At 41.9% G+C, this 496,633-nt stretch overlaps 8 protein-coding genes across 13 annotated transcripts; 5 read left to right on the top strand and 3 right to left on the bottom strand.

The window, feature by feature from the left end:
- Window positions 1–3,959: 3,959 nt before the first annotated feature.
- Window positions 3,960–4,731, bottom strand: LOC132384969 (peptidyl-prolyl cis-trans isomerase-like). Its single transcript, XM_059956663.1, has one exon. It carries the CDS (start codon window positions 4,723–4,725, stop codon window positions 4,231–4,233), a length of 495 nt encoding a protein of 164 aa, XP_059812646.1. The 5' UTR covers window positions 4,726–4,731; the 3' UTR covers window positions 3,960–4,230.
- A 3,674-nt stretch (window positions 4,732–8,405) lies between these two features.
- LOC132384970 (large ribosomal subunit protein uL14) lies at window positions 8,406–24,504 on the top strand. The gene is made up of 5 exons (XM_059956664.1): window positions 8,406–8,479; window positions 11,639–11,722; window positions 11,979–12,107; window positions 23,507–23,620; window positions 24,367–24,504. Exons 1-5 carry the CDS (start codon window positions 8,467–8,469, stop codon window positions 24,447–24,449), a joined length of 423 nt encoding a protein of 140 aa, XP_059812647.1. The 5' UTR covers window positions 8,406–8,466; the 3' UTR covers window positions 24,450–24,504.
- A 4,667-nt stretch (window positions 24,505–29,171) lies between these two features.
- LOC132384971 (peptidyl-prolyl cis-trans isomerase-like) lies at window positions 29,172–29,950 on the bottom strand. Its single transcript, XM_059956665.1, has one exon. It carries the CDS (start codon window positions 29,942–29,944, stop codon window positions 29,450–29,452), a length of 495 nt encoding a protein of 164 aa, XP_059812648.1. The 5' UTR covers window positions 29,945–29,950; the 3' UTR covers window positions 29,172–29,449.
- Window positions 29,951–33,624: 3,674 nt separating this feature from the next.
- Window positions 33,625–44,990, top strand: LOC132384973 (large ribosomal subunit protein uL14). Of its 2 annotated transcripts, none has more exons than XM_059956669.1 (5): window positions 33,625–33,698; window positions 36,858–36,941; window positions 37,198–37,326; window positions 43,988–44,101; window positions 44,848–44,990. In XM_059956669.1, exons 1-5 carry the CDS (start codon window positions 33,686–33,688, stop codon window positions 44,928–44,930), a joined length of 423 nt encoding a protein of 140 aa, XP_059812652.1. In that variant the 5' UTR covers window positions 33,625–33,685; the 3' UTR covers window positions 44,931–44,990. The 2 variants fall into 2 exon arrangements, with proteins under 2 accessions (XP_059812652.1, XP_059812651.1); XM_059956668.1 differs by lacking the exon at window positions 33,625–33,698 and adding an exon at window positions 33,895–33,973.
- A 156-nt stretch (window positions 44,991–45,146) lies between these two features.
- Window positions 45,147–65,354, top strand: LOC132384972 (uncharacterized protein C17orf98-like). Its single transcript, XM_059956666.1, has 4 exons — window positions 45,147–47,979; window positions 51,872–52,866; window positions 54,978–55,077; window positions 64,248–65,354. Exons 2-4 carry the CDS (start codon window positions 52,633–52,635, stop codon window positions 64,403–64,405), a joined length of 492 nt encoding a protein of 163 aa, XP_059812649.1. The 5' UTR covers window positions 45,147–47,979; window positions 51,872–52,632; the 3' UTR covers window positions 64,406–65,354.
- Window positions 65,355–101,831: 36,477 nt separating this feature from the next.
- On the top strand, window positions 101,832–148,678 carry cwc25 (CWC25 spliceosome associated protein homolog). The gene is made up of 10 exons (XM_059956670.1): window positions 101,832–101,960; window positions 104,470–104,642; window positions 112,669–112,905; window positions 113,411–113,480; window positions 116,695–116,804; window positions 119,849–119,918; window positions 123,561–123,775; window positions 125,212–125,298; window positions 133,106–133,267; window positions 146,356–148,678. Exons 1-10 carry the CDS (start codon window positions 101,943–101,945, stop codon window positions 146,468–146,470), a joined length of 1,257 nt encoding a protein of 418 aa, XP_059812653.1. The 5' UTR covers window positions 101,832–101,942; the 3' UTR covers window positions 146,471–148,678.
- Window positions 148,679–184,900: 36,222 nt separating this feature from the next.
- Window positions 184,901–456,513, top strand: LOC132384975 (phosphatidylinositol 5-phosphate 4-kinase type-2 beta). Of its 5 annotated transcripts, none has more exons than XM_059956672.1 (11): window positions 184,901–185,279; window positions 288,346–288,443; window positions 290,317–290,413; window positions 316,470–316,538; window positions 367,099–367,251; window positions 371,779–371,925; window positions 394,772–394,810; window positions 419,364–419,477; window positions 423,965–424,220; window positions 439,213–439,316; window positions 453,558–456,513. In XM_059956672.1, the coding sequence occupies exons 1-11, from the start codon at window positions 185,148–185,150 to the stop codon at window positions 453,636–453,638; spliced, it is 1,290 nt and encodes a 429-aa protein (XP_059812655.1). In that variant the 5' UTR covers window positions 184,901–185,147; the 3' UTR covers window positions 453,639–456,513. The 5 variants fall into 5 exon arrangements, with proteins under 5 accessions (XP_059812655.1, XP_059812654.1, XP_059812657.1 ...); XM_059956671.1 differs by having other exon boundaries at window positions 439,192–439,316; window positions 453,558–456,510; XM_059956675.1 differs by lacking the exon at window positions 184,901–185,279 and adding an exon at window positions 185,769–185,899 and having other exon boundaries at window positions 439,192–439,316; window positions 453,558–456,509.
- Window positions 456,514–468,631: 12,118 nt separating this feature from the next.
- On the bottom strand, window positions 468,632–493,070 carry psmb3 (proteasome 20S subunit beta 3). Its single transcript, XM_059956677.1, has 6 exons — window positions 492,911–493,070; window positions 490,518–490,702; window positions 482,343–482,450; window positions 475,239–475,416; window positions 473,121–473,215; window positions 468,632–468,876 (listed from the first exon to the last, which is right to left on the bottom strand). The coding sequence occupies exons 1-6, from the start codon at window positions 492,911–492,913 to the stop codon at window positions 468,828–468,830; spliced, it is 618 nt and encodes a 205-aa protein (XP_059812660.1). The 5' UTR covers window positions 492,914–493,070; the 3' UTR covers window positions 468,632–468,827.
- Between the last annotated feature and the right edge of the window lie 3,563 nt (window positions 493,071–496,633).

The raw sequence follows: 496,633 nt of genomic DNA on the forward strand, positions 1-496,633 counted from the left end.
GTGCCGGGATTAACCTCGTGATAGACTGGTGTCCTATCAGGAAGTGGGAGGTGGAGGAGTCTCGTACTCTCAGTCGCTTTGCGCCATGGACACCGGCATAAGCACCAGCCTGATGAGCCTCTAAGGCTCCGGACAGACTTTAATTTTAATTATTTCAGATGGTCTGGAAATAAAACGTGGGATAAACAAGCAAGAACAACTTACTAAATAGACATAGCCATCTTACACACATAACTTACAGAAATCAATCAGTGAAAAACACCAGAAAATGCTGAATTGAGGAAATTGAAAGACTTTGGAACATTGTCCCAATGGCAATGTCTACAACTGGTATCCCAAATTCACCACATCATAGCATTAAACAATTTGGACCACACAGCAATATCCATGTAAACCTTCAGAAAGCCGCAATAGTAAACACCATTAGAATAGTCTGAATGTTACTGGCAAGTGATAAATGAGTATGCTTGGCTAAAACCTTGGGTTTTACCTGCTTGAGCGGAGACCAAAAGTGTTTGGGTTGTGGGTACAATTCAGTGAGCTGGCATGTGGGGTTGAGTGAAATTATCCACTCTGGTTCAAGAGCTTGATATTTCATGGGTAATAACTTGAACCTGCTGATGTGAGTCCTGAGGCATCTGTACCTTCCTGATGGCAGCAATGAGAATAGAACATAGCCTGGGAAGTGGAGGTCTTTGATCATGGATGCTACTGGCATGTGACAGCACTCCTTGTAGATGTGCTCAATGGTGGGGAGGGCTTTACCTGTAGTGGACTTGATTCAAAAAACAAATTCTCAGATGAACCCATTCCAGATAAAGACTAGAGATCCAAAACGTCAAACTTGCCTCTTATCTTCTTCTCCCCCCCCCCCCCCCTTCCACAAATGCTACCAGGTGACCCACTTGTTTCCTCCAGCCTTTTCCTTGTCCAGATTTCAGCATATGTACTCTGGGCAGACACTACCTGTGCTGAATTCCTGACAAACATTGCAGATACGGCTGCGAATGAAATAGCTTTATTTACAAAACACAAACTTTATTCTTGATAAAATCTACATACAAAAAAGTGCTAAACTCTTTACATTCTTAATATTAAGTAATGTTTGAACCCTCCTTCCTCTGGCTTTTAATGGTGTTGGCAGTCCAAATTATAGGTTCACTACTGCCACCAACTGGACTTGAGTGTGGGCTAGAGAATTTGGAATTGCAACCTCTACTAGTGCACTTACTCAGTGCTAAGAAGGTGTCTGGTGTGTTGGCATTCATCAACCGTGGGATTGAGTTCAAGAGCCATGAGAACGTTAGAGCTATATAGGACCCCAGTTGGAGTACTGTGTTCAGTGCTGGTCACCTCACTACAGGAAGAAAGTGGATAGAGAGAGTGCAGAGGAGATTTACAAGGATGTTGCCTGAATTGAAGGGCGTGCCTTAAGAGAACAGGTTGTGAACTTGGCCTTTTCTCCATGGCTTGACGGAGGATGAGAGGAGACCTGATAGGTGCATGGGAGGATAGAGAGGCATTGATTTTGTGGATAGTCTTGAGACTATTTCCCAGGGCTGAAATGGCTAACACAAGGGGCATAGTTTTAAGGTGCTTGGCAATAGGTACCGAGGGGATGTCGGAGTTAAGTTTATCCACACAGAGAGTGGTGGGTGTGTGGAATGCACTGCCGGCAGTGGTGGTGGAAGCGGATACAATAGGGTCTTTTAAAAGCCTCTTAGATAGTAGGTACATTGAGCTTAAAAAAATAGAGCGCTTTGCGCTAGGGAAATTCTAGCCGGTTTCTAGAGTAGGTTATATAGCTGGCACAATATTGTGGGCCCAAGGGCCAGTAATGTGCTGTAGACCTCCATGTTCATCAACTGAAAACCAAATTACCCCAAAAAACCCAATAGATTTTAAATAATGAAGGACAATATTCTGAATTAAAGTCACTTCCATAACTTAAAAGTTTTTAAATTGAAAACTATCAACCCCCAAAGATAGTACTGCAGCCTGCATTTGCTTTATTTCAAACTTGAATGCTTCACATTGTAAAAGAATATGTTAAACTGTTTCATAACGATGACAAAACCTACACGTCCCAAAATGATGATCTCTAACAAGATACAAAGAAAAATTAAGCATAGGATGCCCCATTTTAAGTCAAATCAATATAATTTCTTCCCTTCTTGTCTTACCCCCTTCTCACATGAGTTTTATGTATTCTGTAAAGGTGTCTCCCCTTATGTCCATTATCTCTCAGGTCTTGCCATAATCCCCTAATTCTTAGCCCCATTGACCCCTTAGCTTCTGATTTGCTAAGACTTCATCCTCCACAACCGTAAAAGTAATTGTTCTATTTCAACAAATAAAGCTGAAATGGGATAACCTTACCGCCCACAACAGTCTTATAGCCTGAGCTGGTGTCACATCCAAACATTTTCAATTTGAAGACAAAGCTGATCCATAAGTCACATAGTCATAATCAAGTCAAGTCGAGTCACTTTTCATTGTCATTTCGACCATAACTGCTGGTACAGTGCACAGTGAAAACGAGACAATGTTTTTCAGGGCCATGGTGCTACATGAAACAATACAAAAACTACACCGAACTATGTAAAACAACACAAAATAGTACACTAGACTACAGACCTACCCAGGACTGCATAAAGTGCACAAAACAGTGCAGGCATTACAATAAATAATAAGACAATAGGCACAGTAGAGGGCAGTAAGTTGGTGTCAGTCAAGACTCTGGGTATTCAGGAGTCTGATAGCTTGGGGGAAGAAACTGTTACAAAGTCTTGGCGTGAGAACCCAAATGCTTCAGTGCCTTTTTCCAGACGGCAGGAGGGAAAGGTGTTTGTATGAGGGGTGTGTGGGGTCCTTCATAATGCTGTTTGCAGATGCAACGTGTAGTGTAAATGCCTGTAATGGCGGGAAGAGAGACCCCAACAATCTCAGCTGACCTCACTATCCGCTGCAGGGTCTTGCGATCTGAGATGGTGCAATTTCTGAACCAGGCAGTGATGCAGCTGCTCAGGATGCTCTCAATACAACCCCTGTAGAATGTGGTGAGGATGGGGCAGTGGGAGATATACTTTCCTCAGCCTTCACAGAAAGTAGAGATGCTACTGGGCTTTCTTTGTTATGGAGCTGGTGTTGAGGGACCAGGTGAGATTCTCTGTGAGGTGAACACCAACAAATTTGGTGCTCTTAATGACCTCTACCGAGGAGCCGTCGATGTTCAGCGGAGAGTTGTCGCTCCGTGCCCTCCTGAAGTCAACAACCATCTCTTGTTCACACTAAGAGACAAGCTGTTTGCTCTGCACCAGTCTCTTAGCTGCTGCACCTCCTCTCTGTATGCTGACTCATCGTTCTTGCTGATGAGACCCACCACAGTCATGTAATTGACAAACTTGATGATATGGTTTGAGCTGTGTGTTGCAGCACAGTCGTGGGTCAGCAGAGTGAACAGCAGTGGACTGAGCACACAGCCCTGGGGGGGGGGGGGGGCTGTGATAATCAAGTACCGATCTAGTTAAACAAAATAGTCAACAGGGATTTTCGTGTAGTACCCAAGGATATTTAATGCCACTTTACCTTTGTCAATTATCTTACTGATATTGTGCTTCCATGTCAGATTATTATCCAGCCACTTGCTTACCACTGACCTTCTTCAAGAGTCTGACTATATAATTTCAAATTAAGTGTAGGTCTATTGATCCTCTCTGTAAAACATATAAGTTGTGTTTTAGCTACTGAAAGCTAAAAACCCCAACTATTTGCCCACTGTTCAACCTTATTAACCGCTAATTGTATCCTACATACAATTAAATTGATTCTTTCCTCTGATCCGTAAAGCACCATCTTCAAAAAATGACTTACCCCTCTCAGAGAAATAATCATTAATTATCATATTAAACAATAAAGAGCTACAAATACTGCCTTGTGGGGTCCCATTCTCTTTTTTTTTTGGTGAGCAAATGTACATTTTATTTGAATGAAGTGTTTTAGTACAAGGCTAAAATAAACATAATTCCATTATACCTCATGAAAAAGTTAAAGGCTAAGCACTGCCACAGATCACTGAAAATTGATGGTTCAGGCTCCAACCTGGGCAAAAGCCTCAGGTAACTTGGAAATGTACGATTACACAAATCAACTTGAGATTTGGATTTTACCACCTTCATAGCAATGTACCAATGGACAAAAGACTGGGCAGCCACCGTAGGAATGTTCTCATCACATTGTTCCACAGTCAAGAATGCAAACAGTAACACTCATCTTTCCACACTGCGATCCCTTAGATTCCATTTGTTTTACGACATCGTAGCCTTCTACCACACGGCCAAACACAACATGCTTTCCATCCAACCAACTAGTTTGGGCAGTGCAGATAAAAAATTGAGATCCATTTGTATTGGGCCCAGCATTTGCCATTGATAGTATTCCTGCTCCTTCATGTTTGAGTATGAAGTTCTCACCCAGAAATGTGTTACCATAGATGGATTTGCCCCCTGTGCCATTGCCTTTTGTGAAATCTCCACTTTGGCACATAAAGCCAGGAATTATTCGGTGAAAAATTGATTCCTTAAACCCCTCACCCTCTGGTTTGGTACAAAGCACACAGAAGTTCTCTGCAGTTTTTGGAACAACATCGCTCCTTAGCTCAAATACAATGCAGCCCACTGGCTGCTTATCAAAACCAATGTCGAAGAAGACGCAAGGGTTGCCCATTCTATTTTTCTTCCTCTCTTGCCACTTGGTGCTGACCTCAGCCAAGCATGCTGCTAGGAGTGCTAATTCCCGTGGGGTCCCATTCTCAATCTCATAGAAGCCCGAATACATCTTACCTAGCCTTACCTGCATTGAACATCCAAATAAAAAAACTCAGAAAAAAATTATATAGCCTTTCTCTTACTGCTAATTTCCATAATTTAATCAAATCTTTATTTCCCTGTGCTTTCCTAATACCATCCTCCAAACACAAAACTGCTACCCTTCCAAAATCTGCTCTGATAAAACACTAAATCAACTTTTTTCTAAAATATAATTTAACCACTCTATTACCATACATTCCATAGGTTTACACAAATGGGGTGTTAGTGATATTGGTTGAAAATTAGAAGGAACCAACAGTGGGGTTTTCCTGGTTTTAGAATAGGCACTACTGCCATGTGAACCCTACAACCAGCACTGGGAATTTAACACACTGCAGGTCTGAATTTATCTGCTTCTTTGCTGTTCCTGGTCCCTCTCCACACAGGGACCAAAAACAAGGTTAAATAAATAGGTTTTGAGCTGTTGTTTAAAAGTGTCAACTGAGTCTGCACTCTTATGCTTTTAGATATTGAGTTCCACAGTTTAGGAGCGTACTTCGATAAAGCTGAACTGACAATTACCGTCTGAGGGAGATTGTTTAAATTTAAGTGACCAGCAGAAGAAGACTGAGAGCTCAAGCAGAAATCAAATGAAAGCAATTCTGTGATGTTCTCTGGTCCCAGAACATTGAGAGCTTTAAAAACAACTAATAGAACTTTACAATACATTCTAAAAGATACAGGAATTCAATGCAGATTAGTTAGGACCAGAGTGATATGCTCCCTCATCCTGGTTTTAGTTGCTAGCAAAAAAAAACTTGCTCTCTTCTTGATGTTATGGTAAGGCAGAAGGTACAGAAGCCTGAACACCCATGTCATCGGGTTCAGGATCAGCTACTTTCCTACAACCATCAGGGTTTTGAAGCAATCTGCAGAACCCTATTCCTATCTCAGCAATGGAAGATTACTTCTTGCACAACCATGGTCTTATTTTTGATTGTGCTTTTTTTAAAAAAGCATTAATGAAAGTCAAAGTGGAATTTATTATGCTATGCACAATGTTCAAAGTACAAAGTAAATTTATTATCAAACTACATATACATCACCATATAAAAGCTTGAGATTCATTTTCTTGTGGGCATTCACAGTCAATACAACAAAGACAATAGAATCAATGAAAGGATACCCCCAACAGGACGGACAAACAACCAATATGCAAGAGACAACAAACTGCGCAAATACAAAAAGAAAAAAATAAGAAATAAGCAATAAATATGAAGCACCCGAGATGAAGAGTCTTGAAAGTGAGCAGGAGTGCAATGAAAAAAATTACATGCAACTGCAACACGGAACGCTGTTGGATTTGGCGGTGTACGTGTGTACGATTGAATGGCAAAAACTGTATTTGAACTTCAAAGTCACATATAAGCTGCATTCACAAGTAAAGCTTAACTGTTTTCAAGACAGAACACCATTAATGCAAAGTGATGAAGTGTCCTTTTTTCCATGGTGTTTTTCCCTTTGCTTTCTGGTATACATACAACATAGAAATCTTCAGCATATTACAGGCCCTTCTGCCCACAATGTTGTTCTAACCATGTAACCTACTCCAGAAACTGCCTAGAAGTTCCCTAGTGCATAGCCCTCTATTTTTCTAAGCTCCATGTACCTATCTAAGAGGCTCTTAAAAGACCCTGTTGTTTTTGCTTCCACCGCCGCCACCGGCAGTGCATTCCACACACCCACCACCCTCTGTGTGAACAACTTACCCCGACATTCCCTCGGTACCTATTTCCAAGCGCCTTAAAACTATGCCCCTTCAAGTTAGCCATTTCAGCCCCAGAAAAATACCTCTGGCTATCCACACGATCAATGCCTCTCATCATCTTAAACACCTCTATCAGGTCGCCTCTCATCCTCCGTCGCTCCAAGGAGAAAAGGCTGAGTTCACTCAAACTACTCATGCTCCCCAATCCAGGCAACATCCTTGTAAATCTCCTCTGCACCCTTTCTATGGCTTCCACGTCCTTCCTGTAGTGAGGCGACCAGAACTGAGCACCGTACTCCAAGTGGGGTCTTATATAGCTGTATTCCTCATGGCTCTTGAATTCAATCCCATGGTCAAATTTGACCAACCAAAATGAACCACTTCACACTTATCTGAGTTGAAGTCCATCTGTCAATTCTAAGCCCAGTTCTGCATCACATCTATGTCCTGCTGTAACCTCTGACAGCCCTCTACACTATCCACAACACCTCCAACCATTGTGTCATCAGCAAACTTACTAACCCATACCTCCACTTCCTCATCCAGGTCATTTATAAAAATCATGAAGAGGAGGGATCCCAGAACAGATCCCTGTGGAACACCACTGGTCACCAACCTCCATGCAGAATATGAACCATTTACAACCATCCTTTGCCTTCGGTGGGAAAGCCAGTTCTGGATCCACAAAGCAAGGTCTCCTTGGATCCCATGCCTCCTTACTTTCTGAAGGAGCCTTGCATGGGGAATGTTATCAAATGCCTCACTGAAATCCATATAGACTACATCCACTGCTCTACCTTCATCGATGTGTTTTGTTACATCCTCAAATAATTCAATCAGTTTCATAAGGCACGACCTACCCTTGACAAAGCCATGCTGACTATCCCTAATGAGATTATGTCTCTCCAAATGCTCATAAATCCTGCCTCTCAGGATCTTCTCCAACAACTTGCCCACCGCTGAAGTCAGTATAATTTACATTTTGTGTATTGTCAGTATTTAACTATCCATGATGCTGCTACAAGCTACTATTTCACTGTACCTGTAGCCCACTGTACTTATGCACATGATAACAAACTCCACTTAAAAGCTCAAAGGACATATGTCACCATAAGCAGCCCTGAGATTCATTTTCTTGCATGCATACTAGGTAAGTCCAATAAACACAATAGAATCAATGAAAGACCACACCCAACAAGATGGACAAACGACCAAATGTGCCAGACAACGAACACCGAATACCAGTTTTAGAGTCAGAAGGACATATACTGCATTACGGCTGATTCGTTATTACAGATAGGACAATCCATAATAACTGTCTGGATATAATATTACAGGATAAACAAGCAAGAACAACTTACTTAACAGTCATAGCCATTCCATGCACACATAACTTACAGAAATCAATCAGTGAAAATCACCAGAAATATAGTGAATTAAAAGAGGAGATTGTCATTGTCATTGTCCCGACAGCAATGTCTACAACTGGTATCATTGCAAATTCACCACATAGTAACATCAATTAGGAATACACAGCAATATCTATGTAAATCTTCAGAAAACCACAATACCCCTAGAATAGTCTGACAAGCACCGCAGAGAGCGCTGAGAATGAATTAGTTTTATTTAAAAATAAACTTTATTCTTGATAAAAATCTACAATAAAAAGTGCTAAACTCTTAGACTCTCAAAGACATTCAGTAGTGTTAACACTTTCGAGCCCATCAACCAGCGCTGGGAATTCCAACACCACAGTTCCTAGTCCCACGTGATACGGGCCAATGATCTCATAGGCGACACGTTCAGCTGCGTACTCGCGTCATCACAGGGCGCGCGCTCCGTCGATATATCCCATAATCCAAGGCGCCCGGCCTCTCTCCCTGTGCCACAATGTCGAAGAGAGGTAAGCGGGAGGAGGGGAGCGGCGTTATCCGCTGCCATCCTCACTCCTGGTAGGTAGGACGCGCCGGTTCCTGTTCAGGTTGTCTGTATAACCTTACGCCCGTCTTGTCTCTGGGGTATTTGTAGATCACTGATGGATTTTAGATGTGTAGCCGGGGCGCAAGGTTGTGTATTATCGGGTGACGGCCATGTTGGAGTGACCTGGTGTGGAGATGGCGCTTCTTCTCCGCCGCCCGGCTACGTACTCGGCCTGTTTGTGGGGAATCGAGCCTTTACGTGAGTCCGGGCCGTGGAGCCGTTGACCTGGGTTAAAGTGTTGGTGAGGAGGAGGAGGAAAGATCTAGGTCCCCAGATGCATTGGTTGTTGAACATGTTAACTGTAGAGTACGTTATCGCCAAAGTAAAACTAGTGTCAAAAGTGATCAGCTTTAGAAACACAGAAAACTTACAGCACAATACTAGCCCTTCGGCCTACAATGCTGTGCCGAGCATGTCCCTACCATAGCAATGTCTCTACCTAGGCTTACTTATAGCCCTCTATTTCTCTAAGCTCCATGTACCTATCTAAAAGCCCCTATCGTATCCGCCTCCACCACCATTGCCGGCAGCCCATTCCACGCACTCATCACTCTCTGAGTAAAATACTTACCCCTGCCATCACCTCTGTACCTATTCCCCAGCACCTTAATGGTTGTCCTCTTGTGGCAACCATTTCAGCCCTGGGAAAAAGCCTCTTGACTATCCACGTGATCAATGTCACTCGTCATCTTGTACACCTCTATCAGGTCACTTCTCATCCTCCGTTGCTCCAAGGAGAAAAGGCCGAGTTCACTCAACCCGTTTTCATAAGGCATGCTCCCCAATCCAGGCAACATCCTTCTAAATCTCCCCTTCCCCTTCACCCTTTCTGTGTCTTCCATATCCTTCCTGTAGTGAGGTGACCAGAACTGAGCACCGTACTCCCAAGTGGGGTCTGACCAGGGTCCTATATAGCTGTCACATTGCCTCTTGGCTCCTAAATTCAATTCCACAATTGAAGAAGGCCAGTGCACCGTATGCTTTCTTAACCACAGAGTCAACCTGTGCAGCAGCTTTGAGTGTCCTATGGACTCGGACCCCAAGATCCCTCTGATCCTCCACACTACTAAGAGTCTTGCCATTAATACTACGTTCTGCCATCAGATTCGACCTACCAAATTGAGCCACCTCACACTTATTTGGGTTGAATTCCATCTGCCACTTCTCAGCCCAGTTTTGCATCCTATCAATGTCCTGCTGTAACATCTGACAGCCCTCCACACTATCCACAACACTGCCAACCTTTGTGTCATCAGCAAATTTACTAATTGAGCTTGAACTTAAGCCTGAAATTTCAGGGAACTATATATTTCTATTCCCTGGTCCTTCAGTCCTGCAACACTCTCCAGGGTGTGGAATGGTCCTATTCTGGACCACTTTGCATTTATCTGACAAAAAATAACTCCATTTGCCATTCCTCAGACTGCATACCCAGCCAACCAAGATCCCTGTGGAAACCCTGATAACCACCTTCATGGTCTATGATACCACTGAGTTGGGCAATGAGCGCAGCTATGGGTTTTTCACTACGCCAGGCCCACAATGATCATACACCATATATCTGTGAGACCATAAGACACAGGAGCAATATTCAGCCAGTCATCCCATTAAGTCTGCTCCACCATTCCATCGTGGCAGGTTTATTAAGCTGCTCGATTTCATTCTTCTGCCTTCTCCCCATAACCTTTGACACCTTACTAATCAAGAACCTATCAGCCTCCGCTTTAAATGTTCCAAATAATTTGCTCTCCACAGCAGTCTGAAAATGAATTGCACAGATTCACCACCCCGGGCAGAAGAAATTCCTCCTCATCTCTGTTCTAAAGGGGTGTCTATCCATTCTGAATTGTATTTATTACCATACTTCAAATACATGATGAAAAAACATCTTTATGTTATGTCTCAGTTGAGATGTGCAATCATGGTAATTTATAAATATTTTAGGCTTTTAAGGCACTCTTTCAATGATATTGAAATATTGAAGGTAATTTCTGAGTGGGCTCTTTTGGGTGCCTCTATTCTGTGGAGCAACTGTCAGTGGAAGTAAATAATGATCCTAGAACACTGTAAATGATCTGGTGGATCTCGAGTGGTACTGGGTTTCAACCCGAGCCATTCACAGTCCCCACCTCCCCGTGGTCGCTGCAGGTTCCGATAACTGTATTCAGTAATATGTACAGGGCTGTCCTCCGATCTGAAGCAGCAGACAAATTCCAGCATCTGCCGAAGCTTGAGTTTATCATGAACTCGAGTATATCTGCTTTTAGTTTAACAATACTGGCCCTTTGGCACACACTCTTCCATTGACCTATTAACCTACTCTGGATCAATCTCACCCTTCCCTCCCATGAAGCCCTACATTTTTGCCTTCCTAAGTGTCTCTTAAATCTCCCTAATGTATTTGCCTCACAGTGTGTATGAAAACGCTACTTCTGTCACCCACCCCCTCCCTTATCTTTGCCTCATCACCTTAAAATTTTGGCCCCCTATAATAGTCGTTTCCAGCTAGGGAAAGAAGTCTTACCAAGTCACCTGATTCTTTGCTCCAGAGAGAGAGAAGCCCTAACTTGCTCAACCTGTCCTGATAAAGACATGTTCTCTAATTGAGGCAGCATCCTGGTAAATCTTCTGTACTCTCTAAAGATTCCACATCCTTCCTTAAATGAGGTGATCAGAACTGAACCCAATGAGTGTAATGCACCAGGCTGAACCTGGGGTTAAGTGGGCAGTAGTTGTTCATGTGAGCAGTGGATTGGGGCATTACATTCTTGAATGCAGAATCAATATGATCTCAGTGTAGGTGCAGTTTTGACATTTCCACTGGTTGATGGTCTGTCTCAAGCTGTGATGAAAATTTCTTCAGCAGACGAACTTGAATCTCCACAGCCCTTGGAGACAAGCCAATGATCGTAGGTACTAAAATTGAGGAATGTGAGTTAATTCGGGGAAGTGGCACTTAGATCCAAGATGAGTCAAGTGTGAAAGACCAACGGGCCAAGAAGTAATTCTTGCAGCTAATTATCTTCTGCCCATTGTCAAATCTTTCACTCATCACTTAAAACTTTGTTTTGGTTTGCTGCAGGACGTGGCGGGTCATCCGGAGCGAAGTTTCGCATCTCCCTCGGTCTTCCCGTGGGGGCTGTAATCAACTGCGCCGATAATACGGGTAAAGTTCTCTAGATTGTCGGATACAAGGAGCAGCGAGTAATCTCTGAATAAGTACTTATTGGGTAGAAGAGTATAAAAAGTATATTTAGCATTATGCACATTATTTTTTAGTGATTATATTAACTATCTTGATGCAGAGACTATTTGGTCATTTTGAACCATACGGGCATAAAGTACTGAAGCTGCAGATTTGATTTTCCAGTGATGGTTATGGCAAAGCAGTGTGTTTCATCAGATTATTGACGTGGTTTCAGGTGCCAAGAATCTGTACATCATCTCTGTCAAGGGGATTAAAGGCCGGTTGAACAGGTTGCCAGCTGCTGGTGTTGGAGACATGGTCATGGCCACTGTGAAGAAAGGCAAACCAGAGCTCAGGAAAAAGGGTGAGTAACCTCCAAGTTGGAATCAAAAAGACGTTGCACCATGCCAGTAAGTAAGTCAGCAGATTGTGCCAGGAATGAAACAGTATTGTAGTTGAGTTGTCATTCCAAAAAGTGATCTAGGATGTAAATGTGTTCATTTTCAAACCACCAACTTAGCTTGTTGGGAAGTTTCAGAAGTGGTTTGTTACTGTATGGTAAGGTGACTTGAAGAATCATGGAGATCATTTTTGAGTAGCCATTTCAGAAATGTTGGATATTACATGAGTGTGTGATTTGTGTTGGGGTATGTTCTTTTAAATTGCCCAACATTGATCTGGGTCCCCTGTAAGTTGATGGTTATAATTGACAAGTATTTAGGGTGGAAAAAAATTGCTGTGTTTAAGCTTCAGTACCTTCAGAGGTTTTTGGTGTGTCCTGGGGTTTCATAGGTGGTGTGTTTTTTGTGGTTTGGAACCTTGAGGACAGTTCTAAAGTCAGACCTTGATGAGCAGGTTAGCTTATTAATGAATGACTTGGAATTGTTTTGGACAAATTGTCAGTGCTTCTTTGAGATGGGGTTGTTTTGTTATCTGGCTTTCATTTGTATCAGTGTGGGGTTAGTTAACCTCATGCCACAGATTTGAAATGATGCTTATTATCTTATATAGATGATGGGCATACTCCTAGGGTTGTGCAGTATTCAAACAGGCCCTTTGGCCCAACTCCCATCTATGTCACCATGGTGCTGACCTGGGTTAGTCCAATTTACCTGTGCTTGTCCCACATCCTTTCCTATAAAAGCAACACGCACAAAATGCAGGAGGAGCTTTGCAGGTCAGGCAATATCTATAGAACATTTAAAGCTATTAGAAATGTATCTGCCTGTACCACTTCATGTAGCAGCTCTTTCCGTGTACAGGTGTCCCCTGCTTTACGAATGTTTGCTTTACGCCACTTCGCTTTTACAAAAGACCTACATTAGTAAACTTTTTGCATTACAAAATATTGTTTATTTTTGCTTTTATGAAAATGTTTCCCATATAAATTAATTGTTCTTTGCTTTACGCCATTTTGGCTTAAGAAAAGTTTCATGCGAACGCTCTACCTTTGTGAAGGGGGTGGAACACCTGTACCCACCGTGCTCTGTAGGGGAGAAGCTGCCCTGGGGTCCCCTTTAAATCTTCCCCCTCCCACAATAATCCTGCACCCTCAAGTTTCGTCTCTTATCCTATGCCCCTCATAATTTTCTCAACCTCTCTATGGTTACGCGTGCACTTTGGCCTCCTTCACTCGGAAAAATGATTCTCGTGCCTCCTCGCAACTCAGTGCCTCCAGTTCCAGCAGTATTGTTGAGAAGGTTTTCCATGCTCTCTGGCTTAATCTCAAATGTCCTCTTACTGTCTTTTGCACCTGCAACATGATGTCCAACTCTAGTACTCATTGTCCTGCCTTCTTCAGCACCGTTTGCTGTCATCACTGTAGGGTCTGCGCCCCCCAGACCTTGTTCTCAGGGCCCTGCTGTTCACTGTCCTGCCCAGGTTGAACTTGATATGTATGTGAAGATTTCCTGTTTCGTGTGCTCACGCAGTGAGTGGGGCACCATCCTAGAAGCACTTGCATAGCCTACTCTTTGGCTTTGGTGAGTTGTTGAGGATGGGGAAAGTAATTCATTGCTTTAGGGTGAGATTGCAGATGTGTTGTGCTGTATATCCTCAATCGGCAATGGAACAGTTCGTGCAAAGATTTGCACTTCCACAATCTGGGGACATTGCAGCGTGCATTTGAAGTTTGGTTTCTGTTGTATTGAAGAGAGGCCAGTAGCAGCCAATTTGCATATAGGAGAATTACACAAATATTTTTGTGTGGTTTGCCACAGTTCCCTTTGCTATCAGTTACATTTCTTCTGATGGAGGACGAGAAGGTTGTGGTTTTGGACTACAGCTTTTGTGATTAAAGCCATGAGATATAGGAGTGGAATTAGGCATTTAGCCCATCCAGTCTGTGCCTCCATTTCATCATGGCTGATCCAATTTTCCTCTCATCCCCAATCTCCTGTTTCTCCCCATATCCCTTCATGCCCCGACCAATCAATAATCAACCTTTGCCTTAAATATACACAAAGACTTGGCCTCCACAGCTGCCTTGGCAAAGAATTCCCCAGATCCACATTCTGGCTCAAGAAATTCCTCCTCACACCCGTTCTGAAAGGATGCCCCTCTATTCTGAGGCTATGTCCTCTGTTCTTGGACTCTTCCCACCATAGGAAGCAACCTCTCCACGTCAACTCTATCAAGGCCTTTACTCAACCAATAGGTTTCAATTAAGACACCCCCTCATTCTTCTGAATTCAAGTGAATACAGGCTCAGAGCCATCAAGTGCTCTTCATATACAAGCTGTTCATTCCTGGAATATTTTTCATGAGCCTCCTCTGAACCCTCTCCAGTTTCAGCGCATCCTTTGTAAAATAAGGGACCCAAAACTGTTCAAAATACTCCCAAGTGAAGTCCCACTGGTGCTTTATATAGTCTCAACATTGCATCTTACTTTTATATTCTAGTCCTCTAGAAATTAATGCTAACATTGCATTTACCTTCCTCAGCACAGAGTCAACCAGCAATTTAACCTTTAGAGAATCCTGCACAAGGACTCCCATGTCCTTTGTGTGTCAATTTTTAGTATTTTCTCTCCATTTAGAAAATGGTCAACCCTTTCATTTCTTCTACCACATCCACAGCATCTGGCAATGAATTTACCACCATCTGGCTTAAGAAATTCCTCCTCATCTGTTCTGTCATGATGTCCTGATCTGAGGCTATGCCCTCTTTGGGCCATTATTAGAAACAAGAGGTAACAGTGCATCCAAATTTTTAGTCTCTGGAAGAGAGGAGAGAGTGTAATGCATCTGTTTGCTGCTGACACTAAATTGTGCAGAGTATGTTGAGTCTGCAGAGAGATATAGATCGGTTACGTGAGTGGGCCACTGGAGTGCAGCATGCTGTTAAATGCGAGGTCATCCACTTTGGAAGGAAAAATGGAAGATCAGATTATTATTTAAATGGTAAAAGATTGCAGCATGCTGCTGTGCAGAGGGACTTGGGAGTGCTTGTCCATGAATTGCAAAAGGTTGGTGTAACGTTCTCCTTCGCGTGTAAGTGATAACGTCGAATTTAACGTCGAGATAAACCACAGTCAATGAAACCAGATCGCAGTAAGATTAACCATTTACTGTTCACTCTTCACATTAACATATGGTGAAAACTGTTGATAAAACAATACAAGATTGATACAGTATTTGTTCCTTCCTTAATATCACATTTCAAGTGTAAATACTTGCAAAGGTGACTATAACTACATTACACTAAGGTGCAGTATACAGGGAGAGTTTACCTGCTCCATTGACTACTTTAAATACACTTCCATGCAAACTATCCGCGACTCTTTAACTAACGAAAGCATAAACATTATCTACCGTCGTTACTTCTAACAGGATCGGCATTAACATCTTAGTTCAATATATCGATTATCTATTAACTTACAGCGTTGCTCTCACTGTGATTTCTCATGCCTGCAAAACTGCTTCTGCTCAGGTGAGCCTCGTGGAAAGCCCCCACCCTCGCGCTAATTTCAAACCGGTGTTTTCCCACAAGACGCGGCGAAACCGGATGTGACGTCATCACATGCCGATATATTTTACATGCAATGAATATACTTTAAACACTCCTAATTCTAACTAGAAAATACTATTGAATGAATTACTAAGCGAAAATATTATAAACTAAATAACTGTCGTAAAGACAGCACACTCCCCGCTTGACCTTCGTAAGGTCACAATGAGCAGAGTACAAAACTTAGTCTCTTAATCAGTCATTGGGTAGAAGTAGAATAACTTCTGTAACTGGCCCTTGGTAAATTTTCACATCGCCTTGGTCGGTAGTCTTCAATTCGATCTTCCTGACATGTCCATCCCCGCTAGGGAATGTAGCAGTGATTCTGGCCGTTGGCCAGCTGTTGCGGGTGGCTTGCTTGTCCCCGAGCAGGACTAAGTCTCCAACTTGAAGATTCCTGCGGGGTTCTGTCCACTTTCGTCTCTGTTGCAACGAGGGTAGATATTTCTGTCTCCAGCGGGACCGGAACTGATTTGCCAGAGCCTGGACTTGTCTCCATTGCTTTGTGTACAAATTCTTGTCTGAGAAGTCTCCTGGTGGAGGAGGTGCTCCTGCCTTCTGCGTAAGGAGCGTTGATGGCGAAAGTATAAAGGGGTTTTCTGGGTCAGAAGACACAGGTAGGAATGATTGTGCGTTTATAATGGCTGTGACCTCTGCCATTAGGGTGCACAGTACCTCGTGGGCCAATCGGGTGTGTTGCTGCATCTCAGGTTTCCTTTTCCGGGTTTTCCGTAAGGACGTGAACCGTTTGACTGCCTGCTCTTTGTTATCTGGTGAGCGCTGGCATGGTTCTCTGATAGGCAATGGGGCAACCCCATTATTTGCTTCATCTCTGAAGACCTTGGTGTCTTTGGTTTTTAAAGAAATGGTATCTTGAGCTGATTGTGCAAGTTTGTTGTCATACTTCGTTTGAGCGAAGACTGACTGGCCCAGCGACTCGTCGCTTGCCTCGCGCTTGTTAACGCCTTGTTGTGCTTCCTTGATATACATGGAACTTGTGCAGGGTTGAAAAATCGAATGGCGGCCACTCTCTTGCACATTGGTCGAGTGTGTCGACCGTCGGTTTGTGTACGTCACCGAGACACACCTCTCCTATCACCACCCAGCCCAGATCCAGACGTTGCGCGAAGGGGGCGTCGAGTGGTCCATTGACCTGCTGCCTAACCTTGTGTACCTGGATAACATCTCTTCCTAATAGCAGGAGTATTTCCGCTTTCGGATCCAGTTCTGGGATGTGTTTGGCGATGTGGTGGAGATGCGGCTGGTGTAGCACCGCACTTGGTGTCGGGATCTCAGCGCGGTTATTCATGATTTCATTGCACTCTAAGAGCGGAGGGAGACAGATGACGACTTTACCATCCAGGGACTCGATCTGGATGCCTTCTGCCTTCCTTCCTTGGGTTTTCATGTTGCCTGAGCAAGTTTTGAGGTAGTATGGGAACCGCTCACTCTCAATGTTGAACAATTTAAAGAACTCTGGACTGACTAGTGAACGATTGCTCTGATCGTCCAGAATCACATAGGCTTTGATGGCCTTGTCTTTGGCTCCTTTAGGGTACACCTTAGTGAGGCAGATCTTGGAACAAGAACGACTTGACTGAGCTTGATCGCAGACTTCTGTACAGTTCGAGCTGACAACTGTTGTCCTGGGGTGAGCCTCTCTGTCCCCGCCGTCCTGTTGTGGGGGAGAAGGAGCGCTGTCGGTTTGCAGTGACAGGCCGGGATGCATGGCCCCGACGTGATCCGTGCTATCACATTCCGGACACTTCACGGCGATCGTACACTCTCTGACGAGGTGAGAGGTTGAGGAACAGCATCTAAAACATATTCTGTTCTCCTTGAGAAGAGCCGTCCTCTCTTCAAGGGGTTTTTCCCTAAACATTCTGCATGCTTTCAGGGGGTGAGGTTTGTTATGCAATGGACAATACTCGCCAGGGTCGTTGTTAGTTGTAAGGGCTTCAGTCTTGAGCACTGACACGGGTTTATCAATGTTGAAAATATTCGAAGAGGATCTACCTGGACCCACGAGGCTAGGGTCGTTTTGCCTCTTCGCCTCCTTGCGCACAAACTCAGTGAGGTGCTCAAAGGGAGGGAATCGACCACCGTGCTCTTCCTTGTACTCTGAGGCAACAGTCAGCCACTTGTCCTGCAGCCCAAATGGAAGTTTGTCCACGATTGGTCTAATCCCGGATGGAGTATCTAGGTATACTAGACCAGCTGAATAGCCATCTTCTTTGGCGCCTTGGATCTCCATGAGTAAATCTCCGAATTCTCTTAACTTAAAGTGATCTTTGGCTGACACCTTAGGAAAGTTTTCCAGACGTCGATATAGCGCCGCTTCAATAATATCGGGGGCCCCATATCTCTCCCAAAGTCTCTCCCACGCTTCGCTTAAGGCTAGCTCAGGTTTGTTGATGTACACTGAACGCATGCGTCTCACCTGGTCGCGTGATTCTTTCCCCAGCCATTTCGCCATAAGGTCCAACCTTTGGGTTGCACTGAGCTGGACCCCGTCGATCACGTTGGTGAATGTGGAGTGCCATGCACGGTAATTTTCGGGTTTATCGTCAAACTGGTACAGTCCTGAAGTGACGAGATCCCGTCGTGCTAAATACTGCAGCGTGGGATCGGCTGTAAGCGGCATGCGGGCTGGAGAAGTACGTTGGCGCCTATATGACTGAGAACGCACGTTTCTCATGGAATTTGCCATCCTGGATTCAACCTCCGCGTCTCTTCGCATCGAACTTTGTAACTTTGGTGTCAAAGAATATCGGTTGTCAGCTCTTTCATTCTTGACTTCATCGCGGAGTCGCGAGGGTAAATTCTCTTCCTCGTAGCTGGGGAAGTTATCGAATAGGTATGGAGAGGGGAGACGAGCCTGCCAGTCTGTTTGATATTGTACATAGTCGCTCGTGCGTTCCAGTCTGGTCCTTTCTAAAGCAGAACTTGCTTCGGTCAGATCACGCGACCCTTCAGCTTCTTCTATGTACTCTGCTTCCACCATGGCAGCTTCTCCTTCTCTTTCTAGCTGCAGCACTTGCAACTCTGTCGATATTTTTTTCATTTCCAACTGGGTTTCGGCTTCTCTGGCGGCCTCTTCTCTTTGTCTGGCAGCCTCTTCTCTTTGTCTGGCGGCCCTTTCTTTCTGGATTTCGGCTTCTCTGGCAGCCTCTTCTCTTTGTCTGGCGGCCTTTTCTTTCTGGATTTCGACTTCTCTGGTGGCCTGTTTCATTTTCAAAACTGCTTCTTGTTTGGCGTAATGCAGTCGCACCTTGGCGGCTTCTGCCTTGGCTCTTGCCTGTGTGGACTTACTTGATGTCGTTCTACTGCCCTTGTCGCTGGGCGCCATCGACTTGATCCCGGATCGAGCTGACATTGCAGCACTTGGAACACCTGATAACGCCCGGGTGGGCTTACTTGATGTCGGTTTACTGCCCCTGTCGCTGGGCGGCCTCGACTTGATGCTGGATTGAGCTGACATTGCAGCACTTGAAACACCTGATAATGCCGCTTTTTCACTGTAACGTTCTCCTTCGCGTGTAAGTGATAACGTCGAATTTAACGTCGAGATAAACCACAGTCAATGAAACCAGATCGCAGTAAGATTAACCATTTACTGTTCACTCTTCACATTAACATATGGTGAAAACTGTTGATAAAACAATACAAGATTGATACAGTATTTGTTCCTTCCTTAATATCACATTTCAAGTGTAAATACTTGCAAAGGTGACTATAACTACATTACACTAAGGTGCAGTATACAGGGAGAGTTTACCTGCTCCATTGACTACTTTAAATACACTTCCATGCAAACTATCCGCAACTCTTTAACTAACGAAAGCATAAACATTATCTACCGTCGTTTCTTCTAACAGGATCGGCATTAACATCTTAGTTCAATATATCGATTATCGATTATTAACTTACAGCGTTGCTCTCACTGTGATTTCTCATGCCTGCAAAACTGCTTCTGCTCAGGTGAGCCTCGTGGAAAGCCCCCACCCTCGCGCTAATTTCAAACCGGTGTTTTCCCACAAGACGCGGCGAAACCGGATGTGACGTCATCGCATGCCGATATATTTTACATGCAATGAATATACTTTAAACACTCCTAATTTTAACTAGAAAATACTATTGAATGAATTACTAAGCGAAAATATTATAAACTAAATAACTGTCGTAAAGACAGCACAGTTGGTTTGCAGGTGCAGCAGACAATCAAGAAGGCAAATGGAAGGTATTACCCAAAATTATTTCAGATGATCAAACTGGTTTTATTAAAAATCGTTATTCTTTTTTTAACATGAGAAGATTGTTGAATATTGTTTATACTCCCTCACATGACACTTCAGAATGCGTGATTTCATTAGATGCGGAGAAAGCATTTGATAGAGTTGAATGGCCTTACTTATTTAATGTGTTGGAGAAGTTTAATTTTAGTCCGATATTTATATCATGGATTAAATTGATTTATCATACTCCATTAGCCTCAGTGTTTACCAATAATCAAAGATCTCCCTTTTTTCGCTTATTTCGGGGCACTAGACAAGGATGTCCTCTTAGTCCATTACTATTTAACATTGCCTTAGAACCTTTGGCAATTGCCATCAGACAATCACAGGATATTTTGGGTATTAATCGTGGGACAGATATTCATAAGTTATCTTTGTATGCAGATGATTTATTACTATTCATTTCTAACCCGGAGAAATCCATTCCAGCAGTTTTATCATTATTGGCTCAATTTAGTGAGTTTTCTGGGTATAAGTTAAATCTTAATAAAAGTGAATTGTTTCCTTTGAATAAACGGGTCCCAATTTATGGAAATTTACCTTTTAAATTAGTTAATGACTCTTTTACTTATTTAGGGATCAAAATCACAAAAAACCATAAAGATTTATTTAGATTTAATTTTTTACCCTTAATTGATCAGATTAAAGATTTGTTTACTGAGTGGTCACCTTTATCTTTCTATCCCTAATAGGTAGGATTAATGCTATTAAGGTGGTTATTTTACCTAAGTTTTTATATATTTTTCAAGCGATACCAATTTTTATCCCGAAATCTTTTTTTACTAATGTTGACTCTAAAATTTCTTCATATATATGGCAGAATAAAAATCCCAGGTTAGATAAAACATATTTACAGAAGACAAAAAAGGAAGGCGGGTTAGCATTACCTAATTTCAGATTTTACTATTGGGCAGTTAATATTAGATATTTGTTATGTTGGTTGAAAGATGGGGGTGGATCTTTTGGCCCTTGTTGGGTGAGTTTAGAAACTAAATCGGTATCAGCTTATGCTCTGGGTTCTATTTTAGGGACTTCTCTCCCTTTTGCTCTTTCTAAATTGTCGAAACGAATTGACAACCCGATAGTTAAACATACTTTGCGTATATGGTTTCAATTTCGGAGATTTTTTGGGTTGACTCAATTCGTTTTAAATAGTCCTATTGTATCTAATTGTTTTTTTCACCCTTCCATTATAGATCAAGCTTATTTGGCTTGGAAAACTAAGGGATTAATAAGATTTTCTGATTTATTTTTAGACAATTGTTTCATGTCTTTTGAGCAATTATCCAACAAATATAACTTGCCTAGATTTCATTTTTTTAGATATTTACAGATTAGACATTTTTTAAGTTCTGTACTCTCTACGTTTCCGAATTTTGTGCCTTCAGATATTTTGGAGAGTTTATTTGAATTAGACCCTTCTCAAACGGGGCTTATTTCAAAACTTTATAATATAATTATGAAGATACGTTCAGAGCCTCTTTATAAGACTAAAAAGGATTGGGAAAGAGAGCTTAGTCTTAGTATTTCTAGTGAGAATTGGGATAGAATTCTTCAATTAGTTAATACATCATCGTTATGTGCCATACATTCACTAATACAATTTAAGGTCGTACATAGGGCCCATATGTCCAAGGATAAATTAGCTCATTTTTACTCTCCTATTAGTCCTATTTGTGATAGATGTCATTCTGAAATTGCGTCTTTAACTCGTATGTTTTGGTCTTGTTCATTTTTGGAGAAATATTGGAAAGATATTTTTGATATTATTTCTGCGGTTTTGAATATCGATTTACAACCTCATCCTATTACCGCAATTTTTGGCTTACCAATCTTAGACTCACTGCATTTATCTTCTTCTGCCTGTCGAATGATTGCATTTCTAACTCTGATGGCTAGAAGATCTATATTGTTGAATTGGAAAGAAATTAATCCTCCCACTGTATTTGATTGGTTCTCTCAAACTATGTTATGTTTAAATTTAGAAAAAATTAGAAGTGGTACTTTTGAGACTTCTATTAAATTTGAAAAGTTATGGAGACCATTTATTCAACATTTTCATATGATGTAATATGACCCTGTGCCAAGTTCATTTGATTTCCCAGCTTTTAGCTTATGGATTTTGAGAGGACCGGAAGTGACGGCATTGATGAATACTTATTTTTGTGAGATATTATAAACAGCCCCCTTTTTTTCTCTTTTTTGCTTCTTTTTTCTTCTATATTAGTTATTAGATTAGCTAGTTTGGCATTATATTTTTTTTGTTTTATTTTCTTTTTTCTGTTTTCTTTATATCATATATTATGAAATATTTAGACTTACTATGTTCATACATATATTTTATGGCTTATGTTTTGGTAAACTCATTTATATTGTAACTATTATGTATGTTTTTTTTATATGTAATGGAATTTATATGTTGGTAATTTCTTTATCAATATATCATTTGTGTTCTGTCCATATTACTAATATTAATAAAAAGATTTAGAAAGAAAAGAAGGCAAATGGAATGTTGACTTTCATTACTAGAGAGATTGAATTTAAGAGCGAGGGGGTTATGCTGCAACTGTACAATGTACTTACTGATGAGGCTGCATCTGGAGTACTGCATGACGTTCTGGTCTCCTGAACTGAAAGATTTTCTGTCTTTGGAGGCGGCGCAGAGGAGGTTCACCAGTTTCTAGAGGTGGTAAGGTTATACTATCGAGTAGAGCCTGGGACTGTACTTGCTGGAATTCAGAAGGATGAGAGGAGATCTTGTTTAAAAAAAAAACATAAAATTGTAAAAGGGATAGATAAGATAGAGGCAGGAAAGTTGCTTGCGCTGATGGGTGAGACTAGAACTAGGGGACACAGCCTCGATAAGAGGGAGTAAATTTAGGACACAGATGAGGAGGAACTGCTTTTCCCAGAGAGTGATGAATCTGGAATTCTCTGCCCAATGAAGCAGTGGAGTCTTCCTCATAATTGTATTTAAGACAAGGTTGGATAGATTTTAGGGGAATTAAGGGTGATAGGGAAAACGCAGGTAGGTGGAGATGTGTCTGTGGTCATATCAGCCATGATCTTGTTGAATAGTAGAGCAGGCTCGAAGGTCCAGGTGGCCTACTCTTGCTCCTTTTCTTGTCTTTTATTATGTTCTTTCATATTTAGACCTGAAAATTGTAAGCATTACACTATCATAGTATGTCAGTACCCAAGCCAAGTATGGCCAATGTGGGGAAACTTGTACTGAGTCTAGGATTTTGTGGTTGATTGTGTCATGTACTAACTTGCCTGACCCAGAACAGAAATCTATGCACTTATGGTTCAATAGCTGCAGTTGTTTTGAGACTATAAACCGAGCCAACATTTGTGGGGTGAAAGTAAGATTGGTCAACAGGCGCAGGCAAGAAGAACAATGCTTGTTGCAATACAGTATCAATTTTACACTTGTATTTTCATGTGGTTGTATTACAGTGCATCCAGCAGTGGTGATACGGCAGCGAAAAGCGTATCGGAGAAAAGATGGGGTGTTCCTTTACTTTGAAGACAATGCAGGAGTGATAGTGAATAACAAAGGAGAAATGAAAGGTATGGTATCTGGGTTGGAATTGGCTCCTTGCTGCAAATTTGAAGCTACTGTTTAAAGCCTAGCTTGAATTTGTGGAATATCCTGCCCGTCAGGATAGAAACACTTATTCCAATGAGTTTCCCCATTACAGATCATGTTGGATCTGTCAGCTTGTTCATTTCCTCCTTAAAAAGCACTTGCTTTGTCTGTTCTCAGTGGCTCAGTGAGTTGTCGAGGGGAGGCAAAGGAACACATAGCTTTTGGGTGAGGTGGCAGCTGCCATGTGCTGTTTAATCTCAATCAGTTATGTGACATTTTCTATATAGTCACTTTCCAACATCAGTAAACCTGAGGCATTTGGGTTGGCACTGTGAAAATGAGTTAATTCAGTGTTATAATCAATTTGCATAAAGATTCTTGGTTTCATTGGAGGATTGTATTTCTTTTGGCTTCCACTTCTAGGAAAGTTAGAAAGGGATGTGGGTTCTATCCAGTCACCCCTAAATTTTTAAACTGAGGGAAGAACTAACAACAGCTTGTAACCAGTTGAATTTGTCCTCTTGGTTCTGCTGCTGTTGATCTTTTCTGCACCATCATGTGGATGTGGTCATCATTTGTGTTCGTGGTGCTCCAGGTGTGAACTTAACAAAGTTGCATTCAGTTTTAATGTGACTTGTCTGCTTCCATTCTTGACCCTGTGGAAATGATTGTTTGGTTTGTCATTTCCCTGTTCTCTTCCCGATCATTGTTCTGCTTTCATTTCTAGGCTCTGCAATCACAGGCCCAGTTGCCAAGGAATGTGCAGATCTCTGGCCCAGGATTGCTTCCAATGCTGGAAGCATTGCATAAGAACTGTAAAGGCTTAAGCTGTCTACAATTCAATAAATTTTTTTCCATCCAGAAACACGATTTCTGATTTATTTTTGACTTTCATTCGCAGTGTTCTGTAAGTAGAAGTTAAATATAAAGTACACCAGATAAGCACAGGTGTGCAATGAAAAGCTTGCAAAAGGAACATTCTGGCATTGGGTAATGTACATTGTTGAATGATCACAGACACAACATATAAGCTGTGTTCACAAGTAAAACAATTGTCTTCAAGAAAGAACACAACTTGGACAAAAACAGTTAGTTTAAGTACAGTGATGAAATGCACTCCTTGTCTTTGCTTTCTGGTATAATTAATATTTTGTGTATTGTCTATCTACCTGTCTGATGTTGCTACAAGCTACTTTTAGCAAAATGTACTAAACTCATTTTAAATGTTCAAGGTAAAGTACATATGTCGGCATAAAGAGCCCCAAGGTTCATTTTCTTGCAGGCATACTCAGCAAGTCCAATAAATGCAACAAATCAATGAAAGAGCACACCAAACAAGATGAACAACCAACCAAATGTGCAAGACAACAAACTCCAAATACAGAAGATAATAAAAGCCTGAGTCAGTTTTGGAGTCTAAGTTACATTACAGCTGATCCATGATTTCAGATATGTGGTGCGTGGCCAAGTGGCCAAGGCGTTGGACTCGCGATCTGAAGGTCGTGAGTTTGAGCCCCAATCGAGGCAGCATGTTATGTCCTTAAGCAAGGCATTTAACCACAAATTGCTTCAGTACCGTGCCGGGATTAACCTCGTGATAGACTGGTGTCCTATCAGGAAGTGGGAGGTGGAGGAGTCTCGTACTCTCAGTCGCTTTGCGCCATGGACACCGGCATAAGCACCAGCCTGATGAGCCTCTAAGGCTCCGGACAGACTTTAATTTTAATTATTTCAGATGGTCTGGAAATAAAACGTGGGATAAACAAGCAAGAACAACTTACTAAATAGACATAGCCATCTTACACACATAACTTACAGAAATCAATCAGTGAAAAACACCAGAAAATGCTGAATTGAGGAAATTGAAAGACTTTGGAACATTGTCCCAATGGCAATGTCTACAACTGGTATCCCAAATTCACCACATCATAGCATTAAACAATTTGGACCACACAGCAATATCCATGTAAACCTTCAGAAAGCTGCAATAGTAAACACCATTAGAATAGTCTGAATGTTACTGGCAAGTGATAAATGAGTATGCTTGGCTAAAACCTTGGGTTTTACCTGCTTGAGCGGAGACCAAAAGTGTTTGGGTTGTGGGTACAATTCAGTGAGCTGGCATGTGGGGTTGAGTGAAATTATCCACTCTGGTTCAAGAGCTTGATATTTCATGGGTAATAACTTGAACCTGCTGATGTGAGTCCTGAGGCATCTGTACCTTCCTGATGGCAGCAATGAGAATAGAACATAGCCTGGGAAGTGGAGGTCTTTGATCATGGATGCTACTGGCATGTGACAGCACTCCTTGTAGATGTGCTCAATGGTGGGGAGGGCTTTACCTGTAGTGGACTTGATTCAAAAAACAAATTCTCAGATGAACCCATTCCAGATAAAGACTAGAGATCCAAAACGTCAAACTTGCCTCTTATCTTCTTCTCCCCCCCCCCCCCCCCTTCCACAAATGCTACCAGGTGACCCACTTGTTTCCTCCAGCCTTTTCCTTGTCCAGATTTCAGCATATGTACTCTGGGCAGACACTACCTGTGCTGAATTCCTGACAAACATTGCAGATACGGCTGCGAATGAAATAGCTTTATTTACAAAACACAAACTTTATTCTTGATAAAATCTACATACAAAAAAGTGCTAAACTCTTTACATTCTTAATATTAAGTAATGTTTGAACCCTCCTTCCTCTGGCTTTTAATGGTGTTGGCAGTCCAAATTATAGGTTCACTACTGCCACCAACTGGACTTGAGTGTGGGCTAGAGAATTTGGAATTGCAACCTCTACTAGTGCACTTACTCAGTGCTAAGAAGGTGTCTGGTGTGTTGGCATTCATCAACCGTGGGATTGAGTTCAAGAGCCATGAGAACGTTAGAGCTATATAGGACCCCAGTTGGAGTACTGTGTTCAGTGCTGGTCACCTCACTACAGGAAGAAAGTGGATAGAGAGAGTGCAGAGGAGATTTACAAGGATGTTGCCTGAATTGAAGGGCGTGCCTTAAGAGAACAGGTTGTGAACTTGGCCTTTTCTCCATGGCTTGACGGAGGATGAGAGGAGACCTGATAGGTGCATGGGAGGATAGAGAGGCATTGATTTTGTGGATAGTCTTGAGACTATTTCCCAGGGCTGAAATGGCTAACACAAGGGGCATAGTTTTAAGGTGCTTGGCAATAGGTACCGAGGGGATGTCGGAGTTAAGTTTATCCACACAGAGAGTGGTGGGTGTGTGGAATGCACTGCCGGCAGTGGTGGTGGAAGCGGATACAATAGGGTCTTTTAAAAGCCTCTTAGATAGTAGGTACATTGAGCTTAAAAAAATAGAGCGCTTTGCGCTAGGGAAATTCTAGCCGGTTTCTAGAGTAGGTTATATAGCTGGCACAATATTGTGGGCCCAAGGGCCAGTAATGTGCTGTAGACCTCCATGTTCATCAACTGAAAACCAAATTACCCCAAAAAACCCAATAGATTTTAAATAATGAAGGACAATATTCTGAATTAAAGTCACTTCCATAACTTAAAAGTTTTTAAATTGAAAACTATCAACCCCCAAAGATAGTACTGCAGCCTGCATTTGCTTTATTTCAAACTTGAATGCTTCACATTGTAAAAGAATATGTTAAACTGTTTCATAACGATGACAAAACCTACACGTCCCAAAATGATGATCTCTAACAAGATACAAAGAAAAATTAAGCATAGGATGCCCCATTTTAAGTCAAATCAATATAATTTCTTCCCTTCTTGTCTTACCCCCTTCTCACATGAGTTTTATGTATTCTGTAAAGGTGTCTCCCCTTATGTCCATTATCTCTCAGGTCTTGCCATAATCCCCTAATTCTTAGCCCCATTGACCCCTTAGCTTCTGATTTGCTAAGACTTCATCCTCCACAACCGTAAAAGTAATTGTTCTATTTCAACAAATAAAGCTGAAATGGGATAACCTTACCGCCCACAACAGTCTTATAGCCTGAGCTTGTGTCACATCCAAACATTTTCAATTTGAAGACAAAGCTGATCCATAAGTCACATAGTCATAATCAAGTCAAGTCGAGTCACTTTTCATTGTCATTTCGACCATAACTGCTGGTACAGTGCACAGTGAAAACGAGACAATGTTTTTCAGGGCCATGGTGCTACATGAAACAATACAAAAACTACACCGAACTATGTAAAACAACACAAAATAGTACACTAGACTACAGACCTACCCAGGACTGCATAAAGTGCACAAAACAGTGCAGGCATTACAATAAATAATAAGACAATAGGCACAGTAGAGGGCAGTAAGTTGGTGTCAGTCAAGACTCTGGGTATTCAGGAGTCTGATAGCTTGGGGGAAGAAACTGTTACAAAGTCTTGGCGTGAGAACCCAAATGCTTCAGTGCCTTTTTCCAGACGGCAGGAGGGAAAGGTGTTTGTATGAGGGGTGTGTGGGGTCCTTCATAATGCTGTTTGCAGATGCAACGTGTAGTGTAAATGCCTGTAATGGCGGGAAGAGAGACCCCAACGATCTCAGCTGACCTCACTATCCGCTGCAGGGTCTTGCGATCTGAGATGGTGCAATTTCTGAACCAGGCAGTGATGCAGCTGCTCAGGATGCTCTCAATACAACCCCTGTAGAATGTGGTGAGGATGGGGCAGTGGGAGATATACTTTCCTCAGCCTTCACAGAAAGTAGAGATGCTGCTGGGCTTTCTTTGTTATGGAGCTGGTGTTGAGGGACCAGGTGAGATTCTCTGTGAGGTGAACACCAACAAATTTGGTGCTCTTAATGACCTCTACCGAGGAGCCGTCGATGTTCAGCGGAGAGTTGTCGCTCCGTGCCCTCCTGAAGTCAACAACCATCTCTTGTTCACACTAAGAGACAAGCTGTTTGCTCTGCACCAGTCTCTTAGCTGCTGCACCTCCTCTCTGTATGCTGACTCATCGTTCTTGCTGATGAGACCCACCACAGTCATGTAATTGACAAACTTGATGATATGGTTTGAGCTGTGTGTTGCAGCACAGTCGTGGGTCAGCAGAGTGAACAGCAGTGGACTGAGCACACAGCCCTGGGGGGGGGGGGGGGGCTGTGATAATCAAGTACCGATCTAGTTAAACAAAATAGTCAACAGGGATTTTCGTGTAGTACCCAAGGATATTTAATGCCACTTTACCTTTGTCAATTATCTTACTGATATTGTGCTTCCATGTCAGATTATTATCCAGCCACTTGCTTACCACTGACCTTCTTCAAGAGTCTGACTATATAATTTCAAATTAAGTGTAGGTCTATTGATCCTCTCTGTAAAACATATAAGTTGTGTTTTAGCTACTGAAAGCTAAAAACCCCAACTATTTGCCCACTGTTCAACCTTATTAACCGCTAATTGTATCCTACATACAATTAAATTGATTCTTTCCTCTGATCCGTAAAGCACCATCTTCAAAAAATGACTTACCCCTCTCAGAGAAATAATCATTAATTATCATATTAAACAATAAAGAGCTACAAATACTGCCTTGTGGGGTCCCATTCTCTTTTTTTTTTTGGTGAGCAAATGTACATTTTATTTGAATGAAGTGTTTTAGTACAAGGCTAAAATAAACATAATTCCATTATACCTCATGAAAAAGTTAAAGGCTAAGCACTGCCACAGATCACTGAAAATTGATGGTTCAGGCTCCAACCTGGGCAAAAGCCTCAGGTAACTTGGAAATGTACGATTACACAAATCAACTTGAGATTTGGATTTTACCACCTTCATAGCAATGTACCAATGGACAAAAGACTGGGCAGCCACCGTAGGAATGTTCTCATCACATTGTTCCACAGTCAAGAATGCAAACAGTAACACTCATCTTTCCACACTGCGATCCCTTAGATTCCATTTGTTTTACGACATCGTAGCCTTCTACCACACGGCCAAACACAACATGCTTTCCATCCAACCAACTAGTTTGGGCAGTGCAGATAAAAAATTGAGATCCATTTGTATTGGGCCCAGCATTTGCCATTGATAGTATTCCTGCTCCTTCATGTTTGAGTATGAAGTTCTCACCCAGAAATGTGTTACCATAGATGGATTTGCCCCCTGTGCCATTGCCTTTTGTGAAATCTCCACTTTGGCACATAAAGCCAGGAATTATTCGGTGAAAAATTGATTCCTTAAACCCCTCACCCTCTGGTTTGGTACAAAGCACACAGAAGTTCTCTGCAGTTTTTGGAACAACATCGCTCCTTAGCTCAAATACAATGCAGCCCACTGGCTGCTTATCAAAACCAATGTCGAAGAAGACGCAAGGGTTGCCCATTCTATTTTTCTTCCTCTCTTGCCACTTGGTGCTGACCTCAGCCAAGCATGCTGCTAGGAGTGCTAATTCCCGTGGGGTCCCATTCTCAATCTCATAGAAGCCCGAATACATCTTACCTAGCCTTACCTGCATTGAACATCCAAATAAAAAAACTCAGAAAAAAATTATATAGCCTTTCTCTTACTGCTAATTTCCATAATTTAATCAAATCTTTATTTCCCTGTGCTTTCCTAATACCATCCTCCAAACACAAAACTGCTACCCTTCCAAAATCTGCTCTGATAAAACACTAAATCAACTTTTTTCTAAAATATAATTTAACCACTCTATTACCATACATTCCATAGGTTTACACAAATGGGGTGTTAGTGATATTGGTTGAAAATTAGAAGGAACCAACAGTGGGGTTTTCCTGGTTTTAGAATAGGCACTACTGCCATGTGAACCCTACAACCAGCACTGGGAATTTAACACACTGCAGGTCTGAATTTATCTGCTTCTTTGCTGTTCCTGGTCCCTCTCCACACAGGGACCAAAAACAAGGTTAAATAAATAGGTTTTGAGCTGTTGTTTAAAAGTGTCAACTGAGTCTGCACTCTTATGCTTTTAGATATTGAGTTCCACAGTTTAGGAGCGTACTTCGATAAAGCTGAACTGACAATTACCGTCTGAGGGAGATTGTTTAAATTTAAGTGACCAGCAGAAGAAGACTGAGAGCTCAAGCAGAAATCAAATGAAAGCAATTCTGTGATGTTCTCTGGTCCCAGAACATTGAGAGCTTTAAAAACAACTAATAGAACTTTACAATACATTCTAAAAGATACAGGAATTCAATGCAGATTAGTTAGGACCAGAGTGATATGCTCCCTCATCCTGGTTTTAGTTGCTAGCAAAAAAAAACTTGCTCTCTTCTTGATGTTATGGTAAGGCAGAAGGTACAGAAGCCTGAACACCCATGTCATCGGGTTCAGGATCAGCTACTTTCCTACAACCATCAGGGTTTTGAAGCAATCTGCAGAACCCTATTCCTATCTCAGCAATGGAAGATTACTTCTTGCACAACCATGGTCTTATTTTTGATTGTGCTTTTTTTAAAAAAGCATTAATGAAAGTCAAAGTGGAATTTATTATGCTATGCACAATGTTCAAAGTACAAAGTAAATTTATTATCAAACTACATATACATCACCATATAAAAGCTTGAGATTCATTTTCTTGTGGGCATTCACAGTCAATACAACAAAGACAATAGAATCAATGAAAGGATACCCCCAACAGGACGGACAAACAACCAATATGCAAGAGACAACAAACTGCGCAAATACAAAAAGAAAAAAATAAGAAATAAGCAATAAATATGAAGCACCCGAGATGAAGAGTCTTGAAAGTGAGCAGGAGTGCAATGAAAAAAATTACATGCAACTGCAACACGGAACGCTGTTGGATTTGGCGGTGTACGTGTGTACGATTGAATGGCAAAAACTGTATTTGAACTTCAAAGTCACATATAAGCTGCATTCACAAGTAAAGCTTAACTGTTTTCAAGACAGAACACCATTAATGCAAAGTGATGAAGTGTCCTTTTTTCCATGGTGTTTTTCCCTTTGCTTTCTGGTATACATACAACATAGAAATCTTCAGCATATTACAGGCCCTTCTGCCCACAATGTTGTTCTAACCATGTAACCTACTCCAGAAACTGCCTAGAAGTTCCCTAGTGCATAGCCCTCTATTTTTCTAAGCTCCATGTACCTATCTAAGAGGCTCTTAAAAGACCCTGTTGTTTTTGCTTCCACCGCCGCCACCGGCAGTGCATTCCACACACCCACCACCCTCTGTGTGAACAACTTACCCCGACATTCCCTCGGTACCTATTTCCAAGCGCCTTAAAACTATGCCCCTTCAAGTTAGCCATTTCAGCCCCAGAAAAATACCTCTGGCTATCCACACGATCAATGCCTCTCATCATCTTAAACACCTCTATCAGGTCGCCTCTCATCCTCCGTCGCTCCAAGGAGAAAAGGCTGAGTTCACTCAAACTACTCATGCTCCCCAATCCAGGCAACATCCTTGTAAATCTCCTCTGCACCCTTTCTATGGCTTCCACGTCCTTCCTGTAGTGAGGCGACCAGAACTGAGCACCGTACTCCAAGTGGGGTCTTATATAGCTGTATTCCTCATGGCTCTTGAATTCAATCCCATGGTCAAATTTGACCAACCAAAATGAACCACTTCACACTTATCTGAGTTGAAGTCCATCTGTCAATTCTAAGCCCAGTTCTGCATCACATCTATGTCCTGCTGTAACCTCTGACAGCCCTCTACACTATCCACAACACCTCCAACCATTGTGTCATCAGCAAACTTACTAACCCATACCTCCACTTCCTCATCCAGGTCATTTATAAAAATCATGAAGAGGAGGGATCCCAGAACAGATCCCTGTGGAACACCACTGGTCACCAACCTCCATGCAGAATATGAACCATTTACAACCATCCTTTGCCTTCGGTGGGAAAGCCAGTTCTGGATCCACAAAGCAAGGTCTCCTTGGATCCCATGCCTCCTTACTTTCTGAAGGAGCCTTGCATGGGGAATGTTATCAAATGCCTCACTGAAATCCATATAGACTACATCCACTGCTCTACCTTCATCGATGTGTTTTGTTACATCCTCAAATAATTCAATCAGTTTCATAAGGCACGACCTACCCTTGACAAAGCCATGCTGACTATCCCTAATGAGATTATGTCTCTCCAAATGCTCATAAATCCTGCCTCTCAGGATCTTCTCCAACAACTTGCCCACCGCTGAAGTCAGTATAATTTACATTTTGTGTATTGTCAGTATTTAACTATCCATGATGCTGCTACAAGCTACTATTTCACTGTACCTGTAGCCCACTGTACTTATGCACATGATAACAAACTCCACTTAAAAGCTCAAAGGACATATGTCACCATAAGCAGCCCTGAGATTCATTTTCTTGCATGCATACTAGGTAAGTCCAATAAACACAATAGAATCAATGAAAGACCACACCCAACAAGATGGACAAACGACCAAATGTGCCAGACAACGAACACCGAATACCAGTTTTAGAGTCAGAAGGACATATACTGCATTACGGCTGATTCGTTATTACAGATAGGACAATCCATAATAACTGTCTGGATATAATATTACAGGATAAACAAGCAAGAACAACTTACTTAACAGTCATAGCCATTCCATGCACACATAACTTACAGAAATCAATCAGTGAAAATCACCAGAAATATAGTGAATTAAAAGAGGAGATTGTCATTGTCATTGTCCCGACAGCAATGTCTACAACTGGTATCATTGCAAATTCACCACATAGTAACATCAATTAGGAATACACAGCAATATCTATGTAAATCTTCAGAAAACCACAATACCCCTAGAATAGTCTGACAAGCACCGCAGAGAGCGCTGAGAATGAATTAGTTTTATTTAAAAATAAACTTTATTCTTGATAAAAATCTACAATAAAAAGTGCTAAACTCTTAGACTCTCAAAGACATTCAGTAGTGTTAACACTTTCGAGCCCATCAACCAGCGCTGGGAATTCCAACACCACAGTTCCTAGTCCCACGTGATACGGGCCAATGATCTCATAGGCGACACGTTCAGCTGCGTACTCGCGTCATCACAGGGCGCGCGCTCCGTCGATATATCCCATAATCCAAGGCGCCCGGCCTCTCTCCCTGTGCCACAATGTCGAAGAGAGGTAAGCGGGAGGAGGGGAGCGGCGTTATCCGCTGCCATCCTCACTCCTGGTAGGTAGGACGCGCCGGTTCCTGTTCAGGTTGTCTGTATAACCTTACGCCCGTCTTGTCTCTGGGGTATTTGTAGATCACTGATGGATTTTAGATGTGTAGCCGGGGCGCAAGGTTGTGTATTATCGGGTGACGGCCATGTTGGAGTGACCTGGTGTGGAGATGGCGCTTCTTCTCCGCCGCCCGGCTACGTACTCGGCCTGTTTGTGGGGAATCGAGCCTTTACGTGAGTCCGGGCCGTGGAGCCGTTGACCTGGGTTAAAGTGTTGGTGAGGAGGAGGAGGAAAGATCTAGGTCCCCAGATGCATTGGTTGTTGAACATGTTAACTGTAGAGTACGTTATCGCCAAAGTAAAACTAGTGTCAAAAGTGATCAGCTTTAGAAACACAGAAAACTTACAGCACAATACTAGCCCTTCGGCCTACAATGCTGTGCCGAGCATGTCCCTACCATAGCAATGTCTCTACCTAGGCTTACTTATAGCCCTCTATTTCTCTAAGCTCCATGTACCTATCTAAAAGCCCCTATCGTATCCGCCTCCACCACCATTGCCGGCAGCCCATTCCACGCACTCATCACTCTCTGAGTAAAATACTTACCCCTGCCATCACCTCTGTACCTATTCCCCAGCACCTTAATGGTTGTCCTCTTGTGGCAACCATTTCAGCCCTGGGAAAAAGCCTCTTGACTATCCACGTGATCAATGTCACTCGTCATCTTGTACACCTCTATCAGGTCACTTCTCATCCTCCGTCGCTCCAAGGAGAAAAGGCCGAGTTCACTCAACCCGTTTTCATAAGGCATGCTCCCCAATCCAGGCAACATCCTTCTAAATCTCCCCTTCCCCTTCACCCTTTCTGTGTCTTCCATATCCTTCCTGTAGTGAGGTGACCAGAACTGAGCACCGTACTCCCAAGTGGGGTCTGACCAGGGTCCTATATAGCTGTCACATTGCCTCTTGGCTCCTAAATTCAATTCCACAATTGAAGAAGGCCAGTGCACCGTATGCTTTCTTAACCACAGAGTCAACCTGTGCAGCAGCTTTGAGTGTCCTATGGACTCGGACCCCAAGATCCCTCTGATCCTCCACACTACTAAGAGTCTTGCCATTAATACTACGTTCTGCCATCAGATTCGACCTACCAAATTGAGCCACCTCACACTTATTTGGGTTGAATTCCATCTGCCACTTCTCAGCCCAGTTTTGCATCCTATCAATGTCCTGCTGTAACATCTGACAGCCCTCCACACTATCCACAACACTGCCAACCTTTGTGTCATCAGCAAATTTACTAATTGAGCTTGAACTTAAGCCTGAAATTTCAGGGAACTATATATTTCTATTCCCTGGTCCTTCAGTCCTGCAACACTCTCCAGGGTGTGGAATGGTCCTATTCTGGACCACTTTGCATTTATCTGACAAAAAATAACTCCATTTGCCATTCCTCAGACTGCATACCCAGCCAACCAAGATCCCTGTGGAAACCCTGATAACCACCTTCATGGTCTATGATACCACTGAGTTGGGCAATGAGCGCAGCTATGGGTTTTTCACTACGCCAGGCCCACAATGATCATACACCATATATCTGTGAGACCATAAGACACAGGAGCAATATTCAGCCAGTCATCCCATTAAGTCTGCTCCACCATTCCATCGTGGCAGGTTTATTAAGCTGCTCGATTTCATTCTTCTGCCTTCTCCCCATAACCTTTGACACCTTACTAATCAAGAACCTATCAGCCTCCGCTTTAAATGTTCCAAATAATTTGCTCTCCACAGCAGTCTGAAAATGAATTGCACAGATTCACCACCCCGGGCAGAAGAAATTCCTCCTCATCTCTGTTCTAAAGGGGTGTCTATCCATTCTGAATTGTATTTATTACCATACTTCAAATACATGATGAAAAAACATCTTTATGTTATGTCTCAGTTGAGATGTGCAATCATGGTAATTTATAAATATTTTAGGCTTTTAAGGCACTCTTTCAATGATATTGAAATATTGAAGGTAATTTCTGAGTGGGCTCTTTTGGGTGCCTCTATTCTGTGGAGCAACTGTCAGTGGAAGTAAATAATGATCCTAGAACACTGTAAATGATCTGGTGGATCTCGAGTGGTACTGGGTTTCAACCCGAGCCATTCACAGTCCCCACCTCCCCGTGGTCGCTGCAGGTTCCGATAACTGTATTCAGTAATATGTACAGGGCTGTCCTCCGATCTGAAGCAGCAGACAAATTCCAGCATCTGCCGAAGCTTGAGTTTATCATGAACTCGAGTATATCTGCTTTTAGTTTAACAATACTGGCCCTTTGGCACACACTCTTCCATTGACCTATTAACCTACTCTGGATCAATCTCACCCTTCCCTCCCATGAAGCCCTACATTTTTGCCTTCCTAAGTGTCTCTTAAATCTCCCTAATGTATTTGCCTCACAGTGTGTATGAAAACGCTACTTCTGTCACCCACCCCCTCCCTTATCTTTGCCTCATCACCTTAAAATTTTGGCCCCCTATAATAGTCGTTTCCAGCTAGGGAAAGAAGTCTTACCAAGTCACCTGATTCTTTGCTCCAGAGAGAGAGAAGCCCTAACTTGCTCAACCTGTCCTGATAAAGACATGTTCTCTAATTGAGGCAGCATCCTGGTAAATCTTCTGTACTCTCTAAAGATTCCACATCCTTCCTTAAATGAGGTGATCAGAACTGAACCCAATGAGTGTAATGCACCAGGCTGAACCTGGGGTTAAGTGGGCAGTAGTTGTTCATGTGAGCAGTGGATTGGGGCATTACATTCTTGAATGCAGAATCAATATGATCTCAGTGTAGGTGCAGTTTTGACATTTCCACTGGTTGATGGTCTGTCTCAAGCTGTGATGAAAATTTCTTCAGCAGACGAACTTGAATCTCCACAGCCCTTGGAGACAAGCCAATGATCGTAGGTACTAAAATTGAGGAATGTGAGTTAATTCGGGGAAGTGGCACTTAGATCCAAGATGAGTCAAGTGTGAAAGACCAACGGGCCAAGAAGTAATTCTTGCAGCTAATTATCTTCTGCCCATTGTCAAATCTTTCACTCATCACTTAAAACTTTGTTTTGGTTTGCTGCAGGACGTGGCGGGTCATCCGGAGCGAAGTTTCGCATCTCCCTCGGTCTTCCCGTGGGGGCTGTAATCAACTGCGCCGATAATACGGGTAAAGTTCTCTAGATTGTCGGATACAAGGAGCAGCGAGTAATCTCTGAATAAGTACTTATTGGGTAGAAGAGTATAAAAAGTATATTTAGCATTATGCACATTATTTTTTAGTGATTATATTAACTATCTTGATGCAGAGACTATTTGGTCATTTTGAACCATACGGGCATAAAGTACTGAAGCTGCAGATTTGATTTTCCAGTGATGGTTATGGCAAAGCAGTGTGTTTCATCAGATTATTGACGTGGTTTCAGGTGCCAAGAATCTGTACATCATCTCTGTCAAGGGGATTAAAGGCCGGTTGAACAGGTTGCCAGCTGCTGGTGTTGGAGACATGGTCATGGCCACTGTGAAGAAAGGCAAACCAGAGCTCAGGAAAAAGGGTGAGTAACCTCCAAGTTGGAATCAAAAAGACGTTGCACCATGCCAGTAAGTAAGTCAGCAGATTGTGCCAGGAATGAAACAGTATTGTAGTTGAGTTGTCATTCCAAAAAGTGATCTAGGATGTAAATGTGTTCATTTTCAAACCACCAACTTAGCTTGTTGGGAAGTTTCAGAAGTGGTTTGTTACTGTATGGTAAGGTGACTTGAAGAATCATGGAGATCATTTTTGAGTAGCCATTTCAGAAATGTTGGATATTACATGAGTGTGTGATTTGTGTTGGGGTATGTTCTTTTAAATTGCCCAACATTGATCTGGGTCCCCTGTAAGTTGATGGTTATAATTGACAAGTATTTAGGGTGGAAAAAAATTGCTGTGTTTAAGCTTCAGTACCTTCAGAGGTTTTTGGTGTGTCCTGGGGTTTCATAGGTGGTGTGTTTTTTGTGGTTTGGAACCTTGAGGACAGTTCTAAAGTCAGACCTTGATGAGCAGGTTAGCTTATTAATGAATGACTTGGAATTGTTTTGGACAAATTGTCAGTGCTTCTTTGAGATGGGGTTGTTTTGTTATCTGGCTTTCATTTGTATCAGTGTGGGGTTAGTTAACCTCATGCCACAGATTTGAAATGATGCTTATTATCTTATATAGATGATGGGCATACTCCTAGGGTTGTGCAGTATTCAAACAGGCCCTTTGGCCCAACTCCCATCTATGTCACCATGGTGCTGACCTGGGTTAGTCCAATTTACCTGTGCTTGTCCCACATCCTTTCCTATAAAAGCAACACGCACAAAATGCAGGAGGAGCTTTGCAGGTCAGGCAATATCTATAGAACATTTAAAGCTATTAGAAATGTATCTGCCTGTACCACTTCATGTAGCAGCTCTTTCCGTGTACAGGTGTCCCCTGCTTTACGAATGTTTGCTTTACGCCACTTCGCTTTTACAAAAGACCTACATTAGTAAACTTTTTGCATTACAAAATATTGTTTATTTTTGCTTTTATGAAAATGTTTCCCATATAAATTAATTGTTCTTTGCTTTACGCCATTTTGGCTTAAGAAAAGTTTCATGCGAACGCTCTACCTTTGTGAAGGGGGTGGAACACCTGTACCCACCGTGCTCTGTAGGGGAGAAGCTGCCCTGGGGTCCCCTTTAAATCTTCCCCCTCCCACAATAATCCTGCACCCTCAAGTTTCGTCTCTTATCCTATGCCCCTCATAATTTTCTCAACCTCTCTATGGTTACGCGTGCACTTTGGCCTCCTTCACTCGGAAAAATGATTCTCGTGCCTCCTCGCAACTCAGTGCCTCCAGTTCCAGCAGTATTGTTGAGAAGGTTTTCCATGCTCTCTGGCTTAATCTCAAATGTCCTCTTACTGTCTTTTGCACCTGCAACATGATGTCCAACTCTAGTACTCATTGTCCTGCCTTCTTCAGCACCGTTTGCTGTCATCACTGTAGGGTCTGCGCCCCCCAGACCTTGTTCTCAGGGCCCTGCTGTTCACTGTCCTGCCCAGGTTGAACTTGATATGTATGTGAAGATTTCCTGTTTCGTGTGCTCACGCAGTGAGTGGGGCACCATCCTAGAAGCACTTGCATAGCCTACTCTTTGGCTTTGGTGAGTTGTTGAGGATGGGGAAAGTAATTCATTGCTTTAGGGTGAGATTGCAGATGTGTTGTGCTGTATATCCTCAATCGGCAATGGAACAGTTCGTGCAAAGATTTGCACTTCCACAATCTGGGGACATTGCAGCGTGCATTTGAAGTTTGGTTTCTGTTGTATTGAAGAGAGGCCAGTAGCAGCCAATTTGCATATAGGAGAATTACACAAATATTTTTGTGTGGTTTGCCACAGTTCCCTTTGCTATCAGTTACATTTCTTCTGATGGAGGACGAGAAGGTTGTGGTTTTGGACTACAGCTTTTGTGATTAAAGCCATGAGATATAGGAGTGGAATTAGGCATTTAGCCCATCCAGTCTGTGCCTCCATTTCATCATGGCTGATCCAATTTTCCTCTCATCCCCAATCTCCTGTTTCTCCCCATATCCCTTCATGCCCCGACCAATCAATAATCAACCTTTGCCTTAAATATACACAAAGACTTGGCCTCCACAGCTGCCTTGGCAAAGAATTCCCCAGATCCACATTCTGGCTCAAGAAATTCCTCCTCACACCCGTTCTGAAAGGATGCCCCTCTATTCTGAGGCTATGTCCTCTGTTCTTGGACTCTTCCCACCATAGGAAGCAACCTCTCCACGTCAACTCTATCAAGGCCTTTACTCAACCAATAGGTTTCAATTAAGACACCCCCTCATTCTTCTGAATTCAAGTGAATACAGGCTCAGAGCCATCAAGTGCTCTTCATATACAAGCTGTTCATTCCTGGAATATTTTTCATGAGCCTCCTCTGAACCCTCTCCAGTTTCAGCGCATCCTTTGTAAAATAAGGGACCCAAAACTGTTCAAAATACTCCCAAGTGAAGTCCCACTGGTGCTTTATATAGTCTCAACATTGCATCTTACTTTTATATTCTAGTCCTCTAGAAATTAATGCTAACATTGCATTTACCTTCCTCAGCACAGAGTCAACCAGCAATTTAACCTTTAGAGAATCCTGCACAAGGACTTCCATGTCCTTTGTGTGTCAATTTTTAGTATTTTCTCTCCATTTAGAAAATGGTCAACCCTTTCATTTCTTCTACCACATCCACAGCATCTGGCAATGAATTTACCACCATCTGGCTTAAGAAATTCCTCCTCATCTGTTCTGTCATGATGTCCTGATCTGAGGCTATGCCCTCTTTGGGCCATTATTAGAAACAAGAGGTAACAGTGCATCCAAATTTTTAGTCTCTGGAAGAGAGGAGAGAGTGTAATGCATCTGTTTGCTGCTGACACTAAATTGTGCAGAGTATGTTGAGTCTGCAGAGAGATATAGATCGGTTAAGTGAGTGGGCCACTGGAGTGCAGCATGCTGTTAAATGCGAGGTCATCCACTTTGGAAGGAAAAATGGAAGATCAGATTATTATTTAAATGGTAAAAGATTGCAGCATGCTGCTGTGCAGAGGGACTTGGGAGTGCTTGTGCATGAATTGCAAAAGGTTGGTTTGCAGGTGCAGCAGACAATCAAGAAGGCAAATGGAAGGTATTACCCAAAATTATTTCAGATGATCAAACTGGTTTTATTAAAAATCGTTATTCTTTTTTTAACATGAGGAGATTGTTGAATATTGTTTATACTCCCTCACATGACACTTCAGAATGCGTGATTTCATTAGATGCGGAGAAAGCATTTGATAGAGTTGAATGGCCTTACTTATTTAATGTGTTGGAGAAGTTTAATTTTAGTCCGATATTTATATCATGGATTAAATTGATTTATCATACTCCATTAGGCTCAGTGTTTACCAATAATCAAAGATCTCCCTTTTTTCGCTTTTTTCGGGGCACTAGACAAGGATGTCCTCTTAGTCCATTACTATTTAACATTGCCTTAGAACCTTTGGCAATTGCCATCAGACAATCACAGGATATTTTGGGTATTAATCGTGGGACAGATATTCATAAGTTATCTTTGTATGCAGATGATTTATTACTATTCATTTCTAACCCGGAGAAATCCATTCCAGCAGTTTTATCATTATTGGCTCAATTTAGTGAGTTTTCTGGGTATAAGTTAAATCTTAATAAAAGTGAATTGTTTCCTTTGAATAAACGGGTCCCAATTTATGGAAATTTACCTTTTAAATTAGTTAATGACTCTTTTACTTATTTAGGGATCAAAATCACAAAAAACCATAAAGATTTATTTAGATTTAATTTTTTACCCTTAATTGATCAGATTAAAGATTTGTTTACTGAGTGGTCACCTTTATCTTTCTATCCCTAATAGGTAGGATTAATGCTATTAAGGTGGTTATTTTACCTAAGTTTTTATATATTTTTCAAGCGATACCAATTTTTATCCCGAAATCTTTTTTTACTAATGTTGACTCTAAAATTTCTTCATATATATGGCAGAATAAAAATCCCAGGTTAGATAAAACATATTTACAGAAGACAAAAAAGGAAGGCGGGTTAGCATTACCTAATTTCAGATTTTACTATTGGGCAGTTAATATTAGATATTTGTTATGTTGGTTGAAAGATGGGGGTGGATCTTTTGGCCCTTGTTGGGTGAGTTTAGAAACTAAATCGGTATCAGCTTATGCTCTGGGTTCTATTTTAGGGACTTCTCTCCCTTTTGCTCTTTCTAAATTGTCGAAACGAATTGACAACCCGATAGTTAAACATACTTTGCGTATATGGTTTCAATTTCGGAGATTTTTTGGGTTGACTCAATTCGTTTTAAATAGTCCTATTGTATCTAATTGTTTTTTTCACCCTTCCATTATAGATCAAGCTTATTTGGCTTGGAAAACTAAGGGATTAATAAGATTTTCTGATTTATTTTTAGACAATTGTTTCATGTCTTTTGAGCAATTATCCAACAAATATAACTTGCCTAGATTTCATTTTTTTAGATATTTACAGATTAGACATTTTTTAAGTTCTGTACTCTCTACGTTTCCGAATTTTGTGCCTTCAGATATTTTGGAGAGTTTATTTGAATTAGACCCTTCTCAAACGGGGCTTATTTCAAAACTTTATAATATAATTATGAAGATACGTTCAGAGCCTCTTTATAAGACTAAAAAGGATTGGGAAAGAGAGCTTAGTCTTAGTATTTCTAGTGAGAATTGGGATAGAATTCTTCAATTAGTTAATACATCATCGTTATGTGCCATACATTCACTAATACAATTTAAGGTCGTACATAGGGCCCATATGTCCAAGGATAAATTAGCTCATTTTTACTCTCCTATTAGTCCTATTTGTGATAGATGTCATTCTGAAATTGCGTCTTTAACTCGTATGTTTTGGTCTTGTTCATTTTTGGAGAAATATTGGAAAGATATTTTTGATATTATTTCTGCGGTTTTGAATATCGATTTACAACCTCATCCTATTACCGCAATTTTTGGCTTACCAATCTTAGACTCACTGCATTTATCTTCTTCTGCCTGTCGAATGATTGCATTTCTAACTCTGATGGCTAGAAGATCTATATTGTTGAATTGGAAAGAAATTAATCCTCCCACTGTATTTGATTGGTTCTCTCAAACTATGTTATGTTTAAATTTAGAAAAAATTAGAAGTGGTACTTTTGAGACTTCTATTAAATTTGAAAAGTTATGGAGACCATTTATTCAACATTTTCATATGATGTAATATGACCCTGTGCCAAGTTCATTTGATTTCCCAGCTTTTAGCTTATGGATTTTGAGAGGACCGGAAGTGACGGCATTGATGAATACTTATTTTTGTGAGATATTATAAACAGCCCCCTTTTTTTCTCTTTTTTGCTTCTTTTTTCTTCTATATTAGTTATTAGATTAGCTAGTTTGGCATTATATTTTTTTTGTTTTATTTTCTTTTTTCTGTTTTCTTTATATCATATATTATGAAATATTTAGACTTACTATGTTCATACATATATTTTATGGCTTATGTTTTGGTAAACTCATTTATATTGTAACTATTATGTATGTTTTTTTTATATGTAATGGAATTTATATGTTGGTAATTTCTTTATCAATATATCATTTGTGTTCTGTCCATATTACTAATATTAATAAAAAGATTTAGAAAGAAAAGAAGGCAAATGGAATGTTGACTTTCATTACTAGAGAGATTGAATTTAAGAGCGAGGGGGTTATGCTGCAACTGTACAATGTACTTACTGATGAGGCTGCATCTGGAGTACTGCATGACGTTCTGGTCTCCTGAACTGAAAGATTTTCTGTCTTTGGAGGCGGCGCAGAGGAGGTTCACCAGTTTCTAGAGGTGGTAAGGTTATACTATCGAGTAGAGCCTGGGACTGTACTTGCTGGAATTCAGAAGGATGAGAGGAGATCTTGTTTAAAAAAAAAACATAAAATTGTAAAAGGGATAGATAAGATAGAGGCAGGAAAGTTGCTTGCGCTGATGGGTGAGACTAGAACTAGGGGACACAGCCTCGATAAGAGGGAGTAAATTTAGGACACAGATGAGGAGGAACTGCTTTTCCCAGAGAGTGATGAATCTGGAATTCTCTGCCCAATGAAGCAGTGGAGTCTTCCTCATAATTGTATTTAAGACAAGGTTGGATAGATTTTAGGGGAATTAAGGGTGATAGGGAAAACGCAGGTAGGTGGAGATGTGTCTGTGGTCATATCAGCCATGATCTTGTTGAATAGTAGAGCAGGCTCGAAGGTCCAGGTGGCCTACTCTTGCTCCTTTTCTTGTCTTTTATTATGTTCTTTCATATTTAGACCTGAAAATTGTAAGCATTACACTATCATAGTATGTCAGTACCCAAGCCAAGTATGGCCAATGTGGGGAAACTTGTACTGAGTCTAGGATTTTGTGGTTGATTGTGTCATGTACTAACTTGCCTGACCCAGAACAGAAATCTATGCACTTATGGTTCAATAGCTGCAGTTGTTTTGAGACTATAAACCGAGCCAACATTTGTGGGGTGAAAGTAAGATTGGTCAACAGGCGCAGGCAAGAAGAACAATGCTTGTTGCAATACAGTATCAATTTTACACTTGTATTTTCATGTGGTTGTATTACAGTGCATCCAGCAGTGGTGATACGGCAGCGAAAAGCGTATCGGAGAAAAGATGGGGTGTTCCTTTACTTTGAAGACAATGCAGGAGTGATAGTGAATAACAAAGGAGAAATGAAAGGTATGGTATCTGGGTTGGAATTGGCTCCTTGCTGCAAATTTGAAGCTACTGTTTAAAGCCTAGCTTGAATTTGTGGAATATCCTGCCCGTCAGGATAGAAACACTTATTCCAATGAGTTTCCCCATTACAGATCATGTTGGATCTGTCAGCTTGTTCATTTCCTCCTTAAAAAGCACTTGCTTTGTCTGTTCTCAGTGGCTCAGTGAGTTGTCGAGGGGAGGCAAAGGAACACATAGCTTTTGGGTGAGGTGGCAGCTGCCATGTGCTGTTTAATCTCAATCAGTTATGTGACATTTTCTATATAGTCACTTTCCAACATCAGTAAACCTGAGGCATTTGGGTTGGCACTGTGAAAATGAGTTAATTCAGTGTTATAATCAATTTGCATAAAGATTCTTGGTTTCATTGGAGGATTGTATTTCTTTTGGCTTCCACTTCTAGGAAAGTTAGAAAGGGATGTGGGTTCTATCCAGTCACCCCTAAATTTTTAAACTGAGGGAAGAACTAACAACAGCTTGTAACCAGTTGAATTTGTCCTCTTGGTTCTGCTGCTGTTGATCTTTTCTGCACCATCATGTGGATGTGGTCATCATTTGTGTTCGTGGTGCTCCAGGTGTGAACTTAACAAAGTTGCATTCAGTTTTAATGTGACTTGTCTGCTTCCATTCTTGACCCTGTGGAAATGATTGTTTGGTTTGTCATTTCCCTGTTCTCTTCCCGATCATTGTTCTGCTTTCATTTCTAGGCTCTGCAATCACAGGCCCAGTTGCCAAGGAATGTGCAGATCTCTGGCCCAGGATTGCTTCCAATGCTGGAAGCATTGCATAAGAACTGTAAAGGCTTAAGCTGTCTACAATTCAATAAATTTTTATCCATCCAGAAACACGATTACTGATTTATTTTTGACTTTCATTTGTAGTGTTTTGTAAGTAAAGGTACTGTTTGCAATCCCTATGTATAAACCAACTTTTATGCATTCTTCAATCATGCATTTTAATGTCTTTTTTGACGCAATGAGTTGGTATGTTTGCAACTTTTACCAATAAATAATGCTCACGATACCCGCCATGAACTCAGCCAGGTTGGGCATCGTTCTGGTAAAATCTGCTCCCAGAGCAACTGTGACGTGATGGGTTAGGAAAATATTCCACAATTATCCTGCAAATTTTGTGCTGTTTCGTTGTTTCAATACAAGGCAAGTCCAGTCAGAGAAGAAAAGTGATGCTTCAATCTGACAAATCTTAATCTAAATGTTGATGTTTAATGTTCTAAGTTTTTGGTTATTTTGAAGATGGAAATGCACAGTAAAATTCACTCTGAATCCACACTCTAAAGTTCAATTTATCCTTCCAAAATCATTAGAGAGGTAGAGATTTCAGACAGTCGGCCATTCTTGTCTGGTGCGTAGTGTCAGGATTGGTCTCCTTTCGGAATAACCGAGTCACGGTATGAATGTTCCTGACTCAACCCTTGTTTTTTACGAGGCAGAGTGGCTAGCTCGGCGCTCAACCCAGCACAGATGGAAAGTGTGCCCGGGGGTTCTGACTGGGTTTGAACTTGGGAGCCTTCGCTTCCAAAGTCCGGAGCTGATGCCACTGCACCACCAGCCAGCTTAGAGGTAGAGATGCAAGTTGGATTTCAGAAAGAATAGTTGGTATTGAAATAATTGCAAAAGACAGTGATGCTGTTAGTTATTAAAAACTGTCTAAGTATTCTGAAATTGTGGTGTGAAGGTTGAAAGAGCAGACCTTCCAGAGGAAAATTACCAATTTTTGCTTTGGTCATTGGTTGCTTTTGTGAATGCAATCGGTCTGGTATGAGCTGTGTATATTGGTCAGCTAGTTGGGCTTAAACTAAGACCTATGTTTGAGTGCCACACTGAGAGAAATGCTGCATTTATTTCCTCTAATGAAGTAAAGAGCACCATCCAATTTCACTGCAAAGGATAAGTGAGCCATTGTCATTCTGCTAAAATCCCCAAGACTGAGGCCATAGTTACTCAGCTTTGTGGGTGTCCATAGCATTCAAGCAAGCTCACCACTGTCTTCTTCACGAGGCCAAAGAAATTTGGCAAGTCCCCAGAGACTTCCCAATATTTTTTGATACACCATACACAGCATTTTGTTGGTGCATAGCACCAATATGTATGGCAACTACTCTGCAAAGTATGGATGTGTTGAGTGGTAGACAATCCAATCACTGCTTCAGCAAAGTAGCCAGCATAATCAAAGACCCAATCCACCCTGAATATTTTCTTTCAACCAATCTCCCATCAGGAAGAAGATACAAAAGCCTGAAAGCATACATAGCCAGTCTTAAGGAGAGCTATCCCACTGTTCTCTCTCTTTAATAGATTGGATTCTGCACAACTGAAGAGGCCAAGTATTTTTAAAGCAGTGGTTGCTCGAAGGAATTGGGGAGATGAGAATGGGGTTGGGAGGGGGAATAAATCAGCCATGATTGAATGGTGGAGCAGACTCGGGATTCAGCCTAAAATGTCAACTGTTTAATTTCCACAACCATTGCTCCAGATTTCCAGTATGTGCAGAATCTTTTGTGTCTCCTTTAGAAACCTATGCAATTAGTGATACTGCAAGAATTGCTTAACCTAATACAGTATACAAGTTTAACAGAACTATTCAACTTTTAATTCCTGTGGTCAAATATGAACATCAAAAGTTTTTTTTTAAACTTGCTGTACTGAATTTCCAGTGCCATTTGTTATAAAACCATAAGACAAGGGATCAGGTTTAGACTGACACAATGTGAGCTCCAATGCCAGCACATCCTCTCATAGAAAAGGGGCCTAAAATTGTTCACAATACTCTAGCAGTGCAGTCTGATCAATGCCTTATAAAGCCTCTATCTCTATGAAAAGGGATGTTCCATATCATAAGACATAAATTCCTCTGCAATTTGATCATGGATGATTTATTCACACTATCAACTTCGGCCTTAAATATACCCAATAGCGGTGACAATGAATTCCACAGATTCGCCACCCTCCAGCTAAAGAAATTTTTTATCTCTGTTTTCCAGGATGTCCTTGTATTCTGATTATGTGTCCTTTGGTCCTGGACTCTTGTCACTACTGGAAACATCGCTTTTAAGTTCCCAGTGCTGGAGCAGGAGTAGGCTACTTGATCCTTCAAACCTGCTTCACTGTTCATCTACATCATGGCTGATACTCAACCTTAGTGGCATTTTCCAGACCTCATGATTCTCTTCAGAGCCAAATATCCATTTACTCTGTTGAATGGACTCTGGTTGATTTCCCACAGGTGTACAAGCAGGCTTTTTCCACTGAGGTTGGGTGAGACTAGAACTAGAGGTCATGAGATAAAGGTGAAATGTTTAAAGCAAGGGTTCCCAACCTGGGGTCCACAGACCCCTTGATTATGGTGGGTTCCATGGCATAAAAAAGGTTGGGAACACAAGGGGGAACTTCTTAACTTAGAAGGTAGTGAGAGTGTGGAAAGCAGATTTGATTTCAACGTTCAAGAGAAATTTGGATGGGAGGGGTATGGAGGGCTGTGGTCTAGGTGTAGGTTGATGGGATTAAACAGGCTAATAGTTTGATGGAGGTGTCTGATACTTGGTGCCAACACAGTAACCTGAAATACTTGTTCCTGTGTATGACAACTGATTCTACATTGCAATGAGATCTCTCATTCTTCTAAACTCTAGACAACACACAACTCAAAATTAAAATACATTTATTATCAAAGTATACATACCAAATACAAACTTGAGATCTGCTTTCTTGCAGCCAGCCACAAAACAAAGAACCACAATAGAATCTATGAAAAAAACACAAAAGCCAACAAACATCCAATGTGTGAAAAAAGAACAGGAGTGAATAAATTCTTCCCATTTGGTAAGGCTAATGTTCCAGTAATCCACCCAGTGAATCCTCACTGCACTCCCTCTATCTTATTTTATGTAAGGAAGCCAAAAGTGTACACAATATTCCAAGTCCTCTGTCAGCAAGGCTCCACTATGTTACTCTTTGTAGAAGTCCATAAAAATCTTTTGTTACGAACCCCGTAACTGGGTCACTTACCAGCAAAGATAGAGAGGTCCGTTGAAGTCTGATGGTACTATTTTTAACAGTATTTATTAGTAAAAATACACAAAAATAATATCAATGCAAACATACAGATACTATACATCGTCAATACTAAATCTAAAAGTGCGGGTATAATAATAAATAGCTCTATCGTTGTCTAGGGGGTAATGTATTGTCTGATGGAAATATAAAAGTCACTCAGTTCATTCAGGCTGCAGCCTTTGGTTGGAGTCCAGAGAGATTTTAGAAACTTGCCAGCTTTTCCTTTTTATGATGTCGATCCTTCGAGAGTTCCGTTGGGGTAACCGGTCCTTTAGCTAAAGCTGTTCTTCCATGGTAAGGCCCCAATCCCAGGCAAAGGGAAGGGACGCACGCGAGCCCTCCACCGGCTATCGCTATTAAACGCTGTCACGGGATTTCTAGCATTTCTCTTGGTGCGTCTAAAGGGGTTGTTCCCCAGACCCTCTTTTATCCTTGCTCACGGGGTCTCAGATGTCAATCAGGTTGGGATGATGCAATCCCTCAACCAGCCCACTCTGGTCATTTCCTGAGGGCTTCAATGAATAGTACAGTACTCAATACACAATTCCGTCTCCAAGAGACAATGGCTGTTATCCGTGGCTTTGTCTTGCGGAGGCCAGGACACATTCCAAACCCTGTGTATTCTGGACGTCTCTCTCATTTCCTGGGTCCCAGACCCGAATTAATAGCGATCTTGCGATTCTCGAAAAGGAGGGGGCTACTTTGTACCCTTCGGCCCCTCAGAGTTGTGGCACATTTGTAGCACTTTTAAACTGCTTTTAATTTTGTCTAATATTTTGCTTTATCTTATAGTATTTCCTGGAACAGCACTATAGATAAGTAAGTCCTTAACTGCCTTCAATGCAAGGTAGCCCTTTCTAATTGTACCAGGGAGATTGAAAATCTGGTTGAATGGTGCCATAACAACAACCTCTCACTCAGCGTCAGCAAAACCAAAGAGCTGATTATTGACTAAAGGAGGAAGAAACCTGACCTAGGTTTCTATGACCCAGTCCTCATCAGAGGTGGAGAGGGTCAGTAAATTTAAATTCCTTGGCATTACCATATCAGAGGATCTGTCCTGGGACATTTCAAAGAAAGCACAACAGCTCCTCTACTTATTTAGAAGTTTGCACAGCTTTGGGGTATGCCATTTAAAACTTTGACAAATTTCTATATAGATGTACAGTGGAGAGTATCCTGACTGACTGCATCACAGTCTGATAAAGAGAGTATCCTGCCTGCCCAAGAGCAGAAGATCCTACAAAAGGTAATGGATATAGCTCAGTACATCACAGGCAAAGCCCTTCCCACCATTGACCACACTTAGAAGGAGTGCTGTCACAGGAAAGCATAATCATCATCATCATCATCATTATCAAAGACCCCCATAATACAGGCTATGTTCTCTTCTTGCTACTGCCATCAGGTAGGAGATAGAGGAGCCTTAGATCCCACAGCACAAGATTCAGGAACTGTTATTAATCCTCAACAATCAGGCTCCTGAACCAGCTTGGATAATTTCACTCACCTCATCACTAACTGACTCCATAACCTATAGACTTATTTTCAACAACTCTACAACTCGAGTTCTCAGTGTTATTTATCTTTTTTTATTATTTGCACAATTTGTCTTTCACACATTGATCTTTGACATGTATAGTTTTTCATAAATTCCATTGTATTTCTTTATTTTCAGAGTCATAGATAAATAATATAGCTCAGAAACCAGCCCATCAGTCCATGTCAAACCATTTAAACTGCCTACCCCTATCGACCTGCACTAGGACCATAGCCCTCCACATTGCTACCATCCATGTACCTATCCAAACTTCTCTTAAACATTGAAATTGAGCTCTCATGCACCACTTGTGCTGGCAGCTCATTCCACACTTCCACCACCTTCAGAGTGAAGAAATTTCCTCTCATGTTCCGCTTAAAACATTTCACCTTTCTCCCTTAACCCATGACCTCTGGTTGTAGTCCCACCCAACCTCAGTGGAAAAAGCCTGCTTGCATTTACTTTGTCTGTACCCCTCAATTTTATATACTTGTATCAAATCTCCAGTCAATCTTGTATGTTCCAAGGAATAAAATACAAAGTCTTAACCTATTCATTCTTTCCTTAAAACTCAGGTACTCCAGTCCCAGTAACATCCTTGTAAATTTTCTCTGTACTCTCTTAACCTTATTTACATCTTTCCTGTAGGTAGGTGACCAAAACTGTGCACTATAATCCAAATTTAGCCTCGCCAAAATCTTATACAACTTTGACATAATACCACAACTCAATACTTTGATTTATGAAGGTCAATGTGCCAAAAGATTTCTTTTACAACTTTCAATGAATTATACACCTGTATCTCCAGATCCCTCAACACCAGCTCCAACGCAAAGAAAGCCCAGCAGCGTCTCTACTTTCTGCGAAGGCTGAGGAAAGTCCATCTCCCACCCCCCATCCTCATCACATTCTACAGGGGTGTACTGAGAGCATCCTGAGCAGCTGCATCACTGCCTGGTTTGGAAATTGCACCATCTCGGATCACAAGACCCTGCAGCGGATAGTGAGGTCAGCTGAGAAGATCATCGGGATCTCTCTTCCCGCCATCATGGACATTTACACTACACACTGCATCCGCAAAGCAAACAGCATTATAAAGGACCCCGCACACCCCTCATACAAACTCTTCTCCCTCCTGCCGTCTGGGAAAAGGCTCTGAAGCATTTGAGCTCTCACGACCAGACTATCTAACAGTTTCTTCCCTCAAGCTATCAGACTCCTCAATACCCAGAGCCTGGACTGACACCTTGCCCTATCGTCCTGTTTATTATTTATTGTAACGCCTGCACTGTTTTTGTGCACTTTATACAGTCTTGTATAGGTCTGTAGTCTAGTGTAGCTTTCTCTGTGTTGTTTTTTTACATAGTTCAGTCTAGTCTTTGTACTGTGTCATGTAACACCATGGTCCTGAAAAATGTTGTCTCATATTTACTATGTACTGTACCAGCAGTTATGGTCAAAATAACAATAAAAGTGACTTGACTTGACTTTCGTTCTACCACACTCCTCAGTGCCCTACCGTTCACTTGTTGGTCCTACCGAAGTGTAACACCTCACACTTGTCTGTATTAAGTTCCACTTGCCATTTTCAGCCCATTTTTCCATTTAGTCCAGATCCCGCGGCAAGCTCTGATAGACTTCCTCGCTGTCCACTACACCCCCAATCTTGGTGTCATCAGCAAATTTGCTGATCCAGTTAACCACATTATCATCCAGATCATTGATATTGATGACAAATAACAAAAGACCCAGTACCAATCCCTGCAGCACTCCACTAGTCACAGGCTGCCAGTCAGAGAGGCAACCCTCTGTTACCACTGTCTGGCTTCTCCCACAAAGCCAGTGTCTAATCCAATGTACCGCCACATCCGCATCCCTTCTGAGTCACAAAGCCAGGCTCAGTGCCAAAGACCTGACTGGTGTGACTTTCCTCTGTTAGGTCATTTCCCCCCACCAACAGTAACCGAAGTAATTTACCTGTTGTCGACGTGGATGGCCACAGGGGTACTCTGTATTGGTTGTTTAACCCCTTTCACCCTCCTGACTCACTCAGTGTTTTGTATCCTGCACCTTGGCTGAAACTAAAACTCTCTACTTGTCCTATCTATCACCCCTCAGCCTCCCGAATGATCCGGAGCTCGTCCAGTTCCAGCTCCAATTCCTTAACGCAGAGTGTTGGAAGCTGCAGCTGGATGCACTTCTCACAGATGTAGTCGTCAGGGACCCTGCCTTCCAAGATCCTGCCCGGCATCTCTACTATCCCAACTGTGCAGATATAAAGAAGGAGACCAATAACTATACTGGCATAAAATCTACCTACAGCATTTCCATCTTCTCTCACTCAAGCTTGCCCACGGCCTTATTTTAATTTACTCTCGTCAATCAATCCCGATCGATCTCGATCAATCGCTGCTATTCAAAACACCAAACTACCGCGAATCGATGCCTTATGTACTCTGCGAATCTGAGACATCGTTTCTGATCGTTGACTGCAGCTGCTCAAAAACGTATGTTCATAAATTCCTGTGAGTTCCTGCAAGAAAATAAATCTCAAAGTAGTGTATGGTTACATAGAAGCACTTTGATAATACATTTACTTTGAACTTTCCTCTGGAACCATGGAAACCTCGGATCGAATGATAGAGGTTGTGAGAAGTGATATATATAATTTAACGCGATCAAATCACTGCCCGTATACAATGAATTTTCACAGGACTATTTTATTTGCACTGGTTGAAAATTTGTCTGCTTAAAAAGGTAAAGTTGTATTTAAAGGAAACGTAACAGTGATAGTTAATGACTGTCACTGTGACATCTACAAGGGTGGGCTGATTTTAAATGGAGGTGGACCGGGCCATGGCTGAACCGGCACTGCAGTCATGAACAGTAATCCCTGTCCTCCTGGAGTTTGTTGCCTGGATCATTACTACTTCAAAAGAGAAAGAGGTTTCATCTTGGACTGCGTGGCTGTCTCCAGCAGCTCCTTGATGTACGGAAAAATCAACCCGAAGATATGCGACGCCATCCCGCCCTACAACGCGCAGAATGACCCTTATTGCAAGAATGCTCTCGAGACCAAGTTTATGAGGAAGCTTCTCAAGAGGACTGATCAGGTAACGTGGAGTTCCGGTGGCGTAAGTGGGTACTTTCTCTGTAGAGGTACCTCATGTACCTAATAAATTGGCCACAGTGTATGTTTGTGGTCGACTGCTGCTGTAGCCCACCCACTTCGAAGTTCGACGAGTTGTGCATTCAGAGATGCTCTCCTGTTGTACCACGTGGGGAAATGTGTTATACCAAGAGTTACTGTCATCTTTCTGTTAGCTTGAACCAGTCTGGCCATTCTCTGAATTCCCTCACTAACAAGTTTTTTCAACCACTGAATGCCACTCACTCACGGGATTTTTTTTTTGGTATTTCACACCTTTCTCTGTAACCTTTGGAAACCTGTGTGTGAAAATCGCAGGATATCAGCAGTTTCTGAGATAGTCAGGCCACCCTGTCAGACACCCACATTTATCACACAGTCAAAATCACTTGGATCACATTTCTTTCCCCATTCTGGTGTTTGGTCTAAACAATAACTGAATCTACCTCTTCACCATGTCTGCGCGCTTTTATACATTGAGTTGCTGCCACATGATTGGCTGATTAGATATTTGCATTGAGGAGCAGTCGTATCTAATACTGAGTGTACATTACTTTCTGGGGCACCCCCTGGAAAGTACAACACCTGAACATAGTGCACACCTTTTGGCCAGCAATGTGTGTCAAACTAACTAAACTAGTTATTAAATGTCTAACGAAACTGATCCATTCTCTGCACATTCATATGCCTCTCTCAGAGCCTCTTGAACACCTCTGTTCTATTTGCCTCCACCACCACCCCTGGCAGTGCGAATTCAAGATACCCACTAGCCTCTATAGTAAAAAAAACGTGCCCTGCACCCCTGCACATCTCTAAATTTACTCCTCTCACCTTAAATCATGCCCTCTAGCTTTCGACATTTCAATCTTGGCAGAAAGATACTGGTTGTCTATCTACACCCCTTGTAATCTTATAAACTTCTATGAGGGGTCTCCCCTCGGCCTCTGCCACTCTAGAGAAATACTGTTGGCCATATTCCTAAATTATTTGACTGAATAGATTATTGTAAAATATTCTTTAGGAGCATGTCCAGAATTATAAAGACAATTGATAGTTGTATGTCTTTTCTTTATTATGTCTTTATTACATGGTCTTGCAACACTATCATCTTCTATTTTTACCATTCAGTTCTGTAACTATGAATCTTACTGGTTCCATACTGCTATCCCCATCCCACTCCCCAATCTCCCACAAAAGCACTCCCATACTCATTAATACAGTTTCTTTGGCTTATCTATCCCTTATCCCAATCCAACCAAGGTACAAAGGAACATGTACCATGGTTTGGGAATCTGTCAGCATCACCGGCAAACCAGAAGTTATCGCTCATCATAATCATTTTGAGAAGATATTTAAACTACTGCCCTTCAGAGACAGGTCCTTCAACCCAACATGCCATTCTCCACTGTACCTCTCTACACTGATCTCATTTGCCCACATTAGGTCTGTAGTTTACCTCTTTTAGATATCACACTGCTGGTGGCAGGAGGTGCCAGGATTTCAACCCAAGAGGAACTTCCATGAAGCATATATGTCCCATTAACCAGGAACCAGAACAGTTATTACCGTACAACCATTAGGGTCCTGAACCAGCGTGGATAACTTCACTCATTCTAACAATGAACTGATTCCACAACCTATGGGCTCACTTTCAAGGACTCTACAACTCATATTCTCAGTATTATTTATTTTATTTGCAGAGTTTGTCTTCTTTTGCACATTTGTTCTTTGTCAGTCTTCATTTATGTATAGTTTTTCATAAGTTCTATTGTATTTAGAGCAACACACACACAGAATGATGAAGGAACTGATGAAGAGTCTTGATCTGAAACAGCAACTTTTTTATTAATTTCCATGCCTGACCTGCTGAGTTCCTTCAGAATTTTGTGGGTGTTGCTCTGGGTTTCCAGCATCTGCAGAATCTCTCTTGTTTATTGATTTTTTTCCTATAAAAGTCTGCAGAAAATGAATCTCAAGGTAGTACATTTTAACACTTTGATAATCAATTTACTCTGAACTTGAAATTTGAACTTTGTTTACATGGACAAAATCTGATGAATAAGTATTCTTTGTTAGGATCGTGGTGGGACATCAAACAACGGCTGGCTTGTGGACTATTTTTACAAAAATGGACCTGCTCAAAAATATCTTACCAGTAGAAATGTATATGGAGCAGGTAAGTAATTCTATTTATTTAGAGATACAGCATGGTAAAAGGCCCTTCTGGCCCAACAAACCTTCACTGCCTAATTGACCCATGTAACTAATTAACCTACTAACCTGTACATCTCTGGGATCTGGGAGGAAACTGAGCACCCAGAGGAAACCTGTATGATCATGGGGAGAAGGTCCAAACTCCTTGCAGTTATGGAACCTGCGTCGCTGGTGCTGTAATAGTGTTATGCTGTTGTGCACCCAGTTTTAATCTTCTTTAAGGATTATAAAGCATCTTATGTTCTTTTAAGCAAAAATAATTATGTTGCTTTAGACAATTATTTCCATTGTGCAACATTCCAAAAGGGGAGAACTAACTGGTGCCAAGGACATCTGGAGTCTAGGCATCTGCTCCAAGGCCAGCGACATGGACGGGTAATAAAGGACTCCCATGAATATTGTACTGTCCAAGTGGCTGAGTCCCAGCATCAGGTCTCCATGTGAGAAGGAGGTATGAAAGTTGATTGGAAATTGAAGTTGAAACCTGATGGCCAAAGTGTGGGAACTGGAAACTGGAGACAGAAGGCCTGTCCGTGTGTGTGCGTGGGTGTGAGGGAGAATAGGAGGGAGGAAAAGGGCTTGTTTTACTGTTTTGGTCTTGAAGAAGGGTCTCAGCCCAAAATGTCAACTGTTTGTTAATTTCCATAGATGCTGTCTGACTTCCAGAGTTCCTCCAGCATTTTGTGTACATTGCTTTGGATTTCTAGTATCTGCAGAATCTCATCTCTTTTTGTTTTCCTGTTATTGTGTTCTGTATTATTCTGGCAAGCAGTGTTGGTCCCCAAATATGTACGGCATTTGCTGCTGCCCCCAGCACATCCTTAGGTTGTGTTGGTTGTTAACACAAATGATGCAGTTCACTGTGTGGTTCAATGTACATGTGATATATAAAAGAATCTGAATTGGTTGAATTTCTTAGGAAGCATAGTAACAACACTGGATAGGCTGGGGTTGTATGTTTCCATGTGCATGTGATAAGTAAATTAAATCTAAATCTGAATCTGTTATATGCATAAGTACAGTACTGTGCAAAAATGTTTGGCATATATACAATATATAGGGACCTAAGACTTTTGCACAGTACTGTATTTGTCAATGTGCAAGTTTGTAAATCTGGTGGGAACAAACAATATTGGGAATGGTGAGGGTGGAGTATCGTGGGAGGGATGTGGGACAGGTGGCAGAGAAGGAGTGCCAGGGTGGGTAGTGGTGCGGGTGCAGAAACACCCAGTCCTGAGACACCAGGCAAGGTCATTTGATTCCAAACAATTGGTTTATTGATCATTACAGAATGTCTCTCTGGTGTTTCCCACTCCCTCCCCTCTCCTTTCCACTTTCTCAACCATGATTCCCCTTTCCCTCCCCTCTTCCCACTCTCCATCCATAGTAGAGGCCCATATCAGAATCAGGTTTATCACTATTTACATATGTCATTAAATTTGTTTTTTTGCAGCAGCATTACACTGCAATACCCAAAATTTTGAAAATACTGTGCAGTATATATGCCTAAGACTTTTGCACAGTACTGTACATGTATGCATGGGTACAATGAAAAATGTACTGGTAGCAGGAGAACTGGCAATGCGTGATGTGTAGGCAGTGTCAAGTTGGTTATGATGGCTGAACACTCCAATCATCTGTGGGTCCTGTGATCAAGTTCGCTGAAGGTGAGTTATAGGAATGGTAATAATTTTTCTCCTACCACCCCATGAAACTTCACATCCAATACATCATTCTCCATAACTTCCACCATCTCCACCTTCTGCAGGATCCCTCCCTCCATTCATCCTCCCCCACTAATCTCCATCCTGGCATGTATTGCAAGCTACACGAATGCTACACCTAGTCATTCATCTCCCCCCTCACCTCCATTCAGGGCCACAAACAGTCCTTTCAGGTGAGGAAATACTCCACCTGCAAATCTGCTGGGATTGTCTACTGTATCCAGTGCCCCCAATGTGGTCTTTGTCAAACACCTCCACTCAGTCCACAAAAGGTGGAATTTCTTGGTGGCCAACCACTATTCCTATTCCCATTCTGACATATCAGTTCATAGCCTCCTCTTGTGTCACAATGAGGCCACTTTTAGGTTGGAGGAGCAATACTTCATATTCCATCTATTTAGCCTCTAACCCAGAGGCATGAACGTTAATTTCTCCAACATCTGGTTATTTTTTTCCCTTCTCCTTCTCTCTTTTTTCATTCCCCACTCTGGCATCTTACCTCTTCTCCTCACCTTCCTATCAGCTCCCCCTGGTGCCCCTCTTCCTTCACTTTCTCCCATGGTCGACTCCCCTATCAGATCCCTTTTTTCTAGCCCTTTGCCTTTTCCATCTATCACCTCCCGGCTATCACCCCACCTGGCTTCATGTATCACCTTCTAGCTTGTCCTCTTTCCCCTGCCCCATCTTCTTATTCCGGCATCTTCCCCTTCCTTTCTCGTCCTGGTGAAGGGTCTCAGCCCAAAATATCGACTGTGTATTCATTTCCATAGATCCTGCCTCACCTCCAGCATTTTGTGTGTTGCTCTGGATTTCCAGCATCTGCAGAATCTCTTGTATTAATAATTTTTCACTGTGTTTTGTTGTGGATTGGACAGGAAAATGAAGTTGAGGCCAAAGGTCAGATAGTCACAATGTTACTGACTATCAGAGTATCCTTGATGACTTATGTGGCTTTATTCCATAAGGAGCAGAATTAGGCTATTCAGCACATTGTGTCAGCTCTACCATTCCATCATGGCTGATTTATTATCCTCCTCAACCCCATTCTCCAACCTTCTCCCTGTTAGCTTTGACACCCTTACTCGTCAGAACCTATCAACCTCAGCTTTAAATACACTCAAATACGAGGAAATTTGCAGATGCTGGAAATTCAAGCAACACACACAAAATGCTGGTGGAACACAGCAGGCCAGGCAGCATCTATAGGGAGAAGTACAGTTAACTTTTGAGCCAATACTGACGAAGGGTCTTGGCCCGAAGCATCAACTTTAAATACACTCAATGACTTCATCTCCATAGCCATCTATGGCTGTGAATTCCACAGATTCACGACCCTCTGGCTAAAGAAATTCCACCTCATCTCTAATCTAAATGAACGTCCCTCTATTCTGAGTCTGTGCCCTCTGGTCCTAGACTCTCCCACTATTCAAAACATCCACTCTACATCCACTCTATCTGAAATACTTATTTCTCAGATTACCTAATTAATGTCTGCAATTTGAAGATAAAAGGAAGACATGGTTGTGCAGCTGCTAGGTTTTTAAGATCCAAGGCTGCAAAGAGTTGCCTTCACAAACACTACAATGAGTCCCTGTTTCAGCACAGTCAAAATGAGTGGAACTGTGAGAGAGCGTTTGACATCACCAATTAACTGGACTCTGAAACCCATACTCTTTCCTCAATCATACTTTATTTTATATATGTACAAGGGGTTACCATGCTGTTCTGAAGTCTAACAGAGAAATGCCATTTTTATACCAAATTGACCATTTAGTAAATGATGTCCAAATTCCTTACTTGCAAGATCAATCGCCATTCACAATATACACGTGAAGTCATTAGAAACTACAAGCTAACGGCCAATGATATTTTGAAGTTTGTAAATTAATTAATTAGTTGGAATGTTTCTTAGATCCTTCAATTATACATTACCTTATTTTGGGAAGTCAAATCGCTTCCGTTCACTGCCGTGAAAAGAGAAGCTAAGCTCTTCAAAGAACTTTCTTTCCTGGGCTGCTTGCAGTCTACCCCTGCCTGGACATTGCCTTGCCACAACTTCCTCAAATTGATAACAAGAATTTTGCCAAATATGTGTGTTATCCAGCTGGGAAGTACTTGTAAGAAAGTCGACAGTGCTTCTCCCTGTAGATGCTACCTGGCCTGCTGTGTTCCACCAGCATTTTGTGTGGGTTGTTCATTGTATTTAAATAGCACTTTTTATGACACATTTGAGTGTAGTCACTGTTAGGGAGCTAATCACTATAAGATAGTGATTATATAGTGACTGAGCTCGTTGACTTCATTAACTTTGCCTCCAACTTTCACCCTGCCCTCAAATTTACCTGGTCCATTTCCGACACCTCCCTCCCCTTTCTTGATCTTTCTGTCTCCATCTCTGGAGACAGTTTATCTACTGATATCTACTATAAGCCTACAGACTCTCAGAGCTACCTGGACTATTCCTCTTCCCACCCTGTCTTTTGCAAAAATGCTATCCCCTTCTCACAATTCCTCTGCCGCACCTGCTCTCAGGATGAGGCTTTTCATTTCAGGACGAAGGAGATGTCTTCCTTTTTTAAACAAAGGGGCTTCCCTTCTTCCACCATCAACTCTGCTCTCAAACGCATCTCTCCCATTTCCCGCACATCTGCTCTCACCCCATCCTCCTGCCACCCCACTCAGGACTCAGGATAGGGTTCCCCTTGTCCTCACCTACCACCCCACCAGCCTCCGGGTCCAATGTATAATTCTCCGTAACCTCTGCCACCTCCAACAGGATCCCACTACCCAGCACATCTTTCCCTCCCCCCCCTTTCTGCTTTCCACAGGGATCGCTCCCTACGCGACTCCCTTGTCCACTTGTTCCCCCCCCCCCCCCATCCCTTCCCACCGATCTCCCTCCTGGCACTTATCCTTGTAAGTGGAACAAGTGCTACACCTGCCCTTACACTTCCTCCCTCACCACCATTCAGGGCCCAGACAGTCCTTCCAGGTGAGGCGACACTTCACCTGTGACTCGGCTGGTGTGGTATACTGCGTCCGGTGCTCCCGGTGTGGCCTTTTATATATTGGTGAGACCTGACGCAGACTGGGAGACCGTTTCACTGAACACCTACGCTCGGTCCGCCAGAGAAAGCAGGATCTCCCAGTGGCCACACATTTTAATTCCACGTCCCATTCCCATTCTGATATGTCTATCCATGGCCTCCTCTACTGTCAAGATGAAGCCACACTCAGGTTGGAGGAACAACACCTTATTTTCCGGCTGGGTAGCCTCCAACCTGATGGCATGAACATTGATTTCTCTAACTTCCGTTAATGCCCCTCCTCCCCTTCTTACCCCATCCCTGACATATTTAGTTGTTTGCCTGTTCTCCATCTCCCTCTGGTGCTTCCCCCAACCCTTTCTCCTGAGGCCTCCCGTCCCATGATCCTTTCCCTTCTCCAGCTCTGTATCACTTTCGCCAATCACCTTTCCAGCTCTTAGCTTCACCCCACCCTCTCCGGTCTTCTCCCATCATTTCGCATTCCCCCCTCCCCCACTACTTTCAAATCTCTCAGTATCTTTCCCTTCAGTTAGTCCTGACGAAGGGTCTCGGCCCGAAACGTCGACAGTGCTTCTCCCTATAGATGCTGCCTGGCCTGCTGTGTTCCATCAGCATTTTGTGATTATTATTATTATTTATGTTATTATTAATATTACTATTATTAATAATATATGTCTTGTTAGCTGCTACAGTCAAGTACTATATCACTTCTTTGGTAACAATTTGGCATAGAACAACATTCAAAAGCATTTTATTTTTGTTAGGGAGGTGAAACTGAGTACCTGGAGATAACAGATGTTTGGTGATCAAGACCACTGTAATTACCTTATGAAAAATAGTATAAAGATATTCATGAACGCCTGGATGCTTTAAGAGGGTGCAGAGGAGATTTACCAGGATGCTGCCTGGAATAGAGGGCACGTCTAATGAGGAAAGGTTCAACAAGCTATGGCTGTTCTCGATGTACCATTGAAATGTTTCAGCTCTATAAAACTCTGGTTCAATCACACTTGGAGTATTGAGTTCAGTTATGGTCACCTCATTATAGGAAGGATGTGGAAGCTTTAGAGAGATGCTGAGGAGATTTACCAGGGTGCTTCCTGGATTGGAGAGCATGTCTTATGAGGATAGTTTGAGCAAGCTAGGACTTTTTTCTCTGGAGTGATGGAAGATGAGAAGTGACTTAATAGAGGTATACAAGATGATAAGAGGCATTGATCGAGTGGACAACCAGAGACTTCTCCCAGGGTGGAAATGGCTAATACAAGGAACATGATTTTATGGTGATTTGTGGAAAGTACAGAGGGGGTAGAGGTAAATTCTTTACACAGAGAGTGGTGAGTGCATGGAATGCTCTGCCAGGGATGGTGGTCGAGGCAAATACATTAGGGGCATTTAAGATACATGGTAGGCACATGGATGACAGAAAAATGGCGGGCTATGTTGGAGCGAAATTTTAGATTGATCTTGGAGTAGCTTAAAAGGTTAACACAATATGGGCTGCTGGACCTGTACTAAGCTGGAAAGTTCTATGTTCTGATATGTCACAGGTTGTCTGAGACATCATTACTAATTAATTAACCTTGTCAAAAATTAAAGGTTCATTGGATTAAGCACTGCCCAGTGTAAACTGAGCCTCTGAGAAAAGGAAGATTCCACATTAAAAGCCTGAACCTGTTAGAGTGCTTCAAAATGACTACAAAAGCACTACACTGCCCGTTGTAAACTAAGCCTCTGATGCTTATGGCTGTTTCATGAAATGCTTCATTTTCATCATTGCATTACTTCTCATACTAGACTAGAGTTAACAGAAATTCTATTGATGACAATTAACCAATAAAATAGCCAAGTTCATGTGCTGCAACAACTGCTACTGAAAACTTGGGAAGTTTCTAGAAAAATCCACAAGCAGCTGTACAGTAATCACTAGAAAATTCACTGATCAATTACATGTGATTATATAAAAATGCAAGAAATCATTCGAAAATTAAACTGCAAGAAAAATAACACTCCAATAGCTGTGATTAAGTACTTGAGCAAAGACAGTCTTAAGTGATTTCAGGAGAAACCTCTTCATACAATACAGAACATTTTTCACCAGGCTTCCAGGGATATAGGGTTAACTCAGCTGTTGAAAACAAGGATTAATAATAAAATAAACTTTAAAACAGCAACAAATTCTGGAAATCTAAATAAAATCTATGCATAAGATTATTGAAGGAAATTATGGTAACTAAATCACTTTATGAATCATTGGATTGGGATTGTCACATGTCTAAGAAAGGCTGTTGTGGCATGGAGAGGACCCAGAGGAGGTTCAGGACAATGATCCCGGGAATGAAATGGGTAACGTATGAGGAGCATTTAATAGGTTTGGGGCTGTACTCGCTGATACTATCATGTTGAGGAATTTTTTCTAAAATTAGCTTTATTTGTCACATACAGATCAAAGCATACAGTGAAATTCATCATTAGTGTCAAATTAAATCCTTGAGGATGTGATGAGGTGGTCCACAAGTGTCGCCATGCCTCCAATGCCAATGTACCATGCCCATAACTCACTAACGCTAAAAGTCCATGCAGTCATGGGGAGAACGTACAAATTCAAGATTCAAACTTCCTCTGTGAAAAACACCATCCTCTTCTCTCAATTCCACCATCTCCACCACATCTGCTGTAATAGTGAGAGGCTTTTCATTCCAGAACGAAGGAGATGTCTTTTTTCAAAGAAAGGGGCTTCCCTTCCTCCACCATCAATGCTGCCCTCAAGCGCATCTCTTCCATTTCATGCATGTCTGCTCTTACCCCATCCTCCCACGCTACAAGGGATAGGGTTCATGTTGTCCTCACCTACCACCCCACGAGCCTCCACGTCCAGCACATAATTCTCCATAACGTTTGCCATCTCCAATGGGATCACACCACAATGCACATCTTCCCCCCCACCCCACTGATCTCCCTCCTGGCACTTATCCTTGCAAGCAGAACAAGTGCTACATCTCCTCCCTCACTGCCATCCAGAGCCCTAAACAGTCCTTCCAAGTGAGGCAACACTTCACTTGTGAGTCTGTTGGGGTCATTTACTGTGTCTGGTGTTCCCAGTATGGCCTCCTGTATATCAGTGAGACCTGAAGCAGATTGGGAGGCCGCTTCGCTGAGCATCACGCTCCATCCACCAGAAAAAGCAGGATCTCCCAGTGGCTGACAATTTTAATTCCACCTCCTATTCCCATTCCAACTTGTCAGTCCATGGCCTCCTCTACTGCTGCAATGAGGCCACGCTCAGGTTGGAGGAACTACACCTTGTATTCTGTCTGGTTAGCCTCCAACCTGATGGCATGAACATTGATTCTTTGAACTTCCGGTAATTCCTCCCACCCCTTCACCATTTCTCATTCACATATCCCTCTCTCACCTTATCTCCTTACCTGCCCATCACCTCCCTCTGGTGCTCCTCCCCCTTCCCTTTCTTCCACAGTCTTCTGTCCTCTCCTATCAGATCCCTCTTCTCCAGCCCTGTACCTCTTTCATCAATTGACTTCCCAGCTCTTTACTTTTCCCCTGGTTTCACCTATCACCTACTAACTTGTGTTTCTTCCTTCCCTCCCTTATTCACACCTCATCCTTTTTTCTCCAGTCCCGATGAAGGGACTCAGCCCCAAAAGTTGACTGTACTGTTTTCCATAGATGCTGCCTGGCCTGCTGAGTTCCTCCAGCATTTTGTGTGGTTTATTTAAAAATCATGCTTATTGAAATGTGTTATTTGCATTAACAAACAACATAATGTTGCTCAGAACACTACTCTATGGACTCACTTTCAAGAACCCTGCAACTCATATTCTCAGTTTTTTTTGTATTTTGCTCATTGGTTATTTGTCAGTCTTTGTGTGCAGTTTTTCATTGATTCTATTGTATTTCTTTGTTCTACCATAAATGCCCACAAGGAAATGAATCTCAGGTTTGTATATGGTGTCAGCTGGCTCACGATGTAGCAGTCTCTGCACTGGACTTTGAGGCGAGTGGTCCGGGGTTCAAATCCAGCCAGCACCTTGCACACTTTCCATCCGTGCTGGGTCGAGCATCGAGCTAGTAAAAAACAGACAAAAATACAAAAGAAATGGCAGGGTTGCCACCCGATCCATATATGTACTTTGAAAATAAATTTACTTTTAACTTTTGAACTTTGAGCATGTGACCACAATCAACCAATTACCAGTTTATGGGACTCAACTGGGATATGTTGATGAGAATGAGAGAGAGCTTTAATATCACACAATCAGCAATCAGATTTATTGTATTGGAAGTGATGAGAAAAGCTCAACAAGAGATTTGATCTAATTACTTGTGTATTGATTTTGCAGGTCACTCATGTGATCAAGTAATCGGCCACCGGGGATACTTATCAGACATCAAACCCATTGTTGGATACAATGGAAGGTTTGGTTACAGAAGGAATACTCCCAGCCTGAGAGAAAAGCCTTCCATTTTCGGGGAAGTCTTCAAACTCCCATTGCACTAGTGTGCATGGGCTCCCCTCCCATCCCACCCCCCAAGGATTGAGTCCTCAGAGAACTGAGAAACCAGAAGAACATCAGTTTCTGCATTTTAAATGCATTTTGAGGATGTTACCTCTTCTGAAGAGCTGAATTAAATGTGATGAGCCAGGAAGAGTGTGACAGGTTCAACAAAATAGCGTATGTTATTAAATTGTTCCAAAAATAAGAAGTAGATGCTTCAATAAAGAATTTGTGGAAAGGCAGTATTTTTAAAAAATATTCACTTAAACTGGTGATTAGGTCTTTGGGTTTTTTCATGTGGTATCCCCAGATGGAACATATGCACAGCGGCCATTTTATTAGGTACAGGAGTGGAACCTGGCATGGACTTCTGTTGGTGTAGCCAATCCGCTTCAAGCTTTGATGTGTTCTGCATTCAGAGATTCTCCTCCACACACCACTACTGTAACGTCCTGTCAGCTTGAAACAGTCTGGCTGTTCTCCTCTGACCTCTCTCACTAACAAGGCTTTTTCACCTACAGAACTAACTGCTGCTCACTGGATGGTTTTTGGCTTTTCACACCATTCTTTGTAAACTCTAGAGATTGTTCTGTGTGAAAATCCCAGGAGATCAGCAGTTTCTGAGATACTCAAACCACCCCACCTGGCACCAACAATCATTCCATTGTCAAAGTCACTTAGATCACATTTCTGCCCCATTCTGATGTTTGGTCTGAATAACAACTGAACCCTTTGATCATGTCTGCATGCTTTTACCCACCACTCTGTTCTGACATCCCCCCTATAATTTCCTCCAATCACTTTAAAGTTATATATATATATATACCCACACACATATACACAGACTTACACACAAACTAGATGGGCTGAAGGGTGAAGGGCCTGTTTTTGTGCTGCAGTGTTCTATGATTTTATTTTCTCTCTCTCTACGCATAGGGACCAGTATATTATGGCCCAATTAAGTTACTGCCCTAATCAGCTGAAGTTTCATAGAAATAGTTAGAAAGGTATAAAAAAGACAAACTACCATTTAACTATCAAATTATGTATTTAATGGATATACAGAACAAATTAGAGCACCACTAATTCTACTACAGTACTATAAAACTGTATTAGTCTGTAACAGTTACGAAAGGAAGAATTAATTGATATATACCGGCATACTACTCAATTGGTAAGCTATCCATTCTTAGCCCCTTAAAGCATCGAGGTTTAACACTTTTTATTTATTTTATTTATTGATTTTTTAATGCATTTTCTACAACACTACGAATAAAAAAACCCAAACCAAAATAAAAAATTAATACAGTGCAAAATAAACATACAATAATAATATAATATATAATAATATAATACAAAAAAGACAATTGAGAAAGCACCCAAATTGAAGTCATGTAAAGTTAGTATCCTCCCCAAACTCCACAACAAAAAAAAAACTCCAGACCAACCACAACACAATATAGAGAATATAAATCAGGACATTCAAACCCCCAAAGCTGTAAATACACTTGAAAACAGAAGATAATAATGCCTACTACCAAAAAAAAAGAAGAGTTGGAAAGTAAGGGACTGAAAAAAAACCTTAATTAAGAGGAAAGTTATGAAAGTACTCAATAAAAGGTCCCCAGACCTTATGAAACTTTATATCCGAATTAAGAATTGAATAATGAATTTTTTCAAGGTCTAAACAGGACATAATATCATTAAGCCATTGAGCATGCATGGGCGGGGCAACATCTCTCCATCTAAGGAGGATTAAACATCTAGCCAGGAGAGAAGCAAAAGATAATATTCAACATTGTCAAACTCAAACGTATATCTGTCTCACCCAAAACACCAAACAGAGCAATTAAAGGGTTAGGTTCTAAGTGGTGATTCAGAATACAGGATAAAGTTATAAAAACATCTTTCCAAAATTTCTCTAAACTAGGACTGGACCAGTACATATGAATAAGAGAAGCCTCGCCCCTTTTGCATTTATCACAAAGAGGACTAATGTTAGGGTAGAGTCGAGATAGTTTAGATTTAGACATATGGGCTCTATGAACAATCTTAAACTGTAAAAGGCAATGGCGAGCACAAAGAGAGGTTGAATTAACCGATTTGAGAATTGAGTCCCAAATCTCATCAGATAAAGAGATATTTAAATCATGCTCCCAAGCCATTCTAATTTTATCCACAGGGCCACACTGTAAGAATGCTAATTTATCACGAATAAATGATATTAAACCTTTACCCAGTGGATTAATAGAAAGAAAGAAATCCATAACATTTTTCTCGGGCATTTCAGGGAAGTTAGGAATTAAAGGATTGATAAAGTGTCTAATTTGGAGATATCTAAAAAAATGGGCATTAGGCAGATTGAATTTAGCAAAGAGCTGTTGAAAGGATGTGAAGCAAAAATAAAAAGATCTTCAAAATGTCTAATGCCTTTCCTATACCAATCATAGAATGTTGAGTCATACGTAGTAGGTAAAAAAAGGTGATTATGTAAGATAGGACTAGAAAGGGAAAAACCATAAAAACCATAAAATTTCCTAAACTGGGCCCATATTCGCAAAGTGTGTCTGACAAGAGGATTAACAATTAGTCTAGACAAACTACTAGGGAGTGCAGAGCCAAGAAGTGCAGAAATAGATAAATCTTTAGTGGAATTCAACTCCATTTCCACCCAATTAGGGCACTCGGATTGGCTATGGAAAAAAGACCAAAAGGTAGTGCAATGTATGTTAGCTGCCCAGTAATATAAACGAAAGTTAGGTAAGGCCATGTCACCCTCTTTTTAGATTTTTGAAGATAAACTTTATTAATTCTAAAACGCTTATTCTTCCACAGATATGACAAAATAATAGAGTCTAAGGAATCAAAAAAGGTTTTAATACCAATTTCTTTTTATCAGTTCCTGACATATTTGAGCAACACAACACAGTTATGCAATCCATTCCTTTGTTTGAACCTGATAGTGTTGCGTGTTTGTAGCAAAGGAAACCATTTGATGTGGCACAATAAAATGCAAGGCTTATTTCATCAGTATTGAAGATATTATCTGCAAAAAATTTTTGAAACAATTCAGGGGTTTTGAGATTTCCAGTTTTTCTGCACTTACAGCATCAATGTGCTCAATGTGCTTTCTTGAATTTGATGTGGTGCCTACATTTCCATTGAGACAACCAACCATCTGTTGCTTTAAAATCTTCATGACCAGCTTCTTAGCTAGCTCCTCTGACTTGCTATTTTCTTAACATTGATCCACTGACATGCACATCTTGTCCAGTTACAATGGAAAACCATTTGAGGGCCTCTTCAATATCTGGATCCTTACCGTCACACTGTTTGTGGCCTCATGTAATGCCCATTCTTCTTTCGCATTTTATCTTGCTGATGTAGGAAGTGTGCAATTGTAGATTTTGGCACACCAGTTATTTCTGCTAGTTGACAATGAGTGGTCCAGTAGCGTAATTTCTTCTCCTTCACCATCTACACCTCGGACTTCAACTACTGCACAGAGTCTTGCCATCTTCAGAAGTTTTCTGATGACTCTGCCATAGTTGGATACATCAGTAAGGGAGTTGAGGCTGAGTACAGGGCTACGGTGGGAAACTTTGTCACTTGGTGCGAGCAGAATCATCTGCAGCTTAATGTGAAAAAGACTAAGGAGCTGGTGGTGGACCTGAGGAGACCTAAGGCCAGTGACCCCTGGTTCCATCCAAGGGGTCAGTGTGGACATGGTGGAGGATTACAAATACCTGGGGATACGAATTGACAATAAACTGGACTGGTCAAAGAACACTGAGGCTGTCTACAAGAAGGGTCAGAGCTGTCTCTATTTCCTGAGGAGACTGAGGTCCTTTAACATCTGCCGGACGATGCTGAGGATGTTCTATGAGGCTGTGGTGGCCAGTGCTGTCATGTTTGCTGTTGTGTGCTGGGGCAGCAGGCTGAGGGTAGCAGACACCAACAGAATCAACAAACTCATTCGTAAGGCCAGTGATGTTGTGGGGGTGGAACTGGACTCTCTGACGGTGGTGTCTGAAAAGAGGACGCTGTCCAAGTTGCATGCCATCTTGGACAATGTCTCCCATCCACTCCATAACGTACTGGTTAGGCACAGGAGTACATTCAGCCAGAGACTCATTCCACCGAGATGTAACACTGAGCGTCATAGGAAGTCATTCCTGCCTGTGGCCATCAAACTTTACAACTCCCCCCTCGGAGTGTCAGACACCCTGTGGTAAACTATGTCTGGACACGCCCCTCTGCTAACTGTTCCTGTGGTTCCTCCCACAGACCCCTGTATTAAGGCGATTGGAGGCACTGCTCCCCTGCTCAGTCTCCGAGATGCTGTGCTCCATTTTGCTGCTAATAAAAGCCTATCGTTCACCTCCCGTCTCCGAGAGTTATTGATGGTGCATCAATTTTATTAGCAGCAATTTTAAAACATGGAGAGCATTTTGACAGACTGGATATTGACCCTCAATCTCCAGAAGCCAGCATCGCCTTTGAACTCTGGCTTGCATGCTTCCAATCGTACCTTGAGGAGATTCGAGTGACCGAGCCTGCCACGATGGACAGAGTTCTCCTCTCCAGGGTCAGTCCACGGGTCTACTCCCTTGATCGGGGACCTGCCAACCTACCAAGGGGCACTGGACGCCCTCAAAAGACAATACCTGCGGCCAGTGAACACCGTCTACGTGAGACATTGCTTAGCGACACAGCAGCAGTGGGCCGGAGAGTCGGGCGCTGAATTTGTCCGGGCCCTACGGACACTCGTGCGGGCCTGCGACAGCAGGGGACTGACAGCGGAACAGCATGCAGAGCTGCTAGTAAGAGACGCCTTCGTTACGGGGATCAGGTCAGTGTACGTGCGCCAGCGGCTGCTGGAAAACGCCGATCTTACCTTACAGTCGGCAATCGAGCAGGCCGACATGCTGGAGGCTGCTCTGCACAACGCTGATGCTGTCCAGGCGCGCCATCTCCCGCCGACCCCGTGGACGCTGCAGATCCCGCAACCCGCCGGACCTCGGCTGCTGCCAGCCGTGAGTCTGTGAAGTCCCCGCAACCCGCTGGCGAGTCAATCATGGCTGCTGCCAGTCGCAAGTCTGCGCAGTGTTACTTCTGCGGACTCGAAAAGCACCCCCAAAAATTCTGCCCTGCCCGAGAAGCTATCTGCTCCAGCTGTGGAAAGAAGGGCCACTTCGCCAAGGCCCGTGAGTCTAAACCATGAGCGGGGTCAAGCAGTGCCGCGTGAAACGCATGGGGGTGGCCTTCTTGGTCGCCACCATCTTGCCTGCCCGCCGCGTGCGAGGCATGGGAGCGGCCATCTTTGTCGGCGCTACCTCGCCCCGCCTCCAACCCACGGGTGCTTACCGGACACCAAGACGGCAATGCAATTCTGGCCTCCGTGACCCTCGACCAAAGCGCCCCACACCAGCTTGCAAGGTCAATAATGGACATCCTGGTGGAGGGGCACAGGACTAGCTGCCTGTTTGACACGAGCAGCACTGAGAGTGCAACGCTGCGGACTCGTGACACGGCCGGTAAGCCAGAGGGTCACCATGGCTTCTGGATCGCATTCCACAGACATCTGGGGGGGTTGTGTAGCGACATTGGGGGTGCAGGGCATAGAATATCGGGACTTTGCGCTACTGGTCATGCCTCAACTGTGTGCCCCTGTGCTATTGGGGCTCGACTTCCAGAGCCACCTGAAAAGTGTGACAATGGAGTATGACGGGCCCCTCCCACCAATCACTATCAGAAATCCTCAGCTTTGTGGGACCTCGCCATCTACCCCGCTACTGACCACACACACACACCGACCCACACATCCCACCCAACACCATGCCAACAGCCGCGCTACTGACACCACTTGCAGCCTCTCCACCCTCAAGATCCCTCCCCCACCGCTGTTCGCCAACCTGACCCCCGACTGTAAACCTGTGGCAACTAAAAGCAGGAGGTACAGCGCGGGGGACAGGGCCTTCATTCAGTCGGAGGTGCAGCGGCTGTCCAGGGAGGGGATCATTGAGCCAAGCACAAGCCCTTGGAGGGCCCAGGTGGTTGTTGTTCTAACCGGGCAGAAAAATGGCCAGACTATGGCCAGACCATCAATAGGTTCACGCAGCTTGACGCGTACCCCCTACCCCGCATCACGGATATGGTCAACCAGATAGCTCAGTACAAGGTGTACTTGACAATAGATCTGAAATCCGCTTACCATCAGCTCCCCATCTGCCCAGAGGACCGCCCCTACACCGCCTTCGAGGTGGGTGGCAGGCTCTATCACTTCCTGCGCGTCCCCTTCGGTGTCACGAATGGTGTCTCTGTCTTCCAGAGGGAAATGGACCGGATGGTGGACCAGTGCCAACTGAAGGCCACGTTCCCATATCTGGATAACATCACCATCTGTGGTCACGACTGGTTGGATCATGACACCAACCTCCAACGATTTTTCCAAGTAGCCAAAGCCCTGAACCTTACTTATAACAGGGACAAGTGTGTGTTCAGAACCACCCGACTTGCTATCCTTGGGTGTGTCGTAGAGAACGGGTCATTGGCCCTGACCCCGACCGTATGCGCCCCCTGTTGGAACTCCCTCTTCCCACCACCCTCAGAGCCCTCAAACGGTGCCTGGGCTTCTTTTCCTATTACGCCCAATGGGTCCCTCACTACGCAGACAAGGCCTGCCCCCTAGTCAAGTCCACCACATTTCCCCTCTCAGCCGAGGCCTGTGCGGCCTTCAGCCGCATTAAAGGGGACATTGTCAAAGCAATGATGCATGCGGTGGACGAGACCATTCCCTTCCAAGTAGAGAGTGAAGCCTCCGACTTCGCGCTGGCTGCTACCCTCAATCAGGCAGGAAGGCCGGTAGCATTCTTCCCTCGTACCCTTCAAGGCTCTGAAATTTGACACTCCGCGTTGGAGAAAGAAGCCCAGGACATAGTGGAAGCTATTAGGCACTGGAGGCACTATCTCACCGGCAAAAGGTTCACCTTGCTGACTGACCAGTGCTCAGTTACGTTCATGTTCAGCAACCAACAGCGGGGCAAAATCACAAATGTTAAAATTTTGACCTACAACTATGATATCCTGTACCGGCCTGGAAGGCTCATTGAGCCCCCTGATGCCCTATCCTGTGCCAGCGTGCAGCTCGACCGGCTATACGCCCTCCATGCAGATCTTTGCCACCCAGGGGTCACCCGATTTTACCATTTCGTGAAAGCCTGGAACCTGCCTTACTCCCTTGAGGACATCAGGACGATGACCAGGGACTGCCAAGTCTGCGCTGAGTGCAAACCGCACTTCTACCTTCCTGAAGAGGCACAACTTATCAAGGACACCCGCCCCTTTGAGCGACTGAGTGTCGACTTTAAGGGCCCCCTTCCCTCCACCGACCACAATGTCTACTTCCTCAACATTATCGACGACTACTCACGGTTCCCCTTTGCCATCCCCTGCCCCGATACCACTGCCACGTCCATCATAAAAGCCCTGCGCCAGCTCTTCACTCTGTTTGGATATCCCTGCTTGTGGTGAACTACATATACCTGTCTGGACACGCCCCCTGCAGATTGCTCCTGTGGCTCCTCCCACAGACCCCTGTATAAAGGCGATCGAGGCCTGAGCCCGGCCTCTCAGTCTCCAGGATGTAGTATGGTGGTCAACTCCATAAAGGTATCTTAAAGGTAAAGATATCTCGCCTTTACGTCTCAGAGAGAGTTATTGATGGTGCATCACTGCTATATCCACAGTGATAGAGGGTCCTCGTTTATGAGTGACAAGCTGCACCAGTACCTGCTGGCTACGGGCATTGCTACTGTTACATACTCGTGACACATGACAGTGGTACCCTTGTCATGTGACTGGGGTTGAAGCTATACTGGACTTGAGGTGATGGTCTTGTGATGGTGGAGTGATGTCATTTTCCCGCCAGTAGAGGTCATGTGACAGGTTTTTTTTACAGGGTATAAAAGGAAGACCCCACCCTGTGAGGAGGGGCAGTCCGTGGCTGGAATTGCCATGTTGACTTCATGCCACTGCGTGATTTAATGTGATGACGCAGTTTAGTTGAAAGATGAAGTTTTATCTAATGCCTAAAGTTTAAAAGGTCATTGCCAGCAGGTTCTTTACAATACTGCTAGTTTGAGAATCAGTGGAGAGTGAAGATCGGAGTTCGGGAGTTAAAGATCGAGGAGAATCCATTTTTGACGGTGAAATGGGTTCGACCTTATTTAATCCTTATTTAGAAGGAATTCATTGACTGTTCTCGTGTTGATCTCTGTGGGATAGCAGAAGATTGAGGACAGTGTGATGAAGGAAAGGTCAGTGCCTTTAAGCCGTTTCGTTTCGTAAATTCTTCGTGGGAAAAGTTCAACGTCGGGGATTGAAGCAAAGCGACGTGAAAGAGAATTTAAATCATCTTATAAAGTCTCTCCTTTTAAATGGACTGTGAGCGTTTTTGAACTTTTGGCAATATTACTTTAAAGAACTGTTTTTGCAACTTCGCTTTAAGAACTGTTTGAGCTACATCGCTTTAAGACCTGTTTAAGCTGCTGCATAGCAGCTGATTTCCGGTTACGTTAGTGTTTGTTTACTTTTGGGGGGTTTGTTTTCAGTGTTTAATAAATGTGTTATTTGTTATATAAACCCTTGCTGAACTCATATATTTGTTGTTGCCTGAATACGTAACATAATTATGGGGGCTGCGTCCGGATTGGATCGTTTGAGTTTAAATGCTTGCTGACTTTTCCATCGGTGTTTTGGAGAAGGGGAATACTCGATTTTTTTGTTTGATTGGCTTGTGAGTGGTATTCGGCAATGATGAATATTGATGAGTTTCTGGTTTCGCCAGATGCGGAGTTGTTGGCAAAGGCGAAAAAAACTGAGGTATCTGAGATAGCTAGTCGATTGCATCTTAAAGGTATTTTGCGGACTACATCAAAGGCTGTATTACAGAGAAAAATCGCGTCACACTATGTGGATTCGGGTGTTTTTGATGAATCAATTTTAGGGTCGTTTCCAATAAGTGATATGGAGCTGCAGTTGCAAATCGAACAAATGAGGTTGGAACAAAGTAAAGCAGAATTGGAGCATTGTAAATTGGTGGCAGATCAAAAGAAGAGGGAATTTGAATATGCAACGTTGGAATTAAGGTCTGGGAATCAGACTTCTGGTTCTAGAAAACCATTTGTTGCTAGTCAAGAAATTAAATTGGTCCCTCCATTTAGTGAAACAGAAGTGGAAAGATATTTTCAACATTTTGAAACTATTGCTCGGATGTCAGAGTGGCCGAAAGATAAATGGTCAGTGTTGTTACAGAGTGTAATTAAAGGCAAAGCACAACAAGTTTACACAGCTTTAACTGCTGCGCAAGCACTTGATTATGATATTGTGAAAATGCATATTCTAAACGCATACAAATTAGTCCCAGAAGTTTATAGGGAAAGATTCAGAAGTTTGAAAAAGTCTGTGGAAAAGACTTATGTGGAATTTGCCTATGATAAAGCTATGTGTTTTGAGAGATGGGTTTCTTCTAAAAATGTAAATGAGGACTATAATACATTGAAAGAGCTGATTTTATTGGAGGAATTTAAAAGAAGCATTCCTGTTGAAGTAAGGACCTACTTAAATGCGAGGGATACTGATAAATTGCAAGACTGTGCTAGATTAGCTGATGAGTATGTTTTAATCCATAAGAATAAATTTCCTCAGGGTAGAAATTTTAAGAGGAAAAATAACACGGAGACTCAAGGTAAATCAGAAGTTAATGAGAAAGGTAAGGAGGAAGGAAAGCCTGTGAAGGAAAGACAGTTTGGTCTTATTTGTAACTATTGTAGGAAGCCTGGCCATGTAATAGCTAACTGTTTCAAATTGAAAAAGAAAGAGAAGGAAGCAGTTCCAGATGCTTGTGTGCAACATACTGAAGCACCTGTAAAGTTACAGGGTTTGATAAAAACAAATGAGGCTTTGTTAGAGTCTGACCAAGTTAGAAAGGGATATGATCATTTTGTAACTGAAGGGTTTGTATCCTTGAAGGAAGGATCTACTCTGGTGCCAATAAAAATCCTTAGGGATACTGGTGCTTCTCAATCACTGATGTTAGACAGTGTGTTGAAGTTTAATGAAGAGTCTGATACTGGTGAGGTAAATTACATAAGAGGTGTTGGGAGTGATTTTATGCCTGTACATTTACATAAAGTAAATTTAAGTCAGGGTTAGTTACAGGATTTGTTAAAGTAGGATTACAGCATAGCTTACCTGTGAAGGGTATTTCTTTATTGTTAGGTAATGACTTGGCAGGTGGACAAGTTTTTCCTGAAGTGCATTTGACAATGGAGTCAGAGGAACCAGAAATGAATTCTAACACAGATTCTTCCTGTGTTGTGTCTAGAGCTATGGCTAAAAAGATTGATGTGCAGAATGAGGTTGTTACTCAGGACTGTTCAACTCAGGATTCGAGTTTTGAGGATGTGTCAGAGACTTTCTTATCTTCGTTGTTTGAACAAGATTCTTGGAGTAAGTCTGACTATAAAGATTTAAAGATTCATCTGAATTTCATTCTAAATTCAACATTGTTTCTGTTAGGTTACCAAATTCAACCATTCTGGAAAATATTGATGAGATTAGCACATTTACAGCTAGAGCAGAAACAACAGATGAAGGAATTAATTTTTAAATACAAGGATTTGTTTCCAAGAAGGACTACTATAGCTACACATGATGTAGATGTTGGAGATGCCAAACCTATCAAACAACATCCATATAGGATGAACATAGAAAAATGTGGACTTGCTGAGAAAGAAATTGAATATATGTTAGAGAATAATATCATTAGACATTCTAACTCGAATTGGAGTTCGCCATGTGTTATGGTGCCAAAACCAGATGATAGTATTAGGTTTTGTACGGACTATAGGAAGGTGAATGCTGTAACGAAAACAGATGCATATCCAATTCCTAGAGTAGATGATTGTGTAGATAAAGTTGGAAAAGCAAAGTTCCTTACAAAGATTGATTTATTGAAAGGGTATTGGTGTGTTCCATTAACAGACAAAGGTAGAGAGATTTCTGCATTTGTAACTCCATCTGGGCTGTATGAGTATAATGTTCTTCCATTTGGGATGAAGAATGCCCCAGGTACTTTCCAGAGGATGATTAACTCTGTGATTCAGGGACTGAAAGATACTGATGCTTATATTGATGATTTAGTGACAGGAAATGATACTTGGGAAGCACACATTATTGCGGTGGAGAAATTGTTTGAAAGGCTTTCAAAAGCTAACTTAACTATTAATTTAGCTAGGAGTGAATTTGGACATGCCATTGTGATTGTCTATCTCGATGTTGAATGTACAATGTAATTTTTTTTATGGAGTGGTTTTTTTTTCAATTGTAACACTCCTACTGTATTGTCAGTTATAAGCTGTTATATGATGGTATTGTATATTATGTATGTTATAAAATTTATACATTTGTTTTTCCTGTAAGCAATTGTTAAAAATTTTTGTTCTTGTCAGACCAAAAATGTTTTTTTTGGAGGGAGGTGTTAGGTACTCGTGACACATGACAGTGGTACCCTTGTCACGTGACTGGGGTTGAAGCTGTACTGGACTTGAGGTGATGGTCTTGTGATGGTGGAGTGATGTCATTTTCCCGCCAGTAGAGATCATGTGACAGGTTTTTTTTACAGGTTATAAAAGGAAGACCCCACCCTGTGAGGAGGGGCAGTTCGTGGCTGGATTTGCCAGGTTGACTTCATGCCACTGCGTGATTTAATGTGATGACGCAGTTTAGTTGAAAGATGAAGTTTTATCTAATGCCTAAAGTTTAAAAGGTCATTGCCAGCAGGTTCTTTACAATACTGCTAGTTTGAGAATCAGTGGAGAGTGAAGATCAGAGTTCGGGAGTTAAAGATCGAGGAGAATCCATTTTTGACGGTGAAACGGGTTCGACCTTATTTAATCCTTATTTAGAAGGAATTCATTGACTGTTCTCATGTTAATCTCTGTGGGATAGCAGAAGATTGAGGACAGTGTGATAAAAGAAAGGTCAGTGCCCTTAAGCCGTTTCGTTTCGTAAATTCTTCGTGGGAAAAGTTCGGCGTCAGGGATCAAAGCAAAGCGACGTGAAAGAGAATTTAAATCATCTTATAAGATCTCTCCCTTAAATGGACTGTGAGCATTTTTGAACTTTTGGCAATATTACTTTAAAGAACTGTTTTTGCAACATCACTTTAAGAACTGTTTAAGCTGCTGCACAGCAGCTGATTTCCGGTTACGTTAGTGTTTGTTTACTTTTGGGGGGTTTGTTTTCAGTGTTTAATAAACATGTTGTTTGTTATAAAAGCCCTTGCCGAACTCATATATTTATTGTTGCCTGAATACGTAACACTACTAGTAGGACCACGAGCTATAATCCCTGGGGGAATGGACAGATGGAGAGGGAGAATGCCACAGTGTGGAAGGCCACACACTTTTAGCCCTTAAGTCAAAGGGATTGCCGGTCTCTCACTGGCAGGAGGTCCTCCCCGAGGCACTCCACTCCAACCGCTCCCTGTTATGCAAGTCCACCAATGCCACCCCTCACGAGTGACTCTTTTCTTTTCCCAGGAAGTCTGCCACTGGGACCACCCTACTGGCTTGGCTGATGTCCCCAGGGCCAGTGCTGCTCTGGAAACATGCGAGGAGCAATAGATACTCCCCGATGGTCGAGAGGGTTCACCTTTCACTTGTGAACCCCCAGTATGGCTATGTGGTCTTACCTGATGGGCGGGAGGACATGGTTTCTGTCTGCGACCTGGCGCCCGCAGGAGCACCAGACCCCTACCCCGAACACTCCACGGTGACTATGAACCCCGTACCCACCGATGTATATACCCATGAGACACCGCGCACATCAAGCCCTATACAGACTCCTCACGATACTCCCATACCGGGCGCCTCGCACACGCCAAGCCCTACACAGACTCCTCACGACACTCCCATACCGGGCGCCACGCACACGCATGAGGGATCACTGACGCCTAACGGGCTGACACCTCAAGTCAGGCCGGAACCAGCACAACCACCGTCTCCGGTGCAATCACCACTGGTACTACATAGATCGCAGTGACAGATTCGACCACCTGATAGACTTAACCTGTAAATATACTTGTAAGAAACTTCGCCCCGTGGGGGTCTCTCTTTTGAAACAAAGTGGGGGGGGGTGAATGTGGTAAACTATGTGTACTTGTCTGGACATGCCCCTCTGCTGACTGCTCCTGTGGCTCCTCCCAAAGACCCCTGTATAAAGGCGATTGGAGGCACTGCTCCCCCCCAGTGTCCGAGATGCTGTGCTCCATTTTGCTGCTAATAAAAGCCTATCGTTCGCCTCCCGTCTCTGAGAGTTATTGATGGTGCATCACAACCTGAGCCAATAGGCTGGTCCTGGACTTATTTCCACTTGGCATGATTAACTTATTATTATTATTGAATTATTTATGTTTAATATTGCGATATTTCTACACTATTCTTGGTTGGTGCAACTGTAACGAAACCCAATTTCCTCGGGATCAATAAAGTATGTCTGTCTGTCTGTAATTTCAGCTGGCGTCAAATCTTTTCGTGACAAGGATATCAAAAAATTTTTAAGAGTCAAAATTTTTAAAAATGATCAAAGATCACTACTTTTTGAATCAGCGTCCATTGGCCAAGAATGGATAACATAACAAGCTCATGCTACTGACTCGACTGTTCGCTCTAAGCATGGCATAGTGTCTAACAGCCACCTAAGTGTATGAGACCGTCTGTCTTCTGCCCCAATTAAATGGCATAGTGTCCCAAATAAACAAAGGGAATCCTGGCTATTTTCTCAATTTGTTTTTATTCTTTGAGAGTTGTACCAAATAAGTGGTTGTCCCATTAACCGATGGCCCAATGAACAGGAATCCACTGTATATATAAAGTGCAAAGAAAAAAACTTCAGATTTGTGATTAGTACATTCAGTAGTGTTGTAAAGTTTAAAGAAAAAGACACAAATATTGCATCATTGACCCTCACATTCACTCCTGGAAGAGATACACCTTTTGTTGTTCGAGGGGTTTTCCATAGACTCTTCCCAGGCAAAACCCACCACAGCCGCTGCCTGCTTCCACAACTTATGAATAGCTTTCTTTCAAAGTTCAAAGTAAATTTATTATCACAGTACATATATGGTATTGTATATTACCCTGAGATTCATTTTCTTGAAGGCGTTCAAGTAGAACAAATACATTAGAATCAATGAAAAACTGTGAAAACTGACAAAGAACCAATGTGCAAAAAAGACAAACTGTGCAACTTAAAAGTAGTTAATAAACAAACAAAAAATAAATAAGCAGACATAGAAATAGATAAACAAATAAATAATACTATGAACATAAACTGCAGAGTCCTTGAAAGTTAGTCCATAGGTTGTGGAATCAGTTCAGAGATGAGGTGAGTGAAGTCTTTGCCAACCCAGGATTCAGATTCACATTCAGATTCATTTTATTGTCATTTAGAAACCACAAATGCAATGCAGTTAAAAAATGAGACAATGTTCCTCCAGAATGATATCACAAAAGCACATGACAAAATAGACTACACTAAAAAATCCACATAACGTTTGGCAGTCCCCAATCCAGAGTCCAGAGAGGCTGCTGTGTATTAATATCGCGCTACTGTCTTAGTGCGTTCCCTGGAAAGGAGCTCCAAATCTACCAGACAAAAACAAGACCAAAATCTAAAGCTACAAGACCTGCACAAAACCACATATTTACAACATATAGTTACAACAGTGCAAACAATACCATAATTGATAAAAAACAGACCATGGGCACGGTAAAAATAGTTCAAAGATGTTAAAAGACTATAAGTTCGAAAGAAACCACCACACAGTTTCCACAAGTCCTCAGGGTCCCGATAGACTCATCATCCCACGCCGGCGTCAGAAGGGAATACCCCCACTATGGACTTCCACGGCGCCGCCCGACTCAGCCTCGCAGACACAGCACACACTGAAAGCGACCTGACCGCAGTGAACTCCAAATCAGTCGAACCTCTGAGCCTCTGACCATCCCCTCCGGCACAGCTTCTCCAAGCACCATCCTCTGCCAAGCGTATTAAGACGCCCCCGCCAACGGCCACCGGTAACGTGACCCTGAGGACTGGGGGCCTGTTCTTCTCAACAGAGACCCAGACCTCACAGCAGCAGCAGCAACGAAGAGGGCCTTCCTGGAGATTTCCAGATGTTCCTCTGTGATCCGTGCTCCCAAGTTCGTTTTTCATCAGATTAGGATTGCGCATGGACCTCCGCTTAACAAGTAACATATCAGCACCGGAGTGGCCACTGCAAGCTGTGTCGCGCTGCCATCTTGAAACAGGCAAGCTTACTAGGACATCCTCATCCCTCCTTATTGGGTGACCACATATAAATAGGGTGGGTTTGAAGTGCAACTTGAAGGCAAGGAGCATCCTTGCAAATATGCAGAAAATAGTGGAAGGAGCCTACAGTGTTGACCTTCCCCACAGAATCTTTGCATTGGCATTCCTCAGCATGTACTTCTGCAGCCTGCAATGTGTCAGTTGACAGCATTCCCTCACGGACATCTCATTGTGCTGGAAGACCAAATGGCGTCCTTCACTGAATTAGCATCTCTCCAGCAACACTTGATGTCTGTCTGAGAGTGTGTCCCCAGTAACAGCCCGGAGATCAGAGAGTCTCAAGGGTTGTACACTTCCCACATGTTCTTCTAGTTTGTGTTTAGCTCAGATTTTAAGAGTCAAGTCAAGTTACTTTTATTGTCATTTCAACCATAACTGCTATGTACAGTAAAAATGAGACGACGTTTTTTCAGGACCATGGTGTTACATGACAATACAAAAACTAGACTAAACTACATAAAAAAAACACAGGAAAAAAAATCTACACTAGACTACAGACCTACCCAGGACTGCATAAAGTTCACAAAACAGTGCGGGCATTACAATAAATAATAAACAGGACAATAGGGCAGTAAGGTGTCAGTCCAGGCTCTGTGTATTGAGGAGTCTGATAGCTTGGGGGAAGAAACTGTTACATAGTCTGGTCGTGAGAGCCCGAATGCTTCGGTGCCTTTTCACAGACGGCAGGAGGGAGAAAAGTTTGTATGAGGGGTGCATGGGGTCCTTCATAATGCTGGTTCCTTTGCAGATGCAGTGTGTAGTGTAAATGTCCGTGATGGCGGGAAGAGAGACCTCGATGATCTTCTCAGCTGACCTCACTATCTGCTGCAGGGTCTTGCGATCCAAGATGGTGCAATTTCCGAACCAGTCAGTGATGCAGCTGCTCAGGATGCTCTCAGTACAACCCCTGTAGAATGTGATGAGGATGGGGGGTGGGAGATGGACTTTCCTCAGCCTTCGCAGAAAGTAGAGACGCTGCTGGGCTTTCTTTGCTATGGAGCTGGTGTTGAGGGACCAGGTGAGATTTCCTGCCAGATGAACACCAGGAAATTTGGTGCTGTTTATGATCTCTACCGAGATCAATGTTCAGCAGGGAGTGGTCGCTCCGTGCCCTCCTGAAGTCAACAACCATCTCTTTTGTTTTTTTCACATTCAGAGACAGGTTGTTGGCTCTGCACCAGTCCGTTAGAATTCATAAAGTTATAAAGAATGGAAACAGGCCCTTTGGCCCAACTGGTCCATTCTGACTAGCATGCCCATAACTTCGAATCCATGCGCATGCCCTTCTTTGACTTACCAGGGCATCACAGAACACAACACAGAAAAAAAAGGTTTTTCTGTTCCACTTCATCCATGTCAATCAGGTACCTTTCCGCCTGCATCAGGCTTGTATCACTCTGTTCCTTACCTATCTAGGCCTCTGAAACAGAATAATATTTGCTGCCAAGTCTTTATGTATATCTAAGGCAGAGGTTGATAGATTCTTGATTGGTCAGGATATGAAATTATATGGTGAGAAAGCAGGAAGGAGATTGGGGATCAGCTGTGATGAAATGGTGGAACAGACTCGATGGGCCAAATGTCACAATCAAATGTTTTCTCATCTCTGCGCCCCCTTCTGTTGGGAAGAAAACATAAAGGCTGAAAAACACAGAGATTTGTCTTCTTTTGCATTTTGGTTGTTTGTTTGTCTTTGTTTATATTTTTGTTTATATCTATTGTATTCATTGTTATTTTCCTATAAGTAAGTGCCTGCAAGAAAATGAATTTCAAGGTAGTATATACTGTAGATGGTAACATATACATACTTTGATGATAAATTTACTTTGTAACTCTTGTCACTGATAATAAAGTAAAATAAAATAACTGGGCCCAGAAAACACACATACTATATTTTACTTGTGCACAAAGGGAACACCTCCAAGAGGACCACAACCTTGTCATATGATTTGGAGGTTTATATACCTCAATGACCCGGAGAGCTGTGTTGGTTGGAGTCAGGGTCTTGTGCTTTGGCTCCTGGTATAGTCACCCATGCCAAACAGGTCAAAGGGCAGAGGCCAGACTAAGAGTGGTCCCCTGGTCCTCCAGGTTCAGGGACTCAGCTCAGGGCTAACAACCTGGTTGGTCCAAAAAAAATGTTACAGCAACAGCAAAGAAGAATCCTTCTATATCTGAGTGTGACAGTATTCCTGATTTTCCACCTGGGATTTGCATGACTGACAGTAGTCAAAACCTAGAGGAAGCTACTGGCACGATGAAGGAAGCCCTGAACACTGCCAAGATCCAGACCAAAATTGTTTTTTGGAATGTCCAAACCATGTACAACACACAAATAGCTGCAGAAATGTGTTGTTACAACCTTCATACTGGGCGTCAGTGAAAGCAGGTGGACAGGGTCTGGCAGACTAAAGGCAGCAACTGGTGAAACAGCTTTATACTCAGGAAGGGAAGATGGTCAGCATCACGATGGTGTAGCTGTCATCTTGATGAAAGGCTTTGAGGGACACTTGCTGGAGTGGAAACCAGTCAGCAGTCGGCTGGTGAGAGTCAGGCTGAAAGGGAAACAAGTGAACATGATTGTGATCCAGTGCTATGTCTAATGATAGTGACATTGAAGAAAAGGACATTTTTACAAACACTTGCAATCGAAGGTAGAGTTAACACCACGCCAGGACATAATCATCGTCTTGAGAGATCTAACTACCAAAGTGGGAAATAACAAATCAGACTCCAATAGGGTCATGGGCATGCATGGATGTGGAACAATGAATAACTGTGGTGAAAGTGGTGGAATTCTGTGCCACAATCCTTGCAGGATGAAAAGGTGAAGAGAGGAGCAGATACAGGAAGTGATCACCACCTTGTGGCAGTGATGAAACTCAAGCTGTGAAGCACCGGGACCAGAACACATGTACAAAGACGTTTCGATGTTGAAAAGGTCAAGGACGCCAGTGTGAGATCTGCTTGCACCATTCAGCATAAGAACAAATTCCAGGCCTTGCAAGACCTTGACGAGGATGTGTCAGTAGACAGGACAGACACAACATGGGAACAGATTGCCTCAGTCTTCAAGGACAGCAGTGAAGCTGGTCTAGGATACGGAGCTGGAAAGAAGAACAAAGAATGGATACAGCAGTAAACATTGAAAGCCTTAGAACAAAGATGGAAAATTAAGAAGAAAGTGTTAGATGCAAAATCAACACAAATTAAGGTGAAACTTCAACTAACATACACCGAAGCTAACCAGAAAGTGAAGAGACTTGTAAGACAGGATAAGAGAGTCTACGTGGAAGACCTTGCAGAAGAGGCTGAAGCAACAGCCAATTGAGGTGACCAGGGCGATATATACAAGATGTCAAAATTGGTATGAGGTAAGTTCCAGGCCAGGTATAGTGTGACACAAGAACGGTCTGCTTTTGACAACTGAGAAAGAGCAAGGAGCACAATGTACAGAGTATTTCAGAGAATTACTGAATAGACCACCACCAAATGAAGAAGCTGACGTTCAAGAGGCAGCAGAGGACCTCAACATCTACACAGATCCACCCAAGAAGAAGAGATTGTTACTGCGATTAAATCATTGAAGAACAGCAAAGCTCCAGTACATGACAAGTTGAACGCTGAACCAAAAGTTGCAGTTGTCATCCTGCAACCACTGTTTTCTATAATCTGGGAACGGGGACAAGTACACAAGAACTGGGCAAAGATAATCATTGTTAGAATTACTATCACATACACACCAGCACATGCAAGAGAAAACTCAGTGCCTGTGTACCCTTTGTGGACAGGCTGGACTCAGAGCCAGCCACAGAAAGCCAGAGACCATGACTGTTAATGTAGAGTCTCCTCCTCCCATCAAGCATATGGCGTCAACATACCCAGCTCCGACCGGCAGATTCACCTACCCGGGCAGCATCACTCGGCAGGATGCATCCAGTGCAGACTCAGCAAAGCTAGAAATGTCTTCAGACCAATGAGCAGCATATGGGGATTGACCAAGTAAAGCGTCCGCACCAAGATGAAGCTGTACCAGACCTGTATTGTGTCCACACTCTTGTACAGGTCAGAGTGCTGGTGCATGACATGGAATGACCTTTCCAGGCTGTCATCATCCCACACCATGAGCCTCCAGAAGATCCTCTGTATTTTCTGGCCAAGAAAGATCTCCAACCACACCCTACTCCTTCAGTGTCACCATGAGGACATGGCCACGATCATCATGAGGAAACATTGGAGTTGGATTGGGCAGATGCTGAGAAGACTCTATCATCAAGACAGTGTTCATTGGACCCCTGAAGGGCAGGGGAAACGCAGGAGACCAAAGACAATTCAGCTCCGTACTGTAGAGGCAGAAATGAGGACCCTGAACCACACCATGGGCACAATAGAGAAGTGGCCAAGGACAGACAGAGATGGGCGACCTTCATTGCTGCCCTAAATACTAATGGTGTGACAGGCATTTGATGATAACAAGGAGAACAACATGGCCCCTGTCACCCAAACTGTTCTGAAGCCAGGACAGACAACGACTATATTTTATACAGGATTGGCTTATCATTTATGGATATTGACTGTCTGGCAAATTGTATATGGTAGAATTCCTTGCTTGCAAGATCAATCACCATTCATAAAAGAGATGTTAAAAGTCAAAAAAGTACAACCAATGGTACTTTGAAGTTACTTGGGTTTGTTTCACTTCCTTCCATTATTTTCTATCTTGCCTGTCTCCAGCACCCCCTACTGTGTAAAGGGAAGCTATGTTCTTCAAGGATCTTTCTAGAAAAGGTCGCACTTCAGTGGCCCCACTTGTCACCGCCCTCACCCACCCATCATTCCTGTAGTGGTTTGTACCAGCAGTCTCGCTTCAAAACTCTCCTTTGTCTGGGTTGACTACACACTGCTGCAGTAATACCCGTCTGGATGTTGCCTTCAACCCTTCCCTGACATAACTCCTATAAAACATTTGGATTGGCATAATGGTCCATATATCCATTGTGATTCAGTTGGAAACACTCATTCTGAGGCAGAATGCTTTTTATTTCCATCTTGTGAAGAAATTAATACTTTGTCAACCTTAGCCTCAACACCAGCTCAATCCTCCAGCAGATTGTTTGTCAGTCCAAACTGAAATCTGCCGCTGATGGCTCTGCTCTACAATGGTTAATTTTCCCACTTCTTCCTCCTGCAGAACTCTGGAATTGAGTACAAGCTTCATCATCATGATTGCTTTGGCAGAGGAGAAATTACCTGCCATTGATTAGTAATCAAAACTAGAATTTTTATTAATTTTATTTTATTTAGGATGCAGCATAGTTACAGGCCCTTCAAGCCCAACCACCCAGGTGACCAATTAACCTACTGACCTGTACGTCTTTGAAATGTGTTGGAAAACTTGGAGCGCCCAGAGGAAATTCATGCATTCACAGGCAGAACATACAAACTGCTTACAGACAGTGGCAGGAATTGAACTTCAATCAAACTATTGTGCTACTGGTAACACTGTCAACCCCGAAAGGCTCAACATTTTGATGCAATTTCAGTGTAGAGAAAAATAAGGCTGTTTTAAGTGACTTAGAGATCTTAAAAAGTGAGGTCTTGCTTCAGCTGAAAAGGCTGAAAGTTAATAAATCTCCAGGGCCAAACAACATATATCCAAGGGTACTTAAAAAGATCTGTGATTATATATACAAACCTCTGACATGTATTTTTCAAAAGTCGTTGAAGACCGGTGAAATCCCCAAGTACTGGAAATGGGCTAACAATGTCCCAGTATATAAGAAGGGTGACCACAATGACCCTGGTAACTATAGACCAGTAAGCTTAAAGTGTATCACAGGCAAGGTAATGGAAATAAAGATTAGATGGAAAAAAACAGCTGATAAGAAAAGGCACGTTAGCAGAATTTCATCCAAGATGGCGGCACGATGCAGCTTGCAGCGGCCTCTCTGGAGTTGATATCCATTATTTGTTAAGCGGGGTGCCATGTACAATCCTAATCTGATGAAAAGCGGACATGGGAGCACGGAGGAACATCTGGAAATCTCCAGGAAGGCCTTCTTCATTGCTGCTGCTGTTGTGAGGTCCGGGTCTCTGTTGAGAAGAACAGGCCCCCAGTCCTCGGGGTCGCATTGCCGGTGGCCGTTGGCGGGGGCATCTTAATGCGCTTGGCAGAGGATGGTGCTCGGAGAAGCTGTGCCGGAGGGGATGGTCGGAGGCTCGGAGGTTCGACGGACTTGGAGTCTGCTGCGGTCGGGGCGCTTTCACTGTGTGCTGCGTCTGCGAGGCTGGGCCCGACGGAGCTTTCAGTGTGTGCTGTGTCTGCGAGGCTGAATCGGGCGGTGCCGTGGAAGTCCATAGCGGGGATATTCCCTTCTGCTGCCTGTGTGGGATGATGAGTCTATCGGGACCCTGAGGACTTGTGGAAACTGTGTGGTGGTTTCTTTTGAACTTATAGTCTTTTAACATCTTTGAACTATTTTTTACTGTGCCCATGGTCTGTTTTTTTTTTAATCAATTATGGCATTGTCTGCACTGTTGTAACTATGTGGTTTTGTGTAGGTCTTGTAGCTTTAGTTTTTGGTTTGTTGGGTGGTAGAGTTGGTCTCCTGGCTTGGTGTGTCTGGGTAGTCTTGTTTAGTCTGGTGGATTTGGAGCTCCTTTCCGGGGAATGCACTAAGATGGTAGCACGATATTAATACGCAGCAGCCTCTCCGGACTCTGGATTGGGGATTGCCAAACGTTATGTGGATTTTCTGCTGTAGTCTGTTTTGTCATATACTTTTGTGATATCATTCTGGAGGAACGTTATTTCATTTTTTAACTGCATTGCATTTGTGGTTTCTAAATGACAATAAATTGAAATTCAATTCAGACAGCCAGCAAGGGTTCAGAAAGGGGAAATTATGTTTTAGAAATATGCTGGAGAGGCAACTAAATTTTTGTGATAACAATAGAATGGTTGATATCATTTACTGATCTTTCAGTAGGCTTTGACAAGGTACCGCACAAGAGGTTAATAATCAAATTACACGAGGTAGGGATTCAGGGTGAGGTGTGCGAATGGGTGCAGAATTGGTTCAAAAACAGAAACTGAGTAATGGTAAGAGGATCATTTTCATGCCTAGAGGATATTAAAACTGGGGTTCCACAGGGATTGTTTTTTGTGGCCACTGCTGTTTTTAATTTACATTAATGATTTGGATGAGTACATCACAAATAAACTAGTAAAGCTTGCCAATGGCACAAAATTAGGGGACAGGTTGATAACATTCAGGCTGCAGAATCAATACAGTTAGATCTAAACAAAATCCAGATGTGGGCAGATAAATGGCAAATTAAACTTAATGTAAGCAAATGTAAAGTATTACATATAGGAAGTAGAAATTTTAGATATAATTATACATGGGTGGGGGAGGTCTTGAGTTAAAAAGTGCGCTGTATGAGAAGGATTTGGGTGTCCTGGTAGACTCGTCACTATCGACATCTAGACAATGCACAGAAGCGATTAGGAAGACTGTTGGGCTATATAATGTGCTCAGTGGAGTTCAAGTCTAGAGAAGTTCTCCTTAAGCTGTATAATGCACTTGTGAGGCCACATCTTGAATTTTGGTCTCCCGTGTTTTGTGAGGAATGTTACGGCACTGGAGAGTCCAGAGGAGGGCAACTAGACTCACTCCAGCTCAGCAGGTTATGAGCTATGAAGAAAGATTGAAAGAATTAAATCTTTTTAGCCCAAGTAGACGAAGAATGAGAGGAGATGTGATAGAAGTGTTCAAAGTCATTAAGGGTATAACTAAAGTGGATGCCAGCTGCTACTTCAAAACTAATCCATCAATGAGGACATGGAGCCATAGGTGGAGACTGGTTATGGGAAGATTTTAGACCAACACCAGGATGTATTTCTTTACACAGCGAATTGTGGACACATGGAACAAATTACTTAGTTGTGTAATTGAGAGTAGTACTTTAGAGACTTTCAAATTTAAACTCAATAGTTATTTCAGCACACTATGTGAATAGGAATTTGACACACTTTGTTGGACCGAATGGCCTGTTCTTGTCAAAAACTTCCTAATGTTCTAATATTCTAATTATGAAGAAGGCAGACCAGCGACTATACTTCATTAGGTGTTTGAGGAGATTTGATATATCACCAAAGATTTTCACAGATTTCTACATATGAATGTAGAGGGGTGTGATTGGCAACTAAATATTCCTGGATTTTGTTGCTTCAGGTGTGATAGAATTAGAGGGACAAGAGGGGGAGGTGTTGCATTGTTTGTCAGAGAAAATATTACAGCGGTGCTCTGGCAGAATAGATCAGAGGGGTCGTCGAGAGAGACTATTTGGGTGGAATTGACAAATGGGAAAGGTGTAGTAACACTTATAGGGGTGTATTATAGACCACCTAATGGGGAGCGAGAACTGGAGGAGCAAATTTGCAAGGAGATAGCAGATATTTGTAGTAAGCACAAGGTTGTGATTGTGGGATATTTTAATTTTCCACACATAGACTGGGAATTTCCGCCCATACTGTAAAAGGGCTGGATGGTTTGGAGTTTGTAAAATGTGTGCAGGATAGTTTTTTGCAGCAATACATAGAGGTACCAACTACAGAAAGGGCAGTGTTGGATCTCCTGTTAGGGAATGAGATAGGTCAGGTGACAGAGGTATGTGTTGGGGAGCACTTCGGGTCCAATGATCACAAGGCCATTAGTTTCAATATAACTATGGTGAAGAATAGGAATGGACCCAGGTTTGAGATTTTTGATTGGAGAAAGGCTAACTTTGAGGTAATGCAAAAGGATTTAGAAGGATGGAATTGGGACAATTTGTTTTATGGGAAGGATGTAATAGAGAAATAGTGGTTATTTAAAGGTGAAATTTTGAGGGTACAGAATCTTTATGTTCCTGTTAGGTTGAAAGGAAAGTTTAAATGTTTGAGAGAGCCATTGTTTTCAAGGGATATTGGAAACTTGGTTTGGAAAAAGAGAGATATCTACAATAAATATAGGCAGCATGGAGTAAATGAGGTGCTCGAGGAATATAAAGAATGTAAGAAGAATCTTAAGAAAGGATTAGAAAAGCTAAAAGAAATACGAGGTTGCTTTGGCAAGTAAGGGGAAAATAAATCCAAAGGGTTTCTACAGCTATATTAATAGCAAAAGGATAGTGAGAGATAAAATTGGTCCCTTAGAGAATCAGAGTGGACAGCTATGTGTGGAGCCGAAAGAGATGGGGGAGATTTTGAACAATTTCTTTTCTTTGGTATTCACTAAGGAGAAGGATATTGAATTGTGTAAGGTAAGGGAAACACGTAGGGAAGTTATGGAAACTATGACGATTAAAGAAGAGGAAGTAGTGGCGCTTTTAAGGAATATAAAAGTGGATAAATCTCAGAGTCCTGACAGGATATTCCCCAGGACCTTGAGGGAGGTTAGTGTAGAAATAGCAGGGAATCTGACAGAAATATTTCAAATGCCTTTAGAAATGGGGATGGTGCTGGAGGATTGGCGTATTGCTCATGTGGTTCCATTGTTTAAAAAGGGTTCTAAGAGTATAGGCCTGTCAGTTTGACATCAGTGGTGGGTAAATTAATGGAAAGTATTCTTAGAGATGGTATATATAATTATCTGGATAGACAGGGTCTGATTAGGAACAGTCAACATGGATTTGTGTGTGGAAGGTCATGTTTGACAAATCTTATTGAATTTTTTGAAGAGGTTACGAGGAAAGTTGACAAGCGTAAAGCAGTGGATGTTGTCTATATGGACTTCAGTAAGTCTTTTGGCAAGGTTCTGCATGGAAGGTTAGTTAGGAAGGTTCAATCGTTAGGTATTAATATTGAAGTAGTAAAATGGATTCAACAGTGGCTGGATGGGAGATGCCAGAGAGTAGTGGTGGATAACTGTTTGTCAGGTTGGAGGCCAGTGACTAGTGGTGTGCCTCAGGGATCTGTACTGGGTCCAATGTTGTTTGTCATATACATTAATGATCTGGATAATGGGGTGGTAAATTGGATTAGTAAGTATGCAGATGATACTAAGGTAGGTGGCGTTGTGGATAATGAAGTAGGTTTTCAAAGTTTGCAGAGAGATTTAGGCCAGTTAGAAGAGTGGGCTGAGCGATGGCAGATGGAGTTTAATGCTGATAAGTGTGAGGTGCTACATTTTGGTAGGAATAATCCAAATAGGACATACATGGTAAATGGTAGGGCATTGAGGAATGCAGTAGAACAGAGTGATCTAGGAATAATGGTGCATAGTTCCCTGAAGGTGGAATCTCATGTGGATAGGGTGGTGAAGAAAGCTTTTGGTATGTTGGCCTTTATAAATCAGAGCATTGAGTATAGGAGTTGGGATGTAATGTTAAAATTGTACAAGGCATTGGTAAGGCCGAATTTGGAGTATTGCGTACAGTTCTGGTCACCGAATTATAGGAAAGATGTCAACAAAATAGAGAGAGTACAGATAAGATTTATTAGAATGTTACCTGGGTTTCAGCACCTAAGTTACAGGGAAAGATTGAACAAGTTAGGTCTTTATTCTTTGGAGCGTAGAAGGTTGAGGGGGGACTTGATAGAGGTATTTAAAATAATGAAGGGGGTAGATAGAGTTGACGTGGATAGGCTATTTCCACTGAGAGTAGGGGAGATTCAAACAAAAGGACATGAGTTGAGAGTTAGGGGGCAAAAGTTTAATGTAACATGGGGGGGGTACTTCTTTACTCAGAGAGTGGTAGCTGTGTGGAATGAGCTTCCAGTAGAAGTGGTAGAGGCAGGTTCGGTATTGTCATTTAAAGTAAATAGGTATATGGACAGGAAAGGAATGGAGGGTTATGGGCTGAGTGCAGGTCAGTGAGACTAGGTGAGTAAGCGTTCGGCATGGACTAGAAGGGCCGAGATGGACTGTTTCCATGCTGTAATTGTTATATGTTTATAATGGTGGAGATTATTCTCACTGGTTGCATCCCACCTAGTCTGGAGGTACCAATGCACAGCGTTGGAAAAAGCTGCAGTGGGTCATAAACTCAGCCAGTTCCATCATGGGCACTAGCTTTCCCACCATCGAGTACATTGATTTTAAGAGTTTGTATGTGCCTGTGAGAATAAAAGGTAAAGATAACAGGTGTTGGGTACCTCAATTTTCAGGAGATATTGAGGCCCTGGTTAAGAAAAAAAGGAGGTGCATTGCAGGTATAGGCAAGTAGGAATAAATGAGGTACTTATGGGGTACAAGAAATGCAAGAAAACACTTAAGAAAGTAATCAGGAGGGCTAAAAGAAGACATAAAGTTACCTTAGCAAACAAAGTGAAGGAGAATTCTAAGGGATTCTGCAGATATATTAAGAACTAAAGATTGCAAGGGACAATATTGATCATCTGGAAGATCAGAATAGTAATCCATGCATGGAGACAACAGAGATGGGGGAAATCTTAAATGTGTTCTTTGCATCTGTATTTACTGAGGAGATGGACACAGAAGTCTATAGAAGTAAGGCAAAATGGCATCAACTTCATTGACCATGTTCAGATTACAGAGGAGAAGGTGTTTGCTGTCTTGAAGCGAATTAGGGTGGATAAATTCCCAGGGCCTGACAGGTGTTCCTCTGGACCCTGCGGGAGGCAAGGGAAAATATTACTGGGGCCCTAGAACAGATACTTAAATCATCCTTAGCAATAGGTGAGGTACCAGCACATTGGAGGATAGCCAATGTTGCTCCCCTGTTTAAGAGAGGCTCTAAAGATAAACTAGGAAATTATAGGTGAATGAGTCTGACATCAATAGTGGGAATGTCACAGGAAGGTATTCTAAGAGACTGGATACACGAATGTTTGGATAGACATGGACTGATTAAGGATAGTTCGCCTCTAACCAATCTTGTAGAGTTTTTCAAGGGAGTTACCAAGTGGATGAAGGTAAGGTCGTGGATGTTGTCTACATGGGCTTTAATAAGGCATTTGACAAGGTCCCACTTGGGAGGTTGGTCAAGAAGGTTCAGTTGCTAAGCATTCAAGATGAGGTAGGAAATTGGATTAGATATTGGCTTTGTGGGAGAAACCAGAGAGTGGTAGTAGATGGTTGCCTCTCTGACTGGAGACCTGTGATTACTGAGTGCCACAGGGATCGGTGCTGTGCCCATTGTTGTTTGTCATCTATATCAATGATCTGGATGATACTGTGGTTAACTGGATCATCAAATTTGTGGATGACACCTATATTGGGGGTGCAGTGGACAGAGAGGAAGATTATCACAGTTTACAACAGGATCTGGACCATTTGGAAAAATGGCAGATGAAACCTAATGAAGACAAGTGTGAGGTGTTTCACTTCAGTAGGGCCAACCGAGGTAGGTCATACACAGTGAACAGTACGACACTGAGGAGTAAGATAGAGAAAAGGGATCTGGCAATACAGGTCCATTCTTTATTGTCACAGGTAGATAGGGTTGTAAAGAATTTGGAACTTGGCCTTCAAAAATCAAAGTATTGAATACATAAGAAAATAAGAACATAAGAAATAGGGACAGGAGTAGGCCATCTAGCTCATCGAGCCCGCTCCGCCATTCAATAAGATCATGGCTGATCTGGCCATGGACTCATCTCCACCTGCCTACCTTTTCCCCATAACCCTTAATTCTCCAACTATGCAAAAATCTATCCAACCCTGTTTTAAATATGTTTACCAAGGTAACCTCCACTGCTTCATTGGGCAGAGAATTCCACAGATTCACCACTCTTTGGGAAAGCAGTTCCTCCTCACCTCCATCCTAAATTTATTCCCTCGAGTCTTGAGGCTATGTCCCCTAGTTCTAGTCTCACCTACCAGTGGAAACAACTTTCCTGCCTCTATCTATATATCCCTTTCAGAATGTTATATGTTCCTATAAGATCTGCTCTCATCCTTCTGAATTCCAGTGAGTACAGTCCCGTGGCGACTCAATCTCTCCTCATAGTCTAACCGTTTCATATCTGGATTCAACCTGGTGAACCTCCTTTGTACTGCCTCCAAAGCCAGTATACCCTTCCTCAAGTAAGGAGACCAGATCTGCACACAGTATTCCAGATGCAACCTCACCAGTACCCTGTACAGTTGCAGCAAAACCTCCCTGCTCTTAAATTCAATCCCTCTAGCAATGAAGGCCAACATTCCATTTGCCTTCTTGATAGCCTGCTGCACCTGCAAACCCACCTTTTGTGATTCATGCACAGGCTCTCCCAAGTCCCTCTGCACAACATCATGCTGCAATCTTTTACCATTTAAATAATAATCTGATCTTCCATTTTTCCTTCCAAAGTGGATGACCTCGCATTCACCAACACTGTACTCCATCTGCCAGACCCCTGCCCACTCACTTGACCTATCTATATCTCTCTATAGGCTCTGCGTATTTTTGGCATAACTTGCTTTTTCACTCAATTTAGTATCATCAGCAAACTTAGATACACTCGGTCTCCCCTTCTAGATTGTTAATGTATATCATGAATAGCTGCAGGCTCAGCACCGACCTCTGCGGCACTCTGCTCACCACTGGTTGCCAACCAGAGAAACACCCATGTATCCCAACTCTCTGTTTTCTGTTAGTTAACTATTTCTCTATCCATGCTAATACATCACTCCCAACTCAATGGAACACCACCATTCCAACATGCTTCAAGGCCGCCACCATCATCCCTGTGCTGAAGAAGTCTTCAGTGTCCTGCCTAAGTGACTACTGTCCCCTTCCACTCACATCCATCATCATGAAGTGTTTCGAGAGGTTCGTCATGAGGCATATCAAGACCCTACTGCCCCACTCACTGGACCCCCTTCAGTTTGTGTACTGTCCCAACCGCTCAATAGATGACGCCATTGCCATCACCCTCCACCTGGCCCTAACCCACCAGGACAAAAAAGACACATACCTTATGTAACAATTACCCAAAAGGCTGGTATATGTCTAGGGGAAAAGGAGATCCAGCCACACACTAACCCACCGCCCGTACACGCAGGTGCTGTGAGAATCGAGTTTATGCCTCGCACCTGCCCACAGTATCAAACCCACAACGAATACCGTTATGAAATACACTTTAAAGAGTTTACTAAAATTAAAAGAGTATTAGGCAATACAATAAATATGCAAGGTAAACAAACAAAAAGGCGCCAACTTATCAAAGTTCAGTCAGTTTAGTGCACATCGTTGGAGCTCAAACCTCGAACCATTCGACCCATCGTCGCTTGCCTCCGACCTCCACGTCTTCGCACCTAGGACCACGCCCGGTGGTCTTCCGAGCAGTGCAGCGCACGTCCTCCTTCCTCGACGTCTTCCTCCCGCTCGCTCCCAAAAAGCCCGTGAAAACCCCTCCCCCAAGTTCCCAGCCTCACAAGACAAAATAACATTCCCCATTGGTTAACAAATGAATACAATTACCATATCAACAAGTATAAAGCAAAACAACTGCGAGAGAAACACTTATCAAAGAAGCATTCCTACTCTTAACAAACCAAAAAACCCATTTTGAGTAACATACACAGGACATTGTACACTTAGAATGCTGTTCATAGACTTCAGTTCAGCCTTCAACACAATCATTCCTCAGAAACTGATTGGAAAGCTGAGCCTACTGGGCCTGAACAACTCCCTCTGCAACTGGATCCTAGACTTCCTGACTGGGAGACCTCAGTCAGTCCGGATTGGGAGCAGCATCTCCAACACCATCACACTGAGCACGGGGACTCCCCAGGGCTGTGTGCTCAGTCCACTGCTGTTCACTCTGCTGACCCACAACTGTGCTGCAACACACAGCTCGAACCATATCATCAAGTTCACCGATGACACGACCGTGGTGGGTCTCATCAGCAAGAACGACGAGTCAGCTTACAGAGAGGAGGTGCAGTGGCTAACGGACTGGTGCAAAGCCAACTACCTGTCTCTGAATGTGAACAAAACAAAAGAGATGGTTGTTGACTTGAGGAGGGCACGGAGTGACCACTCCCCGCTGAACATCGATGGCTCCTCGGTAGAGATCGTTAAGAGCACCAAATTTCTTGGTGTTCACCTGGCGAAGAATCTCATCTGGTCCCTCAACACCAGCTCCGTAGCAAAGAAAGCCCAGCAGCGTCTCTACTTTCTGCGAAGTTTGAGGAAAGTCCATCTCCCACCCCACATCCTCATCACATCCTACAGGGGTTGTATTGAGAACATCCTGAGCAGCTGCATCACTGCCTGGTTCGGAAATTGCACCATCTCGGATCACAAGACCCTGCAGTGGATAGTGAGGTCAACTGAGAAGACCATTGGGGTCTCTTTTCCCATCATCATGGACATTTACACTACATGCTGCATCCGCAAAGCAAACAGCATTATGAAGGACCCCACACACCCCTCATACAAACTCTTCTCTCTCTTGCTGTCTGGGAAAAGGCTCCGAAGCATTCAGGCTCTCACGACCAGACTATGTAATGGTTTCTTCCCCCAAGCCATCAGACTCCTCAATACCCAGAGTCTGGACTGACACCTTCCTGCCCTATTGTCTTGTTTATTATTTATTGTAATGCCTGCATTGTTTTGTGCACTTTATGCAGTCCTGGGTAGGTCTGTGGTCTAGTGTCGTTTTTTTTTACGTAGTTCAGTCTAGTTTTTGTACTGTTTCATGTAATACCATGGTCCTGAAAAACGATGTCTTGTTTTTACTGTGTATTGTACCAGCAGTTATGGTCGAAATGACAATAAAAAGTGACTTGACTTTTAAGGTGGCACCTTATCGAACGCCTTCTGGAAATCCAAGTAAATAACGTCCATCTGTTCCCCTCTATCCACTGGGCTCATTCTATGCTCAAAGAGTTCCTGTAAATTTGTCAAACAGGACCTGCTTTTGCTGAATACACTTCTTTCCAGATGCCTCACTATTTCTTCTTTAATGAGAACTTCAAGCATTTTCCCAACTACAGATGTTAAATTAACTGGCCTGTAGTTACCTGCCTTTTGTCTACATCCTGTTTTGATCAGTGATGTGATAATCACCTTCCTCCAATCCACTGGGACCTACCCAGAATCCAGAGAATTTTGGTAAATTATCACCAAAGCCTCTACAATAAACTCTGCCATTTCTTTCAGTAGCCTGGGATGCATTCCATCAGGACCAGGAGACTTGTCTATCTTCAGGCCCACAGGTTTGCTCAGCACTAACTCTTTAGTGATAACCATTGTATCGAGACCCTCACCTCCCATTGCATCCATAATGTCTCTCTTTGGCATGTTAGATGTGTCTTCCACCGTGAAGACTGACACAAAATAGTCATTCAAAGCCTCGGCCAATTCCTAATTACCCATTATCAATTCCACCTTTTCGTCCTCTACAGGATCCACGCTCACTTTAGCCATTCTTTTCTGCTTTATGTTATTATAAAAACTTGTGTTGCCTTTATGGCAGTTATTTAGTTTATAATATTTTCGCTTAGTAATTTGTTTGTTAGCATTCTAGTTAAAGTTAGGATTGTTTAAAGTAAATTTGTTGTCTGTGATATATTGCGGCATGCGATGACATCACATCTGGTTTAGCCGCATCCTGTGGGAAAATACTGGTTTGGAGAAACGGGAAGGTGGGGGTCAAGACATGTGCGAGCGCAAGCGCCAGCAAATTTTTCTCTCTACGCACCAGAAACATAGTGAAGGCAACGCTCTAAGTCATGAGATAATTGATATGTTGAATTAAAATGTTAACGCCGATCCTGTTAAAAGTAACGACGGTTGATAAGGTTTATGTTTTCGTTAGTTAAAGAGTTGCGGATAGTTTGTGTTGAAGTGTATTTAAAGCAGTCAATGGCGTAGGTAGATTCTGACTGTATGCTGCACTTTAATGTAATGTAGTTGTTGTAGTTTTACTCTTGCAAGTATTTATGATGTAAATGTAATATCAAGAAGGAAACAAATGCTGTACAAATCTTGTATTGGTTTATCAACAGTTTTCACCATACGTTAATGAGGAAGAGTGAACAGTATACGGTTAATCTTACTGTGATCCTGTCATCATTGACAAAGGTTTAACTCGGTGTTTAGTTTGGTGTTCCGTTACACCCGAGCGAGAACACTACAAAACTTATTATCCATTTTTATATTTTGTGCTGGTTTATGTTCATAATCTATCTTCCTTTTCTTTATTGCTCACTTAGTGGTTCTTTGTTGCTTTTTAAAGTTTTCCCAATCTTCCAGTTTCCCACTAACTCTTGGTGACTTTGTACACACGAACTTTTAGTTTGATGCCTTCTTTTATTTCCTTAGTTATCCATGGCTGGCTCTCCCCACCCTTACTGTCCTTGCTTTTAACTGGAACATACTTTTGTTGAGCACCATGAAAAATCTTTTTGGAAGTCTTCTGCTATTCCTCAGCCATCCCTCCATATAAGTTGTGTTCCTAGTCTACATGAGCCAAATCCTCACTCATCCCATTGTAGTCTCCCTTGTTTAGGCATAATACACTGGTTTTCAATTGAACTATGAGAAAAATGAGTTGCATGAGAAATTCAGTTATACTGTGATCACTCTTACCAAGAGGATCCCTAATTACCAGTTTACTAATTTTACCTGAAGCCTCATTGCATAGGATAACATGTTCCCTTGTAGGCTCAGTAATATGCTGTTCAAAAAAGCCATCATGGATGCATTCTATGAAGACCCCCTCAAGACTGCCTCGACCAACTTGATTCACCCAATCTATGTTCTTGCTGTTCTTGGACTACAGTTCAGCATTCAACACCATAGTTCCATCCAGGCTCGACAAGAAGCTCGGAGACCTCGGCCTTCACCCCGTCTTGAGCAGCTGGATCCTGGACTTCCTGTCAGATCACCAGCAGGTTGGAGGCTCCCTCACCTCTAACCCTCTGACTCTCAATACAGAAGCACCTCAGGGCTGTGTACTGAGCCCCCTCCTTTACTCCCTGATTACCCATGTCTGCATCACTACCTACAGCTCTAATCTGCTAATTAAATTTGCCGATGACACTACATTGATTGGCCTAATCTCAAACAATAATGAGGTGGCCTGCAGGGAAGAAGTCATCACCCTGACACAGTGGTGTCAAGAAAACAACCTCTTCCTCAATGTCGCAAAAACAAAGGAGCTGGTTGTGGATTACAGGAGGAATGGAAACAGACTAGCCCCTATTGACATCAATGGGTCTGGAGTTGAGGGGGTAAACAGCTTCAAAGTCCTCAGCATCCACATCACTGAGGATCTCACGTGGTCTGTACACACCAGCTGTGTGGTGAGAAAAGCACAACAGCGCCTCTTTCACCTCAGACGGTTGAAGAAGTTTGGTATGGGCCCCCAAATCCTAAGAACTTTTTACAGGGGCACAATTGAGAGCATCCTGACTGGGTGCATCACTGTCTGGTATGGGAACGGTACCTCCCTCAATCACAGGACTCTGCAGAGAGTGGTGCAGACAGCCCAATGTATCTGTAGATGTGAACTTCCCATGATTCAGGACATTTACATGGACAGGTGTGTAAAAAGGGCCCGTCGGATCACTGGGGACCCAAACCATCCCAATCACAATCTGTTCCAGCTGCTACCATCCAGGAAACGGTAGCGCAGCATAAAAGCCAGGACCAACAGGCTCCGGGACAGCTTCTTCCACCAGGTCATCGGACCGATTAATTCACCTGATTTGAGTGTATTTTTATGTTACATTGACTGTTTTATTTATTATATGTTACTATGATTGCACATTGCACATTCAGATGGAGACATAACGTAAAGATTTTACTCATGTATGTGAAGAATGTAAGAAATAAAGTCAAATCAATTCAATTTACAACCCTCTCAACCCCAATTCAATGTGCAAGTTAAGATCCCCCACAATAACTGATGTTCCATTCTTACATGCCTCAGATATTTCTGGGTTTATTGCCTGTGCCACTGTAATGTTATTATTCAGTGGCCAATAGACAACTCCCACCATTGATTTTTTTCCCTTTACTATTCCTAATCTCCACCCAGATGGATTCAACATTCTGCTCATTAAATCTTATATCATCTCTCACTATTGCCCTGAACTCATCCTTAATTAAGAGTACTACTCCACCTCCCTTACCTTCCTGCCTATCCTTCCATATTTCCTGATATCCTTGGATATTTAATTCCCAATCCTCTCCACCCTGCAACCACATCTCTGTAACAGCCACTAAATCATATCCCTTTATACTGATTTGTGTCACAAGTTCACTGACCTTGTTATGAATACTATTGCCATTCAGAGCCTTTAAAATCTAGAAATCCTTGTCTCTTTTGCACTTGACTTTTCTGCACTCCACCCTTACTTTTCTTTTTTAACTTTTGCTTTTACTTTATCTTTATCTACCCCTTTCTCTTTTACTTTATCAATGCTCCAATCTGTTGAACCCACCCTTCTGCTATTTGGTTCAAAGCCCTATCCACAATCCTAGTTATGTGATTCGCTAGGATTCAGGTCCCATCATGGTTCAGGTGGAGTCTGTCCCAATGGAACGTTTTCTCCTTCCCCAATACCGGTGCCAGTTTTCCAGGAATTCAAACCCACTTCTCCCACACCAATCCTTGAGCCATGCATTTAACTCTCTAATCTTCTTGACTCTATGCCAATTTGCACGTGGCTCAGGTAGTAATCCAGAGATTACCACCTTTTTGGTTCTGCTTTTTTAATTTAGTCCTTAGTCGTTAGCCATTAGGTAGCATCTGGAATTTCCAGTTGGCGGAGATTTCCCTCCACTCCGCTCTGACACACTGGGAAATCATGTACGTGGCAGGTTACAACAGTGGTTTGCCTTTGCCTATTGCTGGGTGAGTTCAAAGAGACCACCCCCTCTTGCGGTGGATGACCAGGACGTCTACGTGTCTTCTCGTGCTCTTAAAGCGCTCCACAACACCTGCTGGCCTGCCTTCTTGACCGTTGGGCCATTAATCGGTCTCCTCCGCTCAATCTGCCAGAGCCTGACTTCACACGCTGGGACAGACAGATCCCCTACCTCACCGAGGGTCAAAGACCTGTCGGCTACCCTCACCTGGTTTGGCCCGTCTGACGAGACGGTTTACCGGGGTGTGGCCGCTGCGCGTGTTACAGCTACTCGGAGCCACAGGTGAGAGCTGAGCGCCAGGTGGGGACCAAAGGTGGATGAGCTGCCCTGAAAAAGGCACGGTAGGCCCCCCCCCCCACCAGAGGTGCTACCCCTCCCTAGACACCCCATACACCCCAATTTAGTCCTTGGCTGCTCAAATTCCCTCAGCAGAGTCTTTTTCCTCATTCTACCTATGTCATTGATACCCACATGGAGCATGACAACTGGATCTTTCCCTTCCCACTGCAAATTCCTCTGCAGGTCAGATAAGATTAACCAAACCTGGGTACCAGGCAGGCAACAGAGCCTTCGGGAGGCTCTATCCCATGACAGAGAACACTCTGACTATACAATCCCCAATTACCACTACATTTCTCTTCTCTTCCCCCCCCCCCCCAACCGAATGGCTCCCTGAACTACGGTGCCACAGTTAGGTTGCTCATCCTTCCTACAGCCCCCACTCTCATCCACACAAGTAGCAAGAATCTCAGACTGGTTGGAGAAGCTCAAGGGCTGAATACAGGAGATGGGATGTTGTGTTGAAGTTGTATAAGACATTGGTGAGGCCTAACTTGGAGTATTGTGTGCAGTTTTGGTCACCTATTACAGGAAAGATAAAAATAAGGTTGAAAGAGCACAGGGAAGATGTACAAGGATGTTGCCAGTTCTGGAGGACCTACATTATATAGAAAGATTGAATAGGTTAGGACTTTATTCCTTGCAATGTAGAAGATTGAAAGATTAGCGGTATAGAAAATTATGAAGGGTATAGATAGGTTAAATGCAAGCAGGCTTTACCACTGAAGTTGGGTGGGACTACAACTAGAGGTCATAGGTTAAGGGTGAAAGGTGAAAATTTAAAGGGGAACACAAGGGTAAACTTCTTCACTCAGAGGGCCGTGAGAGTGTGATACAAGCTGACAGCGTAAGTGATGTATGTGAGCTTGATTTCAATGCTTAAGAGAAGTTTGGATAGGTACATGGATGGTAGGAGTATGGAGGGCTATGGTCCAAATGCAGGTCACTCAGCATGGACTAGATGGGCTGAAAGGCCTGTTTCTATGCTGTATTTTTCTATGACTCTAGTAATTTTATGTACTGTGCTGTACTGCGGCTGTCAAGCAACAAATAGCACGACGTGTCTGTGTGTGTGGGGAGGGAGGGAGGGAAATTGGCGCCAAAAGGCAGCAAACTCTACTAGCTGCAAGAAGCAGCATCAAACATATCTGGTGAAATGTCATTGGCTCATTGAGTACTTTTAATTCAAAAGCCAGAAGGTATTGAGTAACACACACAGTTGTTGTTGGAGGAACTCAGCCGGTCAGGCAGCATCTAGTGAGTAATCAGGCTACGCTTTGTTAGGGACCCGTCATCAGCTGCCTGACCTACTGTTTCTGCAGATCCTTTGTGTGTTGCTTCAGATGTTGCTGCAACATCTGCAGCCTTGTGTCTCGAAGTACTGGATATATTTGCGGGTTTTTTAACACAGAGAGCAGCAGAGGCAACAAAGTGCAGGTGACCTTTAGTCAAAGGAGACAGCAGCGGTGGCAACAAGAGGCAGTCACAATGGCCTCCAGCCAAAGCGGGCAGCAGTATCAACGCAAACACGAGGAAATCTGCAGATGCTGGAAATTCAAGCTACACACATAAAATGCTGTTGGATCACAGCAGGCGAAGCAGCATCTATAAGGAGAAGAAATGTCGACGTTTTGAGCCGAGACACTTCGTCAGCAGTATCGACTGCGTGCTGTAGTTACTACGGCCTCCAGCGTGAGGGGGCAGCAGAGGCGGTTACGTTTTGCAGCACTGCGCCCTCCAGCGTGAGGGGGCAGCAGAGGCGGTTACGTTTTGTAGCACTGCGCCCTCCAGCGTGAGGGGGCAGCAGCTGCGGCGACTTGCTGCAGTTACTAGGGCCTCCAGCCAAAGAGGAGGGGGGGGGGGTGGGTGGTTTGGTAGAAGTGGCGGCGACGGTGAATATCGTTGCCGGTTCGTTTGTCGCGGTGTGTGAGGAGTTTCTGATCAGCGATGGGCGGCGGGGATTTGGTGAGTGTGTGAGCGGAGAGAGACAGGATTACGGGTCAAGGGATTGTGTATGCGGGGAAGGGTGGAAATAGGAAATTGTATTGGGAGGCTGTGGCCTAGAATGGCCCTTTAAAGGAGGCAGGAGAGTTGAAGTGAGTGACTTGGTGAGAAGGGGGAGGGGGATTTATCGATTGGCGAGGAGAGAGAAGGGTAGGGGAGGTGACTAGAGCTGGTGAGGAGGATGATAGGGGAGGGGGTCAGCTGGGAGGAGGAAGTCTTGGGAGATGACAACGGGCTGTAGTTATGGGGAGACATTGGGCAGACTGGAATTGCTTTTCTCCGAATGCTGGAGACTGGGGGGGGGGGGGGGGGAGAGAATGACCTGGTAAAGGGGCATAGATACAATAACGTATGATAATTTTTTCCCCCATGGTTGGGGTATCAAAAAAACCAGAGGGCATCGGTTTAAGGTGAGAGGAGGTAGTTGCAAAGGTGTTCTTGCATTTTCTTTTAACCACAGCGAGAGGTTCATGCTAGTGGTGGAATTAAAGACAGTTACTACATTTAAGAGGCATTTCGACATTCAAATGTGGAAAGCATAGAAAAATATGGCGAGTATACAGGTCAATGGGATTATTGTAGATGGGAAATAAGGTTGTTATGGAGTTGGTGAGCTCGGTATCTGTGTATGACACTCAAACACGAGAAAATCTGCAAATGCTGGAAATCCAAGCAACATTCAAAATGCTAGAGGAACTCAGCAGGCCAGGCAGCATCTATGAAAAAGAGTAAACAGTCGATATTTTGGGCTGAGACCCTTAGGCAGGACTGAGGCATGTAGGGGGATAAGGGCAGTAAAGGAAAGGCCAAGGGATGAAGGGACAAATCAGAAGAGCAAAGGCACACTGAGGGGAAGGAATGAAAAACATAGAACACTATGGCACAGGATTAGGCTATTTGACCCACAATGTTGTGCTGATCAAAATAAATTAGTAATCAGATGGCAAACTAAATTAATCTCTTCTGCCTACACAATATCCATGTCCATTTTTCTCAAATTCATGTGCCTATCTATCTCTTATAAGTCTCTAATGTATCTGCCTCTACCACCATCCCAGGCAGCATGTTCCATGCATCCGTAAAAACTTGCCCCTCACATCTGCTTTGAAAGTACCCTTTCTCATCTTAAATCCATGTCCACTGGTATTAGACATTTCAACCCTTGGAAATAGATATTGTCTGTCTACCTATGTCTCACATAATGTTATAAACCTGTAAAAGATCAACCCTCAGCTTCTGTGGCTTCCTTCTCACAGAAGTACAGTAAGCAATTAACATTCAGAAAGCTGTTGTTCCTTAGGGTGGCTCAGGGGACAATGATCGGCACTCGGCGTATTGGCTTATTGAGTCTTGCATCTCAGGGTCTCAGATCTGTAGCCCTGCTACCCACCTCATACTGATTCTAAGGATGCCATTGCTCAGTTTTACAATTTTTTTTGTATTTGCACAGTTTGTCTTTTTGCACATTAGTTGTTTGTCATTTTTTGAGTGTGATTTTTCATTGTTTATATGTATTTCTTTGTACCTACTGTGAATGCTTGTAGGAAAATGAATCTCTGGGTTGTTTTTGGAGATATATCTGTACTGTGATGATAAATTTACTTTGTACTTTGAGTTCCTCCAGCATTTTGTTTGCTACTCTAGAAACTTATAACAATGTTCTATGCAACATTCTGGACATTACCCCAGGTACTAACAAAGTTCAAAGTAAATTAATTGTCAAAAGACTTAGATGTTACCATATACTACCACAAAATTCATTTTCTTGGAGACATTTTCAGGAAAATAAAGAAAAACAATAGAATTTTACAAAAACCTCTGCATAAATAAAGTCTGGCAACCACAATATCCAAAAATCAGGCAAACATTTCATAAATTAATTCTGAGAGCATGAGTTGTAAAGAAGGAGAGTCAGGGATTTAAATCTTATTTGGCATACACAAAATGCTGGAAGAACTCAGGAAGTCAGGCAGCATCAATGGAAAGGAATAAAGAGTCGATGTTTTGAGCTGAGACCTTCATTCTTCAACAGTCCTGTGCTGAAGGGTCTCAGCCTAAAGCGTTGACTGCTCATTCCTTTTCATTCTTTTCCATAGATGCTGCCTGACTGCTCAATTCCTCCAGCATTTTGTGTGTTTGTTACTCTGGATTTCCAGCATCTGCAGAATCTCTTGTGTTTATTATTTGGCATGAACTGTGTGCATTGCTGTTGACAATGCGAATGCCACATTGACCACACCTGAATAATCTTCATATCTCTGCTGTGGGTATTGATGCTTTCCTTGGAGAGAAGGTAGATCATTCTGTGGTACATTTGAGCAAATACTTGCCCAAATATCTAAGCAAAAAAAAAATTTCAGAAGAATGTATTCTCTGTCCCTGTTTAGTGTTTTGCTTTGAAATTGTATGTTATCGTTTTGGTATGAATAAAAGTTATTTAAACTGAATTCTCTTCATCTGCCACTTGCAGAATCTAAAGAAAAGCTGGCACCCGCAGACTTTGAAAAATGTTGAGCGGGTGTGGAAAGCAGAGCAGAAGCATGAAGCAGAAAAGAAAAAGATCGAGGAGCTTCAGAGGGAGCTCCGTGAGGAGCGTGCGCGAGAAGAAATGCAGCGCTATGCGGAGGATAGCGGTGCCATGAAGTAAGTTGTTTATGTTCCAATCGAAACGGAGGGTCCAAGTGAGCAAGGAGAGAAGCAATGTTGTCTCTCAGAATTTAGGTTGAAAATAATTCAGCGTTTTGATTATCAATCAGTCCTAGAGAACACTAGAATCACTGAGCCTGTGAAAGTAGCAGTGATCATTTTCCAGTCTGAAACGCTGCAATCTGGAAGCTTAAGAGAGAGCGCAGAGGAGATTTGCCAAAATGCTGCCTGGATTAGAGAGGTTCTCAGGATAGGTTGAGCAAGAGATGTTTTCTCTTTGGAGAGAAGGAGGATGAGAGGTGACCGGGAGGTGTACAAGGTGATAAGAGGCATAGATAGAGTGGACAGCAAGAGTCTTTTTTTCCAGGGTATTAGTTGCTAATGTAAGAGGATATAATTTTATGTTGATTAGAGGAAAGTGTAGGGAGGGGTGTTAGAGGTAGGTGTTTTTTTTTACACAGGATGGAGGGTGCATGGAACCTGCTGCCAAAAGTAATAGTAGAGGTAGATACATTAGAGACATTTAAGAGACTCTTAGATGAAAGAAAATTGATGAAAGAAAATGCAGGGTGATCTGAGAAGGAAGGGTTAGATTGATCTTGGAGTAGGTTAAAAGGTTGCACAAAATAGTAGCGTCAACAGAGCTTTACCAAGAAGGATTTTACCAAGATTGATAAATCCCCAGGGCCGGATATGATACACCCCAGATTGTTGTGGGAATTGAGAGAAGAGATTGCAGGAGCATTAGCCGTGATCTTTGAATCCTCTTTGGCTACAGAGGAAGTGCCGGAGGACTGGAGAATGGCAAATGTAGTTCCCCTGTTTAAAAAAAGTAACAGGGAGAAACCTGGGAACTATAGACCGGTGAGTCTTACGTCAGTGGTCTGCAAACTACTGGAAAGGATTCTTAAGGATAGAATCTATGAGCATTTGGAGAAGTACAGTCTACTCATGGATAGTCAACATGGCTTTGTGAAGGGAAGATCGTGCCTCACGAGCCTGATTGAGTTTTTTGAAGAGGTAACAAAAGAAATTGATGAGGGTAGGGCAGTTGATGTGGTCTACATGGACTTTAGCAAAGCATTTGACAAGGTCCCTCATGAGAGACTCATCCAGGAAATCATGAGGCATGGGATAAGTGGAACCTTGGCTGTTTGGATAAAAAAATTGGCTTAAAGGAAGAAAGCAGAGGGTAGTTGTGGAAGGAAAGTATTCTGCCTGGAGGTCGGTGACTAGTGGAGTGCCGCAGGGATCTGTCCTGGGACCCTTGCTATTTGTGATTTTTATAAATGACCTGGACGTAGAGGCGGAAGGATGAGTGAGTAAGTTTGCGGATGACACGAAGATTGGAGGAGTTGTGGATGGAGCTGTAGATGGTCGAAGGTTTCAAGAGGATATAGACAGGCTGCAGAGTCTGGCAGAAAAAATGGCAGATGGAGTTCAATCTGGACAAGTGTGAGGTGATGCATTTTGGAAGGACAAACCAGACGACTGAGTACAGGATTAATGGTCAGTTACTTAAGAGTGTGGATGAACAGAGGGACCTTGGGGTTCAAATCCATACATCCCTCAAGGTCACTGTGCAGGTTGATAGGGTAGTTAAGAAGGCCTATGGGATGCCAGGCTTCATTAACAGGGGGATTGTGTTCAAGAGTAGAGAGGTCATGTTGTAACTCTACAAATCTCAGGTGAGACCACACTTAGAGTATTGAGTTCAGTTCTGGTCACCTCATTATAGGAAGGATGTGGAAGCTACGTAGAGGGTGCAGATGAGATTTACCAGGATGTTGCCTGGTTTGGAGAACAAGTCACATGAAGCAAGGTTAGCAGAGCTGGGACTTTTCTCTTTGGAGCGTAGAAGAATGAGAGAGGACTTGATAGAGGTCTACAAGATTATGAGAGACATAGATAGGGTGGATAGTCAGTACCTGTTTCCCAGGGCACCAATAGCAAACACTAGAGTGCATATGTACAGCATTAAGGGAGGGAAGTTTAGGGGAGACATCAGGGGTAAGTTTTTTACACAGAGGGTTGTGAGTGCCTGGAATTACTTGCCAGGGATGGTGGCGGAGGCTAGAAAATTAGGGGTATTTAAGAGCCTCTTGGACCGGCACATGGGATGAAAGAAAAAATAGAGGGTTATGGGGTAGTGTGGGTTTAGTACTTTTTTTTTAAGGATTATATGGGTCGGCACAACATGGACGGCTGAAGGGCCTGTACTGTGCTGTAGTATTCTATGGTTCTGAATATGAACATCAAACCTTTCATGTCATCTGTACATTTCAATATAATGCCTTTTATGGTACATTACCTTGCCATATTATTCCTCTCAAAATGCATTGCCACTCTTCTCTATATTGAATTCAGATTTCTGATAGGTTCATGAACACTACCTCACTGTGTTGCTTCTTATATATATGTGTGTGTGTGTGTGTGTGTGTGTGTGTCTGTATGTATGTCTATTGCCAGCCCTTTCTTCTGTGCAGTTACTGCTGCTGCTCAGGGGTTGGGACCCAGCTGGGTTCGAACTCAGGACCGTCTGCTCTGAAGTCCAGTGTTGATGCCACTACATCACTGGCTGGCCCAAATAGATATAATTTATATAAAAAAAAACAAAGGCTTATCTAGATCTTTGTTCCTGTTAAAGGAGGAATATCTTGACAATGCTGGAAATTTGAAATCTGACAACGTGTTCGAGGTCTCCTGCCAGACCTTCATGAATTACCAATTACGCACCATTTGGAATATCATTAGAACATCTTGGGAACTGTGGCGACCCACTTTCTACGCAGGCGAACCGGCTCACAAATAGCCAGCGCGCGGGGGGAGACTTTGGTAATGCGCCTCTGATGTCATTTCCGCCCAGAGAGGGCGGGCGCTAGGGATTAAATGCCAGTGCCGCGAAGTTTGAATAAACTAGTCTCGAAACGACTTACTGACTGCGTGTCGCTATTTCAGCGCTGTGTGTAGCACATCGCTACAGAACTATGTTTTTAAAGGCATGTCAAGATCATAGGATGGATGAGGTAGGGGTGTGGCGACCCATTTCCTGGCGCATCCGAACCGACTCACAATTAGATAGCCTATGGGGGTTTGCGAGCACAGAGCTTTGGAGCCTCTGCGCCATGGGGGGCCGGTTGAGGGAGGCTTAAAAGGGAGGCTGAAGTTTTCGAATAAAGTTTTTCCTTCGACTGCAGTTACCGACTCCGTGTCGTAATTTTAGCGCTGCGTGTAGCACACCGCTACAATTGGTGACCCCGACGGTCCAAACGATTTTTGGACCAGAAGTGACCGACGCCGCCTCTGTTCATGCGGTTTCGTTGAAACTGCCGGGTTTCTGGACACAGCGCCCGGACCTATGGTTCCAGCAAGCCAAAGCCCAATTCCACGTTCGCCAGATCACCTCAGAAGACACCCGCTACTACTACGTGGTGAGCTCACTCGACCAGGACACAGCGGCCCAGGTCGCGGAGTTCATACAGTCGCTCCCGGCAGACGGCAAGTACACGGAATTCAAAGCCCTGCTCCTCAGGACTTTCGGACTCTCACGGCGCGAGCGGGCTGCCCGTTTACTGCACCTGGATGGTTTGGGGGACAGACCTCCATCGGCTTTAATGAATGAGATGTTGTCTCTGACCGACGGACACCCATGCCTCATGTTTGAGCAGGCATTCCTGGAGCAGCTGCCCGAGGACATACGCCTGCTGCTATCCGACGCGGATTTCAGTGACCCCCGGAAGGTGGCAGCCCGGGCGGACTTGCTGTGGAACGCCAAAAAGGTCCATCGCACGGATCTCCCAGCCACGCTCCCAGCAGCAAACCAGTCCAGGCCCGGCCGCAGAGCCCGCTAACCCCCGGCCCAATGAACACTGGTGCTTCTACCACCAGCGGTGGGGCGCAGAAGCCCGCCGTTGCCGCCCGCCCTGCAAGTTCCCGGGAAACACCAGGGCCAGCCGCCGCTGATGGCTACGGCGGCTGGCCATCGGGATAGCCTCCTGTATGTGTGGGATAGAAGGCCGGGACGCCGGTTTTTGGTCGATACTGGGGCTGAGATCAGCGTTTTACCTCCGACGAGTTACGACACCCGCAGCAGGGCACCGGGTCCCCCCCTGAGGGCCGTGAATGGCAGCACAGTAAGGACCTATGGCACCCGTCAGGTGCAGCTACAGTTCGGCTCCAGCCAGTTCACGTGGGACTTCACACTGGCCGCCGTAGCCCAACTGCTTCTGGGTGCGGATTTTTTGCGGGCTCACAGCCTACTGGTCGACCTGCCCAGGAAGAGACTGGTACACGCCAAGACCTTTCAGACGTTCTCCCTGGGTGCAGCCCAGTTGCCAGCCCCTCACCTCGGCTCCATCACGCTGTCCGACAACGACTTCACCAGGGTCCTGGCGGAGTTCCCATCGGTTCTGGCACCGCAGTTCACAGCGGCCATGCCCAGGCACGGCGTGCAGCACCACATCCCGACCCAGGGACCACCCCCCCACGCCCGCGCTCGGCGGCTTCCCCCGGACAAGCTCCGACTGGCGAAGGAGGAGTTCCAGAGGATGGAGGAATTGGGGATCATCCGGCGGTCCGACAGCCCATGGGCCTCCCCCCTGCACATGGTGCCCAAAGCAACGGGGGGCTGGAGACCGTGCGGCGACTACCGCAGGCTGAACGAGGCTACTTAATGGACGCGGTGGGACGGGACCTGGACTTCGCGTTCATCTATTTAGATGACATCCTCATAGCCAGCAGCAGTCATCAGGAGCATCTGTCCCACCTCCGTCAACTCTGCGCCTGACTGAGTGAGTACGGTCTTACAATCAACCCCGCCAAATGCCAGTTCGGACTCGATACCATTGACTTCCTGGGCCACAGGATTACTAAAGACGGGGCAACCCCTCTGCCCGCTAAGGTAGATGCGGTCCGCCTTTTTCCCCGACCCACCACGATCAAAGGCCTTCAGGAATTCGTAGGTATGGGCAATTTCGCCCTGATGTCGAGTCCGAGCAAGGACATTACCTGGGACGAGGAGTCCGCCGCCGCTTTCGTTCAAACGAAGGAAGCTTTGGCGGACGCCGCAATGCTAGTACATCCCAGAATGGACGCCCCTACCGCCCTCACAGTGGACGCATCAAACACGGCAGTCGGTGGGGTGCTGGAGCAACTCATCGCAGATTGCTGGCAACCCCTGGCGTTTTTCAGCAAACACCTGCGACCACCCGAGCTTAAATACAGTGGTTTCGACCGGGAACTGTTGGCGCTCTACCTGGCAATCCGGCATTTCAGGTACTTCCTAGAAGGTCGGCCCTTCACCGCATTCACGGACCACAAACCGCTTACCTTTGCGTTTACGAAAGCGTCCGACCCCTGGTCGTCCCGCCAGCAACGCCACCTAACCTACATCTCTGAATACACGACGGATGTCCGGCACGTCTCAGGTAAGGACAATGTCGTGGCGGATGCGCTCTCTCGCCCTACCGTTCATGCCCTTTCCCAAGGGGTAGACTTTGAGGCACTGGCAGAGGCGCAGCAGGCGGATGAGGAGATTCCGAGTTACAGAACCGCAGTCTCCGGTTTGCAGCTCCAGGACCTCCCCGTGGGCCCAGGTGAGAGGACCCTACTCTGTGACGTCGCCACCGGCCAGCCCCGTCCAGTCGTCCCGACAGCATGGCGGCGCCGCGTTTTCGACTCCATTCATAACTTGGCGCATCCCTCCATCCGGACAACTGTCCGGATGGTTTCCAGCAGGTTCGTTTGGCACGGACTCCGCAAACAGGTCAGTGAATGGGCCAAAACGTGCATGCACTGCCAGACGGCCAAGGTGCAGCGGCAGCAGTTCCATCCCGCCCACCGGCGTTTCGACCACATTCATGTGGATATCGTGGGCCCCCTGCCAGTGTCGCGCGGAGCGCGGCACCTCCTGACTATCGTGGACAGGTTCACAAGATGGCCAGAGGCGGTCCCGCTCACCGACACCACCTCCGAATCTTGCGCCCGAGCCCTGATAGCCACCTGGATATCTCGCTTTGGTGTACCACCCCACATTACCTCCGACAGAGGCGCCCAGTTCACCTCCAGCCTGTGGTCAGCTATGGCCAGCCTTTTGGGGACTCAGCTGCACCACACAACTGCCTACCACCCACAGTCGAACGGGCTAGTGGAGCGTTTCCACCGTCACCTGAAGTCGGCCCTCATGGCCCGCCTGCGAGGAGCCAACTGGCGGACGAGCTTCCCTTGGTCCTACTCAGCATCCGCACAGCGCCCAAGGACGACCTGCACGCCTCGTCGGCCGAGTTGGTATACGGCGCGCCCCTGGTCGTCCCCGGGGAGTTCCTACCAGCCCCAAGGGGGCAAGAGGAAGAACCCGCAGCAGTCCTGGGCAGACTACGCGAGAAGCTCGGTAACCTGGCCCCCATACCCACTTCACAGCACGGGCGGCACCCGACCTTCGTACCCAAAGACCTACAGAACTGTAAGTTTGTGTTTGTACGAAGGGGCGGGCATCGGCCGCCGCTGCAGCGGCCATACGAGGGGCCGTTTATGGTGCTCCGGAACAACGGGTCCACGTTCGTGCTGGACGTTGGGGGGAAAGAGGAGGTTTTCACGGTGGACCGCCTCAAACCGGCCCATGTGGACCTGGCGCAACCGGCCGAGTTTCCGGTGCCTCGGCGCAGAGGCCGACCTCCCAAGCAGGTTCTGGCCCAGACTGGGGACATTGTGGGGTGTATCACCGGTTCTGGGGGGGGGGTTATGTGGCGACCCATTTCCTGGCGCATCTGAACCGACTCACAATTAGATAGCCTACGGGGGTTTGCGAGCACAGAGCTTTGGAGCCTCTGCGCCATGGGGGGCCGGTTGAGGGAGGCTTAAAAGGGAGGCTGAAGTTTTCGAATAAAGTTTTTCCTTCGACTGCAGTTACCGACTCTGTGTCGTAATTTTAGCGCTGCGTGTAGCACACCGCTACAGGGGTAGAAATAAATCAGCCATGATCGAATTACAGAGCAGACTTGATGGGCAAGTGACTTTATTCTGCTCCTATGTCTTAATGGTACTAAGAATTTCAATTATCATGAGAAATAGGCATAGCTCTTCTTGAGCAGCGACGGTTTAAACTATTTTTAAAAAGAGATGGATGTAATCAGTAAAAATCTACTTCTAATGGCAAAAGAATTGGCAATGTAATTCAGGAAGAAGCAGCTTCAGTAGTAATTTTGAAAGGGATTTTGATAGAGTAAATATTTGGTTTTTAAAAAGTCTTCATGTCAAAAACCACACATGAGCCAAGACACAAGATTTGCCAAAAGGCAAAATATTTTTCCAAATCAGAAGTCAACTTATTATTTTGAGATACATGCGGAACAGGCCCTTCTGGCAACCCACCTATTTAATACCAACCTAAGCACAGGACAATTTACATTAATTAACCTATTTATCAGTACAAGCTTTGGAATGTGGGCAGAAACTGGAGCACCTGGAGAAAACCCATGTGCTCGCAAAAAGGACGGCACAAACTTCTTACAGATAATAGAACCATAGAACATTACAGCACAGAAAGAGGTCTTTTGGCCCTTCTTGGCTGTGCTGAGCCATTTTTCTGCCTAGTCCCATTGACCTGCACCAGGACCATATCCCTCCAAACCCCTCTCATCCATATCCATGATGTTGGAATTGAACTCTGAACTCTGCTCTGAGCTGTAATAGGGTTGAGCTAACAGTTATGGCACCATGGTGCCCCTTCACTTAATGTAGGTCATGAAATTTGTCATAAAATACTCATTAAAAATTACTGGGTTATGAGGAAAAGTCAAATGCGGGCCTCATTTGATAACTGTTTCTGGATAGTGCATATCTGTGTATTGGGTATATTTGTTTGCTTAAATTAGTTGGGTAAGATTCTGGTGTGATATTCTTAACATTACATTATACTAGACAGGCTGCCTTAGACTGAACTTATCTTATTGGCACCTTCTCTGTATATGATTTCCAGGAGGTCTCAGTGTAAAAATATAATGTAAGCTTGGTCTTTTGCCTGCAGAAAGAAGTCTGATCGTCTAGACTGGATGTACCAAGGCCCCTGTGCAATGGTGAACCGAGAGGAGTACTTGTTGGGTAGACCCATCGACAAGTATGCCACTGACAAGATTGTAGATGAGGAATCTGGCCCTTCTTCAGATACTGGGCTACTGCCTGGCTCCATTTTCTCAGCCACAGGGGCTAACTCTGCCTTGGATATGGCTTCCAAAATCCGGGAGGATCCTCTGTTTACAATCAGGTGGGAAAACTATATGACTGAAACTCATAAGTAAAAAAGTTAGCTTGCTGAGCTGATAATTGAGCCTGATATTATCAAAAGATTATGGGATCCTTCTGCCCTTAAGTTAGGTAGGTTAGTGTTAAGTTAGTTACTTCTGCTTTGTGCTTCAGCAATATGATTGTTACATTCAGAATTTAAGAACTTTTTCTACTGATCATTTTATCAGTTGTGGTTCTGTTTTCTCTCATAGATTATTATGCTTCCATGGATTCACCTTATAATAATGTTTTTAAATTAATATAGCATTACAGAACACTTCACTGGAGAAATGTCTGATGAAGTAAGATTGTAAGACATTTGAAGAAAAATATTGGTCTATGGGATTCAGTTGTTTTGAAACCTGAAGGCGCGTCATAGTTTAAAGGGAGCAATCCTATGGGTAGAAAAGGTTGTTCCCCAACTGGATGTGCGATTTTAGTTTAACAAATGCTTGTGTGTTGATTTTTGTTTCTGGTGTTCTCAGGAAGCGTGAAGAGGAACGAAAAAGGGAGACTTTGACTAATCCCATGAAAATGAAGATGATCAGAGAAATGGTGAGTTGGTCTTCAGGTCTGTTGATCCTTTCATTTCTTGTATCTTCAAACATGCACCCAGCAATTAGTGCCTTTTAACTGGAGGTTGAATATAGTTCTCATTTACTTTTAAACACAAGAGGTTCTGTAGATACTGAAATCAATGTTCATGCTGTCAGGTTGGAGGTAACCCAGATGGAATATGAGGTGTTGCTGCTCCTCCAACCTGAGGGTGGTTTCATGGCAGTAGAGGAGGTCATAGAACCTACATGTCAGAGTGAGAATGGGGACTGGAATTAAAATAGTTGGCAGGAAATCCTGCTTCTTGTGTAAAGGAGTAAAGGTGCTCATCCACTGTTGGTCCCCACCTGCCAACCAGTTCTCACCTGTAGCGCCAAGCAACTGTTTACATTTGACAGTGGCCACAACCCGGTACACAACATTGACAGGCAGGCTGACCCAGTTGAGGGTAGCCAGGAACCTCTTATCCTGGTGAGATAGAGAACTGCCTACCCGTGCATGCGAAGCCAGTCCCAGCGGACTGGGCAGATGAGATCAACTACACGATCCAATGGCCAAGAAGACGGTGCTGCAATGCTTTGTGGAGAGCAAAGAACATGATAAGGCACAGAATGTGGCATGGCTATCCACTGCAGCCAAGGAAGACTCCAGTTGTGATGATTTTTTGTACCATTGGACCAAGATTTTTGAGCCAGTAAACATTTTTTTCACAAAAAACTGCTCCCATACAAGTTTACGTTGTTGGAAACGACAGACAATCAACACAAATGTGCTTGACAAAGCAGTTTCCCAATCTATGCCAGGTTTCACTGATGTAGAGGAAGCAGCACCGGATATAGTAGATGATGTTACCTCACCTGGAGGAACTGTTTTGGCCTTGAATGGAGGTGAAGGAGAAGGTGAATGGGCAGGTGATCAGTTACTTTTGTTAAACAGTGGTGGCTCCCAAATTTCCATTACATTGATTAATCTTGTTCTTTATGTCAAACAAATCCCCATTGATCTGGAATTTAATTCTTGATTCCTTCATTTGTTCAGAAGAGGATGGAGTACTTCATTGCATATCCATAATTAAACCACTAACTTTGCAAGAGATAAAAGAATTTGCCATAAACACAGATTCTGCAGATGCTTGAAATCCAGAACAACACACACAGAATTCTGGTGGAACTCAGCAGGTCAGTCAGCATCTATGGAGAAGAATAAACAGTTGACATTTGGTGTCAAGATCCTTCATCAAGACTGTTTTATGACTAATAACCTGTCATGTTGTGAATAAAAATTGCTAAAAGTATACTGTCTGAAATCCTAAAAGTGAAAGTTTATTCCAAAGCAAAAGTTTCTTTATTTGACCTCTTAATCAGTGGTATCTACATAAATTTTCTATTGTGAATTGTTGCAGATAGAGAAATAAATTTTCATAGATTCAAAGAGCATTGTAGCACATAAACATGCCCTTTGGCTCATCTAGTCCAAGCCAAACTGTTATTCTGCCTACTCCCATCCACCTGCATTCATGTAGCATTTACCTCTCATAAATGTCATTCCACTCTTCAAGAAGGGAGAGAGGCAGAAGAAAATAAATTATAGGCCAGTTAGTCTGACCTTTGGTTGGGAAGATATTGGAGTCAGTTGTTAACAATGTGGTTTCAGGGTACTTGGAGGCACATGATAAAATAGGCCAAAGTCAGCGATGTTTTCTTAAGAGAAAATCTTGCCTGACAAATCTGTTGAGATTCTTTGGAAAAAAATCACAATCAGGATAGACAAAGGATAATTGGTTGGTGTGTACTTGGATTTTCAGAAGGCCTTTCACAAGGTGCCACACATGAAGCTACTTCACAAGTTAAGAGCCCTAGATATTACAGGAAAGATTCTAGCCTGGATAGATCATTAGCTGATTGACAGGAGGCAAAAAATGGGAATAAAGGGGGCCTTTTCTGGTTGGCTGCCAGTGACTTGTGGTGTTCTGCAAGAGTCGGTTTCGGGACTGCTTTTCACATTGTATGTCAGTGATTTGGATGATAGAATTGATGGCTTTGTGACCAAGTTTGCAGACATTACAAAGATAGGTGGAGGGGCAGGTAGTATTGAGGAAATAGAGAGGCTACAGAAAGACTTGGCCAGATCAGGAGAATGGGCAAAGAAATGGCAGCTGGAATCCAATGTCGGAAAGTGTATGATCATGCACTTTGGTAGAAGGAATAAACACATAAACTATTTTCTAAATGGGGAGAAAATTGAAAACTCTGAGGTGCAAAGGGACTTGGGAGTCTTCGTGCAAGATACCCTAAAGGTTAATTTGCAGGCTGAGTTGGTGGTGAGGACGACGAATGCAATATTAGCATTCATTTCGAGAGGACTAGAATATAAAAGCAAGGATATAATATTGAGGTTTTATAAGACTGGTGAGGCCTCACTTGGAGTATTGTGAGCAGTTTTGATCCCCTTATTTAAGAAAGGATGTGCTGACATTGGAGAAGGTTCAGAGTTTCACAAGACTGATTCTTGAAATGAAAGGATTATCATATAAGGAGTGATTGATGGTTCTTGGCCTTTATTTGCTGGGATTTAGAAGAATGAGCCTTGATAGAGTGAATGTGGAGAGGATGTTTCCTAAATTGGGAGAGTCTAAGACCAGAGGACAAAACCTCAGAATACAGGGATGTCCTTTTAGAATGGAGATGGGAAATTTCTTTAGCCAAGGGGTGTCTGTGGAATTCATTGCCACAGGCAGCTATGAAGGCCAGGTCACTGGGTGTATTTAAGGTGGAGGTTGATAGGTTCTTGATTGGTCAGGGCATGAAAGGCTATAGTGAGAATGGGGTTAAGATGAAAATGGATCAGCCATGATGAAATTGTGGAGCAGACTTGATGGGCTGAATGGTTGAATTCTGCTCTTATGTCTTATGGTTGAAATGTTGCAATTGAACCTAATCTACCACTTCCACTGGCAGCTTATTCCACACTTTCACCACCCTCTGAGTGAGGAAGTATTCTGTACACAAATCCCTGGATCAGATCCCAGACAGGAACCCACTCCCAGGGATTTGCCACTCCACATACAAACTCCCCCAAACCCTTGAATTAGATCCTGGGCTAAAACCCACTCCTGGGGACCTTCCACTCTATATGTAAACCCCACTGAACCCCCAGACTAGACCCCGGCCTGTCACTCTACATATAAAAACAACCTTTTTCTTTCTTTCAAAAGCTAAAGAAGAACCTGGATAAAATAGAAAAGAAGAAGAGAAAGGACAAGAAGAAGAAGCACAAGAGGCATCGGCAGTCAAGTTCCAGTGACAATGGGCAACATAAAGCAAAGTACAGTATACTAGCCAATAAGGTTGGCACCAGCTGAAGAACTGTGCCCATTCTTGAGCAGTGCACTTTGGAAAGGCTTTGCATTGTACAGCAGGATTGTGCAGATTATCCCTAGTGGCAGAAAGATCAGAGTGTAGTAATTAGTGTAATGCTATTACAGTGCCAACAGCCCGAGTTCAATTCCCGCTGCTGTCTGGAGTTTGTACATTATCCTTTTGACCGTCTGGGTTTCCTTCCACAGTCCAAAGATGTTCGGGTTGGTAGGTTAATTGGTTACATGGGTATAATTGGGCAGTGTGACTTAACCCTTCCCAACTACATCAAAACCATTTTTCTTTCCATGTGCCTATTCTTCAGAGTCTCTTAAATATTCCTAATGTGTTTGCCACCTCCACCACTACTTCTGGCACTGCTTTCCATTCATATAACACTCTGTGTAAAATAACTTGCCCCTGGCACCTCCCTTACACTTTTCTCAATCGCCTTAAAATGATGCCCTTTTGTATTAGCCATTGCTGTGCTGGCTATCTACTCTACACCTCTTATCATCTTATACACTTCTATCAAGTCGCTTCAATTATGATCAATATCCATCTGCAAATCCATATGATTAATGAAACAATACAGGTTATCTGTAAATTACTGCAGTGTTATCTTGTGGCAGTTTGGTGGGGTGGGCACAATTGATTGTCACATTTCCTATATTATTCTGTGCCTGTATTTCAGAAGTACTCCATTAAGTGTAACTTTTTGACACCTGTTTTGGGCAAGTGATATGCTGTACAATTAAGTTTTCTTACTGGCCTCACATGACAGGTAAATTAGAAATTTTGCAGCAGCAGTACATTGCAATATATAATTTAAAAAAAAAACATAAATTATAATAAATATATTTTTAAAAATATTGAAGTAGTGTACATGGGTTCATTGTCCATTCAGAAATCTCATGGAGGAGGGGAAGAAGCTGTTCCTAAAACAGTGTGTATCTTCAGGCTCCTACAGTGTACCATCTCCTTGATGGCAGCAGTGAGAAGAGGGCATGTCCTGGGTGATGGGGGCCCTTAATGATGGATGCCACCTTTTTGAGGCATCACTTTTTGAAGAAGTCCTCAATGGTGGAGAGACTAATGGCCATGATGGAGCTGACTGAGTTCGCAACCTTTTGCAACTTTTTCCAATCCTGTGCTGTTGCCCCTCTGTACCAGGCAGTGATGAAACAATATTGGTGTTGGAACAATATCAGGCAAAATATTTTGGTTGGAGCACCATGCTTTCAAGTAATGTTCCATTTTGAAACATATAGAAAAGAACATAGTTTAAAAGACTGGTTAGGGATTTCAAGATCAATTCACTTGATGTTATATCAGAATCTTCAGGAGAGGAAGGGGGAAAATTGAGGATGAAGAAGCGATTTTTATTTTGTAGCTCTCAAGCTTATTATTTGCACTCTCTGGTCAACGATTTAGATGAAGGCATTGAGAATAACATCAGCAAGTTTGCTGATGGTACTAAGCTGGGTGGCAGTGTGACGTGATGAGGATGTTAGGAGAATTCAGGGTGACTTGGATAGGCTGGGTGAGTGGGCAGATACTTGGCAGATGACGTTTAATGTGAATAAGTGTGAGGTTATCCACTTTGGGAGTAAGAACAGGAAGGCAGATTATTATCTGAACGGTGTAAAGTTAGGTAAGGGAGAAATACAAAGAGATCTAGGAGTCCTTGTTCATCAGTCACTGAAGGTGAATGAGCAAGTGCAGCAAGCAGTGAAGAAGGCTAATGGAACGTTGGCCTTTATTACAAAGGGAATTGAGTACAAGAGCAAAGAAATCCTCTTGCATTTGTACAGGGCCCTGGTGAGACCACACCTGGAGTATTGTGTACAGTTTTGGTCTCCAGGGTTAAGGAAGGACATCCTGGCTGTAGAGGAAGTGCAGCGTAGATTCACAACGTTAATTCCTGGGATGTTAGGACTGTCTTACGCAGAGAGGTTAGAGAGACTGGGCTTATACATGCTGGAATTAAGGAGATTGAGTGGGGATCTGATTGCAACATATATTATTAAGGGATTGGACAAGATAGAGGCAGGAAATATGTTCCAGATGCTGGGAGAGTCCAGTACCACAGGGCATGGTTTGAGAATAAGGGGTAGGTCATTTAGGACAGAGTTAAGGAAAAACTTCTTCTCCCAGAGAGTTGTGGGGGTCTGGAATGCTCTGCCTCGGTAGGCAGTGGAGGCCAATTTTCTGGATGCTTTCAAGAAGGAGCTAGATAGGTATCTTATGGATAGGGGAATCAAGGGATATGGGGACAAGTCAGGAACTGGGTATTGATAGTAGATGATCAGCTATGATCTCAAAATGGTGGTGCAGGCTCAAAGGGCCGAATGGTCGACTTCTGCACCTATTGTCTATTGTCTATAATATTTATGATCCAGTCAACGTGAAGTGAATGATCAAGTGTGAGAGGCTTCACTACCAACCCATACCCGGTATGTAGCGCCACATGCATTTTGTGTTCGTCCCTATTGCCAGTGAAGGAATGTTGTTGGATATATAATGAGAGGAATTGATCGTGTGGATAGTCAGAGGCTTTTCCCCCAGGCCTGAAATGGTTGCCACAAGAGGACACAGGTTTAAGGTGCTGGGGAGTAGGTACAGAGATGATAGGGGTAAGTTTTTTACTCAGAGAGTGGTGAGTGCGTGGAATGGGCTGCGGGCAGTGGTGGTGGAGGCAGATACAACAGGGCCTTTTAAAAGACTTTTGGTTAGGTACATGAAACTTAGAAAAATTGAGGGCTATGGGGAAGTCTAGTAATTTCTAAGTTAGGGACATGTTCGGCACAACTTTGTGGGCCAAAGGGCCTATATTGTGCTGTAGGTTTTCTATGTTTCTATGACTGGGATGATGACTCAGCTGAAAGGAAGTTGAAAGAAAATATGTCATTTTATCAGAAGACTTTAATTTGGGCACATTTGCACTGAATCGATGCAGTTGTATTCCTTTATTCTGAAACAATATGAACATTTGTTTATTAACTATTTCAGAAAGCATGAAAAGAGTACAAGTCCTTCATCCACCTTGGTCCAGAAGAAAATCCCTGGGTATGGTTTGAAGGTTTGTCTTCATGAGTTTTTGCTGTTTCTAAAATGATTAACCTTCCTCTAAAGTGTGTCAGGAAATACAGATAATTGCTAATGAATAACTTCAAGTCTCTCATTGTAAATAGTTTATCGTCTTTGTATTATTTCAGCTAACCGGGCAAGGTTACTTTTCCTGGCCACTTTACGTAGAAACATAGAAAACCGACAGCACAATACAGGCCCTTCAGCCAATAAGTTTGTGCTGAACATGTCCCTACTCTAGAAATTACTAGGCTTTCCCTATAGCCCTCTGTTTTTCTAAGCTCCATGTATCTATCCAAAAGTCTCTTAAAAGACCCTATCGTATCCGCCTCCACCACCTTTGCTGGCAGCCCACTCCACGCACTCACCATTCTCTGAGTAAAAAAACTTACCCCTGTACCTACTCCCTAGCACCTTAAACCTGTGTCCTCTTGTGGCAACCATTTCAGCCCTGGGAAAATGCCTCTGACTATCCACATGATCAATGCCTCTCATCATCTTATACACCTCAATCAGGTCACCTCTCATCCTCTGTCACTCCAAGGAGAAAAGGCCAAGTTCACTCAACCTATTCTCATAAGACTTGCTCCCCAATCCAGGCAACATCCTTGTAAATCTCCTCTGCACCCTTTCTATAGTTTCCACATCAGGCGACCAAAACTGAGCACAGTACTCCAAGTGGGGTCTGACCAAGGTCCTATATAGCTGCAACATTACCTCTCGGCTCCTAAATTCAATTCCATGATTGATGAAGGCCAATATACCATGCGCCTTCTTAACCACTGAGTCAACCTGCGCAGCTGCTTTGAGCATCCTATGGACTCAGACCCCAAGATCCCTCTGATCCTCCATACTGCCAAGAATCTTACCACTAATATTACATTCTGCTATCATATTTGACCTACCAAAATGAACCACTTCGCACTTATCTGGGTTGATCTCCATCTGCTACTTCTCAGCCCATTTTTGCATCCTATCAATGTCCTGCTGTAACCTCTGACAGCCCACCACACTATCCACAACACCTCCAACCTTAGTGTCATCAGCAAATTTACTAACCCATCCCTCCACTGCCTCATCCAGGTCATTTATAAAAATCATGAAGAGTAGGGGTCCCTGAACAGATCCCTGAGGCACACAACTAGTGACGACCTCCATGTAGAATATGACCCGTCTCCAGTCACTCTTTGCCTCCTGTGGGCAAGCCAGTTCTGGATCCATAAAGCAATGTCCCCTTGTATCCCATGCCTCCTTACTTTCTCAGTTAGCCTTGTATGGGGTACCTTATCAAAAGCCTTGCTGAAATCCATATACACTACATCTACTGCTCTTCCTTCATCAATGTGTTTAGTCATATCCTCAAAAACTTTAAATATTGAGAATGGATTCATCACAAAAATTGTGCTGATCATTCTTGTCTTTAGTTGCACTTTTATGTGTAACTAAAGCTTTTTAGTAACACACAATAGTTGAATTTCCTGTTGTATTAAATGGTTTTTAAGGTTGAGAAGCACAGAGTAGACAATCAGGAGTTTGTACGTTCTCACCATGACCACATCTGTTTCTTCTGGATATTCCAGTTTGCTCCCACATTCCAAAGACAGGTTAAACATGTCATTGTTTCAATGTACATGCAACAAGGGAAGGTATCTATCTATCTTCTATCTTTTCCTGAGGACAGAAGTGTAAAATACCAGAGGACATGCTTTTAAGTTTAGAGGGTGGAAGTTTAAAGGCAATGTGAGGAGCAAATTTGTTTTTAAACTAGAGGATGGTAGGTGTCTGGAATGGGTTACCAGGGTAGTAGTGGAAGCTGGCTGTTTATTGGAGTTTGAGACTTTTTATAGATAGATATATGAATTTGAAGGGAACAGAAGGATAGGGATAATACACAGGAAGAGGGCATTTAGTACAAATTGGTGTCAAGATTGGCATTCATATAAATAAGCAGCAAAGAAAAGCAATCGATTCAAGTAGTGCAATTATGTTATTCAGTTTACTTTTGTTCCATCTGCCACTTTGTCTCTAGATACAGTAACTTCATAGTTGCATAAATAATATATGTAGCCGAATCATAATTCAGCATGCATTTTAGTGATTATTAATGTTAATCATAGAGTACAGAATACAGAAACTGGCCATTCAGCACAATATGTTCATGCCGGCCAATTAATGCTCCACTCAACCCACCATCCATAATCTGTTTCTTTTTCATATGCATATTTGCCCAATACATCAGTGTACTTTGTTCCTGTGGTGTGGTGAGTTCCTTGCTCTCAGTAATGCAGGTGGAAATTTCTTCTGAATCCTTTGATTTCTTTGTGGCTCTCCTAATAATGGCATTTCCCCCTCAAGTGGAGCTATTTTCTTTGCATCAGCGTGATTGAAATCCTTTATAATGTCAAAGATGACTTTTAGGTCACCACTTATCTTTCTAATTCAGAATAAAGAAAATGATGAAATACTACATTTAAAAAAAAGGGAAATTCATATTCCGTCTGGGTAGCCTCTGACTCAATGGGATGAACATTGATTTCTCTTAACTTCCAGTAATTTCTCAATTTTCCTCCTCCCTTTTTCCACTTCCCATTCTGGTTACCTTCTTACCCCTTCTCACCAGCCCATCACCTCCCTCTGGTTTCCCTCTTCCCTTTCTTTCATGGTCCACTCTCCTTTTCTAGTAGATTCTTTCTCCCACCTATCACCTCCTAGCTTCTTAGTTCATTCCTCCTCCCCAACCTTCCCCCTCACCTGGTTTAATTTATCCCCTACCAACTTGTACTCCTTCCTCTCCCCCACCTTTTTATTCTGGTTTCTGCCCCTTCCTTTCCAGTACTGATGAAGGGTCTCAGACCAAAATGTCAACTGTTTATTCCCTTCCATAGATGCTGCCTGACTTGCTGAGTTCCTCCAGCATTTTGTGTATGTGCTTAAGATGTCCAGCATTTGCAGAATCTCTTGTTTTTTTTTTATGAAATTCTGTTGCACTGTCTCTTTCAAAGAGCAATCTTGTTAATCATGGTGCAAGGCTCTTTCGTAGAGTCATACAGCACAGAAACATCTTGAAGAGGTGTCTCTGCCCGACTTTCAACTGCTTATTCATTTCCATAGATGCTGCTTGATTTGCGGAATTCCTCCATCATTTTGGATGTGTTCCTCCGTATTCTTGCCAGCCATCATACTCAGATGGCTAAAGTACCGACTTAGATGTTGCCTGACTTAAGAGTTTCTCCAGCATTTTGTATGTGTATCTGAAAGTTAAAGCAGTTTTATCCATGTACTTATCCAATTCTATTCAATTACTGTTACATTAGACAGTATGTTTGAAATTCAAGTCACTTATTATACAATGTTTTGGATGCGAGTTCTGTAACTGTTTGAAGTCTGCATTCACTGAATATAAACTAATCATTGAAGTTACTCAGTTTTACCCCTTCATAATTAAAGAAAAAGAAATCTTACAATGCTATCAATTATCATTTGCTTCGTTCTGAGATGTTCTAACAAAACAACTACAAAGTGCAATCTATATCATTAGTTTTAGGAACCTGATGTTTTGTCTTTGCATACTTAATTTAAGTGGGAATATGTTCCCTTCCGCCTTATGATGATCCTGTTCCCATGTGCCATTCAGGTGAAAGATTCTCACAGGGTTAAACAGCAACCCATTTCTCCATCCTCTGACCGAGGTAAAACATCTCGTAAAAGCAGGTCAAGATCACGGTCAGGGAGCCGCACCCGATCAACAACTCAACAGTCTCGCAAACGTAGCAGATATGAAGATTCACGGGGGAGGAGATCCAGGTCACCATCTCGCTCACCTCCGAGACACTCAAAGGTGCATTCACAGTGAGTTCACCTTTATTTTGCTCACTTTGTTTCTGAAAGAATTGTTTTCCGCTTACTCTTTGTCTCCTGCAGCCACTGATATGCTGGAATGCAGTCCTGTGGTCAGCTTGCTTCCCCTGCTCTTTTCCCAGATGTGAGGTTTGGCGGTGACAAGTCACATCTATGCTTGTCTTACCCCACATCTTTACAGTGACATTCACTGGCTGGCAAGCAGCTTTTGGTTTCCTGCTGAGACCAATCACACTTGGGTTTGCTTAAGGGGAATCAGCACAGATCAGACTTCAAGTTGGTGTTGGTTTGTTTCTCTAAAGATGTTTTATTTTATTTAGAGATACAGCACAGAACAGGGCCTTCTGTCCTGCACCCCCAGCAACCTGCCAATTTAACCCTAGCCTAACCAGAAGATAATTTACAATGACCTGAGCATGCACCCAATGAAGTATTTTGGAAATGGCGTTACTTGTAACATGGCAACTTACTTGCATGTGCCAAACTTTCAGAAATGCCAGTGTAATTTTACCAGATAATGCCTGTGGGTTTTGGTTGGAGGAAGAGCCATTTTGGCCAATGATTTCTAGGCACCATTTCTTACCACTTGATTTATCATTTCATATGAAAGACGGCAAATCTGACAGAATCATATTTAGTACAACTGACAAATGGGAAATTTGTTGTCTTTAAGATTAGCTTTAAGCTTGAGATTCTGCAGATGCTGGAAATTCAGGGCAATACACACATAATGCTGGAGAACAGTGGGTCAGGCAGCATCTATGGAATTCAATGAACAGTTGCCATTTCAGACCAAGACCCTTCTTCAGGACTAATTTTGGCATAGCTTTAATCTGGGAAAACTTAGCTTTATTTGTCTCACATGCATCAAAACATACAGTAAAATGAGTTGTTTTGTGTCAATGACCAACAATCTGAGATGTGCTGGGGACAGTGTGCAAGTGTTGCCATGCTTCAGGTCCCTATATAGCTTGGCCACAGCTTACTAACTAATCTTAACCCATAAATCTTTGGGATGTAGGAGGAAACTGGAGCACTCAGAGGAAACCTGAGCAGTCATGGGGAGAATGTACAAACCACTTACAAACAATGGTGGGAATAGACCCTTGATTTTACAGTTGATGATGTAATAGCGTTATACTAACGGTTAAGCTACCATGCCATTTTGCAGCAGAAGTACAGTGCAAGGAATAAAAATTATTATGGGTTACAAAAATATATAAATAAGAAAAAGACTAAATCAGCCCTGCACAGTTCATCAGCATTCCCTCAGCTCTACACTGAAGCATTAGCCTGGATTTTTGTGTTCAATTTACTGAAACAGAGCTTGACTTCTGTGGTTTTGACTTGGAGATGAGAATTAGACATTGGAACAGCTGTTCTTTTTGAAAAGAAAGATCAGTTCTAATGAGAATTTGCTTTTGAAGGTACTTTGACACAGGACATATCCGTGAACAGAAATCATCTCCAAAGAGAGAAGGGTACCAGAGGAGACCTCATTCCAATCAGTCAAGGTATTTATTACCATAGTTCAGTAGATATGTTAAGAGATAAACATTTTAAGCAATTTCTCAGCTTCATTAGTACCAAATAACACCAAAGAAAAAGGATAGGTGGTGCAAGTTAGGGCTTTTCTCTTTGAAGCAAAGGAAGATGAGAGATGACTAAATAATGATGATAAGAGGCCTAGATCGCGTGGATAGCCAGAGCAGAAATGGCTAATACAAGGGACATAATTTTATGTTGATTGGCAGAAAGTTTAGGAGAGATGTCAGAGGTAAGTTTTCTCAGAGCGGTGGGTGCATGGCATGCTCTGCTAGGGATGGTTGCAGAGGCAGACACATTAGTGACTTTTAAAAAGCTCTTAGATAGGCACATGGATGATAGGAAAATGAAGGGCTATGTAAGAGGGAAGAGTTAGATTGGTTTTAGAGTACCTTGAAAGGTCAGCATGAACTTGTGGGCTGAAGGCCTGTATGGTTTTGTAGTGTTCTATGTACAGTGTTTAAATTATAAAAAAAGATTGCTTGACATTTTATTGATTTTGTTGGCATGTGTCAAAGTACAATGGAAAATTAAAAAAAAACAATATGGATGAATTATCAGCAAAAACCTAAATGGCAGCAGCAAGTTGTCACAAACCCTAGAGCAAGTGCAGAAATCATGAGAATTAGTTTTATTTTATTGTTTGGATGCATATTCTGCTGTTAATGATTTTGCTTTTATATGTTTGGGTGAATGGTATCCTTGGAGGAACCCTCAAGATAACATACAATACATACCTTGGTAGTAGATGAAACTACAAAGTGAGCAAATGCTTTCATTTTTCTGAGCTCCCTAAATTCTCTCTACCTCTCTCTTTTTCCTACCTATGTCATTGGTGCCAATATGTACCATGACTTCTAGCTGCTCACCCTCCCCTTTAGAATGAAATAGAATATCTTGTTGGATTAATAATTCCAAATTATCACCTCCCTCCAAATAAAGAAGTTTCATCTCATCTCTGGCCCTGAATAGCGGACCCTTACTTTTAGTTACTGATTTGTGGTTCTGCTTCTGCTAGCTGGGGGTAACATCATCTCTATGCAGGTTTCCCCCACTATCCGAAGGTGGAGCATTCCCATGAAACCGTTTGTAAGCCGAAATATCGTAAAGCAAAGAAACAATTACCATTAATTTATATGGGAAAAATTTTTGAGCATTCCCAGAACCAAAAAGTAACCTACCAAATCAAACCAAATAACACTAACATATAGTAAAAACAGAAATGATATGATAAATATACAGCCTATATAAAGTAGAAATATTGTACATACGGTGTAGTTTCACTTATAAAAATCGGGAAGACATCGAGCCAAAATTGATTTGGAGAGAAAAAAACGGCACATACACGCCTACGCACGTACACACATGTGCACACAACTGCCTGCACAAGGCTTCACGGTCATGGTAGTCTTTCTCGGGGTAAACACACGTATAAAGCAGGCATCTTTTTTTCGTAAAAGTGAAAATCCTCTGGTTAGCGAAAATAGGTACTAATGTAGGTCTTTCGTAACAGCGAGCTGTTGTAAAGCAAACATTCAAAAAACAGGGGCCACCTGTATTTACTATGTTGAATCATTTAAACTAAACTTCTCTGCTTTGAAGAGAGCATCTCACATTGCTCTAAGATCTAGACCAAGGGTTCCCAACCTGAGGTCCACCGACCCTTTGCTTAGGAAAGGTGAGGAACTCCTGAAAAGAGATTTTAGGGAGCTGGGTAGAAAGCTGAAAAGCAGGACGTCCAGGATAGTAATCTCTGGATTGCTGCCCATGCCATCCACCAGTGAGGGTAAGAATAGGATGATTTGGCAGATGAATGTGTGGCCAAGGAACTAGTGCAGGGTCAGGGGTTCAGACTTGTGGATCATTTGGATCTCTTTTGGGGAAGGTATGACTTGTTAAAAAAAGGGACGGGTTATACCTGAACCCAAGGGGGACCAATATCCTTGCAAATTGGTTTGCCAGAGTTCTTTGGGAGAGTTTAAACTAATTTGGCAGGGGAATGGGAACCAGAGTGATTGGGTTGAGGATAGGGTAATTGGTTTACAAACAGAGGCAGTGTGTAGTGAAACTGCTAGCGAGGAGAGGCTGATGATAGGGCTGAATTGCAGTCAATAGGATGAGATGCAGTGCAAAAGGGGTCAAAATTGAAAAGGGTGATAAATACAGGACTGAATTTGTTGCATTTGAATGCACATAATATACGAAATTTAGATGAGCTTGTAATACAGTTACAGATTGGCATATAGGACGTTGTGTGAATAACTGAATCGTGGTTGAAAGAAGGTCATAGCTGGGAGCTTCATGTCCAAAGATACACATTGTATCAAAAGGTGAGGCCACTAGGCAGAGTGGGTGGGGTAGCTCTGTTGGTAAAAAAAATGAAAGAAAATCATTAGAAAGAGGTGACATAGGATCAGGAGGCATAGGATCATTGTGGGTAGAGTTAAGAAACTGCAAGCGTAGAAAGTCAAGTCAAAAAGACCCTGATGGGAGTTATATGCAGACCTCCAAACAGTAGTAAAGATGTGGTCTACAAATTACAATGGGAGATAGGAAATAGATGTTAAAAGAGCAATATTACAATAGTCATGTATTTCAGTATGGAGGTAGATTGGGGAAAATCATGTTGGTGCTATATCCCAAGAGAGGGAGTTTGTCGAATGCCTACGAGATGGCTTTTTAGAGCAGCTAATGGTTGAATCCTCTAGGGGATTGGCTATTTTGAAGTGGGTGTTGTGCAATGAGCTGGAATTGATTAGAGAGCTTAAGGTAAAGGAACCTATAGGGGCCAGTTTGTTAAATTCAATCTGCAATTTGAGAAGGCAAAGCTAAAGTCAGATGTATCAGTATTACAGTGGAGTAAAAGAAATTACAGAAGCATGAGAAAGGAGCTGGCCAAAATTGATTGGAAAAGAACAATAGCAGGGATGATAGCCGAGCAGCAATGACTGGATACATCCCAAAAAAGTATTCTAAAGGCAGGATGATGCAACAGTGGCAGATGAGAAGTCAAAGTCAACATAAAAGCCAAAGAGAGGGTATATAATAGAGCAAAAGTTAGTGGGAAGTTGGAGGATTGGGGAACTTGTTTAAAAAAAAACAACAGAAGGCATCAAAGAAACTCAAAGGAGGAAAAGGTGGAATACGAAGGGAAGCTAGCCAGTAGTGTTAAGGAGGATACCAGAAGTTTCTTCAGACATATAAAGAATATAAGAGAGGCGAGAGTAGATATTGGACCACTGGAAAATGATGCTGGAGATGTAGTAATGGGGGAAAAGGAAATGGACAAATTGAATAAGTATTTTGCGTCCATTTTCACAGTTTAGACACTAGCAGTATGCTGGCTGGAGGTTCAACAGTGTCAGGGGGCAGAAGTGCGTAAAGTTACCATTACGAGGAAGAAGATCTTGGGAAACTGAAAGGTCTGAAGATTGATAAGTCACCTGGACCAGTTGGTCTACGCCCCAGGATTCTGAAAGAGACCATAACATACAGGAGCAGAAGTAGGCCAATCAGCCCATCATGTCTACTTCACCATTCAATCATGGGCTGATCAAATTCTTCCAGTCATTTCCATTTCCCTGCCTTCTCCCTATATCCTTTGGCTAATCAAGAACCTGAACTATCTCTGCCTTAAATACACCCAATGACTTGCCTCCACAGCTGCTCATGACAACAAATTCCACAGATTTACCACCCTCTGACTAAAGTAATTTCTCCGCATCTCTGTTCTAAATGGACGTCCTTCAATCCTGAAGTCATGTCCTCTTGTCCTAGACTCCCCTACCATGGGAAATAACTTTGCCATATCTAATCTGTTCAGGCCTTTTAACATTCAGAATGTTTCTATGAGATTCCCCCCTCGTTCTCCTGAACTCCAGGGAATACAGCCCAAGAGCAGTCAGACGTTCCTCATTTGGTAACCCTTTCATTCCTGGAATCATTCTCATGAATCTTCTCTGAACCCTCTCCAATGTCAGTATATCATTTCTAAAATAAGGAGCCCAAAACTGCACACGATACCTCGTGTGGTCTCACGAGTGCCTGAGAGCCTCAACCCTGCTCTTATTCTATACCTCTACAAATGAATGCCAACATTGCATTGGCCTTCTTCACCACCGGCTCATTGGGTGGCTGAAGAGATTGTGGCAGCAATAGTAATGATCTTTCAAGAATCAATAGATCCTAGCATGGTTCCAGAGGAATGGAAAATTGCAAATGTCATTCTATTCTTCCAAGAGTAGAGAGCGACAGAAGGATAAATTATAGACCAAGCAACACACAAAATGCTGGAGGAATTCAGCAGCCCAGGCAGCATCTACGGAAAAGAGTACAGTCGATGTTTTGGGCTGAGACATTGACTGTACTCTTCCATAGATGCTGCATGGCCTACTGAGTTCCTCCAGCATTTTGTGTCTGTTGCTTGGATTTCTAGCATCTGCACATTTTCACTTGTTTGAAATTATAGACCAGTTAGTCTGACCTCAGTGGTTGGGAAGATGTTGGAATCAATTGTCAAGGATGTGGTTTTGGCGTACTTGTAGGCCTATGATAATACAGGCTAAAGTCAGCATAGTTTCTTTAAGGGAAAATCTTGCCTGACAAATCTTTTGGAGTTCTATGAAGAAATAACAAGCAGGATAGACAAAGGTGGATGCCGTGTACTTGGATTTTCAGAAGGCCTTTGACAAGTGTCACACATTAAACTGCTTAACAAGTTAAAAGCCCGAGGTATTACAGGAAAGGTACTAGCGTGGATAAAGCAGTGGGTGATTGGCAGGAGGCAAAGAGTGAGAATAAAGGAAGCCTTTTCTGGTTGGTTGCCAGTGACCAGTGGTGTTTCATGTAGGTCTGAGTTGAGACTGCTGCTTTTTGCGATACACCAATAATTTGGATGTTGGAATTGATGGCTTGTGGCCTTGTTTGTGGATGATACGAAGATAGGTGGAGGGGCAGGTTTTTGATGGAGCAGAGAGGCTACAGAAGGACAGACAGATTAGGAGAATGGGGAAAGTGGGAGAACTAAAAACATAGGCTATTTTCTGATTGGAGAGAAAATTCAAAAATCTGACTTGGATTCCTTGTGCAGGATTCCCTAAAAGTTAACTTGCTGATTAAGTTGGTTGTAAGGAATGCAAGTGTAATGTTAGTATTCATTTCAAGAGGACTGATATATAAAAACAAGGATGTAATGTTAAGGTTTTAAAGGCACGGGTGAGGCCTCATTTAGAGTATTGTGAGCAATTTTGGGCCCCTTATCTATGAAAGGATGTGCTGACATTGGAGAGGCTTCAGAGGAGGTTCACGAAAATAATTGCTGGATTGAAAGACTTATCATATGAAGAGCGTTTGATGGTTCTGGACCTATACTCACTGGAATTCAGAAGAATGAAGGGGGCAGGGGGAATCTCACTGAAACCTATAGAATGTTGAAAGGCCTCAATAGAATGGATGTGGAGAGGATGTTTCCTATGGTGGGCGAGCCCAGGACCAGAGGGCACAGCCTCAGAATCGAGGGATGTCCACTTAGAACGGAGATGAGGAAGAATTTCTTTAGCCAGAGAGTGGTGGATCTGTGGGATTTGTTGCCAAAGGCAGCTGTGGAAGTCAAGTTATTGGATGTATTTTAGGGAGAGGTTGATAGACTCTTGATTAGTCAGGGAATGAAGAATTACAGGGAGAAGGCAGGAGCTTGGGGCTCAGAGGGAAATAGATCAGCCGTGATGAAATGGGCCAAATGGCCTAATTCTGCTCCTATATCTTATGGTCTTAATGATGTTGGTCCAAGGCATAAAAAAAAAGATTGTGAAACCCTGATCTAGAGAGTATAGGCCTCATCTTTTACATCAGGATAGTGGAGAAATTATAGCAGCCTGCTTCACAGTTTACTGCTTTGTGTTTTGCTAATTTTACACTCATTTAACGTCTTATTGCAGGAAAAACTAGCATGTTATCGACACACCAACTTCTTGCTGATATTGGGAGATCTTCATTGATATCTGTTACTTCGTTAGAATCGCAACTATTCTGCCCATCATAATTGTTTGTGAGATTATCACTTTTGGGGAGTCTAGGACCAGAGGCCACAACCTCAGAATAGAGGATGTCCCTTTAGAAAAGAGATGAGGAGAAGTTTCTTTAGCCAAAGGATGGTGAATCTTGTGGAGGCCAAGTCATTGGGTATATTTAAAGCAGAGGTTGATTGACACCCTTAAATCAAGAATCTAAAGTTACAGGGAGAAGGCAGGAGAGTGGGTTTGAGAGGGATAATAATCAGACATAATGGAATGGCAGAGCAGACCCAATGAGCTGAGTGGCCTAATTCTGCCCCTATGTCTTATGGCCTTTTGCTTTAGGTTAGAATCAATGAACATTACAGGACAACACAACTATTTAGCCCATCATAATTGTTTAGAACATAGAATAGTACAGCACATTACAGGCCCTTTGGCCCACAATGTTGTGCCGACCCTCAAACCCTGCCTCCCATATAACCTCCCACCTTAAATTCCTCCATATACCTGTCTAGTAGTCTCTTAAACTTCACTAGTGTATCTGCCTCCACCACTGACTCAGGCAGTGCATTCCACACACCAACCACTCTCTGAGTGAAAAACCTTCCTCTAATATCCCCCTTGAACTTCCCTCCCCTTAACTTAAAACCATGTCCTCTTGTACTGAGCAGTGGTGCCCTGGGGAAGAGGCGCTGGCTGTCCACTCTGTCTATTCCTCTTAATATCTTGTATACCTCTATCATGTCTCCTCTCATCCTCCTCCTCTCCAAAGAGTAAAGCCCTAGCTCCTTTAATCTCTGATCATAATCCATACTCTCTAAACCAGGCAGCATCCTGGTAAATCTCCTCTGTACCCTTTCCAATGCCTCCACATCCTTCCTATAGTGAGGCGACCAGAACTGGGCACAGTACTCCAAGTGTGGCCTAACTAGAGTTTTATAGAGCTGCATCATTACATCGCATCTCTTAAACTCTATCCCTCGACTTATGAAAGCTAACAACCCATAAGTTTTCTTAACTACCCTATCTACCTGTGAGGCAACTTTCAGGGATCCGTGGACATGTGCCCCCAGATCTCCCTGCTCCTCCACACTACCAAGTATCCTGCCATTTACTTTGTACTCTGCCTTGGAGTTTGTCCTTCCAAAGTGTAGCACCTCACACTTCTCCGGGTTGAACTCCCATCTGCCACTGCTCAGCCCACTTCTGCATCCTATCAATGTCTCTCTGCAATCTTTGACAATCCTCTACACTATCTACAACACCACTAATCCTTGTGTCATCTGCAAACTTGCCAACCCACCCTTCTACCCCCACATCCAGGTCATTAATAAAATTCATGAAAAGTAGAGGTCCGAGAACAGATCCTTGTGGAACACCACTAGTCACAACCCTCCAATCTGAATGTACTCCCTCCACCACAACCCTCTGTCTTCTGCAGGCAAACCAATTCTGAATCCACCTGGCCAAACTTCCCTGGATCCCATGCCTTCTGACTTTCTGAATAAGCCTACCATGTTTGGGAGAGGTTATCACTGTTTCAGATTTTATGCTGGAAATGGTGCTTTGTTTTCCTTGACAAGGTGTATGGTGTGAGAATCCTGAATAGAATATGCAGATATGGGTGGGACGGCGTAGAGTTGACCAGTTGTTACTTTGCTGCAGGCTGTGAGGACAAATGGCCTTTATGTGTTGCCATTAACAATAGCCACCCCTACCCCAGTGAGACCCAATTCCATGAATATGCCTGGATTTTTTACAGAAAACTTTCTGCAGAGGAGCTCGAACGCAAACGGTTAGAGATGATGGAGAATGCAAAGTGGAGGGATCAAGTTCGCCAGTGCAATATTAAGCGGTACAAAGAGGAGGATGAAATGGAGCAAGAACGAGAGAAAAGGGATAAAGGGGAAGCAAAATTCCTTCAGTAAGTATTATGTTTTAGTATTGTATTTACCCAAGTTACACTTGTGATTTTAGCCCAACATTTACTTTTCACTATTTGTTATAATTGTTTCATGATAAGACCTTTAACCTTTGCCACCCTTACTGATCAAGAATCTATCATCTTCTGCTGTAAATATACCCAATGACTTGGCCTCTACTACCCTATTTGACAATGAATTCCACAGATTTACCAGAGTCTGGCTAATTTCTCCTCCTCTGTTCTAAAGGGATGATAACTAGTCTCAGGACCAGATTGTGCTTCACATAGCAGACAAAAAAAATCTTGAGTGGCAAAACAATCTACTGGAGAAACTCAATGGGTGGAGCAGCATCTGTGGGGGTGAAAATAATTGTCAATGTTTCGTGTTGAAACCGTGCATCAGGACTGCGAGTGGAGAGGGAAGTAGCCAGTAAGCTCTCTTTGCTCTTAGTGTTCTTATGCAGGGCTTTGACCTGAAACATCAATGTATTCTTTCCCTCCACAGATGCTCCTCAACCCACTGAGAGTTCCTCCAGCAGATTGTTGCTCCAAAAAATCTTGTGGCTGCAAAAGTCAGCATCTACATTCTCTTGTGTCTTATTAGAAAGGACCTTGTTAGACTATTTAATCACAATTAAAGAACTTCCAAGTTCAGGTTTATTGTCATTTGATTATAAATATTTCCATCTAAACAAATCAATGTTCCTGCAGACCATGGTGCACCCACTAAACATGTATCACACTCATCAAATAAACCAAACTATTACCATAAATAAGTTAATTAAAAAAATTCAAAGTTTAAGTAGTGCACAGTTAAGTAAACAGTAAATAGTAAGCAGGATAGTAAACAGCTTGCTGTCCTAGTGATGAGACTTCAGTGGTGGTAGGGTATTTGTTAGTCTCACAGCCTGAGGGAAGAAGCTGTTGCCCAGTCTGGCAGACTTAGTCCTGATGCTTCTGTACCACCTTCCTAACAGTAGTGGGTAAGAGAGATTGTGAGATGGGTAGTAGGTATCCTCAACAAAGCTTCTGGCACTTTGTCTGGAATATTCCTGATAAATGTCACAAATAGCTGGGAGGGAGACTCTTATGATTCTCAAAGCAATTTTTGCTATTGCGAAGGCCAATGTCAGTTTGCATTGCCTGGCAGGCAGATGAGAAAGGAAGCAAGAAAATCTGAAAATCAAAGTCAACTTTATTGTCACATGCATGAAAAATTTACTTGGAGCAGCATTGCAGGCACATAGCGTTTACAACATCTGCAAGAAAAAACAAAGTAAGCATATGGTAAATAGTATAAGAGGGAACACAATTAGAACAGTAAAAAGGAAAACTGCATTATGGTGCAAAGTGTTCATTGTGTAATGATTAGATTTGTGCAGGTTGGTTCAAGAGTCAAATGGTTGAAGGGAAGTAGTAGTTCTGAACTTGGTGGTGTGGGACTTCAGGCTTCTGCACCTGATACCTGATGGTAGCTGTGAGAAAAAGTAAGGCCCGGATGATGGGGATCTTTGATAGATGTTTCCTCCTTGAAGTAGCGCCTCATGTAGATATGACCAATGGCAGGGAGGGATGTGTCAGTGATGTAATTGGCTGAGTCCACTACTCTATGGAGCTTCTTGAGTTCCTACATATTTGATTTGCCATATCAGATCATTATGCATCCAGAGTGATACTTCAACAATACATCTGAAGTTTGTTAGAGTACTCGATGACAAACTGAACGTTCCCAACCTTTTAAGAAAGTAAAGATACTGCCACACCTTCCTTGTGATTGTATCTACATGCTGGGCCCAGGGCAGGTCATCTGAAATGTTAACGCCCAGGAATTTAAAGCTGCCAACCCTCTCCACTGCCAATCCCCCAATGTAGAGTGGCACATGTTTGCTCTCCTTTCCATTCCTAGAGTCAACATTCAGCTGTTTAGATTTACTGACATTGGGAAGTTGTTGTGGCACCACTTAACCAGATGCCCTATCTCGCTCCTAGTTGCCTACTCATCACTACCTGTGATTTGTCCACGGGTTGGACAGGATCTCAATGGAATTAATGTTTTGGATCCATGAAAGAATCATGGAATTATTATCTGATAGAAGGCATCCGCTTGGCTCGTGTGGTTCTGGTAGAGAAAATCCATCAACCCCTTCCTCTGTTCTTCCTCATACCCGATTGTCTTTATGATTATTCCCTCTCAAATTAGACCACACTTGGAGAGTATTGTGTGCAGTTATGGTCACCATTCTATAGGCAAAATGGGGTTAAGCTACAGTGGTGCAAAAAAGATTCGCAAGGATGTTATGTGGATTTGAGGAATGTCACCTTGTATGATGGAGATGTTTGAGTTCTTGTGATCCCTTAGCTCTGGGTAGGGTCACCCTTGGCGGTCAGGTCAAGCAGGACATTCCAAAGAGCAATCCAACCAAGACCTCACCGGTGGAGCTAGTAGATAATGTTGATGGCAGTGAAGGTGGAGGAAGGTTGCAGTACTGAACGGTCCCCAGTCTTGCACTCCATGACACTAGGCGAGGGGGACCAATGTCCTGGCAGGGAGGCTTGCTAAGGCTATTGGGGAGAGTTTAAACTAGAATCGCTGGGGGGTGGGAACTGAACTGAAGAGACAGAGGAAGGGGCACTTGGCTCATAAATTGAGAAAGTTTGTAGACAGTGTGAGAGGGAGAATAGGTAGGTGATAGAGAAGGGATACGCTCAGACTGATGGTTTGAGATGTGTGTATTTTAATGCAAGGAGTGTCATGCACAAAGCGGATGAACTTAAAGGTGTGGATCAGTACTTGGAGCTATGATATTGTGGCCATTACAGAGACTTGGATGGCTCAGGGGCAGGAATGGCTACTTAGAGTTCCAGGCTTTAGATGTTTCAGAAAGGACAAGGAGAGAGGCAAAAGAGGTGGGGGGCATGGCACTGCTGATCAGAGATAGTGTCACGGCTGCAGAAAAGGACGAAGTCATGGAGGGATTGTCTACTGACTCACTGGGTGGAAGTTAGGAACAGCAAGGGGTCAATATCAATACTGGGTGTTTTTTTAATAGACCACCCAATAGTAACAGGGGCATTGAGGAGCAGATAGGGAGACAGATTCTGGAAAGATGCAATAATAACAGGGTTGTTGAGGTGGGAGATTTTAATTTCTCCAGTATTGATTGGCATCTCCCTCGAGCAAGGGGGTTAGATGGGGTGGAATTTGTTAGGTGTGTTCAGGAAGGTTTCCTGACACAATATGTAGATAAGCCTACAAGAGGAGAGGCTGTACTTGATCTGGTATTGGGAAATGAACCTGGTCAGGTGTCAGATCTCTCAGTGGGAGAGCATTTTGCAGATAGTGATCACAATTCTTTCTCCTTTACCGTAGCATTGGAGAGGGATAGGAGCAGACAAGTTAGGAAAGCATTTAATTGGAGTAAGGGGAAATGTGAAGCTATCAGGCAGGAACTTGGAAGCATAAATTGAGAACAGATGTTCTCTGGGAAATGTACAGCAGAAATGTGGCAAGTGTTCAGAGGATATTTGCATAGCGTTCTGCATAGGTACATTCCAATGAGACAGGGAAAGGATGGTAGGGTATAGGAACCATGGTGTACAAAGGCTGTTGAAAATCTAATCAAGAAGAAAAAGGCTTAGGAAAGGTTCAAAAAACTAGGTAATGATAGAAATCTAGAAGATTATAAGCTAGCAGGAAGGAGCTTAGGAATTAAATGAGGAGAGCCAGAAGGGGCCATGAGAAGGCCTTGGCGAGGAGGATTAAAGAAAACCACAAGGCATTCTACAGGTATGCGATGAGCAAGAGGATAAAACGTGAGAGAATAGGACCAATCAAGTGTGACAGTGGAGGAGATAGCAGAGATGCTTAATGAATACGTTGCTTCAGTATTCACTACTGTTACATACTCGTGACACATGACAGTGGAGCCCTTGTCATGTGACTGGGGTTGAAGCTGTACTGGACTTGAGGTGATGGTCTTGTGATGGTGGAATGACGTCATTTTCCCGCCAGTAGAGATCATGTGACAGGTTTTTTTTTACAAGTTATAAAAGGTAGACCCCACCCTGTGAGGAGGGGCAGTTCGTGGCTGGATTTGCCAGGTTGACTTCATGCCACTGCGTGTTTTAAGTGATGACGCAGTTTAGTTAAAGGATGAAGTTTTTATTTAATGCCTAAAGTTTAAAAGGTCATTGCCAGCAGGTTCTTTATGATTCTGCTAGTTCAAAATTAGTGGAGAGTGAAGATCGAGGAGAATCGCTTTCTACGGTGAAACGGGTTTCGACCTTTGTTTGATCCTTATTCGGAAGGATTTCGTTGACTATCTTCGTGTTAATCCCTGGGTTTACCAGAAAGGATTGAGGATAGTGTGGAAGGAAAGGTCAGTGCCTTTAAGCCGTTCTGTTTCGTGAATTCTTCGTGGGAAGTTCGACGTCGGGGATCGAAGCCAAGCGACGTGAAAGAGAATTTAAATCGTCCTATAAAGTCTCTCCTTTTAAAATGGACTGTGAGCATATCGAACTTTTGGCAATACCACTTTAAAGAACTGTTTTTGGCAATGCCACTTTTAAGAACTGTTTTTGCAATATCACTTTAAGAACTGTTTGGGCTGCCGCTCAGCAGCTGTTTCCGGTTGCGTTAGTGTTTGTTTACTTTTGGGGGGGTTTGTTTTCTGTGTTTAATAAACGTGTTGTTTGTTATAAAAAACCCTTGCCGAACTCATATATTTATTGTTGCCTGAATACGTAACACTACAGAAAAAGACCATGGCAGTTGTAGGGATGACTTGCAGTGGACTGAAAAGCTTGAGAATATAGACATTAAGAAAGAGGATGTGCTGGAGCTTTTGGAAAGCATCAAGTTGGATAAGTCTCTGGGACTGAACAACTGAACAAGATGTATCCCAGGCTACTGTGGGAGGCGAGGGAGGAGATTGCTGAGCCTCTAGCAATGACCTTTGCATCATCAATGGGGACAGGAAGGGCTCCAGAGGATTGGAGGGTTGCAGATGTTGTTCCCTTATTGAAAAAAGGGAGTAGAGATAGCCCAGGAAATTATAGACCAGTGAATCTTCGTCAGTCATTGATAACTTGATGGAAAAGATCCTGAGAGGTAGAATTTATGAACATTTGGAGAGGCATAATATGATTAGGAATAGTCAGCATGGTTTTGTCAAAGGCCTGATTGAATTTTTTGAGGATGTGACTAAACATCTTGATGAAGGAAGAGAAGTAGATGTAGTGTATATGGATTTCAGCAAGGCATTTGATAAGGTACCCCATGCAAGGCTTATTGAGAAAGTAAGGAGGCATGGGATCCAAGGGGACATTGCTTTGTGGATTCGGGATTGGTTTTCCCACAGAAGGCAAAGAGTGGTTGTAGACGGGTCATATTCTGTATGGCGTTTGATGACCAGTGGTGTGCTTCAGGGATCTGTTCTGGGACCCTTACTCTTCGTGATTTTTATAAATGACCTGGATGAGGAAGTGAAAGGATGGATTGTAAATTTGTTGATGACACAAAAATTGGGGGTGTTGTGGATAGTGTGGAGGGCTGTTAGTGGTTACAGCGGGACATTGATAGGATGCAAAACTGGGCTGGGAAGTAGCAGATGGAGTTTAACCCAGATAAATGTGAGGTGGTTCATTTTGATAGGTCAAATATGGCAGAATATAGTATTAATGGTAAGACTCTTGGCAGTGTGGAAGGCATTGATCGTGTGGTTCATCAGAGGCTTTTTCCTAGGGCTGAAATGGCTAACATGAGAGGGCATAGTTTTAAGGTGCTTGGAACTAGGTACAGAAGAGATGTATGGGGTAATTTTTTTACTCAGAGTGGTGAGTGCGTGGAATGGGCTGCCGGCAATGGTGGTGGGGGCGGATGTAATATCGTCTTTCAAGAGACTGCTGGATAGATACATGGAGCTTAGAAAAATAGTGGGCTATGGGTAACCCGAGGTAATTTCTAAATAAGTACATGTTTGGCACAGCATTGTGGGCCGAAGGGCCTGTATGTGCTGTAGGTTTTCTGTCTTTGTTTAGACACTGACCCCAATCTATCAAGGACTGTGCTGCCCATGCATCAGCCTCCCCGCATTAAAACTTTCACCCACAAGTGTTTGCCATTACAGCAGTCACCCCTTGGGAGAACATCATACTTGACTCTAGGGATCGCACTTCTACGTGGATTGGAGGGCTTGAATTTGGTGGATCTGTTTTCCAGCAAAGAAGGTTGAAGGTGATACAGTTGAACTTTATAAAATCTGTAATGTTTGTTAATGCTGCACAGTGGGGTTTAAACTAGAGATGCAGGGTGATGGGAACCAGAGTGTTTGAACAGTTAATGGAGAGGTTATGGAGGCAGATGTTGGTAAGAATTCCGACAAAGTCAGAAAGCAAAAGGTTGAGCATGGTGTGACTTGTATCCTGAGCTGCAGATATTTCAATGCAATAAGTATTGTTGGAAAGGCGAGTGATCGTGCTGAAGATAAGCTAGCAGGTTTACAAACAGGCAATGTGTCGTGAGGAGAGGCTGTTGAAAGGGCAAAATTGCAGTCAATGGGATGAGTTGAAATGTAAAAGGCAGAAAATAATTGAATAGGACTGAAGTGGTATTTGAATGCATACAGAATAAGGTAGATGGACTTGCAGCATAGTTGCAGATTGACATGTATGATGTTGTAGGCATCACTTAATCATGACTGAAAGAAGATTATGGCTGGGATATTAATGTCCAAAGATACACATTATATCAAACGGACAGCTAGGAAGGCAGAGGGGTGGCGTTGCTCTGTGGATTAAAAAAATGAAATCAGATCATTAGAAAGAGGTGACATATGGTCAGAAGGTGTTGAACCATTGTGGATAGAACTAAGGAATTGCAAGGATAAAAAGATCCTGATGGGATTTGTATACAGACCCACAAACAGTAGTCAGGATGTGGCCTACAAGTTACAACGGGGTAGAAAATGCATGCCAAAAGGACTTCATTTTACAGGTAGATTGGGAAAATCAGGTTGGTGCTGAATTCCAGGAGGGGGAATTTCTAGAGTGCCTACAAGGTGGCTTTTTAGAGCAGCTTGTGGTTGAATCCACTAAGGCAGTGGTCCCCAACCACCAGGCTGCAAAGTATGTGCTACCGGGCCACAAGGAAATGATATGATTTGCCGGTATGAATCGATATGAGTCTGCTGCAGTGCTTCATACCACCAGATCATATCGTTTCCTCGCGGCCCGGTTTCACATGCTTTGCAGCCCAGTGGTTGGGGACCACTGCACTAACGGATCAGCTGTTCTGGATTGGGTGTGTGCAATGAAACAGAACTGCTAAGAGAGCTTAAGGTAAAAGATCATAATATGATTGAATTCATCCTGAAATTTGAGAATGAGAAGCTAAATTCAAATGTATCAGTATTACAGTGCAATAAAGGGAATTACAAAGGCATGAGAGAAGAGCTGGCCAAAATTGATTGGGAAAAAACACTGGCAGGGTTGACAGCAGAGCACCAATGGCTGGAATTTCTTGAAGCACTTCAGAAGACGCAGGATATGTACATCCCAAAGAAGCAATATTCTAAAGGCAAAATGATTCAACCATGGCTAATAAGAGAAGTCAAAGCAAAGCCAGAGGGCATATAATACAGCAAAAATTAGTGGGAAGTTAGAGAATTGGGAAGCTTTTTAAAAGCAACAGAAGGCAACTAAAAAATCATAAAGAAGGAAACGATGGAATATGAAGGTAAGCTAGCCATAATATTAAGAGGATGGCAAAAATTTCTTCAGATATATGAAAATAAGAGAGCTGAGAGTAGATAACAGACTGCTGAAAACGGGAGAGACAGTAATGAGGGACAAGAAAACGATGGACGAACTGAATAAGTATTTTGTATCAGTCTTCACTGTAGAAGACACTGGCAGAATGGTGGAAGTTTCAGATGTCAGGGGTCATGAAGTGTGTGAAGTTACCATAACTAGAGAGAAGGTTCTTAGGAAACTGAAAGGTCTAAAGGCAGATAAGTCACCTGGACCAAATTGTACACCCCAGGGTTTTGAAAGAGGTGGCTGTCGAGATTGTGGAAACATTTGTAATGATCTTTCTAAAATCACGAGGATTTGGAATGGCTCCAGAAGACTGCAAAATTGCAAATGTCCCTCCACTCTTAAAGAAGGAAGAGAAGCAGAAGAAAGGAAACTATAAGCCAGTTAATCTGATCTTAGTGCTTGGGAAGATGTTGGAGTTGATTATTAAGGATGAGCTCTTAGGGTACATGGAGGCACATGATCAAATCGATCAAATCAAATAGTTTCCTCAAGGGAAAATGTTGCCTGAGAAATCTGTTGGAATTCTTTGAAGAAAGAACAAGCAGGATAGACAAAGGAGAGAGAATCAGTTGATGTTGTGTACTTGGATTTTCAGAAGGCCTTTGACAAGGTGCCACTCATGAGCCTGCTTCACAAGCTATGAGCCCGTGGTATTGCAGGAAAGATTCTGGCATGGATAAAGCAATGGCTGATTGGCAGGAGATAAAGAGTGGGAATAAAGGGATCCTTTTCTGGTTGGCTGCTGATGACAGCGTTGGGACTAATTCTTTTTGCGTTATATGTCAATGCTTTGGATGTTGGATTTAATGGCTTTGTTGCAAAGTTTGTAGATGATACGAAGACAGGTGAAGGGGCAGGTAGTTTTGAGGAAGTAGAGAGGCTACAGAAGGACTTAGACAGATGAGGAGAATGGGCATAGAAATGGCAGTGGGAATACAGTGTTGGGAAGTGTATGGTCATGCACTTTGTAGAAGAAATGAAAGGATAGACTATTTTTTAACTGAAGCGCAGAGGGAGTTGTGAGTCCTTGTGCAGGATTCCCTAAAAGTTAATTTGGAGGTTGTGGTGAGGAAAGCAAATGCAATGTTAACATTCTTTTCAAGAGGACTAGAATGTAAAAGCAAGGATTTAATGTGGAGACTTCATAAAGCACTTTTAAGGCCTCATGGAGCATTGTGGATCCCTTATCTTAGAAAGGACGTGCTGAAGCTGGAGAGGTTTAAAGGAGGTTCACGAAAATGATCCCAGGATTGAATGGCTTGTCACATGAAGAGCATTTGATGTTCTGGACCTGTATTCATTAGAATTCAGGAGAATGAGAGATGACCTCATTAAAGCATAGAAATATGGAAATCTACAGCACATTACAGGCTCTTCAGCCCACAATTTTGTACAGACCATGTAACTTACTCTAGAAACTGCCTAGAATTTCCCTACCACATAGCCCTCTATTTTTTTTTTGAAGCTCCATGTACCTATCTAAGAGTCTCTTAAAGACCCTATTGTATTCACCTCCAGTTCCTTTGCTGGCAGTGCATTCCACGCAATCACCACTCTGTGTACCCACCAACCTATCGAATGGTGAAAGGCCTTGAAAGAGTGGATGTGGAGAGGATGTTTCCGATGCTGGAAGAGGCTAATTCCAGAGGGCGGAGCCTCAGAGTAGAGGGGCATATTTCTAGAATGGAGATGAGGAGAAATTTCTTTACAGTGGTGAATCTATGGAATCTTTGCCACAGGCAACAGTGGAGGACGTCTTATTGTATATTTAAGGCAGAGAGTGATAGATTCTTAATTGAATGAAGGGATACAGGGAGAAGGCAGAGATTGGGGCTGAGGAGAAAATTAATGATATGGCAGAGTAGACTCGATAGGCCAAATGGCCAAATTCTGCTCTGTTATCTTATAGTCTAAAAATGACACAGAAAATGCTGGAAGAACTCAGAAGGCCAGGATCTATGGAAAAGAGTACAGTCAAAGTTTTGGGCCAAGACCCCTTCATCAGAATTTCAAGCAACTGCAGATGTTCTCTTGTGTATAAAATTGAGTTGCATAGATAGGGTAGATTGCTAGTGTCTGTTTCCTGTGGTAGGAACAAATGAAATTAGAGAGTATAGGTTTAAGGTGAGAGGAGAGGTTATAAAGGGATCTGAGAGATAAATTTTTAACACAAATTGTGGTTGGCATCTGGATTGAGGTGGTGGAGGAAGAAACAGTAACAACATTAAAAAGCTATCTGCCCAGATATTGGAATGGGCTGAGCATAGAGGCATAAGGCAAGAAAGATTACTATACTTGGGCACAATGGTTGGCATAAATATAGTGGACTAGCTACATTAAACCTGCTCTCTCACCTGAAACTTGCGCTCTCTACTTTTTCTTATCCCTGACATGGGGAACAGGTACTCCCTTCTCTTACCTCAGTCATGTCACCTTTGAGCTACCTTTCCTCCAGGGAAAACAGACCCAGCCCATCCAATCTCTGCTGATAATTCAAGCCCTCCAGTATATATTTACATGTATTAATTATTTGCTGTGGTTTGTTGCTCAGGGTGTGACATGTAACAAAAAAAAATACAACTATTATAAAGAATTGTATAAAAAATAAAGTTTGAGATAAAGTACGGATATGGAATAAAGTATGCATAAATACCGGCATGTATTTATAATGTAACAGCTTTATAACAATTCTGTTAGTGTTTATAGTGGAGTAAAGTGACAGGGGTAATATATACATGGGGTGGGGGTGCTAACTAGAATGGTTGATCAGATTAGCTGCCTGGGGGAAGAAGCTTTTAAGATGGCATTAAGTTTTCATTTTAATAGCCCTTAGAGCTATCCAGAAGGGAGCTTTTGGAAGACAGTTTGCCATGTGGGTAGTGTCCACAATGATTTTTCCTACCTGCTTCTGTCTTAGACGCAAACACATCCTGCAGTGATGGCAGATTGCAGCCATTCTGCTGATCTGACAGTTCACTGTAGTTTTGTATGAAACCGCCTCTTACTGGGTGTCTCTGGAAATGCAGCTCGTTAGGCCTTCGCTAACAGCCACTGGATTCTGTGACAAGAAACCCACCTTTCTCAGGCTTCACATGTCTAGGGTGTATATGACTTTGGTCCCACCAAATCCATGAGGTTGTGATGTCTTGCCTACCCAAACCCTGGTTTGTGTGAATGCTGTATGATTTACTGCCCCTGGCAATCACCCATTGGCAGGAAATAACAGATTGTGCACTGCATACAATTAACAAGTATATTTAAGAATGTTAACTTAAGCAAGCAGTTACTAAGAGAAAGAAAAAACAAAAAGGGCCCATTATACTTAAACAGTCAAATATGCATGGTGGAGCTCAAATCTTGAACTTGTCTGTAACACATGCTGAACCCTTCTGAGTGTCACTCAAAATTCATCTTGATCAAACAGACTCTCCCATGGGAGTATTGGTCCTTTCTCCTCAAAGCCATTCATTTACACAAATCACCTTGTGCAACAAGGACAGCAGCCTCCATCATCTTCCCTCCCGTCTTCTCCCAGCTCCCACCAACCAAGATCACTGCCCCACATTCTCTAGAACCTTCTCCCAATTCTGCCATCCTGATTGGCTAACACCACACTCCTAAGTTGAAAAACAAGCCTCTTATTTCAGCTCAAACCCAAACAGGCCGAAAGCAGAAAAGACTGCTCTCACAGAACTGCTAAAATGAAATACCTACAGTATAGCAGGGCATTAATTGTACATTGTGAGAGGATGCTGCACCAAACCAGACAGTAGCAGCTGATGTGAGGATGCTTTGTGTGATGGGATCTGTAACATCTTTTAATCTTTTCTGCATTCTCACTAACTTAACCTACTGAAGGCTCTGGTTTTATTTTAATCATCACTACAGTCATCTTGTATCGTTTGACAAATCCCCTCTCCGCCTTCTTCAAGCAGCCCCAGCTTCTTGTATTTGAAAGCATTTATTCCTGGAACCATTTGAGTTTATCTCTTCTGCACTCTGCCAGGTTACAAGGCTCTGAGTTATAGGGAGAGGTTGGGAAAGCTATGACTTTATTGATTGGAACATAGGAGATTCAGGGGTGACATTGTAGAGATGCACAAGATAAACTTATACCCTCTATCTTTTAGTTCCCCTTCCTTGGCAACTGAAAACTAAAGGGCATAGGTTTAAGGTGAGAGTGAAAGATTTAAATAGGATGTGAGGGAGAATGTCAGATTAGGAGAATGGGTAAAGAAGTGACAGATGGACAGTGCAGGGAAGTGTACGGCCATGAACTTTGGTAGAAGGAATAAAGGCATTGAATATTTTCGAAACAGGGAGAAAATTCAAAGACACTTGAATCCTCATGTAGGATCCCCTAAAGATTAACTTGCAGGTTTAGTTGATGTCAGGAAGGCAAATGCAATGTTAACATTCATTCTGAGATGACTAGAATATGTAAAGCTGATGCTTTATAAGCCATTGATCAGACTGTATGGAGTATGGGAGAAGTTTTAGGTCCCTTTTCTGTGCTGGCATTGGAGAGGGTTCAGAGGAGGCTGACGAGAATGATCCTAGTTGACAACAATGAAATTGTTAGCATATGAGGAGCATTTGATGGCTTGGCCTTGTACTCGCTGGAGTTTAAAAGAGTGAAGGGTGGGGAACTCATAGAAACCTATTGAAAGGCCTTAGGAAGGGCATCAAAGGTTACGGGATGAATACAGGAGAATGGGTTTGAGAGGAATAATAAATCAATTATGGAATGGCAGAGTAGACTTGATGGGCTGAATGGCCTAATCCTGTTTTTATGTCTTATGGCCTCAAATGGTGATTACATGGAACAAGTTGCCAGATGAAGTAGTTGAGGCAGATAACAGACTTTTGGATAAGTGCATGGGTACAATGGCCAAAGGTGAGCAGATGGGTATGGACAAGCTGGGCCAAAGGGTCTGCAACACTCACTGCAAACTTCATAACTTTCAGATGTGGTGATCAGAATTTGACCTAGTTGTGGCCCAATCCTCTATCAGTCCCAAGATCCCAAGTGCTTTGACTACTCTCTCAATTTATCAATGTTTGTCTTGCGTACCATTACAAACTCAGGTAGTATTGCCTCTGCTTGGGTGAGACAGGTGTACCAATCATTGTTCTGCATCTGACAATGCTAAAGGCATCTTACATGGATTTGTTGGAGAAAAAGACATTCATTAAAATTTCTTGTGTTCTACATAAGAGTATTGAGAAATTTTGGTTGATAACATTTTTACCTTATTTGTTTCTTTCAGCAAAATGAAACTACAAAGCACTGCTACATCTTCGTTAGAAGACCGTGTGAAACGCAATATTCACTCCATACAGCGGACGCCTGCAGCCTTAGAGAAGAACTTCATGAGGAAGTGAATCGGACTGCAAATATGAACAAGAGCCAAGTTCCTTTCAGAAGACAATTTATGCAAAAACAAAACAGTAGCTGCCAGACTTGCCTTTCCTGGGAGAAGAAATGTCAGGACCTGGAAATCAGTATTACTCAGGGAAATATTCCTAATGCTAATTGATGCTGAGCCCCCCCCCCCCATTTCCCATCAGCAGACAAGTACAACCAAAGATGCTGGTGGAGTTTATGAAGGGTGTCAGTGCAAAAAGGAAACCAACCAAAGGAATTGGGTGACTTGTGTTTGCCCCCCCCCCCCAGCTGAATCTCACTGTGCTGCTTTGCCCAGGGTAAGGGACAGGGTATCAATGTTTCATTATTAATATGTGCTAGCCCCATTAAGGTAAACATTGATGAGCAGGTAAACCTGAGGCAGTTATATTTTCATATGATGTGGAAGGAAGGTATTTGACCCATCGAGTCTATGTCAGCTCTGAATAATCCCATTTTCCATTAATGTTTTCTGTAACCACATTTCCATCAATTTTTTCACCCATGTAATTTTTAACATTGCCCGGTTGAACTACCACTTACACATCTTTGGTGTGGTAGAATGCTGGAGTCCTGGGGAGTGGGATAAACCAATGTAGCCACAGGAAGATCATGCAAACTCCACACAGCCAGCACCCAAAGGCAGCATTAAATCTCGGTTACTGGAGCCATGAGGCAATGGCTCTACTAGCTGTGCCGGTGGGATCTGTTTTTAAATTTCTGTATTTAAAATACAAGTGACAAGTTTATTATATATAGCATGAAAAGAAAGTGCTGGTAATTCCTGGGTCAGGTAACATCTGTGGAGAGAATCTTTGACTCTTCTGAAGATCTGATGCACAGATTCTCTCTTCACAATATCCACGTGGATACTGACAGCATTGACTCTTCAGACTCAGTCTGATCTCTTCCTGGGCATTTTGTACTACTTTGACCCAGAAACCTTGCTTCGATTCACTGAAGAAGAGTTTGAGCTGGGAGACTGCTTACAGTGCACCTTACCTCCACACACTTCTTGAGCACTCTTTTTTGTTTGGTTTCTAGAACTGCAGGTTTTGCTTTGCAGTTGTTTTGATATCAGCCAGTGGTTTCCAGTAGTGTTACACACATGGGTAGTGATGGAGCTAGGCAAACTGTGAATCTCTCTCCAAGTGGCTGAATAAAACCTGTAACTTCAGTATGACTATTGGTGGTGCAAAATTAAGCAGGAAATGTCAGCGCTGAAGTGTTACCAGGTACCTTAAAAATGAGGAGAACTGGAATTGTGCACTGCATATAGATTGATTAACCTATAGGTAGATCCACATGCACATTCAGTTTTGTGATTCCTTTTGCATTCCCTTTTCCCCATTATGGACCTTTTCTCAGCCAGGAGATCTCCCCTCCTCTATATTTCTTGGAAAGATTGTTATTGTTTCCTGGAATTGTCCACTCCCTGCTGAATTTAAGAATTTGTGTGTAAAACTGTTACTGTGCCTCTGTTTACAATAGTGTAAATTGATATTTGTCAAGAATGACTGGGTTTAGTTAACTTGGGGACGTTGCCAAGCAGTAGCTGCCTTTTATTCCATTTGCAGAAATAATACTCACTGCACTTTCTTTCTGCATGTGAAAGTTTCATCTTAAAAACTGCTTTTCACAGCTGCTGTTTAACCTGAGCTTGATACTGCTGTTGCCTGATGTGTACACATAAACACAATCCAGCAGAAGTTGATATAGCAGTAGGAACCAGATCTATTGTGATGATTAATTCACTTGGTCAATTGCCCTGCCTGAAACCAGCAATTTCAGTGCAATGTAACATCAGAGCTTGGCAGCATTAATTTTCTGAATGACTGCTACACCAAGTGGCAGATGTTCACCAACTAATCAGCAGGGAGTTACAGAAGGGCAAATTTTCAGAACGTAGTTATGAGATTGTGTTTCACCAACTTGTATGCAGTGTAAATAATGATCAATTGTATTTGGTTATCAGAAAGGTATCTTCACAGTCAGGTATAACACCTTTGATCTGTTTTGTACAAATTAATCTGTAAATAACCGTGTGATTCATTTGATACTTTTTAATCAAAGAAAAAGTATAAAACTTTTAAGTATTTAGAAAATTTAATGGCAAAATTTTTAATGACCTGATTTTTGTATATTTCAAACCATTAAAAATGCTTTTAAATTGATTTTTTTCTCCTTGTTTTTGCGGTCTGGTCAGTGGCCTGAAATATCAACTGTTTATTCCTCTTCATAGATGCTGCCTGACCTGCTGAGTTCCTCCAGTATTTTGTGTGTTGCTCTGGATTTCCAGCATTTGCACAATCTCATGTATTGGTAGCAATGAATCGCCATATTGTAATAAATGCTTTAAGTATTCAGTATACCAATTACAAAGCAACAGGCAGTAAGGATTTTGTTTGGTCTCAGCAGCTAGAGATCTGATTTATGAGTAGTACTTTGATTTGTGTGTCTTGAGTTACCAACTATGCCTGGTGTGGTGATTGGAGCATCCTGTTGTAATAAAGGGGGGGAAAAGACTTGGATTTAAAACTGTTCCTCCATAATTTCAGCACCTCCCAAAGTATTTTTACAGCCTGTTAAATGCTTTATCATGTGATCACTGCTAGAATACAAACTCCCACAAACAACCATTTATTTTAATGACACACAAAATACTGGTAGAATGCAGCAGGTCATGCAGCATCTATAGGAAGAAGCACCTTCGACATTTCAGGCTGAGACCCTTCATCAGGACGTCCTGATGAAGAGTCTTGGCCTGAAACGTCAACAGTGCTTCTTCCTATAGATGCTGCCTGACCTGCTGCGTTCCACCAGCATTTTGTGTGTGTTGCTTGAATTTCCAGCATCTGCAGATATCTTTGTGTTTTATTTTAGTGAAGTAAGGTTGCAGTTCTATAAAACCCTGGTTAACCCGCTCTTGGATTACTGTGTTCAGTTCTAGTTGACTCATTATAGGGAGGATGTGAAAATTTTAAAGACAGTTCAGAGGAGACTTACCAGGATGCTGCCTGGACTAAAGAGCATGTCTTATGCAGGTAGATTGAGCGAGCTAAGGCTTTTCTCCTTGGAGTGAGGGAGGATGAGAGGTGACTTGATAGAGGTGTACAAGATAAGAGGCATAGATAGAGTAGATAGCCTTAGACTTCTCTAAGGGCAAAATTACAAGATAAGGGGTGGTGGGGGGGGGGGGGGAGATGTCAAAGGTAAGTTCTTTACAGAGAGGTGGATCTGCCACAGTCAAAAGATGTGCTGGTTCCCACTCAAATTCTGTACAGTAATGCATGGAGAAAATGTGTTGGTATTGGTTTTTTACTGTCAAACGTACTGAGATGCATTGAAAAGTGCTTGTTTGTGTACCATCTAGACAGATCATTCCACATATAAGCACTTAAGTATCATCTCTTAATATGTATGCTAATGGCAAAAAGAATCAAAGCGTGTTGAGAGGGCATTGGTCAGAATAAGTGTAAGCGTTACAAGAAAAACTAGGAATGGGGCTGATGAGAATTATAGAAAATCATGGACGGTGAGGGACATCTAACCCGAGAGGGTAAATTTAAAAGAGTCCTTAGAGGTAGCTTTTTCAGTGTGTGGTAGATATATGAAACAAGTTTGTTGACATTTCATCATCATGTGCTGTGGTGGCTGACGTGGAAGATCATGGTCTATGACCATGATTGTTCATGGCAAATTTTTCTACCGTCGTGGTCTGCCATTGCTGCCTTCTGGGCAGTGTCTTTACAAGACGGGTGACCCCAGACATCATCGATACTCTGGAGATTGTCTGCCTGGCATCAGTGATGGCATAACCAGGACTTGTGATCTGCATCAGCTACTCATGTGACCATTCATCACCTGCTCCCATGGTTTCACGTGACCCTGATCGGGGAGGGGGAGGGGCTAAACAGGTCCTATACCCTGCCCAAGGGTGACTGGCAGGCTAGATTCCTTGCCTGTTTATGGAAATAATAACAGCAATAAATATTGTGACAAACATAAAAACAATGGAATGATATAAAGTATAGTGTTGCAATTTTCAGTAGGTATAATTAAATGTTTTAAAGACATTTAGACCAGTAGAGGGATATGAGCCAAATGCTGTAAAGCTAACTTCTGATACAATATTAACAGGTCAGTTATTTGATATGCTAAATGATATTATCCATCTGGTCTGCAAGCTTCCTTGAACTAAGCAACTTAAATCTCCTTGTCTGTTTTGAAACAAGGCAAATTAAATAATCCATTGTCTTTTACTGCACCCTTCAAGCAGCAATGAACAATGTGTAGCGAGCTATATCCTACTTCTATAGATAAAGCGTCTGCTTTCTACAGAGCTTATTTGCAAAGCTGCTGTATAAACAGTACTTTGTTTTAACTTCAAATTAATTACTGCTTGCCATTTACATTAAGAACTGAAAACTGTCTCCCATTTTCAACCAGAAGCTAAACAAGTATTAGTTGGAAGTTTACTTGCGTCTGTTAGATCACGACAAGTGGCAGTTCCTGTGTTCAGAAAGCAAGCTTCACAAAAAATCAAGAGACCCACTGGCCCAGGATGCTAACATCCATCACAAGGAGATGTTTAGGTTTCCTTGAGGTATATAGAAAGTGATTTAAAACTTTATTCTGAAAAATGTTGAATCAATGAATAAAATATGGAGAGAAAATAACATTTGGTAAGTGTTTGTTTTAAGTTTTGCACATTTCGGGATGAAGTACAGAAGTCAAGTTTCTATTAAAGCTAACAATGAAATGAAGTTTCTGAGATATGAAAATGCTTTAAACTACTTGGTATTGTGAATGATTTTGGACACTATTGAGCAATATATAAGCCAAAATCTAAAAATTAAACCAGTTGATTCCAGGTCTTAACTAACATGGATTGATTATCAGCAAATCAGCAAATTTCCTTCTTCATCAGAAGTCTGCTTTGAAACAAGGACAGATCTTTGAAAACAACACTTCAATAAGATAGTGTCTTAAATAACTTAATCACTTATAGTAACACCTGGGAGAGAGAAATTTGTACACCATTTATGATTTGAATGCACAAGAATTTATTAATGCCCTGCTTGATGCATTTAATGAACTTATGTGTTCCCCTGTGTGGTTTTCCTAAACTGAACTTAATCATATTTGTCTGCAATTGTTGCCTGTGTTGATCATCTCCTCTTAATCTTTGACCTCAATGTCTCCACCTGCCTCACTCTTTGATTTCTGACCTTCTATGTCTCCCTTTGTATTTATTTTCCAATTTCACATTGGGTTCTATCATCGGTCTTGACCTTGCTTGTTCTGTGCTGATTTAGAGCCAGCTCGCATCAATGCTTCAGCACCAGATAACACGTGTCTTCTGTAAGCAGTCAGACAGGCAACCTGCAGTGTCTGCATTACACTGACCCACTGTTTCAGATGTTAGCTATACTTAAAACCTTATTTTAAATCCTTTTTAAAAAACGTGTAGTAGTTGGTTAACTTCCTTCCCTGCTTAATAACTGAAGCCAATAATAGCTCTTACATCATTCAGATTCTGTATTACTTTCTGGCTTCTCATGTAGAAAATGCTAATAGACCAGATTTGATCCGTGATGAGTGCTGAGTTGACAGACCTCAGACAACATTAGGGGAAATCTGATCATTGGTCCTGAATTCTGCCTTCTCACATTCCCAGTTTCTTGTGCAACTCTGATTTTCATGACAGTGTTATTGGAAGCTGTGCCCTAAGTGCCCTCGCTGTACTTTTCTGCCTCTCTACCTCTCCTCATTTAAAGATGACACTTTGAAGAACCTTTTTGTATCCTGTCATGTTTGCTTACAGCTCATTGTATTAAGACCATGAGAAATAGGAGCAGAATTGAGCCATTGAGCACATCATAAATGTTCTGCAATTCCACCGTGGCCAATTTATTATCCCTCTCAACCCCATTTTTCTGCCTTCACCCTGTAACCTTTGCTTTAAATATACCTAATGACTTGGCCATCTGTGGTAATGAATTCCTCAGAATCATCACCCTCTGGCTAAAGAAATTTCTCCTCACCTCATCTCAGAATCCTTTTATTCTGAGGCTGTGCTCGCTGGTCCTAGAGTGTTAAAAGCAGACAACTGACAAATAATCTTGTCTTTTTTTAAAAAAAAAGCATCTATGGCAATGTCTGCATTATAACCCATTGACAAATGGTCTTAAATATCAGCCATAAGCTGCCTTCTTGGGCTGCTACAATGCTGCTGGTGAGAGTTCTTCCACAGCGCTGTTACAAGATAGAGCATAGAATTGTACAGCACATGAACAGGCCATTACACCCATGCTATTGTGTTGAACTAATTAAACTGTTAATTAGATGCCTAACCAGATCAATCCCTCTGCTTTCACAAGGTCCATCTCCCTCTAATCTTTGAACATTCATGTGCCTATCTAAGACCCTTAAATATGATTGTATTTGCCTCCAGAAATTTTCTCATTCAGGCCTAAAGATTTAATCTCTGTGGAGGATTTCTTACTCTGGTGGGATAACGTCTTTCCTGACTGGTGGGGGGGGGGGGGCGGTCACTCTGCTTGGTAGGTGAGATGTGGCTGCGAAACAATCTCAGGTTCTGGGACTCCTCTGTGGTGGTTGTAGGAGTTGACTCTGGGACTACAAGAAGTGGGTCTGACAGCTCTGGACTCCTTTCTTCTCTTACAATTGATTTTGCTCTCCACAACTGATCCATGTGTCATCTCCAGATGACATCAGACACAATCTCTACTGTATAGGAGAGTGGTCTAGTTCCAAGTGCCCATTTTTGATCACTTCTGTAGTCCCCTGCCAGGAGCGAAATATTGAACCTCCTTGTTTAGGAGCCCTAATACTTATTCTGAGATTGGTTTTGAGAAGATCCAAGCATGAACGCAAGGGAGGACACAGGAACAGCATAGCAGGTGGGTTGTTGGTTGTGGAGGGTGCTGCATTGCGATATTCAAGGAGGAAATTGGTGAACTTCTGGTTCAGTGTCAATGTAGCGTGTTTTCCTGATATTGCTTTCAGTGCATTCTTTAGACCAGGGGTCGGCAACCTTTACCACTGAAAGAGCCATTTTGACACGTTTCCCACAGAAAAGAAAACACTGGGAGCCACAAAACCCGTTTGACATTTAAAATGAAATAACACTGCATAAACATTTTTTTGCCTTTATGATATGTATAAACAAACTATAATGGGTTGCATTAAGGTGCCTTTCTGTAAATCTCTGGCAAGCACTGTCAACTTGCGCTCGAATGCCAAAATATCCTCCAACATGTGCAGGGCTGTGCGTCCTTTCCCCTGAAGAGCTGTGTTCAGCGTGTTCAGGTGCGCTGTCATGTCTACCATAAAGTGTAGCTTTTCCAGCCACTCTGGCTGTTCCAGCTCAGGAAAGGTGAGCCCTTAGCTGCCCAGGAAAGTTTTCACTTCTTCCAGACACATGACAAAGCATTTCAGCACCTCCCCTCTGGACAGCCACCGGACTTTGTTGTGCAGCAGGAGATCAGAATATGCGCTTTCCAGCTCGTCCAGTAACAAACGGAATTGATGGTGATTTAAACGTTTTGCCATTATTTTATTGACAATCTGAATGACACCATCCATTACTTCTGTGCATTCCGGAGGAAATGTTTGAGCGCACAGTGCCTCTTGGTGCAAGATGCAGTGAAAAGTCAGCAGCTTTCTGTCCAGCGACTTCTGCAGTAAAGCCACAAATCCCTTGTGCGCTCCTGTCATATTTGGTGCCCCATCACTAGCTACTGACACCAGGTGGGTGGTCTTTATTCATTTGGCTCTTAAACAATTCAAGACAGCCTCACAGATCTCCTCCCCCCCGTGTTTGGCCTTTTAGAGGTATCAACTCAATCATTTCTTCCTGTGGCCCGGCAGAACAGCGCTATTTATTCAATATCACCTATGTCTTTAGACTCGTCACAGGCAATCGAGTAGGCTGCAGCTGAATTGATGTCTTTAATTTGCTGTCTTGTGATGTCTTCTGCCATTTTTATGGTTCTGCCTTTGACAGTCTTTGCAGAGAGGGGCATATGCCTGATTTTCTGCACAATTTCACTTTTGTTTTTAAAGTCCGTGAATAGATGTTCTGAAATCTTAATTAAAGATTCTTTTATATATTCACCATTTGTAAACTGCTTCCCGTGCCTGACTATTTCCTGGGTGGCAACAAAACTAGCATATGTAGTTGATTTTCCAGACTTCATCCACTTCTTGAAATGATTTTTGCTCAGATCAACGTTCCACATCAGTTCCGAAACGGCTTTTTTTCTCTCATCTCCAACCAGATCTTTTTGAGCAAAGGCTGCGTGTTTACTCTGGAAATGCCTTGCGACATTTGACTTTTTGTTGTTTGCTAGTTTCTCATTGCATATTAAGCATACCGGTAAACCAGTCTCGTCAGCAATGAAAGCAAATGAATCTGTCCACGTATCATTAAACGTTCTGTTTTCTTCAGTCACTTTTCTTTTTTTAGAATTCTCCATAGTTAGCCTACCTTGGATCGAAAAATTAAAGAAATCGTGCACTGGCAGGTGTCAGGCATTGGCCGTGGTGACGTATATTAATATCGACAAAAACACGTTTTATTTAGATTGTACAAGATCACCATAATCTTCAAATTTAGAATTACTTTTCAAAAACTAACTAACTAACATAAAATATATTTTAATTAAATACTCATCTTTTATTTTCCAAAGCCACAGGGAGCTGCAGCACAGAGACGAAAGAGCGCGTGCGGCTCCGGAGCCGCAGGTTGCCGACCCCTGCTTTAGACTCTGGAAAAACTTTTCCATTTGTAGTTAGGTGATATGGTGTAGATGTAATAAGTCTTATTTTATTCATTTTCAGGAATAACTGAAACGGTTAGACAACAAACTGTGGTCCATTGTCACTGACTAAGTGTTCTGGAACATTAATCCTTGAGAAGAGACTCCAACAGTGTGCAAGGCTATAGTGGAGACTGTTGGGAACACTTCTGGCAACTACTAATGAGAAATTTGTGCCCATGAGTGATCTGGTCAAATTCACATGAATCCTCTGCCAGGGCAATGCAGGCCATTCCCGGGGATGGAGAGGTGTTGCTCTTGGCATCTTCTGAACGTCTTGGCATCTCAAAGTGCACAGCAAGCAGCTTGACCTACTGATCTATCCCAGGCCACCAGACAAAGCATCAATTCAACTTTTTCCATTTTAAACATACATAGATGTAGCATGTAGCTTCTACAACACTTTAGCTCTCAGCTTGGAAACAAACAATTCTCAATCCCCAAATCATTCAGACAAGTTCATCCTGGTGCTGGTAAAAATGTGTGAGCTGGAATTTCTGCTGCACTTTCTAGCTATTTTGGATTACCATGTAGTCCTAAAACAGTGTGGGGTCTTTTCTGGTTTCCTTTTGGATCATCTTTGCCACCCCTGTTCTGGGACCCCCTCTCTTTGTGATTTTTATAAATGACCTGGATGAAGAAGTGGAGGGATGGGTTAGTAAATTTGCTGATGACACAAAGGTTGGATGTGTTGTGGATAGTGTGGAGGGCTGTCAGAGGTTACAGCAGGACATTGATAGGATGCAAAACTGGGCTGAGAAGTGGCAGATGGAGTTCAACCCAGATAAGTGTGAAGTGGTTCATTTTGGTAGGTCAAATATGATGGCAGAATATAGTATTAATGGTAAGACTCTTGCAGTGTGGAGGATCAGAGGGATCTTGGGGTCTGAGTCCATAGGATGCTCAAAGCTGCTGTGCAGATTGTCTGTGTGGTTAAGAAGGCATACGGTGTATTGGACTTCATCAACTGTAGGATTAAGTTTATGAGCCGAGAGGTAATGTTACAGCTGTACAAGACCCTGGTCAGACCCGACTTGGAGTACTGTGTTCAGTTCTGGTCGCAGGAAGGATGTGGAAGCCATAGAAAGGGTGCAGAGGAGATTTACAAGGATGTTGCCTGGATTGGGGAGCATGCCTTATGGGAACAGGTTGAGTGAACTCAGCCTTTTCTCCTTGGAGCGACAGGGGATGAGAGGTGACCTGATAGAGGTGTACAAGATGATGAGAGGCATTTATCCTGTGGATAGTCAGAGGCTTTTTCCCAGAGCTGAAATGGCTATCATGAGAGGGCACAGTTTTAAGGTACTTGGAAGTAGGTACAGAGGAGATGTCAGGGGTAAGTTGTTGTTGTTGTTGTTGTTGTTTTTTTTTAAAACACAGAGAGTGGTGAGTGTGTGGAATGGGCTGCTGGCGATGGTGGTGGAGGCAGATACAATAGGGCCTTGTAAAAGATTCCTGGGTAGGTACATGGAGCTTAGAAAAATAGAGGGCTATGGGTGACCCTAGGTAATTTCTAAGGCAAGGACATGTTCGGCTCAGCCTTGTGGGCTAAATGGCCTGTATTGTGCTGTAAGTTTTCTATGTTACCACTGTTGTGTTTTGTAACTCCAGAAACTAATCGAAAGAAAAATATGGGAGCTGGGGATACTTGTGTACATAGTGTTTCTTTAGTGAGGTGCGCACATTATAACGTATGCCATTCATGTTCTTACATATAACCCGTAATGAATTATGTAAACAAAGAATGCTTAATCAAACAGCATATTTACAATATTACTCAAATATTAAATACACTACATTTGCAACCACCCCACTAGTGCACTCCAGGCACCCACCATTCTCTGTGTTTAAAAAAAGAACTGACTGCACACATCATCTTGAATTTAGTCCCTTTTATACACACCCTCTAGTGTCAGACATTTCAACCCTGGAATTCCTAGTAGGTTCTGAGTACAACAGTGCTGTCAGTAACACATTCCTATTTGTATTTTGCACACAAAATACTGGAGGAACTCAAGTCGGACAGCATCTATGGAGAGCAGTCAATTTATTCCTCTCCACAGATGCAGCCAGATCTGCTGAGTTTCTCCATCATTTTATGCGTGTTCCATATTATTCTGCATTTTGTTCTTATTCTATATTCTGTTTTTTTTTTGCACTACCTTGATGAACTCGAGTATAGAATTATCTCTGCATGGCATGCACACAAAACCTTGTCACTGTACAAGCGTATATCAGTATATGTGGCAATAAACCAATCACTAATTGTTATGAATAAAGTATATTTTTAGAAGAGGTGAAATTAGTGAAACTAGCTTTATTTGTTGCATGTCTATTGAAATATCAAAACATGGAAACATTCAGTGAAATGCGTTGTTTGTGTCAAAGCAAATCAGTGAGGATTGTGCTGGGGGCAGCCAGCAAGTGTCTTTACACTTCCGGCCCACAACTCACTAACCTTAACCTGTATATTTCTGGGATGAGGGAGGAAACTGGAGCTCCCAGAGGATATCTATGCCGTCACATGCATAATGTACAAATTCCATACAAATAGCAGTGGGAATTGAACCCTGATCGGTGATCACCGGAACTGTAATGCAATTGCGCTACTCTGCTGCCAAAGAAACCCAGCTGGGTTCAGGAAGCTGTTTCAAAAATTAGCAAACTTGATCTTTTTTTTTTTGTGCAGGGCAATGGCAACTGCAGGAACAGGACAGGATCATTTTTATTTAGAATGTGCTCATGAGGCATGTAAAACTCATAGAGGGAACAGAAGTGAAAAGGGTGAGCAGTTTCAAGTTCCTGGATGTCAACATCTCTGACGATCTACCTTGGGCCCAACATATTGATGCAATTACAAAGAAGGCACAACAGTGTCTATATTTCATTAGGAGTTTGAGGAGATTTGGTATGTCTCCAAAGACTCTTGCAAATTTTTGCAGATATACCACGGAGAGCACTCTAACTGGTTGCATCACCATCTGTTATGGAGGGGGCATTGCACAGGATTGGAAAAAGCTGCAGAAGATTGAAAACTCAGCCAGCTCCAGGCACTACCCTCTCCAGCATCACACACGTCTTCAAAAGGTGATAACTCAAAAAGGCAGCACCCATCATTAAGGACCCCAATCACCTGGACATGCCTTCTTCTCATTGCTACCATCAGGGAGGAGATACAGGAGCCTGAAGGTACACACTCAACATTTTAGGAACAGCTTCTTCCCCTCTGCCATCAGATTTTTGACTGGACAATGAACCAACCCATGAACACTACCTTAACGTGGAGCGGAGAGCAAGTTTGTAAATCTAGTGGGAGCAAAGGATGTTGGGAATGGCGAGTATGGAACACTGTGGGACAGGTGGCAGAGAGGGAGTGCCAGGGCCGAGGGGTGATGCAGGTGCAAACACACCCAGCCCTGAGACATCAGGCAAGGTCATTTGATTCCAAACAACTGGCTTAATGATCATTACAGAATGTCTTTCTGGTGCTTCCCACTCTCTCCCTTCTTCCCAACCATGATTTCCCCTCTCCCTGTCCCCTTTCCACTTTGTCCACAATAGAGACCCATATCAGAATCAGCTTTATCACCACTCACATATACAGCAGCAGTACAGAGCAATACATAAAATTACTGTGTAAAAGTCTTAGACACATGTAAGAAGATTCTGTAAGGTAATAATGCTTTCAAAATAATGAAATGAAAGATTTCTAAATATAAAAAAATTACTATGAAGAGCAGTAAACAGTACAAAAAACTAAATCAAATCAATATTGGAGTAATTTGCCTTTAAAACTGCATCAATTCTCTTAGGAATACTGTCGTGTAGTTTTATAAGAAAATCAGCTGGTAGGTTGTTCCAAGCACCTTGGAAAACTTGCCACAATTCTTCTGCAGACTTTGGCTGTCTCGCTTGCTTCTGTCTCTCCAGGATTTTTTATTTGCCCAGTAGTAAGACGCAGTCACACTGCAGATTCCACCATGAACTTGCATACTGCTGAGGGACTGACAGAGTCAACTGAGCCAGCACGCATGTTATCAACTGGATGCAAAAATCTTAATTTACAGCTTTAATTACTGTCCACTATTTTTGGCTTTTCTTGCTCCTGTCATTCCCAAGGGCAATAATGAATCTTTGTTTCTATAGTAGGGTCCTTTTTGTGGCTCATTGGTAGACGTCAGTGGGAGCCACAAGTGCTCATATCACTTTAGATGTGAACTGTTCTGTTTAACACTGATACAAATATAATCTTCTCCAGAACAAAGTGGAGTGAGAGAGAAAGAGTAAAAGAACAAGAGGCAGGATACAATCATAAATTTAATTGAAAGGCATCTGCCAGCATTTTTATTCTATCAAATTGAAATGTGGATTTTACCTATTCTTTCCCTATCCCTATTTTATCTGTCAAGTGAACTGCAGTTTCACTCTGGAAGATATCCTTGCTTACTGAAAATGCTTCTCTCTCAGTACCAATACATACTTTTATTTAGAGGTACAGCACAGTAACAGGCCCTTCCAACCCAACAAGCCAACATTGCCCAATTACACCCATGCAACAAATTAACCTGCTAACATGTATATCTTTGGAATGTGGGAGGAAACTTGAGCACTCAGTGGAAACACATGTGGTCTTGGGAAGAACATGCAACTCCTTACAGACAGTGGCGGAAATTGAAGCTGGGTCGCTGGCACTGGCTATGCTACTATGCCACTCTATCTAATAACAGTTGTTGAATCTCAGCCAGGACACCACCAGGATCTGTGTCAAACAGCTTAGGTTGTGAGGATGGATAAAGCTTCCTCTATCTTTCTTCTTCTTTTCTGAATCCTGCAGGGTAGGCATGTGTCGAGGTTTGAGGACATGAAGATGGAGCTGACCTATGATTCCTTCATATTTAAATAGCTTCAGATGGAAAGCACACAATAGAACATAACTGCCTTTCAGGCCACGATGATGTGCTGAATTTTTAACTGCACAGCATTCTGAGGTGGTAGGGTGATCAGCCAGATGTTGTGGTACACATCGGTACCAATGACATAGGTAGAAAGAGTCAGGAGGTCCTGAAGAGTGAGTACAGAGAGCTTGGTAGGAAGTTGAAAAACAGGACCTCGAGGGTAGTAATCTCTGGATTGCTGCCTGTACCACGTGCCAGTGAGGGTAAGTATAGGATGTTCTGGCAGATGAACATGTGGCTGAGAATCTGGTGTAGGGGGCAGGGTTTCAGATTTCTAGATCATTGGGACCTCTTCTGGGGCAGGTGGGACCTGTACAAGAGAGACGGATTACACCTGAACTACAAGGGGACCAATATACTTGCAGGGAGGTTTGCTAGTGTTATTGGGGAGGGTTTAAAATAGATTTGCAGGGGGATGGGAACCAGAGTGCCAGAGCAGATAGTGGAACGGGGGTAAAAATAAATGATGTTAGTAGTTCATGCAAAGTCACAAATAGTAAGGTTGTGTGTGGTGGTAATAATCTTCTGAGGTGTGTCTATTTCAATGTGAGGAGTATTGTGGGAAAGGCTGATGAGCTGAGGGCCTGGATTGACACATGGAATTATGACATCAAAGCCGTTACTGAAACTTGGCTACAGGAGGGGCAGGACTGGCAGCTCAATGTTCCAGGGTTCCGACGTTTCAGATGTGATAGAGGCAGAGGGATGAAGGGGGGGGGGGGTGGCATTGCTAGTCAGGAAAAATAAAACAGCAGTGCTTTGGCAGGACAGATTAGAGGGATTGTCTACTGAGGCCAGATGGGTGGAGCTGAGAAACAGGAAAGGTATGACCACATCAATAGGGTTGTATTATAGACCACCCAATAGTCAGCGAGAATTGGAGGAGCAAATCTGCAGAGAGGTAACAGACAACTGCAGGAGACGGAAAATTGTGATTGTAGGGGATTTTAATTTTCCACACATTGATTGGGACTCCCATACTGTTAAAGGTCTAGCTGGGTTAGAGTTTGTGAAGTGTGTTCAGGAAAGTTTTCTAAATCAATATATAGATGTACCTACTAGGGAGGATGCAATATTAAATCTCCTATTAGGAAATGAGTTAGGGTAGGTGACGGAAGTGTGTGTAGGGGAACACTTTGGTTCCAGTGATCATAACGTCATTAGTTTCAACTCAATCATGGATAAAGATAGATTCGACCGTGTACGTAGGATTTAAGCCTACCTGGTCAATACCTGTGGAGGAGGGGGAACTGCGCAGGCGCGAGTGACGTCAGCGTCGAGCGCGCACTTTAAAAGGCAGGACTTCTTTTCAGAGCGGGCAGTGTCGAGCGGGCAGCGGAGTCCGTGGAAGCAGAGTCCTGGGCTTTGGCTAAGTGGGCTTCGGCGTAAGGGGACTTCGGTAAGCTTGTGTGATTGCTCGCTGAGGGGAAGAAGGTAAGGTCGCTAGGAGCTTTTTAGACTTATTCTATCAATCCAGTTCAGGTATGGGGGAGACGGTCAGAGCAGTGGTGTGCTCCGTATGCAGTATGTGGGAAGTCAGGGTCAACACAGTTGTCCCTGATGACCACACCTGCAAAAGGTGCGAGCAGCTGCAGCTCCTATCAGACCGAGTTAGGGAGTTGGAGCAGGAGCTGGATGAACTACGGATCATTCGGGAGGTGGAGGCAGAGATAGATAGGAGTTATCAGGAGGTAGTCACACCAAAAATCCAAGAAGTAGGCAGATGGGTGACGGTCCAGAGAGGCAGGGGGAGCAGGCAGAGAGAGCAGAGCACCCCTGCGGCCATTCCCATTAACAATAAGTATACCGTACTGGATACTGTTGATGGGGATGACCTACCAGGAATGAGTTGTAGTGGTCCTGCCTCTGGCACAGAGGTTGAACCCTCAACTAGAAAGGGGAGAAGGGAAGAGAAGAGAGCGATAGTTTTAGGGGATTCTATAGTTAGGGGGGCAGATAGGAGATTTTGTGGGGCAGATCGGGAGTCTCGGATGGTATGTTGCCTCCCTGGTGCCAGGGTCCGGGACATCTCAGATCGGGTGCAGGCTATTCTTGAGAGTGAGGGCATGAACCCAGATGTAGTGGTCCATGTAGGGACCAATGATGTAGGTAAGGTGAGTGAGGGGGTCCTGCTTAGAGAGTTCAGGGAGTTAGGAGTGAAGCTGAAAGGCAGGACCTCCAGGGTGACAATCTCGGGATTGCTACCTGTGCCACGTGCGAGTGAGGCGAAGAATAGAATGATTATGCACATCAATACGAGGCTGAGAGCATGGTGCAGGAAGGAAGGGTTCAGGTTTTTGGATAATTGGTCTTTGTTCCAGGGACATTGGGATCTGTTTCGAAGGGATGGTCTACATCTGAACCGGAGGGGTACTAACATTCTTGCAGGAGTATTTGCCAGTGCTGCTCGGGGGGGTTTAAACTAGATGTGCAGGGGGCAGGGATCCAGATCCAGAGGGTTGGTCAGAAGGTGCATGGGGTTAAATGTGTACAAGGTTTGGGTGATCTTGAGAAGGTCATCAAAATTCAGGGTGCAATTTGCCCGATGGAAGTTCAAGGAGCTGGGTTAGGTACAGTAGACAGTGTTTTAAGCAAAGAGAGGAGGAATGGGCTAAGAATTCTATACTTGAATGCGCGTAGTGTCAGAAATAAGACAGATGAGCTTGAAGCTCAGATGAAAATGGGGAACTACGATATTGTTGGGATAACGGAGACATGGCTGCAAGGGGATCAGGCCTGGGAATTGAGTGTACCAGGGTATACGTGCTATCGTAGAGACAGAAATATGGGAAGAGGGGGTGGGGTGGCCCTGTTGGTGAGGAATGAGATTCAGTCCTTAGCAAGAGGTGACTTGGGAACAGGGGAAGTAGAGTCTGTGTGGATTGAGCTGAGGAACAGTAAGGGTAAAAAGACTCTAATGGGTGTTGTGTACAGGCCCCCAAACAGTAGCGTGGATATTGGGTACAAGTTGATTAGGGAGTTAACATTGGCATGTGCTAAAGGTAATGCAGTCGTTATGGGAGATTTCAACATGCAGGTGGACTGGGAGAATCAGGTAGGTGCTGGACCCCAGGATAGGGAGTTTGTGGAGTGTCTAAGGGATGTATTTTTGGAACAGCTTGTGCTTGAGCCAACCAGGAACGAGGCTATTTTGGACTTGGTGATGTGTAATGAACAGGAATTGATAAGTGATCTTGAAGTAAAGGAGCCATTAGGAAGTAGTGATCATAACATGATAAGTTTTTATCTACAATTTGAGAGGGATAGGGGCAGATCAGAGGTGTCAGTGTTGCAATTAAATAAAGGAGACTACGGAGCCATGAGGGATGAGCTGGCCAAAGTTAAATGGGCGGATGCCCTGGCAGGAAAGACAGTGGATCAGCAGTGGCAGATATTCTTGGGCATAATACAAAAGATGCAAATGCAGTTCATTCCAATGAGAAGGAAGGATTCAAAGAGGGGGAAGGGGCCACAGTGGTTGACAAAGGAAGTCAGAGATTGTATAGCATTAAAGAAAAAGAAGTATGACAGGGCTAAGATGAGTGGGAATACAGATGATTGGGAAAGTTTTAAGGAACAGCAGATCTTAACTAAAAAAGCAATACGGAGAGAAAAAATCAGGTATGAGCTCAGTCTAGCCAGGAATATAAAAGGGGATAGCAAAAGCTTTTTTAGCTATGTGAAGAGAAAGAAGATAGTTAAGAACAATGTTGGCCCCTTGAAGAATGAATTGGGAGAAATTGTTATGGGAAACAGGGAAATGGCAACAGAATTTAATGCATACTTTAGATCTGTCTTCACCAGGGAGGACACAAGCAATCTCCCAGATGTATGGATGGGCCAGGGTCATAAGATATCAGAGGAATTGAGACAGATTGACATTAGGAAAGAAACTGTGATGAGTAGACTGGTAGGACTGAAGGCTAATAAATCCCCGGGTCCAGATGGTCTGCATCCGAGGGTTCTAAAAGAGGTGGCTCAGGAAATTGCGGATGCATTGGTAATCATTTTCCAATGTTCCTCAGATTCAGGATCAGTTCCTGAAGATTGGAGAGTGGCTAATGTTGTCCCACTTTTCAAGAAGGGAGGGAAGGAGAAAACGGAGAACTATCGCCCTGTTAGCCTAACGTCAGTCGTGGGGAAGATGCTTGAGTCCATTATTAAGGACGAAATAGTGGCACATCTAGATGGCAGAAATAGGATTAGGCCGAGCCAGCATGGATTTACCAAGGGCAAATCATGCTTGACTAATCTGTTGGAGTTTTTTTGAGGGTGTAACAAGGATGTTAGACGAGGGTAAGCCAGTAGATGTTGTGTACCTAGATTTTCAGAAGGCATTCGATAAGGTGCCACATAGGAGATTGGTGAGTAAAATCAGAGCTCATGGCATTGGGGGCAGGGTTTCAACATGGATAGAAAACTGGTTGGCAGATAGAAAGCAAAGGGTAGCAGTGAATGGGTGTTTCTCAGACTGGCTGGAGGTGACTAGTGGGGTACCACAGGGCTCTGTATTGGGACCACAGCTCTTTACGATTTATGTCAATGATTTAGATGAGGGCATTGAAAACTATATCAGCAAGTTTGCTGACGATACTAAACTGGGTGGCAGTGTGACATGCGAAGAGGACATTAGGAGAATACAGGGAGACTTGGATAGGCTGAGTGAGTGGGCAGATACTTGGCAGATGTCATTCAATGTGAATCAATGTGAAGTTATCCACTTTGGAAGCTGGAACAAGAGGGCAGAGTATTGTCTGAACGGTGTCGAGTTAGGTAAGGAAGAAATGCAAAGAGACCTAGGAGTCCTAGTTCACCAGTCAATGAAGGTGAATGAGCAAGTGCAACAGGCAGTGAAGAGGGCAAATGGAATGTTGGCCTTTGTTACAAGGGGAATTGAATACAAGAGCAAGGATGTTCTTTTGCATTTGTACAGGGCCCTGGTGAGACCACACCTGGAATATTGTGTACAGTTTTGGTCTCCAGGTTTAAGGAAGGACATTCTGGCAATTGAGGAAGAGCAGCGTAGATTCACTAGGTTGATTCCTGGGATGGCAGGGCTGTCTTACGCAGAGAGATTGGAGAGATTGGGCTTGTACACGCTGGAATTGAGGAGATTGAGAGGGGATCTGATTGAAACGTTTAAGATAATTAAAGGATTTGATAGGATTGAGGCAGGAAATATGTTCCAGATGTTGGGAGAGTCCAGTACCAGAGGGCATGGATTGAGAATAAGAGGTCAGTTATTTAAAACAGAGTTGAGGAAGAGCTTCTTCTCCCAGAGAGTTGTGGAGGTGTGGAATGCACTGCCTCGGAAGACGGTGGAGGCCAATTCTCTGGATGCTTTCAAGAAGGAGCTGGATAGATATCTGATGGATAGGGGAATCAAGGGATATGGGGACAAGGCAGGGACTGGGTATTGATAGTGAATGATCAGCCATGATCTCAGAATGGCGGTGCAGACTCGAGGGGCCGAATGGTCTACTTCTGCACCTATTGTCTATTGTCTATTATCTGGTCCTCGGGTTGAAGTTCTAAACTGGGAAAAGGCCAAATTTGAAGAAATGAGAAAGGATCTAAAAACCATTGATTGAGACAGGTTGTTCTCTGGCAAGGATGTGATTGGTAAGTGTGAGGCCTTCAAAGGGGAAATTTTGAGAGTGCAGAGTTTGTATGTTCCAGTCAGGGTTAAAGGCAAAATGAATAAGAATAAGGAACCTTGGTTCTCGAGGGATATTGGAACTCTGATAAAGAAGAAGAGAGAGATGTATAACATGTATGGGTAACAGGGAGGAAATAAGATGCTTGAGGAGTATAAAAAGAGTAAGAAAATACTTAAGAAAGAAATCAGGAGGGCTAAAAGAAGACATGAGGTTGCTTTGGCAGTCAGGGTGAAGGATAATCCTAAGAGTTTCTACAGGTATGTTAAGAGCAAAAGGATAGTGAGGGATAAAATTGGTCCTCTTGAAGATCAGAGTGGTTGGCTATGTATGGAACCAAAAGAAATGGGAGAGATGGAACCAAAAGAAATGGGTTTTTTGCATCTGTATTTACTAAGGAAACTGGAATGGAGTCTATGGAAACAAGTAGGAAGGTCATGGAACTTATACAGATTAAAGAGGAGGAGGTGCTTGCTGTCTTGAGGCAAATCAGAGTAGATAAATCCCCAGGACCTGACAGGGTATTCCCTTGGACCTTGAAGGAGACTAGTGTTGAAATTGCAGGGGCCCTGGCAGGAATATTTAAAATGTCGATATCCACAGGTCAGGTGCCAGAGGATTGGAGGATAGCTCATGTAGTTCCGTTGTTTAAAAACGGCTCAAAAAGTAAGCCGGGAGATTATAGGCTGGTAAGTTTGACATCGATAGTAGGTAAATTATTGGAAGGAATACTAAGAGATAGGATCTATAAGTATTTGGATAGACAGGGACTTAGTAGAAAAAGTCAGCATGGCTTTGTGCGTGGTAGGTCATGTTTAACCAATCTATTAGAGTTTTTCGAGGAAGTTACCAGGAAAGTGGATGAAGGGAAGGCAGTGGATGTTGTATACATGGACTTTAGTAAGGCCTTTGACAAGGTCCTGCATGGGAGGTTAGTTAGGAAGATTCAGTCGCTAGGTATACATGGTGAGGTAGTAAATTGGATTAGACATTGGCTCAATGGGAGAAGTCAGAGAATGGTAGTGGAGGATTGCTACTCTGAGTGGAGGCCTGTGACTAGTGGTGTGCCACAGGGATCAGTGCTAGGTCCATTGTTATTTGTCATCTGTATCAATGATCTGGATGATAATGTGGTAAACTGGATCAGCAAACTTGCTGATGATACAAAGATTGGAGGTGTAGTGGACAGTGAGGAAGGTTTTCAAAGCTTGCAGAGGGATTTTGACCAGTTGGAGGAATGGGCTGATAAATGGTAGATGGACTTTAATGTGGACAAGTGTGAGGTATTGCATTTCGGAAGGTCAAACCAAGGTAGAACATACAAGGTAAACGGTAGGACACTGAGGAGTGCAGTAGAACAGAGGGATCTGGGAGTACAGGTACATAATTCCCTAAAAGTAGCTTCACAAGTAGATAGTGTTGTAAAGAAAACTTTTGGTACATTGGCCTTTATAAATCAAAGTATTAAGAGCAAACACGAGGAAATCTGCAGATGCTGGAAATTCAAACAACAACACACACAAAATGCTGGTGGAACACAGCAGGCCAGGCAGCATCTATAGGAAGAAGCACTGTCGACGTTTCGGGCCGAGAACCTTCGTCAGGACAGCATCGAAACGTCAACAGTGCTTCTCCCTATAGATGCTGCCTGGCCTGCTGTGTTCCACCAGCATTTTGTGTGTGTTGCTTATTGAGTATAAGAGTTGGAATGTAATGGTGAGGTTGTATAAGACTGGGTGAGACCGAATTTGGAGTATTGTGTGCAGTTTTGGTCACCTAATTACAGGAAGGATATTTATAAGGTTGAAAGAGTGAAGAGAAGGTTTACAAGGATGTTGCAGGGACTTGAGAAACTGAGTTGCAGAGAAAGGTTGAACAGGTTAGGACTTTATTCCCTGGAGCATAGGAGAATGAGGGGAGATTTGGTAGAGGTGTATAAAATTATCATGGGTATAGATAGAGTGAATGCAAGCAGGCTTTTTCCACTGAGGCTAGGGGAGAAAAAAAAAACAGGTCATGGGTTAAGGGTGAAGGGGGAAAAGTTTAAAGGGAACATTGGGGGGGGATTTCTTCACACAGAGAGTGGTGGGAGTATGGAATGAGCTGCCAGATGAAGTGGTGAATGTGGGCTCACTTTTGACATTTAAGAAAAACTTGGACAGGTACATGGATGAGAGTGGTTTGGAGGGATATGGTCCAGGTGTAGGTCAGTGGGACTAGACAGAAAAATGGTTCTGCACAGCCAAGAAGGGTCAAAAGGCCTGTTTCTGTGCTGTAATGTTCTATGGTTCTAACATCAATCTAAGCCATTCCTCCTACATAGCCCTCCATTTTTCTATCATCCATGTGCCTATCTTAGAGTTTCTTAAATGCCCCTAATGCATCAGCCTCCAATACCATCTCTGGCAGAGCATTCCACGTACCTATCACTCTCTGTGTAACACACCATACTTTCCTCCAATCACTTTAAAATTATGTCCCTTTGTATTAGCAATTTCTACCCTGGGAAAAAGATCTCTAGCTATCTACTCGTTTTATGCCTCTTATCTTTTAAACCTCTCAAGTTACCTCTCATCCTCCTCCGTTCCAAAGGGAAAAGCCCGAGCTCACTCTAATCCAGGCAGCATCATGGTAATTCTCCTCTGCATCCTCTCTAAGGCTTCCACGTCCTTTCTATAATGAGGTGATTGGAACTGACACAAATTCCAAGTGTGGTCTAACCAGGAATTTGTAGAACTACAACATTACCTTGAAGCTCTTGAACTCAATAACCTGACTAGTGTAGGCCAACACACCATATGTATTCTTAACCATTCTATTAACTTGCACAACTATGAAGGACCCCAAGATCCCTCTGTTCCTCCACACTACTATGAATCCTGCCATTAACCGTGTATTCTGCCTTCAAAATTCAACCCTCCAAAGTGAATCATTTCACACTTTTCTGGACAGATCTCCATCTTCTCAGCCCAGCTCTGCATCCTGGCAATGCCCTGTTTTAATCTACAATCTTCTGCACTGTCCATGACTCCACCAACCTTCATGTCATCTGCAGACTTACTAACACACCCTTCCACTTCTTCATCCAAGTAATTTATATATAAAAAAATCACAAAGAGCAGGGGTCCCAGAACAGATCTCTGTGGAGCACTACTGGTCACTGACCCAAAGGCAGAATATGCTTCATCTACAGCAATCCTCTGCCTTCTGTGGGCAAGCCAATTCTGTTTCCACATAGCCAAGTTGCCCTGGATCCTATACCTCCTGACTTTCTGAATAAACCTACCACAGGGAAATCAAATGCCTTACTAAAATCCTTATATACCACATCCACTGCTCTGCCTTCATCAATATGCTTTATGGCAGCCTCAAAGAATTCAGTCAGGCTCATGAGGTATGACTTGTCTCTCACAAAGTTATGCTGACTATCCCTAATCAGACTATGCTTTTCCAAATGCTCGTAAATCCTGTCTGTAGGAATCCTCTCCAGTAATTTGCTAACCACCGAAGTAGTTCTCACTGGTTTATAATTCCCAGAGGTTATCCCTACTCCCGTTCTTGAACAAAAAAAATAACATTTTCCACCCTCCAATCATCTGGTACTACTCCTGTGGCCAATTGAGAACTCAAAGATCATCGCCAAAGGCACAGCAACTTCTTCCCTTTCTTTTCATCCAGCCCCAGGGACCCGTTTCTTAAAAGTCCCAGCACATACTCTTTCTTAACATCGACATGTTCTAACGTTATCAGTGTGTTTAACGCTCTCCTCGCAAACGTCAAGGTCCCTCTCACTAGTATTCATTAAGGAGCCCTCCCCTACCTGCTCCATCTCTAGGCACGTTTCCTCTTCTATCCCTGATTAGTCTTACCCTCACTCTGGCCATCCTCCTGCTGTATACATACAGTAAGTATAGAACACCTTGGGGTTTTCCTTAATCCTATTTGCCAAGGCCTTCTCATGTTCCTTCGAGCTCTCCTAAGTTCATTCTTCGGCTCCTTTCTTGGTACCTTATAACTCTCTGGAGCCCTGTCTGGTCCTTGCTTCCTAAAGCTTAAACTTTTTGCTTCCTCTTGACTCTTGTCAACAATAGTTTTTTCACCCTACTATCCTTTCCCTGCCTCAAAGGGACAAACCCATCTAGAACCCCATGCAAGTACTGTACTCCCTAAACAACCTCCATATTTCTGTTGTACATTTCCCTGAGTACATATGCTCTCCCAAATTCTTGCCTAATAGAATCATAATTCCCTCTCCCCCAATTAAAAACTTTCCATACAGTTTGCTCCTACCCCCCTCCACAGCTACAGTAAAAGTCAGGGAGTTGTGGTCACTGACTCCAAAATCCTCACCCACCGAGATCTGATACCTGACCTGGTTCATTGCCAAGCAATTAGATCCAGTATGGTCTCTCGTCTAGTTAGTCTTTCTACATATCGTGTCAGAAATCCTTCCTGGATACACCTAATAAATTATGCCCCAACTAAACACTGCATGAAGGCAGCACCAATCAATATTTGGGAGGTTGAAGTCCCACTAGACAACCTGTTATTTTTGCACCTTTCCAAATTGTTTCCCAATCTGTTCCTCAGTGTCTCTGTTGCTATTGGAGGAGGGAGTTCTCTAGAATACTCCCAATAGAGTGACTGCTCTCTTCCTGTTTCTGATTTCTACCCACACTGACTCAGTAGACAACCTGTTCATGGTACAAAAGGGTTGCATGATGGTAATGTAAATCTGTTACCCACGTTAGTCAGCACATTAATTGGGGTCAATATTTAGAAGTTCTGCTGAATTAATCATGAACAAAGCTTTCCAAGTGATCAGATAATTCACTTCTGTGCCAGTCTCCCTCAGCCCCAGCCAGCATTGGATGAAATGCTCACCCCCTGCTGAATCGGCAGCTGGTGGTGAACCAGAACTGGAGGAAAACAGGAAACTGAACTCATATGCCTGTAACAACACATAAACAATGCTGGAGATATGCAGCAGGTCAGGCAGCATCTATGGGGGCAGTGGGGGGGGGGGAACAGAATAAGTCGTCAACATTCCAGGCTGAGATGCTTCATCAGGACTAGAAAGGAAGGGGGTAGAAGCCAGAAAAAGAAGGTGGGGAGAGAGGAAAGAGTAGAAGTTGGCAGAGGTGATAAATGAAACCAGATGAGGGGTAACAAAGTGAGAAGCTGGAGGTGGTAGGTGATAAGATAAAAGGCTGAAGGAGGAGTCTGATAAGAAAGGAGAGTGGATCATGGGAGAAAGGAAGAGGGGCATTAGAGGGAGGTGATAGGCAGGAGAGGAGAAGAGAGGAGGTAAAAGGGGAGCCTCTTATCCAAAATGCATCCAACATTCTGTGTGTGTTGCTCTGGATTTCCAGCATCTGCAGAATCTGCAGAAGTCAGCAGGTAAGGATGGGACAGGTCACCTCGGATACTCGAATCACCAACACCGGCACCCCCCAGGGGTGTGTCCTCTCTCCACAGCTGTTCTCCCTCTACACTAATGACTGCATCTCCTCCAACCCCTATGTGAAGCTTTTGAAGTTTGCAGACGACACCACCGTCATCGGTGATGAGTCTGCATATCGACAGCAGGTGGACCAACTGGCGCTCTGGTGCAGTCGGAACAATCTGGAGCTGAACACGCTCAAGACAAAGGAGTGGATTTCAGGAGACATCCCCCCGTTATGTCCCCCCTCACAGTCCTCGGCAGCCCTGTGTCCACCGTGGAGAACTTCAGGTTCCTGGGAACCACCATCTCTCAGGATCTGAAGTGGGAGCAGAACATCAGCTCCATCCTGAAGAAGGCCCAGCAGCGGATGTACTTCCTGCGGCTCTTGAGGAAATATGGTCTGCCTCAGGAATTGCTGCTGCAGTTCTACACTGCAGTCATTGAGTCTGTCCTGTGCACCTCCATCACTGTGTGGTTTGGAGCCGCCACCAAGCAGGATAGAACCAGACTACAGCGCACAGTGAGGACTGCTGAGCACATCATTGGAGCCTCCCTGCCCTCTATTGTGGACCTGTACTATTTCAGGTTGAAGAAGAGGGTGGGGAACATCATAAAGGACTCCTCCTATCCTGCACATGGACTGTTTGAACTGCTTCCATCTGGTAGGCGCTTCAGATCCCTCCAGACTAAGACTAATAGGCACTGGAGAAGTTTTTTCCCTTCTGCGGTCACTTTGCTGAACAGTTAACTGCCGGTTAACTGTCGGCTAACTATTACTTGGATTGCACTACTTGTATGTATAATCTATATTTTCATTTATATTTATCATCTGTTATGAGCAGAGAGACAACATCTGCTGGAAGTAAATTCCTTGTATGTCTACAGGTACTTGGCGATTAAAGTCTGATTCTGATTCTGATCTCTTGTGTTTATATATATCTATAAGACCCTGTCATGCTCTGTTGTTCCTAAATGAGGGAGGTGAGAAACAGAATTTACACCCAGCTACACTGCCTCAAGAAAGCAACATCTACCAAAGATCCCCACATTCTGGACCATGCCACCTTCTTGCAGCTACCATTGGGAAGGACGCACAGAAACCTCAAAGTCCTATGATGCCTCAAAAAGGCAGCATGCATCATAAAGGACCCCACCACCCAGGACATGACCTCTTCAAGGTTCAAGTTTATCACATGTATATTGAAACATGTAGTGAAATGTGTCATTTGCATTAACAACTTTTCTCATTAGTACCATTAGGGAGAAGGTACAGGGGCCTGAAGACTCAATGTTTTAGGAACGGCTTCTTCCCCTCTGTCATTGGATTTCTGAATGGTCCATGAATCCAAACTCACTATTTTGCTCTCTTTTGCACCACTTATTTGTTTATTCATTTATTTTTAATATTTCATATTGTAACATAGTAAAATTTATGTATTTCACAGTACTGCTGCCACAAAATAATAACTTTCACAACATATGTGGGAAATGTTCAGGGGATATTTGTGTGGAGTTCTGCATAGGTACATTCCAATGAGACAGGGAAGTTATGGTAGGGTACAGGAACCGTGGTGTACAAAGGCTGTAATAAATCTAGTCAAGAAGAAAAGAAAAGCTTACAAAAGGTTCAGAGAGCCAGGTAAAGTTAGAGATCTAGAAGATTATAAGGCTACTAGGAAGGAGCTTAAGGAAATTAGGAGAGCCAGAAGGGGCCACGAGAAGGCCTTGGCGGGCAGAATTAAAGAAAACCCCAAGGCATTCTACAATTATATGAAGAGCAAGAGGATAAGACGTGAAAGAATAGGACCCACAAAGTGTGACAGTGGGGAAGTGTGTATGGAACCGGAAGAAATAGCAGAGATAATTAATGAATACTTTGCTTCAGTATTCACTATGGAAAAGGATGTTGGTGATTGTAGTGATGACTTGTAGCAGACTGAAAATCTTGAGCATGTAGATATTAAGAAAGAGGATGTGCTGGAGCTTTTGGAAAGCATCAAGTTGGATAAGTTGCCAGGACCGGATGAGATGTACCCCAGGCTACTGTGGGAGGTGAGGGAGGAGATTGCTGAGCCTCTGGCGATGATCTTTGCATTATCAATGGGGATGGGAGAGGTTCTGAAGGATTGGAGGGTTGCGGATGTTGTTCCTTTGTTCAAAAAAGGGAGTAAAGATAGCCCAGGAAATTATAGACCATTGAGTCTTACTTCAGTGGTTGGTAAGTTGATGGAGAAGATCCTGAGAGGCAGGATTTATGAACATTTGGAGAGGTATAATATGATTAGGGATAGTCAGCATGGTTTTGTCAAGGGCAGGTCATGCCTTACGAGCCTGATTAAATTTTTTGAGAGTGTGACTAAACACATTGATGAAGGAAGAGCAGTAGATGTAGTGTATATGGATTTTAGCAAGGCATTTGACAAGGTACCCCATGCAAGGCTTATTGAGAAAGTAAGGAGGCATGGGATCCAAGGGGACATTGCTTCGTGGATCCAGAACTGGCTTGCCCACAGAAGACAAAGAGTGGTTGTAGATGAGTCATATCCTGCCTGGAGGTCGGTGACCAATGGAGTGCCTCAGGGATCTGTTCTGGGACCCCCTACTCTTTGTGATTTTTATAAATGACCTGGATGAGGAAGTGGAGGGTTCAGTTAGTAAATTTGCTGATGACACAAAGGTTGAGGGTGTTGTGTATAGTGTGGAGGGCTGTCAGAGGTTACAGTGGGTCATTGATAGGATGCAAAACTGGGGTGAGAAGTGGCAGATGGCGTTCAAACCAGATAAGTGTGAAGTGGTTCATTCTGGTAGGTCAAATATGATGGCAGAATATAGTATTAATGGCAAGACTCTTGACAGTGTGGAGGATCAGAGCGTCCATAGGACGCTCAAAGCAGTTGCACAGGTTGACTCTGTGGTTAAGAAGGCATACGGTGTATTGGCCTTCATCAATTGTGGAATTGAATTTAGGAGCTGAGAGGTAATGTTGCAGCTATATAGGACCCTGGTCAGACCCCACTTGGAGTATTGTGCTCAGTTCTGGTCACCTCACTACAGGAAGGATGTGGAAGCCATAGAAAGGGTGCAGAGGAGATCTACAAGGCTGTTGCTTGGATTGGGGAGCATGCCTTATGAGAATAGGTTGAGTGAACTCGGCCTTTTCTCCTTGGAGCGACGGAGGATGAGAGGTGACCTGATAGAGGTGTATAAGATGATGAGAGGCATTGATTGTGTGGATAGTCAGAGGCTTTTTCCCAGGGCTGAAATGGTTGCCACAGGAGGATACAGGTTCAAGGTGCAGGGTTGTAGGTACAGAGGTGATGTCAGGGGTAAGTTTTTTTTTACACACAGAGAGGGGTGAGTGCGTGGAATGGGCTTCCGGCAATGGTGGTGGAGGCCAATACGACAGGGGCTTTTAGATAGGTACATGTAGCTTATAAAAATAGAGGGCTGCAGGTAAGCCTAGTAATTTCTAAGGTAGGGACATGTTCGGCTCAACTTTGTGGGCCGAGGGGCTTGTATTGTGCTGTAGGTTTTCTATGTTTCATATGTCAGTGATACTAAACTTTATTCTGATTCTGAACTACTTCCCCAACAACCATTCGAATCAAAGATTCAAAGTACATTTATTATCAAACTATGTATGCAGTATACAATCCTAATATTTATCTTCCCACAGACAACCACAAAACAAAGAAACACCATGGAACCCATTCAAAGAAAACATCAAACTTCCAATGTACAAAAAAAGAAGAAATCACGCAAAGGCAAAAAACAAATGAATAACACACAGAATATTAAACATCAAATCTGAAGCAGTCTCAGATTGTTCAGTTCAACTTAGTGCTGTGTCGTTTGTTGACTGCAGGCCCTGATCAAAATCATACAAAATAGCAATAAAATAAAGGAATAACCAGAAACAGGAAACACATATAACATGAGCTGCAGTCCGCTAAAAAGGAGTCCAAACCACAAACCGTGCCGATCAAACCTTGCCCAACCAAGACCCAAGATTCCTGCACCTTCCTCTGGCAGCAGTGAATGAGAGGGAAAGGGTGACCGGTCAAACACAGGAAGATGGAGATTGAAATATTCAGACGACACTGGACATTAACTGTCACAACCTTTATCCCTAAAGTTAAACAAAATAATGACCACTTTGATCACTCTGCTGTGAAATAGACTTTGGTTTTGTTCTAATTATGTTCTTTCTTATAAAGATTGTGTATAATTTCTGTTTAACTCTTCATGTAAATACAGTTTCTGTGATGTCATGTGCCTGTGAAGCTATTGCAAGTAAGTTTTTAGTGACAATAAACTCACCTTTGACTTTTATGGATTTGAGTGTGTTAATTATAAGACCATAAGATATAGGAGCAGAATTAGGCTATTCAGCCCATCAAATCTGCTCTGTCATTCTACGTTGGATGATTTATTATCCCTCTCAACCCCATTCTCCTGTCTTCTCCCTGTAAGCATTGACATCCTTACCAATCAAGAACCTATCAACTTCAGCTTTAATATACCCAATGACCTTGCCTCTGTGGGTAATGAATTCCACAGATTTATCACTGTCTGGCCAAAGAAGTTCCCCTTCATCTCTGTTCTAAAGGGACGTCCTAGTATTATGAGATTGTGGCTTCTGGTCCTACACTCCCCCACTTTTGAGAATATCCTGTTATGAAGGATGAACAACTCTGATGGGAAGAAGGCTGCAGAGTTGCCCATGCCCCCCCCCCACTTTTGGAGAATCGCAAACCTTTATTATTTCGATGCTGCTAACAAGGAAGTAAGAGAACCAAAAGAAAACATGCCAGGACAGCTGTTACTGATAACAGCTCATGAAAGAGAATGAGAGAGACACAGATAGAGGTAAATAAGTTGGAACATCTGCTACTGATAAGAGAGGAGAGGAGCCATTGATTTACTGTTATTGTCTTTTGGAGAAGGATTGTTTACTTGTTCCTTTCTATTCATTGAAATTCCTTGGTGGACAGCTGGAGTGGGCTGGTTGATGAGCTAAGTCATTCAAAACTGATTGACCCCATGAGTGGGGATAAAAGTGAGGTCTGGGGTGACACCTCTCAGACGCACCAGGAGAAACACTAGTGAGCATCAGACACCCACGAGAAAGTGTGGGGCATCGGAGACCGAACGAAGGATTGGTAAATTTTAACTCACAGTGTTTATAGCGAGGCCAGTGAGGGCTTGTGTGTGTGTCCACCCTTGCCTGGGTGACGAGTCCACCGCGGAAGAACGGTCTAGCTAAAGGACCGAGGGGTCATACTTGAATGGCCATATCAACAACACATCGATGGATCAAGATCATAAAGGAAGGTTTGCAAGACAATAGCTGTTACTGTTCACTCTCTCTCTCTCTCTCCAACAATTACAACACATCGACCAACCACTACCTCAGCCTGCATGAACTGAAACGAACTTTATATTTCCATGTGACAATTCATTATCCCCTAGACAATGATAGAGTTTGTTTATTGTGGATTACCATTATACCCACACTTTTAGGTTTAGTATTGCTAACGTATATTATCTGTATATTTGCATTAATATTGTTTTGTATATTTTTACTAATAAACACTGTTGAAAATAGTACCACCAGACTCCAACGGACACTTCTATCTTTGCTGGTAAGACACCCAGTTACGGTGTACGTAACAATCCTCTCCACATCCACAGCATCTAGGCCTTTCAATATGCATAGGTTTCAGAGAAATACCCCCTCATTCTTTAAACTCCTGCAAGTACACACCCAAGCCATCAAACACGTTTATATGTTACCCCTTTTACTCTCAGGATCATTCTAGTGAACCTCCATCTCCAATGCCAGCACGTCTTTTCTTAGATAAGGGGCCAAAACTGCTCACAATACTCCAAGTGCGATCTGACCAATGTCTTATAAAACCCCAGCTTTATAAGGAGGTGATGGACCAACTTGGATTGTCTTTGTCAGAGTGTCAGAGACTGCAAAGCGGTCTGACAGGAGTAGATATAATTATGAGATGCACAGATAGGGTCTATATTCCGACCTTTCTCACAGCGTGGAAATGTCAGTACTTCATTCTGCAAGGATCACATCAGCTCCAGAGTCTTTGTTGTTTCTCAGATGTGTTGGGCTTGGGTGGTACTGAGATAATTGGGAATAGTGCAGTGAGAGATGGAGTCAGAATACTCATATCAAAGACAGGGTGTTGATTACAAACATTTTAAGAACATTCCAGTAGGTAATGACTGCATTTCTATCCTTAATTAGCTCTCTTCCATTCCTAGTACTCAGTATCCTTGGAAATGTGGGCCATACAGTGATGGAATCCACAAATGATTGGTTACAGTATTTGTTCATTGTCTCATGCTCTTTTGACACACCATTTGGTATTTTGGTTAGAGGGTCCTTCTTGGGTCAAAGTTCAAAGTTAAAAGCTAGAAATAAACTTATTATTGAAGTACATATATGTCACCATATACAACTTTGAGATTAATTTTCTGGCAAGCATACTCAATAAATCCATAATAGAATAACAAACATAATGGAATCAATGAAAGACCATACCAATTTGGGCATTCAAGCAGAATGCAAATAATAATAAACTGTGCAAATACAAAAAATAATAATAATGAATACATAAGCAATAAATATCAAGAACATAAAATGAAGAGTCTTTGAAAATGAGTCCATGGGTTGTGGGAACATTTCAAAGTTGGGGAAAGTGAAGAGGAGTGAAGTTATCCCCTTTGGTTCAAGAGCCTTTATTGGAGATACCTGTTGACCTGACGATGTCTCTAGTCCAAGAATTCCTTGTACCTTTGTCTATTTAGTTCCTGCATCTTCTCATACTGTCTCCCAGGCCAACAACTTCAGCACCAAGATCCTGATCAAGCCCTGTAAGTTTTGATGAGCTGGCCACATTGTTTGCAGGTTGGTCAGCACAGCCCTTAGAGAAAAAGCCGACTATATGTTGAGTTCCTCCATGGCAAGTGATTTCCCAGGAACTGTTTCAATGTCTTTGTGCAATATGTCACATCCTCATTGATTCAAAGGTAGCTCTGACATTTAAGCACTCAGTAATGGAGAAGGAACACCCAAAGAAGGTATCAAGCACCCTTACAGCAGAAGCAGAGGTCACAGCAGAAGGCATACACAGCAACACCACCCACACTATCAGGGATCACCTTCCTCAACTACAGCAGAGTTTATTGAGTCCAAATCCCCCTCCATAAATCCCATTGGACTGGAGTGGAAGTAAGTCATCCCTGATCCCAAGGAACTGCTGAAGTACAAGATAGAATGTACAAGGAAGGGTTCTTCATGTCAAATCAAAGGTTCTTATTTGTCATTAAGACATGACTACATGACCACATGACTGATCCCAACTGTTCTTATATTACATTATTATGTTAAATGTCATGTTTGCAAATTAGCCCTCATCCTATTTGGCAATGAATTTGCTCCTCATATATCATTGAGCAATCTGTTGCAAACTCACCCAACTGTTAATTTAGTTTGTATCAAACCTTGACAAGGTTAACTTGAATGAATTCCACATCAGATCCCAGGGAATTTAAACTATTGCATGCTCTCATTGTCTTGTAATGAAGGAGGCCTAAGCCGAGGAGAATTTTCTTTATGTAGAAGGTTAGACATCTTCAGAACTCTGTACATCAGAGGGCTGTGGGTGTTCTGTCATAAGGCTCCTCATGCCTACTCAAATATGACTCGCTGAACATTAATATGCCTTTGAAAACCAACAACTTTCAGTCTCCCAAAGTGGATGACTTTACATCTTAGAACATTGCAATTCACCTGCCATGGTGAATTCATTTATTTATTTAACCAATCTCAGTCTCCATGACCTTTTCACAGTCCATATTGCAACCCAGCTTTTCACCATTGACCTAGTTGGAGTTATTGCATTTGATTCCTTGATACCCATCAATAGGACATAGGAACTGATCCCTGCACACCCTACCCATTACAGCTTCTCAAACCAAAAAAGGAACCTATTCATTCCTATTCCTTATTTCCTGTCAGTTAACCATACCTTAAACCATGCCAGTATATTACCAAATATCACATGCTCACAAGAGACTATAGATGCAGGAATTTAGAGCAAAAAGCAAACTGTTGGAGGAACTCAACTGGTCAGGCAGCACCTGTGGAGGCAAAGATGAGGATCCTGTGTCAGGACGCCCTAATGCAGGGTCCTGCCCTGAAATACTGTATTGACTACCACTTTGCCTCCACAAATGCTGCTCGATGTACTGAGTTCCTCCTGATTTTGTCATGGAGATATAGAATTATATTGAATGGAAACAGGCCCTTCAGCCTTACCTATCCATGGTGTCCAAATGAACTAGTCCCATTTGCCTGCATTTGGCCCTTATCCTGCTACTATCCATATCTGATATCCATATGTTTTTAAAACATTGTAATTGTATCTGTCTTTACCTCTTCTTCTTGCAGCTCGTTCCACATAGCCACCATAATCTTCCTCTTAGGTCCCCTTTAAATCATCCCCCTCTCACCTTAACCAATCACAATAGTTTAAAACTAATTGTTTAATTTAACTTCATGTTCTAACAATGTTTGACAATCATTTGCGTACCACCTTATCAAAGGCCTTCCAAAATTCCAAATATTACACAGCAAATAGTTCACCCTTCTCTATTTTCTTGGTTAAAACCCCTCCAGAAATCCAGCACTTTCATCAAATGTAATTTCCCTCTCATTAACCTATACAGTACCAACACTGCCCATAAGACACAGGAGAATTAGACCATTTGGCCCATCAGGCCTGCACCATCATTATATCATGGCTGATTTATTAACCCCCTCAACCCTTTTTACCTGCCTTCTCTCCATAACCTTTGACATCTTTACTAATCAATAACCCATCAACCTCCGCTTTAAATATACCCATGACTTGGCCTCCACAGCCGTCTATGGCAATGAATTGCACAGTTTCACCACACCCTGGCTAAAGAAGTTCTTTCACATTTCTGTTATAAAGGGATATCCCAGTATTCTGAAGCTGTGTCCTCTGGTCCTAGACCCCCCCACTATTGAAAACATCCTTTCCACATCCTCTTGATTTAGGCCTTTCAATATTTGACAGCTTTCAATGAGATCCCTCCTACCCCCTCATTCTCCTAAACTCCTGTGAAATACAGGTCCTGAGCCATCAAATGCTGTCATATTTTAAACCTTTCATTCCCGGAATCATTCTTGTGAACCTTCTCTGGACCCTCTCCGATGCCATCACACCCTTTCTTAGATAAGGGGCCCAAAACCGCTCATCCCCATATTCGAAATGCAGTCTGACACACGCCTTATAAGGCCTCAGCCAATCATTTTACTATCTTCAAAGCTCTCTGATAATTACAATTACAGCTCCCCGGTAATTACAATTACCACTTCCTTCATGAAAGAAAGATTCCAGGATTTTCTCTACTGCTGATGTCAAACTAAATGGACTACAGTTCCCTTCATTGTCACTCCATCCTCTCTTAAATAGTGATGTTACATTGACAAACAGTCAGAAAGTCATACAGCACAGAACAGGTTCTTTGGCACATTCTCGTCCATGTCAACCACCAAGATCCCATTAGTACTAATTCCATTTACCCACACCTGATCTGTAATGTACTGTGATTCGGCAATTCAACTGCTCATCCAGACTTCTAAAATCTTGTGAGAGTACCTGCCTCTAATCTATGGGAATTATTTTGGAATCTATGTAATTTTGAAAGATGACAGAGAGAGTTCCTTTACTATCTTCATAACTATCTTTCAAAGCCCAAGGCTACAGGATGACAGGCCCCAGGGACTTATCACCTTTTGATCCTTGTAATTAAAATCTTTTATTTTAGCATATCCTTTTTGCTTTGAGCTTCTCTTACACAGTCATCTTGTACACATCTCTTACACAGTTATCTTCCACAAGATTTTGAATGTTCTCTCCTGTGAACAATAACATAAATATCTGTTCAATTTCTCTGGTTATTTCCTTTCTTCCCAGTATACTTTCCTGCATCAGAATCAAGTTTAATTCCACTGACATATGTTGTGAAATTTGTTGTTTTGTGCCAGCATTACAGTGCTATACATTAAAGTATGATAAATTACAATTAGAAATACAGTATATATTAAAAAATCAAGTAACGAGTGCAAAAGAGAGCAAAAATAGTGAAGTAGTGTTCATGGGTTGGTTTATAGTCCACTTTATAAATCTGACGCAAGCAGTGTAGCAGCTGTCCTGAAACACTGAGTGTGAATTGTATTCTTCCACTGCGGAGCTTTATTTCAGCAGGTTGGGGGAATAAACCAAGTTGAAATTCAAATTTAATTGAATTGAATTGACTTTATTTCTTACATCCTTCACATAAATGAGGAGTAAAAATCTTTATGTTACGTCTCCATCTAAATGTGCAATCATAGTAATTTATAATAAATAGAACAGTCAGTGTAACATAGAAATACACTCAACTCAGTGTGAGTTCATCAGTTTGATGGCCTGATGGAAGAAGCTGTCCCAGAGCCTGTTGGTCCTGGCTTTTATGCTGTGGTACCGTTTCCCCGATGGTAGCAGCTGGAATAGATTGTGGTTGGGGTGACTCAGGTCCCCAATGATCCTTTGGGCCCTTTTTACACACCTGTCTTTGTAAATGTCCTAACTATTGTGAAGCTCACAACTACAGATGCGCTGGGCTGTCCGCACCACTCTCTGCAGAGTCCTGCGATTGAGGGAGGTACAGTTCCCATACCAGGTAGTGATGCAGCCAGTCAGGATGCTCTCAATTGTGCTCCTGTAGAGAGTTCTTAGGATCTGGGGGCCCATACCAAACTTCCTCAACTGTCTGAGGTGAAAGAGGCGTTGTTGTACACATACCACGTGAGGTCCTTGGTGATGCGGATGCCAAGGAACTTAAAGCTGTTTACCCTGTCAACTCCAGATCCATTGATGTCAATAGGGGTTAGCCCATCTCCATTCCTCCTGTAATCCACAACCATCTCCTTTGTTTTTGCGACATTGAGGAAGAGGTTGTTTTCTTGACACCACTGTGTCAGAGAGATGACTTCTTCCCTGTAGGCCACCTCGTTATTGTTTGAGATAAGGCCAATCAATGTAGTTTTGTCGGCAAATTTAATTAGCAGATTGGAGCTGTGGGTGACGAAGGGAGTAAAGGAGGGGACTCAGTACGCAGTCCTGAGGGGCTCCTGTATTGAGAGTCAGAGGGATGGAGGTGAGGGAGCCCACTCCGACAGGAAGTCCAGGATCCAGCTGCACAAGGCAGGGTGAAGGCCAAGGTCTCTGAGCTTCCTGTCAAGCCTGGATGGAACTATGGTGTTGAATGCTGAACTGTAGTCCAAGAACAGCATTCTCACATAAGCATCCTTCTTCTCCAGATGTGTAAGGACGGTGTGTAGAGCTGTGGCTATTGTGTCGTCTGTCGATTGGTTGTGGTGGTAGACGAATTGTAGGGGGTCCAGTGTGGGTGGTAGCAAGCTGCAGATGTAATCCTTGACCAGCTTCTCAAAGTATTTGCTTATTATTGAGGTCATTATTGTCATTGGCATAAGCATGGTATAAATGCAGGCTTTTTGAAGCAACAAATCAGTACTTTACAAGATGACATACACAAGTATATATTTACAAGTCAATATAAACTTAAATTAGCAAAACATATACATGTGTGAAAAATAAATACCAACAGAGCAAAATTGAAAGATGGAAATAGGTTAATATTTCTCAAATCAGTTCAAGAATCTGATATGAATGGGAAAGAAACTGTTGTAGAACCTCACAGCATGGTTTGAATATTGGTCCTAACATCAGGGATAACTTCCCTGATGTTAAAATTGGTTGTCATTTTATGTTGATTTGAGAAAGCAAATGTAATCTTGGTTTAACATTTCATTCAATAGAGAGTTCCTCTGACAATGCAGCATTCCTTCAAATGTGGCAACTGCTCTGTCATGGACTTTAAAAGAAATCTGAGCACATCATGAAATCCAGCCTCCAGTCCATGGACTCTATCTATACTTCTTGCTACCTCAGTAAGGCAGCCAGCATAATCAAAGACTCCGGCCACCCTGGATATTCTCTCTTCTCCATTCCATTGGGCAGAAGATACAAAAGCCTGGAAGTATATAAAACCAGGCTGAAGGACAGCTTTTATTCCACTGTTACAAGACCATTACACGGACCTCTTCTATGATAAGAGAGACTCTTACTTCACAATCTTCCTTGTCATGACCTTGCACCTTATTATCTGACTACACTGCACTTTCTCTGTCACTGGAATACTATATTCTGAATTCTCAAACTGCTTTTCTCGAGTCCTGCTTCAATGTACTGATGTGATGAAATGATCTGTATGGATGACATGCAAAACAAAGACTTTTCACTGTACATGTAACAATAATAAACCAATTTACCATGGCAACATCAGTATAGAGCAAAGTAAATTAATTTCAAAGTACACTTATTATCACAGTACGTATATGGTATTGTATATTACTTTGAGATTAATTTTCTTGCAGGCATTCACAGTAGGACAAAGAAATACAACAGAATCAATGAAGAACTACTCACAAAGACTGACAAACAATCAATGTGCAAGGGAAAACACACTGTGCAAATACAAAAGCAAATAAATTAATAAATAACACTGACAACACGAGTTGCAGAGTCCTTGAAAGTGAGTGTATAGTTTGTGGAATCAGTTCAGTGTTGAGATGAGTGAAGTTATCCACACTGGTTCAGGAGCTTGATGGTTGAAGGGTAATAACTGTTCCTGAACCTGGTGGTGTGGGACCAAAAACTCCTGTACCTCCTCCCAATGTCAGCAACAAGAAGAGTGCACGGCCTGGATGGTGGGGGCCCTTGATGATGGATGCCTCTTATTGCGGCAGTGCTTGATGTAGATGTGCTCAATCATGATGAGGGCCTTGCCTGTGATAGGCAGGGCTATATTCACCACTCTTTCTCCCTCATCTCCACTCACCTTTTTAACTCCAGCACCTCATTTCTTTCTCCAGTCCTGCTGAAGGGTCTTGGCCCAAAACGTCAACTGCACTTCTTTCCATAGATGCTGCCTAGCCTGCTGAGTTCCTATAGCATTTTGCGTGTTGCTTGGATTTCCAACAGCTTAAATTTTCTTTTGTTTGTGATTGGTCCACCACTTCTTGTATGCTTTTCCCTTCTTGGGGATTGGTGTTTCCATACCAGGCTGTGACGCTCAGAAGTAGAAATTCAACTGGAACCCAGTGTAGATGAATGGTACAAACTGACACCGGTTTTACTGATGTTGTCAAATGCAATGTTATTAATATTTATTGCCATTAATTTGTAAATATTAGGACTACAGTAATTGTTGTTGCTGATAGATGGCAGTGTTTTCTACAATGTGGAACAGGGTGATGTTCATTTAGGTTGTAGAGGCTTCTTGCAGCAGCAGGGGGAGTAAGTCTTAGAGTTCGGCAAAAGAAGCAGATAGGCACAGAGACAGACAAACAAGAGACATTCACAGGGTTTTTGCTTTTCACTTCACAGGAGCTGCCATGACATTTGCTTCTTGCCTTCGAAATGCACCATTAGGCAGAGGAATTGTAAAGTGCAAGCGCTGAAAGGCAGTACAGGAGCAAGGGGAAGGGAAAATTGCAGCAGGAGAGTATTAAGATATTCTTGTGTGTAAATTTTTTGGAAGGTGGGGGGGGGGGATTTTTTTTTCAAAAAATGGCAGCCAACTGTAGTGCTAGTGCCAGCAAGACCAAAACCAAGAAGAAGCACTTTGTGGCTCAGAAGGTAAAGCTATTCAGAGCCAGTGAACCCCTGCTCAGTGTCCTGATGTGGGGAGTCAATCACACTGTAAGTAAGATGAGATCTATCTCATATTTTTGCACCAATAAATATTGATTTATGTGTGCATTTAAATATGAAAAAAGATTGCATCTGGTCTTGGGGATGCCTTAAGATCGTCTTAACCATTTTCCTTTGCAGGAGTAAGATTATGCATTGATTTGAAAGAATGAGTAAACAGAATTAATTTTTAATTTTAGTTTTAAATTTTTGCACGAACGTTACCTGTTTTTGTTGAAGGAGGGGACAGATCTGAAGGCTTGTCAGGTTCCAAGATGAAAAGAGGGAAGAAAATTTCATTCAGTAGTGAATGAAAAATATAATTAGAGGCTATTAATGAATATTTTAATTATCTGGATTAAAATTCTTTTCAATAAATTATTGTTTTAAAAAACATGGGGAAAATATGTTGACATTCGAAAGGAAGAAAATATTCAGAATTATAGGCAAGTAGCTTGGGCCCGACCCGAGATAGGAGTTTGCTTTTAATAAAAAGAAAAAAATAATATTTAGTGATTTATTTTGAAGGGACGAGGAGGGGAGGCCGAGGTTTTATTTACTGGGATGTTTTACGAGGAACATGATTTTATTTCGGCTTTCTTTAAGGAGGAGTTTGTTCCAACTGCCTGGTAGGAGGGTTTTTATTTTAGATTTTATTTTTATTCCCTCGTGGTTTTGGCGCCGGGTTTTAATTTGAGTTCTGATCCGGTGTCGGCCTCTGGGGCCCGTTAACTCCCCACGGCCTCGCTCAGGCATTGTCGAAAATTAGTTTATCAACAGTTATTAATTTTAAAAACCCACCTTTCGGTCCGTAGCTGTTGTTTTCTGCGCCTCCTGCCAGTTCCGAAAGGGGAGTCCAGCAGGGCAACTCCGCCTCCATAGGTGGACGCTCTCCTCAGGCGAGGCCGAGGCTTCTGCGGCCTAGTTTCTCCCTTAAACGGTCAAACACGTTCAATTGCTTAAACAACAAAAAAAAAACTTTGCAAAGATGAAACCACATATTTGGCAATAATGAGCAAGGATCTGGGTGACTATTTTACTTTTTTGTCTGGTTACGTTCTTGTGCATTTGTGGCTCAATTATAATTTGGGGTTAAAAAATCTGTAATTTTAGAGCTAATGTCTGAAGTTAATGTTTTGCGCAGTTTTACATTTTGAATGTTTGTGTCTTAATCGTGTGTACGTATAGTAGTTTATTTCTTTTACAGTATCCTCTATAGCACTGCTATGCCAAATGGTAAACTGGTATAAAGGTCCCTTGCACATCCAGGGGCTAGTGTGGTGTTGCTTTTGAGATTGCATGTCAATAGATATTTGTTTGCTGAATATTTTTAGGCAAGGCTGGTGGATTGAGTGATCACAGAGATGGGGCTATCATGTTTCTGGTTCCATAGAGTCACGGAGTCCATCAAGTCCATATTGGCCTTCAAACATCCATTTGCCCTAGTTGCATTTTATTCTCTTATTAATTGCCCCAGATAATATCATTCTTCTACACTTATTGAACAATTTACAGCAAGCCAATTAACATCTGTTCTGACACCCTTTGGGATGGAAGGGGGAAACTGGAGAAAACACAGGGAGAATATGCAAATTCAGCATGGTCAGTATTGGAGTTCATGAATTAGGTGCAATGGTAGCTTAGCAGTTAGCATGACGCTGTGACAGCCTGGTGTGTCGGAATTTGGAGTTCAATTCTGGCACCATCTGTAAGGAGTTTTCACGTTCTCCCTATGGCTGCATGGGTTTCCTCGGGGTGTTCAGGTTTCCTCCCGAAGTCCAAAGACTTACCAGTTAGTAGGTTACATGAGGTTCCTCCAGAAAAAGCAGGATCTCCCAGTGGCCACACATTTTAATTCCACGTCCCATTCGCATTCTGATATGTCTATCCATGGCCTTCTCTATTGTCAAGATGAAGCCACACTCAGGTTGGAGGAACAATACCTTATATACCGTCTGAGTAGCCTCCAACCTGATGGCATGAACATTGACTTCTCTAACTTCCATTAATGCCCCTCCTCCCTTTCTTACCCCATCCCTGATATATTTCTTATTTTCTTTCTCCTTAGGCCTCACGCCCCATGATCCTTTCCCTTCTCCAGCTCTGTATCCCTTTTGTAAAATGTGTGCAGGATAGTTTTTTTGCAGCAATACATACAGATACCAACGCGAGAAGGGGCAATGTTGGATCTCCTGTTAGGGAATGAGATAGGTCAGGTGATGGAGGTATGTGTTGGGGAGCACTTCGGGTCCAGTGATCACATTACCATTAGTTTCAATATAATTATGGAGAAGGATAGGACTGGACCCAGGGTTGAGATTTTTGATTGGAGAAAGGCTAACTTTGAGGAAATGCAAAAGGATTTAGAAGGAGTGGATTGGGACAATTTGTTTTATGGGAAGGATGTAATAGAGAAATGGAGGTCATTTATAGGTGAAATTTTGAGGATACAGAATCTTTCTGTTCCTATTAGGTTGAAAGGAAAGGTTAAAAGTTTGAGAGAGCTATGGTTTTCAAAGGATATTGGAAACTTGGTTTGGAAAAAGAGAGATATCTACAATAAATATAGGCAGCATGGAATAAATGAGGTGCTTGAGGAATATAAAGAATGTAAAAAGAATCTTAAGAAAGAAATGAGAAAAGCTAAAAGAAGATTGCTTTGGCAAGTAAGGTGAAAATAAACCCAAAGGATTTCTACAGTTATATTAATAGCAAAAGGACAGTGAGGGATAAAATTGGTCCCTTAGAGTATCAGAGTGGACAGCTATGTGTGCAGCCAAAAGAGATGGGGGAGATTTTGAACAATTTCTTTTCTTCAGTATTCACGAAGGAGAAGGATATTGAATTGTGTAAGGTAAGGGATGCAAGTAGGGAAGTTATGGAAACTATGATGATTAAAGAGGAGGAAGTACTGGTGCTTTTAAGGAATATAAAAGTGGATAAATCTCCAGTTCCTGACAGGATATGCCCTAGGATCTTGAGGGAAGCTAGTGTAGAAATAGCAGGGACTCTGACAGAAATATTTTAAATGTCATTAGAAACGGGGATGGTGCTGGAGGATTGGTGTATTGCTCATGTGGTTCCATTGTTTAAAAAGGGTTCTAAGAGTAAACCTCGCAATTATCGGTCTGCAAGTTTGACGTCAGTGGTGGGTAAATTAATGGAAAGTATTCTTAGAGATGGTATATATAATTATCTGGATAGATAAGGTCTGATTAGGAACAGTCAACATGGATTTATGCGTGGAAGGTCATGTTTGACAAATCTTACTGAATTTTTTGAAGAGGTTACCAGGAAAGTTGACGAGCATAAAGCAGTGGATGTTGTCTATATGGACTTCAGTAAGGCCTTTGACAAGGTTTCACACGGAAGGTTAGTTAGGAAGGTTTAATCGTTAGGTATTAATATTGAAGTAGTAAAATAGATTCAACAGTGGCTGGATGGGAGATGCCAGAGAGTAGTGGTGGATAACTGTTTATCAGGTTGGAGGCTGGTGACTATGGTGTGCCTCAGGGATCTGTACTGGGTCCAATGTTGTTTGTCATATACATTAATGATCTGGATGATGGGTTGGTAAATTGGATTAGTAAGTATGCAGATCATACTAAGATAATAGGTGGCGTTGTGGATAATGAAGTAGGTTTTCAAAGCTTGCAGAGAGCTTTAGGCCAGTTAGAAGAGTGGGCTGAAAGATGGCAGTTGGAGTTTAATGCTGATAAGTGTGAGGTGCTACATTTTGGTAGGACTAATCAAAATAGGACATACATGGTAAATGGTAGAGCATTGAGGAATGCAGTAGAACCGAGTGATCTAGGAATAATGGTGCATAGTTCCCTGAAGGTGGAATCTCATGTGGATAGGGTGGTGAAGAAAGCTTTTGGTATGTTGGCCTTTATAAATCAGAGCATTGAGTATAGGAATTGGGATGTAATGTTAAAATTGTACAAGGCATTGGTGAGGCCGAATTTGGAGTATTGTGTACAGTTCTGGTCACCGAATTATAGGAAAGATGTCAACAAAATAGAGTACAGGGAAGATTTACTAGGATGTTACCTGGGCTTCAGCACATAAGTTACATAGGAAAGTTGAACAAGTTAGGTCTTTATTCTTTGGAGTGTAGAAAGTTGAGGGGGACTTGATAGAGGTATTTAAAATTATGAGGGGGATAGATAGAGTTGACGTGGATAGTCTTTTTCCATTGGGAGTAGGGGAGATTCAAACAAGAGGACATGAGTTGAGAGTTAGGGGGCAAAAGTTCAGGGGTAACATGAGGGGGAACTTCTTTACTCAGAGAGCGGTAGCTGTCTGGAACGAGCTTCCAGTAGAAGTGGTAGAGGCAGGTTTGGTATTGTCATGTAATGTAAAATTGGATAGGTATGTGGACAGGAAAGGAATGGAGGATTATGGGCTGAGTGCAGGTCGGTGGGACTAGGTGAGAGTAAGTGTTTGGCATGGACTAGAAGGGCCGAGATGGCCTGTTTCTGTGCTGTAGTTGTTATATAGTTATTTCTCCCATGACATGGCTTTCCAGAGATCATACCTGCACCTCTTATAGCATTGTTGATCTCCAGACTTGAATACCTCTGATCTGGCACTCAGCAAATTCTGGATTTCATTCTTCCAGGGCTTCTTATTGGGGTAGACCCTCAGTTGGAAGTTGGTAAGTGGAACTGCCGGTGTCTTTTTAACTTGATGGTTGGTGATTTTGCGTTTTCAAAGGTCAAGCTACGTTATGAAAGCCAGCTGTTACTCTGGTGGTTTGTGGAATATTCTTTGGATTTAAATTAATATTTCAACAGTATCTGATCCTTGCAGAGTTAATGAACTGTCAGTCAAACCATTTGTCTATTTTTGATCCCTAGTGTTCTCCTGAACATCCTGGCTAAGAAATGTAGACAAACACCACAGCAAGAATAGGAAGAGTTAGTCAGATCTGATATGTTCTTCCTCCTCCCTAGTCCAGTTGTGGTGCCCTATTGATATTGAGGCAAAAAGCAAACTGGGTTGTGGTATAATGTTGTTCAACCTATTTGTCCATTGAGAAAGCAGAAAAGTACTGGACATGAGCAGCATATGTGGATAAAGAAAAGGCTTAATTTTTCAGGCTGATTAACTGATAAAAGTGAAGAGTTAGTCATATTAGTCATGTTTTAAGTTCAGCGGTGGATACTGGATAAGTACTACATAATGTTGACATGGATTTGTTTCTGTACTGTATGACTAAAACAAGAGAGTTACTTCGAAATCCGATAGGTGATTTCACTGGAAACTTGCACCAAGCATGGTTAGTACATGGAACACCCTGCTACACAGGGAAATTAATGCACTTAAGGGGAAATTTAATAAAACGCAAAGGACAAATGATAAAAATATTGAAGGTTGAGAAGGTTGCATTCCGAGAACACTGTATCTCAGAGTGTTTGGTTTTCATTTGTGACTTATGTAAGGGTGAATTTCTGTTACATGAACTGTCATAAAGTGAGGGGTCACCTGCTGTACTGAGAAGGTGGTGCGAGGTAGGGTGGGGAGATAACACCAAGACTGATTAACTCAAATGCCTTGCTCCTGTTGTAAAATGATGTGATTGGTTACTTTTATAAATTAATTTTGTATCCCAATCTGTGAAAGTGGGTGAGGTGTAGATTGATGTCAGGAATCCATATTAGCCTGGGGGAGGGGACATGTTCTACATTCAGTGGCCACTTTATTGGATACCTCTTGTATACCTAATAAAATGGCCACAGAGTATATGTGGTCTTCTGCTGCTGTTGTAACATGTGGTTATTTGAGTTACTATCACCTTCCTGTCAGATTGAACCACTCTGGCCATTCTCCTCTGACCTCTCTCAATAATGAGGCATTTTTGCTCCTAGAACTGCCACTCATTGGATTTTCTTTTGTTTTCCACACCATTCTCTGTAAACTCTGGAGACTGTTCTGTGTGAAGATTCCCAGTGATCAGTTTCTGAGATACTCAAACCATTCTGTCTGGCACCAACAATCATTCCACGGTCAAAAGCACTTAGATCAGATTCCTTTCCTATTCTGATGTTTGGTCTGAACAACAACTGAACTTCTTGACCATGTCTGCGTGTTCTTATGCATTGAGTTTCAGCCACATGATTGGCTGATTAGGTATTTGCATTAATAAGCAAGTGTACAGGTGTACCTAATAAAGTGGCCACTGACTGTGTGTGAAACCTAATTGGAATACCCAGTAATTAGTCTTGTGACTCTTGGGGAAATTGGGTCAAATGGAAAAAGGGAATACCAGCAGAAATTCACTTCTCCAATAAGGTAATAATGATCTCTATGAACCTGCAAAAGTATGTCTCTCAGGGGATTGTGAGCTAAACCAGTTCTGTAAGTCGATGAATTTATGCTTCACAATCATCCTAACTGCATGGATGATCTTTTGGGCAGGTGTGCTGCTTGTTCTGGTGTTTGACATGCAACTTTTAAATCACAGAGAATTTGTTGCAAAATAGTCAGCAGGTCAGGCAGCATCTGGGAATCTACAATATTAAAATTTTGGCTCTGCAACTTCTGAACTAACTTTTAAATCATCTATTGAGCTTCAAGAAATTGAATATTTGGTATTGGTTTGTTATTGTTGCATGTCAATGAAATATTGGGTATTTATTATTGTATGTACTGAGATACAGTGAAAACCTTTTGCATGCTATTCAGACAGATCATTCACGCAGAAGTACATTGAGATAGTGAAGAACAATACAGAATGCAGAATATACAGTAGTGTTACATTTACAGAGAAAGTGTAGTAGACATTAGGAAATCAATGTGAAAATAAAAAAAATGTAGTTTGCTTAAAGATTTAAAAAGGTCTTAGCACAATTCTTAGAAGTCCAGAATAAGTTTATTATCACTGAAATTTGTTGTTCTGTGGCAATAATATAGTGCACGAATAGTATACTATTCATTCCAATAAGAAATGTATATAAAATATATTAAGTTGTGCAAAAATAGTAAGGTAGTGTTCAGGAGTTCATTGTCCCTTCAGAAATTTGATGATGGAAGGGAAGAAGGTGTTCCTAAAACGTTGAATCCTCAGGCTCCTGTACCACCTCTGTGGTAGTAATGAGAAGAAAGCATGTCCTGGGGGCTGTGGGTCCTTAATAATGGATACCCCTTTTTTTCTCTTTTTTTGAGGCGTCACCTTTTGAAGATGTCATCAATGGTTCAAAGTTCAATGTACATTTATTATCAAATATGTATACATTATAGAACCTTGAGATTCATCTTACAGACAGCCACAGAACAAGATACTCAAGAGAACCCATTTTTTTAAAAAAAGACCGACAAACTCCCGATGTGCACAGAGCGAGAGAGAGAGAGAAAACAAATCGTGCAAACAGTAATTAAGTAAACAAGTAGCATTTAGAATGAAAGTGAGTCCTCAGACACAAAGCGCAGTGCAACCAGAACAGGCCTACAGCCGAGTAGGGAGACTTAATGAGATACATGAAAGCCATTAGTGGGGAACAGAGTCACTGCTGAGCATTCCTATCAGCCCTCCCTTTGACATCTGGTATAATCCTCTGCTTGTATTCTCACCTTCTAACTTCCCTCATTCCAACTTTATGTTAATTAAGCGTGCCACAGTAGCGTGGTGGTTTGCGTGATATTGTTACAGTTCGGGGCATCGGAGTTTGGAGTTCAGTTCTGGTGTTCTGGTGTTTTATCTATTGCTTCATCCAAAACATGAGTAATTAGAATTACAGTCACTGGCTGTGCAACTTCAAAGTCTTCAGTCTTGCACAGATCATCAATACTCCCACATTGGGTGTGTGATTGAGACTCTAGGTGCCAACTGGACCATTAGCTCATGTGACTTGTATCTTTAGTTGATACTTTTGTCTGAAATTTGTTATGGGTATGAAATTATTCTCATGTCTCCTCTCCCATTGTTGACTTAGTGAGCATGTCCCTGTAGCTAACTGTCTGTGACAGTTCATCACATCACAGGTTTCGGAATGACCCTTTCTCCCATGCATCCATCTGGTTACTCTCCTTCTCTTTCTCTCATGGTCCACATGCTTCTATCTGATTCCTCCTCCTTCAGCCCTTTACCTCTTCTACCTATCACCTCCTAGCTTCTCACTTTACCTCTTCCCCCACCCACTCACCTCTCCCTCGCCTGGTCTCTTCCATATCTTGTCAGCTTGTACTGCTTCTTCTCCCTCCACCATCTTATTCTGGCTTCTTCCCCCTTCCTTTCCATTCCTGTTGAAGCTTCTTGGCCTGAAACATCTACTGTTTGTTCTACTCCATAGATGCTGTCTGGTCTGCTGAGTTCCTCCAGAATTTTGTGTGTTGTTCTGGATTTCCAGAGTCTGCGGAATTTCTTGTATTTAGAATTTGTTCTGTCATTCTTATCAATTTGCTTAAGCAACACTTCAAAAGCAAGTCAACCACTCAAAAAAAAATCAGAGGTTCTTGTGACAGGTTTAATTAAAGTATCCTGTATTTGGGTAAGATTAGAAACGTAGGGTTGCCAAGCTATATATTTTGGACCTGGTGTTTAGCTTCCAAAAACGGAGCAACTGATTTAATCTAGTGCTTTTGATGCAAGGGATAACACATAAGATAAACATTTTGCCTTGATGGTGTATTGGAAATCATGCTTGACAAATCGGTTAGAATTCTTTAGAAATTTAACAAGCAGGATGGACAAAGAAGAGCCAGTGAAAGTTATTTACTTGGACTTTCTGAAGGCCTTTGGCAAGGTACCACACATGAGGCTGCTAAACATGCCCTTGGAATTAAAACGAATACACTAGCACTCTCACCCTTAATTTTCAACTTTGGCTCCTCCCTCTTTCTCCAAACTCGAAGGGCATCCATGGACACCTACAGTGGCCTCAGCTATGCCTGCCTTTTCATTGGCTATGTAGAACAGTGTCAACTCTTCCTCTTCAAATGCTCTCCAAACTTCCTGCGCTACTTTTGCTGCAATGATGCTGTTTCATGCACCCATGCTGTGCTTGTCAGTTTCATCAACTTTGTCTCTAACTTCCATCTTGCCCTTAAATTAACTCAGCCCATTTCTGACAACTCTCTCCCCTTTCTCAATCTCTCTATCTCTGTCACTGGAGATGAACTGTCTACCAACATCTTTTATAAACCTACTGTTTTGACTATATTCTTCTCATCCTGGCTCCTGTAAAAATGCACTCCACTGCACTTGTTCCCAAAATGAAGCTTTCCTTTCTGGGACATCAGAGATGTTCTCCTTCAAAGAACAAGATTTCCCTTCCTTCACCATTGATGCTACCTTCACCTGCATCTCCTCCATTTCCCAGACATCTGTGCTCACCCCATCTTCCTGCTGTCTTAACAGGGATAGAGTTCCTCTTGTCCTCACCTACCACCCCATAAGCCTCTGCATCCAACACATTGTTCTCTGCAGCTACCACCATCTTCAACAGGATCCTACCATCAAAAACATCTTTACCTTCTCCTCCCTCATCCCACTCCCTGCTTTCTGCAGAGATTGCTCTCTTGTCCATTTGTCCCTCGCCACTAATCTCCCTCCTGGCACAAATGCCTGCAAATGACAGAAATGCTACACCTGCCCATTCATCTTCATTCAGACCCCCAAATAGTCCTTTCAGGTGAGGCAATAATTCACCTGTGAATCTTTTGAGGTCACATGTTGTATCCACTGCTCCCGATGTGGCCTCCTCCACATTGGTGAGACCAATGTAAATTAAGGACAGCTTTGTTGAGCCCTCTGCTCCATCCACCAAAAGCAGAATTTCTCAGTGACCAACTATTTTAATTCCTATCCTCATTCCCATTCCAACATGTCAATCCATGGTGAGGCCACTCTCAGGTGGAGGATCAACACCTCATATTCTGTCTAGGTAGCTTCCAATCTGATAGCATGAGTAACGATTTTTTCCCCCTTCCGATAGTTTATTTTTATACTTACCCTTCACTCTTTTATTCCCCACTCTGACCTCTTGCTTCTCCTCGTCACCTACCTATCGCCACCGTCTGGTGACGTTCCATTTTTCCCTTTCTCCCATCGTCCATTCTCCTCTCCTATCAGATTGCTTCTTCAGCTCTTTACCTTTCCCACCCTCCTGGCTTCGCCAATCATCTTCTAGCTTGTCCTCCTTCTCCTTCCCCCAGCTATTTATTCTGACATCTTCCCTTTACTTTCCAGTCCTGAAGAAGGGTCTTGGCCTGAAATGTTGACTATTTATTAATTTCCATAGATGCTTCTTGACCTGAGTTCCTCCAGCATTTTGTGTGTTTTGCTTTAGGTAGAAGATTGACCGACTGGCAGCTGGCATTGAGTGGGAATTACAGAGGCCTTTTCTGTTTGGCTGCTGTTGGATGACTAGTGGTGTTCTGCAGAGTTGCTGGTGGATCCAGTAGTTTTCATGTTAAGGTCAATGAAGGGGAAATATAGAATCGATGGCTTTGTGGCCAAGTTTGCAGATGATACAAAGATGGGTGGAATGACGGGGAGTGTTGACCTAAACCTGCTCCTGTGTATTCTGGTCTTATTGACCCACTACTGTCTACAGCTTCTTACGTTACTACACGTTCGAATTGCTGCTTCAGACCATGATGAAAACTATAAAGGTACTTTCAACAGTACATTTGTAGAAATTTGTTTATAGATCTTACTAAGAATAAACCCCCACGTGACATTGCTACTTGAAATGACACAATAGAGGTTCTTTGCATGAGATTAATCTTTCCATTTGTGTTAAGTGTTGCAACTTCAGAAATTGTTGACTTTTCTTCATTTATCCTAGTGTGACCTAAAAGTTGTCTTTCAGAGTTAATTCACAACAGGACTTTAAAATTATTTTTGTGGGGGGTGGCGGAATTTGATCGGTGTAGTATTAAGTGCAATGTGCAAAGGACAAACAAAAATAGAAATAGTTAAAAATAACACAGCAAGGGAAGGTTAATCTTAAAGCATCTACAGCAGATAGTAAGCTTAGGTCCAAAATGCATGAATCAGCAAAACTGTAGTAATGGGGATAGTACTAGTACAATCACTGGGGTTGAGTATGATATTCTCCTAAGGCAGGGGTCGGCAACCTTTACCACTGAAAGAGCCATTTGGACCCGTTTCCCACAGAAAAGAATACACTGGGAGCCACAAAACCCATTTGACATTTAAAATGAAATAACACTGCATACAACGTTTTTTTTTGCCTTTATGCTATGTATAAACAAACTATAATGTGTTGCATTTATGCAATCGATGAACTCCTGCAGAGAAAACGAAATTACATTTCTGCATGCAACAAAAACATTTTGAACTCCAAAAAAAAGACGTTGGGTTGAAGGTTACTTTTAAGTAAAATACTCAACGTCTATTTGAGTCCTTCTTGTATTTATGAAAAACGCCGAACTTAAATTGTCCACCAGCAGCAAACCAAAAATAACGTCAGCCAGCTGTCAACCTGAAAAATAGAAGACCTATTTCACTGAACAATGAAAAATATGAATTTACGTAAAATAATAGGCAATTAAAATACTTATCATACTTGGATAATGGGATTTCTGCTCCTGGACCTCAGCGCACAGCGTCTGCACATCAGGGCTGTATGACGTCACCTTCATTTTTACACAGGATCGTAAGCTGTCATCTGTGAGGCGTGCGCGATGTTTGTTTTTAATAAAGTTCATGTTGGAGAACACCTGCTCACATACATATGTGGATCCAAAGATCGACAGGACTCCAAGCGCATACTTTTTAATGCTTACATAAATGTCGGGGATAGCATTCCATGTTTCGAACACAAGTTTGTCCGGTTTCGGGAGGCTTTCAATATCACTCCATTTGTGATTCTGAGCAAGAACGGCCTTCTGATGGGCAACATCTTCAAGGTCTGCTGTCAAGCGTCTAAACTTGGACACCCATATGTCTTTGTCGGCTATGTCGGCCAGTTCCATCTCAAGATCAGGTTGACTCACACCTGCCAATGCAGTCATATTCAGTAGGGATGGATCGATGCTTAGGTGAGTGACCGGGAAGGATAATGTGTTTTTTCCTCTCTGAACTCCCAGAAGAGTTTCCCAAGCGACGATTGCAGAATGTAAATACTCCGAATTTATCATGTCGTGAGCTTGCTTGAACTCTCTCAAATTGGGGAAGTGAGACAATGTGCCTTTCTGTAAATCTCTGGCAAGCACTGTCAACTTGCGCTCGAATGCCAAAACATCCTCCAACATGTGTAGCGCTGTGCATCCTTTCCCCTGAAGAGCTGTGTTCAGTGTGTTCAGGTGCACTGTCATGTCTACCATGAAGTGTAGCTTTTCCAGCCACTCTGGCTGTTCCAGCTCAGGAAAGGTGAGCCCTTTGCGGCCCAGGAAAGTTTTCACTTCTTCCAGACACGCGACTAAGTGTTTCAGCACCTCCCCTCTTGACAGCCACCGGACTTTGTTGTGCAGCAGGAGATCAGAATATGCACTTTCCAGCTCGTCCAGTAACAAACGGAATTGACGGTGATTTAAACTTTTTGCCATTATTTTATCGACAATCTGAATGACAACATCCATTACTTCTGTGCATTCCAGAGGAAATATTTGAGCGCTCAGTGCCTCTTGGTGCAAGATGCAGTGAAAAGTCAGCAGCTTTCTGTCCAGCGACTTCTGCAGTAAAGCCACAAATCCCTTGTGCGCTCCTGTCATACTTGGTGCCCCATCAGTAGCTACTGACACCAAGTGGGTGGTCTTTATTCATTTGGCTCTTAAACAATTCAAGACAGCCTCACAGATGTCCTCCCCCCGTGTTTGGCCTTTTAGAGGTATCAACTCAATCATTTCTTCCTGTGGCCCGGCAGAGCTTACACACCGGCAGAACAGCGCTATTTGTTCAATATCACCTTTGCCTTTAGGCTTGTCACAGGCAATCGAGTAGGCCACAGCTGAATTGAGCAAAGGCTGCGTGTTTATTCTGGAAATGTCTTGTGACTTTTGACTTTTTGTTGTTTGCTAGTTTCTCGTTGCATATTAAGCATACCGGTAAACCAGTCTCGTCAGCAATGAAAGCAAATGAATCTGCTCACGTATCATTAAACGTTCTGTTTTCTTCAGTCACTTTTTTTAGAATTCTCCATAGTTAGCCTACCTTGGATCGAAAAATTAAAGAAATCGCGCACTGGCGGGTGTCAGGCATTGGCCGTGGTGACGTATATTAATAGCGACAAAAAACATGATTTATTTAGATTGTACAAGATCACCATAATCTTCAAATTTAGAATTACTTTTCAAAAACTAAGAAACTAACATAAAATACATTTTAATTAAATACTCATCTTTTATTTTCCAAAGCTACAGGGAGCCGCAGCACAGAGATGAAAGAGTCACACGCGGCTCCGGAGCCGCAGGTTGCCGACCCCTGTCCTAAGGGTTGTCTATTGGTGGGTCCTCAGGTGGCTGTAGAGGCCGATCTGGGATCCACATATTCTGGTGAGGTGTAGACAAGAGTAAGTGGTGACTGTGGTTAGTGGTTGGGTCTTTTGGTTGTTCAGTCTCTCCTTTCACAGCTGTTGTTTGTTCTCTGTGGCACAGTGGTCTCTGTCCTGTAGTACAGCTCCCTTTTAAACAGATTTCCTCCAGGTGTATTTGTTGAGTAGAAAGTTTTTAGATCTAATGTCGAATTTCTCCAGGCTCATTTTGATGTATTTCCTTTGCCCACCAGGGGCTCGCTGACCTTCCTTCAACTGGGAGTAAAGGATCTGTTTGGGTAGTCGTGAGTTAGGCGTCCCAATGACATGACCTATCCATCGGGGTTTGGTATTTCTTTACCATGATGGAGGTGCTGTTCATGTTGGCCTCCTCGAGTATGCTGCTGCTAGTGTATTTCTCCTACCAGCTGATCCTCAAAATCTTTTATAAGGTTCTTTGGTGGTTTTGTTCAAGGGCTTTCAGGTGCCTACTGTTGGTGTCCATGATTCAGCTCCATACAGTAATGTAAGAATCAATAGAAAAAGTTATGTTTGGACCTCCAGATCGCGGTCCTCAAAGACTTTCTTACTTAATTTTGCATAGGTGCCACTAACACTACTCGGCATAATACAGAAAGTGAAGATTAATAATTTTTTCTTAATTTTATTTTTTAAACTTTTTATTAGTTTTTTTTATACATTTTACAAATTAAACAACCCCAAATCAAAATGAGGAACATTAATACAGTGTAAAATTAAGCATACAATGACAATATGATACAAAGAAAGAGAATTTAAAAAAAAGCACCTAAATTGAAGACAAGTAAACTTAGTATCCTCCCCAAGCCCCACAACACAAAAAAAACTCCAGACCAACCACAACACAATATGGAGAATATAAATCAGGACAATCAAACTCCCAGACTGTGAATACACTTAGCAACAGAGGATAATAATGCCTACTACCAGGAAAAAAAAGGGAGCTGAAAGCAAGGGACCGAAAAGAAAAAAACCCTAGTCAAGAGGAAGGTTATGAAAGTACTCGATAAAAGGTCCCCAGACCTTATGGAACTTTAAATCCGAATTAAGAACTGAATAATGAATTTTTTCGAGGTCCAAGCAGGCCATAATGTCGTTAAGCCATTGAGCATGAGTGGGCGGGGCAACATCTCTCCATCTAAGGAGGATCAAGCGTCTAGCCAGGAGAGAGGCAAAGGATAATATTTGGCATTTGGTCGGACCCAGACATAAATCTGTCTCGCCCCAGAAACCGAACAAAGCAATTAAGGGGTTTGGTTCTAAGTGCTGATTCAGAATATACGATAACGTAGTGAAGACATCTTTCCAAAATTTCTCCAAGCTAGGACAGAACCAGTACATATGGATGAGAGAGGCCTCGCCCCTCTTGCATTTATCACAAAGCGGACTAATGTTAGGGTAGAATCGAGATAGTTTAGATTTAGACATATGGGCTCTATGAACAATCGAAAACTGTAAAAGGCAGTGACGAGCACAAAGAGAGGTTGAGTTAACCGATTTGAGAATCGAGTCCCAATTCTCATCAGATAAGGAGGTATTTAAATCTTGCTCCCATGCCATTTTAATTTTATCCACAGGGGCCCGTCATAAGGCTGCTAATTTATCTTGAATAATTGATATTAAACCTTTACCTAGTGGATTAATGGAAAGAAATAAGTCCATAGCATTTTTCGCAGGCATTTCAGGAAAGTTAGGAATTCAAGGAGCAATAAAGTGTCTAATTTGGAGATATCTAAAAAAATTAGCATTGGGCAGATTGAACTTAACAGAGAGCTGCTGAAAAGAAGCGAAGCGATTATCAATGAAAAGATCTTCAAAATGTCTATTGCTCTTCCTATACCAAACATGGAATGCTGAATCGTACGTAGTAGGTAAAAAAAGGTGATTATGTACGACAGGGCTGGAAACGGAAAAACCATGGAAACCATAGCATTTCCTAAACTGAGCCCATATACGCAAAGTGTGTCTAACAAGAGGATTAGCTATTAATCTGGACAGACTACTAGGGAGTGCAGAGCCAAGAAGTGCAGAAATAGATAATTCTTTGGTGGAGCTCAACTCCATCGCCACCCAGTTAGGGCACTCGGGTTGGCCATGGAAGAAAGACTAGAAGGTAGCACAACGTATATTAGCTGCCCAATAATATAAATGAAAGTTAGGTAAAGCCATGCCACCCTCTTTTTTAGATTTTTGGAGATGGATTTTATTAATTCTAGAGTGCTTATTCTTCCACAGATATGACAAAATAATAGAGTCTAAGGAATCAAAAAAAGATTTAAGAATAAAAATTGGGATAGATTGAAATAAGTATAAAAATTTGGGGAGAACATACATTTTAACAACATTAATACGACCTACCAAAGGCATAGATAGAGGTGACCATTGTACCAGACTCTGTTTTATAGCATATGAAAGATTGGCAAAGTTTTCACGAAAGAGATCTTTAAACTTCCTTGTGACTGTAATTCCAAGATAAGTAAAATTGATTATGGACTACTTTAAAAGGGAGATCACGAAATGTTAATTCTTGTGCTTCTTTATTAATTGGGAAAAGTTCACTGTTATGTAAATTAAGTTTATAGCCAGAGATCTGGCTAAACTGGTCAAGAAGTGAAAACATTGGAGGTAAGGATGTAGACGGATTTGAGAGAAAGAGTAATAAGTCATCAGCATAAAGAGAAACTTTATGTTCAACACCCCCTCTCCAAATCCCAGTCAATTAGGACAATTTCGAAATGCTATCGCCAAAGGTTCTATAGCCAAATCAAAGAGAAAGGGTCTTAAGGGGCATCCCTGACGGGTGCCACGTTTGAGATTAAATACCTGGGATTTCTGAAAATTAGTTAAAACAGAAGCAGTAGGACACAGGTACACCAATTTGATCCAAGAGATGAAACTTTGACCGAGGTCAAATTTTTCTAAGACTGCAAAAAGGTAGTTCCACTCTATACGATCAAATGCTTTCTCCACATCGAGGGAAATAACACATTCAGGAATCCCAGTTGGAGGTGAATATAAAGTATTAAATAAACGCCGAATGTTAAAAAAAGGGAGACGGTTTTTAATAAAACCTGATTGGTCATCAGAGATAATAGAGGGAATAAAGGTTTCTAATCTATAAGCCAAAACTTTAGCTAAGATCTTTACATCAACAGTGAGCAAAGAAATCGGCCTATACGAGGAACACTCTGTTGGGTCTTTACCCTTTTTTAATAGAAGAATAATAGATGCCTCATTAAAAGAGGGTGGCAATTTGCCGTAATTAATCAAATCAGATAATACTGAAAATAACTGAGGAGAAAGAAGTGAAGAGAATGATTTATAAAATTCTATAGGGAACCCATCAGGTCCAGGAGATTTCCCTGAGGACAGTGCAGAAATTGCAAAAGATAATTCTTCTGATGATATAGGCACATTAAGTTTGGCTTTAAAATCAGATGAAAGTGAAGGAATATTCAGATTATTTAAAAATTGATCGACAGAGATATTGTCATTCAAAGAGTCAGAGGAATAAAGCCAAGAATAAAATTTTTTAAATGCGTCATTAATTTCGAAATGATCCTATGTAAAGTCTCCGTTCTCCTTCCGGATCTTTGTAATATGTTGTTTGGCTTTGGAACTCCTCAGCTGATTGGCTAGAAATTTACCAGACATCCCCATGAATGTAAAAGCGACATTTTGCTTTCGAGAAGTTGACGTTCGACAGGTTGAGTAGACAGAAGATTAAATTTAGTTTGGAGTTCTACACGCTTCTTGTATAGTTCAGGGTTCTTAGTTTGAGCATACAGTTGATCCAATTCTTTAATCTGGTTAATGAGGTCTAATCGATCGGCACAGGATGTTCTGTTGAGATTTGCTGTATAAGAGATTATTTGACCCCTCAGATATGCTTTCATGGCATCCCAGACAATCTGGGATGACACTTCAGGTGATGTATTAGTGTTAAAATAAAAGGTTATCTGATCCTTAATAAATTTTAAAAAATCATCATCCGATAATAAAGTTGAATCAAACCGCCAGTGTTTATTCCTCTGAGGGAGACCAGGAAACTTTAAAGAGAGAGTAATTGGGGCATGGTCAGAAATCAGAATACTCTGATAGTCACAAGAGTGGGCAAATGGAATAAGTTGGTTATCGAGTAAGAAATAGTCAATTCTAGTGAATGAACATGTGAAAAAAAAGAATAATCTCTCTCAGTAGGATGAAGGAAACGCCATATATCAGAGATACCAAAATTAGAGAGAAACGATTGGAAAGCTAAGGCAGATTTAGTAGGTGATCTGGTAACAGCGGACGATCGATCCAGATTACGATCTAACCAACAATTGAAGTCACCACCCAGTATAAGAGAGTATGAGTTTAAGTCTGGTAGTGAGGAAAAAAACCGTTCAAAAAAATTAACATCATACAGGTTTGCTAGTACAACTTTAGTGTTATATAGTTTACCAGAAACAATAATAAAATGGCCATTTGTATCAGATATTTTATTATGGAGTTCAAAAGGAATATTTGAGTTAATAAGGATGGAGACTCCCCTAGCTTTAGTGGCAAAGGATGAATGGAAGTGCTGACCTGCCCACTTTGACAGAAGCCGGGAGTTATCAAAACAACGAATATGAGTTTCTTGAAGGAAAGCAATGTCAGCTTTGAGTTGTTTAATATGTGAGAATACCTTCCTCTTTTTAACAGGGTGATTCAATCCCTTTACATTCCAGCTCACGAATTTAAGTGCACTAGCCATTATCAATTACTAATGCATAAAAGGCAGCAGGCATATAAAAAGTCAAGCAATACAATAGCAGTCTGGGAGCAAAAGTGTAAACATAGATTCGTTTAATCAAAACATAAACATGTCCTGAGCAATAAAGAAAAACAATATATACAGTGAGTGATGTTGGAACTGGAAAACCCACCCCACCCACACAACTAAAGACTAGACGGCTACCAAAAAAAGCAGCTAGCTCTACCAAAAAAATTAACCCAAATATAACTTCCAGATCTGTGTCATTAACAGCAGTTCCGTATAAATACTATAGCAAATAGTAACTAGTTTATGCACTAGAAAACATAACTACGAATTGGAACATCTTCTGCAGAAATATAAAACTTAATACAGAGAAAATCGGAAGAAAACCAAAACTAACCTACCCATGAAAAATTATGGAAGAATAAAGGAAGAGAAAGGGAAAACAAAGGGAGGAAGGGGAAAATTATAGATTACTTATCAACCATTTACAGAGAGGGAAAAAAAATCAAAAATTAAAAAAAAGGTGAAAAAAATATAAAAAAATAATCAGCAGTTAAACTGTGAACCAACAAACAGGGAGGCCTTCAATAAAGACTTCAAACCTCCAAAACAAGTTAGAGTCAATTGTAGAACTTTATCTATAAAGTTATACAAGAATAAGATAGATTACACAAGGACTGTTTAAACGTCCATAGGGAAACATTAAGCACAGAATGTCTATTTAAAAAAGACACACCAAATCCAGGGAGAGATTGTCAACAGCCCTTAGAGTTTCAATAAATAGTGTCTGAGTGATTCAAGTAAAGTCTGAGTCCGGAAAAAGTAATTTTACTACGAGAAGTACTTATCCACCATTTTAGGAGGTCCGATTGGGTTCTGTAGATGGCTGGATAGCCGGAAGATTTGCAACAAATGCCTCAGCCTCCTTCACTGACTTAAACCACTTATATTTTCCAGTATTAAGCGTGATTCGTAAATTGGCAGGATTGTGAAGAGAGGGTTTAAAACCACGATCAAAAAGCACTTTCATTACGCCTTTAAACAGCACGCATCTTTAAGATCTGGGGTGCAAAATCCTCCACAAAGCGACTGACTATATTTTGGAAAGTAAAAGTACCTCTGCGACGTGCCTCCATAATCAGACGGTGTTTTACCTGGTATTGATGAAAGCACAAAATTACTGGTCGCGGGCGGTTGCCCAGAATTCCGGGGGGAATGTAGACCCGGTGTGCCCTTTCGAGCTCAGGCGGGTTCGGAAGCAAATCTTTCCCGAATACCTCACAGAGAAACTCGGCGAAAAACTTCACGGTTGATCCCTGTTCGGTGGCCTCTGGCAACCCAAGAATTCGAAGGTTACAGCGTCTGCTCCGATTTTTGAGATCCACCATTTTGGAAAGGAGTTTGTTATATTTTCCCTCTAGGCTGGAACAGAGAGTCTCCAAGTATCAAACACGACTTTCTAAATCTTCAGAAGTCGAATCGATGCGAGATAAGTGTTCAGCATGTTCGTCCACTCTATCGTTGATCCGATCCAGTTTGGCTTCCAGCTGTTTGAAAGTGGTTCTAAATTCCTTTAAAATATCGTCTCGGTGTTGTTCCAGCACAGCGAGGGTCTCAAAAGGCAGAGCCGAAACTTCCTTTCTCCCGATTTAGAACTCTTGTTAGACATTGTAAGGTAGATGTGTTCACAGGCAAGTGAAAGAAACCAAATAAAGTTCTTAACTAAGGTTTAAAAAATGGAGACATTTAGTGCAAAGATAGCGAAAATAACGGAACAAAAGTTTGGAGCAGCTAAGCAATCGCCATCTTACCGGAAGTCCCGAAGATTAATAATGTTAAAGCATCCACAGCAGATAGTAAGGTTAGACAAAAATGTTTGACTCAGCAAGATTGTACATTGGGGATGCTCAGTGGCTGTTTTATAAAAGCTCTTACTGATCATTTGGGTGGTGGGGTGGCGATGCGTCTCTACCAAAGGAGGTGTAAGGGGCTTTGTCCTTCTTCTAGCCTGCAGGTCACCCTTGGGCAAGGTGTAGCACCTGCTTAGGCCCCCAATTGGTCACATGAAACCATGAGATCAGGTGGTGGATGGTCATTTGAGCAGCTGATGCGTATCACAAATCCTGGTTATGTGACCATTGATGCCAAAAAGACAATCTCTGAAGAGTGTTGACTGTGGATAAGGTCACTTGTAAAAACACTGCCCAGAAGAATTTACCAAGAGTAATCATCAGGAGACCATCATCACCCACGTCATATGACATGGCACATAATAATGAAGCAATGAGAGAATAATCAGTGTGAAGCTTTTGGTGAGATTAGTATCTGTCAAATTGATAAGGTGATGAAAACTAGAGGGAGGTGGACATTAAAATTTTTAAATTGATGTGCTTTTCATGTGTCTTTGAGGATGCCCTAAGGAGCTTTACAGTCAATGAAGTGATTCTGAGGTGTAGTCTCTGTCCTAATACAGAAAAGATTACATTCATTTGATGTCAAAGTTCAAAGTAAATTTATTATGAAGGTACATTTATGTCACTATATACAACCCTGAGATTCATTTTCTTGTGGACATACTCAATAAATCCAAGAACCATATTACAATCAATAGAAGAATTGGGGTGGGCAAATAACCAGTCTGCAAAAGATAACAAACATTGCAATTATAAAAGAGAAAATAATAATAAACAATAAATATTGAGAATGAGATTAAAAAGTCCTTGAAAGTGAGCCCATAAGTTGCGTGAACAGTGTTGGGGCAAGTGAAGGTGAATGAAGTTAGCCCCACTGGTTCAAAGGCCTGATGGTTGAAGTGGAAGAACTGTTCCTGAACCTGGTAGTGAGAGTCCTGAGGCTCCTGTACCTTCTTCCTCATGGCAGTATGAGAAGAGAGCTTGACCTGGGTGGTGTGGTCCCTGATGATGGATGCTGCTTTCCTGTGACAGTGCTCCATGTAGATGTGCTCAACGGGGGAGGGGGGGCTGGGTGCTTTACCTGTGATGGACTGGGCTATATCCACTACTTTTTGTACAATTTTCTGTTCAAGGGCATTGGTGTTTCCATACCAGGCTGTGATGCAACCAGTCAATTCACTCTCCACCATACATCTACAGAAGTTTGTCAAAGTTTTAGGCGTCATGCCAGATCTTTACAAACTCCCAGAGAAGTAGAGTTGTTTCTATGCTTTCTTCATAATTGCAGTTGTGTGCTTGGCCCAGGACAGGTCCTCTGAAAAGATAACACTGTGGAATCTAAAGTTGCTCACCCTCTCCACCTCTGATCCATTGATGAGGACTGGGGCATGGACCTCTGATTTCCTCCTCCTGAAGTCAATAATCAGCTCCTTGGTCTTGGTTGAGTGAGAGGTTGTTGTTTATGGCACCACCATCCCCCACCCCCTGTAGGCTGATTTGATTTGGCCAATGAGGATATTGAGGCCAAGGTCTTGAAGCTTAGTGTTTAGTTTTGAAGGGTTAATGATATTGAATGCTGAGCTGTAGCCGATTAAGAGCATCCTGATGTTTTGCTGTCCAGATGTTCCAGGGTTGAATGAAGACGCTTCTCAGGCAGGAGTTGATGTGTTTTATCACCAACCTCTTTAAGCATTTCATCACAATGGATGTCATTGAGGAAGTTTACCACATTCTTCTTGGGCACTGGTATAATTGTGGGTTGCTTGAAGCAGCTTGGTACCTCATGAAGTGAGAGGTTAAAGATGTTGGTGAACACTCTAACCAGTTGATCTGCACAGGTCTTTAGTACCTGGTCAGGGACCCCATCTAGACTGGGTGCTTTCTGCAATTTCACCCTCCTGTCATGTTGACCTCAGAAACTGAAATCACAGGGTGATCAGTGCTGTGGGAATTTGTGAAGGTTCTTCCATTTTTTGACGGTCAAAGTAAGCATAGAAGGCACTGAGCTCATCTGGAAGCAAAGCCCTGTTGACACCTCTGTCACTTGATTTCATTTAGTAGGAGGTAGTATTCAAGCTCTTCCACAGCTGTCAGGCATCCTTCATTGATTCAAGTTTGGTCAGGAATTGCCACTTAGCCCGTGAGATGACTTTCTAGAAATTGTATCTGGACCTTTTGTATCTTACTTGGCCAGAGATTGCAGATCTCGTAGTTCATCCAGGGTTTCTGGTTGGGGAAGACTCTGAATGATTTTAATAGGACACACTTGTCTACAACTGTGTTTTTTTAAGTCCGTGACAACTGTGGTGTATTCATTCATATTCACTGATGAGTCCTTGGACACAGCCCAGACCACCAACTCGAAGTAATCCCATAACCTCTTCCTCTGCTTCCTGCAACCACCACTTTGTTGTCCTCTTCTCTGGAGCCTTGCTCTTTAGCCTCTTAATATGATCAAATAATCTGATTACGGTCATGTTGACTGAAGGCTAATAATTAACCAGGACAATGGGGTGAACTCCCTTGCCTTTCTCTTTAAAAAGAAATGTTTTTTAATGTTCCAACAACAACACACAAAAGCGCTGGAGCAAGTTGGGCAGTATTGATGGAGATAAATTAGATTAAACATCTGAATATATATTAATGTGTAAATAATAACTTATTTATCGAGCACTTTTCATTCAAGTGATGTAGTTCAAAGGCTTTACAATGGAATAAAGTGCAAACTTGAAAATAAAAGAAAATATAAAATTAAAAGGCAAAGATGTCAGTTAGAAGCAAGGTTAAATAACTGGGTTTTGAGTTGGTGTTTAAAAGTGTCAACTCACAGTTTCAGGTATTGATTTCCACAGTTTAGGGGCATAGTTCAATCAAACTGACCTAATTTTTTTTTTTGAGGGAGATTGTTTAAATTCAAAGGATTGGTGAAAGAAGACGAAAGCAATTCTGTGATATACATTGGTCCCATACCATTATGAGCTTTAAAAACAAGTAAAAGAACTTTAAAATCAATTCTTAAAGATTCAGGAAGCCAATGCAGAGCAGCTAGTACAGGTGTGATATACAGTGCCTGTAAAAAGTATTCACCTCCTCTTGAAAGTTTTCACGTTTTACAACATTGAATCTCAGTGGATTTAATTAGTTTTTTTTTGACACTGTTCAACAGAAAAATATTTTTGTGTCAAAGTGAAAATGACACAAAAAAAAATCACTACAAAGTGATTTAAGTAATTCAAATACAAAACACATAATAATTGACAAATATTCACCCTCTTCAAGTCAGTATTTAATAGATGCACCTTTGGCAACAATTACAGCCATGAGTCTGTGTGGATAAGTCTATCAATTTTGCACATCTGGACACTGCAATCTTTTTCCTCATCCTTTACAAATCTGCTAAAGCTCTGTCAGATTGCCTGGGGATCGTGAATCAACAGCCCTTTTGAAATCCAGCCACAAATTCTCAGTTAGATTGAGGTCTGTACTCTGACTTGGCCACTCCAGGACATTAACTTTGTTTTTAAGTCATTCCTGTGTACCATTGGCTTTGTGCTTAGGATCATTGTCTTGCTGGAAAACAAATCTTCTCCCAAGTCACAGTTCTGTGGCAGACTGCATCAGGATTTCCCTGTATTTTGCTGCTTTCATTTTACTCTGTACCTTTGCAAACCTTCCAGAGTCTGCTGCAGTGAAGCATCCCCACAGCAGCCACCATGCTTCATGGTAGGGATGGTGTGTTTTTAATGATGTGTGGTGTTTGGCTTACACCAAACATAGCATTTAGTCTGATGGCCAAAAAGCCCAATTTTGGTTTCATCAGATGATAGAGCCTACTTCCAGCTGACTTCAGAATCTCCCACATGCAAACTCTAGCTAAGATTTCATGTGAGTTTTTTTTCCAACAGCAGCTTTCTCTTTGCCACTCTGCCATAAAGCTGTGACTGGTGTAACCCAGGCAACAGTTGTATGCACAGTCCCTCCCATCTCTCAGCTGTCATCTCCCAGGTGAATGAGCAAGTGCAGCAGGCAGTGAAGAAGGCTAATGGAATGTTGGCCTTTGTTACAAGGGGAACTGAGTACAAGAGCAAGGAAATCCTCTTGCATTTGTACAGGGCCCTGGTGAGACCACACCTGGAGTATTGTGTACAGTTTTGGTCTCCAGGGTTAAGGAAGGACATCCTGGCTGTAGAGGAAGTGCAGCGTAGATTCACGAGGTTAATTCCTGGGATGTCTGGACTGTCTTACACAGAGAGGTTAGAGAGACTGGGCTTGTACATGCTGGAATTAGGGAGATTGAGAGGGAATCTGTTTGCAACGTATAAGATTATTAAGGGATTGGACAAGATAGAGGCAGGAAATATGTTCCAGATGCTGGGAGAGTCTAGTACCAGAGGGCATGGTTTGAGAATAAGGGGTAGGTCATTTAGGACAGAGTTAAGGAAAAACTTCTTCTCCCAGAGAGTTGTGGGGGCCTGGAATGCACTGCCTCGGAAGGCAGTGGAGGCCAATTCTCTGGATGCTTTCAGGAAGGAGCTAGATAGGTATCTTATGGATAGGGGAATCAAGGGATATGGGGACAAGTCAGGAACTGGGTATTGATAGTAGATGATCAGCCATGATCTCAGAATGGCGGTGCAGGCTCGAAGGGCCGAATGGTCTACTTCTGCACCTATTGTCTATTGTCTCTCTCAGCTACTGAAGCTTGTAACTCCTCCAGAATTGTCATAAGTCTTTTGTTGGCTTCCCTCACTAGTCTCCTCCTTGTACAGTCACTCAGTTTTTGAGGACGGCTGTGCCATATTTTTTTCCATTTGATGATTGACTTAACTGTAATCCAGTGACTTGGAAATTTTCATGTGTCCATCTCCTGACTTGTGCTTTTCTATAACCTTTTCACAGTTGCTTGGAATGTACTTTCGCCTTCGTGGTGTAGTTTTTGCCATGATACTGTCTCACCAGCAGTTGGACATGCCAGATACAGGTGTATTTTTATTACAATAAATTGAAACACCTTGATTGCGCATTTAGCTAATTATGTGATCTCTAAAACCAGTTAGCTGCAGCAGTGATGATTTAGTGTGCCATATCTTCACATGAAAGTCTTTTTCTGTTGATCAGTATCACAAAAGCCAAATTAAATAGACTATGATTCATGTTTTATTGTTTTACAACAATGAACTGGAGGGATGGGTTAGTAAATTTGCTGATGACACAGAGGTTGGGGGTGTTGTGGATAGTGTGGAGGGCTGTCAGAGGTTACAATGGGACATTGATAGGATGCAAAACTGGGCTGAGAAGTAGCAGATGGAGTTTAACCCCGATGAGTGTGAGGTGGATCATTTTGGTAAGTCAAATATGATGGCAGAATATAGTATTAATTGAATTGAATTGAATTTTGGTTTATTGTCATTTAGAAACCACAACTGCAATACAGTTAAAAAATAAAACAAAGTTCAATGGTAGGGACTCGTGGCAGTGTAGAGGATTAGAGGGATCTTGGGGTCTGAGTCCATAGGACACTCAACGCAGCTGCACAGGTTGACTCTGTAGTTAAGAAGGCATATGGTGCATTGGCCTTTATCAATTGTGGGATTGAGTTTAGGAGCTGAGAGGTAATGTTCCAGCTATATAGGACCCTGGTCAGACCCCACTTGGAGTACTGTGCTCAGTTCTGGTCGCCTCACTACAGGAAGGATGTGGAAACTATAGAAAGGGTGCAGAGGAGATTTACAAGGATGTTGCCTGGATTGGGGAGCATGCCTTATGAGAATAGGTTGAGTGAACTTGGCCTTTTCTCCTTGGAGCGACGGAGGATGAGAAGTTACCTGATAGAGGTGTATAAGATGATGAGAGGCATTGATTGTGTGGATTGTCAGAGGCTTTTTCCCAGGGCTGAAATGGCTATTTCGAGAGGGCACTGGATAGATACGTGGAGCTTAGAAAAATAGAGGGCTGTGGGTAAGCCTAGGTAATTTCTAAGGTAAAGACATGTTCGGCACAGTTTTGTGAGCCAAAGGGCCTGTATTGCGCTGTAGGTTTTCTATGTTGCTATGAAAACTTCTGGGGGGGGGTGGGAGGTGAATACTATCTTATAGGCAGTATATGTGTTCCCTCATCTTTTTCTCGATTTAAAAGTCTAGCAGTGGTGTCTAAATGAGTTGAAGTTTGTCAATAGATTACTTTGGAAGGCCAGTAAAAAGTGCATTTCAGTATTCCAGTCTATTTGATATAAAGGGGTGAATTAGTTTTTCAGAATCATTACATGACAGAAGTGAACATATCTGTGCAATATTTCTAAAGTGTAGAAATGCTGCTCGAGTCACTTTCTTTATGTGGGATTTAAAATTCAAATAGTAGTCAAGTAATACATCCAGGCTTGTTATTTCTGATTTTACAAGGGGATCCAAGTTTCTCAAGAATTCATCTCTCTTGGCATTGGGACCAACTAAAAGTGTTTCAGTTTTATCTTCATTTATTGCTCATCCATTTGTATATTGCTGCCATACCATTCTGGCCATGTTGACTGAAGGCTAATGATTGACCAAGACAGTGAGGAGAACTCCTTTGCCCTTCTCTTTAAAAAGGAAATGTCTTTTATGACCAGCAATGCATATAAAAGTGCTGGAGCAGGTTCAGCAGCATCAATGGAAAGAAATGAGTAGTTGATACTTTGGCTGCTACTCTTTGGAGCAGCAACGCTTCATATTCTGAAGCTTGTACTCCTTCCGCTCACCTCTACCTTCTTATTCTGGCTTCTTCCCCTTCCCTTTTCAGTCCTGATGAAGGGACTTGGCCTGAAATATTGTTTCACTTCACTCCATAGACGCTGAGTGCTTATAAAATGTCTCCCAAGACTTCAGATTCCCTTCGGTATTGCATACACTAATCCCCCTCGGACGCGCATTGTGCTCCCAGCTAATTTGTTTATTCTTTGGCTGTCTTTCTCCAATTAGACATTAAGGCTTTTCATTTCTGCCCGGTGTTGCGTTTCCAAATCGCCTCTTTGGCTTTAAGGCATTTATCAACCTCCCAAGTTCCCCCCAAAGGCCAAATATCGTTACCCGATTTCTTATTTAAGCATGGCAATAACCTACGATAGTTGTTTTCTTTTCCTGGATCATCTTTCCATAATTTAAATAATGGTGTTGTAGCGGTGTGCTACATGCAGCGCTAAAATTACGACACGGAGTCGGTAACTGCAGTCGAAGGAAAAACTTTATTCAAAATCCTCAGCCTCACTTTTAAGCCTCTCTCGACCTGCCCCCCGTGGCGCAGAGGCTCCAAAGCTCTGTGCTCGCAAACCCCTGTAGGCTATCTAATTGTGAGCCGGTTCGGATGTGCCAGGAAATGGGTCGCCACAGTGTGTTATTTCCCGATTTATCTTAAGGTCTGACCCATCATTCCATACGATTTTATATACTTGTCTTTCAAACACTAATCGGCCACTCTTTTTTCTCTCACCCACTTCAGGTTCCTGACCTTTTGTGTGCGGGATTTCCCCTCTTAACAACCAGTCTAAGGCAGGGTGTAGATCAGGGGTGGGCAAACTTTTTGACTTGAGGGCCACAAAGGGTTCTAAAATTTGACAGGGGGGCTGGACCAGGAGCAGATGGACGGAGTGTTTTGGTAATACACCTCATAAGAGAAAATAAAATATCATGGGATATGAACAAATGCATTACAACAAAATATCTGTCTTTGAAGTCCCATGGTATTTAGCTATTTATTGAAATGACTTTTAAAACAATGAAAATTAAATTAATAAAATACAGCTTTTTTTAATAGTAACAGTTATTATTTTAAAGCACTGAAAATTCTGTTATCCTTCAAGATATTATCATCATCACTCTCCTCCTGACTGACTTTATTTCAAAAACGGTAGGAGATGCAGGTCTACTTGTCCTGCTCCTTCTTATTCAATTGTCCCCTGTGCCAAAACTCAACAACGACCCGCACAATGACAGAACAGTGAGAGTGCGCCAGTATGCGGAGGGCATTTTTTATTTTGAGAACGTACGTGCACCTGCGCACTACTCATGTCCATCACTTAACAGAATGACATGTAACATGTAAGGCTTATTGAAAAAAATATTTTCAAATGCATTTTTTACATAACACAACGAAGAAACTTATTTTTAATTTCAGTGGGAACAGTGTTGTTGGTCTCCCTTTTTAGCCAGCGCATCAAAGTCTGGATTTAGTTTTGTTGTGGCGATTCTCAGGATGGATCTGAGGTGTTGGTCAGTTAACTTGGATCTGTGGCTGGCTTTGTTGATGTTCATGACGCTGAACGCCTGTTCACACAAATAGGTCGAGCCGAACAAAGAGTAAAGCGCAAATGTGGAGTAATACGCTGCACCTCAACAAAGGTCAATGTGTAGCGGTGTGCTACAAATGCAGCGCTAAAATTACAACATGGAGTCGGTAACTGCAGTCGAAGAAAAAAACTTTATTCGAAATCCCCAGCCTCACTTTTAAGCCTCGCTCAACCTGCCCCCCGTGGCGCAGAGGCTCCAAAGCTCTGTGCTCGCAAATCCCCGCAGGCTATCTCCCTTAGCCGGAACGCTGGCTAATTGTGAGCCGGTTCGGATTTACCAGGAAATGGGTCGCCACAAATGTATATAGAGTGCGTCATCTATTGGGAAAACGCCAGAATTGCAGGGAAAAAACGTTAACAAGGTTTATTAATATAATTTCATCAAGTTCTGCGGGCTGGATTAAAAAGCTTAATGGGCTGCATATGGCCCGCGGGCCGTAGTTTGCCCATGCCTGGTGTAGATACTCAAGATGTGGCTTCAAACTGGGACTTGAACCCGACTCACTTTTGCTTAGCAGAGGACTCGAACCCTGCTCTTACCCGTTTGCTTAGCAGAGGACTCGAACCCTGCTCTTACCCGTTTGCTTAGCAGAGGACTCGAACCCTGCTCTTACCCGTTTGCTTAGCAGAGGACTCGAACCCTGCTCTTACCCGTTTGCTTAGCAGAGGACTCGAACCCTGCTCTTACCCGTTTGCTTCGCAGAGGACTCGAACCCTGCTCTAACCGTGGGTGAACCTTAACTAGGTTCTGCAGGAGTCCATTAGAGAGTCGCCCGTCAGATGAATGGATTTTCTGTGCAACTGGCTAGTGAGAGAGATCAAGGTGAATCTTATCTTGTGGGCCCATTTGTCTCAGGTCGTCGTCGCACAGGTTATTGCTGACGCTGTCTCACGGGGATCACTTGTTTGGACTCCTGGCTGGCTTGCCAAATTGTCAACGGTGATCAACCTGATGTAATGAAACAAGTACCACAGTTGATTCTTTTCCACCTTTATCAGTAGCAAGCTACGAGAGAGAACCCTCCTCCTGTACTCTCACAGAGTCAGCCACGGAGGTCTCTCTGCCGAAGCACAGAGATACAGAGTTTTTATACCATCTTTGTCACGTATGCAGAAAACAATTTCTAGCTAACCCCCACAGTCACATGTCAAGCAACAGTGATAGTCCGAGACAAAGACCACTTGATCACCTCAAACACAAAGTTCAGACACCCAGAACAATGTATGCGATTAGATGATTGAGAGCAAAGTATAATTAGATTACCACCTCCTGCAAGTGAGACAAGGAAACCAGCGGTATAGCTTAATGGCTAAGTTCTTACATGTCAGCAGGACAAAATTAACTCTTTACCATCTCAGTGTTCTTTCCATAGAGGGTGATGCTGCTGAGAGTCCTGGGCAATTCCAGCCACCTCCAGAGAAAGTTGCTGACCTTTCTCTCTGGGTACTCGATAGTGGAAATTGGAACTTCATATGCCAACAGTGACCAAGAATCCTCAGTTTGATGCCATGTTGGTATATCTGTGCCTTGAACTTGTCAGATTGTCCTAACCAGTCAACTGTTTTCAACCAGCCCACCAGCTCCTGATGGGTTATCAGGTTGATGGTGTGTCTTTCAGGGTGCTGTTGAACACCTTGCTAAGGTTCTTCAGTGATGGTTGGAATGAGTATTCTTGCGATGTTAAAGCAAAATCTGTCCGTGACTCTCCCCTTCCTTAACACCAATGATCTTGATTTTGTGGGCTTGAAACTCTTCCCTTCCCAGTTAATAAGCTTCAGAATCCACCTAGTTCCAGCCACGGACTCCGTGGTGACTGTCAGGTCATCCATTCAACCTGTAATTGGTGGTTGCCATACACCAGACCTGGAGCAGGGGCCACGGCACTCTGGTTCGGCAGACTTTGCAATCATATCCTTTGCAAGGGCAAAGAGGGTCACAGAGATGATGCAGCCTGTGATGATCCCAGTCTCTAGCCTCTGCCACCACGATGCCTGATGAGACTCATTCTGAAATTATTGTGTTAATCCAGGATGAGGCCCACCACTTTGCCTGGACCATGATGCTTGTCCATGGTTTTGCCTGCACCAATTTGTGGTGGATTAATTCATAGTTGTTGCCCAGGTCGAGGCAGAGCACAGCCAGGTCGCCTCTGTTCTCCTGCACCTCTTGAATGAGCCAGGTCACCACTTCTGTATGCTCCAAACACCTAGGCGATCCTGGAAAACCTCCCTTCTGCACAGATGTATTGATGTAACCATTGTTGGAGAGGAAAGCTGCCAGCCACTTTGCTGCAATGCTGAAAAGATCATTCCTTCAACACCGAGTAAAGAGATGATCCTGAATTGCTCGATGTCCCTGGAGGCTTTTTCCTTTGTGATCAGGACTCCATTAGCAAATCTGCACTGCTCAACCATCTTTCTTCTCCTCCAAATAACTCCCACTATCATCCATAGCTGTTTAAGCAGTTTGGGACAGTGCTTTTAGACTTTGTAAGGGACTCCACTTGGTCCAGGCTTAAACGTTATTTAAACAAACAAACAAGAATGCTTAATCAAACAATATATTTACAATATTACTTAAATATTAAATACATAACACTGTGCTAATGGGATTAAAGTAGATGGGCAAAATGGTTGGCATGGACATGGTGGGCCCAAGGTCTTGTTTCTGTGCTCTACAAGTCTGTTTTTGGGCTAAAATTCTTTGTAAACTGTATTTGCAGCATATTTCTGAAAGGCAATATAGATCAATTCTACATTGAGTTCACAATTAATGTTAACTGACCAAATGTGTTTCTCTTGTCTTGTTATTATTCCCTTCCACGTCTTGTGGCACATCAGACAGCAACCTTGCAGTTTCTTTAGCATTTTTGACTGTTTTTTTACGAGGCTGAGTAGCTAACTCAACGCTCAGCCCAGCATGGATGGAAAGTGTACAAGGATCCGGCTGGATTCAAACTTGGGACCACTTGCTTCGAAGTCCAGTGCAGATACCACTGTACTACCAACCAGCAACTCATGTTTCTCTTGTCTTAGATTGGGGAAATTTGATGTGCCTTATGGGAATGAGATTTCTTTAGTAATGACAAATACTCCTTAATGATCTAACAGTGTAAGCAGAATGATTTGGAAGTTCTAAAGCAAAATTGATGCAATTTAGAGAAAATTTAAAAAAACTTCAGATGCTGAGAATCTAAATCCTGCAAATGTAAAAGGACGGCATGGTAATGTAATTCCTTACAGCGGTAGCAACATTCAATTCCCAGTGTATGTTCTCCCCATTCCTTCCACATTCCAAAGACATAGAGTTAGGGTTAGTAAGTTGTGGGCATGCTATGTTGGTGCTGGAAAGCTTATCTTTCAATATAAACAGAAAATATTGGAAGTACTCAGCAGTCTAGACTCCATCTGTGTGAAGAGACCTGAAACGTTAACTCTTTTCTGATTTGCAGTGTAGTTACAGTATCTGTATTTTGGTGCAAGTTAGACTCATCTCTTTAATTGGTAAATTAAGTAATTCTGTTACTTATTAAATGCCTTGATTTAACTTTTACCAAAATGTGTGATTTCCCCCCCCCCCCTTCATGATTACTGTTTTCTTTGCTGTATTCCTTAATGTAATAACTTGGAATAATTTTAAGATCTGGATTCTAGACATAGACTGCAGTAAGATGTTCACATTCATGTGTCTGTGCAAAAGCTCGAATGAAAACGTATGGGTGTTGCTATGTGGTGACAATTAGTCCATCTGCAAATAAAACCAGAAAAAGCTGGAAATACTGGAAAAAGGCAAATGGTATGTTGGCATTCATAGCAAAAGGATTTGAGTACAGGAGCAGGGAGGTTCTACTGCAGTTGTACAAGGCCTTGGTGAGACTGCACCTAGAATATTGTGTGCAGTTTTGGTCCCCTAATCTGAGGAAAGACATTCTTTCCATAGAGGGAGTACAAAGAAGGTTCACCAGATTGATTCCTGGGATGGCAGGACTTTCATATGAAGAAAGACTGGATTGACTAGGCTTATACTCACTGGAATTTAGAAGATTGAGGGGGGATCTTATTGAAATGTATAAAATTCTAAAGGGATTGGACAGGCTAGATGCAGGAAGATTGTTTCCGATGTTGGGGAAGTCCAGAACGAGGGGTCACAGTTTAAGGATAAAGGGGAAGCCTTTTAGGACTGAGATGAGGAAAAACTTTTCACACAGAGAGTGGTGAATCTGTGGAATTCTCGGCCACAGGAAACAGTTGAGGCCGGTTCATTGGCTATATTTAAGAGGAAGTTAGATATGGCCCTTGTGGCTAAAGGGATCAGGGGTATGGAGAGAAAGCAGGTACGGGGTTCTGAGTTGGATGATCAGCCATGATCATACTGAATGGCGGTGCAGGCTCGAAGGGCCGAATGGCCTACTGCACCTATTTTCTATGTTTACTTAGCAATTTGGGCAGATTCATGGTGGAGGAGGAGTGAGATATTCAGATTTATTTATTTATCACACGTCCATGAAAATATACAGTGAAATGTGTCTCACCTTCTCTGGACCCTCTCCAATACCAGCACATCCTTTCTTAGATAAGGGTCCCAAATCTGCTCACCATATTCAAAGTGCATTCTGACTAATGCCTTATAAAGCCTCAGCATTATATTCTTGCTTTTATAGAAACATAGAAATATAGAAAACCTACAGCATAATACAGGCCCTTCGGCCCACAAAATTGTGCCGAACATGTCCCTACCTTAGAAATTACTAGGCTTACCTATAGCCCTCTATTTTACTAAGCTCCATGTACCTATCTAAAAGTCTCTTAAAAGACCCTATGTATCCACCTCCATCACCATTGCCGGCAGCCCATTCCACACACTCACTACTCTCTGAGTAAAAAAACTTACCCCTGACATCTCCTCTGTACCTACTCCCCAGCACCTTAAACCTGTGTCCTCTTGTGGCAACCATTTCAGCCCTGGGAAAAAGCCTCTGACTATCCACACGATCAATGCCTCTCATCTTATATACCTTTTATGTTAACAACAAACACATCCCAAGGGTGTGCTGGAGGCCCATCAGCCTTCATCCTCATTGGTCTTCGTCCACAGTGCTTGCATGGCCCAACATCTAGCCACAGGTATCCTTTGTTACACGTTAGGGCACAGTAGTGTAGTGAGAATGGTGTACTGTGTGAGATGTGGGAATTCTGGGAGACCACCCAGATAAACACCAGTGCACCGAGCTGCAGCTCCTCAGAGAATGAACACGGAACTGGAGCTGCGGTTCGATGACCTTTGGCTCATACAGGAGAATGAGGAGGTGATAGATAGGAGCCTCAGGGAGGTAGTCACACTAGGTTGCAGGAGACAGGTAACTCAGGAGAAGGAAGGGTAATGCACAGCCAGTGCAGAATACCCCTGTGGCCGTTCCCCTCAATAATAAGTATACCACTTTAGATACTGTTGAGAGGGCAACCTACCGGGGGGAGTCACCATGACTGTGTCTTTCTTTGGCACTGAATCTGGTGCTGTGGCTCAGAACAGCAGAGCGATGAAGAGGTCTGCAGTGGTGATAGGAGATTCCATAGTCCGAGGAATGGAGATGAGATTCTGTAGGCGCGATAGAGACACCTGGATGGTATGTTGCCTCCCAGGTGCCAGGGTCAGGGATGTCTTAGATTGGGTCCATGGCATTCTAAAGGGGGAAGAATGAGCAGCCAGAAGTCTTGGTACGTATCACCAGATGCAGAAAAGGTGAGGAGATCCTGAATAGAGATTTTAGGGAACTATGTAGAAAGCTTAACGACAGGACCTCCAGGGTACTAATCTGTGGATTGCTGCCCGTGCCAGTGAGGGTAAGGTGGGATGAACTGGGAGGTGAACGTGTGGCTGAAGAAATGGTGCAGGGGGTTTAGATTTGTGGATTATTGAGATCTCTTGTGGAGAAGGTACATCCTGAACAAAAGGAACAGGTTACAACTGAACCCAAGGGAGACCAATATCCTTGCGGGCATAGGTTTGCTAGAACTGTTTGGGAGAGTTTAAACTAATTTGGCAGAGGGATGGGAATTGTAGTGATAGTGCTGAGGATCAGGTAGTTGGTTTACAAACATAGGAAGTGTGCAGTAAGACTCCTAGCAAGGAGAGGCTAATGATAGGGCAAAGTTGCTATAAACAGGATGAGTAGTAATGTAAAAGGTGGACAGAATCGAAAAGGGTGAATATAGGACTGAAGGTGTTGTATTTGCATGTGTGCTGTATAAGGTGGTGTGGCACAGTCACAGATGAGCATGTATAATGTTGTGGGCATCACTGAGTTGTGGCTGAAAGAAGATTATAACTGGAAGCTTAATGTCCAAGGACACACATTGTATCAAAAGGACAGCCAGATAGGCAGAATGGGTGGTGTGTCTCTGTTGGTAAAAAAAAATGAAATCAAATCCTGAGGAAAAAGATGACATCGGTTCTGAAGATGTTGAATTGTGGGTAGAGCTGAGGAACTGCAAGGGTAAAAAGACCCTGATGGGAGTTGTATTCAGGCCCCCAACAAGTTGTAAGAATGTGGTCTGCAAATTACAATGGGAGGTAGAAAATGCATGCCAAAAGGTCAGTGTTACAATAGTCATAGGGGATTTCAGTATGCAGGTAGATTGGGGAAAATCAGGTTGGTGCTGAATTCCAAGTGGGGGAGTTTCTAGAATGCCTGTGCAATGGCTTTTACGAGCAGCTTGTGGTTGAGCCCATTAGGGGATCAGCTTTTCTGGATTGGATGTTGTGTAACAGACTGGAATTGATTAGAGAGCTTGAGGTAAAAGAACACTTAGGGGCACGTGATCATAATATGGTCAAATTCACCCTGAAATTTGAGAAAGAGAAGCTAAAGTCAGATGCATCAGTATTACAGTGGAGTAAAGGGAATTACAGAGGCATGAGAAAGGAGAAAATTGATTGGAAAAGGACACTGGCAGGGATGATGGCAGAGCAACAATGGCTGGAATTTCTGGAAGCACTTTGGAAGGTGCAGGATATGTATATCCCAAGGAGCAATAAGTATTCTAAAGACAAGATGACACAACTGTGGCTAACAAGAGAAGCCAAAGCCAAGATAAAACCCAAAGAGGGCATATAATAGAGCAAAAATTAATGAGAATTTAAAGGATTGGGAAGCTTTTTAAAACCAACAGAAGGCAACTAAAAAAGTCATAAAGAAGGAAAAGATGGAATACAAAAGTAATCTAGACAATAATTTTAAAGAAGATACCAAAATTTCTTAAGATATATAAAGAGTAAAAGAGAGGCGAGAGTAGATATTGTACTGCTGGAAAATAGAAGAGGTAGTAATGAGGGACAAGGAAATCACGGATGAACTGAACTGGACCAGATGGTCTACACCCCAGGGTCTTAAAGAGGTTGCTGAAGAGATTGTGGAGGCATTAGTAATGATCTTTCAAGAATCACTAATTCTGGAATGGTTCTAGAAGACAGAGAAATTGCAAATGTCACTCCACTCTTCAAGAAGGGAGAGAGGTAGAAGAAAAGAAACTGTAGGCCAGTTAATTTGATCTCAGTGGTTGGGAAAATTTTGGCGTTGATTGTTAAGGATGTGTTTTTGGGGTATTTGGAAGCGCGTGATAAAATAGGTCGTAGTCTGCATGGTTTCTGCATGCCTGTATCTCATGGTCTTGGAGTCTTCTGTCCATGCCACTGGCCTTCAAGCATGGAGTGGAAGGCTAGACTCCAGCCTGTCCTTTAACGTTCCCCCACATCCCTGTCGCTAAACCACAACCTGACCCCTGACTTCCCCCTCTATCCCAGAACCATCCCTAGAAACCTAAAGTAACAGCGGTTTGAGCTACAACTTTATTAGCACTGTTAATGTTTCACGTTGATGACAGGACAAAACAAGGATTAAGATGCCGAATAAGGGAGAATCAGAGTCCATTGGGAGAGTTGGAGTCAGTGTCTTTGGGTCCAATGGAGGATGGATGCCTGAAGCTAGCCTTTCCTGTGTGGGTAGGTGTGAGTCTGTGAGTGAGAAGAAAGGGGCTTGTTTATTCCCTCCATGGATGTCGTCTGACCTGCTGAGTTCCTCCAGCATTTTGGATATGAATAATTGAAATTGTTCAAAGTTGCATCCAGAAGGCTGTTGTAAGACCTCGAACTGAAGGTGAGGCACTGTTTCTTGAGCTAATGTTGGATTTCAGTCGACAGTGTAGGAGACTGAAGACTGAGTTGGATAAAGCTGGCTCTCCAATCTGTTTGTGCTTCCTGATATACACTTAATAGTGACCTGTACAGTTTAAAGTATTGCTAATAACATTACGTCACAATGCAGTCTCCTCTACCTTCAGTGATATTTGTATTCGTCCATTCTAGCAATTGCCATACCTCCCTAAGATGTGTAATAAGTAAAAAATGTTGCCTTGTAAACTCGCTCTATGCGAGGCTTTTATACTGACTTTCTCATAGAAACTTAGCAAACATAGAAAGTCTACAGCACAATACAGGTCCTTGGACCCACAAAGCTAGGCCGAACATGTATTGACTTTAGAAATTACCTCGAGTTACCCATAGCCTTGTTTTTCTGGCAGCCCATTCCACACACTCGCCACTCTCTGCGGGGGTGGGGGGGGGGAACAACTTACCCCTGACATCTCCTCTGTATCTGCTTCCAAGCACCTTAAAACTGTGACCTCTTGTGTTAGCCATTTCAGCCCTGGGAAAAAGCCTCTGACTATCCACATGATCAATGCCTCTTATAATCTTGTACACCTCTATCAGGTCACCTCTCATCCTCCGTTGCTCCAGGGGAAAAAGGCCAAGTTCACTCAACTTATTCTCATAAGGCATGCTCCCCAATCCAGGCAACATCCTTGTAAATGCACCGTATGCTTTCTTAACCACAGAGTCAACCTGTGCAGCAGCTTTGACTGCTCTGTGGGCTTGGACCCCAAGATCCCTCTGATCCTCCACACTGCCAAGAGTCTTACCATTAATACTATATTCTGCAGAATATGACCCATCTACATCCCTTCTGTTGGCAAGCCAGTTCTGGATCCACAAAGCAATATCCCCTTGGATCCCATGCCTCCTTACTTTCTCATTAAGCCTTGCATTGGTTACCTTTTCAAATGCCTTGCTGAAATCCATATACACTACATCTACTGCTCTACTTTCATCAATGTGTTTAATCACAACCTCAAAAACTTCAGGCAGGCTCATAAGGCATGACCTGCCTTTGACAAAATCATGCTGACCATTCCTAATCATATTATGACTCCCCAAATGTTCATAAATCCTGCCTCTCAGGATCTTTTCCATCAACTTAACAACCTCTGAAGTAAGACTCACTGGTCTATAATTTCCTGGGCTATCTCTGTTCCTTTTCTTGAATAATGGAACAACATCCGCAACCTCCAATCCTCTGGAGCCTCTCCCATCCCCATTGATGATGCAAAGGTCATTGCCAGAGGCTCAGCAATCTCCTTCCTTGCCTCCCACAGTAGCCTGTGGTACATCTTGTCTGGCCCCAGAGACTAATCCAACTTGATGCTTTCCAAAAGCTCCAGCACATCCTCTTTCTTAATATCTATATGCTTAAGCTTTTCAATCTGCTGTAAGTCATCCCTACAATCGCCAAGATCTTTTTCCGTAGTGAATACTGAAGCAAAGTATTCAATAAGTATCTCTGCTATTTCCTTCGGTTCCATACACACTTTCCCACTGTCACACTTGATTGGTCCTATTCTTTCACGTCTTATCCTCTTGCTCTTCACATACTTGTAGAATGCCTTGGGGTTTTCCTTAATCGTGCTCGCCAAGGCCTTCTCATGGCCCCTTCTGGCTTTCCTAATTTCATTCTTAAGATCCTTCCTACTAGCCTCATAACCTTCTGGATCTCTATCATTACCTAGTTTTTTTTTGAACCTTTTGTAAGATTTTTAAGGTGATTGGAGGAAAGTGTTTGGGGGGGGGGGGGGATATCAGAGATAGGTTTTTACATACACCAGCATAGGTTGGTGTGTGGAATGCCATTATAGGGGTGGTGGTAGAGGTAGATTTGTTAGGGACATCTTAGCTAGGTACATGGATGATAGGAAAATGGAAGCCAATGTGGGAGGGAAGGGTTAGATTGATCATGGAGTAGGTTAAAAGGTCGGCAGTGTTCTAAGTTCAAAGAAGGAAAGTTGAGTTCTTTTCACACAGAAGGCATTATTATTTCACCACTCGATCACTTCAGTCTGACACTGACTGCTATATCTATGTGGTTTTTATACCAAGTGAAACTATTTCACAACATACCACTGTTATTTATGTCTAACCTAAGTGTGGCCTCAGACACTTAATAGATTCTGAGCTCCTCTTTGAAATCTGATGGGCATCTGCAAACTGAAATTCTCTTCACATTGAGGGGGACAGGTCAGTTTGGAACTAATAGAATAAAACAGCATGGGAAAAGACCTTTTGGTCTGCACTGATTTGCCCAGCCCTTTGTTATTTTTATTAATGGCTTAGATCACGCAAGAGGAAGTGTGGGTTAGTAAATTGGCAGATAACACAAAAGTTAGTGGTGGTGTAGGTTACAAAGGGATATTTATAGGATCAGAGCTGGGCTGAGAAATGGCAGATGGAGTTCAATCTGGAGAAGTATGAAGATCAAACTTGAAGGCAGAGAACAATAGTAATGGCAAGATTCTTGGCAGTGTGGAGGAACAGGGGGGATCCTTGGGAATCCACGGCAATAAATGAATGTTCCTACTGTTATGTATGTCCTCCTTTGGTCGGGGTCAACCATGGATGTTGCATCTACCTGTTTAGTGAAGTCAATATGCAAGCCAGGGCAGTACAAAATGGAGCCCATGCAGCAGCTTTCCCCTCTCACATAGCTGATTAATCCAAAGAAATAGCAGAGACCAATACAGTTTGGCACCAGCGCTGTTGCACGAGTTGCCAGTCATCATTAAACTCCATGTAGGACTGGCTTGGGGACTCCAGCTCCGGATTTTTCCCTTGGGGTTTACTCCTGAAGCCGTTCCCTATGAGTCAATTTAGCTGCAAGGCAACGGTGGTTTTAGATCAGAGTTTTCCTTCTCTTAGATGTGCTACCAACCATAGCTGACAAGCCCTATTTGCCAGGATTGACAGGCTCTAAGGCACCAGTAAGCTGCCTTTGTCCCTTTTCCTTTCAGTAGAAACTGCTACACCAGGCTTAGTAGCTAAGCCACACAAGAAGGCCAGGAGCTGGACTTTGTTGTCAGAGGCTATTTGAGATACACGCCATTGGGAGCATTTAATAGGTTAATATGTGGTGGAAGCTTAACTCCGCACCCCTGGCTATGACAACCTTAAGGAACCTCTTGTTATTAACATGCTGTGAAAGGTGTATCCCTGCCACTTAATGCACAGTTCTGGACTGATCTGTTTTGTCACTTAACCATCTAGTTAGTTGTATACTCATGGAACCATCCTTCGCTGTAATAAAAGGGGCTCTGCTAGTTGGGATGAGCTACCATCATAAATGTATAATTCTGTAAATTTACCTGACCATATTCAAAATGTTGAAGATAATAGGTGATTATAGCAATTGAAACTGTTGTTAATTGTTTATTGTTATCTGTGTTGAAGAGGTATGTCCTCTTGACCAGGGAGTGAGATTCTCTTGTATTCTCCCCTCTCCTTTCCCCCCACCCCCAGGTGACTTGCTAGAGATATTTAAGACAATAATAGACATTGATAGAATGACAATAGATAATACGAAAAGACATAATTTTAAGGAGGAAAGTATGGAGGGAATGTCCACAGAGTGGTGGGTGCATGGAACACTCCACCAGCAGTGGTGGTAGAGTCAGATATATTAGGACATTTAAGAGACAGATAGGCACACAAATGAAAGAAAAAATGGAGTGTTTATGAGGAGGGAAGGGTTAGTTCAGTCTTGGAGTAGATTAAAAGGTCGGCACAACATTGAGGGCCAAGGAACCTGTACTGTGCCTTTATGTTCTATGTTCACCCCCAGCTGCAGGTGGGCAGGGAGCTGTGCATCTGCTAGTTGTGAATAGGCTGGATTGGGACCTCAGCTGTGAGGATCTGGTGAGCCCCATCACTGAGTAGGCTGAGAGCCATGACCTCTGGTAGTGAATATGTCAAGACCAATGGCCCCCTCTTGGAATGCACTGGGAATTGGAAATGCAACAGGAGAGTGGGGGAGAAAATGAAAACACTGCACAAAACAGCCATTTTGATTTGTGATGCCTGGTGTAAACATGGTTTTGCTGTGAATGAAGACAATGGAGTAGGTAAACCTAAGTCCACTGTCTTCAGGAGTAGTTTCCTTTCCCAGCTGAGGCAAGTCCATCCGAGCAATCTAGAATACATTCAAACTGACCTCTGTTCCATGTTGATGCCTACACATTTGGCTGTCATTTGCAGACCAACTAGACTAATTGCATTGCTTGCCTTTTGCTTTATAGCAATGCTAAGCAAAAGACCATAGTCAGCTCTGCACTAAAAACCACTGGGATCCTGCTGTATTTTCAAGTTCAGTTGTCATTCAACTATACAAATATATGCAGCTAAGCAGAACATTGTTTCTCTGGTGCTAAGGTGCAAAATACAGTGTACATTTACACACAACATAACACATGGTTATGATAGCACATACAGTCACAAAATAATAGCACAAGTCCCTGAGTGGCATGGCCTGAAGATTAATTGTGCATGGAATGTTGTCATAGAGCCATGTTTCTGCAAGAACAAGCATGTAGCAGTTCATCATCTCGCGCTGGGTCAGCCGCACATGAAGACAATCCAGGTCGCGAACATTGGGGAGCAGCGCCAACAGGAGAGCTGGCCAGCCCACAATGCAGCACAGATTTCACTGTGCCAGTCACCCCTCTGTTCTCTCCCACACCATCTCTGGTGCCTCCTTCGCTGGGTGACTGTAACAGAAGACGCCATGGCATGAGGGCCGGATCCACACAATAAGCGAGCCTGTGCAGCTCCCCCACCATCGGTCTCACTAATGAACCGGACTTGTAGTATTGTGTATTACCAATGTCTTGTGATCGCAAGAAAAATGTTGAAGACACACATCTTTGCAAGGCTTCTGCGACCAAGCACACCTCCATCAGTTTTCATTCTCAGCAAAACACGAGAGGGAGAATTAATTCTTTGATTGTGTTGCAAGGATTGGAAAGGGACCAAAAAGTGACTTTACTAAACCATGTGCAGGACTAAAATAGTGTAGCATCAGCACAAATGGTGCAAATGTATCATACTTCTGAGCTAAATACACAGCAGTTCACAGGACTTCTTTTCAAGTTTCCTATTTCACTTTCTTGTATGTCTAACATTTCATGTAATTGATTCCTGTTTTCTCCTACCCATTTCTCACTTCTAACCAATATGTACTTTTTCCACTCCCAGCCTAATTTCCTTTCCCTCCAAAATACCCCCTCCAAAATATGCCTTTTTCATTAGGATCAGGATAAGACACTTATTGGTTAGAAGTTCCACTGCCTTTTTCTGTTGCTTCACCCTGGTTACCTTTCTTGTTCATGTGTGATGTAGCCAGCTATGACTGTAGTGCCATCAAGGTAAAGACTTCAGCTGCATCCTCTCGCTGTCCAGTAAACCTTAGTGTAACTTATAACAATCACAGTGTAGAATTTGGAAGTCTTTGGCCATCACTGTATTCAGCTGCAGGTCAGCTGAAACTAGATAGATTAGTTTGGATTCACTTTTTTAAAAATGTGTCACATGTATTGAAACCAACATTTGCATCAAATCAGATCAGCCAGAATTACATAGCACAGCCTGCAAATGTTGCGGTGCCTACAGTACCAAAATATCATGCCTGAACTCATAACCTAAACTGTACATCTTTGGAATGTAGCAGGAACACCCAGAGGAAACCCGCACATACCTGGGGAGAATGTACAAACTCCTTACAGATGGCAGCGGGAATTGAACCTGATTGCTGGCTGGTGCTGTAGAGCAATGTGCTAACCACTATGCTATGGTGCTGCACTAGCTTAGAAAACTCATAAAACTGCAGAATCAAGCTGTGTAAATTTTTGACTTCCGCTGTTCAGCTAATGCTAATCACCCTCCACTTTATCACTCTATTCCTGAACTTCTGACTGTTCAAACAAACTTATCAGTTTTATTCTTGACTATATGCTGTGACTAAGAATATAGATAGCTATCTGTAGCAGAAAATTCTAAAGATTTACAAACTTACAAAATCAAGAAATTATTCCACATTTTAGTCCTGCTCTTGCTTCCCCTCTATCCCTTTTCTCTCTCTCGTCCTGATCTACCCAGTTTTGTTTGCTGCCACCTCTGGCTGTCCATTATCCTCCTCCCACTGGGTCCCTTTCCTCTACTGTTCCCATCTGTCTGCCCACTTCCTTCACTTAATTCCAAGCTTCATCTTCTTTCCATCACTTGCAACTTTTTATTGTCCCCACCTATCACCTTCCAGCATCTTTTGCTATTTCCGCTCTTCCCTCCTACATCTGCCTATCAACCCTGTCTCGCCGGAATCCATCAACTGCCTGCCCCACCCCTTCCCCTCGCCTCTTTGTACTGGCCATCTCCCTCCTTCTAATTTCTCATTCGAGATAAAGGGTCTTGACCCAGAATGTTCACTGTTCAGTGAACAAATTCAGTGGGTGCTTCCTGACCCACTGAATTCTTCTGGTAGTTTGTTCTTTTGTTTGAGAAAATTAAACCTCATGGTATTTTTTTTTCAATCCTTGTCTTTTTTTAAAATTTTTTAATTAATTTTTCAAAGCATTTTACAAATTAAAAACCCCAATCCCAATGAGGAACATTAAAACAGTGCAAAATTAAGCATACAATAACAATATGCTACAAAGGAAGAGAATTTAACAAAAAAAAGCACCTAAATTAAAGACAAGTAAGGTTATTGTCCTCCCCAAGCCCCACAACACAAGAAAAAAACAACAGCAACTCCAGACCAACCACAACACAATATAGAGAGTATAAGTCAGGACAGCCAAACTCCCAGACTGTGAATACACTCAGCAACAGAGGGTAATAATGCCTTCTACCAGAAAAAAAAGGGAGCTGAAAGCAAGGGACCGAAAAGAGAAAAAAAACCTAGTCAAGAGGAAGGTTATGAAAGTACTCGATAAAAGGTCCCCAGACCTTATGGAACTTTAGATCCGAATTGAGAACTGAATAATGAATTTTTTCGAGGTCCAAGCAGGCCATGATGTCGTTAAGCCATTGAGCATGAGTGGGCGGGGCAACATCTCTCCATCTGAGGAGGATCAAGCGTCTAGCCAGGAGAGAGGCAAAGGATAATATTCGGGATTTGGTCGGACCCAGACATAAATCTGTCTCGCCCCAAAAACCGAACTGAGCAATTAAGGGGTTTGGTTCTAGGTGCTGATTCAGAATACACGCTAATGTAGTGAAGACATCTTTCCAGAATTTCTCCAAGCTAGGACAGAACCAGTACATATGGATGAGAGAGGCCACGCCCCTCTTGCATTTATCACAGAGCGGACTAACGCTAGGGTAGAATCGAGATAGTTTAGATTTAGACATATGGGCTCTATGAACAATCCTAAACTGTAAAAGGCAGTGACGAGCACAAAGAGAGGTTGAGTTAACCGATTTGAGAACTGAATCCCAGCTCTCCTCAGATAAGGAGATACTTAAATCCTGCTCCCAGGCCATTTTGATTTTATCCATGGGGGCCCGTCGTAAGGCTGCTAGTTTATCTCGGATGATTGATATTAAGCCTTTACCTAGTGGATTCATGGAAAGAAATAAGTCCATAGCATTTTTCGCAGGCATTTCAGGAAAGTTAGGAATTAAAGGAGCAATAAAGTGTCGGATTTGGAGATATCTGAAAAAATGAACATTGGGCAGATTGAACTTAACAGAGAGCTGCTGAAAAGAAGCGAAGCGATTATCAATGAAAAGATCTTCAAAATGTCTATTGCCCTTCCTATACCAAACCTGGAATGCTGAATCGTATGGAGTAGGTAAAAAAAGGTGATTATGAGCAACAGGGCTGGAAACGGAAAACCCCTGGAAACCATAGCATTTCCTGATCTGAGCCCATATACGCAAAGTGAGTCTAACAAAAGGATTAGCTATTAATCTGGACAGACTACTAGGGAGTGCAGAGCCAAGAAGTGCAGAAATAGATAATTCTTTGGTGGAGCTCAGCTCTATCGCCACCCAGTTAGGGCACTCGGGTTGGCCATGGAAGAAAGACCAGAAGGTAGCCCAACGTATATTAGCTGCCCAATAATATAAACGAAAGTTAGGTAAAGCCATGCCACCCTCTTTTTTAGATTTTTGGGGATGAATTTTATTAATTCTAGAGCGCTTATTCTGCCACAGATATGAGAAAATAATTGAGTCTAAGGAATCAAAAAAAGATTTAGGAATAAAAATTGGGATAGATTGAAATAGGTATAAAAATTTGAGGAGAACATACATTTTAACAACATTAATACGACCTACCAAAGACATAGAGAGAGGTGACCATTGTACCAGACTCTGTTTTATAGCATATGAAAGATTGGCAAAGTTTTCACGAAAGAGATCTTTAAACTTCCTTGTGACTGTAATTCCAAGATAAGTAAATTGATTATGGACTACTTTAAAAGGGAGATCACGAAATGTTAGTTCTTGTGCTTCTTTATTAATTGGGAGAAGTTCACTCTTATGTAAATTAAGTTTATAGCCAGAGATCTGGCTAAACTGGTCAAGAAGTGAAAACATTAGAGGTAAGGATGTAGATGGATTTGAGAGAAAGAGTAGTAAGTCATCAGCATAGAGAGAAACTTTATGCTCAACACCCCCTCTCCAAATCCCAGTCAATTCAGGGCAGTTTCGAAATGCTATCGCTAGAGGTTCCATAGCCAAATCAAAGAGAAAGGGACTTAAGGGGCATCCCTGGCGGGTGCCACGTTTGAGATTAAATACTTGGGATTTCTGAAAATTGGTTAAAACAGAGGCAGTAGGACACAGGTACAGCAATTGGATCCAAGAGATGAAACTTTGGCCAAGGTCAAATTTTTCTAAAACTGCAAAAAGGTAGTTCCACTCTATACGATCAAATGCTTTCTCCACATCGAGGGAAATAACACATTCAGGAATCCCAGTTGGAGGTGAGTATAAGATATTAAATAAACGCCGAATGTTAAAAAAAGGGAGATGGTTTTTAATAAAGCCTGTTTGGTCATCAGATAATGGAGGGAATGACGGTTTCTAATCTATGAGCCAAAACTTTAGCTAAGATCTTTACATCAACATTGAGCAGAGAGATCGGCCTATACGAGGAACACTCTGTTGGGTCTTTACCCTTTTTTACTGAAAGAGGGTGGCAATTTGCCGTAATTAAATGAGTCAGATAATACTGAAAGTAACTGAGGAGAAAGAAGAGAAGAGAATGATTTATAAAATTCTACAGGGAACCCATCAGGTCCAGGAGATTTCCCTGAGGACAGTACAGAAATTGCAGTAGATATTTCTTCTAATGACATAGGCGCATTGAGTTTGGCTTTGAAATCAGATGAAAGTGAGGGGATATTCAGATTCTGTAAAAATTGATCAACAGAGATATTGTCATTCAGAGATTCAGAGGAATAAAGCCGAGAATAAAAATTTTTAAATGCGTCATTAATTTCTAAATGATCCGATGTAAAGTCTCCGTTCTCCTTCCGGATCTTTGTAATATGTTGTTTGGCTTTGGAACTCCTCAGCTGATTGGCTAGGAATTTACCAGACTTATCCCCATGAATGTAAAAGCGACTATTGCTTTCGAGAAGTTGGCGTTTGACAGGTTGAGTGGACAGAAGGTTAAATTTAGTTTGGAGTTCAACACACTTCTTGTATAATTCAGGGTTCTTAGTTTGGGCATATATTTGATCCAATTCTTTAATCTGGTTAATGAGGTCTAATCGATCTGCACGGGATCTTCTGTTGAGATTTGCTGTATAAGAGATTATTTGCCCCCTCAGATATGCTTTCATGGCATCCCAGACAATCTGGGATGGCGCTTCAGGTGATGTATTAGTGTTAAAATAAAAGGTTATCTGATCCTTAATAAATTAAAAAAAATCATCATCCGATAGTAAAGTTGAATCAAACCGCCAGTGTATATTCCTCTGAGGGAGACCAGGCAAATTCAGAGAGAGAGTAATTGGGGCATGGTCAGAGATCAGTATACTCTGATAGTCACAAGAGTGGGCAAATGGAATAAGTTGGTTATCGAGTAAGAAATCGTCAATTCCAGTGAAGGTCTGGTGAACATGTGAGAAAAAAGAATAATCTCTCTCTGTAGGATGGAGGAAACACCATATATCAGAGATACCATAATTAGAGAGAAACGATTGGATAGCTAAGGCAGATTTAGTAGGTGATCTGGTAACAGCGGACGATCGATCCAGATTACAATCTAACCAACAATTAAAGTCACCACCCAGTATAAGAGAGTATGAGTTTAAGTCTGGTAGTGAGGAAAAAAACTCCTCAAAAAAATTAACATCATCAAAGTTGGGGGCATACAGGTTTGCTAGTGCAACTTTAGTGTTATATAGTTTGCTATTTAGTGTTATATAGTTTAGTGTTATATATTATGGAGTTCAAAAGGAATATTTGAGTTAATAAGAATGGAGACTCCCCTAGCTTTAGTGGAAAATGCTGACCCGCCCACTTTGACAAAAGCCGGGAGTTATCAGAACAACGAATATGAGTTTCTTGAAGGAAAGCAATGTCAGCTTTGAGTTGTTTGATATGTGAGAATACCTTCCTCTTTTTAACAGGGTGATTCAATCCCTTTACATTTCAGCTCACGAATTTAAGTGCACTAGCCATTATCGATTACTAATGCATAAAAGGCAGAAGGCATATAAAAAGTCAAGCAGTACAATAGCAGTCTGGGAGCAGAGATGTAAACATAGATTCATAAAATCAAAACATATATATGTCCTGAGCAATAAAGAGATATAATATATACAGTGAGTGATGTTGGAACTAGAAAACCAACCCCACCCACACAACCCAAAACTAGACGGCTACCAAAACAAGTAGCTAGCTCTACCAAAAAAATTAACCCAAATACAACTTCCAGATCTGTGTCATTAACAGCAGTTCCCTGTAAATACTATAGTGTAAAGGGGGTTTCTTCTTTTTTCTTTGTTACTGTTGGGAAAGGGTTTCCTTTTGTTAACTAGCAGGAATGCTAATTTACTGATAACGAGAATGGTATTCCTTTGTAAACCAAATGCGGATTAATGTTCTTTCTTCTGAGTCTGTAAGCTTTTGTTGACGGGCTTTTGGGCAGATCGGCGAGAAGGGGTCGAGAGAGAGGACGCAATGCTGTAAGCTGGGTGAGGATCGGACCCCAAAGGGGGGTCCGAAGCTGGGAGGTACTCCGAGGAGGGGGGATGAAGCTAGATGTGCTTGGTTGACCACTCGGAGGGTCCTGAGCTGCGAGTCGAGGAGTTCGGAGGGTCCCGAGCTGCGAGTCGAGGAGTTCGGAGGGGATCGAATGATGGCCAGAAGACTTCAGTAATTGAGCTCCAACGGTTGTGCACGAAGTGGTTTGGACTTTGATAAGTTTGGCGCCTTTAATTTTTCTCTTCATATATACTGTATCGTTATTAATCACTTAGTTATAGTAACCTTTATAAATTGTACTCATTTAATCGCTTATGGTGTACTGTCTGTTTTTGGGCGAGGCGGGGACATCACACAGCATCCACACCAGCGGATTACCCAGTTTGGCGGGGCTGAAGGCTGCTCCCCCTAGACAAGAACGAGCTGAGCGAGCCTGAGGCGACCCAGGGGGTTACAATAACAAATATTAACTAGTTTATGCACTAGAAAACATAACTACAGATTAGAACACCTTCTGCAGGAATATAAAACTTAATACAGAGAAAATCGGAAGAGGACCAAAACTAACCTGCCAGCGAAAAAATTATAGAAGAATAAAGTAAGAGAAGGGAAAAAAAAGTATAAAAAAAAGGAGAGGAAGGGGAAAATTATAAATTCAAGACGAGTATTTATCAACCATTTACAGAGAAGAGAGAAAAAAATTCAGTAATTAGAAAAAAGTATAATAAAATAAATAAATATAAAAAGAAAGAAAAATAGATCGACAATTAAACTGTGAACCAACAAACAGGAAGGCCTTCACTGAAGACTTCAAACCTCCAAAACAAGTTAAAGTCAGTTGTAGAACTCTGTAGATAAAGTTGTACAAAAATTAAAAATAGATTACACACACACCAAATCCAGGGAGAGATTGTCAACAGCCCTTAGAGTTTCAATGAATAATGTCTGAATGATTCAAGTAAAGTCTGAGTCTAGAAAAAGTAATTTTACTACGAGAAGTACTTATCCACCATTTTAGGAGGTCTGATCGGGTTCCGAAGATGGCTGGATAGCCGGAAGACTTGCCACAATTGCTTCAGCTTCCTTGGCTGACTTAAACCATTTGTATTTCCCAGTGTTAAGTTTGATTCGTAGATCAGCAGGGGAATGAAGAGAGGGTTTGAAACCACGATCAAAAAGCACTTACATTGCGCCTTTAAACTCAGCGCGCATCTTTAAGGTCTGGGGTGCAAAATCTTCCACAAAGCGAATGGTTGTATCCTGGAAAATAAAAGAACCTCTGCAACGTGCCTCTACGATCAGACGGTGTTTTACCTGGTATTGATGGAAGCACAAGATTACTGGTCGCGGGCAGTTGCCCAGAATTCTGGCGGGAACATGGATCCGGTGTGCCTGTTCGAGCTCAGGCGGGTTCGGAAGCAAATCTTTCCCGAATATCTCACAGAGAAACTCGGCGAAAAACTTCACTGTTGATCCCTGTTCGGTGGCCTCCGGCAATCCAAGAATTCTAAGATTGCAACGTCTGCTGCGATTTTCGAGATCCACCGTTTTGAAAAGGAGTTTGTTACACTTTTCCTCCAAGCTGGAACAGAGAGTCTCCAAGTATTGAACATGACTTTCTAAATCTTCAGAAGTCGAATCGATGCAAGATAAGTGTTGGGCATGTTTGCCCACCTTGTCGTTGATTTGATCAAGCTTGTCCTCCAACTGTTTGAAAGCGGTTTTGAATTCCTTTAAGATTTCATCTCGGAGCTGACCGAGCGCAGCCAGGGTCTCGTCTGAGAGAGCCGTAGCTTCCTTTCTCCCGGATTTAGAGCTCTTGCTAGACATTGTAAGTTAGATGTGTTCACAGGCAAGTAAGAGATACCGAAAAAGTTCCCGAGTAAGGTTTAAAAAATGGAGACATTTAGTGCAAAGATAGCGACAGTAACGGAACAAAAGTTCGGAGCAGCTAAGCAATCGCCATCTTACTGGAAGTCCCAATCCTTGTCTAACAACCCTATCATGAAGAAAGTTGGCCGTCAGAACAGTTAACTTGATCTGTGCAGATTTTATATCTGTACTCTTTGGATCATTTGGATAGGATTTGAAAACGAGATATCTATCAGGAATGTTGAAGTGGATGTCACAAATCTCTTGAAGCTTTGTCAAGTATCCTAAACAGGTTATCATCTCAGTTGAGATGATGTAGGTCCTGATGAAGGGTCTCAGCTGAAATGTGGACTATTCACTACCCTCCACAGATGCTACCTGAACTGCCGAGTTCCTCCAGTATTTTGTGTTTATCTGGATATCCAGCATCTGCAGAATCTGTGTTTTTCATCTCAGTTACACCTGCTTTCAATTGTTGGTTTGTATTGCTATTAAAGTAATTGCTGTAACCAGTGTAACTTCACTGGTTACACTGAAAAATTATTTAGGTCTGAAGCCCTCGAGATGTTTTAACTTGAAACAGTGGAATTGAATACAAATTCAAGTTTTGTCTTACCTTCTGTTCTGTAACATGCAGCACATCCTGATGTTTGTGGCAGCATGGTAGTGTAGCAGTTAGCACAATGCTTTACAGTGCTAGTGACTAAGAGTTCAGTTCCTTTCACTGTCTGCAAGGAGTTTGCATTTTCCCTGAGATCACATGGGTTTCCTCCAGGTGCTCAGTTTTCCTCCCACATTACTGTTCTGTTGTTGGGAATGAGATTTCTGGATGGTATGCTAGGGTCCGGGACATCTTGGATTGAGTTCTCAGCATCCTTAAGGGGCCATGTATGTACCAAGTACATATAGTTGCAAGAAAAAGTTTGTGAACCTTTTGCAATTATCTGGTTTGCTGCATTAATTACTCATAAAATGTGGTCTGATCTTCATCCAAGTCACAATAATAGGCAAACACAATCTGCCTAAACTAATAACACAGAAACAATTGTACTTTCCAAGTCTTCATTGAACACATTGTTTAATCATTCACAGCTGGAAAAAGTATGTGAACCCTTGTCCTTGAGCAGCAATAACCTCCACCAAACTACTCCTTTACCTGCTGATTGACTTGCACAACAGCAAGGAAGAATTTTAGACCATTCCTCCATACAAAGCTGTTTCAGTTCATCAACATTTCTGGGAATAGCCCTCTACAGGTTGCACCACAGAGTCTCAATTGGGTTAAAGTCAGGAGTCTGACTTGGCTATTTCAAAACATGAATTTTCTTCTTTTTAAACCATTCTCTTGTTGATTTACTCTTGTGTTTCGGGTCATTGTTGCATCATCCAACTTCCATTAAGCTTTGGGTGATGGACTGCTATCCTGACATTCTCTTGTAAAATTCCTTGATATAATTTTGAATTCATTGTTCCCTCAACGATTGCAAGCTGTCCATGCTTGAATGTAGCAAAGCAGCCCCAAACCATGATGCTCCTTCCACCATGCTTCACAGTTGGGATGGTGATTTGGTGTTGCTGTGCAGTGCCCCTTTTCCTCTAAACATAGTGGTGTGCATTTCTGCCAAAAAGTTCAATTATTGTCTCATCTGTCCATAGAATATTATCCTAGAAGTGTTGTGGAACATCCATGTGGTCTTTTGAAAACTTGAAATGTGCAGCTATTTATTTATTTTGGAGAGCAGTGGTTTCCTCTGAGGTGTCCTTCCATGAGCACCATTCTTGTTCTTATTCTTAGTGGGGAATAACAGATTTTTTTTTTTGAAGCCTTTAAAAGTGGGTCAGAATAGTATTAAAAAAACCATCAATAATAGACTAAGGATGTTCTATATAAATGTAAGAAGTATTAAGAATAAAATAAATGAGCTGGAATTTTATGCAAATGTGTATAAGTATGATATAATAGCAATAACTGAAACCTAGCTGACCTCAAAGGATGGTGATGAATATCATGTTAAAGGATATAATTAGGAAAGATAGGCAAGATTGTAAAGGTGGAGAGAGAATTTTAAACCTGAGGCTGATGATAGAAGATGAACTAAGACTTAATGAAGATATCTGGGTAAGAATAGAAAGCTATAAGGATAAAGGAATAACTGGGTGTATGTAATAGACCCCTAGAGCTGATATCGATTTTAACAAACAACTCAAGCAGTTTCTGAGGTAGGGACATGTTTGGCACAACTTTGTGGGCCAAAGGGCCTGTATTGTGCTGTAGGTTATCTATGTTTCTATCAGGATATTAAAAAAGCAAGTTCTGAGGGTGATATTATAGTTATGGGTGACTTTAATTTCCCAAATATTGAGTGGGAGAACCCAGTGACTAATGGATTACAAGAAAGTGAATTCATTGAGTTATTGAAAGATTGTTTTCTGACCCAGTATGTTAATGCACCAACAAGAGGGGAGGCTTGTCTAGATTTGATATTCTGCAACAGTCAGGATAGAATTTTGAGTCTGGAAGCAGTTGAGTCTTCAGGGACAAGTGATCATATATTGTCTCGAAGATTTTTTGAGAGAGTATATCAGTAAAAACCAAAGCCATTAAACTGAATTTGAGAAAGGCAAAACTTGTGCAGATGTGGCAAACACTTCAGAAGGTAAACTGGCAGGAACTGCTTGACATCGAGTCAGTTGAGGAACATTGGGGTCGATTTAAATAGGTAATTCACGCAGTGCAGGATATGGTCATACCCGTGGTCAGGAGAAGCAATAAAAAATAATAAATCAACTACATGAATGAATAAAGGTATACATTAAAATTACTGAAGAAAAGAATATAAGGAATACAGAAAAAATTGTAATGATGTTAACTGTAGGACATTTGAAAATATGAGAGCTGTAGTCAAGAGAGCAATTGGAATTGCCAAAAAGCAAGTTGAGAAGGATATTGCTGATATTGCTAAGATTGACCCTAAGAGATTTTTTTCAATACTTCAGTAAAAATAAAAGTCAAGGGGGAAGTTGTGTGTATTAGGAATAATAGTGGGATGTTAAATTATGCAGACATTGCAGATACTCTGAACTCATATTTTCCTAAAGTACTCACCTGCAAAAATGTTGACAATGTACTAATAAATGTAGAGAAAAATAGGGTTTTAAGTGACTTAGAGGTCTTAGAAAGTGAGGTCCTGCTTCAGCTGAAAAGTTATAAATCTCCAAGGCCAGACAACGTGTATCAAGGGTACATAAAGAGATCTATGATTATATATACTAACCCCTAACGTGTATTTTTTAAAAGTCATTGAAGAATGGGGAAATCCTTAAGGACTGGAAATGGGCTAACAATGTCCCAGTATATAAGAAGGGTGACCACAATGACCCTGGTAACTATAGACCAGTAAGCTTAAAGTGTATCACAGGCAAGGTAATGGAAATAAAGAATGAGATGGAAAAACAGCTGATGAGAACAGGCATGTTAGCAGAAAGCCAGCATAGATTCCGAAAGGGGGAATCATATTTTACTAGTATTCTGGAGTTCTATGAAGAGGCACCTAAAATTCATGATAACAATAGAGTGGTTGATATCATTTACTGGACTCTTAGAAGGCTTTTAATGAAGTAACCAATGAGAGGTTAATAATCAAATTATAGGAGGTAAGGATTCAGGCTAAGGAATGTGAATGCTGTAGAATTGGCTCAGGAGCAGAAAACAATGAGTTATGGTGAGAGGGAGATATTAAAAGTGGAGTTCTGCAGGGATCAGTTTTGGGGCTGCTGTTGTTTTTAATTAACATTAATGATTTAGATAAGCATATAACTATTAAAGTTTGCTAATAACACAAAATTAAGGGGACGGGCAATAGAATCAATACAGTTAGATCTAAACAAAATCCAAGTGTGGGCAGATAAATGGCAGATGAAATTTAATGTAAGCAAATGTAAAAATATTACATATGGAAGTAGAAATTTTAGATATAATTATACATGGGTGGGGGAGGTCTTGAGTTAAAAAGTGCGCTGTATGAGAAGGATTTGGGTGTCCTGGTAGACTTGTCACTATCGACATCTAGACAATGCACAGAAGCGATTAGGAAGACTGTTGGGCTATATAATGTGCTCAGTGGAGTTCAAGTCTAGAGAAGTTCTCCTTAAGCTGTATAATGCACTTGTGAGGCCACATCTTGAATTTTGGTCTCCCGTGTTTTGTGAGGAATGTTACGGCACTGGAGAGTCCAGAGGAGGGCAACTAGACTCATTCCAGCTCAGCAGGTTATGAGCTATGAAGAAAGATTGAAAGAATTAAATCTTTTTAGCCCAAGTAGACGAAGAATGAGAGGAGATGTGATAGAAGTGTTCAAAGTCATTAAGGGTATAACTAAAGTGAATGCCAGCTGCTATTTCAAAACTAATTCATCAATGAGGACATGGAGCCATAGGTGGAAACTGGTTAAAGGGAGATTTCAGACTAACATTACAAAGTATTTCTTTACACAGTGAGTTGTGGACACATGAAACAAACTACCTAGTTGTGTAATTGAGAGTAGTACCTTAGAGACTTTCAAATTTAAACTCAATAGTTATTTCAGCACGTATCCAGACAATGTGTAGCAAGGGGACTTAAAGAGGTCTGTGATTATATATACAAACCCCTAACATGTATTTTTCAAAAGTCATTGAAGACTGGTGAAATCCCGAAGGACAGGAAATGGGCTAATGTTGTTCCAATGCATAAGAAGGGTGACTGCATGTGAATAGGAATTTGGCATGCTATGTTGGGCTGAATGGCCTGTTCTTGTCAAAAACTTTATAATGTTCTGAAGTACTGAATTTCCTCCATTTGTACTCAATTTCTCTTATTGTGCACTGATGAACATTCAGGTCTTTAGAAATGTTTTAGTAGCCATTTGCAGCTTCATGCATCTCAATAATTCTTCTAATGTCCTCTGAAAGCTGTTTTGATTGAGGCATGATGCACATATACAGATCTTTCTTGAGAAGAGCAGGTTTTGTCAGCAACCTGACTTTTGTGTGTCCTCTACAACCCACACATGAAATCTCATTTCAGTAATTGGAACACCTGACTCCAAATAGCTTTTGTAGATGGCATTACCCCCGAGGTTCACAGTCTACTTTGAAGCTTGGACTGTGGTTGTTTAAATGGTGTACTCAATAGACTTAATTGATCAGACCACATTTTGAGTTATTAATGCTGAAAGCTAGATCATTGCAAAAGGTTCACAAACTTTTTTTCTTGCAACTACTGGTAAGAGGAGGGATGAGGTGTTTGGTGCAAAGTTAAAAGACAGGTCCTCCAGGATTTCTGCCTGTGCCATGTGTGTGAGGCCAGAAACAATAAGGCTGTGCAGTTTAACACATGGCTAAGGAGTTGGTGTAGAAGGAAGGGCATAAGATTTTTGGATCATTGGGCACACCTCCAGGGAAGGTGAGACCTGTATGAAAGAGACAGTTTGCACCCAAACTGGAAGGGGAATAAAGGAATAATATCTTAGCAGGAAGGTTTGCTAGTACTGCTTTGGGGGGGGGGGCGGTGTTAAAATACAGAACAGATAGTAGAATGGTTGTGGAGACAAACGTTCTGACAAAATCAGGAATCAAAAGGTTGAACATGGTGGAATTAATGTTCTGAGTTCCATGTATTCCAATGGAAGAAGTGTAAGAAGTGTTGTAGAAAGGCAGATGAGCTCAGGGCATGGATTCACACATGGAATTATGATATTGTAGCCATTAGTGAAACTTGGTTGTGGGAGGGCTACTTCTGGCCACTCAATATTCCAGAGTTCTGCTGTTTTAAATGAGACAGAGTGGGAGGGATTAAAGGGGAAGGGGTGGCAGTACTAGTTCGGAAAAATGTCACGGCAGTGCTCAGTCAAGACAGACTGGAAAGCTCATCTAGTGATGCTTTATGGGTGGAACTGAGGAATGAGAAAGGTTTGACTACATTAATGGGATTATATTATTGAGCACCAACAGTTTGTGGATTCAGAGGAATATGTACATTTGTAAGAGCCATAAGGTTGTGACAGTAGGTGATTTTAACTTTCTACATATTGACTGGGACTCCCATACTGCAAAAAGGATAAAATGGAATAAAATTTGTCAAATATGTTCAGGAATGTTTCCTTAATCAGTGCATAGATGTCCCAATTAGAGAGTGCAGTTTTGGTCACCTACCTATAGGGAAAATGTAACTAAGTTTGAAAGAGTACAGATAAAATTCACAAAGATGTTGCTAGGTCTGGAGAACCTGAGCTGTAAGGAAAGATTGAATAGGTTATAACTTTATTCCTGAGAATTTAGAAGATTGAAGGATTATTTGATGGAGGTATACAAAGTTATGAGGGGTATAGAAAGGGCAAATGCAAGCAGGCTTTTCCACTGAGGTTTGGTGAGGCTACAACTAGAGGTCATGGCTTAAAGGTGGAATGTTTAAGGGGAGCATGAGGGGAAACATCTTCACTAAGTGTGGAATGAATTGTCAGTGCAAGTGGTGGATGTGTTTTCGATTTCAGTGTTTAAGAGAATTTTAGATAGGTACATGGATGGAAGGGGTATAGAGGGCTATGATCCGGGTGTAGGTCAATGGGACTTGGCAGTTTAAATGGTTCAGCATGGACTAGATGGGTCAAAGGGCCTGTTTCTTTGCTGTGGTTTTCTATGATTCTATTACAAAGATGTACCTGTTAAGGATATGCTCTGTTGGTGCCAGAAGCATGGCAACACTTGCGGGCTGTCCCCAGCACATCTTCGACTGTTGGTTGTTGACACAAATGACACACTTTATGTTTCAATGTACAGATGACAAATGAAGCTAATCTTTATTCTTTTATCTTTCTTTGCAAGTAGTTTAAAGAAGTTAACTCACCATGCCACTTAGAAAGATATAAAGGATCCAATTTAAAAGAGTGTGGAATTCTCCACTTGGCCCTGGTCAATATTTATTTATTATCCAATTTCACAGAAATAGAATGTCTGATTATTGGTGTTTGTTGAATGCAAATTAGTTATTTAGTTTCTTGAAACTAAAATAGAGACTTTATTTACTGAATCCTCATGGTGTCTTCATATGAAAGTTGTTCTACAAACGTATATTATTGGAATCATGGTACGCAGCAGCAAGCATTATTAGACCTGATATCATCTTCCTTTATCTACGGATATACAATTTCCAGCAAGTAGTCTCTTTCTTTGTTTGTGGGTATTAAGTCCAGTAAAACCTTAGAAGAAATGTCCAGATGATCCCAAAGATGGACTTTTCTGTCAAAATCCAAATTGGGTTTAATATCACAGTCTTGAAATTTGTCGTTTTGCTGCAGCAGTTCAGTGCAATATGTAAAATATTCTATAAGAAATATATATTAAAGAATTAAATAAATAGTGCAGATGTTCATGGGTGGGTTCATTGTTCGTTCCGATATCTGATAGCGGAAGGGATTTTATTCTTAAAGTAGTAAGTGGGTGTTTTTTATATCCACCTTTGATCATAGCTGACTCTCTTTCCTCCAGTTTTCTTGCTGCAGGGAAGCATCTGTCTTCTGCTTGTCAGTGACCCACAAGACTGACTACAAAATTCTTGCTGCTTTCTGTAAGGAGCTTTTATCTTCTCCCTGTGACCACATGGGTTTCCTCCAAGTGCTCCAGTTTCCTCCCACATCCCAATGACTTGCGGGCCAGTAGGTTAATTGGCCACTGGGTGTAATTTGGAGGCACAAGCCCATTGGGCTGGAACGGCCTGTTACCATGCTGTGTCTCTAAATAAAGTTCAAAGTAAAAATTATCAGAGTACTAACATCACCACATATAACCCTGAGATTCTTTTTCTGTGGGCATACTTAGCAAATCTACAGAACAGTGACTGTAAACTGGATCTGTAAACTATAAACATCAGGAACTGTAAACAAACTGTGCAAATGCAGATAACAGCAATAAATAACAAGATAAGAGTCCTTAAATGTGTGGTTATCCCCTTTTGTTCAAGAGCCTGATGGTTCAGGTGTAGTAACTGTTCATGATGTGAGTCCTCAGGCACCTGTACCTTCTACCTGATGGCAGCAGTGAAAAAAAGCATGGCCTAGGTGATGATGATCTCTGATAATGTTTTCTACGGCAATGTTTCATATCAATTTTTTTCAATGGTTGGAAAGGCTTTTTTATGCATGATGTATTGGGCCAAATCCACCAACTTTCGTAGGATGTTCTGTTCAGAGGTATTGGTGTTCCCATATCAGGCCATAATGCAGCCAGTCAGCACATTTTTCCATCACACATCTATAGAAGTTTACCAAAAAAAAATGTTGGAGTAACACACAAAATGCAGGAGAAACTTGAGGTCAGGCAGCATCTATGGAAAGGAATAGTCCTTTCCATTGTCCTGATAAAGGGCCTCAGCCCGAAACATCAACTTTTTTTTCCTTTCCATAGATGCTGCCTGACCTGATGTATTCTGTATGTTTTACTCTGCATTTCCATCATCTGCAGAATCTCTTGTGTATACAAAATGTTGGAGAATACTGCCATCTTATCTGTGGCATTATTTCTTTATTTTATTTAATGATACAGTGTGGAGTAGGCCCTTCTGACCCTTTGAGCCACACTACCCTAGCAATCCCATAACCTCGATTAACCCTGACCTAATCACAGGACAATCTACAATGACCAATCCTACTCGTACGTCTTTGAACTGGGAGGAAAGTTCAAAGTGCATTTATTATCAACTTTTTGTATACAACCTTGAGATTTGTCCTCTTACAGACAGCCATAAAGCAAAGAAACCAAATAGAACCCATTTTTAAAAAAAGGCCATCAAGCACTCAATGTGCAGAAGAAAAATCAAGTTGTCCAAACACTATAAGTAAGCAATGAACATTCAGAATTGAAGTTCACGAAAGTGAGTCCACAGCTAGACCATCCAAATAATGAGTCTAAACCAGACGACCTGGAGAAAACCTTGCATTCCATAGGGAGGATGTACAGAGACTCCTTACAGAACGGTGCCGGAACTGAACTCTGAATTCTGGAATGCCCCGAGCTGTGAGAGTGTTGCACTCACTGCAACACTACTGTGGTGCCCTTTATGTGTGGTCTTAAGGATTAGGTTTATGAAACTGCTTGGCTTCTGTTCACACATTAGCAAATTATCTTATCAATGAAAACAGGAAAAACATAGAAACATAGAAAACCTACAGCACAATACAGGCCCTTCGGCCCACAATTCTGTGCCGAACATGTACTTACTTTAGAAATTACCTAGGGTTACCTGTAGCCCTATTTTTCTGAGGTCCATGTACCTGTTCAGGAGTCTCTTAAAAGACCCTGTCATATCTGCCTCCACCGTTGCTGGCAGCACATTCTAGGCATTCATCGCTCTCTGCGTTTTTCAAAAAAAAACAACTTACCTCTAACATCTCCTCTGTACCTACTTACAAGCACCTTAAAACTATGTCCTCTTGTGTTAGCCATTTCAGCCCTGGGAAAAAGCCTCTGACTATCTACACAATCAATGACACTCATCATCCTGTACACCTCTATCAGGTCACCTCTCATCCACCGTCGCTCCAAGGAGAAAAGGCCGAGTTCATTCAACCTATTCTCATAAGGCATGCTCCCCAATCCAGGCAACATCCTTGTCAATCTCCTCTGCACCCTTTCTATGGTTTCCACATCCTTCTTGTAGTGAGGTGACCAGAACTGAGCACAGTGTTCCAAGTGGGGTCTGACCAGGGTCCTGTATAGCTATATACCTATATACCTCTCGGCTCTTAAACTCAATCCCACGGTTGATGAAGGCCAATACACTATATGCCTTCTTAACCACAGAGTCAACCTGCACAGCAGCTTTGAGACTCGGACTCAGACTATGAGTCTGAGTCATAACTTTGAGACTATGGACTCGGACCCCAAGATCCCTCTGATCCTCCACACTGCCAAGAGTCTTACCATTAATACTATATTCTATCATCATATTTGACCTACCAAAATGAACCACTTCACACTTCTGGTTGAACTCCATCTGCCACTTCTCAGCCCAGTTTTGCATCCTATCAATGTCCTGCTGTAACCTCTGACGGCTCTCCACACTATCCACAACACCTCCAACCTTTGTGTCATCAGCAAATTTACTAACCCATCCCTCCACTTCCTCATCCGGGCCATTTATAAAAATCACAATGAGTAAAGGTCCCAGAACAGATCCCTGAGGCACTCCACTGGTAACCGACCTCCATGCTGAATATGACCCATCTACAACCACTCTTTGCCTTCTGCGGGCAAGCCAATTCTGGATCCACAAAGCAAGGTCCCCTTGGATCCCATGTCTCCTTATTTTCTCAATAAGCCTTGCGTGGGGTACCTTATCAAATGCCTTGCTGAAATCCATATGCACTACATCTACCTTCATCAATGTGTTTAGTCACATCCTCAAAAACTTCAAGTCAGGGTCGTAAGGCACGACCTGCCCTTGACAAAGCCATGCTGACTACTAATCATATTACACCTCTCCAAATGTTCGTAAATCCTGCCTCACGGAATGCTCTCTATCAACTTACCAACCACTGAGGTAAGACTCACTGGTGTATAATTTCCTGGGCTATCTGTTCTCCCTTTCTTGAATAAAGGAGCAACATCCGCAACCCTCCAATCCTCAGGAACCTTTCCCGTCCCCATTGATGATGCAAAGATCATCGCCAGAGGCTCAGCAATCCCATCCCTCACCTCCCACAGTAGCCTGGGGTACATACAATTTGATGTTTTTTTAAAAAAAGTTGCGTAGGTTTTCCAATCTGTTGAATCAAAATACATAATGACGTTGCAGAGGACAGACCTTTTGGCCTGTATTCATGCAGATCATAGAGAATCCCATTAATACAAATCCCATTTAACATGATCTATTCCCTCCTATATCCATTTGCTTCTTAATTAGGAGAATTAATTTAGATTTACATACTTATTTGGATAGTCTGTTCCAAAATTATGATTGCTTTATTGATTTAGAAAAGTAAAGTTCTCTGTTTAGATTTTTGCAGCATAAAGTTAAGATTATATTTCACTTTAAGTATGTTATATTTCATTGATCGACCAGCACTAAGGTTAGCAATGTGTTTTATTTAACGTAATATGGTATTCTGCTTGCAAGCAGCCATACAGATAGAACTCTGAGCAGTGTCCCCAAATCAGTGGAGCACGGGATGAAAGCGGTTGCATAAGTGAGACTTCCTCGTCCTGTGTTGCAATGAGGATGACATCAGAACACTTGAGTTGAGAGGAAAGCCTGCAGGAACCAGGGCTTTACAAAATGAGGCAACTAAGCGCAAATTTTAAGGAGCAAATAAAATACCAAGTGCCATCAGATGTATAGTGTGACAGCTGGGTGAGGTAATAGAACGAAAGACAAGCATCTTCCTGATGTGGGAAAAATATATAACTTGTGTAAGGGATGCCAAAAATAAATGAAGGGAAGGAAATTAGACTTTCTGAAAATGTTAAGGCAACAAGTAACAAGATGATAAATGATCAGAAACTGCTTGTTCCTGCCAATGGTGTCTACCTGGATTTTATTGGCACAGGCTGACTGTTCACCTTAATCTGGCTGCAGGAAGTGTGAAATATGCCTAAGTCATGAATACGGTTGACGAAGGTAACTATTCCCAAATTTGCCTGGAAAACCTTTTCAAGGGCTGCTTCCAACTTTGGTAATTGTGTTGAAGTTAAGGGGTTTAAATATTTCTGAATGCCACTGATTGTTGATGAATTCCTGATCTCCCAGTCTAACCCAGCGCAGCCCTTACACTTTATTTGCCTGCCTGCAGTGTACTTTCTCTGTCGTTGCTACCCTATATTCTTCATTGGTTTATTTTAACCGAAGTACTTAATGTATGGTATGTTCACTGTAGCTCGCTATTGAATTGCTTTCACTGTACCTCAGTAGAGTCAAAGGAAAGTACAGCACACAGACAGGCCCTTTGGCCCATCCAGCCTGTGCTGAACCATGTAAACTGCCTACTTCCATCGACTTTGCACTGGGACCATAGCCTTCCATACCTTTCCATCCATGTACCTATCTAAATTTCTTTTAAACATTGAAATTGTGCTGGCAGCTCATTCTACACTCTCACAACCCTCTAAGTGAAGAAGTTTCTCCTCATGTTCCCCTTAAACTTCTCACCTTTCACCCTTAACCTATGACCTTGTTGTCCCTCCCAACCTCAGTGGAACCTGCTTGCATTGACCCTATCTATACTCCTCATAATTTTGTATACCTCTTATCAAATCTCCTCTCAAGCTTCTACAATCCAAAGAATAAAGTCTTAAGCAATTCAATCTTCTATATAGCTCAGGTCCTCCAGACCCAGCAGCATAAGAAACATAAGAAAACCTGCAGCACGATACAGGCCCTTCAGCCCACAAAGTTGTGCCGAACATGTCTTTACCTTAGAAATTACTAGGCTTACCTATTGCCCTCTATTTTACTAAGCTCCATGTACTATCTAAAAGCCTCTTAAAAGACCCTATCATATCCACCTCCACCACCGTTGCTGGCAGTCCATTCCACACACTTACCACTCTTTGAGTAAAAAACTTATCCCTGACATCTCCTCTGTACTTACTCCCCAGCACCTTAACCTGTGTCCTCTTGTGACAACCATCTCAGCCCTGGGAAAAAGCCTCTGACTATCCACACAATCAATGCCTCTCATCATCTTATACACCTCTATCAGGTCACCTCTCATCCTCTGCCACTCCAAGGAGAAAAGGCCGAGTTCACTCAACCTATTCTCATAAGGCATGCTCCTCAATCCAGGCAACATCCTTGTTAATCTTCTCTGCACCCTTTCTATGGTTTCCACATCCTACCTGTAGTGAGGCAACCAGAACTGAGCACAGTACTCCAAGTGGGGTCTGACCAGGGTCCTACATAGTTGCAACATTGCCTCTCGGCTCCTAAATTCAATTCCATGATTGATGAAGGCCAATACACCGTATGCCTTCTTAAGCACAGAGTTAACCTGCACAGCTGCTTTGAACATCCTATGGAATCGAAACCCAAGATCCCTCTGATCCTCCACACTGCTAAGAGTCTTACCATTAATACTATATTCTGCCATCATATTTGATCTACCAAAATGAACCACTGGGTTGAACTCCAAATGCTACTTCTCTGCCCAGTTTTGCATCCTATCAGTGTCCGGCTATAATGTCTGACACCCCTCCACACTATCCACAACACCTCCTACCTTTGTGTCATTAGCAAACTTACTAACCCATCCCTCCACTTCCTCATTCAAGTCATTTATAAAAATCATGAAGAGTAACGGTCCCAGAACAGATCCCTAAGGCACTCCACTGGTGACCGACCTCCATGCAGAATATGACCTGTCAAAAAACCATTCTTTGCCTTCTGTGGGCAAACCAGTTCTGGATCCACAAAGCAATGTCCCCTTGGATCTCATGCCTCCTTACTTTCTCAATAAGCCTTGTAATCCTTACAACATCCTTGTAATTTTTTTTCTGTACTCTTTCAACCTTATTTACAGTAAGTGCATCTTTCCTGTAGGTAGGTGACCAAAACTGCACACAATACTCAAAATTGGGCCTCACCACTGTCTTACAGAACTTCAACATAACATCCCACCTCCTGTTCTTAATAGTTTGATTTATAAAGACCAATGTGCCAAAAGCTTTCTTTATGACCCTACCATAGAGCATTGAACAGTGCACCACATACAGGCCTTTGGTCAATGGTGCGTGCCAAACTTTCAATGTACTCTAAGATCAATCTAACATTTCTTTTCCACAGAGCTGTTCATTTGTTTTTCATTCATTTGCCTATCTAAGAGCCTCTTAAATGTTCCTAACGTATCTGCCTCAACCACCATTCAGTGCTACACACCCGTCACTCTCTGTTTTTTTAAAATTCTGATATTCTCTCCCCCACCCCATACTTCACTCCACAAAAATATTGGATTGAGTGCCAGCAATCCTGAGGCAAACTTTGGAGGGACCTGTCCACTAGATGGATCAATTAGTCTTTTACCCCTATAACCCCAGGTCAAGCAACGGACTTACATGTCAGGACCACTGCAGGCCTCCACTAGAGTTTAGACCATAAGACATAGGAGCAGAATTAGGTCATTCAGCCCATCGAGTCTGCTCTGTCATTCCATCAGGGCTGATCCCAGATCCCTCTCAACCCCATATACCTGCCTTCTCACCTACCAACACAACTGATTGACACATGATGCAATAGCCACTGCTCTACATACTGTCCTTACATGTCTGGAGAAGAAGGATGCTTATGTGAGAATGCTGTTCTTGGACTACAGATCAGCATTCAACACCATAATTCCATCCAGGCTTGACAGGAAGCCCAGAGACCTCTGTCTTGACCCTGCCTTGTGCAGCTGGATCCTGGACTTGCTATCAGATCACCAGCAGGTGATCTCTACCCATCTGGCTCTCAACACAAGAGCCCCTCAGGGCTGTGTACTAAGTCCCCTCCTTTACTCTCTGTATACCCATGACTGTGTCACCATCCAGAGCTCTTACCTGTTAATTAAATTTGCTGATGATACTACATTGATTGGCCTACTCTCAAACAATAACGAGGTGGCCTACAGGGAAGAAGTCATCTCTCTGACACAGTGGTGTCAAGAAAACAACCTCTCCCTCAACGTCGCAAAAACAGAGGAGCTGGTTGTGGATTACAGGAGGAATGGAGATGGGCTAACCCCTATTGATATCAATGGATCTGGGGTTGAGAGGGTGAACAGCTTTAAGTTCCTCAGCATACACATCACCGAGGACCTCACGTGGTATGTACACACCAGCTGCGTAGTGAAAAAGGCACAACAGCACCTCTTTCACCTCAGACGGTTAAAGAAGTTTGGTATGAACCCCCAGATCATAAGAACTTTCTACAGGGGCACAATTGAGAGCATCCTGACTGGCTGCATCTCTGCCTGGTATAGGAATCGCAGGATTCTGCGGAGTGTGGTGTAGACAGCCCAACCCATCTGTAGTTGTGAACTTTCCATGATTCAGAACATTTACAAAGATAGGTGTGTAAAAAGGGCCCAAAGGATCAAAGGACAAAAGATACCCTAGCCACAATCTATTCCAGCTGCTACCATCTGGGAAACGGTGCGACAGCTTAAAAGCCAGGACCAACAGGCCCCGGGACAGCTTCCCTTCCACCAGGCCATCAGACTAATTAACTCAAGCTGATTTGAGTGTATTTCTATGTTACATTTCTATGTGTATTATAAATTACACATTTAGACTTGAATGGAGACGTAAAGTAAAGATTTTTATGCATGTATGCGAAGGATGTAAGAAATAAAGTCAATTCAATTCAATCCTTTGATGTCCAGACTGATTGGGAGACTATCAACTTCCACCTTAAGTATACCCACGGACTTGGCCTCCACCATAGTCTGTGGCAGAGCATTTTGTAGATTCACTACGCTCTGGCTAAAAGAATTCCTCCTTATCTCTGTTCTAAAAGGTCATCCCTCAATTTTGAGGCTGTGCCCTCTAGTTCTGGACACCCCCCACCATCCTCTCCACATCCACCCTATCTTGTCCTTTCAATATTTTGGCGGGTTTCCCACTGATTACAAAGAAATTTGGATAGCTCGGGTGAATGGACAAAACTGTTTGTGTTTAGGTTCAAAGCTAATGAAAAAGGCAGCTAATGAATTGTTGGCCTTTGACTTGAGAGGGATTGGAATTTAGAAATGAGAAGTGCTATTTCATTTGTACAGAGACTTGGGCAGATCTTGACTGCTGTGGGCATCTAGCTTCAGGCTATTTATATTGTCCTTGGAGAAGGTAGAGCATAGATTCACTAGAAGAATAACAGGATTTAAAGGGTTTTAGTTATTGGGGCAGAGTTACAGAGAGCTAGCTGTGATGGTGGCAATCCAAGAAGAAGTCCGTTATAAATTGGAGTATCAACATATTGAAATAGAAACATAGAAAACCTATAGCACAATACAGGCTCTTTGGCCCACAAAGCTGTGCAGAACATGTCTTTACTCTAGAACTACCTAGGCTTACCCATAGCCCTCTATTTTTCTAAGCTCCATTCCATGAAATTTGGAAACCCTTTTCACATCAAGGGTAGCACATATCAGGGACTAATTTCCTACTTTTGGTTCTAATTAATGGTTTTGGCCCAAAACATCAGCTCATTGTTCCTTACCATAAATGCTGCCTGACCTATTAACTTCCTTCAGCATTTTGTGTGTGATACCATGGATTCAAAGAGGTGAACAGCTTATTCCACATGTGAAGATTTATACATATCAAGTTCAGGCCTTCAGATAGAGAGATAAGCAGGCAAAATTAAGATCCCCACCAGAAATAATAGCAGGAATTGTTCATACAGCTCTCTAGCCTGTCATTCAGTCAAAGTCAAGACAAGACAAAGTAATTTTATTCATAAGGTACATATACTGTATGTTACCTATACTACTTTGAGATTTATTTTTTGTAGGCATTTACTGGGAAATAAAGAAAATAATTTGTGAAAAGTTACACATAAATAAAGACTGACAAATAGAAAAAGAAGACATGTTGCAAATGAAATAATAAATAAATAATACCAACAACATGATTTGTTGAGCCCTTGAAAGTGAGTCTACAGATTATAGAATCTGTTCAGTATTGAGGTGCGCAAAGTTATCCATGCAGGTTCAGGAGTCTAGTGGTTGAAGGGTAATAACTGTTCCTGAACCTGGTGGTGTGGGAGCTAAGGCTCCTTCCTGATGTCAGCAGCAAGATGAGTGCATGACCTGTACAATGGAGGTCCTTGATGATGGATGCTGCTTTCTTGTGACAGCAATCCTTGACAGTGATCAACGATGGGGAGAGCTTTTCCTGTGATGGACTGGGCTGTAACCAGTACTTTTTGTATCAATAACCCTATGCCACTAATCTATTGATACCTTTCCTGCCGAAGGGTTTCAACTCGAAACGGCAACTGTACTTTTTTTCCATAGATGCTGCCTGGCCTGCTGAGTTCCTTCCAGTATTTTGTGTAAGTTGCTTGGATTTCCAGCATCTGCAGATTTTCTCTTGTTTGTGCTATTCATACCCGTGTTCCTTGATTTTCAGTGTATGAAAGTCTCTCAGTCTTGGTCTTGACTCAGTGAATCAGTATCTATAACCATCTGGGGTCAAGAATTCTAAGAATTTCTTGTGCTTGTATTGCTTTTCGAAGGTAAGGGAGGCATAGTAGTTTGTGTAGACTATCTTAGATGGGCTGAACAGCACTCATGCCCTTAATTCCTTTGCTTTTCCTTTGAATAATTATATTCTGTTTGAACAGTCCTGTGCTTTTTTCCATTTCTCAATGCAGTGTGGTAGTTAAGATGTTAAGATTTTGATTTGTGGGTCCTTTAAGTATGTGTTATGCACCTCTCCCTCAGTTGGATCCAGAGACCCCTGGGTTTTCCCAGACCTTTTCCAGTTATCTAATCACTTCCATGTCATTTATCTCTTATTGATTATAACTGTGGTGGTGTACAACATTTTGGGTCTTACACCTTCACCCAAGTTTCTTTATAGCTGTCAGTTTTTTGTAGTTGTTATGGTAGAAGTTTAATTCTGACTAATTTGTTCTGAAGGTGAAATTACAATTATTCAGCCAGTAGGCAGTCAACTCGACATGTGGAGGGAATGTCTGAAGAGGTAGAGAGCTGGAAACCCAGTGTTTATTCTGGGACCAGTTCATTGTTGAGTCTTGTCCCTTTTGCACAATGCTCTGCTGGAATAAATGGAACTTGCAAGACTTGACGTAGCCTTCTGGATGTGGCATATGGAGGTGCTGTATCCAGAATTCTGTGCATGAAGAAATGAATATATATAATTTATATTACAGTGACACAAACAAAATGCTGGAGGAACTCAGCAGGCTTAAATCATCAATTGTCTATTCCCCACCATAGATGCTGCTTGATCTGCTGAGTTCCTTCAGCATTTTCTATGTATTACTGTGGATTTTCAGCATCTGCAGAATCTCTTGTTTTTAGATTCCTCAGATGCTGGAAATCCAGAGCAACACACACAAAATGCTGGAGGAATTAATGAAGGGTCTTGCCCTGAAATGTGGACTGTTGAGTTCCTCCAGCATTTTGTGTGTGTTACAAGAGTAACAGCTGGAATGGACAGATAGTCTTAGGAGAAATTGGGTGAATTAGGCTTGTTTCTGCAGGAGTTTAAAAAGAGTGAGAAGCAATTTAAAAATATAAGTACAACACACACAAAATGCTGTTGGAACACAGCAGGTCAGGCAGCATCTATAAGGAGAAGCACTGTCGACGTTTCGGGTCAAGACCCTTCGTCAGGATCTTACATTTATTAAAAATATAAGATCCTGAATGTTTGCTGAGTTAGATTTGAAGAGGATGTTTCCTTTTGGTGGGTGAATCTAAATCAGGGTTCAATGGCCATTGATGGCCATTTAAATCAGAGATGACAGTCTTTCTTTTTATCTCTCAAAGAATTACGAGACTTTCAAAGTTCAGAATCAGGTTTATTATCACCAACATGTGACATGAAATTTGTTAAATTAGCAGCAGCAGTTCAATGCAATACATAATCTAGCAGAGAGAGAAAAAAATATAGTAATAATAAATAAAACAAAACGTGATAATAAACAAGTAAATCAATTATGTATACTGAATATATTATTAAAAATGTGCAAAAACAGAAATACTGTATATTAAATAAGTGAGGTCGTGTCCAAAGCTTCAATGTCCATTTAGGAATTGGATGGCAGAGGGGAAGAAGCTGTTCCTGAATGGCTGAGTGTGTGCCTTCAGGCTTCTGTATCTCCTACCTGATGGTAACAGTAAGAAAAGGGCATGCCCTGGATGCTGGAGGTCTTTAATAATGGACTGACCTGCAGAAAGGTCTCGGCCTGAAACATCAACTGTACTCTTTTCCATAGATGCTGCCTGCCCCGCTGAGTTCCTCCTGAATTTTGTGTATGTTGCTTGGATTTCCAGCATCTGCAGATTTTTCTCTTGTTTGTAATTGTATTCTAGACAAATGAATGCCTTCCTCACCACCGACTCTATTTAGAAGTTAACTTTTAAGGTGTTTTGCACAAGTCCCTTTGCATCTCAGATTTTCGAATTTTCTCCACTCTATAGAAAATAGTCTGCACATTTATTTCTATAACCAAAGTGCATCATCATACATTTTCTTACATTCCATGACCATGCATTTTCCTACAAAGTCCAAATAGACAAGATCCACTGCATCCCCTTTATCTATCCTACTTGTAATCTTCTCAAAGAAGTCCAAATTGAAATACATATTCAGAACCTAAGTCCTTGAAAGCATCCCGAGGTGTTGGAACGCTCATCCTCAAAGGGCAGTGAATTCACAGTGCTCAAAGCATATTTAAGGCAGAGATACTTTTGATCAGGAAGGGGGTAGACCAAAAGATATAGGAGCAGAATTGGGGCCATTTGGTCCATTGAGTCTGCTGTACCATTTCTGATCCAATTTCCCACTCAGCCCCAATCTCCTGCCTTCCCCCTGTGTGCCTTCATAGCCTGACCAATCAAGAATCTATCAACCTCTGCCTTAAATATACATAAAGTCTTGGCCTCCACAACTGCCTGTGGCAAAGAATTCCACAGATTCACCACTAAAGAAATTTCTCCTCATCTCCAGTCCAAAGGGTTACCCCCTCTATTCCAAGGCTGTGTCCTCTGGTCTTAGACTCTCTCACCATAGGAAACTTACTCCACATCCACTCTTTCAAGGCCTTTTACCAGTCGACAGGCTTCTATAAGGTCACTGTCATTCTTTTGAATTCTAGTGAGTACAGGCTTTGAACCAACATGTGCTCTTCATATGACAAACTGTTCAATTCTGGAATCATTTTAGTGAACCTCCTTTGAACCCTCTCCAGTTTCAGCACATCTTTTCTAAGATGAGGGGCCCAAAACTGCTTACAGTTCTTCATGTGAGGCCTCACCTGTGCTTTATAAAGACTCAACGTTGCATCCTTGATTTTATATTCTAGTCCTATGGAAATGAATGTTAAGAGTGCATTTGCCTTCCTCACCACAGACTCAATCTGCAAATTAACCTTTACGGAATTCCGCACGAGGACTCGCAAGTCCCTTGTGCCTCACTTTTTTGTATTTTCTCACCATTTAGAAAATGGTCAGCAGTTTCATTTCTACTACCAAAGTGCATGACCATACACTTCCCAACTCCGTATTCCATCTGCCACTTCTTTGCCGTTTCTCTAATCTAAGTCCATCTGTAGCCCCTCTACTTTCTCAAAACTACCTGCCCCTTGACCTATCTTCATATCAATAGACAATAGGTGCAGAACTAGACCATTCGGCCCCTCGAGCCTGCACCGCCATTTTGAGATCATGGCTGATCATCTACTATCAATACCCGGTTCCTGCCTTGTCCCCATATCCCTTGATTCCCCTATCCATAAGATACCTATCTAGCTCCTTCTTGAAAGCATCCAGAGAATTGGCCTCCACTACCTTCCGAGGCAGTGCATTCCAGACCCCCACAACTCTCTGGGAAAAGAAGTTTTTCCTTAACTCTGTCCTAAATGACCTACCCCTTATTCTCAAACCATGCCCTCTGGTACTGGACTCTCCAAGCATCTGGAACATATTTCCTGCCTCTATCTTGTCCAATCCCTTAATAATCTTATATGTTTCAATCAGATCCCCTCTCAATCTCCTTAATTCCAGCGTGTACAAGCCAAGTCTCTCTAACCTCTCTGCGTAAGACAGTCCGGACATCCCAGAGATTAACCTCGTGAATCTACGCTGTACTTCCTCTATAGCCAGGATGTCCTTCCTTAACCCTGGAGACCAAAACTGTACACAATACTCCAGATGTGGTCTCACCAGGGCCCTGTACAAATGCAAGAGGATTTCCTTGCTCTTGTACTCAATTCCCTTTGTAATAAAGGCCAACATTCCATTACCCTTCTTTACTGCCTGCTGCACTTGCTCATTCACCTTCAGTGACTGATGAACAAGGACTCCTAGATCTCTTTGTATTTCTCCCTTACCTAACTTTACACCGTTCAGATAATAATCTGCCTTCCTGTTCTTACTCCCAAAGTGGATAACCTCACACTTATTCACATTAAACGTCATCTGCCAAGTATCTGCCCACTCACCCAGCCTATCCAAGTCACCCTGAATTTTCCTAACATCCTCATCACATGTCACATTGCCACTCAGCTTAGTATCATCAGCAAATTTGCTGATGTTATTCTCAATGCCTTCATCTAAATCGTTGATGTAAATCGTAAACAGCTGTGGTACCAATACCGAGCCCTGTAGCACCCCACTAGTCACCATCTACCATTCCGAGAAACACCCATTCACCGCTACCCTTTGCTTTCTATCTGCCAACCAGTTTTCTATCCATGTCAATGTCTTACCCCCCAATGCCATGAGCTTTGATTTTACCCACCAATCTCCTATGTGGGACCTTATCAAATGCCTTCTGAAAATCGAGGTACACTACATCCACTGGATCTCCCCCTTCTAACTTCCTGGTTACATCCTCGAAAAACTCCAACAGATTAGTCAAGCATGATTTACCCTTGGTAAATCCATGCTGGCTCAGCCCAATCCTATCACTGCTATCTAGATATGCCACTGTTTCATCTTTAATAATGGACTCTTAGCATCTTCCCCGATATCAGGCTGACAGATCGATAGTTCTCTGTTTTCTCTCTCCCTCCTTTCTTAAAAAGTGGGATAACATTAGCCATTCTCCAATCCTCAGGAACTGATCCTGAATCTAAGGAACATTGGAAAATGATTACCAATGCATCCGCAATTTCCAGGGCCACCTCCTTTAATACCCTAGGATGCAGACCATCTGGACCTGGGGATTTGTCAGCCTTCAGTCCCATCAGTCTACTCATCACCGTTTCCTTCCTAATGTCAATCTGTTTCATTTCCTCTGTTACCCTATGTCCTTGGCCCATCCATACATCTGGGAAATTGCTAGTGTCTTCCTTAGTGAAGACAGATCTAAAGTACTTATTAAATTCCTCTGCCATTTCTCTGTTTCCCATAACAATTTCACTCAATTCATTCTTCAAGGGCCCAACATTGTTCTTAACTATCTTCTTTCTCTTCACATACCTAAAAAAGCTTTTGCTATCCTCCTTTATATTCCTGGCTAGCTTGCGATTGTACCTAATTTTTTCTCCCCGTATTGCCTTTTTAGTTAAGTTCTGTTGTTCCTTTAAAAACTTCCCAATCATCTGTCCTCCCACTCACCTTAGCTCTGTCATACTTCCTTTTTTTTAATGCTATGCAATCTCTGACTTCCTTTGTCAACCACTGTGGCCCCTTTCCCCCTTTGAATCCTTCCTTCTCCGGGGGATGAACTGATTTTGCAACCTTGTGCATTATTCCCAAGAATACCTGCCATTGCTGTTCCACTGTCTTTTCTGCTAGGATATCCATCCAGTCAACTTTGGCCAGCTCCTCCCTCATGGCTCCATAGTTTCCCCTGTTCAACTGCAACACTGACACCTCCGAGCTGCCCTTATCCTTCTCAAATTGCAGATAAAAATTTATCATATTAAGATCACTACCTCCTAATGGCTCCTTTACTTCAAGATCGCTTATCAAATCCTGTTCATTACATAACACTAAATCCAGAATAGCCTTGTCCCTGGTCGGCTCTTGTACAAGCTGTTCCAAGAATGCATCCTGTAGGCACTCTACAAACTCCCTATCTTGGGGTCCAGCACCAACCTGATTCTCCCAGTTCACCTGCATGTTGAAATCCCCCATAACTACTGCAACATTACCTTTGCCACATGCCAATGTTAACTCCCTATTCAACTTGCACCCAATATCCATGCTACTGTTTGGTGGCCTGTAGATAACATCCATTTGGGTCCTTTTGTCCTTACTGTTCCTCAGTTCTATCCACACAGACTCTACTTCTCCTGATCCTATGTCCCCCCCTTGCAAAGGACTGAATCTCATTCCTCACCAACAGGGCCACCCCCCCCCCCGCCCACATTTCTGTCCCTACGGTAGCACATATACCCTTGTACATTCATTTCCCAGGTCTGATCTCCCTGCAGCCATGTCTCCGTTATCCCAACAACATCATAGTTACCCATTCGCACCTGAGCTTCAAGCTCATCCGCCTTATTTCTGACACTTCGTGCATTCAGATATAGAATTTTTAGCCCATTTCTCCTCTCTCTGTTTGAATCGCTGCCTATTGTGCTTAACCTAGCTCCCATCGGGCTATATACCCCTAGAATGTTTTTGTCCTTCCTAAATTTACTTATTCTTTCTGCACATTTAACTCCATGTTCTGTCAGACCATCCCTCTGTACATGTGTCCTCCTTATCACTTGTTCCGTCTCACCTTTCTCTACTACACACTTAATATTCCGGAACTGTGTAGTCCCCACCTGTCCGTTTTTCTTCCTCTCGCTATCCTCTCTCACATTCTGGATCCCCGCCCCCTGCAAATTTAGTTTAAACTCCCCCCCCCCCCCCCCCCCCCCCCCCCAAGAAGCACTAGCAAATTTCCCTGCAAGAATGTTAGTCCCTTCGGAATGTTAATGTCCCTTCGGAACAGATCCCACCTTCCCTGGAACAAAGCCCAATTATCTAAAAACCTGAAGCCCTTCCTCCTGCACCATCCTCTCAGCCACGTATTAATCTGTATAATCTTTCTGTTCCTTGCCTCACTTGCACGTGGCACAGGTAGCAATCCTGAGATTGTTACCCTTGAGGTCCTGCTCTTCAGCTTCGCACCTAACTCCCTGAACTCCCTATGCAGGACCCCCTCACTCATCCTACCCACATCGTTGGTCCCTACATGGACCACAACATCTGGATTCTTGCCCTCCCTCTCAAGAATAACCTGCACCCGATCTGAGATGTCTCGGACCCCAGCACCAGGGAAGCAACATACCATCCGAGATGCCCGATCTTCCCCACAAAATCTCCTATCCGCCCCCGTGACTATAGAATCCCCTATCACTACCGCTCTCTTCTCTTCCCTCCTCCCCTTCCTAGTCCAGGGTCCAACCTCAGTGCCAGAGACAGGACCACTGCAGCTTGTTCCTGGTAGGTCATCCCCACCAACAGTATCCAAAACATCTGTAAGCTTTGCAACAAAGCTATCAATTCCATCCTCCAGATCATTGACGTATAAAGTAAAAAGAATTGGTCCCAACACGGACCCCTGTGGAACACCACTAGTCACTGGCAGCCAACCAGAAAAAGGTTCACGTTATTCTCAATCTTTGTCTCCTGCCAGTCAGCCACTGCTTTATCCATGCTAGAATCTTTCCTGTAATACCATGGGCTCAGAGCTTTTGAAGCACCTTGTCAAATGCCTTCTGAAAATCTTAAGTACACAACATCAACTGATTCTCCTTTGACTCTCCTGCTTGTTATTTCTTCAAATAATTCCAGCAGATTTGTCAGACAAGATTTTCCCTTGAGGAAACCATGCTGACTACAACCTATTTGATCATTTGCCCCCAAGTACTCTGAGCCCCCATCCTTAATAATCGACTCCAGCATCTTCCCAACCACTGAGGTCAGGCTAACTGGCCTATAATTTCCTTTTTTTCTGCCTCTCTTGCTTCTAGAAGAGTAGACAATAGACAGTAGATGCAGGGGTAGGCCATTCAGCCCTTCTAGCCAGCATCACCATTCACTGTGATCATGGCTGATCATACACAATCAGTACCCCATTCCTGCCCTCTCCCCATATCCCTTGACCCCGCTATTTATAAGAGCTCTATCTAACTCTCTCTTGAAAGCATCCAGAGACTTGGCCTCCACTGCCTTCTGGGGCAGAGCATTCCACATATCCACCACTTTGGGTGAAAAAGTTTTTCCGCATCTCTGTTCTAAATTGCCTAACCCTTATTCTTAAACTGTGGCCTCTAGTTCTGGACTCACCCATCAGCGGGAACATGCTTCCTGCCTCCAGTGTGTCCAATCACTTAATAATCTTGTATGTTTCAATCAGATCCTCTCTCATCCTTCTAAATTCCAGTGTATACAAGCCCAGTTGCTCCAATCTTTCAACATATGACAGTCCCGCCATTCCGGGAATTAACCAGAATGTAACATTTGCAATTTTCCAGTCTTCTGGAACATTTCCAGAATCTATTGGTCCTTGAAAGATCATTACTAATGCCTCCACAATCTCTTCAGCTACTTCTTTCAGAACCCTGGGGTGTAGTTCATCTGGTCCAGGTAACTTACCTGTTTTCAGACCTTTCAGTTTCTCAAGAACCTTCTCTGTATCTATCGTAACTTCACACACTTCATGACCCCTGACACTTGGAACTTCCAGTTTACAGCTAATGTTTTCCCATGGTGAAGACCAATGCAAATACTTATTCAGTTTGTCTGCCATTTTGTTGTCCCCCATTACTACCTCTCCAGCATTGTTTTTCAGTGGTTTGATCTCTACTCTCACCTGCATTTTACTCTTTAATAAGTTCTTTGATATCCTCTTTTTAATATTATTGGCCTGCTTACTTTTGTATTCCATATTTACCTTCTTAATGACTTTTTTAGTTGCCTTCTGATGTTTTTAAGAGCTTTCCCACTAATTTTTGCTTTATTGTATGCCCTCTTGTTGATTTTGACTTCTTATGTTAGCCACAGTTGTGTCATCTTTTCTGTACATTTCTACTTCCTCTTTGGGATATATATATCCTGTGCCTTCTGAATTGTTTCCAGAAATTCCAGCCATTGCTGCTCTGCCATCATCCTTGCCAGTGTTCTTTTTCAATTAATTCCGCCCAACTCTCTCTCATTCCTCTGTAATTCCCTTTACTCCACTGTAATACTCATACATCTGACTTCAGCTTCTCTTTCTCAAATTTCAGGGTGAATTTGATCATATTATGATCACTTGCCCCTAAAAGTTTTTTTTTACCTTAAGTTCTCCAATCAATTCTGATTCATTGCACAGCAGTCAATCCAGAATAGCAGATCCCTTTGTGGGATCAACCATGAGCTGCTCTATTAAGTCACCTTGAAGGCACTCTAGAAATTCCCCCTCCTGGAATCCAGCACCAACTTGATTTTCCCAATCTACCTGCATATTGAAGTCCCCTATGACTATTTTAACATTACCCGTTTGGCATGCATTTTCTATCTCCTATTTCAATTTGTAGGCCACATCCTTACTACTATTTGGGAGAGGGGTCTGTATACAACTTGGGTTCTTTTTACCCTTGCAGTTTCTTAGCTCTATCCACAATGACTCAACACCTTCCAACCCTATGTCACCTCTTTCTAATTTAATTTCATTTTTTACTAACAGAGCCATGCCACTCCCTCTACCTTCCTGCCTGTTCTTTTGATACAATATGTATCTTTGGACATTAAGCTCCCAGCTATAATCTTTCAGCAATGATTCAGCGATACCTACAACATCATACCCACTAATCTGCAAACGTGCTGCAAGTTAATCTACCACATTCAAATACAACCTCCTTTATCCTGTATTCCTTTTTGGTTTTGTCTGCCTTTTACATTGCAACTCGTCCTGTTGACTGCAGTTTTGCTCCTCACTACACATTGCCTCTGTAAACCAGCTACCTCATCTTCAGCACTATTGTCTGCCTTTCCTACGATACTTCTTGTATTGAAATATACGCAACTCATGACACTAGTCGCACCATGCTCAACCTTTTGATTCCTAACCTTGTCTTCTGACTCCACAACCTCTCCGCTAACTGTTTGGGTATTTGATCCTCCACAATATTCTGTGTTAATTTAAGCCCAGTCCCTTGTTTTCTTTTTGACTGGTGTGACCTTTTTTTTTGCTAGTGTCATGAGCGTACTCCTTTTTTTTCTTCTTCTGGGGAGGCAGACCCTCACCCCCTGGGGTCAGCGCTGGCTGTGGTCTCATGGTCTCTTGGTCTGCCGATGTGCTGCCACTCCGACTGTCTCCGATTCCTTTTAGACTGCCGTGGCCTTGCCCATTTCTTGGCTCGTACTTTGTGCTCTTCTTCCGAGTGCCATTGTCAAATAAACGCGGTGTTCCAATATGATGTAGGTTCATTAACCTCATTGCCAATTTGTTGTGTTTGTAGCCGTTTACACAACAATATCATTAATAAAAATGCTAGAGACGGGAGCTACATTAACAGGGTTCTTTGCTAATTGAAACTGAACTGAACACCTATATACAGATCAATACACGCCCAATAGCATATGCTCAATAACGTGTTACTGCGACATAAAATAGTCTCATATTATACAGTAGGCTGTATGGTACAGGATGTTAATGCCCCTCCAGTTCAAGAAAGAAGTGTGATATGTGTCTTAAATTCATGCATATGAAGACGTGCATGTTAAGTTTTCTTTTAAAAAAAAATGCTTTCAAACGGTGTCATGATCTGATTAGTTGAAAGCTGTTAAAAGATTGTGAGAGTTATCCTGTAATTGTCACTATTATGAACTATTATACCATAATTGTGATAACTATTATTACCATTATTATATTCCTGAAGAAAGGTCTCAGCTGAAACATTGATTATTTATTCATTTCCATAGATGCTGCCTGACCTGCTGAGTTTCTCCAGTATTTTGTGCGTATTGCCATCAAATTTGCTCTTTCTCTCATTTAGAGGTTGTGGCTTTGGCTCCAGGCACATGCCCAAACAAACAAGAGGGAAAGGTACTATCTCCTCCCATTTTAAAACTGTTTGGAGGTTGGTTTACTGTTAGTTCTGTTCCCCAGTGCTCTGAGCTGTCCTCGCTGCCAACTGTTTGCTCCCGCAGAATGTCCTTCTGCATCTAGGAGTTTCAGGCATGAAATATCTCAAGTCAAAAAAGGAAAATGGCTGCACTGCCAACAGTTGACCATAGTAAAGACTATTGTGCTGACCAGAGAGAGGGTTAATTTCTGCTTGTGATGCATAATACTTCAGTGCATCCACTTCACTTGTGCACAGTGATGCATAAGCTTGCTGTCTGCTCTAAATGTACTGCAAGAGAGTTGAATGTTGCTGAAAAGGGGATTTGGGTTTCTTTTCTATTGGCTAATCTGAAGTTGACAAATACACTGGTTTTTGCGCTTTGAGTCAATATTTCCAGTGTGCATGTGTCACCAAATTCTATCCAAAATGCAATTTTTGTTGTTCTTTTTTGGGATGTAGCCAGTGAATCAGATCTATTATCACATGATGTGAAATTTGTTGTTTTGCAGTACAATGCAAAGTCACGGAATTACTATAAATTATAAAAAATACTGCAATTAAAAAAAGAAGTAACTGGTGAATAAATTATTGTAAGATTAGCTCTATTTGTCACATATACAGGTAGTCCCCAGGTTACGTACGAGTTCTGTTCCTGAGTCCATCTTTAAGTCGGATTTGTACGTAAGTCAGAACAAGTACATCCGGTATTATTTAGCGTCAGTAAGTCAAACGTTTGTCTTAGTATATAGTATATGTAACAGACTGTTGTATACCTGCCCAACAGACTGGTATATGTCTGGGGGAAGAACTCCAGCCACTCTCCAACCCCACCTCCTGTATACGCAGGTGCTGTGGAAAACAAGTTAATGGAGTGACGCACACACAATATCAAACTCACACCAGATACTGTTATAGAATATACTTTAAAGATTTTACTAGAACTAAAAGGTTACTAACAATACAGTGTATATGAAGGAAAATAAAATAAAGGGCGCCAAAACTTATCAGAGTTCAGTCAGTTTAGTGCACATCGTTGGAGCTCAGCCGTCGAACCACTTGACCCCTCGTCGCTTTCCGCCGACCTCCACATCCTTGCACCTGGGACCACCCTGGTGATCGACCAAGCAGTGCCGCACACATCCACTTTCCTCGGCGTCCTCTTCCCGACTCACTGAAAAGACCACGAAAACCCCCCAGCTCCCAGACCCACAAGACAAAATAACATGCCCCATTGGTTAACAAATGAATACAATCCCGATATCAGCAAGTCTAAAGCTAAACAACTGCGAGAGAGGAGTATATTTCGTCCGGTCTTGGCGACTTATCCAACTTGATGCTTTCCAAAAGCTCCAGCACATCCTCTTTCTTAATGTCTACATGCTCAAGATTTACAATCTGCTGTAAGTCATCACTACAATCACCAAGATCCTTTTCCATAGTGAGTACTGAAATGAAGTATTCATTAAGTACCTCTGCTGTTTCCTCCAGTTCCATATACACTTTCCCACTGTCACATTTGATAGGCCCTATTCTTTCATGTCTTATCATCTTGCTCTTCACATACTTGTAGAATGACTTGGGGTTTTCCTTAATTCTGCCCGCCAAAGCTTTCTCATGGCCCCTTCTGGCTCTCCTCATTTCCTTCTTAAGCTGCTTCTTGTTAGCCTTATAATCTTCTAGATCTCTAACATTACGTAGCTCTCTGAACCTTTGGTAAGCTTTTCTTCTTGACTAGATTTATTACAGCCTTTGTACACCACGGTTCCTGTACCCTACCATAATATCCCTGTCTCACTGGAACGTAACTATGCAGAACTCCTCACAAATATCTCCTGAATATTTGCCACATTTCTTCCGTACTTTTCCCTGAGAACATCTGTTTCCAATTTAAGCCTCCAATTTCCTATCTGATAGCCTCATAATTCCCCTTACTCCAATTAAATGCTTTTCTAACTTGTCTGTTCCTATTTCTCTCCAATGCTATTGTAAAGGAGATAGAATTATGATCACTATCTCCAAAATGCTCTCCCACTGAGAGATCTAACACCTGACCAGGTTCATTTCCCAATCCCAAATCAAGTACAGCCTCTCCTCTTGTAGGCTTATCTACATATTGTGTCAAGAAACCTTCCTGACCACCTGCCTATAATTCCTCTCTATCACCTCCTTGCTCTTCCTGACCAGGCGAAGGTCATCGAGCTGCATCTGCAATTCCCTGACTCAGTCCCTCAGGAGCTTGACACACCTGCTGCAGATATGGCAGTCTGGGAGGCTGGGAGACTCCAGGATCTCCCACATCTGACACTGAGCACAGAAAACTGGCCTCACACACGTACTTCGTACCTCGCCTCGTCCCGTTACTGCCTAAGCCTGCTGTGCCAAACCCTACCATTCTGCTGCTTCTCACTCCGCTGCCCGCTGAATACCTGATTTCTGATTCTGCTCTGTACAGTATAGACTGTGTGGCTTGAGATTTGCTAGAATTTGTGTTAGCGGATTTTGTTAATGAAATAATTACCAGCAGCTTTCATAATATGTTGAATGCTAACCTTTTAAAAAGTTTCTCTGCTGACTCAGGTTAACAAAGTGATTGAAGGAATAAATGAGGATAAGAACTGTTAAGATTTGAGTGGCTGTAACTTGATGATTAGGAGCTTTAATTAGCTGATTTGATGAAAATGTTTATGTATGATGGGAATGAGAAAGGGGATCTGCTAAGTTGCTCTTGCACAGAGCCGGTGCTGAGCTGAATAGCTGCCTCCTGCCTGTAACTCTTCTGTGATTCTGGGTGTAATGTGAAGTGATCTTTTGTAGAGTTTTGCTAATTATGCTTTGTAAAAGAGAGAGAGCAAACCCTTCAATAGTCTGCTCACATGATGCTCTACAGTTTCACTCCAGTACCAGTGTATTTGAAATCAGTTCCATTATCACTGGCATATGTCATGAAATTTGTTGTTTTACAGCAGCAGTACATTTTTATATATAGTAATAAAAACTGTAAGTTACAATAAGTACATATTTTTAAAAAATAAATAAGTAGTACAAAAGGGGGCAAACGTACTGAGGAAGTGTTCATGGATTATTTGTCCATTCATAAATCTGATGGTGGAAGGGAAGAAACATTCTGATACAGTTGCAAGAAAAAGTTTGTGAACCCTTTGCAATGACCTAGTTTTCTGCATTAATAACTTATAAAATGTGGTCTGAGCAATTAAATCAATACTGAGTACACCATTTAGACAACCACACTTTATAAGTTTCAAAGACATCTGTGAACCTCTGGAGTAATGCCTACTACAAAAGCTATTTGGAATCAGGTGTTCCAATTAATGAGATGAGATTGGAGGTGAGTGTTGTTGAGGTGCCCTGCTCCATAAAAAAGACACACAAAGTCAGGTTACTGACAGAGCCTGCTCTTCTCAAGAAAGATCTGTTTAAGTGCATCATGCCTTGATCAAAACAACTTTCAGAAGACCTTAGTTGACAATGAGCCTGAACTTTAGAGCTAAGGTGTGAAAGTCAAAGGCAGAATTTAATTGTCGTAGGTGCAAGTGTCTCAGAAAGGCAGCATCCATTATTAAGGACCCCCAGCACCCACAGCATGCCCTTTTCTCACATCAGGGAGGAGATACAGAAACCTGAAGGCACACACTCAGTGATTCAGGAACAGCTTCTTCCCTTCTGCCTTCTGATTCCTAAATGGACATTGAACCTGTGAACACTACCTCACTTTTTTTTTGTAATTTTTTTTTAATTGAAGTTCATCATCAAACAAACATTTCCATAAGATGTATTTCAAATATTGTACATATATATCATATAGTCATATATGCCACAAATCTCCACATAATATTTATCTGAGGTATACACTTATGGAAAATAGAGGAAAAAAAACAAGCGAAATGAGAAAACTATGTACAAGTAGGGAGTGATCTTTTTTTTACAACATATTGATTTGTGATAATAAAATCAGGCCTATGAGGTATTATGTAGTTAAACCATTTTTCCCAGTATGAATCAAATTGTTCCAGCTTATGATTAACAGATGCTGTTATCTTCTCCATTTTGTAAATGTCCATTGTAATTTCTATCCATACATTTAAGGTTGGGCTCTCCTGTGATAACCATTTCCTAGTAAGAGTCTCTTTACCAGCCACCAACAGTATATTCATTAAATATTTATCTCTTTTCAACCATTCTTGAGGTATATATCCAAGATATATGGTCTTACTTTCTAAGGGTATTTCACATTTAAAGATGTCTTGTAGGGCATTGTGTATTCCACTCCAATAGTCTTTGATAACGGGGCATTCCCAGAAAATATGATAATGGTTTGCATTTTGATTTCCACAATTTCTGCAGCAAACAGGGAGGTTACTATCATAATGGGATTTCTGAGAGGGTGTAATAAAATATCAAGTTTTTCCATTTGAACTCCCTCCATTTCTGTGAACTGGTACACTTCCTTTGATACCTCCATATTATTGTCCATTCTTCCTCCTCCCTTCTCCCATTTTGTTTTATGTGAATGTGTTTTAAGATTTGACAAACCCTTATACATGCTTGAAATGATTCTACTACCGTTATCTGAATTATATGCTTTTCTAAATAGCTCTATCAAACATGTTCTTTTCTTTTTCTTTTTCAATCTTTTTATTGAATTTCATATATATAAAAAAACATAACATAATAATGAATAGGTTATAAATGCATTAGACTTGAAATTAAATTAATAATAGGATAATAATATCCTATTAAAATATCAACAGGAAAACATAGTACATTATCAATCAAGCCTATAATAATTATGTGAAAAAAATAAGAATAATCATCAAAAGAAAAAGAAAAAATTGTAAAAATACAAGCAAAAAATATATATTGAGAAAAAAAAATACTAAACTAAACTAACATGGGCAATAATAACAGTTTATTTGTATATGATAGTGCCAAAAACTCCGGAACTCCATACCTGAACAAGAATAAACAGAGAGAAGGTCTGGGAGAGGTCAAATTAATTCATATGAAAATGTCGACTGATGAGTCAAAAATAGTGCTTCTAATTTTTTCCAAGCTCAGATAAGAAATAGTTTGAGAGAGCCACTGAAATGTGGTAGGAGGATTTACTTCTTTCCAATTTTGCAATATAGACCTTCTGGCCATTAATGTTACAAAAGCGATCATTCGTCTAATTGAAGGGGAAAACTGATTACCATCCTCATTTGGTATACCAAAAATTGCAGTAATACAATGAGGTTGTAGATCGATATTCCAAATTGAGGAAATGGTAGCAAATATGTCCTTCCAATAATTATATAAGGTGGGACATGACCAAAACATATGGGTCAATGAAGCCACATCTGAATGACATCTGTCACATTGAGGGTTAATATGAGAGTAGAATCGAGCAAGTTTATCTTTAGACATATGAGCTCTATGTACAATTTTAAATTGTATTAAAGCATGTTTAGCACATATAGAAGAAGAATTAACCATTTGTAGAATTTTTTCCCATTTTTCTGTTGATATATAATATTGAAGTTCTTTTTCCCATTCTTGGTTAATTCTACCTGATATTTCTGGTTGTATCTTCATAATAATTTTATAAATAAAAGCCACTAATCCCTTCTGATAGGGATTTAAGGTAAAAATCATACCTAAAAAGTCCATTGAAGTTGAATTGGGGAAGGATGGTAGAATTTTATGTAAAAAATTTCTGATTTGTAGATATCTAAAAAAGTTAGATTTAGGTAACTCAAATTTGTTGGCAAGTTGGTCGAAAGACATCAAACTACCTTCAAAAAAGAGATGACGAAAGCATTTTATACCTTTCCTTTTCCATATGCTAAAAGCTTGATCTGTCAAAGAAGGTTTGAAAAAAAAATTAAGTAAAATAGGGCTATCAAGAGCAAAGTTTTTCAGAGTAAAAAATTTATGAAATTGAAACCAAATTCGTAATGTATGTTTGACAACAGGGTTGGATATCTGTTTATTGAATTTAACTAAATCGGCAGAAAGAGAAGAACCCAGAACGGAGAATAGAGAATATCCCTGTGCCTCATTGCATTCTAAATTTACCCACTGTGGGCACAATGGTGAATCCAAAGCTGATTTCCAATAAATTAAGTTACGAATATTATTCGCCCAATAGTAAAATCTAAAGTTAGGTAGAGCTAAACCACCATCTTTTTTAGATTTTTGTAATTGCCTTTTACTTAACCTGGGGTTTTTATTTTGCCACACAAATGAAGAAATTTTTGAGTCAATGTTATCAAAAAAAGATTTAGGAATAAAAATTGGTAAAGCTTGAAATAAATATAAAAATTTCAGTAGAATCATCATTTTAATAGCATTAATCCGACCAACTAATGATAAGGATAAGGGAGACCATCTTGTAGTAAGTTGTTGAATTTGATGAAGCATAGGTAAAAAATTCAATGTAAATAAATCTTTATATTTCTTGGTAATTTTTATACCTAAATAGATAAAGTTATCATCAACAACTTTAAATGGTATCCTTTCATTCAATAAAGTTTGCGCGTTTAAAGGGAATAAATCACTCTTATCCAAGTTTAGTTTATAACCAGAAAAACTACCAAATTGAGCCAACAAGGATAAAATAGCGGGAATAGACCTGTCAGGATCAGAAATATATAACAACAAGTCATCAGCATAAAGTGATAACTTGTATAATTTCTCATTGCGGGTAATACTAAAAATATTAGGAGATTCACGAATAGCAATGGCTAAAGGTTCTAATGCAATATTAAACAATAAAGGACTTAAGGGACAACCTTGTCTCATACCACGAGATAATTGAAAAAAAGAGCATCTGTAATTATTTGTAAGAACAGAAGCAACAGGTTTATGATATATTAGTTTAATCCATGATATAAAATTAGGACTAAAATTAAAATATCTCAAAGCATTAAATAAGTATACCCATTCAACTCTATCAAAAGCTTTTTCAGCATCTAGTGAAATAACACATTCTGGAATTGTGAGTGATGAAGTATAAATTATATTAATCAATTTTCTAATATTAAAAAAGGAATACCGATTCCTAATAAAACCAGTTTGGTCTTCTGAAATAATCTGTGATAGTACCTTTTCTAACCTAATAGCTAAAATTTTTGTAAGAATCTTAGAGTCTACATTTAATAGTGATATAGGGCGATAAGATGCACATAAAGTGGGATCCTTATCTTTTTTATGAATTAGAGAGATAGTAGCTTCATAAAAAGACTGAGGTAATCTCTTCTTAACAAATGCATCATTAAAGATTTCACATAACCAAGGGGAAAGCAAAGAAGAAAAAGTTTTAAAAAATTCTATAATATAACCATCAGGACCAGGAGCTTTCCCTGAATTCATTGATGAGATAGCCTCTCCTATTTCGGCCAAAGAGATAGGAGCATCAAACAAGCTACGATCTTCATCTGTCAGTTTGGGAATATTCAAATTGTTAAAAAAGTTATCCATCATGGACAGATCGCCATCAAATTCTGATTGATATAAAGATTTATAAAAATCTTGAAAAGTGTTATTGATTTCTTTATGATCAGTAGTCAGATTACCGTCTTGTTTACAAATTTTAATAATTTGTCGCTTAGTCGAGATAGCTTTTAATTGGTTAGCTAACAATTTACCAGTTCGATCACTATGGATATAAAATTGAGCCCTGGTCCTAATTAATTGATTCTCAATTGAAGAAGATAATAATAAGCTATGCTCCATTTGAAGCTCAACTCTCTTCTTAAAAAGTTCTTTGGTAGGAGTCACGGAATAAATCTTATCAATTTCTTTAATTTTATCCACTAATAAAGCAATATCTAAATATCTTTGTTTTCTTTTACCGACGGAATATGAGATAATTTGTCCACGGATAAAAGCCTTAAAAGAGTCCCAAAGTATTCCTCTGTCAATCTCTTCTGTATAGTTTGTTGAGAAAAACAAGTCAATTTGCTGTTTTATGTAGGTGATGAATTCTGGATCTTGAAGCAAAGTAGCGTTAAGTCTCCAAGATCTAGTATTATTAGAAAAGTCTGAAATCTTGATAGATAACTTCAAAGGTGCATGATCCGAAATAGCAATAGAATCATATTTACAATCAATAACATCTGTTAATAAATGATGATCAATAAGGAAATAATCAATTCTAGAATAACTGTGATATACATGTGAAAAAAACGAAAATTCTTTATCTTTAGGGTTCAAAAACTGCCATATTTCAGTAATTCCCGAATCAACCATAAAAGAATTAATGTAAGGCTGATCTATTCGGAAGAATTCGAATAGGTTTAGATCTATCCATCGAAGGATTCAAACAACAATTGAAATTTCCACCCATTATCAACATATATTCATTTAGATTAGGAAGGGAAGTAAATAAACGTTTAAAAAATTCAGGGCAGTCAAAGTTTGGAGCATAAATATTAACTAGAACCACTTTTCGATTAAAAAGTGAACCAGTTATCAACAAAAATCTGCCCTGTAGATGAGAAATAATTTCATGATGTGTAAACGAAATTGAGGGGTCTATAAAAATAGACACACCCCTAATTTTGGCGGTACAATTCGAGTGAAATTGTTGAACTTTCCAGAACCTAAAAAAGCGTTGATTATCCTCCCTCCTAATATGGGTCTCCTGTGTAAAAATAATATTAGCATTTAGTCTATGGAATACTTTAAATTTTTTTTACGTTTAATCGGATAATTTAAACCATTTGTATTCCAAGAGATAAAGTTAATAGACTTATCCATCATGCCAATATTAGTTGTGTATATCATAAAAGGTTAAAAAGACACATAACCCATAATTCAGGAAGAAGGAAAAATGATTCAGGAGCAACCGGAGAACACGACACCTCAACAATATTAATAATTTAAAGTCGGCGCATAAACTAAAAGCAAAAAAATATAAAGCAAAAGCGTGAAAGAAGATCCCTACCCCCTCCCCCAACCCCACGAAAAAAAGCCAAGCGGCAGGCGCACAAACTAACACTAATATTACCCCCATTTTCAAGATGGCGACTTCATGAAAAGAAAGAAAAGAGAAACTATATAACACCCAGATATAAGTACAGGGTTGTAAACAGAAAGAATATATATCAATCAAAATGAAAAAATAATATAAAAAGCAAAAAATCATTAATAAAAAAAGGATAACCATTGAAGTTTAAAATAGTGTAATATGCCTTTAAAAAAAGATTCCATATTCAAATATAAGGAAATGATGTTTCAAAAACAGAGACTTATGGGAAGAAGAAACGACATTTTGAAAGGACCATATTGCAAAATATAAATGTAAATTCACCAATCTTTTTTTTAACAAAAAGGTTATCAAAATAAAATTTAAAAAGGGTTCAATAACCACTACAATATATATATAAAAAAAGGTTCAAAAATTCAAAACATTCATCCCATTCTCAAATACAGGCAAATAAACGCTTACGGAAAGCAAAGTCTTATGGGAAGAAGAAACGACGTCTTAAAAGATAAATCATTATTACAAAGTCTTAACATGTATATCTAATCCAGAGGGAAAAAAAATTAATTAAGAAAAAAGACATTATAGTAAAGTTAAAAAAGCATCTGTAAATCATGATAATAAAAAAAAAACCAGGTCTACAGACCAAAATAAAAAGCTATACCACAGCTTCATATGTTAAAGCCTAAAACGGAATGGCGTCTTCTCTCCAAAAGTTCTTCCACATAACAGATAGTTCAAGTTGGACTAGAAGAGCAATATTCTTCAACGAATTTCTTCGCTTCTTCCGGAGTATTAAAGAAACGCTGACTGTTGTCGCTCAACGTAATTCTGAGATTCGCTGGATATCTTAAAGCTTGTTGAAGTCCAATCGAATGAATCTCTGCCATCACTGGTTTAAAAGCAATTCTCGCCCTCATTACCTCGAATGGATAATCTTCAACAATACGAAAGTTGTTGCTTCTGTGAGAAATCATACCTTTCTGACGAGCTAATCGAATTAAAAGCTCTTTCTCCCGAGGATAATGGAGACGGACAATCACAGCCCGTGGCTTGTCTTTCGCAGCCGAAAATCTCGAAACTCTGTGGGCACGATCAATAGTAGGTTTAACCCGCAAAGCGTCCTCGCCAAAAATTTTCCACAATAAATTAGAGAAATATTCAGTTAAGTCACCAGACTCGACATTTTCGGGAAATCCAATAATACGCAAATTCTGTCTGCGAGACCGGTTTTCAAGATTGGTGATTTTAAACTTATACTGCTCCACTATTTTAGCGGTCGACCGTACCTGCTCCTCCAAAGTTTCAATTGTACGTATTTTTTCACAAATTATCTTGTCAAGAGCCGCAAACTTTTCTTCATGGCGTTCAATATCTGCTGCCTGCGATTGAAGCTTGATATCAAATGATTTAACGACTTCTTCAAGCTCCGACATTTTCGCAGTAAGTTTGTTTTCCAGACTTGCAAGTTTAGCATCCAGAAGACTGGAGATTGCATCGAGAGTTATAGGGTCTTTAGACGATTTCTTAGGTACAGACATTTTAAGTTTGAAAAAATTAAATCCAGTGTTATTTTTAAAAAGAGAAATAAATCGTAAATATCAACCCATGTAATTAAGTACGAAAAGATTTGATTAAAGGGTGATTATAGCTTAAAAAATGAAGAGCGCCTAAAAGGCAGGTGTCTACGTCGCCATCTTGAAACTCCACCCCCCCCCCCCCAAACATGTTCTTGTCTTGGTTACATTTTTAACTGTCCGATTAACATATTGTTTCACCTGTAAATACCGATAAAAGTCTTGTTTTTCTAATAAGTGTTTCTCTTTATGCATTTCAAAGCTGAAGTGTTCTTTCATTATATTGCAAAGAAATGTTATGCCTTTAGCTGCCCAGTCTTTAAATCTAGCATCCAGTTTATTCAGCATAAAATCCGAGTCATATGCACACCATTTAAGAATTGCAATATCTCTCTCTAGATTATATTCTTTTATAGTAGTTTTTCCATATTTTAAAAGTCAATTTCACCCATGGGTTATCAAAAGTATTTATGTACCTTTGCAGGTTGTTATCAGCCAAAATTACCTGTATGGGGATGGGAAGTATCCCCTCCTCCATGTTTTTCCATTGAGTGTCATATGATGGGTTGCACTAACATATCACAGCTCTCAACTGTGCTGCAAAATAATAATCTCTAACAGAAGGTTGGCCCCATCCCCCCTTTTCCTTGGCTAATTGCAAAGTTTTGAGATGAACTCTAGGCCTTTTACCTCGCCAAACATATCTTGATAACATTTTGTTCCACTCATTGAATTGATTTTGATTAATCTCTATTGGTAGGGTCTGAAAGAAATGAAATAGTTTGGGCAGTATATTCATTTTAATAGATTCAGTCCTTGAACTGAGACTAAAAAAAGGAATTAGGTTCCGTCCTTAATTTTTTTTATATATAGGCTGATAATTGCATTCTGATAATGTTGCCAAATCTTTTGGCATAATGATGCCCAAATATTTGGAAGACTGTTTGCTGTGCCCAGGGATATCTACTTTCAATTTCTGTTGGTGGGCTATAGCTATATGAAAGTAATTGGGTTTTATCTATGTTGATCTTATATCCTGATAATTGACCATATTGTTCAAAGGATTGTATCAATTTAGGTAAAAAGTATGTTCATTACCCTAGATAGATCAAAATGTCATCCGCATAACAAGCCAATTTATACTCTGTCCCTTTAATAGTAATTCTCCTGATATCTTCATTTTGTCTGATGTATTGAGCTAATGGTTCCAGATATAGTGTGAAGAGTAGTGGTGACCATGCACAACCCTGTCTCGTGCCCCTTTCTAGGGTAAGACTATTTGATAAATATCCATTGATTTTAATCCTAGCAGTAGGGTTGTCATATAGTGCCTGTATAGTTTTAATAATTGTGTCATGGAAACTAAATCTATGTAAAACTCTGTATAAAAAAAAATTAATTCCAATTACCATAGATTCCGGACTACAGAGCGCACCTGATTAAAAGCCGCACGCTCTAATTTTAGAAAGAAAATAAATTTTGTACTTGTACAGGCCGCACCGGATTTTAAGCCGCAGGTGTCCCACGTTGTAATATGAGATATTTACACAGAAAGATATGACACGTGAGGATTTTTTAACTTTTAATTAAATCCGTATGGTAACATAAACAAATACATATTGCAAATGCTTTTTTTCGAACAGTGCCTGTAACACAGCTACTTTTAAATGTACATACATATTGGTAACACAAATTATGTTGCGTATACTTTTTTACTGAACAGTGCATGAACAACATTCCAATATCTCCTAACGACTGGTAAAAAAAATATATATACTGCAGCCTACCAGGAAAAGTTATTGATCGCCTTCTTCATCTTCCTCCTGCGCACTAAAACCATCAAAGTCCTTCAGTGTCTGAATTGAACAACCTCAGGATCTCGTCACTCACTTCAGTCTCTTCGTTGTCGCTCTCACTTGAGCGCACGCGGTCCTCTTCATCACGCAGCAGTCCAGCCTTTCGAAACCCGTTGGTGATGGTGGATGTTGTGACACGGCTCCACGCATTTAGGATCCACTGGCAGACTTGAGTTAAAGATGCTCTTCGCATTCGACCTGTTTTGGTAAAGGATTTCTCGCCGCTCGTCATCCAAGCCTCCCATTCAACGCGCAGCGCCACTTTAAATACCAGGTTCACGCTGATGTCCAGTGGCTGCAAATACTTCATGGTGCCCCCAGGAATCACAGCTGGAATTGAGTTTGTACTCTTGATGGCAGCTTTCACTGAACTTTCATTGTCAGCCGCTTAAAAATCACCATCGGTGGAAGCTTTAGTCCGGATGCTGTGCAGCTCAGAACACAAGTAAAATGCGTTCTCTCATGGCCACTTGTTTTCAGTGTGATGGACGAGTCACCTTTTTTATTAACAGTCCGAGTGAGAGGCAGATCAAACGTCAAAGGTACTTCATCCATATTTATGATATCATCTGGCCTGATGGAATTCTCCGCTATCTTTGTTTGAGTGAATGTGCGGAAGTTAGCAAGTTTTTCCTCGTGGTCGGGAGGAAGCTGCTGACACAGTCGTGCGTACCCTGACAGACAGGCCTTTTCGTCTCATAAATCTAAAACACCACGATGGCCCACCTCTAAATTCTTCGATTTTCATTTTGGTGGCGATTGCTTTAGCCTTTAGTCTGATCTGCACGGTGGAAACACCGTGGCCGCCTGCTCTCTGTGTGTTAACCCAGTCTTCAAGAAAGTTTTCAAGTTTGGGCCATCTGCTATGATTACCTCTGAAAGCTTTTGTCGTCTTTTTGCATTGACTCAGTTCTTCACGCTGGCATCTCCACAGTCTCACCATCGATTCATTTATGCCAAGATTATGTGCAGCAGCTCGATTTCCTTCTTCAACCGCCAGATTGATCGCCTTTAACTTAAAAGCTGCATCATATGCTTTTCTTCGAGCGTTTTCCATGTTGATGAGGGTGAGTACAAATGACTGATTTACAATAATTTAATTGTGAAAGTGCGTTTGATTTATCGTACAATTTCATTGGACCTCTGTGAACTACTCACCAATTTTATTCGTCTACTGTTACGAGGCAAAATGTTTTTGGCGGCATGAAAAAAAACATGCATTAGCCGCACCGTAGTATAGGCCGCAGTGTTCAAAGCATGGGAAAGTAACGGCTTATAGTCCGGAATTTACGGTAATCGAATCATATGCCTTTTCAGTGTCCATGCTTATCACTATTGCTTCGATTTTATTTTTTTTGTATATGATCCATAATGTGAAGTGTCCTTCGTATATTGTCTTGTATTTGGCCTTGTTGTATAAAACCTGTCTGATCGTTATGTATCAGTTTGGGTAGAAACTTTTCTAATCGTTCGGCCATGTTGGAGGTAAATAATCTGTAATCTACATTAAGAATGGATATTGGTCTAAATGACCCGCATTCCATTTTATCCTTGCCTTCTTTCGGTATAGCTGAGATTATCGCTTCCTTCCAGCATTTGTGCCTTTTTAGAGCCCAGTTCAGTGTGGGGAGTAAGACAGGAATTAACTCATTTTTAAATTCTTTATACCACTCTGCCGTATACCCATCTGATCCTGGTGACTTGCTTAATTTAAGCCTATTAATTGCAGCTTTTAGTTCAACTTCAGTTATGTCAGCAGTCATCCTTCTATTTTGTTCTTTGCTTAAAGTGGGTAACTAGAGAAATCAGGAAGGTGTCAATTTGGGTTATGCTTCCCCCTGGAACTTTGGAATATAGAGTTTTGTAAAACACTTCAAAAGCTTCTTGAATTTCACTTAGCTTATTTTTTGTTAATCATTTTTGTTCTTGGATCCCTAATTCTATGAATTGTATTTTCTGCTATCTTCTTTTTTCAGTTTCCACGCCAGTATTTTCATAGACTTAGACCCACTTTCATAATGTCTCTGTTTCAGAAACATTAAATTTTTCCTGATTTCTTGCATAGCCAAGCTATTAATTTCATTCCTAATTTTTAAAATTTCCTCTAATGTATCCTGTGCCAAATTCACTTTGTGTTTTTTTTTCTCCAGTTCCTTCGGCCTATTTTGTAATTCCTCTAATGTTTTATTCCTTATATTTTTTCTTATATGAAGATATCGCTATAATTTTCCCTCTTAAAACAGCCTTCAGAGTATCCCATAGAACGGGAGGTGAAACCCCTCCATTATCATTGACCAATTTCTTTTTTAATTTGTTCCTTAAAGTACAGATCATTGAGTAGACTTGAATTTAGTTTCCAAATAGTATTCTTTGGTTGTAGGTCAAAATCAACAGATAAATATTTAGGTGCATGGTCACTTATATCTATCGTCCCAATTCCACAAATGTTTATTTTGTCTTTGTCTTTTCCAAATGTTATGAAATGCTGTATTCTTGTTTATACAGAATGGGGGGCAGAATAATGAGTGTAATCCCTTCTGTTGGGGAAAAGGCCCCTCCATATATCAATTAGACCAACATCCTCAAAAAGTGTATTAATTTTCTTATGTAAGGATTTTGTTTAATAGGTTATTCTATTGGAAGAGTCTAACTTTGGTTGTAATTGTTTCCTGATATGTGGGGGAGACTTAAATTTACAATTACAACCAAAGACCTTCTGTTTCCGTTACCATAATATTAGTAATTTTCTGAAAGAAACTAATATCACTTCCTGGGGGTGAGTAACTGAATTTCTGTCTATATTCCCCCTTACCAGAATATATCTGCCCACCTTATCTCCCATTTCAAATACTTTTTCAAAATTTAACTTGCTTGAGATAAGAATAGCAACTCTTCTCCTATGTCCTGATTTATATGAGGAGAAAAACAAATGAGTAAACCCCATTCTCTTTAGTTTTCCATGCTTATTATCAGTTAAGTGAGTTTCCTGTTAATATACTACATGGGCTTGTTCTTTTTTTCCATGTTGGATAGAATTTTACTGTGTTTGATTGGATTTAACAGCCCATTGACATTAAAAGAAATGAATTTTACTTTGTCCTTAGCCATGTGTATTTATCTGTCAATATATTATTGAAATTAGTAGAATAAAACTTAATCGATCTACTCCCTGAACAATTAAAAACCAAGAAACGCGAATAATAATAAAAAAAGGCGACGAAGGTGTGATTCCAAGGCTGAGGTCTCTGGTAGATGACCCTGGGTTGAGCTAGAGGAAATGTCTAGCTGTGGGGGATAACTCCTCCTACCTGTGAGTTGAGGGCCCCCATTGCAGTATTCATAAAAGTAAGTGAACAAATCTATGTCCATTACACAGAAAAGATTTTCCTGTGTATTACTCCCAAATATATATTCTCATTTAGGTGGGGAAAAAGTAGTGAATGAATGAATAAAAAAGAATGATTGAGTAATATAAAATCCACATTATAATAAGTATTTCTTAAGATAGGTATAGCACCGTCTGTTTTTACTTCCGTTTAGCTTATCAACACTTTTAAAGGTAGCCAAATCTTATGGCTGTTCTGGAGGGGGTGAGGGCTGTCTTCGGAAAACTCACAGTCTCTTCCTGATATACTTTTCTCGCCCTCCTCCCATCCCCTGCTTTCTCGATTCTCGCACTATTTCCCAAGCAGAGCAGGATAACTGCTCAGCCAGGCTTTCCCTGGGTTTGATCACGCTGACGGGCAACTCTCTGGCCTTCATGTCTGTAGATGCCTCTTCCACTGTCTGATACAGTTGGATCCCATCTTCATAAAACACCCACAGTTTAGCAGGGTACGGAGACTGGAATCTAATCTTACCTTGCTTTAATATTCACTTTACTTCAGAGTATTCTTTATGTTTCTGCAGGACCGCTGGGGGGGGGGTAATCTTGATCAAAATATACTAATTTCCCATCCAAAAACACCCTCTTCTTTCCCCAGGCCGTTTGTAGAATCACCGCCTTGGTATTGTATCGAAGCAAACTAATTAGTATTGAGCTTGGCTTATCTTCTCTGTCTCCAGTAGGCCTCGGGGAGAGTGCATGATGCACCCTCTCAATTTCAAGCTCCATAGTCGAAGGAATCTCTTAGCACATCCTGTAGCAAGTTTCCTACAAACTGACAAACCCTCCGCTCCTTCGAGAACGTTGTATATCCTGATATTTTTCTGCCGCGATCTTCCCTCCTGGTCAAGCAGTTTACTTTCTTGTTGATTTAATATTTTTATCATCTTACTTAGTATCTGTTCTAAGTTTTGCACGTGATCTTCAACCTTCTCAATTTGTATCTCTGCCACCACTATTTTTAAATTGACGTTGGTGAGCTTTGACTTGATATCATTTAGTTGCTATTTTATATCTTTTTGGAACTCGCGTATCTCTTCCAGAATTTTTATCGTATTTGCTGTTTCGTCTGAACGAGGCCCATCGTCAGCCTTGCTACCACACGTTTGGGTAGGAGAGCCGCTCATCCACAGGCTTCACAGTGATGCTTTTAAAATCTCCATTGTTTTTTCCCTTTCTTGCCCCCTTATCAATTCAGATATTTTCAAAAAATCTTATATTTGATGGATTAATGAGGCAAAATATGTGTTTTTCCGGAGGATCTATTGACTTAAGCTGCCAATCTGGACAATGACGTCACTGGAATCTGTCACTACCTTACTTTTTTAATATATATTATTTCTGTTTTGCATGATTTTTAATCTATTCAATATATATGTACTGTAATTGATTTACTTTTTTCTTCTTCTATATTACGTTATTGCATTGAACTGCTGCTGCTAAATTAACAGATTTTTCAACACAGGCAGTGACAATAAACCCGATCCTGATTCTGAATTCATTGCCGCAGGCAGCTGTGGATGCCGAGTCATTGGGTATACTTCAGGCAGATGTTGATGAGTTCTTCATTAGTCAGGGCGTGAAGGGTTACGGGTAGAAGACAGGAGATAGGGGCTAAGAGGGAAATGGATCAGCCATGATGAAATGGAGGAGCAGACTCGATGAGCCAAAATGACTTAACTCTGCTTCTAAATCTTATATTTTTATAATACTCCAAGTGTGGCCTCATCGAGGACTTCAATAATTGCAACATAATGTCCCTTTTCCTAAACTTGATGCCCTGACTGATGAAGGCCAGTATGCTAAACATCACCTTCACCAATCTGTCGACTTGCCCAACCACTTTCAGTGAACTATGCACTCGTGTTCCCAGAATCCTCTGTTCCACAACACTAGTCAGTGTTTTGCCATTCAATTCTTTTAGGACTGAGGGTGATTTGCTATCATGAGTTCTCTGGGTTCTGAAGTGACTGATGAGGTCAAGTGGGACTGGGAGACTACTGGAGATGGAGCAGAAGGTGCTTGGTTTGTGCCTCATATCTAAGAAAGGATTTATGGCATTGGAGAGGGTCCAGAGGAGTTTTAAGAGAATGATCCTGCGAATGAAAGGGTTAACCTATGAGAGTGTTTGTTGGCTCTGGCCTTGTAATCACTGGAGCTTAGAAGAATTCGGGTGCAGGGGGGAGTGGGTGTGACATCTTGTTGAAAACTGCTGAATATTGAAAGGCTTAGATAGAGCGAATGTGGAGAGGATATTTCCAATCATGGGATAGTCTAGGACCAGAGGATGCAGCCTCAGAATAGAAGAGCGTCCCTTTACAACAGAGATGAGGAGGAATTTCTTTAGTGAGAAGTGGTGAATCTGTGCAGTTCATTGCTACTGGGTATATTTAAAGTGGAGTTTGATAAGTACTTAATTTGAGAGACGTCAAAGGTTATGTTGAGAAGGTAGTAGAATGGGATTGAGAGGAAAAATAAATCAGCCATGATCAAATGGCAGAGTAGACTTGGTGGGCTGAATGGCGTAATGTTGCTCCTGTGTCTTATGACCTTATGAATCGAGTGGGGGTTGTTTGTGAGGTCTTGCACTCTTTATGTTGTTAATGCATAAAGAACGCAACACTTTGCAAACTCCCCACCCACCTGACTCATCAGCCCCTTTTGCCCAAACTTTTGTTCCTGTGTACTCCTAACACGTGCACTTAAGGTTCTCGGTGCCATCCCAAACACTCTTTTACTTTGACTGGCTGTGGGCTAAGTTCCAGCCAGTTACTGGGGTAACTGTTTTAACTGAGGCCTCCATTGGTCAGAGTTGACCATGGATATTGCATCTTAGATGTTTAGATCTGCAAGCCTGGGTAGTACAATATGGAGAACTAGCTGTTGCCCATGTAGCAGGCTTCTCCTCTCCACACACTTAAAGGAATGGCAGAGACTGATACAATTTAGTACCAGCAACATTGCAGGAGTTGCCAGTCAGCGTTGAACTCAACATAGGGACGGCCTTTAGGACTCCAGCTGTGGATTTTTCCCTCGTGGTTTACTCCTGAAGTCTTCCCCATGAGTGGGTATAGCTGCAGAGGTTTGAGTTTTCCTTCTCCAAGTTGATGAGACCCCACCTGCCTGAAGGTTTTAATTACAGCAGCTCTAATATATGGTACTGGACCTGGAATTACTGTGGCCACTGGCGCAAGACTTGGCCTCTAATGGATCCTTGCTAAAGGATTTAAAGTGTATTCATTCCAATTACAGGTCCTCAATGGAGTTCTTTATTGTTATTGATAAGGAGGCTTTGAGAGCATCCTTGAATCTTTCCTTCATCCACTTAGTAACCTTTCCCTCTGACAGAGGCTGCAAGGGAGAGCTCTTAATCGTCCAGGAGCGGTGGGAAATTACAATGACACTTTGACACTTGGTGTTTCTTGAGTAATCCTTACTCTATTTTTTTCAGTATCTTAAATTGTTAATTGTTATCCAAATTCCTGCCTATGCCAATGCTTGCAGAATTAGACTTCTGAAGTATTTTTAAAAAGTTATAGTATATATCTAGCAAATTTGATCTGCTTATATAGTGCTTTCACTCCCAATATTTTAACATGAATGTGGTAACATTTTTTAGTCTTCTGTTTCTGCAGAGAAAGAAGTTAAATAGTTTTTACCCTGAACAAACCCAATTTTAAGGTGAGAGCAGTTTCTGATACAAAGGAAAAGAGGACTAGAATATAAAAGCAAGGATGAAATGCTGAGGCTTTATAAGGCACTGGTCAGACCACACTTGGAGTATTGTGAGCAGTTTTGGGCCACTTCTCTAAGAAAGGGACTGGAGAGGGTCCAGAGGAAGTTCACGAGAATGATCCTGGGAATGAAAAGGTTAGCATATGAGGAGAGCTTGATGGCTTTGTGCCTGTACTTGCTTGAATTTAGAAGAAAGAGGGGCGATCTCATTGAAACATATTGAATATTGTCAAAGGTTGCGGGGAGAAAAAAAGGGAATGGGGTTGAGAGGGATAAAAAAATCAGCTGTGATGGACTATATGTAATGGGCTGAATAGCCTAAATCTGCTCCTATGTCTTCTGGCCTTAAAATCTATTTGGCTGTGACTTTTATTTTCTTTCTCCTTCCACTTCTCCCTCGCACTGAACCTCTTTCAACGTCAGTTTATTCATGGGATGTGAGATTTGTTAAACCGGATTGCCTTTGAAGGTGTATTGGTGAGCTGCTGTGTGGCTCAGATGTAAAAATAAATCCCTGACCTGGCCCATTCACATATAACTAGCTTAAGGACTAGTCATTTTTTCTATATTTAATCTAATCTAATCTGATCTGACCTGACATGCAAGGTGTTGGCAACAGTCAATTACCATTGATCAGAAAACAGGATGTGGGCTAGCACTTAGCAAATCATCAAGGATCAGGGATCAACTTTGTTCACCATATACGTTTACAGGCATTAGGTATTATGTGGCGTGTTGGTCAGGGCGAGACATGCAACAAAAAAAATCAGCGATTATACAAAGTAAGGAATTATATAAAAATAAAGTTAGAAGTATAGATACAAAATAAATGTACATAAATACATTTATACTAGCATGTATTTACAATGTAAGCAGCATTATAAAAAGTGGTTTAAGGTGTTTACAGTGCAGTGATGAGGGTCATAGATAGAGGAGTGTGGGAGTTAACTAGAATAGCTGATCAGATTAACTGCCTAGGGAAGAAATTTTTAATAGTCCTATCGTGTTTTCCAAAAGAGAGTTTTTGGAAAAGACAGTTTTCTGGATGGTTAGTGTCCACACTGATTTTTCCTGCCCGCTTCTTTCTGCAGCTATTCTGCTGTCCTGACAGTTCACTGTAATTTTTGTATATTGAGAGAGGATGCTGCACCAAACCAGTCATCTTGACCTGTGTAAAGTACTAAGCTAGACCAATATGGCATGAACCAACCAGACCTCAATGTTGTATCAGTTCATACACCTGATCAAACTCTAACCAGCAGATACAGTCAGATCCTATTGTACTGTGGTCAGGTAGCCAGGCTGTAGTTTCTACACTACATTACACTTGGTTTTGATACAGTCGACAGTTCAACAAGCTTCTTGTGAAGGGCTATTAAAAGTTGAGTTGCTGTGGGTGTGCAGGTGCACCCAGGGTGACCTGGGTGAATATGGCACATTTTGCTGAACTCATTGGGATTCATCATATCCATTAATGATTACTAGTATCTTGGGGAAAATGAAAACTAAATTCAGTAACAGTTTAACTAAATGTACCTTCCCCCATATGGTATGAAGAAACTTTGCCTTGTGTCCAACACACAAAATGATAGAGGAACTCAGCAGGTCAGGAAGCATCTATGGAGGTGAATAAACAGCTGACGTTTTGGGCCGAAACCCTTCATCACCGTGTCCTACGTTTTGAGAAAGGATCAAACCCAGATGTACATATAATGGATGTAGCCAAAGTAGTTACTATAGGGACAGAGCTGGCTCCAATTGTCAATTTGCTGTCCAATGCAAGCAATGCATACACACCAACCTATGTACACAGTGAACTTTTATTCTGCGCTATATAGGTTGCAAGATAGCAGTCTGTAGTGATTCTTCCTTGTGATCACCCACAATCTCCTTGCTTCTCCCACTGTTGTAATTTTGTTGCAGCCGTATTCTGAAGTTAACAAGCAGGAATCAAGGGTAAAGGATTTTTGAACAAAAAAGGAATAAAAGGACTGTTGGGAGTAGCCAGGAAAGGGAGAAGAGGCCAGAATCTGATTATCTATGTTTTTATTGGATTGGCTGAATAGGAACTAGAAAGGTAAGTGGTGATACGGTAGAGTTAGTGGCTTGTCTAACGCAATTACCACACCGATTTGGGTTCAATTTTCGCTGCTGCCTGAACGGTGTTTGTATGTTCTCCCTGTGACTCCGTGGATTTCCTATGGTTGCCCAAGTTCCCTTGTGTGCTCCGGTTTCTTCCCACATTCCAAGTATGTTTGCGTTAGGGTTAGTTAGTTGTGGTTTGCTATTCTGCACCTGGACACTTACAAGCTGCCCAGCACAATCTGAACTGATATAATTTGACATAAATGATGCATATCACTGCACTTTTTTAATGTACATTTGACAAGTAAAGCTAATCTTTTTTTAAAAGGTAAGATTTTTACTATATAGTGCTCTTGTGAGACCGCATTTGGAACATTATGCACAGGAAGAGTGTTCATACCAGATTTCGGGGCAAAGGATGTCATATGAAAAGAGATTAAGATTCAGAAGAATAAGAGCGAATGTCATTGATTAATACAAAATTCTTATAGTCTTGTAAGAATATTCTGTTCCTCCAGCTAGGGCGTCACAATCTTAAAATACACTAGGTGGACTCTTTATTAGGGACCCCTCATTAATGCAAATACTGTATCAAATCAGCCAATCATGTGGCAGCAACTCAATGCATAAAAGTATGTACACATAGTCGAGAGGTTCAATTGTTCAGACCAAACATCAGAATGCAGAAGAGTGATCTATGTGACTTTGACTGTGGAATAAACATTGGTGTCAGACAGGGTAGTTTGAGTATCTCAGAAACTGCTGATCTCCTGGGATTTTCGCACATAAGTCTTTAGAGTTTTCAGAGAATGGTGTGAAAAGCAAAAAAAAATCTAGTGAGTGGCAGTTCATACAAAATGCTGGTGGAACGCAGCAGACCAGGCAGCATCTAAAGGAAAAAGTATAGTCCTGACAAAGGGCCAAGACCCCTTGTCAGGACTAACTGAAAGAAAAGATAGTAAGAGATTTGAAAGTGGGAGGGAGGGGGGAAATCCGAAATGATAGAAGACAGGAGGGGGAGGAGCTGGAAAGTTGATTTGCAAAAGGGATACACAGCTGGAGAAGGGAAAGGATCAAGGCTGAGTCTGCCAGAGAAAGCAAGATCTCCTAGTGACCACACATTTTAATTCCATGTCCCATTCCCATTCTGATATGCCTATCCATGGCCTCCTCTACTGTCAAGATGAAGCTACACTCAGGTTGGAGGAAAAACACCTTATATTCCGTCTGGGTAGCCTCCAATCTGATGGCATGAACATTGACTTCTCTAACTTCTGTTAATGCCCCTCCTCCTCTTCTTACCCCATCCCTAATTTATTTATTTATTCATACATTTTTCCTTCCTCTTTTTTCTCTCTCTCTGCCTCTCTCATAATCACTCCATGCCTGTTCTCCATCTCCCTCTGGTGCTCCCCTCCCCCTTTCTTTCTCCTTAGGCCTCCTGTCCCATGATCCTCTCCCTTCTCCAGCTCTGTATCCCTTTTGCTAATCACCTTTCCAGCTCTTAGCTTCACCGCACCCCCTCCGGTCTTCTGTCATTTTGGATTCCCCCCTCCCCCTCCCACTTTCATATCTCTTACTATCTTTTCTTTCAGTTAGTCCTGACAAAGGGTCTCAGCTCGAAACGTCAACAGTACTTCTTCCTATAGATGCTGCCTGGCCTGCTGCGTTCCACCAGCATTTTGTGTGTTTTGCTTGAATTTCCAGCATCTGCAGGTTTGTGTGTGTGTGTGTGTGGCAGTTCTGTGGGTGAAAATGCCTTTTAAATGAGGTCAGAGGAGAATGGCCAGACTAGTTCAAGCCGACAGGAATGTGACAGTAACTCAAATAATCACGTGTTACAACAGTGGTGTACAGAAGATCATCTCTGAACGCACAACGTGTTGAACCTTGAACTTGTTGGCTACAACAGCAGAAGATCACCAATATACACTCTGGCCACTTTATAATGTATAGAAGGTAAAGTGGCCACTAACTGGAAGGAGATAGCCATTCATGGCAAAAGTGGGATTAACCTTTCATTAAGAATCAGAAACAGGTTTAATATCACTGGCATATGTCTTGAAATTTGTTAACTTAGCAGCAGCAATACATGATAAATATAGAAGAAATAAATTAATTACACTAAGTATGTACATTAAATAGTTAAATTAAAAATAATATAAAAACAAATAATTTAAAAAGTGAGGTAGTCTTCATGGGTTCAACGTCCATTTAGAAATCAGATGGCAGAGGGCAGGAAGCTGTTACTGAATCACTGCGTGTGTGCCTTCGGGCTTCTGTACCTCCTTCCCAATGGTAGCAATGAGAAAAGGGCATGCCCTGGGTAATAGGGGTCCTTAATAATGGACACTGCCTTTCTGAGGCACTGCTCCTTGAAATGTCTTGGAAACTACAGAGGCTAGTACCCAAGATGGAGCTGACTAATCTTACAATTCTCTGTAGCTTATTTTGATCCTGTACAATGGCCCCCCCCCCCCATACCAGACAATGATGCAGCCTGTCAGAATGCTCTCCCCAGTACTTCTGTAGAAGTTTTTGAGTGTTTTAGGTGACAAACCAATTCTCCTCAAACCCCTCACAAAATATACCCGCTGACTTGCTTTCTTTATAGCTGCATCGATATGTTGGGACCAGTTTAGCTCCTTAGAGGTATTGACATCCTGGTACTTAAAATTGCTCACTCTCTTCACTTCTGATCCCTCTATGAAGATTGGTTCATGTTCCCTTTTCTTACCCTTTCTGAAATCCAGAATCAGCTCTTTTGTCTTACTGACATTGAGTGCAAGATTTTTGCTGCAACACCACTCAACTAACTGGTATCTCTCACTCCTGTACGCCTTTTCATCTCCATCTGACTTTCTGCCAACAACGGTTGTATCATCAGCACATTTATAAATGGCATTTGAGCTATACTTAGCCACATAGTCATGGGTATAGAGAGATTAGGGAAGTGGACTGAGCACACATCCAATGTTGATCGTCAGAGAGGAGGAGATGTTAGATTGTGGTCTTGCAGTTAAGAAGTCAATTGCAGAGGGAGCTATAGAGGCCAGGTTCTGTAACTTATCAATCAGGATTATGGGAATGATGGTATTAGATGCTGAGCTCTTGTCACTGAACAGCATCCTGACATAGGTGTTTGTATTGTCCAGGTGATCTAAGGCTGTGTGAAGAGCCATTGAGATTGCATCTGCTGTAGACCTATTGTAGCAATAGGAAAATTGCAGTGGGTCCAGGTCCTTGCTGAGGCTGGAGTTTATTCTTGCCATGACCAATGTCTCAAACCATTTCATTACCATCAATATAAGTGCTACTGGATGAGAGTCACACTTTATGAGCATCTCACACTTTAGTTACTTAGAGGATGGTGACTTTGAATTCTCAGCCCTGGTGGGTTATGAAGGCTCATATGGACTATGATAAAACATCAACCATGATATTATTGATTGGCAGTGTAGATACAAGTAAGACCTTCTCTAGCCTCTTTGTCTTGTGTTCCAATGAAATAGGCATGCTATGTTAGTGCTGGAAGCATTGTGACACTTGCGGTCCCTCCCCCAACTTAGCCTCGGGCTGTGTTGGCTGTTGACGCAAGCAACGCACTTCAGTGTATGTCAGGATGTACATGTGACAAACTTGTCTAGATGAATAGTCCTGATCTTTGCTCTGCTCTGTTATGAGCTTGGAACATCTATAATTTGTGATGAGGCATAATTTTCATGTTCACACAAAGGAGGCAAAAGGTGCTTGACTGAGAAGTATTTTGGAGATTGGTTCCACAAATTATTTGGACATTGACATTATGCAATGCTACTGAAATAACACTTGAGTTTGAGGTGTACCTTACTTACTTTGCTTTGTGTCTATAATCTTCATTCTTCTTTCAAGTACCACCACCCTACCATGCAACCCAAGTTACTTATTTTTAAAGAGTGGAACTAATGTGAACTGCCATAAAAGTGACTTTACAGTATTTACTGTTTCCTTTTCAGATCAATGAACTAAGCCATGTTCAGATTCCTGTTATGTTGATGCCAGATGACTTCAAAGCATTCAGCAAGATTAAAGTGGACAATCACCTTTTTAACAAGTAGGTGACAGTGATTTTCATAGTTTTATTGCACAGATGAAAAAGGGAGATATCCTCGGGTTTAAAGATTTGAACCGGCTGTATTGAACTTTCATTTATGAAGTATATCCAGAATATTTTCTTTGAACTTTAAAGCACAGAAAGATCTTCAGAACTCAAGATTTTTCTAATATATCAAATTAACTGAAATAAACAAGAGTATTTTTAGCACTATCTGTGGCATTTGAATTTGATTTTGTTGGATCATGATGTTTTTGATCCGAGGTTCTTCAGAAGCCAAAAATGAGGCATAAAAGTTATAGCTTACAATCGTTTATTAAGTGTTACGAAAACAAAATACGTGAAGGTAGAAAGATGCAGTTTGGTGGGGGGGGGGGGGGGGTGTAGGGAGAGAGAGAGAAAACACACGGACGGACATGGTTTGGTTCTCTTTATCGGTTTGCTGATTCCATTGAATTTCCATAGGTAACAGTTAACCAATCAGATGGCCCTTTTACAAGTAAAGTGAAACCCAAAACTACAATATGCAGCCACTAAAAAGCACACTGAGCAATTACATGTTTACAGACAATTTTATAAAAATACAAACAAGCATTAGAAAGTTAAATTGCAAGAAAAAAATAACAATTACACAGTCCAATCCAGCAGTTTGTATTGTTTAAGTTATTTTTCAATGCCTTGAAGAGGTATCATCAGATTCAGGCATGCATTATTCCTGTGTACCCGATCCTTTATTGTATTCCCAGGGCAAGGAACAGGGACTATGTGGGGTGAGGGGTTGATAAAGGATAGGGGCAAAACACTTTCTTGAGAAGATGTAGAACTATTTGGCAAACTGAACTTGGTCTTTTGTATATCCAAACCAAGAACTACAAGAAAATAACTGACTGAGATTCTCTGAATAACTCATTCCTTGGTTTCCTTTGAATAAAGAATGACATGATAGCAAGACAGTGGGGCAGAATGCAACAAGAGAATCAAATAGTTTGGAAAAGGACAGGGAGGGAATGTGCAGTAGGTAGTCAAATCGTTGACTGTTGGATTGCTAAACAGATAATCTAGAATTGAGTTTTATTTAATGAAGACCTGGCTTCCTTACTATAAAATTATGAAAGAGTTTAATAGGATAGGTTTAGGGACGATCTTCTCAATTCTGTGAAGAACAAAGTAAATAGGCTTAAGTACATTGAGACAATCATCAATATTAAGAATGAAAGAAAATCTCTTTAAACCGTTGAGTGTTTAGAATATGGCACTTGCTACCAAATGGTTGAATTTGAAATGAGACAATTTGACAGGAAGCTAAGGAGAAAGCAACAGAAGGGTGCACTAAGAATGGGAGAAGGACATTAGCGTGGAGCCTAAGTACCGGCATTGAATAGACCCCAAACACCCTGTTTCAGTATTTCAAATTCTAATTAATTCTATTAGTTCTCTGTCTGGGTGACTGCTTGGCAAACTTCAAAAGCAGGTATTTGCAAATTGAAGGAGATCTTGAAACAGGGTTAAGATGTGCTTGAGATCCAGGCAACCCTCCTTGTTGAAAGGGTAGGATGCAGTTTTGAAGAGAAAAAGTATGTGCTTGGAAATTCAAATTCCTTTTGTTATGTCCTCTGTTGCCCTCACTTTTATTTTTCTTGAAAGAAATAATAATCACAGTTCTAGCTGTGAGATAGACTTTGGGAGGTAGCGCAATAGAATTAAATTTAATTAAGTCTCTACAATTTGTTGCTTTGTTCAAGACTGAATGATGCCTTGTGGAAGCAATATATCAGGCACATTAGCTCTCAGTCATTCATAGGCACTTGGTGTTTTATCAAAAAGTGGTTTAACAACCCCAGTTTGAGTGAACTGTTGATTATGTTTTTTGTAGGGAGAATCTCCCAAGTCGCTTCAAATTTAAGGAGTATTGCCCGATGGTTTTTAGGAATCTGCGAGAGAGATTTTGCATCGATGATCAGGATTACCAGGTTGGTTTCTTTCAGTTGTAAGGATACATGATTTCTTTAACTCCTGTTAATTTTGCAATTAGATTTTAGGGCTTGTTCAGGAACTGAAATTTTTTAAGTGAAGACTGAAAGTGGCCTACTTCTGTAAACTAATTACCATTAGAGCTTTTTTGGGTGAATTGGTTTGGAGTGGGCTATGTGGTGTGCTGGGAATCACTTCATTTCGTACACTAAGCTATTTTAATGCTGGGGCCAAAACATAAATGTTCTGCTGTTTTGATAGACCTTATGAAACATACAAGATGCTATGAGACTTGATGGGATAGATGCTGTGTAGATGTTTCCCTTTCTGGGGAAATCTGCAATTAAAGGGCATAGTCTTGGATAAATGTTTGCCCATTTTGGATTGAGGTCAGGTTGGATGACTTATCTTAGATAATGTAAGACCATAAGGAATTGAAACAAAGCCAGCCCAGAACATGCTTTCTTCTCATTACTGTCATCAAAGAGTAGGTACACAAGCCTGAAGGCGTACATTTCACATTTTAGGAGCAGCTTCTTCTCCATGTCGGACTATTTTTGCTCTCTCTTTTGCCCTACTTGTTTGTTTATTTTTTTCTATTTATATCTCATATTGCAATTTATAGTACTTTTTATATGCATCACACTGTAATGCTGCCGCAAAAAAGCAAATTTCACGGCGTATGTCAGTGATAATAAACCTGATTCTCATTCCCATTTGACACCTTGCGCCTCCTCTGCTGATCAGTAAGACCACAGCTGACTTTTTAACCTCAGTGCAAATTTTCTGCACTAATTCCATTTCCCTTGATTCCCTTGTCCAAAAATTTAACAAACTTTTACACCTCAGCCGGTAAAACATTAGCTCTCTTTGATAATCTGTAAGAATTTTGATATTTATGTATATTTGGAACTCTCTAACACTGAGAGCTCTGGAAGCTGATTCATTATTAATACCCAAAGCTGAGGTAGATTTTGGTTTGCAGAGGAATTGAAGGTTACAGGCACTAGCAGGTAAGTAGAGTTGAGCCTAAATATCAGGTATGTCACAAACACAAGAGATTCTGCAGGTGCTGGAAATCCAGAGTAACACACAGAAAATGCTGGAGGAAGAGAGCAAGTGAGGCAGCATCTATGAAGAGGAATAAAGAATTGATGTTTTGTGCCAAGACCCTTCATTATGATATTTTTGAATTGCAGAGCAGGTTGAAGATGCATGTGATCCACTCTTATTTCTTCTGTATCTGTATTTAAATATATATGGTCAGTTTTCTCTCACTAATTATTGCTTTGACATCAGTGCTTTGCTTTGCTTGGGATGATGGGTTCTTCATTGGTAAGGGGGTGAAGAGTTACTGAGAGAAGGTGGGGCAGTGGGGTTGAAAAAATCAGCCATGATTGAATGAAGGAATAGATTTGATGGGCTGAGTAGCCTAAATCTGCTCCTATGTCTCACAGGCTATATAAACATGTGGACTGCATGGTTGTGTAGCAGTTAAAGTGATGCTATTGTGTAATTGAACCAGGTTCAATCCTGCCACTGTCTGTAAGGAGGTTGTATGTTCTCCCCGTGACTGCGTGGGTTTCCTCTGGCTGCTCCTGTTTCCTCCCACAGTCCAAAGACATCGTAGTTTGTAGTTTAATTTGTCACATGGGTGTAATTGGGCTTGTTGGAACAGAAGAGTCTGTTACCATTCTGTATCTCTGAATTTTAAAAAAAAGTTTCAAGTATACAGCTCAGAACTTGTGTTTTTGTGGGATCGTGGTCAGCTAGTTCTGTTTCCAACCAACATTCTTCCTTCTCCAGAAGAAAAGTTTCAATAAAAAAGAGAGAACAGCAGCTTGTAATATTAGTAAAGCTAGCAACCACATTACTCATTAGGATACTAAAATATGAGGGAACTTGTTGTAGTTCCCCTTGTTCCTGTTGAATTGCTTGACTGAGTGACAAAGTAGTGCAGCCACCAGAGCTGCTCCTTCTACAACCTGGGTTCAATCGACCCTCGGTGCTGTATGCATACTCTTTGTGATCATGTGGCTTTCCTCCCATATCATTTATAAGATGGGCTCAACCTATCCTCATAATAGCTATTCGGCCAATTGAGTCTATTATGCCATTCCATGATGCCTGATTTGTTTTCCCTTTCAACCCCATTCTCTTGACTACTCCCCCATAACCTTTTATGCCTTGACTAATCAAGAACCAATCAATCTCCACTTTAAATACACCCAGGGTGCTTTCTGGATTAGAGAGCATGTCTTGTGAGGATGGGTTGAGCAAGCTCGTGCTTTCTCTTTGAAGCAAAGGAGGATGAGAGGATGATAGAGATGTACAAGATAATAAGCATAGATTGAGTAGATCATTAGAGACTTTCTCCCAAGGTGGAAATGGCTAAAAAGGGGTATTATTTTAAGGTTATTGGAGGAAAGTATGGGGGGGGGGATGTCAAAGGTAAGTTTTTTTTTACACAGAGTGGTGGGTCTTGGAACACCCTGCTAGGGGTGGGTGGTGGTAGAGCCAGACATGGTAAGGACATTTAAAAATCTTTTAAATAGACACATGTATGATAGAAAACTGGAAAGCTATGTAGGAGGGAAGGGTTAGGTTGACCTTGGAGTAGGTTAAATATTCGGCACAGCATTGTGGGCCAAAGGGCCTGTACTGTGTTGTGATGTTTTATGTTCTATTTCAGATACATGAGGTCTGACAAGTTAATTGGCCAATTTAAATTGCCTCTAACCTGAATGAATAGATGAATGGTTCAAGTTCAAGTTTAATTTCAACCATTGAATTGAATTGACTTTATTACTTACATCCTTCATATACGTGAGGAGTAAAAATCTTTACGTTATATCACAGTCTATGCAATTTATGATCATTTATGATAAATACTATGTACAACAGGACAGTCAATATAACATAGAGATACAGTTGCGTCATCATGAATTAATCAGTCTGATGGCCTGGTGGAAGAAGCCTGTTGGTCCTGGCTTTATTGCTGCAGTACTGTTTCCCAGATGGTAGCAGCTGGAACACTTTGTGGTTGGGGTGACTTGGGTCTCCAATGATCCTTTGGACCCTTTTTACACACCTGTCTTTGTTACATGAATACAGCTAAACAAAACGGTGTTGCTCCAGGGCTAAGGTGCAAAACACAATACCAACAGTCACACACTGCACAAGGTACATCTAGCAAGCACATATAAGATATCAGTAAAATACAGCCACACATAAAATACATATAGTACAAGACCCTGAATCCATGAATTTTGCAGAAATCTGCAGTTGACTGCAATACAGTTTGTCTTCTGCCGAGCCAACACTGGGGAGCAGCACCATCTCCAGCTTGGACGCTGCACCAAGCTGCTCTTCTGGTCTTGCGATCACAAGAAAAGTGACTAAGATGATCACTTGCTGTTAAACTGCACACTGCCTTTGCACATAGAATCCTCCGATGCTGCTGCCTATGTCAGAGAGGCGCAATCTGTACTGTCCAGCTCCTTCAATTTCACCGCTAACGAGCTACTTGCTGATGGGGTAGACCTGCTCTATTTTTAAGTTTTTAAAATGTCCGGCCCGGTCTTGTGATTGCTTAAAACATTTTTAAAAAAAGACAATAACTCCTCTGGTTGACCCCGTAGAAACTGCTGTGATCAAAGGTATTGCCATCTTAGTGGAAATGATAAACATTAGCTTTATGTGTCACTTGTACGTTGAAACATGCAGTAAAAGGCATCGTTTGCTTCAATGACCAAAACAGTCAGAGGCAGCCCAGAAGTGTCGCCATGCTTCCTGCGCTAACGCAACCTGTCTGCAATTCATTAGCCTTTACTAATGTGTACATCTTTGGAATGTAGAAGGAAACTGGAGCACCTGGAGGAAGCACATGCGGTCACAAGGAGAATATGTAAACTCTTTACAGAAAGTGGCAGGGACTGAACACCTGTCGCTGGTGCTTTTACCGCTACGCTACTGTGCCACCCTGGTAGAATCTGTCGAGACTTGATGGGACTATGAAGAGAATAAAATCAGATTTGTGTAGAAGGCTACTGATGGTTGCAGTGGATATTATGGACTGGATGGCCTGTTTCCATGCTATCGTGATTCTAGGGTTCATTTGTTCCACACGGATTTCATATAGAGTTATTAGATTATTGAATGGAATAGCGTATGTGCACTGGAAACCTTAATCACATTAGTAACAGGAAATGAAAAAGGCACAGGTCTTTAATCCTTCTCTGTTGTACAGTAGGATTTCTGCCTCAACCATCTTCAATCTCCTTGGTATCCAAAAATCTATCACTTATGTTAAATGTACAAAACAGACTTGTAGACCAAGGAGGACACTCATGCCTCCTGATCTTGGCTGCAGGTGCAAGTCCAGGAATGTCCAGAGACTTCACCTGCTGGAACCAAAGGTTGATCTGATGTGGCTGGGCTCAAGCAACAGCTGTAACTAGTACTATGGGTTCATTCACCAGTGTGAGTTGTACCTTCAAAGAAGTAAATGTGGAAATAGTGGCAGCAGCAGAGGCTTGACCATTACTAAAGGCTGTGACTAATAATGTTACCTGCACTGTTCAACATTGCCACAGCAAAGAAAAGAATTAGTGAACATTAGAGGAATCAGCACATCAGGCCTGAGTCAACTCCTTCAAAAGGGAATGTGGATAATTCCATTCTCTCTCTTCATATGTTTTTGCCTTCATGCATTAATTTAGTTCCCTGTTGAATTCATTTTGAATCTAATTTCATTACCTTACTTGGCAGTGCATTGCAAACAGCACCGAATCTTTCTAATGTCATGGTGATTTGGTGTTACAAGTTCAAATTCAGTTTGAAGTTTATTATCATTCAACCGTACACATGAATACAGCTAAATGAAACAACCTTCTTCTAGGATTAAGCTTTAAAACACAGTATATATATCACACACAGCACGTAAGTAATATTAACACAATAATATTAACAGATAAATTTTTAAAAATTCTGTAGATGTACAAATTAACATAAAGCCCATATACGACATATAGTTAAATATACAACAATGTAATGCTACTGACATTATCATAAATTATGTGTACTAGATGGTAGCGTGGTGTTCAGAAATCTCACAGCCTGAGGGCAGAAGCTGTTATCTAGCCTGACAGTCCTCATTCTTATACTGCTGTACCTTCTGCCTGATGGTAGGATTCATTGAAGATCACTGTTATACATAGTAATTATTATAATAATCATTATAATATTAATTATTATAAATATCAATTATTAATAAATTAACTGAATTAATTGAAAATCATCATTGTACATATTACCAATCACATTTCCAGCAGGATAGAGTCAACAAAATTATTTTGATTTTGAACCTATGAACAATGTAGGAATGGTATGGGGGTTGTGCTCTGTCTTTGAAAAACACGTGATTCTGCAGATGCCAGAAGTCTTGACCAACATGCAAAATCCTGTATGAACTCAGTAGGTCAGGCTGCACCTATGAAAAGGATTAAACAGTTGACATTTCTGGTTGAGACCCTTCATAGGAATGATCCAGGGAATATAAGGGTTAATATGAGGAATATTTGATGGCTCTGGGCCTGTTCTCACTGGAGTTTAGAAGAATGAGGGGATCTCATTGTAACCTACTGAATATTGGAAGGCCTAAATAGAGTGGACGTGCAGAGAATGTTTCTCGTAGTGGGAGAGTCTAGGATCAGAGGGCACAGCCTCAGATTGGCAGGATGATCCTTTAAAACAGAGATGATGAGGAATTCCCTTAGCCAGGAGGTGGTGAATCTGTGGAATCATTGCCACAGATGGCCATGGAGGTATTTAAAATAGATGTTGATAGGTTCTTGATCAGTAAGGGTGCTAAAAGTTACAGGGAGATGGCAGGGGAATGGGGTTGAGATGGAAAATAAATCAGCCACAGTGGAGCTGATTTGATGGCTGAATAGCCTAATTCTGTTCCTATGTTTTTTGGTTTTATGGGTCACTGCCTGAAATGTCAACTGTTTATCCCTCTGCATAGATGTTGCCTGACTTGCTGAGTTCCTCCAGAAATTTGTGTTTGTGCTCTGCAGCTGGTGTTTTCATAGTTCAAGTTAAAGTTTAAATACATAGATATGTATACAGTTAAACGGCCAAGGTGCAAATCACAATAGATACAGTCACACGCAACGCATATAGTTATGAACAAGCTGGAGGAACTCAGCAGGTCGAGCAGCATCCGTGGAAACGAACAGTCAACGTTTCAGGCTGAGACCCTACGTCAGGACTGAAGAGGGAGGGGGCAGGGGCCCTATAAAGAAGGTAGGGGGAGGGGGAAAAACCAATCAGGAAAGATCAAGGGGTGGGGGAGGGGAAGCAGGGAGAAGATAGGCAGGAGAGGTGAAGAAGGAATGTAAGGGGAAAGCACTATGGGTAGTAGAAGAAGGCAGAATGATGAGAAAGGTGATAGGCAGCTGGAAGAAGAGGCGGAGTGAAAGTGGGATGGGGGAAGGGAGGGGGAGGGAATTACCGGAAGTTGGAGAATTCGATGTTGATATCAAGGGGCTGGAGACTACCCAGATGGTATATGAGATGTTGTTCCTCCAACCTGAGTTTGGCCTCATCATGGCAGTAGAGGAGGCCATGTATGGACATATCTAGATGGGAATGTGAAGCAGAGTTGAAGTGGGTGGCAACTGGGAGACCCTGTCTGTTGTGGTGGACGGAGCGGAGGTGCTCGACGAAGCGGTCCCCCAATCTGCGTCGGGTCTCGCTGATGTAGAGGAGGCCACACCAGGAGCACCGGATGCAATAGATGACCCCAACAGACTCACAAGTGAAGTGTTCCCTCACCTGGAAGGACTGTTTGGGGCCCTGAATGGTGGTAAGAGAGGAGGTGTAGGGACAGGTGTAGCACTTAACCACTTCAACTCTGCTTCACATTCCCATTCGGATATGTCCATACATGGCCTCCTCTACTGCCATGATGAGGCCAAACTCAGGTTGGAGGAGCAACATCTCATATACCGTCTGGGTAGTCTCCAGCCCCTTGGTATGAACATTGAATTCTCCAACTGCTTACAGTAATTCCCTCCCTCTCCCTTCCCCCATCCCACCTTCACTCTGCCTCCTCTTCTAGCTGCCTATCACCTCACTCATGATTCTGCCTCTTCTACTACCCATAGTACTACCCTTACCCTTACATTCCTTCTTCACCTTTCCTGCCTATCCCCACCCTGCTTCCCCTCCCCCATCCCTGGATCTTTCCTCTGACTGGTTTTTCACCTGCACCTTCCACCCTCCCCCCCACCTTCTTTATAGGGCTCCTGCCCCTCCTTCTTCAGTTGACTGCCCGAAACATTGACTGCTCGTTTCCAGGGATGCTGCCCGACCTGCTGAGTTCCTCCAGCTTGTTTGTACGTATTGATTTGACCACAGCATCTGTAGTGTACTTTGTGTTTACATATAGTTATGATCCAGTGCATACATTCACCAAATAGTATTAGCATGAGAGGCATGGCCTAAAAACTGATAAGTTGATGTAAAGTGCCTTGAAAAAGTACTTAGTCCCCAACAATTATTTTCTCATTTTACTGTCTCATTCTAAATTTAAAATTTATTGGAATAGGATTTTTGAGCTAACCTGCAAAATGTTAAATCAAAAGAAAAATTCCAAAATCTGTCAAGTTTATGAAAAATTAAAAACCAAAATTGTGAGGCTGAAAAATTATTCATCCCCTTTGTAATTATTATGCTAACCTTCATCAGATGTGATACTGTGCATTACCTTACCAACTTACCCAATTTGTTGACGTAGAAAACTGGAGGATCACCTGAATAAATTCCCCATCTGTAGGATCACTTGTCTTTTTCAGTGACAGAACACAACCTCCATGCCATACCCCCATGCCTTGTTCGTAGGTTCAAAATCAAAATAATTTTGTTGACTCCATCTTGCTGGAAATGTGATTGGTAATATGTATAATGATGATGATGAATTTAAGACCTTAATGGTAGATTTTCAACAGACCAAGCCAAAATGAGCATTCAAGATAAGTCAGGAAAATGATAATAAAGAAGCACAGATCTGGAGAAGTGTACAAGACCATCTCAAAGGCACTGAACATACCTCAGAGCTCAGTGCAGTCCATCATGAAAAAATATGAAACCACGGCTACAACGTCTAGGTCAGGCTGCCCCTGTAAACTTAGTCACAAGAGAAGAGTGGCACTTGTAAGAGAGGCTACTATGACACCAACAGTCACTCTGAGTGAGCAACAGAAGGCAGTGGCTGCAACTGGAGACAAAGTTCATGACTCCACAATCTGTAAGGTCTTGCACAAAAAGAGTATTCATATAAAAGTGGCAAGGAAGAAGGCCTGGCTAAAAAATAAAATATATCCTTGCCCGTAAAGACTTTGCTAAGTGTCACTTAGAAGATACTTTAAAGATGGGAAAGAAGGTCTTATGATCGGATGAGACTGAAGTTGAACTTTTTGGCCTCTACATGTGGCATGAATTTAATACTGTGCATCAGCCAGATAGCACCACCTGTATGTAAGGTATCATGCTATGGGGATGCTTTTCAGTAGCAGGATTGATAGGAAGATGAAAATGCTGCTAAATAAAGAGAGAGCCTGGTATACAGAGGATAAAAACCTGCTTGCCTCTGCCAGAAAGTGTAAACTGGGAAGGAAATTAGTCTTTCAGCAGGGCAATGACCCAAAACACACTGCCAGAGCAATCATGGAGTGGCCGCATATGAAGAAAATTGATGTCCTTGAGTGGCCCAGTCAGAGTCTTGCCTCTGGCAAGACTTCAAGATCGCTGTCCATTGCCGCTTCCCAACTAACTTGGCATGGTATGGCAAAGAGGAATGGGCAAAACTTGCTCCATCACGTTGTACAAAGCTAATAGAAACTTATCCAAAAAGGCTGCTGGCTGTGAGGTGGTTCAACGAAGTACTGAGCAAAGAGGGATGGATGCTTTTGACTACTGATATTTCAGTTTTTGAATTTTAGTTTCTCATGCTTCACAATTTTCGCTGTTTTTTGGGCTTGCTGCTGCTGTACTGCTCTTGCTGAGGTGTTGAAACATCAACTAGACAGCCAAACTCCATTCAAAAATGACATGAGTGTCAGGATTAGCCTCCTAGCTCCTTAGTTTTATTGCAGACTCGGTGGAATGACATATTGAGTAAGGAACTAGGAGGCTATACCCTGACTTCAATGTCATTTTTGAACTGAGTTTGGCTGACTGTCTAGTTAATATTGCAACACCTCAGCAAGGGCAGTATAGTGAAAAAGCTGTGTGTCTGCTGGGGAAACAAAAAGATGCTTTGGATAGAAACTTCTTTCGCTCTTAACAAAGCTCTGGCCTATTGCCAGCCAATGTGCTTTTATACTTGCTACATCCTGGCTGCATGGGGAGTGACCTAATACAGAAGTGAAACTGTTCATTAAGATAAAAGCTGAATGTGCTTGACAAAACTCAATTGCCTGAAAGGCAGAGTACATCTAGTTTGAAGAGCTGGGACACTTAATTGGAACTGCTGCAGTTATAATTTTATTCTTTGTAATGATTGGGGTAGTGACTTCAGAGGATAAAGAGTTGATCACATCAGTGCAGGACAGTCCATGTGAGATGGATATTTTAAAGATAAAAATTAGTTTTATTTGTCACATGTACATCAAAACACAATGAAATGCTTCATTTGCGTCAACAACCAGCACAGTCTGAGAATGTGCTGTGGGCAGCCTGCAAATGTTGCCATGCTTCCAGTGCCAACATAGCGTGCTCACAACTTACTAACCCCTAACCCATACTGCTTTGGATTGTGGAAGGAAACCGGAGCACCTAGACGAAGCACACATGGTTTCGGGGAGAATGTATGAACTCATTACAGACAGCATCTTCCCTAAAAGGCACGAGTCAACTTAGAGTTTCAGCAATAATTTGATAGTTTCACAATGACTAATGGTTGCATATCTTTTATTTTCAATTCCGGTCAAGGAAAGATGTAGAAAGGTAAATGTAGAAAAAAAAGTTTCAATTTATGGAGAAGACCAAAACTCTCTATAAAAGCTAGCAGAGAATTCAGGTGAAATCTTGCCAGAACTTCATTAGAATGTGAAACTTGCTATTTCATGGATAAATTGTTGTAGACAGTGTAAGTGCATTTGAGAAGCTCAAAAAAAAATGCAAGGGAGATGCCATGATGCATCCTAGGATGTGCTGGGACACCTCATCAGTGATGTAACATGGGGTCATCGGGTCTCTCAACATCAGACACCCTTGCCCAGGTGACCCAGTCAGGGTGGATCAGGTGCCAGCTTATGCCCCAGCAGCATTGATCCACAGGTCACATCTCTTAATCCCTAATCATCTGGAGGCATACTCAGCAGCCTGTGTGATGGCCTTGATGGCTCTTCTCTTTGCAGTCCGTGATATGTCCAGGAGAGAGAAGGATCTGCAGAGCAAGCAGCCAGCAAAACCTCTACACCCCCCACCGCCATAGGCTCACTACGTGCCCTCCACCCCTGTCTCTAGCATAAGAGCAACCTGGAACTTGAACTCTGAATCATTTTAAAAGAAAACTGTGTCCAGATTTACAGTTATATTCAAACCATCTCCAGGGACTTGATTGAAACATAGAAAAACCTACAGCACAATACAGACCCTTCAGCCCACGAAGTTGTGCTGAACATGCCCCTACCGTAGAAATTACTAGGCTTACCTATAGCCCCCTATTTTTATAAACTCCATGTACCTATCCAAAAGTCGCTTAAAAGACCCTATCGTATCCGCCTCTACCACAGTTGCCAGCAGCCCATTCCTCGCACTCACCACTCTCTGAGTAAAAAAACTTAGCCCTGACATCTCCTCTGTACCTATTCCCCAGCACCTTAGACCTGTGTCCTCTTGTGGCAACCATTTCAGCCCTGGGAAAACGCCTCTGACTATCCACATGATCAATGCCTCTCATCATCTTATACACCTCTATCAGGTCACCTCTCATCCTCCGTCTCTCCAAAGAGAAAAGGCCGAGTTCACTCAACCTGTTTTCATAAGGCATGCTCCCCAATCCGGGCAACATCCTTGTATATCTCCTCTGCACCCTTTCTATGGCTTCCACATCCTTCCTGTAGTGAGGCGACCAGAACTGAGCACAGTACTCCAAGTGGGGTCTGACCAGGGTCCTATATGGCTGCAATATCACCTCTCGGCTCCTAAATTCAATTGCAGGATTGATGAAGGCCAATACACCGTATGCCTTCTTAACCAGAGTCAACCTGCACAGCTGCTTTGAGCGTCCTATGGACTCGGACCCCAAGATCCCTCTGATCCTCCACATTGCCAATAGTCTTACCATTAATACTATATTCTGCCATCGTATCTGACCTACCAAAATGAACCACTTCACACTTATCTGGGTTGAACTCCATCTGCCACTTCTCAGCCCAGTTTTACATCCTATCAATGTCCTGCTGTAACCTCTGACAGCCCTCCACACTATCCACAACACCTCCAACCTTTGTGTCATCAGCAAACTTACTGAACCTTCCCTCCATTTCCTCATCCAGGTCATTTATAAAAATCATGAAGAGTAGGGGTCCCAGAACAGATCCCTGAGGCACACCGCTGTTCACTGACCTCCATGTAGAATATGACCCATCTACAACCACTCTTTGCCTTCTGTGGGCAAGCCAGTTCTCAATCCACAAAGCAATGTCCCCTTGGATCCCATGCCTTGTTACTTTCACAATAAGCATTGAATGGGTCACCTGATCAAATGCCTTGCTGAAATCCATAAACACTACATCTACTGCTCTTCCTTCATCAATGTGTTTAGTCACATCCTCAAAAAATTTAATCATGCTCGTAAGGCATAACCTGCCCTTGACAAAGCCATGTTGACTATTCCTGATCATATAATACCTCTCCAGATGTTCATAAATCCTGCCTCTCAGGATCTTCTCCATCAACTTACCAACCACTGAAGCAAGACTCACCGGTCTATAATTTTCTGGGCTATCTCTACTCCCTTTCTTGAATAAAGGAACAACATCTGCAACCTTCCAGTCCTCCAGAACCTCTCCTGTCCCCATTGATGATTCAAAGATCATCACCAGAGGCTCAGCAATCTCCTCCCTTGCCTCCCACAGTAGCCTGGGGTACATCTCATCCAGTCTTGGCGACTTATCCAACTTGATGCTTTCCAAAAGCTCCAGCACATCCTCTTTCTTAATATCTACATGCTCAAGCTTTTCAGTCTGCTGCAAATCATCACTACAATCACTTAATCCTTTTCCATAGTGAATACTGAAGTGAAGTATTCATTAAGTACCTCTGCTATTTCCTCTGGCTCCATACACATTTTCTCACTGTCACACTTGATGGGTCCTATTCTTTCACGTCTTATCCTCTTGCTCTTCATATACTTGTAGAATGCCTTGGGTTTTCCTTAATCCTGCCCGCCAAGGCCTTCTCATGGCCCCTTCTGGCTCTTCTAATTTCCTTTTTAAGCTCCTTCCTGTTAGCCTTATAATCTTCTAGATCTCTAGCATTACCTAGCTCTCTGAACCTTTTGTAAACTTTTTTTTTTGACTAGACTTATTACAGCCTTTGTACACCATGGTTCCTGTACCCTACCATAACTTCCCTGTCTCATTGGAATGTAACTATGCAGAACTCCACACAAATATCCCCTGAACATTTGCCACATTTCTTCTGTACTTTTCCTTGGGAATATCCGTTCCAAATTTAACCTTCCAATTTCCTGTTTGATAGCCTCATAATTCCCCTTTCTCCAATTAAACGCTTTTCTAACTTGTCTGTTCCTATCGCTCTCCAATGCTATTGTAAAGGAAATAGAATTATGATCACTATCTCCAAAATGCTGTCCCACTGAGAGATCTGACACCTGACCAGGTTCATTTCCCAATCCCAGAACAAGTACAGCCTCTCCTCTTGTAGGTTTATTTACATATTATGTTAAGAAACCTTCCTGAACACACCTAACAAACTCCACCCCATCTAAACCCCTTGCTCTAGGGAAGCCAGTTGATATTTGGGAAATTAAAATCTCCCATCACTACAACTCTGCAGTTTGTGTATCGTCCCAACTGCTCAACAGATGACGCCATCACCACCATTCTCCACCTGGACAAAAAAGACACGTATGTTCGGATGCTGTTCATAGACTTCAGTTCAACATTCAACACAATCATTCCTTAGAAACTGATGGGAAAACTGAGCCTACTGGGTCTGAACACCTCCCTCTGCAACTGGATCCTAGACTTCCTGACTGGGAGACCTCAGTTAGTCCGGATCGGGAGCAGCATCTCCAACACCATCACACTGAGCACAGGGGACCCCAGGGCTGTGTGCTCAGTCCACTGCTGACTCTGCTGACCCACGACTAGCAGCAGTACACAGCTCGAATCACATCATTAAGTTCGCCGATGACATGACCGCGGTGGGTCTCAGCAGCAAGAACGACAAGTCATTTTACAGAGAGGAGGTGCAGCAGCTAACAGACTGGTGCAGAGCCAACAACCTGTGAATGTGAACAAAACAAAAGAGATGGTGGTTGACTTCAGGAGAGCACGGAGCGACCACTCTCCGCTGAACATTGACGGCTCCTCGGTAGAGGTCGTTAAGAGCACCAAATTTCTTGGTGTTCACCTGACGGAGAATCTCACCTGGTCCCTCAACAACAACTCCATAGCCATGAAAGCCCAGCAGCGCCTCTCCTTTCTGCGAAGGCTGAGAAAAGTCCATCTCCCACCCTCCATCCTCACCACATTCCTGATCACTGCCTGGTTTGGGAATTGCACTGTCTTGGATTGCAAGACACTGCAGTGGATAGTGAGGTCAGCTGAGAAGATCATCGGGGTCTCTTCCCGCTATTACAGGCATTTACACCACACGCTGCACCCGCAAAGCTAACAGTATTGTGAAGGACCCCACGCACCCCTCACACAAACTCTTCTCCTTCCTGCCATCTGGCAAAAGGTACCGAAGCATTCAGGCTCTCACGACCAGACTGTGCAACAGTTTCTTACCCCAATCCATCAGACTCCTCAATACTCAGAATCTGGACTGACATCTACATCATTTATTATTATATTGTAATTTGTCCTACTGTGCCTGTTGTCTTGTTTTTATAATCATTATACTGCCCTGCACTGTTTTGTGCACTTTATGTAGTCCTGTGCAGGTCTATAGCCTAGTGCAGTTTTTTATGTTGTTTTACGTAGTCTAGTGTAGTTTTGTGTTGTTTCATGTAGCACCAGGGTCCTGGAGGAACGTTGTTTTGTTTTTACTGTGTACTGTACCAGCAGTTTATGGTTGAAATGATAATAAACTTGACTTGACTTGAACTCTGTAATACACCTTTCCAGCATCTGTTTCCCTATCTGCTCCTCGATATCCCTGTTACTATTGGGTGGCCTATAAAAAACACCCAGTAAGGTTATTGACCCCTTCCTCCACCCATGGAGACTCCGTAGACAATCCCTCCATGACGTCCATCTTTTCTGCAGTCGTGACACTATCTCTGATTAACAGTGCCACTTCGGTTGCTTTGGTTGCAGCATATAAATAACCAGCCAGGCGGCAAAAAGCTATCACTAAGTGGCTATTGATATGGTGGATCGATCTAAGGGTAGGTGAGAAGGTGGATATCCTACCTCACCTCCCGACACCACAAATCCTTTCCAGCACCTACAAGGGATGCATCCGCTAGTGAAATACTGTCCAGTTGCCTGGATCAGTACAGCAAAACTGAACATCAAATAAGACAAAGCAGCCCATTTAAAGATTAGCTCTATTTATCATGTGTACATTGAAACATACAATGAAATACTGTACATCATTTGTGTCAATGTCCAACAAAGTTGGAATATGTACTGGGGGCAACCTGTTGGTTTCATCATACTTCCAGCTCCAAAATAACATGCCCCTAACCTGCATGTTCTCAGAATGTGGAAGAGAACTATAGCACCCAGAGGCAACCCAAGTTGTCATGGGGAGAATATACAAACTCCTTACAGATGGTTTTCGGTATTGAACCCGATAGCTTGCATGGTAATAGTGTAACAGACACAAAATGCTGGTGGAACACAGCAGGCCAGGCAGCATCTATAGGAAGAAGTACAGTCAACGTTTCGGGTCGAGACCCTTCGTTAGAACTAACGGAAAAAAGAAATAGTAAGAGATTTGAAAGTGGGAGGGGGGAGTAGGAGACCCGAAATGATAGGAGCAGACAGGAGGGGGAGGGATGAAGCCTGGAGCTGGGAAGTTGATTGGCAAAAGGGATACAGAGCTGGAGAAGGGGGAGAATCATAGGACGGAAGGCCTTGGAAGAAAGGAAGATGGAGAACAGGCAAAAAGTGATTGTGAAAGGGAAAGAAAGAGAAAAAAAATAATTAAAAATAGGGATGGGGAGGAGGGACATTAACGGAAGATAGAGAAATCAATGTTCATGCCATCAGGTTGGAGGCTACCCAGATGGAATATAAGGTGTTGTTCCTCTAACCTGAGTGTGGCTTCATCTCAACAATGATATTATATTTAAGTAATTGTGTTACATTGATTGCTACCCATCTCCCAGGACATTGATTCCTTCCTGCCAGAAGTTCACCCTGGCTTCATTGTGTCTCAGATGCATTGGAGTCACTTGCCTGGGTTAATCTGACAGTACCCCCCCCCCCCCCCCCCCAAGCCTGTGAATTCTGCTCTGAGAATGACGAGGAGGAGGGCAGCGGATGCATGGGAGCAGGATCCACTCCAAATAATTTACCACACTGACTTAGAAGTATTTAGTTCTTTATCAGGGGTCTAACTCCAGGAAACCTTCCCTTCAATACAGTGGGAGTACCTTCAGAAGGACTGCAACTGTTTGACAATTCAGCTTACTATCAGCACCTTCTGTTGAGGTCAGTTAGGATTGAACAAATCATGTCCTGTAAAAGTTACCATGAATTTACAGGTACAGATATGAATAGTAGTCACTGAAATAAGTGACCATAAGTAGATCCAGGAGATCTGTTTCACAGCAATGCACACATACATCTGTTTATGGGGGGGAGGGGGTAATGAAAGGTGAGTCAGTTGCCATTTAGGCAGAAGGGATTTTGATTTTTTGTCCCTGACTCTTGGCAGCATTGAACAAATGCTGCTAAAAGCTGTTACAAGCACTGAAACAGCTGTCTAGCAAAACACAGCCATTGTTGACCAGTCTTGTTTCCAAGTTCAGGTCCTGGTACTGGTGTGAGTACAAATGAACAGCTGCAGTGTCCAAGCACAGTGCTGGTCACATTCTTAGTTGGCTTCTGCTTCTTTCTACTCAAAACAAAGAGTTTCACAACAAAATTAGTTTGCCTTGGCAGTACTGTGTTGGTTCAGTGTTCAATGTTCCTCTCCCACAATAGTTCTCAATCACTCTTACATCTTCAGACAGATACCCCATTTAGATACAGGAAGAGTCCACTTCCAGGGTATTGCTGCACTCACTGCCTCCAGTGTATTGAGACTCTGTCCTCCAGAGGCCTGTCTAGTCATCACAGTTGCTCGGAAATTTGTACTGAATTGAATGACTTTATTTTTTACATCCTTCACGTACATGAGGAATAAAAATCTTTACGTTATGTCTCCATCTAAATGTGCAATGGCAATCATAGTGATTTATAATAAATAGAATAGTCAATGAAATAAAGAGTACACTTTAATCAGCATAAGTTAATCAGTCTGATGGCCTGGTGGAAGAAGCTGTCCCGGAGCCTGTTAGTCCTGGCATTTATGCTGCAGTACTATTTCCTGGATGGTAGCAGCTGGAACAGTTTGTGGCTGGGATGACTCGGGTCCCCAATGATCCTACAGGCTCTTTTTACACACCTGTCTTTGTCAATGCCCTGAATCATGGGAAGTTCACATCTACAGATGCGCTGGGCTGTCCGCACCACTCTCTGCAGAGTCCTATGATGAAGGGAGGTACAGTTCCCATACCATGATGCAGCCAGTCAGGATGTTCTCAATTGTGCCCCTGTAGAAAGTTCTTAGGATTTGGGGCCCCATACCAAACTTTTTCAACTGTCTGAGATGAAAGAGGCGCTGTTGTGCCTTTTTCACCACACAGCTGGTGTGTACAGACCACATGAGGTCCTCGGTGATGTGGATGCTGAGGAACTTGAAGCTGTTTACCCTCTCAACCCCAGATCCATTGATGTCAATAGGGGTTAGTCTGTCTTCATTGCTCCTGTAATCCACAACCAGCTCCTTTTTAATCTGTTAATTTCAGTGTAGTGAGGAACCCCTTATTCTTCTGATTTTGTACTTCTCATAGTTTTTCATTATTCTGTGTTCCACAAAACAACATATTTCTCAACATATGCCAGTGTTATTAAACCTGATTCTGAGGCTGCAACTGTTGCTACCTGCACAACAACAACTCTTTCCATACTGGAATTCAATATTATTTCCCTAAATTTAATGTCAAATTAAATTTATTATCAAAGTACATATATGTCACCATATGTTTATTTAGAGACATGGCATGGTAACAGACCCTTTCGGCCCAGTGAGTTACAACTGTGTGACCAATTAATCTAGTAACCCTTGCGTCTTTGGGATATGAAATGAAACCGGAGCGCACCACGGTCATGGAGAGAATGTATAAACCTTTTACAGACGGGCTCAGTTTCAAAGACTCTTTACCGACCAGCAGGAATTGAACCCGAATCACTGGCACTGTAGTAGTGTTATGCTGGGATTCATTTTCTTGCAGGCGTTACAGGACAATAAAGAAACAGCAGAGTTTATGAAAAACTGTACATAAACAAAAACAGGCCAACAACCATTGTGCAAATACAAAAATGCTGAGAGCATGAGTTGTAAAGAGTTCATACATTTTCTAAATGTACAAAAGACAGCAAATTGTGCTAATACAATAAAAGGAGAAAACAAAATAATAATGAATGAATAAATAAATAATAATTAAACACATGAGCTGTAGAATCCTTGAAAGTGGAATCACTTCAGTGATGGGGTAGATTAGGAAGAAATAATTGCTTCACAATGGAGGCCACTTGCCCCATCAGATGGATGTCAGCCATTCCTTTCCTCCATAATTCTGTACTTTCCCTCAAGTGCTTTTCCAGTTCCTTTTTGAACTATGTCACCCTTACTCGACCTGGCCTAGAAACACCAAACTGCCCTCCGAAATGACATAGCAAGTCATTTAAGGATGGTAAATAATTGCAGAGTAATGCCTATATCCCGTGAGTGAATAGAAATAGCTTCAGATGCCAGTTGTGATTGGGTTGCTTATGAAATCCTGAATTGCAGCATGTAATTGCCTAGATCTTTTAAGATGATTGTTTGATTGAGCAGTTCTCCCAAATTGGAATCTGTTTGCGCAAGGGTGGAGATACAAACTTCTCTCTTGTTTGTTTAAGTATGGTGTTATATCAATGTTATTGACATTTTGAAGTCCACTTGCTTTGTTTGTATTCTGTCTGTCTAGATGCAAGCCTACTTCACTAAAGCATATCTCTGACCATTAAATCTGTGTGTTCTCAGCATCATATTTCCAGATTTGCTGTTTTGTAAGCACAGGTAACCAGTTTAGATAGGATATGTTGAAATGCTATACTTGACATCACATACACACCACAGAACGGGCCCTTCAACCCACAATGTTGTGCTGACCTTTTAACCTAAGCCTTTCCTCCTATATAACCTTCTGTTTTTCTATCAACCATGTATCTATCAATCTGTCTGTACCAGCACCTCTGGTAGGGTGTCCCATGCACCCACCACTCTCTGTGTTAAGATCTTACCTCTGACATCCCCCCATACTTCCCTTCAATCACATTAAAATTATGCCCACCCACTACCACCCCCCACCTTGTATTAGTCATTTCTGCACTGGGCAAATTTCTCCTGCTATCCACTCTATCTCTGCCTCTTACCATCTTGTGCATCTCTATCCTCATCCTTCTTTGCTCGAAAGTAAAATGCCCTAGCTCGCTCAACCTATCCTCATAAGACATGCAATCTAATCCAGGTAGCATCCTGGTAAATATCCTCTACACCGTCTCTAAAACTTCCACATCCTTTCTATAATGAAGTGACTAGAACCGAAACAATATTCTGAAAGTGAGATCTAACCAGGACAACATTAATTGTGCCTTTCTCAAAGTACACTGGTTCTGTCACTTTAAGAAGTTCAAAAGGAGAATTTTTGAAGTAGGTGAGGTGTGTTTGGAGGTTATTACTGTTGAAACATATCAAATCTGGCAGTCGGTGAATATTGCTATATCCCGTAAATGACATTAATGACCAGCTATTCTCCTTTGCTTAAATAAAAACAGAAAATGTCAGGGAATGAAGACACAGGGCTGCCAACATCTGTAGAGAAAGAATCGGGTAACATTTTAGATTAATGGAGTGGCCTAAAATACTAATCTGGTTTCTCTCTTCACAGACACTGGTTGATATATTAAGTATCACCAGCATTTTCTGTTTATATTTGAGCTTGGATGTACAAAAGATAGAGGTGTATGTGGGGAGGAAGGATTAATTTGATCTTGGAGATCAGCACAACATCATGGGCCAAAGGGCCTGCTCTGTGCTGTATGTTCTATTTCCAGCACCTCTGCTTTTACATATTTGTTGAGTAATTAATTATTGGTAGAGAATCCTTCAACCCATCTAGTCCGTGCCAGACTATTATTTTGCCTGTCCCATCAACCTTCATCTGGACCATAAAAGGTCATAAGAAGTGGGATTAGCATGTGGAAAGTAGACTTTCCACTTATGCTTATGACACAGAATTTATTTATTTCATGTTCATAGAGTAATCCAGTTGGTGGGTCATGAATATTAGTAGAGAACACACCCCACTGCTCTTCCAAGCCCATTTGAACAAATTAAAAATCCACATTTCCAGCTTTTGACTGTGCGAAATTCCATATAGTTGCTATTGTCCTTTTGAACACATTCTGAGAAGGAACAGTCAGTTCCTTTGTTTCTACACCTTTGCCACCACAGTGAGGGTGTGAGAAATGAGGACTGTTGTCAATGTGCACCCACAGCAAAGTGCCTTTATTTTCAAGTACCTTCTGAATTAGTTCAGTTCAAGAGCAATAACTGCTGTTTTGACTGAAAACACTTGCATCCTGTAGTTAAATCTAAAAATTGACCAAGACTGCAGTACAAGTTTTCTCATGTTCTTGGTTAAGAATGTGGACATTTTAGAGTCATAAGATACTACAGCACAGAAACAGGCCCTTTGGCCCATCTATTAATAGTTGCCAAAATATTAATATGCCCTGTCCCATTGACCTGCACCTGGACTATACCCCTCCTGTCTGTCTTTTGAAATTGAACCTTTATCCACCACTTGCGGTGACAGCTCATTCAATCCTCTCACCACACTCTGAATGAAGAAGTTTTCCCTCAAGATCACCTTAAGCATTCACCTTTCACCTTAATTCATAACCTCTAGTTCTCGTCTCCCCAACCTTTAAACACGAATAAAATTTGTGCAAGTTAGAGAGATTAATGTAGTGAATTGCGGTTTGGAAACAATATGCACATTCTTTTGAATGCTGTCCTGCGAAAGTGAATTTTTCTAAATGAGTTATAAGAGTAAATGCTGGAAACATTAAATATTTCCATTAATCCAATACTCTGTTTTTCTCTCCATGCATTTTTCTAACACATTCTGGTTTTATCTCATTTTTGATTGAAGTGTAAACTAATTGCCTTGCTTGGAACGGTGCATGCAGTACAACATTATGCCACTAGATAGCTCTGCAATTTGCAAAATGTAGTCAACATTTATATGAAATAAGTAATTCTGTATTGGCTCTCTTAGCAGCTGAACCAGTGATGCTTTACAATTGTATTTATTAGGCATCAGGTTAGATTCAGTGAGACAACAGACTTTCTTTTCGGTCATAATCGCAAGAGTCTCCAGCAAGGTGAGGTTTTCAAAGTAGGAAAATTGGAAACCCAAGACGTTCTGCAGCTGCTGGAAATTCAGAGTAACACACACAAAATGCTGGTAGAAAGCAGGCCAGACAGCATCTATAGAGAGAAATAAATATTCCATAATTTATTCTACGAGACTCTAATGAAGTCTTGGCCTGAAACATCAACCGTTTATTCCTCTCCATAGATGCTGCCTGACTTGCTGTGTTCCTCCAACATTTTGTGTGACAAAACAGATCTGTCCTGAACTGGGCATTAAGTGGCATGTGCATTAACAATGCATTAATAGCAGGAACATTCATCTATTGTCTTTCCCTATGTAGTTTCAATGGGACAGAATCAGAATGTCCCACTTAGGATCAGCTGGAAGATAAATCGTGTATAGGTTTTATTTCCTGAAGACTGGGTCACATTTTTAGTTAATCCATAATTATGCTATCCATAATGTCATAACTCCAGGACAATCCGTAACACTTTAGTTTATTTGTCATGCTAATTAGCATTTACTTCTAGATTTTTTAAATTATTCTGCTTAATTCATATTTCTCTTCTGCTCTGGTGTGAGTTAAATTGGAATCTATGAGCCATTTGTCCAGTGCTCTGGCAGTCACCGCTGTTACATGCACACTGTCATCAGTGATGGAAGTGGCAATATACTCAGTGACCTCTTCATTAGGTACACCTATTGTTAATGCAAATATCTAATCAGCCAATCATGTGACAGCAACTCAATGAATAAAAGCATGCAGACATGGTCAAGAGGTCTGTTGTTCAGATTAAACATCAGAATGAGGAATAAATGTGATCTACGTGACTGACTGTGGATTGATAGTGCCAGATGGGGTAGTTTGAATATCTCAGAAGTTGCTAATCTCCTGGGATTATCATGAACCACCGTCTCGAGAGTTTACAGAGAATGGTGCAAAAAACAAAAATACATCCTGGAGCTGCAGTGCTGTTGGCAAAAACACCTTGTTAATGAGAGTAGTCTGAGGAGAATGGCCAGAATGGTTCAAGCTGACAGTAACTCAAATAACCACACATTACAACAGTGGTGTGCAGAAGAGCATCTCTGAATGCACAACACGTCGAACCTTGAAGTGGATGGGCTACAGCAGCAGAAGACCACATCTAACCTTTACCTAATAAAGGGGCCACTGAGTGATAATAAACCTGATTCTGATTCTGAAGAAGGTTTATCTGCCTGAATTTCAGACGTTATGCTTTTTAAAATTAAACTGGACACGGACATAGGCTAAAGCTTGCACCAGGTACATTTAGGTCTTTGGTTTGGGAGTTTCTTGTTCACAGAGTCATAAAGTGCTACAGCACAGAAAATGGTTCTTTGGCCCATCTAGTTTGCACTGAACTATTTTACTGTCTAGTCCCATGAACCTACAGCTGGACTGTGGAAGTTTTTGAGAAGTGAGCTTAGAACGTGGAAAATGGACTTAAATGTGAGATTCTGCAGCGACTGGAAATCCAGTCGAACACACATAAAATGCTGGAGGAGCTCAGCAGGTCAGGCAGCATCTATGGAGAGGAATAAAGTGTTGATGTTTCGGGTTGAGACCCTTCGTCAGGACTGTGGAAAGTAGACTTTCTGCTTTCCCTCAAGACACTTTATTTCGGTTTCACAGAGCCCCCACTAAATTTCCCTGTAACCTATTCTACTCCCAGATTCTACCACTCACCACACGCAGGAGGAAATTTTGCACAGACTGATTAACCTCCCAATTCACACATAGAGTAGCCTGGAAAAACCCTCAGTCACAGATACAAACTCCACACAGATAGCACCGAAGGTCAGGATTGAACCTGGATCACTGGAGCTACACTACTGTGCCTTTGAGGAGAATTTGTTGCTTCAAGGACTCTAGAACCCTTTGAGATGGTTGCAGAATTGGAGATCATTTGGGTTATTGCAATCTACATAGAACATAGAATAGTACAGCACATTACAGGCCCTTCGGCCCACAATGTTGTGCCGACCCTCAAACCCTGCCTCCCATATAACCCCCCATCTTAACTTCCTCCATATACCTGTCTAGTAGTCTCTTAAATTTCACTAGTGTATCTGCCTCCACCACTGACTCAGCCAGTGCATTCCACGCACCAACCACTCTCTGAGTGGAAAAACCTTCCTCTAATATCCCCCTTGAACTTCCCTCCTCTTACCTTAAAGCCTTGTCCTCTTGTACTGAGCAGTGGTGCCCTGGGGAAGAGGTGCTGGCTGTCCACTCTGTCTATTCCTCTTAATATCTTGTACACCTCTATCATGTCTAATAATAATAATCTAATGAAATAAGCTAGCCTAAACGGGTTTCTACTTTTTAAGAAACACAAGAAGTAGGGAGGGGAGCAAGCCATTCATTGCAGCATGATAGTATAGTGGTCAATATATTGCTTTACAGCACCAGCTGGCATTTCTTCGGTGTTAATGTTCTAAATACTGAAGTATGGAAAGCATTTTGTGTTCTGTACTACAAGTAACAAAGTTGGGAACATCTTGATCATCATTTACTGTTTTGAAGGTCTTTACTTTGCAGCATTTTGTACTCAAAAGGAAAGGTTTGTACTTGCGTGGAAACCTTTGTTGACCTTGAAAGTCCCAGAGGCTCTTTGCAGTCAATGGCATAATGTTAAAAATTCAACCAGATTCATATGTACTGTCTGGTTTAGATAAGGTTCAGGGCAATACTGTCTGTGGCATCTGAAAGTAGTGTTAGTTATCATCTCTGAAGAGCGATTGGAGTAGACATAACACAGGATACCGTAAAGAACATTCTACCTGCTTGCATCACCATCTTGTATGGAGGGGCTACTGTACAGGATCGAAAAAAGCTGCAGGAAGTTGCAAACTCTGCCAACTCCATCATGGGCACTAATCTCCCGAGCATCGAGGACATCTTCAAATGGCAATGCCTCAAAAAGTGGCATCCATCATTAAGGATCCCCATCACCCAGGACACGCCACCTTCTGATTGCCACCGTCAGAGAGGAGGCACAAGAGCCTGAAGATACGTACTCAATGTTTCAGGAACAGCTTTTTCCCCTCCACCATCAGATTTATGAATCGACAATGAACCCATGAACTTTACCTCACTTTTTTTTCTTTTTTTGCTCTCATTTTGCACTACGTATTTAATTTAATATTTCTTATTGTAATTTATGTTTTTTATTATGTATTGCAATGTACTACTGTGGCAAAACAGCATATTTCGTGACATACAGTATGCCAGTAATATTAAACCTGATTCAGATTCTGATATTTGTGGTGTAGACATTAAATCAATCAAAGTAAATTTATTGCTGAAATACCTATACAGTGCCTATAAAAAGTATTCTCCCCCCACCCAACTTTTCATGTTTTATTGTTTTACAACATTGAATCAGTGGATTTAATTTGGCTTTTTTTGACACCGATCTACAGGAAAAGACACTTTTGTGTCAAAGTGAAAACAGACCTGGCCAGGAGTGGCCAAGTCAGAGTCCAGACCACAATCCAATTGAGAATTTGTGGCTGGACTTAGAAAGGACTGTTCACTCACAATCCCCAAACAATCTGGCAGAGCTTGACCAGTTTTGTAAAGAAGAGTGGGGGAAAATTGCAGTGTCCAGATGTGCAAAGCTGAGAGAAACCTATCCACACAGACGCAAGGCTGTAATTGCTGCCAGAGGTGTATCTACTGTAAGGGGTTTCTTCTTTATGTTTCTGCGTATGTTAATCAAAATGGCTTCTTTGTTTTGTTAAAAGTAAGAATGCTTCTTTGTTATGATAACTGGAGAGAGAGTGCTTTCTCTGACAGCTTGTTTGGGTTATAATTACTGATAACGAGAATTGTAATTATTTGTTAACCAATTGGGATAGATGTTATTCTCTCTTCTGGGTCTGTAAGCTATTGTTGGTGGGTATTTGGGGAGTCGGCGCGAGGGGGTGAGAGAGAGAGGACGCGATGCTGTAAACTGGGCGACGGAACGGACCCCGAGTGGGGTTCAGCGGCCAGGGTTTTCAGTGAGGAGAGGAGATGAAGACAGATGTGCCGGGGGTGCTTGGTTGATCACTTCGGGTGGTCCTGAGCTACGAGTCGAGGAGGTCTGAGGGGATCAAATGGTGGCCAGAAGACTTCGCTTAATTGAGCTCCAACGGTTGTGAACGAAGTGGTTTGGACTTTGATAAGTTTGGCGCCTTTTACTTTTCCTTTTATATTGTATCTCTATTAAGTACATAGTTCCAGTAAGATCTATAAAGTGAACCCATTTAATCGCATATGGTGTACTGTCTGTTATTTGGTGAGGTGGGGACATCACACAGCATCCACACCAGCTGATTACCCAGTTTGGCAGGGCAGAAGGCTGCTCCTCCTAGACAGAAGCGAGCTGAGCGAGCCTGAGGCGACCCAGGGGGTTACACTACTAAATATGGACTTGAAGGGGGTGAGCAATTATGCAATCAATTATTTTGTGTTTTATATCTGTAATTAATTTAGATCACTTTGTAAAGATCTGTTTTCACTTTGACATGAAAGAGTCTTTTTCTGTTGCTCAGTGTCAAAAAAAAAAGCCAAATTACCTCGACTGAAATGTTGTAAAACAATAAAATATGAAAACTTACAAGGTGGTGTTAATACATTTTATAGGCACTGTATGTCACCGTATTTGACCCTAAGGTTCATTTTCTGGCAGCTGTTCAGGTGTTCACAGTAAAACAAAAGAAGTACAATAGAATCAATGAAAATAACTACACACAAAGACTGATAAACAGCCAGTGTGCGAAAGAAGACAACTGTAAATTAAAAAAATAATAATACTGAGAATATGAGTTGTAGAGTCTTTGAAAGTGAGTCCATAAATTGTGGGAACAGTTCAGGAATGAGCTGAGTGAAGTTATCCACACTGGTTCAGGAACCTGATGGTTAATAGGTAATAATTGTTTAAAGAAGTGTCACTTTGTTTGATCAAATTTATCATTATCTGGTTTTGATTCCTTTTCTAATGTGTTTTCATTGCCTCACAAGCAGATACCTTAATGATAGCAATTGATGTTTTAATTCTTGTTGTTTATAGCGGTCTTTGTCAAAGCTTCCAACACAGGAGCTCGAAAAAATAACAGTGAACATGGGTTTAGTCCGCCAGGTCAGTTATGAAATGGCAACTTGCATCTGAGTTTTACCACAATATCCTGTCTGCTGCATTGCACACACTCCTGTAGGTAATGTGAGGTCTGCTATTAACGTGTTGCAAGGACAGAACCTTCAATAATGATTGATTTCTTTGCAAATCTTCCATATTAAACAATTTGCCCAGTAACATGCAAATGATGTAGTTGTTGCTAATTGGAAATCCAGATGTGACTAATTGCATTCCTCATTCATAAAGAGAATACAAGTTATTACGCTATCTTCAAGCATGTGATCTCAGTACCCAGTTGCATGGAATCTGCATGTGAAGTTTATTTCAATGCTTTGGGAGAATGAAAGTGAACTTTTAATGTATAAGGCATGCACTAAAATATATGCATGTGATTACAATCGTGTCAAGTGGTCATATCTGTGGATTGTCACCAACTTCCATTGAATGTTAATGTGGTAGAAAAACACGTGCTGATATTCTTTGAGCTACGAATGCGACATTGCGACTTGGGAGTTTGTATTGGGTTCAACCTGCACTTGTATAGATGAGCAATGCTAGAAAATGGAATATTTGCCTGTTATCCACTCAAGCATTCAATCCAATCAGGAATCAAAACATTTAGACCTGAACGTGGATTCTTAATTCAAAACCTTAGGACCTCCCTCCAATGAATTTGCGTGATATTTCCCTGCAATTTGTGTTCTTATAGATTCTGATGGAGATGACCAATTTTGTGTTGTTGTACATGGGATCATAGAAAATTTATAACACAAGAGACCATCGAGCCCAACATGTTCCATGCCAGTCAAAAGAAAAGCAACTCGACCCCATTGTACTTCTTGCACTGGGTCTTTAATCCTGCAGGTCATACCTCTTCAGCTGCATATCCAACTATATTTAACTACACTGAGAAGTGTCTTGGTCTTTTTAAGGGAGTGAATATCAGTAGAGAACCCACCCTCCCCAACCCTTCCAAAGCTCATCTAAAAATAAAAACCCACATTCCCAGCTTTTGACAGTGTGAAATTCTATACGGTTGCTATTGTCCTTCCAAACACATTCCATGAAGGAACCTCCAGTTCCTTGGTTTCTACATTTTTGCCACCACAGTGAGGGTGTGAGAAATGAGGACTGTTTTGAATCTGCACCCACAACAAAATGCCTTTATTTTCAAGTACCTTCTGAATTAGTTCAGTTCAAGAGCAATAACTACTGTTTTGACTGGAAACACTTACATCCTGTAGTTAAATCTAAAAACTGACCAAGACTGCAGTGCAAATGTTCTCGTATTCCTTGGTTAGGAACGTGGACGTTTTCCTTTAAACTTGGGAGTTCCATTCCCTGGGCGGGAAGATTTTCATCGTTTTTCCCCCACTGCTGGTTACCTGTAAATCTGCTCCTCTGCTAAAGAAATCTGTCCATCCTATTTGCATCACAGGTCTATAAGTGGCTCAGTTGTTTCCTGTCAGTCTCCTTGGTTCCAAAGAAAATAACCCTGGTGGACCCAATTTATCGTAACAGCCACAAACTTCATGACTTGACATAATTGTAATAAATCATCTCTGTAGCTACTTAAGCATCATCATATCTTTATGGTAATGTGACGGGAACTATTCACAGTATTCAAGTTAAGCTCTTACTAGTGTGGTACACATTCCGAGAAAAACCTTCCTGCAATATGTAAAAGATAGAATCTTGGAACTTTTCTGACCTGTACTTAGAGCATAGAATATACAACAGCACAGCGCAGTACAATCCCTTTGGTCATGATGACCTTTTAATGTCTCTAAGATCAATATGATGCTTCCCTCTCTCATAACCCTCCATTTTTCTTTCTTAGATATGCCTATCTGAGAGTCTCTTAAGTTTCCCTAATGTACTTGCCTCTACCACCACCACCCCAAGCAGTTTCTAAGCGCCTACCATTCTCACTGTAAGAAAAACTTATTTCTGACATTCCCTCTATATTTTCCTACAATCAGCATATCCTTCTCTTTCTCCCATGGTCCATTCTCCTCTCCTTTCAGTTTCCTCCTTCAGCCCTTTACCTTTTCCGGATATCGCCTCCTAGCTTCTTACGTCATCCTCCCCCCACCTCCCACATATCTCCCCCCTCATGTGGTAGCCTCCAACCTGTTGGTATGAACATCGATTTCTCAACTTATGGTAATTTTTCCCCTTCCGCCTTCTTCATTTCCTCACCCTGGTCTCTTAATTCTTCTCTTCAACTGCCAATCACCTCCCCCTGGTGCATATCCTCTTCTGTCAGATTCCTCCTCCTCCAGCCTTTTCCACCTATTACCTCCCATCTTGCTTTATCCCCCTTCCCCCACCCATCTGGATTTACCTATCATCTTCTGGCTTGTATGCCTTCCTTTCCACCCACCTTTTATTCTAGCATTTCCCCCTTACTTTCCAGTCCTGATGAAGGGTCTTGGCCTGAAACATAGATGCTGCTTGACTTGCTAAGTTCCTCCAAAATTTTGTGTGTGTTACTTTGGATTTTCTGAATCTGCAGAATCCCTTGTGTTTAGGACTTGTTCCATCTAGTAAACACTCCCACCTCACTGAAGCTTTGCTTTTTGAGTTAGGGCATCTTAAAACTGATTCCCATCTTAGCAGTGATAGCTCATTTCATGCTCCATGCATCATGTATGGAAATATCCTTTTAAATGATGGTTATAATAAATTGATATTGAACCATATAAATGAAATTCCAATAAATCAAGTATTTGCTTTATTTGTCATATATACATTGAAACATACAGTAAAATGCCTCATTTGGTTCAATGATGATTGTGCTGGGCAGTCTACAGGTGTTGCCACGTTTCTGGCACCTCTGTAACATGCCCACAACTCACTAGCCCTTGTGAGGGTTAGGAATGTGTCTTTAGAATGTGGGAGGAATGTTCATCATGTTGTTTCTTCGCTCTCTTGCTTTTCTTCAGCCTAAACCCCCTTCCCCTTTCCTAGATTCCCAAAGAGTAAGAATGGAACAGGATTATGAAATTCAGTCCCTATACTTGTTCTGCCATTACTTCAAATGACAATCGATTCCAGCCTCTGAGTCAATTAAGTTCACTCCAGTTCTTTGAAGTTCCTCTTTACTGGTATCTACCTAAAATACTGCGGGTGCTGTAGGTTTTAAGTGAAAATTCAAAATACTGGAAATGTTAAAATTCTTTGATCTTGGTGTAAATTGATAGTCTCTTTGTTGTGGGAGCTTCAGATGTACTCTAACCATTGCCAGCCTGCATTTGTACTGAAATTCAGACTAAATTTTAGGATTTTGCTTCTTTGATATGGGTTTTTCCATCATAGGAAATGTTTTATTCCAAATCCACCCTAATTGCGCATCTCGGTCATCTGAGCTAAGAATAAAAGCTCTATCAGTTCTTAAAATTTTGCATTGTATCTCTGATACAGCAGAATATAGGATTTATGGCAGATTTCTTAGCAGTGTGGAGGAATCTCGGGATCCATGTCCATAGATTCCTCACAATTGCCGCCCAAGTTGATAGGGCTGTTAAGAAGGTATATGGTGTGTTGACCTTCATTAGTCAGGGAATTGAGTTCAAGAGCCATGACGTAATGATGCAGCTCTATAACACCCTGGTTAGACCACACTTGGGATATTGTGTTCAGTTCTGATCCTCTTATTACAAGAAAGAGTGTGAAAGTTTTGGAGAGGATGCAGAGGAGATTTACCAGGATGCTTACTGGATTAGAGATCATGTCTTATAAGAAAAGGTTGAGTGAGCTATAGGGCTTTTCTCTTTGGAGAAAAGGGAGATGAGAGGTGACTTGATAAAGGTGTACATTTATAAGAAGCATACAGTATCTTGTAAAAGTATTCCGTCCCCAACACTGTTCACATAAGTGAGTGTAACAACCAGGGATTTTGATCAATTTAATTGATCATTTTCATTTGTGAATCACGTGCTCCTTTTTCACAGTAGAACCCCGAAGTCAGGGGAATTTTAAAGCATGAAAAACTAAAGATTCAAAAGCTGAAATGTCAGCATTTCAGAAGTATTCATCTCCATTTGCTCAGTACTCAGTTGAACCACCTCACACAGCTATTATGTTTTTGGATAAGTCTCTGTTAGCTTTGCACAACATGATAGAGCAAGATTTACTCATTCCTTCTTGCAAAATTCCTCAAGCTATGCCAGGTTACTTGGGGAGCAGCAGTGGACAGCAATCTTGAAGACTTGCCAGAGATGTTGGATCAGGTTTAAGGTCAGAACTCTTGACTGAGCCACTCGAGGGCATCAATTTTCTTCATTTGAAGCCATTCAATGGTTGCTTTGACAGTGTACTTTGGGTTTTGTCCTGCTGAAAGACAAACTTCCTTTCCAGTTTAAGCTTTCTGGCGGAGGCCAGCAGGTTTTTATTCAGGATCTCACTGTATTTATCAGCAGTCATCTTCCCATCTATCCTGGCCAGATTTCCAGTCCCTGCTGCTGAAAAGCATTCTATAGCATGATGCTCCCTCCACCATACTTTACTGTAAGAATGATGTTACCTGGTTGAGGCACAGTATTATATTTACACTACATGTGCCGCTCAAAGTTGAGATCAAAAAGTTCAATTTTAGTCTCATCCAACCACAGAATCTCCTTCCGCTTCTTTACAGTAGCTGCTAAGTGACACTTCGCAATGTCATTACAGGCAAGGATATTCTTTTTGTTTAGCCAGGGCTGCTTCTTTGCCACTTTTCCAAAAATACATTTTTGTGCAAGACTTAGTGATTGTGTGGAGCCATGAACTTCATCTCTAGTTGCAACCACTGACTTCTGCAGCTCACTCAGGCAGACTGATGGCATCACAGTAGTCTCTCTTACAAATTCCATTCTTCTCCAGTAACTAAGTTTAGAGGGGTGGCCTGACCTAGGCAGTGTGGCTCTGGTTTCATATTTTTCCACCTTTTCACAATGGACTGTACTGAGTTTCAAAATATTTTCAGCACCTTTGAGGTGGAATGTACCCTTCACCACAATTGTGCTTCTCTATTATCATTTCCTGGACCTGTCATGAATGCTCTTTTGTCTTCATTTTTGTTTGGTCTTTTGAAAATCTGTTGGATCTTACAGAGAGAGGGGGGTATTTATTATGAATTCATTAAAAACAGGTGATCCTCCACTTTTCTGCATCAACAAATTGGGTGAGTTGGTAAGGTAATATGTATACAGTATTGCCCCTGAGGAAAGTTAGTGTAGTAATTACAGAGGAAATGAATACCTTTTCAGCCTCACAATTTTTGTTTTTAAATTTTAGTCAATTGTTGACAGGTTTTGCAGTTTTTCTTTTGATTTGACATGATGCACAATGTTTCATAGATTAGCTCAAAAAATCCTACATCAACATATTTTAAGCTTAGAAAATGGGACAGTAAATTGTGAAAATAGTTGTGGGGGCTGAATACTTTTTCAAGGCACTGTCGATCAAGTGCATAGCCACAAACTTTTTTCCCCAAAGTACAAATAGCTAATACGAGGGGGAATAATTTTGAGGTTATTGGAGTAAAGTATAGGAGGTATGTCAGATAAGTTTCTTATGCAGGGGGTGGTAGGTGCATGGAATGTGCTGTTAGGTGTGGTGGTCGAGGCAAATACATTAGTCACATGAATGAAAGAGAAATGAAGGGTACACGTGAGGGCAGAGTTAAATTGATCTTGGAGTAGGTTAAAAGGTTGTTGCAACATCATGAGGTGAATGCCCTGTGCTGTGCTCTACTGTTCAATATACCAGTGATTTCTTTTTCCATGATTATTGATCCCAGCCCAGCAGGCTGACAAAGACTGGAATAATAAGGCAACAGTCTTGTGCCCAAGCTAAGCCGGTGAGAGTTTGAGAGAGTGAGGCTACGTAGCTGAGGTCTGGAGACTTGCACAAGGAGCTGGATGTTTGGGGATGATGGACTGTGGTGAAACAACGAGAAGGTGTTAGAGTAGGAGATCATGAGGTGGTAAAGGAAAGGGGCAGCAAAGATGGCGGGGTGGAGGATTTGAGGTTTATGGAAGGTAAACATGTTTGAATAGATTAAATGTCTAGTTTGTAGTTTTTAACTGTTTGCCTTACCAATTCATATAGTCCATACCCTACCAAAATACAGACAGGAGTGTCAAAATTCCCTTTACTGTCTACATCAAAGTTTACCGGCCATCCACACACCTTTTTTAAGCATGCATTTCATAATATAACATTTGTTAAGTGATTAGTTTAAGTGCCCCAGTTCTTTCCACTTATCACCCTTGATAAGACTTTATTGTTTCTTCTTTTCAATGGCTGACTTTTCTGGTTTAAAGGGAACCATTGATATGCTTTATGTACTGCCTCCCTGCTGACATTGCCACCCAGCTGCTCCCCTCCTTCATAATCAGACACCTGCTGTCTACACACAAGGGCACTGGTAAGAACCTAAGGTTTTCAGAATGACACCAGTTATTAATTTCACAATTAAATTGTTTCACAATTTCATTTCCAAAGGGGATTAGTGAACCACCGTGAAGCCCCAGAAAACATAGTAATATTGCTGTCCAATCAAATAAACCATCATGCTTTTAATGTTAATTAGCATTTTCTGTAGACAAACTGAAGTTAAATTATTGACAGGATTTCTTTGGTTACTGTTGAGCTGAACCAGCCTGTGAATGATTCAGTAAGCCTTGCAGTTTGTCTATCTTTAAGTAGATAAAGGAAAATGCTTGATTTATATTACTGTTTCAAACTGCAATGTAAGTAAAATGTGGCTAGTTTATTCTGGGCTTTCCAATGTCTTTCTTAGAAATGAATTAAGCTTGCAGATTGTGAGAATTTGGCACTTACTCTCTGCAGTGGAGTTATGCTGAGAATGTAGAACATCACGGCATAGTGCAGGCCCTCCAGCCCATGATATTATGTCATCCTTTTGACTTATTTAAGATCAATCTAACTCTTCCCTCCATTTTTCTTTCATCCATGTGCGTATCTAAGAGTTTCTTAAATGCACCTGCTTCTACCACCATCAGGCATACCACACAGCCACCAATCTTTGTGTAAAGAACTTAGTTCTGATATCCCCCTATACTTGACTCCAATTATACCCCTTTGTATTAGCCATTTCCACCCTAGGTAAAAGTCTCTGGCTATCTACTCTACCTATGCCTCTGATCATGTACACCTTGATCAAGTCACTTCTCATTCTGCTTTGCTCCAAAGAGAAAAGCCCGAGTTTGCTCAACCTATGGAGCTTAGAAAAATAGAGAGCTCTGGGTAACCCTGGGTAATTTCTAAGGTAAGGACATGCTTGGCACGGCATCGTGGGCCAGTATTGTGCTGTAGGTTTTCTATGTTTCTTTGTTTCTATCTTCATAAGACATGCCTCTAGTCCAGGCAGCATCCTGGTACATTTCCTCTGTACCCTCTCTAAAACTTCCACATCCTTCCTGTAATGAGGCAATCAGAACTGAACACATTAGTCTAACCAGTTAAGGTGCATTCAGTGAAAAGCATTATTATTATGGGGTGAGCATCAGACACAAAATACATGTTTAGAGGGAAATGAGCAGTCTACGTTTCAGGCCAAAACGTCAATTGTTTATTCACCTCCATAGATACTGGAGGAGGTCAGCATGTCAGGAAGCATTTTGTGTTGCTGAAGATTTCCAGTATCTGCAGAATCTTTGTGGTTATTATGCAGTGAGTCCAACAACTCTGATGTCTTGCCTTTCACTGTAGGCTAAAGGCTAGGTACTGAGTGCAATCCACAACAAAAAATCTTGTAAGGAAGAATCCAGAATGTCTTTCAAAATGGAGCAAAAGCCAATCTCCCTTCATAGATATTGCCTAAAGCACTGGGTTCCCCCAACAGTTCATATTGTGCTCTGGTCCCAGCATCTACAGCATCTTGTGTCTCCATTTATCTAACAGAGTGGTAATGCTGGGAGATAGTTCCACTACTTCTTGGGAAGCCGCAGCAGAAAAGTAGGAAACAATAGAAGAACTTGTGCTGAAGACACTGACAATTAAGGGTGTGGGGCAAGTCCTGAGATACTTGGTGCACAATGATTGGGCTTTAAAACCCAATTGCATTTGACTATAATGATTAAACTATCTCGTGTTATACCTGGAGATGTTATGGATTCCTCCCATGGTTATGCTTACCATAGTTCAGGAGCCTTTGCCATAATGAGCACTTAATTAAAGTACATCACCTCTGCTGGGTCATAGGCTGCCAACAGCAGATTGCCAGAGTTCTCTGTCCTTGGCCAGTCTTTCAAGCTGTCTCCAGGTGTAGCCCATCTTCAAAGATCCATTCCCTTCCAGCAATGAGGTATTTGGAACTTCTGTTGATGTTTCTGTAATATTGAGGTTTTACAGGATAGGATTGCAAGCCCCATGCCCAGTCCTCCTCCTCTTGCAGCCAGGCTTAGGAATTCATAATGTGCAGATGATATTTAATTTCCATAAGACCAATAAACCCAAGAGCAGAATTATGCCATTTGGCCCATCAAGTGATCCGCCGTTTCATAGTGGCTGATTTATTATCCCTCTCAACCCCATTCTCCTGCCTTCTCCCCATAACCTTTGAGGCCCAGATTAATCAAGAGCCTGTCAATCTTCACCTTAAATATACCCATTGATTTGTCCTGCACAGCCATCTGTAGCAAAGAATTCCACAGATTCACCACCCTCTGACTAAAGAAAATTTTCCTCATCTCTGTTCTAAATGGACGTTCCACAATTCTGAGACTATGCCCTCTGGTCCTAGACACTCTTCACTATAGGAAACATTCTCTCCACATCCAATCTATCTAGACCTTTCAATATTCGATAGGTTTCAATGAGATTCCCCCCATTCATCTGAACTGCAATGAGTACAGGCCCAGACCATCAAATACTCCATATGTTGATCTTTTCATGCCTGGAATCATTCTCATGAACCTCCTCTGGACTCTCCAATGCGAGCACATTCTTTCTTAGATAAGGAGCCCAAAAATGCTCACAACACAGCAAATGCAGTCTGATAAATGCCTCATCATTACATCATTGCTTTTATATTCTAGTCCTCTCAAAATGAATGTTAACATTGCATTTGCCTTCCTTACCACCAACTCAACCTACAAATTAATCCTGCACAAGGCGTCCCAAGTCCCTTTGCACCTCTGATTATTGAATTTTCTCCCCATTTACAAAATAGTCCACACCTTTATTCCTTCTGCCAAAGTTTGTGACCATACACTTTCTACATTATTTGCCATAGGCCACTTCTTTGCCCATTCGCCCAATCTGTCTAAGTCCTTCTGTAAACGCCCTGCTGCCTCAACACTACCTGCCCTTCTGCCATCTTTGTATCGTCTGCAAACTTGGCCACAGGGTATCAATTGCTTCTTCCAAATCAGTGACGTGTTATGTGAAAAGGAGCTGTCCCAACACTGACCCTTGTGACACACAGCTTGTCGCTGACAGCCAACCAGGAAAAGCCCCTTTATTCCCACTCTTGTCTCCTGCCAGTCAGCTAATTTTCTATCCATTCTAGTACCTTTCCCGAAATACCATGGACTCGTTTCTTGTTAAGTAGCCTCGTGTGCGACACATTGTCAAAGGCCTTCTGAAAATCCAATTAAATGAAGTCCACGGGCTCTCCTTTGCCTATCCTGCCTGTTATTTCCTCAAAGAATTCCAACAGATTTGTCATGCAAGATTTCCCCTTTTGAAATCCATGCTGACTATGACTGACTTTGTCATGTGTCTCCAAGTAACCCAAAAACTCTTCCTTAATAATGAACTCCAACATCTTCCCAACCACTGGTCAGACAAACTGGCCTATAGTTTCCTTTCTTCTGTCTCCCTCCCTTCTTAAAGAATGGAGTGACATTTGCAATTGCCAGTCCTCAAGAACCACTGTAGAATCTCATGATTCTTAAAAGATCATTACTAATGCCTCCACAGCTGCCTCTTTTTAGAACCCTAAGATGTGATCTGGTCCATGTGATTTATCTACCTTCAGACTTTTCAGCTTCCCAATCACCTTTTCCTTAATAATAGCAACTACACTCACTTCTGCTTCCTGGCATTCTTGCATTTCTGACTTTATGCTCGGGTCTTCCTCAATGAAGACTCACACACAATACTTATTAAATTCCTTCACAATTTCTTTCTCTCCCATTACCACCTCTCCAGCAGTCCAATATCCACTCTTGCCTCTCTTTTACTCCTTATAACTTTGAAAAAAAATCATTTGTATCCTCTTTCATACTATTATCTAGCTTTTCTTCATATTTCATCTTTTCTCTCTTTATAGCATTTTAGTTCCCTTCTGTTGGCTTTTAAAAGCTTCTGAATTCTCTACCTTCCTGCTAGTTTTTTGCTATATTATATGAAGAAGGGTCTCAGTCCAAAACATCGACTGTTAACTCTTTTGTATAGGTGCTGTCTGATTTGCTGAGTTCCTCCAGCATTTTGTGTGTGTTGCTCTCTTTTGCTTTTATGCTCTCCAGGGAAGTCAAAGAAGCTTTTAAAAACTAACAACTTCCCTCGTCAGCATGGTTGCCTCATCCTCCCGTTAAAATACTTCTTTATCTTTGGGATATACATATCCTTCCTGCACCCTCCAAATTTCCCCCATAAACACCAGTTATTGCTGTTCTGTCAAAATCCCTGCTAGTGTCCCCTTCTAATCAACTTTGCCCAGCTCTTTCTCTCATGCCTATAATTCCTGTAATACTGACACATCGATTTTAGTTATTCCTTCTCAAACTGCAGGGTGAGTTAGATCATATTATGATCACTGCCTCGTAAGGGATCCTTTACCTTAAGCTTCCTAATCAAATCTGGTTCATTACACTATAGCCAATCCAGAACTGCCTTTCACCCAGTGGGTTTAAACACAAACTGCTCTAAAACCTGCCATCTCATAGGCATTCTACAAATTCCCTCTCTTGATCCAGCACCAACCAGATTTTCCCAATTTGCCTGCATGTTGAAATTCCCCATGATTATTGCAACATTGCCCTTTTTACATTCTGTTTATATCTCCCATTTACATCTTCCAATCTGTGCCACCTCTTTTTAAGATCTTTCTATGGAGATCCTATTTACCTCTTTCATAATTTTATATGTTTCTATAAGGTAGAGGCAGGAAAGTTGTTTCCACTGGTAGGTGAGACTAGGGACATAGCCTCAAGATTCGGGGGAATAGATTTAGGATGGAGATGAGATTTTTACATGGTTGGGGAATTGAGGGTTATGGGGAAAAGACAGGTAGGTGGAGATGAGTCCATGGCCAGATCAGCCATGATCTTATTCAATGGTGGAGCAGGCTCGACGGACCAGATGGCCGACTCCTGTTACTTTTTCTTATGTTCTCCTTAGATTTCATTTTTTTAACCAACAGAGCCACCACAACCCCTCTGCCTACCCTCCTGTCCTTTCAATACAATGAGTCTCCTTGGATGTTAAGCTCCCAACGATGTGGAGGATGCCCACAACGGCATATCTGCCAATCTCTAACTGGGCTACAAGATCATTTACCTTATTCCATATACTGTGTGCATTCAAATATAACACCTTCAGTCCTGTATTCATTGTTCTTTTTGATTTCGGAATGCTGTTACACTTTAATTCATCCAACTGACTGTAATTTTGTCCTGTCATCGGCCTGCCCTTCCTGACAGACTCACTACACACTGCATCTACTTGTATACCAACTGCCCTCTCATTGGTTCCCATCCCTCTGCCAGATTAGTTTAAAATTCTGATTAATGTCAGATTTCTTGACTGGATTGTTTGATTTCAGATTTTAACGATAATAATACTGATCAATTAGTTGAATTCTGTTTGTAGCTCTCAACTAAGGGGCACTTGCACAGATGCCCCAATATCATGTGTTAAGGTTAGCTGTATTTGTCACAAGTACATCAAAACATACAGTGAAATGCAGCAGGCCAGGCAGCATCTATAGGAAGAAGCACTGTCGATGTTTCAGGCCAAGACCCTTCAGTCCTGACGAAGGGTCTCAGCCTGAAACGTCGACAGTGCTTCTTCCTATAGATGCTGCCTGGCCTGCTGTGTTCCTCCAGCATTTTGTGTGTGTTGCTTGAATTTCCAGCATTTGCAGATTTCCTCGAGTTTACAGTGAAATGAGTCATTTGCATCAACAACCAACACAGTCTGAGAATGTGTTGGGGGCAGCCTCCAAGCGTTGCTATTCTTGCAGTACCAATGTAGCATGTCTTCAAATTACTGACCCTAGCCTGTACATCTTTGAAATGTGGGAGGAAACTAGAGCACCAGACCTGGTGTGATGCTGTTCATTTATTTCTTCCTTAATTGAGATACAGCGCAGAATAGGCCCCTCTGATCCCTCAAGCCACGTTGCCCAGCAATCCCAGGATTTAATCCAAACCTAATGATGGGACAATTTACAGTGGCCAATAAACCTACCAACTAGTATGTCTTTGGATTATGTGAGGAAACCGGAGCATCCAGAGGAAACCCATTCAGTCATGGGGAGAGAGTACAAACTGTTTACAGGCAGTGGCAGGAATTGAACCTGCGTCGCCAGTAATGTAAAGTGCTGTGCTAACCATTATGCTACTGTGGTGTCCATTTCATAGCACCAAGTTGCAAAACATGTCCAGGAGAGGGAAAATAAAAGGTGGGCAGGCACCATTCAGTCACACGGAAATATGAAGTGCAGACATTCCAATTTTGTTAACAATGTTATCAGCAGTACAGGTTGTTCATGCCTCTGTTTTACTTCCTTTTCCAACAAGTTTCAGCAAAATGGTCAGCTGCAGACAGAATTCAGTATGTTTAAAATAAAATCTGTTTCATTGCAGTTTTTGATTCTGTCTCCCGAACAGATGTGCTGAAACATTGCTTTGATCTCCCAGCTGCACAACGGTTTCCCTGATATTCATCTTTTGCTCTAACACCATAATTCAGAGAAGTTGTGGTTGCTGTTGTATTTGAAAGTATTTCAGCTCGACTGACTTTAATCCATTTAAGCTCATATTCTTCTTTAAATTGACCCAATAATAACCATCAGGATAGATTTTTGAAGCTTATTGGCATAAGGTTTTAGCTTTAATGCTTAACATTTATTGTTCATTCTCTTTCATGCCCTCTATCCTAAAAAAAAATGATGGCACTATTTGTGTTTTAGCTAACTTTTCACGAGAGTTTCATTTTAAAATTCTGGAGGGATAAAGTATTTGCAGCTGTGTTTCTGTGCATGCATAGCTATAAACACAATGAAAGCCAATGGACATGAGCAATGCAAATATAACATTTTCTTCTAATGATATTTGGTTGTCTTATTATAGGAAAGATCTAGTTAAACTCGAAAGAGTGCAGAGAGGCTTGCCAGGCTAGATCTTTATTCCTTGGCTCATAGGAGAATGAGGGCTATATTATAGGAGTGTTTAATATTACAAGAGGCATAGAAAAAGGAGATGATAATAGTCTTTATGGTAGTGAAGTCCAGAACTAGGAAGCATAGGTTCAGGGTGAGATGGAAAAGGGACCTTACTTTTTGTGCAGAGGTTGTTAAGTATATAGAATCAGCTGGCCGAAGGTGCGGATGAGGCATTCATTAGCAGTTTATTTATTTAGAGATAGAGCATCCTAACAGACCTTTCTAAGTCAATGAGCCCGTGTTGCCCATTTACACCCACGTGACCAATTAACCTACTAACCCGTTCGTCTTTGCAATTTAAGAGGAAACTAGAGCACATGGAGGAAATCCACGTGGTCACTTGGAAAATGTACAAACTCCTTATTGATAGCAGTGGAATTGAACCTGGGTGGCTGGTGCTCTAATAACATTGCGCTAACTGCTATGCTACCATGCCGCCCTTGAGAAGCAAGGAGAGTTGGGGTTTGGGGGATATAGGCTGAAAACAGAAAATTGGGATTAACACTCATAAAATGCTGGAGGAACTCAGTAGGTCAGGCAGCGTCTGTGGAGAAGAATAAACAGTTGATGTTTCAGGTCCAGACCCTTCATCGGGATAAGTGGCGACTCTGCATTTAGCTCCAAATGGAGTCATCAGGTATTCCCGTTTAGGATTATTACAGCTGAAATCCACAGTCACGGCCATAGGTATTTCAGTAAGCAACATCATTTAATGACGATCAAAAAATCTATAGATACTTAAAATCGACGAACCTTGGATGGCAGACTCTGGTCAGGTGCAGTTCCTCTTTAAGAAAACATTGGGGACAGAACACTGGTCTACAGGTACGAATGAAGCGCAAAGGCCTTAGACTCCCACTTCCAACTATCCTCTGTATGGTCTCTGGAAAATAAAATTGAAGACCTCAGAGCAAGATTACTTTACCAAAGGGGCATCAGGGACCGCTGTGAACTTTGCTTTATGAAGGCATGGCTCACACCTGCAATTTCAGACACTTCACCTTTCTCCACAAAGACAGGGCAGCTTAGTCCTTTAAAGGCAGAGGAGGTAAAGTATGCTTTATGATTAATACCATGGTATTACAGGAAAAATACTAACACGGATGGAGCATTGGCTGACTGACAGGAGGCAAAGAGTTGGAATAAAGGGAGCTTTTTCTGGTTGGCTGCCAGTGACTAGTGTTCCACAAGGGTCTATGTTGGGACCGCTTCTTTTTATGTTATATGGCAATGATTTGGATGACAGAATTGATGATTTTGTGGCCAGCTTTCTGGACGATATAAAGATAGGTGGAGGGGCAGGTGGTTTGAGGAAGTAGAGAGGCTACAGAAGGGCAGACGATTTGGAGAATGGGCAAAGAAGTGGCCGATGGAATACAGTGTTGGGAAGTGTATGGCCATGCACTTTGGTAGAAGAAATAAAAGCGTAAACTATTTTCTAAATGGCGAGCAAATTCAAAAATCTGAAGTGCAAAGGGCCCTAGGAATCCTAGTGCAGGATTCCCTAAAGATTAATTTGCAAGTTGAGTCTGTGGTGAGGACTGGAATATAAAAGCAAGGATGTAATGTTGAGGCTTTATAAAACACTGGTGAAGCCTCACTTGGAGTATTGTGAGCAGTGTGGGGCCCCTTATCTAAGAAAGGATGTGCTGACATTGTAGTGAGTTCAGAGGAGGCTCACGAAAATGATTCCAGGCTTGTCATACAGGGAGCATTTTATGTCTCTGAGCCTTTACTCACTGTAATTCAGAAGAGTGAGGAGTGACCTCATTGAAACCAATCGAATGACGAAAGGCCTTGTTTTCTACTGTGGGAGATTCTAAGACCAGAGGACACAGCCTCAGAATAGAGGGGCATCCTTTTTAGAACGGAGATGAAGAGAAATTTCTTTAGCCAGAGAGTAGGTGAATCTGTGGAATTCATTGCCATAGGTGGCTGTGGGGGTCAAGTCATTGTGTATACTTGTAACCCCCTGGTAAGCCTCAGGCTTGCTCAGCTTACAGCATTGCGTCCTCTCTCTCTCACCCCCTCGCACCGACTCTCCAAAAGTCCGCCAACAATAGCTTACAAACCCAGGAGAGAGAATAACAATTGGTTAACAAAAGAATACAATTCCCATTATCAGCAATCATGACCCAAACAAGCTACGAGAGAAAGCACTCTCTCACCAGTTGGCATAACAAAGAAGCATTTTCACCATTAACAAACAAAGAAGCCATTTTGGTTAACATACGCAGTGACATAAAGAAAGAAGGAACCCCCTTACATGCTTAAGGCAGAGGTTGCTAGATTCTTGATTTGTTGGGGCATGAAGGGATATAGGGAGAAGGCAGAAGATTAGAGCCGAGGGAAAATGGATCAGCCATGATGAAATGGCGGCGCAGACTCGATGGGCCAAATGGCCTAATTTTGATACTTATGGTATTATAGTCGGTCAGCTGGAGACGCTCATGGAGTGAATACTGTTTTGGATTCGCTCCATAACCTTTACTTTTTTTAACCTTTGATCACCCTTATTCAGCTTATTTTTACCTATACCGAAAGTTCCTTTGTTAATTTTTTTTTGGATTTACTGCCAAGAGTTTGTTGTGAACTTTTGAAGATATGCAAACAGAAATGTCTCTCAGGTCTAAGGGACGGGATCCCGGACGCAATCCGAACGGTAACGGAAAAAAGCAGGCTCCGTCACAACAAACTCAATTAACTTTTGAAATGTTTATGGAGGTTTTGGATAAAAAATTTGCTGAACTACAACAATTTTTTAAAGAAGATATAAAGACTTTTCAAGAGTACATGGTTAAGACGGATTTAGTAATTAAACAGCAACAAGCTCTTATTGCGTCTCTGCAAGAAGATGCTCGGAAGCGAGATTTGACTATTGAAAAACTGCAACAGGATTTAATTTCAACCATTAAGCTGATGGAAGCCCTTAAAGCCAAGAGTGACGATTTTGAGAATCGGTCCAGAAGACAGAACTTACGTATACTTGGTCTTCCAGACGGCATAGAAAAAGATGACCCTTCGAAATATTGTGCTCAACTTTTAAAAGAAGCGTTTCCGATGATTTTCCCGAATAACCCCCCTTTATTGGATCGGGCACGTAGAATTCGGCGTCGATCACCGAGTGTTACAGACAAACCTTCGGTGGTAATTGTCCGGTTCCATTATGTACCTGACAAAGAACAACTTATAAGAGCAGCTCGTCGGGCAAGAATGATTAAATTCAAAGAATTTTGCTTCCGCCTGGTCGAAGACTTTAGTCCTGACCTTTTAAAAAGAAGGCTTCTTTTTAAACCGTTGATGGCTGAATGTTATGAGAAAAATCTGAAACCTGCGCTTCTATACCCTGCGAAGCTTCGAATTTCTCCGTCGAATGCTCCACGGCAGGTTTTCATTTCAACTTCAAAAGCGAGAAAATATCTGGAGGAGAACTTCCCTACTGCTATAGACACTACTCTCTAATAAATGAACGATTCTGATCGTGTAAGATGGTTCTCGATCTCTTAAACCTGAATTAAAATCTGGTTATTGGTGTAGGTTCATCCTACACTTTATACTCAAGTTAAAGTGTGTTTGCGTCATGTTAATTGTTTTGCCTTATACACTTTAATCATTTAACTACATACTTGTCCATTAACTTTGTTCCTTCGAAGGTATATTTTTAATTCTTTGAAGGTGAATTTTTCTTTGATTAAGATGGTGGTTTTTTGAAAAAGATTTTTGGTTTTGCTTAAGATGGCGTTATGTTTTTATTTTTTTCGTCTTTTTCCTACAATGCATTGCTTATCATAGCATAAATATTTTTTGTTTTGTCTGGGCTAGAGCCCGATTTATAATTTTTTTTAGTGATTTTATTTTTATTCTTTTTACAACTAACTATACTTAGAAATATGGTTTTTATTATAGCGATTTTAATTTTTAAAGTTGGGGTGATTCTTTTATATATATACTTTATATATGGAGTGTTCTTCAGCTGACATGGGGGTAGGATTAGTCTTACTTTTTCCCTTTTTTAAGTCATATTTTGGCTTTTTCTCTTTCTCTTGGGGGGGTGGGGGGATGGTCTGTTTTCTAATTCTATTTTTTTTTGTACCAGTTTGTGTTAGTTTTTTTATTTGGGCTGTTTTCGAACTTCAAGTATGTTGTGTTGTCGTCACTTCCGGGTCTTCTCACTACTTTTGTTCCTCTTCCGGGTGCATGAGTTTATAAGTTGGTTAACCCTTTCTATACCAAAGGGTTGATTTTAGAATTATGGCTCAGACCATTAATTTTGTGTCTTGGAATACTAATGGTTTAAATCATCCAATTAAACGAAAGAAGATTTTCAAAGTATTCCGAAGACTTAATGCTCATATCATTTTTGTACAAGAAACTCATGTGAGGAAGGAGGAAAAGTTTTGTTTTTTTAGATTTTGGCGGGGTCAACAGTATCACGCAAATTTGAATGCTAAAGTAAAAGGAGTTTCAATTTTTATTGACTCCTCTATTTCATTTGTTCAACATATTTTTTCGGATCCGAATGGCAGATTTTTGTTAATTATGGGTTTACTTTGTATTAAAAAGGTTGCTTTGGTTAATGTTTATGCTCCAAATGTGGATTGTCCTGACTTTTTTAAGTCTTTATTTACCTCTTTACCCAATCTAAACGAATATAAGTTAATAATGGGTGGTGACTTTAATTGTTGTTTAAATCCTTTGATGGATAAATCTTTATCTATTCAGACTTTACCTAATAAGTCGGCCACTTGTATTAATTCTTTTTTGACTGACAATGGAGTTTTTGATATTTGGAGATTCTGGCATCCTAATGACAAAGAGTTTTCTTTTTTCTCACATGTTTATCACTCTTATTCGAGAATTGATTTTTTTTTTGTAGACTCTTGTTTTATTCCATTGGTAATCGGTTGTAACTATGATATTATAGCTATCTCTGATCATGCTCCATTATTACTTTCTATGAAATTTACGGATACCGCTTATAATGTTAGACAATGGCGACTTGACTCTACCTTGTTGCAAGACTCTGACTTTATAAAATTTATGGAGGAGCAGATCGACTTCTTCTTCTCAACTAATTCTACAGATGATATTTCCTGTGGAACACTTTGGGACACTTTTAAAGCTTATATACGTGGACAGATTATTTCTTATTCTGTTGGTTTGAGGAAACGTATCAAGATGGAAACTCTTTTATTGGTTGATAAAATTAAAGAGATTGGTAAGAAATATTCGATTGCTCCTAGTAAGGAGCTTTACAAACAAAGGGTTGAACTTCAAATGGAACATAGTTTATTACTTACATCCTCGATTGAAAATCAATTAATGAAAACTAAATCTGATTTTTATATACATAGTGATAAATCTGGTAAACTGTTAGCTAGTCAATTGAAGAATGCTCTGGTTAAACGTCAAATCACTAAGATTGGTCAGCAGAATGGGAATCTGACAGTTAATCATGATGAGATAAATCAGGCATTTCAAGACTTCTATACCTCCCTGTATCAATCTGAATTTCCTCAAGATCATAATACCATGTCTGATTTTCTTGGGAAATTAAATTTTCCAAGATTATCATCTGATGATCTTTTGATATTGGATACTCCTATTACAGATGTAGAAATTAAGGGGGCTATTTCCTCAATGAATTCTGGGAAAGCACCGGGTCCAGATGGTTATACAGTTGAATTTTTAAAATTTTTTTCTGCTACTCTTTCCCCTTGGTTAGGTAAGGTTTTTGAGGAAGCCATTAGATTGGGGAATTTGCCACAATCTTTTTATAGAGCTTCCATTTCTCTAATATTGAAGAAAGATAAAGACCCTACTAACTGTGCTTCTTATAGACCTATATCTTTATTGAATGTAGACTCCAAGATTTTTTTCAAGTTACTGGCATCTAGATTGGAGAAGGTATTACCCAAAATTATTTCAGATGATCAAACCGGTTTTATTAAAAATCGTTATTCTTTTTTTAACATTAGGAGATTGTTGAATATTGTTTATACTCCCTCACATGACACTTCAGAATGCGTGATTTCATTAGATGCGGAGAAAGCATTTGATAGAGTTGAATGGCCTTACTTATTTAATGTGTTGGAGAAGTTTAATTTTAGTCCGATATTTATATCATGGATTAAATTGATTTATCATACTCCAGTAGCCTCAGTGTTTACCAATAATCAAAGATCTCCCTTTTTTCGCCTATTTCGGGGCACTAGACAAGGATGTCCTCTTAGTCCATTACTATTTAACATTGCCTTAGAACCTTTGGCAATTGCCATCAGACAATCACAGGATATTTTGGGTATTAATCGTGGGACAGATATTCATAAGTTATCTTTGTATGCAGATGATTTATTACTATTCATTTCTAACCCGGAGAAATCCATTCCAGCAGTTTTATCATTATTGGCTCAATTTAGTGAGTTTTCTGGGTATAAGTTAAATCTTAATAAAAGTGAATTGTTTCCTTTGAATAAACGGGTCCCAATTTATGGAAATTTACCTTTTAAATTAGTTAATGACTCTTTTACTTATTTAGGGATCAAAATCACAAAAAACCATAAAGATTTATTTAGATTTAATTTTTTACCCTTAATTGATCAGATTAAAGGTTTGTTTACTAAGTGGTCACCTTTATCTTTATCCCTAATAGGCAGGATTAATGCTATTAAGATGGTTATTTTACCTAAGTTTTTATATATTTTTCAAGCGATACCAATTTTTATCCCGAAATCTTTTTTTACTAATGTTGACTCTAAAATTTCTTCATATATATGGCAGAATAAAAATCCCAGGTTAGGTAAAACATATTTACAGAAGACAAAAAAGGAAGGCGGGTTAGCATTGCCTAATTTCAGATTTTACTATTGGGCAGTTAATATTAGATATTTGTTGTGCTGGTTGAAAGATGGGGGTGGATCTTTTGGCTCTTGTTGGGTGAGTTTAGAAACTAAATCGGTATCAGCTTATGCTCTAGGTTCTATTTTAGGGACTTCTCTCCCTTTTGCTCTTTCTAAATTGCCGAAACGAATTGACAACCCGATAGTTAAACATACTTTGCGTATATGGTTTCAATTTCGGAGATTTTTTGGGTTGACTCAATTCGTTTTAAATAGTCCTATTGTATCTAATTGTTTTTTTTCACCCTTCCATTATAGATCAAGCTTATTCGGCTTGGAAAACTAAGGGATTACTAAGATTTTCTGATTTATTTTTAGACAATTGTTTCATGTCTTTTGAGCAATTATCCAACAAATATAACTTGCCTAGATTTCATTTTTTTAGATATTTACAGATTAGACATTTTTTAAGTTCTGTACTCTCTACGTTTCCAAATTTTGTGCCTTCAGATATTTTGGAGAGTTTATTTGAATTAGACCCTTTTCAAAAAGGGCTTATTTCAAAACTTTATAATATAATTATGAAGATACGTTCAGAGCCTCTTTATAAGACTAAAAAGGATTGGGAAAGAGAACAGTCTTAGTATTTCTAGTGAGAATTGGGATAGAATTCTTCAATTAGTTAATACATCATCGTTATGTGCCAAACATTCATTAATACAATTTAAGGTCGTACATAGGGCCCATATGTCTAAGGATAAATTAGCTCATTTTTACTCTCCTATTAGTCCTATTTGTGATAGATGTCATTCTGAAATTGCGTCTTTAACTCGTATGTTTTGGTCGTGTTCATTTTTGGAGAAATATTGGAAAGATATTTTTGATATTATTTCTGCGGTTTTGAATATCGATTTACAACCTCATCCTATTACTGCAATTTTTGGTTTACTAATCTTAGACTCACTGCATTTATCTTCTTTTGCCCGTCGAATGATTGCATTTCTAACTCTGATGGCTAGAAGATCTATATTGTTGAATTGGAGGGAAATTAATCCTCCCACTGTATTTAATTGGTTCTCTCAAACTATGTTATGTTTAAATTTAGAAAAAATTAGAAGTGGTACTTTTGAGACTTCTATTAAATTTGAAAAGTTATGGAGACCATTTATTCAACATGATGTAATATGACCCTGTGCCAAGTTCATTGGACTTCTCAGCTTTTAGCTTATGTATTTTGAGAGGACCGGAAGTGACGGCATTGATGAATACTTATTTTTGTGAGATATTATAAACAGCCCGCTTTTTTTTCTCTTTTTTTTTGCTTCTTTTTTCTTTTATATTAGTTATTAGATAAGATTAGCTAGTTTTGCATTATATATATTTTTTTTTCCTTTCTTTTTTCTGTTTTCTTTATATCATATGTTATGAAATATTTAGACTTACCATGTTCAGACATATATTTTATGGCTTATGTCTTGGTAAACTCATTTATATTGTAACTATTATGTATGTTTTTTTTTCATATGTAATGGAATTTGTATGTTGGTAATTTCTTTATCAATATATCATTTGTATTCTGTCCATATTACTACTAATAATAAAACGATTTAGAAAGAAAGAAAGGTATTATGGTCTTTTATCAGTGTAATTAGGCAGCATAGGCTCAATGGACTGAAAGGATCTGTTACCATGCTGTATCTCTAAATAAACAATAAATAAATGATACTGTATTAAATGCCTCAACCACATCCTCTGCTAGCTGATTCTACAGTCTCACCACCCTCTGCATGGAAAATGTTGCCCCTCAGATCTCTTATAAACTACCACTTTTATAAATCTTACCCTTCTCACCTTCTCACCCTAGCTTTAGACTCTGCTGCCCTAAAGGAAAGACTGTTACCATCTCCCTTACAGTGGCATGCAAAAGTTTGGGCACCCCGGTCAAAATTTCTGTTAGTTAAGTGAGTAGAAGATGAACTGATCTCCAAAAGTCATAAAGTTAAAGATGAAATATTCTTTTCAACATTTTAAGCAAGATTAGTGTATTATTTTTGTTTTGTACAATTTTAGAGTGAAGAAAAGGAAAGGAGCACCATGCAAAAGTTTGGGCACCCCAAGAGATTTGAGCTCTCAGATAACTTTTACCAAGGTCTCAGACCTTAATTAGCTTGTTCAGGCTATGGCTTGTTCACAATCATTGTTAGGAAAGGCCAAATGATGCAAATTTCAAAGCTTTCTAAATACCCTGACTCCTCAAACCTCAAATCAGCAGCCATGGGCTCCTCTAAGCAGCTGCCTAGCACTCTGAAAATTAAAATAAATGATACGCACAAAGCAGGAGAAGGCTATAAGAAGCAACACGTACAACACGCTGGAGGAACTCAGCAGGTCGGGCAGCATCCATGGAAACGAGCAGTCAACGTTTCAAGCCAAGACCCTTCGTCAGGACTGAAGAAGGCTATAAGAAGATAGCAATTAAGAAATGGCAGTTAACAGGAACGGTGGAGGTCAAGTGGAGGTCTGGAAGACCAAGAAAGCTTTCCGAGAGAACTGCTCGTAGGATTGCTAGAAAGGCAAATCAAAACCCCCGTTTGACTGCAGAAGACCTTCAGGAAGATTTAGCAGACTCTGGAGTGGTGGTGCACTGTTCTACTGCGCAGCGACACCTGCACAAATATGACCTTCATGGAAGAGTCATCAGAAGAAAACCTTTTCTGCATCCTCACCACAAAATTCAGTGTCAGAAGTTTATAAAGGAACATCTAAACAAGCCTGATGCATTTTGGAAACAAGTCCTGTGGACTGATGAAGTTAAAATAGAACTTTTTGGCCGCAATGAGCAAAGGTATGTTTGGAGAAAAAAGGGAGCAGAATTTCATGAAAAGAAACCTCTACAACTGTTAAGCACAGGGGTGGATCGATCATGCTTTGGGCTTGTGTTGCAGCCAGTGGCATAGGGAACATTTCACTGGTAGAGGGAAGAATGAACTTAATTAAATACCAGCAAATTCTGGAAGCAAACATCACACGAACTGTAAAAAAGCGGAAGATGAAAAGAGGATGGCTTCTACAACAGGATAATGATCCTAAACACACCTCAAAATCCACAGTGGATTACCTCAAGAGGCACAAGCTGAAGGTTTAGCCATGGCCCTGACAGTACCCCCCCCCCCCCGACCTAAACATCATCGAAAATCTGTGGATAGACCTCAAAAGGGCAGTGCATGCAAGACAGCCCAAGAATATCACAGAATTAGAAGCCTTTTGCAAGGAAGAATGGGCGAAAATCCCCCAAACAAGAATTGAAAGACTCTTAGCTGGCTACAGGAAGTGTTTACAAGCTATGATTCTTGCCAAAGGGGGTGTTACTAAGTACTGACCACGCAGGGTGTCTAAACTTCTGCTTTGGGCTGTTTTGCTTTTTTGTTATTTTGAAACTGTAAAAGATGGAAATAAACAAGTAATCTTGCTTAAAATATTAAAGAAATGTGTCATCTTTAACTTTATGCCTTTTGGAAATCAGGTCATCTTTTACTCGCTTAGCTATTCACAGTAACAGGAATTTTGACCAGGGGTGCCCAAACTTTTGCATGCCGCAGTATGTATGCCTCACATAATTTTAAACACTTCTGTAACGTTGCCTTCATCCTCCTATGTACCATCTTTGAAGATGTTTGCAAAAGCTTTTGAATCTGTAGCTTTTGAATAACACAGGATATGAAAGGAGGATTAAGTTAAATAAGCATGGCAGCGCCCCTGCTTTGTTAGAAGTTTGTGCAGATTTGGCACATCATCTGAAAATTTGACAAACTTCTATAGGTGCACAGTGGAGAGTATCCTGATTGGTTGCATCATGGCCTGGTATGGAAACACTAGTGTCCAAGAACAACACAAAAAGTGGTGGATACAGCCCAGTCCATCCCTGGAAATGCCCTCCACACCATTGAGCACATCTGCAAGGAGTGCTATCATAAGAAAGTAGCATCCATCATTAAGGATACCCACTATCCAGGCCCTCAGCCATCTGGCTGCTGGACCAGCATGGAGAATGTCACTAACCTCAGCTCTGAGCACAAAGTATGGACTCGCTGTATAACTCATGTTCTCAGTATTTATCGATTTATTTGTACAGGTTTCCCCCACTATTCGAAATTAGAGCGTTCCTATTAAATGGTTCATAAACCAGAATGTTGTAAAGTGAAGAAGCAATTACCATTTATTTATATGGGAAAAATTAGTGAGCGTTCGCAGACCCAAAAAATAGCCTACCAGATCATGCCAAATAGCACATAAAACCTAAAATAACAGTAACATTATAGTAAAAGCAGGAATGATCTGATAAATACACAGCCTATATAAAGTAGGAATACTTCTCTGCAATTATTGCAGCACTGTCCACCATAGCGAAAATCTCCCACAAACGCTCTTGTCAGCACTTGCGGCAGAAACACTCGGTGCAAGCACTCTCGGCAGAAGCACTCTCTCCAGTAACCTTTAAGCTATGAAGCTACCAAATAACACATAAAAATACACAGCCTATATAAAGTGGAAATAATGTATGCCCAGTGTAATTTCACTTACCGGAATCGGGAAGACAGCGAGCACACTGATGACGGTGTGTTAGGCTGAGTCGTCGGATGTTGGGGTGGTGGGACACTGGGGTGTCATCTCATCGTTGTCTGTTTCCATCAGGGCTGGCAGGTCAGCTTCTATGTCTGTCTGCCTCGATGTCAAAGGTCAAGGTTTGTTGTCTGCTGTGGCTGATGTGGAAGGCTTGAAAAACAACAGTATGCTTGACTGTTTAACATCATGCATTTTTCTATCATACGGTTCTCTGTAAGCACCAAACCATCCTGCAAATATGCCCTAAACCTATGTACTCTTTCAAAATTGAAGTCATACTTTTCTGCAGTCATTGCAGCGTTGTCAGTCGCAGCGAAAATCTCACATAATTGCTTCACATTCAGTTCCTGGACGATTTCACTTTCGGGCCATTCGCTACTGCGTTCGGCTTCAATTGTTATCCTTTCCTCTTCATCAGCTCCTCATCTGTCAGTTCTTGGTCATGGGATGCTAAAACCTCTTCAACATCATCTTCGTCAACTTCCACAAACCCTTAGCCAAACTCACTATATCCTTACTTCATTCACCACGATCGAAACGCTTTATTATGTCTAGTTTTACGCTAAGTGTAACACCCTTAACACTCTTTTATGCTTTTCCGATACCTTAGGACTCATCTTGCTAACAGATGCACAAAATAAGTCGACATAAAGCACAGATGCTCACAGACACGTGTTGCAATGCCAGCTAGAATGCAGTTCCGGGTGAGGAGCCTGTCTGCTCGGCCTTTTTTCGTAATAGCGAAGTGTTGTAAAGTGAACGTTCGAAAAACGGGGGACACCTGTATTTGTGCAGTTTATTTACTTTGAACTTTTATAAAACACTGATAAGCCTCTACTAGAGTATTGTTCAATTTTGGGCCAGTTTGCTTTCAATCTGGAGGATTGTCAACAACTATTTACAGTTACAATGTTTAATAGACATTTGGACAAGTACATGGATAGGAAGAGTTTAGAGGGGTATGGGCCAAATGGACCAGCTTAGATAGACTGTTTGTGTTGGCATGGACAAATAGGGCCAAAGGGTCTGTTTCTGTGCTGTTGGACTCTGACTGTATGTCCTAAAATGGCACCAAGATTCAGTTACATGGAAAGACTGGAGATGCTGGTAATAAAAGCAGGGAATTGAACTGAGATGTTCAAGATTGCAGAGGGTCTTGATTGAGCTAGTGAAAGAGTGATCATTGAAGCTTATGAAACACCCTGGTTTCTTTGGCTGTGTAAGTCCAGGGAAGACAAGCTCCAGCCTCGCCAAACTCGTGAGATTGAGGTGCGCGCAATCCCATCCCAAACCACGGTTTGTGTGGATGTGTGTAATTTGCTACCCTGTTACAAATTAATGCCACAAAATAACAGGCAGTACACTGCATACAATTGAAGGAATTACGTATATTTATGAATCTTAACTTGAGGGTTAGTAAAGAATAACAAAAAAGGCCCATTCTAATTAAACAGTCAAATGTGCACAAGTTGGAGCTCATTTTGAACTTCTCTGTCACTCACGCGCTGGGCCCTCGGTCAATGTGAAAGCACTCACCACCTTCCGAACCTCGCTCGCAATCCATCTCGAACAAATGGGTCTCCTACCGGATCGTATGTTGCGACTGGTTCTCTCCGGCATCTTCTCTCTTCATTTCCCACCAAACACAAGCCCCAAGCCCAACCTTAGTGTCCTTCACCAGAGAAATCTCCCCTCAAACTGACATCCTAATTGGTTGGCACACATTTTTCCTCATCTCTTATTTTCAACAGTAACCCAAACAAGCACGAAAACAGAACAGACTGCCAAAATGAAATACCTACAGCATAACAGTAAAGATATGAACCAGGGCATTACACTTACCTGTTTAAGCTGACACAACCGATTGACAGACGACACAATATCCACTGCTCTACACACAGTCCTTACACATCTGGAGAGGGATGCTTATGTGAGAATGCTGTTCTTGGTCTACAGTTCAGCATTCAACACCATAATTCATCCAGGCTCGACAAGAGGCTCAGAGATATCGGCCTTCACCCTGCCTTGTACAGCCGATCCTGGACTTCCTGTCAGATCGCCGGCAGGTGATAAGAGTGGGCTCCCTCACCTCCACCCCACTGACTCTCAATATAGGAGCGCCTCGGGGCTGTGTACTGAGTCCCCTCCTTTACTCCCTGTATACCCATGACTGTGTCACCATCCAGAGCTCTTACCTGTTAATTAAATTTGCTGATGACACTACATTGATTGGCCTTGTCTCAAACAATAACAAGGTGGCCTACAGGGAAGAAGTCATCTCTCTGACACAGTGGTGTCAAGAAAACAACCTCTCCCTCAATGTCGCAAGAACAAAGGAGCTGGTTGTGGATTACAGGGGGAATGGAGATGGGCTAACCCCTATTGAAATCAATGGATCTGGAGTCGAGAGGGTAAATAGCTTGAAGTTCCTCGGCAGCCATATCTCCAAGGACCTCACATGGTCTCTACATACCAGCTGTGTGGTGAAAAAGGCACAACAGCACCTCTTTCAGTTCAGATGGTTGAGGAAGTTTGGTATGAGCCCCCAGATCCTAAGAACTTTCTACAGGGGCACAGTTGAGAGCATCCTGACAGGCTGCATCACTACCTGGTATGGGAACTGTAGCTTCTTCACGCTGATTTGAGTGTATTCTATGTTACATTGACTGTTCTATTTATTATAAATTATTATTGCTATGATTGCACATTTAGACAGAGACGTAACGTAAAGATTTTTACTCATGTATGTGAAGGATGTAAGAAATAAAGTCAGTTGAATTCAATTTCCAAATGAATATTCCTCTGCATAGATGCTTCCTGACCTGCTGAGTTCCTCCAGCATTTTGTGTGTGTTGCTCTAGATGACCAGCATCTGCAGAATCTCTTGTAAATATGACAAGAAGAAACATGATTGTCCAACTAAGATCTGGAAATTGATAAAATTGCGGAAGAAAGCTCAATGAAAATTGCATAAACATTTAAACACAAGAGGTTCTGCAGATTCTGGACATTTTAAGCAACACAGAAAATGCTGAAGGAGCTCAGCAATGAATTAAACAGTCGACATTTCAGGTCAAGACCCTTAATCAGAACTCTGCATAAACACTTAATGTTTTTTTTAAATGGGCCATGGGAAAAGAGCAGATGGTAATCTTGAATCTTCAATCTTAAATTGAGAACTGATTGACACATCCTGACGTCAATAGCATTGCATCAATGCAACATATCAACAAGCATTTTTGCTTCTCCCAGTACAATTGCCCCATGCCTGATTCACCCCCGGGCAAAGTCTAGTATCTCCAGAGCCTGTGATCGACTTGTATTAAGACCATAAGACAAAGGAGTAGAATAAGGCCATTTGACATATTGAGTGTTCTGCCATTCTATCATTGCTGATTTATTATCCCTCTCAACCCCATTCTTTTGCCTTCTCCATATAACCTTAGATGCCCTTATTAATCAAGAACCTATCAACCTCTGTGTTAAATATACCCACTGACTTGGCTTTTACAGCCATATGTGACAATGAATTCCACAGATTCACCACCCTCTGGCTAAAGAAATTCCTCCTCATCTCTGTACTAAAGGAATGGCTTCTATTCTGAGGCTGTACCCTCTCCCCCACTATGGGAAACATCCTCTCCACGTCCACTCTCCGCTTTTCAATATTCTGCAGGATTCAATGAGATTCCATCGACACCCCCCCCCCCCCATTCTTCTAACCTCAAGTGAGTACAGGACCAGAGCCATCAAACGCTCCTCATACATTAACCCTTTCATTCCTGGGACTGTTCGTGTAAACCTCCTCTTGACCCTCTCTAATGCCTCTTACAGATGCTTCTTGCAAAGCCTCAATGTCTGTTTGAGGGCTTTTTCGTAAAATTGTGGTTTATAAGTACTTCTTACTGGATTTTGTTTGAGTGTGAGCTTTTTAACATCAGCCCGCATTTCCTATAGACAAACAAAAGCTGACAACCATTGTTTTAATATTCTTTAAAAAAATCAAATAATAATAAATATATAGTAGTGAGAACATGAATTGTGGAGTTCTTGAAAAGTGAGTCCATAGTTTGTGGAATCAGTTCAGTGTTAAGATGAATAAAGTTATCCATGCTGTTTCAGGAGTGTAGGGTAATAGCTGTTCCTGAACTTGGTGGTGTGGGACCCAAGGCTTCTGTACCACCTTCCCCATAGTAACAGTGAGAAGAGAGCAAGTACTGTACCTTTCACACTACAAGCCAAGATACCTCTATCCTTTGTTGTGTTCTGAGTACAGGGCCCAGACTGCATCATTTTTACAGTTCTGTTATCTTTTCAACTTAAAAACCTGGTAATTTTTTTCCTTTTTTAAAAAAAGTTCTAATTTATGATAGTTGACTCAGGGCAGCTAATGAGGAAACAGTGACCTTTTCTTCATCTTTCTTTCTCACGTGCAGTAAATGATCTTGCTCAGTATCTCTGTTATTACTCTCCCTGAAGGAACTTAGGGCTTGGGAGGGACAGGGTGGCTGGCTTTCACCTCGATGCCAAAAATAGTCTCCAGTGTGAGATTTCCAAGATGTAGAATTGTAGATAATAACTCTGTGTTGAGAATAACATTTAATAATACTCCTTCACAATTAATTTAGTGTATTACAAGCCACAGCTTTAACCAAACTTAAAACTTGTCTGTTTATAATGTTTTGGTCTTTCTATTAGGGCTGTTGTACATGAAAATCTAAAAATCTTTTTCCCTGTGATCAGATCGCTTTTACTTCACAATAAAATTCTCTGCCCTCTTCCATTGAATTTATTCAAGCTTCTTTATATTTAAAATTACTTCTCTGTTTCCAAAAGAAATGGGGGAGATCTTAAATAGGTTTTTTGCATCTGTATTTACTAAAGAAACTGGCATGGAGTCAATGGAAATAAGGCAAACAGGTAGTGAGGTCATGGAACCAATACAGATTGAAGAGGAGGAGGTGCTTGCTATCTTGAGACAAATCAGAGTAGATAAATCCCCAGGATCTGACAGGGTATTCCCTCAGACCTTTAAGGAGACTAGTGTTGAAATTACAGGGGCCCTGGAAGATATATTTAAAATGTCGGTATCTACGGGTGAGGTACCGGAGGATTGGAGGATAGCTCATGTTGTTCCATTGTTTAATAAACGCTCTAAAAGTAATCCAAGAAATTATAGGCTGGTAAGTTTGACGTCCGTAGTAGGTAAATTATTGGAAGGAGTATTAAGAGATAGGATCTACAAGTATTTAGATAGGCAGGGACTTATTGGGGATAGTCAACATGGCTTTGTGCATGGTAGGTCATGTTTAACCAATCTATTAGAGTTTTTCGAGGAGGTTACAAGGAAAGTGGATGAAGGGAAGGCAGTGGATGTTGTCTACATGGACTTCAGTAAGGCCTTTGACAAGGTCCCCCATGGGAGGTTAGTTAGGAAGATTCAGTCGCTAGGTATACATGGAGAGGTAATAAATTGGATTAGACATTGGCTCAATGGGAGAAGTCAGAGAGTGGTAGTGGAGCATTGCTACTCTGAGTGGAGGCCTGTGACTAGTGGTGTGCCACAGGGATCAGTGCTAGGTCCATTGTTATTTGTCATCTATATCAATGATCTGGATGATAATGTGGTAAATTGGATCAGCAAATTTGCTGTTGATACAAAGATTGGATGTGTAGTGGACAGTGAGGAGGGTTTTCAAAGCTTGCAGAGGGATCTGGACCAGCTGGAAAGATGGGCTAAAAAATGGCAGATGGAATTTAATACAGACAAGTGTGAGGTATTACACTTTGGAAGGAAAAGCCAAGGTAGAACATACACGGTAAATGGTAGGACACTGAGGAGTGCAGTAGAACAGAGGGATCTAGGAATACAGATACAAAATTCACTAAAAGTGGCTTCACAGGTAGTTAGGGTAGTAAAGAGAGCTTTTGGTACATTGGCCTTTATAAATCAAAGTATTGAGTATAAGGGTTGGAATGCTATGGTGAGGTTGTATAATGCATTGGTGAGGCCAAATTTGAAGTATTGTGTGCAGTTTTGGTCACCGAATTACAGGAAGGATATTTACAAGGTTGAAAGAGTGCAGAGAAGGTTTACAAGGATGTTGCTGGGACTTGAGAAACTGAGTTACAGAGTAAGGTTGAATAGGTTAGGACTTTATTCCCTGGAGCGTATGAGAATGAGGGGTGATTTGATAAAGGTGTATAAAATTATGATTGGTATAGATAGAGTGAATGCAAGCAGGCTTTTTCCACTGAGGCTAGGGGAGAAAAAAAACCAGAGGGCATGGGATGGGTTAAGGGTGAAGGGGGAAAAGTTTAAAGGGAACATTGGGGTGGGGGGGCTTCTTCACACAGAGAGTGGTGGGTGTGTGGAATGAGCTGCCAGATGAAATGGTGAATGCAGGCTTACTTTTGACATTTAAGAAAAACTTGGACAGGTACATGGATGAGAAGGGTATGGAGGGATATGGTCCAGGGGCAGGTCAGTGGGAGTAGGCAGAAAAATGGTTCGGCACAGCCAAGAAAGGCCAAAAGGCCTGTTTCTGTGCTGTAATGTTCTACGGTTCTCACCCTCAGCTCTGCTTCTCTGGCCACCCCCCCCCCCCCCCACAATCTTTTTTCTATTTCTTCATGCTCTCTGTTAAAATCTGCTGATATCCTCTTGCATCTTTGTTTTGCTGTTCTTTCTATTGTTTGATTCTGGTTTACATGGAACAGCGTGAGAAGTTGATTATATTTTTGTAGTAAGAATAATCTGTATAAATTGAAGTTCATGTCAAATCACTAATTGTGTGTCAAACCATCTACTGTATAAAGACGGCAAGGGTAGAGGAGCAGGCTACAGCTTCTGAGTTTCTGTTCTTGTACCTGTGGGTCAGCAGATGTTGCTGTTAGTCTCGCATAGAATCGACAGTGAATACTAGGTGGGGGAGGGGTTTGTGAAGAAGCAGAAGGTGAGTGGAAGGGTCACACAATTATTAGGATTACAAATTGTTGTTGTGTGATTTTGCTGCATTCAACGTGGCTGTCAAGTTTGCTCAATAAGTATAATATTATTTACTTCAGCCTGTCACCCCTAGTGGGGTATAGGCCAACTACAGCAGCTCGCAAGAGTCCTCGGTTGTGGACCAGTCTTTCAAGTTGTATCCAGGTGTGGCCCATCTTCAAAGATGCTTTCTCTTCCAGGAATGAGGTCTTTGAGCTTCTGTTGGTGTTCATGTAGTACTAGTTTTTTATGGGATGCGTTTGCTAGCCCTTTGCCTAACCCTCCTCCTTTCACAACCAGGCTTGGGACCGTCCATGGCAGAGTTAATAAGTATAATCACTGAATCTTAAATGAATTCCTTGATTTTGAATCACTTTAGGGCATCTCTGGAAGTCAAGGCAATATATATAAATAATTACAAAGCTGGCTTTACCTATATTCAAATCTCAGCAAATGTGATAAGCATGCTTCTCTCAAGTGCTGAGTAACTTAATTTAGTTTCTGTGAGGATCAGTGTGAAAAAGCCTTGGGCAAAACTGCTATTTTTGTGAGCAGTTTTTCTGAAAGTTCTGCTGTTTAATCACTGGTGAGTGCTGGTGCTCTATAAAACTTGATAATTGGACATATTACGCATGTTGTCAGATCTGTAGATGGAATAAGCAGGCCATTGTTTGCCTGCACAATATGGAGTAGAAAATGTATGTATTTTGGCTGCATTTTGTTTTGTTCTTTATTGTCTACTGTTGCACGGTACCACATTGGAACTTAGAAATATTCATCATAGCCACTGCACTGCAGAATGGAATTAGACAAATGCGAGATGCATGCTTATGTAAGACAGTATAATGTTACTGCCACTATCATAATAAAACGAGCAGTCATATAAATATGTGAAATGGCAGCAATAAAAGATGAAAAGGGGGGGGCAACAGAGCATTCAGGCGGACAAGGTGTACTGTGTGCTGGGTGGCAACAGGATGTTAAGAAGTCTAACACCTTGAGGGAAGAAGCTCTGGTTCTTATGCTGTGGTACCTTCTGCCTGACGGCAGAAGGTCAGAGAAATTGTGGGAAGGTTGGGAAGGGTCTTTTGCACATCTTTGCAAGTGGTTAGATGAGATGGATTGTGAGAGGCTATTTGTTATTGGAGAAAGTGGGAGATGGTGCTGGAGCAAGTTTTTGGGAAAATGGCCAGTTGCTTAAAGTCTGAGGCAGCAACCACATTATAATATCATTTTTCATTAAGATGAAGAGTGACTTAGATAATTAGAACTAGGCCCTAAATTTAAATCACGGTCACAACAATGATGGGAAATCAGGGACACATCACCGGGATCCTACCACTAAACATCCCCACCACCACTCTCCACTTTCCACAAGGATTGCTCTTTCCATGATTCCATTGTCCATTCATCCCTCCCCACTAATCTCCCTTCATTAACTTTTCCCTGTAAGTGAGACAAGAGTTACATCTGTCCATTCTCCACCTCCCTTATCTGTATTCAGGCCCCAAACAGTCCTTCCAGCTGAGGCAGCTCTTAACCTATGAATCTGTCAGGCTCATTTACCATATCTGGTGCTCCTGGTGCGACCTCCTCTACATCAGTTAGACCCGACTTAGATTAGGGGACTGCTTTAATGAGCACCTTCGCTCTGTCCACAACAGGCAAGATTTACTGGTGGCCAACCATTTTAATTTCACTGCCCTTTCCTATTCTGACATCTGGACCGTGGCCTCCTCTACTGTCATAATGGGTTCACTCTTAGGCTGGAGGAGCAACATCTCCGTCTGGGTAGTCTCCAGCATGAACACTGATTTCTCTAACTTCCGGTAACTTCTCCCTCCTCCCCCTCCTCTTTTTTTCCATCCCCTATTCTTGCTCTGTCACATTCCTCTGGTGCCCCTCCTTCCCTTTCTCCCATGATCCACTCTCACCTATCAGATTCCTTCTTCAGCCCTTTACCTTTTCCACCTATCACCTCCCAATTTCTCACTGAATCCCCCCCACTCCTTACCCACCTACCTTCTCCCTCACCTGGTTTCAGCATTGCTTGTTCTTCTTCCCCTCACATCCCCACACCTTCTTATTCTGTCTTCTTCCCTTTCCTTCCAGTCCCAATGAAAGGTCTGTCTCCAAATCGTTGATTGTGTATTCCTCTATAAATGCTGCCTGACCTGCTGAGTTCCTCCAGCATTTCATGTTTGTTACTCTGGATTTCCAGCATCTGCAGAATCTCTTGTTCCAGTGCCAAGATAACATACCCATAACTTAGTAACCCAAACCCATATGCTCCCCTCTCCCGCAGAGTCACATCTGCCAAAAGTGCTTGCGGCTGGGCGATTTGGAAGACCGTGTGAGGAATCTGGAGCAGCAGCTGGATGATCTTCGACTCATAAGGGAGAATGAGGCAGTCATAGATGAGGGCAACAGCGAGGTAGTCACACCTAGGCTGCCAGAAGCAGGTCGTTGGGTGACAGTCCGAGGGGGGTGAGCGAAGGAGAGTAGACAGGTAGTGCAGAGCACCCCTGTAGCCATTCCCCTGAATAATAAGTTTACCGTCCTGGATTCTGTTGGTGAGGATGACCGACCAGACGTGAGCCATGGTGGCAGGGCCTCTGGCACTGAGTCTGACCCTGTGGTGCAGAAGGGTGGGACAGAGAAGAGGAGAGCTGTCGTCACTGGAGACTCTATAGTCAGGGGAGCAGACAGGAGATTTTGAGGACGTGAGAAGGACACCCGCATGGTTTGATGCCTCCCGGGTGCCAGGGTCTGGGATGTCTCTGACTGGGTGCATGATATCCTAGTACGAGAGGGAAAGAACCGGAAGTCGTGATACATGTTGGGACCAACGACATAGGTAGGAAGGGGGATGAGGTCCTGAAGTGTGAGTTTCAGGAACTAGGCAGAAGGCTGAAGAACAGGACCTCGAGGGTGGTGTTCTCAGGATTGTTGCCAGTGATACGTGCTAGTGATGATAAGAATTGGAGGAGATGGCAGTTGAATGCGTGGCTGAGGAGTTGGTGCAGGTGGCTGGGTTTTAGATTTTTGGATCATTGGGATCTCTTCTGGGGAAGGTGGGACCTGTACAGATTGGATGGGTTGCACCTGAACTCGAGGGGGAGCAACATCCTTACTGGTAGGTTTGCTAGCATGGTTCGGAAGGGTCTAAACTAATTTGCAAGGGGGATGGGACCTGGAGCGATAGAGCAGTGGAAGAAGTGCATGGAGTAAAGCCAGATCTAACATATAGAGAGGCTTTGAGGAAAGAGAAGCAGAATAAAGGGTGTAAAGGTAGTAAGGTAGAAGGGCTAAAGTGTGTGTACTTCAATGCAAGAAGCATCAGGAACAAAGCTGATGAACTGAGAGCTTGGATACATACATGGAATTATAATGTAGCGGCCATTACGGAGACTTGGCTGGCACCAGGGCAGGAATGGATTCTCAATATTCCTGGATTTCAGTGCTTTAAAAGGGATAGAGAGGGGGGGGGGGGGGGGGGGAAGGGGAGGAGGTGTGGCATTACTGGTCAGGGATACTATTACAGCTGCAGAAAGGGTGGGTATTGTAGCAGGATCCTCTTTTGAGTCAGTATGGGTGGAAGTCAGGAACAGGAAGGGAGCAGTTACTCTACTAGGGGTAATCTATAGGCCCCCTGGTAGCAGCAGAGATACCGAGGGGCAGATTGGGAGGCAGATTTTGGAAAGGTGCAAAAATAACAGGGTTGTTATCATGGGTGACTTTAACTTCCCTAATATTGATTGGCTCCTGATTAGTTCCAAGGGTTTAGATGGGACAGAGTTTGTTAAGTGTGTCCAGGATGGATTCCTGTCACAGTATGTTGACAGGCCGACTGGGGGAATGCCATACTAGATCTAGTATTAGGTAATGAACCGGGTCAGGTCACAGATCTGTCAGTGGGTGAGCATCTGGGGGATAGTGATCACTGCTCCCTGACCTTTAGCATTATCATGGGAAAGGATAGAATCAGAGAGGACAGGAAAATTTTTAATTGGGGAAGGGCAAATTATGAGGCTATAAGGCTAGAACTTGCAGGTGTGAATTGGGATGATGCTTTTGCAGGGAAACATACTATAGACATATGGTCGATGTTTAAGGATCTCTTGCAGGATGTTAGGGATAAATTTGTCCGGTTGAGGAAGATAAAGAACGGTTAGGGTGAAGGAACCATGGGTGACAAGTGAAGTGGAAAATCTAGTCAGGTGAAAATCTAGGCAGCATACATGAGGTTTAGGAAGCAAGGATCAGATGGGTCTATTGAGGAATATAGGGTAACAAGAAAGGAGCTTAAGAAGGGGCTGAGAAGAGCAAGAAGGGGGCATGAGAAGGCCTTGGCGAGTAGGGTAAAGGAAAACCCCATGGCATTCTTCAATTATGTGAAGGACAAAAGGATGACAGGAGTGAAGGTGGGACCAATTAGAGATAAAGGTGGGAAGATGCGCCTGGAGGCTGTGGAAGTGAGCGAGGTCCTCAATGAATACTTCTCTTCGGTATTCACCACTGAGAGGGAACTTGATGATGGTGAGGACAATATGAGTGAGGTTGATGTTCTGGAGCACGTTGATATTAAGGGAGAGGAGGTGTTGGAGTTGTTAAAATACATTAGGATGGATAAGTCCCCGGGGCCTGATGGAATATTCACCAGGCTGCTCCACAAGGCAAGGGAAGAGATTGCTGAACCTCTGGCTAGGATCTTTATGTCCTCGTTGTCCATGGGAATGGTACCGGAGGATTGGAGGGAGGCGAATGTTGTTCCCTTTTTCTAAAAAGATAGTAGGGATAGTCCAGGTAATTATAGACCAGTGAGCCTTATGTCTGTGGTGGGAAAGCTGTTGGAAAAGATTCTTAGAGATAGGATCTATGGACATTTAGAGAATCATGGTCTGATCAGGGACAGTCAGCATGGCTTTGTGAAGGGCAGATCGTGCCTAACAAGCCTGATAGAGTTCTTTGAGGAGGTAACCAGGCATATAGATGATGGTAGTGCAGTGGATGTGATCTACATGGATTTTAGTAAGTCATTTGACAAGGTTCCACATGGTAGGCTTATTCAGAAAGTCAGAAGGCATGGGATCCAGGGAAGTTTGGCCAGGTGGGTTCAGAATTGGCTTGCCTGCAGAAAGCAGAGGGTCATGGTGGAGGGAATACATTCAGATTGGAGGGTTGTGACTAGTGGTGTCCCACAAGGATCTGTTCTGGGAACTCTACTTTTTGTAATTTTTATTAACGACCTGGGTGTGGGGGTAGAAGGGTGGGTTGGCAAGTCTGCAGACGACACAAAGGTTGGTGATAGTGTAGAGGATTGTTGAAGATTGCAGAGAAACATTGATAGGATGCAGAAGTGGGCTGAGAAGTGGCAGATGGAGTTCAACCCGGAGAAGTGTGAGGTGGTACACTTTGGAAGGACAAACTCCAAGGCAGAGTACAAAATAAATGGCAAGATACTTGGTAGTGTGGAGAAGCAGAGGGATCTGGGGGTACATGTCCACAGATCCCTGAAAGTTGCCTCACAGCTAGATAGGGTAGTTAAGAAAGCTTATGGGATGTTAGCTTTCATAAGTCGAGGGATAGAGTTTAAGAGACGCGATGTAATGATGCAGCTCTATAAAACTCTAGTTAGGCCACACTTGGAGTACTGTGTCCAGTTCTGGTCGCCTCACTATAGGAAGGATGTGGAAGCATTGGAAAGGGTACAGAGGAGATGTACCAGGATGCTGCCTGGTTTAGAGTATGGATTATGATCAGAGATTAAGGGAGCTAGGGCTTTACTCTCTGGAGAGAAGGAAGATGAGAGGAAACATGATAGAAGTATACAAGATATTAAGAGGAATAGACAGAATGGATAGCCAGCGCCTCTTCCCCAGGGCACCACTGCTCAGTACAAGAGGACATGGCTTTAAGGTAAGGGGAGGGAAGTTCAAGGGGGATATTAGAGGAAGGTTTTTCCACTCAGAGAGTGGTTGGTGCATGGAATGCACTGCCTGAGTCAGTGGTGGAGGCAGATACACTGGTGAAGTTTAAGAGACTACTAGACAGGTATATGGAGGAATTTAAGGTGGGGGGGTTATATGGGAGGCAGGGTTTGAGGGTTGGCACAACATTTTGGGCCGAAAGGCCTGTAATGTGCTGTACTGTTCTATGTTTGGAAGTGGGAGAAAACCGGAGCACTCAGAGGAAACTCACATGGTCACAAGGAGAACATACAAGCTCCTTGTTTACAACAGCGCGAATTGAATCCTGATGACAATCACTGAGGCTGCAAAATGTTACGCTGAGCACTACATTCGGGGCCTGAAGACATAGGCTTGAACATTTAGGACTGAGATGAGGAGAAATTTCTTCACCCACACAAAGTAATTGAGAACAGGTCATTAAATATCTTCAAAAATAAGTCAGAATCCGTGTCCAATCCTCCCATATAAAAGTCAAATTGAGTTCTTTCTCCCAATCCTGTTTAATCTTAAGTAAAGAACGCTTATCCCATTGTAATAATAAATTATAAATTCTTCCAATAGAACCTTTCAATGAGGGGTTCATATTCATAATAATATCTAACAAGTCAGCCTCCAATATGTAAGGAAAATTACTTAAATATTTTTGTAAAAAATGTCTAACTTGAAGATATTGTAAAAAGTGTGAAGGATACTTATCGACTAATTGTTCAAAAGACATCAATCTGCCTTCTTTAAATAAATCCAAAAAAGAATTAATATTTTTCTAAAGTAGAAAAATTGGATCACTCCAAGAAGGTTTAAAAAAGTAATTACGATAAATTATACTACAAAGTTTAAATTTTTTAAGATTAAAAAAAATTGCGGAACTGGATCCAAATTTGTAAAGAGTGCTTAACCACAGGATATAGGTTTAAATTAGCAACTAACCTAATTGCATAGGTAGGTTGTTACGAACCCCGTAACTGGGTCACTTACCAGCAAAGATAGAGAGGTCCATTGAAGTCTGATGATACTATTTTAACAGTATTTATTGGTAAAAATACACATAAATAATATCAATGCAAACATACAGATAATATACATCGTCAATACTAAATCTAAAAGTGTGGGTATAATAATAATCAATAAGAAATAAGCTCTATCGTTGTCTAGGGGATAATGAATTGTCCGATGGAAATATAAAGTTCACTCAGTTCATGCGGGCTGCAGCCGTTGGGGACCGCTGTATTGCAATGGTTGGAGAGAGAGAGAAATTTGGAGAAAAACTTGTCGATTTTCCTTTTATGATTTCGATCCGTCAGGAGTCTCGTTGTCATGGCCTTTCACTTGTGGCCTCTCCTTTAGCTAAATCATTCTTCCGTGATGAGCCCGCCACCTTGGCAAGGGAGGACGCACACGAGCCCTCACCGGCTGTCACTATTAAACACTGTCACGGGATCTCTAGCGTTTCTCCTGGTGCGTCTAAAGGGGTTGTTCCCCATTCCCTCTTTTATCCTTACTCACGGGGTCTCAGATGTCAATCAGGTTGGGATGATGCAATCCCTCAACCAGACCACTCTGGTTGTCCTCTGAGGGGTTTCAATGGATAGTACAGTGCTCAATACACAATGCCGTCTCCAAGAGACAATAGCCGTTATCAGTGGTTCCGTTTCGCTGAGGTCAGGACACATTCCAAACCTTGTGTATTCTGGACGTCTCTCTCTCATTTCCTGGGTCTCAGACCCGAAATAATAGCGATCTTGCGATTCTTAAAAAGGAGGGGGCGACTTTGTACCCTTCGGCCCCTCAGAGTTGCTTCACATTCATCCCCTTCCTTCTAAGATTTTTGCCACAGGTAAAAATTAATTAATACAGAGTCTTACAGGATTTCAGAATCTAACACAATACAAAAGAGTTTTTTTTTCACTACAGATAATACAGTTATGCATTCAATTCAGCATCTAAACAGTTAGTGATTACATTGTCACTTCCTTTAATAACTTGTACCTTAATAAATTCTTGTAGCATCAGACTTCAATTTTAATAACCACCTATTTTTTTCCCTTTTCTTCAGCAAAACAAAACTGAAGAGTTGTGATCTTAGCTTTCGTGTATATTACAAAATTTCATGCAAATACTAATCTTTATTTTACTTTCAAACTTAATAGTCAATCTTCCATGGGGTTGTCTCTATTAGTTACATGCTTTGTCGAAATCCCTTAAAACCAGATCCTATTATTTAAAGTGGCATCCCGTCAACCCTCGCCCCTTTTCCACGTTAACTCCCACGTAGTTAGCTTTTATACCAGTGTGGAATAGGCTTTTACATGCTCCTTTCATAGGAGTTATTTTATCAACAATGTTTTCCAAGCGTAGCCCATTGGCTGAATCTCCACACAATTCTTTATTTTTAAGCAAGTCATTAGTTTTATCTTCAGGACCCTTCATTCTATCAGTTTTCAGTTTAATATCTGCAAGCGATCCCTCTTTGTCCAAACAACATTTCAAATTCTGCCTCTTCACAGCACACCCTTGAATAACATTAGTGTGTGGGGCTCCTTTACATTCCAACTCAACCTGTAAGTGATTCGCAGGCACCGTGTTACCAAGCCATTGTCCCTTCAGCCTGGTTACTGCTTCTGACATCAATCCAGACTTTAAATTTTCTTCATTCAATTTAGGAACTACACTTTTCCCTTTCCCTTCACCCTTCAATAATAATATTCACCTCACCACCTTTTATCTCCTCACTAACTTTTAACACACCTTCGAACACAAACAACTGGGAATTCTCACTTCCCACTATTACCAAGGTTAACCCTTTCTTCACTGAACCAAGTCCATCTGACCCACAAGGACTGCATTCCTTTTCAACTGAATCAAATACCTCAGACTTTTCCTGAGTTCCATTACTAGGTTCAGTACCACGTGCATCCACATCTTGAACGCACTCAAACGGGACATCTGCCTCTTCCAGGCTTTCAATACCCGTCCCCTTTTCAAATTCTAAGTTCCCCTGATCCTCCCAGTTACTCTCTGGGCAACTCCCTTCCGGAGTAAACTCAACCCTGCGGGCTGAAACAACCTCATCTGCCAACCCAGCAGACTTCTTCAAGGTAATGGCATCCTTTTCATCTAGGACTGCCCTCATTTCATTATCGGGAACACCTTTAAAATTTTCAACTTCTTCAAACAGTTCTGTCAAGCCAGACAGATCATCCATGTCCAACCCTGGACCTTCTAACAGCCTTAACTGTTTCTCATTTTTTACTCCGTGCCTCTATAAATTTCCTCCTGGCTAAGGGCAGGTGTACCTCCTCTCTTTTACTCTCTTTCGCCTCCCTATTCTCCGTTTTACCACCCTCTAACCCCTCTTGGTACAGGGTCGGTAAAAACGTCTCAGCCAAATCGATACTGGCCTCTTTCTCAGCTGCCTTTCTCGACATGCTGCGAGTGGTCGCACATGCGGGATAGATCTTGGAACCTAGGGGTGGGTCCTCAACACTTAGGGGCTGGCTCGTCAGCTTCATTGCTGACCAAACGTCACCACCAGCTAAATCGTTACCCAGAAGGACGTCTACGTCAGTTCTCGGAAATTCTGATCGCACCCCTATTTCAACTGGTCCAGATACCAGCTCACAATTTATAATGATCCTATGCAAAGGCACTGCTTCTGTCCCCTTTCCTATGCCTCTCAAAGCTACCTCTCCAGTCTCAGGACCAAAATCTAGTACCGTACTGCGAATTAATGACAGCTCATCTCCAGTGTCTCTCCAGATCCGCACTGGAATGGGTGTGTCTCCCTCTTTCACAGACGTGGTTCCTTCTGAAATAAATTTCTCACGCCCCTCTCGTATTCTGTCCACCTGGGGCTTTCTCGACGATTTACTGATCACCATAAATACACCCTGTAGGGACTGCTGCTTTCCCTTTCCCTGCCTCCTTCCTCGGAGCAAGGCACTTAGATGCAATATGACCCACCTTTCCACAATTAAAACAGGTCAAGCCAGGACCTCTCCTGCCGTCTTGCCTTTCCTCCTCCTTATTTTTACCACTAGCTCCCGGCTGGATCTCTGCCTCAGCCGGCGGGCTTTCTCTACCATTCCCACGGTCTCTCTGGTAACTCTTATTCGAGGAAAACTTTGTCTTGTGGGTTAGGGCATATTCATCTGCGAACCTGGCAAATTCGGATATGGACTTATTCGGCTTCTCATTCAAATACATCCGGATATCATCCGAAACACAACCTTTAAATTCCTCAATCAGAATTAACTCCCTGAGATGCCAAAAATCCTCTTCCACCATTTCTGCTGCACACCAACGATCCAAGAGCACACCCTTCTCATAGGCAAACTCGGTATACGTCTGATTCCACCCTTTCTTTAAATTTCTGAACTTTTGTCTCTAGGCCTCAGGTACCAATTCGTAGGTCCGAAGAATGGCCTCCTTTACTTTCTCATAATTCTCAGACTTCTCCTCCTCCACAGACAATGCCGCATATGCCCGTTGTGCCTTCCCTTTTAACACACTTTGTAACAATGCCACCCACTGATCTCTGGGCCACTTCGGAATCACTGCCACCTTTTCAAAATGCAAGAAATAACTATCAACATCCGTCTCCCCGAACGGAGGTACTAACCTAAACTCCCTACTAATTTTAAATCTCCCCTCTCGGTCTGACCCTTGAGCTCTTTGCTCTTGCCTGAACTTCTCCATGTCCAGCTCATGTTGCCTCTGTTTCTCCTTCTCTTCATACTCCCTCTCCTTTTCGGCTCTCTCCTTCTCTTTTTCAGCCCTTTCCTTCTCTTTTTCAGCTGCTTCCAGCTGTTTTAACAATTTCATGCTCCCTCTGCTTCTCAGCTCTTTCCTGCTCTAACTCCTTTAGCTGGAGCTCATGCTCCCTCTTCCTTTGTTGCGTCCAGCCTCAATTTCTCTAACTCTAACTGAGCCGTCCCACTAGCTGGTACCTTTTCAGGAATATTTTCCAATACCTCAGCCGAAAACACATTCTTCACAATATAATACTGAGTTATGGCCCTCCGCACCTCCCGCTTTTTCATCGACAACCTCACCTCTGCGAGGTTTAGTCCTTTCGCAATATTTATCAAGTCCGACTTTGTGGCCCCCTCTAGCGCCTCCAGAGTCGGGTTTTCTATGAATTTGTCTACGTCCATCTTTGCTGGTTTCCCGTCTGGTTAACCGCACAACCAGATCCAAGTTTGGACTTAAAAGCTCGATTCACTGGTCCTCCAATTTGGTATCAAATCTCGAGACGAGGCCCCACATTGTTACGAACCCCGTAACTGGGTCACTTACCAGCAAAGATAGAGACGTCCGTTGAAGTCTGATGATACTATTTTTAACAGTATTTATTAGTAAAAATACACAAAAATAATATCAATGCAAATATACAGATAATATACGTCGTCAATACTAAATCTAATAATAATAATCAATAAGAAATAAGCTCTATCGTTGTCTAGGGGATAATGAATTGTCCGATGGAAATATAAAGTTCACTCAGTTCATGCGGGCTGCAGCCGTTGGGGACCACTGTATTGCAATGGTTGGAGAGAGAGAGAGAGATTTGGAGAAAAACTTGCCGACATTCCTTTTATGATTTCGATCCGTCAGGAGTCTCGTTGTCATGGCCTTTCACTTGTGGCCTCTACTTTAGCTAAACCATTCTTCCGTGATGAGCCTGCCACCCTGACGCACACGAGTTCTCACCGGCCTACGCTATAAAAACGCTATCACAGGATTTCTAGCGTTTCTCCTGGTGCGTCTAAAGGGGTTGTTCCCCAGACCCTCTTTTATCCTCACTCTCGGGGTCTCAGATGTCAATCAGGTTGGGATGATGCAATCCCTCAACCAGACCACTCTGGTTGTCCCCTGAGGGGTTTTCAATGGATAGTACAGTGCTCAATACGCAATGCCGTCTCCAAGAGACAATAGCCGTTATCAGTGGTTCCGTTTCGCTGAGGTCAGGACACATTCCAAACCTTGTGTATTCTGGATGTCTCTCTCTCTCATTTCCTGGGTCTCAGACCCGAAATAATAGCGATCTTGCGATTCTCAAAAAGGAGGGGGCGACTTTGTACCCTTCGGCCCCTCAGAGTTGTGGCACATTCGTAACAAGAACAACTCCTAATAACGAAGTTAAATAAAACCGTTTCACAGCTCTCAGTTCCAGGTCTACCCAAATTGGCCGATCATTCCTATCACTCCAATATAACCAAAAGGACATAGACCGCAAATTAACAGCTGGTTAACTCTTCTTCGATCTGTGCTAGTCATTCACTGATTCACTTTAAAATTGTACATCGTTACCATTTGACGAAGGAGAGACTTTCTAAAGTATTTCCCAATGTTTACAAGTATTGTGATAGATGTAAAACTGAGATAGCTACACTGACACATATGTTCTGGTCATGTTCTATATTAAAACAGTTTTGGAAATCAGTCGTCTCGACAATTTCTAAAGCACTCAGAATCAAATTTACAACCTAATAAATTGACTGTGCTTTTTGGAATAATCCCTCAAAATATCCATGGTATTTCTTTCTTTTTCAATCTTTTTATTAAATTTCATATATAAAAAAAAACAACACATAATAATGAATAGATTACAGATTCAATAAACTTGAGATTACATTAGTAATAGGATAATAATATCCCATTAAAACATCCATCAACAAAAGGTACATAAATCAATCAAGTCTATATAAATATATATGAAAAAAAACAAAAATAATCATCAAAAAAAGAAAAAAAAAATTGAGATTATATATGAGAAAAAATATATATTGAAAAAAAAATACTAAACTATAACTAACATGGGCAATAATAGTACTTTATAAATATATGAAGGTGTCAAGAAAAGAACTCCGGAACTCCATACCTGAACAAGGATAAGTAGAGAAAAGGATCTGAAATAGGCCAAATTAATTCATATGAAAGTGTCGAATAAATGGTCCCCAGGTTTCTTCAAATTTAATTGAAGAATCAAAGATAGTGCTTCTGATTTTTTCCAAACTCAAATAAGAAATAGTTTGGGAGAACCACTGAAATGTAGTAGGAGGATTTACTTCTTTCCAGTTTTGTAATATAGACCTTCTGGCCATTAATGTTACAAAGGCAATCATTCGTCTGATTGAAGGGGAAAGCTGATTGCCATCTTCATTTGGTATACCGAAAATTGCAGTAATAAAATGGGGTTGTAAATCGATATTCCATACTGAGGAAATGACATCAAAAATGTCCTTCCAATAGTTATGTAAAGTGCGACATGTCCAAAACATGTGAGTCAATGAAGCCACTTCTAAGTGACATCTGTCACATTGAGGGTTGATATGCGAATAAAATCGGGCAAGCTTATCTTTAGACATATAAGCTCTATGTACAATTTTAAATTGTATTAAAGCATGTTTAGCACAAATAGAGGAGGAATTAACCATTTGTAAAATTTTTTCCCATTTATCTGTTGATATATTACATCGAAGTTCTTTTTCCCATTCTTGTCTAATTCTATCCGATATTTCTGGCTGTATCTTCATAATCATGTTATAAATAAAAGCTACTAATCCCTTCTGACAAGGATTAAAAGTAAAAATCAAATCTGAAAAATCCGATGGAGTTGAATTAGGAAAAGATGGAAGAATTTTATGTAAGAAATTTCTAATTTGTAAGTATCTAAAAAAATTAGATTTAGGTAATTCAAATTTGTTGGATAGTTGATCAAAAGACATCAAAGTACCTTCAAAAAAAAATCACGAAAACATTTTATACCTTTCCTTTTCCATATACTAAAAGCTTGATCTGTCAATGAAGGTTTAAAAAAAAAATTATATAAAATAGGGCTGTCCAGAGCAAAGTTTTTCAGATTAAAGAATTTGCGAAATTGAAACCAAATTCGTAGTGTATGTTTAACAACAGGGTTAGATATCTGTTTATTGAATTTGGCTAAATCAATAGGAAGAAAAGAACCAAGAACGGAAAATATAGAATATCCCTTAACCTCACTACATTCCAAATTTACCCACTGTGGGCACACAGGTGAATCCAAATCTAGTTTCCAGTACATTAGGTTACGAATATTATTCGCCCAATAATAAAATCTAAAGTTAGGTAAAGCTAGACCACCATCTTTTTTAGACTTTTGTAATTGCCTTTTGCTTAACCTAGGATTTTTATTTTGCCACACAAATGAGGAAATTTTTGAATCAATATTATCAAAAAAAGATTTAGGAATAAAAATTGGTAAAGCTTGGAATAAATATAAAAATTTCGGTAAAATCATCATTTTAATAGCATTAATCCGACCAACTAATGATAAAAATAAGGGAGACCATCTTGTAGTAAGTTGCTGAATTTGATGAAGCATAGGTAAAAAATTCAGTCCAAATAAATCTTTATATTTCTTGGTGATTTTTATACCTAAATAGATAAAGTTATCAGTAACAACTTTAAATGGCATCCTATCACTCAATAAAGTTTGCGCGTTTAAAGGGAATAACTCACTCTTATCTAAGTTTAACTTATAACCAGAAAAGCTACCAAATTGAGCCAACAAGGATAAAATAGCAGGAATAGACCTACTAGGATTAGAAATATATAACAACAAATCATCAGCATAAAGCGATAATTTGTATAACTTCTCATTACGGGTAATACCAAAAATATTAGGAGACTCACGAATAGCAATAGCTAAAGGTTCTAATGCAATATTAAATAATAAAGGACTTAAAGGACAACCTTGTCTCGTACCACGAGATAATTGAAAGAAAGAGGATCTATAATTATTTGTAAGAACAGAAGCAACAGGTTTATAATATATTAATTTAATCCATGATATAAAATTAGGACTAAAATTAAAGTTTCTCAATGCATTAAATAAATATGTCCATTCAACTCTATCAAAGGCTTTTTCAGCATCTAATGAGATAACACATTCTGGGGTTGTAGGTGATGAAGTATAAATTATGTTAATCAATTTTCTAATATTAAAAAAGGAATACCGATTCCTAATAAAACCAGTTTGATCTTCTGAAATAATCTGTGGTAATACCTTTTCTAATCTAATGGCTAAAATTTTTGTAAGAATCTTAGAGTCTACATTTAATAATGATATAGGGCGATAAGATGCACATAAAGTAGGATCTTTATCTTTTTTAAGAATTAGAGAGATAGTAGCTTCATAAAACGATTGAGGTAATCTCTTCTTAACAAACGCATCATTAAAGATTTCACATAGCCAAGGAGAAAGCAATAAAGAAAAAGTTTTAAAAAATTCTACAATAAAACCATCAGGACCAGGAGCTTTCCCTGAATTCATTGATGAGATAGCCTCTCTTATTTCATCCATAGAAATAGGAGCATCAAGCAAGCTACAATCTTCATCTATCAGTTTAGGAATATTCAAGTTATTAAAAAAATTATCCATCGTAAACCGGTCACCGTCAAATTCTGATTGATATAAAGATTTATAAAAATCTTGAAAAGTGTTATTGATTTCTTTATAATCAGTAGTTAAATTACCGTCTTGTTTACGAATTTTAATAATTTGTCGCTTAGTCGAAATAGCTTTTAATTGATTAGCTAACAATTTACCAGTTCGATCACTATGAATATAAAATTGAGCCCTAGTCTTAATTAATTGATTCTCAATTGAAGAAGATAATAATAAACTATGTTCCATTTGAAGCTCAACTCTCTTCTTATAAAGTTCTTTGGTAGGAGTAACGGAATAAATCTTATCAATTTCTTTAATTTTATCCACCAATAAAGCTATATCTGAATATCTTTGTTTTCTTTTACCAGCGGAATATGAAATAATTTGTCCACGAATAAAAGCCTTGAAAGAGTCCCAAAGTATTCCTTTGTCAATCTCTTCATTATAGTTTGTTGAAAAAAATAAGTCAATTTGTATCCATGGTATTTCTGTGTCTGACCAACATGTTATTGCGTTTGTTACATTGATAGCTAGAAGGGCCATTTTGTTGAAATGGAAGGATATATCAGCTCTTACTTTGTCACAATAGTTCTCTCAAGTGATGCTGTGTCTTAGCTTGGAGAAAATTAGAAGTTGAACCTTTGAACCTTTATTTGATTTTGAGCTCATTTGCTCATTATTATCATTTCAGTTAACTGATAGATTTCCTCCACAATCTAAATGTAAATTTTTTTTGATATATCTTTTTTTTCTTGTTGGCAGTTTGATGTTTATTTTTAGAAACTTCTTGTATGACGCATGGCTCCGGGGTTGTACCTCCAATGGGTTTCTTTTTCTTCTCACTTTTCTTGCTTAGTGGGGTTTTTTTATTCACAAAATTTTCAATCCTTAAGATAATTTCCTCTTTTATGAGGCATGTAAGTGTTGTTACTTCAATGTACTTGTGCTATTTTGAGGAATAATAATAGTAATAAAATGATTTGAAAAGAAAAAAAAAGAAGAAAAAAGAAGTCAGATAGAGACATCATGGAACAGGGAGAGAAGGAAGAAACAGGATACTGAATTTGGATTGAAGAGAATGAGAGAGGGTCTTGTAGAACTCCCATCAATGAGGTGAAGAGAACTTCTTCACAGTGGAGTGGAGCATTAAAATGGAGACACGCAAGATTGTATGTGCTAGAATCAGGAGTGGTCCTGATCTGAAACGTCGACTGTCCATTTCCCTCCACAGATTTTGCTTGGATCAAAATGGAGAAAAAAAACATCCCTCCATAGATGCTGCCTGATCTTCTGAGTTCCTCCAGTAGTTTGTTTGTCACTCCAGGTTCCAGCATCTGCGGTCTCTTGTGTCTCTACTAAATTAGTGTATGTATGGCATCCGTTAGTCTTGCGAGACCATGGATCTGCGCCTGGAAGGCCCTCTCCAGGGCACAGACCTGGGCAGGGTTGGATGGAAGACCGGCTGTTGTCCAAGCAGCAATTCTCGTCTCTCCACGCTGCTAATCTTGTCCAAGGGAAGAGCAAGGGCCGATACAGCTTGGCACCGGCGACGTCACGGGAGTTGCTGGAGCGAGGTTGAAGGCAACGTCGGACTGCCTTAGGAACTCCAGCTCCGGATTTGTCCTCAGGGTTTACTCTCGAAGCCTTTCCCATGAGTGGGTCTGGCCATAAGGCAGCAGAGGTTTGAAATCAGAGTTTTCCCTCTCTTAGGTGGACTGCCTTCCCAGGCTGACGAGCTCCATCTACCCGAATAAATTAGTGTAGCAGTTAGCATAATGCTATTATAGAGCCAGCAATCATTGATCAGGGTTTGATTCCCACTGCAATCTGTAAAGAGTTTCCATGTTCTTCTTGTGACTGCGTGTGTTTCCTCCGGTTGCTCCCACACTGCATAGACATACGGTTAGGGTTAGGGTTAGTGAGTTGTGGGCATACTGTGTTCGTGCTAGAAGCGTGGCAACATTTGCTGATTTAATTTGGCACAAACAATGCATTTTTCTGTATGTTTCGATGTACCTGTGACAAATAAAATTTATTTTCCTTGGGTGATTGCCTTGAAAGGGGGAGCAGGTTTAAAGATTGCAGAGGGAGAAACTCAGTTTAGTGGATTGTGTGCCTTTGAGTTCTTCCCCTCAAACGTGTGCAGCCTGAGATAGACATTTGGATATGAAAGGGATTGGGGATTAGTTGGGAAAGTGGACACATTTCATGATCTGTTGCGATCTTACTGATTATAGTGGAGCACATTATGAACACAAGCGATTTTGCAGATGCTGGAAGTCTAGAGCAACACACAAAATGAACTCAGCAGGTCAGGCCGCATCTATGGAAAGGTATTAAACAGTAACACATAACACTGAAAACATGAGTTGTAGAGTCCTTGAAAGTGAGTGTGCAGGTTGTGGAACCAGTTCAGTGACAAGGTGATTGGAATTATCCATGCTGGTTCAGGATCCTGATACATGTGACAAATAAATCTAATTTAATATTCTCAACATTTAAGAAAATTTGGACAGGTACATGGATGGGAGGTGTTTGAAGTGCTGTGGTCCAAGTGCAGAATAATAGTATAGAACGGACTAGATGGACCAAAGGGCCGAGGAGGGGTTTCTCTGCTGTAGTGCTCTATGACTATAAGTTTTCAGAGCTAATGTCTTCAGCATAGTAACAGAAAATTTGGTGGATTTGCCTCAATGATTTTATGGAAAATGGCAAAATCTGTTAATCTCACTATCATGAACATAATTGTGTACAATTTTTTTATGTTCTTATTGTAATTTATAGTATATTTTATGTATTACACTGTACTGCTACTGCAAAACAACAAATTTCATGACAAACAGTATGCCAGTGATAATAAACCAGATTTGATTCCGATTCTTTCCCCATTGTTTGCTATATTTTTTCATGAAGTAATTCTTTTTAAGGGTTTGTAACTAAACAGGATTGACAAACACATTTAAAATGTGCATAAAATATACAGAACAGAAAAAAAACTACCCAGTGGCTAGTTTAACATCTTATGTAGCCTTTCCCTACCATGCATAGTGTAATCCTATTAGCACAAATTTCCATTCCCCCTTCCCTTCGGTTTCTTCCCTTTCCTCCTCGCTTCCCTCCCTCCTCCCCTCCTCCCGCCCGGTTTGTTTAGGTTTCCCTTAAATATATATTTCTGTTAACTGTCACAACCACTCCCTGTGGCAACAAGTTCCTGAACTCTGAGATGTAAGTTACAAAAGGAAACATAAATCACTGATTAAAACAGTATTCCTAAAATGTCTAATGAAAACTTGTTTTTTCTTTCAGAACTCAGTAACACGGAGTGCCCCCCTAAACAGTGACACACAGAATCGGATGGGTGCTCGATTTTTAACTACATATGACAAGAGATTCGTCATTAAAACTATAACTAGCGAAGATGTAGCAGAGATGCATAATATTTTAAAAAAGTACCATCAGGTATGCAAGCAAAGATTGATTTCCTTAAGGGCTGTGATCATGTGAGCTGCGTGTTGGTACTGTCCAGGTTTTCAGTGAAGGCAGAAGACAGAAGTACTTTATTGGTTGAGGCTTTGAAACATGTTTGTCAATAAAAGTAAATTGAACCTTTTGCATCTTCAAATGCTGCAGTATGTTGAGGAGGGAGGAAGAGATTTATTTCTGACTTTTATACATTTAGTCCACTGCTTAAACGGGTCTGAAACAGGAAGAGGAGTAACCTTGAGCTAAAACTTGTAATCTTGGCTGTCTGAATGATTAATTACAGTGCTTACACTGGCAATAGACATAAAAGTGGCCAGAATAGAGCGTTGTCAAGTAAATGATTAATAAGGAAAAAAAATTATTTGTACACACGTATACAGTGGATCCTGGTAAATTGGGACACATCGCGATCAGTACAGTTTGGCCCAATTAAGTGGCTGTCTCAATTAGCTGAAGTTTCATGGAAATAGTTAAGGTATTAAGACGAATTGAATAGCAAATTATTTAAATGAAATACAGAACAATTTTGAACACTAACAATAGTACTGCAGTACAATAAACCTATAGTTCCTAATAGTCATCAGTGGATGAATTCATCCAGTGTACACAATGAACAAACTCAGCACAGACACCTCGTGCAGATAACGGACTCCCTTTATACAATTACATCTTGAAATCTCCATTTTCATTACAACATTCAAAATGATTTATTGATACTTTCAAATTCTTCGCAGTTCTTAACTTGTTGAATAGTGAAATCATTTCATTTTCTTGGAGCCATTTCTGGCATCTCCAAGCCTGAATGTTTGAAACCACAATGAGCAAACAGTTCGGAGATGTCTTACTATTTATTTCTCACCAACCATCAAAAGTTTATTTATTATTAAGTACACAACTCTGAAATTTTTCTTCTCTGGGTAACCATGAAACACAATAATCAATCCTCAAATCCCCCCTCCCTGCAAAGAAAAGAACAAACAAAAGTGGAACAGCCTCATCAACCCCCAAAACCCTCCTCCCGCACAAAAACTGAACAAAATGGAACAGTCACATTCCAACCCCACCCCCACCCCCACCCACACACAGAAATGAGAAAGATCGAGCGAAAAACACAGAATACAAAAAAAATGTAAGACCAAGAAAAGCCTATAGTCCAAGTCTACATCCAAAACACAGAAAACCTGGGCAATACTCTTTGGGCACAGGGACAGGCTCCCCCCTCTCTGGTAGCGTAGCAGAGCGATCCTCAGCAATGAAAAGACAGGCAGCCGGCACTCACCCTCCACAGTCGCCTCAATGCTCCAATCTCCCTCATCACTTTAATCTGTGAACGATGGAAGTTTTACATGTAACTCTCGCTTCAGCTAGCATCTTAATATAGGAGGTGACAGCCCCCGACCCGGCCAAACTTAAGAAATCTTGTTTGGGTGGATGCTGCGTGATGTGTCCCCTGTTACAAATCAGTACCCCGAAATAACAAACAGTACACAATATGTGATTAAACAATTAAGCTTTATAATTCTTACTTTGACTACATGGTTAGTAAAGAAACGAAAAAAAGAAAGAAAAAGGGCCTAATCTTATTTAACAGTCTGTTGCACAATGTTGGAGCTCACTGATCATCCACCATCGACCTCCTCCGATCGTCGCTGTCCTTTGGACCCTCGTTCCAAGTGCACTCTGTCCAACGGTCTACCAACTCCCTCCATTCGCGTCTTCTATCCTTATCTCTGCCCAGTAAAAGGCCGCGAAAATCTCTCTTCCAGACTCACAAGAAAGAACAACAGCATTCCAAACCCCGTAATCTCTAACGTTGCTGCTACGGAGAAACCATTACATTATCAGTGAACCCCTACAGCATGTTACATACAATTCGTGAAATAGAGTGGAATATCGGCTCGGGCCCCATAACCTGCCCACCTTGAGGTTCACACAAGCTGCCTCTGTCTTCTAGACTCCTGTCGGAGACTGTAGAGTGCTGGAACATCCAAACAATCTCCAAACAGAAAATCACAGACTCCAACAGTTCCCGAATCACATCCAAGGTGAAACACAAATGCAAAAGACATAAAAGATGTGAAATACACAGTTTCGTGATCTATCCAGATGTCAACCAAAGGAGCGTTGTATGCAGGCGCCATCTTGACCAGTGACCATAAGATTAATGACAAAAGTAACTGCTTTTTGAACATAAACATGCAACTAACGCTATTTAAAATATTATATAAATTGTCTAAATATATAAATAAAAGTCGTCGGCTTTGATGCACTCTGGAGGGAATCAGTGATCATGCTCCTGATCGCTTTCCATTGAAAAAGGTCTTGAAGTTCTTTGCTCCCATTACTCACATGAACATAACAAGTTCATAAAGTTATACAACATGTAAACAGGTCCTTTGACACAACTCGACCAACATCGCAATCTACACTTTTCCCATTTGCATTTGTCCCTTATACTCATATACTCATGTACACACACTCTCACTCACACACACACACACACACACACACACACACACACACACACACACACACACACACACACACACACACACACACACACACACACACACACCACACTCGTGCACTTACTCTTACACTCGCTTTCAAATACATCCACACACACGCACACTCTCACACTCTCCAAGCACTCCCACACACTCTCCACGCACTCCCACACACCTTATGGCATTCTCACACACATACACGTCTACGTGAAAGGCTGCTGTAGAATCCATCATCAGAGATACCCACCATTTAGGCTACCCACCACCTCAGCAGGCCAGGCAGCATCTATGGAAAAGAGTACAGTCAATGTTTCAGGCCTAGACCCTTCAGCAGGACTGGAGAAAAAAAGCTGAGGAGTAGATTTAAAAGGTGGGGTGAGGGGAGAGGGAAACACAAGGTGAGAGGTGTAACCGTGAGGGGGAGGGATGAAGTAAAGAGCTGGGAAGTTGATTGGTGAAAGAGATACAGGGCTGGAGAGGGGGAATCTGATAGGAGAGGAGAGAAGTCCATGGAAGAAAGAAAAGGGAGGAGAAGTACCAGAGGGAGGCGATGGGCAGGAAAGGGGACAAGGTGAGAGACGGAAAAAGGGAAGGGAAATGGTGAAGGGGACAGGGAGAGACATTACTGGAAGATGAGGAATCGATGTTCATGTCATCAGGTTGGAGGTTACCCAGACAGAATACAAGGTGTTGCTCCTCCAACCGGAGTGTGGCCTCATCACGACAGTAGAGGAGGCCATGGATAGACATATCAGAATGGGAATGGGACGTGGATTTCAAAATGGGTGGCCACTGGGAGATCCCGTTCCTTCAGGTTCTCATTTATTGGTATTTTTTTTATTTGCATTTGCTCAGTTTGTTGTCTTCTGCACTCTGGTTGATCTTTCATTGATCCTGTTATTGTTACTATTCTATAGATTTATGGAGTATGTCTGCAGGAAAATAAATCTCAGGGTTGTATGAGGTGATAATAAAATTTACTTTCAACGTACACGCACATTTAAACTCTCTCTCTCTCACACAGACACACACACACTCTTACACTTACACCCAAACACATGGACACACACACACACACACACATTCTCGCATTCACACACGCACATACATACATGCATACATACTAACAGGCACTCACGCACAGACTCATACACATACACACACACACATTCACTCACTTTCTCTCTCATGCACGCTCACTCATTTGCTCTCTCACACACAGTCATTGATAGGAAATATGACCTGAAGCTAATATCCCAGAATGAAACATATCACCATATTAAGGATTTAATAAGCCTTAAGAAGTATAATCCTTTTTTCTCATGTTAGCCTTCTTTTAATTAAAAGAATTAACAGTATTTCAAAGTAACAGCTCTACCAATGTTTAATGGATAAAAGCACCACTTGGTGCTGCTGTGGTCTATAGAGACCAGGTCCAAGGTTCGTTTCCTTGTCTGTGCTGCGGTAGGGTGGTGGGGGTGGGGGGGGGGGGGGTTGGTTGCTAGCAAGTGCATTTCATGCTCCAAGATTAAGGAGGAGATAAATTTGACGGAGATTCTTGCTAATCACTCTGCAGCAAGGTACCCATATTTCACATGATCAAGAATGGAGATCCAAGTGAAAACTGGCTAAGTCCATTATGAAGAAGAACCTGTTGAAGTTTATTTTTCTTCATGAAATTTTGTGGCCAATACCCAACAAGAGTTGCTTTTGGAAAAGAAGCAGAGAAAATGCCAGCAAGTGGAGGCCAATTCATTAGGTATATTTAAAGTGAAGGTTGATAGGTTTTCAATTAGTAAAGGAGAGAAAAGTTACAGGGAGAAGGCAGGAGACTGGGGTTGAGAGGGATAATGAATCAGCCATGATGCAATGGTGGAGCAGATTTGATGGGCTGAATAGCCAAATTCTGCTCCTATATCTTAAGGTCTTATGGAGTCGAGTTGTCTTTATCTAACTGAACTCTGTTTCTTAATTATCTTTTGCTTTTCCTTTGCAGTATATTGTGGAGTGCCATGGTAATACACTTCTTCCCCAGTTCCTGGGCATGTACCGGTTAACAGTGGATGGAGTGGAGACGTACATGACCGTAACAAGAAATGTATTTAGTCACAGACTTACCGTCCACAGGAAATATGACCTGAAGGTATTGCTCAGACACAACATGTCACCTTCACTAGAATGTATGTCTCTTTCAAAACTGTGTGAAACATAATGATTTCAATGTCAACAAAGGGACTGTACAATGCAAAATAATTGATCCATGTAATTTCATATATAAAGATCTGTTTGAATCTGAATTTCAGGGAAGGAAAGCAGGATAAGATTCTGTGGGTAGACTGAAATATGCTTTATCTTTTGGGAAGTTGTGAAGAACGAGAGTAAACACCATGCAGTGATTCAGTGAGACTGTTCAAGAGGGAAGGGATCTAATAGAGCAGCAGGCTGCATTGATGGGAAATGGTTATTTATTTATTTAGAAATACAGTGCAGAATAGGCCCTTCCAGCCCAATGAGCTGCAAAGCCCAGCGACCCACCTATTTAACCCGAGCCCAATCACAGGACCAATTAACCTACTAACCTGTATATCTTTGGACTATGGGAAGAAACCGGACCATCTGGAAGAAACCCATGCACTCACATGGAGGATGTACAAACTCCTTACAGAGAATACTGGAATTGAACTCCAAACTGTAATAGCATCATACTAACAAAGAGGTAAATACAAGGGCATATAGCTACAAAAAGTCACCATTATAAGGCTGCAAAGATCTTTAAAATCTAGAACAAATTGGTCAGTTTATTGGGACATTGGAAAAACTTGCACACAAGAGATACTGCAGGTGCCGGAAATCCACACAAAATGCTGGAGGAACTCAGTCGGTCAGGCAGCAGCTATGGAGAAGAATAAACTGTCAACGGTTTGGGCCGAGACCCTTCATGAAGACTGGAAAGGAAAGGGAAAGCTGACAGGTGTTAGGTGAAACCGAGTGAGTGAGAAGGTGGGTGGCGGAGAGGGGATGAAGTGAGAAACTGGGAGGTGATAAGTGGAAGAGGTAAAGGGCTGAAAAAGAAGGAATCTGACAAGAGAGGTGAGTGGACCATGGGAGAAAAGGAAGGAGGTGATGGGCAGGTGACGAGAAGAGAAGAGGTAAGAGCTTAGAGCTTTGGTAAGGACTGAGGATATGTACTTGTTCTTTTTGTTGTGTCTAATGAAAGCTCTCTTGTATTTTCAGTAGCAAATGCTCTTAAGTTTTAAGCAGCTCCCAAGTCTTAGCTGTCTGCTTGTCAATACATTCTTTTTATAGAGTAGATGATGAATGGTATACCACTTTGTTGGCAAGTAACTCTTACTAAATTTCTTGTAGTTATTTAAATATGCGATATAGATTAAGTTCAGTTCAGTTTAGCAGCCACTTAGCAGGGCACGAGATGCAAGTACAGGGAAGAGTTGGGTTTGATTTACTGCTTTTGTGTTGAACTGGTTGACTCCAGATGAAATGATTTTTAAAAAGTCTTTGGTCTTATGCTAATATACTTTTGAGGGAATCAGAGATCCTGCTCTTGATTTCTTTCCATTGACAAAGGTCTTGATGCTCATATACATGAACATCATGAGTTCATAGAGTTGGAAACAGGTGTCTTGACACGACATAACCAAGATGCCAATCTACCCTGCTCCCATGTAGTTTGTCCCTTTTCTCTCTAAACCATTTTTATTTGTGTACCTGTTCAAATGCTTTTTCAAAATTTGTAATTGTACCTGCCTCTACCATCTTCTCTAGCAGCTTGTTCCATAATTAAGCATCAAACAATTTGTTGGATGAACTCAACAGGTCAAGCAGCATCTTTTGAAGGAAAGCAATCCTGCAGGGTTTCAGCCCAAAACAGTGACAATTCTCCTTTCCTTCACAAACGCTGCTGAGTTCCTCCAAAGATTGTTTATTGCTCCAGATTCTAGCACCATCATTCCCCGTGTCTCTATCTAATGTTGAATCCTGGTGTTCTTGTGATCTAGAGGGTCTTCAGAAGTCAAGAATAAGGTGTGAAACTTGTTGTTTACAGGCATTTTATTAAGTTCCCAAAGAAAAAAATACAAGAGATAAAGAAGGCCTGGTCTTCCTCTACAAAAACTAGCTCCAACTAAAAAGATTACAATGTTCCAGTGATAAGAATTGGCCAATAAAATAGCCAGTTTTAAGTGGTGTGACCCCTGCTTCAAAAAAAAAACAAGAAGTTTCTAGAAAAATACAGAAGCAGCTGTACCACAATTACCGGTAAATTCACTGAACAATTACACATATATAGGTGATTATATATAAACATAAGCAAGCGTAGAGAAGTTAAACTACCATAAAAAAAAGTAACAATTCTACACCCTAATCCCTAATCCAACACAATACAATTCTATTGTATTTTCCTGTAAATGTGTGCAAGAAAATGAATCTCAAGGTATGACTTACACATGTAAATTTTGATAATAAATTTATTTGGACTTTTAGCTCTGTAACACTTATGTGACCACTAATCTCATACGCATTTCCTTTAATGTTGAACACTTAAGTTGAAGACAGAATAATTATTTTTTAAACTATAAATGAAAGAGCACTAAATGATTAACTTCTGAAGGTTTAAACTGAAAACATGGAGCTGGTTCATGGGTCACTTTGATAACAGGAAATGTTCAGAATTCCAGCTGTGAGTTAGACAGGTTCCTCTTGCAAACTCTATGTAAAATCACTTGCAGGGTAAAGCAATTATATAAGTGCTTACTCTCACTCACTGAACAACTCCTTCTTATTCTTGACATAGAACAGTACAATTAAAATTAAGCTAAATCTCTTTTGCCTTAAGATGATCCTTATTTGTAAGAGATTCTGCAGATGCTGGAAATCCAGAACAGCACATATGCAAAATGTTGGAGGAATTGAGCAGGTCAGGACACATCTATGGAGGGGAATAAACAGTCGACGTGGAGTCATAGACTCTGATGAAGGGTCTTGGCCTGAAATGTCAACTGTTTATTCCTCTCCATAGATGCCATCTGACCTGTTTAGTGTATGATACTTTCATTCCCTGCATATTCATGTATCTTAAAAACTACTCTTGTATCTGCTCCACTATTACCCTTGGCAGCTTATTTCTGGCAACTAGCACTCTAGCAAAAACAATATTTACCTCATACATCTCCTCTAAACATTTTCCCTCTCACCTTAATGCAGTGGATCTGGAGCCCGCTGATTATAGGGTAATAACTGAACCTAGAGGTATCGGATGCATGTGCTCTAGTATTTGACATCTGATTTCTAATCTTTGTCATTGCACCTTAATAGAACTTGCTGGGTACAGTTCCTCAAATAACGAAGATCCAGATTATATTTTCATGATTAGATTGGATATTAGGGGTGGTGATTGACAGAACTAGGGCTGTTCAATGAAAGGTAGGTGTTTGTGCGTGAACAGGTTGTGAATTGTTATGTGTATATTTGTGGATGTTACAGCCTTGGCTATGATGAATAGCTATCCAATCCTGAAGTCTGGGCTAAAGTAAATCAAGTACCAGTGAACTTTGTTCCAAAGATTTAATGCATGTAATGCAAAGAGGGAAAAGCTTTGAATGTATATTTTTAAGTTTATGCAAGGCCATTGTGGTCTTTCCACTGTGCACTGATTAACAAATGTTAAATGTTTAGTTCAGTTCACTGTCAACCACAATATTTTTCAAATCATTGCAGTGTCTCTGGGAAAGGAATGGAGTGGGAGGTACAGATCACACAGTCCAAAACTGATGACATGCAGTCTTCTTGCATACACCAGATCCCCTCCAAAGTGGCAATGATAATAGGGACAAAAATACAAGAGATTCTGCAGATGCTGGAAATTCAGAGTAACACAAACAAAATGCTGAAGGAACTCAGCAGGTCAGGCATCCTCTATGCAAAGGAATAAAGAGTCAATGTTTTGACAATCACTCTGGTTGTGAAGAAGGATCTTGGCCAAAACATCAACTTTTTATTCCTTTCCATAGATGCTGCTTGACCTGCTGAGTTCCTCCAGCATTTTGTGCGTGATAATAGGGAAGCAACCATTTCATCAATAACTTCAAGACATGGCTCTACTTTATTTTCAGTCTCTGCCAGACAGCCCCTTCAGCCCTACAACTCAGAACAAAATTTCTCACAGCTATAGGTGATGCAGTTGAATGCTGGTCGATTTTGTGATTTGAACTCCAGCCTGGAGCACTGAAAAAAAAACTCTGTTGCCACTTTATTAGGTCTACTTCAAGGTTCAGCATGTTTTCCATTCAAAGAAGCTCTTCTGCACACTGCTGTTGTAACATGGAGTTATTTGAGTTATTGTTGCCTTCCTGTCAGCTTGAACCAGTCAGGCCGTTCTCCCACAGAACTGCCATTCACTGGATGTTTTTTTTTTCCATACCATTCTCTGTAAACTCTAGAACAGGAGGTTGTGGTTTAAAATATAAACATTGTTTTTTTGAACTTTACCTGACACGCGATGCTAGCACTTATGGTAGTGGGCAGTGACCGAGCAGACCCGTTAGCAATCTCATTAGAGGTCTCAGCGCAGTATGGCAGTACACAGCAGGACCATGTTTATTTGGTTGAGTCCATCTTCAGTTTTTTGATGTAAGATAGGGGAGACCATTGACTTTGGTGAGCACTGTACTTTGTGGAGGGGAGGCTGTAGACTGATAATTGGTGAGTGCCATATTGAATGGAGGGGAGGAAAGTAAGCTGGTGAGAAGCAGGAAGTGCACTTTCTGAGCATTGAATGGACTCGCCCAACTTGGGCTGTGATATCAGCCTCTCCCTCGCGAATTACCTCCCCCAACTTCCCCTTATGTACTGCCAACTGACTTATGGAAGTAAACAAACTCTACTGGTGTAGTAGAAAATTGGGGAGAAGTTTTCATTTTACATGCTGCAACTGCCGTTTTGCTGTTGTAAATATTGCAGAAGGTGGATTTTTTTAGGGTAGAAGTGAATTGTATTGTGAAGTGTTCGTTTTTTTTTGCACAATTCTAGTTTAGTTATTTATTATGCTTTTTTAATATTTTGTAAAATTGTGTCTTAGGCTGTATTTTTATTCCCATTGCTTTGGCTTATGGTTTTTAGTAACTTTACTATTCAACATTGTCAATAGATTTTCATGTTGTAAATAGCATTAATTAAAGTCTATTTACAACCTTTCTTTAAATTAAATTTACCAAGCCTACCTTTATAAAAAAAATTAAATCCATTTTGGCTTAAGCCAGTTCTATAACAGAAATTTATTATGTTTGTGTTATGGGTTTTTTTAATTTATGAAAGAGAAAGAAAGAGATTAATTTCAAGAAAGATAAGCTAAGCTTAACTACCTGTTGTTTTTCAAGAAAGGTTGGCTAAAAATATATTTTATACTCAAAAGAGCATTAGCAATTATTTTTGGATTCTACAACTTACTGATCATCCTAATTTACCGTGAGTGTAGATATAATAATTTTTACACAGGAGTTCCCCGAGACCTGAAAAACATTTCAAGGGTTCCTCCGGAGCAAAAGGGTTGAGAAAGGCTGCTCCAATGAGTGTTGTGAGTGAAAATCCCAGGAAATCAGCAGTTTCGGAGATACTCAAACCACCCTATCTGGCACCAACAATCATTCCACGGTCAAAGTAACTTATAGCATTTTTGACCTATGCTGATGTTTGGTCTGATCAACAACTTGACCATATCTGCATGGTTTTGTACATTGAGTTGTTTCCACATGAATGGCTGATTAGAAGTTTGCATTTATGAGCATGTGTACAGTTGTACCTAATAAAGTGGCCACTGGGTGTATGGGACTTGTAATTTCAGATGCCATGGAGTTATTATGTCATACAGTATGGAAGCAGGCCAATAAGCCTACTGGGCCCTGACTAGTGGCATGTGGACTTTAATGCCTATATGGTTCAAGTGCTCATCTAAACACTTCTTAAATGCTGCCAGTGATACCATTCTCTCAGGCAATGCATTTCAGATACTCTTCACACTCTCGGTGAAAAAGCTCCCCCCTCAGATCCCACCTAATATATGAGTGTTTGATGTTGCTGGGCCTGTACTTGCTAGAGTTTAGAAGAATGAGAGGGTATCTCATTGAAAGCTATTGAGTACTGAAAGGCTTAGATAAAGTGGACGTTTCCTATTGTGGGTGAGTCTAGGGCCATAAGGCACGGCCTCAGAATAGAGGGGCATCCATTTAGAATAGCGATGAGAAGAAATTTCTTTACCCAAAGATAGTGAATCTGTGGAACTCATTGCCGCAGATAGCTGTGGAAGACAAGTCATTGAATATATTTAAAGCAGAAGCTGAGAGCTTCTTAATTAGTCAGGGTGTCAAAGGTTACAAGGAGAATGCAGGGGAATGGGATTGAGGGGGATAATAAAACAACCATGACGGAATAGTGGAGCAGACTTGAAGGGCCAAATGGCCTAATTCTACTCCTATGGCCTTATGGTCTAAATCTCATACCCTTTACCCCAAATCTATTTCTTCTAATTTTATCTGCCTCCAATATTGGGTAAAGTTTCTTGTAGTCCACCCCATCTATAACCTCAATTTTATGCATCTCAATCTAACTCTTAACCTCCTCTGCATGGTAGCATAGCACGGTAGCACCATAGCAGTATGGGGTTACACAGTAGCGTAGTGGGATGCATAGTAGTGTATAGTTGTGCATTGCTTTAACAGTGTCAGGCAGCAATCAACAATCAGGATTCAGTTTCCACTACTGTTTCTATGGAGGTTGTTGTCACCGCGTGAATTTCATTCTGGTGTTCTGGTTTCCAAAGGTTAGGGTTAGTGAGCTGTGGGCATGCTATGTGGCAATTGAAACATGGCAACATTTGTGGGCTGCCCAGCACAGTTCTCACTGATTTGACTTGATGCGTACAACGCATTTCACTGTATGTTGGATGTACGTGTGACAAATAAGTTAATCTTTTTCTTTAATCTGCTCTGGGGGGAAAAAGACCAGGGCTCTCCAATCTCTCCTCATAACTGAAACACTATCCCTGATTAATCCGATCTATACCCTCTCCAGTGCTATCAATTACCTCCAGTATTATCACATCTTCCCTATAGTGCACTGACCAGAAGTGTAAGCAGTACTTAAGCTGCGGTCAGCTCTCTAAAGTTGGAGCATAATTTCCCCGCTCTTGTATTCATTGCCCTGACTAATGAAAGCCAGTGTTCTGAATCATGTTTATGTTTATGGTCTTTTGCTACTGTAGCCCATCCACTTGAAGGTTCAACGTGTTGTGCATTCAGACATGGTCTGTAAACTCTAGAGACTGCTGTGGATAAAAATGCCAGGAAGTCAGCAGTTTCTGAGATACTCAAACTACCCTGTCTGACACCAATGGTCAAAGTCACTTAGATCACATTTATTCCACATTCTGATATTTGCACTGAATGACAACTGAATCTTTTGACCATGTCTGCTGCTCTATGATTGGCTGGTTAGATATTTGCATTAATGAGGTGCAGGTGTACCTAATAAAGTGGCCACTAAGAGTATCTGTATTGTCACCTTGAAGAATCTCTGGACTTATTCACCATCTACAGCTGTGTGGTTAACTCAAGTTCATTTATTGTGCACATGTAAACAGCTAAACAAAAAAACCTTCCTCAGGGACCAAGGTGCAAAACACTATATATGTATTCTTTGTACCATAAACTAGCTTAGAACATGGTAAAGTGCAGGAGAGCTAGTTACTATAACTATTTCTAAAGCTTCTGAATGTCAAGGAAATTTCAAAATAAACCTTCATTCAGAGGATATATTTATTAGACCATCTTGTGAGGCCTCCGTCAGTCAGGGATGGCCACAGATGTTGTGCCCTAGCTGTTGAGATCCGCAAGCCTGTGCAGTACAATGTAAAAAGCAAGCTGTTCCCCATGTAGCAGGCTCCCCCTCTCCACGCATCTGACAAACCCAAAGGAACAGCAAAGCTTGGCAGCAGCACCGTCTCAGGAGTTGCCAGTCAGCATTGAACTCAACGTAGCACTGCCTTAGAGACTCCAGCCCCGGATTTTTCCCTCAGGGTTCACTCCCAAAGCTTTTCCCATGAGGAGGTATAGTCGCAAGGCAGCCGAGGTTTGAGATTGAAGTTCCCCTCGATGAGCTGTCAATATGGCTGACGAGCCCCATCTGCCCGAGGCGACTGGTTTTAAGGCACCAGTAACCCACCTTTGCCCTTTCTCCTGTCAGTAGAAACAGGACTTAGTAGCTAAGCCACACGTGAAGCCCAGAGGGTAATTCAGGCACACGTCATTGAGAGTATTTAATAGGTCGTGGGAACTTGTCCCCATTACCACCCCCAGCTAAAACAACCCTAAGGAACCTGAGACCATCTATCAAAGGATAATTTGCCAACTGTAATCTTGGTGAATGATGATTGATTATTTGTAATAGAGTCATCAAGTTTAAAGTTCAAAGTAAATTTATTATCAAAGTACGTATTTGCCACTATATGCATATCTGAGATTCATTTTATTACAGGCATTCACAATAGAACAAATACAATAGAATCAGTGAAAAAAGATTGACAAGCAACCGATGTGCAAAAGAAGGCAATCTTTGCAAAAACAAAAAAAAACTCAAGTAGTGTTAATAATAGATAAATATTTACTTATTCCATAGAGTTTTAGAAACATAGAAAACCTACAGCACAATACAGGCCCTTCGGTCCACAAAGTTGTGCCGAACATGTCCCTTCCTTAGAAATTACTAGGCTTGCCCAAAGCCCTCTATTTTTCTAAGCTCCATGTATCTATCCAAAAGTCTCTTAAAAGCCCCTATTGTATCCGCCTCCACCACCATCACCGGCAGCCCATTCCATGCACTCACCACTCTCTGAGTAAAAAACTTACCCCTGACATCTCCTCTGTACCTACTCCTCAGCACTTCAAACCTGTGTCCTCTTGTGGCAACCATTTCAGCCCTGGGGAAAAAGCCTCTGACTATCCACATGATCAATGCCTCTCATCATCTTATATACCTCTATCAGGTCACCTCTCATCCTCCGTCGCTCCAAGGAGAAAAAGCCAAGTTCACTCAACCTATTCTCATAAGGCATGCTCCCCAATCCAGGCAACATCCTTGTAAATCTCCTCTGCATCCTTTCTATAGTTTCCACATCCTTCCTGTAGTGAGGTGACCAGAACTGAGCACAGTACTCCAAGTGGGGTCTGACCAGGGCCCTGTATAGCAGCAACATTACCTCTCGGCTCCTAAATTCACTTCCATGATTTGATGAAGGCCAATGCACCATATGCCTTCTTAACCACATGTTTTAGAGCATGATAACACAAAAGCCAACTCTTTGGCCCTTGCAGTCCATACCAAACTATTATTCTGCCTAGTCCATGGCTCTCCATTGCTCTCCCATCCATGCACTTAACCAAACTTCTCTTAAATCAAAGCCACATCCACTATGTCTGCTAGCAGCTCGTTCCACACTTGCACCACTCACTAAGAGAAAGAGTTTATCCTCAGGTTCTCCTTAAATATTTCACTTATAATCTCCAAGTGGCAATTAATATTTTTTTATATATTTGAAAAACTTCTAAAGTATAAAACATAGTAAAAGTATTATGAATGCTAAAAGCCTGGAAAATAAAACATGGGAACAATGCAGATCAGGCAAAAGTTTCAAGAGATTTCTGTCAAAGTTGTAATTTGTTGTCCATTCTTAACGATCACAAGCTAATGTCAGGAAATGTATGGTCATGCACTGTGGTAGACAGAATAAAAGCTATTTTCTAAATGGAGAAAATTCAGAAATCAGAGGTGTAAGGGATTTGAGAGTCCTCATGCAGGATTCCCTGAAGGCTAACTTGCAGGTTAAGTCAGTGATAAGGAAGGCAATTGCTATGTAAGCATTCATATTGAGAGGACTACAATATAAAAGCAAGAATATAATGCTGAGGCTTTATTAGGCACTGGTCAGACTGCACTTGGAATATGCACTTTGTTATGTCTTTCATTTAAATACAGTGAAACCCATTATAACGTGATCATTTGGGTCCATAAAATGTCATCGCAATAAAAGCGGGGTCGCGTTAAATCAGGGTTCAAGAAAATCAGCGTTCCAACTGACCCAATGTTGACTTAACATCCTAAAACACCCCTACTTTCACCTTATTTGACCTGTTTTTTGCACGTTTACCTTCTGGCAGGTAAGTTACCTTTGAATTAAAGAATTCCGCGAATAAATCGTTGTTGTTACTGTAGAAACTAAAATACAAATTAATTTTTAGTAAAGCTTTTTAATACACAAAACACCAAATAAAAACATTCAAGAATATTAGCAATCATCATTTACAGTTTATTTCTTTAAAAAAGTGATGGAGTGTTCCTTGCTTAAATGTAGCACGTCGCTGGCTGCAAGCGAAATCTAGAATGCTTCTGAGTTGGAGGGTTTTTGTGGTCCACCTCCTGGGTCTCCAGCCAGCGGAGGCCAGCCTCGAGCTTTGAGAATAGGACCGGAAATTGGAAGGCCTTCTGAGCGAGCTTGAACAAACCACTTGTACAAAGAGTCATCAAGACTGACATCTTTGGCTGTCTTCAGGCTTTTAGTCCTGCTTCTTCTTCAACTTTGCAAAGCGACGCGCGTAACTTTTCTTCGTGAGATTTCCAACCACAAATTATTGATTCCGGCATCCCGAGGTCTCATGCAGCTTGAGTTTGATTTTTAGTCTTGATCACGTCAAGTGCATGAAGCTTATCTTTCACAGAAAAAGATTTTCTTTTTCTAGCAGTTTGTTCCATTTTGAGCAAATAAAAAAGGTCCAATAACTCACACAAAATGCTGGTGGAACACAGCAGGCCAGGCAGCATCTGGTCGAGACCCTTCATCAGAACTAACTGAAAAAAGAAATGGTAAGAAATTTGAAAGTGAGAGGGGGAGGGGGAGATCCAAAATGATAGGAGAGGATAGGAAGGGGAGGGATGAAGCCAAGAGCTGGGAAGTTGATTGGCAAAAGGGATACAAAGCTGGAGAAGGGGGGATATGGATTGACATGGACATGGAGTCCAATGACTCATCGCGTTATATCGGAATTCGTGTTAAATCGGGGCACGTAAAATCGGGGTTTCGCTGTACATAATTTATTACTCAGTTAAATGGTAGTTTGTCATTTTTTAATAACCTTTTAACTATTTCCATAAAACTTCAGCCAATTGAGGCAGCCACGTAATTAGGCCAAAATGTGCTAGTCCCAATGAGTCCCAATTAATCAGAATCCTCTACTTCGTAACGTTGACACATATAGTGAAATGTGTAATTTGTGTCAATGATCAACAGTGTCTGAAGATATGCTGAGGACGTCCTGCGAGTATCACCGTGTCTCCGACGCCAGCAGATCACCCCCATGACTTTGTGGGTGGAAAGCAGAGCACCCAAAGGAAACCCAGGCAGCCACAGGGAGAATGTACAAGCTCCTTACAAATATCTGGAGGAATTGAACCCAGTCCTCTGATCACTGGTGCTGTAAAGTGTTACGCTAACCTCTGTGCTACTGTGCTGCACCTTAAAGGATGCACGACTTATCCTTTATGACACTGTATTTTCAATTTTAATGAGTGAAATATTGAACATTTCAGATCAATACTCTTTCATTAGAGAGCCTGCTGGTGAAATCCAGCTGATTAACTAGGACATGTTACCATTAACATTTTAAAGTGCATAACTTCAGAAGTTAAATTTTGTTCCTTGTAGCTGTCTTTATCAGCCTAGTAGTTTGGGGTTCAATAGAGTCATAGAACACAACAGCACAAAAACCTGCTCTTCAGCCCATCTAGTCCATGCCAAACCATTGAAGCTGCCGAGTCCCATTGACCATTGACTATACCGCTCCCATCCATGTACCTATCCAAGCTTCTCTTAAACGTTGAAATCAAAATCACATCCACCACTTGCACTTGTGGCAGCTTGTTCCACACTTAAACTAACATCTGTGAAGATGTTTCCCCCTCATGTTCCTCTTAAACATCTCACCCTTCACCCATGACCTCTAGTTGTAGTCTCACCCAACCTTTGTAGAAAAAGCCTGCTTGCATTTACCTCGTAATTTTGTACGTCTATCAAACGCCTCTGAATGTTCTACATTCTAGAAAAAAAAAGTTCTAACCTATTCAATCTTTCCTTATAACTCAGGTCCTCCAGACCTGGCAGCATCCTTGTAAATTTTCTCTGTACTCTTCTGACAGACAGACAGACAGACAGACAGACATACTTTATTGATTCCGAGGGAAATTGTTTTTTGTTACAGTCGCACCAACCAAAAATAGTGTAGAAATATAGCAATATAAACCATAAATAATTATATAATAAGTAAATAATGCCGTGGAAAATAGTCCAGGACCAGCCTATTGGCTCAGGGTGTCTGACACTCCGAGGGGGGCGTTGTAAAGTTTGATGGCCACAGGCAGGAATGACTTCCTATGATGCTCAGTGTTACATCTCGATGGAATGAGTCTTTGGCTGAATGTACTCCTGTGCCTAACCAGTACATTATGGAGTGGATGGGAGACATTGTCCAAGATGGCATGCAACTTGGACAGCATCCTCTTTTCAGACACCACCGTCAGAGAGTCCAGTTCCACCCCCACAACAGTACTGGCCTTACTTGAGCTTGTTGATTCCGTTGGAGTCTGCTACCCTCAGCCTGCTGCCCCAGCACACAACAGCAAACATGATAGCACTGGTCACCACAGACTCGTAGAACATCCTCAGCATCGTCCAGCAGATGTTAAAGGACCTCAGTCTCCTCAGGAAATAGAGACCTTGTTTACATCTTTCCTGTAGGAAGGTGACCAGAATTGCACACAATACTCCAAATTTGGCCTCACCAACATCTTATACAATTTCAATATAATATCCCAACTCCTGTACTCAGTGCATTGATTTATGAAGGTCAGTGTGCCAAAATCTTTCTTTACAAACCTCTCTAACTGTGACGCCACTTTTAATAAATTATAGACCTGTATTCTCAGATCCCTTTTTTCTACCACCCTCCTCAGTGTCCTACCATTCACTGTGTATGACCTACCCTGGTTGGTCCTCCCAAAGTGCAACACCTCACACTTGTCTGCATTAAATTCCATCTGCCATTTTTCCAGCTGGTCCAAGTCCTGCTGCAAACTTTGATAATCTCCCTCATTATCCACTACACCCCCAATCTTGGTGTCATCGTAAACTTGCTGATTCAGTTATCCACATTATCATTCAGATCATTGATTGAGATGACAAACAGCAATGGACCCAGCACCAGTCCCTGCGGAACTCCTCTAGTCACAGAACACAACAGCACAGAAACAAGCCCTTTGGCCTGACTGTCACATTTTAAGAGTTTGTGTGTGTGTGTGTATCTATATATGATAATCTTCTGAATTTATGTTGGTTGCTGAATAAATACCGGTCAGAAATCCCACAGAAATGTTTTTAAAGGTTGAGATTAGGACATGTTATTGGTCTAAGAATAAAGACTTTCCTCTGATTTTGCCCTTGTCAATTGTGGCCTCTGTCGGTCGTGGTCGACCATGGGTACTGCGCCTCTGGTAGTCACTGGGAGTGGCTTCTCCAGGGTGCAAGCCAGGGCAGAGTTGATATGGAGAGCCATCTGCTGCCCATGCAGTGGGATCCCCTCTCCATGCTGATGACAGGTCCAAAGGAATGACGGAAGTCAATACAGTTTGGTGCCAGCAGCCTCGCAGGAGTTGCCGTGCCGGTTCTGGGTACAGCAGTCAGCCGCCTTCGGGACTCCAACTCCAGATTTTTCCTCGAGGTTTACTCCCAAAGCCTTTCCTGTGAGCGGGTATAGCCGCAAAGCAGCGGAGGTTTGAAATTGGAGTTTGAATTGAAATTAGTTTCATCTAATTGAAATTAGATGAGCTACCATCTGTGGTTACCCACACAGACATAAGTGTAAAGTGAGTAGAGCAGAGGGCTAAGCACACAGCCTTGTGGTGCACCTGTGCTGATGGAGATCGTGGAGGGTCTGCACGTGTGGAAATCAAGGATCCAATTGCACAAGGATGCATTGAGGTCAAGGTCTTGAAGGTTATTGATTAGTTTTGAGGGGATGATAGTATTGAATGCCGAGCTGTAGTTGATAAAGGTATGCATCTTTGCTGTCCAGATGTTTGAACATTGAGTGAACAGCCGATGAGGTGTCACCTGCTGTGGACCTGTTCCTCCGGTAGACAAATTGTTGTAGATGCAAGTCGTTTCTCAGGCAGGAGTTGATATGTTTCATCACCAACCTCTCAAAACACTTCATCACTGTGGATGCGAATGCCTCTGGACAATAGCAGGTATTGGTATAATTGAAGCCTGCTTGAAGTAGGTAGGAACCTCAGACTGCTGAAGCAAGAGGTAAAAGATCTCAGTGAATGCTCTAGCCAGTTGATCAGCACAGGTCTTTAGTACTTGACCAGGTACCCTCTCCATGAGATTAAGAGTCCTTGAAAATGAGTCCATAGGTTGCGGAAACAGTTCAGTGATGGCTGATTGAAATTGAGTGAAGTTATCCTGAGAGCATGATAGTTGAGTAGTAGTAACTGTTCTTGGACCTGGTGGTGTGGGCGCTGAGAATCCATTCGTCCTGATGGCAGCATTGAGAAGAGAGTATGTTCTGGGTGGTGAGGGTCCCTGATGATGGATGCTGCTTTCCTGTTACATTGCTTTGTGTAGATATGCTCAATGGTGGGGAGGACTTTGCCCGTGATGGCTGGGTATATCCACTGCTTTATTAGAAATTTTTGACATTTTTTTAGAAGTTTTTTAGAAGTTAATATTTTTAAATTAATGGTACATGAAATTAATGGTACTGAACACTAAGAAGTCCTTAAAATGTAATGAACTCCATTCACAGGTTTCTAGGAGATTTCAAGGACTATAAAGACAGTGGATGCATTAGTTGTCATTAACCTTTTGTGAATTTCTAGAACAGTTTCCATGTGTTGGAAAATAGCAAATGTATCCCTCTATTTAGGAAAGGAGGGAGCGAAAGCAGAAAATGACAGGCCAGTTATCTGACACCAGTTTGGGAAAATGTTATTAAGGAAGTGGTAGTAAAACTCTGTCATGTACAATCCCAAGCAAGGCTCTGAAAGGAGGAGGGTTGAGTATGGGGTTAGCACCTCCGTCCTGTAAAATCCTAGAGCTACAGAAACGCCAACAGAAGCTCCAAGGCCTCATCCCTCGGAAAGGAAGGATACATCAAGAAGATGGGTTATTCCTGGAGACAACATGAAAGACTGGCCCAGGACCAAGGACTCTGGTGAACTACTTACTGTTGGCAGCCTATATCCCAGTAGGGGTGATGGGCTTAAGTGAGTAAAAAGTGGTATTAAGGCGTCTGAAAAATAATGATTGGGGAGTTGTACATCACCACCCTCTGGCTAGAGGAGCTCTTCCTCATCTCTGTTCTAAATGGACATCCTTCTATTCTAAGACCTTTGGTCCTAGACTGTTCTACCAGTAGAAACATCCTCTTTACATATACTCTATCTAGGCCTTTCAATATTCAATAGGTTTCAGTGAGATCCCTCTCCCCACCCCAATCTTCTAAACTCCAGCAAGTACAGACACAGAACCATCAAATGTTCCTCACGCGCTAGTTAACCTGTTCATTCCTGGGATCATTGTCGTGAACCTCCACTGAACCGTCTCCAGTGCCTAGATAAGGAACCCAGAGTGAAGCTTTGGAATGCTCTGGCCATGAAGGCCGTAGAAACTCAGTTCCTTAATAGAAACATAGAAAATGTACAGCGCAATACAGACCCTTTGGCCCACAATGCTGTGCCAAACATGTCCTTACCTTAGAACTTACCTGTGGTTACCCATAGCTCTCTGTTTTTCTAAGCTCCATGTACCTATCCACGAGTCTCTTAAAAGACCCTATCATATCTGCCTCCATTACCGTCGCCAGCAGCCCATTCCACGCACTCACCACTCTCTGCATAAAAAAACTTAATCCTGACATCTCCTCTGTACCTACTTCCAAGCACCTTAAAACTGTGCTGTTAATCAAGACATAGCAGTAGATTATTTGTAAGGAAGTTGAGGGATGTGGGTTTAGCAATGAAATCAAAGATCATTGAATGGTGAAGCAAGCATGAGGGGCCTGGTAACTTCCTAATGTTTCTATGTGCCTGTGTGTACTTGTTAAGGTTTTGTTAAGGATATTAAGGCTATTGAAATGGTGAATCAGCTTTATTTCCACCAACATGTTACATGAAATTAGTTGCTTTGCAGTCACAGTACAGTGTAAAAATAAAAAGTTGCAATAAATTATAAAGATAAACGGTGCAACAAACAAGGAAAGGAAGTTGAGGCTCAGATCAGCCCTGAATGACATGACAGGCTGAAGGGGATAAAAGACCTACTGTTATTCTGTGATGTTAAGTTTACTTTTACACCCATGTTGTTCATTGTTTCAGTAGATTGTTGGATTACACCAGATTTTGTGTACTTCTGGTATTGGATGTCTCCCTTCTTCAAATATAATGTGAAATAAAAATCATCAAACATTGCATTGCAGAACTTTCAGATCTCTGGGAAACAATTAAAATCTGTGTCAGGAGCAGTTTCTAACTATGTGTCTTCATAATTTAATGTCATTGACATTTTCAGCAGATATTTGCAAACATAAGGAGCAGGAACAGGAAAAGGACCCTTGAGTCCATAAATTTGCAATTGAATCTCAGTCTTATTCATACTATATTTGTTGCCCACTCAACAAATCTCATAGACCATAAGACCTAGGAGCAGAATTAGGTCATTTGGCCCATCAAGTCTTCTCTGCTCTTCCATCATGGCTGATTTACTATCCCTCTCAACTCCATGCTTCTGCTTTCTCCTTGTAAACTTTGATTAATCAGGAACCTATCAGCCTCCATCCTAAATATACCCAATGACTTGGCCTGCGCAGCCATCTGTGGCAAAGAATTCCACAGATTCACCACTCTCTGGCTGAAGGGAACTTCCCTCATCTATGTTCTAAATGGATATCGCTCAATTCTGAGGCTGTGCCCTCTGGTCTTAGACTTCCCCCCCCACTATGGGAAAGATCTTCTCCACATCCACTCTATCCAGACCTTTCAACATTTGATAGGTTTCAATGAAATCCCCCTTCATTCTTCTAAACTCCAGCAAGTACAGGCCCAGAACCATCAAATGCTTCTCTTATGTTAACCCTTTCATTCCTGGGATCATTTTCATGAATGTCCTCTGGACTCTTCTTAGATAGGAGGCCCAAAACTGCTCACAATACTCCCAAGTGTGGTTTGACCAATGCCTTATTAAGCCTTATCATTACATCCTTGCTTTTGGGTTCAAGTCCTCTCAAAATGAATCTGAACATTTCATTTGCCTTCCTTCGACTCAATGAGGACTCTCAAGTCACTCTGCACCTTGCATTTTTCTCCCTGTTTTTGTCTTTATCCCTTCTGCCAAACTGTATGACCATGTACCTCCCTACGTTATATTCCATCTGCTACTTCTTTGCCCATTCCTCCAATCTTTCTAAATCCTTCTGCAGACACCCTACTGCTTCAGCACTACTTGCCCTTTTGTCTCTCTTTGTATTGGCCGCAGACTTGGCCATAAAGCCAACAATTGCTTCATCCAAATCATTGACATACAGCATGAAAAGAAGTGGTTCCAAATCTGACCCCTGTAGCTCATCACTAGTCACTGGCAGCCAACCAGAAAAGGCCCATTCATTCCCACTCTTCACCTCCTGCCAGTCAGCCAATCTTCCATCCATTCTACTACCTTTCCCATAATATCTTATTAAACAGACTCATTTATGGCAACATTCAAAGACCTTCTGAAAATCCAAATAAACAGCGTCCACTGCCTTTCCTTTGTCTCTCCTGGTCGTTATTTCCTCACAGAATACCAAAAGATTTGTCAAGTAAGATTACCCCCTTCAGAAAACTATGCTGACTTTGTCAAATGCGCTAAAACCTCATCCTTAACAATAGACTCCCAACCAGTGGCCTATAATTTCCTATCTTCTGCCTCCCTCATTTCTTAAAGAGTGCAGTGACATTTGAAAATTTCCAGTCCTCTGGAACCATTCCAGAATCTACTGATTCTTGAAAGATCATTACTGTTGCCTGTACAACGTCTTCAGCTACCTCCTTCAGAACCCTGGAGTGCAGTCCATCTGGTCCAGGTGACTTATCTACCTTCAGACCTTAAGAATTTTTAGCTTCCCAAGTACTTTCTCCTTAGTAATAGCAATAATACTCAGTTCTGCCCCCTGAGGCTCTCACATTTCTGACATTCTGCTAGCATCTTCCACAGTGAAGACTGGTGCAAAACACTTATTAGGTTCCTATGTCATTCTTTGCCCCCCCCCCTCCCCATTACTGACTCTTCAGTGTCATTTTCCAGCAGTCCAATATCCACTCTCATCCCTCTTTTACTCCCTATACATCTGAAAAAACTTTATATAACCATATATAACAACCACAGCACGGAAACAGGCCATCTCGGCCCTCCTAGTCCGTGCCGAACTCTTAATCTCACCTAGTCCCACCTACCCGCACTCAGCCCATAACCCTCCACTCCTTTCCTGTCCATATACCTATCCAATTTTACCTTAAGTGACACAACTGAACTGGCCTCTACTACTTCTACAGGAAGCTCATTCCACACAGCTATCACTCTCTGAGTAAAGAAATACCCCCTCGTGTTTCCCTTAAACTTTTGCCCCCTAACTCTCAAACCATGTCCTCTCGTTTGAATCTCCCCTACTCTCAATGGAAACAGCCTATTCACGTCAACTCTATCTATCCCTCTCAAAATTTTAAATACCTCGATCAAATCCCCCCTCAACCTTCTACGCTCCAATGAATAGAGACCTAACTTGTTCAACCTTTCTCTGTAACCTAAGTGCTGAAACCCAGGAAACATCCTAGTAAATCGTCTCTGCACTCTCTCTAATTTATTGATATCTTTCCTATAATTCGGTGACCAGAACTGTACACAATATTCCAAATTTGGCCTTACCAATGCCTTGTACAATTTTAACATTACATCACAACTTCTGTACTCAATGCTCTGATTTATAAAGGCCAGCGTTCCAAAAGCCTTCTTCACCACCCTATCTACATGAGACTCCACCTTCAGGGAACTATGCACTGTTATTCCTAGATCTCTCTGTTCCACTGCATTCCTCAATGCCCTACCATTTACCCTGTATGTTCTATTTGGATTATTCCTGCCAAAATGTAGAACCTCACACTTCTCAGCATTAAACTCCATCTGCCAACGTTCAGCCCATTCTTCTAACCGGCATAAATCTCCCTGCAAGCTGTGAAAACCCACCTCATTATCCACAACACCTCCTACCTTAGTATCATCGGCATACTTACTAATCCAATTTACCACCCCATCATCCAGATCATTTATGTATATTACAAACAACATTGGGCCTAAAACAGATCCCTGAGGCACCCTGCTAGTCACCGGCCTCCATCCCGATAAACAATTATCCACCACTACTCTCTGGCATCTCCCATCTAGCCACTGTTGAATCCATTTTATTACTCCAGCATTAATACCTAACGACTGAACCTTCTTAACTAACTTTCCATGTGGAACTTTGTCAAAGGCCTTGCTGAAGTCCATATAGACTACATCCACTGCCTTATCCTCGTCAACATTCCTCGTAACTTCTTCAAAAAATCATATCCTTTTTTATAATATTGGCTAGTTTATCTTCACATTTCATCTTTTCTCTTTTTATGGCTTTTGGTTGCCTTCTGTTGGTTTATAAAAGCTTCCCAATTCTCTACCTTACCGCTAATTTTTGCTATATTAGTTACCTCTTTTTTGCATTTACCCTGTCATTGATTTCTCTTGTCAGCCAAGGTTGCCTCATCTTCCCTTTAGAATACTTCTTCATCTTTGGGATGTATCTTTCCTGTGCCTTCTGAATTTTCCCCAGAAACACCAGCCATTGCTGTTCTGCCATCATCTCTGCTAGTGTCTGTTGTGTATTGGGCAACAATCAGCACTGGGTCAGTAAAAAGAAAGGGGTTGCCCACTCCAACAATGGTCACTCCACTTACAACCCCTTTCTTTTTATTGACCCAGTGCTGATTGTTGCCCACCAAGGGGGAAAAAATGCCCGAAGCACCCAAGCTATTTTTAAACGCAGTGTTGTGCCACCAATGAATGACCTCTTGCACTGGGGTTGGGGGGAGGACTTTGAGTTTCTAACATATAACTGTCATTCATTCTTTGGGGGCACTCCTCTGTTTTTGTGGATGGTTGCGAAGAAAAAGCATTTCAGGATGTATATTGTATGTAGGCCTCTGTTAGTCTCGATAGACCATGGATTGGCACCTTGGAACGTTTCCAGGTGCAAGCCTGGGCAAGGATTTTTTTGTAGAAGATCGGCAGTTGCCCAAGCTGCAAGTCTCCCCTCTCCACGCCACCAATGTTGTCCAAGGGAAGGGCATTAGGACCCATACAGCTTGGCACCGGTGTCGTCGCAGAGCAATGTGTGGTTAAGTGCCTTGCTCAAGGACACACACGCAAGCTTCAGCCAAGGCTTGAACTAGTGACCTTCAGATAACTAGACGAACACTTTAATCACTTGGCCATGCGCCAACACTATATTGTATACATTTCTCTGACATTAAATGTACCTTTGAAACCTTTGAAGTCCAAAAATCTATCAACCTTTACGTTGTGTAACTTCAACAGTTGAAATAGTGTTGTTTTTTGGAGAAAAGAATTACAAAAGTTTGAAACTTGAATTGAACTGACTTTATTTTCTTCATCCTTCAAATACACGAGTAAAAATCTTTATGTTACATCTCCATCTAAATGTGCCATGTGCAGTCATAGTAATTTATAATAAATAGAACAGTCAATGTAATACAGAGTACACTCAAATCAGTGTGAGTTAATCAGTCTGATGGCCTGGTGGAAAAAGCTGTCCCAGAGCCTGTTGGTCCTGGCTTTTATGCTGCAATACTGCTTCCCGGATGGTATCAGCTGGAATAGATTTTGGTTGGGTTGACTAGGGTCCCCAGTGATCCTGTGGACCCTTTTTACACACCTGTCTTTGTAAATGTCCTGAATCATGGGAAGTTCACAACTGCAGATGCGCTGGGCTGTCCGCACCACTCTCCGCAGAATTCTGCGATTAAGGGAGGTACAGTTCCCATACCAGGCAGTGATGCAGCAGTCAGGATGCTCTCAATTGTGCCCCTGTAGAAAGTTATTAGGATAGGTACATGAAAATAGAGGCTTATGGGTAACCCTAGGTAATTTCTAAGGTAAGAGTATGTTTGGCACAGATTTGTGGGCCAAAGGGCCAGTATTGTGCTATGTTTTCTATGTTTCTATTTGGGGGCCCATACCAAACTTCCTCAACTAGCTCTATTGTTCTTGCGACATTCTACGAATGCTAGAAATCCAGAGCAACATATACAAAATGGTAGAGGAGCTCAGCAGGTCAGCAGCATGAATGGAGAGGAATAAACAGTTGACATTTTGAGCCAAGACCCTTCAGCAGAAGAAATTTCTCCTTGTGTCAAATCTAAATAGCTGCCCTATGTTTTGAGACTGGTGCCTAGTCTGGCATTGTTCAGCCAGTGGTGATGGACCCTTTCATTCTTATGATTCTTGTGTTTCAGTGTGTCCATTGAATTCAGTTTCTTAGGGATTTGATCAATATGCTTGCGGCTATGATCTACACTGCTACTGTCTACATTCAAATTCTGTATATCCTGCCTTGTCCAATAAAAAATAGTTTGGCTCTCTACCGCAGGGTTCTGCCACTAATCGTCTTTGCAGGTTAGTTTGGATCTGTGCATTCTCAGGAAGAACCAGAAAGCAGGTGTGTAGAATATGTCAGTACATTGAAGAAAGGAATGTCAGAAAATGAACTCCCCCACTCCAAGAATGCAATGTCAGTTACTAAGGTGGGGTGGGGAAGGGTTTTTTCACACAGAGTGTTGGGTACCTGAAACAATCTTCCAAGGGTTGAGTATCAGAAGCAGATTCATTATCAAAAACATATGACATGAAATTGATTGTTTTGCAGCAACAGTACAGTGCAAAGACATAATATTACTGTGAATAACAAACAATAAAGGGTGCAAAGCACAGACATTGTGCACCAAAGGGCTTGTTCCAGTGCTTTACTGTTCTAATTGTTAAAAAAAGCATTACTGTACATCACAGACAAAGTGTAAACCTTTGAACAAATTGCTAAGCCTTGTGGCATCTCCTTTTAAATAGCAATAGTTTATGCTGTATTTTACGTTAGCTTTATAGTATTAGTGAAAATACAGGAAAAATAAATGATTGCATTCATTATTACATGAAGTGCTACATCTTCAGAGCAGATGTTAATGCCTACAATGCTGTGACAATATGTATAAACATAAATAAACTAAAAATGTCTTTTCACACTTACTTTGCAATAAAATTCATTATTTGAGCTTCTTTCTGACCTTATGCAATCTTATAGCCTAATCACAAGAGATTCTATAGTTGCTGGAAATCCAGAGTAATACACACAAAATGCTGGATCAACTCAGCAGGTCAGGCAGCAATTATTGAGAGGAATAAATAGTTGACATTCCAAGCCAAGATACTTCATCAGCATGCATAGATGCTACGTAATCTGCTGTGGTACAGTAGATGAATCTGTGCTGTAAGCTGAGAGGGAGACTGTATGTGAACAAAGTTGCATTGGAACACATTCAGATTTTTGATTTACTATTTTATGAAATTGTGTAATATATTCCCAGTTGTGTGAGAATTTTAGATACTTAAATACCAGCTAAATAGGTCTAATCTCTCTCCTCTTTAGTTTGGTTATAATAGATGGAGTCCCAGGAGTGAATAATTTCAATTTCCTTTTAAAAAGACAATGGCAATAACTTACTGTTATTTATGTCCATAGGGTTCAACAGTATCGAGGGAAGCTAGTGGAAAAGAAAAGGTATGGTGATCAACATTTATTAACTGCATAATTGTCCCCTCAGCTCCCTGATGTAACACAATAGTACCTTTGCCTAATATGTAACATACACTCAGTGGTCACTTTATTTGCTGCAGGAGTGGAACCCAGCATGGTCTTCTGCTGCTGTAGACCAGGCACTTCAAGGTTCAACACGTTGTGTGTTCAGAGATGCTCTTCTGCACACCACTGTTGTAATGTGTGGTTATTTGACTTACTGTCACCTTCTGGCCATTCTCATCTGACTTCTCTCATTAACAAGGTATTTTCGCCCACAGAACTACCACTCACTAGAAGATTTTTTTTTTGTTTGTTTTTCACACCATTCTCTGTAAACTCCAGAGACTGTTGTACATGGAAAATCCCAGGAGATAAGCAGTTTCCAATATACTCAAATCACCCCGTCTGGCACCAACAATCATTCCATGGTCAAGGTCACTTTGATCACATTTCCTCCCCATTCTGACGTTTGGTTTGAACCTCTTAACCATGTCTTTTTGCTTTTATGGTTTGGGTTACTGATTAGATATTTGCATTGATGGGCAAGTGTACCTAATAAACTGGCCACTGAGTGTAACAGCTTTGTGTTTATTTGAGAAAGAAAACTGACATAGTCAAAAGCAGACCATTCTGTTATTGATTTTCCATTGTACCACCTCAGTGCACCATGTAATGAACTGAACTGTATGGATGGCATGAAAAAAAGAGTTTTTCCACTGTATCTCAGTACATATGACAGTAATAAACTAATTTACCACTGCCCCCAGATTCTACTACTCTACTACAAACTAGATTAAGTGATAGTAACCAATAAAGCTACCAACGCACACGTCTTTAGTATAAGGGAAGGAACCAGAGCAGTCAGAAGAAACTTCCACAGTTATGGAGAGAATATGTGAATTCCGCACAGACAGCACCTGAGGTGAGGATGAAAGCCAGGATGCCGGGGATACGAGCCAGCAGCTTAAGCTCAAGTTTATTGTCATTCAACCGCATACATGTATACCACCAAATCGTTCCTTTAGACCAGGGGTCGGCAACCTTTACCACTGAAAGAGCCATTTGGACCCGTTTCCCACAGAAAAGAAAAAAATGGGAGCCACAAAACCCGTTTGACATTTAAAATGAAAAATGAAATAACACTGCATACAAAGTTTTTTTTTGCCTTTATGCTATGTATAAACAAACTATAACGTGTTGCATTTATGAAATCGATGAACTCCTGCAGAGAAAACGAAATTACATTTCTGCATGCAACAAAAACCTGTTGAACTCCGAAAAAAAGACGTTGGGTTGAAGGTTACTTTTAAGTAAAATACTCAATGTCGATTTGAGTCCTTCTTGTATTTATGAAAAACGCCGAACATAAATTGTCCGCCAGCAGCAAACCAAAAATAACGTCAGCCAGCTGTCAACCTGAAAAATAAAAGGACTACTTCACTGAACAATGAAAAAAATATGAATATACATATAATAATAGGCAATTAAAATATTTATCATACTTGGTTAATGGCTGTGCGTCCATTCCCCTGAAGAGCTGTGTTCAGCGTGTTCAGGTGTGCTGTCATGTCTACCATGAAGTGTAGCTTTTCCAGCCACTCTGGCTGTTCCAGCTTAGGAAAGGTGAGCCCTTAGCTGCCCAGGAAAGTTTTCACTTCTTCCAGACACGCGACAAAGCGTTTCAGCACCTCCCACGGGACTTTGCTGTGCAGCAGGAGATCAGAATATGCGCTTTACAGCTCGTCCAGAAACAAACGGAATTGACGGTGATTTAAACTTTTTGCCATTATCTTATTGACAATCTGAATGACTACATCCATTACTTCTGTGCATTCCGGAGGAAATGTTTGAGCGCACAGTGACTCTTGGTGCAAGATGCTGTGAAAAGTCAGCAGCTTTCTGTCCAGCGACTTCTGCAGTAAAACCACAAATCCCTTGTGCACTCCTGTCATACTTGGTGCCCCATCAGTAGCTACTGACACCAGGTGGGTGGTCTTTATTCCTTTGGCTCTTAAACAATTTAAGACAGCCTCACAGATGTACTCCCCCCGTGTTTGGCCTTTTAGAAGTATCAACTCAATCATTTCTTCCTGTGGCCCGGGAGAGTTTACATACCGGCAGAACAGCGCTATTTGTTCAATATCACCTTTGTCTTTAGACTCGTCACAGGCAATCGAGTAGGCCACAGCTGAATTGATGTCTTTAATTTGCTGTCTTGTGATGTCTTCTGCCATTTTTATGGTTCTGCCTTTGACAGTCTTTGCAGAGAGGGGCATATCCCTGATTTTCTGCACAATTTCACTCTTGTTTTTAAAGTCCGTGAATAGATGTTCTGAAATCTTAATGAAAGATTCTTTTATATATTCTCCATCTGTAAACTGCTTCCCGTGCCTGACTATTTCCTGAGCGGCAACAAAACTAGCATATGTAGTTGATTTTCCAGACTTCATCCACTTCTTGAAATGATTTTTGCTCAGATCAACCTTCCGCATCAGTTCCGAACCGGCTTTTTTTCTCTCATCTCCAACCGGATACTTTTGAGCAAAGGCTGCATGTTTATTCTGGAAATGTCTTGCGACATTTGACTTTTTGTTGTTTGCTAGTTTCTCATTGCATATTAAGCATACCGGTAAACCAGTCTCGTCAGCAGTGAAAGCAAATGAATCTGCCCACGTATCATTAAACGTTGTGTTTTCTTCAGTAACTTTTCTTTTTTTAGAATTCTCCATAGTTAGCCTACCTTGGATCGAAAAATTAAAGAAATTGCGCACTGGCGGGTGTCAGGCATTGGCAGTGGTGACGTATATTAATAGCGACAAAAAACACGTTTTATTTAGATTGTACAAGATCACCATAATCTTCAAATTTAGAATTACATTTCAAAAACTAACAAACTAACATAAAATACATTTTAATTAAATACTCATCATTTATTTTCCAAAGCCACAGGGAGCCGCAGCACAGAGATGAAAGAGCGCATGCGGCTCCAGAGCCGTGGGTTGCCGACCCCTGCTTTAGACCAAGGTGCAGAACACGGCACGTATAACTCACATGCTCATTATAAAGTCATATTACCCGCAAATAGATTAGATTAGATTCAACTTTATTGTCATTCTGCCGAGTACAGATACAAAGCCAATGAAATGCAAAGAATAGTGTTATTTACAAAATAACTGCGAATAAAAAGTAAGTACTACAGCATACAAATATAAAAGTACTGAGACAGTACAATACGGTGCAATACCACTTAGCGCTGTGATGTGAGGTTCAGCAGGGTTACAGCCACAGGGAAAAAACTCTTCCTGTACCTGCTGGTGCAGGAGCGGAGGCTCCTGTAGCACCTACCGGATGGGAGGAGAGTAAAAAGTCCATGGTTAGGGTGAGATGCATCCTTGATAATGCTTTTCGCCCTGCCCAGGCAACGTTTATGGTAGATGTTCTCAATGGTGGGCAATTGGGTGCTGATAATCTGCTGGGCAGTTTTCACCACATGCTGGAGTGATTTGCAGTCCAATATGGAACATTTGCCATACCACACTGAGATGCAGTTGGTTCAGCTGTCAATGGTACAGCGGTAAAAGTCCGTCAGTATCCTGGGACAGAGGTGAGCTTTCTTGATGGTGCACAGGCAAGCCAATTCTGAATCCACCTGGCCAAATTTCCTTGGATCCCATGCCTTCTGACTTTCTGAATAAGCCTACCATGTGGTACCTTGTCAAGTGCCTTACTAAAATCCATGTAGATCACATCCACTGCACTACTCTCATCTATATGCCTGGTCACCTCCTCAAAGAACTCTATCAGGCTTGTTAGACACGATCTGCCCTTCACAAAGCCATGGTGACTGTCCCTGATCAGACCATGATTCTCTAAATGCCCATAGATCCTATCTCTAAGAATCTTTTCCAACAGCTTTCCCACTGCAGACATAAGGCTCACTGGTCTATAATTACCCAGACTATCCCTACTACCTTTTTGAACAAGGGGACAACATTCGCCTCTCTCCAATCCTTTGGTGCCATTCCCATGGACAACGAGGACATAAAGATCCTAGCCAGAGGCTCAGCAATCTCTTCCCTTGCCTCGTGGAGCAGCCTGGGGAATATTCCATCAGGCCCCAGGGACTTATCCGTCCTAATGTATTTTAACAACTCCAACACCTCTTTTCCCTTAATATCAACATGCTCCACCAACACCTCCTCTCCCTTAATATCAACGCTCCAGAACATCAACCTCACTCATATTGTCCTCATCGTCATCAAGTTCCCTCTCAGTGGTGAATACCGAAGAGAAGTATTCATTGAGGACCTCGTTCACTTCCACAGCCTCCAGGCACATCTTCCCACCTTTATCTTTAATTGGTCCTATCTTCACTCCTGTCAACCTTTTGTTCTTCATATAATTGAAGAATGCCTTGGGGTTTTCCTCTACTCTACACGCCAGTTCCTTCTCATGCCCCCTTCTTGCTCTCTTCAGCCCCTTCTTAAGCTCCTTTCTTGCTACCCTATATTCCTCAATAGACTCATCTGATCCTTGCTTCCTAAACCTCACATATGCTGCCTTCTTCCATCTGACTAGATTCTTCACTTCACTTGTAACCCATGGTTCCTTCACCCTACCATTCTTTATCTTCCTCACCGGGACAAATTTATCCCTAACACCCTGCAAGAGATCCCTAAACATCGACCACATGTCCATAGTACATTTCCCTGCAAAAGCATCATCCCAATTCACACCCGCAAGTTCTAGCCTTATAGCCTCATAATTTGCCCTTCCCCAATTAAAAATGTTCCTGTCCTCTATGATTCTATCCTTTTCCATGATAATGTTAAAGGCCAGGGAGTGGTGATCACTGTCCCCCAGATGCTCACCCACTGAGAGATCTGTGACCTGACCCGGTTCGTTACCAAATTCTAGATCTAGTATGGCATTCCCCCAGTCGTTGTTGCGCCTCTTTGATCAGGATGGAGGAGTTCAGGGACCAGGTGAGATCCTCGGAAATGTGGACACCGAGGAATTTGAAGCCTGATACACGCTCCTCTACAGCTTCATTGATGTAGATGCAGATTAACAAATAATAAAATGTGTATATTCCAAAAGATTGACAAGTTAAAAAGTAAACAGTATAATGCTACTGATGCTTTGTAAGTGATGAGACCTGTGTGGTGGCAGGGAACTCAGTAGTCTGCGGAACTACTGGGCAGCCCTCACTTTGAGGTATAGCCATTGGTGGAAGAGTTGGTTACTTTAATCCCTATGTAGTAATTCATTTTATGACAATGAGATAGTTAAAAACAACAACAAAATTAGTACAATAGAACATAGAGCACTACATCTATGCCTCTTACCATCTTGTACACCTCTATCAAGTCACCTCCAGCCTCCTCTTCTCCAAAGTTAAAAGCCCTAGCCCACTCAACCTATCCACATAAGACATGCTCTCCAGTCCACAAGACCATGAGACACAGGAGCAGAGTTAGGCTATTCAAAACATTGTGTCTCCTCTGTCATTACTATTCCAGCTGCTACCATCTGGGAAACGGTACCACAGCATAAAAGCCAGGACCAAAGGCTCCGGGACAGCTTCTTCCACCAGGCCATCAGACTGATTAATTCATGCTGACACAATTGTATTTCTAAGCTATATTGACTGTTCTGTTGTGTATCTTACTGTACACACTATTTATTACAAATTACTATAATTTGCATATTCCACATTCAGACGGAGACATAACGTAAAGATTTTTACTCCTCATGTATGTGAGGTTCCCCTTCTTTACTCTCCGTATACCCATGACTGTGTGACCACCCACAGCTCCAATCTGCTAATTAAATTCGCTGACTTTACTACATTCATTGGCCTTATCACAAATAATAACGAAGCAGCTTACTGAGAAGTCATCACCTTGACACAGTGGTGTCAAGAAAACCACCTCTCCCTCCATATCGCAGAAACAAAGGAGCTAGTTGTGGATTAAAGGAGGAATGGAAACAGGCTAACTCCTATTGACATCAATGGATCTGGGTTAAGAGGGTAAACAGCTTTAAATTCGTCAGCATACACATCACTGAGGATCTCATGTGGTCTGTATATACTGGCTGTGTGGTGAAAAAGGCACAACAGCACCTCTTTCACCTCAGATAGTTGAAGTTTGGCAGGAGTCCCCAAATCCTCAGTGCTTTCTACAGGGGCACAATTGACAGCATCCTGACTGGCTGCGTCACTGTCTGGTACGGGAACTGTACCTCCCTTAATCGCAGGACTCTACAGAGAGTGATATGGACAGCCCAGTGCATCTGTGGATGTGAACTTCCCACTATTCAGGACATTTACAGAGATAGGTGCGTAAAAAGGGCCTGAAGGATCATTGGGGACCAGAGTCACCCCTGCTGTTACCATCCAGGAAAGGGTACCTCAGCATTAAAGCCAGGACCAACAGGCTCTGGGACAGCTTCTTCCACCAGGCCACCAGACTTTTTAAGATCACACTGATTTTAATTTCTATTGTAACTCCCTGGGTCGCCTCAGGCTCGCTCAGCTCGTTCTCGTCTAGGGGGAGCAGCCTTCGGCCCCACCAAACTGGGTAATCAGCTGGTGTGGATGCTGTGTGATGTCCCCGCCTCACCCAAAAACAGACAGTACACCATATGTGATTAAATGAGTACAATTTATAAAGGTTACTATAACTAAGTGATTAATAATGATACAGTATATATGAAGAGAAAATTAAAGAAAAGGCTTATCAAAGTCCAAACCACTTCGTGCACAACCGTTGGAGCTCAATTACTGAAGTCTTCTGGCCACCATTCGATCCCCTCCGAACTCCTCGACTCGCAGCTCAGGACCCTCCGAACTCCTCAACTCTCCAAACAGCTCAGGACCCTCCGAGTGGTCAACCAAGCACATCTAGCTTAATCTCTCTCCCCCCCCCCCCCCCCCCCCCGGAGAATCTCCCGGCCTCGGACCCCCCTTTGGGGTCCGATCCTCGCCCAGCTTAGAGCATTGCGTCCTCTCTCTCGACCCCCTCGCGCCGATCTGCCCAAAAGCCCGTCAACAAAAGCTTACAGACTCAGAAGAAAGAACATTAATCCCCTTTTGGTTTACAAAGGAATACCATTCTCGTTATCAGTAAATTAGCAATCCTGCTAGTTAACAAAAGGAAACCCTTTCCCAACAGTAACAAAGAAAAAAAAGAAACCCCCTTTACACACTTCCTCCACCAAATAAAAGTCATGTCCTCATGACTACTAAATAACTCGCCACCTTTCCTGCCAACACACCGTAACCCAAGCACAAACAGTGACATCTCCTCCCCACACAGTAACCCTCACGCCCTGTTCCTCAGGCGCTACTTAGGCCAACTATCTGGGAGTTCCCTAACCCTTCTGAGGCCTCCGTACCCCCTCACCTAAACCCTTCAGGCTCGGACACAACTGGGGATACCTTGGGCCCACTACCAACTCCTCTCTCAACCTCTCACTCATGCCCCACACTGCATACAGCTAACCCTCCCCGCTACACCTGACTCAATGGGAGAAGGGCCAAAGGTCTCTTCCTCAATCGAGGGAAAGTCAGCAAAAGGCAGCATGTACCACACATCCAGCACATCATCCATCGAATCTGTATTCTTCCTCATTCCTGTGATCGGTAGCTGCTGTTTGATCTTCTCCAAACAGAAACACGTGGCCTGCACTGCTCCCGCAGTCTCTTCAGCCTCCTGTTCAGTATTCACTGCACTTCTCTCCAGCTTTTTCTTCCTCATGACTTCTTCCAGATCAACTTTCAGGTTTTGCACTTCATTTGAACTGTCGATGGTCATCTTCAGGTTCCCTTCAAGCTTCCGCTTCTCTCTTCTGAGATTCGTCTGTAATTTCTTCACCTCTGCAAACTCCCCTCTCCGGGTTCTCAGTTTGCTATTACCCTCAGTCAGACAACTTTCTTCATTCTCTCCAACTTGTAAGTCTTCCGAATGGTTCCAGATCACTTTCTCCAGTCTCTCCGTCTTCATTTCAAACTTGATTCCGTAGAGACAGTCTCTCACGAGCTGCGACCTTCGCCAGCCCTGGCACGTGTCCCGAAAACACTTTAACTCGGTAGTTCTCAGCTGCTCCTGCAACGACCTCACTTCATATTCTCCTGAGGCAAATCCAAATACGAAGAGATCATCCACATACACCAAAACTCCAAACACCTCCACATCCCCTATGGTCTTCCACCTGCCCCGCAGGAAGGTTGCAAGGGCTCCAGATATGCCCTGTGGCATCTTTTCGGACCCGAAGACTCCTAGGGAATTTATAACGGCCGTCTTCTCCTTGTTGGCCCCACTCATCGGGATCTGGCAACATCCATTCCTCAGATCCAGCACCTTAAACCACTTCACACCACTCAGACAGGCCATCGCCTCTCTGGCCCTCAGGGCCATATTCTGGTCACTGACAGTGCGCCTCTTCAACGCAATATAATCCATACACACGCTGCCTACATCTTCCACGGCTGTAGGGGCCAGTCGCCACAACCTCTCTCTCTCCGAGGTGTCTTCAGCAGTCAACTCCCCTCCTTTGTGGTATTTCGCAGCGTCCACGAAGAGGGTCTCACCCTCAGATACTTCCCCCAGGCCGTACCACCACTGGCTCTTGTTTGAATTCGGTATCAGCCCAATGCTGCTACACACGTCCGCACAAGCAGCTCGAAACCCTGGGTGCATCGACAATGCCTCCAAACAGCTCTCACCCGCCTCCTCCGGGCAGGCTCCCAAGCGCACCAGCAGGATATTGGTTCTCTCTAGAACAGAAACGCTGCCCGTCTCAACAGGGTCCGGACACATCAGCATTAACGATTCATGAACCTCAGTCTCCTCCACATTTGCCTCTAAGAACTCCATTTTCACTGACCAACAACCGTTGTCTGGATAATCACCGGCACTGGTACCCCGAATCTCCAGTGTCCTCAATGTTGTCAAGGGTAAATGCTTCCAATAACGGTTATGAAACAAACTGTACAGCAACTTCACTGGCGCCCCGGTGCCGAGGATGGCTTTAACTTGACTTCCATCCATCCGTAACAACACCTGTGCGCATGGCCCCTCTAAGCCTTCAGGAATAGGGTCTGTTCCTTTCGGGAGTTCCTTGGTACATTGCTGGGAACGTGCTCCCCCAGAGACCCCAAGCCGTTCCCCCACTGGGCCTCCTCTAAGTTTCCCGACACCTCTCGAATCAACGGAACAACTGATCCCCTTGGCACCACAAGCAATTTATCTGCCCCCCCTAGGCAAAAAGGGATACCCTAAAAACTTCCCACCAATCTCCTGCCACAGATATAATAAGCCCCCCAGCTGCGGCATTTGACTTCCAGTCGAACCACACGCATTTTCCCACACTTTCCCAGAACTGGCAGCGGTCACTTCGAGGTAATTGCGCCTGACAGTTCTAACAAAGTCACCAGCCCGCCTACTGAAACTTTCAACCCGTCCCTGTCGCTTTTCCTCAGCCAAGCACTGCCACTCACCCAACAACTGAGAGGTCCGCTCCGCCCACGCCTCCGCCCCTTTAGGGCTGGACATTATTCCAATAACTGGGCGGAGCTCACCACTGCTGAAACATCCCAACCTGTCACTCCTCAATCTCCAAACAGTACGGACAGCCCATGGTCCCACCACCATTTCGTCAGCACTAGTCGGAACTCGAACAACGGCAATTGCTACCAACAGCAACCACCCCACCCAACACACACACAGCGATAACCAGCAATCGCACACCCACAAAAGCACACCAGCTCTTCGCCGCAGACACAATTTAAAGAGGGTGATCACACAGCTTCCACAGAAATCAACCCCGGACGAGCACCCCACAATGTAACTCCCTGGATCGCCTCAGGCTCGCTCAGCTCGTTCTCATCTAGGGGGAGCAGCCTTCGGCCCCGCCAAACTGGGTAATCAGCTGGTGTGGATGCTGTGTGATGTCCCCGCCTCACCCAAAAACAGACAGTACACCATATGCGATTAAATGAGTACAATTTATAAAGGTTACTATAACTAAGTGATTAATAACGATACAGTATATATGAAGAGAAAATTAAAGAAAAGGCGCCAAACTTATCAAAGTCCAAACCACTTCGTGCACAACCATTGGAGCTCAATTACTGAAGTCTTCTGGCCACCATTCGATCCCCTCCGTACTCCTCGACTCGCAGCTCAGGACCCTCCGAACTCCTCGACTCTCCAAACAGCACAGGACCCTCCGAGTGGTCAACCAAGCACATCTAGCTTCATCCCCCCCCCCTCGGAGAATCTCCCGGCCTCGGACCCCCCTTTGGGGTCCGATCCTCGCCCAGCTTAGAGCATTGCGCCCTCTCTCTCGACCCCCTCGCGCCGATCTGCCCAAAAGCCCGTCAACAAAAGCTTACAGACTCAGAAGAAAGAACATTAATCCCCATTTGGTTTACAAAGGAATACCATTCTCGTTATCAGTAAATTAGCATTCCTGCTAGTTAACAAAAGGAAACCCTTTCCCAACAGTAACAAAGAAAAAAAAGAAACCCCCTTTACACTATACTATATTGACTGTCCTGTTGTACATACCATTTATTACAAATTGCTATAAATTGCATATTGCACCTTCAGACGGAGACGTAATGTAAAGATTTTTACTACTCATGTATGTGAAGGATGTAAGAAATAAAGTCAAATCAATTCAATTTACAACCCTCTCAACCCCATTCTCCTGCCTTCTCCCGGTAACCTTTGATGCCCTTCCTAATCAAGAACCTATCTACCTCTGCTTTAAATATACCCAATGACTTGGCCTCCACAACCATCTCCGGCAATGAATTACACAGATTCACCACACTATGGTTAAAGAAATTCCTCCTCATCTCTGTTCTAAAGGGATGTCCTTGAATTGTGAAACTGTATCATCTGGTCGTGGACTCTCCCGTTATTGGAAACATCCTCCTCACATCCACTCTACCTAGGCCTTTCAATATTCAATAGGTTTAATTTCAATGAGATCCTCCCTCATTCTTCTAAACTCTGGCAAGTCAGGCTTCAAATATACGGTAGTCCTTTCATTCCTGGGTTCATTCTCATGAACCTCCTCCGAACCTTCTCTAATTCCAGCACAGTCCCAAAACTGCTCACAATACTGCAAACTGACCAATGTCTTATAGGAGGGGTCACCAACCTTTTTTGCACCATGGACCGGTTTAATATTGACAATATTCTTGCGGACCGGCTGATGGGGGGTGGGTGGGTGTGGTGGTGGTGGTGTTAATCATGACTGGAATATCGTTGATAAGTCAACTATAAGTCACTTATAAGTGGCTAATACTCTCAATTTCATTTCTAAAAGGGTTTATCTAACAAATTTAATGTTAAACACACAGCACATATTTTCCTCACATGAATATAGTGGTAAGTCAATTATAACTCACTCATAAGCCAATAGCATCATAACATTTTAAGTAACGTTTGGATATTAAACACACAGCACATATTTTCCTCATATGAATATATAAAATCATTGCAACACACCAGTGAGAGGACAAGGTAAGGGCCGAAGGTCCCCGTACTGGGACCGCGGCAGTCGCAGTCCGGAGAGAACGACCGAGTGAGGAGTGCGACAGGGTGCGTGCGCCCCCCCCCCCCCCCCCGTAGGTAGGTAGGATCTATCGGCTGACAAAAGTTTGGCTCGAGGGATGACTTTCAGTAGATCACAGTGAGGTAGCTGCTCTGCTACTTATGAAACCCTGAGCCTGAATTAGGTCGTCTGTGAATATTTTAGCACCAGGTTCCCCACGAGCATTCAGTGTGCTAAACAGCTTTAGAGGTGGCACCCATCTGTCCGCGCTCTGGGCCAACATCAACGGCACTTCTTGCTGGCCGCGCAAGGGGGCTGGTTACCTGGCGCCAACCAGTGATCCCTGGCGCTAGGGTATCACTGTGTTCAGGCGACTGATGACCTCAGATGTGTAATGACCTTGCGTGCGTTCAAGTTCAACAGTGGGCGTGACAGGGAATGAGGAAAAGTGCAGCTGATTCATCGTTTCATATCGCCAAATCATAGCATTTCCACGTGGCCCGGTGGTTGGGCACCACTGTCTTATAGAGCCTCAGCTTTGCATTCTTGCTTTTATATTCTAGTCCTCTTGAAATGAATTTGCCTCCCTTACCACAAACTGAACCTGAAAGTTAACCCTTAGGGATGGCTGGGTTGCTTTGCTCCCCGTTTAGAAAATATTCTACGCCTTACTGAAGACAGCATCCTGGTTAAACTCTTGGTGAATTGAACGCTAATCTTGTAGTGCAACAGCTTTAAAATATTGAGATTCAAAGCTATCATAATAGAACATGTTGGCTCTCTGATGTGTTATCTTTGCTGTCTTGGGAAGATGCCCACAGGGAAGAACAAACACTTTCACTGCTCCTAAGCACCTATCTTTGGTGCCAGTAGAATTTGGCTATGATAAGCTAGGGAAACCAGGCATTGAGAAAAGTAATATTCATCTACATTAGTATATGGCTGTAGGTACAGAATAACACCTCCCGAGATAATTGATGCAAGAACAAAATTTAACAGGATTTCATAAAGCCAATTTTAAACGTATTCATAATAAACCCTCCTTAATCCCTATCCCTGGAGTAGCTGTTGCAAAATATCTAGAGATGTGTGCATAGATTTTCATAACATTTAACCTCAAGTGAATTTCACAGCTATGGATGTAATTATGGAATTTGTGCTGTTTCTTCAAAATCATCATTACATTAGAATACATGTTATTTTAAACTGAATGCTATTAATGGATAATATTACCAGGAAGAATATAGTAATTAAAAGCTAATTCTATTACCATATAACCATATAACAATCACAGCACGGAAACAGGCCATCTTGGCCCTCCTAGTCCGCGCCGAACCCTTAATCTCACCTAGTCCCACCTACCCGCACTCAGCCCATAACCCTCCACTCCTTTCCTGTCCATATACCTATCCAATTTTACCTTAAATGACACAACTGAACAGGCCTCTACTACTTCTACAGGAAGCTCATTCCACACAGCTATCACTCTTTGAGTAAAGAAATACCCCCTCGTGTTTCCCTTAAACTTCTGCCCCCTAACTCTCAAATCATGTCCTCTAGTTTGAATCTCCCCTACTCTCAATGGAAACAGCCTGTTCACGTCAACTCTATCTATCCCTCTCAAAATTTTAAATACCTCGATCAAATCCCCCCTCAACCTTCTACGCTCCAATGAATAGAGACCTAACTTGTTCAACCTTTCTCTGTAACTTAATTGCTGAAACCCAGGTAACATCCTAGTAAATCGTCTCTGCACTCTCTCTAATTTATTGATATCTTTCCTATAATTCAGTGACCAGAACTGCACACAATATTCCAAATTTGGCCTTACCAATGCCTTGTACAACTTTGTACTCAATGCTTTGATTTATAAAGGCCAGCATTCCAAAAGTCCTCTTCACCACCCTATCTACATGAGACTCCACTTTCAGGGAAATATGCACAGTTATTCCTAGATCTCTCCCTCTGCATTCCTCAATGCCCTACCATTTACTCTGTATGTTCTATTTGGATTATTCCTGCCAAAATGTAGAACCTCATACTTCTCAGCATTAAACTCCATCTGCCAACGTTCAGCCCATTCTTCTAACCGGCATAAATCTCCCTGCAAGCTTTGAAAATCCACCTCATTATCCACAACACCTCCTACCTTAGTATCATCGGCATACTTACTAATCCAATTTACCACCCCATCATCCAGATCATTTATGTATATTACAAACAACATTGGGCCCAAAACAGATCCCTGAGGCACCCCGCTAGTCACCGGCCTCCATCCCGATAAACAATTATCCACCACTACTCTCTGGCATCTCCCATCTAGCCACTGTTGAATGCATTTTATTACTCCAGCATTAATACCTAACGACTGAACCTTCTTAACTAACCTTCCATGTGGAACTTTGTCAAAGGCTTTGCTGAAGTCCATATAGACTACATCCACTGCCTTACCCTCGTCAACATTCCTCGTAACTTCTTCAAAAAATTCAATAAGGTTTGTCAAACATGACCTTCCACGCACAAATCCATGCTGGCTACTTCTAATCAGATCCCGTCTATCCAGATAATTATAAATACTATCTCTAAGAATACTTTCCATTAATTTACCCACCACTGATGTCAAACTGACAGGTCTATAATTGCTAGGCTTCCTTCTAGAACCCTTTTTAAACAATGGAACCACATGAGCAATACGCCAATCCTCCGGCACAATCCCCGTTTCTAATGACATATTAAAGATCTCCGTCAGAGCTCCTGCTATTTCTACACAAACTTCCCTCAAGGTCCTGGGGAATATCCTGTCAGGACCCGGAGATTTATCCACTTAAATTTATCCACTTACTTTCCTCTTTTACTGAGTAACTATAAACTCTTCTGGCAAGGACAACATGCCTAGTTAATCTCATGATAAAACATTCTGGAAAGCTGAGAAAACTCTTATTTTCTTGACTCTGATGTTATTCACACTGAACAGTTAAAGGTTAGGTTAAATTAGCATTATCTGTCACATATACATCAAAATGTACCATTTGCATCAATGGCCAACACAGTCTGGGTATGTGCTGGGGAGCAGCCCACAAGTGTTGCCATACTTCCAGTAGCAACATAGCATGCCCACAATTTACTTACACTAAACCTTACGTCTTTGGAATGTGGGAGGAAACCAGAGCTCTTGGAGGAAATCCATACGGTCACGAGGAGAACATACAAACTCCTTACAGAGGGTGTCGGGAGCTGATTGCCAATCGCTGGCATATAGAGCATTATACTAGCCATGATGTGCAATAGTCCCTTTCAGAATGCTTAGCAGTGAAGTACTTTTGAACTATAGCCACTTCTGTAATGTGTATAGATCTGCAAATATTTTGTACACATCAAGCTTCCACAGGAAATGATGTGATTAAAAGTTGTGGTTAAGAGGTCAGAACATCAGAGTTAACACATCTGAACATAGAATATAGAACAGTACAACGCAGTGAAGGCCCTTCAGCCAACCTTTTAACCTACTGTAAGATCAATCTAACCCTTCCCTCCCTCATGCCCTCCATTTTTCTATCATCCATGTGCTATCTAAGAGTTTCCTAAATGCCCCTAATGTCTCTGCCTGGCATCCCTGGCAACATGTTCCATGCACCCACTGCTTTCTGTGTGAAAAAAAATCTACCTCTGAACCCCCCCCCCCCATACTTTCCTCTAATCATCCTAAAATTGTTTCTTCTCACCCTGGGAAAATGTTGCTGGGGGTCCACTCAATTTATGCCTCTTATCATTTTATACATCTCTGTCAAGTCACCTCAGGTCCTCCTTCGTGCAAAGAGAAAAGCCCTATAATTTTAAGGTAATTGTTGGAAAGTGCAGGGGGAATGTTCTGCTTGTAAGGCTAAGTGCCAGGAGGGAGATCAGTGGGGAGGGACGAATGGACAAGGGAGTCGTGTAGGGAGTGATCCCTGCGGAAAGCACCTGCCCCTACACCTCCTTCCTCACTACCATTCAGGGCCCAAAACAGTCCTTTCAGGTGAGGTGACGATTCACCTATGAGTCTTTTGGGGTCATCTACAGTACCCGGTGGTCCCCATGGGGCCTCCTGTGTATTGTTGAGACCCAGCATAGAGTGGGATTCCGTTTCATCCGCCAGAAAAAGCAGGATCTCCCAGTGGCCACCCCATTTTAATTCCACTTCCCATTCCCACTTTGGTATATCCATCTATAGCCGCCTCTACTATTGTGATGAGGCCACACTTACGTTGGAGGAACAACACCTTGTATTCCATCTGGGTAGCTTCCAACCTGATGGCACGAACATCAATTTCTGTAACTTCTGGTAATGCCCCCACCTTCACCATTCCCCATTCCTGTTTCCCTCTCTCACCTTATCTCCTTGCCTGCCCATCACCTCCCTCTGGTGCTCCTCCCCCTTTTCTTTCTCCCATAGCCTTCTGTCCTCTCCTATCAGATTCTCCCTTCTCCAGCCCTGTATCTCTTTCACCAATCAATTTCCCAGCTCTTTACTTCATCCCTCCCCCTCCCAGTTTCACCTATCACCTTGTGTTTCTCTATCCCCTCCCCCATCTTTTAAATCTACTCATCTTTTTTGCTTCAGTCCTGCTGAAGGGTCTTGGCCCGAAACGTCAGCTATATTTCTTTCCATAGATGCTGCCTGGCCTGCTGAGTTCCTCCAGCATTTTCTATGTGTTGCTTGGATTTCCAGCATCTGCAGATTTTTGCTTGTTTGAGACATATGAACAGTATTTGGCCATTTGACCCATTGAGTCTGCTCTGCCATTTCATCATAGCTGATTTTTTTATCCCTCTCAACTCCATTCTTCTGCCTTCTCATAACCTTTGACCACTGTACTAATCATGAACCTATTAACATCCAATATAAAACTCTCGTCCGTCCAAGACTTGAATACTATCGTGCCATTTGGGATCCCTACCAAATCCCTATCATTCACATCAATAACATTGAGAAGGTCCAGAGAAGAGCTGCCAGGTTTGTAACTAGTGATTATAGAAAGACCAGTTGTGTTACAGATATGCTTTTCGACCTCAAATGGGATACCCTCCAACGACGCCACAAAATAGCCAGGCTTACTACAATTTACAAGGAAACTCATTCATTAACTCCATCCAACATTAGTCACCTTTTGTGTAACCAGAACAACAGACCAGCAACCCGACAAAACCAATTGAACAAAATGAACTACAAGACTATCCGGACTAACAAGGACTGCTACCGCTGCTCACTGTACCCTAGGACCATTCCAGTTTGGAACTCCCTGCCGCCACACAGTAAATCTGCTGCTGATAGTAAAACTTCCAAGTTGCTGCTCTTAAACACCGCAATTTAAATTACAACTGCATGCACGAAGGACTGCATGTTCATAGCCCAGCAGCAGCGGTTGGTGCAGTATGGACAAGACAATTTAAGTACACCCTATCCTCGTTATATGCGGGGGATACTTTCCTTGCAGTCGACGCATAATATGAATATTATAATATTAAAATGTATGTTTTAATAATGTGAATAATTATTTAAATGGAGAAAATAGGGATGCGTTCTGGAGGGCTTCCTAAATGTTTTACCTGTAATTTATTCACATTTTCATACTAATACGACATGTACCACAAGGCAACATTTATATTATATTTCATCAATTTAAGGTAATATTCAACGTAATAAATCATAGAAAGTTGACATACTAGGTGTACAGTACTCACCAACAGTGGCAGGTGTGTTCGCTCCGGGAGATGATTGGTTGTTGTGTGGGGCAGCTTTAGATGGATAAGATGGATGGTTGTGGGTCGTCAGGATCATATCAAGCACAGTAAGGGGTGAAGGAAGACTCACAGAACTCTTAGAACTCCCAGCAGCAGGAGATGACACCGGTGTGAAGAAAGTGGTGAGGGTTGTTTGCTTGGCAACATTTTGTTTTTCAGCATAAATTTGCTTGTAGGGAAGAAGTGTTGACAGCAGGGAATGACTGAAATGCTGACTTCATTCTAAACTTGTGTCCATGTCCACTGCCATTTGTGCCAAGTGTTCCAACTTCCACCATTCCCTCACCATTGGTAAACTCCCGGGATTTTCAAAATCGTCTGTTGCTTGCAGCATGTGAGAGATAGTTCACCGCAAAAAAAAAACGCTTGAATGTGGATATCACACCTTGGTCAAGTGGATGAATCAGCTATGTTGTGTTAGGCGGCAGGAGACACACTGTTATGTCAGGATGAATGCTGTGCAAATGTTTAGGATGGGCTGGCACATTGTCAAGCAACAAAAGAACCTAAGGCAAGATTCTGTTCCCGGCAGTAGCGTCCCAGAGCTGTGTTACCTTCACCTGATGCCACGCTGTTTATAATTTCCAAATTTTTTTCAAGTGTTAAAGCGGTTCTCTGTTGCTTGGCTGAAGGCCCAGGAGATGACATCGGATGCTTAGGAGGCATAGTTAAATATTTCAAGCACAATATCACTGCAGCATAGGTAAAACCACAGAAGTTTAAGAGCACAAGCTCGCACATCCACACCTTGCCAAAACCAATGCGGGACTGGTGGGAGTGAGATTGTGAGGCGTGTGCACGTGACTTGTATTGGCGGGAAAGTGGTGCTTCTCGTTCCAACTGTGAGACTGTGAGGCGTGCGCACATGACTTGTATTGACGGAAAAGCTATGCTCCTCACATAACTGTGAGTTTTTGGGCGCATATAAGGAGACATTGGTAGAAATAGGTTCCTTCCATAACTGTGAATCCACATTGTCTGAAGATGCATGTAACAAGGATAGGGTGTATACACAATGACTTAAGCATCTACAGCCATCTGTGACAAAGAATTCCACAGATTTGTCACCCTCTGGCTAAAGAAATTCCTCCTCATCTCTGTTCTAAACGATTGTCCTTCTATTCTGAAGTTGTGCCCTCTGATCCTAGATTGTCCCAATATTGGAAATATCCTCTTCTGATCCACTCTTTCCAGGCCTTTCAATATTCTGTCGGTTTCAGTAAAACACCCAACCCCCCCCACCCCCATTCTTCTAAACTGTAATGAGTATAGGCCCAGAGCCAACAAGTGCTCCTCATATGTTAACCCTTTCATGTGATCAAATAATTTGTGCTCTAAGACATTTTGGTTTGGTTCAAAGGTGCTGGTGTAAATAGGCTTTGTTGGAACTCTACTGCTGGTAGACTTTGTAATGGATGTTCACCTTTGCTCTTTTTATCCTGATAATTTGTCATTTTTTACATCTTTGCATCTTGCACAATGAACAGCAATTGATGTGTGTTGACCATTGACCATTGTTTTATAGCCGGTCCATCTCTCAAATAACCATGAGATGAATGGGCTGTCGGTCAGATTTCAGCTGGTATTGGTTGCACTTGCTCAATACATCAATCATCACTTTCACACTGTAATCTCAATACAGCGCAGCCCCAGTACATAAATAAACACCCTAATGGTAATTGAGTAATGTACAGCATGTGTTATGCAGTGTAGTTAAGTATTGGCAACAGAGTTGCTTGATGGTTTAGAATGTATTAACAGGCAATTGAAACTTCCTGATCTTTTTCTCTTGGCTTTGAACTGGAAGAGTGATTCAGATTTATCACATGGGTATCGTTTGTATTACCAACCAACACAGCTAAGGATGTGCTGAGGCCACCCTGCAAATGCCACCACACATTCCTGTTCCAACATTGCATACCCATGATGCTCGACAGAACGCAATACGCTACAAAACAACAATAGCAAACCCAACACCCTTTCTTCCCTCCAACCACCTGAACTCATAGACAGTCCTTAAATCTCCAGCACAGGCCTCCAGTGTGGTTAGGATGTGGAACCTATCATCACATGGAAGAAAACAGGTTTATTATCACTAACATATGTCCTGAAATTTGTTCAGTCAATTAGCAGAGGGATATTTAAAGAAAATAATGTAACTGTATTACATGAGTATGTAAGTTATCTAACCAGCAAGGAACAGGACGTTGAGAGGTTGGAAGATACCAGAGTTAGTATCCAAGTTCAAGATTATTGTCAGCTGACTGTACATTTATACAACTAAACGAAACAATGTTCCTGCTGACCACGGTGCACCCACAAAATATATATCACACACAGCACTTTGAAAGAAACTACCACAAATAAGTTAATATAATTCATTATGCATGTGAAGTGCACAGCACAGGTAAACAGTAAACAGCTTACCCTCCGAGTGACCTGACCTCAGTGATGGTAAGGTATTCATTAGTCCCAAGGCCTGAGGGAAGAAGCTGTAGAAGCTGTTCTAGTCCTGGTTCTCCTGTACCTCCTTCCTTACGAGAGTGGGGCATAGAGATTGTTGGATAGATGTTAGGGATCCTCAACAATGCTTCAGGCTCTTCGTTTGCAACGCTTCCAGTAAATGTTACAAATAGGGGAGAGGAAATCACTGGTGATCATCTCAGCATTTTAAGGTGATTGATTGATTAAGGTGGATATCAATATAATCATACAATAAATTCAATATAATTAATATAAGAGAAAACCTACTTGCATTTGTAAATGACTTTTATGTCATTGTAGGGGATTCCAAAGCACCTTGCAATTTTGCTGTTTTGTAAAATTCATGATAGCCAGTTTGCACAGAGCAAGCTTCCACAAGTAGTAGTGTGATAATGGACACTGGCTGTGACACTAAGAATTGATGGTGAGACTGCTGTGGATAATTCCCTGACTTTTCTTCAGATCAGAATTGTTATGGCTATGACTTCCCTCAGGTTTTGAATACGGCAACTAAATGTAACTCAAGGTAAGGAAATGGCTGAGTTGTAATATGATGAGCAGTTTTGAGGCCCTTATCTAAGAAAGGTTTGGAGATTTGCATTGGAGCATTGGAGAGGGTCCAGAGGAGGTTCACAAGAACGATCCTGGGAAGGAAAAGGTTAATATATGAGGAGTGTTTGATGGCTTGGCACCTGTATTTGCTGGAGTTTAGAAGAATGAAGGGGTATCTTACTTGAACCTCTTGAATTTTGAAAGGGCTTGACAGAGTGGATGTGGAGAGGATGTTTCCAATAGTGGGGGAGTCTAGGACCAGAGGACACAGATAGATTGGATGTGGAGAGGATGTTTCCTGTAGTGGGGGAGTCCAGGACCAGAGGGCACAGAATGCAAGGATGTTCCTTTAGAACAGAGATGAGGAGAAATTTCTTTAGCCAGAATGTTGTGACTGTGGAATTCATTGCCATGGACAGTGGCTATGAAGGCCAAGTCATTGAGTGTATTTAAAGGGAAGGTTGATAGGTTCTTGATTAGTCAAGGTGTCAAAGGTTACGGAAAGAAGGCAGGAGAATGGGGTTAATCAATCAGCCATGATGGAATGTGGATTAGACTTGATGGGTCAAATGGCCTAATTTTGCTCTTATGTCTTATGGTCTTTAAATTCACCCCCCCCCCCCCCCCAAATCAGTATTTCCTCAGCACATGGTGCTGCGACTGAATTAAATCTCAGAGTTTCAAATTCAAGTGGCAAATACTCCGTGGGCTCATGATCAAATGTTACAAGTTACATTTCTGGTTAGTAAACAATTAATGAAACATGCCTGTTATCACTGTGATGTCATTCCTGACGTGCATGATCCACACATGAAGTTTCATGTTTGTGTGCCTTGATCAGTAAAGTTATGCTTTATTTGTCACATGAACATCGAAACATATGGTGAAATGCCTTATTTGCGTCAAATCAAGTCAGCGGGGATTGAGCTAGGGGCTTCTGGTGCCAGCATAGCATGCCTATATCTCACTAACTCTAACCATACATCTTCGGAAAGTGGGAGGAAACCAGAGCTCTTGGAGTAATCCCACACAGTCACAATGTACAAACCCCTTACAGACAGTAACAGGAATTGAACCCTTGATCTTACAGCTGACACTGTAATAGTGCCATGCTAGAGGTAAAACAAAATGTATGGGTCTTTGATCATTGTGAATGTTGGTGATAGATGCTTAGTTAAGATTTGCTATTGTGTAGATATTTTGACTGTATACTCTGAAAATACCACTCACATGCACCACTCTCTAGGAGCAATTTAGTAGACAACCACCACAATGGATACATATCATACTGTTGGATTCTAATGTTTTTAATCCAAGGTTTTTTTGGAACTCAGGAAAGAGGCACAAAACTTGTTTCAATATCGTTTTATTAAGTGTTAATAAAACGGAAAAAATTAAACACAGACAGTTATGGGAGCAAATGCTAGCAGCAGAAGGGAAAGAAGAAGCAAAAGCTGGCAGCACCTTGTGGTCAGCTCTATTTATACCCATAAATAAGAAATATTTAATTCACGTCGTAGATAAGAGTTAGCTAATCATATAGCCCCTATTCAAATAATGCAACACCAGAGAAGCATACAGAATCATATAAACATCGTCACTAGGCGACAACTGCATAGACAAACTGTGGTCATTAGGAAACATATTAAACAGTTACATAATACATACATACACACAAAGGTTCATTTATTATCAAAGTATATAACTCTGAAATTGTTCTCCAGATAGCCACGAAACCAAGAAAGGAAAGAACGGCAGCACAAACATCAGCCCCCAAATCCCTCCTCCCCAGACAAAATGAAAAATCCGCACAAAAAACGAACAAAGAACGAACAAAAATGGAACGGGTACATCAACCCCCAAATCCTCCTCACCCAAAAAAATGAGAAAGATCAGGTGAAAAACACAGAATATGAAAAAACTATAAGACTGAAAAATAATCTATAGTTCAAGTCCATATCCAAAATGCAGAAAACCTGAGTAACATCCTCCAGGCACAGTGGCAGGCTTTTCCCTCTGCGGCAGCGGTGTGATACCACCAGCGATCAAAAGACAGTCTCCCCTTTCTAGCAGCAGAGTGATTCCACCAGCGATCAGCAGGCAATCTCCTATCTCCAGCAGCAGAGCAATCCCTCCAGGGATCAAAAGGCAGTCTCCCCTCTCCAGCGACAAAGTGATCTCCCCAGGGATCAAAAGGCAGGCAGCCAGTGCTAACCTTCCACTTTCGCCTCCATGTTTCAATCTCCCTTATTGCTTTAATGGCCAAACAATGGAAGCTTTAATTGGCAAAATGGAGTCGAACATAGGCTCATTGCCCCACAACCATTCCACAGTCTTCTCGCCATGAGGTTTGCACACGCTACCTGTCTCCCAGAATCCTCTTGGAGACCATAGAGCACTGAAACACCCAACTGATCTCCACACTGCAAATCCCGGGCTCCAACAGTTCCAGAATCACATTTAAGATGAAAAACAAATGTAAAAGACATAAAAGAAGTGAAATATGTGGTTTCATGGTCTATCCATAAGATGTTGACTGAAGAAGCGTTGTATGCAGGCACCATCTTGACTGGAAGATATACATATAAAATACTAGCAAGCATAAATTGTTAAACTGCAAAGATAATGACAATTAAACAGTGTAATCCAACAGTATCAACACCTTGCCATAAAGGGTTACAGATACAAAGTCATCATTTAACCAGGGTAGTACAGGGCTGTCAGTTCCCCGATGCAATAGGTAATTATAAGTCAGCAGGTTTGAGCTGATAGATGAGTATATAGTCAATGAAACATTGTTCCCTCTGCTCTAAGTGCAGATAATATCTCAGTGAATGGTTGAATAAGTTTCCTGATGGGGAGGGGGTGGGAATGATGTAGTATAGAGCTTTTATTTTAAGAACATCTTTAAAAAAATGCAAAGGATCATGGCACAGTGATGGTTCAGTTGAATCAAGCTAACAATAGCCAAGGCTGTCAGAATCCAGAACTAAATATGCCATAAGTATTATGATGCATCTTGTGCTTGGCTTTCCAGATAGTTAGATTTGTGAAAAAGTGGAATAAGTGTATGTAATTTAAGTTTCCATTTATAATTACAAAACTCTTCTAAACTCAGGGAGATTCTGTATTCAGACATTTGAATGGCACCTTTGCAAGATCGTGAAGAGGTTGCGGTTTTCTGTTGATTGCTATTTATTCATCTATAGTAGTAGGCCTCCGTTAGTCTCGATAGACGATGGATTTGCACCTTGGAAAGTTTCCAGGGTGCAAGCCTGGGCAAGGTTTTTATGGAAGACCGGCAGTTGCTCAAGCTACAAGTCTCCCCTCTCCACGCCACCGATGTTGTCCAAGGGAAGGTCATTAGTTCAACTATAAATTATGATAGAATATAGAGTATAGAGCACTGCAGCACAATGCAGACCCTTCAGCCCTTGATGTCATTCCAGCATCTTAACCTACACCTAAAATCTCTCTATCCCTTCCTTCCATTTTCCTATCTAAGAGTTGCTTAAATGCCCTGCGTATATCTGTCTCTGCCACCCCCCGGCAGCGCATTCCATTGACCCACCATTCTCTGTGTAAAATGGTACTTTGCTGAAACCAATACCTTTAATCACACAGACAAACCTGCACCTGTTGCATTGGAGTCTGTCTGAACTTGGGTTGGTGGCTGACTCTTGGTGCTATATCTGTAAGGAACACATAAGGGAAATTATTAGTACAGAAAATATCTTTTGTCTCAGAGTCATAGAGCACTACAATACCGAAACAAGCCCTTCAAACATCCTTTTAAGGTGAGTGGAGGACCTATAGAGGGGATGTCAAGGGTAGGTTTTTCACACAGAGTGTGTTAAGTGTATGGAACACACTGCCAGCGGTGGTGGTAAGGCATTTAAGAGACTCATGGATAAGCATGTGGATGAAAGAAAAATGGCGGATTATAGGATATGCAGGTGGGAAGGGTTAAATTGATCGTGGAATATATTTATATATTTAGAAATAAAGGTATCTCTGCCTTATTTCCCATATGTTGCAAGCAAATTTTATTTTAATATATTTATTTTTAATAAATTACATATTTGGATCAAACCATCATGTAACTTGCATTATGTGTAAGTGTGTTTGGTATCTTTTGTTTCAGGCCAAAGAGTTGCCAACGCTAAAAGACAATGACTTTCTAAATGAAGGGCAAAGAATTCAAATAGGGGATGAAAATAAAAAGATGTTTCTGGACAAACTTAAGCGTGATGTTGAGGTGAGTAATGATGATGACAGTCGCAAAGTGGAAACTGCTGAATTATGCTGCATGAGAAAGATCTCTGAGTCAGAAGAATGCTTGGTCAGATGGGACCTGAAGCTTGATGGTGCTTCTCTCCTGTCAGTGTTCCATATGGAATACTTGACTCCTGCTTGATGCCTTTGTGTTTGGATCTGAAAAATTTAATCCTCGTTCCTTCCAATGATTTTGCAGCTCCTCCTATTCACCTATGCCTCTTTCATTCTTTAAACAGTAACCTATGCCTAACATCTTCTGCCAGCCCATAGGGCAGCAGAATGAATTAATCACAATGTTGTAAAGCTGAGCTTGTAGGCAGAGTAGTCTGGTCTCTCCAGGTACCCCATGATTAAGAAGTCATTAATGTTGGGATATTGCTGAATGGGACACTCAAAGCTTCAGCTTATCCCTTTGCCGCCTCAGATGCCACCTGACGGACTGTGTTACTCTAGCAGCTATTCTTTTTCAGAATGTGACGTGCAGCAAGAGGAGAATATGTGTTTTTTATTGAAAAGCTGTGATCTGCTTGAGTATGAGAATGGACTTGAGAAACAGACACTCTCCTGTAACCACGTTACTGACTAGGAGCTCTGACTGTGACAGTCATGTTAGATTATGAGACATACAGAGGAGCACAATTAGGCTATTTGGCCATTCAATCATCTCTGATATGTTCTCTCTCAATCCCATTCTCCTGTGAACTTTGACATCCTTACTAACAAGTACCTATCAACCTCCTCCAATGACGTGGCCTCCACTGCCATCCGTGGCAATGAATTCCACAGATTCACCACCCTCTGGCTAAAGAAATTCCTCATTACTTTTCTAAAGGGACATCTTTGATGATGAGAGACATTGATCAGTGGATAGTCAGAGGCTTTTTCTCAGGGCTGAAATGGCTAACACAAGAGGCACAGTTTTAAGGTGCTGGGGAGTAGGTACAGAGGAGATGTCAGGGGTAAGTTTTTTACACAGAGAGTGGTGAGTGTGTGGAATGGGCTGCTGGCAATGGTGGTGGAGGCAGCTATGATAGGGTCATTTAAGAGACTCCTGGATAGGTACATGGAGCTTAGAAAAATAGAGGGCTATGGGTAACCCTAGGTAATTTCTAAAGTAAGTACATGTTTGGCACAGCATTGTGGACAGAAGGGGCTGTATTGTGCTGTAGGTTTTCTATGTTTCTATCCCTCTCTTCTAAGGTTGTGCCCTCTGGCCCTAAATTCAGGTTCAGATTCAGATTCAGTTTATTGTCATTTAGAAACCACAAATGCAATGCAGTTAAAAAATGAGACAATGTTCCCCCAGAATGATATCACAAAAGCACATGACAAAACAGACTACACCAGAAAATCCACGTAACGTTTGGCAATCCCCAATCCAGAGTCCGGAGAGGCTGCTGTGTATTAATATCGCGCTACCGTCTAGCGCGTTCCCCAGAAAGGAGCTCCAAATCCACCAGACAAAAACTAAAGCTACAAGACCTGCACAAAACCACATAGTTACAACATATAATTACAACAGTGCAAACAATAGCATAATTGATAAAAAAAAACAGACTATGGGCACAGTAAAAATAGTCCAGGATGTTAAAGGACTGTAAGTTCAAAAGAAATCACCACAGTTTCCACAAGTCCCCAGGGTCCCGACAGACTCCTCGTCCCACGCCGGCGGCAGAAGGGAATACCCCCGCTATGGACTTCCAAGGCGCCGCCCGACTCAGCCTCGCAGACGCAGCACACAATGGAAGCTCCGTCGAAACCAGCCTCGCAGACGCAGCACACACCGAAAGCGACCTGAGTCCATCGAAAGGACTCCGAGCCGATAACCATCCCCTCTGGTACAGCTTCTCCGGGCACCATCCTCTGCTGAGTGTATTAAGACGGCCCCGCCAATGGCCATCGGCAACACGACCCCGAGGTCTGGGGGCCTGTTCTTCCCAGCAGAGTCCCGGACCTCACAGCAGCAGCAGTAACAAAGAAGGCTTTATTGGAAACATTCTCTTCACATCCACTCTATCCAGGCCTTTCAATATTCAACAGCCTCCCTGTTCTTCTAAACTCCAGTGAGTACAAACCCAGGGTTCTTCATACATTAACCCTTACATTCCTAGGACCATTCTCGTGAACCTCCTCTGGTTCCTCTCCAATTCCTGCACATCCTTCAATAAGGGGCCCAAAACTGCTCACAATACTCCAAGTGCGATCTGATCACGTATTTTGAGAAGAATCATCTTCACTGAGAAAATAATGGCACTTTGGGCAGCATGGTGGCATAGTGGTCAGTGCAATTGCTTTACAATGCCAGTGAACACAAAATGAGGTTTGACTCCCGTCACTGCCTGTAAGGAGTTTGTATGTTCTCCCCGGGAACCACACGATATTCCTCCAGATGCTCATATTTCTTCCCACATTTGGGTTAATGAGTTGTGGGTATGCTATGCTGGTGCCCAAAGCATGGCGACACTTGCAGTCTGCCCCCAGCACATTGTCAGAATGTGTTGGTTGTTGATGCAAAACAACACATTTCACTGTGTGTTTCAATGTACATGTGGCAGATAAAACTAATCCTTATCTTTGGGACAGCACAGTATCGTAGCTGTTAGCATACCGCCATTATAGTGCCAGCAACCTGGGTTCAAATCCTGCCACTGTCTATAAGGAGTTCGTACGTTCTCTCTGTGACCACGTGGGTTTCCTTCCATATTCCAAGGATGCCCAAGTTAGTTGGTGCATTGGTCACATAGGTGTAATTGGGCAGGATGGCTCATGGGCCAGATCTCTAAATAAAATGATGTGGTTGAAATTCATTGCAGTGGTGCTCAGCTCTGCAGTTCAATTGAATGGATCTTGGATTTGGGACTGCTTGTGAACTAATACAATTCTGGCTTCTTCCCTTTCTAGTCCTTGTGAAGGGTCTTAGTCCAAAATACCCTCTCCATAGATGCTGCCTGACTTGCTGAGTTCCTCAGACATTTTGTGTGTGTTCCTCTGATTTCCAGCATCCACAGAATCTGTTGTGTTAAAGCTTAAACTGTGGTCTAATCAGCACTTGAATTAATCTCGCATTTAATGAATCCAGGTGGAGAGAAAGGTGTTTTGCTTTTTTTCCGACAGCACTTCTAAGTCTATCCTGGGAAATGCTGGATTTGAATCATTGTACTATTTTCAGTGAAGAATAAATAATATCAAATTCGTATTTACAATTGGTTGTACATATGTACTGGAAGATGTGGATTTCAGATTTATTTCCTTTAACGTATCATCCAGGTGGTCTTATTTAAACAATGGACTAAACTCAGTCACAACACGTGGTTGCAAGGGACGCTGGTTAACTATTCATTAGAATATAAAAATGTCACTGATCTGAGTTTATTTTGAGGGTAAAATTAATAACTCATAATATAATTATGAGTCCTCATGAAGAGTCTTGGCCTGAAACATTGACTGTTTATTCCTCTTAATAGATACTGCCTGACCTGCTGAGTTTCTTCAATATTTTGTGTGTGTTACTCTGGTGAACCAGTAGTTTTTTCTATTTCATTTTATTAATGGTGTCTACTGACACAAGGGTGCAACGGTGTGATTGAAGATTTGCAACGGTTCATCAGCAATATTTTAGACCTTCCAAACATAAACCCCTTGAGCACCCATAATCACAAGCAATTCTACAGATGCTAGAAATCCAAACAAAACAAAATGTTGGAAGAATTCAATAGGTCAGGCAGCATCTTTGGAAAGGAATAAATAGTTGATGTTTTGGGCTAAGACCTTTCATTGAGACTTGAATACTCAAGTAGTTTGCTTCCCAGTTGTAGCCAAGTGTGTGGAATCAGTTTTACACACAACATTTACGTAAAGACGGCTGATGTGTATTAATGAGGTGTTTGGAGCACTAAGTTTACTGTGTGTTTTATGTGGGCAGAATATGGTATAGATATTGGGAGCCTTTCAGAAGATACACTCCCAGTAATGACTGAAACACTCCACCTGGGACACACTCAAACTGCTGGAGGAGTTCAGGAAGTCAGCCAGCAACTATGGTGGGGAATAAATAGTTGATGTTTTGGGCCGAGACCCTTCATCAGGACTGGAAAGGAAGGAAGCAGAAGCCAGAGTCAGAAGGTGGGGAGAGGGGAAAGGAGTACAAGCTGGTAGGTGAGACCATGTAAGGGGGAAGGTGAATGCAATTAATTTAGTTTTTAAATCCTCTTGGTTGTCCCAAATGCATTTATAATCAATGAACTGGCTTGAAGTGACAAAGTTTAAATGTAGACATTGGGGTATTTTGGTTATGTGGCTATCTATACTACATACTTTTCTTAGTCACAACCACAACTGTAGTTCAGCAGATCAACACAAACAAAATGCTGGAGGAAAGTAAACAGTTGACATTTCAGACTGAGACCCTTCATCAGGACATATTTTTATTTAAACAGCTTCACTTTACAAAATTTATTTTTTAAACAGTTTTTAGCACAGTTGAAGATCATGGATTACAGCCTGTTAGTTGGTATCCACGACGTAGATCGTGCCGAGCAAGAAGAGGTCGAAGTGGAAGAGAAAGGCGAGGAGGAAGATTGTGAAAACGATGGAATGAGCCATCCTGTTGGTTCATATGGAACCCCGCCGGATAGCCCTGGAAATATGTTGAACTTCCCACGAATCTTTGGACCAGGGGAGTTTGACCCAACTGTGGACGTGTATGCTATAAAGAGCCATGACAGTAAGCATACAAGTTGCCTCTTTGAAAGATATTTTGATTTTTAAGTATTTTGTTGTAAGGTATTTCTGTCTATCTCTATTTAAGATTATTGTTAGGAGTATCATCACGAGAGGGAGGCAGTGGTTCAGAAAACCCAGAAATCAGTATCAAGTTCACTATCATTGTAAAATTTGTGTTCCATGGCAGCAGCACATTACAATACATAAAGTACACTATAAATTACAATAAAAACTATATATACACATATAAAAATAAAGTAGTGCAAGAAAAGAAGACAAAAATAGTGAGATAGCATTTATCTTCCACAGCTCATCTTCCACCAGGGCATGTTTTTGGCTGAGGGGTCCATAATAAATTAAACAGTTTTGCTCAAGGACTGTCTCTCTCTCTTTCTCGATTCCTGTCCTCCTCTCCATCTCCCTCTCCCTCTCTCCCTCCTCTTCCCCACCCCCCACAAGTGTATCTACAGATTTCCCCCGTTATCCGAAAGTAGAGCGTTCCTATGAAACTGTTTGTAAGCCGAAAAGTCATAAAGCGAAGAAACAATTACCATTAATTTATATGGGAAAAATTTTTGAGTGTTCCCAGACCCAAAAAAATAACCTACCAAATCATACCAATTAACACATAAAACCTAAAATAACACAAACATATAGTAAAAGCAGGAATGATATGATAAAGACAGCCTATATAAAGTAGAATACTGTATGTACAGTGCAGTTTCACTTACCAGAATGAAGAAGACAGTGATCACACTGGAAGGTTCACATATTTTTCTATCATACAATTCTTTGTAAGCACTCAAAACTTCCCACAAACCTGTCCTAAACCTACGTGCCCTTTCAAAATTGAAAGTCATACTTTTCTGCAATCATTGCAGCACTGTCAATTGTAGCAAAAATCTCACACAGTTCAAAGCTATTGCGGCTTGATGCTGAGATGTTGAGTGTAGTTCCCGGGCAAGGAGCTTGGCGACGTCACTCTCACTGCTTGGGGTGCGCACAGCCTCTATAACAACTGGCTGCAAAACAAACGCTGAACGCTATTTTCGCTTTTCGCCTTTTTTATCGTAAAAGCGAAAATCCTCTTCTGATTTCTTTCAGTTAGCGAAAACAGGTACTAATGTAGGTCTTCCGTAAAAGCAAAGTGGCGTAAAGCGGGGGATACCTGTATGTATTTTGATTTCAGTTTGTTTCTTTTTTTCTCTTCAATTTCTAAGTTACTTTGACAGATCTGATTTGGGTTCTGTCACAGACATTCTCTTTGTTGTTTTCTCCTTACCTCTGTAACTTAAAAAATAGTTGTTTTTGCACTTCTTCAGTTTTGGTGGAGGGTCCTTGACCTGAAACATTCACTGTTTCCCTCCCCAAGGGTGCTACCTGCCTTGCTGAGTACCTCAAACAATTTCCTTTTGATGTGATCAAACCAGTTGGAGAAATGCATAGCCGAACACCTCTGTCATGTCCACCAAGGGAGATCCTGAACTCTCAGTCTCCTATCATGTTTACTTCTGTCCCACTATGACATCTTTGAATTTGACCTCCCCCATTGCTTCATTGATCCCCTAAGTACGTTTGACAAACAGCTCCTCATCTTCCATCAGGGCATGTTACTGCTCTGAGGGGTCCATAATAAATTAAACAGTTCTGGATAATTTTTTTTCCACAGATAGAACATAGAACACTGCAGCACATCACAGGCCCTTTGGCCCACGATGTCGTGCTAACTTCTTATCATGTTCTAAGATTGATCTAACCCTTCCCTTCCACATAGCTGTCAATTTTCCTGTCATCCATGTGCTTATCTAAGAGCTTCTTAAATGTCCCTGCCTCTACACCGCCAACCCTGGCAGAGCATACCACAGACCCACCACTCCAAGTAAAAGATATTCTGACATCCCCCCCCATGTACTTTCAATAATCACCTTAAAATTATACCACCTCATATTAGCGATCTTTGCCTTGGGAAAAAGACTCTGGCTGTCCACTCTATCTATGCCTCTTATCACCTTGTATACCTCTATCAAGATGCCTCTCATCCTCCTTCACTTCAAAGAAAAAAGCCCTAGCTCGCTCAACCTATCCTTAATCTATGTATCTGTACATTGTAATTTCAGTGTATTTCTTTTTTCTAAATTGCGATACTTTGACAGATTTGGTTTGCATCCTATCACAGGCATTCCCTTTATTTTTTCCACTCTCCCTATCCCTGCAACTTAAAAGATAGTTGATTTTTTTTTGCTTTTCCAGTTCTGGTAGAGGATCCTTGGCCTGAAACATCAACTGTTTCTCTCCCGATGGTTGCTGCCTGACCTGAGTACTTAAAGCAATTTCCTTTTAAGTTTTGAATATCCATATCTATTGATTTTTTCCCCCCTCCCCAACTTCCAGTTTGAAAAAGATCACTTAATCTAATATCACACACAAAATGCTGGAGGAACTCAGCAAGTCAGGCAGCATTTTGTGTGTGTTACTCTGGACTTCCAGCATCTGTGCAATCTTGTGTTTATATCTAATATTTCTCTTTGTGACTTGTTCCTAAGTATTATTTGATTGTGATTCCATGAGCAGGGTGCTAATTTAATACAGATGGGATCTGATTCCGAGTGGGCATCTCAGAAAGGGAGCCCCTTGTCCTAGTTCTGATCATCCAGAATTTTGCACGTTTGAGCTGCCACAGTTTATCATTATGTGGTAAAAGTGCTAAATGAAGGTTGTTGCTTCCAGCTGCACATTGTTTTTATTGACTTGTGCATCAATATTGCACTTGGCAAGTAAAGTGCATGGATAGATCTAATGGAAATTGTTGCTCATCTTCGTCTTTTTCCCCTTGTAACATCAGGAGTCACTGTGAGATGTCAAGTAGGAGGCATTGGTCAGAGATGTCTGTTTGATGTTCAGTATTGGAGCCTTTTGAACGGCTTCTAAAATGTCACTGGCTTCAGAACCTAACTCAGTCTTTGATGGGGCACCAAAGGGGCAGCAGTGACATTTCGGAGATTCATGACCAACAGGTTTCAACAATTTTCACTGCTATTATTGCCAAATTCTTAAAATATGCCTAATCCTAATTAATGTGATTGTCAAAGTACAAAGGTACAACAGATTAACCAGCACATAAGAAACCAAACTGTATGAGGTGTAGGTTCCAGATGTTGTTAAAGACTGCTTGCTAAATTGGCTCACAATAAGGTTTCCAGCTGAAATTATTGAACTTTTGATACACCCCAGTCCATCACAGGAAAAGTCTCCCAACCACTGAGCACATGTACAAGAAGCACTGCCACGAGAAAGCAGGATCCATCATCAAACACCCTCACCATCCAGGCCGTGCTTCCTTCTTGTTACTGCCATTGGGAAGAAGATAAAGGAGCCTTAGGTCCCACGTCACCAGGTTCAGGAACAGTTACTACCCCTGAACCAGAGGGAATAACTTCACTCACCACTGTACTGAACTGATTCCATAACCTATGGACTAACTTCCACAGATTCTACAACTCATGTTCTCAGTATTATTTATTTACTTATTTATTTTTCTATTCACACTTTGTCTTTTGCACATTGGTTCTTCGTCAGTCTTTGTATGTAGTTTTTCATTATTTCTATTGTATTTCTCTGTTCTACTGTGCATGCCTGCAAGAAAATGAACCTCAGGGTGGTATATAATGACATACATACTTTGATAATAAATTTACTTTGAACTTTGAATTGTAATAAAATCTTACTATTCTTAAACTCTTAACACCTTTGCAATAAAGGCCAAAGTGCCATTTTTCTCAACCACCTGTTGGACCTGTGTGATAAATCAAAAGTGGTGATGTATCAGCACATAGGAGGGAGATTGAGAATCTGGCTGAGTGGTGATAGAACAACAACCTCTTAATCAATGTCACCAAGACCAAGAATCTGATTATTGACGTCAGGAGGAGGAAATTGGAGGTCCATGAGCCATCCTCATTGGGGGATCAGAGGTGGAGAAGGTCGCCAACTTAAAATTCCTTGATGTTATCATTTCAGAAGATCCTTCTTGGGTCCAGCACGTAAGTGCCATAACAAAGAAAGTACAGTAGTGCCTCTACTCTCTTAGAGGTTTGTAAAGATTTAGCATGTTATCTAAAACAAGCTTATGTAGATGTGTGGTGGAGAGTATATTGACTGGTTGCATCACCGCCTGGTATGGAAACACCAGTGCCCTTGTACAGAAAATCGTACAAACAGCAATGAATACAGAACAGTCCATCACAGGTAAATTCCTCCCAACTATTGAGCCACATCTACAAGGAGTGCTGCACAAGAAAGCAGCGTCCATCAGCAAGGACCCCCATCATGCTCTCTTCTTGCTACTGCCTTCGGGAAGGAGGTACAGGAGCGTTAGGTCCCACACCCCCATGTTCAGGAACAGTTACTACCCTTCAACTGTCAGGCTCCTGAACCAGCTTGGATAACTTCACTCGCCACAATGCTGAACTAACTCCATAATCTATAGATTCATTTTCAAGTTCTGGGTATTATTTATCTGTTTTGTACTTGCAGAGTTTGCTTTCTTTTGCACATTGGTTGTCTGTCAGTCCTCGTGTATAGATTTTCATTGATTCTATAGTGTTGCTTTGTTTTCCTGTAAATGCCTGCAACAAAATTAATCTCAGGCTAGTATATGGTGACAGATACGTGTTTTGATAATAACTTTATTTTGAACTCAAGCAGGCCATTCTAGTACCTTTTATTACAACTTCAGATTTAACTTTTTAAAAGTTTGTTTTAATTATTCATCTTTTTTTTTCATTTTGCATCTTATTTTGTTCATTCTATCTGCAGACTAGTTGAATTTGAAAAATTCCTGCTGAATGCAGTCATAGTGTGATGTTGAGGGAAAGCTAACCTGGCCTGGATTTTTATTGAAAACATCTACATTTCTCCATGTATAAATTATCAGGCTGGTAAATCTGGAATTAAAAGCTAGCATCTATGCTAATAACTATGAAGGAGCTACACATAGTGTCCACTTTATTAGGTACACCTACCTACCTGATCATTAATGCAAATATCGAATCAGCCAGTCAGATGACAGCAATTCAGTGCATCAATGTATGCAGACATGGTCAAGGGGTTTAGTTGTTGTTCAGAAATGTCACCATGGGGAAGAATTATTTATATCTGTGCACTTGTAATGGTACTGTGACACTATAATTTCCTTTCAAATCAATAAATTATCTATCTATCTCTAAATGTGATCTAAGTTACATTGACCATGGAATGATTGTTGGTGCCTTTGAGGGTGGTTTGAGTATCTCAGAAACTGCTGATCTCCTGGGATTTTCATGCACAACAGCCTCTAGAGTTTTTACAGAGGAGAATGGCCAGACTGGTTATCGCTGACAGGAAGGCCACAGTTACTCAAATAGCCACGCATTACAACAGTGGTGTGCAGAAGAATGCACAACACGTTGAACCTGGATGTGGATAGGCTACAGCAGCAGAAGATCATGAACTAGATACAGGAGGTGTCCAGTAAAGTGGCCACTGAGTGTACATCATTGCTTTAAAAAAGTAGAGCACAGATAAGAAAGCGTGGAGAGTCTTAAGGCTGGATGAGAGGGATGAAATTTTGTTGCATTTATTGTACTCCATAAGCACCTCATTTGTTCCTACCTGTCTATACCTGCTATGTACCTCGTTTTCTCTCTTAATTTGGGCCTCAACATCTCTTGAAGACCAAGGACCCTACACTTGTTATCTTTACCTTTTATGCTGATGGGTATGTACAAGATTTGTATTCTCTGAATTTCATTTTTGAAGGCCTTCCACCTTCCAATTACTCATTTGCCAGAAGACAGCTTGCCCCAATCCACACTTGCCAGAACATTTCTGATATCATTGTTATTGTCCTTTCTCCAATTTAAACCTCAACCCACGGACCAGGCCTATCTTTTTACATATTTATTTTGAAACTAATGGCACTGTGGTCACTGGATGCAAAGTGTTCCCCTACACAAACTTCTGTCATCTGCTTGTCTCATTCCTTAATAGCAGATCCAGTATCACACACTCTCTCAAAGGGACTTTTACATAGGAAACATTCCTGAAAACATTTGACAAGCTCTATCCTATCTAGTCCTTTCACAGTATGGGATTCCCAGTCAATATATGGAAAATTAAAATCGCTCACTATAACAACCTTATGGTTTTTGCAACAATTTGCGATATCTTAACAAATTTGTTCCCCTAAATTCCTAGGACTGTTAGGCGGTCTGTACTCTAGCTTCATTAACATAGTCATACCTTTCTTATTTCTCAGTTCCAACCATAATGCCTCAGTAGTCGTGTTCTCCAGTCTGTCCTGAAGGAGCAGTGCCATGATATTTTCCTTGACTAATAACACCACCCATACTCCTTTAATCCCTCCTGCTCTGTTACATCTAAAACAGCAGAACCCCAGAATACTTTGTCCTGCCCCTCCTGCAGCCAAGTCTCACTAATGGGTACAGCATCATAACTCCAGGAGTTGATCCATGCCCTGAGCTCATCCTCCTTTCCTACGATACTTCTTGCATTGAAGTATACACAGCTCAGGATAACAGTCGCACCATGCTCAGCCTTTTTGATTCCAGACTTTTTGAGCCACAACCTGTCCACTAACTGTTCTGTCATTCTGGTTCGCTTCCCCCTGCAACTCTAGTTTAAACCCCCCTCCCCCCCATTGCAGCATTAACAAACCTTCCCACTAGTATATTAATCCCCCAGCAGGTGCAAACTGTCCCTTCTGTACAGGTCCCTCCTTCCCTGGAAGAGAGCCCAATGATCCAAAAGTCTTATGCCCTCCCTCCTACACCAACTCCTTAGCCATGTATTAAACTGAATAATCTTCCTAGCTCTGACCTCAGTAGCATGTCAGTGGCAACCTTATCACTTGTCCTACCCATGTCATTGGTACGTACATGGACATGACCTCTGGCCGTTCACCCACCCACTTGAGAATGCTGAGGACTCAGTCTGAGATGTCCCAAACCCTGGCACTCGGGAGGCAACATACCATCCAGGAATCTTGTTCTCATCCACAGAGCCTCCTGTCCATTCCCTAACTAACAAATTCCCTATCACCACAGCGTGCCTTTTCTCCACCTCTTCCCTTCTGAGTCACAGAGGCAGACTTAGCACCAGAGACTCAACCATTGTGACTTCCCTCTGCCAGGTCATTTCCCCCCCCCCCCCCCCACCAACAGTATCCAAAATGATATATCTGTGTTGAGAGGAATGGCTACAGGGGTACTCTGCACTGGCTGCTTAACCCCTTTCCCCTTCCTGACTGTCACCCAGTTTCCTGTATTCTGCACCTTTGGTGTAACTACCTCTCTATATGTCCTATCCATCACCCTTTCAGCCTCCCAAATAATCTGTAGTTCATCCAGTTCCAGATCCAGCTCCTTAATGTGGATTGTTAGAAACTGCAGCAGGAGGCACTTCTCACAGCTGTAGTCATCAGGGACACTGGACCCTGTCTTCCCACATTCTGCAGGAGGAGCATTCCACTATCCTGCCCAGCATCTCTTCTGTCTGAACTGAGCAGATATAAAGGGAAGTAGAAAAAAACTTTATCTGGAGCTTTTCTTTGTTTTGTCTGACTGAAACCTCGAAGGGCTAAAGCCTCAAGATCACCAGTCTGACTCTGCCTTCCTTTAATTTGCTCTTACTAATCAATTCCAAATGCTGACTGGTCACTGGTGAAAGCTCAATTACGCTGCCTTTTCCTACTTGGGCTGTGGACCTGAGTGAAATCCCCTCCTCTCAAACTTCTGATGTCCAGATTGGTCGCTGGTCAAAAGTCAATTACATGTCAGTCCATGGCTTCCTCTTTTGCCACAATGAGTCTACTCTCAGGTGGAGGAGCAACACTTATTTTTCTATCTAGGTAGCCTCCAACTTGATGGCATGAACATCGATTTCTCCTTCTGGTGAATTCTTTTCCCTCCCTCTTCCCTTTTCTTTTATTCTCCGCTCTGGCCTTTTATCTCTTCAGCTGCTCATCATCTCCTCTGGTGACCCTCCTTCTTCCCTTTCTCCCTTGGTCCACCCTCCTCTCTCAGCCTTTGCCTTTTCCACCTATCACCTTTTAAAATGTAATCCTTTCCTCCCCCACTTATCTGAGCATAAAGTGACTGATGGGAAATGATAAAGTGACAAAGTGACTCTTCTTGGTAGCAGCAGGCCACATGAAAACACAGTAGGAGAGTGACTGCGTCAGTGTAGGTATGAGATGTGGAGAGTAAGCATAAAGTGGCAGTTCATGGGGAGGAGGTGAAGGTGCTGAAGGCCTGTGGAGAGGAGTGACTGATGTGGATGTAGTGATGGGGGGGGGGGGGGTGTTGGGTGAGGTGGGTTAATGGGTGGAGGTGCTTAGGGGAAGTAAGTGTTTTTGAGTCTGGAGGTCCTGGCATGAATGCTGCATAGTCTCTTCCCTGATGATGGGAGTCTACTTTTTGAAGGAGGAGTTCACATTGGTCAACTTTCCTTCTTTGATTTGGCATTTTCTACATTTGTTTTTCAAAGCTTATTTCCTGTTGATGGAACATTCCAAATGCACAACAGTGACCTTATTTAACTATATGACAACAATTCACTGTACGTGAAATTCTGGGAGACATTTCAGCAGTGTGACCTAAGGTGTTACATAGATTGAAACATTTCTCATTTCTAATCCAAACCCCCTTGAACCTTGCAGATTGTTTAAGGTTGTACAGGACCATGATTTTGCAAAGATGGTAAATCCAACACAAAAGTTGAGCAAGTACAGGCAGTTCCCAGTTTACAAAAGGGTTCCATTCCTGCAAACCATTTATAATATGAATTTTCCGTAAGTGGGAGATCAGCAACATGCATGGGAGAGGATCAGAGGAACAGTGGAGATGGGAGAGTGAGCAGGTGTGGGAAGTGTGGCTGGCAGCCACTCTGCCTAGCTCGGTGAGTGAGTGTGCTCAGTGCTCCCAGCTCTACTCAGCTCCACCCAGCCCCCAGTTGTATGGCTTATTCTCCCAATTGTGCATCCATAAGTCAGGTGTTCATAATACAGGGAGAGACTATAATGGCTTTCACTCTAGTTCACTGGAACCCAATACCAGTTCACCTGGCACCTACCATGCCCAATTATCCACAAAATATTTAATTTCCTCCCACTATGATTTCTGAACAGCTCATGAGTACTGCTTTAAAGCAGATGTTAATAGGTTCTTGATTAGTAAGGACATAGAACCATAGAACACCACTGCACAGTACAGGCCCTTCAGCCCTCCATGTTGTGCCGATCCATATAATCCTTAAAAAAAAGTACTAAACCCACACTACCCCATAACCCTCCATTTTTCTTTCATCCAAGAGGCTCTTAAATATTCCTAATGTTCTTGCCTCCACCACCATCCCTGGCAAGTCATTCCAGGCACTCACAACCCTCTGTATAAAAAACTTACCCCTGATGTCTCCCCTAAGCTTTCCTCCCTTAATTTTGTACATATGCCCTCTGGTGTTTGCTATTGGTGCTCTGGGAAACAGGTACTGACTGTCCACCCTATCTATGCCTCTCATAATCTTGTAGACCTCTATCAAGTCCCCTCTCATTCTTCTACGCTCCAAAGAGAAAAGTCCCAGCTCTGCTAACCTTGCTTCATATGACTTGTTCTCCAGTCCAGGCAACATCCTGGTAAATCTCCTCTTCACCCTCTCCATAGCTTCCACATCCTTCCTATAATGAGGTGACCAGAATTGAACACAATACTCTAAGTGTGGTCTCACCAGAGATTTGTAGAGTTGCAACATGACCTCTCTACTGTTGAACTCAATCCCCCTGTTAATGAAGCCTAACATCCCATAGGCCTTCTTAACTACCCTATCAACCTGTGCAGCGACCTTGAGGGATGTATGGATTTGAACCCCAAGGTCCCTTTGTTCATCCACACTCTTAATTAACTAACCATTAATCCTGTACTAGTCTTCTGGTTTGTCCTTCCAAAATGCATCACCTCACACTTGTCCAGATTGAACTCCATCTGCCATTTTTCTGCCCAACTCTGCAGCCTGTCTATATCCTCTTGTAACCTTTGACAACCTACAGCTCCATCCATAACTCCTCCAATCTTCGTGTCATCTGCAAACTCACTCACCCATCCTTCTGCCTCTACATCCAGGTCATTTATAAAAATCACAAATAGCAGGGGTCCCAGGACAGATCCCTGCGGCACTCCACTAGTCACCGACCTCCAGGCAGAATACTTTGCTTCCACAACTACCCTCTGCTTTCTTCCTTTAAGCCAATTTTTTATCCAAACAACCAAGGTTCCATTTATCCGATGCCTCATGACTTTCTGGATGAGTCTCTCATGAGGGACCTTGTCAAATGCTTTGCTAAAGTCCATGTAGACCACATCCACTGCCCTACCCTCATCAATTTCTTTTGTTACCTCTTCAAAAAACTCAAATCAGGCTCGTGAGGCACGATCTTCCCTTCACAAAGCCATGTTGACTATCCATGAGTAGACTGTACTTCTCCAAATGCTCGTAGATCCTATCCTTAAGAATCCTTTCCAGTAGTTTGCAGACCACTGACGTAAGACTCACCGGTCTATAGTTCCCAGGTTTCTCCCTATTACCTTTTTTTAAACAAGGGAACTACATTTACCATTCTCCAGTCCTCTGGCACTTCCCCTGCAGCCAAAGAGGGTTCAAAGATCATGGCTAATGCTCCTGCGATCTCTTCTCTCAATTCCCACAACAACCTGGGGTGTATCATATCCAGCCCTGGGGATTTATCAACCTTAATGTATTTAAGAAGATCCAGCACTTCTTCTTCCCTAATCACATTGTCCAGCACACAGGCCCGCTCTACTTCGACCTCATCCTGATCAAGATCCTTTTCACTTGTGGATACTGAAGCAAAGAATTCATTTAGGACCTCCCCAACCTCCTCCGCCTACAGGCACATGTTACCCTCTTTATCCTTTAGCGGTCCCACCTTTGTTCTTGTCATCCTCCTATTCTTCACATACGCATAGAATGCCTTAGGGTTCTCTTTAATCCTACATGCCAAGGCCTTCTCATGCCCCCTTGGAGCTCTCCTAAGTCCTTTCTTTAGCTCCTTCCTGGCTACCCTATGTTTCTCATAAGCCCCTCCTACTTCCTGCTTCTTATATCTAACATATGCTTCCTTTTTCCACTTCACAAGTTGCCTCACATGTTTCGTCAGCCATGGTTCCCTTTTCCTACCATATTTTCCTAGCCTCAGTGGGACAAACCTATCCTGAACCCAGCTCAAGTGGTCCCTAAACTTCTCCCACATTACTTCTGTGCTTTCCCCTCTGAACATCTGTTTCCAATTTACTCTCGTAAATTTACTCTCCTGCCTCATCCCTTCAAAGTTAGCCCTTCCCCAGTTAAGCACTTTACCATTTTGTCTGATTTTATCCCTTTCCATAGCTATGCTGAAGCTGAGGGAGTTGTGGTCACTCTCACCAAAATGCTCCCCCACCAAGAGGTCTGTCACCTGACCAGGTTCATTACCCAGAACTAGATCCAGTACAGCCTCTCCTGTCGTCAGCCGGTCCACATACTGTGTCAGGAATCCTTCTTGAACACACCTGACAAATTCAGCCCCATCTATCCCCCTTGCACTCAGGAGGTGCCAGTCAATATGAGGGAAGTTGAAATCACCCATAACTACTACCCTGTATTTCCTGCACCATTCTAAAATCTGCCTGCTTATCTGCTCCTCGGTCCCCCGAGGGCTATTTGGGGGACTATAGACTACTCCCAGCACAGTGATTGATCCCTTCCTATTTCTGACTTCCACCCTGACTGACTCAGTGGACACTCCTTCTGCAGCATCCTCCCTTTCTATAGCTGTAATATTATCCCTGACCAGCAATGCCACTCTCCCCCCCCCCCCCTTTTCTACCTCCCATCCTATTCCTTTTAAAACACCTGAACCCCGGGACCTGCATCATCCAATCCTGCCCTTCCTCCAACCAAGTTTCAGTAACGGCCACAACTTTGTAGTTCCACGTACTAATCCATGCTCTGTTCATCCTCCTTGTTCCTAATACTCTTAGCATTGAAATACACACATTTCAACCCCTTTAACTGGCTAAAATTATGTTCTGTCCCCTGCCTGTCCTTCCTCATCAACTCCGAACTCTTAGCATCATGCCCTTGTCCTTCTACCTTAATCCCTGCACTCACATTCTGATTCCCACCCCCCGCCAAACTAGTTTAAACCCTCTCCAACAGCTCTATCAAACTTGCCCACCAGGATATTGGTCCCCCTAAGATTCAAGTGCAACCCGTCCTTTTTGTACAGGTCACACCTGCCCCAAAAGAGGTCCCAATGATCCAGAAATCTGAATCCCTGCCCCCTGCTCCAGTCCCTCAGCCACGCATTTATCCTCCACCTCTCTCTATGCCTATTCTCACTGTCACGTGGCACAGGCAGTAATCCAGAGATTACTACCTTTGAGGTCCTGCTTCTCAACTTCCTTCCTAACTCCCTGTAGTCTTCTTTCAGGACCTCTTCCCTTTTCCTACCTATGTCATTGGTACCAATATGTACCATGACCTCTGGCTGTTCTCCCTCCCACTGCAGGATATCTTGGACACGATCAGAAACATCCCAGACCCTGGCACCTGGGAGGCAAACTACCATCCGAGTTTCTTTCCTGCGTCCACAGAATCACCTGTCTGAACCCCTGACTGTAGTCCCCTATCACTACTGCCTTCCTCTTCCCTTCCCTACTCTTCTGAGCCACAGGGTCAGACTCTGTGCCACAGGCATGGCCACTGTTGCTTCCTCCAGGTAGGCTGTCCCCCCCCCCCTCCCCAACAGTACTCAAACAGGAGTACTTATTGTCAAGGGGTACAGCCACAGGGGTACTCTCTAGTACCTGGCTCTTCCCCTTCCCTCTCCTGACTGTGACCCATTTTTCTGTCCCCCATGGCCCCGGAGTGACCACCTGCCTGTAACTCCTCTCTATCACCTCCTCATTCTCCCTGATCAGACGAAGGTCATCGAGCTGCATCTCCAGTTCCCTAACACGATCCCTTAAGAGTTGCATCTCGATGCACCGGGTGCAGATGTGACCGCCCGGGACGCTGGGAGACTCCAGGACCTCCCACATCTGACACCGACCACAGAAAACTGGCCTCACACACATACTACTTCCTTTTGCAAGCAACAACTGCCTCACCTCGTCCCGTTACCGCCGAAGCTCGTGGAGCCAAAGCCCTTTCACCCTGCTGCCTCTCACTCCGCTGCCCGCTGGATATGGCTGCCTTCTTTTTAAACTGTTCACACTCAGCTAGCTGATGTCACGTGCCTGCACAGTCTGGCCTCTCTCTTCCCCCGAGAACTCAAAATGTCTTCCCACTGGAAATCCTTAGGTGCTCTCCCTCTACCTTCTTGTTCTGAATCAAATGATGTGGGGAGAAGGCAGGAGAAGGGGGTTGGAAAGGATAAAAAATCAGCCATAATGGAATGGCAGAGCAGACTCTATGGGCCAGGTGGCCTAATTCTGTTCCTATGTCTTATGGTCAATAATTATTTTATGTAAACACAACACACATACACACACACACACACTTCCCCCCCCCCCCCCCCACCTACCTACCTAGTTAATTGGGACACATCAGGACCAGTACATTTTGGCCAAATTAAGCAGCTGTTGCAATTAGCCAAAGTTTCATGGAAATAGTTAAAATGTATTTTAAAAATGGGTAAAAAATGATGTTTTTAAATTAAATACATTGTATCATCAACAGCATTGTAACATTTCAGATGATTATTGATTTCTTCAAATTTTTAATAGTTCCTAACTTGTTGAAGTAATGAAAATGTTTCATTTCACACCTGGCCATTTTTGGCATCTCGAATCCCGAATGCTTGAAACTGCAGTGAGCAAAAAGGTTCAGAATTGTCTTACTGCTTATTTCTCTTCAACAATCAGTGACAAAAAGTCACTGCTTTTGAACTCAAACACACACAACTGGCACTATTTAAAAACTGCAGTGTAGCGCAATCACACACGACTGACACTAGTTAGAAAACTGTTCAGTCACAGTCTCCAGCCTCAATTAGTGTCCCAAATAAACAAAGAGAATCCTGACTATTTTCTCGATTAGTTTTTTTTTCTTCTTTAAGAGTTGTCCCAAATAAGCAGCTGCCCCGATTAACTGAATGCTCAATTAACTGGGGACTGCTGTGTGTGTATAAAATACAAAATTGTAATTTATAGTATAATATGTATCGTGCTGTACTGCTGCCACAAAACAAATTTTACAACTGATATCAGTGGTGATAACCTGATTCGGATTTGCAAGTTTTACATCAGCAACTAAATTACAATCAAGTGTTTTAGTTGCTCCCAACCCAGCCTACATCCCACTGCACTCTTTTGTTTCTTGGTTTTAATTGAATAAATAGTCTTTTCAGACAGCAGCATCTAGTAAATTTACCATCTTTCTATTTCAATAATCAGTGAGGAGACTGCCTGCAGTTTATTTTATATAGTAAGGATGGTGCTATAATACGTGGTTGTTATTAAAATGGAGTACAGTATCAGGAATGTTTCTTTTTAAACATTATATCTAACAAGCCTAGAGCTTGTAGACTTGGACTTTGCGTTTCCATCAATTTCATGCCTTCCCGATGAAGTTACTAATTAGGTAGTCACTATTGCCATGGTGATGACCAGGAACACTGTTGTGATTGACCGTTGTCACGGAAATTGTGATTAGCTAATTAGATGGTGTGTGTGAAAAGCGATGTTCTGTTCCATTCCCACTCTGCCTCACCAGGGTCTTGGGTGAATTGTTATATGTGCAGAAAGTATGCAACTGTGAGTTTGTAAAGTTACTGTGGTCACAGCTGCACATTGTAAAAAATGTGTTCTCTAGTGCTTACATCATAACTAAGTTGTAATAGTCTTGTTCTCTAATGTCAGTCATACTGGCTAATTTTCCAGATGCCCCAAGGAAGGAAGTTTTCTTTATGGCAATAATTGACATTTTAACTCATTATGATGCGAAGAAGAAAGCTGCCCATGCTGCCAAAACAGTGAAACATGGGGTAAGTAGATCACCTGTGACAATTCAATACAAACTCTGGGCACATTTGGAGATATGCACAGTTTGAGAGTGATCAAAAATTCCAGTTTCTCTGCCCCTGTGCATTATCCAGAAGCAACTTGCACATATCCTCAAGATTTAAGATTGTTTAATGTAATTTCCAGTACTCAAGTGTAAAGAAGAACAAAGCAGCTCTGATGAAGCACAATAAGATAAAGAACAATAATAATTTTTTAAAAGCACAATAAATAAAAATACATAAGATAGCTTGTATACATTGATTGTATGTTAATAAAAATAACACAAGGCACAGGAGTGTCTATACATGGGCGTTAGAGAATGATAAAGCAGCACCCACTAAATACTGGGGGAGCTCAGCAGGCCAGACAGCATCGATAGAAAAAGAGTTCAGTCGACATTTTGGGGCTAGACCCTTAGTCAGGACTGGAGTAAAAAGATGAGAAGTCAGAGTAAGAAGGTGGGGGAAGAGGAGGAAGAAGTACGAGGTAGTAGGTGATAGGTGAAACTGGGAGACAGGCGGGGGTGAAGTAAAGAGCTGGGAAGTTGATTGGTGAAAAATGATAAAGGGCTGGAGAAGGGGGAATCTGATGGGAGAGGACAGAACGCCATGGAAGAAAGGGAAGTGACAGCAGCACCAGAGGGAGGTGGCGGGGAGGTAAGGAGATAAGGAGAGAGAGGGAAATGGGAATGAGGAAGGGGTTGGAGGGCATTGTGAGAAGTTCAAGAAATCGATGTTCATGCCATCAGTTTGGAGGCTTCCCAGACAGAGTCCAATGGGATCATCGCGGCAATAGAGGAGGCCATGGGTTCACATGTCGGAATGGAAAGTAGAATTAAAATTGGTAGCCACTGGGAGGTCACACTTTTTCTGCTAGACCCGTAGGTGCTCAGCGAGTCCCAATCTACATCAGGTCTCCAATATACAGGAACCCACACCTGATTCAGTAGATGACCCCAACAGAGTCACAGGGAAAGTGTTGCCTGACCTGGAAGGACTGTTTGGAGCCCTGAATGGTAGTGAGGGAGGAGGTGTAGTACTTGTTCAGTTTGCAAGGATAAGTGCCAGGAGGGAGATCAGTGGGGAAGGATGAATGGACAAGGGAGTTACGTATCAAGCGATCCCTGTGGAGAGCAGAAAGTGGGGCGGGGGGGAGGGAAAGATGTGCTTCATGGTGGGATCCAGTTGGAGATGGCGGAAGTTACAGAGAAGTATTTACTGGATGTGGAGGCTGGTGGGGTGGTAGAGGACAAGAGGAACCCCATCCCTGCTGGGGTGCGGGGTGTATGGGTTGAGGTCAAATGTGTGTGAAATGGGAGATGCGGGTTAGGGCAGCTTTGATGGTGGAGGAAGGGAAGCCCCTTTCTTTGGTAAAGTAGTGGTGGCTGAGGCTATGAAAGGGTGGGTTAGTGGGTGGAGATGTTGATTAGCCTGTAAGTCATTGTAGCAGACGATTACTTGTATGCTGCAAGGATAAGGTGTTAATCCTAGTAACAGACAAGCAGTTGTCCCAATAGAGTCTGAATTCAGATCCAAGTTTTGCACATTACTGAGGTATTGTCAGATATTTTGTTCTGTTCACTGTCTTTGGTGCTTTTTCCCGCACCTTCTCCCTAGCTCAGTCTTGGTATCTCCTCAAAATGTATCTCAATCAGTACTGTTGGGTGGTGGGAGGAAACCCGAGCACCCAGTGGAAACCCAGGGTCACTGGGAGAATGTGACACACTCGGAGTTGAGGATTGATCCTGAGTCACTGGAATGATGAGATTTTGATCGGTGTTGTTCGTCAATGAATTTTTCTAATTATTACTTGGCACTAATCCAGCTCTCTTTTACTCCTGAGTAGCACACACAAAATACTAGAGGAACTCAACAGATCAGGCAGTATCCTGATCAAGAGATTCGGCCTGAAGTACCAATTGCTCCATAGATGCTGCCTGGCCTGATGAATTCCTCCAACATTTTGTGTGCCTTCATCAAGATTACTAGCACCTAGAGAACCTCTTGTGTCTCTTTTACTCCTTCCTACCCTCTAACTTATTGAACTAGTGAGTCTGGCCATTTTGACGAGTTCCCAATGGTTTCTGTCTCGAGTTCCCAGTGGATTCTGACTCAACAAGACCAGTTGCAACCAAGTCAAGGCCAACGTCAGCTTGGTTTCCAAAGGGGAAATCTTGTCTGACAAATCTGTTGGAATTCTTTGAGAAAATAACAGGCAGGATAGACAAAGGAGATTCAGTGGATGTTATTTGCTTGGATTTTCAGAAGGCCTTTGACAAGGTGCCACTCATGAGGCTGCCCATCGTATTACAGGAAAGATACCAGCATGGATAAAGCATTGGCTGATTGGCAGAAGGCAAAGAGTGGGACAAAAGGGCCCTTTTCTTGGTTGGCTGCCAGTAATTAGTGGTGTTCCACAGTGCACCATAGAACATTACAGCACAGAAACAGGCTTTTTGGCCCTTCTTGGCTGTGCCAAACCATTTTTCTGCCTAGTCCCACTGACCTGCACCATTCCACACTCCCACCACTCTCTGTGTGAAGAAGCCCCCCCCCCCCCATGTTCCCTTTAAACTTTTCCCCCTTCACCCTTAACCCATGTTCTGTTTTTTTTTTCTCCCCTGGCCTCAGTTAAAAAAGCCTGCTTGCATTCACTCTATCTATACCCATCATAATTTTATACACCTCTAACAAGTCTCCCATCATTCTTCTACGCTCCAGGGAATAAAGTCCTAGTCTATTCAACCTTTCTTGTTAACTCAGCTTCTCAAGTCCCGGCAACATCTTTGTAAACCTTCTCTGCACTCTTTCAACCTTATTAATATCCTTCCTGTAATTCGGTGACCAAAACTGCACACAGTACTCAAAGCTGTTGCGCAGGTTGACTCTGTGGTTAAGAAGGTATACGGTGCATTGGACTTCATCAATTGTGGGATTGGGTTTAGGAACCCCAAGGTAATGTTGCAGCTATATAGGACCCTGGTCAGACCCCACTTGGAGAACTGTGCTCAGTTCTGGTCACCTCACTATAGAAAGGATGTGGAAACTATAGAAAGGGTGCAGAGGAGATTTACAAGGATGTTGCCTGGATTGGGGAGCATGCCTTATGAGAATAGGTTGAGTGAAATTGACCTTTTCTCCTTGGAGTGATGAAGGATAAGAGGTATATGAGATGATGAGAGGCATTGATTGTCTGGATAGTCAGAGGCTTTTTCCCAGGGCTGAAATGGCTAACATGAGAGGACACAGGTTTAAGGTGCTTGGAAGTAGGTACAGAGGAGATGTCAGGGGTAAGTATTTTACTCGGAGAGTGATGAGTGCGTGGAATGGGCTGCCAGCAATGGTGGTGGAGGCGGATATGATAGGGTCTTTTAAGAGACTCCTAGGTAGGTACATGGAGCTTAGAAAAATAGAGGACTATGAGTAATCCCAGGTAATTTCTAAGGTAGGGACATGTTCATCACAGCTTTGTGGACCAAAGGGCCTGTATTATGTTGTAGGTTTTCTATATTTCTATGTTTCTATAAAAGCAAGAATATAATGCTGAGGCTTTATAAGGCATTAGTCAGACTGCACTTGGAATATGGTGAACAGATTTGGGACCCTTATCTAAGAAAGGATGTGCTGGTATTGGAGAGGGTCCAGAGAAGGTTCACGAGAATGATCCTATGAATTCTATGGAAAAGGTTCTGTGGAAGAGATCGAGAATCCCGGATGGTCTTTTGCCTCCCTGGTGCCAGGGTCCGCAATATCTTGGATCGAATTCTCAGTATTCTCAAGAGGGAGGGTGAGCAGCCGGATGTCGTGGTCCATGTAGGGACCAATGACTTGGGTAGGAAGAGTGAGGAGGTCCTGAAAGCTGAGTTTAGGGAGTTAGGCCCCAAGTTAAAGGACAGGACCTCCAGGATAGCAATCTCAGGATTGCTACCAGTGCCACGTGCAGGTGGGTTTAGAAATAGTAAGATAGTGCAGATCAACACGTGGCTGAAAACATGGTGCAGGATGGAGGGCTTCAGATTTATAGATAATTGGGCAGTTTTCCAGGGAAGGTGGGACCTGTTCTGGTGGGACAGTTTACATCTGAACTGGACAGGAACAAATATTCTTGCAGGTAGGTTTGCTAGAGAGGCTCCAGTGGATTTAAACTAGATACAAGGGGGGAGGGGAACCAGAGTGTAGGAATGGATGTATGGGAGAAGGAAGAAAAAGAAGATAGTAAAGTTGTTTGCACCATTAGAGATAAACAGATAGTAAGAGGTGGAGAATTTCTTAAATGCATTTATTTTAATGCTAGGAGCATTGTAAGAAAGGTGGATGAGCTTAGAGCATGGATTCATACCTGGAAATATGATGTTGTAGCTATTAGTGAAACATGGTTGTAGGAGGGGTGTGATTGGCAACTAAATATTCCTGGATTTTGTTGCTTCAGGTGTGATAGAATTAGAGGGACGAGAGGAGGAGGTGTTGCATTGCTCGTCAGAGAAAATATTACAGCGGTGCTTTGGCAGGATAGATTGGAGGGCTCGTCTAGGGAGGCTATCTGGGTGGAATTGAGGAATGGGAAAGGCGTAGTAACACTTATAGGGGTGTATTATAGACCACCTAATGGGGAGCGAGAACTGGAGGAGCAAATTTGCAAGGAGATAGCAGATATTTGTAGTAAGCACAGGGTTGTGATTGTGGGATATTTTAATTTTCCACACATAGACTGGGAATTTCCGCCCATACTGTAAAAGGGCTGGATGGTTTGGAGTTTGTAAAATGTGTGCAGGATAGTTTTTTGCAGCAATACATAGAGGTACCAACAAGAGAAGGGGCAGTGTTGGATCTCCTGTTAGGGAATGAATTAGGTCAGGTGACGGAGGTATGTGTTGGGGAGCACTTCGGGTCCAATGATGACAAGGCCATTAGTTTCAATATAATTATAGTGAAGGATAGGACTGGACCCAGGGTTGAGATTTTTGATTGGAGAAAGGCTAACTTTGAGGAGATGTGAAAGGATTTAGAAGGAGTGGATTGGGACAATTTGTTTTATGGGAAGGATGTAATAGAGAAATGGAGGTCATTTAAAGGTGAAATTTTGAGGATACAGAATCTTTATGTTCCTGTTAGGTTGAAAGGAAAGGTTAAAAGTTTGAGAGAGCCAAAGTTTTCAAGGGATATTGGAAACTTGGTTCAGAAAAAGAGAGATATCTACAATAAATATAGGCAGCATGGAGTAAATGAGGTGCTCGAGGAATATAAACAATGTAAAAAGAAACTAGAAAAGCTAAAAGAAGATACAAGGTTGCTTTGGCAAGTAAGGTGAAAATAAACCCAAAGGGTTTCTACAGTTATATTAATAGCAAAAGGATAGTGAGGGATAAAATTGGTCCCTTAGAGAATCAGAGTGGACAGCTATGTGTGGAGCCAAAAGAGATGGGGGAGATTTTGAACAATTTCTTTTCTTTGGTATTCACTAAGGAGAAGGATATTGAATTGTGTAAGGTAAGGGAAAATGTAGGGAAGTTATGGAAACTATATTTATTAAAGAGGAGGAAGTACTGGTGCTTGAAAGGAATATAAAAGTGGATAAATCTCCCGTTCCTGACAGGATATTCCCTAGGACCTTGAGAGAAGTTAGTGTAGAAATAGCAGGGGCTCTGACAGAAATATTTTAAATGTCATTAGAAGCGGGGATGGTGCTGGAGGATTGGCGTATTGCTCATGTTGTTCCATTGTTTAAAAAGGGTTCTAAGAGTAAACCTAGCAATTATCGGCCTGTAAGTTTGACGTCAGTGGTGAGTAAATTAATGGAAAGTATTCTTAGAGATGGTATATATAATTATCTGGATAGACAGGGTCTGATTAGGAACAGTCAACATGGATTTGTGTGTGGAAGGTCACGTTTGACAAATCTTATTGAATTTTTTGAAGAGGTTACAAGGAAAGTTGACAAGGGTAAAGCAGTGGATGTTGTCTATATGGACTTCAGTAAGGCCTTTGATATATCAAAAAACACGGAAGGTTAGTTAGGAAGGTTCAATCGTTAGGTATTAATATTGAAGTAGTAAAATGGATTCAACAGTGGCTGGATGGGAGATGCCATAGAGTAGTGGTGGATAACTGTTTGTCAGGTTGGAGGCCGGTGACTAGTGGTGTGCCTCAGGGATCTGTACTGGGTCCAAAATTGTTTGTCATATACATTAATGATCTGGATGATGGGGTGGTAAATTGGTTTAGTAAGTTTGAAGATGATACTAAGATAGGTGGCGTTGTGGATAATGAAGTAGGTTTTCAAAGTTTGCAGAGAGATTTAGGCCAGTTAGAAGAGTGGGCTGAAAGATGGCAGATGGAGTTTAATGCTGATAAGCGTGGGTTCTACATTTTAGTAGGACTAATCAAAATAGGACATACATGGTAAATGGTAGGGCATTGAGGAATGCGGTAGAACAGAGTGATCTAGGAATAATGGTGCATAGTTCCCTGAAGGTGGAATCTCATGTGGATAGGGTGGTGAAGAAAGCTTTTGGTATGCTGGCCTTTATAAATCAGAGCATTGAGTGTAGGAGTTGGGATGTAATGTTAAAATTGTACAAGGCATTGGTAAGGCCAAATTTGGAGTATTGTGTACAGTTCTGGTCACCGAATTATAGGAAAGATGTCAACAAAATAGAAAGAGTACAGAGAAGATTTACTGGAATGTTTCCTGGGTTTCGGCACCTAAGTTACAGAGAAAGGTTGAATAAGTTAGGTCTTTATTCTTTGGAGCATAGAAGGTTGAGGGGGGACTTGATAGAGGTATTTAAAATTATGAGGGGGATAGAGTTGACATGGATAGGCTTTTTCCATTGAGGGTAGGGGAGATTCAAACTAAAGGACATGAGTTGAGTTAGGGGGCAAAAGTTTAGGGGTAACACGAGGGGGAACTTCTTTACTCAGAGAGTGGTAGCTGTGTGGAACGAGCTTCCAGTAGAAGTGGTAGAGGCAGGTTCGATATTGTCATTTAAAGTAAAATTGAATAGGTATATGGACAGGAAAGGAATGGAGGGTTATGGGCTGAGTGCAGGTTGGTGGGACTAGGTGAGAGTGAGCGTTTGGCGCGGACTAGAAGGGCCGAGATAGCCTGTTTCCGTGCTATAATTGTTATATGGAATTAAAAGGGTTCTCCTCAGAGAACTGAAGCTGCAGCTCAATGACCTTTGGCTCATACAGGAAACTGAGAGGATAGATAGGAGCTACAGGGAGGTAGTCACCCATCAGTTGCAGGAGACAAGTACCTGGGTGACAGTCAGGAGAGGGAAAGGAAAAGGGCAGCCAGTACAGAAGTACCCCTGTGGTCGTTCCCCTCAACAATAAATATACCATTTTGGATACTGCTGGGAGGAGGTGCCTACCAAAGAGGAGCAGCAGTGACCGTGTCTCTGGCACTGTGGTTCAGAAGAGAACGGGGGAGAAGAGATCTGCAGTAGTGATAGGGGATTCCATAGTCAGAGGAGTAGACTGCTTCCCAGGTGCTAAGGTCAGAGACATCTCGGATCAGGTCCATGTCATTCTGAAGGAGGAGGGGGAGGAGCCTGACATTTTGCTATATATTGGCACCAATGCCATAGAAATGAAAAGAGAGGAGGTCCTGAAGAGAGAATGTAGAGAGCTCGGTAGAAAGCTGAACTGCAGAAACTCCAGGGTGAGTAATCTCTGGATTGCTGCCTGTAAAGGTAAAAACAGGAGGGTTTGGCAGATGAATGCGTGGCTGAGGAACTGGTGCAGGCAGCAGAGATTCAGATTTCTGGATCTCTGGGATCTCTTCTTGGGGAGGTATGACCTGTACAAAAGGGACGGGTTGCACCTGAACCCGACGGAAACAAACATCCCTTTTTTTTTACAGGTTTGCTAGAACTCTTGGGAGGGTTTAAACAAATTGATAGAGGGATAGCGAACTGAGTGAGGATGGGGCAGTTACTATACAAGCGGAGGCAGTGTGTAGTGAGTATGTGTGGAACGGCAGGCAGATGATAGGGCAAAATTGTAGTCAGTGGGATGAGTTAAAGTGTAATGAGGACAAAATCAAAAAGGGTGATGAATACAGGACTGAAGATGTTAGATTTGAATGCACACAGTATTATGGATAAGGTAAATGATGTTATAGCACAGTTAGAGATTGGCAGATATGATATTGTTGGCATCACTGAGTTGTGGCTGAAAGAAGATCATAGTTGGGAGCTGCACATCCAAAGAGAGACATTGCATCGAAAAGATAGGCAGGTAGGCAAAAAGGCTGGGTGGCTCTACTGGTAAAACATGAAATCAAATCCTTCGAAAGAGGTGACATAGGATCGGAAGATGTAGAATCCTTGTGCATAGTATTAAGGAAACTGCAAGGGTTAAAAAGACCCTGATGCGAGTTGTATACAAGCCTCTCAACAGTAGGCAGTCTGTAGTTTACAAATTACAACAGGAGATAGAAAATACATGCCAAAAGGGCAATGTTACGATAGTCATGGGGGATTTCAATATGCAGGTAGATACAGAAAATCAAGTTGGATTTGGAAAATCAAATAATTTTGTGTCCCAAGAAAGAAAATTTGTAGAATGCCTACGAGGTGACTTTTTAGAGCAGCTTGTAGTTGAGCCCACTAAAGAATCAGCCATTCTGGATTGGGTGTTGTATAATGAACCAGATTTGATTAGGGAGCTTCAGGTAAAGGAACCTTTAGAAGAGAGTGATCATAATATGATAGAATTCAGCCTGCAAATTTGAGAGGGAGAAGGTTGAGTAAACTCGGCCTTTTCTTCTCGGAGCGACGGAGGATGAGAGGTGACCTGATAGAGGTGTATAAGATGATGAGAGGCATTGATCATGTGGATAGTCAGAGGCTTTTTCCCAGGGCTGAAACGGCTGCCACAAGAGGGCACAGGTTTAAGGTGCTGGGGAGTAGGTACAGGGGAGACGTCAGGGGTAAGTTTTTTACTCAGAGAGTGGTGAGTGTGTGGAATGGGCTGCTGGTAACAGTGGTGGAGGCGGATACGATAGGGTCTTTTAAGAGGCTTTTGGATAGGTACATGGAGCTCAGAAAAATACAGGGCTATAGGTAAGCCTAGTAATTTCTAAGGTAGGGACATGTTCAGCACAACTTTGTGGGCTGAAGGGCCTGTATTGTGCTGTAGGTTTTCTACGTTTCTATATTTAAAAAATCTGTTCACATTGCAGTAGTGTAAAGGGAATTACAGATGCATAGAAAAGGAGCTGGCCAAAGTTGATTGGAAAGAGATACTGGCAGGGATGACGGCAGAGCAGCAATGCTCTGAAATTCAGAAAGAGCAGGATAGGTACATTCTAAAGGCTGAATGACGCAACCGTGGCTGACAAGGGATGTCAAAACCAACAAAAAAGCAAAAGTGAGAGCATATAATAGAGCAAAAAAGTGGGAAGTTAAAGGATTAGCAAGCTTTTAAAAACCAGCTAAAAAGCTACATGCAGGGAAAATATGAAGGGAAGCTAGCCAAAAATGTATTTTTCAGATATATAAAGAATAAAAGAGAGGTACAAGTAGATATTGGACCGCTGGAAAATGACATTGGAGGGGTAGTAATGAAAGACAAAGACAAAGAAATGGTGGATGAACTGATTTAAGTATTTTGTATCACTCTTCACTGTGGAAAACACTAGCAGTATGTCAGAAATTCAAGAGTGTCAGGGGGCAGAGGTGAGTGCAGTTCCCATTGGAACTTGGTGCTTGGGAAACTGAAAAATCTGAAGGTAAATAAGACACCTGGACCAGATCAACTACACCTCAGAGTTCTGAAAGAGGTGGCAGAAGAAATTGTGGAGGCATTACTAATGATCTTTCAAGAGTCAATAGAGGACTAAAAACTTGCAAATATCACTCCACTCTTCAAGAAAGGAAGGAGGCACACTAGTTAGCCTAACCTCGGTGGTTAAGAAGATGTTGGAGTCGATTGTTAAGGATTTGGTCTTACAGTACTTAGAGACACATGATAGAATAGGCCAAAGTCAGCAAGGTTTCCTTAAGAGAAAATCTTACCAGGCCAATTTGTTGGAATTCTTTGAGGAAATAACAAGCAGGGTAGACAAAGGAGGATTGATGGATGTTGTGTATTTGGATTTTCAGAAGGCCTTTGACAAGGTGCCGCACATGAGGCTGTTTCACAAGATAAGAGCCCACTGTATTCTAGCATGGTTAGAGGATGGACTCACTGGCAGGAGGCAAAGAGTGAGAATAAAGGGAGACTTTTCTGGTTGGCTGCCAATGACTAGTGATGTTCTGCAAGGTTCCGGTGCTGGTACCGCTTCTATGTTATATGTCGATGACTTAGGTGATGGAATTGATGGCTTTGTGGCCAAATTTGCTGACGATATGAAAATAGGTGGAGGGACAGTTAGTATTGAGGAAGCAGGAAGGTTGCAGAAGGACTTAGACAGATTAGGAGAATGGGCAAAGATGTGGCAGGTGGAATACAGTGTCAAGAAGTGTATGATCATGCACTTTCGTAGAAGAAATAAATGTGTAGACTATTCTCAGTGTGGAGAAAATTCAAAACTCTGAGGTGCAAATTGACTTAGGAATCTTTGTGCAGGATTCCCTAAAGTTTAACTTGCAGGTTGAGTCGGTGGTGAGGAAGGCAAATGTAATATTAACATTCATTTGAAGAGGACTAGAATATAAAATCAATGCTGGGGCTTTATAAGGCACTTGTGAGCCTCACTTGAATTGTAAGGATGTGCTGACATTGGAGAGGATTCAAAGGATGATTCCACGAATGAATTGAATTGACTTTATTACTTACATCCTTCACATACTCTGTACATGAGGAGTAGAAATCTTTAGGTTACATCTCCATCTAAATATGCAATCATTGTAATTTATAATTTATAATAAATAGAACAGTCAATGAAATATAGGGTACACTCAAATCAGCGCGAGTTCATCGGTCTGATGGCCTGGTGGAAGAAGCTGTCCCAGAGCCTGTTGGTCCTGGCTTTTATGCTGAGGTACTGTTTCCCAGATGGTAGCAGCTGGAATAAATTGTGCTTGGGGTGACTCGGGTCCTCAATGATCCTTCGGGCACTATTTTCACACCTGTCCTTGTAAATATCCTGAATCATGGGAAGTTCACAACTACAGATGTGCTGGGCTATCCGCACCACTCTCTGCAGAGTCCTGCAATTGAGGGAGGTACAGTTCCCTTATGAGGAGTATTACTCACTGGCATTTAGAAAAATTGGGTGGGGGGGCTCATTGAAACGTATTGAATGTTGAAAGGCCTAGATGGAGTGGATGTGGAAACTACGTTTCCTATAGTGGGGAAGTCTAGGACCAGAGGGTACAGCCTCAGAGTAGGGGGATGTCTGTTTAGAAGGAGATGAGGAGGAATTTCTTTAGCCAACAGGTGGTGAATCTGTGGAATTTGTTGCCACAGGCAGCTGTGGAGGCTAAGACATTGGGTGTATTTAAAGCAGAGGTTGATGGGTTCTTGATTAGTCAGGGCATGAAGGGTTAAGGGGAAAGGGTAGGAAACTGGGGCTGAGAGGGAAATAGATTAGTCATGATCAAATGGCAGAGCAGATTTGATGGGCTGAATGGCTTAGTTCTATTCCTATTTCTTATGGTCTATGTGTTAACCTATGAGGAGTGTTTGATAGCTATGGGCCTTTACTCACTGGAGTATGGCAGGGGATCTCATTGAAACCTATCCAATATTGAAAGGCCTAGATAGAGTGAATGTGGAGAGGATGTTTCCTATACTGAGAGAGTCTAGGTCCAGATGGCACAGCCTCAGAATCTATTTAGGACAGATGAGGATTGTGTTTTTTTTAGCCAGAGGGTGGTGAATCTGTGAAATTGATTGCCACAGTTGTCTGCAAGGCCAAGTCATTGAGTAAAGCTGAGGTTAATAGGTTCTTGATTAGTAAAGCTGTCAAAGGTTACAGGGAGATGGCAGGAGAATGGACTTGAGGGGAATAATAAATCAGCCATGTTGGAATGGCGGTGTAGACTTGATAGGCCAACTGGACTAATTCTCATATCTTTTGGTCTTATTGGAGACATTCATTGGGAAAATCATTGACCTATGAGAATGGGGAAATGAGTTAAATTGTTATGTTGATCCAGTACCTCAGTCTGATCCATAAAATGATGACATAGGACCGGAATTAGGGCATTGTGCCCATCGAGCCTGCTCTGCCATTCCATCATATCTGATTATTATCCCTCTCAACCCCATTCTCCTGCCTTCTTCCTGTAACCTTTGATACCATTATTAATCAAGAGCTTATCAACCTCCAATTTGAACATACCCAATGACCTGGCCTCCACATCCGTCCATGGCAGTAAATTCCACAGATTCACCACCTTCTGTGTGGGGGAAAAAAAAATCCTGCTCATTTCTGTTCTAAATAGAAGTCTGAGTCCTCTGAATCCTGTTGACTTCAAAGTCAAAGTCAAGTTCATTGTCATGTGCACAACTTTTTGTTTACACAGATGCAATGGAAAAACTTACTTTCGCAGCACCTCAGGCCACAGAACTGAAATGAAAAGCTAGCTGAAATGAACTTGAAAATGGTGGAGGTGCATAGCAGATTCAACTTTATTGGAGAAGATCTTAGTATCAGTTCATTGTGGAGTTTCCCTCTAACCTCTTCACTAACTTTAAAACAGACAGGACCAACAAGTCCTGACAGATCTGTTTTGAGTATATTCTATATTTTAAAAAATTATTCAAGTCCTCAGTGCAATCGTCTTTGCACTGTAACAAAGCTAATTGCCTTAGTAATTAATTAATAGTTAAAAACTATTAATTAATTAGTCAAAAACTGATGGGTTTCTGCATGTTTATATTTAATCTTAACCAGTGCAGTTATCAACCATTAAAGCAAAAGATCCTGTCACTCTCCTCAGACCTAGATGCACTCCAATCTCTCACTAAGGCTTCAGCACCATAAAATCCCTGTTAAATAAATGTCTTCTGTTCGCATTGCTCTCTTTTACACTCAGTGGCCACTTTTATTAGCCACACACCAGTGGCGTTGAGGAAAGCGTCTCTGAGCGCACAAGTCGAACCTTGAAATGAATGGACTACAGCAGCAGAAGACCACAAACATACACTCAGTGGCCAGTTTATTAGGTACCTCCTGTACCTAATATAGTGGCCAAAAGTGTATGGTAATAAATACAATGTTGTTACTTTTTAACACTTCTTTTGTAGTTAGTTTGTAACACATCAGCAGCAAACTTTTTATTCAATATTTTTATTTTAACGTCTGAGATCTTGCTCTTCCACCAGACTCACTGTTGAGTCAGGGGTATTCCATAACAGTCTGAACTGAATTGCTTACTCATTTCATAGCTGGTGTGGCCCAATTCACTTCAATGTGATTTGTCAACCTCATTTAAAAATCTGGTGGTCTGTGCATTTTTAACTTAAGTTAATTTAGCTATTAATGTTATTGAAAATGTCAACTTTTAAGCAACACACAAATCCAGAAGGATCTCAGCGTGTCAGGCAGCATCTGTCAAGATCCAAAACAGTCAACGTTTTGGATCTTGGCCTGAAACATCATTTGTCCATTCCCCTCTATAGTTCTATGGAGGAAAATGAACAGATGATGTAACAGGTCTGACCTGACCAGTTCTAGCATTTTGTGCGTGTTGCTCAAGATTTCCAGAAGCTCTTGTGTCAACTTTTAAACGTTTTTAATATCATTATTTTAAACTGTTCCAAAGCCTCTGATCATGGTCATTTGTAAAGGCCTTTGGTAGCAGGAACTGTCAGGAGACCATTGTCAGGTGGTCCATGGAAGGGGTCTCAGCTTGTGTCTCCTGAAGCCAAGTGGTGTCCTGTGGCAATGTATCTCCCAACAACCTGGAGAACTCCCCATCATGACCTCTTTGGAAGACACAGGGGGCAGCACAACAATTCTGGCAGATCCTTGAGGAGCAAACTTGATAGGCCAAAAGAGAACTGTAGATGTTGGAAATCTTGAGCAACACACAAAAATTGATGGAAGAACTGAGCAATTCAGGTAGCATCCATGAGCCTTCGTCAAGCCTGAATTCCTCAACATTTTGTGTGTGTTGCTCAATACAACTAATTCCTTAGTGTGAATTAAACGAAAAGGTAACCATTTTAACAGTCTGTACCTGTTGTTGGCTTTTGAAGGGTTAATGGTTTCTGAGGATGGTTCTCCATTGAAATAACACATTGTTTGTTTGTGCATCGCAGGCTGGTGCTGAGATATCAACAGTTAACCCTGAACAGTACTCAAAGCGTTTCTTAGAATTTATGTCCAACATCATAACATAGTGCCATGCAGTACACACTAGATGCACAAGAGACTACTGCGGAGTATCAAATGCAGCAACGTGGGAACAACAGTTGGGGACACTCTAGTGGTGCGTACAGAGACTAATCTCAAAATTGCATCCTTTGGAAACAGAAGATAAACAACAAAAAAAAAACACTTGCACACTTAATGGCAAATGTGCTTTGCCTCAAATTTTGCATTACTCCTGAAGTTTTCCCTGTCATGCATTCTGAGTGTGTTTTTACTGGCATTAGTTTCGGCGGCACGCCATATGACACAATGAGAAGTTCTGCATGTTCGAAAAGCCGAAGGCAGGTGCTTGCGCACAGTGAAAGACAACGGGGCACTTTGGCCGTGGCAAGAATCACTTTTCCTTTTGAAGAACAGTTTTGACGTTGTCCAGCCAGAACAAAGACACGGTGTATAGCTTGCGTGTAACTCTACATAGGTGCACTTACCCAGTCCCTGGTACTGCCACTGTTAACTTGTGCCATGCTGTTTCTCAAAGCATTTTTAAGTTGCCATGTTGTTTAATTGCAGGAAAAATAAGACTTTTTAACAGCTATCAATAAACCAACGCATCAATATGTAAATAAAACATTGTTTGATTGGGAATGGGAGGGTTGGCATGGGCGGAAGAGAAAGGGGAATGTTTACTAAAAAGCAGTGTAACCTGTACAATATGATGCTGCATATCTTGGTTACCCTTGATCGTGTCTGGCTACGGAATCTGCCAATGTCCCAGAAATCTGACATGATCCGGGTAAGTTGATTGGATTTGCAGAATCCCAAATGTATTCTAAACGTTTACTTATTTTTGTCATTTGACAAGAGGGCTGGTGTTTACTTTAATGTGGACTATTTGGCTTTTCAAGGGAGTACTGTCTGTAATATGTGCTTTAAGCTATATTTTTTGTGGACAATGTGTCATTCTGTCTTCTAGGTCAATAGACATGAGTAAAAGGGTGATTTTTTTTGAAATAGCTAACTCCTTTGTAAGGAACTTTTTGAAAAAAAAACTCAATTCTTTTGACAAAGCATAGAGTTCGCTGTTGAATCTGATGTTACAAAAAAGTTAACTGTGATAATAATGTTGCTTGGTAGTATTTTGTAAGAAAAAACTACCTAATTGATTGGTGATTGAATCCTTAAGGAATCAGAAATATTACAAAAAAAAGCCGCAGCATTATTGTGCTGTTTTATTCACGAAAAAATGCTGGATGTGTGCAAATAAAATATGCCAGCCCCAGGCATCAAATTTGAACCACTTCTGTGTAGTTTGCAGAAATGATGGAAGGAATTGATTTGCACTTTAACCTTTAACAGAATTTAGCGTGTGCTGTTAATTACGTACAGCATAACAGATATTAATAGAGGAGGTGTGCTTGTTCTGAATTTGATCTTGACTGATTGACCATTGAAATGTATATGTCTAAAGCCAAACTACATGTTAATGTTTGCACCCATTTAATGTTTAAATCATCTTTAACCCATTACTTTATATGGATGTTTAAATACAGAACTTTCTTTACTAAAATGACGGTGGCCATTTTACGAAGTGATCTGTTTTACATTTGGGAACAGTGGACGTAGGGTGTCAGAGGATTAACAATTAATGGTAGTGTAGCAGTTAGTGTGACACTGTTACAGTTTGGGGCGTTGGAGTTTGGTGTTCGATTCCAGTGCCTTCTGTAAGGAGTCTGTACATTCTCCCTGTGACCGTGTGGGTTTCCTCTGGATGCTCCGGTTTCCTCTCAGTCCAAAGACGTACAGGTTAGTAGATTAATTGGTCATTGTAAATTGTCGTGTAATGAGGCTAACATTAAATAGGTGGGTTGCTGGATAATGAACCCTTTGGGCCAGAAGGACCTCTTCCGTACTGTATCACTAAATATTGTTTTTTAATTGCAGGAAAATTAATAGTAATGCAGCTTCTGATACCCTGTGTTGCTGAAAAACAAAATGTACAATTCTTGCATAGTATATGTTGTAATAGATACTCACTCTGGTGCCATTGTAGCTAGCTCGAAATATTGTAAAGGATGATCAAAGGAATATTAAAACCACTGCCTAAATTCAGTTGCAACAGTATAAATGCACATCTGATCCAAGCTTCAATTTTCTATATACTGAATGCTTTCTTATTCACCCTTTTGTTATACAAAGTTCCAGATGAAAGTATAGCTCCTCATGAGCCACGCATCATTCTGGTTATACGGCAGCCCGGTTGTTTCTGAGCTCAGCCCATTGCTGGCTAGCCATGTCACCACCATTTACTCTGGAGAAGTTAGTGTTTTGCAGTGATTTGGAGGAAGCTGTTTTCTGACCAAGGCTTGGTACGGTTGCTGTTAACTTCTAAAATTCAGTGATGCAAAATTAAAGAGAAAGATCCTCAATATCATTAACTGCATTTTATCATGTTAAAAAGTTATCTCTCACTTTTTTCTGGGACAAATGTTCGCTGGGAAATACTCAGATCTCAGTCACCTAACATTGTGCTCAGATAAGTACAGAAGAAAATAGGAGCTGCAACAGGCCATTTGGCCCCTCAGGGCTGGTCCACTGTTCGCTGCAATTGTGCCCCAACTGTACACCCCACCCTCACCTTCTCTGCCAGTTCCCAGTGCCCTCAATCCCCTGGTATTTCAGAAATCCACTTTAAGTACCCCCAATAATATAGCTTTCACAATCCTTCAGAGAGTCACCACCTCTCCAAGAAGGTACTTATACAACTCTGTTTTAAATTATCGCCCCTGATCTGTCTCTAGAGTGAAATAAAAAGCAAAAGACAAATTAATGACTCCATCATTGGAACCAATCGCCATGACTACCAGTGGATGCCTCAAGTCTCCTTGCAAGTTGACAATCAGTTCCTTCATTTAGAAAGGGACGGGATTCCTGCACGCTTTGTGATACTGATTGACAAATGTCAGTGCCTTAGCCTGCAAGTGTATCCCTTGGTGTAAAGAAAAACTAGAATCAGTTCAACACTAAACTGACTTCACAACCTATGGACTCACTTTCAAGGCCTCTACAACTATGTGTTCTCAATATTATTTGTTCACTTATTCTTCGAGTTTTTATTTGCCTAGTCTGTCTTGTTTTGCATGTTGGTTCTTTGTCAGTCTTTGTGTGTAGTTTTTCATTGATTCTATTGTATTCCTCTGTTCTACTATGAATACCTGCAAGAAAATGAATTTCAGGGTAGTATATGACATATACATAATTTGATAATAAATTTATATTGAACTTTGAAGCTGCACAGCCTGAGATGGTTAACTGAACCATTCAGCACTATCAAATCTGAAAAGAGGGCCATTAAAGTGCCTGCTCTTGTTTGTCGTGGGGCATTTCATGGATGGCAATGTTGGAATCAATGGTGAAGACCTGCCTTTCCACTGGAAATGGTGTTTGCAGCCCCGATTAGCCTCAGTGATCTTTCTGCCTCCTATTTACCAAATCACTAGCCAGTAGCAATGTGATTCTGTAGCTGGTTATGGCCTCTGCCTTAGCTTCATTTATTTGCACTTCTTGCACCAGCTGTACTCCTGAAATGTTTCACTGCATACCTGGGGTTTTAAAAGCTACTGTATGAAATTGTAAGCAACACACACAAAATTCTGGAGGAACTCAGCAGATCAAGCCACATCATGGGAGAGGAATAAGGTCCTGATGAAGGGTCTTGGCCTGAAACTTTGACTGTTTACTCCTCTTCATAGATGCTGCCTAGTTTGCTGAGTTCCTCCAACATTTTGTGTGCCTTGCTTATTCAGAATCTCTTGTGTGTATGAAATTATGTAATTTTTATTTAGAGATACAGCACATAACATGCTGTTCTGGCCCAAACAGATCCCTGCCACCCAGTTAGACCCATGTGACCAATTAACCTCCTAACCCATACGGCCTTGGAATGTGGGAGGAAACCCATGAGGTCACAGGGAGAATGTACAAAAACCTTGCAGATGGTGGTGGGAAATTAACACAGTTTACTAGGGCTGTAATAACGTTATGCTAACTGCTGCACTACTGTGCCAACTCCTGAATCTTTCTTATTGATGCCCTATCCCTGATTTTCCTGCAATACTCTCCAAGACTTGGAAAATAGCCTGCTATCTAAAGATACAGCTCATGGGTAGGATGAGGAGGAGCCTGAATTGGAATCCACAGGGGGGAAATCCAACACTATGATGATGGAATACACAAAATGCTGGAGGAACTCAGCAGGCCAGGCAGCATCTACAGAAAAAAAAAACAGTCAGTGTTTCAGGCTGAGACCCTTTGGCAAGAGGAAACCGTGAGGGGGATGGATGAAGCTGGGAAGTTGATTGGTGAAAGAGATACAGGGCTGGAGAAGGGGAATCTAATAGGAGAGGACAGAAGGCCATGGAAGAAAGAAAAGGGGGAGGAGCACCAGAGGGAGGCAACGGTGGGCAAGGAGATAAGGTAAGAAAGGGAATGGGGAATGGTGAAGGAGAGGAAGGGGGGACATTACCGGAAGTTTGAGTAATCAATGTTCATGCCATCAGGTTAGAGGCTACACAGACAGAATATAAGATGTTGTTCCTCAAACCGTCTGCCAGAAAAAGCGGGATCTCCCAGTGTCCACCCATTTTAATTCCACTTCCCATTTCCATTCCGTTATGTCTATCCATGGCCTTCTCCACTGTCGCAATGAGGCTACACTCAATGCACAGAGAAGAACCAATTGGCAATCTCATGCACCTGCAGCCATTTTTCTATGCAGTGATAGAAATAGCATCTCTGGGAGTTGCTGTTGGAGGACACTGGATGAATTAATGCAGCATGGTTTGTAGAGGGTGTGTGCTGCACAGGTTTTAGAATTAATTTTATTTCTTACATCCATCTCATAACATGAGGGAGTAAAAATCTTTATGTTCCGTCTCTGTTACTATGTACAAGCAATAAGGAAGAGAAATGTGGGAGGATATTGCCCAAACACTAAGACTGTATACATAATTGTTTTCTATACATGTATGTACAGTCAGATATGCAATCAGATCAATGTGTATTGATAAATCTGATGACCTGGTGAAAGAAGCTGTGCCAGAGCCTCTTAGTCCTGGCCTTAATGTTGCAGTACTGTTAACCAGAGCAAAGCAGCTGGAACAGTTTGTGGTTGGGGTGGCTGGTGTCCCTGGTGATCCTCTGGGCCCTTTTAACACACCTGCTGCTGTAAATATCTTGAAAAGAGGAAAGTTCACATTCACAGATGTGCTGAGCTGTCTGCACCACTCTCAGCAGTGCCCTGTGATTGAGGGTAGTGCAATTCCCATATAATTGGATGGAATGATGGAAGTGGTACCAGTTATATCCTGAATGGCAGTTACCTTACTGAGAACTCATAATTGCAAATATTTAATAATTCAATCATGGCAGCCACTCGATGCAGAAAAAAACATGCAGACATGGTTAAGAGGTTCATTGTTGTTCAGACCAAATGTTAGAATGGGGAAAAATATGATCTAAGTGACTTTGACCGTGGAATAGTTGCTGGTGCCAGACGGGGAAGTTTGAGTGATTTAGAAATTACGCTGATTTCCTGGAGTTTTCACACACAACAGTCTCTTAGAGGTTAGAGAATGGTGTGGAAAAACAAAATACATCCAGTGAGCAGCAGTTCTATGGGTTCATGAGAGTGGCCAGAGGAGAATGGCCAAACTGGTTCAAGCTGACAGAGTTCGAAGTAAATTTAATATCAAAGTACATATATATCGCCATATACAACATTGAGATTCATTTTCTTGTGGGCTTACTCAATAAATCTATAATAGAATACCAACCATAATAGAATCAATGGAAGACCATAGGAATTTGGGAATTCAACCAGTCTCCAAAAGACAACAAACTCTGCAAGTACAAAATGAAAGAAATAATAATAAATAAATAAGCAATAAATATTGAGAATATGAGATGAAGAGTCCTTGAAGATGAATTCATAGGTTGCGAGAACATTTCAATGGTGGAGCAAGTGAAGTTAACCCCTTTGGTTCAAGAGCCTGATGATTGAGGGGTGATGACTGTTCCTGAACCTCATGGTGCGAGTCCTGGGGCTCCTGTACTACCATCCTGATGGCAGCAGCCAGAAGAGAGGATGACCTATGTTGTGGGGGTCCCTGATGATGGATGCAGCTTTCCTGTGACACTCTGTGTAAATGTGCTTAATGGTGGGGAGGGTCTTACCCTTGATAGAATGGGCCATATCCACTACTTTCTTTAGGATTTTCTATTAAAGGGCATTGGTGTTTCCATACCAGGCTCTGATGCAGCCAGTCAATATACTCTCCACCAAAGTTTTAGATGTCATGCTGAATCTTTGCAAACTCCTAAGGAAGTAGAAGCACTGCTGTGCTTCCTTCATAATTGCACTTACAGCACTCACCAGCCCAGGACAGGTCCTCTGAAATGATAACACTATCATTTCAGTAACTCAAATAACCACAGTGGTGCGCAGAAGAGCATCTCTGAATGCACAACACATAAATATTGAACTAGATGGACTACAGCAGCAGAAGACAACGAGCATACACTCAGTGACCACTTTATTAGATAAAGGAGGTACTGTGGCGACCCATTTCCTGGCACATCCGAACCAGCTCACAATTAGCCAGCTTTCCGGCTAAGGGAGATAGCCTATGGGGGTTTGTGAGCACAGAGCTTTGGAGCCTCTGCGCCACGGGGGGCAGGTCGAGAGAGGCTTAAAAGTGAGGCTGATTTCGAATAAAGTTATTCTTCGACTGCAGTTACCGACTCCGTGTCGTAATTTTAGCGCTGCGTGTAGCACACCGCTACACTTGGTGACCCCGACGGTCCAAACGATTTTTGGACCAGAAATGACCGACGCCGCCTCTGTTCATGCGGTTTCGTTGAAACTGCCGGGTTTCTGGACACAGCGCCCGGACCTATGGTTCCAGCAAGCCGAAGCCCAATTCCACGTTCGCCGGATCACCTCAGAAAACACCCGCTACTACTACGTGGTGAGCTCCCTCGACCAGGACACAGCGGCCCAGGTCGCGGAGTTCGTACAGTCGCCCCCGGCAGACGGCAAGTACACGGAATTCAAAGCTCTGCTCCTCAGGACTTTCGGACTCTCTCGGCGCGAGCGGGCTGCCCGTTTACTGCACCTGGATGGTTTGGGAGACAGACCTCCATCGGCTTTAATGAATGAGATTTTGTCTCTGGCCGGAGGACACACACCCTGCCTCATGTTTGAGCAGGCATTCCTGGAGCAGCTGCCCGAGGACATACGCCTGCTGCTGTCCGACGCGGATTTCAGTGACCCCCGGAAGGTGGCAGCCCGGGCGGACTTGCTGTGGAACGCCAAAAAGGTGTGTCCATCGCACGGATCTCCCAGCCACGCTCCCGGCAGCAAACCAGTCCAGGCCCGGCCGCAGAGCCCGCCAACCCCCGGCCCAATGACCACTGGTGCTTCTACCACCAGCGGTGGGGCGCAGAAGCCCGCCGTTGTCGCCCGCCCTGCAAGTTCCCGGGAAACGCCAGGGCCAGCCGCCGCTGATGGCTACGGCGGCTGGCCATCGGGATAGCCTCCTGTATGTGTGGGACAGAAGGTCGGGACGCCGGTTTTTGGTCGATACTGGTGCCTAGATCAGCGTTTTACCTCCGACGAGTTACGACACCCGCAGCAGGGCACCGGGCCCCCACCCCCCCCTGAGGGCCGTGAATGGCAGCACAGTAAGGACCTATGGCACCCGTCAGGTGCAGCTACAGTTCGGCTCCAGCCAGTTCACGTGGGACTTCACACTGGCCGCCGTAGCCCAACCGCTTCTGGGTGCGGATTTTTTGCGAGCTCACAGCCTGCTGGTTGACCTGCCCAGGAAGAGACTGGTACACGCCGAGACCTTTCAGACGTTCTCCCTGGGTGCAGCCCAGTTGCCAGCCCCTCACCTCGGCTCCATCACGCTGTCCGACAACGACTTCACCAGGGTCCTGGCGGATTTCCCATCGGTTCTGGCACTGCAGTTCACAGCGGCCATGCCCAGGCACGGCATACAGCACCACATCCCAACCCAGGGACCACCCCTCCACGCCCGCGCTCGGCGGCTTCCCCCGGACAAGCTCCGACTGGCGAAGGAGGAGTTCCAGAGGATGGAGGAATTGGGGACATTCCGGCGGTCCGACAGCCCCTGGGCCTCCCCCCTGCACATGGTGCCCAAAGCGACGGGGGGCTGGAGACCATGCGGCGACTACCGAAGGCTGAACGAGGCTACCACACTGGACCGCTACCCTGTACCAAACATTCAGGACTTTGCGGCAAACCTGCACGGCGCACGGATCTTCTCCAAGGTAGACCTCGTCCGAGGGTTCCATCAGATCCCGATGCATCCTGACGACGTCCCCAAAACGGCTCTCATCACCCCGTTTGGCGTTTTCGAGTTCCTCCGCATGCCGTTCGGCCTGAAGAATGCCGCACAGACGTTCCAGCGGTTAATGGACGCGGTGGGACGGGACCTGGACTTCGCGTTCATCTATTTGGACGACATCCTCATAGCCAGCAGCAGTCATCAGGAGCATCTGTCCCACCTCCGTCAACTCTGCGCCCGACTGAGTGAATACGGTCTTACAATCAACCCGACCAAATGCCAGTTCGGACTCGATACCATTGACTTCCTGGGCCACAGGATTACTAAAGACGGGGCAACCCCTCTGCCCGCTAAGGTAGATGCGGTCCGCCACTTCCCCCGACCCACCACGATCAAAGGCCTTCAGGAATTCGTAGGTATGGTCAATTTCTACCGCCGCTTCCTCCCTTCAGCTGCCCGGATCATGCGCCCCCTGTTCGCCCTGCTGTCGGGTCCGAGCAAGGACATTACCTGGGACGAGGAGTTCGCCGCCGCTTTCGTTCAAACGAAGGAAGCTTTGGCTGACGCCGCAATGCTAGTACATCCCAGAATGGACGCCCCTACCGCCCTCACAGTGGACGCATCTAACACGGCAGTCGGTGGGGTGCTGGAGCAACTCATCGCCGGTCGCTGGCAACCCCTGGCGTTTTTCAGCAAACACCTGCGACCACCCGAGCTTAAGTACAATGCTTTCGACCGGGAACTGTTGGCGCTCTACCTGGCAATCCGGCATTTCAGGTACTTCTTCTTTATGTAAACGCCCTTCACCTTCATGGTCTCCAGCAGGTTCGTTTGGCACGGACTCCGCAAACAGGTCAGTGAATGGGCCAAAACGTGCATGCACTGCCAGACGGCCAAGGTGCAGCGGCACACCAAAGCCCCACCGCAGCAGTTCCATCCCACCCACCGGCGTTTCGACCATATTCATGTGGATATCGTGGGCTCCCTGCCAGTGTCGCGCGGAGCGCGGCACCTCCTGACTATCGTGGACCGGTTCACAAGATGGCCAGAGGCGGTCCCGCTCACCGACACCACCTCCGAATCTTGCGCCCGAGCCCTGATCGCCACCTGGGTATCTCGCTTTGGTGTACCGGCCCACATTACCTCCGACAGAGGCGCCCAGTTCACCTCCAGCCTGTGGTCAGCTATGGCCAGCCTTTTGGGGACTCAGCTGCACCACACAACTGCCTACCACTCACAGTCGAACGGGCTAGTGGAGCGTTTCCACCGTCACCTTAAGTCGTCCCTCATGGCCCGCCTGCGAGGAGCCAACTGGGCGGACGAGCTTCCCTGGGTCCTACTTGACATCCGCACAGCGCCCAAGGATGACCTGCACGCCTCGTCGGCCAAGTTGGTATACGGCGCGCCCCTGGTCGTCCCCGGGGAGTTCCTACCAGCCCCACGGGGGCAAGAGGAAGATCCCGCAGCAGTCCTGGGCAGACTACGCGAGAAGCTCGGTAACCTGGCCCCCATACCCACTTCACAGCACGGGCGGAACCCGACCTGCGTACCCAAAGACCTACAGAACTGTAAGTTTGTGTTTGTACGAAGGGGCGGGCATCGGCCACCGCTGCAGCGGCCATACGAGGGGCCGTTTATGGTGCTCCGGAACAACGGGTCCACGTTCGTGCTGGACGTTGGGGGGAAAGAGGAGGTTTTCACGGTGGACCGCCTCAAACCGGCCCATGTGGACCTGGCGCAACCGGCCGAGTTTCCGGCACCTCGGCGCAGAGGCCGACCTCCCAAGCAGGTTCCGGCCCAGACTGTGGACATTGGGGGGTGTATAGCCGGTTCTGGGGGGGGGGTTATGTGGCGACCCATTTCCCGGCACATCCGAACCGGCTCACAATTAGCCAGCGTTCCGGCTAAGGGAGATAGCCTACGGGGGTTTGCGAGCACAGAGCTTTGGAGCGTCTGCGCCACGGGGGGCAAGTTGAGGGAGGCTTAAAAGTGGGGCTGAGGATTTCGAATAAAGTTTTTTCCTTCGACTGCAGTTACCGACTCCGTGTCGTAATTTTAGCGCTGCATGTAGCACACCGCTACAGTACCTAATAAAGTGGCCACTGAGTGTAGGTCAGCTGGAATGTTGGGTGGAGAAGTTGCAAATAGAATTTAACACAGACAATTGCAAGGTAATGCATTTTGTGTTAAGACTGTGTTAACTTAGAGAGGCAGATGCACAGGCAGCCAACACAAAGTCCTTGACTGATTGGGTCAGGGTCTAGTGGCGTGGAGTGCAAGACGAGTGGGCATCCCTCCTCAGCCTTCACTTCATTGTGATGTGTCATCTTCCCCCAGCTCCACCATTGAGGTTAGATCACTCTTTGTCTGGAACCTCCACCTTGATTTTACTGCCAAGGGAGAGCCAATTCAGGAGCTAAGCACCAGATAGTTAAACTCCAAATATCATAATCCCTGGGATCTCAGAAACTCTCAAGCCTCTTCACCACAAGGTGACAATCCTCAGAAAACGATTACTAAGACTACAGTGTACAATATTGATTGGCAGACTACAGGAAGGATGCAGTAGGGTGTTGGAAAATTTTAACCAGGATGTTGCCTGGAATGGAGGGCGGGAGTTTTCAGAAATTGGATAGGCTGTGTTTATTCTTACTGGCACATAGGATACTAAACAACATAGAGATTTATAAAATTTGATCATAAGATATAGGAGAAGAATTAGATCATTTGGCTCATCGAGTCTGCTCCGCCATTTTATCATGGCTGATCTATTTCATTCTCAGGCCGTTTTCTGCCTTCTCCCTATATCCTTTCATACCCTTGACTAATCAAGAATCTATCAACCTCTGCCTTAAATATACATAAGGACTTGGCCTCCACAGCTGCCTATGGCAATGAATTCCACAGATCCACCACTCACTGGCTAAAGAAATGCCTCCTCATCTCCATTCTAAATGGATCTCCCTCTATTCTGAGGCTGTGTCCACTGGTCTTAGACTCCATCAAACAGCCTTTCAATCCAGGAATCATTCCCGTGAACCTTCTTTGAACCCTCTCAAATGTCAGCACATCCTTTCTTACGAAGGGGGCCCAAAACTGCTTACAATGCATCAAATGAGACCCCATCAGTGTCTTATAAAGACTTAACATTACGTTATTATATTCTAGTCCTCTTGAAATGAATGCTAACATCACGAGGGCTTTCGTCCCTTTACACCCAATTTTTGAAGTTTTTGTCCATTTAAAAAAGTCTACACTTCTATTTCTTCTACCAAAGTGCATATCAGACACTGTATTCCATCTGCCACTTCTTTGTCCATTCTCCTAATCTAAGTCCTTCCGTAGCCTGTTTCCTCAACACTACCTGCCCCTCCACTTATCTTTGTATTGTCTGCAAACTTGGCCATGAAGCCATCAATTCTTTCATCCAAATCATTGACATACAAGAAGCAGCTGTCCAACACAAGACCCCTATGGAACACCACTAGTCATTGGCAACAAACCCAAAAGGGCTCCCTTTATTCCCACTCTTTGCCTCCTGCCAATCAGCTACTGCTTTATCTATGCTAGAATCTTTTCTGTAATCCCATGGGCTCATTGTTTGCTAAGCAGACTCATGTGTGGTGCCTTGTCAAAGGCCTTCTGAAAATCCTAGTACACAACGTCCAATGATTCTCCTTTGTCTATCCAACTTATTTCCTCAAAGAATTCCAACAGATTTGTTAGGCAAGAATTTGCCTTAAGTAAACTATGCTATGGCCTATTTTATATGTGCCTACATATACCCTGAAATCACATCCTTAATAATCAACACCAACATCCTCCCAGCCACTGAGTTTAGACTAACTGGCCTATAATTTCCTTTCTTCTGCATCTCTCCTGAAGAGCAGAGTGACATTTACAACTTTTCAGTCCTCCAGAACCATTTATTCTTGAAAGGTCATTACTAATGCCTCCACAGTCTCTTCAACCACTTCCTTCAGGACCCCGTAGTGTAGACCACCTGGTCTGGGTGACTTATCTACCTTCAGACCTTTCAGTTTCTCAATTACTGTACCTTCTCCCTAGTAATGGCAACTTCACTCACTTCTGCCCCGACTCTTAAACCTCCTGCATACTGTCTTCCACTGTGAAGACTGATACAAAATACTTATTCAGCTCCTCTGCCATTTTCTTGTCCCCATTACTACCTCTCTAGTTCATTTTCCAACAGTCTGATATCTACTCTTGCCTCTCTTACTCTATATATCTGAAGAAACTTTTGGTATCCTCTTTACTATTGACTAGCTCATCTTTGTATTCCAATCCCCCCCCAACCTTCTTTATGACTTTTTAAAATTGCCTTCTGTTGGTTTTTAAAAGCTTCCCAATCCTCTAACTTCCCACTAATTTTTTGCTCTATTACATGCTCTCTCTTTGGCTTTTATGTTGGTTTGACCTCCCTTATCAGCTACAATTGCATCTTCCTGCCTTTAGAATACACGTTCTTCTTTGGGATGCATCTATCCTGTATCTTCCAAATTGCTCCCAGAAACTCCAGCCATTGGTGCCCTGCCAGTCATCTCCACTGGTGTTTTCAAATCAATTTTGCCCAGCTCCTCTCTCATGTCTCTGCAATACCGCTATATCTGATTTTAGCTTCTCCCTCTCAAACTGCAGGATGAATTCTATCATATTATGATCACTGTCTGCCAAGGGTTTCTTTCCCTTTAATCAATTTTACCCTCTAATCAATTTTGGTTCATTTCACACTACCCAATCCAGAATAGCTGATCCCTTCTTGGGCTCTACTACAAGCTGTTCTAAAACACCATCTCGTAGGCATTATACAAACTCCTCCTCTTGGGATCCCACACCAAGCTTATTTTCCCAATCTTCCTATATATTGAAATCCCTCATGACTATTGTAACATTGCCCTTTTAACATACTTTTCTATCTCCTATCATAACTTGTGAACTACATCTTTGCTACTGTTTGGAGGTCCGCATACAACTTGCATCAGGGTCTTTTTACTTATGCAGTTTCTTAGCTCGACCCATTATGCTACACCTTCTGATCCTACGTCATTTCTTTCTAATGATTTGATTTGATTTTTTACTAAGAGCCATCCCACCCCCTCTGCCTACTGGCCTGTCCTTTCAAAATTTTGGAGGCATTATTACAATTATAACGGGCAGGGGACTCTGGAACAAGAGGTCACATATTTTAGATGTCATGAGAAAAAATTTAGAGGTCCAAGGGTTAAGTTTTTCACATGGTGTGGAGTGTGTCTGAAACAACCAGCCAGAGCCAGTGATGCAGGCAGATGCAATTACAATACTGAAAAAGTATTTTAATATGGATACAAGTTGAATGCAGACAAAGGTGATTAGTGCAGATCGTCATCATGGATGAGGTGAGCCAATAGGATCTGTTACTATGCATCTATTTAGATCATTCAATGATCTATTTAATCACATTAATTGACAGTAATGGCATATGAACAAACTACATTTAAAATGAATGAATTTTACATTTAACATTTAAAAAGGTTAATAATTTCTTCCAGCTGTAACAAGGATATTACTGATAAAACCAATTTTTTTCCTGATTTTTGCTTTGCACAGCAAGTTCTATTCTCCATTTTGACATTGGGGGTGGCGCGGTAGCATAGGGGTTAGCACAATGCTTTACTGTACCAGGGACCTGGGTTCAATTCCCACTGCTGCCTGTAAGGAGTTTGTGCATTCTCCCTATGACCACATGGGTTTCCTCCGGCTGCTCCTGCTGAGTTCCTCCAGCATTTTGTGTGTGATCAAAGTGACTTCAACTGTGGAATGATTGTTGGTGCCAGATGGGGTGAAACATAGAAAACCTACAGCACAATACAGGCCCTTCAGCCCACAAAGCTGTGCCAAACACATCCTTACCTTAGTTTGAGCATCTCAGAAACTGCTCATCTCCTGGGGTTTTCACGCACAACAGTCTCTGGAGATTACAGAGAATGGTGCAAAAGACAAACAGCATCCAGTGAGTGGTAGTTCTGTGGGTGAAAACACCTTGTTAATGAGAGAGATCAGAGGAGAATGGCCAGACTAGTTCAAGCTGACAGGAAGATGACAGTAACTCAAATAGCCACGCAGTACAACAGTGATGTGCAGAAGAGCATCTCTGAATGCAGAACATTTCGAACCTTGAAGTATTCGGGCTACAGCAGCGGAAGACAATGAACATACCCTCAGTGCCTGTTTAATTAGATATAGGAAGTACCTAATAAAATGGCCACCGAGTGTTGTTACAGGTGTAAGCTGAGGCCAGCACTTGAAATAAAAACCTCTGCAATGATCTGATCATTCTTTTTCACAAGTGAAAATGCTTATCTGCATTTTTAAATGAGAACTTTTGTAATTCAAAGATCCAAATGGAAGCTTTTGCATTGCAGTCTGGAGATTGATATTTTGTTAATGACTGGGTGGGTGGTCCAGTTTATAAAACAAGGTAATTTAAAAAACTGTATTTATCAGAAGTGATTCCCTTGTGAGAATGATTCAATGTGATTTTCCCCTCCCCCCACCTGTTCAATAAAAATTACATTTGCTTTGTAAATTAAATCAACATACATTATAACACATTTCCTGCTGTTTGTAACAGAAATAAAATTGTGCTCACAATCAACCTTGTTTGTAGACCCAATTTATTTGTTTAAATTACACAGGATACTCAGACACCAGATAGAATATGAAAGATATTGGGTTTAACTGACTCTCGCCTGATACTCTAGCTGATTCAGTGCAGGGGAAGGGAAATTACATTTTTTTTTATATAAAAAAAACTGCTGCACTGCAACGTTTACTGAAGAAGGCAAGTCTTCAATCCATGCGAGCCTTCAGCGTTCTGGTAGTAATCTTGTCCTTTTCACTGCAAAAAAAAAAGAGAAAATGCATATCAGAAAGTGGAATATAACAACACAACCTAAATGATTACAATGACCTCCAGAATCAGTCACAGAAAAGTACAACACAGAAACAGGCCTCTTAGCCCATCTAGTCCATGCAGTCCCATTTAGTCCCTTAACTTGCACCTGAACCATAGCCTCCATACCCATGCCATCCATGTACCTATCCATACTTGTTATAGGTTGAAATCAAGCTCACATGCACCACTTGTGCTGGCAGCTCATTCCACATTCTCACCACCCTCTGAGTGAAAAAGTTTCCTCTTATGTTCCCTTTAAACAAGTCACCTTTCACCCTGAATCCATGATTTCCAGTTGCCATTCCACCCAACCTCAGTGGAAAACGCTTGCATTTACCCTATCTAAACCCTTCATAATTTTGTATACCTATCAAATCTCTTCTCAGTCTTCTACATTCAAGGAACTCAGGCTATCCATAATTTTCCTGCATAAATTTTCTCTGTACTCTTCCAAACTTACTTAACTTTCCTATAGGTAGATGACCAAAACTACATACAATACTCCAAATTAGCACTCACCAACATCTTATACAACTTCAACATAACATCCCATCTCCTATCTCTAATACTTATGAAGGCCAACGTGCCAAAAGCTTTCTTTGCAACCCTACCTACCTGTGCCACCATTTTCAATGAATTATGTATCTGTGTTCCCAGATCCCTTATGAACTCTTAACCAAGGAATCATGTACAGATAACCAAAGAAATGAGATAGATGTTCTATGTAAGTTTTAAATATGTTTTAAGTAAGTATACTCACAGATGTGCACTGCCTGAATTCATCATTATCCCTAATTAAAATGGAGAGATAGTTAACTCATCCATACTGACCTGACTGGGAATCACACACAAACCAGACCAAAATAGGATAGACTTTCAGCATGTCCACTTCTTCTTGAAGCCTCCTTTTCTTCTCCATGCATAAAATCTCATCAATTTTTATATCATGAAACTTGGAAATATGAAATTTGGTCCTCTTTTGAGCACTAATCCCTGCACTATCCCAATAGTCAAAGACCACCAACCTGAGAAAAGTCTATTTATTCCCACTCTTTGCTTTCTATCCAACCATCAATGCTCAATTCTAAGTGCTCAAACCTTGCTAACCAACTTTGAGCCTCTGTTAAGAGTCATTCAATACTGAAACAGGCTCTTCAGACCGACAGGTCCATACTGACCGAGATGCCCATCCAAGCTAGTCCCATTTGCCCGAAACAGACACTGTTATCCCAAAACAGACTCTTTTAGCCCACCTCATCCCAAGCTAGAACCTCTAAACCTCTCCTATCCACATATTTATCAAACTGCCTTTTAAAGGTTGTTACTGTACCCGCTTCAGGCACATTCTCTGGAACGTTACTGCATATATGGACAACCTTGTGTGAAAAAAATTGCCCCTCAAATTGCTTTTAATTTTTTCTGCCTCTTCTCTTATACATATACCCTCTAGTTCTTGAAAGTCCAAAGATACCACAGCCATCATCTATTCTACTCATTGCATCCTCGCAGAACTTTTGACAGTTAACCAAACAATTTAGAACACAGAACATTACAGGCTCTCCAGCCCACAATGTTGTGCCAACCAAAGTTTATTTCACAATGTTGGCTCTCTTCAATACTACTATTCTTTTAATGTGTGTAGATCCAGCATTTTGTCTACCAATGGATCCAAGGCCAACAGGATAGTAGCTCCCTATGATCTCTCTCCCCTTTCTTTCTTACATAGTGGGATTACATTTGCTCTTATCCAATCCATGGGAACAATTTCTGAATCTATAGAACATTTTGAAGATGATAACCAGAGTGTCCACCACTTCCAAAGTCACTATTTGAAAACTCTGATGTGCATTCCATCAAGTCCCTGGAACTTATACTTTCAAGCTCACAACTTCTCTTGTACGTGTTGTACAAGTTGGTTCCTTCAATCCCTCACATTTGCTAGACCTGATTTCTCAGTCTGGCAGGTTATATACATGCTCTTCTGTTAATTGTTTAATCTTTTTCTGCCAATTCTTATTTGCCATTATAATTTGCCTCTCTCTATCTGTAAGAGCCCCACACTTGCCCTTGTTGGTGATTCTCATGTACCTTCAAAGCTCTTAGTTTCTTTTTCCCTCTCTTTCATATCAACTCTCGACTTTCCTTGGTCCTCATTTGCTTCTTTGTAAAAATGTTCCAGATCCCCAGGCCTACTGTTACTTCACACATCTTTATATTTCTTTTCATTAGATTTATAACTACTTAGAAGACAGAACACAGAACAGACACTTCACCCTATAATGTTGTGCCAAACCAGCTAGAAAAAAAAAACCAAAAACCCCTCATCATCCACAGAATCATTTTCTTTTTGTGTCCTTGTACCTGAAAGGAAGATTTATATTGCTACTACTCGTTACTACCATTAGAGAAGGTACAGAAGCCCGAAGACATACTCAACATTTTAAAAACAGCTTTTCCCCCTCCATCATCAGATTTCGTAACACACCATTACTGCCGCAAACAACAAATTCCCTGTCATACATCTGATTCTGATTTGGACTCTGTTAAGTGGTTTTGACTTGGTAACGGCAGTTTTGGAAAGGGAGACATGTTTTATGAAAAATGGGACAAGGAAGGGGACAGCACTTTCATGGTCAAAACAAGCAATGAGAATTAAACGGCCTCTTTCGCTGGCAATTTATAAAACTGTTCTCCCCGGCACCCATGCTTGTTCCACCCAAGTTAAAACTTTGTCATTTAAACAATTCTATCTGTGCCAGCTACGGAACATGAATGTTAGAGCAAAGAACCAAATTCAAGCTCTTGAACTAGATGAGTGTCAGCAGAAGTGACCATGGCCCTGGCATGAGAGTGCTGAGCTAACATACCCTGTATCAAAGACCAAGGAGAGTAACATCTCCAAGTGTTTCACAGGATTGAGAGATGAAATAATTTAAATGTTTTATAATATTGTTTGTCAGTCTTTGATCATGTATAGTTTTTCATCAATTCTATTTCTTATTTTCCTGTGCAAGCCTGCAAGAAAGTGAATCCCAAGGTAGTATAAAGTAACATATACATAATAAAATTTTATTTTGACTTTAACTTTATAATCACTTGACCAATTGGCTTGCTGTTTCAAGGTAATAACATTTTCCTAATTTTACAGAAATGAACAGAGAGCAGTATGATAAAATCTCCCATTTGGGCCATAGGTCTGAGGGATATTTATTACCAGGCCAGTCCACCCATGGAATTTTAACCGACTCCCCATGCAACATGGATCATTGGAGACCCGAGTCACCCCAACCACTATCTATCATAGTTGCTACCTTCTGGGAAGCGGTACCACAGCATAAAAGCCAGAACCAATAGGCCCCGGGACAGGTTCTTCCACCAGGCCATCAGACTGATTAACTCACACTGATTTGAGTGTATTTCTATGTTACATTGACTGCTCTATTTAATATAAATTACTTTGATTGCACATTTAGACAGGGACATAAAGATTTTAATTCATGTATCTGAAGGATGTAAGAAATAAAGTCAATTCAATTCAATGTTGCACTACATGCATTTCATGATCTAGCACCATGTCTTGGCATCTGATAGTACAATTACCTCTGCTGAAAGCCCTCTGAAATTTCCTTTCTCTGCTACTTTAAAGTATAGAGCACTACAGTGCAGAAACAAGCTCTTTGGCCCATCTAGCCCATACCGAACTATTATTCTGCCTGGTCTCATCGACATGCCGAACCATAGCCCTCCCCATCTATGTACCTAACCAAATTTCTCTTAAATGGTGAAATCAAACCCACATCCACCACTTCTGCTGGCAACTTGTTCCATCCTCTCATCACCCTCTGAATGAAGCACTCCCCTCCACCCCACGTTCCCCTTAAACCTTTCACCCTTAACCTATGACCTTAAGTTCTAGTCTCACCCTACCTCAGTGGAAATAACTTGCTTGCATTTACCCTAGCTATACCCCTCATAATTTGGTATACTTCTATCTAATCTCCCCTCATTCTCCTATGCTCCAGGGAATAAAGTCCTAACTTATTCAACCTTTCCTTATAACTCAGGTCAAGTGTCGACAACATCCTTGTAAATTTAAGATCAGTTAGCTAACTTTATGACAGCCCTCACAGGGAGTTTTTAACAAAAAAAAAGGATTCTGCCAGCTTGAAAAAATGTTCCACACTTACATGATATGCACGATGACACCCATCCCAGACACAGCATCTCTATCCACTGCATTCAGCATAGCCTGAGAAATGGTTTCAAACAGATCTTCTGGTTCCTGGAAATTGAAGTGTGAATTTAGTAGTCTACTAAGAAAAATGCTTTCTTGAAAAAAAAAGGATGAACAATGTCACTTTTGACTTGCTACCAGGAGTCAGTATAAATGCCACTCACTTTGCAACCCGCCACCCCCCCCCCCCCAACTCCCCAGAAATCAAACTTACTTCTCAGCACTGGAGGCTTGTATGGGATAGAACGCCAATGAAGCAGTGTGGGAGACATACTGAACAAAGTATTAGAGTCAAACGCCTCACAAGCACTTTAAGTGAAAGCTACATATGCAGCCATTCTCATGGGATTAGAGGTCTTCCAAGCTGGGTTATAGAACATCGAATGGCACTGTAAAGGCCATTCTGCCCACAATGTTGTGCTGACCATTTAATGTACTCTAAAATCAATCTAACACTTCCCTCCCACATAGGTACATGGATGAAAGAAAAATGGTGGGCTAAGAGTCTCTTAAATGTCCTTAAAATATCTGCGTCTACCACGACCTCTGGCAGCACGTTCCATGCATCCACCACTAAAAAAAAAACTACCAACCACCACCTCCTATACGGTCATCCAATCACCTTAAAATTATGCCCCCTCGAATTAGCCATTTCCATCCTGGGAATAAAAGCATTGGTTGTCCACTCTATCTTATACACCCCTATGAAGTCATTTCCAATCCCCCTTTCCTCCAAAGAGAAAAGCCCTAGCCTCGTAGGATATGCTCTCTAATCCAGGCAGCATCCTGGCAAATCTCCTCTGTACCCTCTCTAAAGCTTTCTATAATGAGGTGATCAGAACTGAACATGATACTCCAAGTGGGGTTTACTCAGTTTTATAGAGCCACAATATCATCTTGCAGTTCTTGAACTTAATCCCCTGATTAATGAAGGCCTTCTTAACCACCTTATCAACTTGCATTGAAACTTTCAGCGATCTATGGACGTGGACTCCCAAGATCCCTCTGTCCCTCCACACCTCTAAGAATCCTGCCATTAACCTTGTACTCTCTTAAAGTTCGACCTTCCAAATAGGTATCACTTCACACTTCTTCTGGATGAACTCCATCTGCTGCTTCCCAGCCCAGCTCTGCATTCTATCAATGTCTCATTGTAACCTACAACACTAACCACAACACCAAGCATGACCAAGAATGACAGTCTAGTACACCAAGTAACTGTGTTTAAAGAACCCAGACTTCCTTCTTCGACCAATGTAGATCCTATGCTAAATCACATAGAACACTAAAGGTCCTTTTAACCTACTCTACAATCAATCTAACCCTTCTCTGCTACATAGCCCTCCATTTTTCTATCATCCAGTGCCAATCTAAGAGTTTCCTAAGTGTCCCCAATGTAGGTCTCCACCAGCATTGGACACCGTTAAAGATTCTTATCTGATCTCCGAATCAAGTTAGCTTAGTGCCACATTGGATTTTTGTATGCAGGGATTTTTGACAGTAGGGGTGCCAAGATTGGGGTGTCACAATAGTGTAGTTAGCACAATGCTTTACAGTACTAGTGACCAGGGTTCAATTCCTGTCACTGCCTGTAAGGAGTTTGTATGTTCTCACCATGACTGCATGGGTTTCACCCCCAGAGCTCTGGTTTCCTCCCATTGTCCAAAGATCTACTGGTTGGTAGGTTAATTGTCCATTGTAAGTTGTCCTGTGATTAGGCTGGGGTTAAGTCAGGAGATTGCTGGGCACCGGGGCTCGAAGGGCTGGAAGGGTCTACTCTGCACTGCCCCTTTAATCCAAGAGGCTTACTTTCAATTAATCTCTTGCAAAAGGGCACAAAAATGACAACATAACACAGGAAACAATGCAGTTGATAACTCAATGCTGCTGTTTCTGAACTGAATCCATATTGCTTAACTAAAAGATATATCACCAGGCTGAAAGTCAGAAAGAGACCAAAAATAAATAATTTTTGTGCTTCTTAAGCAGCAAATGAAACTAGCAGAATTTATGTTTACCTAAGGTAATAAACAGGAGTATGTGCCAAAGCCAAAATTCAGAAAGAACTCACCATGTCTGGTTCCCAGAGGGACTCGCACATGCCGTACATTTGTTCTGAGCACGTTCCACTGACCACAAAGTCTTCAGTCTCCATTGGGCAGCCAATCAAGTCGAGTGAACAGATAAATGGTTGATGTGTCTTTGGATCAAGTCCCGCAATTACTGGCTCAACATAGTATGGACCAAATCTACAAGTGTGAGAAGTAATAATGAATTCACTGATCAAGTGGGTCACTTATCTAAGATTAGACGCGCTAGCATTGGAGAAGGTCCAGTCCAGTGGTGGGGGGGGGGGGGGTGCAATCTCACTGAAACTATTGAATATTGAAAGGACTACATAGAATGGATGTCCAGATGATGTTTCCTATCGTGGGGAAAGTATAGGCCTCAGAATAGAGATGTCCATTTGGAACAGAGATGAGGAGGAATTTCTTCAGCCAGAGGGTGGTGAATCTGTGGAATTCACCAAGTCATTGGGTATATTAGAACATAGAACAGTACAGTACAGGAATAGGCCCTTTGGGCCACAATGTTGTGCTGAACCAAAATAAATTAGTAATTAAATGGCCAGCTAACCTAATCTCTTCTGCTTACACAATGGCCACATCCTTCCATTTTCCTCACATTCATGTGCCTATCTAAACGACTTTTAAAAGTCCCTAATGTATTTGCCTCTAGCACCATGCCAGGCAGTGAATTCCAGGCACCCACCACTCCAAATAAATAAATAAATAAATAAATAAATCTTGCCCTTCACATCCTTTGAAATTACCCCATCTCACCTTAAATATACATCTTCTGGACATTTCAACTCTTGGAAAAAGATGCAGTCTGTCTAATCTATCTATGCTTCTCAATCTTATAAACCTCTATCAGATCTCCCCTCAACTTCCACCACTCCAGAGAAAACAACCCAAGTTTGTCCAACCACTAGTTATTGCACACGCTCTCTAATCCAGACAACATCCTAGTGAACATCTTCTGCACCCTCTCCAAAGCTTCAAATCCTTCCTATAATGGGGTGAACAGAACTGTGTGCAATACTCCAGATGTGGCTTGACAAGAGTTCTATAAAGCTGCAATGTAACTTCCTGACTTTTGAACTCATTGCCTCAATAAATAATGACAAACATACCATATACCTTCTTAACCAACATATTAACCTATGTAGCCACTTTCAAGGAGCTATGAACTTGTACCCCAAGATCCCTCTGTCTATCAACACTGTTAGGATTCTTGCCTAACAATGTACTGTCTCTTTACATTTGACCTACCAAGGTGTAACAATTCACATTTGGCCAGTTTAAACTCCATCTGCCAGTTCTCCACCCATATTTGTAATTGATCTATATCCTGCCATATTTTACCAACCTTCATATTATCTGCAAACTTACTAACTCACCAATCTACATTTCATACAAGTGATTTATATACATCACAAACAACAAAGGTCTTAGTACAGATTCTTGCAGAACACCACTAATCACAGACCTCCAGCTAAAATAAATCCCTCTGTCGTTTACGGGCAAACCAGTTCTGAATCCAAATGGCAGAATACTTAAAGTACAAGTTAATTGGTCCTTGATTAGTCAGGGTGTCAAAGATTACAGGGAGAAGGCAGGAGAATAGGGTTGAGAAAGATAATAAATCAGCCATGATGGAATGGCGGAGCAGACTCACTAGGTCGAATGGCCTAATTCTGCTCGTCTCTTATAGTCCTATAGTCTCAAATCATAAAAGGTTCTTGAGTTCTAGGGATCAGTCATTGAAAAGTTTAGAAGTCTAAGTGGTACTTGGGAGGTTTTCAACTAGTGAGTCAGTAGCTGGGACACAGTACAGTAGTTCAACAGGTTGGGAGTTAGAATCATATGTAGAAAACAGAATAAGGAATCCCCACTGTGGAGAGCAGACAGAAAAAGCTGGAAAACTATGAAAGGGCCAGTATGCTTAATTGCCTTTACTTTAAAGGAAAGAAAAGGCTTCAGAAAGTTGCAAACTCAGTCAGCAACATCACAGGCACAAACCTCCTCAGCATAGAGGACATCTTCCAAAGGCGATGCCACAAAAAGGCATCATTAAGGACCCCCACCAGGACATACCCTTTTCTCATTGCTACCATCAGGGAGGTAGCACAGGAGCCTTAAAACACACACTCAACGTTTCAGGAACAGCTTCTTCCCGTCTGCCATTAGAATTCTGAATGGACAATGAACCCATGTACACTACCTCAATAATTTAAGCTCTCTTTTTGCACTAATTTAATTTTTTAAAATATATTTTATTGTCATTTATAGTATTATTGTTATTATGTACTGCAATGTAATGCTGCTGCAAAAAAACAGATTTCATGACATATGCCAGTGATATTAAACCTAATGCTGACCGAGCCTCAAAAGGTAATGATTTGAGGACATGGATCAGCACAAGAACATAATGTTGTAGAAGTGCTTAAGGATAGAACTCACAATTCAACGTTTCAAGGTACAGTCATAGGTTTTCCTGTGTGACAGAGGGACACAGGAGCAGAATTAGGTCATTCTGCCCACTGAATCTGCTCCACCATTCCATCATGGCTGATTTATTATCATTCTCAACCACATTCTCCCTGCAACCTTTGCAACCCTTATGAATCAAGAACCCATGAACCTTTGCATTATATGTACCCCAACAACTTGCCCTCCACAGCTGTCCGTGGCAATGAATTCCTCAAGAGTCACCACTCTCTGAGGTGAAATTTGTCCTCACTTCTGTGTAAAGGGACATCCTCTGGCTGTGCCCTCTGGTCCTAGACTCCCCTAATTCAGAAAACATCCTCTCTATATCCACTCTACCTAGGTCTGTCAATATTTCAAAAAAGGAGGGCAAACATGTGCTAGTGGGGGGGGGGGGGGGGGAAATCAGCAGTGGAGAGAGCCAGCAGCTTTAAATTCCCTGGGTTTTTAACATATCAGAATCAAATTTATTATCATTGTCTTGTATGACAAGACATTGGGACTCAACACCCCTCTCTGTAACTGATCTTGAATTTCTTGATGGAAAGGCCCCAGTCAGTCCAAGTTGGCAGCAACATGTCAAGCTCCATTACCCTGAGCACTGGGGCCCCGAGGGCTGCGTGCTCAGTCCACTGCTGACTCATGACTGCACTGCCAGAGGCAGCTCAAACCGCACCAAGTTCACTGATGATACAACAGTGGTGGCCTCATCAGCAACAACGATGAGTTGTCAGAGTGGAGGTACAGTGGCTTCACAAATGGTCTGAGCCCCAACATTACCAAGACGAAAGAGATGATTGTGGTCTTCAGGAAGGCACAGGTTGACCTCTCTCCATTGTGCATCAAAGGCTCTATCATGGAGAGAGTGAAGAGCACAAAGTTCCTTGATGTGCACATAACAGATGATCTCATCTGGACCCATAACATCTCCTCACTCGTCAAAAAGGCACAGCAGTATCTACACCGAGGAGAATTAAGTGTGCAAGGCTCCCCACCCCCATTCTAACAACTTTCTACAGGAACACCATCAGGAGTGTCCTGTCTGGCTGCATCATTGTGCAGTATGGAAGCTGCAAGGCACCAGGCCACAAGATCCTACAGAGGATAGTAGTAACTGCCAAGAGGATCATTAGGATTTCTCTCCCCCCTCCCGCCATTTGTGACATTCAACCATATAACAATCACAGCACGGAAACAGGCCATCTCGGCCCTCCTAGTCCGTGCCGAACTCTTAATCTCACCTAGTCCCACCTACCCGCACTCAGCCCATAACCCTCCTTTCCTGATAGCCCATAACCCTATCCAATTTTACCTTAAATGACACAACTGAACTGGCCTCTACTACTTCTACAGGAAGCTCATTCCACACAGCTATCACTCTCTGAGTAAAGAAATACCCCCTCGTGTTTCCCTTAAACTTCTGCCCCCTAACTCTCAAATCACATCCCCTCGTTTGAATCTCCCCTATTCTCAATGGAAACAGCCTATTCACGTCAACTCTATCTATCCCTCTCAAAATTTTAAATACCTCGATCAAATCCCCCCTCAACCTTCTATGCTCCAATGAATAGAGACCTAACTTGTTCAAACTTTCTCTGTAACTTAAGTGCTGAAACCCAGGTAACATCCTAGTAAATCATCTCTGCATGCTCTCTAATTTATTGATATCTTTCCTATAATTCGGTGACCAGAACTGCACACAATATTCTAAATTTGGCCTTACCAATGCCTTGTACAATTTACCAGAAGTGCTGCAGACAAAGGGCACAAAGCATCATCGAGGATCCCTACCACCCAACCCACCACCATCCGGAAGGAGATACAGAAACATCAGGACCAGGACTGTCAGACTGGGTCACAGCTTCTTCCCTCAGACTAAGAGACTAATGAATACCCTGTTGCCACCAAGAACGAGCTGTTTACCATACCGTTTACTGTTTCCCTGTGCTGTCACTACATGCACTTTGAATTATATTTTATTAATTTATTTTTATCTGCTGTGTAGGATACGTTTCGTTAACACACTGTGGTCCAGAGAAACATTGTTTCATTTGGTTGTATATATGTACAGTTAGATGACTGCAAAGTAAGAAGCTACAGAGAGCAGTGGACCTTGACCAATACAGTACAGGCGCAGTCCTCCCTACCATTGGTAGTATCTACAAATGGCAACATCTCATGAAGACATCATCTATCAAAGATCCCCACCATCCAGGCCATCTATCTTTTCACAGTTACCAATGGACAGGAGGTGCAGAAGCCCCACACCACCAGGTTCAACCATTCAATTTTTTGAACCACCCAGCAAAACCCTAATCAGTAGAGTTTAGCAACACTCTGATCCCTTTAACCACCTTGCACTAAAATGGACTTTGTTTTATTTTCTCTTCTTGTAAAAATTGGGTACAATTTATGTTAATGTTTTTCTTGTGAATTTTGCCATGTGCCTATGATGCTGCTGAACATAATTTTTTTCATTTCATCTGTGTATACATGTACTTGTGTATACAACAAACTCTGCTTTGACTTTGAAACTAGCATGAAAAGAAAGGCAACCACACAATCAACAGACTGATTAATGCCCTTTAGGGAAGGAAATTGGTTGTCCTTACTTGGTCTGGATCTTATAAAACTGCCCTCTCAAATCACCATCAGAGCAGAATCAGGCCATTTGGCCCATCAAGTCTGCTCTGCCATTTCATTATGCTGATCCACTTCCCTCTCAGCCCCAATCTCCTGCCTTACCCTTGTATCCCTTCACGCTCGACTAATCAAGAATTTATCATCAACCTCTGCCTTAAATATACCCAATGACATGGGTATACCCACAGCCGCCTGTGGCGACAAAATTCCACAGATTCACCACTCTCTAGCTAAAGAAATTCCTCAACTCCGTTCTAAACAGATGTCCCTCTATTCTGAGTCTGTGTCCTCTGGTCTTAAGACTCCTCCAACATCAGAAACATCCTCTCCACATCCACTCTATTGAGGTCTTTCAACATTCGATAGGTTTCAATGATATTCCCCCCTCATACCTCTGAACTCTAGAAGTACAGGCCCAGAGCCATCAAATGCTCTTCATATGATAAGCCTTTCAATCCTGGAATAATTTTTGTGAAATTTTTTTGAACATTCTCCAATGTCAGCACATCCTTCTTTTTAGATAATGGGCTCCAAAACTGCTCCCAATACTGCAAGTGAGGCCTCACCAATGCCTTATAAAGTCTCTACATTACATCCTTGCTTTTTTTTAATTCTAGTCCTCTCGAAATGAATGCTAACATCACATTTGCCTTCCTCACCACTGACACAACCTGCAAATTAGCCTTTAGGGAATCCTGCACAAGGACTCCCAATCATCTTGCATCTCAAATTTTTGAATTTTCTCTCTATTTAGAAAACAGTCTATGCTTTTATTTTTTCCTAACAACGTGCATGACCATACCATTCCTGACACTGTATTAAAACAACCCCATTTGCAGCAAGGCACTCAGTCACTTACCACCAGACACCAAATTTAGCTGCATTCATTTTCTTTAAAATAACTTCAGTAGCTTCCAAACTTTTTTGCATGGGAAGGCTGGACTCAAGGATTCCAATTATCTATCTTATCAAAGAATAGGCTGTTCAAAAGAATATAGTGCTCTCATTTCAGCACCGCTTGCAATTATAACAACTGGTCTTCATTAAAGGAAACAGTTTGGCAAACCAAAGGAGTCTCAGAACCCAAGCCATACTGACTTTAAAGATTAGCTTTATTTATCACATGTACATTAAAACATACAGTGAAATGTCTGAGGATGTGGCTGAGGGGCAACCCACAAGTGTCACCATGTTTCTGACACCAAAACAGCATGACCACAACTTACTAACCCTAACCCGCATGTGTTTGGAATGTGGGGGAGACTGGAGTACCCGGAGGAAACCCACAGAGTCACGGGGAGTACATACAAACTCCTTACAGACAGCAGTAAGAATTGAACCCCATTCTTATACTGCTGGAACGGTAAAGCATTATGCCAACCACTGTGCGACCATGTCTTCCTGTTTAGAGACTGTACACAAGTCACCCCAGTTGAGGCCGCGCTTGGCAAATAGCATACATCCTGTTATTTATTGATTTATTCATATGACACTTGGAAAGCAAACAACAAAACCATTAAACCCCTCAAAGTTAAGCTATTCATTTAACAGTAGAAGAAGAAATCAGTAACTCTAAGCTGATAGTGCACAGCTGTTTAATGTGATGAACAGGTCGCACCAGGACAATTAAATTACTTGTCATTTGCAAAGGAAATTGCTGCATCTCTTATTCACTTAACTGTAATCCTCAGTTTTCTGCTCAAACTGCAGTCAGTTAATTCCCAAGTTCCTCAATAAGAGTTCTTGTCTGCATATTTAAAGGTGCTCTCTCCTGATGCAGTAGAGTGCCAAGGAGTGTGTTCAATTCACACTAATATAACTGCACCAAGAACCTATGAGTGTTAACAGTGATAAACTCCAATTGAAAAATCAGTTTGCAAGTGTTCAGTTTGGCCACGCAACACAACATTTCAGGATAAGACAGTATCACACAGCATAAATGCAAACACTTCACAACAGGGTTGGAGTATTTAACTTACCGTCGTTCATAAAGCAGATTTGAAACCATGCTCATAAATGTTTTTGGTTTGATCTGTCTGCCTTCTTTTAGTTCATACAGATTCAACCTGAATTTAAGACGCTGTGAGCTAGAAAACAAAATTGGAGAGTGAATGAGAGTAGTGGACTATTTCAGCTCACAACAGAAGACAAGTCTTTTGATTCTATATTATCAGAAACTCATGAAGTACTGTAGTACCTGGTGTCAGATCACAAAATAAATGTGGCTAACTGAGGGAAATGGAGCAAGCCAAGTCTCAAACAACATACAAGATACAGCCAGCTCAGATGTTGAGATTATGAAAGATTCCCAATCAGCTTCCAGCCTGGTCCACATTGCAATTGCTGTTGTGACAATTGAAGCCTTGCAGCAATCGCATTCACATTCCAAGAGCTTCTCTAAACAGAAGGAGACCCCAGCCCAGAAAGAGGCTCTGCTATTTTCTTAAGAGGTACAACAGAGACAAAGTACAAGAAGATACAGTACTATGCAAAAGTCTCAAGCACATACAAGACCATAAGACATAGGAGCAGAATTAGGCCATTCAGCCCATTGAGTCTGTTCTGCCATTCCATCATAGCTGATCCTGGATTCCACTCAACCCTATATACATCTGCCTTCTCGCCATATTTTTTGATGCCCTGACCAATAAGGAAACGATAAATTTCGGCCTTAAATATACGCATGGACTTGGCCTCCACCGCAGTCTGTGGCAGAGCATTCCACAGCTTTACTAGTCTCTGGCTAAAAAAATTCCTCCTCATCTCTGTTCTAAAAGGTTGTCCCTCAATTCTGTGCCCTCTAGTTCTGGATACCCCCACCATAGGAAACAGCCTCTCCACATCCACCCTATCTAGTCCTTTCAACATCTGGTAGATTTCAATGAGATCCCCTGCATTCTGAATTCCAGTGAGTACAGGTCCAAAGCTGCCAAATGTTCCTCATATGTTAACTCCTTCATTTCTGGAATAATCCTCATGAACCTCCTCTGGACTTTCTCCAATGCCAACACATCTTTTCTGAGATATGGGTCTCAAAACTGTTGATAATATACCAAGTGCGGCCTAACTAGTGTCTTGTAAAGCCTCAGCATTATCTCCTTGCTTTTATAGGAGCAAGGAGTCCGTCTTTAAGTTGGATTTGAACACAAGTCGGAACAAGTACGTCCGGTATTATTTAGCGTCAGTTAGTCAAACATTTGTCTTGGTATACATTTTTACCTTTCTATGCATATAGAACACTTAAGAAACATATGTATTCCAATAATTAAACCACTGCGTTGCTTAGTAATAATTGTAGCTTTCATCAGGGCATGGCCTTTCATATGCTCCATTATTCTCACTCTATCCTTTATCCTTTAAAATTGTTCCTTCCGATTGTTGACCGACTGTAGCCTAACGCTTTTCAAATGACCGGTGGCATTTCAACTCTTTCTAATTGCCTTATTTCCACTTTATTTTCAATCACGATCGCTTCCCATCAACGGAACAGAAACACTGTGGGCCGCGGGTCCCGACCTCCGCCGGCTCCCGAGGTCTGCTGGGTCCTAAGGACCACCGCACTGAATTCCCCAGGTCTGAAAGTTCACCGCACTGACAGTTTAAATGGGACAAGTGGGGGCTGTGCTGGGTTTGGGTACTGTATTTGATCCTCCACAATATTCCGCATGGGAACTTAAATCGGAGGTGGCAGTGTTTTCTTTTAAAAAAACAAGGTCCAGTTGCACACTCGATATCAACCTGGCACAGATGGTACAGGAGTCACTGGATTGACATCAACCTGGCACGGGAGCAGTCTGTCACTGGATCGAGCTCAGGAAACTCCGTTCTCCAGCCCGGCGCTGATCTCACTGCGCCACCAGCCGACCGGAACAGGGTGGGGGTCAGGGTGAATCTTGCTAAGAAAAATTTAAGCCAAATGCAAAGTTACACACTCAACAGTGTCAACAGCAACAACTTAAAATGGCGGACGGTGTCGCGATCAGACTTAAAATGCCGGACGGCGTTCTCCTTCCTCGGTTCATTACTCGGGGACTACCTGTATACTCTATTCCCCTTGAAATAAATGCCAACATTGCATTTGCCTTCTTTTCCCACAGACTCAACCTGTAAATTAACTTTCTGGTCATCTTGTACGAGGACTCACGAATCCTTCTGCACCTCTGATTTTTGAACCTCTTCCCCATCTAGATACGAGTCTGCACTATTATTCCTTTTACCAAAATGCATTATCATACATTTCCCAACACTGTATTCTGAAAATCCAAGTAAATGACATCCAACCTTGCCTTTGTCCAACCTGCTTGTTACTTCCTTGAAGAATAGGCAAGATTTCCCTTTTCAGAAACCACGCTGACTTTAACCTATTTTATCATTACTCTCCAGGTACCCTGAAACCTCATCTTAAATAATAGACTCCAACACTTTCCCAAACACTGAGGTTAGGCTAACTGGCCTATAATTTCCCTTGCTATAATTTATTTTGCCTGCCTCCCTCCCTTCTTAAAGAGTGGTGTGACATTGCAATCTTCCAGTCCTCCAGGACTATGCTAGAATCAAGTGATTCTTGAAAGATCACGACCAAAGCATCGGTTACCTCATCAGCAACCTCTCTCAGGACTCTGGGATGTAGTCCATCTGATCCAGGTGACTTATCCACCTTAAGACCTTTGAGTTTACCAATCACATTTTCCTTGTAATAATAATGGCACTCACTCCTGCTGCCTGACACTCACGGATCTCTGGCACACTGCTGGTGTCTTCCACAGTGAAGACAGATGCAAAGAACCCATTAAGTTCATCTGCCATGTCTTTGTTCCCCATTACTACCTCAACAGCATCAGTTTCCAGTGGTCCAATATCAACTCTCACCTCTTCCTTTTACTCCTTATATAACTGAAAAAACTTTCCGTATCCCGCTTTATATAAGGGCGAACTTAACAGTATTTCATCTTTTCCCTTCTTATAGCTTTTTTAGTTGCCTTTTTGTTGGATTTCAAAAGCTTCCCAATCATCCAACCTCCATTAATAATTCATACATTAATGATTTAGATGAAGGGATTAAAAGTAACATTAGCAAATTTGTAGATGACACAAAGTTGGGTGGCAGTTTGAAATATGAGGATGTTAGGAGAATGCAGGGTGACTTGGGACAGGTTGGGTGAGTTGGCAGGTGCATGGCAGATGCAGTTTAGTGTAGATAAATGTGAGGTTATCCACTTTGGTTGCAAGAACAGGAAGGCAGATTACTATCTGAATGGTGTGAAGTTAGGAAAAGGGGAAGTACAATGAGATCTAGGTGTTCTTGAACATCAGTCACTGAAAGTAAAGGCATAATTGGCCTTCATAACAAGGGGAGTTGAGTATAGGAGCAAAGAGATCCTTCTGCAGTTGTACAGGGCCCTGGTGAGACCACACCTGGAGTATTGTGTTCAGTTTTGGTCTCCAAATTTGAGGAAGGACATTCTTGCTATTGAGGGAGTGCAGCGTAGGTTCACAAGGTTAATTCCCAGGATGGCAGGACTGTCATATGTTGAAAGATTGGAGTGACTGGGCTTGTATACACTGGAATTTAGGATGAGAGAGGATCTGATTGAAACATATAAGATTAAGGGATTGGACACGCTAGAGGCAGGAAACATGTTCCCGATGTTGGGGGAGTCCAGAACCAGAGGCCACAGTTTAAGAATAAGGGGTAGGCCATTTAGAACAGAGTTGAGGAAAAACTTTTTCACTCAGAGAGTTGTGGATCTATGGAATGCTCTGCCTCAGAAGGCAGTGAAGGCCAATTCTCTGGATGCTTTCAAGAAAGAGTTAGATAGAGCTCTTAAAGATAGCGGGGTCAAGGGATATGGGGAGAAGGCAGGAACGGGGTACTGATTGTGGATGATCAGCCATGATCACATTGAATGGCAGTGTTAGCTCAAAGGGCTAAATGGCCTACTCCTGCACCAATTGTCTATTGTCTCCAACTCACTTTTGCTACCTTATATGCCCTTTTCTTGGCTTTTATACAGTCCTTCACTTCCCTTGACAGCCACGGATGCCTACTCCTGCCATTTGAGAACAGTTTCTTCTGTGGGACATATCTATCCTGTGAACTATTCCCAAAAACTTCAACCATCTCTGCTCTACCGTCATCCCCACCAGTATCCTCCTCCAATCCACCTGGCCAAGCTCTTCTCTCATGCCTCTGTAATTTATTTCATTGCATGTGTGTGTGTTTGTAAATCTGGCGGGAGCAAAGGATGTTGGGAATGGCAAGGGTGGAGTGCCACGGGAGGGGTATGGGGCAGAGAAGGATTGCCAGGGGTGGGGGTGGCACAGGTGCAGACACACCCAGCCCTGAGACACCAGGCAAGGTCTTTTGATTCCAAACAATTTGTTTATCGATCATTACAGAATGTCTCTCTGGTGCTTCCCACTCTACACACACAAGTACATAAGAAAAAGTAACAGGAGTCGGCCATCTGGCCTGTCAAGCCTGCTCCACCATTCAATAAGATCATGGCTGATCTGGCCATGCTCTCATCTCTATCTACCTGCCTTTTCCCCATAACGCTTAATTCCCGTACACAAAAATGTATCCAATCTTGTCTTAAATATATTTACTGAGGTAGCCTCCACTGCTTCATTGGGCAGAGAATTCCACAGATTCATCACTCTGAGAAAAGCAGTTTCTCCTCATCTCTGTCCTAAACCTACTCCCCTGAATCTTGAAGCCATGTCCCCTAGTTCTAGTCTCACCTACCAGAAGAAACAACTTTCCTGCCTCTACCTTATCTATCCTTTTCATAATTCTATATGTTTCTATAAGATCTTCTCTCATTCTTCTGAATTCCATCGAGTACAGTGCCAGGCACCTCAACCTCTCCTCATAATCTGACCCCCTCTGTTCTGGAATCAACCTGGTGAAGCTCCTCTGTACCGCCTCCAAACCAATATACCCTTCCTCACAGTACTCCAGACGCGGCCTCACCAGTACCCTGTACAGTTGCAGCATAACCTCCCTGCTCTTACATTCAATCCCTCTAGCAATGAAGGCCAACATTCCATTTGCCTTCTTGATAGCCTGCTGCACCTGCAAACCAACCTTTTGTGATTCATGCACAGGCTCTCCCAAGTCCCTCTGCACAGCAACATGCTGCAATCTTTTACCATTTAAAAAATAACCTCTTTCATTTTTTCCTTCCTAAGTGGATGACTTTGCATTTACCAATATTGTACTCCACCTGCCAGACCCTTACCCACTCACTTAACCTATCTGTATCGCTCTGCAGACTCTCTGTATCTTCTACACAATTTGCTTTTCCACTTAATTTAGTGTCATCAGCAAACTTAGACACTACACTCAGTCCCCTCTTCCAGATCATTAATGCATATCGTGAACAGTTGTGGGCCCAGCACCAACCCTTGCGGCACACCACTCACCACCAACTGCCAACCAGAGTAACACCCATGTATCCCAACTCTCTGCTTTCTATTAGTTAACCAATCACCTCTCCATGCTAATACATCACTTCCAACTCTATGCATCCTTATCAAGTCTTTTGTGCGGCACCTTTTCAAACACCTTCTGGAAATCCAAGTAAATAATGGTCATCTGTTCCCCTCTATCCACTGGGCTTGTTATATCCTCAAAGAACTTCTGTAAGTTCGTCAAAAAGGACCTGCCTTTGCTGAATCCATGCTGCATCTGCCTGGTGGATCCACTTCCTTTCAGATGCCTCACTATTTCTTCTATAATGACAGTTTCAAGCACTTTCCTAACTACAGATGTTAAACTAACTGGTCTATAGTTATCTGCCTTTTGCCTACATCCTTTTTTTAAAACAGTGGCGTCCCATTTGCCCTCTTCCAATCTACTGGGACCTACCCAGAATCCAGAGAATTTTGGTAAAACATCACCAAAGCCTCTACAATAACTTCTGCCATTTCTTTCAGTAACCTGTGATGCATTCCATCAGGACCCAGGAGACTTGTCTGTCTTCAGGCCCACAGGTTTGCTCAGCACTACCTCTTTAGTGATAACCATTGTATCGAGACCCTCACCTCCCATCGCATCCATAATGTCTCTCTTTGGCATGTTAGATGTGTCCTCCAACATGAAGACTGACACAAAAGAGTCACTCTGCCATTTCTTCATTACCCAATATTAATCCCTCCTTCTTATCCTCCGTGACCCATGTTTATTTTAGCCACCCTTTTCCTCTTTATACAATTATAAAAATTTTTACCATCCATTTTTATATTTTGTGCTAGTTTATTTTCATAACCTAGCTTCTCTTTCTTTATCACTTTGCTTGGTTCTTTGTTGCTTTTTAAAGTTTTCCCAATCTTGCAGTTTCTCACTACTCTTGGCGACCTTGTATGCAAAGTCTCTCCCCTCGCCCTTCCCCTTTTCCCAACCATGATTCCTCTCCCTGCCCCCTTCCCATTCTCAGTCCACAACAGAGACCTATATCAGAATCAAGTTTATCACTCACACGTCATGAATTTTTTTTCTTTTTTGCGGCAACAGTACAGTGTAATACATAAAATGACCACAGTACACCCTCTGTATCCGCGGATTAGGATTGAGAAAAAACGGAAGTTCTCTCTCCAGCACTCATTGTTTGAGCATTGTTCGCCTTGCATTTCATTTGTTTGCTACTTGTGTTGTGAATGAGAGGAAGGAGTTTAAAGCTAGTAAGGGATGGCTGGCTAGCTATGTAAAGCACTACAGCCTCAAGAACTTAAAGATCACAGGAGAATTGCCATCAGTTGATGCTGAAGCAGGATCAGCATTCCCAGAAGAGCTACGATGGTTGCGTCTGTACTGAACATGTACACATTATTCCCTAAACAATACAGTATAACAACTATTTACATAGCATTTACATAGTATTAGGTATTATAAGTAATCTAGAAATGATTTGAAGTATATGGGAGGATGTGCATAGGTTATATGCAAATACTGCACCATTTTATATATGGGGCTTGAGCATCCACGGATCTTGGTATCCGCGGAGGGTCCCAGAACTAAACCCCTGCGGATACGGAGGGCCGACTGTACAAAAGACTTAGGCACCCTAGCTGTGTACATGAGCTCAAGATTTTCAATGATTCTATTGTGTTTCTTGTATTTACTGTGAATGCTTGTAATAAAATAAATTTCAGGGTTGTATATGGCGATAATAAATTTACCTTGAACTTCTAATTAGCTTACTCATTACATTCCAGGAGGTGGCTATTCAGCCCATCAGGTCTGTGATGACTCTCAGCAGAGTAAACACATTAGTCCCATTCACTCTTATCTTCCATCTTATTCTCTCTTGCTTGCCAGAATCAGAAACAGGGTTAACATCACTGACATATGCTGTAAAATTTGTTTGAGGTGCAACAGTGTTGATTGTCACAAGGAGATGTTATTTCTGATGTGCACTGACTGTAGTCTCCTGATAAGGAAGTAAAAGATCCTGTTCCAAAGGAAGGTACAGAGGCCCAGGGTTTGGAGTTTGTTGATAGAACTGAGAATGTATGACACCACTAAACAATATCAGGGCTAATTCTGCAGTAGTAAAATTAATGCACCAACCATGTTATCAGAATTGGGGTGTAGAGAGAACCAGGGAATACACAGATGGATTCAGGGAGAAAATGCATTCTACACATACAGCAAGGGAAGTCAGGGTCAAATCTGGTTCACTGGAGCAGTGAGGACATCTGCAGTTGGAAGACAAGAGAATGTGTGGGGTGAGTGGGGCCTTTGATTATGCTGGGTGCTTTTCTGAGGCAGTGAAAATTATAGACAGAGTCCAGAGTCCATAGAAAGATTAAACATGAGGAAATCTGCAGGTGCTGGAAATTCAAACAACACACACAAAATGCTGGTGGAACTCCTGCTGAGTTCCACCAGCATTTTGTGTGTGTGTTCCATAGAAAGATTGGCTGGTTTCTGTAATGTGCTGAGTTGTGTCCACTGTGCTGCCCGGATCAGAGATGGGGACTCTAAACTTTACATCGCTCAGAAAAATCTCTCCGCCATCCTCCCAACTTTCTTTTCCTCCATACAAAAGGTACTATCTTTTGTTGACAATATTTTTATTGTCCAGCAGAGATCAAGCTTACTCAAATCTAACAATCTGTGCATCATGTGCATCTTGTAATGTACTTACACAGTCTGTACATCTGTGGCAAGACCTGCCAGTCCAATATACAACCTCTCACCCATTGGAAAGATTTTCTGGAAGTCAGTCGTGACCATCTGTGCTTGAATTCCAAACCGCCGGTCAGCAGCTATTGCCACACAATCCTTGCCTCTCATGGCCATAACAGCCCCTCCATTGTAGGACATGTGAGACTATGGGGAGAAACAAGAAATATACAAATTAGGAACAAACTATGATTAAGATTAATAAAGATTAAATATTTTATTACAGATTAATAAAGATGTGACATTTATCACATGTGCACTGAAATACAGTGAAATGCATTGCTTGCGTGGACTAATAATACGTCAATTAAATCCTGTAGTTAACTAAAAACTCACATAGATTCCATGACCAAGAAAGTACCTCAGAAGGCTAGAGAAATCTGGCACGTACCCTTTGATCTGCACCAATTTTTATCAATGTACCAAAAGAGCATCCTATAGTGGTCCATCACAACTGCTCTGCCTGAAGCTACAAGAAACAGCAGAAAGTTGTGGGCAGAGCTGAGCACATTATGAAAACCAGCTTCTCCTCTATGGGCTCAGTCCACACTTCAGGACTCCTAGACCCTGGGCATTCTCTCTTCTCACCCCTCTCACAAGGCAGAAGAAACAAAAGCCTGAAATGTACCAGGTTCAAGGACAGCTTCTAACCCAATATTATAAAATGAATGGTACACTACCATGATGGGATGAATTCCTGACCTCACTAACTTCATTATAGTTTTGACCTTATTGTCTGCCTGCACTTTCTCTGTAACTGTAACAATTTATTCTGCATTCTGTTATTGCTTTTCCTTTGTACAACCTTGCTTTATTTTCTCTAGAATGGTGGAGGCTGAGAGGAGCCTGACAGCTTCTAAAATTATGAGAGGCTTAAGATTGGACAGCCAGGATCTTTATTCCCAAGGTCAAAATGTATAATACTATACTAGAAGTCATGTGCTTAAGGTGAGGAAGGCAAAAGGAAATCTCAATGAAAGTGCGCAGTGATGGGTACCTGGAATGCACTGCCAGGGGTGATGGTGCAGGCAGATACAATAGATGTATTTTAAGAGTGTTTTTAGCCAGGCTTGTGAATATGCAGAGAATGAAGGGATATGGATCACATGCAGGCAAAAGGATTAATTTAATTAAGTATCATTTGCTTAATTAGTTTGACACAATATTTATTTATTGAAATACAGTGTGGAATAGACCCTTCCAGCCGAGTCACCCAGCAACCCCGATTTAACCCTAGCCTCATCACAGGACAATTTACAATGGCCAATTAACCTACCAACCAGTACATAAAACCACAAGACGAAAGACCACAAGACAAAATGCAAATGACATGCATTAGGTGCTGTGTGAAATTTTCCCAAACAATTTAAAAGCATACTCCCAAAACAAATGAAAGTTTTCTATATCCTGAGTGGGAATGTTGCAATACTGGGATTAACCAAAGTAGTTATAAATTCATTGTGCAAATAAGCATTTAGATTATGTATTGAAGTTTCACACAAAAACCTTATTGACATTTTGTTAACATATTGCATTTATGAGAAGGAAAATGAACTTGAAATATTCGGGTTATAAAGTAGTTTGCGAGGAAGCTACGTCAGATGGACAATTTACTCAATTCTGCATTTTTCACATTGTAGAATAATTAATTGTAATTATTCAAATACATGGGGAAATTCTCTGTAATGGCATAGCAAAAATGCAGAAATTAAACTTCAATAAGATTGGTATCAATGAGGTTCAAAAAAAAAAGCAAAGGTTCTGAGCCAACTTTTTTTTGTTACAGGAAATTACTGCTACTGGGGGGATAAGTTGAGTACTTCAAAGAACAAACTGATGTCCAAACCACAAGAATTGAGCACTCATTGCATTTCAGCATACTCCAGTCATATTTTACTGTCCAATAACATAACCAAAATGATTGCAGGATATAATTTCACTATATTATAGACACAAATATAACATTCTGCAAGCATTTATTAAAACACACGTTAAAGGTATATTTCAAGGACGTTAGGCAAGCTTCCACAAATATGGAACAGGAGTCATAAAAATTAGCAAAAGATTGAGAAAGATCTGAAAGAGATGTATTAAAATTGTAAAAATTTAGAATAGTGTAAGTAACAGACGTCTCATTTAGATCGTGAAGAAATGCATGTGAACTTAAAATCAATAGTTACTAAGCTAAAGCGATCTTAAACGCACACAATAAAATAAAGTGAACGTTTTTCAGAAACAAAAATGAAACTAAATGAAGTGAGACAGCACATTCGGCCAAAGAACAGTTCATTAATGTGCTGCAATCAGCTACGAAAAGCTATCGATTTTAAGTATTTTGCACACGCGATTACTCACCATTTTGTGCGATTAGCAGTTATACCCGAACACTGTGAATTTCAGTTTTATTGCTAACTTCCACGCCGCAATCGAATTAAATTCTCTCACTTTTAGCGTGGGCCTACTACTCCTGCGAACTTGATAGTCCAGCCTCTCAACCTCTGTGATTGTTAGGTTATCAGACAGCCGCTCGCAATACGGCTTTGTAATTGGTCAGTTCTGATGTCAGTCAATTAAGACTGTGAGCCGATTGGATTGTGAAATATGGGATTGTGGGAAATGAACAGTCACTGCATGCGAGCGGTGCGGAACGTTGGGATTGTGGAGGACTGTCTGGGAGAGGAGGGCAAAGAGATAATGGAAGCATTGCTGATGCAGTGGCTGGGGACGGAAGAAAATATACAATTAAACAGTATACACTTCAATATTTATCTGATGTCAGAAATAAAATTTGTAAATACTTAGCTAGAATAAAATACTGAATTTTGGAGTCACTTTTTGCTGTAAAGCGCATAAGCAAAATTAGAAACAAATATTATAATAATAAGAAAAAATACCCTACGTCTGATATGGAACTTCAATACAAATTCATGTCCAAGTTCAAGCTTAATTATGATTCAACCATCCATGAATACAACCAAACGAAACAGTGTTTCTCCAGGGCCAAAGTGCAAAACAGAATACCAACAGTCATACACAGCACAAGGCACACAAAACATATAGCATATGTAAGGTAGCAAGCACATATAGATTGCCTTCCCGCCAGTGCTTTATTTTAAGGCCAATCTCAAGTAATGGCTTGGTGGAAACATTAGCACATCAAAATAGTTTTTTTTGGTAAATCTCTATCTGTGATTCAGAAGAATCCTACGAATTGTTGCAATATTCCAAAGGCGTGTGGAGTAATACTACACATATACAACTATATTATAAGTACTGGGACTTTTACAAATAGCCTGGCTTTCTGATCTCTACAAAACATTTTAACAAGACTGTCTGTCAGAGAGCAATAATTCCCATCAACCGAACAATCCTAGTTATTTTAAAATAACTTATATGTGCCATTCAGGCTGTATGATCTATTCCCTTTTAAGAAAAATCAATTATTTGTGGAAAGTCGATGAAATGGCTAAAACATTGGTGTTTTGAAATAATTTGATCTAGGGGTACAGGCAAGACCTAGAAAATGAATCTGAATTCATAATTTTGTTCTAATAATAGTAATCATTTAACAGTTGAAAAATTAATCTGTCGTATAGATCAGAGCAATGTTATTATGATTATTTAAATAATTAAGAAATCAGTAATATTATGATTTTAAAATTTATTTCAATGAATTTGTGTTCCTGCATGTGATAGGCATGTAGTTCTCAGTTTGAAACTTAACTTTAAGCGATGCAACCAAGTGGAATTATGTACAGTACTGCTCTTGGACCATTTACTGGTGTGCCCAGTATCAGTGATAAATAGATGTGGACGCAAAATTGGTAGATTAATTTTTATGTTGATTGCTGAGATCTATTTTCTTCAGATTGATGTTTATTCTGAAAAAAAGCTTTTTAAGTTCGAAGTGTTATTATTTAGAGTTTATTATTTAAGTACATATATGTCACCAGATACTCCCTTGGGATTAATTTTCTTGCAAGCATTCACAGTTAATACAAAGTAACACACTAGAATCATGGAAATACATACATGCAAAAGACAATAAAGAGAACAGATACAAAAAAACAAACAAAATTCAAATTAAATAAGTAAATATGCAATAAAAATGGAGAACATGAGATGAAGAGTCCTTGAACGCCAGCCCATAGTTTCAGTTCAGTTGGGGTGAGTATTGGATACAGTATTGGGGGCCATTAAGTACCAGATTTCCTATGAGGGTATGGTGTTAAATTGTATCATGACATTGGGAAATGAGGTTTTGATTCTAGAATGTATGAGAAATTTTACGTGATGGAATATGTCTTGATTCCAAATTTCTGCGAGATTATGTTGTCAGTGGTTACTAATATAGATTCAAGACAAAATTCGCCATATTGGGAACAATACGGCTTTGGATGTGAAAGGTGCTCTGAGGAGGATAGTTGGATAAAGAGATCAAAATTGATTTGAATTGACTTTATTTCTTACATCCTTCACATACATGAGGAATAAAAATTTTTACGTAATGTCTCCGCCTGAATGTGCAATGTGCAAATTATAGTAATTTGTTATAAATAGTATGTACAGTAAGATATACAACAGAATAGTCTATATTGCTTAGAAATACAATTGTGTCAGCATGAGTTAATCAGCCTGGTGGAAGAAGCTGTCACGAAGCCTGTCGGTCCTGGCTTTAATGTTGATACACAGTTTCCGGATGGCAGCAGCTGGAACAGTTTGTTGTTGGGGTGACTCGAGTTCCCAATCATCCTTCGGGCCCTTTCTACGCACGTAAACAAACCCCAAGCGATAGGCCAGGGCCTACATACCAGAATAGAGTTTGAAAGGAAATGGGCATTGTCATGACAGCAGTTTTAACGTCAATCTTCGTTATTAACGTTAGGAGGGAGCGTAATTCGTCTTGAGGGACCGGATTAGTTAAACTGAAGAGTCTTGTTGGGGGGGGGGGGGGGTAGTTTAAGATTTATTGAAGCAAATAGTTTACTTCAAAATATTTTAAGCAAATATTAGGCCCAGAATCAGTTGAGGGTAGAGTCTGTCCCATTCACATGTTCTGTCAGAGTATCGATTGTTTGATTTCATTTTCCTCTCAAATGCGCGATGCGTTGCTGCAAACTTATTGTCCAATCCAAACCATGAGTTGGTTTGTGTAGTCCATGATATTGTAGTAATTCGCTGAAGTTTGTTAAAATGACAACTGATGTCCCTCACCCCACCACAATTCCTGATGCAAAGATTTTTAATTCAAAGGCGGATTATGGCCCAAGTGTTCAGTACGATGCTCAAATGCGTAGCAAGAGTAATTTATCAGGCGCAAAATTCGTCCATCTACAGTCAGATTACCCAGCAGACTAAATATTCTGGACTATTATTCATCGTCTAGATGCTAAAAACAATATATTCTAAGCATTGAAAGGTTCTTGTCATGGATATGAAATCAAAGCCGATGTTAGCAGGAATGCAGAATCTTTATATGCTTAGCACGTTTAATTTTCATCAGTGCGGCATTAAATATGTGGTGCAAACTGAGATATCTGATATATCCAGTCGGTATTTGTGCTAAAAACTGTCTTGCCGTGGATATGGAATTATGCGTCATTTTTGATTGCGCCGATCCAGTGATGATAAAGGCAAGATAAATCTAGAATAACGCACACAGAATGCTGGAGGAAATCAGCAGGCCAGGCAGCATCTGTGGAAAGGAATAAAGAGTCTACATTTCTGGCCAAGACGTTGACTGTTTATTTATTCCCATGCATGCTGCCTGACCTGCTGAGTTCCTCCAGCATTGTGTGTGTATTGATCCAGTGATGATTCGTGTACCTACACAGATTCAATTGAAAGGAATTACATATGGCGCAGTGATCACTAACTGCAACATATCTGGTAAAATATTGTCTAAACACGCGATTACTGCATCTCAGAACTCCCGTCAGTAATTAGGATACTCTAGTTCTATGGGGAAATTGTGCAGTGTTTAATCTGATTTGTTTTTTTTTAATTAATACTGGAGTGGTAAACCACATAACTCTTTTGTTAAAACGGGTTCTTACAGAGTTAGATATCAGAGTTCAG

Source organism: Hypanus sabinus, chromosome X1 (genome assembly GCF_030144855.1).
Source record: "Hypanus sabinus isolate sHypSab1 chromosome X1, sHypSab1.hap1, whole genome shotgun sequence".
NCBI lineage: Eukaryota > Metazoa > Chordata > Chondrichthyes > Myliobatiformes > Dasyatidae > Hypanus > Hypanus sabinus.

Bases quoted from the DNA above. Each gene is read 5' to 3' on its own strand.
- LOC132384969 (XM_059956663.1), bottom strand. From the start codon at position 4,725: ATGGGCAACCCTTGCGTCTTCTTCGACATTGGTTTTGATAAGCAGCCA.
- LOC132384971 (XM_059956665.1), bottom strand. From the start codon at position 29,944: ATGGGCAACCCTTGCGTCTTCTTCGACATTGGTTTTGATAAGCAGCCA.
- cwc25 (XM_059956670.1), top strand. The intron at 104,643-112,668 runs GTAAGTTGTTTA...TTTTGCCTGCAG, and splicing joins GAGGATAGCGGTGCCATGAA to AAAGAAGTCTGATCGTCTAG. The intron at 116,805-119,848 runs GTACAGTATACT...TAACTATTTCAG, and splicing joins AATGGGCAACATAAAGCAAA to AAAGCATGAAAAGAGTACAA.
- LOC132384973 (XM_059956668.1), top strand. From the start codon at position 33,910: ATGGCGCTTCTTCTCCGCCGCCCGGCTACGTACTCGGCCTGTTTGTGG. The intron at 36,942-37,197 runs GTAAAGTTCTCT...ACGTGGTTTCAG, and splicing joins CAACTGCGCCGATAATACGG to GTGCCAAGAATCTGTACATC. The intron at 44,102-44,847 runs GTATGGTATCTG...TTTCATTTCTAG, and splicing joins TAACAAAGGAGAAATGAAAG to GCTCTGCAATCACAGGCCCA.
- psmb3 (XM_059956677.1), bottom strand. The intron at 482,451-490,517 runs GTAAGTACATTA...TTTGTTTTCTAG, and splicing joins GCCACAGATGTACAGACTGT to CTCACAGCGTCTTAAATTCA. The intron at 468,877-473,120 runs GTAAGTGTGGAA...TTTTTTTTGCAG, and splicing joins GGTGTCATCGTGCATATCAT to TGAAAAGGACAAGATTACTA.
- LOC132384975 (XM_059956671.1), top strand. From the start codon at position 185,148: ATGGCAGCCAACTGTAGTGCTAGTGCCAGCAAGACCAAAACCAAGAAG. The intron at 316,539-367,098 runs GTCAGTTATGAA...TTTTTCTTTCAG, and splicing joins ACATGGGTTTAGTCCGCCAG to AACTCAGTAACACGGAGTGC. The intron at 439,317-453,557 runs GTAAGTAGATCA...TGTGCATCGCAG, and splicing joins CCAAAACAGTGAAACATGGG to GCTGGTGCTGAGATATCAAC.
- LOC132384970 (XM_059956664.1), top strand. The intron at 11,723-11,978 runs GTAAAGTTCTCT...ACGTGGTTTCAG, and splicing joins CAACTGCGCCGATAATACGG to GTGCCAAGAATCTGTACATC. The intron at 23,621-24,366 runs GTATGGTATCTG...TTTCATTTCTAG, and splicing joins TAACAAAGGAGAAATGAAAG to GCTCTGCAATCACAGGCCCA.
- LOC132384972 (XM_059956666.1), top strand. From the start codon at position 52,633: ATGAACAGTAATCCCTGTCCTCCTGGAGTTTGTTGCCTGGATCATTAC. The intron at 52,867-54,977 runs GTAACGTGGAGT...ATTCTTTGTTAG, and splicing joins TTCTCAAGAGGACTGATCAG to GATCGTGGTGGGACATCAAA. The intron at 55,078-64,247 runs GTAAGTAATTCT...TTGATTTTGCAG, and splicing joins TAGAAATGTATATGGAGCAG to GTCACTCATGTGATCAAGTA.